Below are 533,507 nucleotides of genomic sequence, written 5' to 3'. Positions count from 1 at the left end.
AAGGGAGCCATGCATACCAGGATAGGGATGAGGGGACATGTGTATCAGGATGGGGATAAGGGGACCATATTTACCAGGATAGGGGATACTAAGTACAGAATTGACCACATTTTTTGGTTCAGATTTTTTTCCTAATTTCCTCCTCTAAAACGCAGGTGAGTCTTATAGTCCAATATGTCTTAGAGTCCTTAGAGTCTGAAAAATACGGTACATATATCACACTAAATAACATTTCCCAACATGTCAACTTTACATCAGCACAAACATTTTTTTTTATGAAGTTATAAGGGTTAAAAGTTGATCAGCGATTTCTCATTTTTCCAACAAAATAGTTTAGTTTAGTTTGCAAAAGAGAAGACTGAGGGGAGACTTAATAGCTGTCTACAAATATCTAAACGGCTGTCACATTGTAGAAGGATCAACTTTATTATCATTTGCACAAGGAAAGACTAGAAGCAATGGGATGAAACTGAATGGGAGGAGACACAGATTAGATATTAGAAAAACTTTTTGACAGTTAGAGTGATCAATGAGTGGAACAAGCTGCCACGAGAAGTGGTGAGTTCTCCTTCAGTGGAAGTCTTCAAACAGAGGCTGGACAGACATCTGACTGGGATGATTTAGCGAATCCTGCTTTGAGCAGGGGGTTGGACCCGATGGCCCAGGAGGTCCCTTCCAACTCTACGATTCTATGATTCTAAGCCGCTCGTCTGGCCGATGAACATCATGATGCCAGGAGGCCGCAGTTGTCCGGATCAAAGGTGGTCACTAGGGGCCCGCCCATGGACCTGGAGGGCCCCAAACCACCGAAGATTGTAGGGGGACCAGCTAGAAACCCGGCCTACAACAGTCCCCCTGGGGCGCGATGCCACACCTGCCGTCAGCTGGGCCACCTGCAAAGACAATGTCCCAACCGGACTCAGCATACTCAGTGGCCAAAGGCGGGAACAGTTACCTTCAGCCGGCCTGCTGTACACTGCTACCAAGGCGAAGCTGACCCGGCATTGGGGGCTACGATTAACCAAGGGGTGGAAGAGAGGGAGGAAGTGCTGCATGAAGTAGACCCCGTGCAGGCAGCCCGGGCAGATAATCGACAACAGCATCGACAGGTCGTGTGGGTTAATGGGAAACGTATGCAGAGACTAAGAGATTCCGGGGAAACTTTGACCCTTGTGAAGCCTCATCTCGTCCGGGACCAAGAGAAGACGGACCGGACAGTGGCCGTCCGTGTAGCAGGGGGAGCCATACATCGACTGCCCACTGCCAGGATTCACCTGAACTGGGGAGTCGGGGATGGACTTGTTGAGGTCGGCTTGATTGAGGATTTGCCTGCAGACGTCTTGCTGGGAAATGACTTGGGGCCCATGTTGTCTGCATTCTCGGTGGCCCCTCTGGCTGAGACATATCCTGTGACCACCCGGAGACAAGCTCGAGCTGCGGAGGCGGAATCACACTCAGAGGAGGCCCAGGTAAGACATCCCAGCCCTGCACGTATTCCCATAGCCAGACACATTTCTTGGGCCACCCCAGATGAATTTAAGAGGGAGTTACTTGAGGATCCTTCATTAGAGGGATATCGTGGGAAGGCACAGGAGGGGAGAGGGGTGCTGGAAGGGGAACAGTTTTATGGAAGCAGGGACTCCTCTAACGGATCACAGAGCAGCACCACACAGGGACGAGCCCCACTATAAAACGACAGCTGGTAGTTCCCAAGAAGTATAGGCAGGAGTTACTGCGAATCTCTCATGATATACCCTTGGTCGGGCATTTCGGCGTCAGTCGCACCAGGCATCGTCTGACACAAAACTTCTATTGGCCGGGGGTAACTTATGATGTTCGTCAGTACTGCCAGACCTGTGACAGTTGCCAGCGCATTGGCAAGAGGGGGGATCGATGCAAGGCCAAATTACGCCCCCTCCCCATTGTGGAAGAACCATTTAGCCAAGTAGCGGTCGATCTGATAGGGCCGTTAGCCAAACCCAGTCCATCCGGGAAAAAGTATGTATTGACAGTGGTAGATTATGCCACACGGTATCCAGAGGCGGTTGCATTACCTAACATACTGGCAGAGACGGTGGCGGCCGCTCTGCTCCAGGTTTTCTCACGGGTTGGATTTTCCCGGGAGATTATCTCGGACCAGGGTACCCAGTTTACAGCAGAGGTGACCAACCAACTGTGGAAGCTGTGCAGCGTAAAGTCCATTAGAAGCGCCCCATACCACCCGCAAACCAATGGGTTGTGTGAACGCTTTAACGGGACATTAAAACAGCTCATTGGGACTTTTACCAGGACCTACAGGGACTGGGAGAAATTCTTGCCACACCTCCTGTTTGCCTATCGGGAGGTGCCCCAAGAATCCACGGGGTTCTCCCCGTTCGAGCTGGTATACGGTAGACGGGTAAGGGGACCCCTAGACTTAGTGCTGGAACACTGGGAAGGGGAGGGCCTCATAGAAGGGGTACCTATTGTACCCTATGTGCTGGAATTCTGGGACCGCCTACAGGAGCTGACCCAGGTTGTACGTGAGAACCTGCAGGCGACCCAGCGGCGCCAGCGCGTATGGTATGATCGGTGGGCCAGAGAGCGCACCTTGGAAATAGGACAGAAGGTCCTGGTGTTAGAGCCCACTAAGCAGAACAAGTTCCAAGCTGCATGGCAGGGGCCCTACCAGGTAGTGGGGAAAATAGCCGACACAACCTATAATGTCGCCAATTGTGACGACCCCAGGGTTATCCGCATGTTCCACGTGAATATGCTGAAGCCCTTCCGGGAGCGCCCTGAAGAGGTAGTGGCCATCTGTGCACCTGAAGCAGAGGATTTAGCTGGACTTCCCTTGCCGGGTGTCTTAGGGGAAAGGACTCAGTCTAAAACATGGAACCAGGTACACTTGGGTGAAGACCTAGGCCCACGGGAGAGACAGCAGGCGGAGGCGTTGTTGATGCTGCGACAGAGGATGTTTTCAGAGAGACCGGGGTACACTCGCCTGGCACAACACAAGGTTGAGACCCAGGATCAATCCCCCCTGCGACAAAACCCCTTCCGCGTCCCTGAGTCTGTACGAGAGGGGATGCGACAAGAGATACAAGAGATGTTGCGCTTAGGGGTCATTGAAGAGTCAGATAGTCCCTGGGCATCCCCCGTAGTGTTAGTGCCCAAGAAGGATGGGACTACATGGTTTTGTGTAGACTATCGTAAGCTCAATGAGAAAACAGTGACGGATGCATATCCCATGCCTCGTGTGGATGAGTTGTTAGACTGGCTGGCGGGGGCAAAGTATTTGACCACCATCGATCAATGCAAAGGCTACTGGCAGATTCCCCTTAGTACTGATGCTATTCCCAAGTCGGCATTTGTCACCCCGTTCGGCTTATTCCAGTTTCGAGTTATGCCATTCGGGATGAAGAATGCCCCGGCGACCTTCCAAAGGCTGGCTGACCGGCTTCTGGATGGTCTCCAGGACTATGCTTGTGCCTACCTGGACGACATCGCCATCTACAGTGCGACATGGGAAGAGCATCTAAATCACCTAGAGACAGTATTGGACAGGATCCACCAGGCCGGAATCACCCTGAACCCAAACAAGTGTCACGTGGGCAAAGCAGAGGTTCAGTATTTAGGGCATTGGGTGGGAAGTGGGAAACAGCGACCAGAACCAGCCAAGATTGAGGCCATAGCCAAATGGCCCATGCCACGCACTAAAACCCAGGTCATGGCGTTTCTAGGGACAGTGGGGTATTACAGGAAATTCGTTCCCAATTACAGCAGCGTAGCCAAGCCCCTCACTGATTTGACCTGTAAGAACCAACCCCGCCAGGTAACCTGGACCTCAGAGTGTGAGGAAGCCTTCCGCCAACTAAAGGACGCCCTCACCAATACCCCTGTATTGGCCGCACCCGATCCAACTACACGTTTCCTTGTTCATACAGACGCTTCTATGTTTGGATTGGGGGCAGTACTGAGCCAAGTCGGGCCGGACGGCCAAGAACACCCGGTAGCTTACCTGAGTCGGAAACTACTGCCCCGTGAAGTAAGCTATGTGTCCATCGAGAAGGAGTGCCTTGCGGTAGTATGGGCACTCAAGAAGTTGCAACCATATTTGTATGGACGACAGTTTTCCCTCCTAACGGACCATAATCCCCTAGTCTGGCTTAATCAGGTCTCTGGAGACAACGCCAGATTGCTGCGGTGGAGTTTAGCCCTACAACCTCTGGACTTCACCATCCACTACAGACCCGGCAAACAAAATGGTAACGCCGATGGATTTAGTCGACAAATGGAACTTGTACCAACCCCATAAACTTCGGTCATCCCCAAACCGATCCGTTGAGGATCAGACTGTGTATGCCGATCACGTCGCTGAAAAGGGGGAGCCGTGTTACGTGTTACAGAACCACTCAGCACCCAGAATATGTTATGCAGTTATATGTATATATAATAGGTTCCATGTGAGATGCATGTCCCTAATGCATCAGCAGTGTCCGCCCTCCCCCCACCTTTGTAATTCCCACAGTAAACCTCCGCAGGCTCCGGCCACCTGCGGCTTTTGTAATGCATGTCTGGCCTGACGCTTGTCTATTGGCCGGCCCTCTGTATCTGTGTGATATATTCTGTGTCCTGTGAGTAAAGTGTTGTCAGACTGGATATTCATGGAGAAGCAGTGATCTTTTATATGCGCCCATGTAACCAAGGAATTCCAGCCAGCGTCATTCATTCAGACTCCAGCCAACGCAGAGCGGACCTCCGAAAACACGGGGTGGTACTGAAAGAGGTACCCCAGCTTGGAAGACCCCGTTACATGTAGTTACCACCTGCCAGTGGACAGGGGGAAAAGGCCATCCCAGATGATCGAGGGGGGAGATCAGCAACCACTTGAGGAATTCCCTGGTCTGAATGGAAGGGAGGAAGGGGCGATCCAGCGAAGAGATGATCCTGTCCCACTGAAGGAGGATGTTCCTCTGCAGTATCCTGGAATGAAACAGACTCTCATGGCAGCACGAAAGGATAGAAGTCGGAATTTTAACAGAGAATGAATTCCCTGCTGGAGGGTAATACACTTTCTTTCTGGGAGAAAGACCCTCGAGCGGCAGGTGTCGATTATCATCCCTAAGAATTCTAGGCGTTGTGTTGGCGTTAGGTGACATTTCTCCCTGTTTATGATCCAACCAAGCCAGAACAGCGTGTTTAAAACCACCGCTAGGTTTTCCTGGGCCTGAGTGCAGGAGGGTGCTTTGACGAGAATATCGTCGAGATATGGTACTAATATTATGCCTCTGACCCTTAATATAGTTACCATTGCTGCCATAATCTTTGTAAAAATTCTGGGGGCTGTTGCCAGCCCAAATGGCAGGGCCACAAGCTGGAAATGCTGCTCTTGCACAGCAAAGCGCAGAAACCTTTGATGTCCCTGAAAAATGGGGACGTGCAGGTAGGCGTCCCGAATCTATGGATGTAACGGGATCTTCCAAGCTTGGGTACCTCTTTCAGTACCACCCCGTATTTTCGGAGGTTCGCTCTGCGTCGGCTGGAGTCTGAATGAATGACGCTGGCTGGAATTCCTCTGAGTGCATGGGCGCATGTAAAAGATCACTGCTTCTCCATGTATTTCCAGTCTGACCACACTTTACTCACAGGACACAGAATATATCACACAGATACAGAGGGCCGGCCAATAGACAAGCGTCAGGCCAGACATGCATTACAAAAGCCGCAGGTGGCCGGAACCTGCGTGTTTACTGTGGGAATTACAAAGGTGGGGGGAGGGCGGACACTGCTGATACATTAGGGACATGCATCTCACATGGAACCTATTATATATACATATAACTGCACAACATATTCTGGGTGCTGAGTGGTTCTGTAACACGGCTCTCCTTTTCAGCGACGCGATCGGCATACACAGTCTGATCCTCAACGGATCAGTTTGGGGATGACCAAAGTTTATGGGGTTGGTACAAGTTCCGTTTGTCGACTTAGTCCATCGGCGTTACCATTTTGTTTGCCGGATCTGTAGTGGATGGTGACGTCCAGAGGTTGTAGGGCTAAACTCCACCGCAGCAATCTGGCGTTGTCTCCAGAGACCCGATTAAGCCAGACTAGGGGATTATGGTCCGTTAGGAGGGAAAACTGTCGTCCATACAAATATGGTTGCAACTTCTTGAGTGCCCATACTACCGCCAGGCACGCCTTCTCGATGGCCGCATAGCTTACTTCACGGGGCAGTAGTTTCCGACTCAGGTAAGCTACCGGGTGTTCTTGGCCGTCCGGCCCGACTTGGCTCAGTACTGCCCCCAATCCAAACATAGAAGTGTCTGTATGAACAAGGAAACGTGTAGTTGGATCGGTTGCGGCCAATACAGGGGTATTGGTGAGGGCGTCCTTTAGTTGGCGGAAGGCTTCCTCACACTCTGAGGTCCAGGTTACCTGGCGGGGTTGGTTCTTACGGGTCAAATCAGTGAGGGGCTTGGCTACGCTGCTGTAATTTGGAACGAATTTCCTGTAATACCCCGCTGTCCCTAGAAACGCCATGACCTGGGTTTTAGTGCGTGGCATGGGCCATTTGGCTATGGCCTCAATCTTGGCTGGTTCTGGTCGCTGTTTCCCACTTCCCACCCAATGCCCTAAATACTGAACCTCTGCTTTGCCCACGTGACACTTGTTTGGGTTCAGGGTGATTCTGGCCCGGTGGATCCTGTCCAATACTGTTTCTAGGTGATTTAGATGCTCTTCCCATGTCGCACTGTAGATGGCGATGTCGTCCAGGTAGGCACAAGCATAGTCCTGGAGACCATCCAGAAGCCGGTCAGCCAGCCTTTGGAAGGTTGCCGAGGCATTCTTCATCCCAAATGGCATAACTCGAAACTGGAATAAGCTGAACGGGGTGACAAATGCCGACTTGGGAATAGCGTCAGGACTAAGGGGAATCTGCCAGTAGCCTTTGCATAGATCGATGGTGGTCAAATACTTTGCCCTCGCCAGCCGGTCTAACAACTCATCCACACGCGGCATGGGGTATGCATCCGTCACTGTTTTCTCATTGAGCTTACGATAGTCTACACAAAACCGTGTAGTCCCATCCTTCTTGGGCACTAACACTACGGGGGATGCCCAGGGACTATCTGACTCTTCAATGACCCCTAAATGCAACATCTCTTGTATCTCTTGTCGCATCCCCTCTCGTACAGACTGAGGGACGCGGAAGGGGTTTTGTCGCAGGGGGGTCTGATCCTGGGTCTCAACCTTGTGATGTGCCAGGCGAGTGTACCCCGGTCTCTCTGAAAACATCCTCTGTCGCAGCCTCAACAAAGCCTCCGCCTGCTGTCTCTCACGTGGGCCTAAGTCTTCACCCAAGTGTACCTGGTCCCATGTTTTAGACTGAGTCCTTTCCCCTAAGACATCCGGCAAGGGAAGTCCGGCTAAATCCTCTGCTTCAGGTGCACAGATGGCCACTACTTCTTCAGGGTGCTCCCGGTAGGGCTTCAGCATATTCATGTGGAACATGCTGATAACCCCGGGGTCGTCACAATCGGCGACATTATAGGTTGTGTCGGCTATTTTCCCCACTACCTGGTAAGGCCCCAGCCATGCAGCTTGAAACTTATTCTGTTTACTGGGCTCTAACACCAGGACCTTCTGTCCTTTTTCCATGGTGCGCTCTCTGGCCCTCCGATCGTACCATATGCGCTGGCGCCGCTGGGTCGCCTGCATGTTCTCACGTACAGCCTGAGTCAGCTCCTGTAGGCGGTCCCAGAATTCCAGCACATAGGGTACAATAGGTACCCCTTCTATGAGGCCCTCCCCTTCCCAGTGTTCCAGCACTAAGTCTAGGGGTCCCCTTACCCGTCTCCCGTATACCAGCTCGAACGGGGAGAACCCCATGGATTCTTGGGGCACCTCCCGATAGGCAAACAGGAGGTGTGGCAAGAATTTCTCCCAGTCCGTGTAGGTCCTGGTAAAAGTCCCAATGAGCTGTTTTAATGTCCCGTTAAAGCGTTCACACAACCCATTGGTTTGCGGGTGGTACGGGGCGCTTCTAATGGACTTTACGCTGCACAGCTTCCACATTTGGTTGGTCACCTCTGCTGTAAACTGGGTACACTGGTCCGAGATAATCTCCCGGGGAAATCCAACCCGTGAGAAAACCTGGAGCAGGGCGGCCGCCATCGTCTCTGCCAGTATGTTAGGTAACGCAACCGCCTCTGGATACCTTGTGGCATAAACTACCACTGTCAATATATACTTTTTCCCGGACGGACTGGGTTTGGCTAACGGCCCTATCAAATCGACCGCTACTCGGCTAAATGTTTCCTCCACAATGGGGAGGGGGCGTAATTTGGCCTTGCATCGATCCCCCCTCTTGCCAATGCGCTGACAACTGTCACAGGTCTGGCAGTACTGACGAACATCATAGGTTACCCCCGGCCAAAGGAAGTTTTGTGTCAGATGATGCCTGGTGCGACTGACGCCGAAGTGCCCGGCCAAGGGTATACCATGAGAGATTCGCATTAGCTCCTGCCTATACTTCTTGGGAACTACCAGCTGTTGCTTTATAGTGGGTCTCGTCCCTGTGTGGTGCTGCTCTGTGATCCGGTAGAGGAGTCCCTGCTTCTATACAAACTGTTCCCCTTCTAGTACTCCTGTCCCCTCCTGTGCCTTCCCACGATATCCCTCCAATGAAGGATCCTCAAGTAACTCCCTCTTAAATTCATCTGGTGTGGCCCAAGAAATGTGTCTGGCTATTGGAATACGTGCAGGGCTGGGATGTCTTACCTGGGCCTCCTCTGAGTGTGATTCCGCCTCCGCAGCTCGAGCTTGTCTCCGGGTGGTCACAGGATAGGTCTCAGCCAGAGGGGCCACCGAGAATGCAGACAACATGGGCCCCAAGTCATTTCCCAGAAAGACGTCTGCAGGCAAATCCTCCATCAAGCCGACCTCAACAAGGCCATCCCCAACTCCCCAGTTCAGGTGAATCCTGGCAGTGGGTAGTCGATGTATGGCTCCCCCTGCTACACGGACTGCCACTGTCCGGTCCGTCTTCTCTTTTTCCCGGACGAGAGAAGGCTTCACAAGGGTCAAAGTTGCTCCAGAATCTCTTAGTCCCTGCATACGTTTCCCATTAACCCACACGACCTGTCGATGCTGTTGTCGATTATCTGCCCGGGCTGCCTGCACGGGGTCTACTTCATGCAGCACTTCCTCCATCTCTTCCACCCCTTGGTTAGTCGTAGCCCCCAATGCCGGGTCAGCTTCGCCTTGGTAGCAGTGTACAGCAGCCCGGCTGAAGGTAGCTGTTCCCGCCTTTGGCCACTGGGTATGCTGAGTCCGGTTGGGGCATTGTCTTTGCAGGTGGCCCAGCTGACGGCAGGTGTGGCATCGCGCCCCAGGGGGACTGTGGTAGGCCGGGTTTCTAGCTGATCCCCCTGCAATCTTCGGTGGTTTGGGGCCCTCCAGGTCCATGGGCGGACCCCTAGTGACCACCTTTGATGCGGAGAACTGCGGCCTCCTGGCATCATGATGTTCATCGGCCAGACGAGCGGCCTCCTCAAGAGTCGTTGGCCGCCTGTCCCGAAGCCATTCCTGTGTCTCGGGGTTTAATCCATTAAAGAATCGTTCTAACAGGAAGAGCTGGAGGACGTTCTCCTTAGTGGTTGCTTGGCTCCCTTGTACCCACTGTAGCAGTGACCGCCGTAATTTACAGGCCCATTCAGCGTGGATATCGCTTACGCGTTTTATAAGTCCGCGGAACTTTTGGCGGTAGGCCTCTGGTGTCAGCGCATACCGGGCCAAGATCACTTCTTCGTTCCGCTCATAGTCTATACAGTCCTCCTCAGGTACCGTGCGATAGGCTTCCGCCGCCCGGCCTGTCAGCTTGCTGGCCAGAATCTGAACCCGTTCCTCTGGGTTTACTTGATGAAGGGCACACTGCGCTCAAAGTCCTGCAGAAAGCCATCAATGTCTTCCTCTGCCTCCCCCAACTGTCGGAAGGCATTGTACTGGATCTTTTTGTGGCTTACTGTTGAAGGTACCTGGTCGAAGGCCAGAGCTCCCCCTGCTCGCTGACTCTCCTCTCTCAGCTCTGCCATCTCCATCTTGGCCAGCTCCACTTTGGTCTGCTCTGCCATTTCCATCTTGGCTAGCTCTATCCTGGTCCGCTCGGCCATCTTTTTCTTCAGATCAGTACGCACATCAGCCATCACCTCTCGTATGATCTCTACTGCAGGGTTTGGGCCATAGAACGCCAGTCTGTTCTTTACCTCCCTCTGGAATTCGGTCTCCTCCACGTTCACATTGGGGGGCACTGCACTGTCGTGTTCCATGATGGCTGCTATCAAATCCGCTTTTGTTTTGTTGCTGGCGATCAACCCTCGGACTTCCACCAGATCTTTTAATGTAGTCCACTTTAACTTCTGGTAGTTATTTTCCATTCATTCCTTTCCTCCTGTAGAAGGGGTATCAAATCCCGCTGTCTGCCACCAGTGTAACGGGGTCTTCCAAGCTGGGGTACCTCTTTCAGTACCACCCCGAGTTTTCGGAGGTCCGCTCTGCGTTGGCTGGAGTCTGAATGAATGACGCTGGCTGGAATTCCTCTGAGTGCATGGGCGCATATAAAAGATCACTGCTTCTCCATGTATTTCCAGTCTGACAACACTTTACTCACAGGACACAGAATATATCACACAGATACAGAGGGCCAGCCAATAGACAAGCGTCAGGCCAGACATGCATTACAAAAGCCGCAGGTGGCCGGAGCCTGCCGATGTTTACTGTGCTAATTACAAAGGTGGGGGGAGGGCGGACACTGCTGATACATTAGGGACATGCATCTCACATGGAACCTATTATATATACATATAACTGCACAACATATTCTGGGTGCTGAGTGGTTCTGTAACAGACACTTTTTATTGTAAAAATAGTTTTTGCATCACCACATTTTGAGAGCTATAATTTTTCCATATTTTGATCCACTGAGTCATGTGAGGTCTTATTTTTTGCGGGACGAGTTGATGTTTTTATTGGTACCATTTTCAGGCATGTGACTTTTTTGATCGCTTTTTATTCCGATTTTTGGGATGCAAAATGAACAAAAACCAGCATATCATGAATTTCTTTTGGGGGGTGCGTTTACAGGGTTCCATGTGTGGTAAAATTGATAAGGCGGTTTTATTCTTCGGGTCAGTACGATTACAGCGATACTTCATTTATGTCTTTTTTTATGTTTTGGCGCTTTTATGCAATGAAAGCAATTAAATATAAAAAATAATTATTTTTGCATTGCTTTATTCTGAGAGCTATAACTTATTTTTTCGCTGATGATGCTGTATGGCGGCTCATTTTTTGCGGGAAAAGATGACGTTTTCAGCTATACAATGGTTATTTATATCCGTCTTTTTGATTGCATGTTATTGCACTTTATGTTCGGCGGTATGTTGATAAAGCATTGTTTTTTGGTTTGTTTTTTATTTTTATTTTTGAACGGGATCACTAAAAGGGTTAACTAGTGGGACGGTTTTATCGGGCGGATCGTTACGGACGCGGCGATACTAAATATGTGTACTTTGTTTGTTTTTTTTATTTCCAAAAATTGAATTTATTAGGGAACATATATATATTTTTTTAATTTATCTAGTGATTTTTTATAAATTATTTTTACACATATTTTTTTTTTTTCATTTTAATTTATTGTCCTGGGGGGGGGGACATTACTGTAATGTGTCAGATCGCTGATCTGACAGTTTGGACAGCACTCTGTCAGATCAGCGATCACAGGCTTGCTCAATGCCTGCTGAGAAGCCTACCTGCAGGCCCCCAAAGGCTCCCTCAGCCATATTGGATCCGAGGGCCTGCAGGGAGGAAGGCCCTCGGAACAGCGCGATCACATCGCGCTGTTTCGAGGGTCCAGGGAAGCACGCAGGGAGCCCCCTCCCTGCCGATGCTTCCCTAATCCCCGGGTACACTGCGATCATGTTTGACGCAGGGGTTAACGTGTCGGGGGCGGTCCGTGACAGCCCCTGACACATAGTGCCGGGTGTCAGCTGTGATAATCAGCTGACACCCCGCCTGCGATCAGCGGCGTCCCCCCCTCGGGAGGGCCGCTGATCGCTTAGACGTACTATCCCGTCCCCGGTCATACGGGCCCGGGTACCGTGGACGGAATAGTACGTCTGATGTCAGAAAGGGGTTTAGGACTGTTTACCTTTCTGTTGTGGGTTTCATGGTTTATGAAGCAAATAAACCCACAAGAACGTTGAAGAGAATGTGCCTCCTGTATCCTACGCAGCTGAGTGCAAACCTTACAACCCCCTATAATGTATATATGTTACCCAGGTATATAGCGAGGTGTACAGTATATATACACATTATAGGGGTACACAGCAGGGTGTGTATATATTACTCAGGTATAGAGCAGGGTTGTACATAAATATTACACAGGTATAGAGCAGGGGGTGTACATACTGCACATCAGCTGTTGGATGGGGCCCGCACACCACACGGTATGATGTCACGTGATTGTGATGTCACAATAGACTCCAGAGACCGGAACTCAGAGATAAGGTGACGTGACATCACAGGAAGTCAGAACACTGAGATCAAGTGACCAGGACAGCAGCTAAGGTAACAGAGGGAAGAGAGAAAGCAAGGTAAGTCCTCAAGAGCTTCTCTGGGGCAGATGGTTTTCATGACAGGGACTTGTGAATTATAGGACAACTCGTGATGGGCAGTGTGGATTTCTGGCGCTCGTTTTCATCAGCCGCCGACAACTGCCATTTTAGTCCCCATGAGACTGCAAACGGCTCTTACTGGGTCGCTGACACCCATCGTTCACTGAAGGGAGCAGGGGTGCACATATATGCACATATTATAGGGTTATACTGCAGGATGTATATAGTTCACACAGGCTATACAGCAGGGGTGTTTATATAGTATATATATATATATACACATTATAGGAGTATTACACAGGGTGTAGAGTAGGTGATATCTAATATATAAAGCTCAAGTGTGTATGTATGTATGTATGTATGTGTGTGTGTGTGTGTGTATGTCCGGGATTGGCATCCGCACCGTCGCAGCTGCAGCCACAAAATTTGGCACAGTCACACGTCTGGACCCCGAGAGTGTCCTAAGCTATGTTGTGAGGTGAAATTTTAACCCCGCGCATTCTAATTCACCAAACAACTTAGCCCCTATCTACATAATGGGGAAAAAGTGTGTGTATCAAGCCCCGCCCCTCATTATGATGTCATAATTAGAGTTGAGCGAAACGGGTCGAAAAACTTCAAAAGTCGCCGACTTTTGGCAAAGTCGGGTTTCATGAAACGAAACCCGACCCTAGGATGAGGTCGGCCACGAGGTCGGCGACTTACGCGCCAAAGTCGCGTTTCAAAAGTTTGTTTTGCGCTCTTTTTCAGCCAATCAGGATCCACGGACACTGTGGGCAACGTGATGACATAAGGCACGGGTCACCACCATCTTTCAGAAGGGCATGTAAGTGATTGGCTTGCTTTGGTGGGCGTCACAGGGGGTATAAAAGGGCGTGCACGCCGACCGCCATCTTACTTCTGCCGATCTTAGTATAGGGAGAGGTTGCTGCTGATTCTGTAGGGAGAGCGTTAGGCAGGGAAGAAGACAAAAAAACTGCTGCTGCTAGCGATTTGGCCTGCACAACACACCAGTCACTGTGTGTGCAGTGCAAGGGGAGGCTATATAGTGGTGTATCAGTGGTGTTGGTTGTTGGGCTGCCTTCTAAGGCTACCTGACATTCCTGCATTGCTGTTTACCCACTGCTCCGCAAGCTGCTTTTTTAAAAGCAATCCCAATTTTTTTTTTGTCCTGCTGAGAAGACAAAAAAACTGCTTCTGCTGCTAGCAATTTGGCCTGCACAACACACCAGTCACTGTGTGTGCAGTGCAAGGGGAGGCTATATAGTGGTGTATCAGTGGTGTTGGTTGTTGGGCTGCCTTCTAAGGCTTCCTGACATTCCTGCATTTCTGTTTACCCACTGCTCCGCAAACTGCTTTTTTAAAAGCAATCCAATCTCCCTTATCCTCTAGTCACTTTTGTCACAGCTGTGCCATCGAGCCTGTCACATAGCGCTCAGATATTCATTGGGCCTCACACAATCCAAAAGTGTCCAGTGTCCAAAAGTGTGTGCAGAGATTCAAAATCTCCCTTATCCTCTAGTCACTTTGGTCACAGCTGTGCCATCGAGCCTGTCACATAGCGCTCAGATATCAGTGGGCCTCACACAATCCAAAAGTGTCCATCCAGTGTCCAAAAGTGTGTGCAGAGATTCAAAATCTCCCTTATCCTCTAGTCACTTTGGTCACAGCTGTGCCATCGAGCCTGTCACATAGCGCTCAGATATCAGTGGGCCTCACACAATCCAAAAGTGTCCATCCAGTGTCCAAAAGTGTGTGCAGAGATTCAAAATCTCCCTTATCCTCTAGTCACTTTGGTCACAGCTGTGCCATCGAGCCTGTCACATAGCGCTCAGATATCAGTGGGCCTCACACAATCCAAAAGTGTCCAGTGTCCAAAAGTGTGTGCAGAGATTCAAAATCTCCCTTATCCTCTAGTCACTTTGGTCACAACTGTGCCATCGAGCCTGTCACATAGCGCTCAGATATCAGTGGGCCTCACACAATCCAAAAGTGTCCATCCAGTGTCCAAAAGTGTGTGCAGAGAGTCAATATCTCCCTTATCCTCTAGTCACTTTGGTCACAGCTGTGCCATCGAGCCTGTCACATAGCGCTCAGATATCAGTGGGCCTCACACAATCCAAAAGTGTCCATCCAGTGTCCAAAAGTGTGTGCAGAGATTCAAAATCTCCCTTATCCTCTAGTCACTTTTGTCACACCTGTGCCATCGAGCCTGTCACATAGCGCTCAGATATTCATTGGGCCTCACACAATCCAAAAGTGTCCAGTGTCCAAAAGTGTGTGCAGAGATTCAAAATCTCCCTTATCCTCTAGTCACTTTGGTCACAGCTGTGCCATCGAGCCTGTCACATAGCGCTCAGATATCAGTGGGCCTCACACAATCCAAAAGTGTCCATCCAGTGTCCAAAAGTGTGCAGAGATTCAAAATCTCCCTTATCCTCTAGTCACTTTTGTCACAGCTGTGCCATCGAGCCTGTCACATAGCGCTCAGATATTCATTGGGCCTCACACAATCCAAAAGTGTCCAGTGTCCAAAAGTGTGTGCAGAGATTCAAAATCTCCCTTATCCTCTAGTCACTTTGGTCATAGCTGTGCCATCGAGCCTGTCACACAGCGCTCAGATATCAGTGGGCCTCACACAATCCAAAAGTGTCCATCCAGTGTCCAAAAGTGTGTGCAGAGAGTCAAAATCTCCCTTATCCTCTAGTCACTTTTGTCACAGCTGTGCCATCGAGCCTGTCACATAGCGCTCAGATATTCATTGGGCCTCACACAATCCAAAAGTGTCCAGTGTCCAAAAGTGTGTGCAGAGATTCAAAATCTCCCTTATCCTCTAGTCACTTTGGTCACAGCTGTGCCATCGAGCCTGTCACATAGCGCTCAGATATCAGTGGGCCTCACACAATCCAAAAGTGTCCATCCAGTGTCCAAAAGTGTGTGCAGAGATTCAAAATCTCCCTTATCCTCTAGTCACTTTGGTCACAGCTGTGCCATCGAGCCTGTCACATAGCGCTCAGATATTCATTGGGCCTCACACAATCCAAAAGTGTCCAGTGTCCAAAAGTGTGTGCAGAGATTCAAAATCTCCCTTATCCTCTAGTCACTTTGGTCACAGCTGTGCCATCGAGCCTGTCACATAGCGCTCAGATATCAGTGGGCCTCACACAATCCAAAAGTGTCCATCCAGTGTCCAAAAGTGTGTGCAGAGATTCAAAATCTCCCTTATCCTCTAGTCACTTTGGTCACAGCTGTGCCATCGAGCCTGTCACATAGCGCTCAGATATCAGTGGGCCTCACACAATCCAAAAGTGCCCAGTGTCCACAAGTGTCTGCAGAAATTCAAAATCTCCCCTGTCCTATAGACACCTTGTACCTTGTTTTACATTACTATATAGTTTGTTGGATTTTGTCTACATTTCTACCAAAAATGAGGAAGGCTGGTGGAAGAGGCCGTGGAATTGGGCGGGGGTTGGCAGCTGGTAATGATGGTGTTGGTGGTGGATCTGATGGTAGTGGCAAGAGCAAAATAGGACCGAATGCAGGAGGTGCTGACCCTGCGTCATCGTCTGGCTACATAAGGCCTCGAACGCTTAGTTTTCTAGGAGTTGGCAAACCGCTTTTAAAGCCAGAGCATCAGGAAAAAGTTTTGTCTTACATTGCTGACTCAGCCTCCAGCTCTATCGCCTCCTCTTCTTCAGTTGTAAAAAGTAAAAGCACTGAGTCGTCATTGGAGGCTCATGTTCATGAACCACACCTTTCCTTGTGTCCTTCACCCCAACCAAGATTGAAGGATGACGCAGGCCATACTACTGATTACTCCATGGAGCTGTTTTCACATACCATGCCTGGATTATCAAGTGAAATGGTGAATTACCCAGGCCAAGATGAATCTGACATGGAGTGAACTGATGCACAGCCGCTGATGGATGATTCTGCTGGTACATTCACTCAGAGCACTACATTGTCCTCGCAGTGTACAGAGCCAGATTCTGACCCTGATGAGACTCAGGTGCCCCTTCCCGCACACTATACCACCATACACGGTGACACAGAGGAAGGTGCACATGACATAGAAGAGGAGGTGATGGATGACCCAGTTGTTGACCCAGATTGGCATCCATTGGGGGAAGAGGGTGCTGCTTCCAATAGCTCAGATGAGGAGCATCCACAGCAGACATCGACATCACAACAGCTGTTATCTGGCAGGCCCGGAGCACTCCAAAGACAGGTTCCAAACATCAAAAGAGTTGCTGGACAGCTTGTCCAGAGGGTCAAAAGATCACAGCGTGCTAGGCCGCAAAATGTCTGCCAAAGTAGGAAGCGTGCAGTGTGGCACTTTTTTGAACAAAATCCTCATGATCAGGCCAAGGTTATCTGTAAGAAGTGTGCAAAGACCTTTAGCCGAGGGAAAAATCTGAAAAATTTGAATACCAGTTGCATGCTTAGACATTTAACCAGCATGCACTTGCAAGCGTGGACACAACACCAAACCTCAAGTGCCACATGTGCAACTGATCACAACGAAGGTAGTCAGCAACGCTACATTGTTTCCCCCACTGTAAGCCCACCGGTTAGCACAGCAGCAAATGTTGAGGTGTCGTTGCAAGACCACAGCAGTCAGGAAATCCCACTGTTATATCAACGAAAGACTGATTCTAGGCCATCAGAAAGAACACCAACTCCATCACCATCATCAACCCTCTCTCAGTCCACCCTGTCCACCGCTACTTCCACCATATGCAGCTCTCAAGTCCAGCTCACCCTCCCAGACACTATGAGTAGGTCAAGAAAGTACTCAGTCTCTCATCCGCGTACACTGGGTTTGAACGCCCACATTGCCAAACTAATCTCGTTTGAGATGATGCCCTTTCGGTTGGTGGAAAGCACAGCTTTCCGCGAACTCATGGCCTATGCAGTACCACGCTATGACCTACCCAGTCGCCACTTCTTCTCTCGCAAAGCCATCCCAGCCCTCCACCATCATGTGAAAGACCGCATTGTCCATGCACTCAAGCAGTCAGTGAGCGGAAAGGTGCACCTCACAACCGATGCATGGTCCAGTCGGCATGGCCAGGGCCGTTACGTGTCCATCACTGCACACTGGGTTAATGTGGTGGATGCAGGGTCCACAGGGGACAGCGGTGGTGGGACAGTGCTGCCTAGCCCACGGTATAGGAAACAGTTGGCTGTAGGCGTTCGACCCTCCTCCTCCTCCAGAAGCGAAAGCTCGTCCACAGAGCGCAGTCGTACGAGCACTCCATCTGCAGCTGCCACTGTTGCACACGATGTGTCCCCCTATCGAGCAGCTAGTGGAAAGCGTCAGCAGGCTGTGTTGCAGATGATGTGTTTGGGCGACAGACACACCGCCGAGGTGCTGGCCGAGTACTTGAAGCGACAAACTGAGTCATGGCTGGGCAGTGTACATCTTGAGGCAGGCAAGGTAGTTAGTGATAACGGCCGTAATTTTGTGGCAGCCATAGCCCTTTCAAAACTCAGCCACATACCTTGCTTGGCTCACACCTTGAACCTGGTGGTGCAGTGCTTCCTCAAAAATTATCCGGAGTTAACAGCCCTGCTCCAGAAGGTGCGAAGACTGTGCGCGCACATCCGCCGGTCGCCTGTACACTCCGTTCGTATGCAGAAGCTGCAGCAATTGCTCCACCTTCCCAACCACCGCCTCATTATCGACATTGCAACAAGGTGGAACTCCACCCTGCACATGGTGGAGCGGCTGTGTGAGCAGAGGCAGGCCATAATGCATTTGTGGGAGGATACACGGCCAGGCACTTTGAGAGCAGACATGGAGTTGACAGGTGTGCAGTGGTCGAAGCTGAAAGACCTTTGTAAAGTCCTTCAGTGTTTTGAGGAATGCACACGGCTGGTAAGCGCAGACGACGCCATCCTAAGCATGAGCATCCCACTTATGCGTCTGCTCATGCAAACTTTGACGCACCTTAAGGAGCAGGCGTCTGCAGCCAATGTTGATGAGGAGGAAGAGGAGGAGGGAATCCTTGATGACATTCAGCCATTGTCTGCTCAGGGACCTCTCCTGGACGAGGTGGAGGAAGAAGAGGAGGAGGAGGATGATGATGGGGATGATTACTTAGGGGAGGAGGATGCATCTCGTGGGGCAAGTGAAAATGTTGGCGTGGCAAGGTCTGGTACAGGGTTTGTGCGTGACTGGAGGGATGTGGATTTGCCAGAAAGTGCTCCTCCACCCAGCACTCGCAGTGCATCATTGACACCGGGAACATTGGCCCACATGTCAGATTATGCCTTGCGGATCCTAAAAAGGGACCCCCGCATTGCCAAAATGATGAACGATGACGACTACTGGTTGGCCAGCATCCTGGATCCACGCTATAAAGGCAAATTACAAAACATCATGCCACAGGAGAACCTTGACCTAATATTGGCTAATAAACAAGCAACTCTGGTAAATCGGTTGCTTGAGGCATTCCCAGCACACAGCAGCGGTGATGGTTCTCACACGAGCCGTACGGGCCGGGGGCAGCTTGGCAGAGGTGTTCGTGGTGCACACAGCAGAAGTGGCGTTGGAGACAGGGGTTTCATGACAATGTTGTGGACTGATTTTTCAAATACCGCTCACACAACTGGTAATACTGCATCGATGGAAAGTGACAGGAGACAGCAGTTGTCAACTATGGTTACAAACTACTTTTCCTCCCATATCGATGTTCTCCCACACAAGTCATTCCCCTTTGACTATTGGGCCGCTAAACTGGACACCTGGCCTGAATTGGCCCAATATGCCTTACAGGAGCTCGCTTGCCCAGCTGCAAGTGTGCTATCGGAAAGAGTCTTCAGTGCAGCTGGATCAATCCTGACAGAAAAAAGGACCCGTCTGTCAACCCAAAATGTGGATGATCTAACCTTCATTAAAATGAACCACGCATGGGTTTCCAAGGATTTTGTCCCACCTTCCCCTGATGACACATAGGGTGACAGAAAAATGGCTTGCTTTGGTCCACCTCTTCCTGGTACTTCACCTATTTCGCCTTTTGCATCAGCTGAATGTCCAACATCAACATATGCCACTTTCTAAAACTCCCTAACTGTGCTGCCTCCCCCCCCATGTCCGGGGTCACCACCTAGCGCACGACACCGTGCGAGTGCCGTTGCCCTGGACAGGTGGGTAGGCCGACTCTTGGGCGCGGGCACTGGCACAGGGTCCCTCATAGTGCAATCAAGTGTCTCTGACGCTGGTGGTGCACACCCGCCGTCAGACACACCGCAGTACTATGAGGGGCCCAGTGCCAGTACCGACGCCCACGAGTGGGCCCCCCTTGCTTGGGCAGGGCCCCAGCATTTGCAATCTTTACCTCTCCCTGCTCCTCCTCTGTGTAATCTGGGCCGTCAAATCCATACTGTGCCTGACACCGTCTGAGCCTGCCTCCTGAGACATATATTTTGAATGTGTACGCTATCCATACATGTTATCCGGGGATACGGTACCCTTTCTAACCTTTGTGCAATCACGTGCAATCCATACTGGGCCTAACACCATCTGAGCCTGCCTCCTGAGACATATATTTTGAATGTGTACGCTATCCATACATGTTATCCGGGGATACGGTACCCTTTCTAACCTTTGTGCAATCACGTGCAATCCATACTGGGCCTAACACCGTCTGAGCCTGCCTCCTGAGACATATATTTTGAATGTGTACGCTATTCATACATGTTATCTGGGGATACGGTACCCTTTCTAACCTTTGTGCAATCACGTGCAATCCATACTGGGCCTAACACCGTCTGAGCCTGCCTCCTGAGACATATTTTGAATGTGTACGCTATCCATACATGTTATCTGGGGATACGGTACCCTTTCTAACCTTTGTGCAATCACGTGCAATCCATACTGGGCCTAACACCGTCTGAGCCTGCCTCCTGAGACATATATTTTGAATGTGTACGCTATCCATACATGTTATCTGGGGATACGGTACCCTTTCTAACCTTTGTGCAATCACGTGCAATCCATACTGGGCCTAACACCGTCTGAGCCTGCCTCCTGAGACATATATTTTGAATGTGTACGCTATCCATACATGTTATCCGGGGATACGGTACCCTTTCTAACCTTTGTGCAATCACGTGCAATCCATACTGGGCCTAACACTGTCTGAGCCTGCCTCCTGAGACATATATTTTGAATGTGTACGCTATCCATACATGTTATCTGGGGATACGGTACCCTTTCTAACCTTTGTGCAATCACGTGCAATCCATACTGGGCCTAACACCGTCTGAGCCTGCCTCCTGAGACATATATTTTGAATGTGTACGCTATCCATACATGTTATCCGGGGATACGGTACCCTTTCTAACCTTTGTGCAATCACGTGCAATCCATACTGGGCCTAACACTGTCTGAGCCTGCCTCCTGAGACATATATTTTGAATGTGTACGCTATCCATACATGTTATCCGGGGATACGGTACCCTTTCTAACCTTTGTGCAATCACGTGCAATCCATACTGGGCCTAACACCGTCTGAGCCTGCCTCCTGAGACATATATTTTGAATGTGTACGCTATCCATACATGTTATCTGGGGATACGGTACCCTTTCTAACCTTTGTGCAATCACGTGCAATCCATACTGGCCTAACACCGTCTGAGCCTGCCTCCTGAGACATATATTTTGAATGTGTACGCTATCCATACATGTTATCTGGGGATACGGTACCCTTTCTAACCTTTGTGCAATCACGTGCAATCCATACTGGGCCTAACACCGTCTGAGCCTGCCTCCTGAGACATATATTTTGAATGTGTACGCTATCCATACATGTTATCTGGGGATACGGTACCCTTTCTAACCTTTGTGCAATCACGTGCAATCCATACTGGGCCTAACACCGTCTGAGAATGATAGATGGGGCCCACCATACACTGGAACATTCCAAAGGTGGACATCAGACACTGGAGCAGCATTTACAGGGCCCATTATACACTAGAGCATTAGAAATGGGGCCCATTATGTTTGGAGCATTATTTGGGCCCATAAGACAGTAGAGCTTCATCCATGGGGACCAACATATACTGTAGCATTATGTGGAGCTCATCATATACTGTTTCAAACATTATATGGGACCAATGATTCTGTATGGAGAAATAGATGGGCCTCGTCATGAGATGTAAAAAGTGAGGTATTTTTCATTGTACTATACCGCTATTTTTCTGCCGTATCGGAGCATGATGAGTTGTGGTATGTGTTAAAGGGGCGCTCTTTCGCCCAGGGCACATGAAAACCTGGAGCCAGCCCTCCCCCCCCACAGTCTGTAGCCAAATAACCCCCATTTTTCAGTGCGTAACTTGTATTATGAAGTTAATTAAGGTTGACAAGCTTAAGTAAGAAGAATTGATGCTTTTGGCATTCAAATGGGCACTGTTGGTGTGTTTCCTGTCCTCTCACTGCCGACTTTTATTCCCCATTGACTTACATTGGGTTTCGTGTTTCGGGACGACCCCGACTTTTCCCTATAATCGGACGATCTTGCTCGACCCGACGTTTGGAAAAGTCGGGTTTCACGAAACGAAACGCGACCCTAAAAAACCAAAAGTCGCTCAACTCTAGTCATAATGGTTGCCTTGGTGACGCTGATGTCATCATAGGTTGCAAGCCCCGCCGCTCATTATGATGTCATAATGGTTGACTATGGGATGGAGGATGTGTGATGAGTATATGGGCACTGGACTATGGGATGGAGGATATGTATGACGGGTATATGGGCACGAGACTATGGGATGGCGGATATGTGTGATGGGTATATGGGCACGGGACTATGGGATGGAGGATGTGTGATGGGTATATGGGCACGGGACTATGGGATGGAGGATATGTATGATGGGTATGTGGGCATGGGACTATGAGATGAAGGATGTGTGATGGGTATATGGGCACTTGACTATGAGATGGCAAATATGTATGATGGGTATATGGGCATGGGACTATGGGATGGAGGATGTGTGATGTGTATATGGGCACTCGACTATGGGATGGAGGATATGTATGATGGGTATATGGGCACGGGCCTATGGGATGGTGGATATGTATGATGGGTATATGGGAACGGAACTATGGGATGGAGGATAATTATAATTTGTTATAACTAACCACAGTTAGTTACTATGCCCGGGCGGCGCCGGGCTCTTCAGCTAGTCTACTATATAATTGCAAATCGCCTCTGTCACAGCTTCCGGCGATTGTGTCGCTATCCCACAATCCACTGCGGCCGGAAGCTGTGATAGAGCAGACCGCCATATTGGAACACCCAAGCAGGGGCGTATCTACCGCGGTCACAGCTGCCACGGGCTCGGAGTGCTTAGGGGCCCGATCGTGGAGCTGCAGCCGCTCATTGGCTGTGCAGCTCCGTGGCTGCCAGGCTTCAATTGGCCTGACGCGATGGCTTCTCTGTGCGCACAGGACCTGTGATGAGGTCACAAGAGGGGAGGAGTCAGGGGTCACATAATCAGGGGCCTCGGTGTGTGCAGGACTCTGCTGTGCTGGTTGTCATGGTGCTGGATGAAGATAAGTTTATGTGTGGGGTCAGAAGGGGTTTACAGGGTGGATGTAGCAGAACGTATGTGTACAAGGTGTACGGTACGGAGCGGAGCCGCGTGTGTACAAAGTGTATGGAGCGCAGCCACGTGTGTATGGGGCGGAGCCGTGTATGTACAAGGTGTACGGAGCGGAGCTGTGTGTGTGCGAGGTGTACGGAGCGGAGCTGTCTGTACAAGGTGAGCTTAGCCATGTGTTTACGGAGAGAAGCCGCGTGTGTATGGAGCAGAGCTGCGTGTGTACGAGGTGGACGAAGCGGAGCCATGTGTGTACGAGGTGAGTGGAGCCATGTGTGTACGAAGTGAAGCCGCGTGTGTATGAGGTGGACGGAGAGAAGCACCATGTGTACGGAGTGGAGCCGCGTGTGTACGAGAAGGACGGAGCGGAGCCGCTTGTGTACGAGGTGGACGGAGCGGAGCCGCGTTTGTACGAGGTGGACGGAGCGGAGCCGCGTGTGTATGAGGTGGACGGAGAGGAGCCATGTGTACGGTGCGGAGCCACGCATGTACGAGGTGTACGAAGCATAGATGTGCATGTATTTTGGCATGGGGGACCCATTTGAAAGTTAGCATCGGGGCCCATAACATTGTAGTTATGCCACTGCACCCAAGTTATGGGTATTCCGATCTGGCGGCCGGGATTCATATGCCTCGCCGGCTGAGCCAATGAGCATTGCTGCGCTGGATTTGAATCCCCCCAAGCTGCTCCCCTGGCCTCAGCCAATGAGTGGTGCTACTCATTGGCTCAGCCAGCGGGGCAGGGGATTACTTACATACTTACCTGACCAGGAGGAGCGTTGCCGCGGCGCTTCTTTTCTCACCGGAGACCGGGGCAGGAGTGCGGTATCGGAATCGCGCATGTGCATAGCGCTATCCTGTGCCATTTTACTGAAGACACATTTGCAGTGTGCCTGCAGCAATATGGCGCCGGACAGCGCAGTATGGGCATGCGCGTACTCCGGCGCTCCTCCCCCGGCCTCCAGCAGAACGGGACAGCGCTGGAGCACAGGGAAGAAAGGTGAGTATAAATGTTTTTTTGTTTTTTTTTGTAGGTGTGCAGTTTAATAGTGGTGAGAGGACCCTACATATCAGGATAGGGGGATGAGAGGTAGCATGCATACCAGGATAGGGGGTGAGGGGACCATGCATATCAAGATTGGGGGTGAGGGGACCATGCATATCAGGATTGGGGGGTGAGAGGGCCATGCATACCAGGAAAGGGGGGGTGAGGGGACCATGCATATCAGGATAGGGGGGTGAGGGGACCATGCATATCAGGATAGGGGGGTGAGGGGACCATGCATATCAGGATAAGGGGGGTGAGAGGACCATGCATACCAGGATAGGGGGGTGAGAGGACCATGCATACCAGGGTAGGGAGGGGAGAGGGCCATGCATGCATTCAAATTCCGCGTGGCACCGCTCATTGGCTCAGTCGGCAGGGCAGGGGATTCAAATCCCCCGCCAAAGCCGTGCGGCACTGCTCATTGGCTGAGCCGCCCGCCGGCGGATGTTCATTTCACCGCACTCCCGATGCAATAGCATCGGGCCTATTTCTAGTATATATATATTTAAATAGTATATACATTATAATACACAGGTATACAGGAGGGGGTATGTCACGACTGCAGCCGCGGCCCGGCAGGCGCCTCCACGCCGATGGCTAGGGGTGGGTATCCCCCGGGGACGCAATATGGACCCTCTATACCACAAAGGGGGACCCGGGCCTACCCGAACTAGGGAAGGGCAGCGACCGGGATACTGTGGCAGCTGAGCATGTGGACAAAGAGGACGCCTACGCTTGATGACACCCCACAACTATAGGTATAAATAAAGTAAAGTTTACTTAATGTAAAGTCACAGTACATAGACAAAACCAGGACACACAAGGTCATCAGGACACACAAGGTCATCAGGATACACGAGGTCATCCAGACGCAGGCAGGACATCAGCGTCACCGGCAGACATCAGACGGGAGTCGTTTGGTTCCGGACATCCAACACGACCTACAGGCACCACTGCAGTCATCCAGCTCCAGGCTCCAGGCAGGTTCCAGACTGCGGTCGTCAGGCTCTGGGCATCGGACCTAGGAAGGAGCTCAAGCGTGATGGTGCTAACACCGCAGGATTGCTGGGCCTGCATGGAACTAGCACCGCAAGGTAGTCAGAGCACAGCATAGTAGATGCTCAGCAGGAACACCGGTTACAAGAGTCTCAGAGTCACTGGGTGCAGGGCTCCAAACACAGAGGGATTCCAGGAACACAACATAGCAGACAGTTCAGACATGGTCAGGTACGGGATAGGTACAGGATCAAGGATTCAAGCCTGGATACACCGCCTCTAGGCCAGGGCGAATTTAGACAGGGTCAGGCACAGGACAGGTACAGGATCAGGGATTCAGGCCCGGATATAACGCCTTCGGGGCAGGGCGAAGGAACAGGACAAAGCAGAAATCAAGGCAGGGAATTTGGCACCATGACCGAGACAGACATGCCAAAGTCCAGGAGCTTTGTGAGTACCTCTGGCCCCACCCACAGCGACACTCGGACGGAGTGAGGGCCCCCAAGCTAGGCGACACTCGGACAGAGTGTGGGCCCCCTAGCTAGGTGACACTCGGACGGAGTGTGGGCCACCTAGCGACACTCAGACGGAGTGTGGGCCCCCCAGCTAGGTGACACTCGGACGGATTGTGGGCACCCTAGCTAGGCGAAACTTGGATGGAGTGTGGACCCCTAGCTAGGTGACACTCAGACGTAGTGTGGGCCACCTAGCGACACTCGGACGGAGTGTGGGCCCCCTAGCTAGGCGATAATCGGACGGAGTGTAGGCCCCCTAGCGACACTCAGAAGTGTGAGCCCCCTAGCCAGGCAACACTCGGACGGAGTGTGTGCCCCCTAGCTATGCGACACACGGATGGAGTGTGGGCCTCCTAACGACACTCGTACGGAGTGTGGGCCCCCAAGCTAGGCGAAACTCGGACGTAGTGTGGGCCCCCTAGCGACACTCGAAAGGAGTGTGGGCCACCCAGCTAGGCGATAGTCGGATGGAGTGTATGCCCCCTAGCGACACTCAGAAGGAGTGTGAGCCCCCTAGCCAGGTCACACTCGAACGGAGTGTGTGCCCCCTAGCTAGGCGACACTCGGATGGAGTGTGGGCCCCCTTGCTAGGAGAAACTGCGTGTGTGGGCCCCCTAGCTAGGTGACACGGGCAGAGTTTGGGACCGCTAGGTAGGCGACACTCGGACGGAGTGCGGGCCCCCTGGCTAGGTGACACTCGGACAAAATGTGGGCCCCCTAGCTAGGCGACACTAGGATGGAGTGTGGGCCCTCTAGCTAGGCGACACTCAGACAGAGTGTAGGCTCCCTGGCTAGGCGACATTCGGATGGAGTGTGGGCCCCCTAGCGACACTTGGATGGAGTGTGAGCACCCTAGCGACAATCGGATGGAGTGTGGGCCCCCCAGCTAGGCGACACTCGGACGTAGTGTGAGCCCCCTAGCTAGGTGACACTGGGACGGAGTGTGGGCCCCCTAGCTAGGCGAAACTTGGATGGACTGTGGGACTCCTAGCTAGGCGACACTCGGACGGAGTGTGGGCCCCCTAGCTAGGCGACACTCGGGCGGAGTGTGGGCCCCCTAGCTAGGCGACACTCGGACGGAGTATGGGTCCCCTAGCTAGGCGACACTCGGACTGAGTGTGGGACCCCTAGCTAGGCGACACTCGGACGGAGTGTGGGCCGCCTAGCTAGGCAACACTCGGACGGAGTGTTGGTCCCCTAGCTAGGCGACACTCGGACGGAGTGTGGGCCCCCTAGCTAGGTGACACTCTTACGGAGTGTGTGCCCCCTATCTAGGCGACAGTCGAACGGAGTGTGGGCCCCCTAGCTAGGCGACACTGGGACGGAGTGTGGGCCCCCTAGCTAGGCGACACTCGGACGGAGTGTGGGCCCCCCCAGCTAAGCGACACTCGGACGGAGTGTGGGCCCCCTAGCTTGGCGACACTCGGACGGAGTGTGGGCCCCCTAGCTAGGCGACACTCGGACAGAGAGTGGGCCCCCTAGCTAGGCGACTCTCGGACGGAGTGTGGGCCCCCAAGCTAGGCGACACTCGGACGGAGTGTGGGCCCCCTAGCTAGGCGATAATCGGACGGAGTGTAGGCCCCCTAGCGACACTCAGAAGTGTGAGCCCCCTAGCCAGGCAACACTCGGACGGAGTGTGTGCCCCCTAGCTATGCGACACACGGATGGAGTGTGGGCCTCCTAACGACACTCGTACGGAGTGTGGGCCCCCAAGCTAGGCGAAACTCGGACGTAGTGTGGGCCCCCTAGCGACACTCGAAAGGAGTGTGGGCCACCCAGCTAGGCGATAGTCGGATGGAGTGTATGCCCCCTAGCGACACTCAGAAGGAGTGTGAGCCCCCTAGCCAGGTCACACTCGAACGGAGTGTGTGCCCCCTAGCTAGGCGACACTCGGATGGAGTGTGGGCCCCCTTGCTAGGAGAAACTGCGTGTGTGGGCCCCCTAGCTAGGTGACACGGGCAGAGTTTGGGACCGCTAGGTAGGCGACACTCGGACGGAGTGCGGGCCCCCTGGCTAGGTGACACTCGGACAAAATGTGGGCCCCCTAGCTAGGCGACACTAGGATGGAGTGTGGGCCCTCTAGCTAGGCGACACTCAGACAGAGTGTAGGCTCCCTGGCTAGGCGACATTCGGATGGAGTGTGGGCCCCCTAGCGACACTTGGATGGAGTGTGAGCACCCTAGCGACAATCGGATGGAGTGTGGGCCCCCCAGCTAGGCGACACTCGGACGTAGTGTGAGCCCCCTAGCTAGGTGACACTGGGACGGAGTGTGGGCCCCCTAGCTAGGCGAAACTTGGATGGACTGTGGGACTCCTAGCTAGGCGACACTCGGACGGAGTGTGGGCCCCCTAGCTAGGCGACACTCGGGCGGAGTGTGGGCCCCCTAGCTAGGCGACACTCGGACGGAGTATGGGTCCCCTAGCTAGGCGACACTCGGACTGAGTGTGGGACCCCTAGCTAGGCGACACTCGGACGGAGTGTGGGCCGCCTAGCTAGGCAACACTCGGACGGAGTGTTGGTCCCCTAGCTAGGCGACACTCGGACGGAGTGTGGGCCCCCTAGCTAGGTGACACTCTTACGGAGTGTGTGCCCCCTATCTAGGCGACAGTCGAACGGAGTGTGGGCCCCCTAGCTAGGCGACACTGGGACGGAGTGTGGGCCCCCTAGCTAGGCGACACTCGGACGGAGTGTGGGCCCCCCCAGCTAAGCGACACTCGGACGGAGTGTGGGCCCCCTAGCTTGGCGACACTCGGACGGAGTGTGGGCCCCCTAGCTAGGCGACACTCGGACAGAGAGTGGGCCCCCTAGCTAGGCGACTCTCGGACGGAGTGTGGGCCCCCTAGCTAGGCGACACTCGGACGGAGTGTGGGCCCCCTAGCTAGGCGACACTCGGACGGAGTGTGGGCCCCCTAGCTAGGCGACACTCAGACAGAGTGTGGGCCCCCTAGCTAGGCGACACTCGGAGTGTGGGCCCCCTAGCTAGGCGACACTCGGATGGAGTGTAGGCCCCCTAGCTAGGCGACACTCGGACGGAGTGTGGGACCCCTAGCTAGGTGACACTCGGACAGAGTGTGGGCCCCCTAGCTAGGCGACACTTAGACCGAGTGTGGGCCCCCTAGCTAGGCGACACTCGGACGGAGTGTGGGCCCCCTAGCTAGGCGACACTCGGAGTGTGGGCCCCCTAGCCAGCTGACACTTGGACGGAGTGTGGGCCCCCTAGCTAGGCGACACTCGGACGGAGTGTGGGCCCCCTAGCTAGGGGACACTCGGACGGTGTGTGGGCCCCCCAGCTAGACGAAACTCGGAGGGAGTGTGGGCCCCCTAGCTTGGCAACACTCGGACGGAGTGTGGGCCCCCTAGCTAGGCGACACTCGGACAGAGTGTGGGCCCCCTAGCTAGGCGACACTCGGACGGAGTGTGGGCCCCCTAGCTAGGCGACACTCGGACGGAGTGTGGGCCCCCTAGCTAGGCGACACTCGAACAGAGTGTGGGCCCCCTAGCTAGGCGACACTCAGACGGAGTGTGGGCCAACTAGCTAGGCGACACTCGGACGGAGTGTGGGACCCCTAGCTAGGCGACACTCGGACAGAGTGTGGGCCCCCTAGCTAGGCGACACTCGGACGGAGTGTGGGACCCCGAGCTAGGCGACACTTAGACCGAGTGTGGGCCCCCTAGCTAGGCGACACTCGGACGGAGTGTGGGCCCGCCTAGCTAGGCGACACTCGGAGTGTGGGCCCCCTAGCTAGCCGACACTCGGACGGAGTGTGGGCCCCCTAGCTAGGCGACACTCGGACGGAATGTGGGCCCCCTAGCTAGGCGACACTCGAAAGGAGTGTCTGCTCTCTAGCTAGGCGACACTCGGACGGAGTGTCGGCCCCCTAGCTAGGCGACACTTGGATGGAGAGTGGCTAGGGGATACTTGGACGGAGTGTGGGCCCCCTAGCTAGGCGACACTCGGACGGAGTGTGGGCCCCATAGCTAGGCGACACTCGGACGGAGTGTGGGCCCCCTAGCTAAGCGACACTCAGATGGACTGTGGGCCCCCTAGCTAGGCGACACTTAGACCGAGTGTGGGCCCCCTAGCTAGGCGACACTCGGACGGAGTGTGGGCCCCCTAGCTAGGCGACACTCGGAGTGTGGGCCCCCTAGCCAGCTGACACTTGGACGGAGTGTGGGCCCCCTAGCTAGGCGACACTCGGACGGAGTGTGGGCCCCCTAGCTAGGGGACACTCGGACGGTGTGTGGGCCCCCCAGCTAGACGACACTCGGAGGGAGTGTGGGCCCCCTAGCTTGGCAACACTCGGACGGAGTGTGGGCCCCCTAGCTAGGCGACACTCGGACAGAGTGTGGGCCCCCTAGCTAGGCGACACTCGGACGGAGTGTGGGCCCCCTAGCTAGGCGACACTCGGACGGAGTGTGGGCCCCCTAGCTAGGCGACACTCGAACATAGTGTGGGCCCCCTAGCTAGGCGACACTCAGACGGAGTGTGGGCCAACTAGCTAGGCGACACTCGGACGGAGTGTGGGACCCCTAGCTAGGCGACACTCGGACAGAGTGTGGGCCCCCTAGCTAGGCGACACTCGGACGGAGTGTGGGACCCCGAGCTAGGCGACACTTAGACCGAGTGTGGGCCCCCTAGCTAGGCGACACTCGGACGGAGTGTGGGCCCGCCTAGCTAGGCGACACTCGGAGTGTGGGCCCCCTAGCTAGCCGACACTCGGACGGAGTGTGGGCCCCCTAGCTAGGCGACACTCGGACGGAATGTGGGCCCCCTAGCTAGGCGACACTCGAAAGGAGTGTCTGCTCTCTAGCTAGGCGACACTCGGACGGAGTGTCGGCCCCCTAGCTAGGCGACACTTGGATGGAGAGTGGCTAGGGGATACTTGGACGGAGTGTGGGCCCCCTAGCTAGGCGACACTCGGACGGAGTGTGGGCCCCATAGCTAGGCGACACTCGGACGGAGTGTGGGCCCCCTAGCTAAGCGACACTCAGATGGACTGTGGGCCCCCTAGCTAGGCGACACTTAGACCGAGTGTGGGCCCCCTAGCTAGGCGACACTCGGACGGAGTGTGGGCCCCTTAGCTAGGCGACACTCGGAGTGTGGGCCCCCTAGCCAGCCGACACTTGGACGGAGTGTGGGCCCCCTAGCTAGGCGACACTCGGACGGAGTGTGGGCCCCCTAGCTAGGCGACACTCGGACGGTGTGTGGGCCCCCCAGCTAGACGACACTCGGAGGGAGTGTGGGCCCCCTAGCTTGGCAACACTTGGACGGAGAGTGGCTAGGGGATACTTGGACGGAGTGTGGGCCCCCTAGCTAGGCGACACTCGGACGGAGTGTGGGCCCCATAGCTAGGCGACACTCGGACGGAGTGTGGGCCCCCTAGCTAAGCGACACTCAGATGGACTGTGGGCCCCCTAGCTAGGCGACACTTAGACCGAGTGTGGGCCCCCTAGCTAGGCGACACTCGGACGGAGTGTGGCCCCCTAGCTAGGCGACACTCGGAGTGTGGGCCCCCTAGCCAGCCGACACTTGGACGGAGTGTGGGACCCCTAGCTAGGCGACACTCGGACGGAGTGTGGGCCCCCTAGCTAGGCGACACTCGGACGGTGTGTGGGCCCCCCAGCTAGGCGACACTCGGACGGAGTGTGGGCCCCATAGCTAGGCGACACTCGGACGGAGTGTGGGCCCCCTAGCTAAGCGACACTCAGATGGACTGTGGGCCCCCTAGCTAGGCGACACTTAGACCGAGTGTGGGCCCCCTAGCTAGGCGACACTCGGACGGAGTGTGGGCCCCCTAGCTAGGCGACACTCGGAGTGTGGGCCCCCTAGCCAGCCGACACTTAGACCGAGTGTGGGCCCCCTAGCTAGGCGACACTCGGACGGAGTGTGGGCCCCCTAGCTAGGCGACACTCGGAGTGTGGGCCCCTTAGCCAGCCGACACTTGGACGGAGTGTGGGACCCCTAGCTAGGCGACACTCGGACGGAGTGTGGGCCCCTAGCTAGGCGACACTCGGACGGAGTGTGGGCCCACTAGCTAGGCGACACTCGAAAGAAGTGTCTGCTCTCTAGCTAGGCGACACTCGGACGGAGTGTCGGCCCCCTAGCTAGGCGACATTCGGACGGAGAGTGGCTAGGGGATACTTGGAAGGAGTGTGGTCCCCCTAGCTAGGCGACACTCGGACGGAGTGTGGTCCCCCTAGCTAGGCGACACTCGGACGGAGTGTGGGCCCCCTAGCTAGGCGACACTCGGACGGAGTGTGGGCCCCCTAGCTAGGCGACACTCGGACGGAGTGTGGGCCCCCTAGCTAGGCGACACTCGGACGGTGTGTGGGCCCCCAAACTAGACGACACTCGGACGGAGTGTGGGCCCCCTAGCTTGGCAACACTCGGACGGAGTGTGGGCCCCCTAGCTAGGCGACACTCGGACAGAGTGTGGGCCCCCTAGCTAGGCGACACTCGGACGGAGTGTGGGCCCCCTAGCTAGGCGACACTCGGACGGAGTGTGGGCCCCCTAGCTAGGCGACACTCGGACAGAGTGTGGGACCCCTAGCTAGGCGACACTCGGACAGAGTGTGGGCCCCCTAGCTAGGCGACACTCGGACGGAGTGTGGGACCCCAAGCTAGGCGACACTTAGACCGAGTGTGGGCCCCCTAGCTAGGCGACACTCGGACGGAGTGTGGGCCCCCCTAGCTAGGCGACACTCGGAGTGTGGGCCCCCTAGCTAGCCGACACTCGGACGGAGTGTGGGCCCCCTAGCTAGGCGACACTCGGACGGAATGTGGGCCCCCTAGCTAGGCGACACTCGAAAGGAGTGTCTGCTCTCTAGCTAGGCGACACTCGGACGGAGTGTCGGCCCCCTAGCTAGGCGACACTTGGACGGAGAGTGGCTAGGGGATACTTGGACGGAGTGTGGGCCCCCTAGCTAGGCGATACTCGGACGGAGTGTGGGCCCCATAGCTAGGCGACACTCGGACGGAGTGTGGGCCCCCTAGCTAAGCGACACTCAGATGGACTGTGGGCCCCCTAGCTAGGCGACACTCGGAGTGTGGGACCCCTAGCTAGGCGACACTCGGACAGAGTGTGGGCCCCCTAGCTAGGCGACACTCAGACGGAGTGTGGGCCCCCTAGCTAGGCGACACTCGGACGGAGTGTGGGCCCCTAGCTAGGCGACACTCGGACGGAGTGTGGGCCCACTAGCTAGGCGACACTCGAAAGAAGTGTCTGCTCTCTAGCTAGGCGACACTCGGACGGAGTGTCGGCCCCCTAGCTAGGCGACACTCGGACGGAGAGTGGCTAGGGGATACTTGGACGGAGTGTGGTCCCCCTAGCTAGGCGACACTCGGACAGAGTGTGGGACCCTGAGCTAGGCGACACTCGGACCAAGTGTGGGCCCCCTAGCTAGGCGACACTCTGACGGAGTGTGGGCCCCCTAGCTAGGCGACACTCGGACGGAGTGTGGGCCCCTATCTAGGCGACACTCGGACGGAGTGTGGGCCCCCTAGCTAGGCGACACTCGGACGGTGTGCGGGCCCCCCAGCTAGACGACACTCGGACGGAGTGTGGGCCCCCTAGCTTGGCAACACTCGGACGGAGTGTGGGCCCCCTAGCTAGGCGACACTCGGACAGAGTGTGGGCCCCCTAGCTAGGCGACACTCGGACGGAGTGTGGGCCCCCTAGCTAGGCGACACTCGGACAGAGTGTGGGCCCCCTAGCTAGGCGACACTCGGACAGAGTGTGGGCCCCCTAGCTAGGCGACACTCAGACGGAGTGTGGGCCAACTAGCTAGGCGACACTCGGACGGAGTGTGGGACCCCTAGCTAGGCGACACTCAGACAGAGTGTGGGCCCCCTAGCTAGGCGACACTCGGACGGAGTGTGGGACCCCGAGCTAGGCGACACTTAGACCGAGTGTGGGCCCCCTAGCAAGGCGACACTCGGACGGAGTGTGGGCCCCCCTAGCTAGGCGACACTCGGAGTGTGGGCCCCCTAGCTAGCTGACACTCGGACGGAGTGTGGGCCCCCTAGCTAGGCGACACTCGGACGGAATGTGGGCCCCCTAGCTAGGCGACACTCGAAAGGAGTGTCTGCTCTCTAGCTAGGCGACACTCGGACGGAGTGTCGGCCCCCTAGCTAGGCGACACTTGGACGGAGAGTGGCTAGGGGATACTTGGACGGAGTGTGGGCCCCCTAGCTAGGCGACACTCGGACGGAGTGTGGGCCCCATAGCTAGGCGACACTCGGACGGAGTGTGGGCCCCCTAGCTAAGCGATACTCAGATGGACTGTGGGCCCCCTAGCTAGGCGACACTCGGACGGAGTGTGGGACCCCTAGCTAGGCGACACTCGGACAGAGTGTGGGCCCCCTAGCTAGGCGACACTCAGACGGAGTGTGGGCCCCCTGGCTAGGCGAAACTCGGACGGAGTGTGGGCCCCTAGCTAGGCGACACTCGGACGGAGTGTGGGCCCACTAGCTAGGTGACACTCGAAAGAAGTGTCTGCTCTCTAGCTAGGCGACACTCGGACGGAGTGTCGGCCCCCTAGCTAGGCGACACTCGGACGGAGAATGGCTAGGGGATACTTGGACGGAGTGTGGTCCCCCTAGCTAGGCGACACTCGGACAGAGTGTGGGACCCTGAGCTAGGCGACACTCGGACCAAGTGTGGGCCCCCTAGCTAGGCGACACTCGGACGGAGTGTGGGCCCCCTAGCTAGGCGACACTCGGACGGAGTGTGGGCCCCCTAGCTAGGCGACACTCAGATGGACTGTGGGCCCCCTAGATAGGCGACACTCGGACGGAGTGTAGGACCCCTAGCTAGGCGACACTCGGACAGAGTGTGGGCCCCCTAGCTAGACGACACTCGGACGGAGTGTGGGACCCCTAGCTAGACGACACTCGGACGGAGTGTGGGACCCCTAGCTAGGCGACACTCGGACAGAGTGTGGGCCTCCTAGCTAGGCGACACTCGGACGGAGTGTGGGCCCCCTAGCTAGGCGACAATCAGACGGAGTGTGGGCCCCCTAGCTAGGCGACACTCATATGGACTGTGGGCCCCCTAGCTAGGCGACACTCGGACAGAGTGTGGGCCCCCTAGCTAGATGACACTCGGACGGAGTGTGGGACTCCGAGCTAGGCGACACTCCGACGGAGTGTGGGCCTCCCAGCTAGGCGTCACTCGGACGGAGTGTGGGCCCCCTAGATAGGCGACACTCGGACGGAGTGTGGGTCCCCTAACTAGGCGACATTCGGACGGAGTGTGGGCGCCCTAGCTAGTCGACACTCGGTCGGAGTGTGGGCCCCCTAGCTAGGCGACACTCGGACGGAGTGTGGGCCCCCTAGCTAGGCGACAATTGGACGGAGTGTCGGCTCTCTAGCTAGGCGACACTCAGACTGAGTGTGGGCCCCCTAGCTAGGTGACACTCGGACGGAGTGTGGCTAGGGGACACTTGGATGGAGTGTGGGCCTCCTTGCTAGGCGACACTCGGACGGAGTGTGGGCCCCCTAGCTAGGCGACACTCGGACGGAGTGTGGGCCCCCTTGCTAGGTGACTCTCGGATGGAGTGTGGGTCCCCTAGCTAGGAGAAACTCGGACGGAGTGTGGGCCTCCTTGCTAGGCGACACTCGGACGGAGTGTGGGCCCCCTAGCTAGGCGACACTCGGACGGAGTGTGGGCCCCCTTGCTAGGCGACTCTCGGATGGAGTGTGGGTCCCCTAGCTAGGCGACACTCGGACGGAGTGTGGGCACCCGAGCTAGGCGACACTCGGACGGAGTGTGGGCCCCCTAGCTAGGCGACACTCGGAAGGAGTGTGGGCCACCTAGCTAGGCGACACTCGGACGGAGTGTGGCTAGGGGACACTTGGACGGAGTGTGGGCCCCCTAGCTAGGCGACACTCAGACGGAGTGTGGGCCCCCTAGCTAGGCGAAACTCGGACGGAGTGTGGGCCCCTAGCTAGGCGACACTCGGACGGAGTGTGGGCCCACTAGCTAGGTGACACTCGAAAGAAGTGTCTGCTCTCTAGCTAGGCGACACTCGGACGGAGTGTCGGCCCCCTAGCTAGGCGACACTCGGACGGAGAGTGGCTAGGGGATACTTGGACGGAGTGTGGTCCCCCTAGCTAGGCGACACTCGGACAGAGTGTGGGACCCTGAGCTAGGCGACACTCGGACCAAGTGTGGGCCCCCTAGCTAGGCGACACTCGGACGGAGTGTGGGCCCCCTAGCTAGGCGACACTCGGACGGAGTGTGGGCCCCCTAGCTAGGCGACACTCAGATGGACTGTGGGCCCCCTAGATAGGCGACACTCGGACGGAGTGTAGGACCCCTAGCTAGGCGACACTCGGACAGAGTGTGGGCCCCCTAGCTAGACGACACTCGGACGGAGTGTGGGACCCCTAGCTAGGCGACACTCGGACAGAGTGTGGGCCTCCTAGCTAGGCGACACTCGGACGGAGTGTGGGCCCCCTAGCTAGGCGACACTCAGACGGAGTGTGGGCCCCCTAGCTAGGCGACACTCATATGGACTGTGGGCCCCCTAGCTAGGCGACACTCGGACAGAGTGTGGGCCCCCTAGCTAGATGACACTCGGACGGAGTGTGGGACTCCGAGCTAGGCGACACTCCGACGGAGTGTGGGCCTCCCAGCTAGGCGTCACTCGGACGGAGTGTGGTCCCCCTAGCTAGGCGACACTCGGACGGAGTGTGGGTCCCCTAACTAGGCGACATTCGGACGGAGTGTGGGCGCCCTAGCTAGTCGACACTCGGTCGGAGTGTGGGCCCCCTAGCTAGGCGACACTCGGACAGAGTGTGGGCCCCCTAGCTAGGCGACACTCGGACGGAGTGTGGGCCCCCTAGCTAGGCGACAATTGGACGGAGTGTCGGCTCTCTAGCTAGGCGACACTCAGACTGAGTGTGGGCCCCCTAGCTAGGCGACACTCGGACGGAGTGTGGCTAGGGGACACTTGGACGGAGTGTGGGCCTCCTTGCTAGGCGACACTCGGACGGAGTGTGGGCCCCCTAGCTAGGCGACACTCGGACGGAGTGTGGGCCCCCTTGCTAGGCGACTCTCGGATGGAGTGTGGGTCCCCTAGCTAGGCGACACTCGGACGGAGTGTGGGCACCCGAGCTAGGCGACACTCGGACGGAGTGTGGGCCCCCTAGCTAGGCGACACTCGGAACGAGTGTGGGCCACCTAGCTAGGCGACACTCGGACGGAGTGTGGCTAGGGGACACTTGGACGGAGTGTGGGCCCCCTTGCTAGGCGACACTCTGACGGAGTGTGGGCCCCCTAGCTAGGCGACAGTCGGACGGATTGTGGGCCCCCTAGCTAAGTAAAACTCGGACGGAGTGTGGGTCCCCTAGCTAGGCGACACTCGGACGGAGAGTGGGCCCCCTAGCTAGGCGACGCTCGGACGGAGTGTGGGCCCCCTAGCTAGGCGACGCTCGGACGGAGTGTGGGCCCTCTAGCTAGGCGACACTCGGACGGAGTGTGGTCCCCCTAGCTAGGCGACTCTCGGACGGAGTGTGGGCCCCCTAGCTAGGCGACATTCGGACGGAGTGTGGGCCCCCTAGTTAGGCGACACTCGGACGGAGTGTGGGCTCCCTAGCTAGGCGACACTCGGACGGAGTGTTGGCCCCCTAGCTAGGCGACACTCGGACGGAGTGTGGGCCCCCTAGCTAGGCGACACTCGGACAGAGTGTGGGCCCCCTAGCTAGGCGACACTCAGATGGACTGTCGGCCCCCTAGCTAGGCGACACTCGGACAGAGTGTGGGCCCCCTAGCTAGGCGACACTCGGACAGAGTGTGGGCCCCCTAGCTAGGCGACACTCGGACAGAGTGTGGGACCCCGAGCTTGGCGACACTCCGACTTAGTGTGGGCCCCCTAGCTAGGCGACACTCGGACTGAGTGTGGGCCCCCTAGCTAGGCGACACTCGGACGGAGTGTGGGCGCCCTAGCTAGGCGACACTCGGACGGAGTGTGGGCCCCCTTGTAGGCGACATTCGGACGGAGTGTGGGCCCCCTAGCTAGGCGACACTCGGACGGAGTGTGGGTCCTTTAACTAGGCGACATTCGGACGGAGTGTGGGTCCCCTAGCTAGTCGACACTCGGACGGAGTGTGGGCCCCCTAGCTAGGCGACACTCGGACAGAGTGTGGGCCCCCTAGCTAGGCGACACTCGGACGGAGTGTGGGCCCCCTAGCTAGGCGACACTCGGACGGAGTGTGGGCCCCCTAGCTAGGCGACACTTAGATGGACTGTGGGCCCCCTAGCTAGGCGACACTCGGACAGAGTGTGGGCCCCCTAGCTAGGTGACACTCGGACGGAGTGTGGGACTCCGAGCTAGGCGACACTCCGACGGAGTGTGGGCCCCCCAGCTAGGCGTCACTCGGACGGAGTGTGGGCCCCCTAGCTAGGCGACACTCGGACATTGTGTGGGTCCCCTAACTAGGCGACATTCGGACGGAGTGTGGGCGCCCTAGCTAGTCGACACTCGGACGGAGTGTGGGACCCCTAGCTAGGCGACACTCGGACATTGTGTGGGTCCCCTAACTAGGCGACATTCGGACGGAGTGTTGGCCCCCTAGCTAGGCGACACTCGGACGGAGTGTGGGCCCCCTAGCTAGGCGACACTCGGACAGAGTGTGGGCCCCCTAGCTAGACGACACTCAGATGGACTGTCGGCCCCCTAGCTAGGCGACACTCGGACAGAGTGTGGGCCCCCTAGCTAGGCGACACTCGGACAGAGTGTGGGCCCCCTAGCTAGGCGACACTTGGACAGAGTGTGGGACCCCGAGCTAGGCGACACTCCGACTTAGTGTGGGCCCCCTAGCTAGGCGACACTCGGACTGAGTGTGGGCCCCCTAGCTAGGCGACACTCGGACGGAGTGTGGGCGCCCTAGCTAGGCGACACTCGGACGGAGTGTGGGCCCACTTGTAGGCGACATTCGGACGGAGTGTGGGCCCCCTAGCTAGGCGACAATCGGACGGAGTGTGGGTCCTTTAACTAGGTGACATTCGGACGGAGTGTGGGTCCCCTAGCTAGTCGACACTCGGACGGAGTGTGGGCCCCCTAGCTAGGCGACACTCGGACAGAGTGTGGGCCCCCTAGCTAGGCGACACTCGGATGGAGTGTGGGCCCCCTAGCTAGGCGACACTCGGACGGAGTGTGGGCCCCCTAGCTAGGCGACACTCAGATGGACTGTGGGCCCCCTAGCTAGGCGACACTCGGACAGAGTGTGGGCCCCCTAGCTAGGTGACACTCGGACGGAGTGTGGGACTCCGAGCTAGGCGACACTCCGACGGAGTGTGGGCCCCCCAGCTAGGTGTCACTCGGACGGAATGTGGGCCCCCTAGCTAGGCGACACTCGGACATTGTGTGGGTCCCCTAACTAGGCGACATTCGGACGGAGTGTGGGCGCCCTAGCTAGTCGACACTCGGACGGAGTGTGGGCCCCCTAGCTAGGCGACACTCGGACGGAGTGTGGGCCCCCTAGCTAGGCGACACTTGGACGGAGTGTCGGCTCTCTAGCTAGGCGACACTCAGACTGAGTGTGGGCCCCCTAGCTAGGCGACACTCGGACGGAGTGTGGCTAGGGGACACTTGGACGGAGTGTGGGCCTCCTTGCTAGGCGACACTCGGACGGAGTGTGGGCCCCCTAGCTAGGCGACACTCGGACGGAGTGTGGGCCCCCTTGCTAGGCGACTCTCGGATGGAGTGTCGGTGCCCTAGCTAGGCGACACTCGGACGGAGTGTGGGCCCCCTAGCTAGGCGACACTCGGAAGGAGTGTGGGCCCCCTAGCTAGGCGACACTTGGACGGAGTGTCGGCTCTCTAGCTAGGCGACACTCAGACTGAGTGTGGGCCCCCTAGCTAGGCGACACTCGGACGGAGTGTGGCTAGGGGACACTTGGACGGAGTGTGGGCCTCCTTGCTAGGCGACACTCGGACGGAGTGTGGGCCCCCTAGCTAGGCGACACTCGGACGGAGTGTGGGCCCCCTTGCTAGGCGACTCTCGGATGGAGTGTCGGTCCCCTAGCTTGGCGACACTCGGATCGAGTGTGGGCACCCGAGCTAGGTGACACTCGGACGGAGTGTGGGCCCCCTAGCTAGGCAACACTCGGAAGGAGTGTGGGCCCCCTAGCTAGGCGACACTTGGACGGAGTGTCGGCTCTCTAGCTAGGCGACACTCAGACTGAGTGTGGGCCCCCTATCTAGGCGACACTCGGACGGAGTGTGGCTAGGGGACACTTGGACGGAGTGTGGGCCTCCTTGCTAGGCGACACTCGGACGGAGTATGGGCCCCCTAGCTAGGTGACACTCGGACGGAGTGTGGGCCCCCTTGCTAGGCGACTCTCGGATGGAGTGTCGGTCCCCTAGCTAGGCGACACTCGGACGGAGTGTGGGCCCCCTAGCTAGGCGACACTCAGACGGAGTGTGGGCCCCCTAGCTAGGCGACACTTGGACGGAGTGTCGGCTCTCTAGCTAGGCGACACTCAGACTGAGTGTGGGCCCCCTAGCTAGGCGACACTCGGACGGAGTGTGGCTAGGGGACACTTGGACGGAGTGTGGGCCTCCTTGCTAGGCGACACTCGGACAGAGTGTGGGCCCCCTAGCTAGGCGACACTCGGACGGAGTGTGGGCCCCCTTGCTAGGCGACTCTCGGATGGAGTGTCGGTCCCCTAGCTTGGCGACACTCGGACGGAGTGTGGGCGCCCGAGCTAGGTGACACTCGGACGGAGTGTGGGCCCCCTAGCTAGGCGACATTCGGAAGGAGTGTGGGCCACCTAGCTAGGCGACACTCGGACGGAGTGTGGCTAGGGGACACTTGGACGGAGTGTGGGCCCCCTTGCTAGGCGACACTCGGACGGAGTGTGGGCCCCCTAGCTAGGCGACAGTCGGACGGAGTGTGGGCCCCCTAGCTAAGTGAAACTCGGACGGAGTTTGGGTCCCCTAGCTAGGCGACACTCGGACGGAGTGTGGGCCCCCTTGTAGGCGACATTCGGACGGAGTGTGGGCCCCCTAGCTAGGCGACACTCGGACGGAGTGTGGGTCCTTCAACTAGGCGACATTCGGAAGGAGTGTGGGTCCCCTAGCTAGTCGACACTCGGACGGAGTGTGGGCCCCCTAGCTAGGCGACACTCGGACAGAGTGTGGGCCCCCTAGCTAGGCGACACTCGGACGGAGTGTGGGCCCCCTAGCTAGGCGACACTCGGACGGAGTGTGGGCCCCCTAGCTAGGCGACACTCAGATGGACTGTGGGCCCCCTAGCTAGGCGACACTCGGACAGAGTGTGGGCCCCCTAGCTAGGTGACACTCGGACGGAGTGTGGGACTCCGAGCTAGGCGACACTCCGACGGAGTGTGGGCCCCCCAGCTAGGTGTCACTCGGACGGAGTGTGGGCCCCCTAGCTAGGCGACACTCGGACATTGTGTGGGTCCCCTAACTAGGCGACATTCGGACGGAGTGTGGGCGCCCTAGCTAGTCGACACTCGGACGGAGTGTGGGCCCCCTAGCTAGGCGACACTCGGACGGAGTGTGGGCCCCCTAGCTAGGCGACACTTGGACGGAGTGTCGGCTCTCTAGCTAGGCGACACTCAGACTGAGTGTGGGCCCCCTAGCTAGGCGACATTCGGACGGAGTGTGGCTAGGGGACACTTGGACGGAGTGTGGGCCTGCTTGCTAGGCGACACTCGGACGGAGTGTGGGCCCCCTAGCTAGGCGACACTCGGACGGAGTGTGGGCCCCCTTGCTAGGCGACTCTCGGCTGGAGTGTCGGTCCCCTAGCTATGCGACACTCGGACGGAGTGTGGGCCCCCTAGCTAGGCGATACTCGGAAGGAGTGTGGGCCCCCTAGCTAGGCGACACTTGGACGGAGTGTCGGCTCTCTAGCTAGGCGACACTCAGACTGAGTGTGGGCCCCCTAGCTAGGCGACACTCGGACGGAGTGTGGCTAGGGGACACTTGGACGGAGTGTGGGCCTCCTTGTTAGGCGACACTCGGACGGAGTGTGGGCCCCCTAGCTAGGCGACACTCGGACGGAGTGTGGGCCCCCTTGCTAGGCGACTCTCGGATGGAGTGTCGGTCCCCTAGCTTGGCGACACTCGGATCGAGTGTGGGCACCCGAGCTAGGTGACACTCGGACGGAGTGTGGGCCCCCTAGCTAGGCGACACTCGGAAGGAGTGTGGGCCCCCTAGCTAGGCGACACTTGGACGGAGTGTCGGCTCTCTAGCTAGGCGACACTCAGACTGAGTGTGGGCCCCCTATCTAGGCGACACTCGGACGGAGTGTGGCTAGGGGACACTTGGACGGAGTGTGGGCCTCCTTGCTAGGCGACACTCGGACGGAGTATGGGCCCCCTAGCTAGGCGACACTCGGACGGAGTGTGGGCCCCCTTGCTAGGCGACTCTCGGATGGAGTGTCGGTCCCCTAGCTAGGCGACACTCGGACGGAGTGTGGGCCCCCTAGCTAGGCGACACTCAGACGGAGTGTGGGCCCCCTAGCTAGGCGACACTTGGACGGAGTGTCGGCTCTCTAGCTAGGCGACACTCAGACTGAGTGTGGGCCCCCTAGCTAGGCGACACTCGGACGGAGTGTGGCTAGGGGACACTTGGACGGAGTGTTGTCCTCCTTGCTAGGCGACACTCGGACAGAGTGTGGGCCCCCTAGCTAGGCGACACTCGGACGGAGTGTGGGCCCCCTTGCTAGGCGACTCTCGGATGGAGTGTCGGTCCCCTAGCTTGGCGACACTCGGACGGAGTGTGGGCACCCGAGCTAGGTGACACTCGAACGGAGTGTGGGCCCCCTAGCTAGGCGACACTCGGAAGGAGTGTGGGCCACCTAGCTAGGCGACACTCGGACGGAGTGTGGCTAGGGGACACTTGGACGGATTGTGGGCCCTCTTGCTAGGCGACACTCGGACGGAGTGTGGGCCCCCTAGCTAGGCGACACTCGGACGGAGTGTGGCTAGGGGACACTTGGACGGAGTGTGGGCCTCCTTGTTAGGCGACACTCGGACGGAGTGTGGGCCCCCTAGCTAGGCGACACTCGGACGGAGTGTGGGCCCCCTTGCTAGGCGACTCTCGGATGGAGTGTCGGTCCCCTAGCTTGGCGACACTCGGATCGAGTGTGGGCACCCGAGCTAGGTGACACTCGGACGGAGTGTGGGCCCCCTAGCTAGGCGACACTCGGAAGGAGTGTGGGCCCCCTAGCTAGGCGACACTTGGACGGAGTGTCGGCTCTCTAGCTAGGCGACACTCAGACTGAGTGTGGGCCCCCTATCTAGGCGACACTCGGACGGAGTGTGGCTAGGGGACACTTGGACGGAGTGTGGGCCTCCTTGCTAGGCGACACTCGGACGGAGTATGGGCCCCCTAGCTAGGCGACACTCGGACGGAGTGTGGGCCCCCTTGCTAGGCGACTCTCGGATGGAGTGTCGGTCCCCTAGCTAGGCGACACTCGGACGGAGTGTGGGCCCCCTAGCTAGGCGACACTCAGACGGAGTGTGGGCCCCCTAGCTAGGCGACACTTGGACGGAGTGTCGGCTCTCTAGCTAGGCGACACTCAGACTGAGTGTGGGCCCCCTAGCTAGGCGACACTCGGACGGAGTGTGGCTAGGGGACACTTGGACGGAGTGTTGTCCTCCTTGCTAGGCGACACTCGGACAGAGTGTGGGCCCCCTAGCTAGGCGACACTCGGACGGAGTGTGGGCCCCCTTGCTAGGCGACTCTCGGATGGAGTGTCGGTCCCCTAGCTTGGCGACACTCGGACGGAGTGTGGGCACCCGAGCTAGGTGACACTCGGACGGAGTGTGGGCCCCCTAGCTAGGCGACACTCGGAAGGAGTGTGGGCCACCTAGCTAGGCGACACTCGGACGGAGTGTGGCTAGGGGACACTTGGACGGATTGTGGGCCCTCTTGCTAGGCGACACTCGGACGGAGTGTGGGCCCCCTAGCTAGGCGACAGTCGGACGGAGTGTGGGCCCCCTAGCTAAGTGAAACTCGGACGGAGTTTGGGTCCCCTAGCTAGGCGACACTCGGACGAAGTGTGGGCCCCCTAGCTAGGCGACACTCGGACGGAGTGTGGGCCCCCTAGCTAGGCGACACTCGGACGGAGTGGGGGCCCTCTAGCTAGGCGACACTCGGACGGAGTGTGGGCCCCCTAGCTAGGCGACTCTCGGACGGAGTGTGGGCCCCCTAGCTAGGCGACATTCGGACGGAGTGTGGGCCCCATAGTTAGGCGACACTCGGACGGAGTGTGGGCTCCCTAGCTAGGCGACACTTGGACGGAGTGTGGGCCCCCTAGCTTGGCGACACTCGGACGGAGTGTGGACCCCCTAGCTAGGCGACACTCAGACAGAGTGTGGGCCCCCTAGCTAGGCGACACTCAGATGGACTGTCAGCCCCCTAGCTAGGCGACACTCGGACAGAGTGTGGGCCCCCTAGCTAAGCGACACTCGGACGGAGTGTGGGCCCCCTTGCTAGGCGACTCTCGGATGGAGTGTCGGTCCCCTAGCTTGGCGACACTCGGACGGAGTGTGGGCACCCGAGCTAGGTGACACTCGGACGGAGTGTGGGCCCCCTAGCTAGGCGACACTCGGAAGGAGTGTGGGACACCTAGCTAGGCGACACTCGGACGGAGTGTGGCTAGAGGACACTTGGACGGAGTGTGGGCCCCCTTGCTAGGCGACACTCGGACGGAGTGTGGGCCCCCTAGCTACGCGACAGTCGGACGGAGTGTGGGCCCCCTAGCTAAGTGAAACTTGGACGGAGTTTGGGTCCCCTAGCTAGGCGACACTCGGACGGAGTGTGGGCCCCCTAGCTAGGCGACACTCGGACGGAGTGTGGGCCCCCTAGCTAGGCGACACTCGGACGGAGTCGGGGCCCTCTAGCTAGGCGACACTCGGACGGAGTGTGGGCCCCCTAGCTAGTCGACTCTCGGACGGAGTGTGGGCCCCCTAGCTAGGCGACATTCGGACGGAGTGTGGGCCCCCTAGTTAGGCGACACTCGGACGGAGTGTGGGCTCCCTAGCTAGGCGACACTCGGACGGAGTGTGGGCCCCCTAGCTTGGTGACACTCGGACGGAGTGTGGGCCCCCTAGCTAGGCGACACTCAGACAGAGTGTGGGCCCCCTAGCTAGGCGACACTCAGATGGACTGTCAGCCCCCTAGCTAGGCGACACTCGGACAGAGTGTGGGCCCCTAGCTAGGCGACACTCGGACAGAGTGTGGGCCCCCTAGCTAGGCGACACTCGGACAGAGTGTGGGACCCCGAGCTAGGCGACACTCCGACTTAGTGTGGGCCCCCTAGCTAGGCGACACTCGGACTGAGTGTGGGCCCCCCAGCTAGGCGACACTCGGACGGAGTGTGGGCGCCCTAGCTAGGCGACACTCGAACGGAGTGTGGGCCCCCTTGTAGGCGACACTCGGACGGAGTGTGGGCCCCCTAGCTAGGCGTCACTCGGACGGAGTGTGGGTCCTTTAACTAGGCGACATTCGGACGGAGTGTGGGCCCCCTAGCTAGTCGACACTCGGACGGAGTGTGGGCCCCCTAGCTAGGCGACACTCGGACAGAGTGTGGGCCCTCTAGCTAGGCGACACTCGGACGGAGTGTGGGCCCCCTAGCTAGGCGACACTCGGACGGAGTGTCGGCTCTCTAGCTAGGCGACACTCAGACTGAGTGTGTGCCCCCTAGCTAGGCGACACTCGGACGGAGTGTGGCTAGGGGACACTTGGACGGAGTGTGGGCCCCCTTGCTAGGCTACACTCGGACGGAGTGTGGGCCCCCTAGCTAGTCGACACTCGGACGGAGTGTGGGCCCCCTAGCTAGGCGACACTCGGACAGAGTGTGGGCCCCGTAGCTAGGCGACACTCGGACGGAGTGTGGGCCCCCTAGCTAGGCGACACTCGGACGGAGTGTCGGCTCTCTAGCTAGGCGACACTCAGACTGAGTATGGGCCCCCTAGCTAGGCGACACTCAGACGGAGTGTGGCTAGGGGACACTTGGACGGCGTGTGGGCCTCCTTGCTAGGCGACACTCGGACAGAGTGGGGGCCCGCTAGCTAGGCGACACTCAGATGGACTGTCGGCCCCCTAGCTAGGTGACACTCGGACAGAGGGTGGGCCCCCTAGCTATTCGACACTCGGACAGAGTGTGGGACCCCGAGCTAGGCGACACTCCGACTTAGTGTGGGCCCCCTAGCTAGGCGACACTCGGACTGAGTGTGGGGCCCCTAGCTAGGCGACACTCGGATGGAGTGTCGGCTCTCTAGCTAGGCGACACTCAGACTGAGTGTGTGCCCCCTAGCTAGGCGACACTCGGACGGAGTGTGGCTAGGGGACACTTGGACGGAGTGTGGGCCTCCTTGCTAGGCGACACTCGGACGGAGTGTGGGCCCCCTAGCTAGGCGACACTCGGCCGGAGTGTGGGCCCCCTTGTAGGCGACACTCGGACAGAGTGTGGGCCCCGTAGCTAGGCGACACTCGGACGGAGTGTGGGCCCCCTAGCTAGGCGACACTCGGACGGAGTGTCGGCTCTCTAGCTAGGCGACACTCAGACTGAGTATGGGCCCCCTAGCTAGGCGACACTCAGACGGAGTGTGGCTAGGGGACACTTGGACGGCGTGTGGGCCTCCTTGCTAGGCGACACTCGGACAGAGTGGGGGCCCGCTAGCTAGGCGACACTCAGATGGACTGTCGGCCCCCTAGCTAGGTGACACTCGGACAGAGGGTGGGCCCCCTAGCTATTCGACACTCGGACAGAGTGTGGGACCCCGAGCTAGGCGACACTCCGACTTAGTGTGGGCCCCCTAGCTAGGCGACACTCGGACTGAGTGTGGGGCCCCTAGCTAGGCGACACTCGGATGGAGTGTCGGCTCTCTAGCTAGGCGACACTCAGACTGAGTGTGTGCCCCCTAGCTAGGCGACACTCGGACGGAGTGTGGCTAGGGGACACTTGGACGGAGTGTGGGCCTCCTTGCTAGGCGACACTCGGACGGAGTGTGGGCCCCCTAGCTAGGCGACACTCGGCCGGAGTGTGGGCCCCCTTGTAGGCGACATTCGGACGGAGTGTGGGCCACCTAGCTAGGCGACACTCGGACGGAGTGTGGGTCCTTTAACTAGGCGACATTCGGACGGAGTGTGGGTCCCCTAGCTAGTCGACACTCGGACGGAGTGTGGGCCCCCTAGCTAGGCGACACTCGGACAGAGTGTGGGCCCCCTAGCTAGGCGACACTCGGACGGAGTGTGGGCCCCCTAGCTAGGCGACACTCGGACGGAGTGTGGGCCCCCTAGCTAGGCGACACCCAGATGGACTGTGGGCCCCCTAGCTAGGCGACACTCGGACAGAGTGTGGGCCCCCTAGCTAGGTGACACTCGGACGGAGTGTGGGACTCCGAGCTAGGCGACACTCCGACGGAGTGTGGGCCCCCCAGCTAGGCGTCACTCGGACGGAGTGTGGGCCCCCTAGCTAGGCGACACTAGGACATTGTGTGGGTCCCCTAACTAGGCGACATTCGGACGGAGTGTGGGCGCCCTAGCTAGTCGACACTCGTACGGAGTGTGGGCCCCCTAGCTAGGCGACACTCGGACATTGTGTGTGCCCCCTAGCTAGGCGACACTCGGACGGAGTGTGGCTAGGGGACACTTGGACGGAGTGTGGGCCCCCTTGCTAGGCGACACTCGGACGGAGTGTGGGCCCCCTAGCTAGTCGACACTCGGACGGAGTGTGGGCCCCCTAGCTAGGCGACACTCGGACAGAGTGTGGGCCCCGTAGCTAGGCGACACTCAGACGGAGTGTGGGCCCCCTAGCTAGGCGACGCTCGGACGGAGTGTCGGCTCTTTAGCTAGGCGACACTCAGACTGAGTATGGGCCCCCTAGCTAGGCGACACTCAGACGGAGTGTGGCTAGGGGACACTTGGACGGCGTGTGGGCCCCCTAGCTAGGTGACACTCGGATGGAGTGTGGGCCCCCTAGCTAAGCGACACTCGGACGTAGTGTAGGCCCCCTAGCTAGGCGACAGTCGGACGGAGTGTGGGCCCCCTAGCTAGGCGACACTAGGACGGAGTGTGGGCCCCCTAGCTAGGCGACACTTGGACGGAGTGTGGGCCCCCTAGCTAGGCGACACTCAGACGGAGTGTGGGTCCCCTAGCTAGGCGACACTCGGACGGAGTGTGGGCCACCTAGCTAGGCGACACTCGGACGGAGTGTGGCTAGGGGACACTTGGACGGAGTGTGGGCCCCCTTGCTAGACGACAGTCGGACGGAGTGTGGGCCCCCTAGCTAGGCGACAATCGGACGGAGTGTGGGCCCCCTAGCTAGGCGACACTCGGACGGAGTGTGGGCCTCCTAGCTAGGCGACACTCAGATGGACTGTGGGCCCCCTAGCTAGGCGACACTCAGACGGAGTGTGGGACCCCTAGCTAGGCGACACTCGGACAGAGTGTGGGCCCCCTAGCTAGGCGACACTCGGACGGAGTGTGGGACCCTGAGCTAGGCGACACTCAGACCGAGTGTGGGCCCCCTAGCTAGGCGACACTCGGACGGAGTGTGGACCCCTAGCTAGGCGACACTCGGATTGAGTGTGGGCCCCCTAGCTAGGCGACACTCGGACGGAGTGTGGGCCCCCTAGCTAGGCGACACTCGGACGGAGTGTGGGCCCCCTAGCTAGGCGACACTCGGACGGAGTGTGGGCCCCCTAGCTAGGCGACACTCGGACGGAGTGTGGGCCCCCTAGCTAGGCAACACTCGGACGGAGTGATGGCTCTCTAGCTAGGCGACACTCGGACGGAGTGTCGGCCCCCTAGCTAGGCGACTCTCGGACAGAGAGAGGCTAGGGGACACTTGGATAGAGTGTAGGCCCCCTAGCTAGGCGACATTCGGACGGAGTGTGGGCCCCCTAGCTAGGCGACACTCGGACGGAGTGTGAGCCCCCTACCTAGGCGACACTCGGACGGAGTGTGGGTCCCCTAGCTAGGCGACACTCGGACGGAGTGTGGGCCCCCTAGCTAGGCGACACTCGGACGGAGTGTGGGCCTCCTAGCTAGGCGACACTCGGACGGAGTGTGGGCCACCTAGCTAGGCGACACTCGGACGGAGTGTGGCTAGGGGACACTTGGACGGAGTGTGGACCCCCTTGCTAGGCGACACTCGGCTACACTGGGACGGAGTGAGGGCCCCCTATCTAAGCGAAACTCGGACGGAGTGTGGGTCCCCTAGCTAGGCGACACTCGGACGGAGTGTGGGCCCCCTAGCTAGGCGACACTCGGACGGAGTGAGGGCCCCCTATCTAAGCGAAACTCGGACGGAGTGTGGGTCCCCTAGCTAGGCGACACTCGGACAGAGTGTGGGCCCCCTAGCTAGGCGACACTCGGACGGAGTGAGGGCCCCCTATCTAAGCGAAACTCGGACGGAGTGTGGGTCCCCTAGCTAGGCGACACTCGGACGGAGTGTGGGCCCCCTAGCTAGGCGACACTCGGACGGAGTGTGGGCCCCCTAGCTAGGCGACACTCGGACAGAGTGTAGGCCCTCTAGCTAGGCGACACTCGGACGGAGTGTGGGCCCCCTAGCTAGGCGACACTCGGACGGAGTGTGGGCCCCCTAGGTAGGCGACACTCGGACGGAGTGTGGGCCCCCTAGCTAGGCGACACTCGGACGGAGTGTGGGCCCCCTAGCTAGGCGACACTCAGACGGAGTGTGGGCCCCCTAGCTAGGCGACACTCATATGGACTGTGGGCCCCCTAGCTAGGCGACACTGGGACAGAGTGTGGGCCCCCTAGCTAGATGACACTCGGACGGAGTGTGGGACTCCGAGCTAGGCGACACTCCGACGGAGTGTGGGCCTCCCAGCTAGGCGTCACTTGGACGGAGTGTGGGCCCCCTAGCTAGGCGACACTCCGACGGAGTGTGGGTCCCCTAGCTAGGTGACACTCGGACAGAGTGTGGGCCCCCTAGCTAGGCGACACTCGGACGGAGTGAGGGCCCCCTATCTAAGCGAAACTCGGACGGAGTGTGGGTCCCCTAGCTAGGCGACAATCGGACGGAGTGTGGGCCCCCTAGCTAGGCGACACTCGGACGTAGTGTGGGCCCCCTAGCTAGGCGACACTCGGACAAAGTGTAGGCCCTCTAGCTAGGCGACACTCGGACGGAGTGTGGGCCCCCTAGCTAGGCGACACTCGGACGGAGTGTGGGCCCCCTAGCTAGGCGACACTCGGACGGAGTGTGGGCCCCCTAGCTAGGCGACACTCGGACGTAGTGTGGACCCCCTAGCTAGGCGACACTCAGACAGAGTGTGGGCCCCCTAGCTAGGCGACACTCAGATGGACTGTCAGCCCCCTAGCTAGGCGACACTCGGACAGAGTGTGGGCCCCCTAGCTAAGCGACACTCGGACGGAGTGTGGGCCCCCTTGCTAGGCGACTCTCGGATGGAGTGTCGGTCCCCTAGCTTGGCGACACTCGGACGGAGTGTGGGCACCCGAGCTAGGTGACACTCGGACGGAGTGTGGGCCCCCTAGCTAGGCGACACTCGGAAGGAGTGTGGGACACCTAGCTAGGCGACACTCGGACGGAGTGTGGCTAGAGGACACTTGGACGGAGTGTGGGCCCCCTTGCTAGGCGACACTCGGACGGAGTGTGGGCCCCCTAGCTACGCGACAGTCGGACGGAGTGTGGGCCCCCTAGCTAAGTGAAACTTGGACGGAGTTTGGGTCCCCTAGCTAGGCGACACTCGGACGGAGTGTGGGCCCCCTAGCTAGGCGACACTCGGACGGAGTGTGGGCCCCCTAGCTAGGCGACACTCGGACGGAGTCGGGGCCCTCTAGCTAGGCGACACTCGGACGGAGTGTGGGCCCCCTAGCTAGTCGACTCTCGGACGGAGTGTGGGCCCCCTAGCTAGGCGACATTCGGACGGAGTGTGGGCCCCCTAGTTAGGCGACACTCGGACGGAGTGTGGGCTCCCTAGCTAGGCGACACTCGGACGGAGTGTGGGCCCCCTAGCTTGGTGACACTCGGACGGAGTGTGGGCCCCCTAGCTAGGCGACACTCAGACAGAGTGTGGGCCCCCTAGCTAGGCGACACTCAGATGGACTGTCAGCCCCCTAGCTAGGCGACACTCGGACAGAGTGTGGGCCCCTAGCTAGGCGACACTCGGACAGAGTGTGGGCCCCCTAGCTAGGCGACACTCGGACAGAGTGTGGGACCCCGAGCTAGGCGACACTCCGACTTAGTGTGGGCCCCCTAGCTAGGCGACACTCGGACTGAGTGTGGGCCCCCCAGCTAGGCGACACTCGGACGGAGTGTGGGCGCCCTAGCTAGGCGACACTCGGACGGAGTGTGGGCCCCCTTGTAGGCGACACTCGGACGGAGTGTGGGCCCCCTAGCTAGGCGTCACTCGGACGGAGTGTGGGTCCTTTAACTAGGCGACATTCGGACGGAGTGTGGGCCCCCTAGCTAGTCGACACTCGGACGGAGTGTGGGCCCCCTAGCTAGGCGACACTCGGACAGAGTGTGGGCCCTCTAGCTAGGCGACACTCGGACGGAGTGTGGGCCCCCTAGCTAGGCGACACTCGGACGGAGTGTCGGCTCTCTAGCTAGGCGACACTCAGACTGAGTGTGTGCCCCCTAGCTAGGCGACACTCGGACGGAGTGTGGCTAGGGGACACTTGGACGGAGTGTGGGCCCCCTTGCTAGGCTACACTCGGACGGAGTGTGGGCCCCCTAGCTAGTCGACACTCGGACGGAGTGTGGGCCCCCTAGCTAGGCGACACTCGGACAGAGTGTGGGCCCCGTAGCTAGGCGACACTCGGACGGAGTGTGGGCCCCCTAGCTAGGCGACACTCGGACGGAGTGTCGGCTCTCTAGCTAGGCGACACTCAGACTGAGTATGGGCCCCCTAGCTAGGCGACACTCAGACGGAGTGTGGCTAGGGGACACTTGGACGGCGTGTGGGCCTCCTTGCTAGGCGACACTCGGACAGAGTGGGGGCCCGCTAGCTAGGCGACACTCAGATGGACTGTCGGCCCCCTAGCTAGGTGACACTCGGACAGAGGGTGGGCCCCCTAGCTATTCGACACTCGGACAGAGTGTGGGACCCCGAGCTAGGCGACACTCCGACTTAGTGTGGGCCCCCTAGCTAGGCGACACTCGGACTGAGTGTGGGGCCCCTAGCTAGGCGACACTCGGATGGAGTGTCGGCTCTCTAGCTAGGCGACACTCAGACTGAGTGTGTGCCCCCTAGCTAGGCGACACTCGGACGGAGTGTGGCTAGGGGACACTTGGACGGAGTGTGGGCCTCCTTGCTAGGCGACACTCGGACGGAGTGTGGGCCCCCTAGCTAGGCGACACTCGGCCGGAGTGTGGGCCCCCTTGTAGGCGACATTCGGACGGAGTGTGGGCCACCTAGCTAGGCGACACTCGGACGGAGTGTGGGTCCTTTAACTAGGCGACATTCGGACGGAGTGTGGGTCCCCTAGCTAGTCGACACTCGGACGGAGTGTGGGCCCCCTAGCTAGGCGACACTCGGACAGAGTGTGGGCCCCCTAGCTAGGCGACACTCGGACGGAGTGTGGGCCCCCTAGCTAGGCGACACTCGGACGGCGTGTGGGCCCCCTAGCTAGGCGACACCCAGATGGACTGTGGGCCCCCTAGCTAGGCGACACTCGGACAGAGTGTGGGCCCCCTAGCTAGGTGACACTCGGACGGAGTGTGGGACTCCGAGCTAGGCGACACTCCGACGGAGTGTGGGCCCCCCAGCTAGGCGTCACTCGGACGGAGTGTGGGCCCCCTAGCTAGGCGACACTAGGACATTGTGTGGGTCCCCTAACTAGGCGACATTCGGACGGAGTGTGGGCGCCCTAGCTAGTCGACACTCGGACGGAGTGTGGGCCCCCTAGCTAGGCGACACTCGGACATTGTGTGTGCCCCCTAGCTAGGCGACACTCGGACGGAGTGTGGCTAGGGGACACTTGGACGGAGTGTGGGCCCCCTTGCTAGGCGACACTCGGACGGAGTGTGGGCCCCCTAGCTAGTCGACACTCGGACGGAGTGTGGGCCCCCTAGCTAGGCGACACTCGGACAGAGTGTGGGCCCCGTAGCTAGGCGACACTCAGACGGAGTGTGGGCCCCCTAGCTAGGCGACGCTCGGACGGAGTGTCGGCTCTTTAGCTAGGCGACACTCAGACTGAGTATGGGCCCCCTAGCTAGGCGACACTCAGACGGAGTGTGGCTAGGGGACACTTGGACGGCGTGTGGGCCCCCTAGCTAGGTGACACTCGGATGGAGTGTGGGCCCCCTAGCTAAGCGACACTCGGACGTAGTGTAGGCCCCCTGGCTAGGCGACAGTCGGACGGAGTGTGGGCCCCCTAGCTAGGCGACACTAGGACGGAGTGTGGGCCCCCTAGCTAGGCGACACTTGGACGGAGTGTGGGCCCCCTAGCTAGGCGACACTCAGACGGAGTGTGGGTCCCCTAGCTAGGCGACACTCGGACGGAGTGTGGGCCACCTAGCTAGGCGACACTCGGACGGAGTGTGGCTAGGGGACACTTGGACGGAGTGTGGGCCCCCTTGCTAGACGACAGTCGGACGGAGTATGGGCCCCCTAGCTAGGCGACAATCGGACGGAGTGTGGGCCCCCTAGCTAGGCGACACTCGGACGGAGTGTGGGCCTCCTAGCTAGGCGACACTCAGATGGACTGTGGGCCCCCTAGCTAGGCGACACTCAGACGGAGTGTGGGACCCCTAGCTAGGCGACACTCGGACAGAGTGTGGGCCCCCTAGCTAGGCGACACTCGGACGGAGTGTGGGACCCTGAGCTAGGCGACACTCAGACCGAGTGTGGGCCCCCTAGCTAGGCGACACTCGGACGGAGTGTGGACCCCTAGCTAGGCGACACTCGGATTGAGTGTGGGCCCCCTAGCTAGGCGACACTCGGACGGAGTGTGGGCCCCCTAGCTAGGCGACACTCGGACGGAGTGTGGGCCCCCTAGCTAGGCGACACTCGGACGGAGTGTGGGCCCCCTAGCTAGGCGACACTCGGACGGAGTGTGGGCCCCCTAGCTAGGCAACACTCGGACGGAGTGATGGCTCTCTAGCTAGGCGACACTCGGACGGAGTGTCGGCCCCCTAGCTAGGCGACTCTCGGACAGAGAGAGGCTAGGGGACACTTGGATAGAGTGTAGGCCCCCTAGCTAGGCGACATTCGGACGGAGTGTGGGCCCCCTAGCTAGGCGACACTCGGACGGAGTGTGAGCCCCCTACCTAGGCGACACTCGGACGGAGTGTGGGTCCCCTAGCTAGGCGACACTCGGACGGAGTGTGGGCCCCCTAGCTAGGCGACACTCGGACGGAGTGTGGGCCTCCTAGCTAGGCGACACTCGGACGGAGTGTGGGCCACCTAGCTAGGCGACACTCGGACGGAGTGTGGCTAGGGGACACTTGGACGGAGTGTGGACCCCCTTGCTAGGCGACACTCGGCTACACTGGGACGGAGTGAGGGCCCCCTATCTAAGGGAAACTCGGACGGAGTGTGGGTCCCCTAGCTAGGCGACACTCGGACGGAGTGTGGGCCCCCTAGCTAGGCGACACTCGGACGGAGTGAGGGCCCCCTATCTAAGCGAAACTCGGACGGAGTGTGGGTCCCCTAGCTAGGCGACACTCGGACAGAGTGTGGGCCCCCTAGCTAGGCGACACTCGGACGGAGTGAGGGCCCCCTATCTAAGCGAAACTCGGACGGAGTGTGGGTCCCCTAGCTAGGCGACACTCGGACGGAGTGTGGGCCCCCTAGCTAGGCGACACTCGGACGGAGTGTGGGCCCCCTAGCTAGGCGACACTCGGACAGAGTGTAGGCCCTCTAGCTAGGCGACACTCGGACGGAGTGTGGGCCCCCTAGCTAGGCGACACTCGGATGGAGTGTGGGCCCCCTAGGTAGGCGACACTCGGACGGAGTGTGGGCCCCCTAGCTAGGCGACACTCGGACGGAGTGTGGGCCCCCTAGCTAGGCGACACTCAGACGGAGTGTGGGCCCCCTAGCTAGGCGACACTCATATGGACTGTGGGCCCCCTAGCTAGGCGACACTGGGACAGAGTGTGGGCCCCCTAGCTAGATGACACTCGGACGGAGTGTGGGACTCCGAGCTAGGCGACACTCCGACGGAGTGTGGGCCTCCCAGCTAGGCGTCACTTGGACGGAGTGTGGGCCCCCTAGCTAGGCGACACTCCGACGGAGTGTGGGTCCCCTAGCTAGGTGACACTCGGACAGAGTGTGGGCCCCCTAGCTAGGCGACACTCGGACGGAGTGAGGGCCCCCTATCTAAGCGAAACTCGGACGGAGTGTGGGTCCCCTAGCTAGGCGACACTCGGACGGAGTGTGGGCCCCCTAGCTAGGCGACACTCGGACGTAGTGTGGGCCCCCTAGCTAGGCGACACTCGGACAAAGTGTAGGCCCTCTAGCTAGGCGACACTCGGACGGAGTGTGGGCCCCCTAGCTAGGCGACACTCGGACGGAGTGTGGGCCCCCTAGCTAGGCGACACTCGGACGGAGTGTGGGCCCCCTAGCTAGGCGACACTCGGACGGAGTGTGGGCCCCCTAGCTAGGCGACACTCAGACGGAGTGTGGGCCCCCTAGCTAGGCGACACTCATATGGACTGTGGGCCCCCTAGCTAGGCGACACTGGGACAGAGTGTGGGCCCCCTAGCTAGATGACACTCGGACGGAGTGTGGGACTCCGAGCTAGGCGACACTCCGACGGAGTGTGGGCCTCCCAGCTAGGGGTCACTTGGACGGAGTGTGGGCCCCCTAGCTAGGCGACACTCCGACGGAGTGTGGGTCCCCTAACTAGGCGACATTCGGACGGAGTGTGGGCGCCCTAGCTAGTCGACACTCGGACGGAGTGTGGGCCCCCTAGCTAGGCGACACTCGGACAGAGTGTGGGCCCCCTAGCTAGGCGACACTCGGACGGAGTGTGGGCCCCCTAGCTAGGCGACCCTTGGACGGAGTGTCGGCTCTCTAGCTAGGCGACACTCAGACTGAGTGTGGGCCCCCTAGCTAGGCGACACTCGGACGGAGTGTGGGCACCCGAGCTAGGCGACACTCGGACGGAGTGTGGTCCCCCTAGCTAGGCGACACTCGGACGGAGTGTGGGCCCCCTTGCTAGGCGACTCTCGGATGGAGTGTGGGCCCCCTAGCTAGGCGACACTCGGACGGAGTGTGGGCCCCCTAGCTAGGCGACACTCGGACGGAGTGTGAGCCCCCTACCTAGGCGACACTCGGACGGAGTGTGGGTCCCCTAGCTAGGCGACACTCGGACGGAGTGTCGGCCCCCTAGCTAGGCGACACTCGGACGGAGTGTAGGCCTCCTAGCTAGGCGACACTCGGACGGAGTGTGGGCCACCTAGCTAGGCGACACTCGGACGGAGTGTGGCTAGGGGACACTTGGACGGAGTGTGGACCCCCTTGCTAGGCGACACTCGGCTACACTGGGACGGAGTGTGGGCCCCCTAGCTAAGCGACACTCGGACGGTGTGTGGGTCCCCTAGCTAGGTGACACTCGGACAGAGTGTGGGCCCCCTAGCTAGGCGACACTCGGACGGAGTGAGGGCCCCCTATCTAAGCGAAACTCGGACGGAGTGTGGGTCCCCTAGCTAGGCGACACTCGGACGGAGTGTGGGCCCCCTAGCTAGGCGACACTCGGACGGAGTGTGGGCCCCCTAGCTAGGCGACACTCGGACAGAGTGTAGGCCCTCTAGCTAGGCGACACTCGGACGGAGTGTGGGCCCCCTAGCTAGGCGACACTCGGACGGAGTGTGGGCCCCCTAGCTAGGCGACACTCGGACGGAGTGTGGGCCCCCTAGCTAGGCGACACTCGGACGGAGTGTGGGCCCCTTAGCTAGGCGACACTCAGACGGAGTGTGGGCCCCCTAGCTAGGCGACACTCATATGGACTGTGGGCCCCCTAGCTAGGCGACACTGGGACAGAGTGTGGGCCCCCTAGCTAGATGACACTCGGACGGAGTGTGGGACTCCGAGCTAGGCGACACTCCGACGGAGTGTGGGCCTCCCAGCTAGGCGTCACTTGGACGGAGTGTGGACCCCCTAGCTAGGCGACACTCCGACGGAGTGTGGGTCCCCTAACTAGGCGACATTCGGACGGAGTGTGGGCGCCCTAGCTAGTCGACACTCGGACGGAGTGTGGGCCCCCTAGCTAGGCGACACTCGGACAGAGTGTGGGCCCCCTAGCTAGGCGACACTCGGACGGAGTGTGGGCCCCCTAGCTAGGCGACCCTTGGACGGAGTGTCGGCTCTCTAGCTAGGCGACACTCAGACTGAGTGTGGGCCCCCTAGCTAGGCGACACTCGGACGGAGTGTGGGCACCCGAGCTAGGCGACACTCGGACGGAGTGTGGGCCCCCTAGCTAGGCGACACTCGGACGGAGTGTGGGCCCCCTTGCTAGGCGACTCTCGGATGGAGTGTGGGTCCCCTAGCTAGGCGACACTCGGACGGAGTGTGGGCACCCGAGCTAGGCGACACTCGGACGGAGTGTGGGCCCCCTAGCTAGGCGACACTCGGAAGGAGTGTGGGCCACCTAGCTAGGCGACACTCGGACGGAGTGTGGCTAGGGGACACTTGGACGGAGTGTGGGCCCCCTTGCTAGGCGACACTCGGACGGAGTGTGGGCCCCCTAGCTAGGCGACAGTCGGACGGAGTGTGGGCCCCCTAGCTAAGTGAAACTCGGACGGAGTGTGGGTCCCCTAGCTAGGCGACACTCGGACCGAGTGTGGGCCCCCTAGCTAGGCGACACTCGGACGGAGTGTGGGCCCCCTAGCTAGGCGACACTCGGACGGAGTGTGGGCCCTCTAGCTAGGCGACACTCGGACGGAGTGTGGGCCCCCTTGCTAGGCGACTCTCGGACGGAGTGTGGGCCCCCTAGCTAGGCGACATTCGGACGGAGTGTGGGCCCCCTAGTTAGGCGACACTCGGACGGAGTGTGGGCTCCCTAGCTAGGCGACACTCGGACGGAGTGTTGGCCCCCTAGCTAGGCGACACTCGGACGGAGTGTGGGCCCCCTAGCTAGGCGACACTCGGACGGAGTGAGGGCCCCCTATCTAAGCGAAACTCGGACGGAGTGTGGGTCCCCTAGCTAGGCGACACTCGGACGGAGTGTGGGCCCCCTAGCTAGGCGACACTCGGACGGAGTGTGGGCCCCCTAGCTAGGCGACACTCGGACAGAGTGTAGGCCCTCTAGCTAGGCGACACTCGGACGGAGTGTGGGCCCCCTAGCTAGGCGACACTCGGACGGAGTGTGGGCCCCCTAGGTAGGCGACACTCGGACGGAGTGTGGGCCCCCTAGCTAGGCGACACTCGGACGGAGTGTGGGCCCCCTAGCTAGGCGACACTCAGACGGAGTGTGGGCCCCCTAGCTAGGCGACACTCATATGGACTGTGGGCCCCCTAGCTAGGCGACACTGGGACAGAGTGTGGGCCCCCTAGCTAGATGACACTCGGACGGAGTGTGGGACTCCGAGCTAGGCGACACTCCGACGGAGTGTGGGCCTCCCAGCTAGGCGTCACTTCGACGGAGTGTGAGCCCCCTAGCTAGGCGACACTCCGACGGAGTGTGGGTCCCCTAGCTAGGTGACACTCGGACAGAGTGTGGGCCCCCTAGCTAGGCGACACTCGGACGGAGTGAGGGCCCCCTATCTAAGCGAAACTCGGACGGAGTGTGGGTCCCCTAGCTAGGCGACACTCGGACGGAGTGTGGGCCCCCTAGCTAGGCGACACTCGGACGTAGTGTGGGCCCCCTAGCTAGGCGACACTCGGACAAAGTGTAGGCCCTCTAGCTAGGCGACACTCGGACGGAGTGTGGGCCCCCTAGCTAGGCGACACTCGGGCGGAGTGTGGGCCCCCTAGCTAGGCGACACTCGGACGGAGTGTGGGCCCCCTAGCTAGGCGACACTCGGACGGAGTGTGGGCCCCCTAGCTAGGCGACACTCAGACGGAGTGTGGGCCCCCTAGCTAGGCGACACTCATATGGACTGTGGGCCCCCTAGCTAGGCGACACTGGGACAGAGTGTGGGCCCCCTAGCTAGATGACACTCGGACGGAGTGTGGGACTCCGAGCTAGGCGACACTCCGACGGAGTGTGGGCCTCCCAGCTAGGGGTCACTTGGACGGAGTGTGGGCCCCCTAGCTAGGCGACACTCCGACGGAGTGTGGGTCCCCTAACTAGGCGACATTCGGACGGAGTGTGGGCGCCCTAGCTAGTCGACACTCGGACGGAGTGTGGGCCCCCTAGCTAGGCGACACTCGGACAGAGTGTGGGCCCCCTAGCTAGGCGACACTCGGACGGAGTGTGGGCCCCCTAGCTAGGCGACCCTTGGACGGAGTGTCGGCTCTCTAGCTAGGCGACACTCAGACTGAGTGTGGGCCCCCTAGCTAGGCGACACTCGGACGGAGTGTGGGCACCCGAGCTAGGCGACACTCGGACGGAGTGTGGTCCCCCTAGCTAGGCGACACTCGGACGGAGTGTGGGCCCCCTTGCTAGGCGACTCTCGGATGGAGTGTGGGCCCCCTAGCTAGGCGACACTCGGACGGAGTGTGGGCCCCCTAGCTAGGCGACACTCGGACGGAGTGTGAGCCCCCTACCTAGGCGACACTCGGACGGAGTGTGGGTCCCCTAGCTAGGCGACACTCGGACGGAGTGTCGGCCCCCTAGCTAGGCGACACTCGGACGGAGTGTGGGCCTCCTAGCTAGGCGACACTCGGACGGAGTGTGGGCCACCTAGCTAGGCGACACTCGGACGGAGTGTGGCTAGGGGACACTTGGACGGAGTGTGGACCCCCTTGCTAGGCGACACTCGGCTACACTGGGACGGAGTGTGGGCCCCCTAGCTAAGCGACACTCGGACGGTGTGTGGGTCCCCTAGCTAGGTGACACTCGGACAGAGTGTGGGCCCCCTAGCTAGGCGACACTCGGACGGAGTGAGGGCCCCCTATCAAAGCGAAACTCGGACGGAGTGTGGGTCCCCTAGCTAGGCGACACTCGGACGGAGTGTGGGCCCCCTAGCTAGGCGACACTCGGACGGAGTGTGGGCCCCCTAGCTAGGCGACACTCGGACAGAGTGTAGGCCCTCTAGCTAGGCGACACTCGGACGGAGTGTGGGCCCCCTAGCTAGGCGACACTCGGACGGAGTGTGGGCCCCCTAGCTAGGCGACACTCGGACGGAGTGTGGGCCCCCTAGCTAGGCGACACTCGGACGGAGTGTGGGCCCCTTAGCTAGGCGACACTCAGACGGAGTGTGGGCCCCCTAGCTAGGCGACACTCATATGGACTGTGGGCCCCCTAGCTAGGCGACACTGGGACAGAGTGTGGGCCCCCTAGCTAGATGACACTCGGACGGAGTGTGGGACTCCGAGCTAGGCGACACTCCGACGGAGTGTGGGCCTCCCAGCTAGGCGTCACTTGGACGGAGTGTGGACCCCCTAGCTAGGCGACACTCCGACGGAGTGTGGGTCCCCTAACTAGGCGACATTCGGACGGAGTGTGGGCGCCCTAGCTAGTCGACACTCGGACGGAGTGTGGGCCCCCTAGCTAGGCGACACTCGGACAGAGTGTGGGCCCCCTAGCTAGGCGACACTCGGACGGAGTGTGGGCCCCCTAGCTAGGCGACCCTTGGACGGAGTGTCGGCTCTCTAGCTAGGCGACACTCAGACTGAGTGTGGGCCCCCTAGCTAGGCGACACTCGGACGGAGTGTGGGCACCCGAGCTAGGCGACACTCGGACGGAGTGTGGTCCCCCTAGCTAGGCGACACTCGGACGGAGTGTGGGCCCCCTTGCTAGGCGACTCTCGGATGGAGTGTGGGTCCCCTAGCTAGGCGACACTCGGACGGAGTGTGGGCACCCGAGCTAGGCGACACTCGGACGGAGTGTGGGCCCCCTAGCTAGGCGACACTCGGAAGGAGTGTGGGCCACCTAGCTAGGCGACACTCGGACGGAGTGTGGCTAGGGGACACTTGGACGGAGTGTGGGCCCCCTTGCTAGGCGACACTCGGACGGAGTGTGGGCCCCCTAGCTAGGCGACAGTCGGACGGAGTGTGGGCCCCCTAGCTAAGTGAAACTCGGACGGAGTGTGGGTCCCCTAGCTAGGCGACACTCGGACCGAGTGTGGGCCCCCTAGCTAGGTGACACTCGGACGGAGTGTGGGCCCCCTAGCTAGGCGACACTCGGACGGAGTGTGGGCCCTCTAGCTAGGCGACACTCGGACGGAGTGTGGGCCTCCTTGCTAGGCGACTCTCGGACGGAGTGTGGGCCCCCTAGCTAGGCGACATTCGGACGGAGTGTGGGCCCCCTAGTTAGGCGACACTCGGACGGAGTGTGGGCTCCCTAGCTAGGCGACACTCGGACGGAGTGTTGGCCCCCTAGCTAGGCGACACTCGGACGGAGTGTGGGCCCCCTAGCTAGGCGACACTCAGACAGAGTGTGGGCCCCCTAGCTAGGCAACACTCAGATGGACTGTCGGCCCCCTAGCTAGGCGACACTCGGACAGATTGTGGGCCCCCTAGCTAGGCGACACTCGGACAGAGTGTGGGCCCCCTAGCTAGGCGACACTCGGACAGAGTGTGGGACCCCGAGCAAGGCGACACTCCGACTTAGTGTGGGCCCCCTAGCTAGGCGACACTCGGACTGAGTGTGGGCCCCCTAGCTAGGCGACACTCGGACGGAGTGTGGGCGCCCTAGCTAGACGACACTCGGACGGAGTGTGGGCCCCCTTGTAGGCGACATTCGGACGGAGTGTGGGCCCCCTAGCTAGGCGACACTCGGACGGAGTGTGGGTCCTTTAACTAGGCGACATTCGGACGGAGTGTGGGCCCCCTAGCTAGTCGACACTCGGACGGAGTGTGGGCCCCCTAGCTAGGCGACACTCGGACAGAGTGTGGGACCCCTAGCTAGGCGACACTCGGACGGAGTGTGGGCCCCCTAGCTAGGCAACACTCGGACGGAGTGTGGGCCCCCTAGCTAGGCGACACTCAGATGGACTGTGGGCCCCTTAGCTAGGCGACACTCGGACAGAGTGTGGGCCCCCTAGCTAGGTGATACTCGGACGGAGTGTTGGACTCCGAGCTAGGCGACACTCCGACGGAGTGTGGGCCCCCCAGCTAGGCGTCACTCGGACGGAGTGTGGGCCCCCTAGCTAGGCGACACTCGGACGGAGTGTGGGTCCCCTAACTAGGCGACATTCGGACGGAGTGTGGGCGCCCTACCTAGTCGACACTCGGACGGAGTGTGGACCCCCTAGCTAGGCGACACTCGGACGGAGTGTGGGCCCCCTAGCTAGGCGACACTTGGACGGAGTGTCGGCTCTCTAGCTAGGCGACACTCAGACTGAGTGTGGGCCCCCTAGCTAGGCGACACTCGGACGGAGTGTGGCTAGGGGACACTTGGACGGAGTGTGGGCCTCCTTGCTAGGCGACACTCGGACGGAGTGTGGGCCCCCTAGCTAGGCGACACTCGGACGGAGTGTGGGCCCCCTTGCTAGGCGACTCTCGGATGGAGTGTCGGTCCCCTAGCTAGGCAACACTCGGACGGAGTGTGGGCCCCCTAGCTAGGCGACACTCGGAAGGAGTGTGGGCCCCCTAGCTAGGCGACACTTGGACGGAGTGTCGGCTCTCTAGCTAGGCGACACTCAGACTGAGTGTGGGCCCCCTAGCTAGGCGACACTCGGACGGAGTGTGGCTAGGGGACACTTGGACGGAGTGTGGGCCTCCTTGCTAGGTGACACTCGGACGTAGTGTGGGCCCCCTAGCTAAGCGACACTCGGACGGAGTGTGGGCCCCCTTGCTAGGCGACTCTCGGATGGAGTGTCGGTCCCCTAGCTTGGCGACACTCGGACGGAGTGTGGGCACCCGAGCTAGGTGACACTCGGACGGAGTGTGGGCCCCCTAGCTAGGCGACACTCGGTAGGAGTGTGGGCCCCCTAGCTAGGCGACACTTGGACGGAGTTTCGGCTCTCTAGCTAGGCGACACTCAGACTGAGTGTGGGCCCCCTAGCTAGGCGACACTCGGACGGAGTGTGGCTAGGGGACACTTGGACGGAGTGTGGGCCTCCTTGCTAGGCGACACTCGGATGGAGTGTGGGCCCCCTAGCTAGGCGACACTCGGACGGAGTGTGGGCCCCCTTGCTAGGCGACTCTCGGATGGAGTGTCGGTCCCCTAGCTTGGCGACACTCGGACGGAGTGTGGGCACCCGAGCTAGGTGACACTCGGACGGAGTGTGGGCCCCCTAGCTAGGCGACACTCGGAAGGAGTGTGGGCCAACTAGCTAGGCGACACTCGGACGGAGTGTGGCTAGGGGACACTTGGACGGAGTGTGGGCCCCCTTGCTAGGCGACACTCGGACGGAGTGTGGGCCACCTAGCTAGGCGACAGTCGGACGGAGTGTGGGCCCCTTAGCTAAGTGAAACTCGGACGGAGTGTGGGTCCCCTAGCTAGGCGACACTCGGACGGAGTGGGGGCCCTCTAGCTAGGCGACACTCGGACGGAGTGTGGGCCCCCTAGCTAGGCGACTCTCGGACGGAGTGTGGGCCCCCTAGCTAGGCGACATTCGGACGGAGTGTGGGCCCCCTAGTTAGGCGACACTCTGACGGAGTGTGGGCTCCCTAGCTAGGCGACACTCGGACGGAGTGTGGGCCCCCTAGCTAGGCGACACTCGGACGGAGTGTGGGCCCCCTAGCTAGGCGACACTCAGACAGAGTGTGGTCCCCCTAGCTAGGCGACACTCAGATGGACTGTCGGCCCCCTAGCTAGGCGACACTCGGACAGAGTGTGGGCCCCCTAGCTAGGCGACACTCGGACAGAGTGTGGGCCCCCTAGCTAGGCGACACTCGGACAGAGTGTGGGACCCCGAGATAGGCGACACTCCGACTTTTAGTGTGGGCCCCCTAGCTAGGCGACACTCGGACTGAGTGTGGGCCCCCTAGCTAGGCGACACTCGGACGGAGTGTGGGCGCCCTAGCTAGGCGACACTCGGACGGAGTGTGGGCCCCCTTGTAGGCGACACTCGGACGGAGTGTGGGCCCCCTAGCTAGGCGACATTCGGACGGAGTGTGGGTCCTTTAACTAGGCAACATTCGGACGGAGTGTGGGCCCCCTAGCTAGTCGACACTCGGACGGAGTGTGGGCCCCCTAGCTAGGCGACACTCGGACAGAGTGTGGGCCCCCTAGCTAGGCGACACTCGGACGGAGTGTGGGCCCCCTAGCTAGGCGACACTCGGACGGAGTGTCGGCTCTCTAGCTAGGCGACACTCAGACTGAGTGTGGGCCCCCTTGCTAGGCGACACTCGGACGGAGTGTGGCTAGGGGACACTTGGACGGAGTGTGGGCCTCCTTGCTAGGCGACACTCGGACGGAGTGTGGGCCCCCTAGCTAGGCGACACTCGGACGGAGTGTGGCTAGGGGACACTTGGACGGAGTGTGGGCCTCCTTGCTAGGCGACACTCGGACGGAGTGTGGGCCCCCTAGCTAGGCGACACTCGGACGGAGTGTGGTCCCCCTTGCTAGGCGACTCTCGGACGGAATGTGGGCCCCCTAGCTAGTCGACACTCGGACGGAGTGTGGGCCCCCTAGCTAGGCGACACTCGGACAGAGTGTGGGCCCCGTAGCTAGGCGACACTCGGACGGAGTGTGGGCCCCCTAGCTAGGCGACACTCGGACGGAGTGTCGGCTCTCTAGCTAGGCGACACTCAGACTGAGTTTGGGCCCCCTAGCTAGGCGACACTCAGACGGAGTGTGGCTAGGGGACACTTGGACGGCGTGTGGGCCTCCTTGCTAGGCGACACTGGGACAGAGTGTGGGCCCGCTAGCTAGGCGACACTCAGATGGACTGTCGGCCCCCTAGCTAGGCGACACTCGGACAGAGTGTGGGCCCCCTAGCTACGCGACACTCGGACAGAGTGTGGGACCCCGAGCTAGGCGACACTCCGACTTAGTGTGGGCCCCCTAGCTAGGCGACACTCGGACTGAGTGTGGGCCCCCTAGCTAGGCGACACTCGGACGGAGTGTGGGCGCCCTAGCTAGGCGACACTCGGACGGAGTGTGGGCCCCCTTGTAGGCGACACTCGGACGGAGTGTGGGCCCCCTAGCTAGGCGACACTCGGACGGAGTGTGGGTCCTTTAACTAGGCGACATTCGGACGGAGTGTGGGCTCCCTAGCTAGTCGACACTCGGACGGAGTGTGGGCCCCCTAGCTAGGCGACACTCGGACAGAGTGTGGGCCCCCTAGCTAGGCGACACTCGGACGGAGTGTGGCCCCTCTAGCTAGGCGACACTCGGATGGAGTGTCGGCTCTCAAGCTAGGCGACACTCAGACTGAGTGTGGGCCCCCTAGCTAGGCGACACTCGGACGGAGTGTGGGCCCCCTAGCTAGGCGACACTCGGACAGAGTGTGGGCCCCCTAGCTAGGTGACACTTGGACGGAGTGTGGGACTCCGAGCTAGGCGACACTCCGACGGAGTGTAGGCCCCCCAGCTAGTCGTCACTCGGACGGAGTGTGGGCCCCCTAGCTAGGCGACACTCGGACGGAGTGTGGGTCCCCTAACTAGGCGACATTCGGACGGAGTGTGGGCGCCCTAGCTAGTCGACACTCGGACGGAGTGTGGGCCCCCTAGCTAGGCGACACTCGGACAGAGTGTGGGCCCCCTAGCTAGGCGACACTCGGACGGAGTGTGGGCCCCCTAGCTAGGCGACACTTGGATGGAGTGTCGGCTCTCTAGCTTGGCGACACTCAGACTGAGTGTGGTCCCCCTAGCTAGGCGACACTCGGACGGAGTGTGGCTAGGGGACACTTGGACGGAGTGTGGGCCTCCTTGCTAGGCGACACTCGGACCGAGTGTGGGCCCCCTAGCTAGGCGACACTCGGACGGAGTGTGGGCCCCCTTGCTAGGCGACTCTCGGATGGAGTGTGGGTCCCCTAGCTAGGCGACACTCGGACGGAGTGTGGGCACCCGAGCTAGGTGACACTCGGACGGAGTGTGGGCCCCCTAGCTAGGCGACACTCGGAAGGAGTGTGGGCCACCTAGCTAGGCGACACTCGGACGGAGTGTGGCTAGGGGACACTTGGACGGAGTGTGTGCCCCCTTGCTAGGCGACACTCGGACGGAGTGTGGGCCCCCTAGCTAGGCGACAGTCGGACGGAGTGTGGGCCCCCTAGCTAAGTGAAACTCAGACGGAGTGTGGCTCCCCTAGCTAGTCGACACTCGGACGGAGTGTGGGCCGCCTAGCTAGGCGACACTCGGACGGAGTGTGGGCCCCCTAGCTAGGCGACACTCGGACGGAGTGTGGGCCCTCTAGCTAGGCGACACTCGGACGGAGTGTGGGCCCCCTAGCTAGGCGACTCTCGGACGGAGTGTGGGCCCCCTAGCTAGGCGACATTCGGACGGAGTGTGGGCCCCCTAGTTAGGCAACACTCGGACGGAGTGTGGGCTCCCTAGCTAGGCGACACTCGGATGGAGTGTGGGCCCCCTAGCTAGGCGACACTCGGACGGAGTGTGGGCCCCCTAGCTAGGTGACACTCAGACAGAGTGTGGGCCCCCTAGCTAGGCGACACTCGGACGGAGAGTGGCTAGGGGACACTTGGATGGAGTGTGGGCCCCCTAGATAGGCGACATTCGGACGGAGTGTGGGCCCCCTAGCTAGGCGACACTCGGACGGAGTGTGGGCCCCCTAGCTAGGCGACACTCGGACGGAGTGTGGGCCCCCGAGCTAGGCGACACTCGGACGAAGTGTGGGCCCCTGAGCTAGTTGACACTCGGATGGAGTGTGGCTAGGGGACACTTGGATGGAGTGTGGGCCCCCTAGCTAGGCGACACTCGGACGGAGTGTGGGCCCCCTAGCTAGGCGACACTCGGATGGAGTGTGGGCCTCCTAGCTAGGCGAGACTCAGACTGAGTGTGGGCCCCCTAGCTAGGCGACACTCGGACGGAGTGTGGGCCCCCTAGCTAGGCGACACTCGGACGGAGTGTGGGCCACCTAGCTAGGCGACACTCGCACGGAGTGTGGCTAGAGGACACTTGGACGGAGTGTGGGCCCCCTTGCTAGGCGACACTCGGACGGAGTGTGGGTCCCCTAGCTAGGCGACACTCGGACTGAGTGTGGGCCCCCTAGCTAAGCGACACTCGGACGGAGTGTGGGTCCCCTAGCTAGGCGACACTCTGACGGAGTGTGGGCCCCCTAGCCAGGCGACACTCGGACGGAGTGTGGGCACCCTACCTAGGCGACACTCGGACGGAGTGTGGGCCCCCTAGCTAGGGGACACTCGGACAGAGTGTTGCCCCCTAGCTAGGCGACACTCGGACGGAGTGTGGGCCCCCTAGCTAAGCAACACTCGGACGGAGTGTGGGTCCCCTAGCTAGACGACACTCGGACGGAGTGTGGGCCCCCTAGCTAGGCGACTCTCGGACGGAGTGTGGGCCCCCTAGCTAGGCGACACTCGGACTGAGTGTGGGCCCCCTAGCTAAGTGACACTCGGACGGAGTGTGGGTCCCCTAGCTAGACGACACTTGGACGCAGTGTGGGCCCCCTAGCTAGGCGACACTCGGACGGAGTGTGGGTCCCCTAGCTAGGCGACACTCGGAAGGATTGTGGGCCCCCTAGCTAGGCAACACTCGGACGGAGTGTGGGCCCCCTAGCTAGGCGACACACGGACGGAGTGTGTCCCCCCTAGCTAGGCGACACTCGGAAGGAGTGTGGTCCCCTTAGCTAGGCGACCCTCGAACGGAGTGTGTCCCCCCTAGCTAGACGACAATTGGACGGAGTGTGGGCCCCCTAGCTAGGCGACACTCGGACGGAGTGTGGGCCCCCTTGCTAGGCGACACTCGGACGGAGTGTGGGCCCCCTAGCTAGGCGACACTTGGACAGAGTGTGGGACCTTTAGCTAGGCGACACTCGGACAGAGTGTGGGCCCTCTAGCTAGGCGACACTCGGACGGAGTGTGGGCCCCCGAGCTAGGCGACACTCGGACGTAGTGTGGGCCACCTAGCTAGGCGACACTCGGACGGAGTGTGGGCCCCCTAGCTAGGCGACACTCGGATGGAGTGTGGGCCCCCTAGCTAGGCGACACTCGGATGGAGTGTGGGCCCCCTAGCTAGGCGACACTCGGACGGAGTGTGGACCCCCTAGCTAGGCGACACTCGGACGGAGTGTGGGCCCCCTACCTAGGCGACACTCGGACGGAGTGTGGGCCCCCTAGCTAGGCGACACTCGGACGGAGTGTGGGCCCCCTAGCTAGGCGACACTCGGACGGAGTGTGGGCCCCCTAGCTAGGCGACACTCGGACGGAGTGTGGGCCCCCTAGCTAGGCGACTCTCAGACGGAGTGTGGGGCCCCTAGCTAGGCGACACTCGGACGGAGTGTGGGCCCCCTAGCTAGGCGACACTCGGACAGAGTGTGGACCCCCTAGCTAGGCGACACTCGGACGGAGTGTGGGCCCCCTAGCTAGGCAACACTCGGACGGAGTGTGGGCCCCCTAGCTAGGCGACACTCAGATGGACTGTGGACCCCTTAGCTAGGCGACACTCGGACAGAGTGTGGGCCCCCTAGCTAGGTGATACTCGGACGGAGTGTTGGACTCCGAGCTAGGCGACACTCCGACGGAGTGTGGGCCCCCCAGCTAGGCGTCACTCGGACGGAGTGTGGGCCCCCTAGCTAGGCGACACTCGGACGGAGTGTGGGTCCCCTAACTAGGCGACATTCGGACGGAGTGTGGGCGCCCTACCTAGTCGACACTCGGACGGAGTGTGGGCCCCCTAGCTAGGCGACACTCGGACGGAGTGTGGGCCCCCTAGCTAGGCGACACTTGGACGGAGTGTCGGCTCTCTAGCTAGGCGACACTCAGACTGAGTGTGGGCCCCCTAGCTAGGCGACACTCGGACGGAGTGTGGCTAGGGGACACTTGGACGGAGTGTGGGCCTCCTTGCTAGGCGACACTCGGACGGAGTGTGGGCCCCCTAGCTAGGCGACACTCGGACGGAGTGTGGGCCCCCTTGCTAGGCGACTCTCGGATGGAGTGTCGGTCCCCTAGCTAGGCGACACTCGGACGGAGTGTGGGCCCCCTAGCTAGGCGACACTCGGAAGGAGTGTGGGCCCCCTAGCTAGGCGACACTTGGACCGAGTGTCGGCTCTCTAGCTAGGCGACACTCAGACTGAGTGTGGGCCCCCTAGCTAGGCGACACTCGGACGGAGTGTGGCTAGGGGACACTTGGACGGAGTGTGGGCCTCCTTGCTAGGTGACACTCGGACGTAGTGTGGGCCCCCTAGCTAGGCGACACTCGGACGGAGTGTGGGCCCCCTTGCTAGGCGACTCTCGGATGGAGTGTCGGTCCCCTAGCTTGGCGACACTCGGACGGAGTGTGGGCACCCGAGCTAGGTGACACTCGGACGGAGTGTGGGCCCCCTAGCTAGGCGACACTCGGAAGGAGTGTGGGCCCCCTAGCTAGGCGACACTTGGACGGAGTTTCGGCTCTCTAGCTAGGCGACACTCAGACTGAGTGTGGGCCCCCTAGCTAGGCGACACTCGGACGGAGTGTGGCTAGGGGACACTTGGACGGAGTGTGGGCCTCCTTGCTAGGCGACACTCGGATGGAGTGTGGGCCCCCTAGCTAGGCGACACTCGGACGGAGTGTGGGCCCCCTTGCTAGGCGACTCTCGGATGGAGTGTCGGTCCCCTAGCTTGGCGACACTCGGACGGAGTGTGGGCACCCGAGCTAGGTGACACTCGGACGGAGTGTGGGCCCCCTAGCTAGGCGACACTCGGAAGGAGTGTGGGCCAACTAGCTAGGCGACACTCGGACGGAGTGTGGCTAGGGGACACTTGGACGGAGTGTGGGCCCCCTTGCTAGGCGACACTCGGACGGAGTGTGGGCCACCTAGCTAGGCGACAGTCGGACGGAGTGTGGGCCCCTTAGCTAAGTGAAACTCGGACGGAGTGTGGGTCCCCTAGCTAGGCGACACTCGGACGGAGTGGGGGCCCTCTAGCTAGGCGACACTCGGACGGAGTGTGGGCCCCCTAGCTAGGCGACTCTCGGACGGAGTGTGGGCCCCCTAGCTAGGCGACATTCGGACGGAGTGTGGGCCCCCTAGTTAGGCGACACTCTGACGGAGTGTGGGCTCCCTAGCTAGGCGACACTCGGACGGAGTGTGGGCCCCCTAGCTAGGCGACACTCGGACGGAGTGTGGGCCCCCTAGCTAGGCGACACTCAGACAGAGTGTGGGCCCCCTAGCTAGGCGACACTCAGATGGACTGTCGGCCCCCTAGCTAGGCGACACTCGGACAGAGTGTGGGCCCCCTAGCTAGGCGACACTCGGACAGAGTGTGGGCCCCCTAGCTAGGCGACACTCGGACAGAGTGTGGGACCCCGAGATAGGCGACACTCCGACTTTTAGTGTGGGCCCCCTAGCTAGGCGACACTCGGACTGAGTGTGGGCCCCCTAGCTAGGCGACACTCGGACGGAGTGTGGGCGCCCTAGCTAGGCGACACTCGGACGGAGTGTGGGCCCCCTTGTAGGCGACACTCGGACGGAGTGTGGGCCCCCTAGCTAGGCGACATTCGGACGGAGTGTGGGTCCTTTAACTAGGCAACATTCGGACGGAGTGTGGGCCCCCTAGCTAGTCGACTCTCGGACGGAGTGTGGGCCCCCTAGCTAGGCGACACTCGGACAGAGTGTGGGCCCCCTAGCTAGGCGACACTCGGACGGAGTGTGGGCCCCCTAGCTAGGCGACACTCGGACGGAGTGTCGGCTCTCTAGCTAGGCGACACTCAGACTGAGTGTGGGCCCCCTTGCTAGGCGACACTCGGACGGAGTGTGGCTAGGGGACACTTGGACGGAGTGTGGGCCTCCTTGCTAGGCGACACTCGGACGGAGTGTGGGCCCCCTAGCTAGGCGACACTCGGACGGAGTGTGGCTAGGGGACACTTGGACGGAGTGTGGGCCTCCTTGCTAGGCGACACTCGGACGGAGTGTGGGCCCCCTAGCTAGGCGACACTCGGACGGAGTGTGGTCCCCCTTGCTAGGCGACTCTCGGACGGAATGTGGGCCCCCTAGCTAGTCGACACTCGGACGGAGTGTGGGCCCCCTAGCTAGGCGACACTCGGACAGAGTGTGGGCCCCGTAGCTAGGCGACACTCGGACGGAGTGTGGGCCCCCTAGCTAGGCGACACTCGGACGGAGTGTCGGCTCTCTAGCTAGGCGACACTCAGACTGAGTATGGGCCCCCTAGCTAGGCGACACTCAGACGGAGTGTGGCTAGGGGACACTTGGACGGCGTGTGGGCCTCCTTGCTAGGCGACACTGGGACAGAGTGTGGGCCCGCTAGCTAGGCGACACTCAGATGGACTGTCGGCCCCCTAGCTAGGCGACACTCGGACAGAGTGTGGGCCCCCTAGCTACGCGACACTCGGACTGAGTGTGGGACCCCGAGCTAGGCGACACTCCGACGTAGTGTGGGCCCCCTAGCTAGGCGACACTCGGACTGAGTGTGGGCCCCCTAGCTAGGCGACACTCGGACGGAGTGTGGGCGCCCTAGCTAGGCGACACTCGGACGGAGTGTGGGCCCCCTTGTAGGCGACACTCGGACGGAGTGTGGGCCCCCTAGCTAGGCGACACTCGGACGGAGTGTGGGTCCTTTAACTAGGCGACATTCGGACGGAGTGTGGGCTCCCTAGCTAGTCGACACTCGGACGGAGTGTGGGCCCCCTAGCTAGGCGACACTCGGACAGAGTGTGGGCCCCCTAGCTAGGCGACACTCGGACGGAGTGTGGGCCCTCTAGCTAGGCGACACTCGGATGGAGTGTCGGCTCTCAAGCTAGGCGACACTCAGACTGAGTGTGGGCCCCCTAGCTAGGCGACACTCGGACGGAGTGTGGGCCCCCTAGCTAGGCGACACTCGGACAGAGTGTGGGCCCCCTAGCTAGGTGACACTTGGACGGAGTGTGGGACTCCGAGCTAGGCGACACTCCGACGGAGTGTAGGCCCCCCAGCTAGGCGTCACTCGGACGGAGTGTGGGCCCCCTAGCTAGGCGACACTCGGACGGAGTGTGGGTCCCCTAACTAGGCGACATTCGGACGGAGTGTGGGCGCCCTAGCTAGTCGACACTCGGACGGAGTGTGGGCCCCCTAGCTAGGCGACACTCGGACAGAGTGTGGGCCCCCTAGCTAGGCGACACTCGGACGGAGTGTGGGCCCCCTAGCTAGGCGACACTTGGATGGAGTGTCGGCTCTCTAGCTTGGCGACACTCAGACTGAGTGTGGTCCCCCTAGCTAGGCGACACTCGGACGGAGTGTGGCTAGGGGACACTTGGACGGAGTGTGGGCCTCCTTGCTAGGCGACACTCGGACCGAGTGTGGGCCCCCTAGCTAGGCGACACTCGGACGGAGTGTGTGCCCCCTTGCTAGGCGACTCTCGGATGGAGTGTGGGTCCCCTAGCTAGGCGACACTCGGACGGAGTGTGGGCACCCGAGCTAGGTGACACTCGGACGGAGTGTGGGCCCCCTAGCTAGGCGACACTCGGAAGGAGTGTGGGCCACCTAGCTAGGCGACACTCGGACGGAGTGTGGCTAGGGGACACTTGGACGGAGTGTGGGCCCCCTTGCTAGGCGACACTCGGACGGAGTGTGGGCCCCCTAGCTAGGCGACAGTCGGACGGAGTGTGGGCCCCCTAGCTAAGTGAAACTCGGAGTGTGGGTCCCCTAGCTAGTCGACACTCGGACGGAGTGTGGGCCCCCTAGCTAGGCGACACTCGGACGGAGTGTGGGCCCCCTAGCTAGGCGACACTTGGACGGAGTGTGGGCCCCCTTGCTAGGCGACACTCGGACGGAGTGTGGGTCCCCTAGCTAGGCGACACTCGGACTGAGTGTGGGCCCCCTAGCTAAGCGACACTCGGACGGAGTGTGGGTCCCCTAGCTAGGCGACACTCTGACGGAGTGTGGGCCCCCTAGCTAGGCGACACTCGGACGGAGTGTGGGCACCCTACCTAGGCGACACTCGGACGGAGTGTGGGCCCCCTAGCTAGGGGACACTCGGACAGAGTGTTGCCCCCTAGCTAGGCGACACTCGGACGGAGTGTGGGCCCCCTAGCTAAGCAACACTCGGACGGAGTGTGGGTCCCCTAGCTAGACGACACTCGGACGGAGTGTGGGCCCCCTAGCTAGGCGACTCTCGGACGGAGTGTGGGCCCCCTAGCTAGGCGACACTCGGACTGAGTGTGGGCCCCCTAGCTAAGTGACACTCGGACGGAGTGTGGGTCCCCTAGCTAGACGACACTTGGACGGAGTGTGGGCCCCCTAGCTAGGCGACACTCGGACGGAGTGTGGGCCCCCTAGCTAGGCGACACTCGGAAGGATTGTGGGCCCCCTAGCTAGGCAACACTCGGACGGAGTGTGGGCCCCCTAGCTAGGCGACACACGGACGGAGTGTGTCCCCCCTAGCTAGGCGACACTCGGAAGGAGTGTGGTCCCCTTAGCTAGGCGACCCTCGAACGGAGTGTGTCCCCCCTAGCTAGACGACACTTGGACGGAGTGTGGGCCCCCTAGCTAGGCGACACTCGGACGGAGTGTGGGCCCCCTTGCTAGGCGACACTCGGACGGAGTGTGGGCCCCCTAGCTAGGCGACACTCGGACAGAGTGTGGGACCTTTAGCTAGGCGACACTCGGACAGAGTGTGGGCCCTCTAGCTAGGCGACACTCGGACGGAGTGTGGGCCCCCGAGCTAGGCGACACTCGGACGTAGTGTGGGCCACCTAGCTAGGCGACACTCGGACGGAGTGTGGGCCCCCTAGCTAGGCGACACTCGGATGGAGTGTGGGCCCCCTAGCTAGGCGACACTCGGATGGAGTGTGGTCCCCCTAGCTAGGCGACACTCGGACGGAGTGTGGACCCCCTAGCTAGGCGACACTCGGACGGAGTGTGGGCCCCCTACCTAGGCGACACTCGGACGGAGTGTGGGCCCCCTAGCTAGGCGACACTCGGACGGAGTGTGGGCCCCCTAGCTAGGCGACACTCGGACGGAGTGTGGGCCCCCTAGCTAGGCGACACTCGGACGGAGTGTGGGCCCCCTAGCTAGGCGACTCTCAGACGGAGTGTGGGCCCCCTAGCTAGGCGACACTCGGACGGAGTGTGGGCCCCCTAGCTTGGCGACACTCGGACGGAGTGTGGGCCACCTAGGTAGGTGACACTCAGACAGTGTGTGGCTAGAGGACACTTGGACGGAGTGTGGGCCCCCTAGATAGGCGACACTCGGATGGAGTGTGGGCCCCCTAGCTAAGCGACACTCGGACGGAGTGTGGGTCCCCAAGCTAAGCGACACTCTGACGGAGTGTGGGCCCCCTTGCTAGGCGACACTGGGACGGAGTGTGGGCCCCCTAGCTAGGCGACACTCGGACGGAGTGTGAGCCCCCTAGCTAGGCGACACTCGGACGGAGTGTGGCCCCCTAGCTGGGCGACATTCGGACGAAGTGTGGGACCCCTAGCTAAGCGACTCTCGGACGGAGTGTGGGTCCCCTAGCTAGACGACACTCGGACGGAGTTTGGGCCCCCTACCTAGGCGACACTCGAACGGAGTGTGGGCCCCCTAGCTAGGCGACACTCGGACGGAGTGTGGGCCCCCTAGCTAGGCGACACTTAGACGGAGTGTGGGACCTTTAGCTAGGCGACACTCGGACTGAGTGTGGGCCGCCTAGCTAGGCGACACTCGGATGGAGTGTCAGCTCTCTAGCTAGGCGACACTCGGATGGAGTGTGGGCCCCCTAGCTAGGCGACACTCGGACGGAGTGTCGGCTCTCTAGCTATGCGACACTCGGACGGAGTGTCGGCCCCCTAGCTAGTCGACACTCTGATGGAGAGTGGCTAGGGGACACTTGGACGTAGTGTGGGCCCCCTAGCTAGGCGACACTCTGACGGAGCGTGGGCCCCCTAGCTAGGCAACAATCGAATGGAGTGTGGGCTCCTTAGCTAGGCGACACTCGAACGGAGTGTGGGCCCCTTAGCTAGGCGACACTCGGACGGAGTGTGGGCCCCCTAGCTAGGCGACACTCGGACGGAGTGTGGGCCCCCTAGCTAGGCGACACTCTGACGGAGTGTGGGCCCCCTTGCAAGGCGACACTCAGACGGAGTGTGGGCCCCCTAGCTTAGCGAGTCGGACGGAGAGCGGGACCCCTAGCTAGGCGACACTCGGACGGAGTGAGGGCCCCCGAGCCAGGCAACACTCGGACGGAGTGTGGGCCCCCTAGCTAGGCCACACTCGGAAGGAGTGTGGGCCCCCTAGGTAGGCGACACTCGGACGGAGTGTGGGCCCACTAGCTAGGCGACACTCGAACGGAGTGTGGGCCCCATAGCTAGGCGACACTCGGACGGAGTGTGGGCCCCTAGATAGGCGACACTCAGACGGAGTGTGGACCCCTAGCTAGGCGACACTCAAGCGGAGTGTGGGCCCCCTACCTAGGCGACCCTTGGACGGAGTGTGGGCCCCCTTGCTTGGCGACACTCGGACGGAGTGTGGGCCCCCTAGCTAGGCGACACTCGGACGGAGTGTGGGCTCCCGAGCTAGGCGACACTCGGACGGAGTGTGGGCCCCTGAGCTAGGTGACACTCGGACGGAGTGTGGCTAGGGGACACTTGGACGGAGTGTGGGCCCCCTATCTAGGCGACACTTGGATGGAGCGTGGGGCCCCTAGCTAGGCGACACTCGGACGGAGTGTTGGCCCCCTAGCTAGGTGACACTCGGACGGAGTGTTTGCCCCCGAGCTAGGCGACACTCGGACGGAGTGTGGGCCCCTGAGCTAGTTGACACTCGGATGGAGTGTGGCTAGGGGACACTTGGACGGAGTGTGGGCCCCCTAGCTAGGCGACACTCAGACGGAGTTTGGGCCCCCTAGCTAGGCGACACTCGGATGGAGTGTGGGCCCCCTACCTAGGCGAGACTCGGACTGAGTGTGGGCCCCCTAGCTAGGCGACACTCGGACGGAGTGTGGGCCCCCTTGGTAGGCGACACTCGGATGGAGTGTGGGCCCCCTAGCTATGCGACACTCGGACGGAGTGTGGGCCCCCTAGCTAAGCGACACTCGGACGTAGTGTGGGTCCCCTAGCTAGGCGACACTCTGACGGAGTGTGGGCCCCCTAGGTAGGCGACACTCGGACGGAGTGTGGGCCCCATAGCTAGGCGACACTCGGACGGACTGTGGGCCCCCTAGCTAGGGGACACTCGGACGGAGTGTTGCCCCCTAGCTAGGCGACACTCGGACGGAGTGTGGTCCCCCTAGCTAAGCGACACTCGGACGGAGTGTGGGTCCCCTAGCTAGACGACACTCGGACGGAGTGTGGGCGCCCTAGCTAGGCGACTCTCAGACGGAGTGTGGGCCCCCTAGCTAGGCGACACTCGGACGGAGTGTGGGCCCCCTAGCTAGGCGACACTCGGACGGAGTGTGGGCCCCCGAGCTAGGCGACACTCGGACAGAGTGTGGGCCCCATAGCTAGGCGACACTCGGACGGAGTGTGGGCCCCCTAGCTAGGCGACACTCTGACGGAGTGTCGGCCCCCTAGCTAGTCGACACTCTGATGGAGAGTGGCTAGGGGACACTTGGACGTAGTGTGGGCCCCCTAGCTAGGCGACACTCTGACGGAGTGTGGGCCCCCTAGCTAGGCAACAATCGAATGGAGTGTGGGCTCCTTAGCTAGGCGACACTCGAACGGAGTGTGGGCCCCTTAGCTAGGCGACACTCGGACGGAGTGTGGGCCCCCTAGCTATGCGACACTCGGACGGAGTGTGGGCCCCATAGCTAGGCGACACTCGGACGGAGTGTGGGCCCCCTAGCTAGGCGACACTCTGACGGAGTGTGGGCCCCCTTGCAAGGCGACACTCAGACGGAGTGTGGGCCCCCTAGCTAAGCGAGTCGGACGGAGAGCGGGACCCCTAGCTAGGCGACACTCGGACGGAGTGTGGGCCCCCAAGCCAGGCAACACTCGGACGGAGTGTGGGCCCCCTAGCTAGGCCACACTCGGAAGGAGTGTGGGCCCCCTAGGTAGGCGACACTCGGACGGAGTGTGGGCCCACTAGCTAGGCGACACTCGAACGGAGTGTGGGCCCCCTAGCTAGGCGACACTCGGACGGAGTGTGGGCCCCTAGATAGGCGACACTCAGACGGAGTGTGGACCCCTAGCTAGGCGACACTCGAGCGGAGTGTGGGCCCCCTACCTAGGCGACCCTTGGACGGAGTGTGGGCCCCCTTGCTTGGCGACACTCGGACGAAGTGTGGGCCCCCTAGCTAGGCGACACTCGGACGGAGTGTGGGCTCCCGAGCTAGGCGACACTCGGACGGAGTGTGGGCCCCTGAGCTAGGTGAAACTCGGACGGAGTGTGGCTAGGGGACACTTGGACGGAGTGTGGCCCCCTTACTAGGCGACATTTGGATGGAGCGTGGGCCCCCTAGCTAGGCGACACTCGGACGGAGTGTTGGCCCCCTAGCTAGGTGACACTCGGACGGAGTGTTTGCCCCCAAGCTAGGCGACACTCGGACGGAGTGTGGGCCCCTGAGCTAGTTGACACTCGGATGGAGTGTGGCTAGGGGACACTTGGACGGAGTGTGGGCCCCCTAGCTAGGCGACACTCAGACGGAGTGTGGGCCCCCTAGCTAGGCGACACTCGGATGGAGTGTGGGCCCCCTACCTAGGCGAGACTCGGACTGAGTGTGGGCCCCCTAGCTAGGCGACACTCGGACGGAGTGTGGGCCCCCTTGGTAGGCGACACTCGGATGGAGTGTGGGCCCCCTAGCTATGCGACACTCGGACGGAGTGTGGGCCCCCTAGCTAAGCGACACTTGGACGTAGTGTGGGTCCCCTAGCTAGGCGACACTCTGACGGAGTGTGGGCCCCCTAGCTAGGCGACACTCGGACGGAGTGTGGGCCCCATAGCTAGGCGACACTCGGACGGACTGTGGGCCCCCTAGCTAGGGGACACTCGGACGGAGTGTTGCCCCCTAGCTAGGCGACACTCGGACGGAGTGTGGTCCCCCTAGCTAAGCGACACTCGGACGGAGTGTGGGTCCCCTAGCTAGACGACACTCGGACGGAGTGTGGGCCCCCTAGCTAGGCGACTCTCAGACGGAGTGTGGGCCCCCTAGCTAGGCGACACTCGGACGGAGTGTGGGCCCCCTAGCTAGGCGACACTCGGACGGAGTGTGGGCCCCCGAGCTAGGCGACACTCGGACAGAGTGTGGGCCCCATAGCTAGGCGACACTCGGACGGAGTGTGGGCCCCCTAGCTAGGCGACACTCTGACGGAGTGTGGGCCCCCTTGCAAGGCGACACTCAGACGGAGTGTGGGCCCCCTAGCTAGGCTAGTCGGACGAAGAGCGGGACCCCTAGCTAGGCGACACTCAGACGGAGTGTGGGCCCCCTAGCTAGGCCACACTCGGAAGGAATGTGGGCCCCCTAGGTAGGCGACACTCGGACGGAGTGTGGGCCCACTAGCTAGGCGACACTCGAACGGAGTGTGGGCCCCCTAGCTAGGCGACACTCGGACGGAGTGTGGGCCCCCTAGATAGGCGACACTCAGACGGAGTGTGGACCCCTAGCTAGGCGACACTCGAGCGGAGTGTGGGCCCCCTACCTAGGCGACCCTTGGACGGAATGTGGGCCCCCTTGCTTGGCGACACTCGGACGGAGTGTGGGCCCCCTAGCTAGGCGACACTCGGACGGAGTGTGGGCTCCCGAGGTAGGCGACACTCGGACGGAGTGTGGGCCCCTGAGCTAGGTGACACTCGGACGGAGTGTGGCTAGGGGACACTTGGACGGAGTGTGGGCCCCCTAGCTAGGCGTCACTCAGACGGAGTGTGGGCCCCCTAGCTAGGCGACACTCGGATGGAGTGTGGGCCCCCTACCTAGGCGAGACTCGGACTGAGTGTGGGCCCCCTAGCTAGGCGACATTCGGACGGAGTGTGGGCCCCCTTGGTAGGCGACACTCGGATGGAGTGTGGGCCCCCTAGCTATGCGACACTCGGACGGAGTGTGGGCCCCCTAGCTAAGCGACACTCGGACGTAGTGTGGGTCCCCTAGCTAGGCGACACTCTGACGGAGTGTGGGCCCCCTAGCTAGGCGACACTCGGACGGAGTGTGGGCCCCCTAGCTAGGCGACACTCGGACGGACTGTGGGCCCCCTAGCTAGGGGACACTCGGACGGAGTGTTGCCCCCTAGCTAGGCGACACTCGGGCGGAGTGTGGTCCCCCTAGCTAAGCGACACTCGGACGGAGTGTGGGTCCCCTAGCTAGACGACACTCAGACGGAGTGTGGGCTCCCTAGCTAGGCGACTCTCAGACGGAGTGTGGGCCCCCTAGCTAGGCGACACTCGGACGGAGTGTGGGCCCCCTAGCTAGGCGACACTCGGACGGAGTGTGGGCCCCCGAGCTAGGCGACTCTCGGACGGAGTGTGGGCCCCTGAGCTAGGTGACACTCGGACGGAGTGTGGCTAGGGGACACTTGGACGGAGTGTGGGCCCCCTAACTAGGCGACACTTGGATGGAGCGTGGGCCCCCTAGCTAGGCGACACTCGGACAGAGTGTGGGCCCCCTAGCTAGGCGACATTCGGACGGAGTGTGGGCCCCCGAGCTAGGCGACACTCGGACGGAGTGTGGACCCCTGAGCTAGTTGACACTCGGATGGAGTGTGGCTAGGGGACACTTGGACGGAGTGTGGGCCCCCTAGCCAGGCGACACTCGGACGGAGTGTGGGCCCCCTAGCTAGGCGACAATCGGATGGAGTGTTGGCCTCCTAGCTAGGCGAGACTCAGACTGAGTGTGGGCCCCCTAGCTAGGCGACACTCGGACGGAGTGTGGGCCCCCTAGCTAGGCGACACTCGGACGGAGTGTGGGCCACCTAGCTAGGCGACACACGCACGGAGTGTGGCTAGAGGGCACTTGGACGGAGTGTGGGCCCCCTTGCTAGGCGACACTCGGAAGGAGTGTGGGTCCCCTAGCTAGGCGACACTCGGACTGAGTGTGGTCCCCCTAGCTAAGCGACACTCGGACGGAGTGTGGGTCCCCTAGCTAGGCGACACTGACGGAGTGTGGGCCCCCCTAGCTAGGCGACACTCGGACGGAGTGTGGGCACTTTAGCTAGGCGACACTCGGACGGAGTGTGGGCCCCCTAGCTAGGGGACACTCGGACGGAGTGTTGCCCCCTAGCTAGGTGACACTCGGACGGAGTGTGGGCCCCCTAGCTAAGCAACACTCGGACGGAGTGTGGGTCCCCTAGCTAGACGACACTCGGACGGAGTGTTGGCCCCCTAGCTAGGCGACTCTCGGACGGAGTGTGGGCCCCCTAGCTAGGCGACACTCGGATGGAGTGTGGGCCCCCTAGCTAGGCGACACTCGGACAGAGTGTGGGCCCCCTAGCTAAGCGACACTCGGACGGAGTGTGGGTCCCCTAGCTAGACGACACTTGGACGGAGTGTGGGCCCCCTAGCTAGGCGACACTCGGACGTAGTGTGGGCCCCCTAGCTAGGCGACACTCGGATGGATTGTGGGCCCCCTAGCTAGGCAACACTCGGACGGAGTGTGGGCCCCCTAGCTAGGCGACACACGGACGGAGTGTGTCCCCCCTAGCTAGGCGACACTCGGAAGGAGTGTGGTCCCCTTAGCTAGGCGACCCTCGAACGGAGTGTGGGCCCCCTAGCTAGGCCTAGCTAGGCGACACTCAGACGGAGTGTGGGCCCCCTTGCTAGGCGACACTCGGACAGAGTGTGGGCCCCCTAGCTAGGCGACACTCGGACGGAGTGTGGGACCTTTAGCTAGGCGACACTCGGACAGAGTGTGGGCCCTCTAGCTAGGCGACACTCGGACGGAGTGTGGGCCCCCGAGCTAGGCGACTCTCGGACGTAGTGTGGGCCCCCTAGCTAGGCGACACTCGGACGGAGTGTGGGCCCCCTAGCTAGGCGACACTCGGACGGAGTGTGGGCCCCCTAGCTAGGCGACACTCGGACGGAGTGTGGACCCCCTAGCTAGGCGACACTCGGACGGAGTGTGGGCCCCCTACATAGGCAACACTCTGACGGAGTGTGGGCCCCCTAGCTAGGCGACACTCGGACGGAGTGTGGGCCCCCTAGCTAGGCGACACTCGGACGGAGTGTGGGCCCCCTAGCTAGGCGACACTCGGACGGAGTGTGGGCCCCCTAGCTAGGCGACTCTCGGACGGAGTGTGGGCCCCCTAGCTAGGCGACACTCGGACGGAGTGTGGGCCCCCTAGCTAGGCGACACTCGGATGGAGTGTGGGCCACCTAGCTAGGTGACACTCAGAAAGAGTGTGGCTAGAGGACACTTGGACGGAGTGTGGGCCCCCTTGCTAGGCGACTCTCGGACGGACTGTGGGCCCCCTAGCTAGGCGACACTCAGATGGAGTGTGGGCCCCCAAGCTAAGCGACACTCGGACGGAGTGTGGGTCCCCAAGCTAAGCGACACTCTGACGGAGTGTGGGCCCCCTAGCTAGGCGACACTCGGACGGAGTGTGGGCCCCCTAGCTAGGCGAAACTCGGACGGAGTGTGAGCCCCCTAGCTAGGCGATACTCGGACGGAGTGTGGTCCCCTAGCTAGGCGACATTCGGACGAAGTGTGGGACCCCTAGCTAAGAGACACTCGGACGGAGTGTGGGTCCCCTAGCTAGACGACACTCTGACGGAGTGTGGGCCCCCTAGCTAGGCGACACTCGAACGGAGTGTGGGCCCCCTAGCTAGGCGACACTCGGACGGAGTGTGGGCCCCCTAGTTAGGCGACACTCAGACGGAGTGTGGGACCTTTAGCTAGGCGACACTCGGACTGAGTGTGGGCCCCCTAGCTAGGCGACACTCGGACGGAGTGTGGGCCCCCTAGCTAGGCGACACTCGGACGGAGTGTGGGCCACCTAGCTAGGCGACACTCGCACGGAGTGTGGCTAGAGGGCACTTGGACGGAGTGTGGGCCCCCTTGCTAGGCGACACTCGGACGGAGTGTGGGTCCCCTAGCTAGGCGACACTCGGACTGAGTGTTGTCCCCCTAGCTAAGCGACACTCGGACGGAGTGTGGGTCCCCTAGCTAGGCGACACTCTGACGGAGTGTGGGCCCCCCTAGCTAGGCGACACTCGGACGGAGTGTGGGCACTTTAGCTAGGCGACACTCGGACGGAGTGTGGGCCCCCTAGCTAGGGGACACTCGGACGGAGTGTTGCCCCCTAGCTAGGCGACACTCGGACGGAGTGTGGGCCCCCTAGCTAAGCAACACTCGGACGGAGTGTGGGTCCCCTAGCTAGACGACACTCGGACGGAGTGTGGGCCCCCTAGCTAGGCGACTCTCGGACGGAGTGTGGGCCCCCTAGCTAGGCGACACTCGGACGGAGTGTGGGCCCCCTAGCTAGGCGACACTCGGACAGAGTGTGGGCCCCCTAGCTAAGCGACACTCGGACGGAGTGTGGGTCCCCTAGCTAGACGACACTTGGACGGAGTGTGGGCCCCCTAGCTAGGCGACACTCGGACGTAGTGTGGGCCCCCTGGCTAGGCGACACTCGGATGGATTGTGGGCCCCCTAGCTAGGCAACACTCGGACGGAGTGTGGGCCCCCTAGCTAGGCGACACACGGACGGAGTGTGTCCCCCCTAGCTAGGCGACACTCGGAAGGAGTGTGGTCCCCTTAGCTAGGCGACCCTCGAACGGAGTGTGGGCCCCCTAGCTAGGCCTAGCTAGGCGACACTCAGACGCAGTGTGGGCCCCCTTGCTAGGCGACACTCGGACAGAGTGTGGGCCCCCTAGCTAGGCGACACTCGGACGGAGTGTGGGACCTTTAGCTAGGCGACACTCGGACAGAGTGTGGGCCCTCTAGCTAGGCGACACTCGGACGGAGTGTGGGCCCCCGAGCTAGGCGACTCTCGGACGTAGTGTGGGCCCCCTAGCTAGGCGACACTCGGACGGAGTGTGGGCCCCCTAGCTAGGCGACACTCGGACGGAGTGTGGACCCCCTAGCTAGGCGACACTCGGACGGAGTGTGGACCCCCTAGCTAGGCGACACTCGGACGGAGTGTGGGCCCCCTACATAGGCAACACTCTGACGGAGTGTGGGCCCCCTAGCTAGGCGACACTCGGACGGAGTGTGGGCCCCCTAGCTAGGCGACACTTGGACGGAGTGTGGGCCCCCTAGCTAGGCGACACTCGGACGGAGTGTGGGCCCCCTAGCTAGGCGACTCTCGGACGGAGTGTGGGCCCCCTAGCTAGGCGACACTCGGACGGAGTGTGGGCCCCCTAGCTAGGCGACACTCGGATGGAGTGTGGGCCACCTAGCTAGGTGACACTCAGAAAGAGTGTGGCTAGAGGACACTTGGACGGAGTGTGGGCCCCCTTGCTAGGCGACTCTCGGACGGACTGTGGGCCCCCTAGCTAGGCGACACTCAGATGGAGTGTGGGCCCCCAAGCTAAGCGACACTCGGACGGAGTGTGGGTCCCCAAGCTAAGCGACACTCTGACGGAGTGTGGGCCCCCTAGCTAGGCGACACTCGGACGGAGTGTGGGCCCCCTAGCTAGGCGAAACTCGGACGGAGTGTGAGCCCCCTAGCTAGGCGATACTCGGACGGAGTGTGGCCCCCTAGCTAGGCGACATTCGGACGAAGTGTGGGACCCCTAGCTAAGAGACACTCGGACGGAGTGTGGGTCCCCTAGCTAGACGACACTCGGACGGAGTGTGGGCCCCCTAGCTAGGCGACACTCGAACGGAGTGTGGGCCCCCCAGCTAGGCGACACTCGGACGGAGTGTGGGCCCCCTAGTTAGGCGACACTCAGACGGAGTGTGGGACCTTTAGCTAGGCGACACTCGGACTGAGTGTGGGCCCCCTAGCTAGGCGACACTTGGATGGAGTGTCAGCTCTCTAGCTAGGCGACACTCGGACGTAGTGTGGGCCCCCTAGCTAGGCGACACTCGGACGGAGTGTCGGCTCTCTAGCTATGCGACACTCGGACGGAGTGTCGGCCCCCTAGCTAGGCGACACTCTGATGGAGAGTGGCTAGGGGACACTTGGACGTAGTGTGGGCCCCCTAGCTAGGCGACACTCTGACGGAGTGTGGGCCCCCTAGCTAGGCAACAATCGAATGGAGTGTGGGCTCCTTAGCTAGGCGACACTCGAACGGAGTGTGGGCCCCTTAGCTAGGCGACACTCGGACGGAGTGTGGGCCCCCTAGCTATGCGACACTCGGACGGAGTGTGGGCCCCATAGCTAGGCGACACTCGGACGGAGTTTGGCCCCCTAGCTAGGCGACACTCTGACGGAGTGTGGGACCCCTTGCAAGGCGACACTCGGACGGAGTGTGGGCCCCCTAGCTAGGCGAGTCGGACGGAGAGCGGGACCCCTAGCTAGGCGACACTCGGACGGAGTGTGGGCCCCCGAGCCAGGCGACACTCGGACGAAGTGTGGGCCCCCTAGCTAGACGACACTAGGAAGGAGTGTGGGCCCCCTAGGTAGGCGACACTCGGACGGAGTGTGGGCCCACTAGCTAGGCGACACTCGGACGGAGTGTGGGCCCCCTAGCTAGGCGACACTCGGACGGAGTGTGGGCCCGCTAGATAGGCGACACTCAGACGGAGTGTGGACCCCTAGCTAGGCGACACTCGAGCGGAGTGTGGGCCCCCTACCTAGGCGAACCTTGGACGGAGTGTGGGCCCCCTTGCTAGGCGACACTCGGACGGAGTGTGGGCCCCCTAGCTAGGCGACACTCGGACGGAGTGTGGGCTCCCGATCTAGGCGACACTCGGACGGAGTGTGGGCCCCTGAGCTAGGTGACACACGGACGGAGTGTGGCTAGGGGACACTTGGACGGAGTGTGGGCCCCCTAACTAGGCGACACTTGGATGGAGCGTGGGCCCCGTAGCTAGGCGACACTCGGACGGAGTGTTGGCCCCCTAGCTAGGTGACACTCGGACGGAGTGTGGGCCCCCGAGCTAGGCGACACTCGGACGGACTGTGGGCCCCTGAGCTAGTTGACACTCGGATGGAGTGTGGCTAAGGGACACTTGGACGGAGTGTGGGCCCCCTAGCTAGGCGACACTCAGACGGAGTGTGGGCCCCCTAGCTAGGCGACACACGGATGGAGTGTGGGCCCCCTACCTAGGTGAGACTCGGACTGAGTGTGGGTCCCCTAGCTAGGCGACACTCGGACGGAGTGTGGGACCCCTAGCTAGGCGACACTCGGACGGAGTGTGGGCCACCTAGCTAGGCGACACTCGCACGGAGTGTGGCTAGAGGACACTTGGACGGAGTGTGGGCCTCCTTGCTAGGCGACACTCGGATGGAGTGTGGGCCCCCTAGCTATGCGACACTCGGACGGAGTGTGGGCCCCCTAGCTAAGCGACACTCGGACGTAGTGTGGGTCCCCTAGCTAGGCGACACTCGGACGGAGTGTGGGCCCCCTAGCTAGGCGACACTCGGACGGACTGTGGGCCCCCTAGCTAGGGGACACTCGGACGGAGTGTTGCCCCCTAGCTAGGCGACACTCGGACGGAGTGTGGGCCCCCTAGCTAAGCGACACTCGGACGGAGTGTGGGTCCCCTAGCTAGACGACACTCAGACGGAGTGTGGGCCCCCTAGCTAGGCGACTCTCGGACGGAGTGTGGGCCCCCTAGCTAGGCGACACTCGGACGGAGTGTGGGCCCCCTAGCTAGGCGACACTCGGACGGAGTGTGGGCCCCCGAGCTAGGCGACACTCGGACGGAGTGTGGGCCCCTGAGCTAGGTGACACTCGGACGGAGTGTGGCTAGGGGACACTTGGACGGAGTGTGGGCCCCCTAGCTAGGCGACACTCGGACGGAGTGTGGGCCCCCTAGCTAGGCGACACTCGGACGGAGTGTGGGCCCCCTAGCTAGGCGACACTCGGACGGAATGTCGGCCACCTAGCTAGGCGACACTCGGACTGAGTGTGGGCCCCTAGCTAGGCGACACTCGGACGGAGTGTGGATCCCCTAGCTAGGCGACACTCGGACGGAGTGTGGGACCCCTAGCTAGGCGACACTTGGACGGAGCGTGGGCCCCCTAGCTAGGCGACATTCGGACGGAGTGTGGGCCCCCTAGCTAGGCGACACTAGGACGGAGTGTGGACCCCCTAGCTAGGCGACACTCGGTCGGAGTGTGGGCCCCCTACCTAGGCGACACTCGGACGGAGTGTGGGCCCCTAGCTAGGCGACACTCGGACGGAGTGTGGAACCCCTAGCTAGGTGACACTCGGACGGAGTGTGGGCCCCCGAGCAAGGCGACACCCGGACAGAGTGTGGGCCCCTGAGCTAGTTGACACTCGGACGGAGTGTGGCTAGGGGACACTCGGACGGAGTGTGGTCCCCCTAGCTAGGCGACACTCGGACGGAGTGTGGGCCCCCTAGCTAGGCGACACTCGGACGGAGTGTGGGCCCCCTAGATAGGCGACACTCGGAGTGTGGGCTCCCTAACTAGGCGACACTCGGACGGAGTGTGGGCCCCCTAGCTAGGTGACACTCGGATGGAGTTTGGGACCCCTAGCAAGGCGACACTTGGACGGAGTGTGGGTCCCGTGGCTAGGCGACACTCGGATGGAGTGTGGGACCCCTAGCTAGGCGACACTCGGACAGAGTGTGGGCCCCCTAGCTAGGCGACACTCGGACGGACTGTGGGCCCCCTAGCTAGGCGACACTCAGACGGAGTGTGGGACCCCTAGCTAGGCGACACTTGGACGGAGTGTGGGACCCCTAGCTAGGCGACACTTGGACGGAGTGTGGGACCCCTAGCTAGGCGACTCTCGGACGGAGTGTGGGCCCCCTAGCTAGGCGACACTCGGACGGAGTGTGGGCCCCCTAGCTAGGCGACACTCGGACAGAGTGTGGGCCCCCTAGCTAAGCGACACTCGGACGGAGTGTGGGTCCCCTAGCTAGACGCCACTTGGACGGAGTGTGGGCCCCCTAGCTAGGCGACACTCGGACGGAGTGTGGGCCCCCTAGCTAGGCGACACTCGGATGGATTGTGGGCCCCCTAGCTAGGCAACACTCGGACGGAGTGTGGGCCCCCTAGCTAGGCGACACACGGACGGAGTGTGTCCCCCCTAGCTAGGCGACACTCGGAAGGAGTGTGGTCCCCTTAGCTAGGCGACCCTCGAACGGAGTGTGGGCCCCCTAGCTAGGCCTAGCTAGGCGACACTCAGACGGAGTGTGGGCCCCCTTGCTAGGCGACACTCGGACGGAGTGTGGGCCCCCTAGCTAGGCGACACTCGGACGGAGTGTGGGACCTTTAGCTAGGCGACACTCGGACAGAGTGTGGGCCCCCTAGCTAGGCGACACTCGGACGGAGTGTGGGCCCCCTAGCTAGGCGACACTCGGACGGAGTGTGGGCCCCCGAGCTAGGCGACTCTCGGACGTAGTGTGGGCCTCCTAGCTAGGCGACACTCGGACGGAGTGTGGGCCCCCTAGCTAGGCGACACTCGGACGGAGTGTGGGCCCCCTAGCTAGGCGACACTCGGACGGAGTGTGGACCCCCTAGCTAGGCGACACTCGGACGGAGTGTGGGCCCCCTACCTAGGCAACACTCTGACGTAGTGTGGGCCCCCTAGCTAGGCGACACTCGGACGGAGTGTGGGCCCCCTAGCTAGGCGACACTCGGACGGAGTGTGGGCCCCCTAGCTAGGCGACTCTCGGACGGAGTGTGGGCCCCCTAGCTAGGCGACACTCGGACGGAGTGTGGGCCCCCTAGCTAGGCGACACTCGGACGGAGTGTGGGCCACCTAGCTAGGTGACACTCAGACAGAGTGTGGCTAGAGGACACTTGGACGGAGTGTGGGCCCCCTTGCTAGGCGACTCTCGGACGGACTGTGGGCCCCCTAGCTAGGCGACACTCGGATGGAGTGTGGGCCCCCAAGCTAAGCGACACTCGGACGGAGTGTGGGTCCCCAAGCTAAGCGACACTCTGACGGAGTGTGGGCCCCCTAGCTAGGCGACACTCGGACGGAGTGTGGGCCCCCTAGCTAGGCGAAACTCGGACGGAGTGTGAGCCCCCTAGCTAGGCGATACTCGGACGGAGTGTGGCCCCCTAGCTAGGCGACATTCGGACGAAGTGTGAGATCCCCTAGCTAAGAGACACTCGGACGGAGTGTGGGTCCCCTAGCTAGACGACACTCGGACGGAGTGTGGGCCCCCTAGCTAGGCGACACTCGAACGGAGTGTGGGCCCCCTAGCTAGGCGACACTCGGACGGAGTGTGGGCCCCCTAGCTAGGCGACACTCAGACGGAGTGTGGGACCTTTAGCTAGGCGACACTCGGACTGAGTGTGGGCCCCCTAGCTAGGCGACACTCGGATGGAGTGTCAGCTCTCTAGCTAGGCGACACTCGGACGGAGTGTGGGCCCCCTAGCTAGGCGACACTCGGACGGAGTGTCGGCTCTCTAGCTATGCGACACTCGGACGGAGTGTCGGCCCCCTAGCTAGGCGACACTCGGACGGAGTGTGGGTCCCCTAGCTAGGCGACACTCGGACTGAGTGTGGGCCCCCTAGCTAAGCGACACTCGGACGGAGTGTGGGTCCCCTAGCTAGGCGACACTCTGACGGAGTGTGGGCCCCCCTAGCTAGGCGACACTCGGACAGAGTGTGGGCACTTTAGCTAGGCGACACTCGGACGGAGTGTGGGCCCTCTAGCTAGGGGACACTCGGACGGAGTGTTGCCCCCTAGCTAGGCGACACTCGGACGGAGTGTGGGCCCCCTAGCTAAGCAACACTCGGACGGAGTGTGGGTCCCCTAGCTAGACGACACTCGGACGGAGTGTGGGCCCCCTAGCTAGGCGACTCTCGGACGGAGTGTGGGCCCCCTAGCTAGGCGACACTCGGACGGAGTGTGGGCCCCCTAGCTAGGCGACACTCGGACAGAGTGTGGGCCCCCTAGCTAAGCGACACTCGGACGGAGTGTGGGTCCCCTAGCTAGACGACACTTGGACGGAGTGTGGGCCCCCTAGCTAGGCGACACTCGGACGGAGTGTGGGCCCCCTAGCTAGGCGACACTCGGATGGACTGTGGGCCCCCTAGCTAGGCAACACTCGGACGGAGTGTGGGCCCCCTAGCTAGGCGACACACGGACGGAGTGTGTCCTCCCTAGCTAGGCGACACTCGGAAGGAGTGTGGTCCCCTTAGCTAGGCGACCCTCGAACGGAGTGTGGGCCCCCTAGCTAGGCCTAGCTAGGCGACACTCAGACGGAGTGTGGGCCCCCTTGCTAGGCGACACTCGGACGGAGTGTGGGCCCCCTAGCTAGGCGACACTCGGACGGAGTGTGGGACCTTTAGCTAGGCGACACTCGGACAGAGTGTGGGCCCTCTAGCTAGGCGACACTCGGACGGAGTGTGGGCCCCCGAGCTAGGCGACTCTCGGACGTAGTGTGGGCCTCCTAGCTAGGCGACACTCGGACGGAGTGTGGGCCCCCTAGCTAGGCGACACTCGGACGGAGTGTGGGCCCCCTAGCTAGGCGACACTCGGACGGAGTGTGGACCCCCTAGCTAGGCGACACTCGGACGGAGTGTGGGCCCCCTACCTAGGCAACACTCTGACGTAGTGTGGGCCCCCTAGCTAGGCGACACTCGGACGGAGTGTGGGCCCCCTAGCTAGGCGACACTCGGACGGAGTGTGGGCCCCCTAGCTAGGCGACTCTCGGACGGAGTGTGGGCCCCCTAGCTAGGCGACACTCGGACGGAGTGTGGGCCCCCTAGCTAGGCGACACTCGGACGGAGTGTGGGCCACCTAGCTAGGTGACACTCAGACAGAGTGTGGCTAGAGGACACTTGGACGGAGTGTGGGCCCCCTTGCTAGGCGACTCTCGGACGGACTGTGGGCCCCCTAGCTAGGCGACACTCGGATGGAGTGTGGGCCCCCAAGCTAAGCGACACTCGGACGGAGTGTGGGTCCCCAAGCTAAGCGACACTCTGACGGAGTGTGGGCCCCCTAGCTAGGCGACACTCGGACGAAGTGTGGGCCCCCTAGCTAGGCGAAACTCGGACGGAGTGTGAGCCCCCTAGCTAGGCGATACTCGGACGGAGTGTGGCCCCCTAGCTAGGCGACATTCGGACGAAGTGTGAGATCCCCTAGCTAAGAGACACTCGGACGGAGTGTGGGTCCCCTAGCTAGACGACACTCGGACGGAGTGTGGGCCCCCTAGCTAGGCGACACTCGAACGGAGTGTGGGCCCCCTAGCTAGGCGACACTCGGACGGAGTGTGGGCCCCCTAGCTAGGCGACACTCAGACGGAGTGTGGGACCTTTAGCTAGGCGACACTCGGACTGAGTGTGGGCCCCCTAGCTAGGCGACACTCGGATGGAGTGTCAGCTCTCTAGCTAGGCGACACTCGGACGGAGTGTGGGCCCCCTAGCTAGGCGACACTCGGACGGAGTGTCGGCTCTCTAGCTATGCGACACTCGGACGGAGTGTCGGCCCCCTAGCTAGGCGACACTCTGATGGAGAGTGGCTAGGGGACACTTGGACGTAGTGTGGACCCCTAGCTAGGCGACACTCTGACGGAGTGTGGGCCCCCTAGCTAGGCAACAATCGAATGGAGTGTGGGCTCCTTAGCTAGGCGACACTCGAACGGAGTGTGGGCCCCTTAGCTAGGCGACACTCGGACGGAGTGTGGGCCCCCTAGCTATGCGACACTCGGACGGAGTGTGGGCCCCATAGCTAGGCGACACTCGGACGGAGTGTGGGCCCCCTAGCTAGGCGACACTCTGACGGAGTGTGGGACCCCTTGCAAGGCGACACTCGGACGGAGTGTGGGCCCCCTAGCTAGGCGAGTCGGACGGAGAGCGGGACCCCTAGCTAGGCGACACTCGGACGGAGTGTGGGCCCCCGAGCCAGGCGACACTCGGACGGAGTGTGGGCCCCCTAGCTAGGCGACACTCAGAAGGAGTGTGGGCCCCCTAGGTAGGCGACACTCGGACGGAGTGTGGGCCCACTAGCTAGGCGACACTCGGACGGAGTGTGGGCCCCCTAGCTAGGCGACACTCGGACGGAGTGTGGGCCCGCTAGATAGGCGACACTCAGACGGAGTGTGGACCCCTAGCTAGGCGACACTCGAGCGGAGTGTGGGCCCCCTACCTAGGCGACCCTTGGACGGAGTGTGGGCCCCCTTGCTAGGCGACACTCGGACGGAGTGTGGGCCCCCTAGCTAGGCGACACTCGGACGGAGTGTTGGCTCCCGAGCTAGGCGACACTCGGACGGAGTGTGGGCCCCTGAGCTAGGTGACACTCGGACGGAGTGTGGCTAGGGGACACTTGGACGGAGTGTGGGCCCCCTAACTAGGCGACACTTGGATGGAGCGTGGGCCCCCTAGCTAGGCGACACTCGGACGGAGTGTTGGCCCCCTAGCTAGGTGACACTCGGACGGAGTGTGGGCCCCCGAGCTAGGCGACACTCGGACGGACTGTGGGCCCCTGAGCTAGTTGACACTCGGATGGAGTGTGGCTAAGGGACACTTGGACGGAGTGTGGGCCCCCTAGCTAGGCGACACTCAGACGGAGTGTGGGCCCCCTAGCTAGGCGACACACGGATGGAGTGTGGGCCCCCTACCTAGGCGAGACTCGGACTGAGTGTGGGCCCCCTAGCTAGGCGACACTCGGACGGAGTGTGGGACCCCTAGCTAGGCGACACTCGGACGGAGTGTGGGCCACCTAGCTAGGCGACACTCGCACGGAGTGTGGCTAGAGGACACTTGGACGGAGTGTGGGCCTCCTTGCTAGGCGACACTCGGATGGAGTGTGGGCCCCCTAGCTATGCGACACTCGGACGGAGTGTGGGCCCCCTAGCTAAGCGACACTCGGACGTAGTGTGGGTCCCCTAGCTAGGCGACACTCGGACGGAGTGTGGGCCCCCTAGCTAGGCGACACTCGGACGGACTGTGGGCCCCCTAGCTAGGGGACACTCGGACGGAGTGTTGCCCCCTAGCTAGGCGACACTCGGACGGAGTGTGGGCCCCCTAGCTAAGCGACACTCGGACGGAGTGTGGGTCCCCTAGCTAGATGACACTCAGACGGAGTGTGGGCCCCCTAGCTAGGCGACTCTCGGACGGAGTGTGGGCCCCCTAGCTAGGCGACACTCGGACGGAGTGTGGGCCCCCTAGCTAGGCGACACTCGGACGGAGTGTGGGCCCCCAAGCTAGGCGACACTCGGACGGAGTGTGGGCCCCCTAGCTAGGCGACACTCGGACGGAGTGTCGGCCACCTAGCTAGGCGACACTCGGACTGAGTGTGGGCCCCTAGCTAGGCGACACTCTGACGGAGTTTGGACCCCCTAGCTAGGCGACACTCGGACGGAGTGTGGGCCCCCTAGCCAGGCGACACTCGGACAGAGTGTGGGACCCCTAGCTAGGCGACACTTGGACGGAGCGTGGGCCCCCTAGCTAGGCGACATTCGGACGGAGTGTGGGCCCCCTAGCTAGGCGACACTAGGACGGAGTGTGGTCCCCCTAGCTAGGCGACACTCGGTCGGAGTGTGGGCCCCCTACCTAGGCGACACTCGGACGGAGTGTGGGCCCCTAGCTAGGCGACACTCGGACGGAGTGTGGAACCCCTAGCTAGGTGACACTCGGACGGAGTGTGGGCCCCCGAGCAAGGCGACACTCGGACAGAGTGTGGGCCCCTGAGCTAGTTGACACTCGGACGGAGTGTGGCTAGGGGACACTCGGACGGAGTGTGGTCCCCCTAGCTAGGCGACACTCGGACGGAGTGTGGGCCCCCTAGCTAGGCGACACTCGGACGGAGTGTGGGCCCCCTAGATAGGCGACACTCGGAGTGTGGGCTCCCTAACTAGGCGACACTCGGATGGAGTGTGGGTCCCCTAGCTAGGTGACACTCGGATGGAGTTTGGGACCCCTAGCTAGGCGACACTTGGACGGAGTGTGGGTCCCGTGGCTAGGCGACACTCGGATGGAGTGTGGGACCCCTAGCTAGGCGACACTCGGACAGAGTGTGGGCCCCCTAGCTAGGCGACACTCGGACGGACTGTGGGCCCCCTAGCTAGGCGACACTCGGACGGAGTGTGGGCCCCCTAGCTAGGCGACACTCGGACGGAGTGTGGGCCCCCTAGATAGGCGACACTCGGAGTGTGGGCTCCCTAACTAGGCGACACTCGGACGGAGTGTGGGCCCCCTAGCTAGGTGACACTCGGATGGAGTTTGGGACCCCTAGCAAGGCGACACTTGGACGGAGTGTGGGTCCCGTGGCTAGGCGACACTCGGATGGAGTGTGGGACCCCTAGCTAGGCGACACTCGGACAGAGTGTGGGCCCCCTAGCTAGGCGACACTCGGACGGACTGTGGGCCCCCTAGCTAGGCGACACTCAGACGGAGTGTGGGACCCCTAGCTAGGCGACACTTGGACGGAGTGTGGGACCCCTAGCTAGGCGACACTTGGACGGAGTGTGGGACCCCTAGCTAGGCGACTCTCGGACGGAGTGTGGGCCCCCTAGCTAGGCGACACTCGGACGGAGTGTGGGCCCCCTAGCTAGGCGACACTCGGACAGAGTGTGGGCCCCCTAGCTAAGCGACACTCGGACGGAGTGTGGGTCCCCTAGCTAGACGCCACTTGGACGGAGTGTGGGCCCCCTAGCTAGGCGACACTCGGACGGAGTGTGGTCCCCCTAGCTAGGCGACACTCGGATGGATTGTGGGCCCCCTAGCTAGGCAACACTCGGACGGAGTGTGGGCCCCCTAGCTAGGCGACACACGGACGGAGTGTGTCCCCCCTAGCTAGGCGACACTCGGAAGGAGTGTGGTCCCCTTAGCTAGGCGACCCTCGAACGGAGTGTGGGCCCCCTAGCTAGGCCTAGCTAGGCGACACTCAGACGGAGTGTGGGCCCCCTTGCTAGGCGACACTCGGACGGAGTGTGGGCCCCCTAGCTAGGCGACACTCGGACGGAGTGTGGGACCTTTAGCTAGGCGACACTCGGACAGAGTGTGGGCCCCCTAGCTAGGCGACACTCGGACGGAGTGTGGGCCCCCTAGCTAGGCGACACTCGGACGGAGTGTGGGCCCCCGAGCTAGGCGACTCTCGGACGTAGTGTGGGCCTCCTAGCTAGGCGACACTCGGACGGAGTGTGGGCCCCCTAGCTAGGCGACACTCGGACGGAGTGTGGGCCCCCTAGCTAGGCGACACTCGGACGGAGTGTGGACCCCCTAGCTAGGCGACACTCGGACGGAGTGTGGGCCCCCTACCTAGGCAACACTCTGACGTAGTGTGGGCCCCCTAGCTAGGCGACACTCGGACGGAGTGTGGGCCCCCTAGCTAGGCGACACTCGGACGGAGTGTGGGCCCCCTAGCTAGGCGACTCTCGGACGGAGTGTGGGCCCCCTAGCTAGGCGACACTCGGACGGAGTGTGGGCCCCCTAGCTAGGCGACACTCGGACGGAGTGTGGGCCACCTAGCTAGGTGACACTCAGACAGAGTGTGGCTAGAGGACACTTGGACGGAGTGTGGGCCCCCTTGCTAGGCGACACTCGGACGGAGTGTGGGCCCCCTAGCTAGGCGACACTCGGATGGAGTGTGGGCCCCCAAGCTAGGCGACACTCGGACGGAGTGTGGGTCCCCAAGCTAGGCGACACTCGGACGGAGTGTGGGCCCCCTAGCTAGGCGACACTCGGACGGAGTGTGGGCCCCCTAGCTAGGCGAAACTCGGACGGAGTGTGAGCCCCCTAGCTAGGCGATACTCGGACGGAGTGTGGCCCCCTAGCTAGGCGACATTCGGACGAAGTGTGAGATCCCCTAGCTAAGAGACACTCGGACGGAGTGTGGGTCCCCTAGCTAGACGACACTCGGACGGAGTGTGGGCCCCCTAGCTAGGCGACACTCGAACGGAGTGTGGGCCCCCTAGCTAGGCGACACTCGGACGGAGTGTGGGCCCCCTAGCTAGGCGACACTCAGACGGAGTGTGGGACCTTTAGCTAGGCGACACTCGGACTGAGTGTGGGCCCCCTAGCTAGGCGACACTCGGATGGAGTGTCAGCTCTCTAGCTAGGCGACACTCGGACGGAGTGTGGGCCCCCTAGCTAGGCGACACTCGGACGGAGTGTCGGCTCTCTAGCTATGCGACACTCGGACGGAGTGTCGGCCCCCTAGCTAGGCGACACTCGGACGGAGTGTGGGTCCCCTAGCTAGGCGACACTCGGACTGAGTGTGGGCCCCCTAGCTAAGCGACACTCGGACGGAGTGTGGGTCCCCTAGCTAGGCGACACTCTGACGGAGTGTGGGCCCCCCTAGCTAGGCGACACTCGGACAGAGTGTGGGCACTTTAGCTAGGCGACACTCGGACGGAGTGTGGGCCCTCTAGCTAGGGGACACTCGGACGGAGTGTTGCCCCCTAGCTAGGCGACACTCGGACGGAGTGTGGGCCCCCTAGCTAAGCAACACTCGGACGGAGTGTGGGTCCCCTAGCTAGACGACACTCGGACGGAGTGTGGGCCCCCTAGCTAGGCGACTCTCGGACGGAGTGTGGGCCCCCTATCTAGGCGACACTCGGACGGAGTGTGGGCCCCCTAGCTAGGCGACACTCGGACAGAGTGTGGGCCCCCTAGCTAAGCGACACTCGGACGGAGTGTGGGTCCCCTAGCTAGACGACACTTGGACGGAGTGTGGGCCCCCTAGCTAGGCGACACTCGGACGGAGTGTGGGCCCCCTAGCTAGGCGACACTCGGATGGACTGTGGGCCCCCTAGCTAGGCAACACTCGGACGGAGTGTGGGCCCCCTAGCTAGGCGACACACGGACGGAGTGTGTCCTCCCTAGCTAGGCGACACTCGGAAGGAGTGTGGTCCCCTTAGCTAGGCGACCCTCGAACGGAGTGTGGGCCCCCTAGCTAGGCCTAGCTAGGCGACACTCAGACGGAGTGTGGGCCCCCTTGCTAGGCGACACTCGGACGGAGTGTGGGCCCCCTAGCTAGGCGACACTCGGACGGAGTGTGGGACCTTTATCTAGGCGACACTCGGACAGAGTGTGGGCCCTCTAGCTAGGCGACACTCGGACGGAGTGTGGGCCCCCGAGCTAGGCGACTCTCGGACGTAGTGTGGGCCTCCTAGCTAGGCGACACTCGGACGGAATGTGGGCCCCCTAGCTAGGCGACACTCGGACGGAGTGTGGGCCCCCTAGCTAGGCGACACTCGGACGGAGTGTGGACCCCCTAGCTAGGCGACACTCGGACGGAGTGTGGGCCCCCTACCTAGGCAACACTCTGACGTAGTGTGGGCCCCCTAGCTAGGCGACACTCGGACGGAGTGTGGGCCCCCTAGCTAGGCGACACTCGGACGGAGTGTGGGCCCCCTAGCTAGGCGACTCTCGGACGGAGTGTGGGCCCCCTAGCTAGGCGACACTCGGACGGAGTGTGGGCCCCCTAGCTAGGCGACACTCGGACGGAGTGTGGGCCACCTAGCTAGGTGACACTCAGACAGAGTGTGGCTAGAGGACACTTGGACGGAGTGTGGGCCCCCTTGCTAGGCGACTCTCGGACGGACTGTGGGCCCCCTAGCTAGGCGACACTCGGATGGAGTGTGGGCCCCCAAGCTAAGCGACACTCGGACGGAGTGTGGGTCCCCAAGCTAAGCGACACTCTGACGGAGTGTGGGCCCCCTAGCTAGGCGACACTCGGACGAAGTGTGGGCCCCCTAGCTAGGCGAAACTCGGACGGAGTGTGAGCCCCCTAGCTAGGCGATACTCGGACGGAGTGTGGCCCCCTAGCTAGGCGACATTCGGACGAAGTGTGAGATCCCCTAGCTAAGAGACACTCGGACGGAGTGTGGGTCCCCTAGCTAGACGACACTCGGACGGAGTGTGGGCCCCCTAGCTAGGCGACACTCGAACGGAGTGTGGGCCACCTAGCTAGGCGACACTCGGACGGAGTGTGGGCCCCCTAGCTAGGCGACACTCAGACGGAGTGTGGGACCTTTAGCTAGGCGACACTCGGACTGAGTGTGGGCCCCCTAGCTAGGCGACACTCGGATGGAGTGTCAGCTCTCTAGCTAGGCGACACTCGGACGGAGTGTGGGCCCCCTAGCTAGGCGACACTCGGACGGAGTGTCGGCTCTCTAGCTATGCGACACTCGGACGGAGTGTCGGCCCCCTAGCTAGGCGACACTCTGATGGAGAGTGGCTAGGGGACACTTGGACGTAGTGTGGACCCCTAGCTAGGCGACACTCTGATGGAGTGTGGGCCCCCTAGCTAGGCAACAATCGAATGGAGTGTGGGCTCCTTAGCTAGGCGACACTCGAACGGAGTGTGGGCCCCTTAGCTAGGCGACACTCGGACGGAGTGTGGGCCCCCTAGCTATGCGACACTCGGACGGAGTGTGGGCCCCATAGCTAGGCGACACTCGGACGGAGTGTGGGCCCCCTAGCTAGGCGACACTCTGACGGAGTGTGGGACCCCTTGCAAGGCGACACTCGGACGGAGTGTGGGCCCCCTAGCTAGGCGAGTCGGACGGAGAGCGGGACCCCTAGCTAGGCGACACTCGGACGGAGTGTGGGCCCCCGAGCCAGGCGACACTCGGACGGAGTGTGGGCCCCCTAGCTAGGCGACACTCAGAAGGAGTGTGGGCCCCCTAGGTAGGCGACACTCGGACGGAGTGTGGGCCCACTAGCTAGGCGACACTCGGACGGAGTGTGGGCCCCCTAGCTAGGCGACACTCGGACGGAGTGTGGGCCCGCTAGATAGGCGACACTCAGACGGAGTGTGGACCCCTAGCTAGGCGACACTCGAGCGGAGTGTGGGCCCCCTACCTAGGCGACCCTTGGACGGAGTGTGGGCCCCCTTGCTAGGCGACACTCGGACGGAGTGTGGGCCCCCTAGCTAGGCGACACTCGGACGGAGTGTTGGCTCCCGAGCTAGGCGACACTCGGACGGAGTGTGGGCCCCTGAGCTAGGTGACACTCGGACGGAGTGTGGCTAGGGGACACTTGGACGGAGTGTGGGCCCCCTAACTAGGCGACACTTGGATGGAGCGTGGGCCCCCTAGCTAGGCGACACTCGGACGGAGTGTTGGCCCCCTAGCTAGGTGACACTCGGACGGAGTGTGGGCCCCCGAGCTAGGCGACACTCGGACGGACTGTGGGCCCCTGAGCTAGTTGACACTCGGATGGAGTGTGGCTAAGGGACACTTGGACGGAGTGTGGGCCCCCTAGCTAGGCGACACTCAGACGGAGTGTGGGCCCCCTAGCTAGGCGACACACGGACGGAGTGTGGGCCCCCTACCTAGGCGAGACTCGGACTGAGTGTGGGCCCCCTAGCTAGGCGACACTCGGACGGAGTGTGGGACCCCTAGCTAGGCGACACTCGGACGGAGTGTGGGCCACCTAGCTAGGCGACACTCGCACGGAGTGTGGCTAGAGGACACTTGGACGGAGTGTGGGCCTCCTTGCTAGGCGACACTCGGATGGAGTGTGGGCCCCCTAGCTATGCGACACTCGGACGGAGTGTGGGCCCCCTAGCTAAGCGACACTCGGACGTAGTGTGGGTCCCCTAGCTAGGCGACACTCGGACGGAGTGTGGGCCCCCTAGCTAGGCGACACTCGGACGGACTGTGGGCCCCCTAGCTAGGGGACACTCGGACGGAGTGTTGCCCCCTAGCTAGGCGACACTCGGACGGAGTGTGGGCCCCCTAGCTAAGCGACACTCGGACGGAGTGTGGGTCCCCTAGCTAGATGACACTCAGACGGAGTGTGGGCCCCCTAGCTAGGCGACTCTCGGACGGAGTGTGGGCCCCCTAGCTAGGCAACACTCGGACGGAGTGTGGGCCCCCTAGCTAGGCGACACTCGGACGGAGTGTGGGCCCCCAAGCTAGGCGACACTCGGACGGAGTGTGGGCCCCCTAGCTAGGCGACACTCGGACGGAGTGTCGGCCACCTAGCTAGGCGACACTCGGACTGAGTGTGGGCCCCTAGCTAGGCGACACTCTGACGGAGTTTGGATCCCCTAGCTAGGCGACACTCGGACGGAGTGTGGGCCCCCTAGCCAGGCGACACTCGGACAGAGTGTGGGACCCCTAGCTAGGCGACACTTGGACGGAGCGTGGGCCCCCTAGCTAGGCGACATTCGGACGGAGTGTGGGCCCCCTAGCTAGGCGACACTAGGACGGAGTGTGGTCCCCCTAGCTAGGCGACACTCGGTCGGAGTGTGGGCCCCCTACCTAGGCGACACTCGGACGGAGTGTGGGCCCCTAGCTAGGCGACACTCGGACGGAGTGTGGAACCCCTAGCTAGGTGACACTCGGACGGAGTGTGGGCCCCCGAGCAAGGCGACACTCGGACAGAGTGTGGGCCCCTGAGCTAGTTGACACTCGGACGGAGTGTGGCTAGGGGACACTCGGACGGAGTGTGGTCCCCCTAGCTAGGCGACACTCGGACGGAGTGTGGGCCCCCTAGCTAGGCGACACTCGGACGGAGTGTGGGCCCCCTAGATAGGCGACACTCGGAGTGTGGGCTCCCTAACTAGGCGACACTCGGATGGAGTGTGGGCCCCCTAGCTAGGTGACACTCGGATGGAGTTTGGGACCCCTAGCTAGGCGACACTTGGACGGAGTGTGGGTCCCGTGGCTAGGCGACACTCGGATGGAGTGTGGGACCCCTAGCTAGGCGACACTCGGACAGAGTGTGGGCCCCCTAGCTAGGCGACACTCGGACGGACTGTGGGCCCCCTAGCTAGTCGACACTCAGACGGAGTGTGGGACCCCTAGCTAGGCGACACTTGGACGGAGTGTGGGACCCCTAGCTGGGCGACACTTGGACGGAGTGTGGGACCCCTAGCTAGGCGACACTTGGACAGAGTGTGGGCCCCCTAGCTAGGCGACACTCGGACGGAGTGTGGGCCCCCTAGCTAGGCGACACTCGGACGGAGTGTGGGACCCCTAGCTAGGCGACACTCGGACGGAGTGTGGGCCCCCTAGCTAGGCGACACTCGGACGGAGTGTGGGCCGCCTAGGCGACACTCGGACGGAGTGTGGTCCCCCTATCTAGGCGACACTCGGACGGACTGTGGGCCCCCTAGCTAGGCGACACTCGGACGGAGTGTGGGACCCCTAGCTAGGCGACACTCGGACGGAGTGTGGGACCCCTAGCTAGGCGACACTCGGACGGCGTGTGGGACCCCTAGCTAGGCGACACTCGGACAGAGTGTGGGCCCCCTAGCTAGGCGACACTCGGACGGAGTGTGGGCCCCCTAGCTAGGCGACACTCGGACGTAGTGTGGGGCCCCTAGCTAGGCGACACTCGGACGGAGTGTGGAACCCCTAGCTAGGTGACACTCGGACGGAGTGTGGGCCCCCGAGCAAGGCGACACTCGGACAGAGTGTGGGCCCCTGAGCTAGTTGACACTCGGACGGAGTGTGGCTAGGGGACACTCGGACGGAGTGTGGTCCCCCTAGCTAGGCGACACTCGGACGGAGTGTGGGCCCCCTAGCTAGGCGACACTCGGACGGAGTGTGGGCCCCCTAGCTAGGCGACACTCGGACGGAGTGTGGGCCGCCTAGGCGACACTCGGACGGAGTGTGGTCCCCCTATCTAGGCTACACTCGGACGGACTGTGGGCCCCCTAGCTAGGCGACACTCGGACGGAGTGTGGGACCCCTAGCTAGGCGACACTCGGACGGAGTGTGGGACCCCTAGCTAGGCGACACTCGGACGGCGTGTGGGACCCCTAGCTAGGCGACACTCGGACAGAGTGTGGGCCCCCTAGCTAGGCGACACTCGGACGGAGTGTGGGCCCCCTAGCTAGGCGACACTCGGACGTAGTGTGGGCCCCTTAGCTAGGCGACACTCAGACGGAGTGTGGGACCCCTAGCTAGGCGACACTTGGACGGAGTGTGGGACCCCTAGCTAGGCGACACTTGGACGGAGTGTGGGACCCCTAGCTAGGCGACACTTGGACGGAGTGTGGGACCCCTAGCTAGGCGACACTTGGACAGAGTGTGGGCCCCCTAGCTAGGCGACACTCGGACGGAGTGTGGGCCCCCTAGCTAGGCGACACTCGGACGGAGTGTGAGACCCCTAGCTAGGCGACACTCGGACGGAGTGTGGGCCCCCTAGCTAGGCGACACTCGGACTTAGTGTGGGCCGCCTAGGCGACACTCGGACGGAGTGTGGGCCCCCTAGCTAGGCGACACTCGGACGGACTGTGGGCCCCCTAGCTAGGCGACACTCGGACGGAGTGTGGGACCCCTAGCTAGGCGACACTCGGACGGAGTGTGGGACCCCTAGCTAGGCGACACTTGGACGGAGTGTGGGACCCCTAGCTAGGCGACACTTGGACAGAGTGTGGGCCCCCTAGCTAGGCGACACTCGGACGGAGTGTGGGCCCCCTAGCTAGGCGACACTCGGACGGAGTGTGGGCCCCCTAGCTAGGCGACACTCATACGGAGTGTGGGACCCCTAGCTAGGCGACACTTGGACGGAGTGTGGGACCCCTAGCTAGGCGACACTTGGACGGAGTGTGGGACCCCTAGCTAGGCGACACTTGGACAGAGTGTGGGCCCCCTAGCTCGGCGACACTTGAACAGAGTGTGGGCCCCCTAGCTAGGCGACACTAGGACGGAGTGTGGGACCCCTAGCTAGGCGACACTCGTACGGAGTGTGGGCCCCCTAGCTAGGCAACACTCGGACGGAGTGTGGGCCGCCTAGGCGACACTCGGACGGAGTGTGGGCCCCCTAGCTAGGCGACACTCGGACGGACTGTGGGCCCCCTAGCTAGGCGACACTCGGACGGAGTGTGGGACCCCTAGCTAGGCGACACTCGGACGGAGTGTGGGACCCCTAGCTAGGCGACACTTGGACGGAGTGTGGGACCCCTAGCTAGGCGACACTTGGACAGAGTGTGGGCCCCCTAGCTCGGCGACACTCGGACGGAGTGTGGGCCCCCTAGCTAGGCTACACTCGGACGGAGTGTGGGCCCCCTAGCTAGGCGACACTCGGACGGAGTGTGGGCCCCCTAGCTAGGCGACACTCGGACGGAGTGTGGGCCCCCTAGCTAGGCGACACTCAGACGGAGTGTGGGCACCCTAGCTAGGCGACACTCGGACGGAGTGTCGGCTCTCTAGCTAGGCGACACTCGGACGGAGTGTGGGCCCACTAGCTAGACGACACTCGGACGGAGTGTGGGCCCCCTAGCTAGGCGACATTCGGACGGAGTGTGGGCCCCCTAGCTAGGCGACACTCGGACGGAGTGTGGCTAGGGGACACTCGGACGTAGTGTGGGGTCCCTAGCAAGGCGACACTCGGACTGAGTGTGGGCCCCCTAGCGACACTCAGACGGAGTGTGGGCCCGCTACCTAGGCGACACTCAGACGGAGTGTGGGCCCCCTAGCGACACTCAGACGGAGTGTGGGCCCCCTAGCTAGGCGGCACTCGGACGGAGTGTGAGCCCCCTAGCTAGGCGACACTCGGACTAAGTGTGGCTCCCTAGCTAGGCGACACTCGGACGGAGTGTGGGCTCCCTAGCTAGGCAACACTCGGACGGAGTGTGTTGGCCCCCTATCTAGGCAACACTCGGACGGAGTGTGGGCTCCCTAGCTAGGCAACACTCAGACGGTGTGTGGGCCCCCTATCTAGGCAACACTCAGACGGAGTGTGGGCTCCCTAGCTAGGCGACACTCGGTCAGAGTGTGGGCCCCCTAAATAGGCGACACTCGGACGGATTGTGGGCCCCCTAGCTCGTTGACACTCGGACAGAGTGTGGGCCCCCTAGATAGGCGGCACTCGGAGTGTGGTTCCCCTAGCTAGGCGATACTCGGACGGAGTGTGGGCCCCTAACTAGGCGAGACTCGGACGGAGTGTGGGCCCACTGTTAGAGAACCACTCAGCACCCAAAATATGTTGTGCAGTTTTATGTATATATAATTGGTTCCATTTGAGATGCATGTCCCTAATGTATCATTAGTGTCCGCCCTACCCCCACCTTTGTAATTCCCACAGTAAACATCCGCAGGCTCCGGCCACCTGCAGCTTTTGTAATGCATGTATGTCCTGACGTCTGTCTATTGGCCGGCCCTCTGTATCTGTGTGATATTTTCTGTGTCCTGTGAGTAAAGTGTTGTCAGACTGGAAATACATGGAGAAGCAGTGATCTTTTATATGCGCCCATGCACTCAGAGGAATTCCAGCCAGCGTCATTCATTCAGACTCCAGCCAACGTAGAGCGGACCTCCGAAAACACGGGGTGGTACTGAAAGAGGTACCCCAGCTTGTAAGACCCCGTTACACTGGTTGCAGCCATCGGGATTTGATACCCCTTCTACAGGAGAAAAGGAATGAATGGAAAATAACTACCAGAAGTTAAAGTGGACTACATTAAAAGATCTGGTGGAAGCCCGAGGGTTGATCGCCAGCAACAAAACAAAAGCGGATTTGATAGCAGCCATCATGGAAAACGACAGTGCAGTGCCCCCCAATGTAAACGTGGAGTAGACCGAATTCCAGAGGGAGGTAAAGAACAGACTGGCGTTCTATGGCCCAAACCCTGCAGTAGAGATCATATGAGAGGTGATGGCTGATGTGCGTACTGATCTGAAGGAAAAGATGGCCGAGCGGACCAGGATAGAGCTAGCCAAGATGGAAATGGCAGAGCAGACCAAAGTGGAGCTGGCCAAGATGGAGATGGCAGAGCTGAGAGAGGAGAGTCAGCGAGCAGGGGGAGCTCTGGCCTTCAACCAGGTACCTTCAACAGTAAGCCACAAAAAGATCCAGTACAATGCCTTCCGACAGTTGGGGGAGGCAGAGGAAGACATTGATGGCTTTCTGCAGGACTTTGAGCAGCAGTGTGCCCTTCATCAAGTAAAGCCAGAGGAACGGGTTCAGATTCTGTCCAGCAAGCTGACAGGCCGGGCAGCGGATGCCTATCGCACGGTACCTGATGAGGACTGTATGGACTATGAGCGGATCAAAGAAGTGATCTTGGCCCGGTATGCGTTGACACCAGAGGCCTACCGCCAAAAGTTCCACGGAATTATTAAACGCGTAACTGATGCCCACGCTGAATGGGCCTGTAAATTACGGCGGTCACTGCTACAGTGGGTACAAGGGAGCCAAGCAACCACTAAGGAGGACGTCCTCTAGCTCTTCCTGCTAGAACGATTCTTTAATGGACTAAACCCCGAGACACAGGAATGGCTTCGGGACAGGCGGACAACGACTCTTGAGTTTAGGCAAGAAAGTGAAAGAACTGGGAGCGCAGGTGGTCTTCTCTTCCATCCTCCCAGTGGATGGCCATGGAACAAGAAGGTGGAATAAGATTCTGCAGTTGAACAACTGGCTACGTCGATGGTGCCGTCAGCAACGATTTGGATTTATGGATCACGGAGTGAATTACCTTTACGATGGACTACTTGCTAGAGATGGGGTGCACCTTACGAAGACTGGAAAGCGTGTTTGGAAGTCGCCTTGCTACACTTGTAAGGAGAGCTTTAAACTAGAACAACATGGGAAGGGAAGCAAAAGACCAGAAAAAGCCATACACCTGACAAATGCTATTGAGAACTCTGCTATTAGAAGTGGAAAGGAAGAACAAAGACAAAAGAATCTAATTAATAAAAATATTGGAGAAAGAGAAAACAATCACAAACTAAAATGTTTCTATACTAATGCACAAAGCATGGGCAACAAACAAGGAGAATTGGAACTACTAACACAGGAAAAGAAATATGACGTCATTGGAATCACTGAAACTTGGTGGGACGATACACATGATTGGAATACAAGGCTAGAAGGATACAACTTATTTGCAAGAAACAGACTTGATAAACGAGGAGGAGGTGTTGCATTGTATGTTAGAAACGCGTATATCTGCACAGAGATTGAAGCTTCAGAGACTGGGAGTTCTGTGGAAACTGTTTGGGTAAGAATACAAGGACAGAACAATGGAAAGGACACCATTGTAGGCATTTACTACAGGCCGCCTGTGCAAGCTGAAGATATGGATGAACTCTTTATGCATCAAATGGCCAAGTTCTCCAAAAAATATGACATAGTTGTCATGGGAGATTTCAACTATCCAGACATTTGTTGGGAATCTCTCTCAGGCAAAACTAACAGGTCAAGGAAATTCTTATCCTCTCTTGCTGACAACTTTATCTTCCAAAAGGTAGGGGAGAAAACAAGGGGAACTGCTACCTTGGATCTAATTCTTATAAACAGGGAGGAAATGGTTGAGGAGGTTAAAGTGGCTGGGACCCTAGGCGGTAGCGGCCATGCTATTTTAGAATTTTGGATAACTAGAGGAGGAAGACCTGTGAACACTCAGACGTCAAGGTTAGATTTCAGAAAGGTCAGATTTTAAGTGATTCAGAAAAAGAATTGAAGGGATCCAATGGCTGGATATCCTTAAAGACAAAAATGTCCAGAAAGGATGGGAAATCTTGAAAAATGAAATTCTCAAAGCACAATTGTTAACAATTCCGAAAAGAGGGAAGAATAGGAAGCATTTAAGGAAGCCATGATGGATGAACACAGAACTTAAGCACATGCTAAAAAGGAAGAAAAAAATGTTTATAAAATGGAAAGAGGGAGGCATATCTAAAGAAGAATATAATGCTGTCTGCAGAACCTGCAGGGCACAAATCAGATTAGCTAAAGCTGACAATGAATTGAGGCTTGCAAGAGATGTCAAAAGCAATAATAAAGGATTTTGGGGATATGTCAAAAGTAAAAGAAAAGTCAAAGATGCTATAGGATTTTTACAGGATGAAAATGATGAAATGGTAAGACAGGATGCTGAGAAGGCCGAACTTTTAAATTCCTATTTTGCATCTGTTTTCTCTCAGAAAGGAAATGTAACATCAACTGTTCTTCACTGTCCTATTAGGGGAATAGAAGAATCCAGGATATCTATAAACAGAAAGATAGTGATGAAACACTTAGCTAACCTAAATGAATTCAAGTCTCCAGGTCCAGATAAATTACACCCCAGAGTACTGAAGGAGATAGCAGAAGAAATTTTAGAACCCCTCTCCATAATCTTTGAAAATTCTTGGAGAACAGGAGAAGTCCCAGAAGACTGGAGAAGAGCAAATGTTGTTCCTATCTTCAAAAAGGGGAAGAAGGTGGACCCAGGCAACTCTTGGCCGGTGAGTCTGACATCTATACCAGGAAAGATCTTTGAACAAATTATTAAACAACATGTATGTCAGTACCTGGATAAGAATGAAGTGATTAAACAGAGTCAGCATGGGTTTGTAACTAATAAGTCATGTCAGACTAACTTAATTTCCTTCTATGACGGAATCACTGATTGGGTGGATCAAGGAAATGCTGTAGATATAGTATATCTTGACTTCAGCAAAGCATTTGACAAAGTATCTCATACAATCCTTATTGAAAAAATGACTAAGTATGGAATGGACAAGGCAACTGTTAGGTGGATTCATAACTGGCTTTGTGATCGGACCCAAAGAGTGGTCGTAAATGGCTGCACATCCAGTTGGAAGAATGTCTCAAGTGGGGTACCACAGGGCTCTGTCCTGGGCCCTGTATTGTTCAACATCTTTACCAACGATTTAGATGAAGGAATTGAGGGTAAACTGATTAAATTTGCTGATGACACAAAGCTAAGAGGGATAGCTAATACTAGAAGACTAGAAGAGAGAGAGAGGATTCAAAAAGATATAAATAAACTGGAGAAGTGGGCAGCAACTAACAGAATGGTTTTTAACAGGGAAAAATGCAAAGTACTACATCTGGGCAATAAAAATGAAAAAAGCATATACAGAATGGGAGAAATAGGCCTAAGCAACAGCACATGTGAAAAAGACTTGGGTATACTAATAGATCACAGACTGAATATGAGTCAACAGTGTGATGCAGCAGCAAAAAAGGCAAATGCAATTCTAGGATGTATTAACAGAAGCATACAGTCTAGATCACGTGAAGTCATTATTTCCCTCTACTCCTCTTTGGTCAGACCTCATCTGGAATATTGTGTCCAGTTTTGGGCACCACATTTTAAAAAAGACATCAACAAACTGGAGCAAGTTCAGAAAAGAGCAACCAGAATGGTGACCGGTCTGCAAACCCTGTCTTATGAGGAAAGGTTGCAGGATTTGGGATTGTTTAGTTTGCAAAAGAGAAGACTGAGAGCAGACTTAATAGCTGTCTACAAATATCTAAACGACTGTCACATTGTAGAAGGATCAACTTTATTCTCATTTGCACAAGGAAAGACTAGAAGCAATGGGATGAAACTGAATGGGAGGAGACACAGATTAGATATTAGAAAAAACTTTTTGACAGTTAGAGTGATCAATGAGTGGAACAAGCTGCCACGAGAAGTGGTGAGTTCTCCTTCAATGGAAGTCTTCAAACAGAGGCTGGACAGACATCTGACTGGGATGATTTAGCGAATCCTGCTTTGAGCAGGGGGTTGGAACAGATGGCCCAGGAGGTCCCTTCCAACTCTACGATTCTATGATTCTATGAAAATATGCTAAATCATTATTTTAGAGATCACATCACATTTGAAGTGACTGTGAAGGGCCAGAAAATACCAAAAAAGTGACACCATTTGTAAGGAGACCATGGTGGTAGTCGTGGCAATGAGCTGTAGTGTTTCCACACCCTGGCACCCCACAAATGAAGCATAATGTCCCTTCTGCTGTATGTGTAACGTGTGCAACAGAACACTCACGCTAATTGCCGGCGGTCCCCTCTGATTCTGTCATTCCGGCTCCAGATCCACGTGTCTCACAAACAACTCCAGATACAATGTCCATTCTCAACAGTTCAACTTTACTCATCAGCAGGGTTTTCATGACAAATGCCTGACAGTGCCTACATAATGATATTCCTAGGGCTTGCCCTGTATTCCTGGCTATCACTGCTCCTCCTGGACAATCTCTGTCCCTTCCTGGCAATCACTGATCTTCCTGGACAATCCCTGTCCCGTCCTGATATTCACTGCTTTTCCCGGACAATCCCTGTCCCATGCTGGCAATCACTGTCCCATCCGTGCCTTTAAGCCCACCAGCTTCCTCCCATTCCCCTTGTCCGGTTTCAAAAGGAAAAGGTAAAAGGCTTGCTGTCTCAGCTTCGCCTAGTCCAGGTCGTAGGCCCCGGATCCTCTTCGGAATGGTTACTGTTCAAGCTGGTGACCGCCTGCACGCCACTCAGCCTAGGGTCCCTTCCTGCCTTAGCAGCCTTACCCCCATGACTATCAGATTGTCCTCTTGTCCTGCTACATCACTACTGCCCTCAGGACCAGGAAGTCCTAGCAATATCCTACTGCCCTACACTACACCCCTCTGTAACTCCTCCCAGTCTGGAAAACCCCATGCTAACTATACCTATGCTAAGACTCTTATTCCCTAACTCTAGTGTGCCCCACTATTCTACATTAGTCCCACTACTATCCTATGCTATCTCTAATCTTATACACAACACATATCAGGTGCATACAAATTACAGCAGCATTACATGAACTCATTAACAGTAATAAACACCATAAAACCACACACATTTAATATGAACACTGTGCAAAGAAGGGGAGACATATGACGGCCTCTGTCACCTCCTTACACATTCTAAAAAACTGCAAGATGCTCAAACCTCAAAGTGCTCAAAATCACATACCAGAAGTTAATTAACCCTCCAGGTGCTTCACAGGAATTTTTGGGATATTGAAGAAAAAAATTAACATTTAACTTTTTGTCACAAAAATGTTACTTTAGACACAATTTTTTTTTTATTTTCGCAAGAATAAGGCTACTTTCACACATCAGGTTTTCGGCGTCAGGCGCGATCCGGCGTCGTGCCGGAACGCCGGATCCGGCAAATGTTTAGTAAAACCTGATGTGACGGATCCGGTTTTCTGCCGGATCCGTCTTTTTCTTGACAGACAAAACCGGATCCTTCTCATCCGGTTCATCCGTTTTTCTATCCGTTTTTCGCCGGATTACGCCGGATCCGGTTTTTAAAATTGACCCTTGTGGCCTTCCGAACGGGATTGGCTACTGGAAAACTATATATAGCATGTTCCTACAGCCCTTCTTTGACAGGTTGTAGAGGAGAAAGTGCAGGTTGGAGAGAAGAGCAAGTACTGGCGAAGATGGATGTTGTCATTGGAAATATTTTGAAGAATTTGGCGGATTTTACAGCGGAGGCAAATCGTTTGAGGGTGATTGTTCTGGAGAAGGAGAGAGCGAGACAGCAGCGCATCAGGCATCGTAGACGACGTTTGTGGATCCACCCCATCACAGCCAAGAGAATGACGCATGGGGTCTATTCTACACTATGCATGGACCTTCGACGAAACCCGGATAAATTTTTTGGATATGTTAGGATGAAAATGGAGAATTTTGATTACTTGGTGGAGCGCATTGCACACCTCATAAGAAAAGCGGACACCTATTGCCGCTTCTCAGTTTCACCCGCAGAGCGTCTGATGGTGACTTTAAGGTAAGCCACATTTATTGGATATGATCGCATCAGAGCACACTTTCACTGCAATCTTGTTGGTGGTAATTTGTATCTCCAAGTGTTATAGGTCAGTTTTGGTATGTAATGCTGTGATTTAAAACTAATTTATTGTTTGTTAATTCCCCACAGATTTCTTGCAACTGGAGAATCCCTTTCGTCACTGCATTTCCAGTACAGACTCGGGATTTCCACCATATCTGGAATTGTGAAGTACACATGCCGTGCACTGTGGGACTCCTTAGCTGAAGAGTTTTTACCAGAGCCCACAACAGAGAGGTGGATTGAAATTGCTGACAAGTTTCAACAGATATGTCAGTTTCCAAACTGCTTGGGCGCTGTGGACGGGAAACATATCCGCATTGTAAAGCCAGCTGGATCGGGATCGGAATATTTCAATTACAAGAAATATTTTTCAATTGTCCTCATGGCCATCGCTGACGCGGAATACAAATTTATTGCGGTTGATATTGGGGCCTATGGCCGCTCCAATGACTCTCAAGTTTTCAAACTGTCTGCCATGGGGCGTAAACTGTATGGAAACACCTTCCAGTTCCCACCACCTAGACCGCTGCCGCAAACATCTGGTCCACCTATGCCATTTGTCTGTGTAGGGGATGAAGCCTTCCAGCTGTCAGAACACCTTTTGAAACCGTACTCTAGCAGAGGATTGACAAAACCAAAACGCATTTTTAATTACCGCCTCACAAGAGCAAGAAGAATGGTTGAATGTACCTTTGGTATTCTGACAGCCAAATGGCGGGTCCTATTGACTGCGATCAACCTCAAGACAGAAACTGTGGACGAGGTGATCAAAGCGTGCGTGGTACTCCACAATTTTGTTATCTGCAAGGAACCCATTTCCATTGAGGACACCTCTGAAGAAACCACCTTGCAAGATTACCATGACATTACCACTAGAAGTTCTGTGACGGTTTCAGTAATGAGGGACAATTTTGCACTATACTTTATGTCACCTCAAGGCAGAGTACACTGGCAGGATGACAGAGTGTGAAAGATTTGTGCCCTAACCAAACTTGTGTACCTTCTGTACCAACAGTATATACCTTTGCCAACCAAAGTTGGCTATCTTGTCATGGTCTCTATTTTTAGCTTTAGGCCACAGGTGTGTACCTGGTTGTGTTTTATGCAAAGTATTTCACCTTTTAACAAACGTTGTGTACATTGTTAGGAAATCACCAACAATAAACACAACTTTTTAGGTGAAATACTTTGCTTCAAACACAACCAGGAACACAACTGTGGCAAAAAGCTAAAATTTACCCACAGTTATATACCTAGTTTTGAATACCATTTCACCTTTTAAATACCCTGTATTTAACCTTTTTCGCCGCAGAAAGAAATGACAGACAACCAGTGTAAAATAATTTAACTTTTATTGAAAAATGTTTTTTTTTGTAAACTTTTTTAAAATTGTAATAAACATGTTTAATAAAAATTTGAAACTATAAAACTGAAACCATAAAACTGGTCATTTTTATTTAAATACACACATTATAATTCGGTGTAGTGTGTGGTGGAAATACTGCTGTAGGGGCTGCGGGACACTTCGACACTGGGAGTGTGGAGAGAGGACTGGGATCGTGGTGGGGAAGGAACAGTGAGAGGTGAAGGTGTGGAAAAAACTACAGAATGGGTGGACATGTGGGAAGCAGAAGAGGTGGTGTGTGGTGGAGTGGAGGGTTGGGCAGGGACTGTAGGAGCAGATGATGTTGATGGCAAGTTGTATGGGGAAGGAGTTTGGTACGGGGCAGGTTGCTGGAAGTGGGGAGATGTCTGGTACGGGGCAGGTTGCTGGAAGTGGGGAGATGTCTGGTACGGGGTAGGTTGCTGGAAGTGGGGAGATGTCTGGTACGGGGCAGGTTGCTGGAAGTGGGGAGATGTCTGGTCCTTTGTGAGGTTGCTGGTACTGGGGAGTTTGCAGGTACTGTGGAGGTTGCTGGTACTGGTGAGGTTGCTGGTGCTGGGGAGGTTGCTGGTGCTGGGGAGGTGGATGGTGCTGGGGAGGTGGATGGTGCTGGGGAGGTGGATGGTATGTAATAGGAGGAGGAGGATGGAAAGTGGCTGGAGGTGGATGGTATGTAATAGGAGGGGGAGGATGGAAAGTGGCTGGAGGGGGTGTAGATGTAATAGGAGGGGGAGGATGGAAAGTGGCTGGAGGGGGTGTAGATGTAATAGGAGGGGGAGGATGGAAAGTGGCTGGAGGGGGTGTAGATGTAATAGGAGGGGGAGGATGGAAAGTGGCTGGAGGGGGTGCAGGTGGAGGAACTACTGTGGTGGGAGGAGGAGGAGGTTGGGAGGTAACTTGCTGGAGAGAAGCGTGGCATGAATGCATTACATGCATCTGCTGGGCAGGAGAGAGCGTTTCCATGCGCTCCACAACAGACCTGAAAAAGGTGTGGTTTGGCGAAGATCTTGCTTCTGAATGCATGGTTTGCAGAAGTGTCTTCACCTCCAGAATGCTGGAGTTGATCTGCTGATAGCCTGCGGAGATTTGCTCTGACAAGACTTTTAGACAGTTCTGGAAAGATGCATTCAGATGCAAGAACTCTGGCGCATAAGTCTTTTCCTGACCCCTCTGCCGCTGCCGCCCAGTACCCGCAGGTGTACTAGAGGTGGCAGGGGCAGAAGGGTGGGGTAAAGGGAAAGCGATCTCCTCACCAGCAGCTTCATGTAATGTAGGCGTCCACGATGCTCCTGTGCTGGTGGATGGGACAGATGGGTCGAATGTGTGGGAAGGCTGGGAAGGTGCAGATGTACCGGGGCGGTCGAAGTGTCCCTCGGTGCCGGTCTCCTCAGGGATCGCCTCAGAAGGGTCCAATCGTGCCGGCTCCCGAGTGCTGCTCACCGTGCTGTGGAATAAAGAGAAAAAAAAACAATTAAAATACTGACATGGTATGGCCCTGGCTGAAAAATTTTTTTACATCTAACATTTTTTTTCACATGTGGTGTGTAATATTTACCTTCTGGTGAGCATTGTTTCCCGGAGGAACGACAGGGCTTGTGCGTACTTGTACTTGCTCCTGCGTCCTCCAGATCCACTCGGGGCCCGCATCTCTTTATTGAACTCCTTCTTGAAACGATCCCTCACAGACCGCCACCGATTCACAATTCTGTTCCCTGAAACGAGAAAGGAGTGGTTAGTATACAACATCAGTGTTTCCCAAACTCCAGTCCTCATGGTCCCCAGGGGTCATGTTTTCAGGATTTCCATAGTAAATAGAAATCCTGAACACATGATCCGTGGGGACCACGAGGACTGGAGTTCGGGAAACACTGGTTTAAATCAAGCAACCGGTACTGTATATACTTACGCTCTGTAATCTGGGCCCGAACATCGAGGTCCTCCCAGCGGCCCACAAGGAGCGAACAGATTTCCTCCCAGAGTCGTCGGGTAACGATCAGGTCAGCGTGGCGGCGGTCAGCCATATTCCAGAGCGGCTCCCTTTCTCTGACGAGATCGATGAGGCGGTCCACATCAATCCCTCCATCCTCAACGTCAGAGTCGGGAGCACGCTGTGAAGGCTGTTAAAGAAAAAGACAAAAATAACATAATTAGCCTCCACAAAAGAAATGAAATAAAAAGTGCAAAAAAACAAAGCAAAAATATTTATACTTACACGCTGGTGACCGCCGCATTGCTGTCGCCGACGACCCTGGGAGGCACTGCGAGGACCTCTTGGCCAAGCACCAGATTGGGAAGACTAGAGAAGAAAACAAAAAAGTTATGTCTTTGGATGTAGGCATTTGTTTGCTGTGTGTGGTCTGCAGAACATTGTTTTCTATGTGTTGTGTGTAGTGTGATGTTGTGTTTCTGCGTTTGATGCAAAAAACTTACCAATTGTGAGCCCACTCCAGGTGTCTGTCCACCCCTTCCTTCTTCTTCTGGGAGCTCCTCTTCATCTTGTGATTCCTGTTTTGATATAAAAGGCCATGAATAGACATATATTACAGACAAGATGGATTTTGGAAATAAAAACTTACCGTCAAACGCTGACGATGCGAGGGAGGGCTCCCAGAAGATGATGTGCTGTCTTCCTGGTGGCCACACTCCATGCCTGTGGGTGGTGTTCCAGCTGCTGCCATTGCTGCTGCTGCTGCTGCATCTATTGGGCGGCTGTTGAATAAAGAGAAACAAAGGGCCAATGAATATCTTGATATTCAATAGCCCTAGTTTGGAGGAATGGGTGATTTGATAATTACCGTCTCTCATCTGCTGCTGGACTCCCCTCCCGTTGTTCAGCATGCTGCTCCAATTGGGGTGGTGCTGATGGTGCTGCTGCAGATGTCTCCTGCCTTCTCCTGCGCCTGGTTGCTGTCTTGGGTGGCATGTTGGGTGTGGCTGTGGGTCCCACTGTCTTGCTTTTATATATGTCTTGTGGGCAGAGCTACTGAGCATGCTCAGACCAAAAAACCGGATCCGGCCGCCGGATCAGGCTTTCGCCGGATCCGGCGCATTGCGGCGCTCATAGGCTTTCATTGTGTGAAAAAGCCGGACGCGCCGGATCCGGCGTGTCCGGCTTTTTCGCCGGAGACAAAAAACGTTACAGTAGACGTTTTTTCCAGACGCCGGATCGCGACACATTGCGACACATTGCCGGATCCGGCGAAAACCAGATGAAACGCATGGCCATCCAGCGCTATCCGGCGCAAATGCAAGTCAATGGGGGGGAAACCGGATCCGCCATTGCATTTCGCCGGATCCGGTTTCTGTCAAAACCGCCGGATCGCGCCTGACGGCGAAAACCTGATGTGTGAAAGAGGCCTAAGAGGAAAAATGGACCACAAAGTTTGTTGCACAATTTCTCCTGAGCATGCTGATACCACATATATGGGGAAAATCACTGTTTGTGCACATGGCAGTGCCCAGGAGGGAAGGCGCTCCATTTGACTTTTTGAATGTAAAATTTTCTGGAAAAATTAGCAAATGCCTTGTTGATCTTAGAGAGCCCCTGATGTGTCTAAAAAGTGGAAATCCACCACAAGTGACACCATTTTGGAATCTAGACCCCTCAGGCAACTTATATAGGTGTGTGATTAGCAACATTTTTCCACAGTTGCTTCACAGAAGTTTATAAAATTGATCCGTGAAAATAAAAAGAAATCACATTATCCCCACAAAAGTTTTTTAGCCCCAAATTTTGCATTTTCACAAGGATAGCAGGAAAAATTGCACCATACAATTTGTTGTGCATTTTCTCCTGAGTTTGTGGATATCCAATATGTGGGAGAAAACTGCTGTTTGGGAGCACTGTAGGGCTTGGAATAGAAGGCGCACCATTTTACTTTTTGAATGCAAAATTTGCTGTAATAATTGGTGGATGCCATATGGCATTTGGAGAGCCCCTAATGTGCCTAAACAGTGGAAACCCCCCAAAAGTGACACCATTTTGGAAACTAGACCCATCAGGGAACTTATCTAGAAGTGTGGTGAGCACCTTGATACGCCAGGTGCTACACAGAAGTTTATAATGTAGAGCCGTGAAAATATTTTTTTAGGAGAAAATGGACCCCAAAACTTGTGAAATTTCACCTGATTACACTGATACCCCAAATGTGGTCAAAAACTACTTTTGAGGCACAATGCACCCCATATGTGGTCAAAAAAAACTTTTGAGGCACAATGCAAATCTCAGAAGGGAAGAAGCGCCATATTGGAGTTCACAATTTGATGGACTAATTTGAGAGTGCCATTGGCAGAGCCCCTGAGGTACCAGAACAGCAGAACCCCCCCATAAAAAGACCTCATTTTACAGACTACACCTCTCAATGAATTCATTATTGACATCAAAGGTGGGTCACAAATTATTTTCTTCTTCATTGCCCAATGGTATAAAATTCTATCCCACAATTTCTGATGAATGTAGAAATTCACCATATATGGCTGTACAGTACTGCCTAGCCATACGGAGAGACTCGGGAGGGAGTCTCGCTGTATGGCTAAGCAGTACTGTTACACAGGAGGCATCCTGTAACACAGAATTTTCTATAATTGTGGACTCCATATAAAGAGCCCCTAAGTGCTAGAGGCGCAGAATCTACCCTCAAGTGACCCCATTTTGGAAATAATACCCCTTTGAAAATGTATCTACAGTTGTAGTGATGATTTTGACTCCATGGGTGTTTTTCACAAATAAGCAGCAGTGGATGTTGCTGAGTGAAAATTGCAAACTGCCGTTGTAGTGACCAGCACCTATAAATTAAGCAGGCTCTGATTGCTACAGAAATGGCAAACGTGGATGCTGTGGTTTAGGCACACTGGAGCTCAGAAGGCAGGGGCATTTGGATTTGGTAGCACAATTTGCTGAATTTCTTTTGGGGATGAGGGCCATTTTTCTTTTCCAGAGCCATTGTGCTACCAGTAACGTGGAAGCTCTACATTGAGCACTTACATTGAGGTTTCCCTCCTAATGACGTAATTCTGATGAAACCCTCCGATGGATCCATTCACTATAATAAGGCAGCAGAGTCACTCTGGACTATGGCCTCTCTGTTCAGCGGTGTCCTTTTTTTCAGAGGTGCACAAAACTGTGGCCGACTGCATTTTTATGCACGTCGAATAAAAAGACAGATACCGCCAGGTCACAGGTCTGATGACGTCCACAGTGTCTTCATCTGCCTCATTATAGGGAGTCTTCCATTGAGGGTTTCGTCTGAGTCACGTATTTCAAAGATTTACACAGAAATCTGGGAGGAAGAGCTCAGTGTAGAGCGCAGGATAAATATTCTCTGAGCCTTACTGTGATCTTTCGTAGGCAGAATGAATAAATCAACAGCAGGTGAAGAATTGGTTTTATTTCTTTTTTACGCCGTTCCTCGAGCAGTATAAGTGAGTAGACGACTTTATTCTTTGGGTCGGTGCGATTACAGCGATACCAGATTTACAAGTCTGGAAAAAATTTAGAGATCACCACATCAAAACCCTGTCATGGGCAGCCCATTCTCCAGACCTGAACCTCATTGAAAACCTCTGGACTGTAATCAAGAGGATGATGGATAGTCACAAGCCATCAAGCAAAGAAGAATTGCTTACCGTATAAACTCGTGTATAAGCTGAGATTTTCAGCACTTTTTTGTGCTGAAAAATCCCCCCTCGGCTTATACACGAGTCATTGTCCCAGAAAGCCGGAGGGGGAGGGGGTGGGGGAGCCTCAGGAGCCAGTGGCTGTCAAATCGTACTCATCCCCTCCTGGTGCGGTCGCTCCATGTCCTCCCTGCATCTCTGTTGTCCCGGGAAGCAGCTTCTTCCTGTGTTCAGTAGTCACTTAGTACCGCTCATTAAAGTAATGAATATGCACACGTCTCCACTCCCATAGGCGTGGAGAGCATATTCATTACTTTAATGAGAGGTACCACGTGACCGCTGAACACAGGATGAAGCTGCCGGCGACGGAGACTATTGGAGAAGCAGAGAAGTGCAGAGACCGTGCCTGGAGGGGGTGAGTATGACAGGGAGGAGGGGGGAGCCAAGCTATGCCGAGCCATGTATACAAGGGGGAGGACGCTGAGCCATGTATACAAGGGGGAGGATGGAGGGAGGACGCCGAGCCATGTATACAAGGAGGAGGATCGAGGGAGGACGCCGAGCCCTGTATACAAGGGGGGAGAGGGAGGACGCCAAGCCATGCAAACAAGGGGGAGGACGCTAAGCCATGCAAACAAGGGGGAGGACGCCGAACCATGTGTGCAAGGGGGAGGACGCCGAGCCATGTATACAAGGGAGGACGACGGGGACGCCGCCGAGCTATGCATACAAGGGGGAGGACGCCAGCCATGTATACAAGGGGGAGGACAGGGAGGACGCTGAGCCATGTATACAAAGGGGGAGGACAGGGAGGACGCCAAGCCATGTATACAAGGGGGAGGACAACGGTGAGGACACCGAGCCATGCATACAAGGGGGAGGACACCGAGCCATGCATACAAGGGGGAGGACAGGGGAGTCATGCATACAACAGGGGGAGCCACACATACCAGGACAGGGATGAGGGGGCAATGCATACCCGGCTTATACTCGAGTCAATAAGCTTACCCAGTTTTCCGTGACAAAATTAGGTGCCACGGCTTATACTTGGGTTGGCTTATACTCGAGTATATACAGTAAATTTTTGTGCCAGAAGCAGTGTGAAAGATGCATGAAAGTTGTTTTTAAATATCACGGTTATTCCACAAAATATTGATCATGCGCAATTGTCTCCTATCTTTAAAATGGCGGGCACAGTGTCCAGCGATTGCACGCGTGCCTCAGCGTTTTCGCTTGGTGCGCATGTTTCAGGTGTGCGACCAGACGCGCCGGACGCTACATGTTGCATTTTTTGTTCCGCCCAACATCGTTAAAAAATCGCATGCACGCGTGTGCACACGCAATGCACAAAATAATAGCATTACAGTCTATGGGGTCGCTGACGTGCGCTGTGAAGTGCGCATGTCAGCGCTTTGTGAGAGCACGCGCTTTCAGAGTATACCATGTCTAGACACTTGATTAATACACCCCCTAAACAAGCAACATTGTTTTGGAGGAGGGGACATAAAAGAAGGGGTCTGTAGTGCCAAATCATTACTCTCCAGACAGACTGCCAGAGAAGCAAGGCAAGGAAAACACCCACCCAGCCAGAGACCATCCACTACTTTGGAGAACACAGCAGCTATAATGTGAGTATTCTAAAATCAATTTATGTGAGCCTGTCCTTTAAAATATATAATGTCTTAATGGGTTTTTTTGGTCTTTCAGGACAATGTGGTGAGCCGGCAGCTCTGGAATGAGGTGGCCGCAGCGTTGATGGAGGGCTGTGACAGCGCCTCTGCAGCTTCAAAAAAGGCGTTTAGTAAGTATTTCCCTGTCGTGTGATGCCGCACTGACTCTTGCTGCTGAAGATGCTTGTGTGTTTACTGCAAGATATATTCTTGCAGTAAGCACACAAGTGTCCTCAGGTTCAATAGTGAATGCATTGTGTATTGTCATGCTGTATTGTTCATGCTTACACTCTTGATGCTGAAGATACTTGTGTGTTTACTGCAAGATATATTCTAGCAGTAAACACACAAGTGTCCTCAGGTTCAATAGTGAATGCATTGTGTATTGTCATGCTGTATTGTTCATGCTGTGGTACAGTAAAGGGTGTTTTACTGGATGGGAGATATGTTTCTCCCAGCAGATTAATGTTTAGCCGGGTTTTTTCCTAAAGACAGGACCTGCGATGATGTCAGGGTCACGTGATCAGCCCATGTGATGTCTATCTCACTGGTGGGAGGGGTTGGGCCCTATGTAATGGAGGTTGGTAATTGCCACAGGGAGTGTGTGTTTCTGGAAGCTACAGGAACTTGGCTGGACTCAGCCTGAAACTTGTATACAGGATCCCTATGCTGCAGGACTGTAGCAGCAAGACTCGGAAGAACCCCGGGAATGGCACCTGGCAGATGCCGCAGGACCTGGCAGCCGCTTAGTTAAGCCCGTCATGTGCAAGGGGTGAGTCTGGGACCAGTGGTTCTCCAAGATGGAGTATGTGTATGGTTTTTCCTTTTGTTCTGTTAACCGGCTGGTTACTAAGTGATATTAAACCACTGAAACTGGACTTTATGCCTGTGTGTTGCCTCGTTATTGCCGCCCTGCCATTACCTACCAGAGCGAATCCCTACAATTGGTGGAGAATGCAGGCAGAAGCAGTGAGGCCAGGCTGTTTTTATTATTTTTTGATTTGTACCCCAGCCTATGTCCTGGGTGAAACGAGTGGCAGAGACCCAGGCGGGGAACTTTCCAGAAATGGAGGCCACGGTAAAAATGCTCAGAGGCCATGCGACAGCAGCAGCAGGCTACACAGCAGCAGCAGGCTATGCAGCAGCAACAGAAGGCCATGCGGCAGCAGCAACAAGAGGCCATGCGACAGCAGGCTATGCAGCAGCAGGCTATGCAGCAGCAGCAGGAAACCAATCAGCTGTTGATACAGCATATCACGACAGCGCAGACAAAAGGAGCTGACCGGGGAATCCATGAGATCTGGAAAACGGTTCGTTTAGCGATTCCCAAGATAGAGAAATCGGACGATGTGGAGGCGTACCTGGAGATGTTCGAAGGAGTCGCTGAGAGAGAGAAGCTACCCCGGGACCATTGTGCGGATATCCTCGCTCCGACCCCAGGACCTTTGAAAGCATATCGGGACCTACCCACAGAGCAAAGGGCGGACTACACGGTCGTCAAGGGTGAGATACTGGCACGTCTTGGGGTAAATGTGTTAGTGCGGGCCCATTGGGTACACCAGTGGGAGTTTACCCCCTCCAAGCCAGCCCGGTCCCAGTATTACGACCTGTTGCACCTGTTACAAAAGTGGTTGCAGCCTGAGGTGTTGTCCCCCACGGCCATGCTGGACCGCATAGTGATTGATACATTTTGGAGGGCCTTGCCCCACTCCCTCCAGACATGGGTCAGACAGGCATCCTCTACTAATGCCATGCAGATGATAGACAAAATAGAAAGGTATGGGTGTTATGAATGGGTCACCGAGGAGGAAAAAACCTAAACATGCTAAGCCCAGAAAAACCAGAGAGGCTGGTAACTATGCAGATTGCAGCTCCCTGATCCTAACCACACAACTAGCAGCAGCCGTGGAGCTTACCTACGATGAACCTAGATGCCTCATCATGGCCGGAGGACTAAATAAACCTAAAGCAAGAAAAGGGGAAAACTAACTGCCCCAGAGCAGACCCCAAAGGAATAGACAGCCCCCACACATGTATTGACGGTGAAACAAGATGAAAACACAAACACAGGCAGGAAAATAGGCTGAGCAAACGATGGGGCCCAAACTAACTAGAAAGGAGAGGAAAGGAAAGACACTGTCTGCAATCTGCCCAAAACCCTACAAAACAATGTCCAACACTTCTGATAACAAAATTAACCCTGAAGTCACTAGACTTTTCCCACTATATCAGCACTCTGAAATATTCTGAGACAGAGCAAAAAGAGGCCAATCTAATAAGGGACAAAAAGCAAATTGGCAAATAAAGATAAATAAGAGTGGAAATTCAGCACAGCCCCAGCCGGGGCTGGCTGACCACACAAAAAACTGAATAGAACAACAAAATCAAGTGTGAACATTAGCAGAGAAACTTAGCTTGAGCTGACTGGAACAGAGCTGAGAACCAAGAACTGACAAGCAGAAGGAATCACCAGCACCAGAGTAGGGCGTCGGCTGTCTTAAATCCAATCTGAGATTCCTGAGGTCCAATTGTCATCCTCATTATCAGGTGGCAGATCTCTACTGATTAAATCAGCCTCACTACCTCCTGTTACCACCAGAGGGAGCCTGGAAGGAGAACTCACAACTGGTAGACCAGAAAATGAACTCACAACATATGGGGCTACCAAAGAGCTACAGGGAGGGACTCCCCGGAAGGTGACAGGAAGGTTCCCTAAGTCCCCACCCCTGGTTCAGCGAGCGGAGCCCAGGAAGGCCACTCAGGACTTATCTGGGGAAGTAAGGAACCCTATAATCTGCTGGCAGTGCCAGGAACCAGGTCATAGGAGAGCTGATTGCCTCCACCTGACTGAGCCCATGGACACAAATTTTGGGTACCGCCAGTCCCACTATGCCGAACCGATGTATGCAATGGGTACCCCGAAAGGTCCCAATATGGAACATTTATGTCGGGTTGAAGTGGAGGGGACCCCGGCTGTGGCCCTATTGGACTCAGGGAGTCTTGTAACCCTGGTACGAGCCAGCTGGATACACACCAGCGAGTATACGGGTCGGAAAATTGGGGTGTTGTGTATACATGGAGACTTAAGAGACTATCCCACCGCACTAGTGGTAATCAGCACCCCAGCGGGGAGGCGGTGCCACGAGGTGGGGGTTGTGACTAATTTACATTATGATGTGATAATTGGACGAGACTTTCCGTTGTATTCTGTGCTGTGTCCGTCTGTTGTCCCACCCACTGAGCAACTGCCGGCATCAGAGGCAACCAGGTTACATTCTCCAGAAGTGGGGCATGAACCTGGTGGCCCGGAGTCAGAAGTGCTGGCTATAGGAATAACCTTCCCTTCGGTGGAGGAGGGGGAGAATTCTCCCAGGGAGGTATTGGCCGGAGAGGTGGAAGACTTGCCGCCGGTACCTGAGTTGTCAGACTTGAATGTGTCAGGTGACAATTTTGGTACAGCGCAACTCCGAGACCTTACTTTAGCCCGGGCCAGAGAAAATGTACTGTTTGTCAATTGGGAACCCCAACAACCTGGGGCAGATACAGTGTTGCCACGCTTTGAGCTGAGCCAGGATTTGTTGTACCGAGTGGAGAAAATACGGGGGGAAATGGTAGAACAATTACTGGTACCGCAGACGTATCGGAGGCTGGTAATGGATTTAGCGCATGCGCATGTACTTGGGGGGCATTTGGGCCAAAAGAAAACCCTCGACCGAATTCTGCAGCGATTTTACTGTCCAGGGGTCCATGAAGAAGTTAAACGGTACTGTAGCTCCTGTCCAGTGTGCCAGGTAACCAGTCCCCAGCCTCACTTTCGGAGCCCTTTGGTGTCTTTGCCAATTATAGAGGTGCCCTTTGAGAGAGTGGCCATGGGTCTGGTGGGGCCTCTCAATAAGTCGGCAAGGGGACACCAACACATTCTTGTAGTTGTAGATTATGCTACCAGATATTCTGAGGCCATTCCTCTGCGCCACACATCAGCTAAACTTATAGCAAAGGAACTTATGGGTATGTTTTCACAGGTGGAAATTCCGCAAGAGATTTTGACAGACCAGGGAACCCCCTTTATGTCAAAATTATGAAGGAACTCTGCCGGTTGTTAAATGTTAAACAGTTGCGCAAATCGGTCTATCATCCCCAAACAGATGGTCTGGTAGAAAGGTTCAATAAGACACTGAAGAGCATGTTAAAAAAGGCAGTTTCCAAAGATGGGAAGGACTGGGATCTCTTATTGCCATATTTGTTGTTTGCAGTACGGGAGGTGCCTCAGGCATCTACGGGGTTCTCGCCCTTTGAACTATTGTACGGCAGACATCCACGGGGCTTACTCGATATAGCCAAAGAGGCCTGGGAGAACCAACCTACCCCTCACAAAAGTGTGATAGAACATGTTGCAAAAATGCAAGAGAGAATGGAGACAGTCATACCCTTGGTCCGGGAACATATGGAGGCAGCACAACGGTCAAAGAGTCGGGTCTATAACCGGGAGGCTCGGGTAAGAACCTTTAGCCCTGGGGATCGGGTGTTGGTGCTTGTGCCTACCGTACATAGCAAATTTCTCGCAAGGTGGCAGGGACCCTACGAGATCATGGAGAAGGTGGGGCCAGTAGACTACAAGGTACACCAGCCAGGACGGAGAGAGCCAGAACAGGTTTACCATATTAATTTGCTTAAACCCTGGAAAGATAGAGAGCACCTTGGTGGGGATAGTCCGCTGCCAGCATTTCAGATGGAAAAGGCTCCGTTACAGGAGGCAGGAGAAGCCCAACCCCCGGTCAAAATTGCAGATACTTTGTCTCCTAGACAGGTTCAGGAGGTCCGGGAGTTCATTAGCAGGAGCACAGATGTTTTGTCGGAGCTCCCTGGATGCACCTCCCTAATCCAACATGACATTGTCACAGAGCCACAGGCCAAGGTCCGACTAAAGCCTTATCGGGTGCCTGAGGCCCGGCGACAAGCCATCTCGGGAGAGGTAAAAGCTATGCTACAGTTAGGGGTCACAGAAGAGTCTCAAAGTGAGTGGGCCAGCCCAATAGTCCTAATACCCAAGCCTGATGGGTCTCTAAGATTCTGTAATGATTTTAGAAAACTAAATGACATTTCAAAGTTTGACGCCTACCCCATGCCCCGGGTTGACGAGTTGATAGAGCGCTTTGGGCAAGCACGGTATTTTACAACTCTGGACCTCACAAAAGGTTATTGGCAGGTACCCCTAACAGAGGCGACAAAGGAAAAAATGGCTTTTGTAACACCTGAGGGGCTGTTCCAGTATAAGGTGTTACCCTTTGGGTTGCATGGCGCTCCAGCAACGTTCCAGCGGTTAATGGATATTGTGCTCCGACCCCATCGCCGCTATCCTCAGCTTATCTAGACGATATCATTGTGTACAGCACTGACTGGGAAAGCCACTTAGCAAAAGTACAGGCAGTGATAGACTCTCTGCGACAAGCAGGGCTAACTGCCAACCCAAAGAAGTGTTCCATAGGGTTGGAAGAAGCCCGGTACTTGGGTTATGTCATTGGGAGAGGAGTTCTCAATCCCCAACTAAACAAAGTAGAGGCAATCCAGAACAGGCCCCGTCCCCTCACAACAAAACAGGTAAAAGCCTTTTTAGGTTTGGTGGGATATTATAGGCGATTCATTCCCAACTTTGCAACCCTGTCCGCGCCTTTAACAGATTGCTTAAAAGGAAAAAAATCTGTGATGGCCGACTGGAACGATCAGTTGGAAGAAGCCTTTACAAAGTTAAAATGGGCGCTGTGTGGTACTCCAATCCTGATCACTCCAAATTTCAAAAAAGAGTTTGTTGTGCAGACTGATGCCTCTGAGGTAGGGCTCGGTGCCGTGTTGTCTCAGGAAGTTAACGGGGAAGAGCATCCCGTTAGTTTCCTAAGCCGGAAGCTTACCCCAGCTGAAACCCGATACAGTATACAGTATTGTGGAGAGAGAGTGCCTGGCCATCAAGTGGGCACTGGAGTCATTGCGTTACTATTTGCTGGGGAGAACATTTTGGTTGGTGACAGATCATTCCCCTCTTACGTGGATGAGTCAAGCTAAGGAGCGGAATGCCTGAGTCACCAGGTGGTTCCTGTCCCTGCAAAGTTTTCAGTGGAACATCGCGCAGGCAGACTACAGGGGAGTGCAGATGCCCTGTCCAGAGTTCACTGTATGTCATGTGTCCACCCCCTTAGGGTTGAACATAGGGGGGAGGTATGTGGTACAGTAAAGGGTGTTTTACTGGATGGGAGATATGTTTCTCCCAGCAGATTAATGTTTAGCCGGGTTTTTCCCTAAAGACAGGACCTGCGATGATGTCAGGTTCATGTGATCAGCCAATGTGATGTCTATCTCACTGGTGGGAGGGGTTGGGCCCTATGTAATGGAGGTTGGTAATTGCCACAGGGAGTGTGTGTTTCTGGAAGCTACAGGTACTTGGCTGAACTTAGCCTGAAACTTGTATACAGGATCCCCATGCTGCAGGACTGTAGCAGCAAGACTCGGAAGAACCCCGGGAATGGCACCTGGCGGATGCCGCAGGACCTGGCAGCCGCTTAGTTAAGCCCGTCCTGTGCAAGGGGTGAGTCTGGGACCAGTGGTTCTCCAAGCTGGAGTATGTGTATGGTTTTTCCTTATGTTCTGTTAACCGGCTGGTTACTAAGTGATATTAAACCACTGAAACTGGACTTTATGCCTGTGTGTTGCCTCGTTACTGCCGCCCTGCCATTACCTACCAGAGCGAATCCCTACAATGCTTACACTCTTGATGCTGAAGATACTTGTGTGTTTACTGCAAAATATATTCTTGCAGTAAACACACAAGTGTCCTCAGGTTCAACAGTGAATGCAGTGTGTATTGAATTCTTTTGGGATGCCGCATTGACTGGTCGACAAGGTCACTCAGGTGTGTGATGATGCAGATGTTGCCATCAGTGCATTGTATAACGGTTTTTTTTTTTACTTTTTCAACAGTGAACAAAGTCCGCACACGTTGGCGCTCGATGAAGGACCGCTTCAACACAGATGTTTGTGCTGATGGACAGGTTCTCAGTGGGTCAGCGGCAAGGACCAGAACAAAGTACCGATATCACCGCGCGTTGGAATTTCTACAACTGGTCCTTGCCACCAGAGCGTAAGTATAACATTTTTTTAAATTTTTTTTAAATTGAACATAATCGGTGCTTTTATATTCCACAGATGATGCTTCTTGAAAATGCATGATACTAATATTTTACTTTTCTTTCCACAGCACCTGGAGCAGCACCCTGCAACCTGTCCCAGGAGCGGTTCTTCATCGATTGACCGCGGACCCGTCCCAGCCATCCGACAGCCAGGAAGCAACTTGCAGGTCAGCAACACTGACAGCTGGTGACCAGGAAGCTGGTCAATCAGGTGTTCCCCTGACCCAGGTCTCTGCCACTGGTTATGCGGGCACTACCCGGCAGCGGCAGAGGGCCTCGGACAGGGCTGTCATGCCCGAGTTCATGCACTTGAGCGAGGCCTTTCTTGCCAGCCTCAAGTCGCTGTCCGAAAGAGTGGAAAGCGTTTTTTCACTAATGGAACGTGGTTTTAACCACATGGAAAACCTCTTCCTTAACCGGCTGGAGGCCGACCTCAATAGACCAGCGCACCATTTCTTTAGTAAAATTGAATGGGGCATGGCGGATCACCTTAGTCCTGAGCAACAGCTGAATGTGTTTCACGCCTGCCACACTGCTTACTTGCATGCTATGCAGCAGAATCAGTACGTGCAGCACTCAGTGGTGTCATTCCCACCTGTGCTACCACTGACTCGCTTCACCACAGTACCGACTTCTGCTGCATACCACTGCACAGCCACCTGCATTCCTAGCCAAGACTGACACCACTATACAACATCAATGCCGAGTGCTGCTGGACACTCCACCCCCGCCACCACCATGGCAAGCGGTGCTCCAGACTGCCACTGTTACGTCATCTTGGCGCACAACCAGCGCAAAATCAGCTTGGGCCACTGCCACCGGTTCTCCTGTTCGGAGCACAGAGACACCATCATCTCCGGATCGGAGCACCGCCACTTCTCATCATCAGTATGGGAGCACCGCCACAACTCCTCATCATTCCAGGAGTACCTCCACCACTCATCATCAGAGGAGCACCGCCACCACATCTCCTCATGGGAGCACCGCCACCACTCCTCTTCAGAGGAGCACCGCCAGCGCTTTGCCTCCTCGGAGCACCGCCACCACGCCTCATCAGAAGAGCACCGCCACCACTTCTCCCACCAGAAGCACCGCGAACACTTCTCCTTGTATGAGCACCGACACCACATAATAATAATAATAATAATAATACATTTTATTTCTATAGCGCCGACATATTCCGCAGCACTTTACATTTCAGAGAGGACTTGTACAGACGATAGACATTACAGCATAACAATAATCACATAGATCATAACAGATACCAAGAGGAATGAGGGCCCTGCTCGCAAGCTTACAATCTATGAGGGAAAAAGAGGCGACACGAAAGGTGGGTGGTAACAATTGCCCTGATTGTTTGGACCAGCCATAATGTTAAGTGTGTAACAGTACAGACACAGAGGGCTAATAGATGCATAAAGCATGTGGGAACCTGATACGGGGAACCTGGTTATGGTAAAACTTTTGACTGTGCCACACAGGGATAGTTAGGTCAATGTGTTGAGGCGGTAGGCCAGTCTGAATAAATGAGTTTTCAGGGCACGCTTAAAATTGTAGGGATTGGGGACTACTCGTATTGACCTGGGAAGTGCATTCCAAAGAATTGGCGCAGCACGTGTATAGTCTTGGAGACGGGAGTTGGAGGTTCTGATTATCGAGGATGCTAACCTCAGGTCATCAGCAGAACGGAGGGCACGGGTAGGGTGGTAGACTGAAACAAGGGAGGAGATGTAGGGTGGTGCTGAGCCATGAAGTCCTTTGTGGGTGAGGGCAATAAGTTTGTACTGGATTCTGGAGTGGATGGGTAGCCAGGGTAAGGACTGGCACAATGTAGAGGCATCGGTGTAACGATTGGCGAGGAATATGATCCTGGCTGCAGCATTCAAGACAGATTGGAGAGGGGAAAGTTTGGTAAGAGGGAGACCGATTAGAAGAGAGTTACAGTAGTCCAGACGAGAATGAATAAGAGAAACAGTAAGAATTTTTGCAGAGTCAAAGGTAAGAAAAGGTCGAATTCTAGAAATGTTTTTGAGATGCAGATAACAAGAGCGAGCCAGTGATTGGATGTGGGGGGTAAATGAAAGCTCGGAGTCAAGTATGACCCCAAGACAGCGGGCATGTTGCTGGGGAGTAATAGTGGAACCACACACTGAAATGGCAGTGTCGGGTATAGGTGCATTAGTTGAGGGAGGAAACACAAGGAGTTCAGTCTTTGACAGGTTCAGTTTCAGCTATAGTGAGGACATGATGTTAGACACAGTGTTTAGACAATCGCCGGTGTTTTCTAGAAAGGCTGGCGTGATGTTAGGAGAAGAAGCGTATAATTGGGTGTCATCAGCATAGAGATGGTACTGGAAACCAAATCTACTGATTGTTTGACCAATAGGGGCAGTGTACAAAGAGAAGAGGAGGGGGCCTAGAACCGATCCTTGAGGAACCCCAACAGTAAGGGGAAGATGAGAGGAGGAGGAGCCAGCAAAAGATACAGTAAAGGAGCGGTCGGAGAGATAGGAGGAAAACCAGGAGAGAATGGTGTCCTTGATGCCGATGGAGCGGAGCATAGTGAGGAGGAGCTGATGATTCATAGTGTCGAGTGCTGCAGAGAGATCCAAGAGAATTAGCATGGAGTAGTGACCGTTAGATTTAGCTGTTAGTAGATCATTAGAGACTTTAGTGAGGGCAGTTTCAGTAGAGTGTAGAGAGCGGAAACCGGATTGGAGAGGGTCGAGAAGAGAGTTATCAGAGAGATAGCGGATCAGACGGGAGTGGACCAGGCGTTCCAGGAGTTTAGAGATGAAGGGAAGATTAGAGACAGGTCTATAGTTAGCGGCACAGTTTTGGTCGATGCACAACATAAAGAAGGATTTTTCCAGCGTCTCCAGGAGATAAAATAATAATTGCTTTATTGAGAATATAAAATCTTCATACCATCAGGTAAAAACGACATAAAGAGGCGTATGGAGGGGAGCAATTTCCTACGCGTTTCACCCTAAGAGGGCTTAATCATGTGTATTTCAGTTTTGGTCGAGGGATGGTTTTTCAAGTAGTGGATGTATGATGGCATGCTTAAATAAGGAGGGTAAGATACCAGAAGAGAGAGAGAGGTTAAATATTTTAGTTAGGTGAGGGGTGACAGCAGGGGAAAGGGACTGGAGCAGATGTGACGGAAATGGGTCACTGGTACAAGTGGTTGGGCGAGAAGATGCAAGGAGACTGCTTACTTCTTCTGTAACTGGTTCAAACTCAGAGTGAGCTAGATGCAGTGGGGGAGGGAGGACAGTGCATGGTATGAGATGATTGGGAGATAATTTCCTGTCGGATATGATCAATTTTTTCTTTGAAGTAATTGGCCAGATTGTCATCTCGAAGCTCTGTGGTTGGGGCCTGCACTCTTGGGTTGAGCAGGGAATGAAAAGTGTCAAAGAGACGTTTCGGGTTATTGGACAGTGAGGTGATGAGGGTGTTGAAATAGGTTTGTTTGGAGAGGTGAAGGGCAGTGTTGTATGTTCTAAGCATGAACTTATAATGGATGAAATCTTCGTGTAGATTGGATTTTCTCCATAGACGTTCAGCACACCTGGAGCACCGCTGCAGGAAACGTGTTTCAGGGTGTGCCAGGGTTGTCGCTGTCTTTGTCGTGTTGTTCTATGTATAGGAGGTGCAAAATCATCCAGGGCAGTTTGAAGTGTTTCATTGTAATGCTTCAGTGCAGAATCAGGACATGAGAGGGAGGAGATAGGGGCCAATGAAGACTGCAAGTTCATCATAAGTTTCTGGGTGTTAATGGCCTGTATGTTTCTATAAGTATGGACAGTGGGGGTGACCTGAGCGGCCTGGCAGTTCTTGATAGAGAATGAAAGAAGGTTGTGATCAGAGAGCGGGAGAGGGGAGTTTGTGAAATCATCCACTGCACAAAGCCGAGAGAAGACCAAATCGAGGGAGTTTCCGTCTTCATGCGTTGGAGAATTAGTAAGCTGCGAAAGGCCAAACGAGGAGGTTAGCGATAAAAGGTGAGTAGCAGATGGGGAGAGGGGAAGAGCAATGGGGATGTTGAAATCGCCCATGATGAGGGTAGGGATGTCACAGGAGAGAAAATGTGGAAGCCAAGTGGCAAAATGATCCAGGAACTGATGGGAGGGGCCGGGGGGACGATACAATACCGCCACTCACATGGAGAAGGTGTAGAGTCTAACAGCATGGACCTCAAAAGAAGGGAAGACTAGTGAGGATACTTGAGAGATAACCTGAAAGGTACATTTTACACCACATGTTCTCCTTCAAGGAGCACCGCCAGCGCCACCACCGAGCAGCAAAGGTGAGACCCACATTCAGTCTTTTTTTCATCACAGGCACGGTTCACCATCTCTAGGCCATCCAAAGTAAGGCGGTCCTAAGGTGACTCCTGCCCCAAAGAAGAGAAAGCAACAAAAAACTTTGTCAGTCCCCCCTCTCCTTCCAATGTTTCTCAAACTGCCTCTGTTTCCATCCCTGATCTCCCTTCCCCCAGTACTTTAGTAGCCCCTTCACCTAGAACCCCTTCCTCATTTTCCAGCCGTTCCTCATCTCTCCACACCCCCAAAGTATCCCACTCTTCCCCCAAACGTCCTTCCAAAGAAAAATAATCTTTTTTTTCTTTAAAAAAAATAAATGTTTGGTTAATGTGTCTTTCGCCGCCTACACACACTGCACCGTACACACACTGCGCCATACATTTAGCGTTTTTTGTCAACACATTGCTGCATTACTGACACATGTTTCGCGTGTCAATCTTGGAGATATGTGTAGTCAAAAACAGAAATCTATATGACTTGTATTTTCCCCAGCAGTCTCTTCAGTCAGGTAATAGCACAGACTGAATAGAGGATGGTGTTGAGTGCAAGGCCTATCTATCTATTGTTACCTTGCCTTGTATCATAAACAGTTAATTGACTATGGTGTGTTTTAGCATCATTTAACTTTTTGTGATACAATCCAAGTTTATTCTAGACTAGCTAAAGGGCCCGGCACTGCCCGGGCATAGTAACTAACTGTGGTTAGTTATAACAAATTATAATTATCCTCCATCCCATAGTCCCGTGCCCATATACCCATCATACATATCCACGATCCCATAGGCCCGTGCCCATATACCCATCATACATATCCTCCATCCCATAGTCGAGTGCCCATATACACATCACACATCCTCCATCCCATAGCCCCATGCCCATATACCCATCATACATATTCTCCATCCCATAGTCCCATGCCCATATACCCATCATACATATTCTTCATCCCATAGTCCCATGCCCATATACCCATCACACATCCTTCATCCCATAGTCCCATGCCCATATACCCATCATACATATTCTCCATCCCATAGTCCCGTGCCCATATACCCGTCATACATCCTCCATCCAGTAGTCCCATGCCCATATACCCATCATACATATCAGCCATCCCATAGTCCCGTGCCCATATACCCATCATGTATATCCTCCATCCCATAGTCCCATGCCCATATACCCATCATACATCCTCCATCCCATAGTCCCATGCCCATATACCCATCATACATATTCGTCATCCCATAATCGAGTGCCCATATACCCATCACACATCCTTCATCTCATAGTCCAATGCCCATATACCCATCATACATATCCTCCATCCCATAGTCCCGTGCCCATATACCCATCATACATGTCCGCCATCCCATAGTCCCATGCCCATATACCCATCATACATATCCTCCATATCCTCCATCCCATAGTCCAGTGCCCATATACCCATCCCACATCCTCCATCCCATAGTCCCGTGCCCATATACCCGTCATACATATCCTCCATCCCATAGTCCAGTGTCCATATACCCATTGTTATGGAAATATATATGTATATGTATTTCATATAGATCTCACTTGCCTGCTATAGGCTATATACTCCATATACTGCTATATACTCTTATATATACTTATATGCACACAGATACATATTCACAGTTTGAACCTTGTAACTAGTTGGTGGAAATGACCTACTGCCCCCCCATGAGAGAGTCTGGGGAGCAGATGGTATCTTATGATAGCATTGTCTTGTGATATTTGTCCCAGACATAGAAAGAGGAAGTTTAGGCCAGATGTGCCAGCCGATATCAGAACATTGCTGACATTGTAAGACAAAGATTAGTATATCATCTGATGCTTAAGTCACCTTAGGTCGATGCTCATATATGTTTATGCATTAAAACTGACCAATTAGCTAAGAAGTAAAGCCTTTATGTTAATGAGTAGCCACACCTTTCTGTACAACTGATAAAACCAAGTATATTCAATAAACTTCCAGAGTTTTGCTGGGAGGTATTGCTGCCAACCAAGTCTGGCGTCTTTCCTTCCTTGAGCGCTCAATAAGACTCTGTCTAATTAGGACAGGCCACAGTATGCACAGGGGTAAATCTACCCAAATCAAAAGTAAATCCATCCACAACAAGTGGCGCCCAACGTGGGGCCGTGGACGAAAACGCACGGGGATCCTGCTGACCGGAGAGGACAGAGGTGCCGGCCAAGGTCTTGGCTCATGGGAACGGAGATTTGCGCAACTCCATAAGTAAGGTAAGAAAATCTAGTTATCTTACCTGAATGTTCCCTGTGCCCAGTCCGGGTCAGCAACTCTAGCCGGTCAGTGTGGTCACCAAACCCAGGTAGTGTTGAAAACTCCACGAGGAAATCCAAACCCTGGGATAAGCTAAGTGTCTACTGTGATCCTGTGTGTCTGAGATTCGGGTGAGAGAGTTGGTGGAGACTGTGACTTGATTTGTGGCTGCTGAGACACCGATAACAAGACTGAGTCTCTCTGACTAAGTCAGATCACGTCCCCGCACCACGCGGAGGTTTTGACTTAAACGGGATATCACAGGTGGCTTCCTCTGAAAAAGCTGTCACGGTCCCTGCACACACACACGGAGGTGTCAGCTTCAAGGAGGTATCACAGGTGAATCCCACGGCTGTCACGGTCCCCGCACACACACGGAGGTGTCAGCTTAAGGGAGGTATCACAGGTGAATCTCTCGGCTGCCACAGTCCCCGCACACACGCGGATGCGGCAGACTGGGGGGATATCACAGACTGATCACTGGAGAGGTTATCACGGTTCTCGGGTGCACACAGAGGGGTGATAATCTAATGGGATATCACGGCTCCCGTCTCCCAGCAGACGGAGGGTGATATATCCCGGTGCTAACCAAAGCGCCATGGGTAATTGGCAGTTACCGGTTGTCAGCAGCTGTTTGACGTGTCACAGAAGGGCTTTCGATCTCTCTCCCCGGACATCTATATGTGAATTTATTGCAGGTTTCCGCAAAGATCTGAAGCAGAAAGAGTTTTGCCTTTTTTTTTATTGTAAACTTCCTCTTTTGCCTGCAGGGTGTGCCCCTGATATATACATATTTTTCATATTGTTATATTTTGGACTCTGTTCTTCCCTATTTTATCTTTTATTTTGCATTTTTGGTAGAGGCTTTTGTTACTGCAGTATGAGAATTTTTTGGGAAAGCTGGGTCATTTTGAGTCTGTTTTTTGGTTTTACATTGTTCTCAGATTTTACAGAGACGCAGGCATAAAAAAGAGGAAGTTGGGTGCCTGCATTCTACATTCTACATTAACCCTTTTATTGTTGGTTTAAAGTTTTATATACTATATACTTTTTGATTTTATCAATTTTTTGGGGGGGTTTCATCCTTTAAAAATCTTTTTAAGGAAAAAAAAAAAAGAAAATTTTTTCCTTTTTTCCTTTTTTATCTCTTAATTTTTCTTCCGAGTTTTTCTTCCTCGTTTTTTGTGACATATTTTATCAGTTTTTAGGTTTAGTTTTCACTTTTTTTTTCTGTTTTTGTTAAAAAGAGAATTTTCACTTCTTTCTTCCAGTTTTTTGTTAAAAAAAAAAGAATTTTGAATTTGTACCTGCTTTGGTAATTCCTGTGTTATCTTGCCAATTTTTGATTTTCCATATTCTTGTTTTCTTTTTTTTCCCTTTTAAGCAGGTTAAAAGGGGTTGCAAAGTGTTTAAAGTTTTTAATCACTTACCTTTTTTGAAGTTTTTGGAACAGACACAGTAGGTGTTATTCAGAAAGTTAAGCATGTTGGTTTCTATGGGCAGCTCCGTATGCTGTAGTATGGCATAATGTATTGAAAGGAAAAAAGGGAAGTAGCTAGCTGAGCTCAATTGCAGTCTGCATTTCTTAAAGTGACAGAGCATTTAACAGCGCAGTAGGTGCTAGCAGATAGTGTGAACAAGACAGGATTGTTTTTTTTGTTTTACGTGTAGGAAAAAGTGTTTTCATACTAATCTGTGCCGTCTGAGAAGGACCACAGGTCTAAGAATGCCTTCCGTGACGGCGGGGGGGAAGCAGTCCGCCCCCATCTCCTCTCTCCCTCTCTCTTCCTTCCTCCCATCTCCCTCCTCCCTCTATCTCTGCTATTCTCACAATGCAAAATCTCCTCCCCTCTCTCATCTGTCTCTCCTCCTATCCCTCCTCTTCCCCCTCCTTTCTCTCTCCTATCTCTCCTCCCTTTCCATCTTCATCACCAACGCCCACCTCTCATCACTCTCATCCACCGCACCCGTCTCCTCTTCCCTCCTCCTTGTCTTCACCATCTCCTCCACCCTTTCTTCTTCTTCTTCTTTTTCCTCACCCACCTCAGTTCATCGTCACCCGCTGGCCCAGTGCCAGATCCAGACAATGAAGTGTCCCTAGTTCCACAGGGGACTCTTTCTAAAGAGACAGTTATGACACCGGGAGAAGAAAGTGAATCACTCCCCACACATGACAACATGACAACACAGGTGCCCTCCCGAAACAACGTATAGCAGAAGGGAGGTGTGGGCCATCAGACACTGCACTTGCTGAGACTGGAGATCCTATGTGCCAAACGGAGCTGCAGTCTCAGAAGGGGGGAGTGCTATACACACACAGAAAGACAATCACACAGTGGCACAGTTCCTCCTCTGATGAACATGAAGAGGAGATTATGCTGCATAGTAGGCAGGGGCAGATAGAGCCAGAACTCTTACACTATGTGCCGTTCACCCCTAGTCAGATGTTCAGTATTCTAAAATCATGAAGGAACACTTCAAGCTTCCATCAGAATTAGATGTGCATTCCTGGGAATCAGGATCAAAGCTAATTGAACAGCTTAGAGAGTGGGCCAACCCCAGACAAGCACTCAGCCTGCATAACATGAGACAAGCCGAGACAGAGTCTCTAGACAGGTTTCATGGCAGAGTGAGGCAAGTATTCCAAATTTTAGGCTTCACTATTCATGATCAGATACACCGACAGATGTTGGAACAGGCCTTTGTGCATGGACTAAGAGAACCAATCAAGAGACTGCTGATAGTGGCCAGGCCTGAGTACAGGACAATAGCAGTAGATGTAATGCTTACAGCAGCCAGAAGTATTGAGTCCCTCTCAGGAGTGCGGAGGACAGGCCATCCCGTGATGGCCACTGACGTGGAGGAACAGCCACCCTGCAGAGACAGAAGACCTGTCAAGTGTTTCAACTGTGGCAACCTTGGCCATTTCCGGAACCAGTGCACAGCACCCCGGCAACACAGGTCATCACGCAGAGGAATAGGCCAAGAAAGAAACACAGAAGACAATGAAGAACCCTGTCCATAAGACAGAGGCAAACCAAGTCCGCCAGACATCACGCCCCTGACATGTGAAACCCCATCAGCGGACCCAATACCTCAAATCACTGGGGGCTGTCATATCTTTCCTTGTGGACACTGGTGCAGTCAGAAGTGAAAATCCCCGACCCCACCAGTCTATCAGAACACTCTGTGTCTTGTATGGGGATTAAAGGTCAAGACAGACGTTCCCCAGCTTGCAAGCCCCTAAGCATGAGGACACTGCCAGGACACTCCATCCTGTTCCAGTTTACGGTGGAGACCTGCCCACCCCACCTGATGAGCTCAGACCTACTGCAGGAACTGAAGGTGACCAAAGTGTCCCATGAAGATGTGACCTTGACCTCTTCTCCACCTCAGACCCATGAAGAATCAATCATGCTGGTGGCCCTACAAGAGCCTCGCTCGAATAACCGGTGCAAGCCTACCCAAGGAGGTGCTGGACATAGCACCCAGAAGCCTATGGCCCAAGGGAGACTTCAAGTTGCGCCAGTGCGGGTGTCACTCAAGTCTGGAAACCCGGACGCTCCGAAGGCCCAGCATCCGCAGCTCATCACCCAGAGCTAAACTGCCTCTGACCAACTGGAGGTCTAAGTGGAACTGCGGTTCAGAAACGGCCTAAGAACTTTGGCATGGGCCAGGAAAACTCTCAACCCAGAGGGACCACACCCGCTTCGTGAAATGGCTGCACTGCTTCCGATTCCAGCGCCATAGGATCATCTTGGACAAGATTCTGAAGGTGCTCCCTGAAGTTAATCCAGGCCCTGGACCAGAAGACAGCCACTCAGCTCCTCAAATTGGTTAACAAGACGCTGACCTGGAATTAAGCTGGGTGAAAGGAACTGCTGCTGGCTGGTAAAGAAGATGCCCCAGCAAAAAGACCCCCTGTGAAAGCAAGAAAGCTCAGTTGAACATCACCTCTGACGAAAAATAAGGACCCCAGCAAACAGATTGGTTTCCTGCCAGCCCTGTGCCAGAAGATGGGAGTCACTCACGGCACTGTGAAGAGCAAGGCCAGATTGAGCCGCCTCACCCACGGGAATCATCATGCGGTCCCAGCTTCTCTCGATCAAGAGGAAGACTGTGAAAAGAGAACCAGATCAGATTGAATGGTGCATAACCTGAGGACTGTGAGCGAAGCAACCGTGTTTGAAACCCCAGTTGTGCCAGATCTGCACACTCTGCTGACAAACGTGCCAGCCACAGCAACGGTGCTCATGGCAATGGATCTGCCCGAAGCTTCCCTCAATGTTCCCCCTCACCTGGACGACCAGTTCCTGAAAACGCACAAGGGGGGTGTGGAACAAATGGACAGTGAGGCCCAAGAGGGCCCGGAACAGCCGTTCACAGCTTGCAAGAGCATTGCCCTCCGTCCCCACCAACTGGATTGCGGAGCATGCAGAAGTCATCGACACCGCTACCTGCACAGCGCTTTCCATGTCTCCTCTACTCTGCCTGGCAGAGCAGCAACGTAAGTTCTGCAAAACAGAGTCCAGTGGTGTCAAAAGCAAGTTCCTGAAGACACTGTATCGCCCACTAGACGAAACACTTGACAGATGACCGGAGGGCCGCGGAGGAGAAGATGGCTCCCTCAATAACTCCGAAGATGCAGTCCTTCCTTAGTCTAGTCTCGTACTGCAGAACTTGGATCCCTGGTGCTCCAGGCTTAATGCAGCCTCTGTACAATTGCATCAACGCATTGCAACCTTCATCTCGTACAGGAAACTGAAAGACTTCATAGTCTCTGCACCAACTCTAGGCCTCCCTGACTACGAGAAGCCATCCCGTCCTGACCAAAACGGAAAAAGAAGGACCAAGAAGGAGAAGGTCATGCTACTGGCCAGGCTTAAAACAGACCCACGGAGGAAAACCAGAGGCCTCTAGACTACCTCTCAGCCGGCCTGGATCCAGTTGCAAGGGGGGGGCCCTCCTGCATGAAAACAATACCCGCAGCACACGCCCTCCTGACAAGGCTGCTCTCCACCAGTCTTCAGTGCTCGCAGCCGTTACCTGTCTCTACTCCCACTCCCAAGGGGGGATGCGGATACAGACCCTCAGATGAAAAATCTGCAAGATACCGTAGATGGCTCCAGTTTTGCAGATGATGAAGGAAGGTTCCACACGGGATGTGCAGCGACCAGCAATCAAGACATTCTATGGTCCAGAAGGTCGTCAGCCCAAGAGCCCAAGAAGCGGAGCTGATAGAGCTGACGAAAGACCTGCCAGATTGCGAAGAACAAAAACTTCCAGGTACTCGCATGACATGGCACCCGACTTCGGACCCATCTGGGCTGCAAGAAACTTCATCACAGCAAGCGGATAGACTGTGAAGCACCATGGATCCATCAGAGACCTGCTGGACGCTCTTCAACTACTAAAAGTGGTGGCAGTGTTGAAGGTCAAGGCACACGGAAAACTGAACACAGTAGAGACACGGGGTATCAGCATGGCAGATGTGGCAGCCAAAAAAGCAGCCAGAGGAAGACAATATGGAAAATGGGAGAGGTCGTAGAGCCGGACGGCTACTACATGACGACCGAACACGAGAAAACCTGGCAAACAGAAGTCAATGGGAAAACCGTTGAAGATGCCATCTCTGAATTGGACAGAAGTGCTGCCTCCTCCTCCACCAGCCAACAAGCTGAATCACTTCCAGGATGAAGACTCTGACGTGAATATGAATTCTGAGGCAGAAGAATGGTGCCTACCTTTCCAGAAAGGACGTATTTGATGGAGAACATTCCAGAAGATGTCCTCCACCACCCTCTCGTGGGGAAGCTTCTTCTCCAGCACAGTCCTACGGTCAGCAGTCCACGGCAACACTTACCCCATCCCCCCGAGACGAGCTGCATGAGTCCGAAGGCATCCCCAGGCTACAACAGTTTGACCTTCCCCCTCATCCCCGGAGAATGTCGGCTGGATCGGTACCAATGCAAAGAGTCCCAAGTCCTCCTCTGACACAGTCTAACCAGAGTCTTCATACAGAGGGAGGCGCGGACAGAGACGAAACCTCAGCTAAAATCCCACCATCAGCTCAGAGAATGTCAATTACCACAGCCCAGTCACTAAACCTGACAAAATGACTTCCTGAAACCTGTACAAGAAGTAACAGGATCAGACTCGGAAGGAGGAGAAGGAAAGCTGGATGCTGAAGGTCAAAAGCACTGGGCTCCAAGAAACCGTCTCCATCAAAACGTCTACCTCAAGACAGGCCTAGTCTACCTCAAACCGTCTACCTCAAACCGTCTACCTCAAAACGTCTATCTCAAGACAGACCCAGTCTATCTCAAAGTGTGTACCCTATGGTGGTTCAATGGGCACATGGCCCCCACACAGAATTGAAAACACAGATGAATGACCTGATTGGACTCAACTCACACCTAAACAGCGAAGATTCCCAGCAGCTGTTCGGCCACCGACAAATTTAACATCGGACAAGTGGGAAAAGTTCCCCCACATCATCTGGCCTGAAGACTTCCCAGTAAGGAACCAGTTGGCGAAGACTACTGCAAAGAAGCTACTCTCAAAAATAGTGTGCAGATATGTGGTTTCCAGAAGCAATAGCAAGTGATCAGGGACCCGCATACACAGCAAACCTTACACAAGGGATCTGATCAGCAGTAGGGTCAGACGTAGGCCTACACACTTCTCATCATCCCACACCATAGACTAGGTGGGACACTTAAGAGCAGCATGCTAAAAAATATGCCCAAGAGACAGACAAACCCTGGCATTAGACACTCCCATAGGCTCAGAAAAAGCTGTCACCAATATGAGACTTTATTTGGGTAAAAAACCCAGTTTAGGGGTATTCTTTACTTAGCAGTTGACTATGCAAAATGATACTTTGTCTGCATGTGTAATTGAATTTATCAAGAATTTTGCTAATGTCCATTCTCGAGTTTTCTCCTTCATTGCCAGGTCCAGTTTCGGTGCCTGGTATGCACGCCCTGAAGTCGGGAGACTGCTGAGTGTTGGTGGAAAAAGTCCACAAAGAGAAGCACTCAATCCCTGATCCGATGGCCCTTCTCCAAGTGCTGACGCCACCGACCTGGAAGGAAAACCCCGCCTGGATCCACGCATCGCATTGCAGGAAAAGGCCTTCATACCAGAAGATACACCTGAGCTGGAATGATGCTGTGGATGACCTCCCTGACTGAATAAATTACCTACCTGAAAGAGAATACACATGCACTGACTGCATAGACTGCTAACTAAGAGACTTTGATTACATTGCACCACACCCCCTTTACGGACAGATCTCCTGACCGCTCATTTGCGAAAGTCTGTACAGAGGAGGATGTATGCACTAGGCATATGTCAGTCCACTGGCAGCATAAAAGAGTTGCAGCGCTTTGGGCCAGGAGCAGGGTTTTAGGGCAAGTGATATCTAAGGGGGGATTGTTATGGAAATATATATGTATATGTATTTCATATAGATTTCACTTGCCTGCTATAGGCTATATACTCCATATACTGCTATATACTCTTATATATTCTTATATGCACACAGATACATATTCACAGTTTGAACCTTGTAACTAGTTGGTGGAAATGACCTACTGCCCCCCCATGAGAGAGGCTGGGGAGCAGATGGTATCTTATGATAGCATTGTCTTGTGATATTTGTCCCAGACATAGAAAGAGGAAGTTTAGGCCAGATGTGCCAGCCAATATCAGAACATTGCTGACATTGTAAGACAAAGAGCAGTATATCATCTGATGCTTAAGTCACCTTAGGTCGACGCCCATATATGTTTATGCATTAAAACTGACCAATTAGCTAAGAAGTAAAGCCTTTATGTTAATGAATCATAGAATCGTAGAGTTGGAAGGGACCTCCTGGGCCATCTGGTCCAACCCCCTGCTCAAAGCAGGATTCGCTAAATCATCCCAGTCAGATGTCTGTCCAGCCTCTGTTTGAAGACTTCCATTGAAGGAGAACTCACCACTTCTCGTGGCAGCCTGTTCCACTCATTGATCACTCTAACTGTCAAAAAGTTTTTTCTAATATCTAATCTGTGTCTCTTCCCATTCAGTTTCATCCCATTGCTTCTAGTCTTTCCTTGTGCAAATGAGAATAAAGTTGATCCTTCTACAATGTGACAGCCCTTTAGATATTTGTAGACAGCTATTAAGTCTCCTCTCAGTCTTCTCTTTTGCAAACTAAACATTCCCAAATCCTGCAACCTTTCCTCATAAGACAGGGTTTGCAGACCGGTCACCATTCTGGTCGCTCTTTTCTGAACTTGCTCCAGTTTGTTGATGTCTTTTTTAAAATGTGGTGCCCAAAACTGGACACAATATTCCAGATGAGGTCTGACCAAAGAGGAGTAGAGGGAAATAATGACTTCACGTGATCTAGACTGTATGCTTCTGTTAATACATCCTAGAATTGCATTTGCCTTTTTTGCTGCTGCATCACACTGTTGACTCATATTCAGTCTGTGATCTATTAGTATACCCAAGTCTTTTTCACATGTGCTGTCACTTAGCCCTATTCCTCCCATTCTATATATGCTTTTTTTATTTTTATTGCCCAGATGTAGTACTTTGCATTTCTCCCTGTTAAAAACCATTCTGTTAGTTGCTGCCCACTTCTCCAGTTTATTTAAATCTTTTTGAATCCTCTCTCTCTCTTCTCTAGTATTAGCTATCCCTCCTAGCTTTGTGTCATCAGCAAATTTAATCAGTTTACCCTCAATTCCTTCATCTAAATCATTGATAAAGATGTTGAACAATACAGGGCCCAGGACAGAGCCCTGTGGTACCCCACTTGAGACATTCTTCCAACTGGATGTGCAGCCATTTACGACCACTCTTTGGGTCCGATCACTAAGCCAGTTATGAATCCACCTAACAGTTGCCTTGTCCATTCCATACTTAGTCATTTTTTCAATAAGGATTGTATGAGAGACTTTGTCAAATGCTTTGCTGAAGTCAAGATATACTATATCTACAGCATTTCCTTGATCCACCCAATCAGTGATACCGTCATAGAAGGAAATTAAGTTAGTCTGACATGACTTATTAGTTAGAAACCCATGCTGACTCTGTTTAATCACTTCATTCTTATCCAGGTATTGACATACATGTTGTTTAATAATTTGTTCAAAGATCTTTCCTGGTATAGAAGTCAGACTCACCGGCCTATAGTTGCCTGGGTCCACCTTCTTCCCCTTTTTGAAGATAGGAACAACATTTGCTCTTCTCCAGTCTTCTGGCACTTCTCCTGTTCTCCAAGAATTTTCAAAGATTATGGAGAGGGGTTCAAAAATTTCTTCTGCTATCTCCTTCAGTACTCTGGGGTGTAATTCATCTGGACCTGGAGGCTTGAATTCATTTAGGTTAGCTAAGTGTTTCCTCACTATCTTTCTGTTTATAGATATCCTGGATTCTTCTATTCCCTTAATAGGACAGTGAATAACAGTTGATGTTGCATTTCCTTTCTGAGAGAAAACAGATGCAAAATAGGAATTTAAAAGTTCAGCCTTCTCAACATCCTGTCTTACCATTTCATCATTTTCATCCTGTAAAAATCCTATAGCATCTTTGACTTTTCTTTTACTTTTGACATATCCCCAAAATCCTTTATTATTGCTTTTGACATCTCTTGCAAGCCTCAGTTCATTTTCAGCTTTAGATAATCTGATTTGTGCCCTGCAGGTTCTGCAGACAGCATTATATTCTTCTTTAGATATGCCTCCCTCTTTCCATTTTATAAACATTTTTTTCTTCCTTTTTAGCATGTGCTTAAGTTCTGTGTTCATCCATCCTGGTTTCCTTAAATGCTTCCTATTCTTCCCTCTTTTCGGAATTGTTAACAACTGTGCTTTGAGAATTTCATTTTTCAAGATTTCCCATCCTTCCTGGACATTTTTGTCTTTAAGGATATCCAGCCATTGGATCCCTCCAATTCTCTTTCTGAATCCCTTAAAATCTGCCTTTCTGAAATCTAACCTTGACGTCTGAGTCTTCACAGGTCTTCCACCTCTAGTAATCCAAAATTCTAAAATAGCATGGTCGCTACCTCCTAGGGTCCCAGCCACTTTTACCTCCTCAACCATTTCCTCCCTGTTTATAAGGATTAGATCCAAGGTAGCAGTTCCCCTTGTTTTCTCCCTTACCTTTTGGAAGATAAAGTTGTCAGCAAGAGAGGATAAGAATTTCCTTGACCTGTTAGTTTTGCCTGAGAGAGATTCCCAACAAATGTCTGGATAGTTGAAATCTCCCATGACAACTATGTCATATTTTTTGGAGAACTTGGCCATCTGATGCATAAAGAGTTCATCTATATCTTCGGCTTGCACAGGCGGCCTGTAGTAAATGCCTACAATGGTGTCCTTTCCATTGTTCTGTCCTTGTATTCTTACCCAAACAGTTTCCACAGAACTCCCAGTCTCTGAAGCTTCAATCTCTGTGCAGATATACGCGTTTCGAACATACAATGCGACACCCCCTCCTCGTTTATCAAGTCTGTTTCTTGCAAATAAGTTGTATCCTTCTAGTCTTGTATTCCAATCATGTGTATTGTCCCACCAAGTTTCAGTGATTCCAATTACATCATATTTCTGTTCCTGTGTTAGTAGTTCCAATTCTCCTTGTTTGTTGCCCATGCTTTGTGCATTAGTATAGAAACATTTTAGTTTGTGATTGGTTTCTCTTTCGCCAATATTTTTATTAATTAGATTCTTTCGTCTTTGTTCTTCCTTTCCACTTCTAATAGCAGAGTTCTCAATAGCATTTGTCAGGTGTATGGCTTTTTCTGGTCTTTTGCTTCCCTTCCCATGTTGTTCTAGTTTAAAGCTCTCCTTACAAGTGTAGCAAGGCGACTTCCAAATACATGCTTTCCAGTCTTCGTAAGGTGCACCCCATCTCTAGCAAGTAGTCCATCGTATAAGTAGTTCACTCCGTGATCCAGAAATCCAAATCGTTGCTGACGGCACCATCGACGTAGCCAGTTGTTCACCTGCAGAATCTTATTCCACCTCCTTGTTCCATGGCCATCCACTGGGAGGATGGAAGAGAAGACCACCTGCGCTCCCAGTTCTTTCACTTTCTTGCCTAAGTCTTCAAAGTCTCTGCAGATGGTTTCCAGGTCGTTTCTTGCGGTGTCATTTGTCCCCACATGTAGTAGCAGGAATGGGTAGTCATCTGTAGGTCTGAGGAGTCCTGATATCCTGTCAGTCACATCTTTAATTTTTGCACCTGGAAGACAGCACATTTCTCTTGTAGTTATATCCGGTCTGCAGATAGCGGCCTCTGTTCCTCTCAGCAGGGAATCCCCCATGACCACCACTCTCCGTTTCTTCTTCACAACATTTTTCTTTCTCCATCCAGGAGGACTCTGAGGGCGTACAAGGTTGCTGTTTGTTGGCAAAGTCTTATCCTGATGTATTTCTTCATCGTTTTCCTGCGTGAGAGCCTGGTACTGGTTCCTGAGCAGTATGGGTGCTGACTGCCTCCTGATCCTCCTGCTTCTCTGGGTCACATGTCTCCATTCCTCTGTTTCTTCAGGTGCACTTCGAATTTCTTCTCTTTCTGTAACATGAAGAGATAATTGTGCTCTGTCCAAGAACTCTTCACCTTCCTTAATGATCTTCAACGTAGCTAACCTCTCTTCGAGATTTTGCAACTTTTCCTCCAACAGGGACACAAGCTTGCATTTGTGGCATGTGAAGTTTGGCTTTTCCACTGGTAAATCTGTGAACATGTAGCAAGAAATGCAGCTCACCAAATGGCTCCTGGCCTCTTCCATCTTGAGATTTCTTAAAAACGATGAAAGATGAGCCAAATTTCGCGCGCCGATAGTGATCGTTGAGCTCGCGGAGACTCTTCACTTATCCCAGAAGGCACTGGGAATATGCAAATGATCTCCTCAAGACTCTTCCCCTGGTTTTCCAATTTCCTCTTTTCAGCTGCAACGGCCAAAACCCAGTGATCGTTGAGCTCGCGGAGACTCTTCACTTATCCCAGAAGGCACTGGGAATATGCAAATGATCTCCTCAAGACTCTTCCCCTGGTTTTCCAATTTCCTCTTTTCAGCTGCAACGGCCAAAACCCAGTGATCGTTGAGCTCGCGGAGACTCTTCACTTATCCCAGAAGGCACTGGGAATATGCAAATGATCTCCTCAAGACTCTTCCCCTGGTTTTCCAATTTCCTCTTTTCAGCTGCAACGGCCAAAACCCAGTGATCGTTGAGCTCGCGGAGACTCTTCACTTATCCCAGAAGGCACTGGGAATATGCAAATGATCTCCTCAAGACTCTTCCCCTGAGTAGCCACACCTTTCTGAACAACTGATAAAACCAAGTATATTCAAAAAACTTCCAGAGTTTTGCTGGGAGGTATTGCTGCCAGCCAAGTCTGGTGCCTTTCCTTCCTTGAGTGCTCAATAAGACTCTGTCTAATTAGGACAGGCCACAGTATGCACAGGGGTAAATCTACCCAAATCTAAAGTAAATCCATCCACAACACCATCATACATCCTCCATCCTATAGTCAGCCATTATGACATCATATTGAGCGGCGGGGCTTGCAACCTATGATGACATCAGCGTCGCCATGGCAACCATTATGACATCATAATGAGGGGCGGGGCTTGATACACACACTTTTTCCCCATTATGTAGATAGGGGCAAAATTGTTTGGTGAATTGGAACGCGCAGGGTTAAAATTTCGCCTCACAACATAGCTTAGGACACTCTCGGGGTCCAGACGTGTGACTGTGCCAAATTTTGTGGCTGTAGCTGCGACGGTGCGGATGCCAATCCTGGACATACACACATACACACACACATAGATACATACACACACTTGAGCTTTATATATTAGATAGCCCTTGTAATTAACCTCATCCTCTATTCAGTGTGTGTTGATAAACTGAGGAGATGATGGGGAAAATACACGCCATATGTACAATATCCTGCCCTTGTATCATAACTATCACACCTGGGCAGGTGAATACACATGAGTTTTAACCAGCATCGTCGCTTTGATCTGCATATATTTCACTCAGACTGTAGCGATGCTGCAGTTTACCTCTTCTGTGTATTCTGACAATGTGTGATAACGTTCTGAATGTCTGGATGCGTTAGTTTTGGCGTCCTCACTTCAGCATGACACTAGGCCTGTGTATTGTAGAAGTTGTATTAACTTTATCATGTATACAGGCTTGCGTTCAAACTGGCCACAGTGATGATAATACAAATAATATTGATAGTCACAGCATTAGGTCTCATAAATAGTTTGGGATCCTACTGCTTTCTAAAATCAATAAAATTAACATCATGTCAGGTGACACAAAAATTATTTGTATTATCTAAACCGTCTCATACCATTGAACTCAAAGTGTAAAGATAATAAAGATCATACAAGTTGTGTGTATGTACAATCACCTGGTCTTGAGTACTATTAAATTCAGGACTCACAAAACCTAGCATCATGAATTCACTGGTACACATGGCCAGTTGATTATTGTATTGAAGTGCAAGAAGACAGAGTGCACTCGGTACAGCTATCAACACAGGTTTTTTATTAACATTCACACAAAAGTAAAATGTGTTACACCATTTGCTCTTGCCAGGCCACCCGTCCTACATCTGAGTTGAAGTAGGCCGCAAATTGGTCCCTCATTTGGCCAACTTCAACGAATGACCTGAGAGGGTGCTGAGTAAATTGAGGCAAGGGGTTAGGAGCGGCATCATAGAGTTCAAAGTTCGGGTGCTCTCTAACCATGACAAAATTGTGTAGAACCACACAGGCCTTCACCACCTCATCCACTGTTTCCAGTTTCAGGTTAATGGCTGTGCTGAGAATGCGCCATCTAGAGACAAGTATACCAAAGGCACACTCCACAGTTCTTCTGGCCCTGGTCAGCCTGTAATTAAAGATTTTTTTTGTGTGGTCCAAGTCACGGCTGGAGTAGGGTTTGAGCAGGTTTTGGCACATCCGGAATGCCTCATCACCAACCATTACAAAGGGCTGTGGCGGACCTTCAGTATTGGGAAGAGGCTGTGGCATGGGGAAATTGAACTGGTTCCCATACAACCTCCGGCCAATGTCAGAGTTCTTAAAATCCTGGGAGTCATTCCCAATGCCAAATGCCCCAATGTCCACTGCAACAAACTTACAGTCTGCATCTGAAATGGCCATGAGTACTGTAGAAAAGTACTTTTTATAGTTATAGTATTCTGATCCAGTTCTTTTTGGTTTTATAATCCTGGTGTGTTTCCCATCCATCGCACCCAAACAGTTTGGGAAATTGCAGACTGTCCAGAATTTTTCTATTTCCATCCACTTTTCCACGGTGGGCAGGAGCAGAAAATCGGGACAGAGAACGTCCCACAAAGCCTGGCAGGTGTCTGCAACTATTCCAGACAAGGTGGATATTCCAAGTCGGTACTGGAAGTGCAGTGAATAGAGGGTCTCTCCAGTAGCCAGGAATCTGTGATACAAAGAAACAGCAAAAATAATATTTGTGTATATGGATTTTTACAACACCAAAAATTTTTTTTAAAAAAAATAAAAAATAAAGGCATAACAATAAATATGCAGCCTTTTCTTTACTACATGGCATAAAAATAATGCTGCAGCCTTTGGTTAAGTACATGGAAGAACAATAATTCTGCCAGCTTAGGAATAGTACATCTGAGAACAAATAAAATTATGCAGGCATTGGTTTTGCAATACTACGTACCGTAATGTGACCAGGAGCCGTTCCTCGGGAGGAATTGCACGACGGAGCTTTGTGTCCTGTCTCCGGATGGTATCTTGGACACGACCAAGCAAATACATGAAGCTTTTTTGGGACATCCGTGTATAGTCCATAAATTTCTCCGGGTTTGCCTGTAGCTCGCTGTAGAGGGTGTGGTATGCTCCACGGCTCTCACAGAGTTCAACAATCGGATGTATCCACAAACGCCGCCGCTGCCGTCTTCGCTGTCTCTCTCTCTCCCTTTGTTAATGGCAAGCAACTGCATAAGCCTGAGCTATCCTGATGTCCAGATCCAAGTTGAAGTAAAAACTCTTCCAGCGCAGATCCATGTCGTCAAGATAAAAAGCAAGCAAATGTGAAGAATTTATAGCTGTAAACAGGGTCTATATAAAGAATTCCCATAACAGACGCCCACTGCTGTCCCATTGGTGGAGTCTGTTGCACTGATTGGTCAAGGATTTTCCTCCTGTGATTGTCACACCATGTGCAATAAAAAGCGCAAATGCATGAAAAACGCTTGAAAATGCATACAAACGCTGCGTTTTTTGGCTTTAGGTACATGATGATGCAACAAAAAAAACAGCGTTTACAAGCGTTTGTATGCGTTTTTGTAACGCGTTTGTGCGCACCAAACGGTGCGCAAAAAAACGCTAGTGTGAAACTAGCCTTTCTTTGTCAGAAATAAAATACAAAATTTTTTGCTTGGAAATTCGGAGACATGACAGAAGTTTATAGACTAAAAGAACAATTTACATTTTACTAAAAAATATACCTATAAAGAAAAATTAGACAAACTGAACATTTGAAAGTGGTCTCTTAATTTTTGCCAGAGCTGTATATCAGGTTATTATGATTGGCTGCTCTCACACACTAAAACACGTATATTTTTTTTTCAAAAACTAGTTTATGCATCACCATATTTAGACAGCTATAATTTTCCCATATTTTGGTTGACATTCACGTGATGGCTTGTTTTTTTATGGGACAACTCGACACTTTATTGGTACGATTTTAAGGCTCATGACATGACATTTTTTGATTGCTTTCTATTCCAATTTTTGGGAGGCAGAATAAACAAAAAGCAATTCAGGAATTGTTTTTTTTATGCCGTTCCGTGTATGGTAAAATTGATAAGGCAGTTTTATTTTTGATTGCAGTGATACCACATTTATATAAAACTATTTTATAGAAGAAAAAAAATTTTTTTGCATCTCTTTATTCTGAGGGCTATAACTTTTTTATTTTTCCACTGATGGAGCTGTATGGCACCTTATTTTTTGCCGGACAAGATGAAGTGGTACCATTTTTATTTACATTCGTCTTTTTGATAACGTTTTGTTCCACTTTTTGTTCTGTGGTATGATGATAAAGTATCTTTTTCTCTAGTCACCTTCCACGACATCATAGGAGGTTGTCTCCACACCCTAATGGGGGACAGGAAGCAAAAAGAGGTTAAAAACCCCTCCCACCTCCCAATTACCAGTGTCTTTCCTGTCCCCCATTGCTGTTCCCATCTCCCCTTTGGGTGGATTCGGGACTGTTTCCTGGCCCACTTGCATCCCCATTCGGGGGTAAAGTGGGCCAGTGATCCCCATACCGGAGGCCTCCCTGAGCTCTCCGGTCTTTCCCCCTCCCATGCGCGCTATTTGGCGACCCGGAAGTGATGTCATCAATGGGTGTGTGTCACTTCCGGGCCTTGCGTTCCAGGGTGGAATGCATCTACTTCCGGTTTTGGCCCTTGTGGCCTCTGGAGCACCGAATGGCGTGCAGAGCATGCTGAAGATTATGGAGGCCTGCGCTGGACACAGGGAGGGGGCGTGGCCTAAGCTCCACAGAGCTAGGAGCTGAGGAAAACTCCTAGAAAGGTAACTATGGGACAAGTTACCAAGGGGCATAGACAGGGACGTAAACCAGATCAAGCCGGGGTCAAAGCATGAGATAGAAGGACAGTACCAAAGGGTTAGACAGAGCGGATAGTCAGGACGTAGCAATAGATCAGAAAACAAGAACGGGCAATAGACGGTACAATAGGGGCAAACGGTAACGGAGTAACGATAGCCAAGCCAGGAGGTCAGAACCAGAGAAGCCAATAATACCAAAACATGAGACAGAGAACAGCGTGAGGGGACAGACCGTGTCATACACGGAAATCAAACAAACAATGCAGTATACAAGGACACCAGGGGTAAGAAACACAGCCAAAATAACAGTAGAGCTGACAGGGAATCCTAGTCTGGAGTGAGTATAAATACCCCTCCCAGATCCAAAGGGAGGCCAGCAAAATTAACCCTGAGTAACCATGTCCTAACCATGACAGTACCCCTCTCTTAATGGGGGGGCTACTCGACCCCCAGGTTTCTCAGGGTATCTGGCATGAAAAGCCCGCACCAGTCGATCAGCGTGCACTGAACTGGCCGGAACTCATGACCGATCCTCAACGGAATATCCCTTCCAATGAATAAGGTACTGAAGTCTCCGGCGCACCCACCGTGAATCAATGATGTGCCCTACCTCATACTCCAGTTGAACCTCTACCAATACTGGTGGAGCCACGGATGAGGGATCTTCTCTAAATGTCCCCACAAGCTTTAATAGGGACCTGTGATAGACGTTAGATATTTTGAAGGAGGTGGGCAACTGTAATCTGTATGCCACCGGGTTGATCACCTCTAGAATCTTGTATGGGCCTATAAATTTGGGTCCCAACTTCATAGAGGGTATCTTAAGTTTGATGTTACGGGTGGACAACCAGACTTTTTCCCCCACAGTTAACACAGGACCCAACCCCCTCCTCCTGTCCGCAAAATGTTTGTACCTCTTCTGGGCTTTGGAGATGTTCCCCTGCACCTCCCTCCAGAGGGTTTTTAACTGTTGTACCATCCCCTCGGCACCAGGGCAATCCAAATCCATATGGGAAAATTCCCCAAACTGCGGAACAAACCCATAATTGACCTGAAAGTGAGACTTTCCGGTAGACGGATTAATACGACAATTAAATTCAAATTCTGCCATGGATAATACCTCAAACCAGTCTTCCTGTCTGGAGGAGGCCAGGCACCTCAGAATCTGCTCCAACGACTGTGTTACGCTTCTGGAGATGGGAGCAAGAGTGGACCCACTGGACCGTGACGTCGAACCCTCCCTGAGCGAGCGCACCAGGTGGACCGACCCCTATACAGGGACCGTTTGGGAGCAGGCTCAAGGAGTTCAAACGTCATGGCAGCCAGGACCAGGGGTCGGCTCGAGAGGATGAGTAGCAGAGGAGTGGTGGAGAACCCAGAGAGAGATCCGGGGTAACCAGGGTCCAGGGAATGGAGAGAGAGTTGCTGGCGGACGAAGGAGGACAGCAGGAACCAGGCGGATGCAGGGGTACAGGGAACTGCAAGAAAGGAAGACACACAGAAGGATTAGCAGGGAAACAGGCGAGGGAGACACGGGAGCCGGGAGAGCGAGCTGGAGCGAGGGACTAGCAACAGCGAGCAGGGACTGGACACAGCGAGAGGAACTCGATAGTCAGGCGCCTCCCCTATGGGAGGGTGGCCTGAAATACCTGATGGTAGCCCCTGATTGGCCAGGCGGTGGGTCAGGTCAGGCTGGCGGGCATCCATACTGCAGGGACGCGCGGTCTGGTGCCCTGGCGCTTGCGCAGAGGCACAGTGTGCGCGGCCGAGGGAAGAGGAGGAGCGCGCCGGGAGGCCACCCACCGGAAAGGAGGACGACCGGAGGCGCGCGCTGGAGCCGAGAGGCAGGAGGGACCCAGGCCTGAAGCAGAAGCGGCGGAAGGGCCAGCGGTGAGTACGGAGGCGGCAGGGGCAGCGGGACCAGTCGCGGTGGTGCTGACAGTACCCCCTCTCTTACACCCCCCCTCTACTGTCTCTGGATAGAAATCTCTTAAGGATGCGTGGAGCATTGATGTTCTCTTGCGGCTCCCAGGATCTCTCCTCGGGACCGAAACCCTTCCAATCAATGAGAAAAAATGTTTTACCCCTTACCCTTTTTGAGGCCAAAATGTCTCTCACCTCAAAAACATCATCAGAGCTGACTGGTGGAGGGGAAGAGTTCGGAGCCGGGTGGAAATGATTCAGGACAACTGGCTTAAGGAGAGAGACGTGGAAGGTGTTGGGAACTCGGAGCGAGGCAGGCAACTCCAACCGGTAGGACACGTTGTTGATGCGTTTGAGAATCTTGAAAGGCCCAATGTAGCGAGGTCCTAGCTTGTAAGAAGGGAGCTTTAGCCTAATATACTTGGCCGAAAGCCAAACTTGTTGTCCCGGGAGATAAGTCGGAGAATCCAAGCATCTCTTTTCAGCGTGTCTCTTCATGCGCTCCCCGGACTTCTTGAGAGCTTCATTAGTCTCGGACCAGACTTTGGAGAACTCTATGGCCAGGGAATCCGCTGCAGGCACACCGGAGGTAGTGGATATCGGTAGCGGAATACCTGGATGCATCCCAAACACCACAAAAAATGGAGACTTGGCTGAGGACTCGCTGGAATGATTATTGTAGGAGAATTCTACCCAGGGGAGGAGATGGACCCAGTTATCTTGGTGAGCATTAGAGAACAGGCGTAAACATGATGCTAGCACCTGATTGACGCGTTCCACTTGCCCGTTGAACTGAGGGTGCTATGCGGACGAAAAGTCCAATCTGACCTCCAGAAGTTTACATAAGCCTTTCCAAAACCGAGAGGTGAATTGTAAACCACGATCAGAGACAATATATTGCGGGAAGCCGTGAAGGTGGAAGACATGCTGGATAAAAATCTTTGCCAACTCTGGAGCAGAGGGCAGTGCTGGAAGAGGAATAAAATGGGCCATCTTAGAGAAGCGATCGACTGCTACCAGGATAGTCGTACATCCGGATGAGTTAGGCAAATCGGTGACGAAATCCAAAGCTATATGTTGCCATGGAACCAAGGGAATTGGCAGAGGAAGCAGAAGACCGGAGGGTGGCTGTCTAGGAACCTTGACCTTGGCACAAGAGGAACAAGACGCCGTGAAGTCAATCACATCCTGGCGAAGTTAAGGCCACCAATAAAAACGAGCAATGAGATCCAGTGTCTTCTTGACTCCGACATGCCCAGAAAGTTTAGAGGAATGTCCCCAATGCAGCACCTCTTTTCTGTCTGCCTCAGAAACGTAGGTCTTGCCTGGAGGAGGAGTGATCAGACTCACAGGAACCACCGTGATGATCCTGGCCGGATCGATGATGTGAGTCGGTTCCTCCACCAAATCAGGAGACTGCAGAGACCGGGACAATGCATCAGCCTTGACGTTTTTAGGTCCGGGACGAAAACGCAGCTTAAAATCGAACCGGACAAAAAAAAGAGACCATCTGGCTTGCCGGGGGTTCAGTGTTATGATGAGTCACCGAAGGAGGAAAAACCAAAATACCAGCTAAGTCCAGAAAAACCAGAGAGGTTGGCAGCTATCGGATTGCAGACCCCTGAACCTATCCACAACAACTAGCAGTAGCCGTGGGGGGTTCCTACGGTGCCCTAGACCTCTCGATCACAGCCGGAGAACTATATAGCCTAAAGACAGAAAGGGGAAAAACTAAACTGCCCCAGAGCAGACCCCAAAGCAATAGGCAGCCCCCAACATATAATGATGGTGAAGGAAGATGCAAACACTAACACAGATAGAAAGATAGGTTGAGCAAATGATGGGGCCCAAGCTAACTACATAGGACAGGATAGGAAAGCTGCTGTCTGCCATCCGCAAAAACCCTATCAAAATGAGCCAACCGACTGATAGGAAAAACAGGCCCTGAAGTCGCTAGGCTTCAAAAGACTATATCAGCACTCAGGTATATTCTGAAGACAGAGCAAAATATCAACAGATCAGAGACAAAAATGGAGTTCAGCTCACCCCCGGCCGGGGATGGCAGAACTCCCAAAAAACAAGGCAAAACAAAAATAAAACTGAAGAGTACAAAGAAGAGCAGAAAAACTTAGCTTTGAGATGCAGGAATCAGACTGGTCTCCAAGAATCCAGCAGGAAAATCACCAGCCAGGAAGAAGGGCGTCGGCAGCCTTATATCAGTCCTCAATTCCAGCCACCCAGTCATCATCTAGCTGCCCAGGTGTTTGGTAATCAGCCTCACTACCTTCCTTCACCAGAGCAGGGAGTTCATCAGACCTCAATGGTGAAGGGAAAAATGAACTCACAACAGTACCTCCCCCTTGAGGAGGGGTCACCGAACCCTCATCCATGCCACCAGGGTGATCCGGGTGAGCCCGATGAAAGGCACGCACCAATCTTTCGGCATGAATATCAGAGGCAGAGACCCAGGAATTATCCTCCTGACCATAACCCTTCCACTTAACCAAATACTGGAGTCTCCGTCTAGCCAGACGGGAATCCAGTATCTTCTCTACCTCATATTCCATGTTACCTTCAACCAATATAGGGTCAGGAGGTGCCACCACAGGAACTACTAGTTCAACAAACCTCTTCAACAAGGACTTATGAAACACATTATGAATTTTAAATGTGACAGGAAGAGCTAACCGAAAAGAGACCGGATTAATAATCTCCAAAATCTTGTAAGGTCCAATAAATCTAGGCTTAAACTTAGGAGAAGCCACCTTCATTGCGATATTTTTTGATGACAACCAAACCATATCACCCACCTTAAACTGGGGACCAACAGTCCTACGCCGGTTGGAAAACCGCTGGGCCTTTTCCTGGGAGAGAGACAACTTATCCACTACTTGGTCCCAGATCTGGTGCATTCTCTCCACCACAGTGTCAACACCTGGGCAGTGTGAGAACCATGTGGGAATAGTGGATGAGGGCAGGTATATCTCGCCCAGATTCCTTTCCTATGTGGCCTAGTCTGGTCAGTATCGCTCCTGCTTACTAATGAATAATGGGAGGTCGATATAAAAGGATGCCAGGTGGTTGTGTGAGTGTCTCAGCCTGGGAACACAGAGAGCTTGTCTGTGTGAGAGACACACGTGAGTGGAAGCAGTGCCCACTGCAAGTGTGGTTTGGCTGGACGGGAGAAGCCCGCCAATTGGTAGTTAGGTTGTCCATTGTTTAGTTAGTGCCGGACAGGCAAGGATTTGTTTTATGTTTTATTTCCTTTTTTGCATTGCTTTCACTGTTAATAAACCTGACCCAGGGTCCGTTTCACCCGAACCCCAGCTCTGCGCCTGAGTTTCATGCTGAATGCACGTGACCTTTGACCCCAGCAAAGCCGATCCTGGAGTGTTTTATCACATTGTGGTGGAGAACGCGGGCATCACGTTGCAAGCATGAGCATGGAGGACGTGGTGAAAGCGCTGGTACAGTCCACCGCCGTCCAGCAAGAAGCTAATCGGGTGATGATGGCCCAGCTGAAGGAGTTGGTGGACATGACAGCTACCGATTGTTCGCTTCTCCAGCAGGTGGCGCAGCGCCTGGCAAGCTTACCTGATGTTAACCTGGAAGCAGAGTCGAGAGTGATTCACGTGAGTCGGTACTGGCAGAAGATGACGACCGAAGATGACGTCGAGGCATACCTGACCACGTTTGAACGGACGGCGGTGCGAGAAAAATGGCCGAAGGCACGATGGGCCGGCCTGATTGCCCCGTTTCTTTCCGGTGAGGCCCAAAAGGCGTATTATGACTTGGAACCTGAAGCTGCGCAGGACTTTGACAAATTGAAAGCCGAGATCTTGGCCCGGCTGGGAGTGACGACCGCTGTCCGTGCACAGAGAGTGCATCAATGGACTTATCAGCCGGATAAACCACCGCGGTCACAGATGTTCGACCTGATCCACGTGACGAAGAAGTGGCTACAACCCGAGGTGTTGACAGCGCCAGAGATAATCCAGAGAGTCGTCATGGACAAGTACCTGAGAGCTCTACCGCCAGCCCTGAGGAAGTGGGTAAGCCATGGAAATCCTACGACGGCAGATCAACTGGTGGATCTGGTTGAACGTTACTCCGTGGCGGAAGGACTCCGAGACGACTCTACCCCACCTCGTTCTTCATCATCTCCACGTGGAACCGGTAAGACTGTTCCAGGGAGTAGGGGAGATGGAAAAATCCCTAAGACAGTGGGGGAGGAAAACGGGACTGCCCGCACTGCGAGGCCGAGAGTAACGAACTATGGTCTAAGCAAGCGGCTCGTTAGGTGTTTCCGCTGCCAAGAGATAGGACATATTACTGCGAACTGTCCGGTCACTACTGAACCCATGCAGTGCGACGTCACAGACTCTAAAAACCGCATGTCTATGGTTGCACGGGTAGTGAGTGTGAATGCCGGTCAAAAGGATGTGGAAAAACACCTGTGTGATTTAACTGTTGATGGCAAAAATGTGGTGGCATTGTTAGACTCGGGAAGTGTGGTGACTCTGGTGAAGGCCAGTCTGGTGTCAGCCCCGACCGGACCATCAGACAAATTTTCTGTAACGTGTGTGCATGGAGACACCTGTTCGTACCTCACCACGGTCATATGCATTACTACTTCCTATGGGTCTGTGCAACATAAAGTGGGACTCGTCCCGGTGTTATTGCATGATGTTATCCTGGGCCGGGATTTTCCACACTTCTGGCAATTGTGGGAGAATCAGCTGATGCCCTCGGGTAATCGGGTACATGATTCTTCTCCCAGGGCGCGTGTGGGTCCAGAACCCCTGGAAGAGGTCTCCCCGAAAGACTCGGGGGAAGAGTCTGCGGGAAATGACCTGCAGTTCCCGTTTTCAGTCATGGCTGGTGATACGGAGGAGACCAGGGAAGAGGAGGAGGCCGACAGCCGTCCACCTCCCCGTTTGCCGGATTTAGAAGTTCAGAAAGATGACTTCCAAAGCGAGCAAATAAAGGATCCTACCCTTTCTCAGGCTAGGACAAATGTAAAAGTGATAAATGGGGTACCCGTAGAACCTGGCTCTAGGCTGGCATATCCTTACATGGTTCTGCAGAATGATTTACTCTATCAGATAGAGAAAAAGGGGGAAGATACGGTGCAACTATTAGTCGTGCCAAAACCCTACCGGCTGCAGGTGCTGGAACTGGCCCACGGACATGTGATGGGAGGTCACCTGGGAGTCCAGAAAACCACCGAAAGGATATCACACTGTTTTGTTTGGCCAGGCATGCATCACGATATTCGTGTATATTGTGAGTCTTGTCCTGACTGCCAAGCCTCTGCACCTAAGCCCCGGTTCTGTAGCCCTTTGGTACCCCTACCTATTATTGAAGTCCCGTTTGAGAGGATTGGGATGGATTTAGTTGGGCCCCTTCCACGGTCTGCACGTGGACACCAACATATCCTGGTCATCTTGGATTATGCCACTCGTTACCCGGAGGCCATCCCTTTGCGTAACACGGCCACCAAGACGATTGCCAAGGAACTGGTGCATGTGTTTAGTCAGGTCGGTATACCAAAACAGATACTCACCGACCAGGGGACCCCCTTTATGTCCAGGGTAATGAAGGAGCTCTGCCGATTGTTACAAATCGAACCATTACGCACATCCGTGTATCACCCTCAAACAGACGGGTTGGTCGAACGGTTCAATAAAACTCTGAAGCAGATGCTGAGAAAGGTGATAGACAAGGATGGGAAGAACTGGGACTATTTACTTCCGTATTTGCTTTTTGCCATCAGGGAAGTACCCCAGTCTTCCACGGGATTCTCGCCGTTCGAGTTATTGTACGCCCGACGTCCTCGCGGACTGTTAGACGTTGCAAAAGAAACCTGGGAGGGTCAGGTCACACCGTTTAAAACGGTGATAGATCACGTCACACAAATGCAGGACCGTATTGCGGCTGTTATGCCTATAGTCAAAGAACACATGATACAGGCTCAAGGAGCCCAAAAAAGAATCTATGATAGGGGCGCCAAGATCTGTACGTTTGCACCCGGAGATAGGGTGTTGATCCTGGTCCCCACGGTGGACAGTAAGTTCCTGGCAAAGTGGCAGGGCCCCTTTGAGATCAAGGAAAGAGTTGGTGAAGTAAACTACAAAGTATACCAGGCAGGTAAACGGAAACCTGAACAGATTTATCATGTAAATCTGATAAAGCCCTGGAAGGATCGGTCTGCCTTGTCAGCGGAGCTGGCCCGTCCCGTCTGCTCGCATACCGTACCGGAGGTACGGGTTGCAGAGACACTCTCGGAGCGGCAAAAGACTGAGGTCAGGCAGTTTCTACTTCACAACCAAAAGTTTTTCTCAGAAAAACCCAGGCAGACTATACTAATGAAACATGACATCGTAACGGAACCTGGTGTCACAGTTCACGTAAAGCCCTACCGAATCCCGGAAGCGCGCCGTGAAGCAGTTTCCCGAGAAGTGAAGGCAATGTTAGAGTTAGGAGTCATTGAGGAATTGCACAGTGCGTGGTCCAGCCCGATTGTGCTAATTCCTAAACCGGACGGCACCATCCGGTTCTGCAATGACTTCAGGAAACTGAATGCGGTCTCAAAATTTGATGCCTATCCTATGCCCCGGGTCGACGAGTTAATAGATCGGTTAGGAAAAGCCCGGTATATTACGACCCTAGATCTAACAAAGGGGTATTGGCAGATCCCTCTGGCTGAGGCTGCCAGAGAAAAGACGGCATTTGCTACGCCGGAAGGTTTATTTCAGTATGTGTATATGCCGTTTGAACTGCACGGGGCACCGGCGACCTTCCAGAGACTGATGGATCGAGTCCTGAGGCCACATAGGCGGTACGCTTCGGCCTATTTGGATGACATTGTCATTTACAGCTTGGACTGGGAGACTCATCTCCAGAAAGTACAAGCTGTGATTGACGACCTGTGGGAGGCAGGTCTAACCGCGAACCCCAAGAAATGTCACATCGGGCTAGAAGAAGCCCGGTATTTGGGGTATGTAATTGGGAGGGGTGTTGTTAAACCCTAGGTTGATAAGATTCAGGCGGTTCAGGACTGGCCACAACCTGTCAACAAGAAGCAGGTGCAAGCCTTCCTGGGGATCGCCGGCTATTATCGCCGGTTCATACCCAATTTTGCATCCATCGCTACCCCCCTGACGGATCTTACAAAAGGGAAAGACTCCGTCATGATTAAATGGAGTTTAGCGGCTGAAGAAGCCTTCCATAGCCTAAAACGGGCACTTTGCTCTCAGCCCGTACTGGTGACTCCGGACTTCCGCAGCAAGTTTGTGGTACAAACGGATGCCTCTGATACCGGTATCGGGGCCATACTCTCACAAGTGAGGGACGGAGTGGAACACCCAGTCCTCTATCTCAAGAGAAAGCTGAATAAACACGAGCAAAGGTATGCAGTCGTAGAAAAAGAGTGCCTCGCCATTAAGTGGGCTCTAGAGGCCCTCAAATATTACCTGGTGGGCCGAAAGTTCAGGCTGATCACTGACCATGCCCCTCTCAAGTGGATGCACTTGAACAAGGAACGGAATAGCCGGGTGACCCGGTGGTTCCTTGCCCTGCAGGCCTACACTTTTACGGTGGAGCACCGCCCAGGGGTACAGATGGGAAATGCAGATGCCCTGTCCCGAGTGCACTGTTTGGCGGGTGCCATTGCTCGACCGGAGTGGTCTGAGCAGAGGGGGGGGATATGTGAGAATCATGTGGGAATAGTGGATGAGGGCAGGTATATCTCGCCCAGATTCCTTTCCTATGTGGCCTAGTCTGGTCAGTATCGCACCTGCTTACTAATGAATAATGGGAGGTGGATATAAAAGGATGCCAGGTGGTTGTGTGAGTGTCTCAGCCTGGGAACACAGAGAGCTTGTCTGTGTGAGAGACACACGTGAGTGGAAGCAGTGCCCACTGCAACTGTGGTTTGGCTGGACGGGAGAAGCCCGCCAGTTGGTAGTTAGGTTGTCCATTGTTTAGTTAGTGCCGGACAGGCAAGGATTTGTTTTATGTTTTATTTCCTTTTTTGCATTGCTTTCACCGTTAATAAACCTGACCCACGGTCCGTTTCACCCGAACCCCAGCTCTGCGCCTGAGTTTCATGCTGAACGCACGTGACCTTTGACCCCAGCAAAGCCAATCCTGGAGTGTTTTATCACAGCAGGCAGAAGGCTCCACCTGCCCTGAAGAAAATCGAGGGTGAAAACCAAAGTTACAAAAAAAATGTGACATCAAAGTGGCAGAACTAGCTCTATTATTTAAAGCAAATTCGGCCAAGGGCAAAAATGAAACCCAATCATCCTGATCGGCAGAAATAAAACATCTCAAATATGACTCCAAAGTCTGGTTTGTTCTCTCCGTCTGCCCATTGGTCTGAGGGTGAAACGCAGAGGAGAAGGACAACTGAATTCCCAGCTTGGAACAGAAAGTCCTCCAAAATCTAGACACAAACTGAACTCCTCTGTCAGATACAATGTTCTCAGGAATCCCGTGCAAGCGAACCACCTGTTGCAAAAACAAGGGCACCAAGTCAGAGGAAGATGGCAACTTAGGGAGTGGTACAAGATGGACCATCTTAGAGAATCTATCACAAATCACCCAAATAACAGTCATTCTCTGAGAGACAGGCATATCAGAGATAAAATCCATTGAAATATGGGTCCATGGCCTCCTGGGCACCGGCAAAGGCATCAACAAGCCACTAGAGCGAGAACAAGGTTTAGACCGGGAGCAAGTCCCACTGGACTGCACAAAATTCCTGACATCATGAGACAAGGCGGGCCACCAAAAAGACCGACTCACCAGATCTCTAGTACCAAAAATACCTGGATGACCAGCCAATGCAGAGCAATGAACTTCAGACATCACTCTCTTCCTCCACTGATCAGGAACATACAACTTTCCACTGGGACAACGCTCAGGTTTGTCCTCCTGAAACTCTTCCAGAGCACGTCTCAAATCGGGCGAGATGGCAGAAAGAACTACCCCCTCACCTAATGTGGTAGCAGGCTTAGTCACAACAGGAGAATCAGCAAGGAAACTCCTAGAGAGGGCATCTGCCTTGACATTCTTAGTGCCCGGAAGAAAAGAGACCACAAAATCAAAACGTGTGAAAAACAAGGCCCACCTAGCCTGTCTAGGATTCAAGCGCTTGGCCGACTCCAGGTAAATCAAATTCTTGTGGTCAGTAAGGACCACGACTTGGTGTTTGGCTCCCTCCAACCAATGTCTCCACTCCTCAAATGCCCATTTCATGGCCAACAGTTCCCGATTCCCCACATCATAGTTACGTTCGGATGGGGAGAACTTTCGGGAAAAGAAAGCACAAGGATTCATTTTAGATGTCACAGGATCTTTTTGGGACAACACCGCTCCTGCACCAATCTCAGAAGCGTCCACCTCCACCTGAAACGGGAGTGAGACATCAGGTTGCCGCAAAACCGGAGCAGAAGTGAATCTTCGCTTCAGCTCCTGAAAGGAAGAAACAGCCTCAGGAGACCAATTCAGCACATCAGCACCCTTCCTAGTCAAATCCGTCAATGGCTTGGCAATACCAGAAAAATTAGCTATAAATTTCCGATAAAAATTAGCAAAACCCAAAAACTTCTGGAGGGCCTTCAAAGAAGTGGGCTGAACCCAATCATAAATGGCCTGTACCTTGGCCGGGTCCATTTCAATAGTTGACGGAGACAAAATAAATCCCAAAAATGAAATCCTCTGTACCCCAAAAAGGCATTTCGATCCCTTGACATACAGGGAATTCTCCCTCAAAATCCGGAACACAGTCCGAACATGTTCCACATGAGAGTCCCAATTCTTGGAGAAGATCAAAATATCATCCAGATAGAAAATCAAAAATTTATCCACAAAGTCTCGGAATATATCGTTCATGAAGCACTGGAAGACAGAAGGGGCATTAGTGAGCCCAAAAGGCATCACCAGGTACTCAAAATGTCCCTCCGGAGTATTAAACGCCGTCTTCCATTCATCCCCATGCTTAATACGAATAAGATTATACGCCCCCCTGAGGTCAAGCTTGGTAAACCAGCAAGCACCTTTAACTCTGGAGAATAGATCAGAAATCAGGGGTAACGGATACCGATATTTAACAGTAATTTTGTTGAGGGCACGATAGTCAATACAAGGCCTTAATGAACCATCCTTTTTAGCCACGAAAAAAAACCCAGCACCTAAGGGTGAAGAGGATGGTCTAATATGACCCTTCTCCAATGCCTCCTTAATAAAGGATCGCATAGCCTCGTGCTCGGGTACAGATAAATTGAAAAGCCGACCCTTGGGGAATTTACACCCCGGGTTCAGCTCAATTGCACAGTCATTACTCCTATGAGGAGGCAAAAACGCAGACTCATTCTCACTAAATACATCATAAAAGTCAGCCAAATAGTCAGGAACATCATGCGACTGGGGAGAGGTGGAGAAAACAGGAGCATCACTAAGGGCACACCGACAACCCCAACTCATCACAGACAAAGATTTCCAATCCAGAACTGGATTATGGATTTGCAACTAGGGAAACCCCAGAACAATGGTATCATGCAAATTATGCAACACCAAAAATCTGCAATTTTCTTGATGGTCTGGGGCGACCCGCATTACCACCTGGGTCCAAAACTGAGGTTTATTCTTCGCCAAAGGAGTAGCATCAATACCCCTCAAAGGGATAGGCGTCCGCAGAGGTGTCATAGGAAATCCACAACGTTTAGCAAAATCCAAGTCCATCAGGTTCAGAGCTGCTCCTAAATCCACAAAAGCCTTGGTGGAAAATGTGGACAGGGAGCAGATCAGAGTAATTGCCAGAAGAAACTTAGGTTGAACACCACCCACAGAAAACGTGTGTGCACAACGTTTCTCTCGTTTAGGGCAGACAGAAATAATATGCGAGGCATCTCCACAAAAAAAACACAGCTTATTACGCCTTCTGAACTCCTGACATTGCTCCCTAGACAAAACTCTATCACATTGCATAGGTTCAGACATTTGTTCAACAGGTGGTCACATCTCTCGTGTAGTTTTGCGTTCACGTAAACGCCGATCCACCTGAATGGCTAATGAATAGTCAAGACCAGAGGGAACAGGAAATCCCACCATAGTATCTTTTACAGTTTCTGACAAACCCTTCCGAAAGAAGGCTGCCAAGGCACCATCATTCCAGGTAGTAAGGACCGCCCACTTTCGGAATTTTTGACAGTACAACTCTGCCGAATCCCGACCCTGGCTTAATGCCAACAGGGTCTTTTCAGCCTGATCAATGGCATTAGGTTCATCATACAACAATCCCAAGGCTTGAAAAAATGCGTTCACATTATTCAGAATAGGATCATCAGGTTTCAAAGAAAACGCCCAATCCTGGGGATCGCCGCGCAGCAAAGAGATGACAATTTTAACCTGCTGCGCGGAGTTCCCCGACGAGTTAGGTTTCAAGGCAAAAAATAATTTACAATTATTCTTGAATTTCAAGAATTTAGACTGATCCCCCAAAAATACATCAGGAGTAGGAATCTTTGGTTCAGCAGCATGTGAATGAGCAAGATAGGCGGAAATTCCCCGCACTTCAGCAGCGAGCTGCTCCACACGATCAGACAATTGCTTCATCTCCATTGAGAGAAAAATTCCCCCTACGGCCTCAGAGATATAGAGGAAAAAATATGCACACAAAAAAATTCTGACATTTTTTTTCCCTTTTTTACAATTCTCTCCTGCTATTGAGTACCCTAGGATCTGCGGTATGGCTGGTGATTCTGTTATGATGAGTCACCGAAGGAGGAAAAAACAAAATACCAGCTAAGTCCAGAAAAACCAGAGAGGTTGGCAGCTATCGGATTGCAGACCCCTGAACCTATCCACAACAACTAGCAGTAGCCGTGGGGGGTTCCTACGGTGCCCTAGACCCCTCGATCACAGCCGGAGAACTATATAGCCTAAAGACAGAAAGGGGAAAAAACTAAACTGCCCCAGAGCAGACCCCAAAGCAATAGGCAGCCCCCAACATATAATGACGGTGAAGCAAGATGAAAACACTAACACAGATAGAAAGATAGGTTGAGCAAATGATGGGGCCCAAGCTAACTACATAGGACAGGATAGGAAAGCTGCTGTCTGCCTTCTGCAAAAACCCTATCAAAATGAGCCAACCGACTGATAGGAAAAACAGGCCCTGAAGTCGCTAGGCTTCAAAAGACTAGATCAGCACTCAGGTATATTCTGAAGACAAAGCAAAATATCAACAGATCAGAGACAAAAATGGAGTTCAGCTCACCCCTGGCCGGGGATGGCAGGACTCCCAAAAAACAAGGCAAAACAAAAACAAAACTGAAGAGTACAAAGAAGAGCAGAAAAACTTAGCTTTGAGATGCAGGAATCGGACTGGTCTCCAAGAATCCAGCAGGAAAATCACCAGCCAGGAAGAAGGGCGTCGGCAGCCTTATATCCAGTCCTCAATTCCAGCCACCCAGTCATCATCTATCTGCCCAGGTGTTTGGTAATCAGCCTCACTACCTTCCTTCACCAGAGGAGGGAGTTCATCAGACCTCAATGGTGAAGGGAAAAATGAACTCACAACAGTTCAGTCTGTGGGCTGACTGGAGGTACGCTAGATTTTTGTGATCGGTAAAGATGGTAAACGGTTGGACGGCTCCCTCAAGAAGATAGCGCCACTCCTCCATTGCCAATTTTATGGCTAACAACTCGCGGTCCCCGATGGAGTAATTACAATCAGCAGGAGAAAAGGCCTTTGAGAAGAACGCACAGGTAACCAGTCGTCCGAACGGGGATTTCTGAGAGAGAACTGCACCCACTCCCGTGGATGAGGCATCTACCTGCAAAACGAATGGCTTGTTAGCCTCGGGTCGGTGGAGCACCGGTGCTGTCGCAAAGGCTTGTTTCAACCTGGAAAAAGCCTCTTCAGCCTCTGGAGGCCAGAGCTAGGAGTTGGTGACCTTGCGAGTAAGACTGGGAATGGGTTTGATGAGAGATGAAAAATGTGGCACAAATTGACGATAGTAATTGGCGAAGCCGGGGAACCGTTGAATCGCCTTGACCCCCACCGGATGGGGCCATTGAAGAATTGCCGACAATTTTTCAGGATCCATTTCCAGCCCAGAATCCGAAACAATGTAGCCCAGGAAGGGTAACGAAGACTGCTCAAAGAGACACTTCTCAAGCTTCGCGTAGAGGTGATTCTCCCGCAGGCGCTGCAGTACGTGACGAACACTCCTCCTGTGGGACGCCAGATCCGGGGAAAAAATAAGAATGTCATCTAGATACACGACCACGCAGGAGTACAGCAGGTCTCGGAAGAAGTCATTAACGAACTCCTGAAACACCGCGGGAGCATTGCAGAGGCCGAAGGGCATAACAAGATATTCATAATGCCCGTCCCGGGTGTTAAAGGCCGTTTTCCATTCGTCGCCGGAGCGGATGCGGACGAGATTATAGGCTCCGAGTAGATCCAACTTCGAGAAGACGCGGGCTCCACGTAAGCGGTCGAAGAGTTCAGGAATGAGAGGCAAGGGATATTTATTCTTTATCGTAATGTTGTTTAATCCCCGGAAATCGATGCAAGGACGGAGCGAACCGTCCTTCTTTTTCACAAAGAAGAACCCGGCACCGGCAGGAGAAGAAGACTTCCGTTTGAACCCTCTGGCTAAATTATCACGAATGTACTCGAACATGGCCTTAGTCTCAGCTGGGGACAGGGGATAAATTCGCCCCCTGGGCGGATTGGTCCCGGGTCGTAGATCAATAGGACAATCATACGGGCGGTGTGGGGGAAGTGTCTCTGCCTCCTTCTTATCGAACACGTCAGAAAACGACCAGTATGCGGCAGGTAAGCCCACAGGACCCGAGGAGACTGGATGAGGAGTGACAGGAAGAACGGACCCTAGGCACCTCTCTTGGCAAGGATGCCCCCAGCGGAGGACTTCACCGGAACGCCAATCCAAAACGGGTTCATGTGTCCTAAGCCAGGGAAGGCCCAGTAGCAGAGCGTGAGACAGGTTGGGTAGGACATAGAATGCGAACAGCTCCTGGTGCAATGCCCCGACGTGCAGATGCACCTCCTCCGTAACCAGGGACACAGATACTTGTACAGGTCTCCCATCAATAGAGGCGATGACACGTGGAGTCTTCAGAGTAATCACGGGAATCTGGTACTTCTTCACCTCCTTCAACCGGATGAAGTTCCCCGCCGCGCCCGAGTCCACATAGGCCACCTCCGAACCCCGTCTCTGACCAAAAACCAGCTGTACAGAAAGAGTAAGAGGCTGAGAGGAGTGAGACACAGCTAGGACGGCCTCTCTTACCTGGCCTAGGCGGAGGAGTTTCCCCGCCTCTCGGGACAAGAACGCAGGAAGTGAGCTGCGCTGCCACAATACAGACACAAGCCCTCCATCAATCTCTCCCTCCGGCGCTGTTCTGCCAACTTGACCCGATCTATTTGCATCGGCTCTGGCATCGGACTGGAGGACGGCCCAAGAGGACGTGGACTGGATGGCCTGTGGAGAGAAGAAGAAGGTCTAAGCGGTCTCCTCTCCATTGCGGCCTCGCGGGCGCGTTCCTGGAACCGGAGGTCAATCCGTGTGGCCAAAGAAATGAGATCCTCCAAGGTAGCCAGGGTATCTCGCCCCGCCAGTTCGTCCTTAATTTTGCCCGAGAGACCACGCCAAAAGGCCCCAACCAAAGCCTCATTATTCCACCCCAACTCAGAGGCCAAGGTGCGGAACCGGATGGCGTATTGTCCGACCGTGAGAGAACCCTGAGTGAGGCAGAAAACGGACTCAGTTGTGGAAGCCAACCTGCCTGGCTCATCAAAAACTTTGCGAAAAGTGTCCGTGAAGGTCTGGACACTAGAGACTATGGGATCGTCCCGTTCCCACAGGGGATTCACCCAGGAGAGGGCCTCTCCTTCCAAATGGGACACAATGAAGGCTATTTTAGCCCAGTCAGTGGGATACTGCTGTGGTAGGAGTTCAAAGTGCAACCTGCACTGATTCAAAAAACCCCTGCACAACTTTGGGTCGCCGCCATACCGCGGCAGTTTTCCAAGCCTAGGGGACGGGGCAGGTACAGGATCTGGGCTGTGAGACGGGTCTCGTGCGGCTGCTGACTGGAGGGAGAGCAGCCGATCATCGACCGAAGCCATATAGGAAAGAATATGGGCCTGGGTATCTCGTTGTTGACCCAACTCCTGCTGAAGACTGGCCAATTGGGAGGCGTTGCTGGGATCTGCGGCCTGCAAGGCCGAGAGGCGGGAGTCCGTAGTCTTCATAAAAGACATTATATGGGTTTGGTTCTCCCGTAGAAACACTAGCTCTTTTTGGGCGGTGGCACCGGCGGGGTCCATGGCCTGACTATTCTGTTACGCTTCTGGAGACGGGAGCAAGAGTGGACCCACTGGACTGTGACGTCGAACCCTCCCTGAGCGAGCGCACCAGGTGGACCGACCCCTATACAGGGACCGTTTGGGAGCAGGCTCAAGGAGTTCAAACGTCACGGCAGCCAAGACTAGGGTTCGGCTCGAGAGGATGAGTAGCAGAGGAGTGGTGGAGAACCCAGAGAGAGATCCGGGGTAACCAGGGTCCAGGGAATGGAGAGAGAGTTGCTGGTGGATGAAGGAGGACAGCGGGAACCAGGCGGAAACCGGGGTTACAGGGAACTGCAAAAAAGGAAGACACACAGAAAGGTTAGCAGGGAAACAGGCAAGGGAGACACGGGAGCCGGGAGAGCGAGCTGGAGCGAGGGACTAGCAACAGCGAGCAGGGACTGGACCCAGCGAGAGGAACTCGATAGTCAGGCGCCTCCCCTAAGGGAGGGTGGCCTGAAATACCTGATGGTAGCCCCTGATTGGCCAGGCGGTGGGTCCGGGTCAGGTCAGGCTGACGGACGTCCATACTGCAGGGACGCGCGGTCTGGTGCCCTGGCGCGTGCGCAGAGGCACAGTGCACGCGGCCGAGGGTAGAGGAGGAGCGCGCCGGGAGGCCGCCCGCCGGAAAGGAGGAAGACCGGAGGCGCGCACTGGAGCCGAGAGGCAGGAGGGACCCAGACCGGAAGCAGAAGCGGCGGCATGGCCAGCGGTGAGTACGGAGGTGGCAGGGGCAGCGGGACCAGTCGCGGCGGTGCTGACAGACTGGTTGGTGCGTTCAGTCTGTCCGTTGGATTCCGGGTGATAGGCAGAGGACAACGTGACCCCCAACTTCATACAAAACGCTCTCCAAAACCTGGCCACAAATTGCACTCCCCTGCACTCCCCGACACCACGTTCACAGGCACTCCATGCAACTGAACAATGTGCTGTATAAACAAGCGGGCCAAGGTTCCAGCAGATGGTAACGCAGGTAATGGCACAAAGTGGGCTTGCTTAGAAAATCTATCAACTACTACCCATACCACTGAGTTCCCCTTGGAAGATGGAACATTAGTGATAAAGTCCATGAACAGGTGTGTTCATGTTTTATCTGGAATTGGCAAAGGCACCAATTCCCCGGCTGGCCGAACCTGAGAGCTTTTAGAGCGAGCGCACACCCCACAAGTATTTACAAACTTTTTTATATCAGTACCTATAGAGGGCCACCAAAAACCCCTCGCTACTGCCCCCCGGGGTAGCTGCAATACCAGGGTGTGCACTTAACACCGAATCATGAAATTCTTGAAGGAGTGTGAGACTGAATTGTTCGGGTACAAACAATTTACCTGGGGGTTTATTCCTGGGAGCTTGTGCTTCCAGAATCTCTGTAGCTCAGAGAAGATTTCAGCTACAGCCACTCCCAGTTGAAGAATGGAGGAAGGAGGTTCTGGAGGGGACACAGAATCAAAACTTCGGGATAAGGCATCTGCCTTTACATTTTTAGACCCTGGTCGGAACGTGATGGTAAAATGAAATCGAGAAAAAAATATTCCCACCGAGCCTGTCTGAGGGTCAATCTCTTAGCAGACTCAATATAGGCCAGGTTTTTATGATCAGTGATGACCGTAATGGGATGATCGGCCCCCTCCAAAAAATGCCTCCATTCTTCGAAGGCCAATTTAACCGCTAACAATTCCCTGTTACCGACATCATAGTTTCTCTTGGTCGAAGAGAAATTCTTAGAGAAAAAAGCACAGGGTTTGAGGTTATTCAGGGTAGAGGGGCCCTGTGACAATACTGCCCCCACCCCCACCTCCGAAGCGTCGACCTCGACGATAAAAGGTCTTAACGAATCGGGTTGTACCAACACAGGGGCTGTGGTAAAACACTTCTTTAATGTAAGGAAGGAATCTTTTGCGGCCACGGACGAATTTTTTACATCTGTCCCTTTAAGAGTGAGGGCCGTCAAGGGTTTCACCACCTGCGAGAACCCTTTAATGAACTTCCTATAATAGTTAGCGAAGCCCAGAAATCGCTGCAACCCCTTCAGGTCATAAGGCTGCACCCAATCGGTAATAGCCTGAACCTTCCTTGGATCCATGCAGAATCCCTCCCCGTATACAATTACACCCAGAAAAGATAGTTCTTGCATAAAAAATGAGCACTTCTCCAGCTTAGCATACAAATAGTTCTCCCGGAGTCTCATAAGAACCGTACGTAGATGGTGTAAGTGTGAATGACCGTCCTCAGAGTATATCAAGATGTCATCCAGGTAAATGACTACATAACGCCCAATCAAGTCAAAAAAAGCAACATTAATGAAATTCTGAAAAACAGCAGGAGCGTTAGTGAGGCCGAAGGGCATAACCAGGTTTTCAAACAGCCCCTCATTTGTGAGGAACGCTGTTTTCCATTCGACCCCTCCCGGATCCTTATAAGGTTATAAGCCCCTCATAGATCGAGCTTAGAAAATCATTTGGCCCCCGTGAATTGGTTGCATAGATCAGGAATCAACGGGAGAGGGTATATGTTCTTAACAGTAATTTTTTTCAGCTCCCAAATTTTTTCTTTACAAAGAAAAACCCCGCTGCCATGGGTGAGACCGAGGGCTGAATATGCCCCTTGCGAAGGCTCTCTTTAATGTACTCTTTCATAGCTTGGCGCTCAGGCCCGGGCAAATTAAACAAACGAGCCTTGAGTAATTTGGCTCCAGGTATTAAATTGATAGCACAATCTTATGGTCTATGTGGTGGGAGTGCCTCAGTCTCGCTTTCGAAAAACACGTCTTCAAAGTCTCTCAGGTACTCCGGAATACCCTCCAGACCGACAGACGACACAGATACAGATTTTATCGGATTGACCAAAGAAACCGGGTCACCACACAAACCATTATCATTACATCCCCATCGGATGATCTCCTGTTGTGAGTTCATTTTCCCCTTCACCTTTGATGTCTGATGAACTCCCTCTGCTGGTGAAGAGAGGTAGTGAAATTAATTGGGATGGGAAGAACCTGTTATCTGAACAGGCGGAGTGTGATTGGACATCTGGAATTTCTGAGTGGATATAAGGCAGCCGATGCCCTGCAGGGTTTGCTGGTGATCCTTTCTGCTCTGAGCTCTGGCATCCAGTTTTAGTTCCTGTCTACTAAAAGCTAAGTTTTTGCCCTGCTATTATTCCATGAGATTTTGTCTGGTTTCCTTAGTGTTTGTATTCAGCCAGTCCTGGTTGGGACTGGCTGAATTCCATTTTTGTCTGATCAGTTGATCTCTTTGCTCTGTTTTCAGAATATACCTGAGTGCTAATATAGTGATTTTGAAGTCTAGCGACTTCAGGGCCTTTTTTCCTATCAGACGGTTGGGACATTTTTGTAGGGTTTTTTGCGGATTGCAGCCAGCATCTTTTCTGTCCTGTCCTATCTAGTTAGTTGGGCCCCATCGTTTGCTCAGCCTGTCTTTCTGTCTGTGTTTGTGTTTTCATCTGTTTTTCACCGACAATACATGTTGGGGACGGTCTATTGCTTTGGGGTCTGCTCTGGAGCAGTTTAGATTTCCCCTTTCTTTCTTTAGGCTTATGTAGTTCTCCGGCTGTGACGAGGGGTCTAGGGCACCATAGGAACCCCCCACGGCTACTGTTAGTTGTGGTGAATAGGATCAGGGGTCTGCAATTTCGATAGCTACCAACCTCTCCAGTTTTCTGGACTTAGCTTGTATTTTTGTTTTCTCCTCCTCTGGTGACTCATTCATAACAATCTCCCCCTTCACCCAATCAATGAGAGGATTGTGGCGTTGCAACCAGGGCATCCCCAATACCAGTCCTGCAGGCAGATTATTCATAATGAAACAACTTAACTTTTCCACATGAGTGGAACCACCTTTCATAGAAAAAATTTCAGACATAAAGCAATTTCCATCCCGGGTAACAGGGGATGAATCCACAGCCACGATTTTAACAGGGTCTTTTAACCTGACTGTCCCTATCTTATTAAGAGTCACAACTTGGGCATCAATCAGATTAATGGAGGAACCACAGTCAACAAAGGCGGTGGTCATAACAGGACCGCCAGCAAGTTCCAATTCAACCTGGAGCACCATCTTTGTACATGAAAAAAAATGTACCTGGGAGTCTGGACAACCTCCTCAATTGTTGCCCAGACTCAGTCATTTCTCTGATGGCTTCTCTGAAGAAGGGCAGGAGGGACAATTCCTTTTCCAATATCCAGAGGCTCTACAGTAAAAGCATAGTAGATTGTCTCTACGGTGCCTTCTCTCTTTCCCCTTAACTGAGACTGACCCAACCTCCATGGGCTCAGATACAGGTGCAGTGTCACATAATTTGGGGTACAAGGGAGACTCTTGTTGCATCATTCCTCTAGCATGGAGTCTCCGGTCCATACGGACCGCCTGCATCATGGCGTCCTCCAGGGTATCAGGAGGAGGATGTAATACCAGAGGGTCCTGCAGATGGTCAGACAGGCCCCTGCGGAACAACCCCCTCAGGGCGGCGTCGTTCCAGGATACTTTGGGGGTCCAACTTCTAAACTCTGAGCAGAACCATTCACCAGAGTGCCTCCCCTGTGTCACACTCATCACCATATCCTCTGCCAGACGCGCTCTATCAGGCTCATCATAGATGTGCTGCAGAGCCTCAAAGAACAAGTTCACTGACATCCGTTCAGGAGCAGAGGAAGACAGAGAGAAAGCCCATGCTTGCGGAGCCCCCCGAAGTAGGGAAGTAGGGAAATAATGACCCCCACCCTCTGGAACTCGTCCCCGGAGGAGCGGGGCCTTAGAGAAAAAAAAAGCTTGCATCCTTCTCTGAAAGACGTGAACTCCTTTTTATCCACTGAGAAAGGGTGTGGCAATTTGACTGGAGATTCGGGGGACGCTAATGACACATCTCTACCCCCAGAACTAGGAGCCCCTGCATCGACAGCCCCCTGCACAGTAACCACCAACTGTTGCTGGGTATGGGCCATCATGCGCTGTTTCCACATTGAGTTTATGGAACTTTTGGGTCAGGTGCTTGACCTGATCAGCCAAAGCTTGTAAGGGATCCATGAGGAGCTAGGAGCTGAGGAAAACTAGAAAGGTAACTACGGGACAAGTTGCCAAGGGGCATAGACAGGGACGTAAACCAGATCAAGCCGGGGTCAAAGCACGAGATAGCAGGACAGTACCAAAGGGTTAGACAGATAGTCAGGACGTAGCAATAGATCAGAAAACCAGAACGGGCAATAGACGGTACAATAAGGGCAAACGGTAACGAAGTAACGATAGTCAAGCCAGGAGGTCAGAACCGGAGAAGCCAATAATACCAAAACATGAGACAGAGAACAGCGTGAGGGGACAGACTGTGTCATACAAGGGAATCAAACAAGCAATGCAGTATACAAGCCCACCAGGGGTCAGACACACAGCCAAAATAACAGTAGAGCTGACAGAATCCTAGTCTGGAGTGAGTATAAATACCCCTCCCAGAGCCAAAGGGAGGCCAGCAAGATTAACCCTGAGAAACCAGGACATTAACCATGTCCTAACCATGACAGCAGTCTGATCTCCAGGTGTCACGTCAGAGTGTATTCAGACAACATGACTACCATGGCCCACCTCAAGCATCAGGGCAGCATGAGGTTCTACAGTGTAAAGGGCATTTCAAGCCAAATATTCTGTTGGGCCAAAAACATCTTCTTTCCTTGACAGCAGTCCACCTGAAGGGGTCCTCCAACCTCCAGGCAGATTTTCTGAGTCGCCAAGACGTACAGCCAGGGGAATTGAGCCAGAAAAAGGCTATCTTCAGTGTGCTGGTAGACAGGTGGGGCCTACCAGTGGTCGATCTATTCGCCTCAAGCCAGAATGCACAGGTCGAAACTTACTTTTCCCTAAACCCCAGGGACGATTCTCTAGGAGATGATGCCTTTGCTCAAAAATGGAGCTTCCGGTTGGCATGCGCCTTCCCTCCAATACCGATGCTTGCGAAGACCCTCAGGAAGATTCAAGAGGATCGGGTACCAAACATTCTGGTAGCTCCGTATGGCCAAAAGGAGCTGGTTCAATCTTATCATAGAGCTTCAGGTAGATGGACCAGTCCACTTGCCATTTGAGACTGATCTCCTTCTGCAAGGTCCTCTTCACCATCCGAATCTTCAAATGCTGAACCTAGCTGCCTGGTTACTGAAGCCCAAGTGTTATGTGCTAGAGGGCTCTCGGATGCAGTAATTACTACCTTACAGAAATCGAGGAAACCAGTCACCAATGCTATCTATAATAAAGTGTGGAAGAAGTTTTCATCATGGTGTCATCCTAATCCACCTGACCCCTTACACCCAAATATTTCACAAATATTGAACTTTTTGCAGAAAGGGCTAGAATTAGGTCTTAAACCACCCATCGTTGGATCGAGAGGTTTATGGTATCAGCACTTACAGTAGGCTGCATCCCAGAAAACAGATCGTTGTTCCATCCTGGGACTTAAACTTGGTACTTAAAGGTCTCACGGGTCCACCATTCAAGCCTTTGTCCTCTTGTACTCCTCAACTCCTCTCATACAAGGCAGCTTTTCTTGTCGCCATAACCACAGCAAGGCGTGTAGGGGAATTGCAGGCTTTATCCATTAGAGAAGTGAGGGGTCAGTAAGGGTCAGCCCTCGTGGAGCAGGGGCACCAGAGTAACGTAGGGTGTAAAAGCTCCGCTGTCAGGCAGGGAGACACCTAAATAGGGTTATTTAGACCCCTTTTCCTCCCAAAGCAAATGTTTACAAATCTGCCAAAAATTAGAGTTTTTTCCAGTTACTATTCCTTACATTTTTGTCTTGGTGGTTTGTGGCATGGGGTTATTATTTATTATATTTTTGTCCCTGGCCATCTGTTATACTCCAAGCTGATGTCATTTAGATAGGAGTCAACAGGGTGATTAGGGAGAGCCGCCGAGGAGCGGGGGCGCCATTTGCGTATCAAGAGGGTGCCAACCTCCGCTGTCAGGTAGGAGAGAGATATAGGGCCCTATAGGGACAAATAGGTTTGTGACCCTCTACCTGACATTGGAACGACTCTCTAGTGTTTGTGGCTGGATTTTGAAAATCAGCAATAAGCCTATTTTTGTTTGCCTGTTTTTTGAAGTTTTGAAAACTTTTTAATGATTGGTTAATAAAGTATCTTTTAAGGATTGATTTTTTTTGTATATGAGCCGTTGAATAATTAATCCAGAATTATATTTATTAAGAATTTTTATCCATTAGAGAGCCTTATTTAATTACAGTGCTGTGCAAATGAATTGGGACAAAGCATTTTTTTAAGTAAAATCATAAATTGGTTACCAGTCAGTGATTCAAACCAGTTTTAACTGCTTTGAACAGATGTGAGTGCCTGTTTTGCACAGCACTGTATCAGAGATGACTCTCTAATTCTCCGACTTGATCCGTCCTTTCTTCCGAAAGTAGTGTCTGATTTCCACCGGTCACGAGACATCGTCCTCCCTTCTTTCTGCCGAAATCCAGCAAATCCAAAGGAGGAGAAATTCCATACATTGGATGTCCGGCGCACAATCTTACACTACTTGGAACAATCCAAACGCTGGAGAGTTGACCAAAATCTATTTATACATCCATCAGGTCGTAATAAGGGGAAGAAACTGGCAAAAAGTACAATTGCAAATTTGATCAAAAGGGCCATAGCTGAAACATCTGGCCCAGAATTTGAAGCCACCTGCAGGAATAAAAGCTCACTCTACAAGGTCTACCTCAGTCTCCTGGGATAAAAGGACAGGCACATCCACTGACCAGATCTGCAGGGCTGCAACAGGGTATTTGTTGCATACCTTTACCAAACATAGAATTAGACTTACCGGTAATTTGGTTTCTAGGAACCTTCCACGTCAGCACTAATTCCCTTCCTATATTCTTGGACAGATTTGAGAATTTAAAGGTAACTGGTGCTATGGTGTTAGTTATAAGTCACTGGTAATTGGGAGGTGGGAGGGTTTTTAACCTCTTTGTGCTTCCTGTCCCCCATTAGGGCGTGGAGACAACCTCCTATGCTGTTGTGGAAGGTTCCTAGAAACCGAATTACCGGTAGGTCTAATTCTATTTTTTGCCACGATTTTTTTTTTACAGTGTTCTCTAAAGGAGTTAACTAATGTGACAGTTTTATAGGTTGGGTTGTTTCGGAAATGGCAATACCAAATATGTGTACTTTTATTGTTTGCTTTTTTTTAATAATAATATTTATTTACGAATGGAATATGTTTTTCATTTATTTTACAACTTTTTCCCTTTTTTTTTTACTTATTCCCACTATGGGACTTTTACTTTCTGTAGTCTGATCACAGAATAGGTTTAACCCCTTCACGACATGCGCTGTACTAGTACTGCGCATGTTGTGTCCCCCCATTTGATGTGGGTTCCGGGGGTGAGCCCACATCTTTACCGGGACATGTCAGCTATTTTGAACAGCTGACATGTGCCCGGAACAGCTGCGGATGGAATAGCGATCCACCCGCTGTTATTAACCCATTAAATGCCGCTGTCAAACTCTGACAGTGGCATTTAACGCGCGCTTCCGGCCATTGGGCCAGAAATCCACCCACCAGTGACCCACCTCATGTGATCGCGGGTCACGGGTGGGTTGGCATGACAGCGAGTGGTCTCCTGGAGACCTCTATGGTTGTCACTGCTGGATTGCTATGAGCGCCACCTGGTGGTCAGCACTCATAGCAAGTTAGTAAATCTACTACATACAGGTGATCTTATCATCACCTGTATGTAGCAGAGCCGATCGGGTTATGGAAGGCTCGAGTCTCCAATGGAGACTATTGAAGCATGCCAAAAGTAAAAAAAAATTGTTTTGAAAGATATAAAAAAAAATACAAAAGTTCAAATCACCCCCCTTTCGCCCCATTCAAAATAAAACAATAAAAAAAATCTAACATACAGTTGTGGCCAAAAGTATTGACACCCCTGCAATTCTGTCAGATAATACTCAGTTTCTTCCTGAAAATGATTGCAAACACAAATTCTTTGGTCTTATTATCTTCATTTAATTTGTCTTAAATGAAAAAACACAAAAAAAATTGTCCTAAAGCCAAATTGGATATAATTCCACACCAAACCTAAAAAAGAGGGTGGACAAAAGTATTGGCACTGTTCGAAAAATCATGTGATGCTTCTCTAATTTGTGTAATTAACAGCACCTGTAACTTACCTGTGGCACCTAACAGGTGTTTGCAATAACTAAATCACACTTGCAGCCAGTTGACATGGATTAAAGTTGACTCAACCTCTGTCCTGTGTCCTTGTGTGTACCACATTGAGCATGGAGAAAAGAAAGAAGACCAAAGAACTGTCTGAGCAATCTCAAGGCTACAAGTCCATCTCCAAAGACCTGAATGTTCCTGTGTCTACTGTGCGCAGTGTCATCAAGAAGTTTAAAGCCCATGGCACTGTGGCTAACCTCCCTAGATGTGGACGGAAAAGAAAAATTTACAAGAGATTTCAACGCAAGATTGTGCGGATGTTGGATAAAGAACCTCGACTAACATCCAAACAAGTTCAAGCTGCCCTGCAGTCCGAGGGTACAACAGTGTCAACCCGTACTATCCGTCGGCGTCTGAATGAAAAGGGACTGTATGGTAGGAGACCCAGGAAGACCCCACTTCTTACCCCGAGACATAAAAAAGCCAGGCTGGAGTTTGCCAAAACTTACCTGAAAAAGCCTAAAACGTTTTGGAAGAATGTTCTCTGGTCAGATGAGACAAAAGAAGAGCTTTTTGGGCAAAGGCATCAACATAGAGTTTACAGGAGAAAAAAAGAGGGATTCAAAGAAAAGAACACGGTACCTACAGTCAAACATGGCGGAGGTTCCCTGATGTTTTGGGGTTGCTTTGCTGCCTCTGGCACTGGACTGCTTGACCGTGTGCATGGCATTATGAAGTCAGAAGACTACCAACAAATTTTGCAGCATAATGTAGGGCCCAGTGTGAGAAAGCTGGGCCTCCCTCAGAGGTCATGGGTCATCCAGCAGAACAATGACCCAAAACACACTTCAAAAAGCACTAGAAAATGGTTTGAGAGAAAGCACTGGAGACTTCTAAGGTGGCCAGCAATGAGTCCAGACCTGAATCCCATAGAACACCTGTGGAGAGATCTAAAAATGGCAGTTTGGAGAAGGCACCCTTCAAATATCAGGGACCTGGAGCAGTTTGCCAAAGAAGAATGGTCTAAAATTCCAGCAGAGCATTGTAAGAAACTCATTGATGGTTACCGGAAGCGGTTGGTCGCAGTTATTTTGGCTAAAGGTTGTGCAACCAAGTATTAGGCTGAGGGTGCCAATACTTTTGTCTGGCCCTTTTTTGGAGTTTTGTGTGAAATGATCAATGTTTTGCATTTTGCTTCATTCTCTTTTGTGTTTTTTTCATTTAAGACAAATTAAATGAAGATAATAATACCAAAGAATTTGTGTTTGCAATCATTTTCAGGAAGAAACTGAGTATTATCTGACAGAATTGCTGGGGTGTCAATACTTTTGGCCACAACTGTACACATATTTGGTATCGCCGCGTTCAGAATCACCCGATCTATCAATAAAAAAGGTCACAAGTCCTCTTTTTATGTGGCAAATCTATAGCATATGCTATTTGCCTTTTCAGAGAGGAAGATAGCTAAAAACTCTAGTGCCAACTACTTGAAGTAGCAATCCTAAACGTCAATATCGACCCTCTAACAAGGGTTGCCACATGGCTTAGGATAAAAACGCCAGAATCTTAATTTGCAGACATGTGTTGCCCCTACTCAGTGCAAAGCTTGAGATCTGATTTGGCTGTATGAGAGGTCTCTGACTAGGTGCAGTGTTACTCAACTCCAGTCCTCAAGACACACCAACAGGTCATGTTTTCAGGATTTCCTTAGTATTGCATAAGTGATGGAATTAATGCTGGAGCTGGTGATGAAATTATCACCTGTGCAATACTAAGGAAATCCTGAAAACATGACCTGTTGGTGTGTCTTGAGGACTGGAGTTGAGAAACTCTGGACTAGGGTCTAAGGGGAGACTATACTTTGCACTGAGGAGTGGCAACACCCTGAAACATGTCTGCAACTTGAAGTTCTGGTTTGGCTTTTATTCTAAGTCATATGGCAAGGCTCCTTAAAGAGTTGATATTGACTTTTAGGATGTCTTCTACCAGTAGGTTTGTAAATCTTGAAGTGGGAAACAGAGCGCACAGTATGGTGATACCCTATGCAAGGAGAGTAGGAGACTGTTGGTTTCGCTCATCTGATGGAGTTGTGACAAGCACAAAGCCTATGTAGACATGAAGAAAAATAGCTGCTGCTGCCCCATAGCTGGTGAATAAATCCTTCAAGAGATATTGGGTCCAGTTGGATGAACACGTAGGTGGGCTGCGCAGGTGGAGTAAATCAATAATTCAGACATGATGATGAGGAAAAGGCTTTTTATTCACAGCGCATTTTAACACCATACCGTCGTCTTTTTCAAGTGAAAGAAAACAAATGACATTTGTTTTTTTCACTTGAAAAACACGCTAGATTGGTATTGAAACAAGGTGTGAATATAAAGCATTTTTCTCATCATCATTTCTGAAGAACTGATTTACTCCAGCAGCGCAGCCCACCTACGTGTTCATCCAACTGCAACCAATACTTCCAGTAGGTGGCACTAGAGTTCTAGCCGTCTTCCTCTCTGAAGAGACAATATTCATATTTAATTTACCAGAGGATCATTGCATGGCCTATAAATCTCCCTCCACCGTCATGACAGGCATGCCATTGCCAGTGTAGGGAGCTTCAAAAATAGGGGTTTACAACATTTTTGGTCCAAGGGCCACATTGCCATTGTGAACTAATCCCAAGGGCTGCAAACATTTTTATAAGGGTACTTACATAAATACATCACCAGAAATACCATCAGTATATTAATAGATCACCAGATCAAAGTTTTGAGTATTTGAGCAAGATATGGAGAGTTTCTGCTAAGTTACTGCTACAAAAAAAGCAATGTGAACACACGCTAACTTAAACTATGTTTTTGGAGCAGGTACTCATGAAATCCTCCTCAATCTCAAATCTTTATATTTAAAGAATTTTTAAGTTTTAATATAGCCATGAAACACGTTATAGATTGCAACAAGTGTACAAGATCAGAATCACCGTCAGCAGCAGTGTGGCGCCAGCAGAGGCGTATCTAGGGGGGGGCAGCTGGGGCATGTGACAGAGAAGCTACTGCATGTCGCCTCCCAGGGATCAAATGGACTCACGTCTTACAGATGCGAAGCGCTGACTGCCGGGTCACAGAGACGCCAGCAGCGTGATCAAATCATGTGATCACGCTGCTGACGTTACTCACCGACGCTGCAGAGATGCAGGATGGGTGGTAAGTGCTCCAGTGAAGCTGAAGACATCAAAGATAAGTGCATGAGGATTTAATTTGTGGGGGGAGATTTGGAATGGAGAAGTGGTTATTGTCTGTGGGGGAGATCTGGAGTGACGATGGGGTTGTTTATTTTGTGGGGAGATTTGGAGTGGAGATGGGGGTTATTGTGTGGGGGGAGATTTGGAGTGGAGATGGGGGTATTTATTGTGTGGGGGGAGATTTGGAGTGGGGATGGGGATGTTTAATGTGTGGGGGGATATTTGGAGTGGGGATGTGGGTGTTTAATGTGTGGGGGGAAATTTTGAGTGGGGATGTGGGTGTTTAATGTGTGGGGGGAAATTTTGAGTGGGGATGGGTGTGTTTAATGCATGGGGAGATTTCGAGTGGGGATGGGGGGATTTATTGTGTGTGGGGAGATTTGGAGGGGGATGAGGGTGTTTAATGAGGAGAAAAGGGGGCGATGCATTGCATTATGGGGAAACAGTAAGGTGGAATGGGGGCATGTATGAGGAAACCGTAAGGGGGAATGGGGGGCATGTATTAGGAAATGGTAGGGGGAATGGGGGGCATGTATGAGGAAATGGTAAGGGGGAATGGGGGCATGTATGAAGGAAACAGTACAGAGGAATGGGGGCATGTATGAGGAAACAGTATGGGGGAATGGGGGGCATGTGCGAGGAAACAGTATGGGGGAATGGGGGGCATGTACGAGGAAACCGTATGGGGGAATGGGGGCATATGTACGAGGAAACAGTATGGGGGATGGGTGCAGACAGTATGGTGAGTGAGTATGGGGAGCGAACAGGGGAATGTATGACGGACACAGTATGAGTAGCGATGGGAAAAATGTATGTGGACAGAGTACGAAAAGTTAGGGTGATGGGATGTGTGCAGACACAGTAAGTGGAGTTGGGGGTATGTGTGAACAGGCAGTATAGAAAATAAATATATGAGGAGACGGTATGGTGAAGAGGGGGATGTGAGAGAAGACAGGATGAGGAGGGGGGGAATAGTGTGAGGAGACAGTATGGGGGAAAAAAGCCAGTGGGCACAGAATAGAAAGTGAGTAGTGGGGGCATAGCATGGAGGGACAGTGTAGGGGCACAGCCAGGAGGGGACAGTATACCAAGGAGGGGGAGTGTGATGAGAGAGTACAGTATAAAGACTGGGCCCTATAGGGGGACACAGTGTGAGAGGACAGTGTGAAGAGGGGGGCCAGTATGCAAAGGAGAGGTCAGTGTCAAGAGCATGTACCATAAGAGTGACAGTGTGGGTGTCATTGTTTGTGCAGACAATATAGTGAGGGGCATTTTTTTTATTCAGAAGCATATATACATATAGTGTGTAGTGTACAGGTAATACAGTGATCACTAATGACATTATACACATGAGTGCTGTATATACAGTAGTGTCAGTGAACAGGTAATACAGTGATCACCAGTGACATTATACACAGGAGCCCTGTATATAGTGTCAATGTACAGGTAATACAGGGATCACCAGTGACATTATACACAGGAGCCCTGAATATAGTGTCAATGTACAGGTAATACAGTGATCACCAGTGACATTATACACAGGAGCCCTGTATATAGTGTCAATGTACAGGTAATACAGGGATCACCAGTGACATTATACACAGGAGCCCTGTATATAGTGTCAATGTACAGGTAATACAGTGATCACCAGTGACATTATACACAGGAGCCCTGTATATAGTGTCAATGTACAGGTAATACAGGGATCACCAGTGACATTATACATAGGAACTCTGTGTATAGTGTCAGTATACAGGTAATGCGGGGATCACCAGTGACATCACACACGAGTTCTGCATATAGCGTGTAGTGTACAGGTAATACAGTGATCACTAGTGATATTATAAACATGAGTTCTGTAGATAGTGTCAGTATACAGGTAATACAGTGATTACCAGTGACATTATACACAGAACCTCTGTATATCGTGTCAGTGTACACTACAGGTAATGCAGGGATCACCAGTGACATTATACCCAGGAGCTCTGTAGATAGCATACAGTGTATAGTAACATAGTAACATAGTTATTAAGGTTGAAGGGAGACTTTGAGTCCATCTAGTTCAACCCATATCCTATCCTAACTTGCCCTAACATGTTGATCCAGAGGAAGGCAAAAAAAACCCATGTGGCAACAGTAAGCTTCACATTGGGGAAAAAAATTCCTTCCCGACTCCACATACGGCAATCAGACTAGCTCCCTGGATCAACGCAATATTAAGGAGACTAGTGTATATACCCTGTAATATTATACTTTTCAAGTATAGTGTCAGTGTACAGGTAACACAATGACTCACCAGTGACATTATACACAGGAGCTCTGTATATAGTGTCAGTGTACAGGTAATACAGGGATCACCAGTGACATAATACACAAGAGCTATGTTTATAGTGTATAATGTACATTTGATACAGTGATCATCAGTGATATTATGCACAAGAGCTCTATATATAGTGTCAGTGTACAGGTAAAGGTACTGTCACACTTATAATAATAATAATAAATTTTATTTCTATAGCGCCGACATATTCCGCAGTACTTTACATTTCGGAGGGGATTTGTACAGACAATAGACATTACAGCATAACAATAATCACATAGATTATAACAAATACCAAGAGGAATGAGGGTCCTGCTCGCAAGCTTACAATCTATGAGGAAAAAAAGGGAAACACGAAAGGTGGGTGGTAACAGTTGCCCTGATTGTATGGACCAGCCATAATGTTAAGTGTGTATCAGTACAGACACAGAGGGCTAATGGATGCATAAAGCATGTGGGAACATGATGCGGGGAACCTGGTTATGGTAAAACTTTTGGCTGTGCCACACAGGGATAGATTAGGTTAACCCCTTCACCCCCAAGGGTGGTTTGCACGTTCATGACCGGGCCAATTTTTACAATTCTGACCACTGTACCTTTATGAGGTCTTAACTCTGGAACGCTTCCATGGATCTCGGTGATTCTGACATTGTTTTCTCGTGACATACTGTACTTCATGTTAGTGGTAAACTTTCATTCAAATAACTTGCGTTTATTTGTGAAAAAAACGGAAATTTGGCAAAAATTTTGAAAATTTCGCAATTTTCCAACTTTGAATTTTTATGCCCTTAAATCACAGAGATACAGCACACAAACAACTTGATAACTAACATTTCCCACATGTTTACTTTACATCAGCACAATTTTGGAACCAAAATTTTTTTTTGTTAGGAAGTTATAAGGGTTAAAAGTTGACCAGCGATTTCTCATTTTTACAACACCATTTTATTTTTAGGACCACATCACATTTGAAGCCACTTTGAGGGGTCTATATGATAGAAAATACCCAAAAGTGACACCATTCTAAAAACTGCACCCCTTAAGGTGCTCAAAACCACATTCAAGAAGTTTATTAACCCTTTAGGTGCGTCACAGGAATTTTTTTGAATATTTAAAAAAAAATGAACATCTAACTTTTTTTCACAAAAAAAATACTTCAGGTTCAATTTTTTTTATTTTATCAAGGGTAACAGGAGAAATTGGACTGCAAAAGTTATTGTGCAATTTGTCCTGAGTACGCTGATACCTGATTTGTGGGGGGAACGACTGTTTCGGCGCATGGCAGAGCTCAGAATGGAAGGAGCGCCGTTTGACTTTTTCAATGCAAAATTGGCTGGAATTCAAATCGGACGCCATGTCACGTTTGGAGAGTCGCTGATGTACCTAAACAGTGGAAACCCCCTACAAGTGACCCCATTTTGGAAACTAGACCCCCCAAGGAACTTATCTAGATATGTGGTGAGAACTTTGAACCCATAAGGGCTTTACAGAAGTTTATAACGTACAGCGGTACAATTAAAAAATCATATATTTTCCACAAAAATGATCTTTTCACCCCAATTTTTATTTTCCCAAGGGTAACAGGACCCTAAAAGTTATTGTGCAATTTGTCCTGAGTATGCTGATACCCCACATGTGGGGGTAAACCACTATTTGGGCGCATGGCAGAGCTCGGAAGGGAAGCAGCGCCATTTGACGTTTTTGGCTGGAATTGAGATCGGACATCATGTCGCGATTGGAAAACCCCTGATGTACCAAAACAGTGGAAACCCCCCACAAATGACACTATTTTGGAAACTAGACCCCCTAAGGAACTTATCTAGATGTGTGGTGAGAACTTTGAACCCCCAAGGGCTTCACAGAAGTTTATAACATAAAGCCGTACAATTAAAAAATCATATTTTTTCCACAAAAATGATCTTTTCACCCTCAATTCTTATTTTTCCAAGGGTAACAGCACCCTAAAAGTTATTGTGCAATTTGTCCTGAGTACGTTGATACCCCACATGTGGGGGTAAACCACTATTTGGGCGCATGGCAGAGCTCGGAAGGGAAGCAGCGCCATTTGACGTTTTTGGCTGGAATTGAGATCGGACACCATGTCGCGATTGGAAAACCCCTGATGTACCTAAACAATGGAAACCCCCCACAAATGACACCATTTTGGAAACTAGACCCCCTAAGGAACTTATCTAGATGTGTGGTGAGAACTTTGAACCCCAAAGGGCTTCACAGAAGTTTATAACATAAAGCCGTACAATTTAAAAATCATATTTTTTCCACAAAAATGATCTTTTCACCCTCAATTCTTATTTTTCCAAGGGTAACAGCACCCTAAAAGTTATTGTGCAATTTGTCCTGAGTACGCTGATACCCCACATGTGGGGGTAAACCACTATTTGGGCGCATGGCAGAGCTCGGAAGGGAAGCAGCGCCATTTGACGTTTTTGGCTGGAATTGAGATCGGACACCATGTCGCGATTGGAAAACCCCTGATGTACTTAACAGTGGAAACCCCCCACAAATGACACCATTTTGTAAACTAGACCCCCCAAGGAACTTATCTAGATGTGTGGTGAGCACTTTGAACCCCCCAGTGCTTCACAGAAGTTTATAATGCCCGGGCGTGAAAATAAAAAATTCTTATTTTTTCCACAAACATGATCTTTTAGTCACCGTTTTTTTTATTTTCCTAAGGGTAACAGGAGAAATTGGACCCCAAAAGTTGTTGTCCAATTTGTCCTGAGTATGCTGATACCCCATATGTGGGAGAAAACTACTGTATGGGCACACGTCGGGGATCGGAAGGGAAGTAGTGACGTTTTGGAATGCAGACTTTGATGGAATGGTCTGCGGGTGTCATGTTGCCTTTGGAGATCCTCTAATGTACCTAAACAGTGGAAACACCCACAAATGACCCCATTTTGGAAACTAGACCCCCTAAGGAACTTATCTAGATGTGTGGTGAGCACTTTGAACCCCCAAGGGCTTCACAGAAGTTTATAATGCCCGGGAATGAAAATAAAAAAATCATATTTTTTCCACAAACATGATCAATTAGTCCCCAATTTTTTCATTTTCCCAAGGGTAACAGGAGAAATTGGACCACAAAAGTTGTTGTCCAATTTGTCATGAGTACGCTGACACCCCATATGTGGGAGAAAACTACTGTATGGACACACGTCGGGGCTCGGAAGGGAAGCAGTGCCATTTTGGAATGCAGACTTTGATGGAATGGTCTGCGGGTGTCATGTGCGTTTGGAGAGCCCCTGATGTACCTAAACTATTGAAACTCCCCACAAGTGACCCCATTTTGGACACTAGACCCCCCCACGGAACTTATCTAGATGTGTGGTGAGCACTTTGAACCCCCAAGTGCTTCACAGAAGTTTATAACGCTCGGACGTGAAAATAAAAAAATCATTTTTTTCCACAAAAATGATATTTTTACCCCCAATTTTTTATTTTCCTAAGGGTAACAGGAGAAATTGGACCACAAAAATTGTTTTCAATTTGTCCTGAGTAGGCTGACACCCTACATGTGGGGGTAAAACACTGTTTGGGCGCATGGCAGAGCTTGGAAGGGAAGGAGCACCATATGACTTTTTCAACTCAGAATTGGCTGGAATTGATAACAGACGCAATGTTGCATTTGGAGAGCCCCTGATGTGCCCAAACAGTGGAAACCCCCAATTCTAACTCCAACCCGAACCCCAACACACCCCTAACCCTAATCTCAGCCCTAACCCTAGCCCTAACCCAAGCCCTAACCCTAGCCCTAACCCTAACCCTAGCCCTAACCCTAGCCCTAACCCTAACCCTAGCCCTAACCCTAGCCCTAACCCTAACCCTAATGGAAAAATGGAAATAAATACATTTTTTTAATTTTATTATTTTTCCCTACCTAAGGGGGTGATAACGGGGGGTTTGATTTACTATTTATGGCGGTTTTTATTTTTGGCAGCTGTCGCACGCTAAAAGACGCTTTTTATTGTAAAAATAGTTTTTGCATCACCACATATTGAGAGCTATAATTTTTCCGTATTTTGACCCACCGAGTCATGTGAGGTCTTATTTTTTGCGGGACGAGTTGACGTTTTTATTGTTACCATTTTCGGGCACGTGACATTTTTTGATCGCTTTTTATTCTGATTTTTGGGACGCAGAATGAACAAAAACCAGCGTTTCATGAATTTCTTTTGGGGGAGTGCGTTTACACCGTTCCGCGTGCGGTAAAATTGATAAAGCGGTTTTATTCTTCGGGTCAGTACGGTTACAGCGATACCTCATTTAGGTCGTTTTTTTATGTTTTGTCTGTTTTATGCAATGAAAACTATTTTATATAAAAAATAATTATTTTTGCATCGCTTTATTCTGCGAGCTATAACTTTTTTATTTTTTCGCTGATGATGCTGTGTGGCAGCTCGTTTTTTGCGGGACAAGATGATGTTTTCAGTGGTACCATGGATATTTATATGCATCTTTTTGATCGCGCGTTATTACACTTTTTGTTTGGCGGTATGATAATAAATCATTATTTTTTGCTTCGTTTTTTATTTTTATTTTTTAAGGGGTTCGCTAAAGGGGTTAACTAATTGGACAGTTTTATAGGGCGGGTCGTTATGGACGCGGTGATACCTAATATGTGTACTTTTATTGTTTTGTTTTTTTTTATTTTCAAAAAATGAATTTATTGGGGAATATTTTTTTTTTTTTTTACTAATTTATTTGGCGATTTTTTTAAAATTATTTTTACACTTTTCTTTTATTTTTTTTTTACTTTATTACATAGTCCCAAGTGGGACATCACTGTCCTGTGACAGATCGCTGATCTGTCACATCACAGATCACTGTGACAGATCAGCAATCTGTCACAGGCATTGAAGAAGACTTCCTCTTGCCTGCGCTTTGCAGGCACTGAGGAAGCCAGCTTCCTGCAGGCCCCCGAAGGCCCCGTCGCCATCTTGGATTCGGGGGCCTGGAGGAAAGGAGCCCCCCGCAGCAGCGCTGCACATTGCGCTGCCGTGGGTGGCTCAGGGAAGCACGGAGGGAGCCCCCTCCCTGCCGATGCTTCCCTTTAACTCCTGGTACACCGCGATCGTGTTTGATCGCGATGTGCAAGGGGTTAACGTGTCGGGGGCGGTCCGTGACCGCCCCTGACACATTGTGCCGGGTGTCAGCTGTGATAATCAGCTGACACCCGGCCGCGATCAGCGGCGCTCACCACGTGGGCGCTGCTGATCGCGGTAGACGTACTATCCCGTCCATGGGCATAGGGGCCCGGGTCCCATGGACGGGATAGTACGTCGGATGTCAGGAAAGGGTTAATATGTTGAGGCGATAGGCCAGTCTGAATAAATACGTTTTCAGGGCACGCTTAAAATTGTGGGGATTGGGGACTAATCGTATTGACCTGGGAAGTGCATTCCAAAGAATTGGCGCAGCACGTGTAACGTCTTGGAGACGGGAGTGGGAGGTTCTGATTATTAAGGATGCTAACCTCAGGTCATCAGCAGAACGGAGGGCACGGGTAGGGTGGTATACTGAAACAAGGGAGGAGATGTAGGGTGGTGCTGAGCCATGGAGGGCTTTGTGGGTGAAGGTTATAAGTTTATACTGAATTCTGGAGTGGATGGGTAGCCACTGCCAGTGTAATGACTGGCACAAGGTAGAGGCATCGGTGTTACGAATGGTGAGGAATATGATCCTGGCTGCAGCATTCAAGACAGATTGGAGAGGGGAGAGTTTGGTAAGAGGGAGACCGATTAGAAGAGAGTTACAATAGTCGAGACGAGAATGAATAAGAGAAACAGTAAGAGTTTTTGCAGACTCAAAAGTAGAAAAAGTCGAATTCTAGAAATGTTTTTGAGGTGCAGATGACAAGAGCGAGCCAGTGATCGAATGTTGGGGGCAAAGGAAAGCTCGGAATCAAGTATGACCCCAAGACAGCGGGCATGTTGCTGGCGAGTAATAGTGGAGCCACACACAGAAATGGCAATGTCGGGTATAGGTACATTAGTAGAGGGAGGAAACACAAGGAGTTCAGTCTTTGACAGGTTTAGTTTCAGATATAGTGAGGACATGATGTTAGACACAGCGTTTAGACAATCGCCGGTGTTTTCTAGAAAGGCTGGCGTGATGTCAGGAGAAGAAGCGTATAATTGGGTGTCATCAGCATAGAGATGGTACTGGAAACCAAATCTACTGATTGTTTGACCAATAGGGGCAGTGTACAAGGAGAAGAGGAGGGGGCCTAGGACTGATCCTTGAGGAACCCCAACAGTAAGGGGAAGGTGAGAGGAGGAGGTACCGGCAAAAGATACAGTAAAGGAGCAGTCAGAGAGATAGGAGGAGAACCAGGAGAGAACGGTGTCCTTGAGGCCAATGGAACAGAGCATAGTGAGGAGGAGCTGATGATCCACAGTGTCAAATGTTGCAGAGAGATCCAAGAGAATTACCATGGATTAATGAAAATTTGATTTAGCTGTTAGTAGATCATTAGAGACTTTAGTGAGGGCAGTTTCAGTAGAATGTAAGGAGCGGAAGCCGGATTGGAGAGGGTTGAGAAGAGAGTTATCAGAGAGATAGCGGATAAGACGGGAGTGAACCAGGCATTCCAGGAGTTTAGAGATGAAGGGAAGATTAGAGACAGGTCTATAGTTAGCGGCACAGTTTTGGTTGAGGGATGGTTTTTTAAGTAGTGGAAGTATGATGGCATGCTTAAATGAGGAGGGAAAGATACCAGAAGAGAGAGAGAGGTTAAATATTTTAGTTAGGTGAGTGGTGACAGCAGGGGAAAGAGACTGGAGGAGATGTGACAGAAATGGGTCACTGATGCAAGTGGTTGGGCGAGAAGAGGAGCCTGCTGGTTCAAAATCAGAGAGTGAGCTAGATGCAGTGGGGGAGGGAGGACAGTGCATGGTATGAGGTGATTGGGAGATAATTTCCTGTCGGATCTGGTCAATTTTTTCTTTGAAGTAATTGGCCAGATCGTCAGCTCGGAGCTCCATGGTTGGGGCCTGTACTCTTGGGTTGAGTAGAGAATGAAAAGTGTCAAAGAGACGTTTCGGGTTATTGGACAGTGAGGTGATGAGGGTGTTGAAATAGGTTTGCTTGGAGAGGTGAAGGGTAGTATTGTATGTTCGAAGCATAAACTTATAATGGATGAAATCTTCGTGTAGATTGGATTTTCTCCACAGACGTTCGGCGCACCTGGAGCACCGCTGCAGGAAACGTGTTTGCAGGGTGTGCCAGGGTTGTCGCCATCTGTGTTGTGGTGTTCTATTTATAGCGGGTGCAAATTCATCCAGGGCACTTTGAAGTGTTTCATTGTAATGCTTCAGTGCAGAATCAGGACATGAGAGGGAGGAGATAGGGGCCAATGAAGACTGCAAGTTCTTCGTAAGTTTCTGGGTGTTAATGGCCTGTATGTTTCTATAAGTATGGACAGTGGGGGTGACCTGAGCAGCCTGGCAGTTCTTGATAGAGAATGAAAGAAGATTGTGGTCAGAGAGCGGGAGAGGGGAGTTTGCGAAATCATCCACTGCACAAAGCCGAGAGAAGACCAAGTCGAGGGAGTTTCCGTCTTCATGTGTTGGAGAATTAGTAAGCTGCAAAAGGCCAAACGAGGAGGTTAGAGATAAAAGATGAGTAGCAGATGGGGAGAGGGGAAGAGCAATTGGGATGGTGAAATCTCCCATGATGAGGGTAGGGATGTCACAGGAGAGAAAATGTGGAAGCCAAGTGGCAAAATGATCCCGGAGCTGATGGGAGGGGCCGGGAGGACGATACACCACCACCACTCACATGAAGAAGGGGTTGTAGAGTCTGATGGCATGGACCTCAAAAGAAGGGAAGATTAGTGAGGGTAGTTCAGGGATAACCTGAAAGGTACAGTTTGGTGATAGAAGCAGACCAACGCCTCCACCTGTTCTATTGTCTGATCTTGGGGTATGAGAGAAGTGTAGTCCAGCATATGAAAGAGCAGCAGCAGCGGATCCAGGTTTCAGTAAGAGCCAGGAGGTTAAGAGAAATAGAAAGGAAAAAGTCATGAATGAAGGAGAGTTTGTTACACACTGAGCGAGAATTCCAAAGTGCACAATTAAGAGAGACAGATGGCATGCAGGGAATATTAATAAGATTAGAGGGGTTTCTGAGTGTAGCAGTTGGGGGGTTTGACTTTCTATAACATGGGGGACCAGGGTTGGGAGCAATTTCTCCTGCGACTAGGAGAAGGAGGATAGAAAGTGTGAGCAGATGGTTAAGGGAATTGTGAGAGCGTCTCTTATGTTGAATGGGGGGACTGACTGGATCTGTGCAATTTAACAATGTGAAAAGAGCGTGAGTGCTATACATAGGAGAGGAAAGAAGCGAGGGGCCGATATGGATGGAGTGTAGAGAGTTAATGCCAGGGCGGTGGATGTGTGTGAATGCAGCGGCCAGGATATAAATTACACAAATGCATATGGTATATATTTGTTGTACTCCAAATGTACAGGGAGTAGATGTATATAAATGTCTTACCTGTCTCCTGCCCTGTCTAACAGCCATGTTATAACTGCCGGTACTTTGATAAACTGTACTTCGATAAAGTGTGCCTAAATGCCCCCTGCATAAATGCGTTCCCCAAACTATGTCTGAATATATAGGAGGCTAAGGATTGTTTTTTTTGTTTTTTTTTTCTCACCAGCGATCCTGAACAGCGATATGACGCGGTCATGATCGCTGGTGCATCGCTAAGTGGTCGCTAGTGAGCTGTCACACAGGTAGATCTCACCAGCGACATCGCAGGGGTTGGGGGTTGCTACTTACCTGTCAGACGAGGCGATCCTGATGTCCTCCCGCCCGCGTCCACGCGTCGCTCGTCGCCACAGCAGGAAGACCAGCAGGAAGCTGACGACGAGAAACGGTCCAGGACGCTCTCGCGCGATCAGCGATAACCAGCGGGGGAGCGGTCGGAGGTAAGAATCAGACATAGCGATATCGCTAGCAATATCGCTATAACGTCACAAAAACCAGTGACGTTATAGCGATATTGCTAGCGATATCGCTTAGTGTGACAGGCCCTTAACACAGTGATCACCAGTGACATTATACACAGGATTATACACAGGAGCTCTGTATATAATATATAGTGTACAGGTAATACAGTGATCACCAGTGACATTACACACAGGAGCTCTGTATATAGTGTCAGTATACAGGTAATACTGTGATCACCAGTGACAATATACACAGGAGCTCTGTATATAGTGTCAGTGTACAGGAAATACAGTGATCACCAGTGATATTATACACAGGAGCTCGGTATATAGTGTCAGTGTACAGGTAATATAGTGATCAGATACAAAAAGGAAATGAAGCCAGCTCACCACATTCCAGGTGCATGGGAACTCAGGATCTCTGTCCTGATGAGATGATATGTAACAAAAAAAGACAAATCTTTGTTCCAGCTCCTTTGGTAAAAATCTTCCAAATTTTATTCCAATAATTAAAACATCAAAGCTTTAATATGGTGTGGTCTTGGAGTATGTCTTTTGTCATGTTTTAATTATTGGAATAAAATTTTGAAGATTTTTACCTAAGGAGCCGGAACAAAGATTTGTCTTTTAATATAGTGATCACCAGTGACATTTTACAAAGGAGCTCTGTATATAGTGTAAAGTGTGCATGTACATGTGATACAATGACTCACCAGTGATGTCTCTATGTTAAGTTCTTTATCTTCACTTTTCTTCTTCTTCTGGTGCAGACAACTATCACTTCTTCCAGCCAGGACTCGTCTCTGCAGAAAATAAGACACATTTATCTATAGCTGATCTATGCCAGATGAATAAAAAAGTGACTCATTCTGGCTCCTAAACAGTAATTAAAGGGAACCTGTCAGGTCCCCATGCCCTTCAACCGAGCAGCATTCACTTAATTATGAGTAAATTCCCTGCTTAACTATCCCTGTATAATATTTGTCTGTAAAAATAAGATTTAAAAAAAGATTTATATTGCCCTCATTTCCTATGCTAATGAGGGCTTTGACAGTGGGCGTGATACAGGCCTGGATTGGCCACTTACCCAACCGGGCATTTTCCTGCTGGGGCGCCATTTTCATGAGGTTATGGGCCGCTGGCTGCGGCGGCGGCCGCCAGTCGGCCTCTTTTTTCCTGCCGCCGGTCCTTTAAATTTTCTGGCAAGGCGGCAGGCAGCGGGGGTTAAAAACGTGCCGTGACGTGGTGACGCTGCACGTCGTCGGTCGACAAGGCCCTGCCCCCGGACCGCAGCAGGAGCAGGAGGAAACCTTGCGGCCGCGGCCATTTTTAATTTGAGCGCGTGGCGTGGGCGAGTCGGGGACGGTGCGGCCCTGGTGATGCTGCAGCCACGGCCCTGGTTACGCTGCAGCCGTGGCCGAGCCAGAGCAGCAGGAAACAAGATGAGAGTCTAGTTTTATTCTTTTTTTAGAAATCAAACAGTATTATGTAGGGGACCACATGTGGGGCTAGTGTACTGTATGGGGGATGACATGTGATGCCAGTGTACTGTATGGGGGATGATATGTGGGGCCAGTGTACTGTATGGGGGATGACATGTGGGGTCAGTGTACTGTATGGGGCATGACATGTGGGGCCAGTGTGTAGGGTTGGTGCGCCGAGCTGGGGGGTGGTCCCTCTTCTTACCGTGCAGAGATAAAAACAGAGACAAGATGGAGGCAGATTCTGGATGCAACAGGTCCAAGTTTATTTAACTCGCCGTCCGTCTGACGGCCTCAGAGCACACCGCACTTTCTTTACCTCACGGCCCTCCGTTTCCAGGGCCGCTTCTCAAACACCATACTCTATACTGGGGACGTGTATGCACACACCGTCCCCTCTTCACTCGTCGACGCTCCTGACAGGTCCGTCACTGTGGCCGCCTTAGGCCCTTAAACCAACAGCGCTTCCACTGATCAGTCGTCGTGTCAAATACGGTGTCTCACACCCAGTGCCTCGTCCCTTCTGCGGTTCTTCCTGTCAGGACCACCCCCCTGATGTTCTCTCTCCTCAGTCCCCCTGGTTTAGATTCTCCTCACAGCGCACAGACTGTCACAGTCCTCCTGTCACTGGAGCTCCCCCTGGGGACTGGAACCTTCTGGAACCCTCCCTCAGTATTTATAGCTAACCCGGTTCCTTGAAACTGTCACTCCGCCCCCCATGACCAACGGTTTCTAAAGCCCTAAGCTGATGTCAAGTCCTTTGCTCACACTCCTCCCTGCCATCTAATGGTCAACCCAAGGTACTGCACGTCCACTACACTTTCCTAGCTGTTTCCCCACTGTAGTAACTGACACCTACCCACACTGTGCAAACCTTCCTTCTTCACTCTGACTAGTCCGTCCATCAGGTCACCTTCCCTACAAGTATACTGTATGGGGCATGACATGTGGGACCAGTGTACTGTAGGGGGGATGACATGTGGGGCCAGTGTACTGTATGGGGGATGACATGTGGGACCAGTGAACTGTATGGGGCATGACATGTGGGGCCAGTGTGCTGTATGGGGCATGACATGTGGGGCCAGTGTACTGTATGGGGGATAACATGTGGGGCCAGTCTACTATATGGGGGACTACATCAGGGTCCAGCATACTATATGGGGAAAGACATAGGTGGGGCCAGTGTACTACATGGGGTACAACACAGGTGGGGCCAGCGTATTATATGATGGATGACATAGGTGGGGCCAGTGTACTTTATGAGGGGTGACAGGTGGCTCCAGCGTACTATATGGGTGACTACAGGTGGGGCCAGCTTACTATATGGGGGATTACAGGTGGGTCCAGTTATTATTATTATTATTATTTATTGTTATAGCGCCATTTATTCCATGGCGCTTTACATGTAAGGAGGGGTATACATAATAAAAACAAGTACAATAATGTTAAACAATACAAATCATAACTGGTACAGGAGGATAGAGGACCCTGCCCGTGAATGCTCACAATCTACAAGGGATGGGTGAGAATACAGTAGGCGAGGGTAGAGCTGGTCATGCAGCGGTTTGGTCGATCGGTGGTTACTATACTATTATACTATTATACTATTATACTAATTATACTAATAGTATACTATTTGGGAGAATACAGGTTGGGCCAGTGTACTGTATGTGATGCCATTATATGTGGGGCCATCGTACTGTATGTGCTGCCATTATATTTGGGGCTATCACAGTATTTGCAGGGCTATTAGGACTTTTGCTCTGGGACCCCATGAAGCTCCAGACCATCAGTCAGCCGCAGTATGTTGTTGTTCCTGCCCCAATCTGCAGCAATCTGGGTCACTGGATGAGTTAGGATTCTATGCCATCCCAGAGACAAATTTAGTAAATTTAAAGAGAATGTCCACTATTTTAACATTGATGACCTATCCTTATCTCATCAATGTCTGATCTGTGTGGGTGTGACTCCTGGCATCTCTGCCAATTGGCTGTTCTCGGTGATGGCTGGAACTGCTCAGTTACGGCACAGCTGTCTACTGTATACTGGCCACGGCCGTGTACTGCACATTCGTGACCTATTCAAATCAATAAGGGGCGGATGTACAGAACAGAGTTGTGGCCACTTTACAGTAGATTGAGCTTTGCTGTGCAGTTCTGTAACTAAGCAGTTCCCACCGGCACTGAGAACAGCTGATCTGCCTGTGGTGCCAAGTGTCACAGCAACACCGGTCAGACATTGATCACCTGTCCTAAGTATAGGTCATCAGTGTTAAAGTAGTGGGCAACCCCTTTAAATACTCATGTTTCCCTCCTCTGGTACAAACCTGGCTTGTCGCTAACTTTTGGTGCTGATGATAATTACGTTTTCTCCCTACTAAAATGGCCAATCCTCCAACCGGTTTTGCACCAGGAGCTTATTTGGCCAAGAACATATGATTTCTATCAGTGCTGGACAATCAGTCCCTATATAAATCAGATCTTTTAGGCCAAATAAGCTCCTGGTGGAGGTCTGGCTGGAGGACTGTCTGTTTTTAGTAGGGCGACAACTGCTTTAATTTTCTTTGTGGTGATAACATTAAGAGCTTGTTCACTTGATTGCTGATTGCCAGAGAATCAGATGGATTATGGTAATGACTTTGGTCACACTCTGATCCGCGTCTGATCAGTGTCAGTTTACTGTGATCTGCTTCTCTCGCATGAGAGTATGGTATCACAGGTGTGGAGGAGACAGCGAACTTAATGTCGCCACCTTCTCCATTGTCTACGTCAGCTTAAATCAGACTGTAGTTGAATGAGGTCAGAGTGAAGTCCAATGTGTCACACGCACCCATAGACTTGTACGGGTGATCCAAATTCCAAAGTCACTCGCCGCATGCTGCAAATTTCAGACCTATTTGGACTGAAGAAAATAACGCAGATCTGCTCTGCCCCATAGTATAACACTGGGCTGAGTGCTATCTGATAAAACATCACACAGCGCTCTGCCGTATTATACGCCAGTGTAAGGGTGGTTTCACATTAGCGCTTTTTAAGCGCACGCACGGCCGGGGGTAGCTCCGCCCCTGAGCCGGCTCTCTGCCCGGCGTGCCCGCCCCTTGCTTGTAGCGCCGCCTCCTAGCGGACAGCGGCGCCTGCGATCGGCGCACCCTATCTTTAGCATAGGGTGCGCAGATCGTGCGCAGGCCGTGCGCTAGTTGCGCTTTGACCTGCGCTGCGCACTTTTGACGGTGCGCCGTGCGCGCCAAAATCCGAAAAGTTTGATTTTGGCGCGCACGGCGCACCGTCAAAAGTGCGCAGCGCAGGTCAAAGCGCAACTAGCGCACGGCCTGCGCACGATCTGCGCATCCTATGCTAAAGATAGGGTGCGCCGATCGCTGGCGCCGCTGTCCACTAGGAGGCGGCGCTACAAGCAAGGGGCGGGCACGCCGGGCAGAGAGCCGGCTCGGGGGCGGAGCTACCCCCGGCCGTGCGTGCGCTTAAAAAGCGCTAATGTGAAACCACCCTTAGCGAGCCCTCGCTGCGCCAAACAAGTTCTCGTCTGCCTCCATCAATAGAAAAGTAAGAGAATTGGAGGAGAAGTAATGAGAACGTGTTTGGCAAATCACAAAGTTATGGTTACGTAACAACTGCCTGCACCACCACGAATCCCAACATTACACTCTGTTAGTGTTCAGCAAGCTGCACTGCTAACAATGTGCAATGGGTGGATAACCCCTTTAACAATGTTGGAGTATGGGCTGAGTGTATAAATAAGATGTAGTGACGTTAGGTCCTCCTGCACCTAGGGAAGGCATTGAAGACGTCTTAATTATGATTCCCCTTCCAAAACCAAAAATTGCCAGCGGGGTCACGGGGCATAGGCGCGGTCACAGAATGCTGTATCTCCCAACTTTTAAAGAAAAAGTCATTTTTCACCTATTGAACTCCCTTGGGCCTGTTTCACACTTCAGTTGTTTGACGTCAGTTGCAAACCCCCAAAGTGTGAAAAATCGGATCATTTTCCGCTATGCAAAAAAAGAATGCACCGGAAGAGAGAAGAGAGAGATTCGCCATTGCCAGAACGGCATTTGGGGTTAAAATGCATGACAGAATAAATGTTCCGGGCATGCGCAGTTTAAAATAGTGGGTCCACCCCTGAAAAAAACGTTCCCTAGTCTGTCTACTCCAGATGGCAGATGCTAAAAAACAAACAAATCCGTCAAAAAACAGATGCAACGGACGACCATCAGTCATAATCCGCCGCTAATGCAAGTCTATGGGAAAAAAAAAAACGGACCCACCAAAAAAAGGCAGATCCGTATTTTTATAAAACTGGCGGATTTTGACTGACGTCAAACAACTGAAGTGTGAAAGAGGCCTTACTGTTCTCACCTACAAGCTGTACAGAAAAGGTTGCATGGAAGATACATTTATTTACTATTTAAGAATAGCTATTTGTATGTGGGCTGCTCTGGTTTGTGTGCCAGGGCTGATTTTCAGTCCAGTCCGGCCCTGGCGTGATAGCATAATTTGCAGGAGCTGTTGAAATCGCCAGTCATTTCAAATCGCACCTGCCTCACATTTCAGAAATGTCACTACATCTCTTCAGCCAAGTTTACGCTTCAGAGGCGCACTGCGCATGGCCGGAATTCATGTTCTGAACTTCAGATCATGTGCTGTGCGCCTCTGAGCCCCTTGATAACACTGAAGAACGGCTGACTAGTCATGGGCAACTAATGCCCCATTGACTAGTCAAAGCCCTCAAAAGCATAGGAAACTGGAACAATATTAATGCTTTTTTTAAACCTCATTTTTACAAACAAATGTTATACAGGGCTGTTATACAGGGCTGGTTACGCAGGGAGTTTACTCCTAAATAAGTGAATGCTGCCAGGTTGGAGGGCAAGGGGGACCTGTCAGGTTCCCTTTAAGTCCCTCATCCTGGCCCCCTTTATTTAATAATGTGCCATATACTGACCCCTAGGTCCACTGGTCCTGGCTTTGCCCTTTAGGTCCCCTATCATAGGGGGCACAGCCAGGGCCAAGAGACCACAGTCAGGGCAAAGAGACCACAACCAGGGCCAAGAGACCTAGGGGGCCCAGTTTGTTATCTCTATTGTCAGTAGTTTGACAATAAATGGCTTCACCCAACCACCAACCATGAGTGGAGAAAAAAATTTTGATGTTATCATTCATATTCTCTGAATAAAGGCTAAAGAAAGCAAAAATTCTGCCGGGGTATGTCAACTTATGAGCACAACGTTATGTCTTCCATTCTGTTATATATGTCTCTCAATATTGTATATATAAGCCCTATATCCTGGTATATGTCTCATATCTTGGGCCCTATCCTGGTATATTTAAACCCCGTTCTGCTGCTGTTCTATAATGTACAGAAAAAAAGTAAACCATTATACTCACCAGGGATGAACACAGAAGTCATGAGGCCCCTTAGCAGAAGTATAACACGCTCCCCATAGTTTTCCCTATAGTATAATGCACAGCCCCTAGTCCCCCCTACAGTATGATGCACCCCCATAGTTCTCCAAATAGTAAATTGTACTCCCCATACTCCCCCATACAGTCTAATGAACCTCACATAATATAGCGTGGCACTACTGCAGGGTGAGCAAGTAGGTTACCCAAACCAAAGCTCAATAGTGAAAAGTAACTTGGCACTCAACTTAAGGGTCCATAGAAGAAAATTTTATTATGCAGTCTGCAAAACGTTTCAGCCTACAATGCCTTCATCAGTCCAACTGCTTAAAAGTATTTTGGAGAAATGGGGAACAAGCGTGAGTTCCTACTGTAATGGAAAACTTGTAGGTGAGCTGTCCGGCTCCCTAGTATCATATATTAATTCAGAATAGTTGTAGGAGGAACCTGTTACGTTGAAAAGGAGGCTTGTTACCAGTTTCTCTGTAGTTATATTAGTTGCCGTGTGGTAGTATAGCAGGTCCGGCAAACGGCAAGCAGGTCCGGTAGTATTTGCAGGGCGGCAAACACTGCTTCTGATTGGTGATGAAATCATCCCCGCCATTCAGAGAACCGTGGTTTCCACACTGTCAAAAGACAGCGAGAGCACTCAGCTGTGATTGGAGGTATAGAGCTTACCTCCGGTCACTGCTGTCAGCTGATGGGACTACTGCTCCCATCATCTGACACCTGCAGCTGCTAATTACAGTGAGAGCAGGAGCGGCTGATAGGTGTATTCATCAGCCGCTATTGTGCTGTAAATAAGTAAGTTAAAAAAAACCTGTGTGGGTTCCCCTGTATTTTTGCTAACCAGCCAGGCAAAACTCACAGCTGAGGGCTGCAACCCTCAGCTGTCAGCTTCAGCAAGGCTGGATATCAAGAATAGAGGGGTCCCCAAGCTTTTTTTTAAAATTATTTAAATAAATAATTAAAAAAAAAAAACGGCGTGGGTCCCCCCATTTTTGACAACCGACCTTGCTAAAGCAGAGAATTGGGGGCTGGTAAGGGGCCATAGATATTGGCCCCCCATCCTAAAAATAGCAGCCCACAGCTGCCCAGAAAAGGCACATCTATTAGATGCGCCATTTCTGGCACTTTGCCTGGCTCTTCTCACTTGCCCTGTAGTGGTGGCAAGTGGGGTGATAGTTGGAGGGGTTGACGTCACCTTTGTATTGTCAGGTGACATAAAGCCCTGAGGTTAGTAATGGAGAAGCGTCAATCAGACGCCCCCATTACTAACCCCATTGTCACATTTGTAAGAAAACACAGACATCCAGAAAAAAAGTCCTTTAATTGAAAGAATGGCACAGACTCCTTTAATAATCTTAATTAAACCATACTTACGACCTCACAGTTTTCAACCTAGACGATGCCAAGATGTGATTGTCCAGGCTGAGAACCACTGGTGACTGAAGTGTTGTGCGTGCAAGCCCATCAGAAGCCGTGTTTTCTGCACTGAAATGCACATGACAGTGTGGCAAACACTGGATTTTTGGGCCCCCCATTCAAGTGAATCCAGGTGTCCGCCCATCTCTAGTTATGTTTTTATAACTGTAAAAACTGTTGTTGGTCACTTTTATTTTTGTACCTGGTTAATATGAGGAACAAAACTGGTTTTTGACCACAGTCATCCATGTATTATAATGCACAGCTCATAGTCCTCCATATAGTATAATTCACAGCCCATCCTGGTATATATATCCACCATCCTAGCACGGCTTCCCCATTCTGGGCCCCATCCAGTATATGGCCCCTATCCTGGTATATGGCTTCTATCCTGGTATATGGCCCCCATCCTTGGCCTTTTCCTGGTATATGGCCCTCATCCAGGCATATGGCTCACATCCTGGGCCCGTCCTGCTATATGGCCCTCATTCTGGGCCCCATCCTGGTATATTAGCCCTCATCCTGGTATATGGCCTCCATCCGTGTGTGTTGCTCCATTCTAGTACATGGCCCCCATCCTGGAATATGGCCCCATATGAGGGACATATACCTGGATGCGGGACATATACCAGGATGGGAGACATATACCAAGATGGGCTGTACATTATACTATATGGAGGACTATGGGCTGTGCATTATTCTACAAGTAGGCCCATGGGCTGTGCATTAGACTACCTGGATAACTATTGGCATGCACTATACTGTATTGAGGACTATAGGTATATGGCCCAGATGTTGTTCAATAAACAGAAAACCCCCCAATTAAGCATTCCTACTGACTTTCCCAGCGCTCCCACGCCGCGCGGGGTCTACTTCTGCAGCTGGCAGCTGATTTTGGCATGCAACGAGAGCGCACACACAAAATACATTGAACAGATTATAACATGCATCTACATAAATGCTATGCAGTACAACACATGCCATGGACTTTGCGTTTAGTGATTTTAGATTGTGAGCCCTTGCAGGTCTCTCCCCTGCAGCAACAGTCAGTGACTCATTTTGTTCAAGATTATTGTACTTCTTTTTGTTATATATACCCCTTTTCACATGTAAAGTGCCATGGAATAATAATAATAATTTTAATGGTCCAAGTGCTTATCAGTATGAATGCCTACTATGTACGCTACATGCATAAATAACCTTTGTGATGTTGTCTCTTTAATGGGTTAATTTATTTTAACGCTGTTCTTCACCTCTACAAATTGCATCATTTAATATTTTTAAATAGCAATATAAGTACATATGTCAATGTCAACCTGTAAAGCAGAACTGTCAGCATTTTAGCTCATCCACAGAAACTAATTGCTAGGAAACTAAACCCGTTTTAAACTAGAATATGAATAACGACCACTAGAGGGAGACATAAGCAAAGAAAAATGTGATCTGGCAAAACTCAGCAAGCTATATTTTGGATGTAACTGTATAGTGCACCCAGAACCAGGAATATAGTATATAGAGCACCCAGCACCTGGGATGTATCTGTACAGTTCACCCAGCACCTGGGATATATATGTATAGTCCACCCAGCACCTGGGATGTACAGTTGTGTGAAAAAGTGTTGCGCCCTTCCTGATTTCCTTTTCTTTTGCATGTTTGTCACAATTAAGTTTCAGATCAAATGTAAATATTAGACAAAGAAAACACAATTAAACACAAAATGCAGTTTTTAAATGAAGGTCTTTATTATTAAAGGGAATCTGTCACCCTTTTTTCGGCCTATTAGCTGTCGGCACTGACATCAGGGGCTTATCTACAGCATTCTGTAATGCTGTAGATAAACCCCCGATGTAACCTGAAAGATAAAAAAAACACGTTAGATTATACTCACCGGAGTGGGCGGTCTGGTCCGATGGGTGTTGTGGTCCGGTACCTGCGCACTGCAGTATTCTGCTCTGCCATCAACAGGGCAGAGCAGTGCGCCTGTGCCGGAGCCACTACAGCAAGAAAAGAAGAGAACTGCATCGTGTGAAGATGGGAGGCCCTGGACCGGACTGCAACACCCATCGGACCGGACCGCCCACTCCGGTGAGTATAATCTAATTTTTTTTTATCTTTCAGGTTACATCGGGGGGCTTATCTACAGCATTACAGAATGCTGTAGATAAGCCCCTGATGTCAGTGCCGGCAGCTAATAGGCCGAAAAAAGGGTGACAGATTCCCTTTAAGGGAAAAAGAGATCCAAACTTACAAGGCCTCCTAAATCTAATAACTGGTTGGGCCACCCTTAGCAGCAACAACTGCAATCAAGCATTTTTAATAACTGGAAATGAGTTTTTTACAACTCTCTAGAGAAATTTTGCCCCACTCATCTTCCCAGAATTGTTGTAACTCAGCCACATTGGAGTGTTTCCGAGCATGAACCGCCTTTTAAAAGTCATGCCACAGCATCTTTTTCGGATTAAAGTCAGGACTTTGACAAGGCCACTACAAAGTCATAACTTTGTTTTTCTTAAGCAATCCAAGTAACACTTAGTAACATAGTTATTAAGGTTGAAGGAAGACTTTAAGTCCATCTAGTTCAACCCATATCCTATCCTAACCTGCCCTAACATGTTGATAAAGGCAAAAAAACACATGTGGCAAACAGTAAGCTTCACACTGGGAAAAAAATTCCTTCCCGACTCCACATACGGCAATCAGACTAGCTCCCTGGATCAACGCAATATTAAGGAAACTAGTGTATATACCCTGTAATATTATACTTTTCAAGAAAGGCATCCAGACCCTTCTTACATTTTAGTAGGGAATCACTCATTACAACATCATATGGCAGAGAGTTCCATAGTCTCACTGCTCTTACAGTAAAGAATCCGCGTCTGTGATTATGCTTAAACCTTCTTTCCTCCAGCCCTTACCTCTGCTAAACAGGCCTACTTTACATCCCTTGTATCCTCCTTATCCTACAACCTCAAATAGTTATTCAACACTTTTAACTCCCTTCTTCAACCTCCACTGCCCCCTCCGACTTCCCTCATCTCTGCTGACGTCTTTGCTATGTAACAAGGTGGCACGGGGTGGTAGTCATGACTGAGGCTATTAAAGCAACAGTCCAAAAGCACCTCGGCCCCTTGCACATGAAGACAGGTGCGGTCCCAATTCTACAGCACAGTCAGATCCAGAAAAGACATGACAGGCACAGTTCTGATCCAAAAGGGAAAACTTTACTGTACATGAAACAATGCTGCCTGACTGTCATGATCCAGGTTGGATATGACAGAGATAAATGCACAAAGTAACCTTTTTTTTTCCTTTGGCTGTGTGCCAAAGGTGGATTTGCCCCCGGTGGCCATTAGGATTTTTGCACTGTGGTGTCTTTTGTTCTAAATTTGCCCCCCGGTGGTGGTGAGTGTCATTGCACTTGGTTACTTTAGTTTTTGCACGCAATTATGTAACAGGTGTGATTGCTCTATAAGAGAGTGTCAGGTGTGACAATCACGGTTGGTGATTAGTCCTCAGTTACTAGCAAGCCTGGGTGAAGGATGGAGCTAAAGAGAGTCCCGGGCAGCTCAGTGAGAGTCCTGGAGTGGCAGCTATGGTGTCTGCGAGGAGGGCTGGCATGGCTTGGTGGAGTTGCAGCTATGGTGTCAGCAAGGAGTTCTCTCATGGCTTGGTGGAGTGGCAGCTATGGTGTAGAGCTGCACTCGGGATGCTGGACTCGGTTGCAGAAAGCTGGACTCAAAATGTTGTACTCTGGCAGAAAAGCTGGACTCATTTGCTGGACTCTGTTTCTGGACAGCTGCACGCAGGTGTGGACTCTGTTTGCTCCAAGGCTGCACGCTGGACTCTGTTGCTGGACAGTGCACCCAGATGTTGGACTCGGTGGAGGAAAAGATGCACACAGGTGGCGGGCTCTGTTGCTGGGAGCGTAAGCAACAGAGCAAAGCTAAGTGGTGTTCCCCTGTTATGTCTCTTTTCCTTATGTGTGTTTAGTGCAGTGGTGGGATTAGTTTCTGCACAGACCATTTCCCTAGTGAGGGTTTAGGTGCAGGGCGAGCTAGGGTTTAAAGGTATCCTGAGCGGCGCCCGTTGCGGAACCGGCCTAGGGAAAGGTAGGAGTGTAGAGACACTGACTCAGGGGAGTGCAGGAGGTCTCCACGTCCCCATTCCCTATCGCAGGGCCACCATTGTTATTGTTACCCAGGTTTTCCCTATTCCCTTGTCTTATTGTATTAGTTACCAGCCTGTGGACCGCGTCACAAAGGACAATTACACGTGACGCGTCCTGTTGTATCAGTTACCGGCCTGCTGGCCGTGTCACTCAGGACAGGGCACGTGACACCGGCAGACTGAGGCAGCGGTCTGCAGCAGCTTTATCCCCACATCCTGGGCACCTCCTGCTCCTGTCTGTAGAAGCATCCTGCCACGGGCATGCCTGCTCGGGCACTGACTGAGAGACAGGAACTTCCTGTACCTTTGAGGCTGCTGATCCAGCCCCCTTAGTTAACCTCTTACTAGCCTTAATCTAACATCTGCATATTGTATATTACAATGCACAATAGTGAAACGTTAAGACAAGATAGGATATACAAACATAGCACATGAATAACAGAGTAGTTATAACCAAACTGTCAGGGCACCGCATGAGGGATACGTGCCCAACATAAAGGAGAGAGGGAGAAACTGAGGCTTCCCGCCACCTCCTTAGACCCACACATTTCAAAAATAAGATCGACCCAACAAGACAAGTTCTCATTGTTCGATCACTACAACCACTTATTTATACCTGACCAATGCCCTTACCCCATATCCTCCCTCTCCAACATTACTGAAGTAGAGATTATTTGTCTCCTCTCCAAATCACAACTAACCACTTGTGCACTTGACCCCATACGATCCCACCTCTTCCTGAATCTCACCACACTAATTTCACCCCTAACCCATATATCCAACTTATCACTAACTTCTGGTACCTTCCCTTCCACTTTCAAACATGCCACAATCACACCCACCCTCAAAAAGCCATCCCGTGACCCAACCGCTATGTCCAGCTATTGCCCCATATCGCTGATACATTCACTTCCAAACTCCTTTAGCAGCATGTTCACGCTGAACTTTCCTCCCACTTGTTGTCAGGGTCCTGACAGCGCCGGCCTACAGCCTCCGCTAAGCAGGGACTCACCCGCACCGTAGGGACCTGTTATGAATGGGTCACCGAGGAGGAAAAAAGCAAAACAAGCTAATTCTCAAAAACCAGAGAGGTTGGTAACTATGCAGACTGCAGAGCCCTGATCTTAACACACAACTAGAAGCAGTCGTGGAGCGTGCCTACGGTGATCCTGGACGCCTCGTCACAACCGGAGAGCTAAATAAGCCTAAAGTAAGAAAAAAGGAAAACTAACTCCCCAGAGCAGACCCCAAAGGAAAGACAGCCCCCCACATGTATTGACGGTGAAGCAAGATGAAAACACAAACAAAGGCAGAAAAATAGGCTGAGCAAACGATGGGGCCAAACTAACTTGAAAGGACAGGAAAGGAAGGATACTGTCTGCAATCTGCCAAAAACCCTACCAAAAATAATGTCCAACGCTTCTGATAACAAAATTAACCCTGAAGTCACTAGACTTCTCCCACTATATCAGCACTCTGGAATATTCTGAGACAGAGCAAAAAGAGGCCAATCTAATAAAGGACAAAAGGCAAGTTGGCAAATTCAGATAAATAATAGTGGAAATTCAGCACAGCCCAGGCGGGCTGGCTGACCACAGAAAAACTGAGTTGACCAACAAGAGCAAGTGTAAACATTAGCAAAAAACAGACTTAACTTGAGATGACTGGAGCAGAGCTGAAGTCCAAGACGTGAGAAATAGACTGAATCACCAGCAACAGGATAGGGCGTTGGCTGTCTTATATCCAGTCTGATACTCCGGAGATCCAATCACTATCCTCCTCATCAGGTGGCAGACCATTACCAATTAAACTAACCTCACTACCTCCTGTCACTACCAGAGGGAGAAAGGAAGGAGAACTCCCGGCTGGTGGAGCAGAAAATGAGCTCATAACAGGGACCCCTGGGGACAAGAACAGCCGGAAAATAAAGATGCACAGGACCTGAATGTAGAAGTTTAGCAGGCCGGCACAGGACCTACAGTCATGTGAACTGTCATGTGACTGCAAGGCGGCGGGGCTTAGCGTCCTGCTTTCAAAGAAGGTAGAAAACTCAAAGTCGGGCAAAGCGGGGGTCATGCACAGTGCAGGCAAGCGAGGTACAGGAAGGATAAACAGACGGGAGGTCAGACAAAGCCAAAGGTCATACACAAGATATCAGTAAAGTACCAGAGATGAGACAGAACGGATAGTCAGGGCCAAGCAGAGATCAAAACCAAACAGACGTAGAAGGTACCAGGCAGAATCCAAAGCAAAATCCAGAGAACAGACCGAGTCGTACACAGAGAATCAAGCAACCAGAACACAGCACTAACACACTCAGGGGTCACCCCACAATGCCAAGGGCGAAAGTATAACTGATGGGGGATGGGAGCTTCCTGAGGCTATAAGAAGCCTCCCCAGAACCAATGAGAGGCCACCATAATAGGTCCCAGGTGTGCAGGTGAGAGTCTGCACTGAGGTCAGAACATTAACCCCAGCAGTGCCGGTTACCCAGCACTGGTATCATGACACTTGTTATCTAATTTGTTCTTCGACAACCTACAATCTGACTTCCGTCCCCATCATTCCACTGAAACTGCCCTGACCAATATTACTAATGACTTATTTACAGCCAAAGCTATAGACAATTCTCTATACTTTTCATTCTTGAACTCTAGTGTCCAAAGGGAGCACTACGCTTTCCCTGTTCTGTAAATGGCAAACCTTGCAATGCACTAAATATTATCACAACTATGTGCAAATAAAAAAACAATGGTATTTTGAATAAAAAAAAAATTAAATAAGTAATTCTCGTTTTTTGGAGGTATCTCTCTTATATTTTTTTAATAATTCTTTATATTTAGAAGAACCAGAGAAAGAAACAGCATAACCACCACATTATCATAACATCCATTTTGCTGATAAAATTCAAATCAAGCATGTTGGGCAGCACAGTGGCTCAGTGGTTAGCACTGCAGCGCTGGGGTCCTGGGTTCAAATCCCACCAAGGACAAGGAGTTTGTATGTACTCCCTATGTTTGCGTGGGTTTCCTCTGGAGTCTCCAATTTCCTCTCACACTCCAAAGACCTACTGATAGGGAATCTAGATTGTGAGACCCAGTGGGGACAGTGCTAATAATGTCTGTAAAGCGCTGTGGAAGTAATCGTGCTATATAAGTGAGTAAAATAAATAAAATGTAAAAACGAAGCTGAGGATGGGAGAGCATATTTCTTCAAGAGTAGTGTATCCCAGCCTGAATCTTAAAGGATTTTGTTGAAAGGAAGAGGGCAAAGATAGGTGAAGTAAGAGAAGAAAAAAGAAAGAGAGGAATGGAAAAAAGAGGACTATGGAACCGGGCTCATACTCACTGGCGATTAAAAAAACGGTCCGATTTCTGGACTGTAAAAAAGGGTGGAGTGTCATGAGATTTCTATGCGATTTTTAATCTTTCTATCCGTTTTACATCCATTTGCAATCTGTTTTTTTTCTCGCAGCAACTGTTTTTCTACAGTCATTTACAGGACCATTTACAGTGTTCTATGCCACAGACTGGTAATGTATCTGTTTAAAACGGATGGAAAACGGATGTCCGTTTTTGGTTCGTTTTTTAAATCACACCTATTGAATTGCATTGGCGAAAATCACAGCAAATCGCAGCATGCTGTAATTTTTTTCTCAGTCCGATTTTGGATGGGAAAAAAAATCGCAAGTGAGATGTCATCCATTGACTAACATTGGTCAGGGTGCAATCCGATTTTAAATCGTCCATTTTATCGCCAGTGAGTATGAGCCCTAAGAGGCCCGAAAGGACTGTATAGTCAAAGATTGATGAATATGTATTCATATCAAACTTTCAGGAAGATTTTACAGCAGATCTGGACACTCAGTAGTCTGTTGAAATTCCATTCAGTGAAATCAGGTGTTTCAAAACTTTGCATATGTATCTTGAATGGAGAGTGTCAAGTCCTCCATATACTGTACATACAGTGGAATGTAAAAGTTTGAGCACCTCTGGTCAAAATTACTGTTATTGTGAACAGTTAAACAAGTTGAAAATGAAATGATCTCTAAAAGGGCTTAAGTTAAACATGACACGTTTACTTTGTATTTTATGCAAACAAAATTGCCATTTTTTACATTTTAAAAATTACAAAAAGGAAAATGGGCCAATGACTTTGCACACCCTGTAGATTTGTGTGCTGCGATATCTTTGACCAAGGTTTCAGACCTTAATTATCGTGTTAGGGTTAAGACTTGTTCACTATTATCAGTAAGAAAGGCCAGGGGCAGCAAATTTCGCAGCTTTATAAAAACGCTGCCTCCTATATCCTTGTGCCAAAAACCAACAGCTATGGGTTCTTCTAAGCAGCTGCTTAGCACCCTGAAAATGGTGGGGGCCAACAAAGAAGGAGAAGACTATAAGAAGATAGGAAAATGTTTTTAAGTTGAAATGTAATTAAGAAATAGCAGTTAACAGGAACAGTGAAGGTCAAGATAAGGTCTGGAAGACCAAGCAACATTTCAGTGACAATTGCTCGTAGGATTGCTACAGAGGCAAATCAGAACCCCTGCTTGACTGTAAAAGACCTTCAGAAAGATTTAGCAGACTCTGGAGTTGTAGTAAATCGTTCTGCTGTTCAGAGAAACCTGCACAAATATGGTCTTCATGGAAGAGTCATCAGAAGAAAACCTCTCCTGCTTGCTCACCAAAAAATTCAGCATTAGAAGTATGCCAAAGCATTTCTAAACAAGCCTGATGCATTTTGAAAACAATTTCTGTGGACCAATGAGGTTAAAATAGAACTGTTTGGTCACAATGATCAAAGGCTTGTGTCGAGGAAAAGAACATCTCGCCAATCATTATAAATGGGGGTGGATCAATCATGCTTTGGAGTGGTGTTGCATCCAATGGCACATGGAATATTTCATGGCTAGAGGGAAGAATGAATTCAATGAAGTTTCAACAAATTCTGGATGCAAACATTACATCATCTGCAAAAAAGCTGAAGTTAAAAAAAGGATGGCTTCTACAATGAATGATTCTAAACACAAGTCAAAAGCCACAATAGACTACCTCAAAAAGAGCAAGCTGAAGATTTTACAATGTCCTTCACAGTCCCGTAATCTGTACATCATTGAAAATCTATGGCTAGACCTGAAAATAGTAGCGCAAGCAAGACGACCCAGGAATCTCACAGAACTGGAAGAATTTTCCAATGTAGAATGGATGAAAATCCCTCAAATAAGAACTGAAAGACTCTTGTCTTGCTACAAAAAGTGTTTACAAGATTTGATACTTCCAAATGGGGTGCTACTAGGTACTAACCGTGCAGGGTGCTCAAACTTTTGCATCAGCCCATTTTCCTTTTTGTAATTTTTAAGATGTAAAAGATGAAAATATATATATTTTTTGCCTAAAATACAAAGGAAATGTGTAATCTTCAACTTTAGGCTTATTAGACATCATGTCATGTTCAACTTGCTTAACTGTTTAAAATAACAGTAATTTTGACCAGTGGTGCCCAAGCTTTTACATTCCACTGAAATATCATTAACCTTTGACAACTATAATGAAACACAGGGGCAAGTGAATTTTTTCAGAGTGGTAGAAAACAGGCCAGTGCAGTCATTACCATGAAATTTGTCCCTTAAGTGATGATATGGACCTGATCTCAACATCATCAATTCTGTCTGGGATCCAGTGAAGAGACAGGAGGATTTCTGCTAACCTACATTCACAGAAGATTTGTTCCTACTTCTCCAAGATGTTTGGAACAACCTCCCTGCCAAGCTCCTTCAAGATCTGTGTGCAAGTGTATCTAGAAGTATTAATGCTGTTTTGAATGCAAAGAGCGACCACTAGTGTTGAGCATTCCGATACCGCAAGTATCGGGTATTGGCCGATACTTGCTGTATCGGAATTCCGATACCGACTTTCGATATTTTTTCAATATCGGAAGTCGGCATCGGAATCGGAAGTTCAAAGTTGATTAACAGCTGAAATGACGTCATCATGATGCGCGGTGTGTGCGCATCATGATGCGCCGTCATTTCGGGCCTTCCGGGTGTCTCTGCCGGCCTGCCGGGGGGCTGTGTGGACTGCCCGGGGTCTGTACCGGCCTGCCGGGGGGCTGTACCGGCCTGCCGGTGGTCTGTGCACCCTGTGGGGGTCTGTACCGGCCTGCCGGGGGGCTGTGCCGGCCTGCCGGGGGGCTGTGCTGATGTCCGGGGGTCTGTGCAAGCATCGTCCGATGGGACTACAAGTCCCATCTGGCGATGCCTGCTACCATGACAGTGATTGACACATTAGCCAATGATGGGACAGTAGTAGTCCCATCATCCGGCTAATGTGTTAAATGTTAAAAAAAAAAAAAAAATACTACATACATACTACATGCATGCTACATACATACTACATGCTACATACATACTACATATATACTACATGCATGCTACATACATACTACATGCTACATACATACTACATATATACTACATGCATGCTACATACATACTACATGCTACATACATACTACATTTATACTACATGCATGCTACATACATACTGCATGCTACATACATACTACATGCTACATACATACTACATGCTACATACATACCACATATATACTACATACATACTACATGCATGCTACATGCTACATACATACCACCTACATGCTACATACATACCACATACATACTACATACATACTACATGCATGCTACATGCATGCTACATGCTACATACATAACACATATATACTACATGCATGCTACATACATACTACATGCTACATACATACCACATACATACTACATACATGCTACATACATACTACATGCTACATACATACCACATATATACTACATACATACTACATGCATGCTACATACAATACATACATAGACATACAGTACATACAACATAGAGTAACATACTTACCAATACTTATCACATTGTTCCCCGAAGCCATTGTCTTTTACGGAATAAATATTAACATAACAAACCACAAAAATACTCACCCACGATCCGAAGCAGTCCACGAGTGTGTCCCACGATGATCTTGGGTAGAGAACTGCAGCATCAGCTGATGCTGCCGTTCTCTACGGGCTGCAGGAATCCAATGACGGAAGGTAGGTATCCTTCCGCACTGTATTCCTCCGCCACTTAAAAAAAAAAAAAGTCCCTAGTCTCACTTTATGCCATTGCTGTGTGGGATGGCATAAAGTGAGACTAGGGACTTTTTTTTTTTAAGTGGCGGAGGAATACAGTGCGGAAGGATACCTACCTTCCATCATTGGATTCCTGCAGCCCGTAGAGAACGGCAGCATCAGCTGATGCTGCCGTTCTCTACCCAAGATCGTCGTGGGACACACTCGTGGACTGCTTCGGATCGTGGGTGAGTATTTTTGTGGTTTGTTATGTTAATATTTATTCCGTAAAAGACAATGGCTTCGGGGAACAATGTGACAAGTATTGGTAAGTATGTTACTCTATGTTATATGTACTGTATGTCTATGTATGTATTGTATGTAGCATGCATGTAGTATGTATGTAGTATATATGTGGTATGTATGTAGCATGTAGTATGTATGTAGTATGTATGTAGCATGCATGTAGCATGCAGTATGTATGTAGCATGCATGTAGTATATATGTAGCATGTAGTATGTATGTAGCATGCATGTAGTATGTATGTAGTATGTATGTAGTATGTATGTGGTATGTATGTAGCATGTAGTATGTATGTAGCATGCATGTAGTATATATGTAGTATGTATGTAGCATGTAGTATGTATGTAGCATGCATGTAGTATGTATGTAGTATGTATGTAGTATGTATGTATGTAGCATATAGTATGTATGTAGCATGCATGTAGTATATATGTGTTATGTATGTAGCATGTAGCATGCATGTAGCATGCATGTAGCATGCATGTAGTATGTATGTAGTATGTATGTAGTATGTATGTGGTATGTATGTAGCATGCATGTAGTATGTATGTAGTATATATGTGGTATGTAGCATGTAGTATGTATGTAGCATGCAGTATGTATGTAGCATGCATGTAGTATATATGTAGTATGTATGTAGCATGCATGTAGTATATATGTAGTATGTATGTAGCATGTAGTATATATGTAGTATGCATGTTGCATGCATGTAGTATATATGTTGTATGTATGTTGCATGCATGTAGTATATATGTAGTATGTATGTTGCATGTAGTATATATGTAGTATGAATGTAGCATGTATGTAGTATGAATGTAGCATGTATGTAGTATGCATGTTGCATGTAGTATATATGTAGTATGTATGTTACATGTAGTATGCATGTTGTATGTATGTAGCACGTATGTAGCATGTAATTTTTTTTTTTTTTACATTCAACACATTAGCCGGATGATGGGACTACTACTGTCCCATCATTGGCTAATGTGTCAATCACTGTCATGGTAGCAGGCATCGCCCGATGGGACTTGTAGTCCCATCGGACGATGCCTGCACAGACCCCCGAAGCCTGCACAGACCACCGGCAGGCCAGCACAGCCCCCCGGAGCCTGCACAGACCACCGGCAGGCCGGCACAGCCCCCCGGAGCCTGCACAGCCCCCCGGCAGGTCGGCACAGCCCCCCGGCAGGCCGGCACAGCCCACCGGAGCCTGCACAGACCACCGGCAGGCCGGCACAGCCCCCCGGCAGGCCGGCACAGACCACCGGAGCCTGCACAGACCCCCTGGCAGGCCGGCACAGCCCCCCGAAAGGCCCGTACAGACCCCAGAAAGGCTGTATAAGGCAAAAACAGGGTTTTTCTTATTCCGATACCGGAAGTCCCATAGACTTGAATGGGACTTCCGGTATCGGAATCGGCGATACCGATACTTTTTTTTAAGATCGGCCGATCCATTCCGATCCGATACTTTGAAGTATCGGACGGTATCGCTCAACTCTAGCGACCACACCAAATAGTGACTTATTCACTGGTATCCTGGTATACAGACCTGATGGAAGACTTATATGTGATGTGACTAAAGAATACAATGCTTAAATGTGTTGTCCTATCAAACCTGGTAAGTCTGCAGGCATTCTGTGTAACTGCAGACTTATGAATCCCCCCAGCGAATGCACTGTGCATTGCGGGGATTCACTGGTTTCAGACCGGGGAAAGGAGGTTATATATGAGTTCTAAGTGTATAAAGAGAGAGGCCGCATCCACTGGCCAGGGATATGTATAGCTCATACATACCCTCCGTTCCCTGGTCTGAAAACGGCGAATCCCCGCAGTGAATAGTGTGTGCACTGGGGGGATTCATAAGTCTGCAATCACACAGAGTCGGTTTTGACCGGACAACCCCTTTAACAGCCAGGGGAAATATTAAAATTCTTTATGCTCCTGTCACGATCCATTTTTGGATCTCTGTCAGTTTGGGCTTCTCTGATATAAACTTTTTTCATTTCAGGCCATCGGGGGTTAATGTCAGTTTTTCCCGCCGGTGGCTGCTGGTGTTACTACATGTTTAGTTAGACTGCTGGTTCTGGTGGGGACCACTCCCACCTTCCTATATAAGGTCACCTGCTGCACCAGCTGTGTCATGCCCGCCATGTCTGTTACTCCGCATGACCCCTGGAGCAGTGTGCAGGCGCACCGAACTATCATGCCCGCCAGGTCTGGTATGCCGCATGACTCCTGGAGCAGTGTGCACGTGCACCGAACTATCATGCCCGCCATGTCTGGTATGCCGCATGACTCCTGGAGCAGTGTGCACTTGCACTGAACTATCATGCCCTTTATGTCTTATGCTGAAAGATCCCTGGAAGCAGTGTGCACAAGCACCTCGTGACTGTCTTGCTGCAAGATGCCTGGAGCAGTGTGCACACGCGCCTCATCTCATGGCTGCCTGCCATTGCCAGTGCGCATGTGTGTTTTACCTCATTGCTACACACCGTTGCTGTGTGACCTCCCGTCTCTGCTCTGCCTGCAGCGATCCTCTCTATGATCCTGGAGACCCTGATCATGTGACCTTTCCTATGTTCCAGCACTGTCTGATCCAGCTATCCTCTCTGTGATCCTGGAGACCCTGATCATGTGACCTTTCCTATGTTCCAGCACAGTCTGATCCAGCAATCCTCTCTATGGTCTTGGAGGACTCAACCATGTGACCCTCTCTATGATCCTGGAGGATCTGAACCGGAAGTCCTCTCCTGGTCCTGACCCGGAAGTGCAGGTGCTAATGCCCTATATTAGACCGCCCCTTCCTATGGTCGGGGCCTGAGTATCGTGTTGCTTCCCTGCATGGCTGCTTGGTCTGCTCGGTCGCTCTCTGTATTCTGTGCCCCTGCACTCTGCCCTGTAGTGCTTCTCTGCACACGTTCTGTGCTTGTACTCTGCCTCTTGTCCCGTGCCTTGTCTTGTGTTTTCTCTCGTGCTGTGTTTTTCCTTGTTATTCTTAGACTTGTAGTCCTTCCTCTGTTCTCTGCCTTGGCCTGTTTTGCTATGTCTCGTCTTAGCTATTCTTTGACTTGTAGTCCTTCCTCTGTTCTCTGCCTTGCCTGTTTCGCCATGTCTGGCCTTTGCTATTCTGAGCCTTGTAGTATTCCACGTTCTCTGTCTCTGCCTGGTTTTCCTTACTCTGCCCTCTGGTGCTCGCTAGCACATTCTAGTCTCAAGGTTCTCTCTTCACCTGGCTCTGGGCTTTGGCCTACGCTCCGCTGCTAGACTCTGTCCTATGGTGCTCTCTAGCACATTTCCTGGCTAGTCTCAAGGTTCTCCCTTGACCAGGCTCTGGGCTTCGGCCTACGCTCTGCTGCTAGCCCTATACTCTCTCTGAACTGGCTCAGTGCTTCTGCCTATGTTCCGCTCCTTATTCCATACTTTGCCTAGCCTTGCTTTGCCTTGTTTCTTCGTGTGCCCTTTGCACGTGCCTGGCCTTCCCTTGCCTGCTTGTTTGTGCCTCAGCCATGCCATGCTATACGTGCCCGCCTGTCTGTGCCTCAGCCATGCTCGTAGGCCAGTGACTAAGCTGTGTCCGCCTGTTGTGCTTCAGCCGTGCTTGCCTTGGTTGTGCCTGCCAGTGTTAGCCTCAGCCCGACCAGCTAGCCAGTGCCGCAGCCGTACTTTGTGCTTCCTTGCACCCACGCTGCCCCGCACTGTGCATTGCGTGCTTCTCTAATAGAACGCGTAGGCCCTAGCCTGCTCCTTGGCATACCTCCCCGTGCTTCTGTAAAAGTACGCGCAGGTCTTGCCATGTACCCTGTCGTGCCCTCTTGCACACACGGGCCCTAGCTTGTACCCTGTCGTGCCCTCTTGCATGCACAGGCCTTAGCCTGAACCCTGGCATGCCTCCTAGCACGCGCAGGCCCCTGACTTGAACCTGACGCTGGTGTGCTCCTCTGCACGCGCAGGATTATGCCTTGTACCCTGACCCTGGCGTGTCCCTCGGCACGCGCAGGACCTTGCCTTGGACCTAGAACCCTGGCGTGTCCCTACACACGCACCATGTCTTGTCCTTTGAACTTTGGACCCTGGCGTGTCCCCTACACACGCACCATGTTTTGTACTTTGAACCTGGCGTGTCCCCTACACACTCGCCTTGCCTTGCACCTTGCCCTGGACCCTGATGTGCCCCTAGCACGCACCCTGCCTGGAACCTTACCTTGGACCTTGGCGTGTTCCCTAACACGCACCATGTCTGGAGCTCTGTCGTGCCTCCTTGCCTGAACCCTGCTTTGCCTGCCGGATGCCCGGAACCTGCCGATTGCTGCCAGAGATCGTAAGCCTGATGACTGCGACCTGATGTCCGGAGCTGATGTCCGCAACCTGATGCCCTGATCCTGTCGACCGTTGCCAGCTGTCCAGAGTCCGATGCCATCGAACCTTGCTTGTACCTAGGCGTGCCATCTAGCACATACCATGCCATGGACCTTGGCGTGCCCTCGCACGCACCTTGCTGTGTTTCCCTGTTATCACGTCTTGCACCTGATGTAACCCTGAGTTTGCCTTAATGAAGATACCTTGAATTCACGTCTTGTCTTGTCTTGTTTCCTGCACGTCCTTTGTCGTCAGACACTCGTATTTAGTGTCTACCTGAGCCGGCCGTCTGGTTCCAGCAGTCATGTTGGCTCACCAGCTTGGTCTTGCCCCTGACACTCCCTGTATAGGGGGTGGTTCCTTACAAGGTCAGCTCGATGAGTGGGTGCCACAACCCAGAGGGTCCACTCTAAAGAAAACGACTCAGCGTAAGCTGACTCCGTCACAAGCTGACTGTTTGGTAATACAGGTCCTATGGAAACCAACCGTTGTGAAGACTGGTCCTACCTGGTGCAGAGGTGGTTCAGCTTATCTGGAGTAGAGGTGATGCTGCTGAAGAGAGGAGCTTTCTGGAGCAGTGGTGTTTCTGCTGAAAGCTGTATTCGGGGGCCTTACTCTGCGGTCCAGTGCATGACAGCAGAGAAAGCTAAGTGTTGTTTGTTTTTCCCTGTCTGTTATTTTTCTTGGAGTTGTATTAGTGCAGCGGTGGGACCAGTGTCCGCCTAGCCAATTCCCTAGTGAGAGATAGGTGGAGGGCAAGTGAGGGCTGAGGTATCCTGGTCAGCAACGGTTTGAAAGAAGCCGTATAGGGACGTCAGGATAGTCCAGGACACAGCCTCAGGAGAGTGCAGGAGGTGTCCCTGTCCTTGTTCCCTATTGCAGGGCCCACCATTGTAATTGTGTCCCCGCTGTCCCCTTGTTTTGTCTTGTTGTTTGGTGACCGACCGACCGACCGTCGGATCGCGTCACGCAGGGCCAGTCACATCGTGACAGCTCCAAGGTGAGTCAGCAGAATTTTGTAAACATTTTGGAATAAAAAAATGGATAATAAAAATCTAAATAACTAAAGAGCATCAGTAAAAAAAATATTACATTTTGTAAAAGTGGAATTAGACTCTTAACTTTTACTCTAAAATGTTAAAATAGAACCTTAACGAGGATCATGTCTCTACATAGTTAATGTAACATAACACTTACCAAGTAGGGACATTTTTTGTAAGTGCAGCATAAATGATCTGTAGGTCATTTTGTGATGTAGAAGTGCAGCATAGGCAAAATCAGTGTTATCGAGCCATCACGATGACCCTAGTATACCACAGCATTGTTCATGCTCCATGTATGCATGCAATCCAATAATATCAGATATTCTAGACACACACTTTATGAAATGTCATCCATGTATTATTCTATAATAGTCTTTTAACCTGTGGCTTGTTTCAGTTCATTAGGCGACATACTATAAATGATGAGTGAACTACTGTAAGTATAGCCCAGGTTACCAAATATACTCTGTGTGACACCTACTGTTACAGAGAAGATACATATAGCAGGAAAATCTATGCACAAAATAATCCATCACAGGATGACTGACTACATATTCACTACAGTGAATCAAGTGAATCATTCTTCCCTTCATAGTGTTGTTGTTGTTTTCCATGTCTCTTTGCATTCAAAATAAGCAGAAAGGTGTGTACTTACTGAAAAATAGCCCGTATAGTTGTTCTTGGAAAATGGCAAACAGCTTGTGACTTGCATGCTAATGCTTGAACCTGGGCCGGCTCCAGGTTCTCATGGGCGATAAAGTCTCAGTGGGCCCCTTTAACACATATCACAATTCAGATGCACAAATACGGCAGAGAAATATAGGTATATTGCAATGCCAAAGATTTCACTTACTTCTTACATTACATGAATGATAACTATTCTAAATTCTACAATAGGTCAGAAACAAGCGAATCCTCACAGCGCACAGTGCGTGCCCTGGGGGGATTCAATACAGAGTGACTGTAGACTTTTCATTTTAGACCAGACAGTTTAGTCCTCCCTACAGTAGTATGCGCCCCACATAGTGCTCCATACAGTATTATGGGCCCCATATAGTGCTCCATACAGTATTATGGGCCCCACATATTCTTCCATACAGTATTATGGGCCCCATATATTACTCCATACAGTTTAATGGTCCCAAATAGTGCTCTATACAGTATAATGTCCCCATGTAATGCTCCCTACAGTATAATGGGCCCCATATAATGCTCCATACAGTACAATGGGCACCATATAATGCTGCATACAATATAATGGGCACCACATAGTGCTACAAACAGTATAATGGGCCTCATATATTGCTCCATACAGTATAATGTGTTAGGGCTGGCGGAACGCACCAAATAGTAAAATAATAGTAAGGTGCGTTCGCAGCCCGAGGTCCACCGTGCAGGGGTGGTAAACTGCTGCTTAGTAATGGTGGAAGTATAAAGTGGTATACAAGAGGTCACATGTGGGTTAACGTCACCCAGTGCGAACAGAAGCGAACTCTGTTACGACACAGAGCCGTGCCACCGCTGAACATAAATGCTGGAGCCTGTTAAATCACAGCACTCGGCAAGAGAGCGCACAGTATGCGGTCACAGAACTTAGCCCCAAGGACACGAGGTCTGAGTCCCTCTAGACCTGCTGAGCATGCAGCGTTGTACCTGCGGATGCCACTATAGATGCTGACTATGGTGGAGTGTCGAGCACGTGCACCGTGGCGTGCAGAGCCACCGGTGGACACTGATGTCAGTCTCAGACTCTGCCTCCACCTACACCTAAGCCTGGGCGCTTAACAGGCTAGGCTGCACAACACATGCGTACCAAGGGTAGGGGTTTCAAATGAGTCAGTCACCAGAGACATTCATACTTGCATACAACACTCACTCCTCATAGTCAGGTAATGCAGTCTATACTTGCGCATGGCCGAGCGGCCATGCAAACCTTTTATAGCCACGTCCTTCCAGGACCTTCCTGACCTTTCTGATGATAAAATCTGAGCTGGAGAAGGCCCTGAGCATGTGATCTCCGATCTCCAAAGAGATCGTCCCATGGGCATGCTCAGTGGACTGAAAGGAGGACTTAGTCCCTGGAGTGGATTGCTGCTGACCAGCATGCGTTGCTATAGCTGGGCCAGAGGTGACAGCAGCAACCAAACCCACGGAGCTAGTCTGGGCAGAGTGCCAGTACTGACAAGTCTGCTGAGCAGCCTCCTCTGCGGCTGGAGAGGAATGGGAGACCGCTGGAAGCAAGGCTCGGGATTCCTGCTGTGCAGTGACAGGAACCCGATGCCTAACATTATGGGCCCCATATATTGCTCTATGCAGTATAATAGCCCCACTTAGTACTACATGCATTATAATGGCCCCATATATTGCTACATACAGTATAATAGACATCATATATTGCTGCATACAGTACAATGGATCCCATATATTGCTATATACAATACATTGGGCCCCATATAATGCTCCATACAATATAATGGGCCTTATATAATGTTCCATACAGTACAATGGGCTCCATACAGTACCACATAACTATAAATGCCACAACATAGGTGTGGGCAGCAAGCCCTACTAAGATTTGGCAATCAGATGCTTCAGGTTGCACCTGTGGTCATCAGTAGAATACCTGTTGGCAGCGGATTATTCAGGATACTCTCCAAGCGTGTGACAACAGAGATTCTTTTTTCAGGAACAATATATAAGCTTAATAGATCAGGAATAAATCATTTGTGTGTCTATCTGTGCTGCATCTACAGCAGGCTGCTTCTCTCATACACAAACACAGGAAAAACTGGAAATACAGTCACATGCTCTCCCTGTGTGAGCCTCTGGGAGTTTTTTTATTATTCTAACTTTAGGAACAGCATACAATTCTAGCAACTAAACACTCAGACAGGAATGGAGTTATTGCACCAAACATATTCCAACAACCCCACTCAACAATTACTTATCCTGTTAGTCCCATTGTGGTTCTGAAGTCAGCAAACTTGGCTCTTAATAATGGCTTTGTCATACCATCAGCTATCATCTTGTCAGACTCGCAATAAAGAAACTCGAGTACACCACGTTCCACTAAGTCAGGTAAGTGGTGATGTTTTACATAAACGTGCTTAGTCCTTGCACTAATCTTCTCACTGCTGGCAAGTTTAATGCATCCTTGGTTGTCCTCATGGATAACTGTTGGTTGAGCTAAAGTCGTGCCGAAATATTCCAAAAGTTGTTTCAACCAAAATACTTCTTTACTTGCATTAGCAGGAGACATATACATGTATTTTGCTTCTGTAGAAGATAATGTGACTGACACTTGTTTTCTGCTGGACCAAGAAATTTAATTTTGTCCTAACTTGAACAAGTAACTACTTGTTGATTTCCGATCACTTGAATCTCCAGCCCAATCTGCATCCACATTACCTGTGAGAGTGAGATCTTCTGATGCAAATATCTTAAGATTTAGCCTTTGAGTTTCTTTAAGATATCGAAGAATTCTCTTAATTGCATTCCAGTCTCTTTGGTGTGGCTTGCTTACACGTCAGCAGAGAATTCCGACTGTGGCTCTGATATCCAGATGAGTTGTGGTTGCTATGTACAGAAGCACCCCCACTACTTGTCTGTAACTCTCATTGCAGGGTAGCAGATCTTCTTCTCCTTACAACTTTAAGTAGGACGGATCCATTGGTGTTGACCCACATTTGGCTTCTGACATTCCAAACTAGTTTAGTATTGAGGAAATTTTAGAACTTTGGTTGAGGAGAAAACCCCATCTTCCTCTCTTTGGATTTGGATTCCCAAATAATATGTCACATATCCAATGTCCTTAGTCTCAAAGTGCTAATTAAGAATTTCACCTAGCTTTGCAATTTCCTTTTCATCTTGATGAGACATGATTACATCGTTTACATATAGGAAAACATACATCCACTCCTTTGCTACATTTTTCGCATGCGAACATGGATCAGCTTGAGATCTTTTAAATCCTTCATCCATCAAAGCTTTGTTCATTTTCGAGTTCCAAGCTCTTGCCAACTGCTAAAGTCCATAGAGAGATTTTTGCATTTTACAAACAAGCTGCTCTTCGCCCTTTTTACTATATCCCTAGGGTTGGCTCATGTAGAACTCTTCTTCAATGTTACCATGTAGGAAGGCTGTTTTGATGTCAAAATGTCTCACTGTCATCTGTTGAACTGCAGCTACGGACATTAAAGTTCTGAATTTGGAAGTCTTCAAACAGAGGCTGGACAGACATCTGACTGGGATGATTTAGCGAATCCTGCTTTGAGCAGGGGGTTGGACCAGATGGCCCAGGAGGTCCCTTCCAACTCTACGATTCTATGATTCTATGATTCTATGGAGAAAATGTAGCATCATAATCTTCACCATACTTTTGTGAGCACCCTTTTGTGACCAATCTTGCCTTAATCCGGTGTATTTTACCTTCTGAGTTATATTTGTTTTTCAAAGACCCACTTACATCGGATAGCTCTTTTTCCTTGTGGTAGCTTAGTAAGCTCCCATGTGTGGAGTTGGTGAAGGGACTCCATCTCCTCATTAGCGGAATTTATCCACTTCTGCTTCTCGTGAACAGGCAGTTTTTGCATCTCTTGCCATGACCATGGCTCTGGTTCAGGAAGTGTTCTGACCATATAAGAAAGGCGACTATCTGGGGAGTCATGGTTTGGCCTTTCTGATCTCCAGACTCGAAACTGACTTGGTTCTTCTCTGTCTTCCTTGGTGGCTTCAGAGCTTATCCACACTTCAGTGTTTTCCTTTTCAGCATCTGGGTTTGGTGACAGATTCTTGTTTTTGCTTCTTAGGTTGAATAACTGGTGTAACATCAAGGAATTTGAGCGATACAGAGTTTTCATCAATCACATCTCTGCTGATTGTTACTGTGTTGGTCTCTGGGTACAGGATTATGTATCCCTTTTGAGGTTCGCTATAGCCCACCAGAACTCCTTTCCATGTGATTCCCACTTGGAACATTTTTCTTTGGGAACATACATAAACGTTTTGCATCCAAATATCCTGAGGTGCTTCAGGTTAGGCTTTTCGCAGTTCCATAGCTCATATGGAGTTTTATTTGTGGCTTTACCTGACACTCTGTTTTGAATATAGCAAGCCGTCATCATGTCTTCTCCACAATACGTTGTAGGTAGATTTGCATCAAACAACATACAGTACTTCTTCCACTTTCACAGAGAGTATGGTTCTTTCTCTCTGCAATGCCATTTTGTTCTGGGCTGTATGGAATCTTAGTCTGGAACACGATTCCATCCTTTTTCAAAATGGTTTGCACCTTACCACTTGTATATTTGGTTCCATTATCTGCACGCAGGGCTTTTAGCATTCTTCCAAATTTGTTAAACACTACAGCAAGATATTCAAGTTTCTGTGGAACTCCATCCTTACTGTGAAGCAGGTAGGTGACTGTATATCTGGAGTAGTCATCAATAAATGTGAGAAAATATCTCTTCTTGCTAGGAGTTTGAACACTCGTTGGACCACATACATCTGTATGTATCAGATTCAGTGGCTGTTCAGATCTAGTGGTGCTTATTTTAGGAAAGGATTTTCAGGATATTTTCCCTTTAAGACAGCTAGTGCACTTCATCATTTGACTACACTGCTTGATTTCAATACCATTTGCAAGTTGAGCTAGCTTCCTTACTGCTTCTTGGTCTCTGTGCCCAAGACGTCTGTGCCATACATGGATACAGTTCTTATGTAGATCTTGTTTAGCACTGTACACTCTTTCTTTGAATTTTAGCTGAAAATGTTCATCTTAGATTTTTCCTTCTGCAAGAGTGTGACCCTTCTTTGAGATAATACAGCTGTTATCTTTAAAAGTAACTACATTCCCCTTTTGTGTGAGCTTCTTTACTGACAGAAGATTGCTTTCAAGGTTGGGAACATAGAGAACATCGTTTATTGGGATCTTTCTGCTTTATGCTGAGGAAACTGGACAGTGGAGGTAGCTATCTCCTATTCCTTCTGATGTCATATAGTGACCATTAGCTAAGATGACCTTTTCTGACTTGTTTTCATTAAGGTCTGTGAAGAAATCCTTGTTATTTGTCATATGGCTGCTTGCACCAGAATCTATACACCATACAGTGGGGAAAAAAAGTATTTAGTCAGCCACCAATTGTGCAAGTTCTCCCACTTAAATGATGAGAGAGGCCTGTAATTGACATAATGGGTAAACCACAACTATGAGAGTCAAAATTAGAAAACAAATCCATAAAATCACCTTGTCTGATTTGGCAAGATTTATTTTGCAAATTATGGTGGAAAATAAGTATTTGGTCATTAACAAAAGTTCATCTCAATATTTTGTTATATATCCTTTGTTGGTAATGACAGAGGTCAAACATTTTCTGTAAGTCTTCACAAGGTTGCCACACACTTGGTGGTATGTTGGCCCATTGCGCCATGCATATTTCCTCTCTAGCAGTGATGTTTTGGGCCTGTCGCTGGGCAACACGAACTTTCAAATGCCTCCAAAGGATTTCTATGAGGTTGAGCTCTGGAGACTGGCTAGGCCACTCCAGGACCTTCATATGCTTCTTACGAAGACACTCCTTCATTACCCTAGTGGTGGGCTTAGGATCATTATCATGCTGAAAGACCCATCCACGTTTCATCTCCTCATAGGAGTTATGACTGCGCAATTGAGTTAATGCCCGGTTGTAAATTTCCCAAGGGCCGGCTTTTCAACTTATTGGTACCTGAACATGATGCTTATATCAAGGAGTCATTGGAGAAGGGTCATATCAGACCATTCTCTTCACCTTTAGGTGCTGGTTTTTTTTTTGTGGCCAAGAAAGATGGCTCATTAAGGCCATGTATTGACTATAGTTCCCTTAACAAAATCACTGTTAAATATCAATACCCGTTAACCCTGATTTCTGATTTATTTTCCAGAGTTAAAAGTGCTTGTTGGTTTACCAAACTTGACCTCAGGGGAGTGTATAATCTTATTCGCATCAAGCACGGGGATGAATGGAAGACGGAGTTTAATACTCCGGAGGGACATTTTGAGTACCTGGTGATGCCTTTTGGGCTCACTAATGCCCCTTCCGTCTTCCAATCTTTTATGAAAGATATTTTCCGGGACTTTGTGGATAAGTTTTTGATCATTTGTCTGGATGATATTTTGATTTTTTCCTGTGATTGGGATTCTCATGTGGAACATGTCTGGACTGTGTTCCGGATTTTGAGGGAAAATACTCTGTATGCTAAGGGATCGAAATGTCTCTTTGGTGTACAGAGGATTTCGTTTTTGGGATTTATTTTTTCCCCGTCTGCTATTGAAATGGACCCGGCCAAGGTACAGGCCATTTGTGATTGGGTTCAACCCACTTCTTTGAAGGCTCTCCAGAAGTTTTTGGGTTTTGCTAATTTCTACTGTAAATTTATAAGTAATTTTTCTGGTATTGTTAAACCACTGACGGATTTGACCAAAAAGGGCGCTGATGTGGTGAATTGGTCTACAGAGACAGTTTCGGCATTTCAGGAACTTAAGCGGAGATTCACTTCTGCTCCGGTTCTACGGCAACCTGATGTTTCACTCCCATTTCAGGTGGAGATAGATGCTTCTGAGATTGGTGCAGGAGCCATTTTGTCCCAAAGAGATCCGGTAACCTCTAAGAAGAATCCCTTTGCCTTCTTTTCTCGAAAATGTTCCTCATCTGAGCGTAACTATGATGTGGGGAATTGGGAATTGTTGGCCATGAAGTGGACATTTGAAGAGTGGAGACATTGGTTGGAGGGAGCTAGACATCAAGTTGTGGTCCTCACTGACCACAAGAATTTGATTTATCTTGAATCAGCCAAGCGCTTGAATCCTAGACAGGCTAGGTGGGCCTTGTTTTTCACGCGCTTTAATTTTGTGGTCTCCTTTCTTCCGGGCACTAAGAATGTTAAGGCGGATGCCTTTTCTAGGAGTTTCTTTGCGGACTCTCTTGATGTGACCGAGCGTACTACTATTCTAAATGAGGGTGTAGTTCTTTCTGCCATCTCACCCGATTTGAGACGTTCCCTGGAGGAATTTCAGGAGGACAAACCTGAACGATTGTATGTATGTTGTATGTCCCTGACCAGTGGAGGAGAAGAGTAATGTCTGAAATTCATTGCTCCGTGTTAGCTGGTCATCCAGGTATTTTTGGTAACAGAGATTTTGGGAGTCGGGCTTTTTGGTGGCCTGCCTTATCTCGTGATGTCAGGAATTTTGTGCAGTCCTGTGGGACTCGTTCTCGGTCCAAGCCCTGTTCTCGTTCTAGTGGTTTGTTGATGCCCCTGCCGGTGCCCAGGAGGCCATGGACCTATATCTCAATGGATTTTATTTCTGATCTCCCTGTCTCTCAGAGAATGATGGTTATTGGGGTGATCTGTGATAGATTTTCTAAGATGGTCTATGTTGTACCACTCCCAAAGTTGCCATCTTCTTCTGAGTTGGTGCCCTTGTTTTTACAACAGGTGGTTCGTTTGCACGGGATTCCTGAGCACATTGTGTTGGACAGAGGAGTCCAGTTTGTTTCCAGATTTTGGAGAGCTTTTTGTTCCAAACTGGGAATTCAGTTATCTTTCTCCTCTACATTTCATCCTCAAACCAATGGGCAGACTGAGAGAACAAACCAGACTTTGGAATCCTATTTGAGATGTTTCATATCTGCTGATCAAGATGACTGGGTCTCATTTTTGCCCTTGGTCGAATTCGCGCTAAACAATAGGGCTAATTCTGCCACTTTGATGTCTCCATTTTTCTGTAACTTTGGGTTTCATCCTCGATATTCTTTGGGGCAGGTGGAAGCTTCGGCCTGCCCAAGTGTGGATTCTGTGGTACAGAGAATGCAGCAGATTTGGGACCAAGTAGTGGATAAGTTGTCCCACACTCAGGAAAAGGCCCAATGGTTTTCCAACCAGCATAGGACCATTGGTATCCGGTTTAAAGTGGGTCATATGGTTTGGTTGTCCTCAAAAAATATTCCCATGAAGGCTGCGTCTCCAAAATTCAAGCCAAGATTCATTGGACCTTATAAGATTTTGGAAATCCTTAACCCCATTTCTTTCCATTTGGCTCTTCCAGTTACGTTTAAGATTCATAACGTTTTTCAGAAATCTTTGTTGAAAAGGTTTGTGGAGCCTGTAGTCCCCCTGACTCTGTATTGGTTAAGGGTAATTTGGAGTATGAGGTAGAGAAGATATTGGATTCTCATCTGGCTAGATGGGGACTCCAGTACTTGGCAAGTGGAAAAGTTATGTCCAGGAGGATAATTCTTGGGTCTCTGCTTCTGACATTAATGCCGAGAGATTGGTTCGTGCTTTTCACTGGGCCCATCCTGATCGGCCTGGTGGCGTGGATGAGGGTTCGGTGACCCCTCCTCAAGGGGGGGACTGTTGTGAACTCTCTCGATTTGACTTCTGAGTAGGGGCTCCCTCTGGTGGTTACTGTGGGTAGTGGAGCTGGCTGAAGTCTGCTACCTGATGACAATGATTGGAAATCTGGGGTTACTGACTGGAGTATTTAAGTGAGCAGGCTGCTGGTGATTAGTTTCTCCCTGTGCATTCTAAGGTCTGCTGTTTCCTGCCTGATCCTGCATTTTTCAGTTAAGTTGTTCATTTGCTAATCCTTTGCATCTGATCTGGTTTTTCCTCTTTCTGCTTTGCTGTGAGGGTTCAGTGAGCTCCCTGCTGGGGCTGTGCTGGACCCTGCTCCATATGTTACAGCTTGTGTCAGTTTGTTCCGTCCCCTGTTATTTTAGTCTCTTTTGCTTTGCTGCCAGTTCTCACTAGAATGCTGATATAGTGGGGGAGAGGTCATGAGACTTCAGTGTTTTTTGTACATCACACATGTTGGATTTTTTAGGTTTTTGCGTGATTGCAGACAGTGTCTTTCCTTTCCTATCCTATCTAGTCATTTTGGGCCTCATCATTTGCTCAGTCTATTTTCTGCCTGCGTTTGTGTCTCATCTTGTCTCACCAACAATATATGGTTGTGGGCTATCTATTCCTTTGGAGTTCTACTCTGGGGCAGTTTAGATTTCACCTTTCTTGCTTTAGGCTTAGTTAGCTCTCTGGCTGTGCCGAGGTGTCTAGGGCATCGTAGGCGACACTACTAGTCTTTTGGGAATAAATTATAACTTTATCAGTCTGCCTTCATGCTCTAAAAACGAATTTACGTGCCTTTAAGATAATTACACTACTGATTTGGGTTGGCTTCGAACCCCTCTATTAAGTTTAGTTTCAATGTTTTTATTGAAAAGAAAACATCATTTAACATGAAATACATTCACATTAGAGTACAAGGATCCCCTCGCAGGGGGAAATATTTAAGAAAGAGCATGGGAAACCTATATAGTATCCTTGACTTCGTCGTCTTAGTTTGAAAGACTTACTAAACAACAGTTTTAGCATACCCAAATTAGGTTTAAAAGAGGGGGGGAAAGGAGGGTATACATTGAGTGTCAATAATATAAGATGAGTTGACGTGAAATACTAGCATAAGCGGTTCAGGGTATACAAATATAGACAGTAACTACCTTGTCAATAAACTATATAGATAAAGATATCGTCCTAGAGAGGTCCTCACCATTAAATGCCTGGATCCAAGGTTCCCAGATACCTTGGAAAGTATCGGATCTAATGGCTTCTATTTTTTCATAAACCTCTATTAAGTTTAAATATTAATCAGAGAAATCTGGAGCTGGTGGCGGCGAAGTGTGGTCTGGGTCCCGGGTACTGCTGACTGTGATGGAAAGGGATTTTATAAGCTAATTGGGTGGCTGCGGCCAGAGCATTTTATAATTCCCTCATTTCAGTGTGCCGGGTGGCTAGTCCTCATTGAAGCAGCCGGCCACTTATTCCAGGTGTAGTTGCCTGACTGACCTGAAGGTAAGGGGGGGCACTGGAAAGCTGTGAGTTCCAAAGTGGAACTGAGAAAGTGGGATACCCATAAATCCAGTAACATATTGAGGCAGTGGTGGGATAACCAAAATAAACCTCCCTGCGATAAATTGTTAGGGCAAGACTAGCTTGCTGTTTTTTATCACATGGTGCCAGCGGTGGGATAACTAAGATAAGCCCCCCTGTGCCTGTGATAGCCGTGACATATCCCCCTGTCCGTGACATATTGGTGTCAGCTGTGGGATCGTGACAGTGACTGTTTGAAGTTGTGGACAGGTGTCTTTTATACTGATAACAAGTTCACACAGGTGACATTACTACAGGAAATGAGTGGAGGACAGATGAGCCTCTTAAAGAAGAAGTTACAGGTCTGTGAAAGTCAGAAATCTTGCATGTTTTAGGTGACCAAATACTTATTTTCCATCATGATTTGCTAAATAAATCTTGCCAAATCAGACAAGGTGATTTTATGGATTTGTTTTCTCATTTTGACTCTCATAGTTGTGGTCTACCTATGATGTCAATTACAGGCATCTCTCACAATTCGTGGCGGAATAAATACTTTTTTCCCCCACTGTATATGCTTTGCAGATGGGCCTGTACTGGCATTAAATGCAGTATCAACAAATGCAGAATCTTCCTTTACAGCTGTTTTAACCCTTTGATGACTGTTCTGCCTGTTAAGCTGACTCATTCTTGCTTTCCAAATTCTGCAGTCTGCTTTAAGGTGGCCGGGCTTTTTGCAGAAAAAACATTCTCGAGTTTCTCTAGTCAATCATCTGGTAATGGACGAGGCACTTGTTCCTGAGTATATTTCCACGTACCTTCTCTTATGAGCAGCATCTTCACCTTGAATTTCCAGGACTGGTAGTTCTGGTTAGTGAGGCTTGGCAATGAGAACTTGACAGGATTGCTGCTAGTGGACATCTTCTATATCTCTGTGCTGCTTTTGCTTTGGGCTTCTGTTGCTGTGCTACTCTGGGGTTCTGTGTCACTCTGGGTCCATATTGGCAGTGGATTATTCAGGATTCTCTCCAACCAAGTGACAACAGAGCTTCTTTATTCAGGAACAAACAGGAACAATATATAAGCTTAATAGATCAGGAATCAATCATTTGTGTGTCTATCTGTGCAGCATTTACAGCAGACAGCTTCTCTCATACACAGACACAGGAAAAACTGGAAATACTTTTTTTTAATCTAACTTTATGAACAGCATAGAAATCTAGCAACTAAGGCTAGGTTCAGATTTGTGGATGTCAGAGCTGCGGAGGACTGCGTAGTTCCTCCGTGAAGCTCCGCCCAATGCCGAACCTCCGTTCAGCTTCACCTACGTCTGCATGCGGCCTGCGTACCTATCTTTAACTTTGGGTATGCAGGCCATGAGGATGTATGCGGATGCGTCCACATGCGTTGCTTTGACGCTGCGGCGAACGCAACAAAATGCAACCTGTTGCGTTTGACGCAGGTCGCCACAGCGTTAAAACGATGCATGCGGAAGCATCTGCATACATCGGCACGGCCTGCATGCCCAATATTAAAGAAAGGTACGCAGGCCGCATGCAGACGTAGACAGAGCTGAACGGAGTAGGTGCGGCAGTGGGCAGAGCTTCACGGAGGAACTACGCAGCCCTCCGCAGCTCTGAAAAACGCAAATTTGAAACCAGTCTAAACACTCATAGACAGGAATGGAGTTGTTGCACCAAACATATTCCAACAAGACCTCATTCACATTACAGTATTTTGAACAATATTTTGCATTAATTAAGGAAAAAATAGTTCATAAAGCAAAAATAGTATAATGAAAAGATTTGCAACTCTTCCATATTTTGGAGACTGTAACGTCGCTGTGTTTGGACCTTGATTCACAGCGTTACTCTGCATCTCTGCTTTAACCCTTCGTTCTTTTCCCTCTAATGTGCTGGAATGCTGTTGTCAGTTATCTGTGTGGATGCTGCTCAGTGCCCGGCTCCGCTGTATAGCCGTACATGCGTGCGTGGTTCCTCTGCGCTGCATGACCACCCGTGTGTGCGGTCCCTGGCAGCCACCCGTGGGTTAATAGGTCTGCTGCACTCTGCATGACTTACCACATGTGTTCAGGCTTCAGCTCCTGCCAGGTGTCCTTTGCATTGCTGATTATGTTTGGATTTGCTTAGGGTGCGCGCGGCCACATCTCCCTTCCTTTTATCAGGAATGGGTGTGTGCTACAATTGCTGCTCCAGCCTATGGCTGTGTGGCAGCTCCTATATAAAGGTCCCTCCCCCTTTGGGGCATGGCCAGAGCTTTGCATTGAGTTCCTGAACCTTGCCATGTGAGTTTGTGTTCTGCTCTGATTCTGTTCAGTTGTGGGGGAGCTGTTGCTCTTTGTCCCTCTGTGAACTGTGTCTTGTATCTCGGCCTGCTCCGGGGGCATAATACCCAGATCGCCTTTCCTGGAGGCTGCATGTCATGATCTAGTGTTGGATCTGGCGGTATTAAAAGCACAAAGTGAACTTTTTTTACTTTGGTTAAGTTCAAAGGTGTTTTGACTGTCCCCGGTGGTGGTTGTGGTATTGCACTTTGGGTTTTTGTGCACTTAATTAGGTATCAGGTGTGACACCGTATAAAGGTGTGCAATCACTGCCTGTGATATTATGAGTTTGTGTTCACTCTGTTTTTGGAGAGCCTGGAGGAAGGATGGTGCTGGTGAGGAGTCCTGCGCAGCTTAGCCAGGGGGGACGTGTTGCAGCTACAGTGTCTGGACGAAGGGCTGGCATGACGTGGTGGGGTCGCAGTGATGGAGTCAGCGGGAAGTGTCTGCATGGTCTGGTGGAGTGGCTACTATGGAGAGTGGCACTCACCATGTGGGACTTGGCCGCTGAGCTGGACTCAAGCATGCTTGACTTCGTGGCAGAAGCTGAACACTTCCTTGGGACTCTGGTACTAAGCAGCTGCAACTGGTGTTGGACTCTGCTCCAAGGCTGCACTAAGGTGAAGGGTCCTGTTATGGTGATGGATCCGGGTGGAGGAGAAGACGCACGCAGGTGGTGGGCTCTGTTGCTAGGAGCGCACGCAACAGAGCAAAGCTAAGTGGTGTTTTCCCCTGTATTGTCTCTTTCCTCATGTGTGTTATTAGTGCAGTGGTGGGATTAGTCTCCGCACCGACCCATTCCCTAGTGAGGGTTTAGGGTCAGGGTGAGCAAGGGCGTTAAGGTACGCGTGCGGCGACAGGTGCGGAGCCTGTTTAGGGAATGTAAGGAGTGCAGGGACACTGGCTCAGGGGAGCTTAGGAGGTCTCCATGTCCCCATTCCCTATCGCAGGGCCCACCATTGTTAAAGTTTCCCAGGTTCCCCCTTTATCATTTGATTTATTGTATAACGTGTAATACCTAAATTCGCCAGGTGGAGGCGGCGTATCCACCTGCACGTTTTATTATTTAAATGCGCCCCACTGGAGGCGGTGTATCCAGGGTCACGTGTGTTATGGGTCCGCCTTGCGGTATCATCTGCGTCCTGACACACGTGACCATGACACTGCATATCCAGGCCTGTCTGAATTGTGTCTTGTTTCTCCGCCTGCTCTGGGGATAGAAATACCCAGATCACCCTTCCTGGAGGCTGCATATCCAGGCCCGTGTGTGTTTCCTGAATCCTGGATCCTGGATCTGCTCCTTTACCTGACCCTGTCTGAACTGTGTTCACTATGTGATGTTCCTGTGGTCCTTCCGTGTCTGGAACCCTGTGCCCAGTGACTGTGACTCGTTGCTACTTGACTTTCCGTGATCTAACCTGGGTTCATCTAGGAAGTAGGGGTCCAGTGTGTCGGCTGACTTTCTGCTACTCTGTACTCAGCTGGGAATTCGGTGCAATTCCCTGCCGGTTCCAGTCCAACCTGGCAGGGTTTTCACCAGACCGCTTGGGTTCCTTTCTAGGTCGCTGCCAGATGTCCGGAGCTTGAAAACCATGGCCTTTCTTTTGGAGCCTGATGTCCGGTGTCTGACGACCTCTCCCGATGTGCGATGTCCATCAGATGTCCTGATGTCCACTCCGTGTTCCTGATGTCCACTCCGTGTTCCTGATGTCCACTCCGTGTTCCTGATGTCCACTCCGTGTTCCTGATGTCCACTCCGTGTTCCTGATGTCCACTCCGTGTTCCTGATGTCCACTCCGTGTTCCTGATGTTCACTCCTGTTCTGATGTCCTGCCGGTTCCCTGGGGCCTTACCCGTGATGGCTCCTGCCATAGTCTGGAGGCTGCCTGAGGTTGGTGTCTGATGCTCACCCGCTGTGTCGGTGCTACGCCTGAGGTCTGAGAGCGAGGCTATCCTAGTATGCCCAAGCCAGTTAACCCTGGATTGCATTTCCCCATGATGACCTCTGCCATCATCTGAGGTCGGCGTCTGACGTTCTCCTGCTGCGCCTGTGCTACGCCCATAGCCGTACATGTGTGCGTGGTTCCGCTGTGCTACATGACCACCCGCATGTGCGGTCCCTCCTAGTAAGCCCATGCCAGACAATCCTGGACTGCGTCAACCCATGATTACCTCCTGCTTCGCCTGTCAACCTGAGAGGTGTTTCCTTCATGATGTGCATATCCCGGAACCTGGTGTTTCTATGTTTTTACCTTATTTCAGTAAACTTTATCTTTCTTCATACCTGAAGTTGTGCGGTGTCTTTTAGTCCTGCATATGGCCATCTTGTCCACAAGCTCAGCTGCCGCAGACCCTGGTCGCTACCCTTCGTAGTCCAGTGGGTCCACATTCCGCGATCACCTGGGACGCATACCCAGTCGTCGTTATAGCTCGACGACACGGGAGCGTTGGCTGTAAGCCACGCTGTGTCCGCGATCGTAACAGAGACAATCCTGTGTTTTGCTGATCAAAGTTATTTTGTTTCAGATTCATAATCCAAAGAAAATGTAACGTTTCGGTCTTTATTGACCTTCATCAGACTGAAATAAGTAAAAAAAATTCACATAAGTTTTTTAGAAAGAATGAACGGAATTTACATGACAAAATCACGTTTGAAATGGTAATAAGTAAAATATTGAGTGCCAATATTTTCTTTTATAGAGAGAATATCAGATAATTGTGCTTAGACTATTATGTGGCAAGTCACAAACAATTACATGCAAGACAATCTCATGAACCTAAGATTAAACAAAATCCTACTGATCTCAGCAAAAAAATGCATAAAGAAAAAAAGGTTAATATCTATAGAGTTTTCTCTACCTGAAAAAAGGGGAGGGAGAGATTTGCTTACCAGATTATGTTAATTGAAGAATATTCGTAAGGTAAAGATAGAAAAAATCTGTAAGCAAAAGACCACCTATATAAGTGCTGGTGAGCGGTATCATAATAATCTCCAACGTTATGTAAAGGAGATCTTCAGTAGAATATTCAAAAAATCTTACCCCAATGTGTCATAAGTAAAGTCCCGGTAGGAGCGCTCAGGGAAATGGTGTGCTGCCAATGGAAATGCGCCCTAAGGGATCCAGTGAGCGGGTGCACCCTATTATAGTGTCATATCCGGAAGTGTGGGGCCGATACTTACATCTAAACGTCAGTGGAGTGTGAGTGAAAAGGCATGATACCGCGGACCGGAAGTGTGTCACTCAAGCTGCTCAGGAACAGAGATGCTCAATGATGCGTTCACATGGAACGCAAACAGGAAAAGGTTGGTGCAGGATGGATCGTGGTGGAACGCAAACAGGAAGAAGATGGCGCAGGAGACGATCCAGAGTGAAAATAGAGGAAGGCTCATTACTGGAATCTAATATACAGATCTATTTCATGAAATAGATTGAAATCATGGGATGACCTAAAAGATATCAAGAAAATCATATTAGGAAGAATAAATTCAAAAATTGTATACAACTTTATATAACAAAATTTACATACCAAAAGAAAAGACTTACAGGGCACAACAGAGAACACCAATTGAAAAAACAAGATTACAGAGTCATATATATGTAAAATGTTATACATCCCATAATGAGCCCCCAATAATCATGGGAAATCATTCAAAGACAATATGTTGAATGTGTGTGTGTATACACATAAACAAGGTAAATGTATATACCCATACACAATATGATTCAAATTAGACCCACAATATTGTAATCCCTGTTAAGTCCCTTGGGTTCTAAACTTTGTAAATAATGTATCCAATAGGCTTCTCTTAACTGAAGTTTCCTAATTAGATCGCCGACTCTTCTATTCACATTGACTTGTTCCAGCACCAAAAAACGTAACTGGGCAATTGTATGACCTGCCGTATGAAAATGGTATGGAATTGGAAGGTGATGTTTTTTACAACGTATGTCCGATTTATGGTGTGATATGCGCCTGTGTAGTTTCACCAACATATATTTTCCCACATGGGCATTTGATGGCATATATAACAGATTTTGAGTCACAGGTGTAGAAACCCTGTATATACTTATGACACATTGGGGTAAGATTTTTTGAATATTCTACTGAAGATCTCCTTTACATAACGTTGGAGATTATTATGATACCGCTCAGCAGCACTTATATAGGTGGTCTTTTGCTTACAGATTTTTTCTATCTTTACCTTCCGAATAATCTTCAATTAACATAATCTGGTAAGCAAATCTCCCCCCCCCTCTTTTTTCAGGTAGAGCAAACTCTATAGATATTAACCTTTTTTTCTTTATGCATTTTTTTGCTGAGATCAGTAGGATTTTGTTTAATCTTAGGTTCATGAGATTGTCTTGCATGTAATTATTTGTGACTTGCCACATAATAGTCTAAGCACAATTATATGATATTCTCTCTATAAAAGAAAATATTGCCACTAAATATTTTGCTTATTACCATTTCAAACGTGATTTTGTCATGTAAATTCCGTTCATTCTTTCTAAAAAACTTATGTGAATTTTTTTTACTTATTTCAGTCTGATGAAGGTCAATAAAGACTGAAACGTTACATTTTCTTTGGATTATGAATCTGAAATAAAATAACTTTGATCAGCAATATTGAGTGCCGGATAATCTATTTATATTGATATAAGGGAGTGGTAACCCTTTATCCAGGCACTACCTACAATATAAAGGAGTGATGTGTCAGCTTCAATTTATACTCCTGTGTTTTGGCTTACAATAACTGATGCAAAATATTGATAACAAGGCTGCTGAGTAAAATTGACCTTTGTCTCATAGAGATAAAAGGAGCTATCAAATTATTTTTATCTTTTATAATAGTAAAAACCTCACACAGTTATTTCAGTGTGGACAGAGCCTTTTCGTCAGGTTGGAAATTAGAGCAGTAATCTCATTGGCTTTTATGGGTATCGCCTCACATTTAATCTGCACTTGTTTTACTAAACACCACCAGTGGCATAGCGTTGTTGGAGGGGGCGCAGGGACGATTACCCTTGTCACAAAAGTTTAAGGGATCAATATTTTAAATGACAATAAACAGCAGCAGTGGTATCGATACTGCTGAATATCCGGGACAGTACACATGCACCAATCAAGAGAATGCCAAGAGTGTGCAAAGCAGTAATAAAAGCAAAAGGTGGCTGAAGAACCTAGAATATAAGACATATTTTCAGTTTTTTCACACTTTTTTGTTAATTATATAATTCCACATGTGTTAATTCATAGTTTTGATTCAGAGTGAATCTACAATTTTCATAGTCATGAAAATAAAGAAAACTCTTTGAATGAGAAGGTGTGTCCAAACTTTTGGTCTGTACTATATATATATATATATATATATATATATATATATATATATATATATATATATATATAGTATATATCAGTGAAACACCTATATATATATATATATATATATATATAGACTATATATATAAATATACTTATATTTCATACAGAGGTAAATGGCAGAATAGCCGATAATTCAATTGTCGCCTTCTGTAAAATCATTATAGAAGCCGACAGGATATGAGACATGGTTTACATACAGTAAACCATTACATATCCATTCGATTTATATATGTCTCTTACTAATAATGTTAGTAGAGTGTGTGTGTAAAATGTTGGAGCTGTAGGTGTTAAATTAAAGGTTTAATTCACAGAAAAAACTTGCGTAGGCTCCCACGCATTTTTCTCCGTCAGAGAGGGCAAGCCAGTGACTGAGGGCAGAAATTAATAGCCTAGAGAGGGACCATTGTTTTTGGGCCCCCCGGCTAAAAAATCTGCCACTAGCCACCCCAGAAAAGGCACAACTGTAAAATGTGCCAATTCTGGCACTTACCCTCTCTCTTCCCATTGCCCTGTAGTGGATGGCATATGGGGTAATAAGGGGTTAATGTCACCTTGCTATTGTAAGGTGACATTAAGCCTGGTTAATAATGGAGAGGTGCCAATAAGACACCTATCTATTAATCCACTAGTCTGAAAGGGTTAAAAAAAACCCACACCCATTAATAATAAAGACTTTTAATGAAATAGACAAACACAAATTTTTTTCATCTTTATTTAACTCCCAATCCAATCGAAGCCATCGTACTCCCGTAAAAAATCCAAAATAAAAAAGCAACAATATCCCATACCTGTTAGCCGTACAGTCAAGTCCCATGCCGCAACCCATCTGAAGGGGTTAAATAGTTTACAACTGGGAGCAGTGCTAATGCGACGGCCTGGCTGTAAACCACGGAGGAATGAATGAAAAGCAGCCTGCGCAGCCTCCCTGCCTGACCGGAGATGAACTGATTAGCATGGGAAAATTTCTGAACACTTTCCCACACTGTCAGTTCACCGCAGGTCAGGCGGGGAGTCTGCGCAGCCTCAGTGACTACCGCTGATGTCACTAAGGCTGCGCTGGCTCCCCGCATGTTCACATTGGCCATAAAGCTTTATGCGTTTATATGCTGCATGTGTACCAACTCAAACCAAGCTCAATTTCTGTTTTTTTTTTTTTCTTTGTATTTGTGCATTCTGTGCAAGCCGGGGTGTGGCCTCCCTCTCCTGAGCTGGAAATTGTATTTAAAGGCTTCCCCTGACTAGTGTCCACTGGTTGGGACCCGGTTCTTTTGTCTGCTCTTATTCACTCACTGACGTCAACTTTGACATATGATAAGGTTTTTAATATTGGACAATGTAGGACCATCCAGATCAATGAGTCACCTTATCAATGGTGGGATGGCTTTTATGCTATATTTGGTCAAATACAGTATTACTAAGAACTCTGAATTATTTAAATGCACTTTTGCTTTTTATTTATTTAATTACAGCAGGGTTTTTCTCATTTTGTCTTTTGTAGGTTTTGTATGCTTTATGGCCAATGTGAAAATGTGTTTATATGCTGCTTGTATACCAACTCAAACCAAGGTCAGTTTCTGTTTTTTTACTTTGTATTTTTGCATTCTGTGCAAGCCGGGGTGTGGCTTCCCTCTCCTGAGCTGGAAATTGTATTTAAAGGCTTCCCCTGACTGGTGTCCACTGGTTGGGACCCGGTCCTTTTGTCTGCTCCTATTCACACACTGACGTCAACTTTGACACATGATAAGGTTTTTAATAATAGACAGTGTAGGACTGCCCCGATCACAGAGTCAACTTGTCAATGGTGGGACAACGTTTATGCTATATTTGATCAAATGCAGTATTACTAAGAACTCTGAATTATTTAAATGCACTTTTGCTTTTTATTTGTTTAATTACAGCAGGGTTTTTCTCATTTTGTCTTTTGTAGGTTTTCCTGTGGACATGGTCACTCCAAACATCTCTCCTGCTGGTGAACCTGGAACAAGACGGTACCCTCTGCTAACTGGTGTGGTCTTTGTTCCCCTGGAACATACAGCTTCGTGGATGCTGCTCTATGGAGATGTCACACGTCCTCTTTCTTCCAGCTATTACCTCAGTCTCCCAAGATGGCCACCGAACCAGCCACTTCCTGTCAGGCACTTCCTTCCAATTGCTTGCATTGCCCCCTGGCATTGGGCTTCATCTGGTTCTTTCCAAATTGCAGCTCAAACTAGCAAAACAAAGTCTGTTTAACATAACACAAGTTTCTGACAACAGAATACTGAGGCTGTGTCTGTCTCCTCACAGAACTGGGTAATTGTCTCTGAATAAAAATCCTGCAAAAATAAATTTAAGTAGTCATTAATATTTTCCAAACGGGCCACTCAGCGGGTATTATTTATTTCAATGGGGCACTCTGCAAGCATTATTGCTGTGCCCCAAGTGTTGGCAACTCCTGTTATGCCATTCCAAAAATACCAGTATTTTAATATAGTATCTTAAGAAGCTGTTCCACATGAAGCTTGACAGCAATATAAACAGCATTTTGTTGAGTAGTTGGAGATCCATAACTTGATTAGTTTAATATCATATTATATAATCTAGAGCAGACCTGGCAAACTGTGGCCAAAAGGCCACTTCCGGCCCTCTGGCTGTCCAGTCTGGCCCGCAGACTGAGACAGCTGAAAGGCTGAAACAGGTGCCCATGGGTCGCACCATGCCCTCCACACGCCCATCCATCTGCAGCCGCCACCTGCTGTTACCACTATCTGCATCCTCAGGATGCAGACCGTGACGAATACATTGGTGGAGAACAGGGCTCACCGGCTCCATCTTCCACCAAGCAGCACGGGAGACAGCAATTTCATAACACTGCTGCTGAGACTCAGTGCGTCTGAGAGAGCAGAATGATGGGGGAATGCAAGCCAAGTGAGTATGTGTTGCTCTTTCAAGTGTATGGGATATTTGAAAGTACATAAGAAGCTGTGTGGGGATCATGTTATATAGGAGGCTATGTGGAGATCACACTGTATATTTGGAGACTATGTGGAGCTTACACTGTATATATGGATTCTATGTGAGGATCACACTATATATATATATATATATATATATTCTATGTGGCTCTCATACTGTATATATGGAGACTATGCAGGGCTGTCACTGTATATATGAAGGCTATGTGAGGCTCACATTGTAAATATGGAAGCTATGTGGCACTTACACTGAATATATGGAGGCTATGTGGAGCTCATACTGTATACTCATACTGTCTTCTTTTGAGGTCCATGCTGTCAGACTCTACACCCCCTTCTCCATGCGAGTGGCGGTGGTGTATCGTCCTCCCGGCCCCTCCCATCAGTGCCTGGATCATTTTGCCACTTGGCTTCCACATTTTCTCTCCTGTGACATCCCTACCCTCATCATGGGAGATTTCAACATCCCCATTGCTCTTCCCCTCTCCCCATCTGCTACTCACCTTTTATCTCTAACCTCCTCGTTTGGCCTTTTGCAGCTTACTAATTCTCCAACACATGAAGACGGTAACTCCCCTCTCCCGCTCTCTGACCACAATCTTCTTTCATTCTCTATCAAGAACTGCCAGGCTGCTCAGGTCACCCCCACTGTCCATTCTTATAGAAACATACAGGCCACTAACACCCAGAAACTTACGAAGAACTTGCAGTCTTCATTGGCCCCTATCTCCTTCCTCTCATGTCCTGATTCTGCACTGAAGCATTACAATGAAACACTTCAAAGTGCCCTGGATGAATTTGCACCCACTATAAATAGAACACCACAACACAGATGGCGTCAACCCTGGCACACCCTGCAAACACGTTTCCTGCAGCGGTGCTCCAGGTGCGCTGAACGTCGTGGAGAAAATCCAATCTACATGAAGATTTCATCCATTATAAGTTTATGCTTCGGACATACTACACTGCCCTTCACCTCTCCAAACAAACCTATTTCAACACCCTCATCACCTCACTGTCCAATAACCCAAAACGTCTCTTTGACACTTTTCATTCTCTACTCAACCCAAGAGTACAGGCCCCAACCACGGAGCTCCGAGCTGACGATCTGGCCAATTACTTCAAAGAAAAAATTGACCAGATCCGACAGGAAATTATCTCCCAATCACCTCATACCATGCACTGTCCTCCCTCCCCCACTGCATCTAGCTCACTCTCTGATTTTGAACCAGTCACAGAAGAAGAAGTAAGCAGGCTCCTTGCATCTTCTCGCCCAACCACTTGCATCAGTGACCCATTTCCGTCACATCTCCTCCAGTCCCTTTCCCCTGCTCTCACCACTCACCTAACTAAAATATTTAACCTCTCTCTCTCTTCTGGTATCTTTCCCTCCTCATTTAAGCATGCCATCATACATCCACTACTTAAAAAACCATCCCTCAACCAAAACTGTGCCGCTAACTATAGACCTGTCTCTAATCTTCATTTCTAAACTCCTGGAATGCCTGGTCCACTCCCGTCTGATCCGCTATCTCTCTGATAACTCTCTTCTCGACCCTCTCCAATCCGGTTTCCGCTCCTTACACTCTACTGAAACTGCCCTCACTAAAGTCTCTAATGATCTACTAACAGCTAAATCTAATGGTCATTACTCCATGCTAATTCGCTAGGATCTCTCTGCAGCATTCGACACTGTGGATCATCAGCTCCTCCTCACTATGCTCCGTTCCATTGGCCTCAAGGACACCGTTCTCTCCTGGTTCTCCTCCTATCTCTCTGACCGCTCCTTTACTCTATCTTTTGCTGGTTCCTCCTCCTCTCACCTTTCCCTTACTGTTGGGGTTCCTCAAGGATCAGTCCTAGGCCCCCTCCTCTTCTCCTTGTACACTGCCCCTATTGGTCAAACAATCAGTAGATTTGGTTTCCAGTACCATCTCTATGCTGATGACACCCAATTATACGCTTCTTCTCCTGACATCACGCCAGCCTTTCTAGAAAACACCGGCGATTGTCTAAACGCTGTGTCTAACATCATGTCCTCACTACATCTGAAACTGAACCTGTCAAAGACTGAACTCCTTGTGTTTCCTCCCTCTACTAATGTACCTATACCCGACATTGCCATTTCTGTGTGTGGCTCCACTATTACTCCCCAGCTACATGCCCGCAGTCTTGGGGTCATACTTGATTTCGAGCTTTCCTTTGCCCCCCCACATTCGATCACTGGCTCGCTCTTGTCATCTGCACCTCAAAAACAATTCTAGAATTCGACCTTTTCTTACTTTTGAGTCTGCAAAAACTCTTACTGTTTCTCTTATTCATTCTTGTTTCGACTATTGTAACTCTCTTCTAATCGGTCTCCCTCTTACCAAACTCTTCCCTCTCCAATCTGTCTTGAATGCTGCAGCCAGGATCATATTCCTCACCAATCGTTACTCCGATGCCTCTACCTTGTGCCAGTCATTACACTGGCTACCCATCCACTCCAGAATTCAGTATAAACTTATTACCCTCACCCACAAAGCCCTCCATGGCTCAGCACCACCCTACATCTCCTCCCTTGTTTCAGTATACCACCCTACCCGCACCCTCCGTTCTGCTGATCACCTGAGGTTAGCATCCTCAATAATCAGAACCTCCCACTCCCGTCTCCAAGACGTTACACGTGCTGCGCCAATTCTTTGGAATGCACTTTCCAGGTCAATACGATAAGTCCCCAATCCCCACAATTTTAAGCGTGCCCTGAAAACGCATTTATTCAGACCGGCCTATCGCCTCAACACATTAACCTAATCTATCCCTGTGTGGCACAGCCAAAAGTTTTACCATAACCAGGTTCCCCGCATCATGTTCCCACATGCTTTATGCATCCATTAGCCCTCTGTGTCTGTACTGATACACACTTAACATTATGGCTGGTCCATACAATCAGGGCAACTGTTACCACCCACCTTTCGTGTCTCCCTTTTTTTTCCTCATAGATTGTAAGCTTGTGAGCAGGGCCCTCATTCCTCTTGGTATTTGTTATAATCTATGTGATTACTGTTATGCTGTAATGTCTATTGTCTGTACAAATCCCCTCCGAAATGTAAAGTGCTGCGGAATATGTCGGCGCTATAGAAATAAAATTTATTATTATAATATAGTATATAGGAGGTTATGTTGGGGCTCATACTGAATGTAGGAGGCTATGTGAGGGCTCAAACTGAATGTAGGATGCTATGTTGTGCCTCATACTGTATATAGGAGGCTATGTGGATGCTTATACTGTATAAAGGAAGCTATGTGGGGGCCGATACTGAATGTAGGAGGCTATATGGGGAATCATGCTGTATATTGGAGGCCATTTGGGTAGCTCATTCTCTATATATGAGACTATTTTGGGGCTATTCATACCGTATATAGGAGGCTATGCGGGGAATCATACTGAATGTTGGAGGTTATGTGGGGGCTCATATTGTATGTAGAGGCTACCTGGGGGCTCATACTGTATATAGGAAGCTATGTTAGGGTTTATTGTGTATATAGCAAGACCATATGGGGGCTCATACTGTATATAGGGGGCTATGTTGGGGCTTACAGTTGTGGCCAAAAGTATTGACACCCTGCAATTCTGTCAGATAATACTCAGTTTCTTCCTGAAAATGATTGCAAACACAAATTCTTTGGTATTATTATCTTCATTTAATTTGTCTTAAATGAAAAAACACAAAAGAGAATGAAGCAAAAAGCAAAACATTGATCATTTCACACAAAACTCCAAAAATGGGCCAGACAAAAGTATTAGCACCCTCAGCCTAATACTTGGTTGCACAACCTTTAGCCAAAATAACTGCGACCAACCGCTTCCGGTAACCATCAATGAGTTTCTTACAATGCTCTGCTGGAATTTTAGACCATTCTTCTTTGGCAAACTGCTCCAGGTCCCTGATATTTGAAGGGTGCCTTCTCCAAACTGCCATTTTTAGATCTCTCCACATGTGTTCTATGGGATTCAGGTCTGGACTCATTGCTGGCCACCTTAGAAGTCTCCAGTGCTTTCTCTGAAACCATTTTCTAGTGCTTTTTGAAGTGTGTTTTGGGTCATTGTCCTGCTGGAAGACCCATGACCTCTGAGGGAGACCCAGCTTTCTCACACTGGGCCCTACATTATGCTGCAAAATTTGTTGGTAGTCTTCAGACTTCATAATGCCATGCACACGGTCAAGCTGTCCAGTGCCAGAGGTAGCAAAGCAACCCCAAAACATCAGGGAACCTCCGCCATGTTTGACTGTAGGGACCGTGTTCTTTTCTTTGAATGCCTCTTTTTTTTTTCTCCTGTAAACTCTATGTTGATGCCTTTGTCCAAAAAGCTCTACTTTTGTCTCATCTGACCAGAGAACATTCTTCCAAAACGTTTTAGGCTTTTTCAGGTAAGTTTTGGCAAACTCCAGCCTGGCTTTTTTATGTCTCGGGGTAAGAAGTGGGGTCTTCCTGGGTCTCCTACCATACAGTCCCTTTTCATTCAGATGCCGACGGATAGTGCGGGTTGACACTGTTGTACCCTCGGACTGCAGGGCAGCTTTAACTTGTTTGGATGTTAGTCAAGGTTCTTTATCCAACATCCGCACAATCTTGCGTTGAAATCTCTTGTCAATTTTTCTTTTCCGTCCACATCTAAGGAGGTTAGCCACAGTGTCATCGGCTTTAAACTTCTTGATGACACTGCACACGGTAGACACAGGAACATTCAGGTCTTTGGAGATGGACTTGTAGCCTTGAGATTGCTCATGCTTCCTCACAATTTGGTTTCTCAAGTCCTCAGACAGTTCTTTGGTCTTCTTTCTTTCCTCCATGCTCAATGTGGTACACACAAGGACACAGGACAGAGGTTGAGTCAACTTTAATCCATGTCAACTGGCTGCAAGTGTGATTTAGTTATTGCCAACACCTGTTAGGTGCCACAGGTAAGTTACAGGTGCTGTTGATTACACAAATTAGAGAAGCATCACATGATTTTTCGAACAGTGCCAATACTTTTGCCCACCCTCTTTTTTATGTTTGGTGTGGAATTATATCCAATTTGGCTTTAGAACAATTCTTTTTGTGTTTTTTCATTTAAGACAAATTAAATGAAGATAATACCAAAGAATTTGTGTTTGCAATCATTTTCAGGAAGAAACTGAGTATTATCTGACAGAATTGCAGGGGTGTCAATACTTTTGGCCACAACTGTATATTAAACATAGGAGGCTATGTGGGAGCTTGTAACATATAAGGGACTGTATGCGGGCTCATACGGTATATAGGGTAATATCAGCATACTTAAAGGGGTTTTCTCATGAACAAAAGTTCATTTAAATCAATAGATTTTGGAATTAAAAATCCACAATTTGATATGATTAAAAAAATGTTCCTGTGCTAAGATAATCTTATAAATGTGACCCTGCTATGTCCTGTGTAAATGTAATTGTAATGGCTGTGTCTCTCCTGGGCAGGGGAGGAAGCAAAAGAGTATATAGACAGGACAGCATGGGATCACAGCTGATTCTTTCTGTGAGATAAAATATTTCCCTGCCTGTTTTTAAGCAATGCTTTATCTCACAGAAAGAATCAGCTGTGAACCCATGCTGTGATGTCTGTGTAGGAGGAAGGGCCCCCGCCGAGTGTCCGGGCCGGAACCAAGGGGACCGTCATCTAGGTTCCTAGGGCGTCTGTTTTTGGAGAGCAGAGTTAGGAGACGGACCGCTGAGACTGACAGGATGGTTGGGGGAGGAGCCTATATAAAAGGGGCAGAGAATGCCAGTCAGAGTGAGTCAGCAGAACGGGAGAGAAGGAGCAGGAGACCCTGGAAGCGCCAGGGAGCCAGAACCACGAGCAGTAACCAGAGAGGAGGACAGTGAGAGGAGGGAGACTCACAGTGGTCTGCAGGGAGACGGCGCCGAGCTGACCGACAGAAGACCGCTACTTTACTCCAGCCCGCGGCCGTTGCTGCCTCACTCCAGCTCATGGCTGCGGCCTGCCCGCAGCCACCCGCAGCCGTTGCCTCCTCACTCCAGCTCGTGGCTGCGGCCTGCCCGCAGCCACCTGTGGCCATTGCCGCCTCACTCCAGTCCGTGGCTGCAGCCTGCCTGCTCCACTCCCGACCGCGGCTGTGGCTTGTCCATTGCCGCCTGCAGCCGCCACCACTCCGCTTCCGTCCGTGGCGGGTTCCCTAGTGCAGCCGCTGGTTGCGCCGGTGGCCTACCAACCGCCACTCAGCACCGCCGCTGCCCGCCCCTGTTTGGGGGCTGCGACCTCGACTCTACCACTCCCGGGTGGTATTCCGCTACCTCTGCTGGGGGACACTCCGCCAAAGAATTCTTCTGGGCCTGTTGGGCCCCTGCTTCACCTGGGCATCGTAACGCCAGAAGGCTACGCCAGCTGCGACGCCGAAGCACCATCGTCCGGGACGCCGAGGGACGTCCAGACGGATAAGTGACACAATATAACTAAGGACCCGTAGTCGGCCATGCCGCGGCCCTATAGTGACAGGTCTTTGCCGGAGTAGTCGTGTTCTCATATCCATTGTTTGCTTGTGTTGGGTTCCTGTGAGGACAATTTCTGTTATCTTGTTTGGTTGCCACCATCCAGGGATGGCCTACCCCAGAGATGGTCAAAGACATGCGGGCCTTCCAGGGGCTGGCCGGATACTACCGTCGTTTCATAAAGAATTTTGCATGCCGAGCCCGAGCCCTGCAGGACCTGCTAAGGGCTCCTGCCGTGGCAAATGGGCGGAAAATCCAGTGGCAACAACCACAAGAGGAGGCTTTCCAAGACCTTAAGGCTGCACTCTCGGGTGCCCTGGTGTTAGCTTATGCGGATTTATCGCAACCGTTCATACTGCACACCGATGGGAGCTTCCACGGGCTAGGGGCTGTGTTGTCACAAGTTAAAGACGGCCGGGAGAGAGTGATCGCTTATGGGAGCCAATCACTTCATGACTCCGAGCGTAACCCTAACAATTACAGCTCCTTTAAGCTCGAGCTCCTCGCGGTAGTGTGGGCCATGACGGAGCGGTTCGCAGAGTACCTGGCGGGTTCCGAAGTGGTGGTGCAAACCGACAACAACCCGCTGGCCCATTTGGAAAATGCTAAACTAGGGGCCCTGGAGCAGCGATGGGTGGCCCGGATGGCCAAGTTCAACTATAAGATCATCTATAAAAGAGGAGCAGAAAATGTACACGCTGACGCCCTCTCCAGGATCCGGCATACAACCCCAGGGAAAAGTCGAGACGATGAACTGGAAGGGGAAGAGTCTCCGTACACCCTCACCGGCGCCGTGCTTACGGCTGCCACACAGGAAGAATCTCATCTAGGACCCCCAAGGGGTTTGCTGGAACAATCATGTGACAGATGGATCCAACAGCAGCAAGAAGATGAAGAAATTGGGCTCCTATGCTGATGGGTAACCACCGGAAGACTACCCACTGACTCTCAGAGACAGACCTTGACTCAGGATATGTTGCTGATGTTACACCAATGGGAGAAACTAGTCATCAAAAAAGGACTATTGTATCATAAGGCAGTATCACGGACAACGTCTGTAACAACTTGGCAGGTAGTCGTGCCCGGAGCCCAACTCAGTGAACTGGCACGGGAAGCCCACGAAAAGGGGGCTCACTTCGGAGGTCAAAAGACCTTGCAATGGTGGCAGCAGATAGTTTACCATCCGCGCTTGCACGCTGCTGTGGACGAAACTTGCCAGGCCTGCCGCCTATGCGAGCTAGCTAAACCACCCGCACAACGGGCCCTGGTGCAAACGATATTGACATCAGCACCCCTCAAGCTCTTGATGGTGGACTATTTGACCATTGGTCCCGCATACCAGGGGTATGAACATTGTCTCGTCATGGTGGATCATTTCACCAAATTTGACGTGGTAACTCCCACCCGAGATCAAACTACGGAGTCGGCCACCTATGCAATCTGTAAAAACTTTATCCAAGTGTACGGCTGCCCTCAATGGATACATTCAGACCATGGAGCGTGCTTCCTGGAGAAAGTCATGGAGGAGTTACATCTTCTCTATGGTATCAATAAATCTCGGACCACGCCATGCCACCCGCAGAGAAACGGGGCCTGCAAACGAATTAATCAGACACTAATTCAAATGTTGTGTACCCTGGAGAGTGACCGAAAGGCTTGCTGGCCTGAGTATGTCCCTAAACTAGTGTAGGTCTATAACAACTGGGTGCACCGGGTTACTGGCTATACCCCCTACTCGCTGCTATTTGGGCGAGAAGGCAAAGGGATCACAGAGGTAGAATTGAACTCAGAGGAACCCCAACCCTGGACCGGAGTGTCGTCGAGGGTCCAAACCCACCGACACCGGCTACAAATCCTCCACCGAATCGTCCATACAAAACTCCAGGACCTAGAACACCCAGGAGGACCTCGGCCTCTGTCCACCGACCTCCAGACTGGGGATCGAGTACTCGTACTAGACCAGCGCACCCTGAACAAGTTAGAACCTCAGTGGGAAGAAATTCCTTACCGAGTATTGCGCCGAATAAGCTCCGATGGGCCTGTGTACGAGATACAACCTGAAAAAAATGGGGCACTTCCCATTCGCTCTGTGCACCGTAATATGCTGCGGCCCTGCACATCCGCCGACCCCATGTGACCTGAGCCTACTCCTCAGGTACCCGGACCACTGCCAACGGTCTGGGACCTGGATGACGAAGAGACTTCCCAGCAGTACCCGTGGGCCCTCCAAGAAATGATATCCCAGTAGGCTCAGTCAGCCCACCAGAACTGACCAGCCCACCACCTTCCACCACCCCAGAAAGCTCCACCACAGTTGAACTAAGACGCTCCGAGCGGTCAACAGCTGGCATACCCCCCGAACGTTACGAGCAGGACCAGTTCGTATGGCAACAAGAACTTTCATCTCCAAAGGCCAACCCGAGCCTACTAAGGCCCTCGCCTGAGGACTGGCGAGCATACAGGATGGGGGAGTGTAGGAAGAAGGGCCTACGCCGGGTGTCCGGGCCGGAACCAAGGGGACTGTCATCTAGGGGGTCTGTTTCTGGAGAGCAGAGTTAGGAGATGGACCTCTGAGACTGACAGGATGGTTGGGGGAGGAGCCTATATAAAAGGGGTGGAGGACCCAAGTCAGAGTGAGTCAGCAGAATGGGAGAGAAGGAGCAGGAGACTGTGGAAGCGCCAGGGAGCCAGAACCACAAGCAGTAACCAGAGAGGAGGACAACGACAGGAGGGAGACTCACGGTGGTCTGCAGAGAGATGGCGCCAAGCCGACCGACAGAAGACCACTACTTCACTCCAGCCCGCAGCCGTTGCCGCCTCACTCCAGCTCACGGCTGCGGCCTGCCCGCAGCCACCCGCAGCCGTTGCCGCCCCATTCCAGTCCGCGGCTGAGGCCTGCCCGCCGCTGCCCGCAGCCGCTACCGCTCCACTCCCGACTGCGGCTGCGGCTTGTCCATTACCGCCCGCAGCTGCCACCACCCCGCTCCTGTTCGTGGCAAGGGCCAGGCCGTCGCCTGCCGCGGGTTCCCTAGTGCAGCCGCTGGCTACGCCGGTGGCCTACCAACCGCCACTCAACACCGCCGCTGCCCACCCCTGTTCGGGGGCTGCGGCCATGACTCTCCCACTCCCGGGAGGTATTCCGCTGCCTCTGCTGGGGGACAATCCGCCAAAGAACTCTTCTGGGCCTGTTGTGCCCCTGCTTCACCTGGGCGTCGGAACGCCCGAAGACTACGCCAGATCCTCAGCAGCTGGGCCCAGCGGCTGCGACGTTGAAGCACCATCGTCCGGGACGCCGAGGGACGTCCAGACGGATATGTGACACAATATAACTAAGGACCCGTAGTCGGCCATACCGCGGCCCTATAGTGTCCGGCCTTTGCCGGAGTAGTCGTGTTCTCATAACCAGTGTTTGCTTGTGTTGGGTTCCTGCGAGGACAATTTCTGTTATCTTATTTGGTTGCTTAGGATAGCCCTACTGGCATCAATCTATAAAAGTTACTACCTAAAGTTCAATCCGTCTCATGTCTCATCACTGCATCCCGCGTACCTGCCATGACAACATCTGTATTCTCTCTTTTTCTCCATCCCAGCCCAGGAGATGTGGTATGATCAAACCATGTTCTTGTATGGTCAGACACAGACATTACACAGCAGGGGCACATTTATAAGATTATCTCAGCACAGGAACATTTTTTTAACACATCCAATTGTGGATATTATTTTTATTCCAAGATCTAGTGAATAAAATGAATTTTTGCTTGAAGCCCCTTCAATTATGCTCAATATTAAGTGATACAAATAATATTAATATAAATAATCATTAATATGTTAACATTAGTATTGAGCAGAATTAATTTCAGCCTATTGGTTCGGCTCTCCACAATCATAACGGTCTCTCATGTGGCACCTGGGGAAAATAAATTGCCCACCTCTAATCTAGTAAGTCAAATTTGCCCACATTGATGAAAAATTAACAATTTGCAAACCCTACAATTGTGAATTAGAAGTACAGACAGTACCACATATCATTGTGTGATGTTGCCTCGATTAATAATCTCAGTGCCTTTTTTTTCAGTAGTAAATAGGACAGAAGGAACGCGTGTCACATTCATAAAGTTAACCAAATGAAGCAGCAGTCATTTCAGTAAGACGAAGGATGTCCGCCTGCATCCAGAGACTACATCTCTCCTTACACAAATGAACATCAAGCTGACAGTCAATGCTAGCGGCAGCAATACCCCAACTGCAGCCCACAATCCATATCTCACTAATGAATATTTCATAGAATCCTAGGCAAGGTCCTCCAGGGGTCCTCTGTTCATTACATTAAGGGTGTGGCCACATAACAGAAAAGGGGGTTATGGCATGTGTGAACATATGGAAGAATGAAGCTTTTTTATCATGGACTATATACTAACATGGCCGATGATTATAGTGCAGCCTCCATCAGATATTTGATATTTCAAGTTGTAAGAGAGACATCAACTGGCCATTCTCCGTTAATCCCTGTCGTCCTATAAAACCCATGTCAAGGAAGGAGTTAATGCCTTTTGTATTATTTACCACTGATTAATTTCTATGGGAACTGATCTCTTTTGATTTTCCCTGGAAAGCTTTAGCACAAGCATTAACCCAATTGGCGGTGGGGTGAACGGGCATGCAAATGGGAAAGCAAGGAGTTAATTTTCCTTTTAAATTAAGTATCTAACTCAGTGAGTAAATGAATAGGAAGCATTTCTACTAGTGGTAAGTCAGGTACTAGGAAGCTTGAAAATCTTTATAGACATGTAGGATACTTTATTTGCAGACAATAAATTGAACCTCTACTTCACTTTGCATTAATGGACAGAACCGTGCTGCAGTGAGTAAAGTGCTCCTATGTTTCCTGGTACCGTAATTTCATAGAAAAGTGTCTTCAATCTAATAAAATGTGTAGCAACCTTTCTGCATTTTGAGTTTACTTACAGTTTTAGTATAACCTCTCGTTGTCGTATAATTCCCAAGTATGTTCCATACTGATTATTAAGATTACTGTCTGATAAAGTGATCTGTCAGTAATAGTAGGCAGTGTGAACACTGGTCAATCGGCATTAGGTATAAGTGTTGCATGAAGTTCATCCATGAGCCGACCATAACATGAGTATAAGGCTGGGGTCACACTAGAGAGGAATACGAACGAGTGAGAGACTCCCGCATTGACAAATTACCGCGGGAGCCCACACATTTTTTTACAACGAATTAACCTCTTAAATTAACACCTACACCTCCCATATTTTACACATCAATTCTCATCTAATTATTAATGAAAAACATACAAAACAAAACATGAAATGAAATGGTTTACTGTATGTGAACCATGTGTGATTTCATGTCGGGTTGGGGGAAAGATTTCACAAAAGCCGGCAATTGAATTAGCGGCTATTCTGCTATGAAGAACTCTGTGAAATATAAATATATATATATATGTGTCTCAATGACATGTATATATATATATGTATTCTATGTGTCTATATCTATTCTTTCGTTTGTGTTATAAAACCTGTCATAGGGCTCCATTATATGTCCATTTTGCAAGCCGGCGAGAAAATCTCAGCATACGGATAACATACGGATTACATACGGATGCTTACATGCGCAAAATACGCGACCACACCTTGCTTACGGATGACATACAGAGCACTATTTAGGGGTCATTCATCCGTATTATGCCTGTAAACTACGGACCGTATTTTGCGTCGGTTAGTGTGACCCCGGCCTAAAATGCAGGCTTGCAAGGAAAAACGGGGAATGATGATGACAATCAATGCATTAAACTGGAACAAGCCTTGCCTGGGCAAAGGGTATGAGGAGCAGGCGGTTGCGTCAAGAGAACCTGCCATCATCAGGCCAAGAGTGGCTGGTTTCTAAGTTTTTATTCTTTATCAAGTGGGTGGTGCTCCCTGGGTACTAATGCTGAGAAACTTAAAAACACCCTAAAATTAGTATCACTCTCATATTGGGCATAAAAGCATGGCTACACCATAATTTGTAAATGAAGCCAAAAGAACTAACACTCTAAGGCCGGAGTCACACTAGCGAGAAAAACGGACGAGTGCAATGCGATAAAAAATCGAAACAATGTTTTAATCGGGCTGAGAAAATCGCAGCATGCTGCGATTGTCAGCGATTATCGGATCGGATTCGCTAATGCAAGTCTATGGGTGCGAGACAAAATCGGATTACACACGGACCAGACGTGTAACTTGCGAGAAATACGCACCAGTGTCCTTTAACAAAAGCCAGCAATTCAGTGCACGATACAGTAAAATCACACTGACATGTTTAATAAATAGAAAGAATAGATATAGACACACAGAATATATACATATATATATATATATATATATATGTCATTGAGACACACACATATATATATATTTATATATATATTTTTATATTTCATAGACTTCTACATAGCAGAATAGCTGTTAAATCAATTGCCGGCTTCTGTAAAACCATTACAAAATCCAACATGAAATGACACATGGTTTACATTTAAACGCTTTAACACTAGAACTACCACATGTTTCATAATACCTATAACTACCATTAGGGGTCATTTTGACCCCCATTCAAAAGTACTGACTCTGGAGTAAAAATAACTTTTTTGTTGCCAAGAAATTAAAGAACATTTATTTTAACTTAGTAGGAACAGTGTTAAGATCAAGTACAGCACGCATTTTCCTTTTACATGGTCATAGCATGCGGTGTCCAACAGTTAACACAAACAGTACTTTCTTCCACTTTCCCAGTGCATTTTCCACAAACTGGTTTGTTACAGCTTGCGCAAGTTTTAGTTGTTTTGTTTTCGTTGCATCTTCCAACTTCACATTTTCGACGCTTGCGGATTTCTTGTCCTTTTGTTTGTGGTTCAGACAATGCGGATGATGGGTCACTTCTTCTGACTCATGTCAGGGTCCTGACAGCGCCGGCGTGCAGCCTCTGCTAAGCAGGGACTCACCCTCACCGCAGGGACCCCCGGGGACAAGAATAGCCGGGAAATGCAGATGCACGGGACCTGAACCAGAAGCCCCTGCATCGATAGCCCCCTGCACAGTAACCACCAACTGTTGCTGGGTCTGGGCCATCGTGCGTTGTTCCACATTGAGCTTATGGAACATTTGGGTCAGGTGCTTGACCTGATCAGACAAGGCTTGTATGGGATCCATGACAATAACACACACTTTTTTTTTTCTTCAGAAAAAAAAAAAAACTGAAATGGTCAGTTATAATGTCAGGGTCCTGACAGCGCCAGCGTGCAGCCTCTGCTAAGCAGGGACTCACCCGCACCGCAGGGACCCCCGGGGACAAGAATAGCCAGGAAATGCAGATGCACGGGACCTGAACGTAGAAGTCTGGAAAGCAGGCACGGGACCTTCAGTGATGTGAACGGTCATGTGACTGCAAGGGGGGCGGGGCTTAGCGTTGGCTTTCAGAGAAACCAGAGAACTCAGATTCAGGCAAAACAGAAGTCATGTACAGTACAGACCAGCGAGGTACAGGAGGGATAAACAGATGGGAGGTCAGACAAAGCCAAAGGTCATACACAGGATCACAGTACAGTACCAGGGATGAGACAGAGTGGATAATCAGGGCCAAGCAGAGATCAAAACCAAACAGACATAGGAGGTACCAGGCAGAATCCAAAGCGATATCCAGGGAACAGACCGAGTCATACACAGAGAATCAAGTAACCAGAACACAGCACAAACACACTTAGGGGTCACCACACAATGCCAAGGGCGAAAGTATAACTGACAGGGATGGGAGCGTCCTGAGGCTATAAGAAGCCTCCCCCAGAACCAGGGAGAGGCCACAATCATAGCCCCAGGTGTGCAGGTAAGCCTGCATCGGGATCACAACCTTTAACCCCAGAAATGCCAGTCATCAGCACTGGTTCCAGACATTAACCCCACGTGTGCGAGTCAAACCCGCACTGAGATCATGACAACTCATTTTCAGATAAATTCTGAAGACATTTCAAAATTTCATCACTTTTCAGACCCCTCTGCTTACTCATGCTTCAAATATACGTCGCAAAAAGGGACTTGTAAGATCGCAAAAGTAATAAAACGACACTGTACAAACATGCAGAGTTAAAAACACATGTGAATGCACAAATGTGAACAAGTCTGTAGGACAATGTTCACATTACCCACTGATTGAAACACAAACAAAGCACATAATGAAAAATGTGCAAAAATACCTTGCAGTAAGACATATAATAGTAGTCAGCAAATGCTGATAAAAAGATGACAACAGATACAGCGCCTTTTTAAGCGCCTGTCTTAATCCTGCTCATTTAGACACTGTTCACATGTTCAGGTTTTAAATATATTAGATAGGGACAGCTTCAATAGGGGTTACCGTGACGTGGTGGAGCAGCTTGGCATACATTTTTTTGCAAAAAAAGTATCGTCTAAATACCCTGTATTTGTTGTCATCTTTTTAACAGCACTTGCTGACTACTATTATACAGTATGTCTTACTGCAAGGCATTTTTGCACATTTTTCATTCTGTGCTTTGTTTGTGTTTCAATCAGTGGGTGGTGTGAACATTGTCCTACAGACTTGTTCACATTTGTGCATTTCACATGTGTTTTTAATCCAGTTTTTTTCGTGCTTATGCATGATTTGAGAGACCCCACCCCTCTCTTGTGTGAAATGCACAAAAGGAGCTGTCTCATGCCATGAGCCCATACAGGTAAGCACCTGTCTTAATCCTGCTCATTTAGACACTGTTCACATGTTCAGGTTTTAAATATATTAGATAGGGACTGCTTCAATAGGGGTTACCTTGATGTAGTGGAGCAGCTTGGCATACATTTTTTTGCAAAAAAACATATCGACTAAATACCCTGTATTTGTTGTCATCTTTTTATCAGCACTTGCTGACTACTATTATATGTCTTACTGCAAGGTATTTTTGCACATTTTTCATTCTGTGCTTTGTTTGTGTTTCAATCAGTGGGTGGTGTGAACATTGTCCTACAGACTTGTTCACATTTGTGCATTTCACATGTGTTTTTAATCCAGTTTTTTTGTGCTTATGCATGATTTGAGAGACCCCATCCCTCTCTTGTGTGACATGCACAAAAGGAGCTGTCTCACGCCACAAGCCCATACAGTTAAGCGCCTGTCTTAATCTTGCTCATATAGACACTGTTCACATGTTCAGGTTTTAAATATAGTAGATAGGGACTGTTTCAATAGGGGTTACCTTGACGTGGTGGAGCAGCTTGGCATACTTTTTTTGCAAAAAAAGTATCGACTAAATACCCTGTATTTGTTGTCATCTTTTTATCAGCACTTGCTGACTACTATTATATGTCTTACTGCAAGGTATTTTTGCACATTTTTCATTCTGTGCTTTGTTTGTGTTTCAATCAGTGGGTGGTGTGAACATTGTCCTACAGACTTGTTCACATTTGTGCATTTCACATGTGTTTTTAATCCAGTTTTTTTCGTGCTTATGCATGATTTGAGAGATCTGTCATGAACTCATTTTCTGCTCCACCAGTTGAGAGTTCCCCTTCCGTTCTCCCTCTGGAGGTGAAAGGAGGTAGTGCGGTTGGTTTAAGTGGTAGTGATCTGCAACCTGATGAGGAAGATAACGATTGGATCTCTGGAGTTTCAGATTGGATATAAGACAGCCGACGCCTTATCCGGGTGCTGGTGATTCAGTCTGCTTCTCAGGTCCTGGACTTCAGCTCTCTTCCAGTCTTCTCAAGTTAAGTTTGTTTTTTGCTAATGTTCACACTTGCGCTTGTTGGTCAATTCAGTTTTTTGTGTAATCAGCCTGCCCCTGCTGGGGCTATGCTGAAATTCCACTCCTATTAATCAGTATTTGCCAATCTGCTTTTTGTCCCTTATTAGATTGACCTCTTTTTGCTCTGTTTCAGAATATTTCAGAGTGCTGATATAGGTTTAGAAGTCTAGTGACTTCAGGGTTAATTTTGCTATCAGAAGTGTTGGACAATATTTTTGTAGGTTTTTTTTGGCAGATTGCAGACATTGTCTTTCCTTTTCTGTCCTTTTTAGTTAGCCGGGCCCCATCGTTTGCTCAGCCTATTTTCCTGCCTTTGTTTGTATTTTCATCTTGTTTCACCGTCAATACATGTGGGGGGCTGTCTTTCCTTTGGGGTCTGCTCTGGGGCAGTTAGTTTTCCTCTTTTCCTTCTTTAGGCTTATGTAGTTCTCCGGTTGTGACGAGGCGTCTAGGACCAACATAGGAACGCTCCACGACTGCTGCTAGTTGTGCGGGTAAGATCAGGGATCTGCAATCTGCATAGATACCAACTTCTCTGGTTTTCTGAGACTTAGCTTGTTGTCTTTTTTTCCTCCTTGGTTTCCAATTCATAACAGAGACCCCACCCCTCTCTTGTGTGACATGCACAAAAGGAGCTGTCTCACGCTACGATCCCGTACAGGTAAGCGCCAGTCTTAATCCTGCTCATTTAGACACTGTTCACATGTTCAGGTTTTAAATATATTAGATAGGGACTGCTTCAATAGGGGTTACCTTGACGTGGTGGAGCAGCTTGGCATACATTTTTTTTGCAAAAAAAACGTATCAACTAAATACCCTGTATTTGTTGTCATCTTTTTATCAGCACTTGCTGACTACTATTATATGTCTTACTGCAAGGTATTTTTGCACATTTTTCATTCTGTGCTTTGTTTGTGTTTCAAACATGCAGAGTTGAAGCTTCAGCTGTAATGTTTGCTACTGAAGTGCAGACAGAAATTGCTACAAGAGACATGGATCAAACATGTTCAGACAAGTTTAGATAAAACAAAATGCTGAATCATCCCTGATATGCAAAGATACAATTACACTCTACAACTAGGGAGAAGCACTATGATTTTCTGTACTCTGCAATATTAGGTGACTTGCCTACTACTACTATTATGTATGGGGTCATATTGACCCTTCAGTACTTATAGGTATGAATTGTAAAATCCGGGCCCCTGAAAAAGTTACAATTCATTTTTGTGCCCTAAAATATACACTACCATGAATAAATAAAAGTCACAAAAAGTCAGAACTCATTTGTTAAAATTTTAGAAATGATAGGAAAAAGAAATAGCAAAAGGATCAAAATGACCCCTCCAGTAGTTCTAGTGTTAACGAATCCCAGTGAAATTGCATTTATTTGTGAAAAAAATGGATATTTGGCGAAAATTTGGAAAATTTTGCAATTTTCCAACTTTGAATTTTCATGCCCTTAAATCACAGTTATGTCACATGAAATAGTTAATAATAAGTAACATTTCCCACATGTTTACTTTACGTCAGCTCAATATTGGAACCAAATTTTTTTTTGTTGTGAAGTTATAAGGGTTTTAAGTTGACCAGTGAATTTTCATTTTTCCAACAAAATTTACAAAACCATTTTTTATGGGACCACATCATATTTGATGTTACATTGAGGGGTTCTCTATGATTGAAGATACTCAAAGTGACACTATTCTAAAAACTTCACCACTCAAGGTGCTCAAAACCACATTCAACAAGTTTATTAACCCTTCAGGTGCTTCACAGGAAGTTTTGGAATGTAAAATAAAAAATCAACATTTAACTTTTTTTCACAAATATTTTACTTCAGATACAATTTTATTTATTTAGGGTAACAGGAAAAAATGAACCCCAAAAGCGCTGATACCCAACTGTTTGGGTGCACGGCAGGGCTCAGAAGGGAAGGAGTGTCATTTGACTTTTTGAATGTAAAATTTCTGGGAATCATTAGCAGACGTCATGTCTCATTTGGAGAGCCCCTGATTTGCCTAAACAGTGGAAATCCTGGACAAGTGACCCTATTTTGGAAACTAAATCCCTAAAGGAACTTATCTAGATGTGTGGTGAGCACCTTGAATCCCCAGGTGCTTCACAGAAGTTTATAACATTGAGCCGTGAAAATAATAAAATTACATTTTCCTCATAAAAATGTTATTTTAGCCCCAAATTTGGCATTTTCATAATGGTAATAGGAGAAATTTCACCATAAAATTTGTAGTGCGATATCTCCTGAGTATGCCAGTACCACATATGAGGGAAAAAAACTACTGTTTGGGCACATGGCAGGGCTTTGAAGTGAAGGCGAGTCAATTGACTTTTTGAATGTGAAATTTCCTAGAATCATTAGCGGATGTCATGTCCCATTTGGAGAGCCCTTGATGTGCCTAAACAGTGGAAATCTCCCACAAGTGACCCAATTTTGGAAATTAGACCACTGAAGGAATGTATTTAGATGTGTGGTGAGCACCTAGAGCCCCATGTGCTTCACAGAGGTTTATAATGTTGAGCTGTGAAAATAATGGTCACATTTTCCTCACAAAAAATGTTATGTTAGCCCCAAATTTGGCATTTTCATAAGAGTAACAGGAGAAATTGCACCACACAATTTGTAGTGTGATTTCTCCTGAGTATGCCAGTACCCCATATGAGGGAAAATCTACTGTTTAGGTGCACGGCAGGGCTCAGAAGGGAAGGAACGTCATTTGACTTTTTGAATGTAAAATTTCCTGGAATCATTAGCAGACACCATGTTCTGTTTGGAGAGCCCCTAAACAGTGGAAACCCAAGTGAACCCATTCTGGAAACTAGCCCCCTCAAGGAATGCATTTAGATGCATGATGCGCACCTTGTCCCCCAGGTGCTTCTCAGAAGTTTTTAACATTGAGCTGTGAAAATAATAAAATCATGCACTGTGCATGAACAAGCAACCTTCCTAGCTCTGGTGGCCCGGATGTCGTCATGACATCATGTCACCATGGCAACGATCGGGAACCCGCGTCACACCGTGGGGCTCCGATCCAAAAGCAGAGTGGATGTCATCCCTCTGCCAGCTCCAGGAATGCTGCAATCGCATTCCATCGCAGCATTCAGAGGGATAAAGTGCTGGGAGCAGTGCGTGACCACTCCTGGCACTTAGTGCCAGGTGTCAGCTGTCAGAATCAGCTGACACCTGGCATCGATCACCCGCTCGCAAATTGCGATGACGTAATAATCTGTCCCTGGTCGAATTGGCCCAGGGTGCAGGGACGGATTATTTTGTCAGAAGTCAGAAAGGAGTTAAAAAACTTATTTTCCTTATTAGATCCCAAAATGTGGAGTGCGTCTTATTGTCCAGCACGTCTTTTAATCCGAAAAATATGGTAAGAGCTTTGTTCATCTTGCTTTGTAAACTGTACCCCTGAAACCTTGTGAGGCCCCATGCTGCCAGTAATGGGTGTCCAATCAGCTTGTATAAACGATTCGTGGTGGCAACAAGTTTTTCTTTGGTTATTACATAGCTTGTCAGTGACCGTAACAAATATATATACCTACCCATGTGTTGGAATTGGATTTGCATTTACTCTACATTAACTATTAAAGTGCCTGATAACTGGCCTAGTAGTGAAATCAGCCCTTGCCTCGTCCTCCCCTTTAAGGGGAGATGGCAGTTTATGTTGTTAGATAAAAAAAGGTCTTTTTTAACAAGCAGACACAGCATAGCCACAAATGTGTGCTATCTGTAAATCAGGACTGATATTTGTCATGTGTCCATCACGCTTCAGTGGATCTAGGATGGGGGTCTGCATACTGTAGACCACCATTATGGTGGCTTATTTTCTGGCTTGGTAATGTAATCTGTAGCTAGAATTTTATGCTAGGGATCTCTTATCCCAGTTTATTTTTTTTAATTCTTACCAGTAGCACCAACATATTGTGTAGCGAAGTACATAGATTGTAATCGTTGATATCTGTCCCTGTAAGAAACTTATTTCTTCACAACAGGCAGTAATAATCACCTCAGCATGTCTCGGTTGGAGGAAAACACAGCACCTGGAGGAACCACGCGAGCACAAGGAGAGCATGAAAACTCCATGCAGATGTGACCCCAGACTGATATGAATCCAAGACTCCAGCTATAATAACCTCTTAGTTGCTGCGGCTTCTCTGCATCCTCAATTATGCAATCCTCAACAATAAATTTGCAATACCAAGAAAGAGAAGTCATATAATTATGGAAATCACAGGATCGATAGACATATTAATGATATGCATTGCTATCAGCCAAGGAGTGTAAGTGCATGCATTTCTGCGCTCATATTCGATACTGAATAAATCAAGATATTTTTTGAAAATGTTGTTCCCATTTTTATCATTTGCATATCATTAACATGTACAGCCATCCTGTGATTTCTGTAATTCCATGACTTTTCCTTCTCCGTGCTGCATTTTTAATATTGAGGAGTGAATATCCCATCACGCTCTTTCTCTGGTGATATTCGTGATTCTTACCACATATTTAATACTCATTGTATTCAACACTTATTTATCAAGGTAATCTGCTATAGGCTTCACTGTGCTGTACTGGACTTTATTCAGGACATTTTTGTGACCCCTGATTTCCATTTTATGCTATTATTATCTTGATTTTTTTTTATTTCTTCCTCTAGCAACACCACATGTGGCTGGTATGAGGCCCTTGGAGAGAGGGGGTCCCACTGTAGTTGGTTCCAGCATCTTTGCTGGTGGGTGCTGGTGCTGAACATCAACGCAGTAATCAACTTTTATGGACAAACTTCCCAGACTAATGTATATGTCAAAAAAATCGTAGTGTATACTAGATTAATCTGTTTAACAGACTGGAATGGTGCGTGCAATAGAAAGCAGCTCTTCTCTGAGATGCAGACAAGCATAAGGGCCTACACATGGAGCCAATCACATCTGAGTTGTGTGGACGCCACTTGCTTATTTTTCTTATATAACCATCTAAATTAAAACAGAGTATTCAAAAGAAAAAAGTAAAAATCAAGATCATCTGGTTTTGGTGGCAAAATTTAGTACCGTGAAGTAAAATTTATTCGTTACTACATTGATTTTTTTTTTCACTATTGTGGTAGACTATATTCTGACTACTTTATGGACAGGCAAGTCTTGCATTTGCATAGCTCTCGGTGAAGTTCCATGTACTGTATATGTCCAACCAGGCCAGTATACTGTATATCCTAATTAGTGAAATATGTCGTTGTCTAACTGAATTAGAGGGTTATTGTCAAGTTGCCTCTTGAGGATGTCACGGTCACGTGTGTCTGGACGCAGCGAGTACCGCAAGGTGAACCCATATGACACATGTGACCCTGGATACACCGCCTCCAGTTGGGCGAATTTAAATAATAAGATGTGCAGCTGGATACACCGCCTCCAACTGGCGAATTTAGGTATTACACGTATTTATACAATAGTCTGGAAACCCCGCCTCCAGTAAGGCGAATTTAAATAATAAAGGGGAACTGGGTAACATTAACAATGGTGGGTCCTGCGATAGGGAATAGGGACGTGGAGACCTCCTGCACTCCCCTGAGCCAGAGTCCCTGCACTCCTAACGTTCCCTATGCCGGTTCCGCACCGGGCGACGCACAGGAACCTTAAAACCCTGACTCGCCCTGACCCTAAACCCTCACTAGGAAATTGGTCGGTGCGGAAACTAATCCCACCACTGCACTAAACACACACAAGGGAAAATGACAATACAGGGGGAACACCACTTAGCTTTGCTCTGTTGCGTACGCTCCCAGCAACAGAGCCCACCACCTGCGTGCATCTTCTCCTCCACCCGGATCCATCACCATAGTGCAGCCTTGGAGCAGAGTCCACCACCAGTTGCAGCTGCCCAGTAAACAGAGTCCCAAAGATGAGTCCAGCTTCTGCCAAAAAGTCCAGCATGCTTGAGTCCAGTTTTCAGCAACCAAGTCCAGCATGCTGAGTGCAACTCTCACCATCGTCGCCACTCCACCAAGCCATGCAAGCACCTCCTGCTGACACCATAAACTGCGACTCCACCACGCCATGCCAGCCCTCCATGCAGACTCCATAGCTGACTCAACCCCTCTGGCTGGGCTGCCCAGGACTCTCATTCAGCTCCTTCTTTCACCCAGGCTTCCTTGAGAATGACTAACTCACAATATCACCAACCGTGATTGAACCCACCTGACTCTTTTATAGAGCCTCACACCTGATTTATAATTACGTGCACATTGAACCAAAGAAACTAAAGTGCACTACCGCTCACCACCACCGGGGCAATTTATAATGAACGACACCACGTGTAACAATTCTAATGGCCAACGGGGCAATCACACCACTTTGGCACCAAGCCAAAGGAAAAAAAGTTCACTTTGTCCATTTACTTGTCAGATCCACCTTGGATCATGACAGAGGAGGTCAGAGTTATGCAGTCTCCTTACTTCCTGACCAATGGCAGAGTGGGCTCTCCTCCTTGAGTGACAGCTCTGGTGAGTTGCAGAGCTGTAGCATGAGGCAGGGATATTTTAACATATTGCATATGCGATATACTAATGACACTCAGCTCAAACTCTGCTGCGAGCGTGAGCTGATGTCGTGATCCAGACCACGGTTGGAGTCCTGTTTTCCCTTTTTCATGGTCTGGTCATGAAGGGGTTAACCTTTCTCAGCCTCAATCTTGGTTCAGGTTGGCTATTTATCACCACTACTTCCTGCAGGTGATGTTGGTTATAGTTCCTGCCTAGGGCTGCTGTAGCTGACTCTGATTGGTCCTGCTACGTTTGCTATCTGATCCTGTGTCTCTGTTTTCCCCAATCCCCGTCCTGACTCAGTGTTTCCCTTTAGTGCGCTGACTCCCTGGTTTTGACATGGCTTGCATTCTGACCTGCTTTTGTCTTATCTGCTTCGGACCGTTGCTGATTCTCTGGCTTGTCAATGAATGTGAGTTTGCTTATTCCTTTGGTACTGAACTGCAGTCTAGGTTTTGACCCGATTAGTTCGACTACTCTTCTGCCACCTGTGGTAGCCTTGCTGCTGCACTGCAGGCCAAGCTCTGTTTAGATGCAGTCCTGCTTCTACTCTACTACCATCTTGTGGAGCCTGCACCATCCTGCATCACAGGAGCATGATAGCCGTTTGTCATCCTACTGGGAGCCGACCCTCTTGCGTGCCAGAATCGGATCACAGGTGAGGAGAAGAAAGAAAGATTAATCTTAAGTAAAGACTGATAGATTGTTGAAAGAATGTTGGTGGGTGCTTTTGTTTTGGCACATAAGACTTCATAGGGTGTTAAAGATCTATCGAGGTCGATCAAGTGGTTTCGATAACAGAGGAGATAGGAGAGCTTTCCATGTTGTAGGAATGTAAAGCCCCCGTCACACACAGCGATCTCACTAGCGAGATCGCTGCTGAGTCACAAGTTTTGTGACACAACAGCGATCTCAACAGCAAGATGGCTGTGTGTGACACCTATCAGCGACCGGCCCCCCTACCGGGTATCGCTGATCGTGCTGGAATGGCCAGGACATTTTTTTGGTCGCTGATCTCCCGCTGGCCAGCACGCATCGCTGAGTGTGGCAGGCGGGAGACCAGCGATCAGCGAGCAGGAGCTTGTAACCAAGGTAAACAGCGGGTTTCTAAGCGCCGCGCGGCACTTAGAAACCCGCTGTTTACCTTGGTTACCAGCTCCCTGCATCAGCACGCAGGCAACTAAGGTACACAGTGACGCCAGCGCTCGTCGTCGCTGGTGCTGGTCGCTGGTGAAGCTGTCTGTTTGGCAGCTCACCAGCGATCATGTAGCAACACACCAGCCATCCTGACAAGTTGATATCGTTGTCGGGATCGCTGGTGAGTCTCTATGTGTGACGGGGAAGGGCCCTAAGGCTTGATAGCCCTGGTATCTTACGCATTTCTTGTAGGGGGAGAAGAGTTCCATCCTCAAAGAGTTGCTCAATTGGGATTTTTGCAGCTTGATGGGGTGGGGTTTCTAATAAATCAGTGATTTTAGTTAATGGTGAGAGAGAAAGAACATTGAAAGAAAGATTAATCTCTCCATCTTCTCCATTGCATGTCTTGGCGTATATTGGACTGCACTCGGATAGCATCCAAGTTCAGTCCAATGTTTTGCACGCACCCATTGACTTGAAAGGGCGTGCACCATGCAAGATATGCTGCCAATCACAGCAGGCTGCAATTTTTATTCTCGCGCTGAATCGACATGAGAAAAAAAGCGCAGATCTGCTCTGCCTCATGGAATAACTCTGGTCAGAGTGCAATAATAGATTTTCTAGCATTGTACTCCTCTGTATTATATGGCGGTGTGAGAGAGCCCTAAGGCCGGGGTCACACTTGCGAGTGTGATGCGACAAACTTGCGCATCAATACCCGACACTGCCGCCGGCACTCGGACCTGAGCGTTCAGCTGCATAGAAATAAATGCAGCTGCACACTCTGGTCCGAGTGCCGGCGGCTGTGACGGGTATCGATGCGAGAGACTCGCTCAAGTTTCTCGCAACACACTCGCAAGGGTGACCCTGGCCTAAGTAGAGCTATAAAGCTCATCACAAGTTCTGCTGTAAAATATTGCTTATCAGTGCTTTGCTCTTGAGTGTACACTGTCATCACTCTATTTACACTGATAAAACAAGGTATTTGCACAAGCACAACCCTCAACAAATGAAGTTAATTGAACTAAATTGTAACCCAATGTTGGGCATTTGAAATTCTTCTTCGGTCGATGAACTGTTTCCAAAATGTTTATCTCTGTAAATTCAGGATTCGATATCCACGGGTGAAATGCGCGTAGGGGCGTAGTGGACCAGTGCACATTTACCCACACTTTTGGACACACCACATAGGTGTAAGTATAATTTACCTGTATCATCTTACTAAACTGTCTAAGAATAGTCACAGCACCATGCTTTCTGGCTAGGGGTATTCATTGTAAATTCTTAACGTTCTTTCGTCCGTTCAAAATTTTACGCTGTTTTTGAGTACTGGTACCATGTGTAGGACCTTTTTTTTTTCATGTATGTTTTTCATATTTTAAATTATATATCAATAAAATGTTTAATTTTATGAGACCTATTTTGTGCTCTAGTTTCTCTTGCTGGTTTATATATATGTATCCTAGAGTGTATCTCTAGAACACCCTTTCTCATTACTGCTTTTGTTTTTGTTGATATTTATTTGATATCTACGAATAGTGTTTTATGTTTTTTCTTTCTTCTGCTGTTTCACTTTGTAGCTTTGTGTAACATTTCTGTTTGGGAACTTTGCAGCTCTTTTGCTTTTAATGCCTTAACAGTTCTGTCTTTTGTGGGTAGCACTTGCCCTTTTCGATCTTCCATGTGACTTTTTCTGCTCTCCATTCTTCTACTTTCTTTTCCAGTGTAATGAGCCATCCCTCTAGGTAGGAGCCATACCATCCTCTACCCTACGCCTGTCACATCCATCTATCACGCTAGAGGTACTATCTCTTTGTCTTATATGCAAGAGGTTTGGGAGAATTGACGCCTCAACATCGATTCCTTTAATAAATATCTCTGCAAAATAATATCTATAAAGCACATATTATTGGCAAGCGCCCACCGATGCAACCTGGCATCTCCTGGCACACTCCTGGAAAGAGGAGATAAATATCAGGCGTGACATAACAAGATTTGGGTAGAAAAGGAGGGTGAGGGGGATCTTTGATACCTCCCCTAAAATCCACACGCCCGAAGTTCAAAAGCATGGGGATCACTTTGCTTAAAAAGTCCACTGGCTGAAAACACTAGCTGGCTCTTTTGTTCCCCAGAAAGGGCCTCAAGAGAACTGTGGTGAGAGGGAGGAGGTAAGGAGGGGGACCTGGGAGCTGCTGGTTCAGTGCACACACACACTCACACACTCATGCGGATGGTCTATAGGAGCAAAGGGGATGCTGACAATTTTTTTTTTTAAATGCACGTGCAAAATGGTGCAAATGTGCCGCGATTGTCCCAGTGACGAGTGACTGAGACTTACCACCGTCTGGCCGGATTGCTTTGTGAAGCTGCACTCTTCATACTGCTTTTGCTTGCAGCATTTTGGCAGATTTTTATTTTGGAACGCTATAAAGTGACACTATGGCTGGCGGACGCTGCTTCGGATTGTCACTAGCAGTGATGATCGCCATCCTCGGTGAGTAAATGAATTGCTTCTTGCACTTGTTGTCTAAATCATAGCTGGACCTAAAGTCACAAGGTGGCCGAAAAATATTGGGCACCTGAACCCAAGAGCTTACAGCCCCCTGGCATGGCACAGAGACTAGAGATGCATGTTCGCCCTCTGACACATTTCCTTCATTGTATAGGAAGATTTAGGCTCCTTGTTGTATTCTCTGTTTTATTTGGACTGATAAAGTTTCTCGGGGTAAACTCCCCTAATCTGCCCAGACTACCCCCATCTACCTCAGTCTAGGGCTATGGTAGCATTGTCTTGTTCATTCATATGAGTTCCGTCTCACACACCTATAGGCAAGGATGTCGGTCTACCCTAGGTATTGTCCCCAGACCTCGTAGCCATGGACCCCTCAGTGCCACATTGCTCTGCAGCATCTTGCAGTGAAAGACCCCCTCCCTAAAAAAAAAGACTTGGAGGTCCTCAGTGAACTGTTGCCATGGCAGCCTGATCATAACATCTCTTTGTAGTGCTAGTGGATGGGCAGAGCATTGTCTACCATCCGGGTGTGTAACGCTGTCTAGTACTAGAGCACATGGCTGTGTCAACAAGTCTCCGAGCTGCAGGGAATTGTGCCAAATGGCAATAAATAATGTGCAAAGGGACGCACAGCGGGCAGCGTGGCATGCCTTGCCGTAACCCCCCAAAAAATGATAGCGACAACGTATTAACCCACGCGATGCCGCGATTTTAACAATCGTTTTTCGAGGAAAACACCAACAGTGATGCGACATTGTTTGCATCTTCGTCTTTGGATAATGAGCCTCCTGGGGTCTGTTCCCATTGATCTATGTGCTTGTAATGTGCATGGTTCCTCTTTGTACAGATCAGGATCTGGGCGCAGCGAGCATGTGAGCTACCCGCCTGACGATGACATGTGTGCACATATTGTACATCTCGCCTGCTCTATCTGGACCACGCCAGGCGTGTTTAATCCATTCTGCTAAGAAATGCACAGCGTCTATTGTGCAAGAGCAAAGACTACTACAATCCCATATAATTAGGATCATCGTGGATTTTGATAATTCACTTAATTCACATGAATAATAATAATGAGGGTTATTAATTAGAGATAATTGAGCATCAATTATTTCTTTTAACCACATTTGCAAAATTGCGGTTAATTCACCAACATATCCATAATAAGAAATGCAGGTGACTTCTGTTATACAGTAAATTTAGCACATATATCTCAGGATGAAGATCAGTGTAAAATTTCATTAGAAATGATTAAATGTCATAAAATGATAAAACTTATAAAATTATCAATTACATTTTAGGATTCAATGTAAATTTGAAGTCAAAGTTGATATGAATTACCCATCAGAAAAGCTTTTTTTTTTAATATTAAACAGTTAAGAAGACATCCAGAGGTGCATTGGATTTAGGAACAAATGTGAGATCCACCCTGTCTGCTGCCCTTTGTGGATATGATAGATATTACAACAGCACAAAAGCTTTAGCCTATCGTTGGCATACCTGCAAAAGGGACCACTGCATTAACTGTATCTTGTAGACCATAGCACTTAATGACACCAAGGATATATGTATATACAAATATTTTTATATGCATATATATATAATATATACACTCACTGGCCACTTTATTAGGTACACCATGCTAGTAAGGGGTTGGACCCCCTTTTGCCTTCAGAACTGCCTCAATTCTTCGTGGCAGAGATTCAACAAGGTGCTGGAAGCATTCCTCAGAGATTTTGGACCATATTGACATGATGGCATCACACAGTTGGCGCAGATTTGTCGGCTGCACATCCCTGATGCGAATCTCCCGTTCCACCACATCCCAAAGATGCTCTATTGGATTGAGATCTGGTGACTGAGGAGGCCATTTGAGTACAGTAAACTCATTGTCATGTTCAAGAAACCAATCTGAGATGATTCGAGCTTTATGACATGGCGCATTATCCTGCTGAAAGTAGCCATCAGATGTTGGGTACATTGTGGTCATAAAGGGATGGACACGGTCAGCAACAATACTCAGGTAGGCTGTGGCGTTGCAACGATGCTCAATTGGTACCAAGGGGCCCAAAGAGTGCCCAGAAAAAATTCCCCACACCATGACACCACCACCACCAGCCTGAACCATTGATACAAGGCAGGATGGATCCATGCTTTCATGTTGTTTACGCCAAATTCTGACCCTACCATCCGAATGTCGCAGCAGAAATCGAGACTCATCAGACCAGGCAACGTTTTTCCAATCTTCTACTGTCCAATTTCGATGAGCTTGTGCAAATTGTAGCCTCAGTTTCCTGTTCTTAGCTGAGAGGAGTGGTACCCAGTGTGGTCTTCTGCTGCTGTAGCCCATCTGCCTCAAAGTTCGACGCACTGTGCGTTCAGAGATGCTCTTCTGCCTACCTTGGTTGTAACGGGTGGCAATTTGAGTCACTGTTGCCTTTCTATCAGCTCGAACCAGTCTGCCCATTCTCCTCTGACCTCTGGCATCAACATGGCATTTCCGGCCACAGAACTGCCGCTCACTGGATTTTTTTTCTTTTTCGGACCATTCTCTGTAAACCCTAGAGATGGTTGTGCGTGAAAATCCCAGTAGATCAGCAGTTTCTGAAATTCTCAGACCAGCCCTTCTGGCACCAACAATCATGCCACGTTCAAAGGCACTCAAATCACCTTTCTTCCCCATACTGATGCTCGGTTTGAACTGCAGGAGATTGTCTTGACCATGTCTACATGCCTAAATGCACTGAGTTGCCGCCATGTGATTGGCTGATTAGAAATTAAGTCTTAACACACAGTTGGACAGGTGTACCTAATAAAGTGGCCAGTGAGTGTATATATTATATATATTCACAGTGGAACTATAAAAAATAAGTATTTTACCCATTTTTTTAGCCACTAGATGAAAACTGTGAAATTATTTATTTTCACTGAAATAGAATATTTGAAAACACAATTATATAGATTCACCTTAGAACCATTTAACAGAATATAATAGCAGTTTGCAATATGTACAGTTTCATGCAGTTTCATGTAGTTGCTGCCTACACATGGTGACAGCCAGTTCTCATGGTACAGACTGCAGAAATTCTTATTACAGTAAGGGAAATCATAATATATTTTGCAAAGAAGGACAGTATTTTGGACACCTAGGGTGTCGCGATTGATGGGGCAGCACTAAATAATAAATTAACATTCTTTTTATAATCGTATTTATTATGCTTTTCTTACATAGCGTCATCATATTCTACAGCTTTTTACAAACATTATCATTGCTGTCCCCGATGGGGCTCATAATCTAGATCACCTATCTGTATGTCTTTGGAATGTGGGAGGAAACCGGAGAACACGGAGGAAACCAACACAAACATGGGGAGAACATACAAACTACTTGCAGATGTTGTCCTTGGTGGAATTGAACCCAGGACCCCAGCGCTGCAGGGCTAACCACTGAGCCACCACTGAGCTGCCCCTTTTTAATTTCTGTTGCCACTGCCATCTCTGCTATTTAATATATTTATTAATGATCTAGTGGATGGCTTACACAGTAAAATATCAGTATTTGCAGATGATACAAAACTATGTAAGGTAGTTAACACAAAGGAGGACAGTTTGCAACTACAGACAGATTTGAGTAAATTGGAGAATTGGGCTGAAAAATGGCAAATGAGGTTTAACACAGATAAGTGTAAGGCTATGCACATGGGAAGGAGAAACAGATGCTACAACTACTTACTAAATGGGAAACTGCTGGGGAAATCAGACATGGAAAAAGACTTAGGCATCTTAGTCAATAAGAAGCTAAATTGGAGTGCCCAGTGTCAGGCAGCTGCCACCAAAGCAAATAGGGTCATGGGATGCATTAGGTAGATGGTTGACCCAGCTTAGGGAAAGGAATTCTTTTCCCTATGGAGAAAATTGGCTTCTACTCTGTGGGTTTTTTGCCTTCCCCAGGATCAACAATGCAGAACAGCTGCACTAAAAATAGGCTGAACTAGATGGACATAAGGTCTTCCTTCAGCCTTCAAAACTATGTTACTATGTTTCTGTCGTCACCAATTAATTTCCAATGGTTAATACTAAGCAAAGGCATCAGGATTAGATGTAAGTTGTAAGTAACTTCACTTTGACATAAAGATCACCTTCCATGGGGTCTCCACAGAATATACCTTAAATATCTAAAAGATGATGGTCCCAACCAGAGCCAGCATCAGCACCCAGTGCACCCGGGCAAGTGCCAGGACCCTGAGCAGGCGAGGGGCCCACTCACCATTGGGATATCGGGGAGCTATAGGGGCCCGGCGCCAGCAAGTTGGCCCCCTGCTTGCTTGCTCAGGACCCCAGCACTTGTGATACTTACCTCTCCCCGCTCCACCGCTCCGGTGTCTTCCACATCTTTTGACTGTGATGTTCAAGTCAGAGGGCGCAATGACGTCAGTACTGTGTGCCCTCTGTCTGAGCAGTCACAGCGCAGAGAGCTGGAAGACGCTGAAGAGTCTGGAGCAGAGCAGCGACCAATGAGGAGAGGTGAGTATTCAATTTTTTTATGTTTGGAGCAATACATGGGGAGCATTTTACACTGGAGCATTATATATGGGGCCCATTATATATGGAGCATTTTATATGGGGCCCATTATACATTGGAGCATCATATATGGGGCCCATTATATATGGGGTCCATTATACACTGGATCATCATATATGGGGCCCATTATTTATGGAGCATTATACGGGGCCCATTATATATGGAGCAATATATGGGGCTCACCATATATTGGAGCATTATATGGAGCCCATCATATACTGTATGGAAGATTATATGGGACCCATTATGTAAGGAGCAATATATGGGGTTCATTATGCTGTATGGAGCGATATATAGGGCTCATTATTCTGTACAGAGCTATATATGGGACTCATTATTCTGTAAGGAGCAATATATAGGGCTCATTATTCTGTATGGAGCAATATATAGAGCTCAGTATTCTGTATGGAGCAATATATAGGATTCATTATTGTGTATGGAGCAATATATGGGGCTCATTATTCTGTATGGTGCAATATATAGAGCTCATTATTCTGTATGGAACAATATATAGGGTTCATTATTCTGTATGGAGCGCTATGTGGTGCCCATAATACTGTATTGAGAACTATACTGTCCGGTTTCTGAGCTATCATAGAATTTACAATAGATATCATTCATGTAATGTAAGCAGTAAGTGAAATCTTTGGCTTTGTACTATGCCTATATTTCTCTGCTGTATTGGAGAATCATGAATTGTGGTATGTTTTAAAGGGGCCCACTGAGACTTTTCGCCCGGTGCCCATGAAAACCTGAAGCCAGCCCTGATTCTAGCTCTGGGGCCTGCACATAATGTTCTAGACCCAGAGGTTGCACCTGTATATATCAGATATTTATAGCATATTCTATTTATATCATAAATGTCTAAATGGGAATACGCCTTTGCAGGAAAAATGCTTCATTAATAAGGTAGGACACAGTGCCGATCTGGGCACGTGATGTGCAGTCGGACCTCCTGGCTCTATTCTAACAACATATTGGGATGTTGGATTTCAAAATGCCTCATTCTTTTGTTTCCAGAGGAGATAAGATGTCACCAGAGATTTCTGGAAGCTGCTGCTGCTTACCTTCCCTATCCTCATTCAGAATACAGGCACGCTCAGCCGGGCCAAATGTGCATTTGTATGGGGGTCAGTAGTGGTGGCTGTTGGACAAATGATTATTAGCTGACAGCTATGTAACGTGTATGGCAGCTTTATCCCCGTAGTGTGGGCAGCATGCACAACGTGGTATGGATGTAAATAACTGCAGCATTTGTATAGACAAAGCCTGCTCTCTGCAACTTCTGCTGCAGATGCAGAAAATCCTAGTTTGTTCAACTTTGCACAGAGCAAGAGAGATCTGATTAATGATTTTCATTATACTCGGTTTGTTACAGTTTGTTATAGAAAAAAACGGATTTTGCTTTACTCACCCTCCCCAGGTTCACTGCTCTGACTCCACCGTTGCTCCGGTCTCCATTGTCTGACTGTTGTGGTGACGTCACAGCGCTCAAGCCAATCACTGAGGCCGGTATCTCTTGTCATCTACATTGGCAGATCCGCTCGGTTCAATGATTGGCTACAGCTCGGTCAATCTGATGTCACCAATGAAGCCAAACAACAGAGATTGGGGCAGCATCTGAGCACAGAGCTTGACCAAGGAGAGTAAGTGAAGCTCAGTTTGTTGTGTTTTTTTAAAATCAAACTGAGAATATGATAAAAAGTGAAATGGGACAGCTACTTTAAGCCTTTGCTCACACTTATTTATTTTTTTGTCCCAATTGATTTTTGTGATGTAACGTGGTAGCCGAGCTTGAGGCACTCGTCAGTCACGCCCCGACTCGCTGTATGGGTGTGTGGACTTGTGCTGTGAGGGCGCTATGCCTGTGCAGGTTGCATGTAACTGATGTTGTTAGTTCGCCAGGACCAGATGTTTCACAGTTCAATGAAAGAGACCACTCTTTAAAAATAAACTTTTTACTGAACGGGAACTTGGTCTGAAATATATACAAGAGAAAGCGGGTACACAGTCTTATGAACGTTTCCTTCAACTTGGAGCATTTTCCACACAGTTTCCTTCCTTCGTTTCTCTATTGTTCACTATGTTGACCGTTTCTCCCTACTTCACCACAACCCAGCTTTAACACTACAGTCCTGCTTCACAAGAGTCGATTACTTGTCCTGTGCTTCTGCATCCTCTTTTCCCTTTACGGTGCCAGTATGGCCAGTAATGCTGACGCTCTGGAACCCCTGTCTGGGACACTTTACTTGTCTCACGAATTCAGTTCTGTTTAGGCCTGTTACCTTCAAGCATTTGAAACTTGGGGCCTTATGGCTAGGCGTCCTCTCCCAGGACCCGTTTCCTGAATGTCACTTTGTCTCTTAGTCACGTCTGCTCCAGATCTCACTATTCCTTTTCTTTGGTCTCCTCTCCCTTAGGGTCACCCCAGAATGCAGCACTGCTCACCTCAGACCTTTAGCTTCACTTGCTATGCACTCCAGGCCCTTTATGACTCTCTCACAGAAAATTATCACTATCCTTGCAAGACAGCCCCTCCCATTCAGGGTTAGTCCAAAACATTAACTCTAACTGTGCCTATGGTCAAACTAAACAAGCAGTGTTGCTAAAACTTAAAACCCACATCACAAGTCACATTATACACCACATAACATTATACAACAATAAACTTGTTTCTTCAAGAGGGAAACACGGACAACATGTCCATCTCCTTACAGTGACTAAAATATATATCAAAACTGATGCTACAACTGATCCTATTGATCTATACTTGCTTTGTATTGGCACTTTTGTGTCCCAAATGTAAACTATTGGCCTACATGCAATAATGCTGTCTGATAGAGAATGGAAACTGAATTCAAGCAGTTAAAGATTTGTGAAATACTGTATATCACAGTGACGCACACTGGCGCTCCTTGCTTGCCTAATTCTTAGTTTTCTAAATTTAGGCTATTCTTTTATAACAAAAATCTCGCGTGCGCCAATAATTATAAATGGCACACAGTACAACACCATTTAGCTAGTACACCAAAATAAGGTCAATTGGCCAAAGTAAAAGTGGGTTAAATGTTGAGACCAAAAAATATCTCTTTCAGGTAGATAAAAAAAATAGTAGCAGCCAGTAGAACATTGGATGAATAAAGCAACAGATTCTGATTATCGATTGCATCGATTTTTGTAATACTTCAGTGGATGATAACTAAGGAAAATGCGGATATTTTGCACCCAATGTACAAAACCTCATGAAAAAAATTGTCAAAATTTTTCATGATTTTTTATATTAGATCTCTTCAGTATTCAAACAACAGAGCAGAACGCAGTAGATCATGGGTTGACCAAAATTTAGAAAGTAAGGTGTGTACAATGAGTAATAATTAATCTTCATCGAATCACACATTAAAATCATGTGTCCAGTTAGCTGATGTGGGTTTTCTGCTTTATTAATAAATGCCCAGAAAACTTGAGACTTTTACAAAACAGCAGAAGATAATATAAGGTGCTTAGTTGGTCAAAATTGCACTAGGTCTCCTCTGAAAGCGGAAAATGAGAAATGGTTGATGATGATGATAGTGATGGATTATGTGTTGACCCACCCCAGTTTTAAGGTCATCCAGGCCACAGGCAATTTCTCAGTGATGAAGTCACCCATGTAGTCCCAGCCTTAGGGTATTTGGGTAGTGTGTGGGAATGTGATGGCTTTCAGATGGAAGCGAGAATGAGAAATCCCAGGATACAATAGGGCGTGTGGTGACTTCAGGGACATTACGAGAGAATGACAGCTCCTAGGAGCAACAAAGCCAAGAATGAAGAACTTGTCCTTAACATTCTGTTCTGAAATATCTATATTGCTGACATGAACTTCAAGATCTGGGGACGTGAGCACATTCCAGAAGAACGAAGAAAGTCAGCTTATCTCTATCCCACATTCCCACCCCTCATTAAATTAGCATTAACTTTGAATGAAAGTTAAACTGGTCATTTAACAATGGGTTAATTGCTTGGCTATGACTGTTACATTAATGAGATCACACCTCAAGACCACAGTTAGATTTAACCTAAGAAATATATTCGGCCGTCAGCTCCAGAGTAGACCTTTATATATAGATGCCATCTCTGCAACCTGGTACATTATTCAACTGTCTTTTTCAATCAATTTGATCAAATCAGCAGAGTAATATGCAAAGATTATAATTAGTGATGAGCGAACGTGCTCTGATAAGGTGTTATCCAAGCATGTTCGTGTGCCAACCAAGTGTCTTCTCGTGTTCGAAAAATATGCATGTGTTGTGGCTGCGAGACATGCAGGCATGGGGACTCGAACATATCATTCGAACACGCTTAGGACACTCGATTAGCTCCCGAGCACGTTCTGATGACACCTTATCTGAGCACGTTCGCTCATCACTAATTATGCAGACAGGAAACACGCGGAGAGGATTCTCCATCTAGATTTTACCAGAAGATCTAAGGGTCCATTTAGATAGCTTATGTAGAGGCCGAGCACACTTTAATGATCACCAAACGATCATTAACATGATCATTCTGTGTCATGTTGTTGGCAGCACGTTTACTTTACACAAAGCGATGTGCTGCTGATCAATAATGATTTTCAATTTCTTTAAAAATGATCTGACCCGAAAACCAAGAGTTTTGCTCATTCATTCTGTCATTGCTGACCTGTTTGGCGAAACCGTAGATCAGGAAAAAAATGTCCATAAGACTGTTCCCAAATATTGGATTTTTAAATTGTGATTAAAGGTATGTTCTTACGTGGAATTTTTTGCTGTGTTTCCTTATGCAGCCTATTTGATGTTTATACAACCAGCATAATCAATGTGATTTTTGTAATCTCATGCACATGCTGTTTATTTTCCGTAGGTATTTTGTGCCTTGCCAATCACAACTCGGAAACTCATCTAGCAGTGAAACTGTCTCAGTCGCTGCGGTGCTATGATTAGCAGTATCTGAGAGGGAGGTTTGAAAGTGGACACCCCCTGAGAAGACTTGGAAAAAACACCCAATTGGTCTGATAACAGAGATTTCACATACTGCGCTCCATAACCAATAAATGTGAATATATTGCAATGAAGCGACATAGTGCAAAACACAAAAAAAAACAAACAAACCTCAGAATGTCAGAATCAGGGGAGCTCAAAGATTTTTTATCTCAGTTTGAGAAAGAGACAGGTCCTCTTTAAAATCCATATCACTTTACTGCAAATTCTGAAAATATAGTCGGCAAATCCGCAATGTTTTCTTCCTCGTGTGAACATGCCCTAAAAGTAGCTCTGATATAAACATCATTCATTAGCAAAGCAATGTGTCATGTTCACACTTTCAAATGTGGATACCATGCCAAAGTGATGGGGTCTGCCGCTATAAGGGGACGGTTAGGCGGCTGCTGTGAATGTTTATTTACATGGCGCTGTTCTTTGGCTCCGTAGCTCCTTACGGATGTCCTCCATGTGTCAGAGGAGCGGCTTCTAAATAAAAGCCAGTCCGCCACAACAGATGGCACACAACGTATAGTAAGTTTGCATATGTAAATTAGTAATAACAGACAAACCCTATTTCCAGAATGAAAGCTGATCTACATTGGCAGCACGGTTGACTAGACAGTTGAACATGATAGAAAATTCTTTATTTATTATGGTTTTTGTTACTTTAATTAATTTGATTTTCTGGACTTCAAAAACACGGAATAAAGCATGTTTAGATTGGTAAAGACAGGGCACTACTTATAAGATGAGGACTACAGTCACCACGTATCAAAATTCACATACCAATAAAATGCCTTTTGTCTCTTCAAAATGAGTATTAACGCTCCTGAAAAACCTCATTTTTCATTTTGGACCACAGACTATCAATGTTTCTTTCTTTCTTTGCTTGAAAGACTTACAGATTAATGGACCTTAATGACCTGGGTGGACATCATTACCCACTGAGAACCAGACTCCAGTCACACGACAGCTTAGGTCCGGAAGGTTACTGCTATGATTAATGCACAGGATGATGTTGCTTGTTTTGACACTACACGCTAATAATGATACGTCATCCATTGCTGATAGTCAAAAATAATAATAGACGTGTCATATATATAGCTGAAAGGCACAAGAAACATTTCATTGATAGATGTAAATAAGGAGAGCTTGAAAACTCTTGCAGGAGTTCCTTAAAATCACAAGTTATCCGCTATAAATAACATGGGTGATAACCTGCTTTTCACGGGGTGGTAAAATGCTGGGACACTCAGTGATCCCAAGAATGGAATTCTGCAGAGCCCCACTTTAAATAGAGGTGAGGTCCACATACTGCACCTTTGCTCCATTCATTGCCTATGGGACTGCTGGAGAAGCTGAATACAGAACTCCACTATTTCCAGTAGTCCCATAGCAGACACAAATTTAGGTTTTTCTGTACCCAGAAAAAAAACTCAGCTTGGCGCCCCTTCTAAATACCGCTAAAGTGATATGAGTTGTCATCATGTGACCACTTATATGCGATTTGCATCCTTATTAGCCGCCACCCTCATGATCCTTATAAGCTCTAACCACCACACTGTCTACCCTTATTAGCTATAACCACTACATTATCCCTATATTTGCGGCACACTTTTCTTACTTTTCCAAATACTGTGTAATGGAGGGACAGGACAGTAGTCATGACCTGAATAACCGCAATATCTAGGTCCAGTCCTTCCCCTACGGAAAATTGCACTCTTCTCTCCGGCATACCTGTATCTCCAGATTCAGCTTCCTCTGGACACTTTCTAGGCAACAACGGTCTCTCTTTCAGTCGACCCTCATCAATGGAGACACAGTCCAAGCTAACTTTAACACTTTCTTAACTGAGTACTTAACACGTTACATCCACATTTGGTACATCATGACATTTACAGGTTTCCTCATCTTTCTCTTTCTGACTGTCGCTTCTGTGCAGTACACACCTGGACTGGACCGTCCAAGACTGCTCCCCAGTTCCTTCCTGGCCTGACCTTGCCATGATGACAATTCCTTCTGCCTGTTTCGCCCCAGACTTGAAATCATCAGTCACCAGGTTTGGTTGCCTCTGGTAAAGCATCTGACCAGTCTGTACTGATCTCGTTGAAGCGCCAACTTCCTTCATCCCAGCTGTCCAACCGACTCCTAACCTAAAAGTATCTGCCCAGGCGATAAGTCACCACATCTTTCCTTTCCTGTACTTGCCCATTGCTATGACACTCAGTGGCTGGGTCTATAGCCCATGTGGACACTAGGGCACCCTCGCCCTGTCTGACCTAACTTCCTCTAAGCTCCCCTCTTACAACCCGGCAGCCCCTCCTACAATTAACCCTCTATAAACATCCTATCAGCTATACACATAAAGGCCCACTAGTATGCCCCCCCATCTAGTGGCCCACAACAGAACTACACTTGCCCATATCTAAAGTGCCCTCCTCTAATGCCCCCCCAAAAGGATGCACTGACTTACCCTAACTGTACATAAACATTAATCACACATATTATATCAAATGAACATAAGGCAATATAAAACAGTCCTCTACACAATGGTAACACAGATATACTTGTGGCAATACTATAAAAGATGAGCGATAATACATATTTCTATGTAGCAGTACTGCAGGCATTTATCATAAACATTATCAACTAGCAATATGTACGTATTAACATTCGAAGGGGCAATCCGAGGAAGGAAAGCAAGAAAGACATCATATCTCACTCCCTTACAACTGTACCCTCCCACTGTCCCCACAAGTTTCCCCATCTCTATACTGTGCTCTCACATGGTGTCCCCATGCTGTCCCATCGCTATACTGTGCCTACACAGCATCCCCTATTCTGCCCCCTTTCTATACTGTCTTCGTCCACACTGCCCAATCTCCATACTGTGCCCCCTTCTTACACCCCCCATTCTGTACCCACCTATTCTCACCTCCTCTATAACATCCATTGGAATGCTTACCTTCCTGCCATTTTCTTCTTACTTTCAGCACTGCAGTGATGTCAGCGGCGTGAATAGGTGACCTCATCGCCTTCACTCTGGAAATGATGGCGGTCAGAACTTTTAAATGTGTCTGAAAGATCTGAATACATTTGACAGCATGGATCTGGTCTTGTACCTGCTCTCCAAGACAGCTGTCAGTTTATTAATCATCCTGGAGCAATTTGGTGAAGAACACAGTTTTTTCCAACATGTTGGAGCACTGTGTCACATGGTAAAAGTAATAACTAAATGGCTCAGTGAATAAAACATTGAAATTTTAGATCCATGTCCAGGAAGCACCTCAGATCTCAATTCCATTGAGAACCTGTGGTTAATACTCAAAAAGTGGTCGTGATAAACTCGAAGCACTGATTAGACAAGAATGGGTTGTCATCAGTCAGGATTTGGCCTAAGAGTTGATATCCAGCTGTCAGAGCAAATTGCAGAATTTTTCAAAAATAAGGGACCACACTGTAAATTTTGAGTCTTTGCATAAACTTGATGTATTTGGCAATAAAAGCTTAAAACTTTGGCCCCTACTGTAATACAAAAGGAGTTGTTCTGATTGCGCCTCGACAGTTCGTGATCGTTGAGCATGTCTAATACAACCTCGCTGGAAAATAGAAGCATACAACTTTACAGCTATACCACTGCCCAGTTCCAGCTATACTGCACCACTGCCCAGTTCCAGCTATACCAGTGCACTGTTCCAGTTTTACCATTGCCCACTTCCAGCTACACCAGTTAGATCAGCTCACTCAGGTGTACACGGAGGTAGACGCAGGAATACTGTCTCTTTAAGTCCTTCACTGGTTTATTAGGTACATGTGGCATAAACCATAGTGAAGTGAAAACAAACACTGCCTTTTGGGCAAAAGAGAAAAACAAAACAAAATGGTATCTCACAGTCCATATGTCTGCAGGGATCTGCCCACTTAGGGTTGGCAAAAAAACATGGTTTAGTTTAGCACCAACACCATACCTCGCAACTTTTGAAGAAGGGAAAGAGGGACAAAGGGTGCGGCGTGCGCATCGTGCGGTGGCAAATGTTAAACCACGCCCCGACCACACCCATTTCACAAGCAGTCACACCCATGTCCATGCCCCAACCACACTCATTTAGCACTGCTGATCACATTGACTGGTACTGAGGGCGCAGTGGCTGGCATTATGGGCACAGTGGCTGGTACTGTCAGCACATTGACTGATACTGAGGAAAAGAAAGAAAGAACAGAGAGAGAAAAAAGAAAACAGAGAGAGCGAAAGAATGGAGAGAGAGAAAGAAAGAGGGGAAAGAAAGAACAGAGAGAAATAAAGAAGAAAGAACAGAGAGAAAAAAGAAGGGACAGAAAAAAAGAACAGAGAGAGATAGAAAAAGGGGAAAGAAAGAATGAACAGAGAAAGGAAGAAAGAAAGGGGAAAGAAAGAACAGAGAAAGAGAGAAAGAAAGAGGGGAAAGAAAGAACAGAGAGAGAAAGAACAGAGAGAAAGAAAGAACAGAGAGAGAAAGAGAGGAAAGAAAGAAAGAACAGAGAGAGAAAGAAAGAACAACAAGAAAGAAAGAACAGAGAGAGAGAAAGAAAGAACAGAGAGTGAAAGAAAGATTAGAGAGAAAGAAAGAGGGGAAAGAAAGAAAGACCAGAGAGAGAATGAAAGGAAGAGGGGAAATAAAGAAAGAACAGAGAGAAAGAAAGAAGAGAGAGAGAGAAAAAGAGGAAAGAAAGAAAGAACAGAGAGAAAGATTAGAGAGAGAAAGAAAGGGCAAAGAAAGAAAGAACAGAGCAAAAGAAAGAACAGAGAGAGAGAAAGCAGAGGAGAAAGAAATAACAGAGAGAAAGAAAGAAGAGAGAAGAAAGAAAAAAGATAGATTAGAGAGAGAAAGAAAGAAACAGAGAGAAAGAAAGATTCTATAAAGATACTATAGCAGCCCGGCTCCCATTGTAATGCCCACCTGAGCCTCCCGGTGCAGGACATATAATAATAATAATAATAAATTTTATTTTTATAGCGCCGACATATTCCGCAGCACTTTACATTTCAGAGGGGATTTGTACAGACAATAGACATTACAGCATAACAATAATCACATACAGTAGATTATAACAAATACCAAGAGGAGTGAGGGCCCTATCATGATCATGATCCGCTCACATGGCCGACATCCCTGAGTCCAAGGTGATCCCACTGTCCGTGCTATTGGAGGAGGACACTGTTGTGAACACTTTTGACCTGACTTCTGAGTTTTGGCTCCCTCTGGTGGTTGCTGCGGGTAATGGAGCTGGTTGGGTTGACAGAAGTCAATCACCTGAAGAGGATGATTGGAGGTCAGGTGTTACAGACTGGGAAGATTTAAGTCAGCAAGCTACCCTCAGTTGTTGCTGGTGATTTGGTTTTCTTCCTGTGCATTTTGAAGTCCGCTTGCCCCCTGCTTGGTCCTGCATCGTTCAGATAAGTTATTTGTTTGCTGGAATCTTTTTGCATTTGATCCAGTTTTTGCCTTTCTCTGCTTTGCTGTGTGGGTTCAGCATTGTTCCCTGCTGGGACCAGTGCTGGACCCCTTTCCATTTGCCACAGCTTTTGTCAGTCTGTTCAGTATTGCTAGTTCCCTGTTATATCAGTATCTTTTGCTTTGCTTCCAGTTCATACCAGAATGCTGATCTAGTGGGGGAGAGGTCGTGTGGCCTCAGTATTTTTGCATATCAGACATGTTGGATATTTCTTAGGGTTTTTTGCGTGATTGCAGACAGTATCCTTTCCTGTCCTATTCTATCTAGACAGTTTGGGCCCCATCATTTGCTTGCTCTATTTTCTGCTTGTGTTTGTGCCTCTTCTTGTCTCACCAGCAATATATGTTTGGGGCTATCTATTCCTTTGGGGTTCTACTCCGGGGCAGTTTAGCTTTCCCCTTTCTTGCTTTAGGCTTAGTTAACTCTTTGGCTGTGCCGAGACGTCTAGGGCATCGTAGGTATGTCCCACTGCTAATTCTAGTTGTGTTGTTAGTTTTAGGGGTCTGCAATCCGATTAGTTACCAACCTTTCTGGTTTTCTGGTTGCCTAGCTTATTCCCCGGCTATCCTCCTCGGTGACCTAATCATAACATGACATGGTGATGGATCTGAAGCATTCCCTGAAGTGCCTCCATGGTTCCGTCACAATCGCCTCCCGAAATTACCTAATTTCTGGGCAGCTTCTAGCACGTCACTTCTGTTGGAACATCACGTGCAAATTTTAAAGTGCTCTTCGGGGCTCTGCCGTGTACTCCTGTGTCTGTGGGAAAAGTAAGCTCCCAGCCGGGGCAGTGGGGCAGACTCTCAAAATCGGGGCTGTTCCGCTGGATCCGGGACACCTCATAGACACACGGTTCCGCTTTGTATGCCTCATACACACACAGCTCCGCTCTGTACACCTCACACACACTCGGCTCCACTCAGTACACACATGGCTCCACTCCGTAAACCTCGTACGCATGTGGCTCTGCTCCGTTCACCTTGTGCACACGCGGTCACGCTCTGTACACCTTGTACACACATGGCTCCTCTCCGTAAACCTTGTACACATGCAGCTTTGCTCCATACACCTCGTACACACGCGTTTCTGCTCCGTACACCTCGTACACACTCGGCTCCGCTCCGTACACCTCGTACACATGCGACTCCACTCCATACACCTCATACACATGCGGCTCCACTCCGTACACCTTGTACACACGCAGCTCCACTCCGTTTATCTGGTACACATCTCTGCTCCGAACACCTCGTACATGCATGGCTCCGCTCCGTACACCTCATACACACACAGCTCTGCTCCGCTCCGTACACCTTGTACACACAGCTCCACTCCATACACCTAGTACACACACGGCTCTGCTCCGCTCCGTAAACTCACAGCTCAGCTCCGTACACTTTGTACACACAGGGTTCCATTCTGTACACCGATTACACTTTGAGCTTTTGGTGAGTTTTTGATGTCGTAGATTTTCTACACCTCTAAAGTAAAATTGGTTACTTGCATTTTTTCAAAAATACGCAGCATAAAAAACTCACCCAAAACTCATTGTGGGAACGTAGCCAAATATAGACAAGTCAGCACATCTGCATTTTTCACCCACTGCTGGTTTTGACTTACAGACACTGATATAAAATACTGACCAGATACTGAACGTGGCCTTAGTCACTACTAACTGACCCTCACCTTGAAACACAGGTGGACTTTATATTTTGGTGGCTTCACTGCAGCTGCTATGCGTGCTACCATGGTGGTGATATCCATACCCAGAACATTATTACTCATCCATATAACTTGTTGGCACTATGCAATTGACTGAGAATATTCCTGGCAAATACCAGACTCCGATTAGGCCTCAGTCTATAGAAATGTTTCCTTCCTATAGAGTCCATGCAGACAAGGATGTGGGATATTGTTGCTCTTTCATGTTTCCTTTTTCCATTTACAGAATAGCACTTTCATCCTGGACAGCTCTAGCAGAGCAAACATTTAATAAACTGATTTGTTAGAAATGTGTTAGCTTATGATACGACCATGACAAAAGTCAGTGAGCTCACAGTATGAATTATTCTACAGCTCGTGTCTCTATGGAAATTGCATGATGTTTTATTTTACGCATCAGTTAGCAATGGATGTGGCTAAAGGGATGTATGCATATATTGCCCTTGTACTGTATACCCTAAAGCGGGGGTCTCCTACCTGTGGCTTGGGAACCACATGTGTCAATTTTGCGTGGCTCGCGGTTGTCTGCCAGCTTTGTGCTTTAGCAAAGAGAAGATCTTCACATGGTGACTTTTGTGAGTAGCTTTGCACAGAAGAGCAGATCTGGATGCGCATATACTGGTGGGGAGGGCGCATAAATATAATAACCTGTAGATAGGATGATACTGCCAGTCAGAAGAGACCCTTGAAGCTGGATGCAGTAAGGTTGGTAAGGGTGTTTGATGGAAGAATACCGAAAGGTAATCCAAGGATTTAGCTATACACTCTACAAGGAACACATAGATTCCTTGTGCTTTCTTTAGTGAAGCTTTGGCTATTATATCAGGACTGTGAGACTCTTGGTGTCACTATGATGTACATGTAATAGGTCCTGCTAAATTTTGCTTGTGACCATCTCTCAGAGCTGAATGTGGCCCTCAAAGTAAAAAAGATTGGAGAAAGCTTCTTTATGTGCTCAATACTGTATAAAGAGAGATCTCTGCCTACAATATGAATAGAACTGAAAAAGTAGACAATTATGAAACCCTCCAATTTATAAAGTAGGAGGAAACGATGGATGAAGATGATCTAGACCCATATGGGTGAAGGGATTGTAGATAATTTACGTTGTGCAGTCATTGTATCTACCACTGTGTAATTCTGGACTTACATATGAGTTGTGTCCAGTATGCTTTCTTATGAGCTGGATGTAAGAAGATGAGCTGAAACAGAGTTGGCGGTTTCCGGTGCCTTTTGAGGCCGGAACTACCGGGACTGTCACCACTGTTGCCGGGGGAGGGTTCTTCTGGGAGGGGAGGACCTTCACGCTGGACAGCAGGGGGCATGGGGAATGTAAAAGGGGCTGAACGCGGCAACGGGAGAGACTCAGTGGGAAAGCGACGGGAAAACAAAGAGAAGGTTGACTCCCTCCTTGCTGCTTTGACTGCTAACCCCATAACAAATGGAGTAAATGTAAATGAAAGTTTCCATTTTTGAACAGATTCATCTTTTAAAAAAATGAAATCAATTTAAAAAATGGATTCACACTTTGGTTCCATTTTGCATTTGTTCCTTTTGTTATGTCTGTAATAGATTTACTAGAGGTGCCTCTAAATTCCTTTAGATCTGCTAAAGCAGATCTATTGACAGATGATATAACAGATGACCATCAGTTATATGGCAAGTGGGAAAAGGATGAAAGGGTGTGCCAGAGTTTACAGAACACTATCTCAAGAGAAATAACAAAGGATAACCACATGGCATAAAGGTATAAATGATATTCTGTGAAATTGCAATGAGACGTGAGGGTGCAGAAAAATAATAATAACCCTTAAATACCAGGAAGAAGGACTATAGTAATATACTGCGGACAGTCGGATCAATGAAGAATAACGAAAAAAGGAGCACCTATGAAACCTGTATTTTATTATGAATATTATACAATAATAAACGTTATTATTTTGGACTATATGGTCGGTTCTTGGTGCTTGGTATTACCTCATTATGGGCTAAAACTCCTATGGATGGCGGATGCTGCCCTCTAAGTGCCATAATCCCCAAATTCTATCTACGCTTCGAGTGGCATCTGTCTATTGAAGTCACGAAAACATGGTGCACGCTAAACAAATGCAATTGTTGTAAATTGTATGTCGTCATCATTGAGAAAAGTAATTTTGCTCAGAATATTTTGTGAGATTTTAAGCAGAAAAAAATATTTCATAGGGGTTTATGTGTCCTATGGTTACTTTCTAAAAAACAATGGTGGTCTAGGATCACAGTCTTCAACCCTGTAGTTATCCATCTACCTCTCCGTAAAATATGAAAAAAGGTAGTTGACTGTATTTCCCCTCTAATTACTGTATATCTGCACACAGTAGTTCTAAAGTAAGAAATATAATGTGTAAAGCCATAGAGAAGTCAGACTCCATCTGAGAATTACTGAGCAATAGCTTTCTATTATGAGAAAGATCAAATTGCTTTATTAGTTTCTCCATACTGCAGAATATATTTGAGAAGTTTCTATCTTTGCACAATGGAAATAGAAAGAGGGAATATTCATGAATATTGCGGAGATAAGCTGTAGCTCCAGTAGCCTCTAAGACCTTATTAAAATATATGGGCATAGTAATTAGTGCTCAGAGCTTATTTAAAGTCACAGTTGGGAGACATTCTATGAATTTTCTTTACAAACTTTAACACTGCATAAAACTTTGTTCCATGCGTTCTACTCCTCGAAATACTGTGCTTTGACTGGCAGTGAAAAGTGCCTGGGAGCTGTGTGCCAGGAACAGCGCCAGTTGGCTACTTTTCCTTGGAAAAAGCATCCATATACATGACATTCACAAGACGCCTGAATATTTTCTGTTAAAGCACCACTCCAGCGGGTTTTTTTTTATTGCAGCGCTAGAGTGGTACAATCAAAGGGAATCTGTCACCCTATTTTAGCCCTATAAGCTGCGGCATTAATTCTGTAATGCTGTAGATAAGCCCCTGGTGAAACATGAAAGATAAGAAAAACACGTTAGATTATACTCACCGGGGGATGGGTGCGGGTGCGGTGGGTGTCGCGGTCCTCTCCGGCGCCTCCTATCTTCATACGATGATGTCCTCCTCCTTGCTTCTCCCTCGGCTCCAGCACAGGCGTACTTTCTCTGCCCTGTTGAGGGCAGAGTAAAGTACTGCAGTGCGCAGGCGCCGGGAAAGGTCAGAGAGGTCTGGCGCCTGCGCACTCCAGTACTCTACTCTGCCTTCAATAGGGCAGAGAAAGTACGCCTGCACAGGAGCCGAGGGAGAAGCAAGGAGGAGGACATCATCGTATGAAGATGGGAGCCATCGGACCGGACCGGACCCCCGGGTAAGTATAATCTAACTCATTTTTCTTATCTTTCAGGTTACATTGGTGGCTCATCTACAGCATTACAGTATGCTGTAGATAAGCCCATGATGGCGGTGCTGGAAGCTGATAGGCGAAAAATGGGGTGACAGATCCCCTTTAAAATCTAAGTTACCTGCCCCTAGTCTTATATTTACCATCTGCTGTTTTCATCTTTTATTGGCACCACTCCGGCTGGTATCCGGCAGTTTCTGATCAGTTGGATTGCTCCAGTGCTTGCTGGGCGAGCTGGAAGTCAATATGAGAGTTTCGTTCTGGCTCTCATAGACTTGAATTGAGAACTTGTGACCGTTACCTCTGACTTTCGGTCACTCAGGAGCTGCAATCATAAGAAGGCGGATTGGGACTGGAGCAGCACCGGGAAGACCTGAAAGCAGCGGCTTGTAGCTATAAGACAAGGGTCAGGGACATTATTAGCACCATTCTAGGGCTGAAATGGAAAAAAAAAAACGCGGAAGGGGTGCATTAAGAAAAAGCATTGTTGTAAATCTCTCAAAATATTCCCATTCACTAAATTTATTTTGGAAATAGAAGATTTGATCAAGCCCTTTCTAGAGAAAGAAAGTTAAATGATGAGGCAACTTTGAACATGGCCTATTTTATGGTGCACACATTGAAATAATGTTTTTGGGACACTAATATTGTGACCATGAACCAGTTTACAGTGTTTAGACATGAAGGGAAAATTGTGCACCTGCAAGGGCTGCAAACAACTGTGAAACATAGGGCGGTGGTCCTGCTTTGTGCAAGAACCCATATATTGCTTGTGTCAGATCAAAGGGAAATTATCAGGATGGGGAGGATTTTCCCCAGTGGGCCTCTGGTATAATGACCCCTTCTCCTAAACCAGATAATGTGACTTCCTCTCTAATTTCCTGCTCATGCTTGTCCTTAGTAGCACACTTTGTGTCCCTCAGTCCTTTACATATGAGTCATCCTACAATGAACATTGAGAAGTATTAACATCTCCGCATTATTTAGGGATGAAATGTCTTATTTGTGGGCTTGAGCCTGCAATTCCATTTCTCCGTGGAGTATTAATAAACTATTACAGCACAAGGGAAAGAAGATCTGATCTTTTCAACCTGTGCAGGGCCTCCCTGTCCACTCACTGAAATGCTACCAAAAAGGGAGAGGGAAATATTCGGCCCATCCTTCTCCTCCACGAGTATAAGGATCAAACACATGACAGTGCCACCTGCTCCTGTAGTGGAATAATTCAGTATTAGTTAAAGACCTCATTTTCATTTTTTCCATAGGACCTGGTCTGATCTATTAAAAACCCTAGATATGTATATTTTTCCAACATCGTATTATGGATTCTGAAGTATCTGAACATCCAGCAGTTGCATTGTAAACTGGCTGACACAGACAGAAGTGGATCCCAGTGCAAGAACAGTATATGGGTCCTTTGTGGTTCAATAACTCATCATAAAGCAAAATTCCTCCTACTTTGGAGAAGGAAGTCTTATGTCTTGAGCCCCTGTTCAGCTGCCCAGGTTGCACCAATGATATGTCGGCCCCTGTCATTGTCTATGGTAACTGATACTACAGTATGGGCAGCCACAGGCAACAGTACTGAGAGAAAAACAGTATAACTAAATATAAAGATATGAGCAAAGATATGTGTTTATATTGTAGGTCCGTGCTTCCATTTTCTAGAAATCCAAGAAATCCTTGGCGAATGCATAAATGTGTGACTCTTCAGATTTTGTATTAGTCTAGCCTGAAGAAGAGACCTGAGTAGTCTCGAAAGCTTGCAATGTGTTACCATCTTGTCAGTTAGCCATTAAAAGGTATCAACCACTGAGGACTCTCAATTCTGAATATTTTTCTTGGCGAATGCAGTGGGCTTGTTTTGCACTTACAGCATTCCAGCCTCTCTCCCTCTATCTCCCCCCGCCGGCCTCCTGTCTGTAACTGACAGGTCACTCTTCTATGTATCCTGTCTGAGATATCATGATGGCGCTGCAATACCCGGGGTCGGCACATGAGCACATCTATACGCCAACTCTAACAACTTCATCAGGACCTCACTGCGCATGCGTTTCCACCCCAGGATTGATGGCGTCTGTGCGGCTTCCTCAACATTTCTGTTGCTTAGATACAGTAGACTATGTTAGTTTAAGGTTTAAAAATCTGCTGACAGGTTTTCTATAAGGGCTCATACCTATCAGCATGAATAAAATTGGTCCGATGTTGTTCCTGAGAAGTCATGCAAGTGGCATGCGATATTCATGCAAGTACAATGAGATTTTTCTTACCTAGCATCTGTCTGACATCCGAATGCCATGCGTTTGCGATCCGTATGCAATGTGATTTTTAACATTCATTTTTACATTTTATAATGTAATTCTATAATGCTGTAGATAAGCCCCCGGTCCGACCTGAAAGATAAGAAAAATAAGTTTTATTATACTCACCCGGATGTGCGGTCCCGTTGCAAGTCCTGGTCCGGCACCTCCCATCTTGCGACGCCGCCCTCCTGTTGCTTCATCGCTCCTCGGCATCGCGCTCCTGCGCAGGAGTAGTTATCTGTCCTGTTGAGGGCAGAGGAAAGTACTGCAGTGCACAGGTGTTGGGCCTCTCTGACCTTTCCCGGCGCCGCGCACTGCAGTACTTTACTCTGCCCTCAACAGAGCAGATAAGTATGTGTGGCTCAGTCGCCAGAGAGGTACTACACCTCCTCCTGAGGTGTAGTATCCTACCATCCAGGTAAGGTGGAGACTCCTGACCACACTCCGACACCTGCACCCCACACCACAAAGTGGTGTAGCAAAGCACCTTCGTCGGCTCCCTGCTTGGAGTATAGCAAAGCATCAATTGGTGAGTCCCTACTTGGAACACGAAACGTGCTGAGAGGTGGGTGGAGTTAGTTTACATTACAAGGAGCGAGAAGAGTTTAGGATGAGAGGTCAGTTGGTTAGAGAGTTGGAGAGGAGAAGATCCCCGGAGAGAGGGATGGAAGGATGGAGGTGCTGCAGCGGATCCCAGTGACCTGGGTCTGCTGGCACGGGAGAGGAAAAGAAAGAGCAATGTAGACTGAAAGCCTGATTCTCCATAGAAGGAAAGATTAGCACAGAACGTGAGGAGTAAGAGAGAACAGAGGACGTGGGTTAGAAGAGCACCCTTCCTAGAAGTTCTAAGCGCAAGGCCGGGGCCCGTTCCCCGAGATTGTATGGATACTAATGGTCCTGCAGCAGACACCAGAGGAATAGAAGTAGTGACCACTTTATTCCCACACAAGACATGGGGGCACAACAGCAACTGGATAGTGAGCCGGGACTTAGTAGCAAGGAGTCCCCGAAGCAGGCTACAGCTGTCTGCCGTACAAGTAGAGTTCATAGGAACATCGGACAGGAGGAACTCCAGTGTAACTCAGTACTAGGAGTACTTCACTTAAAGGTGCTATAAGAGGAGACGTGCAGCAAGGCACATATTGGCGGAGTGTTGGAAAGGAGTATTCCATCTGGCCGGGAGGGTGACTGAGTCCCTAACCCGGAGGACACGGCACAGAGGCAGGCACCTGTTTGTACAACAGACAGTGAGTAAAGCTTTGGAACTACATGCTCTGGTGTCCTCCACTCATTCCTGCAAGAACCTGCCAAGCACTGCTGCATCCTCTGCGCCTGACACTACACCATCTGCGTGTCACCTCACCTACACTGCCCTGGGACTACAGCCCTGCCTGTGGAGGGCTATAACATCATTGCTGCACCACACCATCTGTCCCAGAGGAACTGTCTGCAGCCTCGGCTTATATTCACATTGCCGAACACCACAGGTGGTGTCACGAATCATTTATAAACGTTCACTGCCACAAGCACACAGAAACAACCCCCCTTTTACAATGGGCGCCCAGGGCCACGGGCCGGCTCACAGCTGCCGTGACATCTCCCAGTGAAGCTCATAGGGCCCGGTACCGAGTACCCCACAGCCCTGGGAGGGCGACCCATATGCCTATGCAGGAGCGCGATGCCAGAGAGCGATGAAGCAACTGGAGGGCGGCATCGCAAGAAGATAGGAGGTTCCGGACCCGGACCTGGGACACCCCTCAGACCAGACCACACCGGACTGACCCCCCGGGTGAGTATAATAAAACTTATTTTTCTTATCTTTCAGGTTGGATCGGGGGGGCTTAACTACAGCATTATAGAATGTGTAGATAAGCCCTTAAAGGCAGTGGCCGTATCTTATATTGGCCAAAACTGCTGACAGGTTCGCTTTAAAGATAGTTTTCAAAGTTAATATTATTCAATAGATAGATGATAGCTAGAAATATGTGATTGACATATAATTAGTACAGTGCGTGCGTAGCTTACTATACATGTATTTAATTAATAAATCAATAAATTGCAGAAAAAAATGTCCACTTCTGGCGCTTAGCCTCCGCTCTTACCACTTTCCCTGGTGGAGTGGCAAGTGGGGTAATAGTATTTGTGTTGATGTCAGCTCTGTATTGCCAGCTGACATCAAGCCCTGGGGTTAGTAATGGAGAGGTGGGGTTAGTAATGGAAAGGCATCTATAAAATGCCCCCATTACTAACCCCATTGTCATACTGTAAATAAAAAACACCCAGAATAAAGTTCTTTAATTGAATTAAAGACACTGACACCTTTTTTTGAAGTAAAAAAATAAAAAAATAAAGTTAAACTCCACTGAAGGCCATGTCCCCTGTCAAAGGAAAAAAATAATAAACCACCATATTCCTCACCTGTCCGATGAGAAGATAATCCACTTGTTCCACGATCATTTTAGCACTGCTACATCTAGCTGTCAGGGTGAACTTTGGCAGGATGAGAGTGTTCAGCCTGGCAGCCAGCAGAGACACTGAGCTGCGTGTCATAGCTGCTCAGTGTCGTAAAAATACTCAACGTGTACTGATGCATATTTTACATAGCAAAAATACGCAAAAAACCTCACCAAAACCTCATTGTGTGAACACAGCCTTAGAGTATGGGTAGAGTTAGTAGGAGTGTTTATTTTTCCTAGTGTTTTTGTTTTTACCTTCACTATATTTTATGCAGAGAACCAGTCCATAGGTCACAATAGACCTTTGGGGACGTTATACATGTATATGTATTTATTTACATAGTTTTCCACTGACGCAGCAACCTCAGTTACACATTAAACCTTCCTGGCAGCATGTTTTTGTAGTTTCATCTTTGGTCAGTAACAGCTTATTGGGCCCCAAATATAAATATATAAAGCCAGTTCATACATTGGAGATTCTTGGCTTACACGCGCATCTAAATCTGATCAGAATCCATTGCAATTCTGCAAGCAATGCATGTGAATGAGATATAAATTCCTCATGCACATACTTGTAAAAAATCTGTCCCTTTCATTTTATAATCCACAGCATGTTCATTATTTCTATGGATTTGCACTGAAAAGTCTCCGGTTGCTTCCATTTACCTACAATGGCGCTACAATACCTCCTGGGTGGTTTCTATGTGTAGCAGCAGCTATAAATCTGCAGCTGAAATCCTGAGCTAAACAGCAAAAGACACAAAAAGCAGTTAAATATCTCACGTGTATGGGTTGTTTTAGGTCAACGTCGGCTAAAAATGCTGATTTCAGAGGGATCAGAGTAAAGTCTAAAGCCTAGATATGCTGCTAACCCTCCAAAAGGCCTTAAGTAAATCAATGTCTCAGCCTGGCAGCACGTTTTTACATATGGAAGTAGTGGTATAGCTGTGTAAGTACTTGTTCCCCAATGAAAATATCTTTTTCTGTAAACATCTGATTTCTCAGTCGCAACAGATCTAGAGTAGAAACCATATACAAATCAGGCTGGACGTGCAGAAGGGTGATGACAATGCAAAGCAATGCACTTCCAACTTGATTTACATATTATTCTAATTTCAATTTCTCATGACTGACACATTAAATTGCTACAGAAATGGTATCATTGTTATTAGGGGACTAGCTCCTATACAAGTATATGGCTACTTCCATTTAAAAACAGACTGACAGGTTTCGTCTTACCGCAGTAACAAGTACGTGTACATGATTTGGATGGTGAGCTCTCTTCATATGCAGCAGGCACTAGCTATATTAAATTGCAGTTGTGGGGCACCGATGAGTATTAATGAAAGACTCCTGTCACTGCCATTTTGGTACTGTCATGAAACTCAGCTATATGCTGAGCTTCAAAGGAGATCTGAATTTTCGCTGTATACTGCAATACTGTGAAACTGCAGTGTAAGAAGAACAAAGCAAAAGCATGTGTGAAAAAGAAATGGGTATACTAATAGATCACAGACTGCGCATGAGTCAACAGTGTGATGCACGAGCAAAAAGGCAAACACAGTTCTAGGATGTATTAAGAGAAGCATAGAGTCTAGATCACGAGAAGTAATTATTCCCCTCTACTCCTCCTTGGTGAGACCCCATCTGGAATACTGTGTCCAGTTCTGGGCACCACATTCTAAAAACACATTTAAAAACTGGAGCAAGTTCAGAAAAGAGCTACCAGGATGGTGAATGGACTGTCCTACGTATGTCTTACGAGGAACAGTTAAGGGATATGGGAATGTTTAGCTTGTGAAAAAGAAGTCTAAGAGGAGACCTAATAGCTGTTTACAAATATCTAAAGAGATGTTACAGTATAGAAGGATCATCCTTATTCTTATTTGCACAAGGAAACACAAGAAGCAATGGGATGAAACTGAAAGGGAGAAGATACATATTAGATATTAGAAAAAACTTTTTCAGGCTATGTGCCCACGGTGCGTGTTAAAACGCACACCAAAACCGGAACGCCTTCCCAGAAATCGCGCGTTTTTTTCCGCGCGATTTCACCGCGATTTTACCGCGATTATGATCGCGATTTTGCCGCGATTTTCGTGTGCGATATTCAAGCACTTTCCAAGCGATTTGAAGCATCGCTTGGAAAGTGATTGACAGGTTGGTCACACTCGTCAAACATAGTGTTTGACAAGTGTGACCAGGTTTTTACTATTGAGGCCGCCTATGCAGCATCAATAGTAAAAGATAGAATGTTAAAATGCTAAAAAAAATTAAAAAATCGGTGTATATTTACCTTCCGGCGTCCCGCACTGCATTCCCGGGCCACAGCGTTCCCAGTAATGCCTTGCGAGACCTGTGATGACGTAGTCTCGCGTTGCTATAGCGATCTCGCGAGACCGCTAGAGTCACGCGAGACTACGTCATCACTGGACCATGCCGCAAGGCATTACTGGGAACGCTTAGGCCGGGAATGCAGCGCGGGACGCCGGAAGGTAAATATACCCGGATTTTTTATTTTTTATTCTTTTTTTTACAGGGGTATGGTACCCAGGGCTTGGAGGACAGTCTCCTCTCCTCCACACCGTGGGTACCAACCGCACATGAGACGCTTAACTTCCCGCATGGTGGGCATAGCTACATGTGGGAAGTAAGCGATTCTCATGCATTCCTATGTGTGCGGAATTGCGGCAATTAATAGGGCCTGTTGATCTCAATGGGAGTTGTCACGGAAGCTGTGACCCGGTCCGTGGCCCTGGGGCTCCATGGCAAAAAGGGGTGAATAGAGTTTATGAATAATTCGTGACGCCACCTGTGGTGTTCGGCAAGTGAGATGTTAGGCCAACGCTGCATGCAGATCCTCTGGGACTGGTGGTGTGTTGCAGCCAAGATGGTGAAGTTCCCCACAGGTGGAGCTGTTGACCCAGGGCAGTGTAGATGTAGGGGGTAGCTGAGAGGCGCAGGCAGTGTAGAAACTGGTACCCAGATGTAGCGGTACCAGGTGTGTTGGTGCAGGAATGAATGGAGGACACCAGGGCTTGTAGTTCCAAAGCTTTACTCACAATCTGTAGTGCACACAGGTGCCTGCCTCCATGCTGTGTCCTCCGGGTCAGGGGCTCAGTCGACCTCCAGGCAAGATAGGACGCTCCCTTCCAACACTCCACCAACATGTGCCTTTCTGAACGTCTCCTCTATAGCGCCTTTAAGTGTGAAGATCTCCTAGTGCTGAGTTACACTGGAGTTCCTCCTGACAGATGTTCCAAAGAACTCTACTTGTACGGCAGACAGCTGTAGCCTGCTTCGGGGACTCCTTACTCCTGAGTCCCTGCTCACTAACAATGTTGCTGTTGTGCCCCCAAGTCTTAGATGGGAGTAGTGCATTTACAGCCCACTACTCCACCGATGTCTGCTGCAGAACCATTAGTGTCCATACAACCTCGGGGACCGGGCCCCGGCCTTGCGCTTCGAACTTCTAGGCAGGGTTCTTCCTCTAACCCACGTCATCTGTTCCCTTTTACTCCTACGTTCCGTACTATTCTTTCCTTCTTAAGGAAGATCAGGTTTCCGTTCAATGTCTTTCTCCTTCTTTCCTTTCCTGTGCCAGCTGGCTCAGATCACTGAGGCAGCTGCAGCACTCCTTCCTCCATCCCTCTTCCAGGAATCCTCTCTCCTCACTCCTCTCTGAGTTACTCACCGACTGACTGACCTCGAACTGACTGAAATTCTAAACCTTCCCACTCTTTTATGTATTCTAAACCCCACCCGCCTCCCAGCACGTTTAGTGTTGCAAGCAGGGAGCCACCAAAGGTGCTCTGTTACACTCCAAGCAGGGAGCCGCAATGTGGCTTTGCTGAACTACTGTGTTGTGTGGGATGCGAGTGTTGGAGCGTGGTCAGGAGTTCCCACCTTACCTGGATGGTGGGGCATCACACCTCAGGAGGAGGTGCAGTACCTCTGTGGCAACTGAACCCTCAGGGGCGCCACAGATGCCTTGCGCGAATGACCTCTGATGACGTAGCAGTCTTGAGTGATGCTACGTCATCAGAGGTCATTGTCGCAAGGCATCCCAGGGAACGGAAGGTGCCGGCAGCATCACTGAAAGGCGGGAGGATTTCGGGGGTCGTCAGAAGGTGAGTATAGCCCTATTTTTTTTTTTTATTATTTTAGGCATAGGCAGCATCAATAGTAAAAAGTTGGTCACACTTGTCAAGCACTATGCTTAACAAGTGTGACCAACCTGTCAGTCACTTTTCCAAGTGATACTTCAAATCGCTTGGAAAGCGCAAGCATTCTGCAAGCTAAAAATGCTTGCAAACGATTGTATTTTGCGGGAAAACGCATGAGAATTCCGCATGTGTTTTACCCGTGGCGGGGAGTTGCAGAAATGCTACTGACATTTCCGCAGCATTTCTGCAACGTGGGCACTTAGCCTAAAGGTAATGAGATTCCCCTCTCTATTGAAATTCTTGGTCTTTGCCGCAAGAAACGTGTAAATGCTGACTGCAGCCTCTGCACATCTAAATGTTTCAGTAGTATAGGTATCGTTTGTAATGGATATAAAATGCGAAAAAGCTAATCATTTTTAATAAATGTGCCCTCCCAAATAGTGATAACTGGAGTTCTCTCCATTTTTCTAATTCTCTTATTATTTTGTCTGTCAGATGCGGGAAATTTAGTTTATATAGTGATCGTGGGTCTTTTCCAATTTTATTGATTCTCTATGTAATGTTTACCACAATGTCACATAGTGTAGATGCGCCCTACAATGTGGCCTGATATTTGATGTAATTCTCATGTTTTTCGGGCAGCTCCCCATTGATTTTGCGTCAGTCGGCAGCTTTCTCATAGAGAACACCGGAGCACATAGCTGAAGAATGTGGATGGGAGAGTTGGTTTGATGGCCAACTACATCTGACAACAACAGAAAGAAGAAGAACACATTAGATTTGACTTTTCATAGATCCGTATTGTGGCCAATCTGTTGTGTATTGTGGTCAAAATCAGTCATCAGTGGTTGAAATCAATCATTACAAATGACAAAATTTGCCGCTATATAGCCAGCTTCATTTCACTGGGGGTCTTTCATTTTGTATCTATAATGGGTGCTTCCCTTCTGTGTGAAATTGGACATTCTTATCATGGTATATATTTAGTTACTTCTGTATTACTGCACTAGAGTTGCACATCACCAAAGTTTCTATTCCTTGTATAAAATGTACGGGTGAGCATATTCTTTAATGTAATAATGCTGATTATAAATGGTAAACCTCTTTCATGTATTATCCTGTCTTTGGAATTAGGATGAGTGTGCTTGTACAGTATCAGCACTCTTGGTAGTTATCATTTCCATTCCAGCATTATACGGAGAAGTAGACACTCAGCTTTCCCTCGTTAGGGAAATTAACAGGATGATGTTCGGCCAATTAAACAAATCCTGGTCTGCAGGCAGCTGGCTGTGGAATTTCCAACGCAGAAGGCATTATTCTTAACCCATTCACTGTCTGATCCATGTCAACCAGAATATGTAATAGCGGGAAGTAATATGGTAATGTGTGTGCATTAGTATATACAGCCATGTCCTGTTTAGCTCTAGTGCAGTGTTCCTCAACTCCAGTCCTTAAGGCCCATCAACAGATTGCATTTAACAGATGCTCTTAATATTGGCATAGGTGATAGAATTATACAGTGCTAAGGAAATCCTGAAAACATGATCTGTTGGTGGGCCTTGATGACTGAGGTTGAGGAACATTGCTTCTCTCTCCTCGCTACTCCTCCTCTTCTCCCCTCTGCAAATCTCTTCACTGGCTCCCATTCCCTCAGTGTATCCAGTTCAAATTACTAATACTGACCTACAAGGCCATCTATAACCTGTCTCTCCAATATGTCTCTGAACTAATCTCCCGATACCTTCCCTCACGTAATCTCCGGTCCTCCCAAGACCTCCTTCTCTCCTCCACACTTATTCGCTCCTCACCCAACCACCTCCAAGACTTCTCCCGAACTGCCCCTATTCTCTGGAATTCTTTGCCCCAACAAGTCCAACTATCAACCACATTTGGATCCTTCAGACGGAACCTGAAAACCCACCTCTTCAAGAAAGCCTACAGCCTGCAATGACTCTGCTACCTCCTTCTCTCTCACCACTACCGGTGATATCACCTCAACCAACACCGGAACTGCTGTAAACCACCAACCTACTTGTCTCCTTCCCCACCATCCTGTAACATGTAAGCCCGAAAGGGCAGGGTCCTCTCCCCTCTGTATCAGTCTGTCATTGTTAGTTTGTTTACTATAAGTGATATCTGTAATCTGTATACTACCCCTTCTCATGTACAGCACCATGGAATCAATGGTGCTATATAAATAAATAATAATAATAATAATGTTTGGATGAAATGGAGCAGTTAGTTTGGGTGGATGTTACAATAGGACCATTCCCAAAAAAGGTGACTATCCTTGTAACTTTTGTAGTGACTATCTTTGTAACAGAGAAATGTCAGCAATATCTATCATATAATGCTCCAAAATATTGGAAAAAAGTTGTCCAACATTAATGTTTTTGGTGGGAAAGGCCACTCATCTAAGGCCGGTTACACACATTTGTCTTCGTCTAGGAGTTTCTCCTAACCTAATCTCAGCAGCCACATATATGCTTATAAGGTTGCCAGTTTGGATCAAGAGACCCGTGATGAATATGTGCTTTACAGTCCAAGTATTGAATGCGAAGCATGGATGTGTGAAAATGGCCTAATGTATATTGGGGCTTCCTGAGGGCTAATGACAAACTAGTCCCCACCTTGAGTTGGCTAATTCCCCTCTCCCTTTTCAAAACACACACACTGAGCGGCCAAACTGAGAATGCATATGTTTAAGGGTGCCAGGAAAGATGTAGCTGTTAAAGTATATGCACACAGAGTTGTTTTTTAAAAATTTTTTATGGTGGGAAAATAACTTAAAAAATGCTGGAAAGATTCTCTGTATTTATTACTTTTGTAAAACTGCTTTTCTGTTCATATGCTCAGTTTTTTTTCCAGTTTAGGTTTTGAAAAGCAAAAGTGCAGATCACTTTTGATGACCTGATGGAATCTACACCAAACTAACCACTGATCAGTCAAAAGAAAACCAAAGAAAAGACAATGTGGGCATATACCCTAATGAAAATAAATAAGTAAAAGCAAGTGCATTAAATAATTATCATATGGTACTTAGTAAACACTGTTTTTGATCAAAAAAAGCATGAAGCTGTCCCACCGTGACAAGGTGTACCCCTTGCACACTGTCCAGTCAAAATGTTACAAAAAAACCCACAAAATTGCTGTGGAAAACATCGGGCAAGGCATTTATATAACTCATTAGTGTACACTATGGCTTAAAATCGATTTTATTTTCCATTACTTGCATTAATTTCTTTCATACTTAAATGTACTTTGGTGGCTGGATTTTATTTCATAGAGAACAATTATCTATCCTAAATCTGCAGTCTTTAGAATCTGAAAATGGTGTAGGTGACACAGACAAAGTTAATCAGTCTCAGCACTTAAATGTTAAAAATCCTTATTTTTACCCGATACAAAGTAGAGGGGAGTGTATGGATAAATTTCAGGAAGTTCTAGAAAGAGAACTAAAACGACTGAAAGACGAAATCTCTATTGATACTCGTGTTTAAAAAAAACCTCAGTAAAAAACAAAAAGCTGCACTGACAGACCTGAAAAACATGACAGATATAGTTATCAAACACAGTGATAAGGGAGGTATGGTGGTAGTCCTTAACGCTAAGGATTACAAAAATCAAATGTTAAAACTTTTATATGACAATGAGGTTTATGAGAAATTAATCTCTAATCCAACAAAAACCTATAACAAAATAGCTGAAGATATAGTCATGGAAGGTCTTAATATGGGCATAGTAAATAAAAAACAAGCTGAATATTTGATAGTTCAGAATCCGATTTTGCCAATCATATATGGCTTGCCCAAAATTAATAAAATTGCAGATATCCCTCCTATGAGACCAATTGTATCGGGTATTGGGTCTTCAAATGAGCACCTTTGTGAAGGGGCTGATTCTCTTCTTCAGCCATTGGTACGGAGTTTACCAGGCTACCTCAAAGATTCTAGGGATGTTTTAGCCACTTTTTCTGATAAAACATGGCGAGAAAATTTTGTATGGCTTAGTTGCGATGTTATATCGCTGTACACTTGCATCCCGCACTATTTGGCTATGGAAGCTTTGGAGCATTTTTTACGGAGTTACAATGAATATTCAGAAGATTTGATCTATTTTCTGTTGCAGGTTGTGTTTTTTCTTCTCAAACATAATTTTTTGGCATTTGATGGCACTATCTATCTACAGAAGTCTGGAGTCCCAATGGGAGCTAAGTACTCCCCATCCTTGGCTAATCTGACCATGGCATTTTGGGAAAAACAATTTATTTATTCAGTGAATAACTCCTATGTGCAGTGTATCCACTGGTATGGTAGATACATCGATGAAACCCTCATTATCTGGGAGGGTGATGTATCTACCATACCAGCATTTGTGGATTACATTAACTCCAATACCTATAACATCAGATTCACTCACAAATCCAATAAAACCCAAATATCATTTTTAGATCTAGAATTAAGGGGAAATGTAGGACAAAAAATTATGTCTAACACTTACTGTAAACCTATTACAGGGAACACTATATTACATGCCCGAAGTGGACATCCTAGGCATGTAATTAAATCTGTTCCCGTTGGAGAACATATAAGGTTAAAAAGAAACTGCACGGAGGAACAAGTGAAAAACAAAGAATTTGATGCGCTGCACAAAAAACTGAAAAAACGGGGCTATGCAAATTGGATGTTAGAAAGAGCTAAAATCAGGGCAGATAATAGGGACAGAAAAGATTTATTGGAACCAAAAAATAATGTGAATCCCATAAAAAAGAGAGACATGAATAAAAATAATAAAATATTTGTCAGTCTTGAATATAGTCTGCAATTTGACAAAATAAAGAGCATTTTTTTAAATGCCTACCAATCTTCTATGAGGATGAAACATTAGCAAAAATATTAGATTCTGGCACCAATGTTGTTGCCAGACGAGCTCCCACTATTGGAGATATTGTATCCCCTAGTTTCTTTACATCTGCAGCATTATCGGAAAATTGGCTTAAAACCACCGGCTTTTATAAATGTGGTTCTAGTAAATGTAAAATGTGCAGATATGCACAAAAAACAAAAACATTCAATGACTCAGGCAATATTCAGAGGTATTACATCAAACAATTTATTAATTGTAATACAGAAAATGTGGTCTATAGGATACATTGTAAAATATGCAATTTATCCTATGTAGGCTGTACAACAAGGAAACTAAAAACTCGCATCCTGGAGCACATTAGGGATGTGGAAAATAATAGTATCAATACACGCAACACTTCTATGGTGTCTAAGCATTTTCTAATGCAGCATAATGGGGATTTGGAGGCAATGTCAGTTACAGGAATAGAATGGGTTAAAGATTCAAAGCGTGGTGGAGATGGAAAAAAACGCCTTCTTACAAGAGAGGCTTTTTGGATATTCTCTCTGGGGTCTAGATATCCAAATGGGTTAAACAAAAGAACAGAGATCATGTATCATTATTGATGGTTATTGCTATATTTTAAGTATTTGTATATATGTTAATTAATTTGTTTTTATGTGGTATTATTATGCAAACCTAGAGAATGTGGAATTTTGCACACAGGACCTTTCTATTAGAACATGTGATAGAAGGTGATATCGTCATTGGTCTCTATGGAACATAGGCATTGTAGTAATGCTCACAGGACCTTTGGCTTGCTCATGTGATTTACATTGCAGTTCTCATTGGTCAGCACTAAGTATAAGGTTTGCACTATGCTAGTAATTTGCAGCTGTGATAAAGACCCATGTAGGGTCGAAACGCGTAGCTGTTGTCTCAGTGCCTCATAGCACATCCATCCACTCCTGAGGAGTAAGCCGCTGTACTATTTTAATTTTTCAATAAAGAAAGAAATTTTATCAGCTGGAACGCCCCTTATGTTTCTGTCTACTAATGTGGGTATATACCCTAATGAAAATAAATAAGTAAAAGCAAGTGCATTAACTAATTATCATATGGTACTTAGTAAACACTGTTTTTAATCAAAAAAAGCATAAAGCTGTCCCACCGTGACAAGCTGTACCCCTTGTACACTGTCCAGTCAAAATGTTACAAAAAACCCCACAAAATTGCTGTGGAAAACATCGGGCAAGGCATTTATATAACTCATTAGTGTACACTACGGCTTAAAATCGATTTTATTTTCCATTACTTGCATTAATTTCTTTCATACTTAAATGTACTTTGGTGGCTGGATTTTATTTCATAGAGAACAATTATCTATCCTAAATCTGCAGTCTTTAGAATCTGAAAATGGTGTAGGTGACACAGACAAAGTTAATCAGTCTCAGCACTTAAATGTTAAAAATCCTTATTTTTACCCGATACAAAGTAGAGGGGAGTGTATGGATAAATTTCAGGAAGTTCTAGAAAGAGAACTTAAACAACTGAAAGACGAAATCTCTATTGATACTCGTGTTTAAAAAAACTTCAGTAAAAAACAAAAAACTGCACTGACAGACCTGAAAAACATGACAGATATAGTAATCAAACACAGTGATAAGAGAGGTATGGTGGTAGTCCTTAACGCTAAGGATTACAAAAATCAAATGTTAAAACTTTTATCTGACAATGAGGTTTATGAGAATTTAATCTCTAATCCAACAAAAACCTATAACAAAATAGCTGAAGATATAGTCATGGAAGGTCTTAATATGGGCATCTAATATATAAAGCTCAAAGTGTGTATGTGTGTATGTATGTGTGTATGTGTGTGTGTGTATGTTTGTTTGTATGTCCGGGATAGGCATCCACACCGTCGCAACTACAGCCACAAAATTTGGCACAGTCACACGTCTGGACCCCGAGAGCGTCCTAAGCTATGTTGTGAGGCGAAATTTTAACCCCACGCATTCCAATTCACCAAACAATGTTGCCCCTATCTACATACTGGGGGAAAAAGTGTGTGCGCGTCAAGCCCCACCCCTCATTGTGATGTCACAATGCCCCTATTTGCATACTGGGGAAGCAGTGTGTGCGTATCAAGCCCCGCCCCTCATTATGATGTCACAATGGTTGCCATGGTGACGCTGATGTCATCAAAGGTTGCAAGCCCTGGGGCCGCTCATTATGATGTCATAATGGTTGACTATGGATTGGAGGATGTGTGATGAGTATATGGGCACCGGACTATGGGATGGAGGATGTGTATGACGGGTATATGGGCACGGGACTATGGGATGGAGGATATGTATATGGGCACGGGACTATGGGATGGAGGATGTGTGATGGGTATATGGGCACTGGACTATGGGATGGAGCATATGTTTGACGGGTATATGGGCACGGGACTATGGGATGGAGGATGTGTGATGGGTATATGGGCACTGGACTATGGGATGGAGGATATGTATGATGGGTATATGGGCACGGGACTATGAGATGGCGGATATGTATGATGGGTATATGGGCACGGGACTATGGGATGGAGGATATGTATGATGGGTATATGGGCACGGGACTATGAGATGAAGGATGTGTGATGGGTATATGGGCACTCGACTATGGGATGGCGTATATGTATGATGGGTATATGAGCATGGGACTATGGGATGGAGAATATGTATGATGGGTATATGGGAATGGGACTATGGGATGGAGAATATGTATGATGGGTATATGGGCATGGGACTATGGGATGGAGGATGTGTGATGGGTATATGGGCACTCGACTATGGGATGGAGGATATGTATGATGGGTATATGGGCACGGGCCTATGGGATCGTGGATATGTATGATGGGTATATGAGCACGGGACTATGGGATGGAGGATAATTATAATTTTCTATAACTAACCACAGTTAGCTACTATGCCCGGGCAGCGCCGGGCTCTTCAGCTAGTAGTAAATAAAAAACAAGCTGAATATTTGATAGTTCAGGATCCGATTTTGCCAATCATATATGGCTTGCCCAAAATTAATAAAATTGCAGATATCCCTCCTATGAGACCAATTGTATCGGGTATTGGGTCTTCAAATGAGCACCTTTGTGAAGGGGCTGATTCTCTTCTTCAGCCATTGGTACGGAGTTTACCAGGCTACCTCAAAGATTCTAGGGATGTTTTAGCCACTTTTTCTGATAAAACATGGCGAGAAAATTTTGTATGGCTTAGTTGCGATGTTATATCGCTGTACACTTGCATCCCGCAGTATTTGGCTATGGAAGCTTTGGAGTATTTTTTACAGAGTTACAATGAATATTCAGAAGATTTGATCAATTTTCTGTTGCAGGTTGTGTTTTTTCTTCTCAAACATAATTTTTTGGCATTTGATGGCACTATATGGCACTATCTATCTACAGAAGTCTGGAGTCCCAATGGGAGCTAAGTACTCCCCATCCTTGGCTAATCTGACCATGGCATTTTGGGAAAAACAATATATTTATTCAGTGAATAACCCCTATGTGCAGCGTATCCACTGGTATGGTAGATATATCGATGATACCCTCATTATCTGGGAGGGTGATGTATCTACCATACCAGCATTTGTGGATTACATTAACTCCAATACCTATAACATCAGATTCACTCACAAATCCAATAAAACCCAAATATCATTTTTAGATCTAGAATTAAGGGGAAATGTAGGACAAAAAATTATGTCTAACACTTACTGTAAACCTATTACAGGGAACACTATATTACATGCCCGAAGTGGACATCCTAGGCATGTAATTAAATCTTTTCCCGTTGGAGAACATATAAGGTTAAAAAAAAACTGCACGGAGGAACAGGTGAAAAACAAAGAATTTGATGCGCTGCACAAAAAACTGAAAAAACGGGGCTATACAAATTGGATGTTAGAAAGAGCTAAAATCAGGGCAGATAATAGGGACAGAAAAGATTTATTGGAACCAAAAAATAATGTGAATCCCATAAAAAAGAGAGACATGAATAAAAATAATAACATATTTGTCAGTCTTGAATATAGTCTGCAATTTTTTTTAAATGCCTACCAATCCTCTGTGAGGATGAAACATTAGCAAAAATGTTAGATACTGGCACCAATGTTGTTGCCAGACGAGCTCCCACTATTGGAGATATTGTATCCCCTAGTTTCTTTACATCTGCAGCATTATCGGAAAATTGGCTAAATACCACCGGCTTTTATAAATGTGGTTCTAGTAAATGTAAAATGTGCAGATATGCACAAAAAACAAAAACATTTAATGACTCAGGCAATATCCAGAGGTATTACATCAAACAATTTATTAATTGTAATACAGAAAATGTGGTCTATAGGATACATTGTAAAATATGCAATTTATCCTATGTAGGCTGCACAACAAGGAAACTAAAAACTCGCATCCTGGAGCATATTAGGGATGTAGAAAATAATAGTATCAATACACGCAACACTTCTATGGTGTCTAAGCATTTCTAATGCAGCATAATGGGGATTTGGAGGCGGTCAGTTGCAGGAATAGAATGGGTTAAAAATTCAAAGCGTGGTGGAGATGGAAAAAGACGCCTTCTTACAAGAGAGGCTTTTTGGATATTCTCTCGGGGTCTAGATATCTAAATGGGTTAAACAAAAGAACAGAGATCATGTATCATTATGGATGGTTATTGCTATATTTTAAGTATTTGTATATATGTTAATTAATTTGTTTTTATGTTGTATCATTATGCAAACCTAGAGAATGTGGAATTTTGCACACAGGACCTTTCTATTAGAACATGTGATAGAAGGTGATATCGTCATTGGTCTCTATGGAACATAGGCATTGTAGTAATGCTCACAGGACCTTTGGCTTGCTCATGTGATTTATATTGCAGTTCTCATTGGTCAGCACTAAGTATAAGGTTTGCACTATGCTAGTAATGTGCAGCTGTGATAAAGACCCATGTAGGGTCGAAACGTGTAGCTGTTGTCTCAGTGCCTCATAGCACATCCATCCACTCCTGAGGAGTAAGCTGTTGCACTATTTTAATTTTTCAATAAAGCAAGAAATTTTATCTGCTGGAACACCCCTTATGTTTCTGTCTACTAATGTGGGCATATACCCTAATGAAAATAAATAAGTAAAAGCAAGTGCATTAACTAATTATCATATGGTACTTAGTAAACACTGTTTTTAATCAAAAAAAGCATAAAGCTGTCCCACCGTGACAAGGTGTACCCCTTGTACACTGTCCAGTCAAAATGTTACAAAAAACCCCACAAAATTGCTGTAGAAAACATTGGGCAAGGCATTTATATATCTCATTAGTGTACACTACGGCTTAAAATCGATTTTATTTTCCATTACTTGCATTAATTTCTTTCATACTTAAATGTATTTTGGTGGCTGGATTGTATTTCATAGTCAAGTGTCCTGTAACTGATGACATGACATGATACGATGGGTCATCGTGACTTATCATATTTCTGTGCGTCAGTCGAGGGTTAATAGATTTAAAAACAAAGAAGCTGCCGAAAGTCACTAATTTATTAAAACAGGTGGAGTGTCCGTGAACTGCAGCTGGGAAAAATCAGAAGGTTGGTGAGAAAAATCTTGGAATTCCATCCGTGAATTATCTGTGTAACTCAATAACTTGCTACTGTGTGAGCTACTGGGAATCCTCCTGCTGACGAGTATAGTGCTGTGATGATGACAGGAAGCTCTCCGGGTCCCTGGCCGCATGCATTTTCACACTTACATCGTGATAAGTGTTTGATGAAAGCAATGAGATGCAACACTGGCGTTTAAGAAGGCCAAGAGCTTAAGTCTTGAGTGACGAAAAGAAGGACTCAATTCTGGCTTTACTAGCAGAGGGATATAGTGCAACTAGCTGAAGAGCCCTGCGTTGCCCTGGCATAGTAACTAACTGTGGTTAGTTATAACAAATTATAATGATTATCCTCCATCCCATAGTCCCGTGCCCATATACCCATCATAGATATCCTCCATCCCATAGTCCCGTGCCCATATACCCATCATACATATCCTCCATCCCATAGTCCATATACCCATTATGACATCATCGCCCCCATGGCAACCATTATGAGATAACCTTCACCATTGCAACCTATTATGGCATAATCGCCGCCATGGCAACCATTATGACATCATCTTCGCCATTGCAAGCTATTATGACATCAGCATCACCATGGCAACCATTATGACATCATAATGGGGGCGGGGCTCGATACACACACATACACATACTCACCTGAAAATAGGGGTCTGAGGGGTATTGCCGGTCTGGCCGGCGCCTCCCTTCTTCTTTTGATGCCATCCTGCTTCTGTGCTTCATGTGGATGATGTATGCTACTTTCATCCACACAATGTTTCTGGCATCACACTCCAGTGCAGGCGTATTTCTCTGCCCTCACTAGGGCAGAGCAAAGTACTGCAGTGCGCATGTGTCAGGGCTCTTCTTTGAGATTTTCCGGCAGGTTCCCTTTAAGAGGCACACACCTATTATTGAATTTGGCACATCTTACTCCAGCGCACTGTTCAGGGCCAGCTCCAGATTTTCGTGGGCCCCAGAAAAAAGTGTCTCAGTGGGCCCCTTTAACACATACCACGAATCATGATGCACAGAAATGGCAGAGAAATATACACTACCGATCAAAGGTTTAGGGTCACTTAGAAATTTCCTTATTTTTGAAAGAAAAGCACAGTTTTTCCAATGAAGCTAACATTAAATGATTCAGAAATACACTCTATACATTGTTAATGTGGTAAATGACTATTCTAGCTGCAAATGTCTGGTTTGTAATGCAATATCTTCATAGGTGTATAGAGGCCCATATCCAACAACCATCACTCCAGTGTTCTTATGGTACTTTGAGTTTGCTAACTGTGTAAGAAGGCTAAAGGCCCCGTCACACTAAGCGATATTGCTAGCAATATCGCTGTAACGTCACTGGTTTTGTGACGCAGCAGCGATATTGCTAGCGATATCGCTATGTGTGATATTTACCTCCGACCGGCTCCCCCGATGATTATCGCTGATCGCGCGAGAACGGCCTGGGCCGTTTCTCGTCGTCAGCTTCCTGCTGGGCTTCCTGTGGCGCCGACGAGCGACGCGTGGATGCGGGCGGGAGGACGTCAGGATCGCCTCGTCTGACAGGTAAGTAGCGACCCCCGACCACTGCTATGTCGCTGGTGAGATCTGCCTGTGTGGCAGCTCACTAGCGACCACTTAGCGATGCACCAGCGATCCATATCGTTGTCGGGATTGCTGGTGCATCGCTAAGTGTGACAGTACCTTAATGGATGGTTAGAATACCCTTGAAAACCCTTGTGCAAGTATGTTGGCACAGCTGAAAACTGTTCGGCTGATTAGAAAATTTATAAACCTGACCTTCCTTTAAACTAGTTGAGAATCTGGAGCATTACATTTGTTGGTTCCATTAAACTCTCAAAATGGCCAGATAAAAAGAACTTTCATGTGAAACTCGACAGTCTATTCTTGTTCTTAGAAATGAAGGCTATTCCATGTGAGAAATTGCCAAGAAACTGAAGATTTCCTACAACGATGTGTACTACTCTCTTCAGAGGAAAGCACAAACAGGCTCTAACCAGAGTAGAAAGAGAAGTGGGAGGCACCACTGCACAACTGAGCAACAAGACAAGTACATTAGAGTCTGTAGTTTGAGAAATCGACGCCTCACAGGTCTTCAACTGGCAGCTTTATTAAATAGTACACGCAAAACACCATAGTCAACGTCTACATTGAAGAGGCGACTCCGGGATGCTGGCCTTCAGGGCAGACTGGCAAAGAAAAAGCCATATCTGAGACTGATAAAAGGAAAAGATTAATATGGGCAAAAGAACACAGACATTGGACAGAGGAAGATTGGAAAAAAGTGTTATGGACAGACAAATCCAAGTTTGAGGTGTTTGGATCACACAGAAGAACATTTGTGAGACGCAGAACAACTGAAAAGATGCTGGAAGAGTGCCTGACGCCATCTGTCAAGCATGGTGGAGGTAATGTGATGGACTGGGGTTGCTTTGGTGCTGGTAAAGTGGGAGATTTGTACAAAGTAAAAGGGATTTTGAATAAGGAAGTCTATCACTCCATTTTGCAACGCCATGCCATACCCTGTGGACAGCGCTTGATTGGAGCCAATTTCTTCCTACAACAGGACAATGACCCAAAGAACACCTCCAAATTATGCAAGAAATATTTAGGGAAGAATCAGGCAGCTGGTATTCTATCTGTAATGGAGTGACCAGCGCAGTCACCAGATCTCAACCCCATTGAGCTGTTGTGGGAGCAGCTTGACCGTATGGTATGCAAAAAGTGCCCATGAAGCCAAACCAACTGATGGCAGGAGCTTCTGGAAGTATGGGGTGAAATTTCTCCAGATTTCCTCTGCAAATTAACTGCTAGAATGCCGAAGGTCTGCTATGCTGTGATTGCTGCAAAGGCAGCATTCTTTGACAGAAGCAAAGTTTGTAGGAGAAAATTATTATTTCAAATTTATCTTTTTTTCGAACCTTGTCAATGTCTGGACTAGATTTTAAATTAATTTGGCAACTCATTTGATTAATAAAAGTAGGAGCTTTCACAGAAAACACAAAATTGTCTGAGTGACTCCAAACTTTTGAACCGTAGTGTAGCTATAGTATAATGTCAAAGATTTCCCCACTCATCCATGTATTATAATGCACAGCCCATAATCATCCATGTATTATCATGCACAGCCCATAGTCATCCATGTATTATAATGCACAGACCATAGTCATACATTTGGTATAATGTACAACCCATAGTCATACATGTGGCATAATGCACAGCCCATATTCATCCATGTAGTATAATGCATAGCCCATAGTCATCCATGTACTGTAGTATAATGCACAGTCCATAGCCATCCACATAGTATAATGCACAGTCTATAGACATCCACTTAGTAATATGGGCACCGTGTACGCACTCATTTAAAAAAAAGAGAAACACACTCTCCTCCCATCAGCTCCCAACTGCGTGATGTCCTCTTCTGAAGCCGGCAGCTGACTTAACAGCGTACCAGCGATGGAAGTGCATGACGTCACTGCCATGTGTCCCCAGTCACGCGCATGCCGATGTCAGCTGCTGGCCTCTGATTGACTGGAAGCATGAATTGCTGCCCACGGACCCAATGGATGCACATCCAGCAAAAGTATTTGCTGGTGTTGGTAGGCCCCTCACCCGCCAGGCCCCATTTCAACGGCGAGTGGGCCCCCCGTATGTCCAGGGCCCCTGGCATTTGCTTGGGTGCGCTGGGTGCTGAAGCCGACCCTGGGACTGTTAATGAAGACTGGCGTAAAAAGAAAGCCTAAGGCTATGTGCACATGTTGCAGATTTGGTGCGCTTTTGTTGCGTTTTTTCTGCACCTATTTGTGGCAAAACCTGATGCCATCAAAGTGAATGAGAAACCTGAAGTGTTATGCACACGTTGAGTATTTTTGACTTGCAGACTTGGTGCAGGAAATAATCTGCTGCTGCAAGTGAATTCTCCGTGCGTTTTTGCCTTGCATTTTACACCATAGACTTCACTCAAATCAATCAAAAACGCAAGCAAAAACATGCATTTTTGCAACTGTGTTTTTCCTGCCAAGAGAAGTAGAAAAGGTGCAGAAATACGCAGCGTGTGCACATATTCTAAAAGTGATAATGAAGATTGGTTTGAGTGGGAAAAAGGAGGGGAATGTTTGCTTACATATGTTTTCCCTTTTATACAGTGTGTGCCGAAAGTATTCAGACCCCTTTATATTTTTCACTTTTTATTTCATTGCAGCCATTTGGTAAATTCAAAAAAGTTCATTTTTTCTCTTTCATGTACACTGTGCACCCCATCTTGACAGAAAAAAACAGAAATGTAGAAACTTTTGCAAATTTATTAAAAAAGTAAAACTGAAATATCACGTGGTCATAACTATTCAGACCCTTTGCTCAGTATTGAGTAGAAGCACCCTTTTGAGCTAGCACAGCCATGAGTCTCCTTGGGAATGATGCAACAAGTTTTTGACACCTGGATTTGGGGATCCTCTGCCATTCTTCCTTGCAGATCCTCTCCAGTTCCATCAAGATAGATGGAGAACGTTGGTGGACAGCGATTTTCAGGTCTATCCAGAGATGCTCAATTGGGTTTAGGTCAGGGCTCTGGCTGGACCAGTCAAGAATGGTCACAGAGTTGTTCTGAAGCCACTCCTTTGTTATTTTAGCTGTGTGCTTAGGGTCATTGTTTTGTTGGAAGGTGAACCTTCTGCCAAGTCTGAGGTTCAGAGCACTCTGGAAGAGGTTTTCATCCATGATATCTCTATACTTGGCCGCATTCATGTTTCTTTCAAATGCAACCAGTCGTCCTGACCCTGCAGCTGAAAAACTCCCCCCATTGTATTGGGCAGATGATGAACAGTGCCTGGTTTTCTCCACAAATACCGCTTAGAATTATCACCAAAAAGTTCTATCTTCGTCTCATGAGACCAGGGAATCTTATTTCTCATAGTCTGGGAGTCCTTCATGTGTTTTTTTTAGCAAACTCTATGCAGGTTTTCATTTGTCTGGCACTAAGGAGAGGCTATAAAGGCCCGACTGGTGGAGGGCTGCAGTGATAGTTGACTTTGTGGAACTTTCTCCCATCTCCCTACTGCATCTGTGGAGCTCAGCCACAGTGATCTTGGGGTTCTTCTTTAACTCTCTCACCAAGGCTCTTCTCCCACAATTGCTCAGTTTGGCTGGACGGACAGATCTAGGAAGACTTCTGGTGGTTGCAAACTTCTTCCATTTAAGGATTATGGAGGCCACTGTGCTCTTAGGAACCTTGAGTACTGCAGAAATCCTTTTGTAACCTTGGCCAGATCTGTGTCTTGCCACAATTCTATCTCTGAGCTCCTTGGCCAGTTCCTTTAACCTCATGATTCTCATTTGGTCTGACATGCACTGTGAGCTGTGATGTCTTATGTAGACAGGTGTGTGCCTTTACAAATCAAGTCCTATCAGTTTAATTAAACACAGCTGGACTCCAATGAAGGAGTAGAACCATCTCAAGGAGGATCACAAGGAAATGGACAGCATGTGACATAAATATGAATGTCTGAGCAAAGGGTTTGAATACTTATGACCATGTGATATCTCAGTTTTTCTTTTTTAAAAATATGCAAAAATTTCTACATTTCTGATTTTTTTCAGTCATGATGGGGTGCAGAGTGTACACTAATGAGAAAAAAAGAATTTTTTTGTATTTACCAAATGGCTGCAATGAAACAAAGAGTGAAAAATGTAAAGGGGTCAGAATACTTTCCGCACCCACTGTATATAATATAGATCGCTAACCCTAAAGATGGCCATACATTTTAGGCTAATGTCATCCAAGACTGACGATTTTGGCATAACTGACAAACTATCTAATCAGATGTTTATCTGTGTTCAATCCTCAGATGTTATGAGCTGAAACACGGTCTAAAACCTTCCATAAAAATCTGATTTACCTATGCAAAATTTTGGGCAAATTAGTCCAGTTCTTTAGCTGTAAATTAATATTTTCTTTTGTATATTTGGTTGTGAATATGCTTAGATTGGTAATTTTAGAGAGCTGAAATTTAGTGCAAAACCTTCCAAAGCTACTGATTTACCTATGTGACACATTTGGGGCAAGTTGGTCCAGTTGTTTTACTGTAAATTAATATTTGCTGTGATATTCTGTTACTTTTAGTGAATATATCGATAATTTTAGGTCCAACAGAGCTGACACCTGGTGCAAAACCTTTGAAAGTGCTCCCTTTATATCTATGTGGCAAATTTGGGGCAGATTTGTCCATTGTTTGGATGTAAACTAATATTTGCTGAGACATACCACTTTTTTGGGGGGTGAATATATGGAGAATGGCAGGTCCTAGAGAGAGATGAAACCTGGAGCAAAACCTTCCAAACTTCATAATTTACTTATTTGGCAAATTTGGTGCAAATTTGGCCCAGTTGTTTGGTTGTGTATAAAGAACAAAAAATCATTTGTATTTATACACCGTAAATGATGACATAAGAAAGTCAAAGAGTTGAAAGACGAATAAATATAGTATGAAATACATTAACACATTACTATGGACCTATTACCTGCAGCAGATGTAACAGGCATTGAAACCTAATTAGGGGCTAATAGAAGTCAAGAACCAGCAGCTTGTATCCATATAGTCTAATGGACTTCATAAGATCATTTTACAGCAGGATTTTCTGCATGTAGAGGCTGAGGAGCCTTTCGTAGTGTGGGTGGCACTAGATACATCTGGTGTTTTTAGATAAGACAGGCTGCAAATGTGAAAAATGAGAAATGTGTTACATAAAAATCAACACTTACTTTCATGGGTGAGAAGGGGTGCTGAAAACATGCCCAAATATTGGTCATGGTAGAGCACTTCTAAATAAGCAGTCCATGTATTTTACACTGGAGCTACAGACAATTACTGGAATCTATAGTCTGAACCAAAAGAATTTCACTCACCCTGTTCTTATATACCAGATCCCAATGCCCTGTGTGATCGCTGACAGCAGAACAGAAAATAACCAGAACTCTAACGCACCAATAAAATCCAATTTGAAACAGTACGCTTACACGTATCAGGCTGAAAAGCCCTTATTCATGGCGTTAACCCAAAATGTAGAAGCATATGGAGGCAATTTTTTAAAATATTTCTAAACGAACACAGATTTCTTAGGCCTTTGGAACTAATGGTCATAGTATAAATCCAACTGTACCAATTGGGCCTTAAATGAGTTCTCAACCTATGGACAATTCCTACACGCTAGCAGAGTCCATTAAATTGAATCTATCACCAGGTTTGGGCAATAAGAGATACAGCCATTACCTTTCAGAGCAGATATATAGCTTTCTATAATGCTGTATATCTGCCCCCAACCAAACCTGTAAGGGGAGAAAAAAAACTTTTATTATACTCATCTGCGCTGCGGTCCGGTCCGATGGGCATCACTGGTCTTTGTCCGGCGCCTCCCATCTTCTTACGATCCCCATCTTCCTGATTGCTTCATGTGAATGAGGCATCCCTTCTTTCCTGTGCAGGAGTACTTCTCTGCACTGTCGGTTGCAGAGCAAAGTACTGCAGTGTGCATGCGCCGGGGCTCTTTGACCTTTCCCGCCACCTGCGCACTGCAGTACTTTCAACAGGGCAGAGAAATACGCCTGTACAGGAGCGCAGTGCAGAGGAGACGCGTCATCCACACTAAGCAAGTGGAAGGGCAGCATCGCAAGAAGAGAGGAGGCACCGGACCAAGACCAGCGAGCCAGACCACCCCGCAGGTAAGTATAATGAAAGTTATTTTTCTTCTCTTCCAGGTCGGGTTGGGGGCAGATGTACAACATTATAGAATGCTGTATATCAACCCTGAAAGATGATGGACTTATCTCTTATTGGCTAAACCTGGTGACAGGTTCCATTTAACAGAAAACAACACAGGGAAATAAACCTTACACAATGCTCATAGGAATGATTGAATTCTCTACTGCAGTGTTCCCCAACTTTGGTCCTCCAGACCCACCAACAGGTCATGTTTTCAGGATTTCCTTAGTATTGCCCAGGTGAGCATTCCATCACCTAGACAGGTAACAATTCCATCATCTGGGCCATGCTAAGAAAATCCTTAAAACATGACCTGTTGGTGGCTCTTGAGGACTGGAGTTGGGGAACACTGCGAGTCTGCTGGTTGCAGGACAAGAGGTGCCCTTTTGCTATACTTGCCATTAGTCTCGATTTGGTCAGGACTACCCTGGGAACCAAACCATGAAAAATGCAGGATTTTTGCAAACCACTCCCAAAAGTGGGTGTTAATGTGCAGTCATTAGCGGGGCTAAACCATCCCAAGCCATTTACTGATGGCATATGTGAAATAATGGCTGTCACTTTCCTCACTTAGCTGCCTTTCAGAAGACCATTCAGACATTCATTTAGTCCTTGCCAGTTTAGGAACAGACAAGTGGAACAAGTTATGCAAACGGAAGCAGAAGGACCCGACTGATTATTAAGGGATTTCTTTTTAGAAACAAAAGAAAAATCCTTCATGACGGACACCAAAAGGAAAGCAGATGGACTCTATAATACTCAATGGGGGCCCTCTGCTGCCTTTTGTCTGTAAAATGGAACAGACAATTGGGATGTCCAAATAGACATGTGAACAGAGCCTTAAGGGCTCATTCCCACTTGCCATGAAATTGAATGAATACAATCCGATAAAAAATCAGATTGAATTCGGACCAATGTTATTCTATGATTGTCTTCATCTGCGTTTTTTTTTCAGCTCAGAACGGATCATGATCAGACTGGAAAAAAGTCGCAGCATGCTGCGATTGTAATTGGAACTCGGATTGCATCCCGCAATAGAAGTCAATGGGTGCAAGAAAAAAATCACATAGCACTCGGTCCATGCGAGTGCTGTCCGATTTATACACACTGATCGCATTTGAAAAGTCGGCAATTCATATGCGGGTACAGTAAAATTACACTGACAAGTAAGAATAGAATAGATATGCTGACAGGATAGAAGAGATGGATTACATACAGTAAATACACATAGAATAGGTAGATATATAAATGTCTGTGACAAATACAATTAGTACAGTGTGTGTGCACAAGACCAGAAATGTATTTAATTAATAAAAGATTATTTTGGGGGAAAAAATGGCTTGGGCTCCCACGCAATTTTCGTTAACAGCAGAGGGAAAGCCAATGGCTGGGGCCAGAAGTTTACAGCCTGGGAAGGGGGTAATACCCATGGAGCTTCCCAGGCTTATAATATCAGCTCACAGCTGTATAATTAGCCTTTATTGGCTTTTAAAATCGGGAACCCTAAAAAAAATGACGTAGGGTCCTACTATAATTAATAGCCAGCAAAGGCTATGCAGACAGCTGCGGGCTGATATTAATAGCATAGGAAGGGGCCATGGATACTGGCCCCCCTCCAGCTAAAAACATCAGCTCTCAGCCGCCCTAGAAAAGGCGCATCTCTAAGTTGCGCCAATTCTTACACTTAGCATCGCTCTTCCCATTTGTCCTGTAGCAGTGGCAAGTGGAGTAATATTTGGGGGAGTTGATGTCACCTTTGTCTGGTGACATCAAGCCCTGTGGTTAGTAATGGAGAGGCGTCAATAAGACGCCCCCATTACTAACCCCATAGTCACATTGTAAGAATACACAGACACCCATAAAAAAGTCCTTTAACTGAAAGAAAGACACAGACTCCTTTAATAATCTTAATTAAACCATACTTACAAACTCGACTAATTCCAGCGAAGCGTTCGATCTCCTGTAATAAAAGTAAAATAATAAAACAACAATATATCATACCTGTCTGTCGTTCTGTCCTATGACTTAATCCATATCTGGGGGAGAAATAGTTTTCAACCTGGACGATGCCAAGATGCGACCGTCCCGGCTGAAAACGACTGGTGAATGTGTAAAGGTTGGCCAGGGTGGTAGTCATGGCTGAGGCTATTTGTGTTAATGCACCCTGGCCTCCCTTCACAAGTATATGCTGTCCATCATTCCAGCTCCTGTACCTTCAGGGTCCCCTCCATGAGGTGGGAAGCTTCCTCTGTCCGGTTGTACACAAAATGAGCCAAAGTACATTTCAACTTGCCAATAAACTACTTTACTGAACTTCTTCTTACACAGCACATCCAATTTAATACAGCATCAATATTAGATTGTATGAAATGCAACTCTTCCTCTTTCCCTATCCTTCTCTCTCTATCACCTAGCACATTCCTGGGTCGGACAGTATCTTTCGGTTCCTCAGCATTCTCCCTGTTAAGACTTACTTCGTTCGGGAGTTCCCCCAGCTGTTTCTCCCCAGTTCTGAGGGCATCAGCTCATTCCAGCTCCTGTACCTTCAGGGTCCCCTCCATGAGGTGGGAAGCTTCCTCTGTCCGGTTGTACACAAAATGAGCCAAAGTCCATTTCAACTTGCCAATAAACTACTTTACTGAATATCTTCTTACATAGCACATCCATGTTTAATACAGCATCAGTATTAGATTGTATGAAATGCAACTCTTCCTCTTTCCCTATCCTTCTCTCTCTATCACCTAGCACATTCCCGGGTCGGACCGTATCTTTCGGTTCCTCAGCATTCTCCCTGTTAAGACTTACTTCGTTCGGGAGTTCCCCCAGCTGTTTCTCCCCAGTTCTGAGGGCATCAGCCCACGCAATAAGCTGCCACATGATGAGCGACCTGCCCACAATGCTGTGACTACTTCTTGAATTACAGTTTCCTCTACTGCTGTGCTGTTACTCTTGCTGATGCTCCGGCCCATGGTCACTGGTTGGCTGGGTTCCACACTTGCAACGTTGCATGGTACGGTGGCACCAGGGCTAGATAGCCCACCCAAGCTAATGGGCACCCTGGCCCCGACTGACTCCACTAGGAAGTGTTTCCTGCCTTATCCCACCGTGACCCCTCCTATGTTTAACGATGTGTAACACTAAACCCTATAATTATAATGCCCCCCATCTAGTGACAAACAGGGGAAACTGTACTTTCCCTTTAAGATAACAGTAAATATAATACAGTAGCAGCAAAAGTACTTTGCATACGTAAACCACAATTATACAAAGCGGGACGTAATTAAAAAGGGGTTAAAGGCAGATATCGTTCAATGCAACCCCTTACAAATGAGCTGCTGGAAGCGCAGCTTCAGTGACTAGCGGTGACGTCACTGAGGCTGCGTTCCCAGCCAACCTGAACTGGGGTGACCTTTGGACCATGGGAACATGCCAGTGATGAGGTCACCGCAGTTCAAGCTTAGTGTCTTCACAGCGGATCACCGTGTGTGTTTTGACAAATATTTCCTTTGAAAATGATGTGTAAAGGACAGAGAATTGCTGTATGTAAAAGCTCATGTTAAAATCGCATTGCACTCGGATGTAAATCGGATGGTAGGTGTGAAGATTTGGATTGTACTGGAATGACACTTGCATTATAATCGTCCGACTCTCCTGCATCAAAATCGGACCGATTTTAAAATCGATAGTGTGTGTCCAGCCTAATGGCGAACCCAGCTCCTGTTAGTTATTGCTATAAAGAAAGAGCACAAATAAGTAAAACACCCTATTTTGTAGATTCAGACAATTCTATTAAATGTACTTGCTAGGCTTTTGCTTAGTTAGTAAAGTCCCCCCAACCTCCCATCCCCTTTATAGTCCAAGCTAAAGAATATATTAAAAGGAATCTGTTGGCAAGTTTTTGCTATGTGTTCTGATGACAGTATAATTATGTTGGGGCTGAGACACTAATTTCAGGGATGTGCCACTTATTAGGTGTCACGGTCACGTGTGTCTGGATGCAGCGAGTACCGCAAGACGAACCCATATGACACACGTGACCCTGGATACAGCGCCTCCAGTGGGGCGAATTTAAGTAATAAGACATGCAGCTGGATACACCGCCTCCAACTGGCGAATTTAGATATTACACGTATATATACAAAAGTCTGGAAACCCCGCCTCCAGTAAGGTGAATTTAAATAATAAAGGGGAAACCTGGGTAACAATAATAATAGGGAACGGGGAATGTGGAGACCTCCTGCACTCCCCTGAGCCAGTGTCCCTGCACTCCTAACATTCCCTATGCCGGTTCCGCACCGGGCGACGCACGCATACCTTAAAACCCTGACTCGCCCTTCACCTAAACCCTCACTAGGGAATTGGTTGGTGCGGAAACTAATCTCACCACTGCACTAAACACACATCAGGGAAAATGACAATACAGGGGGACACCACTTAGCTTTTTGCTCTGTTGCTTGTGCTCCCTGCAACAGAGCCCCACCACCTACGTGTATCTTCTCCTCCAACAGGATCCATCACCATAACTGGATCCATCACCATAGTGCAGCCTTGGAGCAGAGTCCACCACCAGTTGCAGCTGCCCAGTAAACAGAGTCCCAAAGATGAGTCCAGCTTCTGCCAAAAATTCCAGCATACTTGAGTCCAACTTTTCTGCCAAAATGTCCAGCATGCTTGAGTCTAGCTTTCAGCAACCAAGTCCAGCATGCTGAGTGCAACTCGCGCCATAGTCGCCACTCCACCAAGCCATGCAAGCACTTCCTGCTGACATCATAAAGTGCGACTCCACCACGCCATGCCAGCCCTTCTTGCAGACCCCATCGTTGGACTCCACCAATCCATGCCAGCACTCCTTGCAGACTCCATAGCTGCCACTTGTCCCCTCTGGCTGGGCTGCCCAGGACTCTTGTTCAGCTCCATCTTTCATCCAGGCTTACTTGTGAATGAGTAACTGAAGACCTATCACCCAACGGTGACCAAACACACCTGACACTCTTTTATAGAGCCTAACACGTGATTTGTAATTACGTGCACATTAAACCAAAGAACTAAAGTGCGATACCACTCACCACCACCTGGGCAACTTAGAACAAATGACACCACAGTGCAATAATTCTAATGGCCACCGGGGGCAATCACATCACTTTGGCACACAGCCAAAGGAAAAAAAGTTCACTTGTGCATTTAAACTGTCAGATCCAACCTGGATCATGACATTAGGTTGTGTGTTGTTGTTTCCATATAATGAAGGTTTTATTTCCTTTAAAGGAAACACATATTTTAGGCAGAGAAGTGGGTCGCCCTCCCAGGGCTGTGGGGTACTCGGTACCGGGCCGGTGTCAGCAGGATGTGTCACAACAGCGGTGATCCGGTCCGTGGCCCTGGGCGCCCAAGTAAAGGGGGAGATTGAATGGTGGAATGTAGTTGATTAAATGAATAGTTTGTGACGCCACCTGTGGTGTTCGGCAAGTGAGATGTTATGCCGACGCTGCAGATCCACTGGGACTGATGGTATGGTGCAGCAAAGATGTAAAAGCTCCCCACAGGTGAAGCTGTAGTCCCAGGGCAGTGTAGATGTGGTTGGCACGGGGATGTAGCAGTGCCGGAAGGGTAGGAAGCAGACAAAGACACAGCAGGGTGCATTTTCTTTACCTTTACTTGATAAATGCAGTCCAGGGTCCTGATTACAGATGGTATCGGAGCAGGCTAGCCTGGAAGTAGCTCAGGGTTCTCTCTCAGCAGATGGGCTGTGCAGTCTCCTTTCCTAGCGCTTATTTGAGTGAAGTACTCCTAGTACTGAGTTACACTGAAGTTCCTCCTAATTCTCTTCTACTGGCACTCCTCATATGGCAGACAGCTGTAGCCGCTATTCCTCTCTTGGCTCACTCCGTGCTGTTGTGCCTCTGAGTCTTAGATGGGGGTAGGGCATTTACAGCCTCCTACTCCTCTGGTGTCTGTTGCAGGACCATTAGTATCCGTACAACCGTGGAGACCAGGCTCCAGTTCATGTGCTCTCACTGGAGATGAGCCTTTCCTCTCCGCTCGATCTCTGTGCTTCTCCCTCACATCTGAACACTTCACCCTCCTCACACTAACTGACTACTCCTTCCTCTTGGCCCTCAGAGAGCACTCCTCCCTTCAATTCCGGTTCAGAGTCCCCCCTGCTGGCCTGGAGCGGAACTGTGTTGCATGTAAAGGTTAACTGCGAGAGAGACCCTTCACTGCTTCCAAGCCTGGCATTACCCTCCCTGAAGGAAGGCAAAGTCACTGTGGCGGCCATACTCCTGGGGGCGCCACAGAATTCTGCAAACATACCTTGCATTTATTATGTGTCAAATATACTGTACCAACATTTTTAAAGGTGGATTTCATTGCCAGACAATAAATTTTCATTATACTGAGGTATCCCAAACCAGCTGGGATCATTATAACGCACATGTATTGTAATGCTCTGTATTGTAATAGTGTGCAAGGCTTATTGTGAAAGTATTAACTTTTTTTTTCTTTTTTACACAGAAGCAATATATTCCAAAGCACATTACAGGTTTATGAGTCCATGTAACATTTAGATGTCATTTATTATTATTTATAGAAAACATCTCCACTACCTTTAAGTATGGAAAGTACCAAAACCCACATTCTGCATGTTCTTCATATTTACAAGAGTTAATATGGAAACTAGTAATAAACCAGATCTAGTTTTCGTCCTGGGAACAAACCTGCTGTGGATACTCTGGTAGCTTTTAAATGCTCCTAGTTTTTTTCCTAATAAATGTATCAAATTCGCTATACTGTATACCGTAATCAACCGAAGCTTGAATTTTTGAAATCTCTCTATTTATGTACTGTACATCCAAAAAAAAACACCTAAAAAACATCAAATGTGAAAGTAATGTAAAGATGGAATACACCAATCATCTTGGTTAATAACTGTTTTGCTCACTCACAGGTCAAGGACACTCAGTGGAGTTGGCATTTACAGTGGAGCCCAGCGATGAGGTAGCAGTACCAGGACAGCCTCTTACTCTGCTGTGCTCTGCAGATGGGGTCCAGCCCATTACTATTACATGGAGGAAGAATGGCGCACACCTGTGGAATGCGGCAGACATGTTTCCTCTTCCCAATGGTTCTCTCTATATTCCTTTCTTCCATGTCGATAAGGAGGATGGGTCCTCTGACAAGGGTGAATATGACTGCGTGGGGCAAAATCGTTTTGGGACTGTGGTGAGTCGCAAGGCAAGAGTGCAGGCAGCAGGTAAGCAATTCTATCAGTGAACTACATTCACAAACCCTAAAAAATGCATGTAAAATAATATACACCAACAAATTGCTATGGAGCATTTAAAATTAATCTCCACACGTTGCCACTATTTTAGAGAAACGCACACCAGTCGCTGAATGAGAGGGGTCTAGACTACGGAAGAGAGCTTAGAGAACTTACCTCTTGCAATTTGGACTGGCCATGACACCCTATGCATTGCTTTCATGCAATAAAGGGAATCTGTCACCCAATTTTAGTGAGATCATGTAAAGATATCATTCAATTGTATGTCACAAAATGATTCTCTTAGTACTTTTGCTTCCCCCTGACCCCGCACCTTTGATGCATAATTACTGTATATACTCGTGTATAAGTCGAGTTTTTCAGCCCAAAAAAAGGGCTGAAAAGACCCCCCTCGACTTATACGCGAGTCAAGCAAGTTTTTAAGTCAAACTTACTTTTCGGGAGGTGTTGCGGGGACGCGGCAGTCCAGCCAGCACACTGCCAGCACACGGCGATGTTCTCCGCGTTGCTCCGGCGCCATGTCTTCTTTATGAGTAGCTGCGGTTCGGCCCGCCTCCCCCGCCGGCTGTGCAGAGCTGTAGTTTTCTCTCTGACTGGTGAATCACCAGTCAGAGAAGGTACGACGAATGTAATTGGCCGCTCTGGCCGCTCTGGGCCGCCTCCCCCTCCAGCTCTGCAGCGCTGAAGCTTTCTCTCTGACTGGTGAATCACCAGTCAGAGAACTTAGGAGAAATGCAATTGGTCGCTCTGGCCGCTCTGGCCCGCCTCCCCCTCCGGCTCTGCAGCTTTAACTTTCAATTCCTCTGTCTTGCATTTCCACCCCCACCCCCTCCCTGCTCTGATTCTCATACGCAGATGCGTGCTGAAAAGAGCGTAGGTGAGGTGGGTGGCTGGGTTTTCCTCTAGCACGGCCCGTACGGAGCCTGTTATGAGGTTATGAAATACTGTATTAAAAAAGCAATAAAGTGAAAGGCTTGTTAGCCTGTCATAAGTTGCCTCTCTCTCTCAGCCTCCCGCTGTCTCTCTCAGCCTCCTGCTGTCTCCCACTAAGGCTGCATTTCCCACCCTCGACTTATACGCGAGTCAATACATTTTTCCCAGTTTTTTTAGGTAAAATTAGGGGGGTCGACTTATACACGGGTATATACGGTACCTTTTTTATCTCGGTTGAGAGGTATGTAAATCGCCACGGTCCGGTCCGATAGGCGGGGCTTATTCGCCTTCTCCCCCCCTCCTCGGCTTGCTGAACGTAACTTCATCTGTGAATATCACAGATGCCGTAGTTTTCCGATCTTGCGCATTGAAAAGGCCTCCGGCGCATGCGCAATATGGCTTCCTCTGCACTGCGCAGGGCTTTACAATGCATCCAGTGGCCAGGAAGTGTGTCCTGCATGTGAAGACTTCCGGGGCATAGACCACGCTGAAAAATACCGGCGCATGCACAGTACCGATGGCCACAGTTGGGCAAAGCATACTGCGCAAGTGCCGGAGTTCTCTTCAATGCGCAAGCACGGAAACACTACGTGAATGCAGGAAGAAGAACAAAGAAATGCGTACAGCAAGACAGGGAGGGGGGAGAAGGCAAATAAGCTCCACCCATCCGACCGGACAGCGGCGATTTACATACATCTCAACCGAGATAAAAAAGGTATTTATGCATCAAAGGTGCAGGGTCAGGGGGAATCAAAAGTACTAATATAATCCTTATGTGACACACTATTGAATGACATATTTACATGATATCACTAAAAATGGGTGACAGACTCCCTTAATGAACCCTTAAAGGGATTGTCTGTTGAAAACAACTTATTAACTATCCACAGTATAGGTGATAATTTATTGGTCTATGGGGGTCTGAAGCGTCAGTGAGCTGTCAGTCAGCTTTGTTTTGACCAAAACGCATTTTTGCAGTTTTTTCAGTGTTAATTATAAGATCAGAAGGCAGATGGGGGTGGAGAAGAGATGGCTCATAAGTAGAAAAAGAAGCATTTTTCTACAACAATATGATATACGATGTTTCTTGTTTTTCTGCTTATACTATTGACTCGTGCAAGGTTTGTTGAAATGACAGAGAGCATTTGAGTACCGTAGATTATATTTCTATTATTTTATACAAAGAATAGTGGAGACAATATGAGACCAATAAAATGCATTAGTTATTATCATTCATAATCCAGTAGTTACTTTCCACCATGCTAATAGAGGAAGGCTGATGTGATAGCGGGAGGAGGTCAAGATGACACAAATAATGTGCCGAGGGGAAAAGAAATGTCAAGGGCAGAAATCTGCTATTTACAGTATATTAGTAAGAAAATCCTCCGAGTCTCCCTCGCGATTAGTACAATGTGGATATGGAAAAGTTTTTGTTGTGTAAAAAGCTTTAAGCAAGACGTGTAGAAATAAGAGGAAAACGAGTTTCCTTAAAGGGTTTGCTCACGTCTGAGACCACTTTTTTTTGTGTTTTTACCTAAATAAATGCATGTGGGGACAGAAATCATTTTTGTAATTCAGCTTTATTAAAATGTAAAATGTTTACACCATTTTGCTTGTACGTGCTCTTTGTTTCCCTGCACATTCAACCTTAACGAGGTCTGTAGTCATAAATCAGATGAGACAAGCTCAGAATTAGGGCTCGTGCAGAAAAAACGATCAGACAAAACATGTCAATGAAAATCACGCACGTTGCAATCTTTACCTCGGACAGACTCTGTCCGAGGAAAAAATACAGACTGACCGGAAGGAGAAGATGTAGACATTTTTTTTTACATCTTCATCACAACCGAGAAAATTGGATCAGAGTGTAATCAGAGTGTGATTAGCATAATGGGCCTGATTCTCTCCAATGGGAGAAAATACAGGCGTGTGACCCGAGCCTCAGGGCTGGTACAGATAACCTTATTTTTGGTGAAATGCGATTCGATAAAACATCAGAAGAGGTCCAGCGCCTGCGCACTGCAGTAATCTGCTCTGCCCTCAACAGGGCAGAGCAGTGAGCCTGCGCCGGAGCCGCGACTGGAAGCAAAGACGAGGACGTCACTGTTAGAAGATGGGAGGCGCCGGACCGGACCGCGACACCCTCTGTACCCGAACCGCCCCTGGGTGAGTATAATATAACTTGTTTTTCTTCTCTTTCAGGTTACATCGGAGGCTTATCTACAGCATTACAGAATGCTGTAGATAAGCCCCTGATGGCGGTGGCCACATCTTATATACCAAAAAAAAGGTGACAGATTCCCTTTAAGTAACATGCTGATATAAAAATTGTCCCATTAGCTGAAGAACTGCTCCCTAATAAGAGCTTAATATGCTCAAAATTTCGCAATTTTCACTGTTATATTGAAAAATGAACTGAAAATGAGCATCATACATGACAGGCTGCAGCTTCTTCACAGACTGTAGGTTAATGTACTGTACAGTATGTTACTCACTTGCTGGAAGTTTGAGAGCTTGTTAGAAAGCATCTACTACTCTTTGAGAAAAATATGGTTTTCTGACATTGCTTTTGGTCTTCCTCCAACTAATTATAGATTGTATCCCCTTGTGTATAGTTTCTTGGCAAAAACAATTCCTTCATCTTATGCAATAGCCAATTTTCGTTTTTTGCAATTTAGTTCTTTCCTCCCCTTCTTCTAAGGTCCCCCTCACACGTCTGCTTAAAAAAATCAAATGCGTGAGACCCTTTTTACTACCCGTGTGGTTTTCTGTTGGCCGTATGTGTGTACCACTCGTGTGCCATCCGTGTGATGTGCATTTTTTTTTGCTGAGGTGTGGCAACTAAAAAACGGCAACTCTAGATGTTCAATTATATTTTACGGCGTGGACCATGCAGGTTAAATTTTATATTTTGGCAGATTGGACTTTTATGGGTGTGGCATTACTATAGAATATTTTTTTTTTTTAAACTCATTTGCTATTAAATGGGAAAAGGGCGATGATTAACATTTTTTATTTTTTTGAAATGTTTAAATATTTAAAAAAAATCTTTACTTTTTAATTATTTTAGGGGAATTGAATCTATGATTATCTGAACAGTTGTTTTATATACTGCAGTTGTATGTAAAGAAAATCACAGTATGCAGTATACAGAATATACAGAGAAAATCACAGCACGTAGAGAAAATCATAGTCTCAGTACAGCCTGGCCCTGTATAATAGCACGTCCTGAATGCCATGGCCACTTATTTGCACCCAACAATTGTGTTGCAGAGGGGCCAATTTGTGTATGGAATTGCCAGTATCAAATGATGGCTTATGTAACACAGCCATCATCTGCCAGGTATGGTGCAGGCTCACCTCCTGAGCCTGTTCCATACGCCCACAACTTACATGGGCTGTTCATGTACAGTGTATGTCTGTAATGGGACAAAATTTACATTTTTTCAATTGTCTTTTAATTAATAAAAAAAGAGGAACGCAACACAATATATGGAAGTTGTTAAATTGAATTTGACACAATAAAAATCAAACCTTAAATTTAGAGATTTTTCTAAGTTAATTATTCAGTTCTATGAGCAGTGAGAGAAGACACAAGATAGTCCTCTGACATTTTTTGCGACTTTATATTCCGAGAAGAATCAAGTGATGAAGGCATCCTTCCATTAATTTTCATTAAGGACAATGCTCAGCCAGATAAAAATGCTTTCTTAAAAAAAATTGAAAGAAAAAGAACTTGGATGTGTTGTGGGGAGCAGCAGTCTTCATTCTGTACTGTTGGGGATAGTTCAATATAGGAAAAATTCAACGTTTCAGATCTGTGAGCTTGGTGAAGATATAAGACTATGAATGTAGGTGAATCCATGATGTATTGTGGTGTTCAAAGCTAATAGTTGTAAGGTTAGATTAGGACAGGTGGAACAATTTTTTCAGGGATCCCATGTTGTTTGACAGGTATCATGTGTGTAGTGAAGTCTAGCAAGCTGGTTAGTTCTTCCAAACTACAGATTTAGTGGACCTTGTCTATCCATTTGGTGAAAACATTACGTAGCCAGGGAGCTCTTAGATGGTTGGAAAAATAAAGTGGGTCTGACTACAGTATTGTCTTATGCTAGTTATATTTTAGGAGAACATATTTTATGTATAGTAGACTATATGTCTTCACAGGTTTTTACTAACTGATTATTCCATAAGAGTGAAAGGAAACCTGTTGTACTTTGGCATCTCCATAGCATATGATAAGCCCAAAATCGTGGAGCAACTCAGGTGTTATACACCACTGGGTAAGTCATTTGTAATGCTTTCTTGGCATCTTGATGCATCTTGAGAAGTCATGAGAGTAAACTTCCTTGGTGAGACTCAGTTTCACCTCTGCCTCCCAGGAACAGATGTAAGACGGGCGGGCTGGCTAAGGTTTCATCCAGAGAGTTGTGTGTATATCTTAGAAAGCCTATGCCTGACTTTGTTTTTTATAAGGTAGATTTCTTCAAACCAGTTTAATTCCCTATGAATGTTGTAGAATCTAAGTACGGTAGATTTCGGCTAATCTGAAGTGTTTGTAAGAAATTGGGATTGCAAAATAGCACTCTACATACCGGATTATAGCTAAATCTGGTATAGACTTTCCAACCAGTAACTTGGCTATCATGTGTGGAGATGATTCCATATCATGTGATAAATTTCTATCTGAAACTTATTAAGTGAGCAGTGAAGCAGGGGTTGGGGAAACTAAAAATGTAATTTAACTCTTTTGCACCTTCATGACCATATAATGAAAATATACATCAAATGGTAATAGGGGGTGTATGGAGTGGGCTCCAGCACAAAATCTGCTCCATGTATGGTAGGTGCTTGCTGTATTGTACTGGTGGCACCTTCTTGTTATTGCTGGGATCAGAGCCAGCTCCAATTGCTGCGAAACCTATGAGATGCTGTGGTCTGTAGCAACTGCTGCATCTAAATGATTATCACAGAAGGAGAAGGTGACGAGGCCCCTTCGTCACCCCATTGCCCGCCATACCACAGCATGATTGCATTGTGTTGATTGATTGTCATGGCAGCTGTAATCCTATTAAAGGCCTCTGTGTCTGTTTTTAGCGCTTAATAGGTGATTGAAAGATTTATAATATACAGGGTGGGCCATTTATATGCATACACTTAAATAAAATGGGAATGGTTGGTGATATCAACTTCCTGTTTGTGGCACATTAGTATTTGGAAGGGAGATGGGTGGTGACCATGGTGGCCATTTTGAAGTCTGCCATTTTGGATCCAACTTTAATATTCCAATGGGAAGAGAGTCATGTGACACATCAAACTTATTGAGATTGTCACAAGAAAAACAATTGTGTGCTTGGCTTTAACGTAACTTTATTCTTTTATGAGCTATTTACGAGTTTCTATTTGTTTACAGCCTGTGACGAACGGGGGGTCCTTCTGCTACCAAAACGCGACGGACAGCGGATCCTGTGTGACCAATATGTCACAATCCCACCGCTGCCACCAATATGTGACGAACGGGGGTCCCGCTGCCACCAAAAACGCGACAGACAGCGGACCCTGTGTCACCAATATGTCACAATCCCACCACTGACACGGGTGTATCAGCGGATGGAGGGGCGCGACACACTGCCGGCACACGGCTATCACAGGCACAGTGGGGGGCTTATCTTAGTTATCCCACCACTGGCACCATGTGACAAAAATTCAGCAAGCTAATCTTGCTCTAACAATTTACCGCAGGGGGGTATTTTGGATGCCCCACCACTGCTAACAACCTTCCAAGATACTGCGGGGATTTATGTATATCCCACTTTCTCAGTTCCACTTGGGAACTCGCAGCTCTCCGGCGCCCCCCTTACCCTCAGGTCAGTCAGGGAATTGCACCTAGGATAATTAGTCGCCGGACGGGCTGCTTGTTGTGCACGGACAATTAGGCTACCGCAGTAAGGGAATTATCAATGCTGAGGACGCAGCCCCCCCTTTAGCAATATAAGTCCCTTCTGTCCTGCCAACTAGCCTAATCAATTGCACACACCACGCTGCCACCATCCACGCTTTTTTTAATTCACAGAGTTAAATTAAGAGGGTCCGTGGCAAACTTCTGAAATCAGTAGCGATTATCTAAAAGAGGCGCATAGTTCGTTTCTTAGAGCATGGAGACAAACTGATAATTTTACGATTTATTCCCAAAATGTGGGCAGTGATTATACAGATAAAAATTGCTATAAAGTTGAGACATAAAATATGTACAATACAAGTATAAAACAAAAATGGATGAAAGAACAGAAAATACACTCACATGTGCGTAGTCGGTATCAGGCAGACCATGCGGCTGGGGAGAGAAGGCGGAGCCACACGTCTCCACTCATCTGGGTTCTGGTCAGCACGGATGCTGTAGCTCCAACTGACTGAGTTTGGGGAGGGAATCCATTATCCTTTTGGGTCTGTGACCTCACGAAATGGGCGGTCTGGGGAGGTCCAACCTCCCTCTCTCCAAGTTGTGATTTGGCTACAAAACTTATGAGGATCATATCCTAGCGAGGGGAGCCCGCACAAACACATATATGGTATCATGGGTTGTAGCTCATCGAATCGAATGAATCAACACCAAGCATGCCATAATTACGACATTCCATTTGGGAGCAACCCATATCTTGGTCTCTGGAGGTCCTTGAACTACGCAAGAGGCACTGTAGCAAAGCTGGGTCCGCGTAGATCACAGAAATATGATTGTTATATCCGTGCTGTGTATGGTTTTTGCAATATGACTTGTTTTAATACTTCTCATATTGATCCCAGCACATGTCTAGAGACAAAGGACTTCCTGTCCTGGCATGGCCAAGGAGGGGGGAGACTTCAAGAGGAAATGCTCAATGTCAGGTTTCAGATGCTGGCAGAGCTGATAAGACTTGGGGGAAGGGACTGCTGCAAGCTTACAGTGTACAATGTAACTCAGAAGGAAAGGGGAGATTCTGGAAGGTTCCAACAGTAAACATCATACTTTGCAGACATTACACCTCCCCTTTAGAGGGCGCTACGGAGGCATTACCTGTCGGTAATCGGCCATGCGCACCTCAGCGGGTTCGCCCCCATGGGACAACCCATCGGCATTGCCGTGTTCACTGCCCCTTTTATGTTGTACAGTAAAGTCGTACTGTTGAAAGGCAAGGCTCCAGCGGAGCAACCTTCCATTGGTTCCGGACACTGTGTGCAACCAGCTCAGAGGGTTGTGGTCGGTTACCACCGTGAAGGTGCGCCCGTACAGGTAGGGCTGCAAACGTTGCAGTGCCCACACCATGGCCAGACACTCCTTCTCGATGGTCGAGTATGCCACTTCCCTCGGCAAAAGTGTTCTGGCTCAGGTACAACACAGGGTGCTCCTGGTTCCCCGAGTCAACCTGGCTGAGCACAGCACCGAGGCCAAACTAGCTGGCGTCGGTCTGTACCAGACACGAGCGACTGCTGTCGACTGCTCTCAACACTGGAGAGCTGCACAGGGCTGCTTTCAAAGCTTGGAAAGCCGCCTCACAGTCATCTGTCCAGTTGACTGTTTGGGGTAGCCTCTGCTTGGTGAGGTCAGTCAAGGGTTTTGCAAGGGCGCTATAGTCTTGAACAAGCCGCCTATAGTACCCTGCAGTGCCCAAGAAGGACTTCACCTGTTTCTTGTTCCTGGGGGTGGGCCAGGACGCTATTGTGTCCACCTTTTCTGGCTCCCGACTCATGGAACCCCCGCCTACCCGGTGCCCCAGGTAGTGGACCTCGCTAATGCCCATCTGGCACTTTCCCGGCTTGATAGTCAGGCCTGCCTGGTGAAGACGCTTGAGCACCTCCTGGAGGTGCTGAAGGTGTTCCTCCCAGGTGGAACTGAAGATGGCGATGTTGTCTAAGTATGCCACTGCGTACTCCTCCAGTCCCCGGAGCAGGTGGTTGACCATCCGCTGGAAAGTGGCAGGGGCATTTTTCATGCCGAAGGGAATGACTGTGGACTTGTACAGTCCAAAGGGGGTGATAAAGGCGGATTTCTCCTGCGCCTCGGGGTTCAGGGGAATCTGCCAGTATCCCCGACTCAAATCCATGATGGATATGTACCTTGCTTTCGCCAACCGCTCAAGCAGATCCTCGATGCGCGGCATCAGGTGGGCATCAGAGGTTGTGATGACGTTGAGCCCCCTGTAGTCCACGCAGAACCGGGTGGTTCGATCCTTTTTAGGCACGAGGACTACAGGTGAAGCCCACGCGCTTTTTGACCGTCGAATAACCACTAGCCTTAACATCTCATCTCATTAGTCTGTGGGTGATACGCACTCGATACCAGTTGCTTCACCTGAATTCTCTTACAGAGAGCCTCCATTAGGCGAGACATGAATTGGGTCCCTTGATCGGTAAGCATCTCCCTGGGAAATCCTACCCTTGAAAAGATGGTCACCAGTGTGTCAGCCACCTTATCTGCCCTGGTTGAAGACAGAGCTACTGCCTCTGGGTACCGGGTAGTCTACCACGGTGAGAATGTATCACTTTCCAGAGCTGCTGGGGACGGCCAGCGGGCCTACAATGTCCACCGCGATTCTCTGGAAAGGCTCCTCTATCACCGGCAAAGGAATAAGGGGAGCCTTAAGAGCAGGCCCCGCCTTACCCACTTTTTGACAGGTGTTACAGGAGCGGCAGTAGGTCGTGACATCTGTCCCCATCTTGGGCCAATAGAAGTGTTGAGACAGTCGTGCCTTTGTCTTGCTGATCCCCAAGTGTCCAGCGAGTGGAATCTCATGGGCAATCCGCAACAACTCAGTTCTGAACTGTATGGGGCGACTAGCTGTCTTTCCCTCAACCACTCCTTTCGGGAATCTCCAGGTACTGTCTCCTGGTACAACCTTTCTCATTCCCAGAACACCCTCTCCTTATCAGGCTCGGAGGTGGGCGTCTCGGCGAGGTGTCTCAATTTCTCCAGGCTGGCATCTGAGTGCAGAGCAGCCTGGAACTCCTTGCTGGAGGCTGCCAGAAGTGACGTCAGGGTCCCTTCCTTACTGGGACCCTCTTGAACCGGCTCTGGGTTCACCTCTGGTTCAGTCTCTCCTGTAGCAGAAGAGGGTCCAGAAGACAGTGCGCTACCTGCGATCTGGGCACTCTGACTGCGTGTGACAGCTGCTATGTATGCTGTCTCCCTGGGGATTTCTACAGACCCACCAATCGGCGCTGCCATGGGCTCTACCTCCCCATCCACCCCCAACACTACAGGAGCAGTGCTACTTATGGGCCAGTTATCTTCCTCGGTGGCACTGGTCAGTTGCATGGCATTACCTTCCTCATGGTCCCCATGCACCTCCCCATTTCCTTGAGCACCGTTGCTTGCTCCTGCCAGGGGTTCCTCAGCCGTCTCTCTCCGCAGAGTGACGGGGCTGAGCACTTCGGTACCTGTGGACACATCTACCGTTTCAAAGAAAGGGTTAACAGGTTCAGTTGGCACAGATACATCATCATCATCATCATTCCTAGGAAAAGAATGGTTATCAGGTTTCTTTGGTACATTTACATCGCCATCAGCATCATTCCTGGGGAAAGAATGGTTATCAGGTTTCTTTGGTACATTTACATCACCATCAGCATCATTCCTGGGGAAAGAATGGTTGTTAGTTGCATCATTACTCATCACGTCATTAGCAGGTAACACATTCAGTTTCCCATCATCATCATCATCAACACCAGGGTTAACGTTACCCTTATTATCAGATTGGGGAAGGGTTTCAGGGACATAGTATGCAACCATCCTCCCCAAGTCAGTCCCCAATAGAACATCAGTTGGCAGGTTTTCAGACACTCCCACCTCCCTCAACCCGCTCCCAGCACCCCAATCAAGAAAAACCCGGGCCACTGGCAAGGGACAACGGGTGCCTCCAATCCCAGTGACAGTCAGGGTTTTCCCCTCAACAAACTCTCCAGGGGCCGCCAGTCCAGGACGGATGTGGGTTCGTTCAGCCCCGGTGTCCATGAGGCCTGTAGCAAGACGGGCCTCCACCTGAACAGGTTGAACGTTGTCGTCAATCCTCCCAACCACACCTCCCACCAAAAGAACAGAGGCGTTGGGCCCAGAGGCCTTGGCTGGGGGATTCTTCGGCTTTTCCGGACAGGAGGATCGGAAGTGACTTGTCCGATTGCAGGTGAAACACAGGCGACTGTCAGTAGTAGGCCTGGTGTTGGCAACAGGGACAAGGCCTCCGGAGGGACGGCTAGCTGGGGCACTGGGGTTGGTTGCAGGCTTACCTCCTCTCCAGCTGGTGGTGACTGGCCTCCGCGTCTCTGGCTTCTGGTTGGCCTCATAGTTGTCGGCGATCTGCGCCACTTTGTCTGCATTTGGTGGTTCGCGGTCCAGGATGAACTGTCGGACCTCAGCTGGGCAGAGATGCAGGAACTGGTATTTGATCATCAGGTCCCGTAGCAGCTCAAAGGTGTTCACTGACAGTCCATGGATCCACTGGTCAAAGTGGGTCCTAAGTCCTTGCACCACATCACTGTAGCTATCATGTGGGCCATGTTGGAGGTGCCAGAACTTCTTTCGGTATACCTCAGGTGTCAGCCGGTATTTGGCGATCAGGGCCTGCTTGATGGCATCATAGTCATCATCATGCGCTTGCGGAAGAGAAGCAAACGCCTCCAGGGCTTTGCCTTTTAGCCCTGGGGTCAAGTACCTGGCCCATTGGTCGGTAGGCAGCTGGTACTGTCTGCAGGCTTTCTCAAAGGCTCGCAGAAACGTGTCCAAGTTACCATCCTTTTCCATCACGGGAAAATGCTCTGGCCGGGGTTTAGGAGTCTGGACGCTGCTGGGCTCACTGCTTCGGGCTGTGGGGGCATTCCACACCTGATGGAGCATCTCCAGCTCATAGGCCCTCTCTCAGCCTCCCGTTCGGCTTGCTGCTCCACTCTCTCCCGCTCGGCTCGCTGCTCCGCTCTCTCTTGAGCTTGCTGGATCAGTTGCAGACGTCTGTCACGGTCTTCGGCAGGGAGTGCGTCCAAGGCCGCTTGCAGGTAGGGGTCCAGCGTGCTCTGGTTAAATGTGGGGCCAGCGCTCAGGAGTGGAGCCTCTGATGAAGCCCCATTGTCACTTGGGTCTACTTCTGCGCCAGCTGGATTCTGGTCATTGTCCAGCTGCACCAGAGCCGCGATCAGTTGGTCTCTAGTTTTGCTTGTGGCGTCAATGCCTCGGTACGTGCATACTGCAGCAAGGTTTTCCTTTTTCTGCTGTCTGTACCAGTGTTCTCCTTTTGCCGCCATGGTTGCCAAATAAAAGATAGAAAAGAAAAATGATGAAGGAGGGAGGGAATACTTGCAAGTACACAAAAATGTCTCAGGACTAGAGTTGAGCGACTTTTGGTTTTTTAGGGTCGCGTTTCGTTTCGTGAAACCCGACTTTTCCAAAAGTCGGGTCGAGCAAGATCGTCCGATTATAGGGAAAAGTCGGGGTCGTCCCGAAACACGAAACCCAATGTAAGTCAATGGGGAATAAAAGTCGGCAGTGAGAGGAGGACAGGAAACTCACCTACAGTGCCCATTTGAATGCCAAAAGCATCAATTCTTCTTTCTTAAGCTTGTCAACCTTAATTAACTTCATAATACAAGTTACGCACTGAAAAATGGGGGTTATTTGGCTACAAACTGTGGGGGGGGAGGGCTGGCTCCAGGTTTTCATGTGCCCTGGGCGAAAGAGCGCCCCTTTAACACATACCACAACTCATCATGCTCCGATACGGCAGAGAAATAGCGGTATAGTCCAATGAAAAATACCTCACTTTTTACATCTCATGACGAGGCCCATCTATTTCTCCATACAGAATCATTGGTCCCATATAATGTTTGAAACAGTATATGATGAGCTCCACATAATGCTACAGTATATGTTGGTCCCCATGGATGAAGCTCCACTGTCTTATGGGCCCAAATAATGCTCCAAACATAATGGGCCCCATTTCTAATGCTCTAGTGTATAATGGGCCCTGTAAATGCTGCTCCAGTGTCTGATGTCCACCTTTGGAATGTTCCAGTGTATGGTGGGCCCCATCTATCATTCTCCAGAGTATAGTGCTCCCCAAAAATTGCTGTCCCAACATTGAAAACAATCAAATAAGTCTCCTCGCTAGGGAATCCCTGTACTTGTCTGGACAGGTGCTGTAGCTTGCTTAACAGCTCGCCAGCCGTTCTCACGCCCAGTATGGATTTCACGTGATTGCACAAAGGTGAGAAAGGGTACCGTATCCCCAGATAACATGTATGGATAGCGTACACATTCAAAATATATGTCTCAGGAGGCAGGCTCAGACGGTGTTAGGCCCAGTATGGATTGCACGTGATTGCACAAAGGTTAGAAAGGGTACCGTATCCCCGGATAACATGTATGGATAGCATACACATTCAAAATATATGTCTATACAGCATGAGGCAGGCTCAGACGGTGTTAGGCCCAGTATGGTTGCATGTGATTGCACAAAGGTTAGAAAGGGTACCGTATCCCTGGATAACATGTATGGATAGCGTACACATTCAAAATATATGTCTATACAGCATGAGGCAGGCTCAGACGGTGTTAGGCCCAGTATGGATTGCACGTGATTGCACAAAGGTTAGAAAGGGTACCGTATCCCTGGATAACATGTATGGATAGCGTACACATTCAAAATATATGTCTCAGGAGGCAGGCTCAGACGGTGTTAGGCCCAGTATGGATTGCACGTGATTGCACAAAGGTTAGAAAGGGTACCGTATCCCCGGATAACATGTATGGATAGCGTACACATTCAAAATATATGTCTATACAGCATGAGGCAGGCTCAGACGGTGTTAGGCCCAGTATGGATTGCACGTGATTGCACAAAGGTTAGAAAGGGTACCGTATCCCTGGATAACATGTATGGATAGCGTACACATTCAAAATATATGTCTATACAGCATGAGGCAGGCTCAGACGGTGTTAGGCCCAGTATGGATTGCACGTGATTGCACAAAGGTTAGAAAGGGTACCGTATCACCGGATAACATGTATGGATAGCGTACACATTCAAAATATATGTCTATACAGCATGAGGCAGGCTCAGACGGCGTTAGGCCCAGTATGGATTGCACGTGATTGCACAAAGGTTAGAAAGGGTACCGTATCCCTGGATAACATGTATGGATAGCGTACACATTCAAAATATATGTCTCAGGAGGCAGGCTCAGACGGTGTCAGGCACAGTATGGATTTGACGGCCCAGATTACACAGCGGAGGAGCAGGGAGAGGTAAAGATTGCAAATGCTGGGGCCCTGCCCAAGCAAGGGGGGCCCACTCGTGGGCGTCGGTACTGGCACTGGGCCCCTCATAGTACAGCGGTGTGTCTGACGGCGGGTGTGCACCACCACCGTCAGAGACACTTGCACTATGAGGGACCCTGTGCCAGTGCCCGCGCCCAAGAGTCGGCCTACCCACCTGTCCAGGGCAACGGCACTCGCACGGTGTCATGCGGTAGGTGGTGACCCCGGCCATGGGGGGGGAGGCAGCACAGTTAGGGAGTTTTAGAAAGTGGCATATGTTGATGTTGGACATTCAGCTGATGCAAAAGGCGAAATAGGTGAAGTACCAGGAAGAGGTGGACCAAAGCAAGCCATTTTTCTGTCACCCTATGTGTCATCAGGGGAAGGTGGGACAAAATCCTTGGAAACCCATGCGTGGTTCATTTTAATGAAGGTTAGATCATCCACATTTTGGGTTGACAGACGGGTCCTTTTTTCTGTCAGGATTGATCCAGCTGCACTGAAGACTCTTTCCGATAGCACACTTGCAGCTGGGCAAGCGAGCTCCTGTAAGGCATATTGGTCCAATTCAGGCCAGGTGTCCAGTTTAGCGGCCCAATAGTCAAAGGGGAATGACCTGTGTGGGAGAACATCGATATGGGAGGAAAAGTAGTTTGTAACCATAGTTGACAACTGCTGTCTCCTGTCACTTTCCATCGATGCAGTATTACCAGTTGTGTGAGCGGTATTTGAAAAATCAGTCCACAACATTGTCATGAAACCCCTGTCTCCAACGCCACTTCTGCTGTGTGCACCACGAACACCTCTGCCAAGCTGCCCCCGGCCCGTACGGCTCGTGTGAGAACCATCACCGCTGCTGTGTGCTGGGAATGCCTCAAGCAACCGATTTACCAGAGTTGCTTGTTTATTAGCCAATATTAGGTCAAGGTTCTCCTGTGGCATGATGTTTTGTAATTTGCCTTTATAGCGTGGATCCAGGATGCTGGCCAACCAGTAGTCGTCATCGTTCATCATTTTGGCAATGCGGGGGTCCCTTTTTAGGATCCGCAAGGCATAATCTGACATGTGGGCCAATGTTCCCGGTGTCAATGATGCACTGCGAGTGCTGGGTGGAGGAGCACTTTCTGGCAAATCCACATCCCTCCAGTCACGCACAAACCCTGTACCAGACCTTGCCACGCCAACATTTTCACTTGCCCCACGAGATGCATCCTCCTCCCCTAAGTAATCATCCCCAACATCATCCTCCTCCTCCTCCTCTTCTTCCTCCACCTCGTCCAGGAGAGGTCCCTGAGCAGACAATGGCTGAATGTCATCAAGGATTCCCTCCTCCTCTTCCTCCTCATCAACATTGGCTGCAGACGCCTGCTCCTTAAGGTGCGTCAAAGTTTGCATGAGCAGACGCATAAGTGGGATGCTCATGCTTAGGATGGCGTCGTCTGCGCTTACCAGCCGTGTGCATTCCTCAAAACACTGAAGGACTTTACAAAGGTCTTTCAGCTTCGACCACTGCACACCTGTCAACTCCATGTCTGCTCTCAAAGTGCCTGGCCGTGTATCCTCCCACAAATGCATTATGGCCTGCCTCTGCTCGCACAGCCGCTCCACCATGTGCAGGGTGGAGTTCCACCTTGTTGCAATGTCGATAATGAGGCGGTGGTTGGGAAGGTGGAGCAATCGCTGCAGCTTCTGCATACAAACGGAGTGTACAGGCGACCGGCGGATGTGCGTGCACAGTCTTCGCACCTTCTGGAGCAGGGCTGTTAACTCCAGATAATTTTTGAGGAAGCACTGCACCACCAGGTTCAAGGTGTGAGCCAAGCAAGGTATGTAGCTGAGTTTTGAAAGGGCTATGGCTGCCACAAAATTACGGCCGTTATCACTAACTACCTTGCCTGCCTCAAGATGTACACTGCCCAGCCATGACTCAGTTTGTTGCTTCAAGTACTCGGCCAGCACCTCGGCGGTGTGTCTGTCGCCCAAACACATCATCTGCAACACAGCCTGCTGACGCTTTCCACTAGCTGCTCGATAGGGGGACACATCGTGTGCAACAGTGGCAGCTGCAGATGGAGTGCTCGTACGACTGCGCTCTGTGGACGAGCTTTCGCTTCTGGAGGAGGAGGAGGGTCGAACACCTACAGCCAACTGTTTCCTATACCGTGGGCTAGGCAGCACTGTCCCACCACCGCTGTCCCCTGTGGACCCTGCATCCACCACATTAACCCAGTGCGCAGTGATGGACACGTAACGGCCCTGGCCATGCCGACTGGACCATGCATCAGTTGTGAGGTGCACCTTTCCGCTCACTGACTGCTTGAGTGCATGGACAATGCGGTCTTTCACATGATGGTGGAGGGCTGGGATGGCTTTGCGAGAGAAGAAGTGGCGACTGGGTAGGTCATAGCGTGGTACTGCATAGGCCATGAGTTCGCGGAAAGCTGTGCTTTCCACCAACCGAAAGGGCATCATCTCAAACGAGATTAGTTTGGCAATGTGGGCGTTCAAACCCAGTGTACGCGGATGAGAGACTGAGTACTTTCTTGACCTACTCATAGTGTCTGGGAGGGTGAGCTGGACTTGAGAGCTGCATATGGTGGAAGTAGCGGTGGACAGGGTGGACTGAGAGAGGGTTGATGATGGTGATGGAGTTGGTGTTCTTTCTGATGGCCTAGAATCAGTCTTTCGTTGATATAACAGTGGGATTCCCTGACTGCTGTGGTCTTGCAACGACACCTCAACATTTGCTGCTGTGCTAACCGGTGGGCTTACAGTGGGGGAAACAATGTAGCGTTGCTGACTACCTTCGTTGTGATCAGTTGCACATGTGGCACTTGAGGTTTGGTGTTGTGTCCACGCTTGCAAGTGCATGCTGGTTAAATGTCTAAGCATGCAACTGGTATTCAAATTTTTCAGATTTTTCCCTCGGCTAAAGGTCTTTGCGCACTTCTTACAGATAACCTTGGCCTGATCATGAGGATTTTGTTCAAAAAAGTGCCACACTGCACTCTTCCTACTTTGGCAGACATTTTGCGGCCTAGCACGCTGTGATCTTTTGACCCTCTGGACAAGCTGTTCAGCAACTCTTTTGATGTTTGGAACCTGTCTTTGGAGTGCTCCGGGCCTGCCAGATAACAGCTGTTGCGATGTCGATGTCTGCTGTGGATGCTCCTCATCTGAGCTATTGGAAGCAGCACCCTCTTCCCCCAATGGATGCCAATCTGGGTCAACAACTGGGTCATCCATCACCTCCTCTTCTATGTCATGTGCACCTTCCTCTGTGTCACCGTGTATGGTGGTATAGTGTGCGGGAAGGGGCACCTGAGTCTCATCAGGGTCAGAATCTGGCTCTGTACACTGCGAGGACAATGTAGTGCTCTGAGTGAATGTACCAGCAGAATCATCCATCAGCGGCTGTGCATCAGTGCACTCCATGTCAAATTCATCTTGGCCTGGGTAATTCACCATTTGACTTGATAATCCAGGCATGGTATGTGAAAACAGCTCCATGGAGTAATCAGTAGTACGGCCTGCGTCATCCTTCAGTCTTGGTTGGGGTGAAGGACACAAGGAAAGGTGTGGTTCATGAACATGAGCCTCCAATGACGACTCAGTGCTTTTACTTTTTACAACTGAAGAAGAGGAGGCGATAGAGCTGGAGGCTGAGTCAGCAATGTAAGACAAAACTTTTTCCTGATGCTCTGGCTTTAAAAGCGGTTTGCCAACTCCTAGAAAACTAAGCGTTCGAGGCCTTATGTAGCCAGACGATGACGCAGGGTCAGCACCTCCTGCATTCGGTCCTATTTTGCTCTTGCCACTACCATCAGATCCACCACCAACACCATCATTACCAGCTGCCAACCCCCGCCCAATTCCACGGCCTCTTCCACCAGCCTTCCTCATTTTTGGTAGAAATGTAGACAAAATCCAACAAACTATATAGTAATGTAAAACAAGGTACAAGGTGTCTATAGGACAGGGGAGATTTTGAATTTCTGCACACACTTTTGGACACTGGACACTTTTGGATTGTGTGAGGCCCACTGATATCTGAGCGCTATGTGACAGGCTCGATGGCACAGCTGTGACCAAAGTGACGAGAGGATAAGGGAGATTTTGAATATCTGCACAAACTTTTGGACAGTGGACACTTTTGGATTGTGTGAGGCCCACTGATATCTGAGCGCTATGTGACAGGCTCGATGGCACTGCTGTGACAAAAGTGACTAGAGGATAAGGGAGATTTTGAATATCTGCACACACTTTTGGACACTGGACACTTTTGGATTGTGTGAGGCCCACTGATATCTCAGCGCTATGTGACAGGCTCGATGGCACTGCTGTGACAAAAGTGACTAGAGGATAAGGGAGATTTTGAATTTCTGCACACACTTGTGGACAGTGGACACTTTTGGATTGTGTGAGGCCCACTGATATCTGAGCGCTATGTGACAGGCTCGATGGCACTGCTGTGACAAAAGTGACTAGAGGATAAGGGAGATTTTGAATATCTGCACACACTTTTGGACACTGGACACTTTTGGATTGTGTGAGGCCCACTGATATCTCAGCGCTATGTGACAGGCTCGATGGCACTGCTGTGACAAAAGTGACTAGAGGATAAGGGAGATTTTGAATATCTGCACACACTTTTGGACACTGGACACTTTTGGATTGTGTGAGGCCCACTGATATCTCAGCGCTATGTGACAGGCTCGATGGCACTGCTATGACAAAAGTGACTAGAGGATAAGGGAGATTTTGAATTTCTGCACACACTTGTGGACAGTGGACACTTTTGGATTGTATGAGGCCCACTGATATCTTAGCGCTATGTGACAGGCTCGATGGCACTGCTGTGACAAAAGTGACTAGAGGATAAGGGAGATTTTGAATATCTGCACACACTTTTGGACACTGGACACTTTTGGTTTGTGTGAGGCCCACTGATATCTGAGCGCTATGTGACAGGCTCGATGGCACTGCTGTGACAAAAGTGACTAGAGGATAAGGGAGATTTTGAATATCTGCACACACTTTTGGACAGTGGACACTTTTGGATTGTGTGAGGCCTACTGATATCTGAGCGCTATGTGACAGGCTCGATGGCACAGCTGTGACCAAAGTGACTAGAGGATAAGGGAGATTTTGAATATCTGCACACACTTTTGGACAGTGGACACTTTTGGATTGTGTGAGGCCCACTGATATCTGAGCGCTATGTGACAGGCTCGATGGCACTGCTGTGACAAAAGTGACTAGAGGATAAGGGAGATTTTGAATATCTGCACACACTTTTGGACACTGGACACTTTTGGATTGTGTGAGGCCCACTGATATCTGAGCGCTATGTGACAGGCTCGATGGCACTGCTGTGACAAAAGTGACTAGAGGATAAGGGAGATTTTGAATATCTGCACACACTTTTGGACACTGGACACTTTTGGATTGTGTGAGGCCCACTGATATCTCAGCGCTATGTGACAGGCTCGATGGCACTGCTGTGACAAAAGTGACTAGAGGATAAGGGAGATTTTGAATTTCTGCACACACTTGTGGACAGTGGACACTTTTGGATTGTGTGAGGCCCACTGATATCTGAGCGCTATGTGACAGGCTCGATGGCACTGCTGTGACAAAAGTGACTAGAGGATAAGGGAGATTTTGAATATCTGCACACACTTTTGGACACTGGACACTTTTGGATTGTGTGAGGCCCACTGATATCTGAGCGCTATGTGACAGGCTCGATGGCACTGCTGTGACAAAAGTGACTAGAGGATAAGGGAGATTTTGAATATCTGCACACACTTTTGGACAGTGGACACTTTTGGATTGTGTGAGGCCCACTGATATCTGAGCACTATGTTACAGGCTCGATGGCACAGCTGTGACCAAAGTGACGAGAGGATAAGGGAGATTTTGAATATCTGCACACACTTTTGGACAGTGGACACTTTTGGATTGTGTGAGGCCCACTGATATCTGAGCGCTATGTGACAGGCTCGATGGCACTGCTGTGACAAAAGTGATTAGAGGATAAGGGAGATTTTTAATATCTGCACACACATTTGGACACTGGACACTTTTGGATTGTGTGAGGCCCACTGATATCTCAGCGCTATGTGACAGGCTCGATGGCACTGCTGTGACAAAAGTGACTAGAGGATAAGGGAGATTTTGAATTTCTGCACACACTTGTGGACAGTGGACACTTTTGGATTGTGTGAGGCCCACTGATATCTGAGCGCTATGTGACAGGCTCGATGGCGCTGCTGTGACAAAAGTGACTAGAGGATAAGGGAGATTTTGAATATCTGCACACACTTTTGGACACTGGACACTTTTGGATTGTGTGAGGCCCACTGATATCTGAGCGCTATGTGACAGGCTCGATGGCACTGCTGTGACAAAAGTGATTAGAGGATAAGGGAGATTTTTAATATCTGCACACACATTTGGACACTGGACACTTTTGGATTGTGTGAGGCCCACTGATATCTCAGCGCTATGTGACAGGCTCGATGGCACTGCTGTGACAAAAGTGACTAGAGGATAAGGGAGATTTTGAATTTCTGCACACACTTGTGGACAGTGGACACTTTTGGATTGTGTGAGGCCCACTGATATCTGAGCGCTATGTGACAGGCTCGATGGCGCTGCTGTGACAAAAGTGACTAGAGGATAAGGGAGATTTTGAATATCTGCACACACTTTTGGACACTGGACACTTTTGGATTGTGTGAGGCCCACTGATATCTGAGCGCTATGTGACAGGCTCGATGGCACTGCTGTGACAAAAGTGACTAGAGGATAAGGGAGATTTTGAATTTCTGCACACACTTGTGGACAGTGGACACTTTTGGATTGTGTGAGGCCCACTGATATCTGAGCGCTATGTGACAGGCTCGATGGCACAGCTGTGACAAAAGTGACTAGAGGATAAGGGAGATTTTGAATTTCTGCACACACTTGTGGACAGTGGACACTTTTGGATTGTGTGAGGCCCACTGATATCTCAGCGCTATGTGACAGGCTCGATGGCACTGCTGTGACAAAAGTGACTAGAGGATAAGGGAGATTTTGAATTTCTGCACACACTTGTGGACAGTGGACACTTTTGGATTGTGCGAGGCCCACTGATATCTGAGCGCTATGTGACAGGCTCGATGGCACAGCTGTGACAAAAGTGACTAGAGGATAAGGGAGATTGGATTGCTTTTTAAAAAGCAGTTTGCGGAGCAGTGGGTAAACAGCAATGCCAGCCTGTCAGGAAGCCTTAGAAGGCAGCCCAACAACCAACACCACTGATACACCACTATATAGCCTCCCCTTGCACTGCACACACAGTGACTGGTGTGTTGTGCAGGCCAAATCGCTAGCAGCAGAAGCAGTTTTTTTATCTTCTTCCCTGCCTAACGCTCTCCCTACAGAATCAGCAGCAACCTCTCCCTATACTAAGATCGGCAGAAGTAAGATGGCGGTCGGCGTGCACGCCCTTTTATACCCCCTGTGACGCCCACCAAAGCAAGCCAATCACTTGCATGCCCTTCTGAAAGATGGTGGTGACCCGTGCCTATGTCATCACGTTGCCCACAGTGTCCATGGATCCTGATTGGCTGAAAAAGAGCGCAAAACAAACTTTTGAAACGCGACTTTGGCGCGTAAGTCGCCGACCTCGTGGCCGACCTCATCCTAGGGTCGGGTTTCGTTTCATGAAACCCGACTTTGCCAAAAGTCGGCGACTTTTGAATTTTTTCGACCCGTTTCGCTCAACTCTACTCAGGACTAGTAACTAGAGTTGAGCGACCTTTGGTTTTTTAGGGTCGCGTTTCGTTTCGTGAAACAAGACTTTTCCAAAAGTCGGGTCGAGCAAGATCGTCCGATTATAGGGAAAAGTCGGGGTCGTCCCGAAACACGAAACCCAATGTAAGTCAATGGGGAATAAAAGTCGGCAGTGAGAGGAGGACAGGAAACACACCTACAGTGCCCATTTGAATGCCAAAAGCATCAATTCTTCTTTCTTAAGCTTGTCAACCTTAATTAACTTCATAATACAAGTTACGCACTGAAAAATGGGGGTTATTTGGCTACAAACTGTGGGGGGGAGGGCTGGCTCCAGGTTTTCATGTGCCCTGGGCGAAAGAGCGCCCCTTTAACACATACCACAACTCATCGTGCTCCGATACGGCAGAGAAATAGCGGTATAGTCCAATGAAAAATACCTCACTTTTTACATCTCATGACGAGGCCCATCTATTTCTCCATACAGAATCATTGGTCCCATATAATGTTTGAAACAGTATATGATGAGCTCCACATAATGCTACAGTATATGTTGGTCCCCATGGATGAAGCTCCACTTTCTTATGGGCCCAAATAATGCTCCAAACATAATGGGCCCCATTTCTAATGCTCTAGTGTATAATGGGCCCTGTAAATGCTGCTCAAGTGTCTGATGTCCACCTTTGGAATGTTCCAGTGTATGGTGGGCCCCATCTATCATTCTCCAGAGTATAGTGCTCCCCAAAAATTGCTGTCCCAACATTGAAAACAATCAAATAAGTCTCCTCGCTAGGGAATCCCTGTACTTGTCTGGACAGGTGCTGTAGCTTGCTTAACAGCTCGCCAGCCGTTCTCACGCCCAGTATGGATTACACGTGATTGCACAAAGGTGAGAAAGGGTACCGTATCCCCAGATAACATGTATGGATAGCATACACATTCAAAATATATGTCTCAGGAGGCAGGCTCAGACGGTGTTAGGCCCAGTATGGATTGCACGTGATTGCACAAAGGTTAGAAAGGGTACCGTATCCCCGGATAACATGTATGGATAGCGTACACATTCAAAATATATGTCTATTCAGCATGAGGCAGGCTCAGACGGTGTTAGGCCCAGTATGGATTGCACGTGATTGCACAAAGGTTAGAAAGGGTACCGTATCCCTGGATAACATGTATGGATAGCGTACACATTCAAAATATATGTCTATACAGCATGAGGCAGGCTCAGACGGTGTTAGGCCCAGTATGGATTGCACGTGATTGCACAAAGGTTAGAAAGGGTACCGTATCCCTGGATAACATGTATGGATAGCGTACACATTCAAAATATATGTCTCAGGAGGCAGGCTCAGACGGTGTTAGGCCCAGTATGGATTGCACGTGATTGCACAAAGGTTAGAAAGGGTACCGTATCCCCGGATAACATGTATGGATAGCGTACACATTCAAAATATATGTCTATACAGCATGAGGCCTGCTCAGACGGTGTTAGGCCCAGTATGGATTGCACGTGATTGCACAAAGGTTAGAAAGGGTACCGTATCCCTGGATAACATGTATGGATAGCGTACACATTCAAAATATATGTCTATACAGCATGAGGCAGGCTCAGACGGTGTTAGGCCCAGTATGGATTGCACGTGATTGCACAAAGGTTAGAAAGGGTACCGTATCCCCGGATAACATGTATGGATAGCGTACACATTCAAAATATATGTCTATACAGCATGAGGCAGGCTCAGACGGTGTTAGGCCCAGTATGGATTGCACGTGATTGCACAAAGGTTAGAAAGGGTACCGTATCACCGGATAACATGTATGGATAGCGTACACATTCAAAATATATGTCTATACAGCATGAGGCAGGCTCAGACGGTGTTAGGCCCAGTATGGATTGCACGTGATTGCACAAAGGTTAGAAAGGGTACCGTATCCCCGGATAACATGTATGGATAGCGTACACATTCAAAATATATGTCTATACAGCATGAGGCAGGCTCAGACGGTGTTAGGCCCAGTATGGATTGCACGTGATTGCACAAAGGTTAGAAAGGGTACCGTATCCCTGGATAACATGTATGGATAGCGTACACATTCAAAATATATGTCTATACAGCATGAGGCAGGCTCAGACGGTGTTAGGCCCAGTATGGATTGCACGTGATTGCACAAAGGTTAGAAAGGGTACCGTATCACCGGATAACATGTATGGATAGCGTACACATTCAAAATATATGTCTCAGGAGGCAGGCTCAGACGGTGTCAGGCACAGTATGGATTTGACGGCCCAGATTACACAGCGGAGGAGCAGGGAGAGGTAAAGATTGCAAATGCTGGGGCCCTGCCCAAGCAAGGGGGGCCCACTCGTGGGCGTCGGTACTGGCACTGGGCCCCTCATAGTACAGCGGTGTGTCTGACGGCGGGTGTGCACCACCACCGTCAGAGACACTTGATTGCACTATGAGGGACCCTGTGCCAGTGCCCGCGCCCAAGAGTCGGCCTACCCACCTGTCCAGGGCAACGGCACTCGCACGGTGTCGTGCGGTAGGTGGTGACCCCGGCCATGGGGGGGGACAGCACAGTTAGGGAGTTTTAGAAAGTGGCATATGTTGATGTTGGACATTCAGCTGATGCAAAAGGCGAAATAGGTGAAGTACCAGGAAGAGGTGGACCAAAGCAAGCCATTTTTCTGTCACCCTATGTGTCATCAGGGGAAGGTGGGACAAAATCCTTGGAAACCCATGCGTGGTTCATTTTAATGAAGGTTAGATCATCCACATTTTGGGTTGACAGACGGGTCCTTTTTTCTGTCAGGATTGATCCAGCTGCACTGAAGACTCTTTCCGATAGCATACTTGCAGCTGGGCAAGCGAGCTCCTGTAAGGCATATTGGTCCAATTCAGGCCAGGTGTCCAGTTTAGCGGCCCAATAGTCAAAGGGGAATGACCTGTGTGGGAGAACATCGATATGGGAGGAAAAGTAGTTTGTAACCATAGTTGACAACTGCTGTCTCCTGTCACTTTCCATCGATGCAGTATTACCAGTTGTGTGAGCGGTATTTGAAAAATCAGTCCACAACATTGTCATGAAACCCCTGTCTCCAACGCCACTTCTGCTGTGTGCACCACGAACACCTCTGCCAAGCTGCCCCCGGCCCGTACGGCTCGTGTGAGAACCATCACCGCTGCTGTGTGCTGGGAATGCCTCAAGCAACCGATTTACCAGAGTTGCTTGTTTATTAGCCAATATTAGGTCAAGGTTCTCCTGTGGCATGATGTTTTGTAATTTGCCTTTATAGCGTGGATCCAGGATGCTGGCCAACCAGTAGTCGTCATCGTTCATCATTTTGGCAATGCGGGGGTCCCTTTTTAGGATCCGCAAGGCATAATCTGACATGTGGGCCAATGTTCCCGGTGTCAATGATGCACTGCGAGTGCTGGGTGGAGGAGCACTTTCTGGCAAATCCACATCCCTCCAGTCACGCACAAACCCTGTACCAGACCTTGCCACGCCAACATTTTCACTTGCCCCACGAGATGCATCCTCCTCCCCTAAGTAATCATCCCCATCATCATCCTCCTCCTCCTCTTCTTCCTCCACCTCGTCCAGGAGAGGTCCCTGAGCAGACAATGGCTGAATGTCATCAAGGATTCCCTCCTCCTCTTCCTCCTCATCAACATTGGCTGCAGACGCCTGCTCCTTAAGGTGCGTCAAAGTTTGCATGAGCAGACGCATAAGTGGGATGCTCATGCTTAGGATGGCGTCGTCTGCGCTTACCAGCCGTGTGCATTCCTCAAAACACTGAAGGACTTTACAAAGGTCTTTCAGCTTCGACCACTGCACACCTGTCAACTCCATGTCTGCTCTCAAAGTGCCTGGCCGTGTATCCTCCCACAAATGCATTATGGCCTGCCTCTGCTCGCACAGCCGCTCCACCATGTGCAGGGTGGAGTTCCACCTTGTTGCAATGTCGATAATGAGGCGGTGGTTGGGAAGGTGGAGCAATCGCTGCAGCTTCTGCATACGAACGGAGTGTACAGGCGACCGGCGGATGTGCGCGCACAGTCTTCGCACCTTCTGGAGCAGGGCTGTTAACTCCGGATAATTTTTGAGGAAGCACTGCACCACCAGGTTCAAGGTGTGAGCCAAGCAAGGTGTGTGGCTGAGTTTTGAAAGGGCTATGGCTGCCACAAAATTACGGCCGTTATCACTAACTACCTTGCCTGCCTCAAGATGTACACTGCCCAGCCATGACTCAGTTTGTCGCTTCAAGTACTCGGCCAGCACCTCGGCGGTGTGTCTGTCGCCCAAACACATCATCTGCAACACAGCCTGCTGACGCTTTCCACTAGCTGCTCGATAGGGGGACACATCGTGTGCAACAGTGGCAGCTGCAGATGGAGTGCTCGTACGACTGCGCTCTGTGGACGAGCTTTCGCTTCTGGAGGAGGAGGAGGAGGAGGAGGGTCGAACGCCTACAGCCAACTGTTTCCTATACCGTGGGCTAGGCAGCACTGTCCCACCACCACTGCCCCCTGTGGACCCTGCATCCACCACATTAACCCAGTGCGCAGTGATGGACACGTAACGGCCCTGGCCATGCCGACTGGACCATGCATCAGTTGTGAGGTGCACCTTTCCGCTCACTGACTGCTTGAGTGCATGGACAATGCGGTCTTTCACATGATGGTGGAGGGCTGGGATGGCTTTGCGAGAGAAGAAGTGGCGACTGGGTAGGTCATAGCGTGGTACTGCATAGGCCATGAGTTCGCGGAAAGCTGTGCTTTCCACCAACCGAAAGGGCATCATCTCAAACGAGATTAGTTTGGCAATGTGGGCGTTCAAACCCAGTGTACGCGGATGAGAGACTGAGTACTTTCTTGACCTACTCATAGTGTCTGGGAGGGTGAGCTGGACTTGAGAGCTGCATATGGTGGAAGTAGCGGTGGACAGGGTGGACTGAGAGAGGGTTGATGATGGTGATGGAGTTGGTGTTCTTTCTGATGGCCTAGAATCAGTCTTTCGTTGATATAACAGTGGGATTCCCTGACTGCTGTGGTCTTGCAACGACACCTCAACATTTGCTGCTGTGCTAACCGGTGGGCTTACAGTGGGGGAAACAATGTAGCGTTGCTGACTACCTTCGTTGTGATCAGTTGCACATGTGGCACTTGAGGTTTGGTGTTGTGTCCACGCTTGCAAGTGCATGCTGGTTAAATGTCTAAGCATGCAACTGGTATTCAAATTTTTCAGATTTTTCCCTCGGCTAAAGGTCTTTGCGCACTTCTTACAGATAACCTTGGCCTGATCATGAGGATTTTGTTCAAAAAAGTGCCACACTGCACTCTTCCTACTTTGGCAGACATTTTGCGGCCTAGCACGCTGTGATCTTTTGACCCTCTGGACAAGCTGTCCAGCAACTCTTTTGATGTTTGGAACCTGTCTTTGGAGTGCTCCGGGCCTGCCAGATAACAGCTGTTGCGATGTCGATGTCTGCTGTGGATACTCCTCATCTGAGCTATTGGAAGCAGCACCCTCTTCCCCCAATGGATGCCAATCTGGGTCAACAACTGGGTCATCCATCACCTCCTCTTCTATGTCATGTGCACCTTCCTCTTTGTCACCGTGTATGGTGGTATAGTGTGCGGGAAGGGGCACCTGAGTCTCATCAGGGTCAGAATCTGGCTCTGTACACTGCGAGGACAATGTAGTGCTCTGAGTGAATGTACCAGCAGAATCATCCATAAGCGGCTGTGCATCAGTACACTCCATGTCAGATTCATCTTGGCCTGGGTAATTCACCATTTGACTTGATAATCCAGGCATGGTATGTGAAAACAGCTCCATGGAGTAATCAGTAGTATGGCCTGCGTCATCCTTCAATCTTGGTTGGGGTGAAGGACACAAGGAAAGGTGTGGTTCATGAACATGAGCCTCCAATGACGACTCAGTGCTTTTACTTTTTACAACTGAAGACGAGGAGGCGATAGAGATGGAGGCTGAGTCAGCAATGTAAGACAAAACTTTTTCCTGATGCTCTGGCTTTAAAAGCGGTTTGCCAACTCCTAGAAAACTAAGCGTTCGAGGCCTTATGTAGCCAGACGATGACGCAGGGTCAGCACCTCCTGCATTCGGTCCTATTTTGCTCTTGCCACTACCATCAGATCCACCACCAACACCATCATTACCAGCTGCCAACCCCCGCCCAATTCCACAGCCTCTTCCACCAGCCTTCCTCATTTTTGGTAGAAATGTAGACAAAATCCAACAAACTATATAGTAATGTAAAACAAGGTACAAGGTGTCTATAGGACAGGGGAGATTTTGAATTTCTGCACACACTTTTGGACACTGGACACTTTTGGATTGTGTGAGGCCCACTGATATCTGAGCGCTATGTGACAGGCTTGATGGCACAGCTGTGACCAAAGTGACGAGAGGATAAGGGAGATTTTGAATATCTGCACACACTTTTGGACAGTGGACACTTTTGGATTGTGTGAGGCCCACTGATATCTGAGCGCTATGTGACAGGCTCGATGGCACTGCTGTGACAAAAGTGACTAGAGGATAAGGGAGATTTTGAATATCTGCACACACTTTTGGACACTGGACACTTTTGGATTGTGTGAGGCCCACTGATATCTCAGCGCTATGTGACAGGCTCGATGGCACTGCTGTGACAAAAGTGACTAGAGGATAAGGGAGATTTTGAATTTCTGCACACACTTTTGGACACTGGACACTTTTGGATTGTGTGAGGCCCACTGATATCTGAGCGCTATGTGACAGGCTCGATGGCACTGCTGTGACAAAAGTGACTAGAGGATAAGGGAGATTTTGAATATCTGCACACACTTTTGGACACTGGACACTTTTGGATTGTGTGAGGCCCACTGATATCTGAGCGCTATGTGACAGGCTCGATGGCACTGCTGTGACAAAAGTGACTAGAGGATAAGGGAGATTTTGAATATCTGCACACACTTTTGGACACTGGACACTTTTGGATTGTGTGAGGCCCACTGATTTCTCAGCGCTATGTGACAGGCTCGATGGCACTGCTGTGAGAAAAGTGACTAGAGGATAAGGGAGATTTTGAATTTCTGCACACACTTGTGGACAGTGGACACTTTTGGATTGTGTGAGGCCCACTGATATCTGAGCGCTATGTGACAGGCTCGATGGCACTGCTGTGACAAAAGTGACTAGAGGATAAGGGAGATTTTGAATATCTGCACACACTTTTGGACACTGGACACTTTTGGATTGTGTGAGGCCCACTGATATCTGAGCGCTATGTGACAGGCTCGATGGCACTGCTGTGACAAAAGTGACTAGAGGATAAGGGAGATTTTGAATATCTGCACACACTTTTGGACAGTGGACACTTTTGGATTGTGTGAGGCCCACTGATATCTGAGCGCTATGTGACAGGCTCGATGGCACAGCTGTGACCAAAGTGACGAGAGGATAAGGGAGATTTTGAATATCTGCACACACTTTTGGACAGTGGACACTTTTGGATTGTGTGAGGCCCACTGATATCTGAGCGCTATGTGACAGGCTCGATGGCACTGCTGTGACAAAAGTGACTAGAGGATAAGGGAGATTTTGAATATCTGCACACACTTTTGGACACTGGACACTTTTGGATTGTGTGAGGCCCACTGATATCTGAGCGCTATGTGACAGGCTCGATGGCACTGCTGTGACAAAAGTGACTAGAGGATAAGGGAGATTTTGAATATCTGCACACACTTTTGGACACTGGACACTTTTGGATTGTGTGAGGCCCACTGATATCTCAGCGCTATGTGACAGGCTCGATGGCACTGCTGTGACAAAAGTGACTAGAGGATAAGGGAGATTTTGAATTTCTGCACACACTTGTGGACAGTGGACACTTTTGGATTGTGTGAGGCCCACTGATATCTGAGCGCTATGTGACAGGCTCGATGGCACTGCTGTGACAAAAGTGACTAGAGGATAAGGGAGATTTTGAATATCTGCACACACTTTTGGACACTGGACACTTTTGGATTGTGTGAGGCCCACTGATATCTGAGCGCTATGTGACAGGCTCGATGGCACAGCTGTGACCAAAGTGACGAGAGGATAAGGGAGATTTTGAATATCTGCACACACTTTTGGACAGTGGACACTTTTGGATTGTGTGAGGCCCACTGATATCTGAGCGCTATGTGACAGGCTCGATGGCACTGCTGTGACAAAAGTGACTAGAGGATAAGGGAGATTTTGAATATCTGCACACACTTTTGGACACTGGACACTTTTGGATTGTGTGAGGCCCACTGATATCTCAGCGCTATGTGACAGGCTCGATGGCACTGCTGTGACAAAAGTGACTAGAGGATAAGGGAGATTTTGAATTTCTGCACACACTTGTGGACAGTGGACACTTTTGGATTGTGTGAGGCCCACTGATATCTGAGCGCTATGTGACAGGCTCGATGGCACTGCTGTGACAAAAGTGACTAGAGGATAAGGGAGATTTTGAATATCTGCACACACTTTTGGACACTGGACACTTTTGGATTGTGTGAGGCCCACTGATATCTGAGCGCTATGTGACAGGCTCGATGGCACTGCTGTGACAAAAGTGACTAGAGGATAAGGGAGATTTTGAATATCTGCACACACTTTTGGACACTGAACACTTTTGGATTGTGTGAGGCCCACTGATATCTCAGCGCTATGTGACAGGCTCGATGGCACTGCTGTGACAAAAGTGACTAGAGGATAAGGGAGATTTTGAATTTCTACACACACTTGTGGACAGTGGACACTTTTGGATTGTGTGAGGCCCACTGATATCTGAGCGCTATGTGACAGGCTCGATGGCACAGCTGTGACAAAAGTGACTAGAGGATAAGGGAGATTTTGAATTTCTGCACACACTTGTGGACAGTGGACACTTTTGGATTGTGTGAGGCCCACTGATATCTGAGCGCTATGTGACAGGCTCGATGGCACTGCTGTGACAAAAGTGACTAGAGGATAAGGGAGATTTTGAATTTCTGCACACACTTGTGGACAGTGGACACTTTTGTATTGTGTGAGGCCCACTGATATCTGAGCGCTATGTGACAGGCTCGATGGCACAGCTGTGACAAAAGTGACTAGAGGATAAGGGAGATTTTGAATTTCTGCACACACTTGTGGACAGTGGACACTTTTGGATTGTGTGAGGCCCACTGATATCTGAGCGCTATGTGACAAGCTCGATGGCACAGCTGTGACAAAAGTGACTAGAGAATAAGGGAGATTTTGAATCTCTGCACACACTTTTGGACACTGGACACTTTTGGATTGTGTGAGGCCCAATGAATATCTGAGCGCTATGTGACAGGCTCGATGGCACAGCTGTGACAAAAGTGACTAGAGGATAAGGGAGATTGGATTGCTTTTAAAAAAGCAGTTTGCGGAGCAGTGGGTAAACAGCAATGCCAGCCTGTCAGGAAGCCTTAAAAGGCAGCCCAACAACCAACACCACTGATACACCACTATATAGCCTCCCCTTGCACTGCACACACAGTGACTGGTGTGTTGTGCAGGCCAAATCGCTAGCAGCAGAAGCAGTTTTTTTGTCTTCTTCCCTGCCTAACGCTCTCCCTACAGAATCAGCAGCAACCTCTCCCTATACTAAGATCGGCAGAAGTAAGATGGCGGTCGGCGTGCACGCCCTTTTATACCCCCTGTGACGCCCACCAAAGCAAGCCAATCACTTGCATGCCCTTCTGAAAGATGGTGGTGACCTGTGCCTATGTCATCACGTTGCCCACAGTGTCCGTGGATCCTGATTGGCTGAAAAAGAGCGCAAAACAAACTTTTGAAACGCGACTTTGGCGCGTAAGTCGCCGACCTCGTGGCCGACCTCATCCTAGGGTCGGGTTTCGTTTCATGAAACCCGACTTTGCCAAAAGTCGGCGACTTTTGATTTTTTTCAACCCGTTTCGCTCAACTCTACTAGTAACCACTGAGTCTGTTCTCCAAAACCTATGATGCAGGATTCCCGCAGGAACCGTGCAGGTCTTTAGTGAGAGGAATGATTGCTCAAACCAAATCACTAATGCTCTACAATAGGATTATCCCACCGCTCTGACACCAATATATGACGAACAGGGTTCCCGCTGCCACCATAACGCGACGGACAGCGGATCCTGTGTCACCAATATGTCACAATCCCACCGCTGCCACAAATATGTGACGAACGGGGGTCCCGCTGCCACCAAAACGCGACGGACAGCGGACCCTGTGTCACCAATATGTCACAATCCCACCACTGACACGGGTGTATCAGCGGACGGAGGAACACGACACACTGCCGGCACACGGCTATCACAGGCACAGTGGGGGACTTATCTTAGTTATCCCACCACTGGCACCATGTGACAAAAATTCAGCAAGCTAACCTTGCTCTAACAATTTACCGCAGGGGGGTATTTTGGATGCCCCACCACTGCTAACAACCTTCCAAGATACTGCGGGGATTTATGTATATCCCACTTTCTCAGTTCCACTTTGGAACTCGCAGCTCTCCGGTGCCCCCCTTACCCTCAGGTCAGTCAGGGAACTGCACCTAGGATAATTAGTCGCCGGACGGGCTGCTTGTTGTGCACGGACAATTAGGCTACCGCAGTAAGGGAATTATCAATGCTAAGGCCGCAGCCCCCCTTTAGCAATATAAGACCCTTCTGTCCTGCCAACTAGCCTAATCAGTCGCACACACCACGCTGCCACCATCCACGCTTTTCTTAATTCACAGAGTTAAATTAAGAGGGTCCGTGGCAAACCCCTGAAATCAGTAGCGATTATCTAAAAGAGGCGCATAGTTCGTTTCTTAGCGCATGGAGACAAACTGATAATTTTACGATTTATTCCCAAAATGTTGGCAGTGATTATACAGATAAAAGTTGCTATAAAGTTGAGACATAAAATATGTGCAATACAAGTATAAAACAAAAATGGATGAAAGAACAGAAAATACACTCACATGTGCGTAGTCGGTATCAGGCAGACCATGCGGCTGGGGAGAGAAGGCGGAGCCACATGTCTCCACTCATCTGGGTTCTGGTCAGCACGGATGCTGTAGCTCCAACTGACTGTGTTTGTGGAGGGAATCCCTTATGCTTTTGGGTCTGTGACCTCACGAATTGGGCGGTCTGGGGAGGTCCAACCTCCCTCTCTCCAAGTTATGATTTGACTACAAAACTTATGAGGATCATATCTTAGCAGGGGAACCCGCACAAACACATATATGGTATCATGGGTTGTAGCTCATCGAATCGAATGAATCAACACCAAGCATGCCATAATTACGACATTCCATTTGGGAGCAACCCATATCTCGGTCTCTGGAGGTCCTAGAACTATGCAAGAGGTACCGTAGCGAAACCGGGTCCGTGCAGATCACAGAAATATGATTGTTATATCCGTGCTGTGTATGGTTTTTGCAATATGACTTGTTTTAATACTTCTCATATTGATCCCAGCACATGTCTAGAGACAAAGGACTTCCTGTCCTGGCATAGCCAAGGAGGGGGGGAGACTTCAAGAGGAAATGCTCGATCTCAGGTTTCAGATGCTGGCAGAGCTGATAAGACTTGGGGGAAGGGACTGCTACAAGCTTACAGTGTACAATGTAACTCAGAAGGAAAGGGGAGATTCTGGAAGGTTCCAACAGTAAACATCATACTTTGCAGACATTACATTACACAGACATTGACATGTCGCAGAGGTTAACACGTGAGGAGCAGATAGAAATGGTGTTGATGTGTGGTGAACGCAGTACCCGCGTCATTGCAGCAGATTTCAATGCAAGACACCCTACACAAGAAAACTGTCGCCATTCACATTTTATTTAGGTGTATCCATATAAATGGCCCACCCAAAAAAGATTGCCTCATCACTGAACATAATGTTCTGTGTAAACTGAGGGTCCTGTTCCAATTTTTGTTTTGCCCATTCTGCAAATTCAGCGCGCCGATCTGGGTCATCCTCGTTGAGATGCTGCAGCAGCTGGATTTTGTAAGGGTGCCATTTGTGAGTAGCTAATATCCGCCGAAGGGATGATCGACTCGCTGAATTTGCAGAATGGGCAAAACAAAAATTGGAACAGGACCAAATGCCTAATGTCATGTAATCAGACCCCTGTTGTCTTCATTCCATGTATACCAACAGCTCGCCATCATATTGATTTATTCATGGAACCAGTGGTACAAACTATTATCCAGAGTATCCCAAGAGGCATGTTTCAACACGACAATGGCTGGCTTCAGTTTGCTTGTGCTGCCTAAGTGTGCTATCATGGATCCCAATGTCTTAGGACTTGTCTCCCAGTAAACACATCTGGGATGTCATTAGTAGGCAACTGCAAAGAGAGCTACCAGCAGCGGAACTTGATGAATCTCGTTGATAGTATGTAAATGGGTGCATTTCTGCACTTGGCATACTCCATATTAAATAAATTGAGATATTTTTAAAAATTTGTTTAGATATTTTTCAGCATTTACATAACATTAACATGTCTATCCATCCTATGATTTTCAGAGTTCCACAATTTTTCCTTCTTGGTGTAATTTCAATGTTAAAGTGTGCATGTGTATATATGTACACTAGCCATCAGGTGGGGGAAGGAGGAGAAAAATGTCTAAAATGCTAAATTGAGCCAAATTTTTCATGCCACACTTTTTAGAAATTTGGACTAAGTGAAGATAATACCAGTCAGTAGAAAATGCAAGTATACTGTGTGCACAATTATTAAGCAATTTGTAGTTTTAATAATTAATTATATTATCATTGAACAACTACTACTTATAGTCAAGAGGTTATTATTATTATTTATTATTATAGCGCCATTTATTCCATGGCGCTTTATATGTGAGGGGGGTATGCATAATAAATACAAGTACAGTAATCTTAAACAATACAAGTCACGACTGGTGCAGGATGAGAGAGGACCCTGCCCGCGAGGGCTCACAATCTACAAGGGATGGGTGAGGATACAGTAGGCGAGGGTAGAGCTGGTCGTGCAGCAGTTTGGTGGATTGTGGTTACTGCAGGTTGTAGGCTTGTCGGAAGAGGTTGGTCTTCAGGTTCTTTTTGAAGGTTTCCATGGTAGGCGAGAGTCTGATATGTTGTGGTAGAGCGTTCCAGAGTAGGGGGGATGCGTGGGAGAAATCTTGTATGCGATTGTGGGAAGAGGAGATAAGAGGGGAGTAGAGAAGGAGATTTTGTGAGGATCGGAGGTTGCATGCAGGTAAGTACTGGGAGACGAGGTCACAGATGTATGGAGGACTCAGGTTGTGGATGGCTTTGTATGTCATGGTTAGGGTTTTGAACTGGAGTCTTTGGATAATGGGAAGCCAGTGCAGGGATTGACAGAGGGGAGAGGCCGGGGAATAGTGGGGGGACATGTGGATTAGTCGGGCAGCAGAGTTTAGAATAGATTGGAGGGGTGCAAGAGTGTTAGAGGGGAGGCCACAGAGCAGGAGGTTGCAGTAGTCAAGGCAGGAGATGATGAGGGCATGGACTAGGGGTTTTGCAGATTCTTGTTTGAGGAATGTATGGATCTGTGAAATATTTTTGAGTTGAAGTCAGCAGGAAGTTGAAAGGGCTTGGATATGTGGTTTCAAAGAGAGATCAGTGTCAAGGATAACCCCGAGGCAGCGTGCTTGTGGGACTGGAGAGAGTGGGCAGCTGTTTACTTTTTTGTCCATATTAAGTTTTAGAAATCTAGCAGAGAAGAAGGATGAAATAGCAGACAGACATTGAGGGATTCTGGTTAGTAGGGAGGTGATATCTTGTCCAGAGATTTAGATCTGTGTGTCATCAGCATAGAGGTGATACTGAAAGCCGTGAGATTCTATGAGCTGGCCGAGGCCGAAGGTGTAAATGGAGAAGAGCAGGGGCCCTAGGACTGAACCTTGCTGGACTCCGACGGATAGGGGGCGCGGTGAAGATGTGGTGTGTGAGTGGGAGATGCTGAATGTCTCGTCTGTTAGGTATGAAGAGATCCAAGATAGAGCCAAATCAGTGATGTCAAGAGATGAGAGGGTTTGTAGCAATAGGGAATGGTCCACTGTGTCAAAGGCAGAGGAGATGTCCAATAGGAGGAGGACAGAGTAGTGTTGCTTGGCCTTGGCGGTTAATAGGTCATTGGTGACCTTAGTTAAGGCAGTTTCAGTGGAGTGGTATGGCCGGATGCCAGATTGTAAGTGGTCAATGAGGGAGCAAGAAGAGATGTGGGAGGACAGTTCAAGATGGACATGTTGTTCCAGCAGTTTTGAGGCATAGGGAAGAAGTCATATAGGGCGATAGCTAGATACAGAGGATTTTGTATTTCTTAGGAAAATTTCTCTGGGTGCAGAACTATTGGGCAGCTATTAGTGTGCAGAAGAATTATTATGCAGCTAAATTAAAAACATTAATTTTCCCATCTCAATCATTTATTTTCATCTGTTATATTGAGACTAATAACCAAACAACTCAAAATGTATAAGAATGCAGTTCTGACATTTCTCAAAAAAATATCAGCGACCAGTATATCCGCCCTTCTTTTCCCTTTCTGTCATAATCTTTCAATACATGGGAGTCTGTCAGTTTCTTACTCTGTTGATGTCAACTATTTGCTCAGCACCAATCACAGCCTTCCAGACACTGTTCAGAGAGGTGACTGATTTCCTTCACCATAAATCTACTGTTCAGGAGGGGCCTACAAGTTCTCAAGAGGGTTTAGGTCAAGTGAGGAAGGGGCCGTATCATTATTCGACTTCACTGTATGCGATGGAGCATTGTCCTTCATAAAAATGATGGTTTGCTTGACAGATGCTGACTTTTTACTGTACTACTGCTTGAAGAAAGTGTCTTGTAAAAACTAGCAGTAGCTTCAGGAGTTAATTTTGAGTCCATATTCAACCCAAAAAGGTCCACCTAGTTCATATTTAACACGAAGCCCATAGCAGTACCCCACCTCCTATTTGCTGGCGTCTTAGTTGAAGTGAAGGACAGTGCATGCTACTTATCCAGCCACAGGCCCATCCATCTTGTCCATCAAGAGTCACTTTCATTTCATCAGTCCATAAAACCCTAAAAATCTGTCTTCAGATATTTCTTGGCCCAGTCTTGACATTTCAACTTCTATGTCCCGTTCAGTGGTGGTTGGGTTTCAGTCTTCCTTACCTTGGCTCTGTCTCTGAACACTGAACATTTTGTATTTCTGGGCCTCCTGGGAGGTGGCAATTCTGGATAAAGGCTTCCTGATCACTTCACGTTTGATTCTTTAGCAGCTCATGAGCATCTTCTTTTCTCAATGTTTTTTGTGACTTAACTATTTGCAACAAATGATGGTTCTGTGATCATGTCCCAATATCTTAGCAATTTCAAGAGAGCTGCAACCGTCTGTAAGATTTCTAACAATTTTGACTTTTCCAAGCCAATTAAATCTTTTTTGGTCCACTTTGTCTAAGGAAAACAAGCTGCCTAATAATTCTGCACGTCTTGGAGAAAGGGGGTTGTATCCTTAGGCCATACCCTCTTTCATTACACAATTACACCTCACCTGATTAGCTTCAGCCATTAAAAATCCAAGTTTATACCGCTCAGAGTTGTAAAATCTGCATAAAAGTGATGATATGGTCAAAATATTCACTTGCTTAATAATTCTACATACAGTGTATCTCAATAGAAGATTGATAAATGTCCATTATGTGTCCTTTGCTGGATGTTTGTGGAATATTTGTCTTATAGGAGCTGTTATATGACATTTGTAGATTACCATGAAGAGTCAGCGGTTCTGCAATCACATGCTGAGTAAATTGGCTGGAGATGAACTAAGGATATGGTTCCTCTTTCCTGCTTCTTATTTGCATCCATGAGTTGGGGCACATCGAGCAGCTTTAACCTGTCAGGGGCTTGAGCATGAGCCGCTGACATCAAATAATGGCACCATTTATAGTCAGGATGAAATCTAAAAGGATTAGTGTGAGACAAAGAGGATGCATGATTTTATGGGTCACCATGCAAGGCATTATTAGGCTTCAACAACAAAGGAATGTAATTACAGGCTAAAGGACCCAAGCATCACGCTGGCACCCAGCTAAAAACATCCCGCCATTATCTGAGACTGCTCATTAGGAAGGATTTTAAGGTGGCCTCTCAGTTATTTCTGCTTCTGAAGGAAAGTTCACAAAGGTGGAAATTCAGTCCAGTCCTTTGTATGGGAGCTACTGTCTGTTGCTCCAGTGGTATGTGGCAGAACAAGATCCTCTTTTCGTGACAGGAGATCAACACCAACGTTTCTGACCAGTTTTCCTGTGCCAACTTGGCATATAAGTCAAAGTGCTGACAGCACAAATTCCAGAATACTGGTAGCAGCCATTCATACTCATTATATGCAATATAATAATATATCATTGTGTGCGCCCAGCCTGTAGTGTGAAAGTGTGGGAGATTTATGAAGCAAATTGTTCCAGAATTCTTTTGCAAAATGCACCATAAATATATGAGCGCATGTGTTATCATGTAAGAAATCTGTTTCAATATCTTTTTGAAAAGTGTTCTAAGAAAGGAGCGAGGCTAATAGGAGTTATAAAATGCACCAAATTTAGAAAAGACGTCCTATTTTGTGGCACAAATTATTGGCATACAAGTATTCCAGCTACAATGAGGTGGGGTAAGAAAGAATAGTCTGTCTAACTGATGTAGCACTTCAAAGGGAATTTTTTGGCATATTACCGTATTTATTTAGGTGAGGTTATTCCGGACTCGGCACCCCTATGACCAGCTGTGACGAGCAGATGTAAACATTGAATATAGCAGACCGTCGTTTAAAGTGAACCTGACAGTTGTCACATCCTGCCTGATCCACGGGCAGCTTGTTTCAAACACTGTGTGTATATATAGGGAGCGAACTGTCACTCGAGGGGAGCGGGAGGGAAGAAGTCTCATGATACCAGCCTTTTCAAGCAGTCTCCCATGCAGCTCAGTCCCTGGCAGCTTTTACAGTAAGCTTTCTCAAAAAATGAAATAAAACAGCCAGTGTCTGATACATGCTGTCAGCGGCTCGAGCAATGGGTATCCACAGTCAGGATCGCTTTAATGTGTAACAGCCGCTGCCGGGAACTGGAGTTGATCTTCAGTCAGCCACCTATCAGCTATTTATTACTTCTCCTAGAGGTCATCAATATATTAGCTCTACACAACTCATTAAACCAAATATCCAATGACTTGTACAATTGTGATGCTCATGGCTCCATTTCAAAAAAATATGGCCATCCTGTATGGTACTATCACTAGATAACCAACCAAACTCTTGCTGACCTGTCTTACACAGCATGTAGTATTTCTTTCGCTGTCTGAAATCCCAGGGTGATTGTTAAAATGTGAGTTAATGTCTTACACTAATAAGTATAATGTTGCATCATGAGGCAGACATGCTTTCTAATGTATTTATCTGCTATTGTTGATCTGATTGCTACAAGACACACATACATGTTACAAAGAAAATATTAAAAGCTTGATCACAACAAATAATGAGTCTGTGGGTTCTTCATCACAGACTTTTTATTATACTTATTTTTAGTTTTATTATTTTGTCATGTACTGTACATAGAACTATAAAAGTATAGTGCTTAAACTATAACCTGGATTAAGTCCACTATTTATTTTAAGAGGCTACAAGATGTATAATCTGCTGATCTGTATACTGACAAGCTGAAATCTCCTTAGTTTTCTGTCTTTTCACAGGACAAACTAGTTTTTTTTGCACTTATCAGTTGGAGCTGCCCTAATTCTCATGCTCTGTAGCTTGTCATCCCCTCTCCCATTTCTCAATGGGAAAGGTAAGTAACGACCACTGCTGTGTTGCTACATCGCTGTGAGATCAGCCTGTGTGGCAGCTCACTAGCGACCATTTAGCGATGCACCAGCGATCCTGACCGGGTCGTATCATTGTCGGGATCCCTGGTGCAATGCTAAATGTAAAGGGGCCTTAAGAGTCACCACCAGAGATGGCTTATCTCTAAGAGTCACCATCAGAGATGGCTTATCTCTAAGTGTCACCACCAGAGTTGGCTTATCTCTAAGAGTCACCATCAGAGATGGCTTATCTCTAAAAGTCACATCCAGAGATGGCTTATCTCTAAAGGGCCTGTCACACTAAGCGATAACGCTAGCAATATCGCTATAACTTGTGACGTTATAGCGATATTGCTAGCGATATCGCTGTGTGTGATACTTACCTACGACCGGCTCCCCCGCTGGTCATCGCTGATCGCGCGAGAATGTCCTGGACCGTTTCTCGCCCTCAGCTTCCTGCGGCGCTTCCTGCTGTGACGACGAGCGACGCGTGGAGCCGGGCGGGAGGACGCAGGATCGCCTGGTGTGACAGGTAAGTAGCGATCCCCATCTCCAGCGATGTCGCTGGTGAGATCTGCCTGTGTGGCAGCTCACTAGCGACCACTTAGCGATGTATCAGCGATCCTGACCGCGTCATATCGCTGGTCGGGATCGCTGGTACATCGCTAAGTGTGACAGTAGCTTAAGAGTCACCATCAGAGATGGCTTATCTCTAAGAGTCACCATCAGAGATGGCTTATCTCTAAAAGTCACATCCAGAGATGGCTTATCTCTAGGAGTCAGCACCAGAGATGGTTTATCTCTAACAACTAAAAGGATCAACCATCCAAAATCGGAAATACCAGATCCTTAACATCCCTGACAACTATCTGTCAGAGCCCCCATACACACTAGACTGTAGGCTGAACCAGTCTATATTGGTGGGTCTGGCAGACATTAGTCTGCTGTAATGCATATGGGACCATTCACAGTTTCCTGTAGTACCCCCCTCGCAGTATGATGCTCCGAGATGTCCCCACATTACAGTGTTCTAAGGTACCAATCTACACATAAATTATGATAAAAGCACATCAATCAGGACAGCACACTGAGCAATTAAGAAATACAGATGCTCACCTAGACCCATTCCCACAATTAGTGGAGGTGGTAGACAGGTCTGCTCTGGTCTGTATTATGTGTAACTTGGTGCAGAAGACATGATCTAGTGATATCATCCTGAGGACACAGATACAGCTGAAGTTGGGACCTACCATCTACTCTCAGGACCATGAGACAACTTCCCAAAACCTGAAATGTCCCGCTGGATGTAGAATGGTAGGGAGGTATGTATTTGGACAAAGGAAAAAAACAACTGTAGAATCTGAATTAAATTGTCTCTTAGAACATTAATTTTTAGATGGCCGACCAACAGATGTATAGTCCATGAGAGCCAGGATAAAGGATTTTTTTGCAATATGCAAAATATAGGACTCATGTGCACAGCAGAGCCATACTCTCAGAGTCTATGTGAAAGCGCATGGTGTCTTACATGTACTGCCACATGATGCTACAAAACATTCCCTGCGTGGGAAAAATATACATAATGATACCTGATTTAATTGAGCATAGCTTATTTTTCTTCTGTTAGATACCAACAAAATATTTCATAAAAAACCCCACTGCAGAGGTACAGTATGGTCCCATAGAAGTTCAGTATTATAACTTCCACAAAAATACAGAAATATCTTATCAACATTTTATTTTTAATACAGAGGATAGATTGGTCGAGAATTGACTTCCTAAAGAATTTCCCATCCCCCAGTTCACCATCATGACTTTAAGATTAATGGGGCGCCTTCTTTTCCTGTGCGGACCCTCTTGTCCCTTTGAAGCAGGATTGTGTTTAGAACTTTTTCTGGATTCGCTTGCTCATTCTTAATCTGAGCTTGTGACAACACATTATATTTTATGACAGACGTGATACTTTGTGGCAAACTTAGTTTGGTGCAATCTAAGACCATTTATGTGATCAGAAGAACTATGGTCAGATCTTTAATCCTTTATCAACTAAGCAAAGTTCTACTGTCCTAGAAAAGAAATGGTCAATGGAAGCAAACTGTCACCCTTTATGCATTTTATTCCCTTTGTGTAGAAGTTTAAATTTTTTTTATATCAGATCTAACACTTTTTATACCCCAAAAGGGTGAGCTGCATAAGCTTTAGATGGTAAGAATATCTTCGATGGTTAACTCCTAATTATAAGAGGCTTACAGACACCCCATTATTATTAAGGAATGCTCATTAGGAAAGACTGTGACCTGTTATTTCACTTTCTGGCGTAAATTTCACAGAGGCGGAAGTTTAGTCCAGCTCTTTATACAGATGCCACAGTCGGATGTGCCAGTGGAATTTGCAGGAAGATTATCCTCTTTTCACAGAGACAGTGCAACACCAAAGTTTCTAGACAAGCTTCCGTGTGCCAGCTTGGCATACAAAGAATGAATGCTGACTTACAGATTCCAGAATTCTGCTGCCAAATGTTCATAAACTTGAGGAATCTTGGACAACACTCCTGGGCTAATATGAAGTTCAGACGGTGCGTGCCTGTCTCTGGATCTGGTCCATTGCATCCAGTAATACAGTAGATGAGGAACGCAGGCAGCCCTCAAATAGGAGTTCCAAAAAGTGACAAATTTTAATTCAGTGCTGCAACATTTCTTCTTTATACAAGTCTTTTTCAAGTATGAACATGACTTATACTGTTTATAGCCGAAACATTGCATTACGATATGAACACTAAATGTGTGCTACCTCTATTTGAGTGTTGCTTTCCCTTCTTGTGGCAAAATTTTCATGTCAGGGTAGAAGACACAATGACACTTCTGTAAATGTACTTATTAAAACTTGTTGGTGCCTATATAAGTTTGCAACAACGTTTAAAGTTTAATATCATCTATTTTTCTCTTATCATTTGAACATATACCCAGGACTAAACTTAAAGGGAACCTTTCACCAGATTTGGCCGATACGTGTTACGGCCACCGCCTTTTGAGGGCTTATGTACAGCATTCTATAACGCTGTAGATAAGCCTCTGATCCAACCTGCAAGAGAAGAAAAATACGTTTTATTATACTCACATGCAGGATGGTCTGGTCGGATGGGTGTCGCAGGTCTTGGTCCGGCGCCTCCCATCTTCTTGTGATGCCACCCTCCTGCTTGCTTTATGGCTCCCCGTCATCACGCTCCTGCGCAGGTGTACTTATCTGTCCTGTTCAGAACAGAGCAAAGTACTGCAGTGCGCAGGCGTCGGGAAAGGTCAGAGAGACCAAGCGCCAGCGCACTGCAGTACTTTAATCTGAACAGGACAGATAATTATGCCTGCGCAGGAGCACAATGCCAGGTAGCCATGAAGCAAGCAGGAGGGCGGCATCGCAAAAAGATGGGAGGCGCCGGAAAAAGACCAGCAACACCCATTTGACCGGACCACCCCTCAGTATAATAAAACTTATTTTTCTACTCTTGCAGGTCGGATCGGGGGCTTATCACCAGCATTATAGAATGCTTAGAAAAACAAGAAAAAAGCGACCAATAAGATCCAACAGCTAATAAAAATCTACACTTTATTATAAATCATTACATAGAAGGGAACAGGTAAATAGGGGAGAACAAAGTGCATATGTGCATGAAAAAGAACATCCATAGGATGCAGGGAGCAAGCGGTAAGTATATAAGTACATAGAAGTACATATCCAGATCAAATATCTACAAGAAAAAGTAGTAGCAAAGTGGGTAAGTAATCATAAACAACATAGATTTAATCAGATGCCACACTCATAGAGAATATAAGAATATAGAAACATCTACCACAAATTGCTAGGTCCGGAATACCGCACCCACCCCAATGCGCATTTCGGCTTGGCCTGACGAAGGCCAAGTTGAAACACGCGTTGGGGTGGGTGCAGGCGCTGCAGTATTCCGGACCTAGCAATTTGTGGTAAGATTTATAATGGATGTGTCTATATTTTTATATTCTCTATGAGTGTGGCATCTGATGAAATCTATGTTGTTTATGATTACTTACCCACTTTGCTACTACTATTTCTTGTAGATATTTGATCTGGATATGTACTTCTTTGTACTTATATACTTACGGCTTGCTCCCTGCATCCTATGGATGTTCTTTTTTACGCACAAAAGCACTTTGTTCTCCCCTATTTACCTGTTCCCTTCTATGTAATGATTTATAATAAAGTATAGATTTTTATTAGCTGTTGGATCTTATTGGTCGCTTATTTCTTGTTTTTCTATGCTATCATAGCGATTGATCCTTGAATTTGTCCTTGTATTTTTGCACTTAAAATGTTTTATATACCTCATATATTGACATTATTGGTATAATAATAGTGCATTATTCATTGCCGAGTAATATCAGCACTATACAGTACAATGCTGTAGATAAGCCCTGAAAGGCGGAGGTCGTAACTCGTATCAGCCAAACCTGGTGACAGGTTGGCTTTAAAACCAATCCTACCATTTTAAAGTGTACTATCCGCCCCTTCTGGCTATTTACGCATGCGTCCTGCGTACCTATCTTTAACATTGGGTATGCAGGGATATGCGTTTGTATGCGTTCAGGTGCGTTTACATATGGTTGCGCCTTTTTGCGGTATGCGGCGGGGCGCACAGAATGCATCTTGTTGCATTTTTTGCGGCGTCAGATATCTGCAGTCATCCGCATGTGGATGACTGCGGATGACGTGTGTAAAAAAATCACATTACTGGCTATGTAAACACAAGCGTACGCAGCTACATATGTACGCTTTGCTTTAGAGTACGCAAGAATTTACATAAGCCACGGCGTGACTTGTGTAAATTCAAAAATTTGGGGAAAATGGCACTTGCCTGTTGTCCGCAACCGCAAATGCATGCATGCGTTTGCATGCATTTTTGCATGCGCTTGCAGTTGCGGATGATACGCTGCGGACTCAGCCGCAAATGTGAACCTAGCCTAACATATGTCTGTATGCTGATACACATCCAACAGGCAGGTCGACTTTTGACTAGCTCATCTGGCATTTTTCTGGCTGCATAAGAATGAGACCTTGATCAAGAGTAATTCATGCTACTTTGGCAACACACTTTATAACATCACTATAATCTCTAACTATGATAATCAAAAAATAAGGAACTATTATTATTATTCATTTATAGAGCACCATTGATTCCATGCTGCTGTACATAAGAAGGTGTTACATACAAAATACAAATATCACTTACAGTAAACAAGCTTACAATGACAGAGGGGAGAGGACCTTACCCTTGCGGGCTTACATTCTACAGGATGATGGGGAAGGAGACAGTAGGTTGGGGGGTTGCAGCAGCTCCGGTGTTGAGGCAGTAGCTCTGGTAGTGTTGAGGTGGCAGCGTGGTCATTGCAGGCTGTAAGCTTTCTTGAAGAGATGGGTTTTTAGGTTCCGTCTGAAGGATCCCAATGTGGGGGACAATCAGACTTGTTGGGGCACAGAATTCTAGAGGATGTGGGATATTTGGGAAAAGTCTTGGAGGCAATTGGTGAGTAATGAATAAGTGTGGAGGAGAGAAGGAGGTCTTGGGAAGACCAGAGATTATGTGAGGGAAGATAACGGGAGATTAGTTCAGAGATGTACAGAGGAGAAAGGTTGTCTTTGTAGGTCAATGATAGCAGTTTGAACTGGATATGCTAGGGAATTGGGAGCCAATGAAGGGAATTGCAAAGGGGAGAAGGGTAAGAGTAGCAAGGAGAGAGATGGATTAGTTGGGCAGCAGAGTTAAGGCCCCGTCACACACAGCGAGATCGCTAGCGCGATCGCTGATTTTGTGATGCATCAGCGATCTCGCCAGCGATCTCGTTGTGAGTGACACGCATCAGCGACCGCGCCCCCCCACCGGGTATCGCTGATCGTGCACGAATGTCCTGGGCCGTTTTTTGATAGTTTGTGTCCCGCTGGCCAGCATGCATCGCTGCGTGTGGCAGCGGGAGAGCAATGATCAGCGAGCTCCCAGCGCTGTAAGCAGACGCTGGGAGCTGGTATCTAGGGTAAATATCAGGTAATTAGGCGTGCACCGTCAGTTAGTGACGCGCGCGCTTATATACCTGCTGTGTACCTTAGATACCAGCTCCTAGCGCCAGCACGCAGGTATCTAAGGTACACCGCGGGTAACTAAGCGACGCGCTCGCTTAGTTACCCGATATTTACCTTGGATACCAGCGTCCTCGCTGGTCCTGATCGCTGGTGAGTCTGCCTGTTTGACAGGTCACCAGCAATCATGTAGCAAGGCACCAGCGATCCTGACAAGGTCATATCGTTGTCGGGATCGCTGGTGCATCGTTTAGTGTGACGGGACCTTTAAGGATGGGCTGGAGAGGTGCGAGAGTGTTAAAATAACTTGGGTATCTGGGTGTTATCTCCACCACAAAAGGATTAGTAATTAGCAAACAATATATAAGTCTCAGACAGTGGGTAATAGTCCTTAATTCACAACTTTCTTACAATATAGTATTCTACATGTATTATTCAATTCGCCTGCAGCACCAACACAGGGGAAATTAAAAATTTCACAGGGCCCATTCAATCTGGTGGGTTTCCTGGGTCCTTCATAAAATTGAGTCCTTTTTGTAACTGTTCTCTATTTTGGCCAAGAGATGAGAAGCCTAAAGTGGATACTCCGCTAATTCAGAATTTCGTACAAAGGCTTATGGAAATGGGTCTAAGGTATATTATCTTATAGTCTGAATGCAGTGTACGAGAGAGAATGTGACAGACAGAGCTTCTCCGGGAGGTAAAATCTACTCTGTGGTTAACAATGGCCAATGATAGTAAAACGGTAATTAAACATAAATATTTTCTAAAGCATTTGGAGAACACTGAGGAATGTATTATTCAAGAATTATAATCATTTAGGAAAAACACCTTGTTGTTAGTAAGACTGGTATAATTGATTAATTTATAGTAAGTCTATACTAGTATATAGTATAGTTTACAATATGAGTATATATAGTTTATAAATATATAGTGGTCTTCACAATGTCTACACCGAGAAATGTAACAATAACCAGCAGGCTATCCATCTGCTCTGTTACTTGACTTCTACATTTGGGGTCTCTGTTCATAGGTCACATCCGTTCAGGTCCTGGTTCCTGAGCCCTCACTTTTAACTCTGTCCCTGTTGCCCAGGGTGGTGTGTGAGTTATGACTTGCTCCACTGCTGGAGTTTGATTTTTTTAATGCAGGTTTCCTTTTAGTACCTGACAAATGTCTTTTATCTTGGGCTGATCCAGTCACATAGAGCAGCTCAGCGACCTCTTAATCAGAAACAGAAATTATAGGCTTTCCATTCCCACTAAATAAATCATATCCCTGTGTTTTATTTCTTCTAAAGACAAAGTAAAACCATGATAAAAGTCTCAATGGAGAACACTGGGGTAATAAATAGTATCGCAACAAAGAATTGTACTATGGCCAAACTGCAAACAAGAGAGACATTTTATATAGGGTTTTAGTCCCCAAAAAGGAGCGTAACGGGGGCTTATGAATTGGAATACAAGTGATCGCTAAACATTAGAGTCCTCTTTATGTCTGACGCAAAGTAGAGAAGAAATTTATACCTATCATCATGATGCAGGGATTGTAGTATTAAAGCAAAAGTTTAGCACAGAAATATAGCATTTATTGAGTACAGTAATTATGACCCTATCTTTCCAAAACTGAATGTTTCTTCTATCTACTAATCTAGCCAAACCTGAAATTGCGATTTCTATGGGTGGATCTACCATATCTTCCAAGCAGCACGACAGCTGTCTTAGTGTTATATGTGACTCTGGTCTTTCCTTCTCACCCTAGATGCAATTACTCGCTCATGTCACCTTCACCTCCAAAGCATCTTCAAAATCTGACCTTTTTTTTACCTTTGACTCTGCAAAAACACTTATTTTTGTTTTTAGTCATTCATGTCTGCACTCCAGCAACTCTATACTAATCATTCTCCCTCTTACTAAACTCTCTCTTCTCCAATCTATTCTGAATGCGGCAGCCAGGATCATATTCCTGTCCAGCAGTTACACCGATTCCTCTACCCTATGCCAGTCATTGTACTGGTTACCCATCTGCTACAGAGCACAATATAAATTTAACACATTCACCTGCAAAACTCTCCACAATTCTGTACCTTCCTACATAACCTCACTAATTCCAGACAACCACCTATCTGGGCTTTCTGTTCTACTAACGACCTAAGACTTACATCTCTATCATTTATTTTTTTATTTTACTCATTTATAGAGCACCATTAATTCCACTGCGCTTTACAGACATTATTGGCACTGTCCCCGATGGGGCTCACAATCTAAATTCCTTATCAGTATGTCTTTGGAGTGTGGGAGGAAACCCACGCAAACACGGGGAGCACATACAACTCCTTGCAGATGTTGTCCTTGGTGGGATTTGAACTTTGAACCTCACACCGACATTTCCATGACTTCTCTTGAGCTGTGACAGTTCTCTGTAATGCCCTACCTCAGATAACTTGGTTAATTCCCAGTATCAACAATTTCTAGCGTGCTCTAAAAACACATCTCTTTAGATTAATACAACTGTTCCTTGTTCTCCCTTCCTAAATTTTCTTCAAAAATCTGGTCCCTTATGTATTGTGTAATGGCTGATATTGCTTGTACTTGTCTCCTCTGAATTGTAAAGTGCTGCGGATTATATTGGTGTTATACAGATAAAGAGTATTATTATTATGTATGCAAATTCTCTCTTCAGAGAGGAAGAGGACTTGATCTCTATAGTGCCACCTGTTGGAAGCAGCAATCCAACAAGTCACTATCAACCCATTAACGAGTCTTGCAATATGTCCTAGGATAAAAAGTCAAATCAGAATCGCAATTTGCAGACACGGTGTTTTGGTCTCTTGGCCCTCGTCAGTGCAAAGTATGAAAACTGATTTGGCTAGATGAGATGTTCTCCACTGAGGTCTAAGAGGTAATGTTTCTCCTTGTGGAGAGTGACATATTGGCTCTGGCACTAATGAATAGTACTTTTAATAATAATAATAATAATAATAATAATAATCTTTATTTATATAGCGCCAACATATTCCGCAGCGCTTTACAGTTTAACGGTTTCAAAACACAAGTCATAAGTAACAGCAGTACTTTTGAATATATAATAATATTTAAAGATATAGCGCTGACATACCGTATACCATAGTATTATAGATGCAGGAAAAATGACTTATCAAATCAACACAAATGAACACACAATGACGCAGGTTCACGTCCATTTAATTCTAAATTGAATAAGATAAGTAATTATAGGGGGTGGTGACTTAATATATACTTTAAAGGGAACATGTCAGGTCCCATAACTGACCCCAACAACTACTACAATAGTATGGGTGCATATTATTGTATTTTAATTAATTTGTTTTATTTGCAATCCTAATGCTGCAATTTTCTAACAATGTTTTAGTCTGTAGTTTTCACGTATGCAAATAATACAAAACTAAGACACCTCCCGGGGCTTGATTGACCGCTGCGTACAATCCCCGTCATGAAAAGCTGTCAATCAAGGCCAAGGAGGCGTGATTAAAAGCTCCAAGGCAGGACTAGTCTGGGGCGGGGAACTGACATCCTGCTAGACTAGTCCTACTTCATTTGCAACACATTAAAAGTACATTCTTCAAACACAGCAGCATTAGCATTTAAGATCAAATATATTTTGTTGCAACGTTGATTTTTAATATTATTGTATTTCAAAGAATAATATCCTTAATGAATTTATGAACCTTCTTAAACTGTAAACCAAAGTAAGCCCTCTCTTAACCCTCCCCCTGTATAGGCTTCCTGCCCCCTCCTGCCTCCGGTTTTCCCCATTTCCAAACATCACAGTTAAGTTCAAGGGTCAGAGAGGTGAGAGGAATCAGTGACCTTGTCTTAAGCTGGCAGGATGGCTGGCCCCTCTGATTGCCCCTGGGGACAAGCTCTGCTAATGAAATGCAGAGGAGAAAAAAACAATTCTACCAGCAATGAAAGCATTCCTGTTTAACTCTTCATTGCCCAAACACCCTGCACTATATTACACAACAACCCTATTAAGACTTGACGGATAAGGTGCTAATTGATCAGGGAGCAGCAATACCTGTCAAGACCACTACAACAGTATTAAGAGGCATTTACTCCATGAGATGACAGCCGGCTTGTGCCAAAGTACACCTAAGTGTCACAGACCGCTGGCTTTGAGTCAAACACAGTCACTCATTTTTTGAAAAGATATCCAAACCATGCAAACAATTATTGCATCAAATGGTGTGTTGCCCTGCACCCCACAGTCAGTGTGGTAGATATAGAGATATGGAAATTTCATGTATGTCGAACACATAGCCATTGTAGTATGTCAAAGCTGCATTGGGGGCAAAATGTCATTGGGGAAGGATTTGTAAAAACATTTTTTCTGGAAAGTTGAAGAATATCAGGGGCGGTAAATAGCAGAGCTCATTCTAGATAAGAGTGGTTTGACAGATTCGGGATTCAGACGCTTTGTGCATAACCCATTACTAAATTTCCCAAATTGTTTTAATTTTAGTTATTTAACATTTTCAAAGAACATTTTCAAGAACAAGGTTTAGAAAAAATATCAGAAGGGGATGTGAACCACTGTTAGGTTAGGTGCAGACGACCTTCCAAGGAAATGTTTAGAATGTGATCACAGTGGAATCTGATTCGCTCGGTGATGGAAATAATTTTTTTTCCACCTTCTCCATTATCTCAGTCCATTAAAATTGAACCACACCCGAATGTCATCCAAGTGCAGTCCCATTCGTTTCACGGATCCATAGACATGAGTGGGCGAGTGTCATCTGATTCTCGGAGGAAAATCGTGGATGCTGTCATTTTTGTCCTCAGACCACTTGGTCCGACGAAATAAATCAGACATGTGCACAGCCCCATAGAATAATATGGGTACGAGTACTATCCGCTAAAACCATTGATAGCACTCGTCTGATTTATACGATCTGTACGAGCCATTATAGGGTGAGGTGGAAGGAGGAGAGCAAAATGAGGACATGAAGGACCTTTGTAACATTTTGGACACAGATAGAAACCAATTAAAAATTATGGGGGGGAAAGGTAAGGAAAGTAGACACGGAAGTTGGAAAAGACACTTTCAATCTCCAGGGCTACTCTTGACCCTGGCAAAGCCACAAAAAACAACCAACAAATGCTTCTTCTTATGCTCCTATTGTTTTATACTCAATAGCATCTTGACATGCGAACTAGAAATGCAAACACTTGAGAAGCTGATCATCGTAGTTGGGGATTTGTGAGACCAGATCCGTCACGCACCGCAGTTCATGTACTTTTTGAAGCCAGTGCTTTAAAGAAAAAGCATCAGGAAGTTTCCATAAAACCAGAATGCATGCTTCGGCAGTGTTAATGAGACACCCAGTAGGTCTTCAGTGGAATGTCGTTATGATGTAGAGTTTGGAGACGGAGTGGGGGGGGGGATTTATTTGAGATAAATTGGATGTCTGAACTGTCAAATAACCTCCCAAATAATACAGGGCAGAGAAAGACCAACATAAGGGGAAGGAGGAGGATAATGAGGAGAGTGTGCCAAGTAGAAGAAGTTCAGGGTCTCTAATTTTTGAAGTTATATATTATTATTGTGACAATTCCTTGAGGAGGTTATGAAGAGAGACAAGGGTCAACGCAGAACAGCAAGTCGTCCGCCTATGTGGCAACTCTCATTTAGGAAGTTCACTTCCCCACAGTGGCAAAACTGTCTCTGAGTGTTATCAGTGTTTTGGATCCAATTTTCATCAATATTTGGTCACTGTTAATTTTTACCATCAATGTTTCATCAATGATTTTCATGTATTAAAAAAAATTACAAAGCTTCTCCTATCCATTGCAATGTTAATCACAGACAGTACACGGATTACACACTGATGCCATCCGTACGCGGTCAGTGATTTTCAAAAACAGAAGTGTCCATGTTTTTTTTTGTGGACATATGGGTCCTGATTTATGAATGGGCTTTCATTAGAAATGTGGCATAAAGCACTTTAATATAAGTCACAACTCAAGGTTACGCACAAATTTTGCAACTTTTGCTGCAGTTTTGCTCAGCGCTGTTAAAGTGGCAGTGGGGTTGTCACAGCACACTCCATATAATTCATGTCGAGCTGTGGCATACCTGATGCCAGAAATCTTATTCCAGTATCTGACTGGAGTAAGATTTGTGGCACATCTCATGGAGGCGCACACGCCTTTTCATACGCGCCGGATTCATTAAGAGGCGTGCACCTTATTCCAACATGCCCACTCATCAAGAGTGTCAAATTAGTGTTACCCGATTCTCTCGTATGAGAGAATCGTAGCACAAGTGAGGAGATGGAGACCATAATTTCTTCATCTTCCCCATAGTGGAAATCGGATTACACTCATATGTCCCATGAGTGCAGTACGATATTTTGCACGCACTCATGGACTTGAATTGGTGTGTAATATCTGATTTGTGCTGCATGCTGTGATTTATTTCTTATGCTGAATTGGTATTAGAAAAAAAACACAGATCTGTACTGCCCCATAGTGTAGCATTGGTGTGAGTGCTAGCACTCAGCCATATTATATGTTAGTGTGGCGCCCCTGAGGCTCAGTCGCCACAGAGGTACTGCACCTTCTCCTAAGGTGTAGTGCCCCACCATCCAGGTAAGGTGGGAACTCCTTTCCACGCTCCAACACTCACACCCCACACACCAGGGTAGTTCTGCACAACCACATTGCGGCTCAGTGCTTAGAGAGTAGCAGAGCACCTTTGGTGGTTCCCTGCTTGGAACACTGGACGTGCTGGGAGGTGGGTGGAGTTATAATACATAAAAGACTGGGAAGGTTTAGAATTAGGGGTCAGTCTGCAAAGGCAGTCCCTTAGGGGAGTCCATGAGGGAAGACTGAGAAGGAAGCCACTCGGAGATGAGTGGGGATCCCTGGAAGAAGGGATGGAGAAAGGAGTGCTGCAGCTGCCTCAGTGACCTGAGCCAGCTGGCACGGGAAAGGAAGGAAGGAAGAAGGACACTGATCTGTAACCTAAGCATCCATAAGAAAGAGAGAATAGTACGGAACGAAGGAGAATAGAACAGAGAGGACGTGGGTTGGAAGGAAGCACCCTGCCTATAGGTTCTAAGCGCAAGGCCGGGGCCCGGTCCGCGAGATTGTATGGACACTTATGGTTCTGCAGTAGACACCGGTGGAGTAGTTGGCTGTAAATGTACTACTCCCATCTAAGACTTGGGGCACAACAGCATTTGGATAGAGAGCCGAGACTCAGGAGAAGGGAGTCCCAGGCTACAGCTGTCTGCCGTACAAGGAGAGTTCTTGGGAACATCTGATGAGAGGAACTCAAGTGTAACTCAGTACTAGGAGATCTTCACACTTTAAGGCGCTATGGAGGAGACGTTCAGAAAGGTACATGTTGGCGGAGTGTTGGAGGGGAGCCTACCATCTTGCCTGGAGGTTGACTGAGTCTCTGACCCGGAGGACACGGCCCGGAGGCAGGTGTGCACTACAGACTGTGAGTAAAGCTTTGGAACTACAAGCCCCGGTGTCCTCCATTCATTATCTCGCCTACACCCTCAGCACCACTACATCTGGGTACCAGCTCCTACACTGCCTGCGCTTCTCCTCATCCATTACAACTACACTGCCCTGGGGCTACAGCTCCACCAGTGGGGAGCTTCACCATCTTGGCTGCCACACACAACCAGCCCCAGAGGATCTGCAAGCAGTGTCGGCTTAACACCTCACTTGCCGAACACCACAGGTGGCGTCACAAACTATTCATCTAACTACATTCCACCATTACATTCCCCCATTACTTGGGCGCCCAGGGCCACGGACTGGGTCACCACTGCTGTGACACATCCCGCTGACACCGGCCCGGTACCGAGTACTCCACAGCTCTGGGAGGGCCACCCATTAGTGTGAGTGAGTCCATAGTCGAAAACTCCAATATATAGAACACGTTTGGTTAATCCTGCCAAAATTGGTGAAATTTTATCTAATATGTATGGGCATCATTAGTGTTCTATAAAATTTATGGCTAATTTTCCATACCTGCAGAAATGTAATTATTCATTTTCCTAAGTCAATTAATTCATCCAAAAATCCATTTATATAAAGGAAACCACAGTTTCATGGTACATGGCTGTTTCTCTAACAGAACTAATGAATCCTACAATGTACTAGTTTTTTTTACTACTACAACAAGCACTTTTCTTAGCTAATGAAAGGATTGTCTCTTTTCTGATAAAAGTTCGCCTAGAAATAAGCTGATGGGATTCTCAGTAATTAACTGTAATCTTTGGAGGAATTTGGCAGCAAACGTTCAACTCTGTACCACCACAGGGGGATGAAGCATTACACAGCGCCTATTCAGATTAATGGACTTTCCATGTAACGCTTGGATTTGCACGGTCCTCTAGAGAGACACAGCTTCTCTCTGCTTTATCATATGGAGGACTTCTCTCTGTGAACTCAGGACGCCCTTATAGAATATTTGAATATGGATTTTCTAAAGCAGAAAGCCACTTTAATGATTTGTTCCTTTCTGAACCATCTAGCTGTAATTTGTGGAAGAGCAGGTGGTTGACTGTGAATGTGTATTGAGAATCAATGGACAGTGAAATATGTAATGCATTCTCCTCTCACCGCCTGGTTTGGGGTTTGTAGTGTCACAGCACCATTCTGTACAAATAATATAGAACAGATCAGGGCAATACGTGACTGTCTGCTTTTCTAAAATATAGAAGTTCCTAAATCTGCAAGGACAGGGTCCCCTCCCCTCTGTACCAGTCTGTCATTGTAAATTTGTTTACTGTTAACGATATCTATAACTTTGTATGTAACCCCCCTTCTCATGTACATCACCATGGAATTAATGGCGCTATATAAATAAATACATAAATAATAATAATAATAAATCTTAAAGTAAATAATGAATTATTTTTAGAAATTCATGAAAATGTGAATGATTTTACATGTTTAGCTAAGGACAGAGTCGGACGGCCGTATAAATCAGAGTGAGATTGGAACGCAGTGCACTGACTGGCCGGCAGCTGTCCTGAAATGGAGATATATTGGAACGCAGTGCACTGACTGGCCGGCGGTTCTGCCGAATTAGAGCAAGATCAGAACACAGTGCATGGACTTGCCGGCGGCTCTCCAAATTGGAGCGAGATCGGAAGGCAGTGCACAAACTGGCCAGCGGCTCTGCTGAATTAGAGCAAGACTGGAAGGCAGTGCATAGACTGGCCAGTGGCTAAACCGAATTAGGGCGTGATCAGAACGCAGTGCATGGACTGGCCGGCGGCTCTCCCGAATTGGAGCGAGATCAGAATGCAGTGCAGGTACTGGACAGCAGCTCTGCCGAATTAGAGCGAGATCGGAAGGCAGTGCACAGACTAGCCAGTGTCTCTGCCGAATTAGAGTGAGATCAAAACACAGTGCACGGACTGGCCAGCGACTCTCCCGAATTGGAGCAAGATCAGAATGCAATGCAGGGACTGGACAGCAGCTCTGCCGAATGAGAGCGAGATCGGAAGGCAGTGCACACACTGGCCTGTTGTGAATTCGCTTTCTGGCCTACCTCTGGTTACTGGTGAAGGTGGTGGAGCTGGTCAGGTTGACGGAGGGGTTGCGAGTTCTCTTTCTGGGCTCCCTCTGGTGGTTACTGGAGGTAAGGGAGCTGATCTGATTAACAGAGGCTTGCCACCTGATAATGAGGACGACGATTTGAGATCTGGGGTTTCAGACTGGATTTAAGACAGTCGACTCCCTCTATCCCTGCTGGTGATTTTTTCCTGCCTCCTGAGGTCTTAGTTTCCAGCTCAGTCCCTGCATGCTCAGCTAAGTGTTCTTTTGCTATTCTGTTCACATTTGATCTGGTTTTGTCTATTTCAGCTTTGTGTGGATCAGCCAGCTCTGCCTGGGGCCGTGCTGAATCACCATCCATATGTTACTGCTTGTGCCAGTTTGTTTTTGTCCCTTATTAGATTGGCCTCTTCATGCTCTGTTTTCAGAATATACCAGAGTGCTGATATAGTGGGCGAAGTCGTGCGACTTCAGTATTTTTGCATCAGACGTGTTGGACCTTTTTGCAGGGTTTTTTGCATGATTGCAGACAGTGTCTTTCCTTTCCTGTCCTGTCTAGTCAGTGTGGGAAAATAGGGGGGGAAGCCAGCACTGCTTAAGGTTAGAACGCATAAATTGGAGTGCATATGCACATAATGTCTAGCTGTATTCAAAAATGAGATATTTAGCAAAAAAATTGATCAATTCAATTGAGCCACCCCGCCGCGCCAAGGCAATCTCATATAGGGGGTCCTACTCTATATATTTTTAATAAATGCTGTGCCATTATGGCCTCCTAAATACATTTAGAGCATGACCACATCAAGTGCAATCTGTACCTGAACATTACTGGATCGCTCCCATGAAGCCAGATGAAGCAAGTGCAGATGAAGGCCAATCAGGTCTGAACACAGACATATCAGGAATGGCCTCCACACATTGCCTGACCAGCAAACATAGATGAAGGGCGATGTTGGTCCAGACACAGGTGCACAATTAAATAGAGCTTGGGGCAGGGTGGGGCTGCCGTGTGTGTGCACAGCAGCCTAATCCATCACAATGAACACAGAAAAATTATGGCGGACATAGCTAAGCGTGCACGGCAACAGTGGTGGTGAGCCACAAACCAACAACAAGAAAATAGGGGGGGAAGCCAGCACTGCTTAAGGTTAGAACGCATAAATTGGAGTGCATATGCACATAATGTCTAGCTGTATTCAAAAATGAGATATTTAGCAAAAAAATTGATCAATTCAATTGAGCCACCCCGCCGCGCCAAGGCAATCTCATATAGGGGGTCCTACTCTATATATTTTTAATAAATGCTGTGCCATTACGGCCTCCTAAATACATTTAGAGCATGACCACATCAAGTGCAATCTGTACCTGAACATTACTGGATCGCTCCCATGAAGCCAGATGAAGCAAGTGCAGTTGAAGGCCAATCAGGTCTGAACACAGACATATCAGGAATGGCCTCCACACATTGCCTGACCAGCAAACATAGATGAAGGGCGATGTTGGTCCAGACACATGTGCACAATTAAATAGAGCTTGGGGCAGGGTGGGGCTGCCGTGTGTGTGCACAGCAGCCTAATCCATCACAATGAACACAGAAAAATTATGGCGGACATAACCAAGCGTGCACGGCAACAGTGGTGGTGAGCCACAAACCAACAACAAGAAAATAGGGGGGGAAGCCAGCACTGCTTAAGGTTAGAACGCATAAATTGGAGTGCATATGCACATAATGTCTAGCTGTATTCAAAAATGAGATATTTAGCAAAACAATTGATCAATTCAATTGAGCCACCCCGCCGCGCCAAGGCAATCTCATATAGGGGGTCCTACTCTATATATTTTTAATAAATGCTGTGCCATAACGGCCTCCTAAATACATTTAGAGCATGACCACATCAAGTGCAATCGGTACCTGAACATTACTGGATCGCTCCCATGAAGCCAGATGAAGCAAGTGCAGATGAAGGCCAATCAGGTCTGAACACAGACATATCAGGAATGGCCTCCACACATTGCCTGACCAGCAAACATAGATGAAGGGCGATGTTGGTCCAGACACAGGTGCACAATTAAATAGAGCTTGGGGCAGGGTGGGGCTGCCGTGTGTGTGCACAGCAGCCTAATCCATCACAATGAACACAGAAAAATTATGGCGGACATAACCAAGCGTGCACGGCAACAGTGGTGGTGAGCCACAAACCAACAACAAGAAAATAGGGGGGGAAGCCAGCACTGCTTAAGGTTAGAACGCATAAATTGGAGTGCATATGCACATAATGTCTAGCTGTATTCAAAAATGAGATATTTAGCAAAAAAATTGATCAATTCAATTGAGCCACCCCGCCGCGCCAAGGCAATCTCATATAGGGGGTCCTACTCTATATATTTTTAATAAATGCTGTGCCATTACGGCCTCCTAAATACATTTAGAGCATGACCACATCAAGTGCAATCTGTACATGTGTGGAGGCCATTCCTGATATGTCTGTGTTCAGACCTGGTTGGCCTTCATCTGCACTTGCTTCATCTGGCTTCATGGGAGCGATCCAGTAATGTTCAGGTACAGATTGCACTTGATGTGGTCATGCTCTAGATGTATTTAGGAGGCTGTAATGGCACAGCATTTATTAAAGATATATAGAGTAGGACCCCCCATATGAGATTGCCTTGGCGCGGCGGGGTGGCTCAATTGAATTGATCAATTTTTTTGCTAAATATCTCATTTTTGAATACAGCTAGACATTATGTGCATATGCACTCCAATTTATGCGTTCTAACCTTAAGCAGTGCTGGCTTCCCCCCCTATTTTCTAGTCAGTGTGGGCCCCATCGTTTGCTCAGTCTATTTTCCTACCTGAGTTTGTGTTTTCATCTTGTCTCACCAATAATATATGTTTGGGGGCTATCTATTCCTTTGGGGTCTGCTCTGGGGCAGTTTAGATTTCCCCTTTCTTGCTTTAGGCTTAGTTATCTCTCCGGCTGTGTCAAGGGATCTAGGATCATCGTAGGCACGCTCCACGGCTACTGCTAGTTGTGTGGATAGGATCAGGGGTCTGCAATCCGCTCAGTTACCAACCTCTCTGATTTTCTGTGGCTTAGCTTGAGCTTGCTCTCCTCCTCGGTGACCCAATCATAACAGAATCACCAGCCAAACCGCAGACTCTAGGGTACTCAAAAGAAGGAAAGAATTGTAAAAAAAAAAAATGTCAGAATTTTTTTAATATATTTTTTCCTCTTTTTCTCTGTTGCCGTAGTAGGATTTTTTTTCTTTAATGGAGATTAAGCAATAGTCTGATCGTGTTGAGCAGCTCACTGCTGAAGTGCGGGGAATTTCTGCCTATCTCGCTCAATCATCTGCTGTTGAACCAAAAATCCCTACTACTGATGTGTTTTCTGGGGATCGGTCTAAATTTTTGAATTTTAAGAATAATTGTAAACTATTTCTTGCCTTGAAGCCTAACTCAACAGGGAGCTCTGTGCAGCAGGTTAAAATTGTCATCTCCTTGCTGCGCACCGATCCCCAGGATTGGGCTTTTTCTCTGACACCTGGAGATCCTATTCTGACTAATGTGGATGCATTTTTTCAAGCCTTGGAGTTGTTGTATGATGAACCTAATGCTATTGATCAAGCTGAGAAAACTTTATTGGCATTGAACCAGGGTCAGGATTCTGCAGAGTTATATTGTCAAAAATTCCGAAAGTGGGTGGTCCTTACTAAATGGAATGACGATGCCCTAGCAGCTCTCTTTCAGAAGGTTTAGGCAGAAACCATAAAAGATGTTATGGTGGGATTTCCTGTTCCCTCTGGTCTTGACTATTCTATGTGATTGGCCATTCAAGTTGATCGGCGTTTACGTGAACGTAAAACTACACGAGAGGCGTTGCCGCCTTTTGAACGAACGTCTGAACCCATGCAATGTGATAGGGTTTTGTCTAGGGCGCAACATCAGGAGTTTAGAAGACGTAATAAGCTGTGTTTTTTCTGTGGAGACACCTCTCATACTATTTCTGTCTGCCCTAAATGAGAAAAACGCTTTGCTCACACATTTGCCGTGGGCAGTGTACAGCCTAAGTTCCTTTTGGCAATTACTTGTGGTTTTCCCATAATACCCCTGCGGACTCCTATCCCTTGAGGGGTATTGATGCTACTCCTTTGGCGGAGAATAACCCCCAGGTTTGGACCCAGGTGATAATGCGGGTCGCCCCGGACCACCAAGAAAATTGTAAATTTTTGGTGTTGCACAATTTGCATGATACTATTGTTCTGGGTTTTCCCTGGTTGCAAATTCATAATCCTGTTTTGGATTAAAATCTGTCTGTGGTGAGTTGGGGTTGTCAGTGTGTTCTTAGAGACCTGTTTTCTCCACCTCTCCTCAGTCTCAAGATGTTCCTGACTATTTGGCTGATTTTTCTGATGTATTTAGTGAGAGTAAGTCTACATCTTTGCCTCCTCATAGGAGTTATGACTGTGCAATTGAGTTAATGCCCGGGTGTAAATTTCCCAAGGGTCGGCTTTTCAACTTATAGGTACCTGAACATGATGCTATGCGATCTTATTTCAAGGAGTCATTGGAGAAGGGTCATATTAGACCATCCTCTTCACCTTTAGGTGCTGTTTTTTTTGTGGCCAAGAAAGATGGTTCATTAAGGCCTTGTATTGACTATCATTCCCTTAACAAAATAACTGTTAAATATCAGTACCCGTTACCCCTGATTTCTGATTCATTTTCCAGAGTTAAAAGTGAATGCTGGTTTACTAAGCTTGACCTCAGGGGGCGTATAATCTTATTCGCATCAAGCACGGGGATGAATGGAAGACGGCGTTTAATACTCCGGAGGGACATTTTGAGTACCTGGTGATGCCTTTTGGGCTCACTAATGCCCCTTCTGTCTTCCAATCTTTTATGAACGATATTTTCCGGGACTTTGTGGATAAGTTTTTGATAATTTATCTGGATGATATTTTGATCTTTTCCAGTGATTGGGATTCTCATGTAGAACATGTCCGGACTGTGTTCCGGATTTTGAGGGAAAATTCTCTGTATGTTAAGGGATCGAAGTGTCTCTTTGGTGTACAGAGGATTTCATTTTTGGGATTCATTTTGTCCCCGTCGGCTATTGAAATGGACCGGACCAAGGTACAGGCCATTTATGTTTGGTTCAGCCCACTTCTTTGAAGGCTCTCCAGAAGTTTTTGGGTTTTGCTAATTTCTACCGTAAATTTATAAGTAATTTTTCTGGTATTGTCAAACCACTGACTGATCTGACCAAAAAGGGCGCTGATGTGGTGAATTAGTCTCCAGAGACAGCCTCGGCATTTCAGGAGCTTAAGCAGAGATTCACTTCTGCTCCAGATCTACGGCAATCTGATGTCTCACTCCCATTTCAGGTGGAGGTAGATGCTTCTGAGATTGGTGCAGGAGCTGTTTTGTCCCAAAAAGATCTGGTGACTTCTAAAATGAATGCCTGCTTTTCTCGAAAATTCACCCCATCTGAACGTAACTATGATGTGGGGAATCGGGAATTGTTGGCCATGAAATGGGCATTTGAAGAGTGGGGACATTGGTTGGAGGGAGCTAGACATCAAGTTGTGGTCCTCACCGACCACAAGAATTTAATTTATCTTGAATCAGCCAAACGCTTGAATCCTAGACAGGCTAGGTGCGCCTTGTTTTTCACACGTTTTAATATTGTGGTCTCTTCCGGGCACTAAGAATGTTAAGGCGGATGCCCTTTCTAGGAGTTTCTTTGCGGATTCTCTTATTGTGACCGAGCCTGCTACCATTCTAAATGAGGGTGTAGTTTTTTCCGCCATCTCACCCGATTTGAGACGTGCCCTAGAGGAATTTCAGGAGGACAAACCTGAACGTTGCCCTATGGGAAAATTATATGTCCCTGACCAGTGGAGGAAAAGAGTAATGTCTGAAATTCATTGCTCCGCATTGGCTGGTCATCCAGTTATTTTTGGTACCAGAGATTTGGTGAGTTGGTTTTTTTGGTGGCCTGCCTTATCTCGGGATGTCAGAAATTTTGTACAGTCCTGTGGGACTTGATCTCGGTCCAAACCCTGTTCTCGTTCTAGTGGGTTGTTGATGCCCCTTCCGGTGTCCAAGAGGCCATGGACCCATATCAATGGATTTTATTTCCGATCTTCCTGTCTCTCAGAGAATGACTGTTATTTGGGTGATCTGTGATAGATTTTCTAAGATGATCCATCTTGTACCACTCTCAAAGTTGCCATCTTCTTCTGAGTTGGTACCCTTGTTTGTACAACAGGTGGTTCGGTTGCACGGGATTCCTGAGAACATTGTGTTGGACAGAGGAGTCCAGTTTGTTTCCAGATTTTGGAGAGCTTTTTGTTCCAAACTGGGAATTCAGTTATCTTTCTCCTCTGCATTTCATCCTCAGACCAATGGGCAGACTGAGAGAACAAACCAGACTTTGGAGTCCTATTTGAGATGTTTTATATCTGCTGATCAGGATGACTGGGTCTAATTTTTGCCCTTGGCCGAATTCGCGCTAAACAATAGAGCTAGTTCTGCCACTTTGATGTTGCCCTTTTTCTGTAACTTTGTTTTAAATCCTCGATTTTCTTCAGGGCAAGTGGAATCTTCGACCTGCCCAAGTGTGGACACTGTGGTAGAGAGAATGCACCAGATTTGGGACCAAGTGGTGGATAAGTTGTCCCTCTCTCAGGAAAAAGCCCAACGGTTTTCCAACTCGCATAGGACCATTGGTCCCCGGTTCAAAGTGGGTGATATGGTTTGGTTGTCGTCAAAGAATATTCCTATGAAGGTTGCGTCTCCAAAGTTCAAGCCAAGGTTCATTAGACCTTATAAGATTTTGGAGATTCTTAATCCTGTTTCTTTTCGATTGGCTCTTTCAGCTACGTTTAAGATACATAACGTGTTTCATAAATCTCTGTTTAAGAGGTTTGTGGAGCCGGTAGTTCCTATGGCGGCGCCTCCTGACCCTGTATTGGTTAAAGGCAATGTGGAATATGAGGTACAGAAAATACTGGATTCTTGTTTGGCTAGACGGAGACTCCAGTACTTGGTCAAATAGAATGGTTATGGCCAGGAGGATAATTCTTGGGTCTCTGCTTCTGACATTCATGCTGATAGATTGGTTTGTGGTTTTCACCGGGCTCATCCTGATCGGCATGGTGGTGTGGAAGAGGGTTCGGTGACCCCTCCTCAAGGGGGGGTACTATTGTGAATTCGCTTTCTGGCCTACTTCTGGTTACTGCTGAAGGTGGTGGAGCTGGTCAGGTTGATGGAGGGGTTGCGAGTTCTCTTTCTGGGCTCCCTCTGGTGGTTACTGGAGGTAATTGAGCTGATCTGATTAACAGAGGCTTGCCACCTGATGAGGATGACAATTGGAGACCTGGGGTTTCAGACTGGATTTAAGACAGCCGACTCCCTCTATCCCTGCTGGTGATTTTTTCCTGCCTCCTGAGGTCTTAGTTTCCAGCTCAGTCCCTGCATGCTCAGCTAAGTGTTCTTTTGCTATTCTGTTCACATTTGATCTGGTTTTGTCTATTTCAGTTTTGTGTGGGTCAGCCAGCTCCGCCTGGGGCCGTGCTGAATCACCATCCATATGTTACTGCTTGTGCCAGTTTGTTTTTGTCCCTTATTAGATTGGCCTCTTTTTGCTCTGTTTTCAGAATATACCAGAGTGCTGATATAGTGGGCGAAGTCGTGCGACTTCAGTATTTTTGCTTCAAATGTGTTGGACCTTTTTGCAGGGTTTTTTGCATGATTGCAGACAGTGTCATTCCTGTCCTGTCTAGTCAGTGTGGGCCCCATCGTTTGCTCAGTCTATTTTCCTAGCTGAGTTTGTGTTTTCATCTTGTCTCACCGACAATATATGTTTGGGGGCTATCTATTCCTTTGGGGTCTGCTCTGGGGCAGTTTAGATTTCCCCTTTCTTGCTTTAGGCTTAGTTAGCTCTTCGGCTGCGTCGAGGCGTCTAGGATCATCGTAGGCACGCTCCACGGCTACTGCTAGTTGTGTAGATAGGATCAGGGGTCTGCAATCCGCTTAGTTACCCACCTCTCTGGTTTTCTGTGGCTTAGCTTGGGCTTGCTCTCCTCCTCGGTGACCCAAGCATAACACTGGCCAGTGTCTCTGCTGTATTAGAGCGAGATCAGAAAGCAGTGCATGGACTGGCCGGTGGCTCTCACGAATTGGAGCGAGATCAAAACACAGTGCAGGGACTTGACAGCAGCTCTGCCAAGTTAGAGCGAGATCGGAAGGCAATGCACAGACTGGCCAGCGGCTCTGCCGAATTAGAGCAAGACTGGAAGGCAGTGCATAGACTGGCCAGCGGCTCTGCCAAATTAGAACGAGTTTGGAACGCTGTGCACAGACTGGCCAGCGGCTCTCCCAACCTGAGCGTGGCAGCTACATAGAAATACATGCAGCTGTCACGCTTGGGTCAAGAAAGCCGCCAGTCCGTGCACTGTGTTCCAATCAACCTCCGATTTATACGGCCATCCGACCCTGACCTATAAATGATGAATATCTTCAAAATTACCTGTTTCCCAAGTCTAGGTGCACCACTTCTGCTTTTCATTGGCTTGACTCTATTGCGTACTTTAGCCACCATTGTATGACGTTCCTACAAATCATGGAATTTATGCACATTTTCCATTGAACTTCATGTAATTGTTCAAATTTCCACGTTATATGGGATAGAGACGTTGCAACTTTGTACTGTTCGCTACCGATAGAAGTACAAGAAAGCTCCCTCCATCTCTCTGTTCTTACTGGCTGTAAAAACAAACTGTTTTACAAGGTTTTTAAATATTTTACTGGCTCATTTTCAGCCTCCATATCATAGCTGGATTCTTTTATAGGAGGTTATGAGCTGCTTTACTGGCTCCTGTGAGCATACTGAGGCCAGTAAAGGAACAATATAAATGTTATGTAAGATTTATACCCTTGCCACAGTGCTAAAGCTGCCAGATTGTTAGGGGGGGAGGGGTGCTAGGGGTTATAGTCTGCAGGACCTCCTTCTCAGTTCCTAATACAATGCAGTTACACAAATAGGTCTGCCGACTCCTAAACTTCATCATGAATGTATTTACTATTGCTTTTATTACTTTTTTATATACCCACACATACATATAGTAACACTTGTGCCAATGATCACCTGTGGCAAAATATCTTCATTATAATCTTGTAAGTTGCAGGCTTTAATGTGAAGTTATATGTTTGAATTCTTAAATTCTGCATAAATTTCTACTTTTAAAAATTAAAAGTTTGGATAACTTTAGAAACCGTAAATAGCAGTTTAGTCTATTTGCTAATTATCATGAATGGTTATTATGAAAATGTACTAGGAATATGATATGCTATCAAATAACGTCCTGGCCGTGACACAAAGTTACTATCTCAGTCCATGTCTGGAGGTCATTTTACTACAAACAATTATTTGCAGAACTGTAAAAAGGTTTCTTTTGCTGTGACTAAAATGAATTAGTGACGTTTTATTATTATTCCCCCTTTCTCAGTTGGAGACACTATGTTTAGTCTAGATTGTGAGTGAAGGTAAATTGTATCTGTGAAGGTTTTTGACCAGTCATTTTGGGCAGGGTAAAGGCAGACGATCTATTTACCATCTATATTTCCAATTGAGGGAACCTACAGGAACATTTATGTACAAGTGTGAATATCATAAGCTTTGTTTTTTACTTTTACAATTAGTGGTTGTCTTATCGAAGAAATTGCGACTCTCAACCCCAACAGTTTACTACACCAAAGAAAGCTGCAACCAGCCAGATAATTCAAGCAGAGGGAATGTAGTATTACTGTTCATAGAAACGGTTATCGTTATCCATGTAGTATAACTTGGGCCCCCCAGAACAGAAGTGACTCATAGAGGAAATCCCAAGTAGAGGACGTTTCTCTTTGATGTCCATATGACCTAATTGGGCAAGTAGACTGGGGTTGACTTTTTGTGTGCTTGCGATTAAAATTTATGTAGCTATTAACCATATTATGTTATCTATTATACATTTAAGGAATGAGGAATCACTGAGTTCCAATATTAAAAAATCTTCCATCTTCAACAAAAGTGCTGAGACTTGGGAATCATATAAGCCCCGGATTGTACCACGCGGATTCTCTTGCACTGAATGAAGGAGGCTTTACTGAATGCGCACTACATTGTTACTCCTCTAGTACTCAATGTTGTTTTTTGCAATCTATACTCCCTATTTTCCTTCACCTTCATTCCATCCAGCCGTGTACTCAATAGAGAAACAGACCAGACTACTGTTGCATGGCCCAGTGTAAAAAATGACCTGCCTCAGGCTAGTCTCTCCAGTCATAGTTCCTATAGGAGCTCTTCTTCACTAAAGTAGTTGGAGTCGTTGGAAATAGTGGTGAACTTCAGTACCATGGATGGCAAGAAGAACAAACAGGTCAATTGTAGAACAAAATAAGCCAGACATGTCACTTGAAGCAAGAATCACCAAGCTATGACTTGCCTACTTTGGACACATCATTAGAAAACAACAATCACTGGAAAAGTACATCATGATTGGAAGAATAGAAGGAACAAAGTGAAATGGAAGACCAGCAACCCAATGACTTGATACTATCAAAATAATGGCAGAGAAGACACTGGTGGACCTATCTATGCTTGCAAAAAAAAAAATAAATCAATATTCCTACAAATTGTACATCCACTAAGTCGCCATGGCTCGAAATCGAGACAAAGACTGTTAAATAAATAATAATAATAAATGGAGATCATACGTGAATACAGGGCAACACTGTGGCCTCGCAGTGCTATGGTCTTGAGTTCAACTCTCATTAAGAACATCTTCAAGGAGTTTGTATGTTCTCTCCATTTGGTGAGTTTCCGCCACGTACCCCAGTTTCCTCCTACACTCTGAATAGATGATGTTTGTAAAGCGCTGCAGAATATGATGGCACTATATAATTGAGTAAATACATAAATAAACTTTGTCCACAAAGTAACAAACAAGTAAACCCAACTTTCTTTCTCTTTTAACCCTGCTGTTATGTTCGGTCAAAAACGACCGATTTTGAACTTTAATATTTTTTAAAATATTCAAGATGCGGTTCTGAAACTTGTGGTTGATTGACTTTTCCTCATTTGAGGGGTTTTTACTATGGGTACTTTTTTTTTTTGTTTAATTTTTGCGCCACAATTTTTTATACACTTGTACTGTTCGGTCAAAAATGACCGATAGCCTTTTATAGTGATCTCCAGCCATTTTATGAGTACAATAAAGGAGCTATAATCTCATTTTGGACTATATATTACATCTACTACTTTTTATCAATTTATTTAGGTCCTTTTGGTCCTTGCAGATTTACACATAGATACATTTTCTCATTACAATACTGCTGATGGATTACCTTCCAGTATAGTTATGTGCCAAATATTTTTACTTTGCTGTTCATGTAAAATCGTTCAATTCAGTTCTCAACATTTCATATTGTAAATGAACATATTCTCTTTTTTTTACTTGTGTTCCCTGATCTAAAGCTGGAGTCACACATAGCGACTCACCAGCGATCCCGACAATGATATCAATGTGTCAGGATCGCTGGTGAGTCACTATGTGATCGCTGGTGAGCTGTCAAACAGGCAGCTTCACTAGCGATCAGCACAGCGACGCCGAGCGCGCGGCGTTGCTGTGTTCGTTAGTTACCAGCGCGCTGATGCAGGGAGCTGGTAACTAACGTACACATCGGGTATCTAAGGGACGCCTTAGATACCCGATGTGTACGTTAGTTACCAGCTCCCTGCATCAGCGCGCTGGTAACTATCGTACACATCGGGTATCTAATGGACGCACGTCCCTTGGATACCCGATGTGTACATTAGTTACCAGCAGATCGCTGGTCTCTCGCCTGTCACACGCAGCGATGCATGCTGGCCAGCGGGAGACCAGCGACAAAAGAAATGTCCAGCGGTTTCCTACAGCGATCAGTGATACCGGCAGGGGGGCCGGTCGCTGATCGCTGTCACACACAGCGATCTCGCTGGTGAGATCGCTATGTGTGACGGGGCCCTAATATCTGTGAAATGCTGACCTGAAAGAGTACTAATAAATTCTATCTGAAAAGTGTGTTTGCTTTACTCTAAGCTCTTATCCTAAAGGATGGGGGGTGTTTTATTTTATCTTATCAGTAGACAATTGCCATAGTAGTCTATCCAGTTTCATTTTCAGTCCAGCTGGAGAGAGCAGCCTAAAACGGAAACGATGCGACTTCAGTCCAACATCAAGCAATCACAAATCAAATGTGATATGTTACAGATGTGAAAAATATTTATGCAAAAGACATGTCAATTATACCTGTGACAATTGCAAAGAGTAAATTTTGCACCGTGTGACTTATTTATCATTTTACATAAAAAAAAACTGAACTGTTAATTTTTTTTGTTGGAAAACAATATAATTACATTTAGTTTATTGTTATTAGTTATAGTTTACAGTTGGATAAATAATTATTTTTGTATGTGCAAATATGCAATATGCATAAATATTCCAATAAAACCATGTTAAATGCTTTGACACAAAAAAAATAAAAAGTAAGTTTTTCTTTCCTTTTTTCATTTGTTTATAAACAACCAGGTTCACATACAATATAATTCTGCAAACATTATTCAATTAAAACACTTAAATTAGCTAAAAATCAAGACCTTATTTGGTCCGGTCAAAAATGACCGGAACATACTGTAAGGGTATGTGCACACGTAGTTTTTAGTCTCTGCGCATTTTGTAGAGAAAACCGCAGGAAATCCGCAGGACAAAGTGCTGCGGTTTTTCTGCGGTTTATCTGCGGATTATCTGCGTTTTTTCTGCGGTTTTGCCCTGCGGTTTTACACCTCATAATGGATGAGGTGTAAAACCGCAGCGTTTCTGCACCAAACAATTGACATGCTGCAGATTGTAAACCGCAGCAAAACCGCGCGGAAAAAAACGCAGCATGTGCACAGCTTTTTTTTATTTCCATAGGAAATAAAGGTACTGTACAACGCAGCAAAATCTGCTGCGTTTCTGCAGAGCCAAAAACGCTGCGGAAACGCAGCAGAATCCGCAGCGTGTGCACATACCCTAACAAGCAAGTGTAAAGACGTAACGAACAGAATAGCTGGGTTAAGAATTCTTTTCCACTCAATATAACCTTTGTTTGTGCCAGGTTGCGATGTGGATGATTTAATTTTTTACATAAGGTGCTTTCTTTCAGGTACAAACCATACTACCTTTCTACAAATAGGTGCAAAAATAACTTTATAAAGTGTGGTCTTCAGCTTTCTAATATTTAGCAATTCATTCATAGCACTCATTGAAGAGTTGTCTGTTTCCAGGAACGTTTTCTTCTTCCCATAATGTTCTTAGTTTTGACAATTCTACAACCCAAATTTTGCAGGCAGCAGTGATCCTCTCTCAGCTATTCAGCTTCCATAAAAGTGATTTGCCTAAAAAGAATGGAAATTGGTGCTCAATGGGACAATTTAGTTTTTTGTGTTATTATTCACAACCCTCCCACCTTTAACATATTCAAGAGGGTAATTACTTGGTAATTGCCACTGTAAATGCCATTGATTATTCAACCAAACCTAATTAAAAAACGGCAAGTAATGTTTCCAATTTACAGCTAAATGGCGCCCTATTCAGCTCGCTGACAGGTCCTTTCTAAAGTGCAATACAGGAAAACCCTGATAATTTTGTTGACGGGAGTGTTAAGTCTCATTTTTCACAAAATCTGCACAAAGTCTACATAATAGAATTGTAAATTCATCTCCCAGGCTTTTTATTCAAACACCCCCTGCCATGCCTCCCATTTCACCCTCCAGGACATGAACTGGTGAACCTGGAGAATAATAAATCAGCTCATGATGGGTTGTTATCAAGTAATTTCATGTTGCCTAATGAGTACAGTAAATGGGGTAGATGGTGGATGGTATGAATATGGATTTCCTAAAGAACCAGCTAGGGTCGGCGTTCGTGCCTTATAATATTATGTGTGTTGGTCAGTGTTGTGGGGCCTTATTCTGTGCCTCCTTAACAGTGTTGCATAACAAGCCAACTGACCCCACACATTTAGGAGAGAGATTTGTCCAAATTAGTCTCTAATTAAAGGCTTGTTCAGTTAGATATAAGACTGTTTGCATACTTGGAGAATTACTGATTTGGGTGGCATAATGGAACTCCCCCCTGGCTAGTCTCTCCTGTCACGGTTCCCACAGGACCTATTTTCAGCTCTTTCTCCCTAAACAAGCAGGAGTTGCTGGAAAGCGGCGGCAGTCATGTGGGAATCTGGCCTACTTTTTCAAAGAACGGAGGCAGCTTCAGCTGGGATTGTGCCAGTCAGTATTGGCATTAACCCTGTCGCAACTCCCTGTGCAGCTGGGCTATCAGACGTTTTAAAGTCTCTACTATGCCATCTCTTCATCTCTGTTTCTGAGAGCTTTCATGTAAAATTTGATTATCAGACTCTAAATTCGCATCTAATGATCCTGCATATATAAAATTCACACAGCATGTGTTTCACTTAGGAAATATGTTAACAGCAGCGTTTCAGCACAAATCATGAGAACTTTTAATGGCTGGAATAGCAATTAGGGGGTAAGCCCTAAGGTGCTCATTTATATCTAAAAGAAGGTAGAAGTGAGTCGCGATTGTATTTGCTGCATCTCTATTAATTTGTCAGAATTTGGATAAACTAGGTAATATTATGGTGATGGTTCACATACCCCAGGTAACTATCCACATAGCCGCTTGCATTTGGCTTTATGCATCACAATTTAGAAGTGAGGCCAATATTGTGTTCAATACCAATTATCCAGTAAGACATGTGTAGACGATGACATGTGTATTCTGTCAATGGTTTTAGACCTGGATGAGAATGTATTGCTTCCAGATACATTGGACAATTCATACCATAGGGCAGAGCTGGGCTAACTGTGGCCCGCAGGGCACATCCAGCCCCCTGACTGTTCCAATTTGGCCCACGAACCGAGACAGCTGAAGAGCTGAAACAGTGGTCCACGGGCCAACCACGCACTCGCCCGCCCCGACCTCAAGATGCCATCAGATCCTTCTTCCACTAGTCAGTGCATGCGACTGAGCCAGGTGACAGGATGAAGTGACTTCATCTTGTCTACTGTGCAGATTTGGTGCTCCGGAGACTGGAGCAGAGTGGCGGGGAACAGGAACGAAGTGAGTTTTTTTTTGTTTTCATATGTATTCATGTATACAGGAGGTTATGTAGGGGCCCATACTGTATAAAGGAGTCTATGTTGGGGCTTATACTGTATATGCTCATACTGTATACGTGTAGGTCCATCAGGTTCCTTGTGAATTTGCTGTTCTCACTCTCTAGAGTTTTAATTATTTTTAATAAAAGTGAAGTTTTATTTATACTTACCTGGTTATCACTGGCGGATTTCTTCTCTTCAAGAATGCTTCTCTGCATCCTTGACTCGGGCAGCTTTGTGCGATGACTCCCTGGTATGGACATAAGTGTACCATACTTTGGTGATTTGATTCTCTCTCTCCAGCTCCCTACATTTCTATTTCTCAATAGTTGTGGCAATGGGGCCACATGTTGGTATCATGATATAGACAATCAAAATAATGTGGGGAAGGGGAAAAAAGGAAAAATTGTAAGCTCAACGATGAAGGAGGAATGTGAAATTAAGTGTGGTGCAAGGATAGCTCCAGGCCAGTTCCTGGGTTGAATATACAGTAGAAAACCGTGTTAATCCAGCAGCCGTTATATCAAAACAACAATCTCTAAAACTCCACATTTATTTGGATTACCATTAAAAACTGGGGAAAAATAAAATCTTGGCAATATGTTTGGTCTACGCGTTTCAAGCAAAATGCTTTTAATCATGACAATACTACTGCTATGATTTTATTTGCACTAGTTTTTAATGTTTATACAAATAGATGTGAACTTTTAGATTTTTTTGCCTGTCGAACACCCTTTTCTCCACCATGTGATAGAGTTGGTAGGTCCATTCCACTGCTACCGGTGAACTGGATAATATGTTTATGCCCATCTAGAAAAGTTTTTTTCTTTACTACCGCAGAAAACAAATAGGAAGGGAAGAGTTACTAGAGGGATAGGAGATTACGCTCATCTCAGTAGGAACATGAAAATAGTATTTAGGAGCAATAGTTTGAATGTCTCTAATGCTGCTTTTATATTGAGATGCTACATAAATAATATTACAAAGGTACTCATTTTTATGGTGGATATAAGACTATAATCTGTTTTTATTTAAAACTTTATTACAATGTACAAGTTTTTTTCAGTGGCAAATTCACAAATTCAATGTAAATCTATGCCATTCGAAAACTCCACCCGAAGGGCTTTAAATGCCGATAAAAATGATTAATAATTGTAGTGAACATAGAGCCTGAAAAAGGAAGGTACATCGGAGGTTGATTTTTGTAGGCCTGATTTATTGTGACACTAAAGAGGTTAACCCTCTTTCTCCTTTAATGTCTACTGGGCAGAGGTTGCGAGTGGCACTGGTTCCTCAGGATTTGCTGCACAAGCTGCATTAATCCTGCTCCATTGAAATGTAGGTCAAATCCCGCGGCTGCTTCCCAGTCGTGTTGCAGACTCATCTGCTTGGCAAAACTGTCAGATAAGGCCCTGTAACTGGGCAGAGATCCTAGTCTGTCCGGTTGTCACTAGGGCAAAGTTCGGCCTCAGAGCACTGGAATCTGTTTTTAGAATATAAATCGCTAGGGGAGGAAGCAGAAAGTGTCTTATATTTTATCAACATCAACATGACTATTTATTTTGGAGTTTACATTTCAAAGTTACAGTGCTGTGCAAAAGTTTTAGTCAGGTGCAGAAAAAATGCTTTCAAAAAGAATTGTTAACAGTTTATAACTCATAATATTAGTGTGCACTTGGAACACTCATAAAGAAGAGGGAAATCTAAATTAGGTGGTTATAGGAAAAAAAAAAACTTCCCTGAGGAAGAAGACAGTTAAGGTCCCGTCACACCTAGCGACGCTATAACGATCCCGACAGCGATACGACATGACAGGGATCGTTGCCGCATCGCTATGTGGTCGCTATTGAGATGTCAGACAGTCCAATCTACCCAACGATGGAGCAACGATCTAGTGAGTCATAGCGACCTTTGTAACGATGTCGGTGGTCGTTGGGACCCTGTCACATTGCATGTTCCATTGACGATTCATACCTCGATGAGGGATGTACTGTGTGACGCTGTATTTACACAGACGTGGATTGCGCTCCCTTTCTCACGCCCTCTCAGCCCTGAATGGTGGACGCTGCCGCGTCTTGATTGGCCGTGCATTTAAAAGAAGGTGACGTACTAGCGCTCCATTTCATTGTTCTCAAACACGTCTTTTGGCTAGCACACCGGAGTAATGGTTATCAGTGTCTTATTTGCATTCACCGCCTGCCCTAGTAGCGTTCACCGGCTGTCCAAATAGCGTTCACGGGCTGTGATTCCAGATTGATTTACCCAGACGCCAATTCAGTGTTGACGGTATGTATCTTTGGGGTATATTTCGCTCTACTTGAGGGAGGGCTTTGGTTTCATCGCCTATCGTATGGTAAGCCATTTTAGTTGGTGGGTTCATATCTGGCTCGCCCATATGCAATTGAATGCTCAGCAATCTGTGTAAAAGCACGTATACTGCCACGCCCGTTATACGATGATATGCAATTGCATTTGTTAAAGCCACGCCCGGGTAATAGGGTGGTATGCAATGTAGCATAACACGTAGCTTGTTGTGAATTCTTTATTTTCTAAATTTTAAACATATTTCAACTTTATTTTTTGCAGTTTGCTCCATCATGAACAAGGCGCTGTGTTCGGTTGTGGTGGCTGCATTGCTGGCTGAGGAAGCTCGCCGTCGTGATGAGGCCCAGACCCTGGAGAGGCATTCCAAAAGCAAACGTCGAATGTGGACCAGAGGGTGGCTGCAGAGGAGGTCCGAATTGTTGCACATGCAGCTAGTCAGACAGTTGCAGGACAAAAATCCACACGATTTCCGGAACTACCTGCGGATGTCCGAGGAATCGTTTATCTACTTATTGGAGCTAATTTCACCACTTATTGAAAGGAGGGATACAAGAATGCGTTCTGCCATCCCCATAGATGAAAGATTGGCAGTCACGCTGAGATTCCTGGCCACCGGGCGCTCATTTCAGGACCTAGAATCATAGAATCATAGAATCGTAGAGTTGGAAAGGACCTCCTGGGCCATCTGGTCCAACCCCCTGCTCAAAGCAGGATTCGCTAAATCATCCCAGTCAGATGTCTGTCCAGCCTCTGTTTGAAGACATCCATTGAAGGAGAACTCACCACTTCTCGTGGCAGCTTGTTCCACTCATTGATCACTCTAAGTGTCAAAAAGTTTTTTCTAATATCTAATCTGTGTCTCCTCCCATTCAGTTTCATCCCATTGCTTCTAGTCTTTCCTTGTGCAAATGAGAATAAAGTTGATCCTTCTACAATGTGACAGCCCTTTAGATATTTGTTGACAGCTATTAAGTCTCCTCTCAGTCTTCTCTTTTGCAAACTAAACATTCCCAAATCCTGCAACCTTTCCTCATAAGACAGGGTTTGCAGACCGGTCACCATTCTGGTCGCTCTTTTCTGAACTTGATCCAGTTTGTTGATGTCTTTTTTAAAATGTGGTGCCCAAAACTGGACACAATATTCCAGATGAGGTCTGACCAAAGAGGAGTAGAGGGAAATAATGACTTCACGTGATCTAGACTGTATGCTTCTGTTAATACATCCTAGAATTGCATTTGCCTTTTTTGCTGCTGCATCACACTGTTGACTCATATTCAGTCTGTGATCTATTAGTATACCCAAGTCTTTCTCACATGTGCTGTTACTTAGCCCTATTCCTCCCATTCTGTATATGCTTTTTTCATTTTTATTGCCCAGATGTAGTACTTTGCATTTTTCCCTGTTAAAAACCATTCTGTTAGTTGCTGCCCACTTCTCCAGTTTATTTATATCTTTTTGAATCCTCTCTCTCTCTTCTCTAGTATTAGCTATCCCTCCGAGCGTTGTGTCATCAGCAAATTTAATCAGTTTACCCTCAATTCCTTCATCTAAATCGTTGATAAAGATCTTGAACAATACAGGGCCCAGGACAGAGCCCTGTGGTACCCCACTTGAGACATTCTTCCAACTAGATGTGCAGCCATTTACGACCACTCTTTGGGTCCGATCACTAAGTCAGTTATGAATCCACCTAACAGTTGCCTTGTCCATTCCATACTTAGTCATTTTTTCAATAAGGATTGTATGAGATACTTTGTCAAATGCTTTGCTGAAGTCAAGATATACTATATCTACAGCATTTCCTTGATCCACCCAATCAGTGATTCCATCATAGAAGGAAATTAAGTTAGTCTGACATGACTTATTAGTTACAAACCCATGCTGACTCTGTTTAATCACTTCATTCTTATCCAGGTACTGACAAAGATGTTGTTTAATAATTTGTTCAAAGATCATTCCTGGTATAGAAGTCAGACTCACCGGCCTATAGTTGCCTGGGTCCACCTTCTTCCCCTTTTTGAAGATAGGAACAACATTTGCTCTTCTCCAGTCTTCTGGGACTTCTTCTGTTCTCCAAGAATTTTCAAAGATTATGGAGAGGGGTTCAAAAATTTCTTCTGCTATCTCCTTCAGTACTCTGGGGTGTAATTCATCTGGACCTGGAGACTTGAAATCATTTAGGTTAGCTAAGTGTTTCCTCACTATATTTCTGTTTATAGATATCCTGGTTTCTTCTATTCCCTTAATAGGACAGTGAAGAACAGTTGATGTTACATTTCCTTTCTGAGAGAAAACAGATGCAAAATAGGAATTTAAAAGTTCGGCCTTCTCAACATCCTGTCTTACCATTTCATCATTTTCATCCTGTAAAAATCCTATATCATCTTTGACTTTTCTTTTACTTTTGACATATCCCCAAAATCCTTTATTATTGCTTTTGACATCTCTTGCAAGCCTCAATTCATTGTTAGCTTTAGTAATCTGATTTGTGCCCTGCAGGTTCTGCAGACAGCATTATATTCTTCTTTAGATATGCCTCCCTCTTTCCATTTTATAAACATTTTTTTCTTCCATTTTAGCATGTGCTTAAGTTCTGTGTTCATCCATCCTGACTTCCTTAAATGCTTCCTATTCTTCCCTCTTTTCGGAATTGTTAACAATTGTGCTTTGAGAATTTCATTTTTCAAGATTTTCCATCCTTCCTGGACATTTTTGTCTTTAAGGATATCCAGCCATTGGATCCCTCCAATTCTCTTTCTGAATCCCTTAAAATCTGCCTTTCTGAAATCTAACCGTGACGTCTGAGTCTTCACAGGTCTTCCTCCTCTAGTTATCCAAAATTCTAAAATAGCATGGTCGCTACCTCCTAGGGTCCCAGCCACTTTTACCTCTTCAACCATTTCCTCCCTGTTTATAAGGATTAGATCCAAGGTAGCAGTTCCCCTTGTTTTCTTCCCTACCTTTTGGAAGATAAAGTTGTCAGCAAGAGAGGATAAGAATTTCCTTGACCTGTTAGTTTTGCCTGAGAGAGATTCCCAACAAATGTCTGGATAGTTGGCATTTCTCTGCCGCTGTTTCAAGGCCCCTCCTCAGTGTTCTTATTCCGGAGACATGCAGAGCGATTTTCCAGTGTCTACGCAGCTTCATGGATTTTCCTAAAACGGATGAGGATTGGAAACAGATAGCCTCCGATTTCAAGGATCTCTGGCAGTTTCCTAATTGTGGTGGTGCCTTGGACGGGAAACATGTCCGCATCACCCAACCATCAAACAGTGGGTCATGCTTCTACTATTACAAGGGCTACTTTAGTATCATCTTGATGGCCCTTGTAAACGCAAGGTATCAATTTATTTATGTGGACGTGGGGATGAATGGAAGGGTTTCCGATGGAGAGGTCTTGGAACATACCCATTTTGGAGATAGTTTCTTTGGCTCTTACCTTCAGTTGCCTCAAAACTCGGACACTCGAGGAAACATGAACTTTGTGCTTGTCGGTGACGAGGCCTTCCCGCTTCATCCACATTGGCTGAAACCGTTCCCCCAAAAAACTCTAATGCCAGAAAGACGTATTTTCAATTACCGCTTGTCAAGGGCACGCCGAGTGGTTGAAAATGCCTTTGGGATCATGGCCAATCGGTTCCGTGTATTGCACACGCCAATGAACATGAAACTGGACTCAGTTGACTCTGTGGTGATGGCCTGCTGTGTGCTACACAACTTTCTCCGTCGGCGAGATTCCAGTTCGTACTGCCCTCTTGGACCCGGCAGATACACCCAGGATGCCATGACCTGCCGTGAAGAGTATTGCCATTATTTCAATGGTCCTGGCGCTGTTCCTTGGCAGCATCAGCAGTGATTTTTTTTTTGTTTTTTTGTACCATGTTTATAAATAACTTGTTTTATACATTCTGTAGTAATAATTTTTTTTTATTCTAAAATATTCGTTTGCTGTTTTTAATTTTTTACGAAACAGATTAAGGTACATATAAAACATGTACTCACATTAGACACTTAACCATTAATGTGTCTTTACCTACAAAAAAATACACGTCCTACACAATCACAAAAAGAAGAGCACACACACAATCATTACACAAAATAAATATATGCCCATGCGAAGTGTGGTTTGGTTTCAGAACGCAAAAGCTTCCCAGTCGGGTTGTTTCTATGGCGGGGAAACCCCTTGGAGGACGCTATAGCGTCCTAGAAGCCGCCGCATGTCAATAATAAATGTGGGTGGAGCAATAGCGTCGTGGGCGTGTGTTATGCCCTAACTGCGGCCTAGACCTTTTTAACATGGCGACCAGGCGGCGCTCAAGTCACTGGGGTGATGCAGAGGTGCGGTTTCTGATCAGGGAGGTGGATGAGCAGGATTATGCATGCACGCAGCAGCATCCACACCCTGTACTTAATAAGCAGGCAGTACTCCGTAGTATTAGGCGGGGCTTGGCCAGACAATTTGGAGTGGATCGGTCGACCAGGCAGAACAGGAAAATGCTTGCGGATCTGCGCTACCGCTCAAGCAGCCGTATTGCCCGTGTCCGTGCCCAGATGGTCTCCCAGCATGGTAAGTGCACATTATACAGACCCCCCCAATATAGTCCCTGAAAAGTCCCTCCCAGAACTTGCACACACCCGCATAGTACCTGCACAGACACATGGACCCCAATATAGTCCCTGAAAAGTCCCTCCCAGAACTTGCACACACCCGCATAGTACCTGCACAGACACATGGACCCCAATATAGTCCCTGAAAAGTCCCTCCCAGAACTTGCACACACCCGCATAGTACCTGCACAGACACACGCACCCCAATATAGTCCCTGAAAAGTCCCTCCCAGAACTTGCACACACCCGCATAGTACCTGCACAGACACATGCACCCCAATATAGTCCCTGAAAAGTCCCTCCCAGAACTTGCACACACCCGCATAGTACCTGCACAGACACACGCACCCCAATATAGTCCCTGAAAAGTCCCTCCCAGAACTTGCACACACCCGCATAGTACCTGCACAGACACACGCACCCCAATATAGTCCCTGAAAAGTCCCTCCCAGAACTTGCACACACCCGCATAGTACCTGCACAGACACACGCACCCCAATATAGTCCCTGAAAAGTCCCTCCCAGAACTTGCACACACCCGCATAGTACCTGCACAGACACACGCACCCAAATATAGTCCCTGAAAAGTCCCTCCCAGAACTTGCACACACCCGCATAGTACCTGCACAGACACACGCTCCCCAATTTAGTTCCTGATAATTTATATATTTTTTTTCTTTGTCCTCCAGATACCGAGAGCCAAGTTGGAACAGAAGATGTAGAGCCCATGCCACTGCCAGACACACCGGAAAACGGAGGAGAGGATGCACGAGGATCCGGTTGGAACATAAGCCCCTCATCCTCCGAAGAATCGGACGCAGCGAGAAACCGTAAGAGTTTATTCAACAAACAAAATAACCGATAATATGTATCATGTTTTGTATTGTAAAGTTTGAACATTTCACACCAAAGGAATCCCAACACCTGAAGAGCTCCTGCAGTCACTGAGGAGAGTGACAAAAGCAGTGGAGGACCACAAACAGCTGCTGTTAAGGGTGGCGGTGGCGGCCCAAGCACGTAGCGCAAGACTATAATTTTTTTTTTATGTTATGTAAGTTCTTGTTTTATTACAGTTGCCGAAAAGACGGCGATAAAAAAAATTACACATCAACAGTTGTTGCGTTTTCTCTATCAAAAAAAAAAATACCCTCTCTCTAATGCATGATAACGCTTTTCATTCCTATTGAGGCAACACATATTTGTTAAAAATAGTCAAAGTAAAATGAGGAATTCAGTCAATTAAAGTTAAAACACAGGAATTTTATTAAAACACAACAACCTAAAAAGAATAACAATTTTTAAATTATACAACAAATAATTAAACAATTAAATAATTTTTAAACAGATTGCGGAAAAAATGTTAGAAAAGCTATAATTCTTCATATTGAATATCTGAATTTGAAAAACCCCGTCTGGGCGGAGAACATTGTTGGGAGTGAAAAGACTGTGAGTAGTGAGTAAAATGGTGGTTGGGCGGGGTTTGGGGATGGTTTTGCGGTGGCCCAATCCTCCGTACTGGTGTGCTCCACAGGGGACCTTGAATTTCTGCCCATGAAGCTGGCCAAGAAGGCTCACGGGCGATCAATCTTTTTACGGTTGAGGTTTCATCCAACCGACCAGAATCAGCTTCACTCAAAGTTTCAAATATGAGCCGTTCAGCATGTTTCCTCTGGTTAGCATCCAGCTTTCCAAGTCGATCAGCTGTGAATTGGGCAAAGGTGTCCATGGCCGAGCTTGCCATTATATGGTTGGCCAAACCCATAAGGTCTGGGGAGGGGGGCAAAGTTTCCTTCCTTTTGCGAGTATTATTTTGTCGTCGGCATAGGGGAGCGGGATGTTGACTTGAGCCTTCAAATGCGTCATCCAAACTACGTTCACACCCCATGATGGGGTCACTCCCTTGCGTCGCCCAATCTTGTTCACGCTGCTGATGTGGGAACAAAGAAAACAAAACAAATTACGTAAAACAAACACTGTAATATACGGAGCAGGTTTCAATGACTTATGGGCCATATGCTAATGTTAACATTTTTTACACAAAAAATCCGGCATGTACATGCAAATTAATAATTCTATTACTTTTGAAAAACAATACGGTACTTACATCTCCAACTGGGGTGTCTGGATCATTCTCGATCTCAGTGTCAGGGTGCACATTCGGCCGCATTGAAGACACTGTTTTCCTTGGAAGTTCTTGGTCGCGGGTGAAGCCGAGTAGGTCGTAGTATCACAGCGTGGGCACATAAACCTCATCTGTGCCGGCACCCGACTTCCTCGACTTCTCCACCTTGTTGAGCTCCTTTTTATATACAGTGCAGAGAGACTGGATTTTTTTCCTTACAACGGTTTCGTCCACCTTCTCGCTAGGGTTGTGACGCTTAAATAGGCAAATAACTTCTCATAAGCCTCTTTTCTTAATCCTGTTACTGTACTCGCTGCACTTTATCTTCCAAAGACAAGGAAGAGATCGATACAGCTCGATCATCTCCCGAATGAACTCCTCGCTGTTGTAAGACATCTGCAAATAGAAAAATACGGTTAACAAACCATGAACATCAATGGAACTTTAAGGTATATGACAAAAAAAAAACCCATAAAAAAACAGGGTGTTGGGAGTGTTCACTTCATATAGCCTAAAATGGCTACCCAGATATGGCTCTTTGTTCGCACAAAGAAAATAAATAAATAAAAAAAAAACCACCAAAACTAAATAAAATAAAAAAAAAACAACAAATATGTGGAATCGCTGTTGAGACCCCAAAAGAATACCTACCATTAACTGGCTAGAGAAGCAACGAAGATGGAAAAGCAGATGGTCCAAAATGGAGTCGCAGCCGTTGGACAAAAACAGGATCACAACTTGGACACACCCGGGTCAGGAACAAAGAACTGAAGCGCTACTTTGTTAGCTTCTTTTAAAAGGAAGCCCGCCAATCAGGACACTGTAGTGACCACCAATCAGAGCCGAGGTAGGCGTGGAAACGGGAACGCTAATCCCCGCCTTGTCTTGCTTCTGAGTCGCTAACGAGGTAGTTAGGCTAGGTGTCAAACGTGACGAAACAAGCGACTCAGCGGGACATGAGCGACCAAAGAAATGTCCAGACATTTCAGGCACGATCAGCGATACCCGGCAGGGGGGCTGGTTGCTGGTCACTGTCACACACAGCGATCTCGCTGGTAAGATCGCTATAATGTCACAGTTCTAGTGACTCAGCAGCGATCTCACTAGCGATCTCGCTTAGTGTGACAGGGCCTTTAGTCTTTGAAACATGTTGGAAAGTCCAATGGTCCCCGTCGCAACCACCAGCAAGTGAAACCGACGTGGTCATGTGCTGACTCACACCACGAAGGTCCTGTACTCCTGGAGCAGCTCACAGACGTCGGGAGCACGAGAGGCCGCTCACGTCTGCTCCACAGCTGGAGGTACACCGAGAGGAGGCTACCACCGGCCTGGGCAGCCCCTGTAACTCGCCTATACCCCTGTGTACAAACCCCCCCTCTTTTTCCAAGCGCTGTAGCAAAAAGCGCTATTTTAACCTGCACCGCTTACTGGAGTGAGGACTTCGCATCGCATTATCTTTACAGGTACCGCTCTCTGACTTGTGCATTTACTATTGTGGCTACTCTGCACAGCCGTTCACAGGCTGCAATTTGCCTTTGACTTTTTTTTTTTTTTAAGCTGCTATCAGGAAGAAGTACCCTGCAGTATATAACCTGTTCAGTGATTTTAGGTTTTTACCCTCACTCATGCCTTTTTAGTTTTTAATGATTGTTCAGGTTGGAACTAAGATTGCCACCAGCATCTATATATATATATATATATATATATATATTTTGTTTCCCTTAAGCACTTCTTCTGAGGTCTTACAATCGTCTATTTCTAATTGCTATTTTCTCGCTATTATCCAGCTACATAAAGAGCACTTAGGCCGGGGTCACACTAATTGACGCAAAATACGGTCCGTAGTTTACAGGCGTAATATGGATGAATGACCCCTAAATAGAGCTCCGTATGTCATCCGTAAGCAAGGTGTGGTCGCGTATTTTGCGCATGTCAGCATCCGTATGTAATCCGTATGGCATCCGTATGGACTCCATATGGTGAGATTTTCTCGCAGCCTTGCAAAATGGACATTTAACGGTTTTGAGGCCTGCCAACTATTTAAATCATTAGCCTGCACCCTATTTATTGGCTCAGGAACTGGTGGCTGCCTCCATTCTGTCCATTTGTGACCTTGCCTTCACTAGGTGTGTTGGGGTTGTATGTGCAACATGGCAAACAGTCTGACTTTCAACACAACTGAGCAGGTTCTCTTCAACTGGCTTTTGTCACGCCGCTTTATCCAACCATACCCAGTGATAGTGGATCCGCGGAGGAGGAGACGCATGTGGGTACATCCACTTTTGAGGCAGCGACTCACAAGATGTCATTTTCACCCCCTCTATTCTTCTCTGCGGGAGCATCCGGCTAAATTCTACCAATACTGTCGCATGAGCCTTGCAACATTTGATCGACTCTTGGAGACAGTGCGCCCTGGGATAACCTTTCAGGACACAAGGATGCGCAAAGCTATATCTGCAGAGGAGCGACTTCTACTCACAATACGGTATATACTACACAACCATATTCTCTATGTTCATGATGTGTTGGCCAAAGTATGTATTTTTTGCTTCTTGGAGTAACTTTTATGCCCTCATCTTAGTCCCCATATGTGTCAACTTACAGACCAGAATGTTATGTGTAATATGTACTGAATATCTCTAACTCATTGTGCAAACAAAAATGTGTGTGTTATTTGCTCTGAAATCCTACCAAGTTTGTTATGTATGGACCTGTTTGTTTTGTAAATGTGTGCATTCTAAAATATTCCTTTTCTGTTGTTCTTCAGCTTCCTGGCCACTGGCCTGTCTTATGCTGCCCTACACCATGAGTTTCTGATTGGAAGATCTACCATTTCTGGCATAGTCAGGTCAACATGTAGTGAAATCTGGACAAGACTACATCAAGTCGTCATGCCCGAGCCCAGGATGGAAGACTGATTGAGGATATCAAGGGACTTTGAGGAGGAATGCCAGTTTCCAAATTGTATTGGGGCCCTTGATGGCAAACATATCCGGGTGCGTAAGCCGCCGAACTCTGGCTCCCAATTCTTCAATTATAAACAATACTTTTCTGTTGTATTTTTGGCTCTTGCCGACCCTCAATACAAGTTTATAATTGTTGACATTGGGGCCTATGGAAGGACGGGAGACTCTAGAGTCTTCAATACTTCCATTATGGCTCGGCGGCTACGCGCCAACCAGTTGGATCTACCACCACCACGCCAGCTACCAGGCTCCACTCAAGAATCTGTCCCTTATGTCCTTGTGGCAGATGAGGCGTTTCAGTTAACACGCAATGTCATGAGGCCATATCCCCGTCGCAACCTTGACCACAGGCGCAGAATTTTTAACTTGCGCCTATCATGTGCTCGGCGACTGGTGGAGTGTTCCTTTGGAATTCTTTGTGCCAAATGGCGTGTACTTCAGTCTGCCATTCAGCTGAGTGAACAAAATGTTAATGAAGTAGTGAAAGCCTGTGTGGTTCTTCATAACTTCACCAGGATACATGATTGTTCCTCCTCTGCTGGTGTTGTGCGAAGGCCGGACAATGTGCGTAGGGTGAGACCACCTATCAACCCTCAACATAGACCGCTCTCTGGCCTCAATGTGCGTGATATATTCACTAATTACTTTCTGGCACCTGAGGGGGAAACTTCTTGGCAAGAGCATGCTGTCTCTATGTTGTAAATTTTGGTTTCATGTGTGTCCAAAAATATATATTTCTACCCCTTCTGAATCTATGACTGTTTAATTGCATTGGTATGCGTATGTTGATACGGTTTTTGAGAACTGAGACAGAGACGTAAAGTGTAGTTGACAAATTTTTACTTTTGCCTTTTTTTAGGGTTTTTTTTCTTAAAGGCAAACATATTCTTGCCCTATGTAAAACTTGGGCAATGGGCCAAATTGGCCATTTTGCAGATTTGAACATTGTTGCAAAATAAACTTTACAAACATATCCAACAAAAGATATAATGCAATAACAACATTGCAACATTAGACAATTGGATTCCAAAGTCAAAAAGAGGAGGTCTCCATCATCAAAATGATATAAAAAATATAATACAAACATTTATTATGAATGTTTTCAAATCATATTAATAAGCCACCATGACAGGCAAGGCTACCTTACGCGTTTCTGAGACATATTACATGTCTGCAAAAAAGACAATATTTCAGCGCACTATACAGGGAAACTCAAAGGATCACATTACAATACTCACTTGATAATACATAGAGAGAGCGTGATGTTCTTGAGGCTGTTTGCCTTGATTTGGAGAGAAAGTTAGCTGCCCACAAATTTACGAATTTTATATGGACAGCACGCCTTTTCTATGTATTATCAAGTGAGTAGTCTATTTTGATCCTTTGACTTTACCAGTATAGCGCGGTGAAATATTGTATTTCTTACAGACATGTAATATGTCTCAGAAACGAGTAAGGTAGCCTTGCCTGTCATGGTGGTTTATTAATATGCTTTGAAAACCTACATAATAAATGTTCATTTTATAGTTTTTACATAATTTTGATGATGTAGAGCACCTCTTTTTTACTTAGAATTGTGATTTTTAGCACCAGTTATAACACACTGGACATCTCCTGCCATCAGTCCGCTTATGGACACCGATGTACAGTATGCATCAACAATTTGCATATTTGTAGCCACTTATAAATTGTGGAATGTTGGGGAAGGAGAAGGCGGAAGAGCAGCCTGTGGTTGCTGCTGACTATTTTGAGCAACATCGCCCTGTGTGGGGGCATACTGTTGCTCATGATGTTGGTACTGACCTTCCTCCTGTGATTGTTGGGGGTAGTGGGCAGAGAAATACTGCTGAGGGGCTTCTTGTTGGGGCGGGTAGGCCCGTGTCTCATACCCACCAATATAGCCATGTGACAGTCTCTGGGTTACTCCTGCAATTTAGATGTACATTTAAAAATTACCCCAACACTAGTGTATACAGCTCTACGCTTGTGATACATTACCCATTTACTGCTTTTTATATTCTGGTCTAATCCAAACTGACCAAGAGAGAGTTATTTTCTGACTGTGGAAATAAATACTGAGATTGACAACAATGAACCCTACACTGTGTACAGCTGTACTCTTCAGATCCATTACTGTTTTACGGCTTTTTGTATTGTGTTGTAATCCATACTGAGCCTGAGAGTGTCTGTGTCTGCCTCCTGAAATATCTACAGAGATTTAGAATGTTTAAACTATACTATATATACCTGCTATCTGATGATACAGTACACTTTTTCTACTTTTATATTCTTGTCTAATCCATACTGAGCCTGTGAGTGTCTCTGTGTGACTGATGGTATATATAGGGAGATTGACAATCATCCTTTGACTGTATAGAGCTGTACTCTTCTGATACAGTACCATATATCTGATGTTATTTTGGGTTCATTTTCTGCAACATTTTGAAGTTTGGTGGAAGAGGCCGCGGACGTGGGGGGCCAGCTGGTGCTGATGGTGGTGGTGCATCTGCTGGTAGTGGCAAAAGCACAATAGCAGCTAAGGCAGGAGGTGTTGAGCCTGCGTCATGGTCTGGCTCTGGAACGCCTGGAAGGCTACCTTTTCTGGGAGTAGGTTAACCGCTTTTAAAGCCGGAGCATCAGGAACTGGTTTTGGCTTACATTGCCGAAACAGACTCCAGCAAATATGCCCTCCTATTCTGAAGTTTCCAAAAAATGCAAGCACTGAGTCGTCAAGTGCTGGCTCCTGGTCAGGAAGAACCCCTTTCCTTGTGTCCTTCACCCCCACCAAAAGTGAATGATGCAGCAGGCCACACTTCACATTAGTCCATGTAGCTCTTTCTATCATACCATGCCTGGGTTATCAAGTCAAATCGTGAATTCCCCAGTCCATGATGAATCTGACATGGAGTGTGCGTGGCTAGCCAGGGCAGTAGGGGTAAATCGGTACCGGGCCGGTGTCTCAGAGGGATGTGTCACGTTGGTGGTAATGACCCATTCCGTGGCCCTGGGTGTCCATGCAAAGGGGTGAATAACGTTTATAGGTGAATGATACATGACGCCACCTGTGGTTTCTGATCAGATTGACCAGCGCTGCAGTGTCGCTTCTCTGGGACAGATGTTGTGGTGCAGCTAAGATGTTGAAGCCCTGCACAGGTAGGGCCATAGTCGCAGGGCAGATGTAAGAGTTGGTAGATGGTGTGCAGTGCAGGATGAGGCAGAGTCATGCGCCAGGCGCAGGAGAAAGATGACAGACAGAGTCGTACAGTTCCTTTACCTGTACTTGGTAAGTGCCGTCCAGGACCCAGCGTACAGATGGAGAAGGAGTTGGTCAGCCTGGAAGCAAATTAGGAATTCTGTCTCTGCAGATAGGTAGTGTGGCCTCCATTCTAGCGCTTATCTGAGGTACTCGCAGTACTGAGTTCACTGAAGTTCCCCCTGTTGACTCTCTTTTGGAACTTTCTCGTATGGCAGGCAGCCATAGCGTTTTCCTTCTGGCTCACACACGTCACTGCTGGGGCCTCCGAGCCTTAGTTGGGAACAGAGCATTTACAGCTGCTACTTCCTCCGGTTTCTGCTGCAGGACCGTCAGTATCCCTACAAACTCGGAGACCGGAATCCCGACAATGCGCTCCAGCTAGGAGTGAGCCTTAACTCTGCTCATCCTCCAGCTCCCCTTCTCACATCCACACACTTCCCTTTCCCTGCACAGAGTGCCCTAACTTACCTCCTCCCGACCACAGAGAGCAGCTCCTCAGCAGTCAGGTTCAGAGCTCTCCTGCTGGCCTGAAGTGGGAATTGTGTTGTGTGTTGGTTTAACTGCTAGAGAGATTCTTCATTGCTCCCAAGCATGACATCACACTCACTAGGAGGAAGGTAATGCCACTGTGGCGACCGTACTCCTGGGGGCGCCACAAGTGCACTGATGCCCAGCCACTGCTAGATTATTCTGCTGGTACATTGACCCAGACCATTACATTCCCCTCGCACTCTACACAGCCAGAATCTGACCCTGATGAAACTCAGGTTCCCCTTCCCGCATACTATACCACCTTACACGGTGACAAAGAGGAAGGTGCAGATGAAAGTGCAGGTTCCTTGAGCAGGTGGGGGGGCATACTCATGGGCGACGGCACTGGCACAGGGCCCCCTCATAGTACGCAAAAGTGTCTCTGCCGGTGGGAGGGCAGTGGCGGGCCCACCCGCCGTCAGACACACCGCCGTACTATGAGGGGCCCTGTGCCAGTGCCGTTGCCAACTAGTGGACCCCCCCCGCTTGCTCAGGATGACAGCACTTGCAAAGTTGAAATACTTACCTCTCCCTGCTCCACCACCGTGACGTCTTCCGCGTTTCCTGACAGTGACAATCTGGTCAGAGAGCGCGATGACATCACGTCTGTATGCCCTCTGCCTAAACAGTCCAAGTGCAGTGAGATGGAAGATGGGGATGACGAGTAGTCCAGACTAGTACAAGGATTCCCTAGCGAGGAGGCTTATTTAATTGTTTTCAATGTTGGGACAGCTATTTTTGGGGAGCACTATTCTCTGGAGAATGATATATGAGGCCTACCATACACTGGAGTATTCCAAAGGTGAACATCAGACACTGGAGCAGCATTTACAGGGCCCATTATGCACTGGAACATTAGAAATGGGGCCCATTATATATGGAGCATTATTTGGGCCCATAAGACAGTGGAGCTTCATCCATAGGGCCCATCATATACAATAGCATTATGTGGAGCTCATCATATATGGTTTCAAACATAATATGTGACCAATGATTCTATATGGAGAAATATATGGGCCTCATTACTCTGTATAGCGCACTATGCGGTGGCCATAATACTGTATGGAGTAATATACTGTCCGTTTTTGGAGCTATTGGAGAATTTAAAATGGATATCAGTCATGAGATGTAAGAAGTGAAGTATTTTTCATTGTACTATACCACTATTTATCTGCCGTATCAGAGGATCATGGATTGTGGCATGTGTTCAAAGAGCCCTGTGACACTCTTTGGCCCGGGACCCATGAAAATCTGGAGTCAGCCCTACCCCCCCCACAACTTTAGCCAAATAACCCCCAGTTTTCAATGCCTAACTATTATTATAAAGTAAATTAAGGTTGACAAGCTTAAGTAATAAGAATTGATGTTTTTGGCATTAAAATGGGCACTGTAGGTGTGTTTCCTGTCCTCCACTCACTGCCGACTTTCTTCCCCATTGACTTGTATTGAGTTTCGTGTTTCAGTCGGCCTTCGACTTTTCACGATAATCGGCCGATTTTGTTCGACCCGACTTTTGAGAAAGTCGGGTTTCATGAAATCTGACTCGACCCGAAAAAAGGCAAAGTCGCTCATCTCTAATAGTAGTGTTGAAAACTGGCAATGATAAAGACACGATATGCCCTGTAATAGTTTACATACAAGGTCTGAGAGGTCTGGTAATCAATTCGTAAATCTGGTGTTATACTACTCACACATATCTTCATGCCTGCCTTTGTCCTCTGGGCCAGAAGTTAATATCTTCCTTTTTTTTAAAAAACATCTGGTGTCGTTAGAATTAAATGTACCACAAAAAAACCTTGTCGATTACTTTACGCTGAATAACAAAATTGCAGAGAATTTTGTTGTCTACTGTATTTTCCCTTTTTCATAAAAGAAAGCAGAGGTGCGAGGAGCAAAATACAAGAAAGCCAGTGTGTCCCTTTTGTTAAATACCTGAGCAATAGGATATGCCTCAGGGGTGTTTTATAGAGGCTAGCACATCGACCCCATCTGGTACAGTGTGACAATAAAGGGAGGTGGTGCTGGGTGGGTGTGAACCACAGACAAAGGCGCTATCACCCTTGTGTGAGTCTGAGGGTCCCTGTGAGTTTACAAGGAATAATTCTCTTACAAATATACTGAAAGAGAAATTAAATGTAGCTGGATATTAGCATTTACTTTGATGATGCATTGATTCAATTCATACATAACACAGAAAAGAACCATGTGGCCTTCTTGGCGCTCTTGGATAGATGCGGCATGGCCCTGATTAGTCTTTTCCCTTTTGCTACTGGATGGAAAACACCTGGGCATAACTTAAAGAGGTTGGCCACTACTTGATCATTGGGATAGGCCATGGAAGTGTGACACCTGGCACCCCCGCCAATTAGCTGATACCAGTGTCGGTGGTGACTGCAAGTTCTTGGTTGATGCCGGAATACAACAGCACCTTCAAAACTATGTGTGTACCAGCAGCAACCAAGAACCTCCAGATGAACAAAAAGTTTTCAGACAGGAGAATACATTTGTCTGCATTGAATTTTCAGAATATTTTACTAACGAACACAAATTTTTTTATTATACTATTAATTACATTGTCTTATTCGCTCTATGACAGACTTTCATATCATCACTGTAGGAGGGTGAAACTGGACAATTTTTACATTTCGGCTTTTGAAGTTTAGTGTAAAAATACCAGAGGTTTCCATAGCAACTAGTCAGGTTATTTCTTATGTGTTTTATAAGAAAATTCTATTTAGAGTTTCATTGGATTCAATGGATAACTCACCTTTATATCCGAGCTGCAGATATTCAGACTATCCTTCATTGTATACCTTGACAGCAAATCTTTGGTCTAGTAAAACTATATCTCACAAAATGAATAAAAAGCCATTTAGCATTTGTTTCAAGTCTGTTAAACCAATTTAATGTGTAAATTTACCTTTGTTATCATTAACTGAACGACAATATTTCTTTTGTTCCACAGCCATATCAGACTTCCACATCTTTCCCCGGGATGCTACCCTAGAAGTAGGCGGTGTGGCCAGGTTTCAGTGTCAGATCCATGGTCTGCCCGAGCCGGAGATTGTATGGGAGCGGAGCGGCGAAATTATTGATACAGAGAACCCCAGGTACAGAGGGACCAAGAAACAAACAACGAACCTGACCTAGGGCTCACCCACACTAATGTATTATAGCTACATCCAGCCATCAGATAATATAGACTTGTAATACTGCACTTATAGGATGTTACAGAACCTCTATTTCCCTCCATTTTTATGCCATTATACAGAAATTTATCTTGTTTCAATCCATAAGAATCTTAAAAACAATGACAAGTTGCATAATGCCCTGTATTACAAAGCTATTGCTTCTAGAGGAGATCATCTTTGTAATATGGCGCCTTACATAGTACAATTTGGCAGCACATAGAGCACTTATAACTTTATATATACAGTACTTTTTTGTGCTTCAATATAGCCTCCATGAACACAGATTTTCCATAAATGAATGGTCATAGATCTTAAATCACATTGAAATAGGGAGAATATTCTTGCCCTTTGGTTGTACGACCTCAGGAGGACATCAGTTGGGTAACCTAATCAATAAATGAGACTTTCAATGAAAGTAACTTGACAAATCCAAAGAATTCACTTGATCTTCAATGTTTTTGTATTGCTTTGTATTGACATTGCATTGAATTATAGAAATTGTGGAAAACTCGTGAACGTTGTTTTTGGCAGCACATGTCTTCTTTACTCAAGATGATATGCTGCTGAGAAAGATGATTTTTAAAAAAAATTTTTTTTCATCCAATGAAAGAGCATTCTGGTGATTGACAGCCTGATTTAGATAGGGGGATTACCGAGAAACGAATCTTCCCAATAATCATCCTCGGTGAATGGATCCTCAGACAGTCCAAACTTAAACTAGACTGACTTAAAATGCACTAAATGTAATTCATGTATGTAAAATGTAAATTCATTTTGTGTGATAAATTTTAAAGACTGTGTAGTCCAACCTTACATTAACACCTATTTAGCTGGCTTACTTTGTGCCAGAAATCTGCATCAAAATTTTGAAGCATTATTTTGGTATGTTTAAGCCACACACTTTTTCCCCCCAAAACATGCTCTTTTCAAGGAGGCCTCGCTCCTTGCCAGACAAGGTGCAGGAAGTCTCTACAACACATAATAAATATGGTGCGGGATATAAAAGATAAAATACAACAAAATACACCAGAATTCTGACAAATTGAGCCTGATAAATTTCCCCAATGTGTCTTATTTTCTCCATATCCGATATAGATATACCTTGCTTCCTACCGGAGTGCTACAGATAACTGCGCTCCAAGCTGAAGATGCAGGTGCGTTTCGATGTGTGGCTTCCAATGCGGCTGGTATTAAATACAGTCCTGAAGCTACCCTAACAGTCACAGGTAAAGCCCTAGAATATGCCTACTCCTAGGTAAATATTGATATACAATATGCCTATATACCATATATAACTCTACGAATAACTACTATAGGCCCTCACTCCACTGGATACAAGGATCCAATGATCTTAGTTGGCCCAGAGAACCTCACAAAGACCATACACCAGACAGCGATCCTTGAGTGCATGGCTACTGGAAATCCCCGACCTATTGTTTCATGGAGCCGACTTGGTAAGACCAACTGCATGATTAGTAAATCTGATGCCAAATTATTATTGTATTTTTTTCAGTAAGTAAAGTTCATACATGCAGCAAGAGCTTTCATTGGGATTTACATGTGATATTTGGTTATATGGTCATCCAATTAATGTACTAACTGAGCATCTCTAAGTGTTTTGTACTCTGAAACATAGATATTACAGAATCTGTGCATTTATAAGCAGGTTTTTAACCTGTTTAAATGTGCTCTGGATAAAAATTAACATTTCACATCTCGACAAAATTTTTCCATTTTCTACATTTATGACATGATGGTTTCACATTTGGTGTTTTCGATGGATTTTTTGCAGGGTTTTTATTGGCTTTATGCGACCAAGTATCAATTTAAAATCTATGGTATGTTATAAAATGCACTACAGACTTATGATAAATGAAGACAGGCATTTCATACGTCATTCTTAATGAGGTGCATACAGGATTTAAGATGTGGCCTAATTCATGCCACTTAGTGAATTAGTCACATCTTATCACTGTTGTGCGCCTGGATGCACCTCGCCAGAAGGGTTACTCTGGTACCTAGAGTACGTTTCTGGTGTAACTTCTGAAAAATCTCCATTATGGCGGATCTATGCAGGACTGGCATGAAAAAGTCAAAAGGCGCAACATTTTTGTGCAATTTTGGATTGTGGTAAAGTTTAGTAACTAGTGAAAATATTTCATTAATTGGGGCCAACATTTTTTTCATTTTTCATTGTGTTTTTTTTTTTTTTTTTCTTCTTTTTTTGTCAAAGCACAAGATGCTTTACGTATGGCGTTTTTCCCACAGGCTGTTCTAGAAGACTAGAAAACTTCCCAGAGAACTGTATATTTAAGTCATACAAGTGTTACAATAAAGAAAACTCTCAAAAAATTCCTGTTAGAAACATTAAAAATCGCATGGCTTTTTTAGAAGGCAAAAAATGTATGTGTAGAGGGAGTATAAGTATGTAAATTTTTTCTCCTCAGAAATTGATTTTACTTCACATATGCCAATGTCTATTCATTTACAAGAATTATGTGTCAAACTTGATATACGACATCCTCCATCTCTCTCTACAAGTGTGTAATAATTACATCAGCACGTTCCCTGCCTCTAAGCCCTCATACCATACTATTAGATACAGACTATAACCAGATGCCACCAGGGAGCTGGTGTCTCTTATAGTAACCTTGGGCATTTAAGTATCTGGTGATGCTTAGACTGTACTTTTCCACATAACTTTTTATTGTTATTCTATTTCTTTAACTCATTTGACTAAATATTTACTATAAAATTGTCCTTTGTTAGCCATACATATGTAAAGTGGCCGAGAGCGGTAGTCATGACCGAGCTACTGTCTCGTTACACTCTGGCACTTTACAGGAAAACCGTGTTCCAGTCCCCATGTGCTGTCAGGTAAGGGGTGCATCACACTCACTTGTAGGCCGCAGGTCTCTGCTGTCTCCATGCCTACATCTTTAGGAGCCGCCACACACAAGTCAGGGGACACAAAGTTCATTTTAACAGGCAGAAGTTTACTGGATAGTTCAAGTTTATCAGGTTGTAACATGTAGGATAGGGCACAACACATCTTCATCCCTACCATCTGTTCCTCCTGGACTATCCCTAAGCCCACTGGCCCTATCAGCCCCAGGGATTTCTAGTTCAGTCTTGCAGTGCACCCGGGATCCACTACCTTTCCTTCACACAGTTCTGAGTCCATCCTCCCTTGTGCACCAGAAACACATTGCTCTCTTTAGCCCCTATGCTGGGCGTTGAGCTCCTGGCGTTGCAGGAATGTCCGCACAGGATTCTAGTATGGACTCGCACTGTCTTGAACGGTAGGTACATGTTGGCCCAAGCAGCACGCTGCACTTGAAATTGAACTTGTGACTGTACTTCCCTAGCTGAGTCACTACCAGGAAGTGCCTGCTTTTACTAGCACTAACCCCCTCCCATTGTGGACTAGCCTCTGACATTAACTGTATCTTACCCTACACCTTTAGCTATCTACAGTTACTATCCTATATACTGTATATAAAAAGCGCATGACATTATCTATGGCATGCGATTGTTGTCTTCAGGGGCAGGAGCAGGGCAATACAGTCCACACCCTTAAAAGCCCCGTCACACTAAGTGATATCGCTAGCAATATCGCTGTAACGTCACTGGTTTTGCGACGTAGCAGTGATATTGCTAGCGATATCGCTATGTGTGAAACTTACCTCCGACCGGCTCCCCCGCTGATTATCGCTGATCGCGCGAGAACGTCCAAGGCCATTTCTCGTCGTCAGCTTCCTGCTGGGCTTCCTGTGGTGCCGACGAGCGACGCGTGGACGTGGGCGGGAGGACGTCAGGATCGCCTCGTCTGACAGGTAAGTAGCGACCCCCGACCTCTGCTATGTCGCTGGTGAGATCTGCCTGTGTGGCAGCTCACTAGCGACCACTTAGCGATGCACCAGCGATCCATATCGTTGTCGGCATCGCTGGTGCATCGCTAAGTGTGACAGTACCTTTACACATAGCCAAATAACTTATGTAGATGGAGGCATCAGAGATAACCAGATACCAGAGTAAGTATAACCGATTCTTTTACAGATACCGTTCTTGTGGTGACAGATCTAATTATTAAAATGTGTTTTACAAATTATTTCACTATATTCTCTTCACACAGAAATTATATCAATATATTAAATTAGTAGGCATTCACAATTTATTACATTTACTGATGGTCTCCAATCCTAAGGAGTTTATGAAATAAGGACCATTGCCTTCTAGCATTTCTCTAGTGTCGTCTAGTATCATTTAGTGCAGACTATACTCTGTCAATGATCCTATGATTGGAGTTTTGGGTGACAATATTGCCCCCTATTGCCATTATTTGGATACTGAACTGCAAAAAGATTCCAATTGATGTACCTGAATGTCTTTCAGATGGCCGACCTATTGGTGTGGAAGGAATTCAAGTTTTAGGGACAGGAAATTTGATGATATCAGACCTAACTGTGCATCACTCTGGAGTCTACGTCTGTGCTGCCAACAAACCAGGAACCAGGGTGCGCCGGACAGCACAAGGCCGGCTTGTTGTCCAGGGTAAGTGTTCGAGTACCTGTTCTATATACAGACCTGCACATAAGTCGTCATTTCACATGTTCAGACAAGACATTCCACTCTAGCCATTTTGGTCCTCAGTATGTAATGCATAAAAGAGAGAATAGTAAGTAAACACTAACACTAAGGAATATTTTATTAGAAGAAGTAGATCTAAGAACATTTCCACATGTCAAGAAGTATTTACTGGAAAACCCTAAAGAGTGAAACTGAGGACAGGCTGGTATGTAATATTGACTAGCTAATAATAGTAATTATTTTACTACTATACATACATATATATGTAAACCCGAAAGGGCAGGGTCCTCTCTCCCCTCTATATCAGTCTGTCATTGTTAGCTTGTTTACTGTAAGTGATATCTGTAATTTGTATGTAACCCCTTCTCACGCACAGCACCATGGAATCAATGGTGCTATATAAATAAATTATATAAGTGTATATATATATATATATATATATACACACACACTGCTCAAAAAAAATAAAGGGAACACTCAAATAACATCCTAGATTTGAATGAATGAAATATTCTCATTTTATACTTTGTTCTGTACAAAGTTGAATGTGCTGACAACAAAATCACACAAAAATCATCAATGGAAATCCAATTTATTAACCAATGGAGGCCTGGATTTGGAGTCACACACAATATTAAAGTGGAATTCAATATCCTTAAAACAAGTCACAATGAGGCTCAGTATTGTGTGTGGCCTCCACGTGCCTGTATGACCTCCCTACTGTACAAGCCTGGGCATGCTCCAGATGAGGTGGCAGAGGGTCTCCTGAAGGGATCTCCACGCCCCCTGATGATGGAGAAAGCCTCCAAAATGCACGTTGGGGGTAGAGGCGCTGACCCTGGCCACACTGACACGTGTCAACTACCTGAGGAAATATTACCGACTTGACATGCTTGCTATCATATATGATTAATAGGAATTTTCCTATATGGATGTAGGTTAGTCCCTAATGGACAATGGGGAGTATTAGTATATGGATATTGATTGTCTCAGATTTTGACACATACATTTAACCTAATTGTAGGTGGTATATTTATCTGGTACTTTCCCTTCTTAGGCTGGAGTCACACATAGCGACTTACCAGTGATCCTGACAACGATATCAATGTGTCAGGATCGCTGGGGAATCGCTATGTGATCGCTGGTGAGCTGTCAAACAGACAGCTTCACCAGTGATCAGCACAGCGGCGAAGCTGTGCACCTTAGTAACCAGCGCGCTGATGCAGGAAGCTGGTAACTAACGTACACATCGGGTATCCAAGGGACGTGCATCCCTAGATACCCAATGTGTACGTTAGTTACCAGCTCCCTGCATCAGCACGCTGGTAACTAACGTACACATCGGGTATCTAAGGGATGCACGTCCCTTGGATACCCGATGTGTATTTTAGTTACCAGCAGATCGCTGGTCTCCCGCCTGTCACACGCAGCGATGCGTGGTGGCCAGCGGGAGACCAGCGACCAAAAAAAAGTCCTGGCCTTGTAGGGTCGGTGGGCCGAGCTGGGGGGGGTGGTCCCTCTTCTTACCGCGCAGAGACGAAACAGAGACAAGATGGAGGCAGATTCTGGGTGCAACAGGTCCAAGTTTATTTCACTTGCCGTCCGTCTGACGGCCTCAGAGCACACCGCACTTTCTTTACCTCACGGCCCTCTGTTTCCAGGGCCGCTTCTCACACACCGTACTCTGAACTGGGGACGCGTGTGCGTACACCGTCCCCTCTTCACTCGTCGATGCTCCTGACAGGTCCGTCACTGTGGCCGCCTTAGGCCCGTAAACGAACAGCGCTTCCACTGATCAGTCGTCGTGTCAAATATGGTGTCTCACACCCAATGCCTCATCCCTTCTGCGGTCCTTCCTGTCAGGACCACCCCCCTGACGTTCTCTCTCCTCAGTCCCCCTGGTTTAGATTCTCCTCACAGCGCACAGACTGTCGCAGTCCTCCTGTCACTGGAGCTCCCCCTGGGGACTGGAACCCTCCCTCAGTATTTATAGCTCTCCCATTCCCCTGTCACTGTAACCACGCCCCCCATGACCAATGGTTTCTAAAGCCCTAAGCTGTTGTCAAGTCCTTTGCTCACACTCCTCCCTGCCATCTAATGGTCAACCCAAGGTACTGCACGTCCACTACACTTTCCTAGCTGTTTCCCCACTGTAATAACTGACACCTTCCTACACTGTGCAAACCTTTCCTTCTTCACTCTGACTAGTCCATCCGTCCGTCAGGTCACCTTCCCTACAGCCTTTCCTGCAGCGATCAGTGATACCGGCAGGGGGGCCGGTCGCTGATCGCTATCACACACAGCGATCTCGCTGGTGAGATTGCTGTTGTGTCACAAAAATTGTGACTCAGCAGCGATCTCGCTAGCGAGATCGCTATGTGTGACGGGGCCTTTAATTCAGTGGTAGTTGAGTTATGTGACATCTTTGATATAGGATATAAATTTATGGCAATTTACCTCATGAACAACATCTTTACATTTATCTAATGTGGTGGCCTCTCTAATACAATCTATGATAGTTATTTCTGTTTATGTATACATTAATTATGTTAGTATTTGGGTCAAGGCGTCCCTCTGTTTTGCACTGTTGCACTTTGTGCTTGTTTGCACGTGTTGTTCACCAATCCCGTTGTCTGGCCAATGTACTTAATAAAATATTCATTTTATTGTCGTAATTTGTGGTTTTCACATCCCCCTTGTTCTCAGTAGTTTGCTAGCGATCGATCCATATTGTTGCCCATTTTTTTGACAGCAAATACTATGTAACATTTTTTCTCAAATATATATATTATGTTGCTGTCTATCATCTGCTTTATCTTGTACTATACATACATACAGTATATATATACAGTATATATATCTAACTAGCTGAAGAGTCCAGCGTTGCCTGGGCATAGTAACCAACTGTGGTTAGTTATAACAAATATTGCACATAAAAACCGTGCATCTAATCCTCTCCTGTGTGATACTGACTGCTGAGCCGTGTATCTAATCCTATTCTGTGTGATACTGTCTGCTGAGCCGTGTATCTAATACTATTTTGTGTGATACTGTGTGCTGAGCTGTGTATCTAATCCTATCCTGTGTGATACTGACTGCTGAGTTGTGTATCTATTCCTATCCTGTGTGATACTGGCTGCTGAGCTGTGTATCTAATCCTATCCTGTGTGATACTGCCTGCTGAGCCATGTGTCTAATCCTCTCCTGTGTGATACTGACTGCTGAGCCGTGTATCTAATCCTATCCTGTCTGATACTGGGCTCCCTCTGCAGTCTGTGTCAGAGTGTGGTCTGTGTTGGCATGGTAATAAATTGTGTTATTTCCAGTTTTACAGAAGGACGATAACACCATAGAAATGATAAGAGTAATAGGCCTCAGTTACCACAACTGTCTACAAAGAAAACTGTTGAAGCTTCAGAGACTGGGAGTTCTGTGGAAACTGTTTGGGTAAGAATACAAGGATAGAACAATGAAAAGGACACCATTGTAGGCATTTACTACAGACCGCCTGTGCTAACAACTTTATTGTCCAAAAGGTAGGGGAGAAAACAAGGGGAACTGCTACCTTGGATCTAATCCTTATAAACAGGGAGGAAATGGTTGAGGAGGTAAAAGTGGCTGGGACCCTAGGAGGTAGCGACCATGCTATTTTAGAATTTTGGATAACTAGAGGAGGAAGACCTGTGAAGACTGAGACATCAAGGTTAGATTTCAGAAAGGCAGATTTTAAGAGATTCAGAAAGAGAATTGGAGGGATACAATGGCTGGATATCCTTAAGGACAAAAATGTCCAGGAAGGATGGGAAATCTTGAAAAATGAAATTTTCAAAGCACAATTGTTAACAATTCCGAAAAGAGGGAAGAATAGGAAGCGTTTTAGGAAACCAGGATGGAGGAACACAGAACTTAAGCACATGCTAAAAAGAAGAAAGAAATGTTTATAAAATGGAAAGAGGGAGGCATATCTAAAGAAGAATATAATGCTGTCTGCAGAACCTGCAGTGCACAAATCAGATTATCTAAAGCTGACAATGAATTGAGGCTTGCAAGAGACGTCAAAAGCAAAAATAAATGATTTTGGGGATATGTCAAAAGTAAAAGAAAAGTCAAAGATGCTATAGGATTTTTACAGGATGAAAATGATGAAATGGTAAGACAGGATCTTGAGAAGGTCGAACTTTTAAATTCCTATTTTGCATCTGTTTTCTCTCAGAAAGGAATTGTAACATCAACTATTTTTCACTGTCCTATTAAGGGAATACAAGAATCCAGGATATCTATAAACAGAAAGATAGTGAGGAAACAGCTAACCTAAATAAATCCAAGTCTTCAGGTCCAGAAGAATTACACCCCAGAGTACTGAAGGAGATAGCAGAAGAAATTTTTGAACCCCTCTCCATAATCTTTGAAAATTCTTGGAGAACAGGAGAAGTCCCAGAAGACTGGAGAAGAGCAAATGTTCCTATCTTCAAAAAGGGGAAAAAGGTGGATCCAGGCAACTATAGGCTGGTGAGTCTGACTTCTATACCAGGAAAGATCTTTGAACAAATTATTAAACATCATGTATGTCAGTACCTGGATAAGAATGAAATGATTAAACAGAGTCAGCATGGGTTTGTAACTAATAAGTCATGTCAGAGTAACTTAATTTCCTTCTATGACAGAATCACTAATTGGGTGGATCAGGGATATGCTGTAGTTATATATCATATCTTGACTTCAGCAAATCATTTGACAAAGTACCTCCCCCAATCCTTATTGAAAAAATGACTAAGTATGGAATGGACAAGGCAACTGTTAGGTGGATTCATAACTGACTTAGTGATCGGACCCAAAGAATGGTCGTAAATGGGTGCACATCCAGTTGGAAGAATCTCTCAAGTGGGGTACCACAGGGCTCTGTCCTGGGCCCTATATTGATCAACATCTTTATCAACGATTTAGATGAAGGAATTGAGGGTAAACTGATTAAAATTGCTGATGACACAAAGCTTGGAGGGATAGCTAATACTAGAGAAGAGAGAGAGAGGATTCAAAAAGATATAAATAAACTGGAGCAGTGGCCAGCAACTAACAAAATGTTTTTTAACAGGGAAAAATGCAAAGTACTACATCTGGGCAATAAAAATGAAAAAAGCATATACAGAATGGGAGGAATAGGGCTAAGCAACAGCACATGTGAAAAAGACTTGGGTATACTAATAGATCACAGACTGAATATGAGTCAACAGTGTGATGCAGCAGCAAAAAAGGCAAATGCAATTCTAGGATGTATTAACAGAAGCATACAGTCCAGATCACGTGAAGTCATTATTGCTCTCTACTCCTCTTTGGTCAGACCTCATCTGGAATACTGTGTCCAGTTTTGGGCGCCACATTTTAAAAAAGACATCAACAAACTGGAGCAAGTTCAGAAAAGAGCGACCAGAATTGTGACCGGTCTGCAAACCCTGTCTTATGAGGAAAGGTTGCAGGATTTGGGAATGTTTAGCTTGCAAAACAGAAGACTGAGAGGAGACTGTTATGAATGGGTCACCGAGGAGGAAAAAACAAAACAAGTCACAGAAGACCAGAGAGGTTGGTAACTATGCAGATTGCAGATCCCTGATCCTAACCACACAACTAGCAGTAGCCGTGGAGCGTTCCTACAATGAACCTAGACGCTTCGTCACAGCCGGAGGACTAAATAAGCCTAAAGCAAGAAAAGGGGAAAACTAACTGCCCCAGAGCAGACCCCAAAGGAAAGACAGCCCCACACATGTATTGACAGTGAAACAAGATGAAAACACATACACAGGCAGGAAAATAGGCTGAGCAAACAATGGGGCCCAAACTAACTAGAAAGGATAGGAAAGGAAAGACACTGTCTGCAATCTGCCAAAAACCCTACAAAAATAATGTCCAACACTTCTGATAACAAAATTAACCCTGAAGTCACTAGACTTCTCCCACTATATCAGCACTCTGAAATATTCTGAGACAGAGCAAAAAGAGGCCAATCTAATAAGGGACAAAAAGCAAATTGGCAAATACAGATAAATTAGAGTGGAAATTCAGCACAGCCCCAGCCGGGGCTGGCTGACCACACAAAAAACTGAATAAACCAGCAAAATCAAGTGTGAACATTAGCAGAAAAACTTAGCTTGAGCTGACAGGAACAGAGCTGAGAACCAAGACCTGACAAGCTAGAAGGAATCACCATCACCAGAATAGGGCGTCGGCTGTCTTAAATCCAGTCTGAGATTCCTGAAGTCCAATCGTCATCCTCCATATCAGGTGGCAGATCTTAACTGATTAAATCAGCCTCACTACCTCCTGTTACCACCAGAGGGAGCCTGGAAGGAGAACTCACAACTGGTAGACCAGAAAATGAACTCACAACAGTACCCCCCTTGAGGAGGGGTCACCGAACCCTCATCCACGCCACCAGGCCGATCAGGATGGTCCCGGTGAAAACCACAAACCAATCTATTGGCATGAATATCAGAGGCAGAGACCCAAGAATTATCCTCCTGGCCATAACCCTTCCATTTGACCAAAAACTGGAGTCTCCGTCTAACCAAACGAGAATCCAATATTTTCTCTACCTCATATTCCACATTGCCTTCAACCAACACAGGGTCAGGAGGTGCTGCCATAGGAACCACTGGCTCAACAAACCTCTTCAACAGAGATTTGTGAAATACGTTATGGATCTTGAACGTAACTGGAAGAGCCAATCGAAAAGAAACAGGATTAAGAATCTCCAAAATCTCATAAGGTCCAATAAATCTTGGCTTAAGTTTTGGAGATGCAACCTTCATAGGAATATTCTTAGATGACAACCAAACCATATCACCCACTTTAAACCGGGGACCAATGGTCCTATGCTGGTTGGAAAATCGCTGGGCCTTTTCCTGAGAGAGTGACAACTTATCCACCACTTGGTCCCATATCTGCTGCATTCTCTCAACCACAGTGTCCACACCTGGGCAGGACGAAGACTCCACTTGCCCTGAAGAGAATCGAGGATGAAACCCAAAATTACAGAAAAAGGGTGACATCAAAGTGGCAGAATTAGCTCTATTGTTCAGCGTGAATTCGGCCAAGGGCAAAAGTGAGACCCAATCATCCTGATCAGCAGATATAAAACATCTTAAATAAGACTCCAAGGTCTGGTTTGTTCTCTCAGTCTGTCCATTGGTCTGGGGATGAAACGCGGAGGAGAAGGATAACTGAATTCCCAGATTGGAACAAAAGGCTTTCCAGAATCTGGAAACAAACTGGACTCCTCTGTCGGACACAATGTTCTCAGGAATCCCATGTAACCGAACCACCTGTTGTAAAAACAAGGGTACCAACTCAGCAGAAGATGGCAACTTTGGGAGTGGTACAAGATGGACCATCTTCGAAAATCTATCACAAATCACCCAGATAACAGTCATTCTCTGAGAGACAGGAAGATCAGAAATAAAATCCATTGAGATATGGGTCCATGGCCTTTTGGGCACCGGCAGGGGCATCAGCAACCCACTAGAATGAGAACAGGGTTTAGACCGAGAACAAGTCCCACAGGACTGTACAAAATTCCTGACATCACGAGATAAGGCGGGCCACCAAAAAGACCGACCCACCAAATCTCTGGTACCAAAAATACCTGGATGACCAGCCAATGCGGCGCAATGAATTTCAGACATCACTCTCTTTCTCCACTTGTCAGGAACATACAATTTTCCCATAGGGCAATGCTCAGGTTTATCCTCCTGAAATTCCTCCAGGGCGCATCTCAAATTGGGCGAAATGGCAGAAAGAACTACCCCCTCACCTAGGATGGTAGTAGGCTCGGTCACATTAAGAGAATCGGCAAAGAAACTCCTAGAAAGGGCGTCTGCCTTAACATTCTTAGTGCCTGGAAGAAAAGAGACTACAAAATTAAAACGCGTGAAAAACAAGGCCCATCTAGCCTGTCTAGGATTCAAGCGTTTGGCCGACTCCAGATAAATCAAATTCTTGTGATCGATGAGGACCACAACTTGATGTCTAGCTCCCTCCAACCAATGTCTCCACTCCTCAAATGCCCATTTCATGGCCAACAATTCCCTATTCCCCACGTCATAGTTGCGTTCAGATGGGGAGAACTTTTGAGAAAAGAAGGCACAGGGATTCATCTTAGAAGTCACAGGGTCTTTTTGGGACAAAACAGCTCTTGCACCAATCTCAGAAGCATCTACCTCCACCTGAAATGGAAGTGAGACATCAGGTTGCCGTAAAACTGGAGCTAAAGAAAATCTCCACTTAAGCTCCTGAAATGCCAAGACAGCCTCAGGAGACCAATTCAGCACATCAGTGCCCTTCTTGGTCAGATCAGTCAGTGGTTTGACAATACCAGAAAAATTACCTATAAGTTTACGATAGAAATTAGCAAAACCCAAAAACTTCTGTAGGGCCTTCAAAGAAGTAGGCTGAACCCAATCATAAATGGCCTGTACCTTGGCCGGGTCCATTTCAATAGTCGACGGAGACAAGATAAATCCCAAAAATGAAATCCTCTGTACACCAAAGAGGCATTTCGATCCCTTAACAAACAGGGAATTCTCCCTCAAAATCCGGAACACAGTCCGGACGTGTTCCACATGAGAATCCCAATCACTAGAAAAGATCAAAATATCATCCAGATAGATGATCAAAAACTTATCCACAAAGTCACGGAAAATATCATTCATAAAGGACTGGAAGACAGAAGGGGCATTAGTGAGCCCAAAAGGCATCACCAGGTACTAAAAATGTCCCTCCGGAGTATTAAAAGCCGTCTTCCATTCATCTCCGTGCTTGATGCGAATAAGATTATACGCCCCCCTGAGGTCAAGCTTAGTAAACCAGCAGGCACTCTTAACTCTGGAGAATAAATCAGACATCAGAGGTAACGGGTACTGATATTTAACCGTCATCTTGTTAAGGGAACGATAATCAATACACGGTCTTAATGAACCATCTTTCTTGGCCACAAAAAAAACCCCAGCACCTAAAGGTGACGAGGATGGTCTAATATGACCCTTCTCCAACGACTTCTTAATATAGGATCGCATAGCATCATCTTCGGGTACTGATAAGTTGAAAAGCCGACCCTTGGGAAATTTACACCCAGGCATCAACTCAATTGCACAGTCATAACTCCTATGAGGAGGCAAAGACGCAGACTTACTCTCACTAAATACATCAGAAAAATCGGCCAGATAATCAGGAATATCATGAGACTGAGGAGAGGTGGAGAAAACAGAAGCGTCCCTAAGAACACACTGACAACCCCAACTCACCACAGTCCCAGATTTCCAATCCAAAACTGGATTATGAGTTTGCAACCAGGGAAAACCCAGAACAATAGTGTCATGCAAATTATGCAGCACCAAAAATTTACAATTTTCTTGCTGGTCTGGGGCAACTCGCATTATCACCTGGGTCCAAAACTGAGGTTTATTCTCCACCAAAGGAGTAGCATCCATACCCCTCAAAGGAATAGGCGTCCGCAGAGGCGTCATAGAAAAACCACAACGTTTAGCAAAGTCCAAATCCATCAGATTCAATGCTGCTCCTGAATTCACAAAAGCCTTAGTGGAAAACGTGGATAAGGAGCAGATCAGAGTAATTGCCAAAAGGAATTTAGTTTGTACACTGCCCACAGCAAATGTGTGTGCAAAACGTTTCTCTCGTTTAGGGCAGACAGAAATAGTATGAGAGGCGTCTCCACAGAAAAAACACAGCTTATTACGCCTTCTAAACTCCTGATGTTGCGCCCTAGACAAAACCCCATCACATTTCATAGGTTTAGACGTTTGTTCAAAAGGTGGCAGCACCTCCCGTGTAGTTTTACGTTCACGTAAACGCCGATCAACTTGAATGGCTAATGACATAGAATCATCCAGACCAGAGGGAACAGGAAATCCCACCATAACATCTTTTACGGTCTCTGATAAACCCTTCCGAAAGAGAGCTGCCAATGCACTATCATTTCATGTAGTAAGGACCGCCCACTTTCGGAATTTTTGACAGAATAACTCTGCAGAATCCTGACCCTGGTTTAATGCCAACAGGATTCTCTCAGCTTGATCAACAGCATTAGGTTCATCATACAACAACTCCAAGGCTTGAAAAAATGCATCCACATTAGTCAGAATAGGATTTTCAGGTGTCAGAGAAAAAGCCCAATCCTGGGGATCACCGTGCAGCAAGGAGATGACAATTTTAACCTGCTGCACAGAGCTCCCCGATGAGTTAGGCTTCAAGGCAAGAAATAATTTACAATCATTCTTAAAATTCAGAAATTTAGACCGATCCCCAGAAAACACATCAGTAGTAGGGATCCTAGGTTCAGCAGCATGTGATTGAATGAGCTAGGTGGAAATTCCCTGTACTTCAGTAGCAAGTTGCGGCACATGATCAGACAATTGCTTAATCTCCATTAGGAAAAAAAAAATCCTCCTACGGCCCCATAAAAAAATGAAAAAATACATAAAAAAAAAAAAAAATTCTGACACTTTTTCTTTTTTTTTCTTCTTCTTTTTAACAACTTTTTCCTGCTTTTGAGTACCCTAGAATCTGTGGTATGGCTGGTGATTCTGTTATGAATGGGTCACCGAGGAGGAAAAAACAAAACAAGCTAAGTCACAGAAAACCAGAGAGGTTGGTAACTATGCAGATTGCAGATCCCTGATCCTAACCACACAACTAGCAGTAGCCGTGGAGCATTCCTACGATGAACCTAGATGCTTCATCACAGCCGGAGGACTAAATAAGCCAAAAGCAAGAAAAGGGGAAAACTAACTGTCCCAGAGCAGACCCCAAAGGAAAGACAGCCCCACACATTTACTGATGGTGAAACAAAATGAAAACACAAACACAGGCAGGAAAATAGGCTGAGCAAACAATGGGGCCCAAACTAACTAGAAAGGATAGGAAAGGAAAGACACTGTCTGCAATCTGCCAAAAACCCTACAAAAATAATGTCCAACACTTCTGATAACAAAATTAACCCTGAAATCACTAGACTTCTCCCACTATATCAGCACTCTGAAATATTCGGAGACAGAGCAAAAAGAGGCCAATCTAATAAGGGACAAAAAGAAAATTGGCAGATACAGATAAATAAGAGTTGAAATTCAGCACAGCCCCAGTCGGGGCTGGCTGACCACACAAAAAAACTGAATAAACCAACAAAATCAAGTGTGAACATTAGCAGAAAAACTTAGCTTGAGCTGACTGGAACAGAGCTGAGAACCAAGATCTGACAAGCCAGAAGGAATCACCAGCAGCAGAATAGGGCGTCGGCTATCTTAAATCCCGTCTGAGATTCCTGAAGTCCAATCATCATCCTCCTTATCAGGTGGCAGTTCTCCACTGATTAAATCAGCCTCACTACCTCCTGTTACCACCAGAGGGAGCCTGGAAGGAGAACTCACAACTGGTAGACCAGAAAATGAACTCACAACAGGAGACTTAATAACTGTCTACAAATATCTCAAGGGCTGTCACATTGTAGAAGCATCATCTTTATTCTCATTTGCACAAGGAAAGACTAGAAGCAATGGGATGAAACCGAATAGGAGGAGGCACAGATTAGATATTAGAAAAAACTTTTTGACAGAGTGATCAATGAGTGGAACAGGCTGCCACGAGAGGTGGTGAGTTCTCCTTCAATAGAAGTCTTCAAACAGAGGCTGGACAGACATCTATCTGGGATGATTTAGCGAATCCTGCTTTGAGCAGGGGGTTGGACCAGATGGCCCAGGAGGTCCCTTCCAACTCTATGATTCGATCAACCTGTCAAAAACTGAACTCCTTGTGTTTCTTCCCTCTACTAATGTACCTATGCCCTACATTGTCATTTCCGTGTGTGGTTCCACTATTACTCCCCAGCAACATGCCCACTGTATTTGGCTCATACTTGATTCTGAGCTTTCATTCACCCTCCATATCTGATCAGTGGCTCGCTCTTGTTATCTGCACCTCAAAAACATTTCCAGAATTTGACCCTTTCTTACCTTCGACTCTGCAAAAACTCTTACTGTTTCTTTTATTCATTCTCGTCTGGACTATTGTAACTCTACTAATCGGTCTCCCTCTTACCAAACTCTCCCCTCTCCAATCTGTCTTGAATGCTGCAGTCAGGATCATATTCCTCACCAATTGTTACATCGATGCCTTTACCTTGTGCCAGTCATTACACTGGTTACCCATCCACTCCAGAATCCGGTACAAACTTGTTACCCTCACCCACAAAGCACTCCATGGCCCAGCACCACCCTACATCTCCTCCCTCATCTCAGTCCACCAACCTACCTGTGCTCTCTGTTCTGCTGATGACCTAACATCTTCAATAATCAGAACCTCCCACTCCTGTCTCCAAGACTTTTCATGTGCTGCACCAATTTTTTGGAATGCATTACCCAGGTTATTAAGATTAATCCCCAATCCCCACAGTTTAAAGCATGCCTTAAAAACACATTTGTTCAGACAGGCCGCAACGCATTTAATTAACCTAACTATTCCTGTATTGCCCATTCAAAATTTTTACCATAACCTGGTTCCTCGTATCATGTTCTCACAAGCTTTATGCATTTAATAGCCCTCTGTTTCTGTATTGTTACATACTTAGGCTGATAACCGGTTCATGCAGCATTACATGAACACCCGATTCTTACACTTCTTACACTTTCAGATACAAACCAGACAGGCCTAAATGCATCTGCACTAATACAAGGTGCAGCGGACCCAAGTAAAATGGCAGCTGCACAGATGCATAAATACCAAATGAAACAGCCAGCCTACAATCAGGGATTGGCCGTGTGGTACACCAGTGCAGAAGAAATAATCCGCATGTGGCAGTGTTCACACAGGGAATGCAGGGCTTCTGGTTCACAACCTCTTAGTAACACCATATAGGGGGGCTGCCCAGTGCCAACTAGAATGCATCCCGTGTGAACAGAGGCCACAAGTCTGCAGAACCATTTGGGCCCAACTGCACCCTGGAAGAAATATAAAAAGTGCACAAAAACATATCAATATATGTAAGGTATTGGTTGATATTAAGGCCTTAATACGGAAGCTGGCAAATTGTGTCAAAGTTCCTTACACTTGCCAGTCCTACTCTAACATGAAAACCTCAAAAAGAGGAAAAAATCCTCCAAAAAATTCAGATACAAACCAGACAGGCCTAAATGCATCTGCACTAATACAAGGTGCAACGGACCCAAGTAAAATGGCAGCTGCACAGGTGCATAAATACCAAATGAAACAGCCAGCCTACAATCAGGGATTGGCCGTGTGGTACACAAGTGCAGAAGAAATAATCCGCATGTGTCAGTGTTCACACAGGGAAAGCAGGGCTTCTGGCTCACAATCTCTTAGTAACACCATATAGGGGGGCTGCCCAGTGCCAACTAGAATGCATCCCGTGTGAACAGAGGCCACAAGTCTGCAGAACCATTTGGGCCCAACTGCACCCTGGAAGAAATATAAAAAGTGCACAAAAACATATCAATATATGTAAGGTATTGGTTGATATTAAGGCCTTAATACGGAAGCTGGCAAATTGTGTCAAAGTTCCTTACACTTGCCAGTCCTACTCTAACATGAAAACCTCAAAAAGAGGAAAAAATCCTCCAAAAAATTCAGATACAAACCAGACAGGCCTAAATGCATCTGCACTAATACAAGGTGCAACGGACCCAAGTAAAATGGCAGCTGCACAGGTGCATAAATACCAAATGAAACAGCCAGCCTACAATCAGGGATTGGCAGTGTGGTACACCAGTGCAGAAGAAATAATCTGCATGTGTCAGTGTTCACACAGGGAATGCAGGGCTTCTGGCTCACAATCTCTTAGTAACACCATATAGGGGGGCTGCCCAGTGCAAACTAGAATACATCCCGTGTGAACAGAGGCCACAAGTCTGCAGAACGTCTTACACTTTGGCTGGTCCGAACAATGAAAGCAATTGCTGTCGTGCCTCCCCTTTTCATCATAGACTGTAAGCTTGCGAGCAGGACCCTCATTCCTCTTGGTATCTGTTTTGATCTATGTGTTTATTGTTATGCTGTAATGTCTATTGTCTGTAGAAGTCCCCTCTAAAATGTGAAGTGCTGCGGAATATGTCGGTGCTATAAGAATAAAATTATTATTATTATTACAAGAACCTCAGCAATAAGCTATGTATAGTACCTATTTAATCTTGCATTTGTATCAATTTTATTAAAGAATACTACAATGTATTCCTCTGGGAACCCAAATAAAACATTTATTTATTGTAAATGAAATATCTTAGAGGTTCTTCAGTTGACCCAAGTAAGATAAAGTCCTAATTCTGTGTTGTCTTTGTCTTGGTATGAGGGGAGGTCGCTCATGGTAGACTGATTACATTTGTATGTTTCACTGCTCTTTTCTCTTCCATTAAATTAGTAATGCTGCTAAGTAATGAACGCAACAGATTGAAGGCCAGACGGGATTGCATCAGCAGTGGCTGTGTTAATATATTGACCCTATTAAGTTCTTCTATGGAAGTCTCAGAATTTTCCCAGCAGCGCTATTCCTTGCAGAAAGAAAAGAGAAGGGCATGGACAAAGGGAGTAATCTGTGCATTCAGTCCGCTGTGTCCTCCCACATCCCTACTCAGCATCTTTCGGTCATGTCTGCATCTAGCAAATAAAAATTCCCATTTGTAATGTTGCAGTGATGAGAGATGCAGGTTTAGATGCTGAGTACGCTAAGATCTAATAATGGCTACTGTAAGGCACCATCACCAGAAACTTCTTTATGCTTCATGCTACCTTGTGCATACTGCTTTCATTGTTTGCTTTTGTACTGACAAAGCCCCGCATTGCTGTGCAGCGCTCCCTCCATGCTATCAATCTTATTCCTCGCGCTAGTTTATCATTCCATGCTATTGTTATGGGGCTATCACCAATAGAATGAAAGGGTAAAGAGCTGCTTATACCCCTCACTCCCATTTACGTAGGATCGATCCAAGAACTGGAGATATGAGAGGTAAAGTAGTGATCACGGATGGGACAGATATTTTTCTGGATTTTTTTTAACAATCCCAGTGAAGAATACTCCAGTCCGCCTTTACTTTCAGAAACAGCTGCTCACAGGGAACAATAGACTGTATTCAACTGTACAGCAAATGGAGATAAGAGAAATGTTAGGTTTAATGAGGCTCTAGGAACAGAGAAAGGCCACTTCCATCCAATTGTTCTCTACAAGCTCTTATACATATAGCAATTTTCTTTCACCACCCAGAAACTGCTACGACCATAAGACAGATGATCACTAAGGATTTCAGCTCATTGTCCTAGCACTATGCATTAATACCCTGACCAAGGCAGAATGCCCTGCTTCTGCCCTCCCCTGGCACCCAGCTCACAGTATGCAGCCAGGAAAATACGTATTTGATACACTGACAATTTTGCAAGTTTTCCCACCTACAAAGAATGGAGAGGTCTGTAATTTCTATCGTAGGTACACTTCAATTGTGAGAGAATCTAAAAAAAAAAATCCAGAAAATCAAATTATGTGATTATTATTACATAATTCATTTGCATTTTATTGCATGAAATAAGTATTTGATACAATTGAAAAACAGAACTCAATATTTGGTACAGAAACCTTTGTTTGCAATTATAGAGGTCAGAAGTTTCCTGTAGTTCTTGACCAAGTTTGCGCACACTGCAGCCGGGATTTTGACCCACTCCTCCATACAGATCTTCTTCTCCAGATCTTTCAGGTTTCGGGGCTGTCACTGGGCAACACTGAGTTTCACCATCCTCGGTTTCGTCAGGAGGCTATCTATTTATGTCCCGATTTTTTGGCATTATCGGTTAGTCCATATTTTTTACTGTATTATAGGCCCTGGGCTGAGACAATACCGCTCAGCAAACAATTCTGTTTTTGAGCATGCTTAGATAATACTTTCTAGTATATACTAATTAATTAATAACTTGTCGGTCCTTTAGCTGTGTATAGGACATATATAGACACCTGCTAGGACATAATTGGATAGCGCTCCATTTTATTTTAGATCTTAACTATGTATAAATAGAGCATGCCTAGATAATACTTTACGGTATACCTATTAAATTATCGGTTATTCAACCTTCATTAGGTGTGTTCTACTATCGACTAAGGATAACTGGACAATTTTCTATTTCATACTAGATCCTAAATTGGAACTAGAGCATGCTGAGATAATACTGTGTGTCTGAACAATCTGTTTGATAAGCTGATTCATAACATAATTTAAATTTTGAGCTGCTGGTAGCATTGTCCCGGCTCTGTGCAGATTCTAACCCCGAGAAGCTTTATTCTGTCTGGCTATATATTTTCCATCTGTTTACCATGCCATTATCTTTTAGCTGCTAGATTCTACCTACCTCATTTTGAGCACCTTGCATGTCTTCATAATATTTGTGCAATAAAATTGATAATATTCACAAAAAGCCTCTCTATATTGTGGCATTATTTTTTCCATTCGTTATCTTATTTATGCTATTAGTAGCTTTATTTTTTGATTAGAGACTTTGTCTCCTGTTTTCTTGCTTTTTGGTGCTAGCTTTAGGCCTGAAAGGTTCTGTCCGACTGGCCACGGAATTGTTTTTAGGTTGATACTCCACAACTTTTTTGCGTGCCAAAAGAAACAAAGAGAAACTAGATCAGTTTTTTTTAAAATATTGAAGATTATGGGAAATTGATAATAAATTATGGTTATTATCTGTTATATCATCCGCTAATGGATCCATTTCTCAAGTACTGTACTTGCCCAGAACTCTATATGGTTTCAGAGACAAATCTAAAAAACCCACATCCTTTTCAAATGTAACAAAAATGAATGCAAAACCGAAGGCAAAGTGTGCATTCGTTTTTGCTCCATTTGTAAGGGATGAATATTTTTTTTTAGTACAGGATCTGTTACAAATGGATGACAACTGGACATGTGAACAGCGGCTAACATTAACACCATCCTACACAAGAGGATACAATTTAATCCATGAATGGAGAACTAAATCAGCATCCTGCATCTCGATCGGTTCTCTGAATAAGCTAACATTTTAACAACCGGTTCGGGAAATCAAGTAGAACTGGCTCAGTCCCATCCTTGCTCCAGACATATCTGAGTTATTTTTTTATATTTCCTATAATTTAACTATTCTCAATAATCTTTCTAAGAGCTCTGCCATTGAGCCTTTTCCCCGATGTGAAGACACGGGGGGGTCGGCTGGCGCCCTGGTTCGCTAGTCAAACCCGCATGGATCAGGAATTGTCCAATGTGGGCAAAACACTACTCAGACAACACAGGGTGAGGGTAAAACAGTGTGGCAATACCTTATTGAACCACAAAACAGGCAGATAACATGAAGGACAGTCTCAGCAAAATACCCCAAGATGGTGCACATTACAGAGTCTCACCCTTCCGCTGACTCGCTGTGATAAGAGCAACTGTTATTTCAGAGCCTCCAGGGTCGAATACCTCACCTGTGGCAGGCACACAGAGAGGAGGTAATGGCAAGTGTAGGAAGAAGACAGTCCGTTCAGGTACAAGGGCCAATTGATCAGAGGGTCACAACCTGGCTTCTCCAAACATATCCATGGTGCCAGGTGACCCGATGGTCCCAACCTGGTTTCTCCAAATGTATCCATAGGTGCCTGGTGACCGGATGGTCCCAACCTGGTTTGTCCAAATATATCCATAGGTGCCAGGTGACTGGATGTTCCCAACCTGGGTTCCTTAAATGTATCCATAGTTCAGCGAGCGATGGTCCATAGAGCAGATCTGTATTCTTCCAACCAGGTATGAGGTCCCCTAAGTTGGCATCCTGTAAAATAATAATTGTGATTGTGACCCTCATGATGGAGCCATGATGTATTGGCTGCTGTCCTGTCTCTGGTCCTTTGGATGTTTTGATGTCTTGGCTGAATCTCTGTCTCTTTCTTAAAAAGGTATATCACCTCTTTTTAAGTTTAACAAGTGTCCTTTAATTCAGCATCACAAATAAGGGGAAGAATGATGAGGACCAAGTTGCATTTGCATATATTTTCCTCCTTTGTTTGGAATGCCAACTAACTATCTGGCCTACACAATGCATAATCAATCAGCAAACATCACTAGTCATCAAGGATAAGAGCACAATATCTTTTATCAAATGTCAACTTTCAAGTCGATATTCCAGGCTTACACAAGCAAAAGTCTGTTTTCTTGACAAACCAGTAATAAACACATACATTCAAAAGTCAACATATAGATAACAGTCTATTCTTTCTGGCTTGCTAGTAGTCATCTGGTTAATATGATACAATGCTGTGTCTCCACACCTGGTATTTCAATTAGAATATGATGAACAAATTGGCATACCCTGACATTGTCTAATTAGTGTTGACCAACAGTGCACACTTTAAGAAATTAATTAGCACAGGATGTTGAACCTAAAACCAACATGTTGTTAAAAGATTGGCATTAAGGCTAAGGCTGTGTTCAGAAAAAGTTATTATTGCTGAGTTTTCGGAGCAAAAACTCTCCAATTCGTCGACCGACTTGTGGTTTCTGCTCTAAGAACTCGGCAAATTCAAAACTGCTGCTGGAGATATGGCAACTCTGAGGGGAATTTACTGCACTTTTTCTAGTTTTGTACATGTTTTCTAGGCTTCTGAAAATCTGTTAAAGATCATATTATTAGGGTGTTTGGTCTTAGGGTACCCCTTGATCCTAAATTTTATTTACTTAAAGCATATATCCGGGACTTTGTGAAAAACAAAAAAATGTGCCTAAGCACTAACAGGCACGTAATTTCTACCTACTGTGATGCAGTGACCCTTGTGACAGCTAGGGGGCGCTGTATGGGTCATGCACACAGGAATATCCTGTTAGGAACAGCGGAACACACTAAATAAATAAATAATAAAGTGCGTTCGCCGCTCAGGGTCTACCGTGCAGTGGGTGTTAAACCGCTGCTAGATAATGGCAGACGCGCTATGTGGCGGTATTATTGCACGCGGGTTGGACGTCACCCGGTGTGCGCTGGGCATACTCTGTTAGCTTCACAGAGACTCCTAAGGAATTAACATAAATGCTGAGCCTGTTGGACTTACAGGTCTCAGAGAAATGCACGCACGATATATGGTCACAGGAGCTGGGCCCTAGGCAGAGGGTCAGAGTCCTGTCTAGACCTACCGTACGTGCGGCATCGCAACTGCAAATGCCAAGAGGTGCTGCAGACTGCAGTGTTGCGACAGACATTGCCGCTAATCGACAATGCCCGGTAGCAGGCGCACTGTTGGACGCTAGCACTGTGGAGGATGCTGATGTGGCTTGTAGCTTGCCACTGGCTGACGCCGACTCTAAACCAAAGTCCCTATACACACTCGTAATATCAGAGGAAGGGGATCTTAATGAGTCATTCGCAGGTTCATGCATCCATCATCATTCACACAGTAGCAACTAGAGACTATACTAGCGCATGGCCGAGCGGCCATGTGGACCTTTTATAGCCGTGCGCCTCCGGGACCTTCCAGATCTCTGAGATGGACCAATCAGATCAGGAGAAGGACCTGAGCACATGACTCCCGATCTCCAAAGGGAGATCGTCTCTTGAGCATGCCCAATAGAGCGACAGAAGGACTTAGCCTCTGGAGCAATTTGCTGCTGAGCAGCCTGCACTGCCATTGCTGACCCAAAGGTGGCAGCAACAACCAGACCCACAGAGCAGGTCTGGGCAGAGCGGCTGGGACGCTGAGACTGCTGAGCAATCTCCTCTATGGTCGATAGACAATGGGAGACCGCATAATGTGAGGCTCTGGATCCCTGCTGAGTCACTGCAGGAAACCGACGCCTAACATATCCATTGTGGTAATGGAGATAGGATGAACGGCAGGATGGTAAATGACCGTTATGTATCCCAGGGTGGGTGACCCTGGGATGGAAGCTTGAACTTGTGTTGATCAGCAGAGGTACTGCTGAGGTTTTTGTTACAGGGGAAGGGGACGCTCCGGGAGTGGGGTCCAACATCAGTAGAAATGGGGACTGCTGCGTACTGGATGACCGATCAGGGGGTGGTGGCTCCCATTATGACGGTGACGACAGTGACAAGGAGTGCAGTAAGACTGACTCAGGGCTTAGTGGCCAGACGTCCTCCCGTCGCCGGAGGGGTAAAAGCCAGAAAGGGGCTGAACCAACAGCATCCTCGGAGAAGTTGGAGCAAGAAGAGAAGATCTCAAATTTGATCGCCATCACCCGACAACTAGAGGGTTAAGTTAACAAACTGACTCAGGAGATGGACACTTTGGAAGAGCGAGTTGACAGTTTTTGCCAGGTAGAGGTGCACATACGAGACTTGGAGCAAGGGCGCGAAGAGATGTGTCAACAGGTGGCGAAGGAATATCTAAAGGTGGTGAGTATGGAAGTCGCCAACTCCGTGCAGTTGGAGCGGCTGCGCCACCTAGAGTCCAAGCTCTCAGCCGTCAAGGCCCTGAGACAAACGGCCGAGCACAGAGTGGAGGAGCTCGAGAAAGAAGTCTTGGAGCTCAGGGGTCACCTGTCAACGTGGCAAAGCGTGAACAACACCCTAAGGGAAGATGTGGAAGTGCTCAAAGGAGCAGTAAGAGGCTTTCTGCAGGAGAAGAAGTTCATGGTCGAAGACTTCCAGCGACCATGCCAGAGTGATCAAAAGACGGATCTGCCAGTGCCCATCTTGGCAAGGGGTCTCGAAGAGGTAAAATCTCCTGAAGATTTTGAGCTAAAAGCTGAACAAGATAGTTCCCCGGTCGGGACAGCTGTATTGAGGGAAGTGTCCGTGGTAAACCTGGAGCCATCTATCCAGGAAGAGGGCGAGCCCACGACCTTCATGTGCGTGATTGACATACCCGAAGACGCGCAAGAAGCCTGTACCGGTGAAGGAGTCCATGATGCTTTTAAAAAGGCAGTCAAAGCATGTAGGGTGCAATGGGCACCTGAGACTCGGCAGTTAGTGGTACTCTCAACCAGAGAAGACACAGTAAAGCGGGTGGCTGTCCTGGCGGATATGCGTCTGCAATGTCTCCACGCTAATCGGCTGGGATTGGGGGAAAATATAATTCCGATACCCAAATATCTGGTGGAGAGAGTCGTTGGAAGACTCGGTATAGTAATGCAGGATCTTGTGGATATCTCCGGTGTAGCGAGGGTGAGGATCCCTCCTGATAATGAAGTCCAGGTATCTGGTGAAGATGGTATGATTCCTATCATTGTGGTTGGCTCCATGGAAAGCCTAAGGAACTTCTGGATGCTCCTGGAATACCGAGTAACGTACCTGCAGGAGATAGAGCAGTTGAGACTGGACCGACTGCAGATTAATAAAGAGATGCGGAACATCAGATGGCGGCAGCCTTCATCCAAGGGTATAAGGACCAGAAGGTACCCTCCAATTAATGAGATGGCGGGTAGCCAAAGACTTTCAGCAAAACGTGAACGTCGCAACTCTGCAAGTGGCAGTTCTTCTCACAGTATGAGACTGAGAGACCTAGATATAAGCTCCTTTGATGCACTACATGGGTCAGACCAGACAGTGGGCTCGACTCTAAGTAAGACTATGACCGCACCAACCGGGAGAGCCGGTCGTGGAGAGAAAAGTCGGGGGACGGAGCAGACAGGGAAAGTGTGGAGACTAAAAAGGGTCTGGTGACATAGATGGACTTTGACTGGAAGGTCAAAGCCCAAGGCCGATATATACTGACTGCTGGGGGAGGCCTAACATAAATATGATGCCGTATGATGCCCAAAACAGACTGAGACGGTCCTTTCGACTTGTAGGGCAAGGTGACAGTGGGTACCCGGTCTCGAGACACCTAGTATGTGACAAGTGTTCAACCCCACAAGTTTGAACAGAGGGGGGTATGTGATGAAGTGACCCTTGTGACAGCTAGGGGGCGCTGTATAGGTCATGCACACAGGCATATCCATTGTGGTAATGGAGATAGGATGAATGGCAGGATGATAAATGACCGTTATATATTCCAGGGTGGGTGGCCCTGGGATGGAAGCTTGAACGTGTGTTGATCAACAGAGGTACTGCTGAGGTTTTTATTACAGTGTATCATGGAAAGCTTCCAGGTGGCTTGGTCAGACGGGTGGAACCAGTCACCTACAAACCCACCCAGGGGTGTGTGTCTGATCGCCCATAGTAAGCCTGTATATGTGTGTGTATGGCTGGGTGTCTGGAAAGGACCTGCAATGAGGTCATAGCCATGTGATCCGTATCTCACTGGTGGGTGTGGCTATGGACCATATGAGGTGACCAGGGTAGGTCACATGGAGGAGAGTGCCTGGATCTGATTGGTCCGTGTGGAAGGTCTCGGAAGGTCGATGTGCTGGAAGGGGTGCTGCCTTCCTGAAGTGCACATGCAGAGGCTGCTGACCGGGTGAAGCCTGTGTATAATGGCCTGTGTGTATCGGACAGTCACCAGGAGGGAATGGACGTCCGGAGTGAGAAGCAACTAAGAGGTAACCCCGGACAGGGGGAATTAACTGAAAGACTGTAGAGCCTGATTGCTGGACAAAGCCCAGCCTGTGTGAACACAGGGCAAAGGGAGCTGAGCTCCACTATGAACATTCGTTTGGTCTGGTGTAAGACTGTTATCGTTTCTTCATGCTGCTATGGTTTATGCCATGTACAACAAACCATATGGACTATGTTATGTGAAAAGCCTATGCCAGACCTGGTTTATCTGCAGCCAAGTGAGTGCCCCCCAATACACTTAGTGAGCGCTACCTTACACTACTTACCTGCCTGTTGTGCCCGCTGCCATTCTCCACCGGCACAGAGCGGTCACAGACTTCCATTGATGTTACATCAACAGAGTGGCCATTTCATTTCCTGTTGACAGGGCTGGACTACTGGTGTAATGCTGATTGACATCTGTCTCCCTGCTGCCTAATTGGGGGAAGTCATCTGTCAATTAGCAGGATGCCAGTAGTCCTGCCCTGACAACAGGAAGAGAAATCCCTGCTCTGTTGATAGGGAGCAGCTGAATCTCCTGTAGGAGTGGTCAATGACAGATGACGGGCACAACAGGCAGGTAATTACATGCCTGTTAATGTTTAGGCACATTTTTTCTTAAGTTCCTGATATCCCTTTTAATATCCCAACGTTTCAAATCAGTCTTAAAACTCGACAACTATTACTTCATATAGCCACTGCTGCTAGATGTCTGATAGCGTGTGTCACGCCGCCTCTGCATACTCACCCAGCCTCCGCCCCCACTCCGCAGCCCCCCGCCACCCAACAGCCACAGCGGTCCCTTCTGACAGGCTCGCAGCCGACGGGGTCTCTGCATGCAATGCGCATGCGCCCTAGGCCGCGGCTGCGCCTCCCTCCTGTTTCTTGTGCTCCGGCAATGCCCTGACCCGGAAGCACCTACTGACCAATGGCAGACCAGACTGGGCCATATCAGGCCGTTCCCCCCTGAGGGAGGCGCCTGATCGTTGTGTTCGCTAGCACACTGGGCCCTGCTTCCTCGTGTGCTCTCTGCAGTCTCGCAGTCCTGTCTTCAGTGATTCCTGCAGTAGCCTCGCAGTCCTGCCATCCGTGGTCCCTGCAGTATCCCCGCAGTCCGGTGCTCCGTGGGCCCAGCTATCTATACTCCAGTCCTCCCTCCTGTGTTCCTGCTCCGTCCGGCCATCCACGCTCCCGTCCTTAAGTCCTGCTCCAGTCCTGCCTCCGGTGTTCCTGCTCCATCCTGCTATCCACACTCCAGTCCTTCAGTCCTACTCCAGTCCTGCCTCCGGTATTCCTGCTCCATCCTGCTATCCACACTCCAGTCCTTCTCCAGTCCTGCCTCCGGTGTTCCTGCTCCATCCTACTATCCACATTCCAGACCTTCAGTCCTACTCCAGTCCTGCCTCCGGTATTTCTGCTCCATCCTGCTATCCACAGTCCAGTCCTGCCTCCGGTGTTCCGGCTCCATCCTGCAATCCACACTCCAGTCCTACAGTTCTGCTCCAGTCCTGCCTCCTGTGTTCCTGCTCTGTCCAGCTTGGTGCCACGGTCCAGAGGGTCCACTCCTGGAGATCCCACTTCTGACCAGCCATGGTAACAGCGTGTAAGTGGAGATTGACTCTACCTCCATCAAACACCGAGGTACACATGCATATGCAGGATGTGCAAAGCATGGAATATCTCACAGACCTATTAAATAACACAATCTAGTGCTTTGAGGTGGTCTGGGCCCCCTGGGACACAAATTGGGTACAAAGAGACTGTTAATGAACACAGTTACGAAAAGTAGGTTATGTAGTAGGTATTGAACTAGAATTACTCCTCAACTCTTCTCCCCCTTCCTTCCTTCAGTGTCAATGTCCTGATATGTCCTGTTCGTTTATTGTCCATGTTTATTTATGTAATTGAACGAAGTTAACTCTTCAATGTTGAGTTTACATATCGTTACTGATTATTAAGTCAAACTATGAAATATTGTTAGCTTATATGTTGAATTTTTTTCCTTCTGTAATTTTATTTATGGAAAAAATTTGATAAAAACTTGGTAATAAAAAGAACTCGGCAAAAAAAATTCACTGTGAACATGGGATCCAGTTTTGGGCTCCACATTTTAAAAAGGACATTTAGAAATGGGATCCAGTTTTGGGCTCCACATTTTAAAAAGGACAATTACTCAAAGAGGAGATCCCAAAAGGGAAAAAAAGAAAAAAAAACAAACCACCTGGTTCCGGCGCTGCTATACTTCAACCCTCAAATGGAGGAAATCCAGTCGATTCTAGGAGTAGGTTCCAATATCAATGCTTTATTTCATGGTACATACAAAGACAACGCGTTTCGAGGTCCATTCCATGACCTCTTCCTCAGGTCGGATGTACAAGGATGAAGACAAATCAAAGGTTGATGGTTTATATCATATCGGGGTTAATTACCCTGCTGCTCACAAAGAGGAAGCTGTGGGGTGGAGTAACCAAATGCAAATACATAAACATTTCACTACAAAACGAACCAATATTAAAAGACACAATAACTTACTCCCCATAAATCACAAATTGGACTAGAATAAAAAAAAAAAAAAAAAAAAAAAATTTAATTTTTAAAGAAAAAAAACTTCTCTTACCAGAATCAAACCTATAAGGTTGTGGGACTAAAAGTATGTATGTGAACTAAAATCATCCACTTTAACTAGTAGTTCTATAGGCACACTATTATATTTGACTAAAAAGAGCCATCTATTTAAGATAAAAAGTGAACATTATATACACAGAAAACCAAGACCATGAATAACCAGACTGGTTTTCCACTTATAGTACTAAAATAAGATGTCAGGAAACCTTTTCAGAGTGACAGAAAAATATGAACAGCTGAAATAAGTGTTGTCACCAATATTCTAAGTAAATACATTTCTAAAGGTGCTATTGACATAAAATTCTCACCAGATGTTGATAACAACCCATCCAAGCCTCACAGGCAGATAAATCAAACCATAGATGTCCATAAATTAAGTTATGTGTAATAATGAGAAATAACACAGGGAAATAGTATTGAACAGTCTTGCTGAAATTTATTTAATACTTCTGTGGGTTCCTTCTGTGAGCTCTGAGCTTTAGTTACTTCCATAAATCTTCTACTGGATTCATGTCAGGTGATTGGCTTTGCCTCTCAAGCAGCTTTATTTTTGTCTTGGGATTCATATTGCTCAAATATCCACCCTCGTTTCATCTTCATCATCCTGGTAGATGGCAGCAGATTTTTATCAAGAATTCAGCGTACATTCATCCTTCAATATGAACTTTGACAGTGCCATATGCTGAAAAACATCCCCACACCATGATGTTCCCACATCCAGACTTCACTGTTGGTATGGTGTTTTTGCGGTGACGTGCAGTGCCTTTTGGCTTCTAAATATAGTGTGTATTCTGTCATCCAAAGAGTTAAGTTTAGATCTCATCTGACCAGACTATACTCTCCCAGCATTTCACAAGCTTGTCTTAATGTTGTTGCGCAAACAATAAAAAAGCTTGAACATGTTTTTTGTTCCGCAATGGAGTCTTGGCTGGTGAGCGTGCATACAGGCCATGGAGGTTGAGTGCATTACATATAGTTTTCTTTGAAGCAATTGTACCTGCTGATTCCAGGTCTTTCTGTTGCTCTCTCATGTGATCTTTGACTCTTGGACAACTCTTTTGATAATTCTTTTTACTCCTCTGTCTGAAATTTTGCGGCAGCACCTACCTGGTCATGATCTGTTTACGGTGAAATTATGTTCAGTAGCACCACACACATCTGAATTGGTCTAAATCCTAAATTAGTAATTTGCATATAACCTGCCATATAGTGTAGAAGATATATAGTTTGAATGCAATAGTTTAGATTAGTTTGAATACATACTGTATGTAGATTAGCTCAATAACTATTTGAAGTTAGCTTTTTTTGTTATCTAGTCGTAAAATCTCTTACCACTTATCCTTTTTGAGGCATTCTTACAGCATAACATTTCGCCTGAGGTCATTCATTGTACCATATTGTCTTTTGCAGCCCCTGCTGAGTTTGTTCAACACCCACAGTCCATTTCCCGTCCCGTTGGCACTACAGCAATTTTTACATGCTTGGCCCAAGGAGAGCCACCACCACAAATCACATGGCTGAAGAATGGGCAAGAGCTGGAGCCCAGAGGGCACATCAAGTTGAAAAATAATAATAGGTAATAGAAATTGCAATGCAGCCTAAGTTTTGGTCTTAGTTTAAGCATCCTTGTTTTCACTCTGTACATTGTAATACCAATTTGTTTTAGAAACCTTATGCCACCCAATCAAAGAGCAGATATTAAATGGATGAATTATCATAATTGCATTGTGCTATATGAGGGGGCTGTCAGGATAGTTTAAAATGAGGTGCAAGAGTTTTTTTTTTCAGAAACAGCGCCACACTTGGTTGTATCTTGTATTACAGTTTAAAATAATGACGTTTAAAGGGAATCTGTCACCCCTCTTTTCGAAAATGAGCTGCCGGCACCGACATCAGTGGCTTATCTACAGCATTCTGTAATGCATTCTGTAATGCTGTAGATAAGCCCCCGATGTAACCTGAAAGAGAAGAAAAAAGAGTTAGATTATACTCACCCCAGCATCCGTTCCCATCCGATTGGTGTCGCGGTCCGGTCCGGCGCCTGCCATCTTCATACGATGCCTTCCTCTTCTTTCCTTCCTGTCGTGGCTCCTGCGCAGCCACAGTGCTGTGTCCTGTTGAGGGCAGAGCAGAGTCCCTGCAGTGCGCAGGCGCCAGGAGAGGTCCAGCGCCTGCACACTGCTGTAGATAAGCCCCTGATGGCAGTGCCGGCAGCTCATATTCGAAAAAAGGGGTAACAGATTCCCTTTAATACGTCTAAGCTGCAATGCCAGCCATAGATCATGGCGCCATTTCTGAAAGAGAACTAGACTCACATCTTGTACAACTCTTTTAATGTAAAACAAGTATGGAGATTGGATAGTATATGGCATTAAATTGCCATTCTAATTATATTTTATTATTATTACATAAGATGAAGTTTATTTCTTATTTTAGATAATATCCTCATATGGCTCATGTATAATGGTAATAGTATGTAATCTAACATGAGTCAAAGGTTGTATATATGTAGTAGAGCAATGTGTAGGGCTTTACAGAGGCACCCTACATGCTATATTGTGCTCCATATGGTGTTTAATCACAATTATTCTCCCCTTGAAGCAATACTTAAAGAAGAGAATATCTCCATCATATGATATTCAATATATCCAATGTTTGTTTTTTGTACTTGATTCTTTGGTTATTTTGTGGTACACTGGGGCTTTATCATAGTTTAATGAATTATAGCCAAGTATAATTTAAAGGAAATTAATAAGCAGAACCTTGCGTCAAAACAACTCTTACCACTTAAAGAGAACCTGTTTAAGGCTATGTACCGACGTATGCAGAAAAAAAACGGACTCCTTACTAGGAAAAACGTGCGTTTTTTTGCACGATTTTTGCTCGTTTTTTTTACAGGAGCATCCTCCTGCTCATAGAATATAGCTAGAAATGCGGATCTTTCCACAAAATTAATGAACATGCTGCGTTTTTTACCGTGATGCGTTTTTTTCGCGGAAAAAAACGCATCAATGTGCACAAAAAGTGCGGAATTCATTAAAAAGAATGGGATGCTTCTTGCAAGCGTTTTTTAAGCGTTTTTGCTGGTAAAAACGCATAAAAAGCACGAAAAAAATGCTTACGTGGGTACACAGCCTAAATCAGATTTTTATGTTATTTTTTTAAATTTGGATAATGGTTTTTTTATTACAATATCAACATAACACAAAGAAAAATCTTTCAATTTTCACACTGGCCCCTAGGCCTAATATTAGACTACTCCTTCCTGACACTGGACATTAGTAGCAATAGACTAACTTGACTAATTGTGCTGAAGTAATTAACAAGCATGCGATCATCAAAGTAAAGATCATTGTGAGGGGTGGGGGAAGAGGGGAGCTGTGACCATAACCTATTTTGATTATATCCTGAGTTATGTATTTTATGTAGACATGTTATATTTCATTGTAATGCTATGTGTGATAATGAGACTGCTGAAAAGTCTTTTGTAGGCTGGTTTCACATTAGCGCTTTTTAAGCGCACGCACGGCCGGGGGTAGCTCCGCCCCCGAGCCGGCTCTCTGCCCGGCGTGCCCGCCCCTTGCTTGTAGCGCCGCCTCCTAGCGCACAGCGGCGCCTGCGATCGGCGCACACCCTATCTTTAGCATAGGGTGCGCAGATCGTGCGCAGGCCGTGCGCTAGTTGCGCTTTGACCTGCGCTGCGCACTTTTGACGGTGCGCCGTGCGCGCCAAAATCCGAAAAGTTTGATTTTGGCGCGCACGGCGCACCGTCAAAAGTGCGCAGCGCAGGTCAAAGCCCAACTAGCGCACGGCCTGCGCACGATCTGCGCACCCTATGCTAAAGATAGGGTGCGCCGATCGCAGGCGCTGCTGTGCGCTAGGAGGCGGCGCTACAAGCAAGGGGCGGGCACGCCGGGCAGAGAGCCGGCTCGGGGGCGGAGCTACCCCCGGCCGTGCGTGCGCTTAAAAAGCGCTAATGTGAAACCAGCCGTACAGAGCCGTAAGTGTGTGTGACTAACATTAGACCTAGTGGCCTGTGTGAAAGTTGCAAGATTTTATTTTTTTTTTTTATTAATACAGATAGTAAAAACTGAAAATATTATTACAAGTTGTTTTATTTAAAATACATTTAACATAAATAACATAAAGAATAAGAAACGGAGTACAAAGTCCATAAACTTATAAAAGAAGTATAATTTTATTAGAAACAAAATTAATAATCCATGTACAAAAAATGTTAATTTATAAAGAAGTAAACAAAAATCGTACAAGAAAGGTACAGAGAAACAATTAGCAACAGGATCAATGCAGTAGTGGCTAAAAAGTGTCCTAAAACCTGGACGGACTAGAACCACAATAAAGTGCTAAGTGCCAATATTGATAAGGGTATGGGTGGGCCACATATATTACTTAAACCAAAGCCTAATAATAATGTGCACAAAAATACCCAAGGCTAAGCCATCCCACCATCTCAGTGCTTACCCATAGTCTGTACAAGGAAGGACACATACTACGCCGCCACTGACGCGCGTTTTGCGTTTTGCTTTGACAAGGTGCGGCACTGAATCTGTCAGTAAGATCAAGCATCCTAAGCAGTTTATATGGGCATTTTGGTCATAGAAGCTGAATAAGATGGTACCTTGAAATCTACGATCCAATGTCTTTTCCCAGAGAAAGCCACATTTTTCTTTATATGTAGATGAGCTATTCCAGGCTATGGGCCAGACACTAATCTACATGAGTATCTGCCTCCAGAGATTATTGTAAATGGAAGGAGATGTTACCATTGTGAGACATATAAATAACACAGAACAGTAGAACTAAATGTTGTCTCATAACAAACACATTAGTAGCTGCAGCTCTCATGGCTTTGCAGTGAAATCAGGAGAGCAGAGAGTGGCTATTACACATCACACTGGTAACTCCCCCTTCATATAAAATAAGCTCAGGAGGCAGAGTCTCAGGGAGATCAGTGTCCAGTCCATAATCCTGAGCAGCTCATTTACACATAAGAAAAACTTGGATTCTTCGGGAATAAGACTTCGGATCGCAGATATCATAATTTTATTCTGTGACCCACATGCCCATATAGACAGCTTAGGAAGGATGATCGTACTGACAGATTCCTTTTAAACAAACAGATCATTTACAGATGACACATTCCAGCTATGGCATATGCATAATGACCAGTGAACCGTCAAGATTCTCTGGTGCCAGTGCCAGGAACGGGCAGGCAAGTAACTCCAAATATGCAATTTGCACTCATGCTCTCATGTGCCAACTACATGTGCGCGGCCTCACTCAATACAAGTGAACTGAGCAAGCTTCAGACATTTCTTATCGGGATGTGTCCGGAAGTATGCAAATCACATAATTGCAGTCTTGTGACCACCTGCTCCTGGCACCGGAGAATCCTGTGCTGAGAGAACCCATAAGTCTGTAGTCACATAGAGCCCCAAGCCTGGACAGCTTTTTATTATTGCCACTGATAAATTATTAAATATAGCACCCACTTCAACATATATTTTGGGCTTTTGTGGCTTTAAATTCTGTATTGTGATGGAACATTAAGAAAGTTTTAAAACAATGACTTTACCCTGCCATCAGACTTGTATCATGATAGCTGGGACCGCCTGTATATAATAATCCAGCATTGCTATTATAGGATATTCATAATCTTATGATCCCCGGGGAATTACTATTCGTGAACAGTGTGACCCCACTTAGGTTTGTCATCTTGCTTCTTGACGCTATAAGCTGCTCCAGTTTCAGGGGTCATACCCTGCCTGGGAGGTGGCTGTAATCCTGGACGATGGAAATGACGGATGGGGGGGAGAGGCACCAGTATCCAGGAGACATCACTATGGCAACAAGTAACCAGGGCACTGAGCTGTATTGATCCCCCCACCCTACCCATGGTAATTAAAGTCTTTCATTTCAATAGAAAGGGGCCTCCAGCCAGAAGGGTCCCTGACTTCAACTTTTAGATACTTAACCCCTTGACTGAATAATTTCAAAAGTCTATTGGCGATAATGAACAAACTGCTGGCACTGAATAGGTTAAAACAAATGTCTCCCCAAGTAAAGTTTACTGATGACAAGTGCGGTAAAGAAAAACCAGAAAAGAGATGTCATGTAACGATTGTGTGTCTATTCAGTGACCCAAGAAGTGAGAGGTCTCCAGTTTTTCCTATCACATTCTGGAAAAGGTTAACCAAGATTAATGAAAGGCTAACATACTTTTTTGCAATTTAATCAAGCAAAACCATTACCTAATACATAGGATAAATCCAGACAGATCATTGTCATGCCGATACAAAAGGGAGAACAAGCAGGTGCAGCGTCTGGAGGGCACAAAGGAGCTTAATGTCCTGTAACACATCACATTATTAATTGACAACATGATTAGGGACTGCCATTTGTAATAAGTATTACCTTATGTCTCAGTATGTGCCGAGTCCGTTCTTATGAATCTATAATATATCTACTGCCAGTGGCGGACACACACAGAAGAGGGGCCCTGCGCAAGAATAATATTTGAGCCCTTTTGAAGCCCAGTAGCTCATCACAATGCACAGTTCCAATACTTTTGAGGAAGGATTGGGACCCCTTACCTTTTGGGCCCCTGTACAACTGCACATGTTGCATCAATGATATGTCCGCCCCTGTCTACAGCCACATCACCACATGACCTGTGCATATCTAGCTGGACAGTCCAACTCAGAGAGGTGCACAATGTTTGATTCGAGGCCAACACTGTCAACGTCAACCACCAAAAACATTTTTGGCAATGCTTATTTTTAATATCACAATATGCAGCAACAGACACAGACAGAACAGGGTCCCTGTGCACAAACAGTATATGGGCTCTCTGCAGTCCAATACTGTAGCTGATCATAATGCACAGTTTCACCTCTTTTGGAGGTAGAAGAGATCTCCCTTATTTCCAGGGCCCCTGTGCAGCTGCACAGATTGCACCAATGGTATGTCCACCGCTGACAAAATACATATAAGGTTGCAGATTTAGATGCAGATCCGCAGCATTTTTGGCTGCACGGATTTGCATCAAATCCGCAGTGTAGTGCACAACCAATGATAGTAAATGGGAATTTAAGAAGTGTTGTGCACATGCTGCGTAAAAATAGGCGCACAAACGCAGCGTTTTTTTCCACAGCATGTTAATTCTTTTTGCGGATCTGCAGCTTTTCTGCACCCATTGATTTCCATTGAGTCAGGCACATCCACAGCAAAACTGTAGGTGTAAAAAAGATTTGCGGATTTGCTTCAGATGTGTTGCTAGAAGCGCTGCAGATCAGGAGGAGGGAAGTGTGTGGGCGGAGGGTGGGCGGAGACTGTGTGCGTGCAGAGAATGTGTGTGGGGGTCTGCGTGTGTGCGCGTGTCTGCGTGTGTCCCTATGTGTGTGGGTGTCTGTGTGCAGCCATTTTCTGATGGACTACTGCTCCAATTCGGCTATGAATGCTCACAGTGATAGCATTGCCGATGATGGGAAAGTAGTCCCATCAGACAATGCATGTCAAGTGTAAAAAAAAACATACAGAACATACAGTACATACATATACACATACATTACAGACAGTTCATACAACATATAACATAGAGTACATACTCACCAATCACCTAGTCCCCGAAGCCCTCGATCTCCTCTAATAAAAAAATAACAAACCAACCTCTACTTACCTTTCCACCATAGTCCAGTTAATAATGATTGTCCCATGACGCTCTCCCATGTAGAACACTGACATCGGGTGATGTCAGTGCTCTACAGGGGCTCCCGCGATTAACTGACAGGCGGAGGTAATCCTCCTCAATGTATCCCTCCACCGCCGAAAGAGAGGTCCCCTAACCCTAATTCTCACGCAGCATTGCTGTAAAGTGAGAGCTTGAACTCAGGTAACCTCAGTGATGCACTCCAGGAGCCATTGTCTCCTGCCAGTGCATCGTGGGAGGCCCTGCAAAGCAGTCACATCACCCGATGTCTCTGTTCTACAGGGGAGATCGTCTTGGGACACTAGTTATTAAATGGATTACGTCAGAACAGGGAGTATTTGTCTATTTATTTTTTTTGCAGGAGTTCGAGGGCGTCGCATGGATTAGGCGTATAATAAATATGGCAAAACTGTGTAGGGTTTTATTTCATCGAAAGACTATTTCTGGCTGTCTTTTTTTAACCCTAAACAACTATAGGATAAGTAATGGATAGATGTCTTATTGACGCCTCTCCGTTACTAACTGGGCTTGATGTCACCTTACAGTATAAAGGTGACATTAACCCCTTATTACTCCATATGCCGCTGCTACACAGCAGTGGGAAGAGAGAGGCTAAGTGCCAGAATCGGCGCATCTTAGAGATGCGCTATTTCTGGGGGCGGCTGGGGGCAGATGTTTGTAGCTGGGGGGACAATAACCTCGGTCCCTTCCTAGGCTATGATTCTCTGCCCCCTGTCATCGGCTTTCCCTCTCTGGCGCAGAAAATTGCACGGGAGCCCACGCCATTTTTTCTCCCATTTTTTTCAAAATTAAACACTATTCATTAATAAACTTTGGCCTTGCTATTATATATCTATCTATAGATATACAGTACAGACCAAAAGTTTGGACACACCATCTCATTCAAAGAGTTTTCTTTATTTTCATGACTATGAAAATTGTAGATTCACTCTGAAGGCATCAAAACTATGAATTAACACATGTGGAATTATATAATTAACAAAAAAGTGTGAAACAACTGAAAATATGTCTTATATTCTAAGCTCTTCAAAGTAGCTTTGATTACTGCTTTGCACACTCTTAGCATTCTCTTGATGAGCTTCAAGAGGTAGTCACCGGAAATGGTCTTCCAACAGTCTTGAAGGAGTTCCCAGAGATGCTTAGCAATTGTTGGCCCTTTTGCCTTCACTCTGCAGACTAGCTCACCCCAAACCATCTCGATTGGGTTCAGGTCTTGTGACTGTGGAGGCCAGGTCATCTGGCGTAGCACCCCATCACTCTCCTTCTTGGTCAAATAGCCCTTACACAGTCTGGAGGTGTGTTTGGGGTCATTGTCCTGTTGAAAAATAAATGATGGTCCAACTAAACGCAAACCAGATGGAATAGCATGCTGCTGCAAGATGCTGTGGTAGCCATGCTGGTTCAGTATGCCTTCAATTTTGAATAAATCTCCAACAGTGTCACCAGCAAAGCACCCCCACACCATCACACCTCCTCCTCCATGCTTCACGGTGGGAACCAGGTATGTAGAGTCCATCCGTTCACCTTTTCTGCGTCACACAAAGACACGGTGGTTGGAACCAAAGATTTCAAATTTGGACTCATCAGACCAAAGCACAGACTTCCACTGGTCTAATGTCCATTCCTTGTGTACCATGAAGGCCTGCTGCACAAAGTTTCCTCTTAACAGTTGTTGTAGAGATGTGTCTGCTGCTGGAACTCTGTGTGGCATTGACCTGGTCTCTAATCTGAGCTGCTGTTAATCTGCGATTTCTGAGGCTGGTTGTCAGGACTCTAATGTCAGGACCCTGTCGGCATCGGGAAACTGCAACGCCGAGCAGGGTGACTTACCCACACTATGGGAGAGCGCGGGGTCCAATACAGTAGTGACGGTTCAAGCAGACAGGACCTGTGGCACTGAAAATAGTAAGGAGTCCCAGGACCTAGATCATGTGACTGCAGGGGGCGGGGCTTAGCGTCCTACTGCTGCAGATGATACAATGTACCTACTGCAGGGAAACTGTAGAAGAGGAGAGGAAAACGCAGGTCAGACAAGCGAGGGTCATACACGGAGAGAGCTGTGCGGTACCAGAGGGACGAGCAAAGAATAGTCAAGTCACAGGCAGAGGGTCATACACAGAGAGGTAGCGCAGTACAAGAGGGACAGGCAGAACTCGTAACAGGGACAGAACCGGGTCAAAACCAAACAAGCAAGCAAGATATCAGGCACAAGGCACACGTACGCATGAGGTCAACTAACTCAGCCGAGGGCATGAGTATAACTGACACCGGACCTAGGTCAAGTGAGCATTAAATAGCCGCCCTCTGCCAGAGAGAGGCAGAAACAATTAACCCCTGTCTGACCATAATGGGCCAAAGACAAAGCACATCCTGGATCATGACAGTACCCTCCTCTCAATGGGGGGCCACTGGACCCCTGGGTCTCTCAGGATACTTGGCGTGAAAGGCCTAGACCAACCAATCCGCATGAACCGATCGAGCAGGAACCCATGACCGGTCTTCAGGACCGTAGTCTTTCCAATGTACAAGATATTGAAGGGCACGACGGACCAACCTAGAGTCAATAATTTGCTCCACCTCGTACTCAGACTGCCCATCTATCAAAACCGGTGGTGGGGAAGACGATGATCCCTCCCCATAGGACCTCACAGGTGTCAAAAACATTAGGGATCCGTAGAGATGGCGGGAGACGCAACCGAAAAGCCACTGGGTTAACTGCTTTGGTAATTTCATAGGGACCAATAAACTTAGGTCCAAGCTTCACAGAGGGGACCTTGAGCCTTATATTCTTGGTAGATAACCATACTTTATCCCCAATCTGGAACACCGGCCCCGCGGACCGTTTTTTGTCTGCAAAAAACTTATATTTATCCTGGGCCTTCGTAATGTTACTCTGGACCTTCCGCCATACCTCCCCCAACTGCTGGATAGTCTCATCCACCCCAGGACACCCAGAGTCCAAACGGGAAAACTCTCTAAAATGAGGATGAAACCCATAGTTGCAGAAAAAGGGAGATGTTCCCGTAGACTGGTAAATGCGGTTGTTAAACGCAAACTCGGCCAAAGGCAATGCAGTACACCAATCATCCTGTCGGGCTGAGGTCAAGCAACACAGAATTTGCTCCAGAGACTGATTGGTCCGCTCGGTCTGCCCATTAGTCTCTGGATGGTAAGTGGATGAAAAGGACAGACCAATACCCAACCTATTACAAAATGCCCTCCAAAATCTGGAAACAAATTGTACTCCTCTATCAGACACCACATTCAAGGGTACCCCATGCAACCGCACCACATGCTCAACAAACAATCTGGACAACGTTTCCACATTAGGTAGAGCTGCCAAAGGTACAAAATGTGCCTGCTTACTAAACCTGTCCACCACAACCCAAACGACGGTATTACCCTTGGAGGGGGGAAGGTTGGTGATGAAATCCAATGACAAATGAGTCCATGGTCTCTCAGGAATTGGCAGTGGTACCAATTCCCCGGCCGGCCGGTTATGGGGGGTTTTCGCACGGGCACAAACATCACACGCAGACACATATTCCCCAACATCAGAGGCTAAAGAAGACCACCAGAATATTCTAGCAATGGCCTTCCGGGTAGCCGAGATCCCTGGATGTCCACACAGAACTGAGTCATGGAACTCCCAGAGGACCTTGAGACGAAACTGAGCTGATACGAAAAGTTTATCCATCGGCTTAGCCGGAGGTGCAAGAGACTGGGCTTCCCGAATCTCCCGTTCCAACATATTAGAAATACCTGCCACCACCACCCCGGGCTGAAGAATGGAGGATGGAGGTTCGGGGGGGGGATACTGGATCTAGACTGCGTGACAAAGCATCAGCTCTGACATTTTTGGATCCTGGCCGAAAAGAGATAGAGAAGTGGAATCGGGAAAAAAAAGTGACCATCTAGCCTGTCTAGGAGTCAACCTTTTAGCTGACTCAATGTAAGCTAGGTTCTTGTGGTCTGTAATTACGGTTATAGGATGGACAGCCCCCTCCAAAAAATGCCTCCATTCTTGAAAGGCCAACTTCACGGCCAGAAGTTCTCGATTCCCAACATCATAGTTTCTCTCCGCAGGGGAGAATTTCTTCAAAAAAAGGCGCAAGGTCTCAAATTAGTCAAAGTGGCAGGTCCCTGGGACAATACCACCCCCACCTCTGAGGCGTCCACCTCAACAATAAATGATTCAGACGGGTCTGGTTGAATAAGAACCGGAGCAGACATGAAACATTTTTTTAAAATTGAAACGCCGCTATCGCTGCGGCTGACCAATTCTTGATATTGGCTCCCTTTTGAGTCATGTCTGTGAGAGGTTTAACCACCTGTGAGAACCCCCTTATAAATTTGCTATAATAATTGGCGAATCCTAGGAAATGCTGCAGAGCTTTTAAATCACAAGGCTGGACCCAATCGACAATGGCCTGCACCTTATTAGGATCCATGCGATACCCCTCAGCAGACACAATGAACCCCAGAAAAGACAGTTCCTGTACAAAAAATAAACATTTCTCTAGTTTAGCAAAGAGATAGTTCTCCCGAAGCCTTTGGAGGACTGCTCGAATATGACCAATGTGAGCCTGTTTATCAGGAGAGTAGATCAGTATGTCATCCAAATACACCACCATAAAACATCCAATAAAATCAGAGAACACGTGATTTATGAAATTTTGGAAGACCGCTGGAGCATTGGTCAGACCGAAAGGCATGACCAAATTTTCAAACAACCCTTCAGTAGTGAGAAAAGCAGTTTTACACTCATCTCCTTCCCGGACTCGGATAAGGTTATACGCTCCCCGTAGATCTAATTTCGAAAACCACTTAGCTCCGGACAACTGGTTGTACAAATCAGGAATAAGTGGGAGGGGATACGTATTTCTCACAGTTATCTTATTCAACTCTCGAAAATCGAGGCATGGGCGAAACCACCGTCTTTTTTCTTTATGAAAAAGAACCCCGCCGCCACGGGAGAGACAGAAGGATGCATGTGTTCCTTACGGAGACTCTCGGAAATGTATTCCTTCATAGCAGCCCGTTCGGGACCTGAAAGGTTATACAAGTGGGCCTTGGGCAATTTAGCACCTGGAACCTGGTCAATGGCACAATCAAATGGGCGGTGTGGTGGTAAAACCTCTTTTTCGGAGAAAACGTCCGAATAGTCTTTTAGGTACCTTCCAGACCCACGGACGACACAGACACAGTAGCAAGACATTTTTCAGAACAATAGGGACCCCATTTAACAATGTCCCGAGATTCCCAATTAAACATTGGATTATGTAATTGTAACCAGGGGAACCCCAACACCAGTCCCGCAGGCAGGTTGTCCATAGCAAAGCATGAAATATGTTCCTGGTGCAAGGAACTCACTTTAAAGAGAAACTCCTCTGTAAGAAATATGACGTTATTCTTAGCCAGTGGTGTTTTGTCAATGGGAACAACGTGGATAGGAGTCTCCAGCCTAACTGTCCCTAACTTACACCTGGACACCAAGTCAGAGTCAATAAGTTCAACGACGATCCGCAATCCATGAAAGCAGAAGTGGGTGTGGAGACACTCCCACAATAAAGTTCCACTTGCAACAACATTTTTGAAAATGGAGAAAAAGGTACCTGAGAGCCTGGGTGACCTCCACGACAATCACCCGGGCTCAGTCGCTTGCTGGTCAGTGGAAAGGAGGGGCAATCCTTTTTCCAATGTCTGAAATCACCACAGTGAAAACAGCATTTTCCCAAGCGCCGTTGTCTCCTTTCTTTCTCCTTGACGTCGATGGTTCCCATATCCATGGTTTCCAATGTAGGACTGGCTCCCCTTCCTTGGGAAAATAACAGGGTTTCAATCTGCATCACTCCTCTGGCCTGTAGCCTGAGATCCATTCGGACGGCTTGTCTCATAGCGTCTTCCAGGGAATCAGGCGGAGGGTGGAGAGCAAAGGCATCCTTCAGACGTTCAGACAGGCCTCTACGGAACAAACCCCAGAGGGCGGCATCATTACAGCAGACCTCAGCAGCCCAGCATCTGAACTCTGAGCAAAACCACTTGGCTGAGTGCTTCCCTTGGCACACACTCATCACCCTGTCCTCAGCCATACGCATCCGATCAGGCTCATCATAAATATGCCCCAGGGCCTCAAAAAATGCATCCACAGTCATACGCTCAGGGGCAGTGGTCGGAAGGGAGAAAGCCCAAGCCTGGGGAGCTCCCCTTAACAGAGACATAATGACCCCCACTCTCTGACTTTCATCCCCTGAAGAGTGTGGTCTCAATGAAAAAAAAGCTTACAGCCCTCCTTGAACACTTTGAATTCCCTTTTATCTCCAGAAAAGGTATCTGGTAACTCAACTGGAGACTCAGGGGAAATTAATGTAACATCCCGAGCCCCCGATGATAACTTATCTTCCGCAGCAGAGGTGACTCTTTGTCTTCCTTTCCTGGGGCAGTCCTCATGTGAGCCAGTTTCTTTGTAGCGCTTGATGGTTTTTACCACTGCACTTGGGGACACTTTCAAAGTTTTCCCAGTTTTTCGGACTGACTGACCTTCATTTCTTAAAGTAATGATGGCCACTCGTTTTTCTTTAATTAGCTGCTTTTTTTTTTTTGCCATAATACAAATTCTAACAGTCTATTCAGTAGGACTATCAGCTGTGTATCCACCAGACTTCTGCACAACACAACTGATAGTCCCAACCCCATTTATAAGGCAAGAAATCCCACTTATTAGACCTGACAGGGCACACCTGTGAAGTGAAAACCATTTCCGGTGACTACCTCTTGAAGCTCATCAAGAGAATGCCAAGAATGTGTAAAGCAGTAATCAAAGCAAAAGGTGGCTACAGTACTTTGAAGAACCTAGAATATAAGACATACAGTATTTTCAGTTGTTTCACACTTTTTTGTTAATTATATAATTCCACATGTGTTAATTCATAGTTTTAATGCCTTCAGAGTGAATCTACAATTTTCTTAGTCATGAAAATAAAGAAAACTCTTTGAATGAGGTGTGTCCAAACTTTTGGTCTGTACTGCATATGTATAGTTATACATATCTATCTATCTGTGTGTTTAAACCTCACTCTTCAATGGAGTTTTTGTTAAATAACAGATCTTTATTTAGCTTACAAAAACGCATACAAATCCGCATGACAAAAATTCATCAAAAACATACGGATTTTTACCTGCGTTTTCTGGCAAGAGATGCAGATTATGTGCAGAAAATTCTGCAGGCAAATCTGCAATGTGTGCACATACCCTAAAAAAAGAAATCTTGCATTTTTTTTACATACTGGTCACTGGTGCTATTTTGTATTCTTGCTTCCTATTTCTTTTCAATCCACACATTGTCATCGCAAACAGGTTTACAATGATAGGTAACCCCTCTATACAGAGCTGATAACACAGAATTCACCATTCTTGATCAGTGATCTCACAGCTGAGCCTGCGCCCCTTCCCTTCATAAAGACTTTTGCATACGCTTTTTAGATGCTTAAGTAAAATAGATAAGGCTAGAGTTGGACTATTGCTGCTAATGTACATTTGGATTTCTTGAAAGAACAGAAGCAGGAGTCTTGAATGAAAATTGCAAAATGTCCATTTTTATTTTTAGTACAGATGGATATAAAAAAAAACCTTGTGTAAAAAATATATTTACCACAAAAATCTGATTTACAATAGATACAGGAAAGATGTATATCTTTGTACCGTGTTAGCCAGTAGATAGAAAAATATTCAGGATTGAGAGTCCTCAGTAGTTAAAAGGTATCAACTACTGAGGACTCTCAATCCTGAATATTTTTCGATTTACAATAGGACATTTTCTTTTGCTATCTTCCCTTTAAAGCTGCATAACTACAGTCACGACTGAAAGTGTTGGACTGGCACCTTTGAAATTGTTCCAGAAAATTAAGTGTTTCTCCCAGAAAAGTATTGCAATTACACGTTTTGCTATATACATATTTATCTTTTTTGTGTGTATTGGAACAACTAAAAAAAAAAAAACAACAAAGAAAAAAGATTAAACTGGACATAATTTCATGTTAAACCCCCAAAATGGGACACAATTGTTGGCACCCTCAACTTAATATTTGGTTGGACACCCCTTGGAATAAATAACTGCAGTCAATCGCTCCTATAACCATCAACAAGCTTCCTATATCTATCAACTGAAATGTTGGACGACTTTTCTTTTGCAAAATGCTCCAGGTCTCTCATATTTGAAGGTGACTTCTCCCAACAGCAATTTTAAAATCTCTCCACAGGTGTTCATTGAGATTTAGATCCAAACTCATTGCTGTCCACTTCAGAACTCTCCAGCGCTTTGTTTCCATCCATTTCTGGATCTTCTTGCAGTTTGTTTGGAGTCATTATCCTGCTGGAAGACCCGTGACATAGGACGCAAACCCAGCTTTCTGACACTGGGCACTACATTGCGACTCAAAAGCCTTTAGTAATCTTCAGATTTCATGATGCCTTGCACACAGTCACACAGTCAAGGCACAAAGTGCTAGAGTCAGCAAAACAACCTCAAAACATCTTTGACCCTCCACCATATTTGCCTGTAGGTACTGTGTTATTTCTTTGTAGATCTCATTCTGTTTTCAGTAAACAGAAGAATGATGTGATTTACCAAAAAGCTCTGTCTTGGTCTCATCTTTCCACAAGACACTTATCCAGAAGGATTTTGACTTACTCACATATATCTTGGCAAACTGCGGTCTAGCTTTGTGTCTGTGTCAGCACTCGGTCTCCTGCCATAGCGTTTCATTTCATTCAAATGTTGACAAAATAGTTCACAATGACACTAATGCACAATAAGCCTGCAGGACAGCTTGAATTTCTTAGGAACTTGATTGGGGCTGCTTATTCACCATCCTGACTATCCTGCATTGCAACTTTTCATTTTTCTCTGCCGTCCATATCCAGGCAGATTAGCTACAGTGCCTTGGGTTGTCATTTTCTTTATTATGTTGTGTATCGTGGACAAAAGAACATAAAGATCTCTGGAGATGGACTAGTAACCTTGAGATTGTTAATATTTTTAACAATATTGGTTCTTGAGAAGTCAGACAGTTCTCTTCTCATTTTGTTCTCCATGCTTGGTGTGGCACACACAGACACACAATGCAAAGATTGAGTCAACTTCTCCCTTTTTATTTGGTTTCAGGTGTGATTTTTCATGTTGCCCACAACTGTTACTTGCCTTAGACGTGCTTGAATGATAGAAAAAAAACTTACATATGAAAGGTAAACGCACCAAACCCTGACTGATGCACTAGCAGGATGCAGCAGGCCTCCATTGATAAAGGCTTAGGGCAGCACAGGTGCAACCCACTGATGAAGACAGCCACTAACCCTAGTAGTCCCTAACACTAAATCTGAACAGCTAATATAAGAAAAAAAATCACAAACGCTTACATATGGAAGGTAAATTCACCAAACCCTGACTGATTTACTGTTAGGGACTTGCAAAATCTGGGGATCCTTGATGTTTGGATTGCGAGCTTATCTGTCTTGGCCAAAATAGTAACTAATACCCCATGTCGTTTTATCTTTTTGCACTTTTTATCATTTTTGCAAGATGCAGCTAGGCCTCTTTATGTTGGCTTGTTTTTTTCTGTGTGATGCATGTATATAGTGCAGAACAGCCCACCTGCTCATACTATGGGCATGATCAATAGGCTTTTTAGACACTTTGCACCGCACTGTGTGACTGATGTCCTATGCAAGCCTTATTATCTGTGTGCATTTTTCCCACTAGGCAGCCAGCCCCTCTTTTGTTGGGTTACTGGCTGTCTTCATCAGTGGGTTACACCTGTGCTGCCCTAAGCCTTTATCAATGGAGGCCTGCTGCATCCTGCTAGTGCATCAGTCAGGGTTTGGTGAGTTTACCTTCCATATGTAAGTTTTTTTGATTTTTTTTCTTATGTTAGCTGAGCTTGAATGATAGGAAAAATTGGAGTCTGGCTCAACAGGACTGGATTTTTCTTTTCTTTTTATCTTTCAAAAGAAAATATAGTGCGTACAAAAGAAAATTTTCATGGTTGACATGATCCAGTTACGTGTTTCGACTGCACTAAGCAGTCTTACTCATGAGTCATGAGTAAGACTGCTTAGTGCAGTCGAAACGCGTCGACTGGGTCATGTCGACTGGGTCATGTCTGTTGAGCTAGACTCCAATTTTTTCTATTGTCCTTATTGGGAGACCAGGGTGAGGCCGGTGTCTGAGCCCCAGGTTGATAAGCATAGAGCAACTGGGTAAGCTGGAATCAAATTTTTGTTTGAGCTTGAATGAGCATCACATGCTTGAAACAAAATTGCTTACCCACAATTTTGGAAAGGTGCTAACAATTTTGTCAGGTCTGTTTTGGGGGTTTTGTGTGAAATTATGTCCAATTTGCTTTTTTGTGTGTTTATTCTGCCACCGATGTACGTGGGTGAGATGTGTCTGAGGGATGTGAACACGGTTCTCTGTATAAGCAATGGCAGATAGTGTTAACTCGCTAACTTCTGCAACTATTCCTGATGAGCTGCACGTGATTAGTCCGGAAGGATAATGCAGTGATGAATTCAACAGGTTTTATTCACTGTACCTTGATGAGATGAGGTGAGATATCAGGGAAGATGAAGGTATGAAGATGAGGTAGGCGTTGGCTAGTTTGACATTAGCGTTTTTTAGCGCAGCGCTTCGTGCGCAATAGAAACGCATGCAAAAACGCATCAAGCGTTTTGTATGCGTTTGCTTTTTTTAGGCGCATGCATTTTAACCAGTTTCTAGCCATGTTAACTCTTAAAACGATTTTAAACACATGTCCATGCGCACACCTGCGTTCCCATGGACCGTAATGTGATTTTTTTTTGCGCATTCCGTGCGCATTCTGTGCTCATGCATTTTTTTGACACAGGTTGGACGGACCAAAAATTCAACAGGCTGAGTCCGGCGCACCTAGGCACACACTACAAAAAGCGAATGCTCACAAAAACGCATACAAACGCGTGCAAAAGCTAGACCATGCGCCCCCATGTTAAACATAGGGGAGCATGGCGCATGCAAAAGGATGCGCACGATGCGCTGCGCTAAAAAACGCTAGTGTGAAACCAGCCTTAGAGCTGATATTAAAAGCACGAAGTTAGAGGTAACTAGAGTATCCTTTCTCCAGTCCTGAAACATGTGTTGTCCAAGATGCCACTGAACAAGAAGAAGGAAGTAAAATAAAGATAGGAGGTATTGCAGAAAGAAAGGTATTATGGGTAAAGCACAGTAATATTACATGAACAACATAATAAAATGGTAGATGGCAGCTAAGTACACAAATACAATAGATACAATTAAACCATATACTGTACATTATATAATGTCCTATAATGACTGAAGGTCTTTGCAAAAGATTTAGCCAACAGCATAGTATTGTTCCTATACACAGAAAGAAAATAAACATGTGCAGAACATAACATATGCAATTGCAATAAATCTCTGGGAGAAATACTTAATTTTGTTGAACAATGTAATGGGTGCCAACCAACACTTTCGGCCATGACTGTATTCAGTACAGTATATGCCATGATCTTGCAAATCAAATTTCGGGACATGTAACCTCTGCCCCAGGAATAACCAAGAATGCCTTCAAAATGGCTCAGGAACATCCCCAAATACCCACTTTTGGGCAATGTTTTTTGTCCCTTACCCTTTTTGCGGTCTGATTTGCGAGACTCTCCTAGCAAAATTGGGATTGTAAGCAAGCATACATAAATGTCTGAAAGGTACATGTGCCATTTCTAAAACTGAGAGCTTCATGCATATAGGACAGTCTTGCCACACAAGAACGGTTTCAACATTTACAATTCAACTACGGACTGTGATGTCTGGAGCAGCCACGGATCTCCTGACCTAAATGTAACAGCTTCATGGCACATATAATACTATTTGATTGGATTTGTGAAACTGGCCTAATAGTTTGTTTTCTGGAGTGCCAAGCAGGGGATGAAGTGAACCATTCTAGGGATATATGGGGGACCCAGAATTGGTTACACAGTGTGCCATTAGTGCTTGCCCATACCCACTCCTAAGTATTGTGCCACTCCCCTCTCTCACATGGAAACTATGGTACAATGCGATCAGCTACACGCAGACAAGCATTTCTGTGTCTGGATGGGTGAGGGTTGCGTGGATTGGCATTAGAGGCCACATGTGTAGCCTGGTGGACCAGTTGTGCAGCCCTAGTCTCCTGCTTTGTGACTCTACAGCCTCAAACAAGTAAAGGCATCAGAAAATAAAATCAATGTTCAGTGATGAATATCATAATAGTGACGATTATTTCTAGGTATATCACACTCAACTCATGTCAATTTCTGTTTCAAATTTTCATTGTGGATTTCACCATTTTGAATGTAAAGAAACCAAATCTGCAGTGAGTTTCACCTCAAAACCACATAAAATATTTGAATTTTGTTGTAGATTTGTAGTGCCCTTCCAACGTGAAGGTGAGAAATCTGAAGTAAGAATATGCAGCTGTTTGCAAAAAATCCGGGGGAGAATTCGCAGGAGACTTCTGTTATACATGGACGAACCAATAAAGATCATTGATTGTGAAGAGTTAACTTTATCGAGACCATAGTGAATTTCCTCTTCTTTTCTTAGCTCTCTGACCATTTCTGGGATCAGTCAGGAGGATGAGGCAATTTACCAGTGCATAGCACAGAACACTGCGGGTTCCAGCCAGGCTAGTGCCCGACTTTCTGTAATATGGGTGGAAGGACTACCAGGTGCGCCACAAGATGTCAGTGCCACCACTGTATCATCAACTTCCATCCAGGTAACATGGAAAGAGCCGCTGGAAAACACACAAGAGATAATTGGCTATGTGGTCCACATCCGCAAAACTGAAGGTACTTACCTCAAATCAAGTCACTAGTCTTCCCACTGTAGTACATGCAATGTTTAATTACTTTCAGTTTTTAAATGCTTTCTCTATGTATTTAATTTTAATTGAAAATATTAAGCTTTTTTCTTTCTTCCATGGGAATTTACTTACCTGTACACCAGAAATGTTCTTACCTCTGAGCAAGCCTTGATTAATAAAATTGGTGCATCTTACTCTGTATCCCAGGAGACAATATAAACGCCAGTCATGATCTGGTGTAAATTTGAACTATGATTTATGATAATTTCTGCTGCTCCCTTTTTCTCTTTCATTTTCCTTCGTTCCCATGTGACTTTCAGCCCTATGGCCCAGAACTATTGTTCTCAAAAAACTCTTTAGGCCCCGTCACACATAGAGATCTAGCTTTTTTTCGGTCGCTGGTCTCCCGCTGGCCACCACGCATCGCTGCATGTGACAGGCGGGAGACCAGCGATCTGCTGATAACTAATGTACACATCGGGTATCCAAGGGACATGCGTCCCTTAGATACCCGATGTGTACATTAGTTACCAGCGCGCTGATGCAGGGAGCTGGTAACTAACGTACACATTGCATATCTAGGGACGCACGTCCCTTGGATACCCGATGTGTACGTTAGTTACCAGCTTCCTGCATCAGCACGCTGGCCGTGCACAGCGACGCCGGGCGCTGGGCGTCGCTGTGCTGATCGCTGGTGAAGCTGTCTGTTTGACAGCTCACCAGCGATCACATAGCGATTCACCAGCGATCCTGACACATTGATATCGTTTTCAGGATCGCTGGTGAGTCGCTATGTGTGACTCCAGCCTTATCCAATGCAATCCTTCTTATCTTCTCTCTACCAGGAAATGTCCCTCTTATATCAACTTCTGCCCCTCCCAACTGGGGGAAATTCCCTATCTATGTTAAGTACTTCTGTACTGATGTAGGTAAGGTAGGAGTGAAGGCAACCGACCGGGGGGTGGTCCGTTACTTGCCGCTGACAGACTTGAGACAGAGACAGGATCGTGTTCAACAGGTCTTCTTTATTGATCGTCCTTCCACGACCCACAGCACCTCACAGCAACGGCACGTTAATTATCACTGTACTGTGACATCACTGTGTGTATTATCCTTGTACTGTGACATTGCCCTGTTCATTATTCTTGTACTGTGACATCATTATCCCTATAGTGTGACATCACTGTGTGTATTATCCCTGTGCTGTGACATCACTGTGTGTATTATCAGTGTACTGTGACATCACTGTGTGTATTAGCAATGTACTGTGACATCACTGTTTGTATTATCACTGTACTGTGACATTGCCGTGTTCATTATTCTTGTACTGTGACATCATTATCCCTATAGTGTGACATCTCTGTGTATTATCCCTGTACTGAGACATTACTGTGTGTATTATCACTATAGTGTGACATCCTGTGTGTATTATCCCTGTACTGTTACATTGCTGTGTATATAATCCCTGTAATGTCACATCACTATATATTATCCATACTATATGAAATATCTAATTAATTATCCCGATATTGTTACATTATTGTTTCTTAAGATGCATTTAGACTGCATGATTGTTATGAACAAACATTTCTGGGAATTCTTGTATCACAAGAATTATGGAGTCTAAACAGGCTGCAAATCAACTGACAAATAAATGTTTTGCCAAAAAAGATAATAATTCTCAGCAGCACATTGTTCTGTGTAAACAGGACCTGCGTTGTGGAGAACAATGGCTGCCTACACACACTGAACTATCTATTACTGATTGTTCAATTTGTATCTGAAGTGAGGTCTGCCTAAAGGTACTGTCACACTTTAGGCAGCGATATGACGCGGTCAGGATCGCTGGTGCATCGCTAAGTGGTCGCTAGTGAGCTGCCACACAGGCAGATCTCACCAGCGACATTGCAGGGGTCGGGGGTCGCTACTTACCTGTCAGACGTGGCGAACCTGACGTCCTCCTGCCCGCGTCCATACGTCGCTCGTCTCCACAGCAGGAAGCCCAGCAGGAAGCTGATGACGAGAAACAGCCCAGGACGTTCTCGCGCGATCAGCGATAACCAGCGGGGGAGCGGTCGGAGGTAAGTATCAGACATAGCGATATCGCTAGCAATATCGCTATAACGTCACAAAAACCAGTGACATTATAGCGATATTGCTAGCGATATCGCTTAGTGTGACAGGCCCTTAAGTAAGCAGGATAGTAAACAATGGCCGTTTGTTGCCGTTTGGTGATCTTTTAACATTGCTTTTCCTGTAGAGTAACTACTAACTATATACTCGCATCCTGAGTCACTCTTCTTTGTGCTTGTCAAGCAAGGTGCAAAAAGTATGTGCAATGACACCTAAGAATGGCTAAGAAGAAAACATTGGACTATTCTGAAGTGGCCTTCTATGAGCCCTGACCTAAATCCTATTGATCATCTTTGAAAAGAGCTGAAATATGCCGTCTGGAAAAGGCAACCTTCAAACATGAGACAACTGGAGCAGTTTGCTCTTGAGGAGTGGGAGGAAATACCTGTTGAGATGTGCAGAAGTCTCATTGACAGTTACAGGAATCGTTTGATTGCAGTGATTGCCTCAAAAGGTTGTGTAACAAAATATTAAATTAAGGGTACCATCTGTAGTTGGAGCGCCCGCCTGGGCAAGTGGGGTACTCGGTACCGGGCCACTTTCTTAAAGGGACAGTGTCACAGCGGCGGTGACCTGGTCCTTGGCCCTGGGCGTCCAATGAAAGGGGATTATTTACAGGGGAAAAAGAAAAGTTTTTGGGTTAAGAGTTTGTGACGCCACCTGTGGTATCTGGTCAGAAGGGGACCAGCGCTGCAATGCAGGTCCTCTGGGACAGATGGTGGGATGCAGCAGAGGTGGAATACACAAGTTCCTCTTTCTGTCTGTTACTTAGAACTCCACTCGCATGACAGGTAGCTGTAGCCTCCTTCATGAACTGCCCTTAATGGTATCTCTGGCTCACACATTGCTACTGTGTTGATGAGTCTCAGTTGGGAACCGAGCAATAACAGCCTCTTGTTCCTCCGGTTTCTGCTGTGGGACCTTCAGTATCCACACAGCCTCGGACTCTGGCCTCTGCGCATCAGCTTAGGGATGGGCTCTGCTATAGCCCCAGTCCCCAGCTCGTCTCCACATGTCCACACTCTTCCCTGTCTACACTCTAACTCCCTAACTTCCTATTCCTGACCACAGAGAGCAGCTACTCTGCTGTTAGGTTCAGAGCGCCCTCTGCTGGCCTGGAATAGGAACTGTGTTGTGTGCTGGAGCTACCTGACAGAGAGACCCTTTCACTGCTCCCAGGCATGACATCACTCCTCCCTGGAGGGAAGCAAGGCCACTGTGGCGACCATACTCCTGGGGGGCACCACATAATGACACCTAAGGATTCACTGGTGCTGCCTAGGGGGCGCTATCAGGGGGTGCATAAATGAGTGCAGGGAGTGCAGGCAGAAGGCATGCAGTGCACAAGGACCTGAGACTAGTGTAGTGAGCTCAGGACCTGGCACTAAGTGATCACGTGACCAGGGGGTGGAGCCACTGCATGTGAGTGCAGGGAAGGACACAGAGCACGCAGAGCACAAGGCAAAGACAGTAAATGAGGTCAAGGAGAGCCGAGAGTCAGAAGCCAGACAAACATGCAGTACCTAGAGACAAGACAAAGAGTAAACGGGTCCAAGCCAAGGGGGTCAGATAACCAGCAGAGACAGAGCAGTACAAAAGCAGGATACAGAGGCAGAAGTCAGGACAAACCAAATCATACACAGCAAGGCACATGTTTAAGGACGAGTCACCTGGGTCAGCAACCACTATCCGAGTATACGGAAGTATCACCGACACTAATCCAGGTACTGCCAACATTAAATAGCTGCCCCAAAACCAAAGAGAGGTGGACTGAATTAACTCTGTCCTGACCAGGATGGAGGTGGAACCATCCTGTCCAGAGTCATGACAGTATGTAAAAGACAAAACACTTGAGGTAGAAAGCTTAGGACAAATGTTTTTATGCAAATATAGTTTAATAAATATCTCTCAATGTGTGCATTAATTTTAGTGTAAGTATCTGGAGCAATACATCCTGGATGCAGGTTTGTTTGAGAACCTGTCATCAGGATTATGCATATTAAACTAAATGCCCATAATGGCACTGTTATTCTAATTTAATACATACATTTGATGAAGAAATACGCAGCCTTGTTGTTTTAAAATCATCATTAGAAGTTTTGGTCTCCATGCATCAGGTCGGGTTGTGGGGCAGGCCTGTGGAGCGGCCTGTGGGTAGAGTCTTTGGCTCTGCCATGGTCCCTCCGCTGTCTCTGGTGTATTTATTCTCTTCCTTATTTAAATTTTGTGCCTGCGCCATCTCAACTGCATGTGTCACTTGCGCAGATCGATCTTGCGGTGGTCTTCAGTAAAATGGCACCAGCATCGATGCATGTGCAGATTGACCTCCGGCAGTCTTCAGTAAAATGGCACTGGTTGTGGCGCATGCGCAGGTTGAGATCTTGGCATGTCATTGAACCAAGATTATAATCTGTCAGGACAGTGCAGGAGCAAAATTTAAACAAGGAATAGGATAAAGACACCAGAGGCAGCAGAGGGGCTGTGGTAGAGCTGAAGACCCTACCCACAGTCCCGCCCCACAGGCTCACCCCGATGCATAGAGACCAAAACGTCTAATGATGATTTTATAACAACCAGACTACGGATTTCTTCACTGAACATATGTATTAAATCAGTATAACAGTGTTGTTATGGACATACCTCTAGTTTAATATGCAGAACTCTGATGACAGTTTCACTTTAAATACTTAGCTGCTTTACATGTATTTAAATGAGGATTGACAACATTTAGTTCCCAATCTCTAGAGCTAAACTGTTTTAAAATTAAAGGCATAAATTTAACAGAATTATCTATGTTCTGCTGGGAAAGGGCTAGGAAGGTAGATCGCTACTGATTTCTAATGTAGGGAAGTGAGATTACAGGGGTTGGGCCATAAACTACTTTTATCTACAATCATATGGATGTGTTAACCCCTTCACACCATAGCCTGTTTTCACCTTCCTTACCAGGCCAAATTTTACAATTCTGACCAGTGACACTTTGTGGTGTGAGAGGCTGACACACTCAGCTGCTTCACAAGACAAACACAGGAATGATTTTGGTAGATTACCTGCTATTTTTATTATGGACAGCATAAAACCAAAGCAGGGATCGGAAAAATAAACAGAGCCTTTCTGGGATAATGGTAAAACAAAACAAAGATACATTCCAAAAGAGTTCTCTCCCTGCAGGATTCACCTGCAGGTAGCACACAACGTCTTCAGCTCCTCCTGGAGCCACGTGGAAGTTCCTCCTCTCTCTACACACAACAACATATTGACTCTCTAGACAAGCTATTTAAGCCAGACCATGTGATGATTACCTAACCGTGACATCATCCCAGGTCCTATCAGTACACATGCCGATGTAGGTTCTGCAAGTGGAGATATGGTGAGCACCCTCCCACCCACTCTATGGGTGCCCACATAAAACCAGCCCATGTATGCAACTCTAATTTAACCCTTTCAACACTTAGTGTGCTGGAGGAAAATATCCTGGTTTCACATCACTGACCCCAATGTGCACGGTGACACATATCCTACACTGTGCCAGTGAGCTTGTCCCAGTGGTTATAACTCTGGTTCAACAGATCATAGTGATTCTGAGATTTTTTTTTGTGACACATTGTACTTCATGTTAGTGTCAAATTTAATTCAAAATGTTTTGTGTTATTTGTGAAAATATCAGAATATTGATGAAAATTTTGCAATTTTCAAACTTTTAATTTTTATGCCCTTAAACTAGAGAGATACTGTATATCACACAAAATAGTTAATAAATAGCATTTACCACTTTTCTACTCTACATCAGCATCATTTTTTAAACATAATTTTTTTGTTAGGAAGTTAGAAGGGTTAAAAGATAATCAGCAATTTCTCATTTCTCCATCAAAATGTACAAAACCAATTTTTTCAGGGACCACATCACATTTGAAGTGACTGAGTAGTCTAGGTGACAGGAAATACCCAAAAGTGATACTATTTAAAAAAAAAACCTCTCAAAGTGCTCACACAACCACATTCAAAAAAGGATTATTAACCCTTTAGGTGCTTCACAGGAATTAAAGCATTTTTTCTATTTTTACAAGGGTAGTGACACCCTTTTGAAAACTAGACCCCTCAAGGAATTTATCTAGATGTGTGAATTCCTTCAGGGATCAAAATGTTATTTTAGCCCCAAATGTTTTACTTTCACAAGGGTAACAGGAGAAAATGGACCGCAAAATTTGTTGTGCAATGTCTCCCGAGTACACTGATACCTCATGTGTGGTGGAAAACTACAGTTTGGGCACACAGCAGGGCTTGGAAGGGAATGTGCACCGACTGTAAATGCAAAATTGGCTGGAATCAATAGCTGACAACATGTCGCATTTGCAGAGCCCCTGATGTGCCTAAACAATAGAGACCCCCTACAAATTACCCCACATGGTGGTGAGCACACAGAAAACTACATGTTCTTTACAGTATTTTATAACGTTGAGCCGTGAAAATAAAGAATAACATTTTTTCCACAAAAATGTTTTAGCCTCTGTTTTTCATTTTCACAAGGGTAACAGGAGAAAATGGACTCCAAAATTTGGAGTACGTCAATGCCCCATATGTGGTGAAAAAATACTATTTCGACACACTGCTGAGCTCCGGGTGACATTTTTGAATGCAGATTTTGATGGTCCCACAAGTGACCCTATATTGGAATTGATCTACTGTTTTCCTAGTATGTGAATTTTATACTGTGGTGGCATATGTGAGTTGTGTAGAGACCATCAGGTTAGCATATGTAAGTTGTGTAGACTGCATCAAGTTGGTATGTGTAAGTTATGTAGCATACATCAAGCCATGCAAAAATTAGTGTAAATCAGAAATAAATGTAGTAGTCTATGGATGAGTGGTACAGTTTGCAACAGTCTATCATGTAGGGATGAATGAACTGTGGATGATCGGGTCCGGCCCAACAAATTTGGTTTGGGTACCTGAACCATACCCAAACTTGATCCCGAACTCCATTCAAGTCAATAGGGTGCCCGATAAAACGACGGTACCCAGGTTGTCCTCTTAATGACACTATGGGAAACAGCGGCTCTGACCAGCAGTAACCTTACTGAAGACACCGCCAGTCACAGCCTCTAGTTCCCATGCTGTCCTGTGTGTGACAGTGTGGAAACCCACAGCACTGTGACTTCAGTTAAGTTACCACCAGTTAGAGCGACTGTTTCCGACGCTGTCACAAAGTGGCTCTGACCGGTGGTGACATGAGAAAGGTTATTGCTGGTCAGATCCGCTGTGTGACAGGGTGGGAAACAGCGGCTCTGACCGGCAGCAACCTTACTGACTTCACCTCTGGGCACCGGCTCTGTTACCCATGTGACTCACATTGCGTGCTGGCCAGTCACAGCCATGCCAATATTTGGCATGGCAGTGATGGGGCCAGAAAAGCCCACAGCCTGGATGCTTGTTGATTGGCTGTGCTGCAGCCTTTCAACACGCTTTATTTGGGTGCCGAACCCTAACTAATAATATGGACTTCCGTTTAGAGGTTCAGGGTTCTGTAGTACAAACTTTTATGCACAGGCCAGGTTTGTTGGGGCAGGTGTCACACTGAAAAATGGTGTCCTTTCTAATCACCCTTCTGTAACACAGTTTGCACCTTTTTGGTCACCTTTCTTTCTTTGAAGTTGAAAGGACCTCACCTGGGAAATGTTTCCCTGGTACTATACGGACACCTTCAGTTCCAGAAGTACTGTGGCCTTCCTCTTCCTGACTTCCAAATATTAGGGCCTTTGTCACTACCTCCTGAAACTGAATGAAGATCCCTGTATTTCCTGCATATCGTGATAGCACATAAGCGTAATACATTGCTATCTGTGCGATGTGCATGGCAACTTTTTGTGCCACATCTTAGCTTTTCTCATGGCACTCTTGGGCTACAGGACTTGATCAGAGAGATGAACTCCCCCCCAATTTTATTGTACCCCAGGACACAGTCTGGTTTGTGGACCTGTGTAGAGGTACCTCGTAAAGTGTTCGGGATGCTGCCATTACCATGTATTGTGGTCAAGAAAAGGACATCCCTCTTGTCATTATACTTGACCATCAGCATGTTGTCGCTACATAGGGCCCTGCTCTCACCCTTCCCGAACGATGCAGTACAGTAACGTACTGGCGATCATGCAGCCACCGTGTCCCAAGGCACATGAAAATAAGCAACTTTGTGATATACCTTATCAAATAAATCTTCTTCTTTCATCCTGGACTGATCTTTCACTCTTAATTCACAGGAAAAATCTGTAAGATTCAGTGAAGACAGACTTTTCCATTAGTGAGACAGGAGATGACAGTTGGTGGTTTTAAAATTCTATGAAGAAGGGAGGGAGGAGCTCGAAACAGAGACAGGCATTCTGCTGCAAGTTCTCCGGAAACGATCATTAGAGTTCTCCATCAAAATTTATAAGCACCAGCTATCATATCTTATCTTAGCAATCAGAAAATATGTATTCATTGAAGACAGATTTTTGAGGATTTTCAGAATGAATGATAAATACAGAAGGAGAATGAGTTTCTTATTTTTATGTGTTCTATATGGGTCGCCCTCCCAGGGCTGTGGGGTACTCGGTACCGGGCCGGTCTCTCAGAGGGGGTTGTCACAGCAGTGGTGACCCGGTCCATGGCCCTGGGCACCCATGTAAAAGGTGTTGAGTTGGGAATAAAGTTTATAAGTGATTCGTGACGCCACCTGTTGTGTTCGGCAAGGGAGGTGTTAAGCCGACGCTGTAAGCAGATCCTCTGGGACAGATGGTGTAGTGCAGCAATGATGTTGTATCCCTCCACAGGTAGGGCTGTTGTCCCAGGGCAGTGTAGATAAAGGGTTAGGAATAAGGTGCAGTGTTTGGCAAAGAGATGTAGTAGTGCTGAGGATGTTGCAGGAAGGAGGCAAGGACACAAAGGGTGCAGTTTCTTTACCTTTACTTGGCAAGCGCAGTCCAGGGTCCTGATTACAGATGGCACAGGAGCAGGCTAGCCTGGAAGCAACTCAGGAATCTCTCTATCAGATGGGTTGTGTAGTCTCCTTCCTAGCGCTCGCTTGAGGTACATGCAGTACAGTGTTACACTGAAGTTCCTCTTTCTTATCGCCTTTTAGAACTACCTCGTATGGCAGACAGCTGTAGCCCTCTATCTCTCTTGGCTCACCCATTGCTGTTGTGCCTCCGAGTCTTAGTTGGGAATAGAGCATTTACAGCTTCCTATTCCTCTGGTTTCTGTTGCAGGGCCTTCAGTATCTCTACAACCGTGGAGACCAGGCTCCAGATCATGCGCTCTCACTGGGAGGGAGCTCTCTTTCCTCAGCTCAACCTCCAGCTTCTCTCCACACGTCTACACTCGTTGCCCTCCTCACACTAACTATTTCCCCTCCTGGCCCTCAGAGCGCGCTCCTCCCCCAATCCTGGTTCTGAGCTCCCTCTGCTGGCCTGGAGTGGGAACTGTGTTGCATGAAAATGATTAACTGTCAGAGAGACCCTTCATTGCTTCCAAGCATGACATCACCCTCCCTGGAGGAAGGCAATGCCATTGTGGCGACCATACTCCTGGGGGCGCCACATTCCCCCCTAGTGCAAGTCAGCACTCCTGGGCTGATAAAAGAAAACATGAATAACATATAAACATGTAAACAGTATGAAGGTTACAAGATTTTGAAAAAAAGAAAAATGTACAAAAACCATAAGCTCCAAAAATAGTCCTATGATGATAAGTCCAAGCATCAATGTCCATGGTCCATTCCTGGGCAAATGGTGAACTATATACAAATTGCTGACCACACAAGTCCTGTGGTACAATGTCCATAAAACAAAACTGGTAAATTCGAAGGAAACTCTTACAGATTACCTGTAGGCACAAACTTGAAAACAGTTACATATATAAACAATTTCAACATTCACATAAACTTAGCTGTATACGATATCTGATGGGTGGTATACGTTGTGTAGTATGGGTAGACCTGCGTAACACTGGTGTGACTGGGGATCTTACTGGTTGTCTAGTGCTAACTACTGGTGTAGTTAAACTATGTAGTATTCTCCTACTGACTCTTACTCTCACCATGGGTATGACAGATTCACCTTTGGCAGGGCGAGGGTTCTCTGGCTCCACTGCTGGTATGGCATCTGCTACCTGAACTTCCCGATTTTCAGAGTTCTCATGAGTCACTTCTTCTTGTACTACCAGTTGGGGAAATGTCAACACTGGCACCACTATAGCATCATTTACTTTAGTCCAATTTGCAGGGAATTCTCCAAGTATGGTGCTGACCTTTTCTTCTTCCACGGGTTGGATGTCATTTTGTTCTTCCATTCTTTTTTTTAGCTGGTCAGGGCATAATTTCAAATGATCCCTTGATACTGCTGCTGAGGTTTCTCCTCCATCTTTACTAATAAGGCACACCTTGGTATTGTCAAAACTTGAGGGTAGAATGGTGTAGGGTTCAGCTTCCCATTGGTCATCCAATTTATGCATCCTTCTTTTCCTCTTAAGGACTTGTTCTCCTGGTGACAAGGGAACCGCAGGTGCATGCTGATTGTAGTTCCTCTCTTGTTTTTGTCTTGCCTAAGCTAGACTCTTCTCCACACACTCTTGTACTCTTCTGTACTGTTGCTGCCTCTCTGTATCCCAGTCAGCATCTGGTGACGTCACCTCAGGTGTCAGGACTCCCATATCCAAATCAATAGGCAGTTTACCATTCCTCACTCTCATTAGGTAGGCTTGTAGTGCAGTTGGTGGAATTCACAGGAATGTGGTTGTAGAGGTCTACCAGATCTGGCAACTTTTCTGGCCACAGATTCCTCTCCTCCAAAGACAAGGTCTTCAGCAGGTCGATCACCACCTGGTTCATCTTCTCGCACATGCCATTGGTCTGTGGATGGTACGGGGTTGTCCTGATCTTCTTACAACCGTACAAGTTACAGAATTCCTGGAACACTTCTGCCTCAAAAGCGGGACCTTGATCTGTAAGCACTCGCTCAGGATATCCATGTGGTCTACAGAAGTGCTGTTGAAAGGCTCTGGCTGCTGTCCTGGCTGTTTGATCTTAGACAGGCACAACTACCAGGAATCTTGAGTAGTGGTCCACGATGGTAAGAGCATAGATGTAGCCCGACCAGCTTGGGACCAGCTTCACATGGTCTAGGGCAACCAACTCAAGTGGCTGTTTGGCTATTATTGGCTGTAGAGGAGCTCTCTGGCTGTTTCGATCCTTTCTGCCCAGGTTACATTGTCCACACTCCCGGCACCACGTTTCAATGACTTTCCTCATACCAGCCCAGTAAAATCTCTCCCGGAGCAATGCTTCCAACTTCTTCCATCCGAAGTGGCCAGCTCCATTGTGGTATGCTTCCAGGACCATTGATGCCTCTCTCTTTGGGACTATCACCTGCCAGACCAGCTCATGAGTGTGGGCATTGATACTCCTCTGGCACAGCTTTCCTTCATAAATGAACAGCCGACCTCTTTCCTTCCACAACTGCTGGATTTCTTCAGAGCATCCGACTCTGCGCGTGAGTCAGCTTGTGACAGTAGCTCCTTCACCAGGCAAACTGCGGGGTCACTATCCTGCGTTTCTGGCCAATCGTGATGGCGCAATGGATTTAGGGTGACCTCCTTCAAGCCAGACCTTCTGTTTCTCACTCCTTGAGCACGTTGGGCTGCAATTGGCCGGTGGAAGGGAGGTAACTCTATTTCTTCAAGAGCCTCAGGGTCTTCTGCATCTGGTAGATTAGGCATTCTGGACAGCGCATCAGCATTGGCATTCTTGTGCCCTGCCCGGTACTTGATGGTAAACTCATAGTTAGACAGCTGAGCCATCCATCACTGCTCCAGTGCACCTAGTTTTGCAGTGTCCAAGTGAGTCAACGGGTTGTTGTCCGTGAAGATGGTAAACTTGACTGAAGCTAGGTAATGTTTGAATCTTTCAGTCACAGGCCAGACTATGGCGAGGAACTCCAGCTTGAAGGAACTGTAGTTGTCAGGGTTCCTTTCAGTGGGACGAAGCTTCCTGCTGGCGTAGGAGATTACCCTTTCTTTGCCATGTGACAGTACTGCTCCCAGTCCCACGTTGCTGGCATCAGTATACAACACAAAGGGCTGGTCATAATCTGGGTAGGCCAGAACTTCATCTCCTGTGAGAGCATCTTCAGTCGGGTGAAGGACCTCTCCAACTCCTCAGTCCATTCAAACGTGGAATTCTTCTGTTTGGCTTTCTTGGACTGCCCCACCAGAAGATTTTGCATAGGTGGCTATTTCAGTGAAGCCTTTGATGAACCTTCGGTAGTAGCCTACCAACCCGAGGAATTGGCGTACTTCTTGGAGGTTGCTGGGCTTCGGCCAGTCCTGGATGACTGTGACTTTGTCAGGATCTGGTGTCACACCTTCTGCACTCACTACATGACCGAGGTACTGTACCTTGGGCTTCAGGAGGTGGCATTTGGAAGGCTTCACCTTCAGGCCAAGGTTGGACAAGGCTTCAAACACCTCAGCCAGGTGCTCCAGATGGTCTTCATAAGTCTTGGAGAAAACAATGACATCATCAAGGTACAACAGGACTGTCTCAAAGTTCACGTGTCCCAGGCAGCACTCCATCAGCTGTTGAAATGTTCCTGGGGTGGTGCAGAGCCCAAATGGCATATAATTGAACTCACAGAGACCCATTGGGGTGGGAAATGCTGTTTTCTCCTTGTCTGCCTCTGCCACGGGAACCTGCCAATACCCACGAGTGAGATCTAAGGTGGAAAAGTAGTTAGCAGTTTTAAGTGCAGCTAATGACTCTTCAATTCTGGGTAATGGGTAGGCATCTTTATGTGTAATGCTGTTAATTTTTCTGTAATCAACACACATTCTCATGGTACCATTCTTTTTCTTTACAAAAACTATTGGGGCTGCCCAGGGGCTACAACTGTCTCTGATAACCCCAGCTTCCTTCATCTCTCTCAACATACCTTTAGCACATTGGTATTGTGTTGGGGGTATAGGCTGGTACCTTTCTTTAATGGGTGGATGATCTCCAGTGGGGATATGATGTTGAACCCCTTTTGCCTTCCCAAAATCTAGAGGGTGTTTGCTGAATACCCGCTCATACTCCTGGGTCACCCTGTAAACTCCATTTTTCTGATATGAAGGTGTAGAGTCAGTCACCACCTGCAGTTGCTGGCACCACTCCTCCAGCTGCTGGACAGAGCCATTGTCCTCCACCTGGTCGGATGAGACCAAGGGCTCTGCTGCCTGCATTGCATTGTTACTGACAGTGAGCAGCTTAGCAACTGTGGCATACTGAGGTATTGTGGCCTTCTCCTCCCCACAATTCAAAAGGCGTACAGGTACTCTCCCCTTTCGTACATCAACTACCCCTCTGGCTGTCAGGACAGTGGGCCTGCTATCAGAGTATACTGGCTCTACCAATGCCAGGTAATCCTTTCCTCTGAGACCTATCGCTGCCCGACACCAAATCAACATTTCACATCTGGGGGGTATTGCAATGGGAAAAGCATCACTCACTCTGACGCTGCCAATTTCTCCGCCAGAGAGTTCTACCTGCTGTCTTTGCATCAGGGCCTTGATCTCCTTCTGCAGGACTCGTTGTTCACTGGAACCAACAGTCTCAGCCACCTGTTGCAACAAGACAATAACCTCGGAAAGACAATTTTCAATTACATTTGTACCAAGAGTCATCATGGGATTACATTCGATCAATATCCACAACTATCAGACCTTGAGGTTTTAACTCCACCCTCCCCACTTTAACAGTAATTTTTTTACATCCCACTTGTGGTAAAGACTGACTATTACTGGCAACTATTGTCAGTTCATCAGTTGGGCCACGGGTGAGTTCAGAGTCAGCCCAATACCGCTTGTAGAGGATATAGGGCATAGTGGTCACCTGGGAGCCAGTGTCCAGCAAAGCGTTCATGGGGATGCCGTCAATCACCACAGGAAGGACCGGTCTCCCTCCAACATACTTGGCTCACCAGTTCCTTGGGCCTTGTGGTCCTACTCCTGGGGGTTGGCCCTCTGCCCCATGGGTTACTCGTTTAAAGGACAGAATCTTGCAAGATGGCCTGCCTTGTGGCAGCGACGACAGATGGGACGTCCGTCCTGGTCATAGCAGTCGTTGTTCCTCCATCGGAGTGGCGGGGTTCTCCTCTTTCGGAGCCACGGAACATCCTCTGGACTGGAAGCAAGCTGGATCTTCTCTTTGGAGGACACCTGCAGGGACTGCACCATTTTAGTAAGTGCAGCCATACCTTTGGTCAACTCCTGGACTTGAAGACGCAGCTCTTCTGTTGGATCTTTATCCAGAGTCTGTGCATCAGCCTCCACAGGGATGAAAGGGAAAGATGTTGCTTCCTGGTGGTAGGTGATCGCTGGACGCCTAGGGGGCGCTGAACGGCTGACAGTTGGTTCCTGTAGTACCCGAATAGCCCTGTCCTTGAAATCAGCAAAGTCCAGATCAGGGGTTTGTAGGGTTATGATGCGCAGCTGCGCTCTGTGGGTACTGGATAGGAGTCCTTCAATGAACTGCTCTTTTAACAGTTTTTCTTCATCTTTCACACTGTCAGGATCAATTTGCTTGACGGCTCGCAGCGCCTCCTGCAGGTTAAGAGCATAGTCCTTATACTGTCCTGTACTTTCTGTTTACATCCATAGAATCTTATCTTGATTTCAGCGGCAGTGCCGGTGTCAAAGGTGCTCCTTAGCTTGGCCAAAATCTTTTTAACAGTCTCTTTGTCAGTGTCCTGCCAGGCTTTTACTTCTCTCTGTGCTGCACCTGTTAGCTGCCCAATCAGGATGTTCACCTTCTGGCTTTCAGATAGAGGATACACCTCAAACAAACTGCACAGTCTCTCTTTAAATTCACTCAGGGTATGGGACTTACCCGAGTACTGCGGTAGCCAGGCCGCTCCCGGTATTTAGGGCATAGACAGCAGCATTATGGGGACCGCTGCGGTGGGTGCTACCGGAGCCGCAGCCACGTTGGGCACTGCAGCTTGCGGTGCTGAGGGGCTGGCAGGGGCGTCCGCCGCTGCATTGGCACTTGCCTGAGCATTCTCCTTCCCCCCTAGTTAACAGTTGCCAGGCCCCGGGGTTGGGCAGCTTACCGGCTGTAGGCCTCAGCTCCTCCCCTTCTCGCGCGCTGTCCTCTCTTCCCGCGCGGCACTTCACTTCTTCGCGCTCTGTGGCAGGCTCCGCCCACGAAGGCCTGCCCCTTTTTCTTCCCGCGTGCGCCAATCAGCGGGATAATGGTGGCAATGGCGCCAATTTCGCACACAGTCTATAGCACACAACTGTCTCTGGCACACAGGACCCGGGGATACCGGGCTCCGTAATCCTGTTCATGACGCCAAGATGGGTCACCCTCCCAGGGCTGTGGGGTACTCGGTACCGGGCCGGTCTCTCGGAGGGGGTTGTCACAGCAGCGGTGACCCTGTGCGTGGCCCTGGGCGCCCATGTAAAAGGTGTTGAGTTGGGAATAAAGTTTATAAGTGATTCGTGACACCACCTGTGGTGTTCTGCAAGGGAGGTGTTAAGCCGACGCTGCAAGCAGATCCTCTGGGACAGATGGTGTAGTGCAGCAATGATGTTGTAGCCCTCCACAGGTAGGGCTGTTGTCCCAGGGCAGTGTAGATAAAGGGTTAGGAAGAAGGTGAAGTGTTTGGCAAAGAGATGTAGTAGTGCTGAGGATGTTGCAGGAAGGAGGCAAGGACACAACAGGGTGCAGTTTCTTTACCTTTACTTGGCAAACGCAGTCCAGGGTCCTGATTACAGATGGCACAGGAGCAGGCTAGCCTGGAAGCAACTCAGGAATCACTCTATCAGATGGGTTGTGTAGTCTCCTTCCTCGCTTGAGGTACATGCAGTACAGTGTTACACTGAAGTTCCTCCTTCTTATCTTCCCTTAGAGCTACCTCGTATGGCAGACAGCTGTAGCCCTCTATCTCTCTTGGCTCACCCATTGCTGTTGTGCCTCCGAGTCTTAGTTGGGAATAGAGCATTTACAGCTTCCTATTCATCTGGTTTCTGTTGCACGGCCTTCAGTATCCATACAACCGTGGAGACCAGGCTCCAGATCATGCGCTCTCACTGGGAGGGAGCTCTCTTTCCTCAGCTCAACCTCCAGCTTCTCTCCACACGTCTACACTCGTTGCCCTCCTCACACTAACTATTTCCCCTCCTGGCCCTCAGAGCGTGCTCCTCCCCCAATCCTGGTTCAGAGCTCCCTCTGCTGGCCTGGAGTGGGAACTGTGTTGCATGAAAATGATTAACTGTCAGAGAGACCCTTCATTGCTTCCAAGCATAACATCACCCTCCCTGGAGGAAGGCAATGCCATTGTGGCGACCATACTCCTGGGGACGCCACATATATATATATGAAAAAATAAATTGCAAACAACGATTACTGTTTCAATCTAATTAATTTATTATCCAACCCCATTATATATTTTTTCTAATTTCTTCAAATCTAAATCCTCATCATCTTCCTCCAACTTCGTAATAAAATATTTTTTATTTTGAGCATATTTCTGTCCCGGCTTGTGTGTATAGAGATTTTCCCCTGATATTATACTGTATCTTACGTATATTTAGATTTTTGTACATATTATACCTAAATTGTCCTAAACATTTGATTATTCTATACTGGTATGCTTAGAAAATGAAGAATTACAAACATTGTACTGAGGAGTGATTGGGATATATCTGATTCATTCTCAGACCCTGTCCAAATGGAGTACCAAGAAGCTGTGAGCAAGGATACCTTTCAGCAAACAGTGACAGATCTAGAACCATCTACCAGCTACATCTTCTATATTAAAGCATATACTTCTAGAGGAGCCAGCCAGACATCTGCCAGCGTGATGCAGAAAACTTTGGGAGAAGGTAGGATAAGAGTTTGTGAACTAGGCAGCATTGGTTTGGTTGCAGTTGGCCATCAGCTCCCCCGATATGTATCTATTGGTAAATACTTGTACCATTTGTAAAATTAAAATTCTGGACAATCTGTCTTTCCTCTGTTCTGTGCCATTCCTCTTATGAATACTTTGGTAACTCAGTACTACCAATTAGGGGCATTTCCTTATGAAGTCTCACACTGTCCAACAATTGCTACCAAACTTTTCAGAATCACACCCTTTTGAGGAGGGGTGGGGGGTAAGACCTAGTTGTCAATTTATTCAGGAGGTATGGAACAATTGGGAATGGAACAGGTGAATTCTAAGAAAATATGCTCCAAAATTGTTGTTTCATAAAGGATTGTAGTGACTAACATTGGAAGCACTCACCAATCTCAGTTTAGGTTTAGAGGGGATTATCTCAAACTTTCAAAACACAGTGTTCACATGGTAGCCTGAGAAGTGGGCAGCTTTTGTAAATCAATACAGAGGGGACTGGGAATCAACAGATGTGCAGTAGAACAACTAAAATGCAGGGTAGCAGGAAATGTAATACATTTTTTAAGACCAAACCCAAGAAAAAAAATGTATTAGTACATGTAAATAACATAGGGTACTTAGTAGTGTTGAGCATTCCGATACCGCAAGTATCGGGTATCGGCCGATACTTGCTGTATCGGAATTCCGATACCGACTTCCGATATTTTTTCAATATTGGAATTCGGCATCGGAATCGGAAGTTCAGTTGATTGACAGCCTGACGTCATCATGATGCGCGGTGTGTGCGCATCATGATGCGCCGTCATTTCGGGCCTTCCGGGGGTCTCTGCCGGCCTGCCGGGGGGCTGTGTGGACTGCCCGGGGTCTGTACCGGCCTGCCGGGGGGCTGTGCCGGCCTGCCGGTGGTCTGTGCACCCTGTGGGGGTCTGTACCGGCCTGCCGGGGGGCTGTGCCGGCCTGCCGGTGGTCTGTGCACCCTGTGGGGGTCTGTACCGGCCTGCCGGGGGGCTGTGCCGGCCTGCCGGGGGGCTGTGCTGATGTCCGGGGGTCTGTGCAAGCATCGTCCGATGGGACTACAAGTCCCATCTGGCGATGCCTGCTACCATGACAGTGATTGACACATTAGCCAATGATGGGACAGTAGTAGTCCCATCATCTGGCTAATGTGTTAAATGTTAAAAAAAAAAAAAAAAAAATACTACATACATACTACATGCATGCTACATACATACTACATGCTACATACATACTACATACATACTACATGCATGCTACATGCATGCTACATGCATGCTACATACATACTACATGCATGCTACATACATACTACATGCTACATACATACCACATACATACTACATGCATGCTACATACATACTACATGCTACATACATACTACATACATACTACATACATGCTACATACATGCTACATGCTACATACATACTACATACATACTACATACATACTACATGCATGCTACATACATACTACATGCATGCTACATACATACTACATGCTACATACATACCACATACATACTACATGCATGCTACATACATACTACATGCTACATACATACTACATACATACTACATGCATGCTACATACATGCTACATACATACTACATGCATGCTACATACATACTACATGCTACATACATACCACATACATACTACATACATACTACATACTACATATATACTACATGCATGCTACATACTACATACATACATGCATGCTACATACATGCTACATACATACTACATGCATGCTACATACATACTACATGCATGCTACATACATACCACATACATACTGCATACATACATACTACATGCTACATACATACTACATATATACTACATGCATGCTACATACATACTACATACATGCTACATACATACTACATATATACTACATGCATGCTACATACATACTACATATTTACTACATGCATGCTACATACATACTGCATGCTACATGCATGCTACATACATACTACATACATACTACATACTACATATATACTACATGCATGCTACATACTACATACATACATGCATGCTACATACATACTACATACATACTACATACATACTACATGCATGCTACATACATACCACATACATACTACATGCTACATACATACTACATATATACTACATGCATGCTACATACATACTACATACATGCTACATACATACTACATATATACTACATGCATGCTACATACATACTACATATATACTACATGCATGCTACATACATACTGCATGCTACATGCATGCTACATACATACTACATACATACTACATGCTACATACATACCACATATATACTACATACATACAATACATTCATACAATACATACATAGACATACAGTACATATAACATAGAGTAACATACTTACCAATACTTGTCACATTGTTCCCCGAAGCCATTGTCTTTTCCGGAATAAATATTAACATAACAAACCACAAAAATACTCACCCACGATCCGAAGCAGTCCACGAGTGTGTCCCACGACGATCTTGGGTAGAGAACTGCAGCATCAGATGATGCTGCCGTTCTCTACGGGCTGCAGGAATCCAATGACGGAAGGTAGGTATCCTTCCGCACTGTATTCCTCCGCCACTTAAAAAAAAAAAAGTCCCTAGTCTCACTTTATGCCATTGCTGTGTGGGAATTTCCCACACAGCAATGGCATAAAGTGAGACTAGGGACTTTTTTTTTTTTTAAGTGGCGGAGGAATACAGTGCGGAAGGATACCTACCTTCCGTCATTGGATTCCTGCAGCCCGTAGAGAACGGCAGCATCAGCTGATGCTGCAGTTCTCTACCCAAGATCGTCGTGGGACACACTCGTGGACTGCTTCGGATCGTGGGTGAGTATTTTTGTGGTTTGTTATGTTAATATTTATTCCGGAAAAGACAATGGCTTCGGGGAACAATGTGACAAGTATTGGTAAGTATGTTACTCTATGTTATATGTACTGTATGTCTATGTATGTATTGTATGAATGTATTGTATGTATGTAGTATATATGTGGTATGTATGTAGCATGTAGTATGTATGTAGTATGTATGTAGCATGCATGTAGCATGCAGTATGTATGTAGCATGCATGTAGTATATATGTAGTATGTATGTAGCATGCATGTAGTATATATGTATGAATGTATGTAGCATGTAGTATGTATGTAGTATGTATGTGGTATGTATGTAGCATGTAGTATGTATGTGGTATGTATGTAGTATGTATGTAGTATATATGTAGTATGTATGTAGCATGTAGTATGTATGTAGCATGCATGTAGTATATATGTAGTATATATGTAGCATGTAGCATGCATGTAGTATATATGTAGTATATATGTAGCATGTAGCATGTATGTAGTATGTATGTGGTATGTATGTAGCATGTAGTATGTATGTAGCATGCATGTAGTATATATGTAGTATGTATGTAGTATGTACAGTATGTAGCATGCATGTAGTATATATGTAGTATGTATGTAGTATGTATGTAGCATGCATGTAGTATATATGTAGTATGTATGTAGCATGTAGTATGTATGTAGCATGCATGTAGTATATATGTAGTATGTATGTAGCATGTAGTATGTATGTAGCATGCATGTAGTATATATGTAGTATGTAGCATGTAGTATGTATGTAGCATGCATGTAGTATATATGTAGTATGTATGTAGCATGTAGTATGTATGTAGCATGCATGTAGTATATATGTAGTATGTAGCATGTAGTATGTATGTAGCATGCATGTAGTATGTATGTGGTATGTATGTAGCATGTACTATGTATGTAGCATGCATGTAGTATGTATGTGGTATGTATGTAGCATGTACTATGTATGTAGCATGCATGTAGTATATATGTGTTATGTATGTAGCATGTAGCATGCATGTAGTATGTATGTAGTATGTATGTAGTATATATGTGGTATGTATGTAGCATGTAGTATGTATGTAGCATGCATGTAGTATATATGTAGTATGTATGTAGCATGCATGTAGTATGTATGTAGTATATATGTAGTATGTATGTTGCATGTAGTATTTATGTAGTATGAATGTAGCATGTATGTAGTATGTAGTATGAATGTAGCATGTATGTAGTATGCATGTTGTATGTATGTAGCATGTAATTTTTTTTTTTTTACATTCAACACATTAGCCGGATGATGGGACTACTACTGTCCCATCATTGGCTAATGTGTCAATCACTGTCATGGTAGCAGGCATCGCCCGATGGGACTTGTAGTCCCATCGGACGATGCCTGCACAGACCCCCGAAGCCTGCACAGCCCCCCGGCAGGCCGGCACAGCCCCCCGGCAGGCCGGCACAGCCCCCCGGCAGGCCGGCACAGCCCCCCGGCAGGCCGGCACAGCCCCCCGGAGCCTGCACAGCCCCCCGGCAGGCCGGCACAGACCACCGGAGCCTGCACAGCCCCCCGGCAGGCCGGCACAGCCCCCCGGAGCCTGCACAGCCCCCCGGCAGGCCGGCACAGCCCCCCCGAGCCTGCACAGACCCCCTGGCAGGCCGGCACAGCCCCCCGAAAGGCCCGTACAGACCCCAGAGAGGCTGTACAAGGGCAGGAAAGGGTTTTTCTTATTCCGATACCGGAAGTCCCATAGACTTGAATGGGACTTCCGGTATCGGAATCGGCGATACCGATACTTTTTTTAAAGATCGGCCGATACCATCCGATACGATACTTTGAAGTATCGGACGGTATCGCTCAACTCTAGTACTTAGTTAACAACATTATTATCAAAAAAGTATAAAAAGTCATCCCACTGCAGCAAGGTGTACCCAATCAAGACCGTTTTATCCTGTCTATAGTATTAAAACCCTAACTTGTGTCAGTCGACCTCAGTGTAGATGTCGGCCCCTGTCATGCTCTGCCCTGATCTACTTTTAGATCGGCTGACATGTAGGAGTATGTCAGAGATAAGCATGCTCTTCGTCCCTGCCTGCTAAAGCAGGTGCACTTTTAGATATTAAAAATGTTTTTCAAGTCCATAGAATATCATGGGCACTAAGGTAGAATGTTTACATATTTTGATAGTGGTTTTATTGTGGATAACACATGTTTATTGCTAATATGTGTTTTATGATATTGTAATACGACTATGGAAAGTATTAGGGTAGGGAATTAAGACATAGATATAAGGATAAGGTAGAGTAATAAGGATAGTAAATAATTGGGAAGTGTAGTGGAAGGCACTGTAGTTCAGGAAGTAGTTAGGTATTGTAACACAATGGTTAATAATACAGTTAGGAACAGACACAGTTAGGGAAGGGCACGGGTACTATAAGGGGAAACACTGGTTAGATAGAGTTGGAGATAGATGCAGAGATAAAATAGTGAGAGATTAGATGAAAGGCAGATTAGGCCAGTGGGCTGATAAGTATCTAAAAGCACAGAACGTTTGGGAGCCGCACACAGACGGTCGCCATTAATTTCAGTGGCTCTTCCCAGGATATCTGACGCCTATGGCCAAAATTAGGAAACGGGTGCCTTATTCACCTCCCAGAGGGGGAAGCCGGATGGGAAACTGTGTTAGAGAACTGGGACAGAAAGCATGAGACCTGCAGAGCCGCATGGAGCGTCTCAGGGGCCAGAGGTGCCAGGAAACGAAGGGAGGCTTAGGCTGGAAAACGAACAAAGTGGAAATGTGCTGTACGGTAACTGCCATGGAACACCTGATGTAAACTAATGCTGAAATGTTAAAAATTAATACAGAATCTGTCGTTGAATCTGTGGTGGCATCTGGATCCAGGTTCGCACAACCAGTGGAGACTACAAATGCAAAAGTGTTATACACTACATCCAAACCACATGACAGACAGGACATTATTTGCTTGTAGGGTGCCAGGGTGTGGGAGAAAAGCAGCCCATTGCCCATGACTACCACTATGTGCACCTTATAAAATAGCATAGTTGGCATAATTTTGAGTCCTCGTATTCAGAAAGCGGAGGAACCCCAGAAACAGCAAAGACAGAGGCCATTGAAAATTCTATGATGGCGGATGATGTTGTGGAGGCTGTCGATAGGTCTTCCCATTGTGGGTGTCCTAATTCCAAAATGGTGTGAAAATCTGTGTGGCGTGGGCGCTGGCCTGAGCCCAGGTTGCCACCCCCTTTGAGCATTGCCCGCCCACAGTGGGTAAAAGAAAAAGAAGCCCCGTACCCTGCAGCAGATTCCCGAGGAATGGAAGGAGCCCGAGGCTGAACTGGTGGAACAACCGGAAATGGCTCCACCTATGGAAGGGCAGAGTTCAGAAGAAAGAACCCACAAACAGAGCAGTGTGGCACCATTGCGACAAATGACACTGACCAGGATGGAGCACACCAGAGTGAAGTATCGGCCGCATGGAGCGGAAGAAGCGGCTGGCAGAGAAGAAAAGCGATCTGGAGGGCTCCAGAAAGCCTGTACATTTGACAAGGATCTTGAGCATGACAGCTTTCCAATTCTAGTTGGGAAGCTTTACCATTGACCGTCGGAAGTCATGAATGTCCGTAAAGAGGATTCGGTCATGGAAGAAAAGACACGTAACCAGGAAGAAAACGCGGACAGGCAACTGGAAGAACCTGGATGGAAAGAAGCTGTGACCGAAATACTAGGATCCCCTGGTCGAGGAGCAATCGCGGCGGTGACCCCAAAACCACAGGGACGTGGCTCCGGAATGATGATGGTGAGTGAAACTCAGCCCTGAACTTCACATTACTGGACCAAATTCGGCGCAGCATCTCACCATGAGTCATTCCATAAATACGGGGAGGGAGAAGACACCTTTCCCACCCCTGACCAGACCACATGGATATCGGGGGTGGTGGAGAAAAAAAGTGGCCGGAGAAGGAGGTCTAAGTGGAACTACGGCGTCCAAGAGGAGAGGCTGTGGCCGGTCGGAATATCAGCGACCTCCTCGTCTAGACGGATCCGCTCCATGGATACGGCTTCATCTGGGAGTCTGGTACCAGAGACTGCATCCATGTAATGGTCCATCAAGTACCAGAGGCCACTATGGAAGGGTGACCAGGTTCATCAAAGAATTGGGGCCGAGAGGTCTTTACACTAGCTATTGTTCTCCACCTGCTCGAAGATGATCAGGAGGTGGGCGCACGCCATGAGAGTGTTTGGCCACAGGCGACGGCCACAATACAGCAAGCGGCCATGATGCAGAGGAACTCCATTCCCCTGATATCATCATTGCTGGGGTCAAAGACACCCGAGGTGGTGTCTGAACTGCAGCTGAGAGAAGCGGTACAACCACGGAGTCCGGTGGTAAAGGAGCCGGTCAGATGGGGAAGTGGAGACTCGGTCTAAAGTGAGTTGTCTAGACCCTCCTTCATCTTTGTACAGGGCCAAAATGCGACCCATTATTTTGGCTGCAAGGATGCAGCAGAGTGAAAGCAGTCTCTTTACACTGTGTTCCAAATTATTATGCAAATGATATTTTTCTATGATTTTCCTAAATAGTCAGTACAAATGACAGTCAGTCTAATAAAAGTCATCACCCGTTAGAGTATACATCAAATTTTATTGAAGAAACCTCCCAATGATAACAGTATAATCTCCAAAATGAATAAAAACTCAAATTGCACTGTTCCAAATTATTAGGCACATTAGAATTTCTAAACATTTGATCTGTTTTAAAGAACTGAAAATGTTCATTTGTGGAATTTGCAGCATTAGGAGGTCACATTCACTGAACAAAAAAACTATTTAACTACAAAACATCCTAACAGGCCAAGTTACATGCTATCATAGGAACCCTTCTGTGACATCACCTTCACAATTCTTGCATCCATTGAACTTGAGAGTTTTTGGAGAGTTTCTGCTTGGATTTCTTTGCATGAAGTCGGAATAGCCTCCCAGAGTTGCTGTTTTGATGTGAATTGCCTCCCTCATAGATCTTTTGCTTGATGATACTCCAAAGGTTCTCTACAGGGTTGAGGTCAGGGGAAGATGGTGGCCACACCATGAGTTTATCTCCTTTTATGCCTATAGCAGTCAATGACTCAGAGGTATTCTTTGCAGCATGAGATGGTGCATTGTCATGCATGAAGAGGATTTTGCTCCTGAAGGCACATTTCTGCTTTTTATACCATGGAAGACAGCTGTCAGTCAGAAACTCTATATACAGTACTTTGCAGAGGTCATTTTCACACCTTCAGGAACCTTAAAGAGCCCTACCAGCTGTTTCCCCATGATTCCAGCCCAAAACATGACTCCTCCTCCTCCTTGCTGAAGTCGCAGCCTTGTTGGGACATAGTGGCCATCCACCAACCATCCATCTGGACCATCCAGGGTTGCTCGACACTCATCAGTAAACAAGACTGTATGAAAAATAGTCTTCATGTATGTCTGGACCCACTGCTACAATTTCTGCTTGTGAACACTTTTTAGGGGTGGCCGAATAGTAGGTTTATGCACCACAGCAAGCCTTTGAAGGATCCTACACCATGAGGTTCGAGGGACTCCAGAGGCACCAGCAGCTTTAAATATCTGTTTGCTGGTTTGTAATGGCTTTTTAGCAGCTGCTCTCTTAATCCGATGAACTTGCCTGGCAGAAACCTTCCTCATTCTGCCTTTATCAGCACAAACATGTCTGTGCTCAGAATCAACCACAAATCTCTCAACAGTACGATGGTCACGTTTAAATTTTTGGGAAATATCTAATGTTTTCATCTCTTGACCAAGGCATTGCACTATTTGATGCTTTTCAGCAGCAGAGAGGTCCTTTTTCTTTCCTAAATTCCTTGAAACCTGTGCCCTGCTTAATAATGTGGAACATCATTCTTAAGTAGTTTTCCTTTAATTGGGCTCACCTGGTAAACTAATTATCACAGGAATTTGAGATTGATTTCAGTGATCCAAAGAGCCCTGATACACAATACCATCTATGAGTTTATTTGAAAAACAAAAAATTACATCTTTATGACACTTAAATCCAATTTGCATAATAATTTGGAACGCAGTGTAGAAGTTGCGGACGTTATGCTGAAGTTGTGCTTGTTGACCAGAAGTAAAAGGGATTGTTCTGCATGCCTCAGGGCAGGAGCCCCTGAATACACTGGAAAAGTATTGGTGCTGTCCAGAAGGGACGAAGGTTGATTTTTGAGTGTTTTTTTTCCCCCTTTCCAAGTTTTGAGCTTGTTGTGCATCCCCCTGCTGGATTACGGAACTAAGACCCAGCCAATCACATTTTGCAACTAGAAAGGACTGTGTTTATTACCATAATCATAAACCACAACGTCACACTATGGCTGAGAGTCAAAAATAAGTACTCTCCCAGAATAACAACTCAAAAACAATGAGTTAAATGGACAACTCCAGACAATGAAGAAAACGGAGGAATGATGTCCCATAAGACACAATAAAAGTTTATCTGCCAAATTTTTATTTGAAAAATCGCATGAAATATAAAAAACAACAATACACAGAATGTACACAATGTACATGCATCAAGAAGTAAAATGGAGGAGACATGAAGGTATGCTAGGGTCAGGAGGGGAGGCACAATTCATCCTAGGGAAGTAGGTATACAATAAGGATCATATGGACATAAAGCACAGTGGCTTAGGAGAGACAAAAGGATAATCACAATACCAAATAAAAATTTGGCAGATAGACTTTTATCATGTTGTTATGCGGGGCTTAGGTTAAAGAAGGCTGAAATACCCGGGGCCCCTGCGGAGTCCCTCCAACTAGGGAAAACCCTGTCTGACCCTCAACCCAGGGTTTTTGCTAATGGTGCAAATGCCTGAGCCTCCAACCTTTCCTTATCTCCTGCTCAGCCCTAAGCTGAACCCTCCACCCTCCACCCAGTGAGTCGGCAAACCACCAAAGCCCAGACAGTAATGACAGACAGGGAGAACTTAAACCGCACCGCGCCGCATACACACAGGACAATACCGTAATGTGAACAGGGCAAAACAAAGCACAAATATAGGAAGGCAAAAAGGTAACAACGGATCATACGACACCAGATATGAATTTCTCTCTCCAACACCACCTCTCCAGACCGGAACCACTTGGCATAAAACACAAGCTATAATCGGCGACGCCCACAGGCCAGCACGACTATTTAAAGACCGTGGGCGTGACCAAACATCCCACCTGATTTCCAGCTAGATTAACCCCCGATAACCTGAGTAAAATCAAGCTGGCGCCACTGAGGCTATAGTGGACGGAGATGGAACTACCGCCGACTGCCGGACGCTGTGGTGTGAATAGCGTCCGACATGACAGTACCCCGTCTTCTACGAGGGACCCCAGGGCCCTCAAGACTCATAGGACCCGGCTTGTCCGGATGACGGTGGTGAAAGGAACTGACCAGCTGATCCGCATGTATGTCCGAGGCTGATACCCAAGACCTCTCCTCCGGACCATACCCCCGCCATTGTACCAAATACTGAAGAGTCCTCCACCTTGGAGACTTCAAACTCTAAATCGCCATCCACCATGACTGGAGGTGGCATCGGCGTCGTGTCCACAGAGCCTACCACCTTTTTCAATAAAGCCCTGTGAAACACGTTGTGTATCTTGTATACCGCAGGAAGTTCCAACCGATAAGCAACCGGGTTAATGATGGCAGCAATCTTAAAAGGGCCAATAAACCTTGGACCCAATTTCAATGATGGAATTTTGAGTTTTATGTTTTTAGTAGCTAACCACACCCAATCACCCACACACAGGTCCGGACCTGGCACGCGTCTAGCGTCAGCCACACGTTTGTACCTTGCACTCATGCTCAGCAATCGCTGTTTCACACTTCTCCAGACCGATGATAGTTGAACTCCTAACCGGTCCTCCTCTGGGACGCCCCCAGAGCCCCCCTGACGCAAGGTACAAAATTGAGGATGGTGCCCATAAACACAAAAGAACGGAGACTCTCCCGATGATTCTTGGCGGTGATTATTTAATGCGAACTCGGCCAAGGGAAGGAACGTCGACCACTCCTCTTGGTTGTCAGACACAAAACATCGCAAATACTGCTCCAGATTTTGGTTCATGCGCTCAGTTTGACCATTTGACTGCGGATGAAACGCCGACGAATGAGACAACTTGATCCCCAATCGTGAGCAAAAAGCTTTCCAAAACTTCGCCACAAATTGGGTCCCCCTATCAGACACTATGTCTGACGGAACTCCGTGTAGTCTGACCACCTCCTGCACAAAGACCTGAGCCAACGTCTTCGCGTTGGGCAAGGAAGGCAAGGACACAAAATGCGCCATCTTCGAAAATCGATCAACCACCACCAGGATGACCGTGTTCCCCGCCGAGGCAGGCAAGTCCGTGATAAAGTCCATGGAGATTTCTATCCATGGCCTACTAGGTATCCCCAGAGGCTGTAGAGTGCCAGCAGGACGGGTTCTGGGCGTCTTGGCCCTGGCGCACGTGATGCAAGCTGTCACGTACGAGACCACATCCTGCCGGATTTTTGGCCACCAGAAGCGGCGCGATACCAGCTCCAAGGTGCCCTTAACCCCTGGATGACCGGCCAGGACAGAGTCGTGGTGTTCCCCCAACACTTTAAGACGAAGATGAAGGGGTACGAACGACTTATTAGCGGGAAGTCCTGACGGTACCTCCTCCTGGGCCTCGGCAATCTCCGCCTCTACCTCAGTCGTGAGAGCCGAAACCACTACACCTTCCTGGAGGATGGGTACCGGATCTTCCCAAGGTTCTCCCCCCCGGAAAACACCTGGACAAGGCATCCGCCTTGGTGTTTTTAGCCCCAGGACGGTAAGTCACCAGAAAGTTAAAACGTGTAAAAAACAATGCCCAGCGAGCCTGCCTGGGAGACAGACGCTTGGCCGACTCCAGATAGAGCAGGTTTTTATGGTCGGTGATGACTGTGACCTGGTGGGCCGCCCCCTCCAGGAAGTGTCGCCATTCCTCAAAAGCCAATTTGATGGCCAACAACTCCCTGTTGCCGATGTCGTAATTCCGTTCGGCAGGCGACAGCTTCTTGGAGAAGTAGGCGCATGGACGCATATTGCTTAAGGACGAGCCCTGTGACAGTACTGCCCCTACTCCCACCTCAGACGCATCGACCTCCACCGTAAAAGGTTTAGATACGTCCGGTTGCACCAGAATGGGGGCTGAAACAAAATGTTTTTTCAGAAGCTCAAATGCACGCACCGCATCATCAGACCAGATAGCAAGATTGGTACCTTTTTTCATCATGTCCGTGAGCGGTTTGGCTATAGTAGAGAAATTCTTAATAAACTTCCTATAATAGTTGGCAAACCCAAGGAACCGCTGGAGCGCTTTTAGATTATCAGGCCGTTCCCATTGCAGCACCGCTTGCACCTTCGCGGCGTCCATTTTAAACCCTGCGGCGGATACAATATAACCCAAAAAAGGCAACTCCAGAACAAAAAATACGCATTTTTCAAGCTTAGTATAGAGCTTATTCTCACGGAGCAACTGTAACACCTGCCTGACATGCTCTAAATGAGTGTCCTGGTCGCTCGAATAGATGAGGATATCATCCAGGTACACAATCACAAATTTCCCCAGCACATGAGCGAATACATCATTTATGAAATGTTGGAAAACAGCAGGCGCGGTTGTCAACCCAAATGGCATAACTAGGCTTTCAAAATGACCCTCAGGGGTATTAAATGCCGTCTTCCACTCATCCCCCTGACGGACCCTTATGAGGTTATATGCCCCCGTGAGGTCAAGTTTGGAAAACCACTTCGCACCAGCCACCTGGTTGAACAAATCAGGGATCAGAGGCATCGGGTAGTGATCACGGACCGTAATCTGGTTTAACTCCCGGAAATCCAGACATGGGCGTAACCCCCCATCTTTTTTCTTAATGAAGAAAAACCCCGCTGCTACAGGTGAGGATGAAGGCCGGATGTGCCCTTTACTTAAACTCTCTGCGATGTAGTCTTTAAGAGCTTGTCTCTCCGGACCAGAAATACTAAACATCCTCGCCTTTGGCAATTTAGCCCCGGGCTTTAACCTAATCTCACAGTCATAGGCTCGATGTGGAGGTAGTTCTGAGCAACCCCTCTCAGAGAATACGTCCGCAAAATCCAGCAACGCCTCCGGAAGGCTGGACTTCACGGCGAACACACATGTGGCCAAGCAATTTTCCTGGCAGAAACCGCTCCACTGAACTATGTCCTGGGTTCTCCAGTCCATCACCGGGTTGTGTTTGGACAACCATGGGAAACCCAGGACCATTTGTGCTGGGAGATTATTGAGTACCCTACATGTAACCCACTCAGAATGTAGGACCCCAATGTGGAGTTTAACCTCAGCTACAAACTCAGTAATCTCCCCCTGTGGGAGGGGAGCGGCATTAATGGTAACCACGGGAATAGGATGAGGGAGTTTTTCGATCTTAAAACCTGCCATGCGTGCAAACTCCTCATCCATGAGATTGGTGGTGGAACCGCTGTCCACAAACACTGATATTGGTAGCTCTCTGCCCGCAATAATAACCCTGGCAGGGAGCATACATTGAGATACCATCATGGAGGATATGCATACGCTCAGTTGGGCCTCCTCCATACCCTCTGAGCTTACCAGTTTTCCGCCGGTGCGACTTTCTTTGGTAGCACAGGATAAGCATTTACATAATGATCTCTTTTACCACAGTAAAAACATGCTCCATGCTTCCTGAACCCAGGAACGCGACGCTTAACATGTGATACCCCAGCGATTTGCATAGGTTCCGTGGGCTCACCTGCAGCAATCACACTTGCACCCCTGCTTTCCCCCAGGGGCAGCGTCTCCTGCGCCCCTTGCCGCAAACGGCGATCAATATGAATAACCAAACTCATGGCAGACTCTAACGATGCAGGAGTCTCATACATCAGGAGGGCCTATTTAACTCTTTCTGAAACCTCATGAATAAACTGACTCCGCAGCGCTGGGTCGTTCCACTGTGTGTCTACTGCCCAACGGCGAAATTCTGAACAATAGTCTTCCGCCATACGTTCCACCTGACAGAGGGCGCGGATTTTAGATTCCGCTAGAGCCAATCTGTCGGGATCATCATAAATGAGCCCGAGTGCTGAAAAAACATTCTCAACCGAATGAAACGTAGCAGAGTCGGCTGGTAAAGAAAACGCCCATGCTTGAGGGCCCCCACTCAGTAATGATAACACCAGACCCACCCGCTGAGCCTCATTACCCGAGGAGACTGGGCGCATGCGAAAGTATAACTTGCAGGCCTCCCGAAAGATGACAAATTTGCTGCGTTCCCCAGAAAAACGTTCAGGCAGCGGAACCTTCGGCTCTGCACCTGCACCAGCAGAAGCCGCTTGCACATTAGCTACAACCAGGCCCTGCTGCTGAACTGCCCCCTTCAACTCAGTGACCTGTAAGGACAGCGCCGCCAACTGGCGGTTTATAGAAGTCATGGAATCCATGGAAAAATGTTGGGCCGATTATAATGTTATGCGGGGCTTAGGTTAAAGAAGGCTGAAATACCCGGGTCCCCTGCGGAGTTCCTCCAACTAGGGAAAACCCTGTCTGACCCTCAACCCAGGGATTTTGCTAATGGTGCAAATGCCTGAGCCTCCAACCTTTCCTTATCTCCTGCTCAGCCCTAAGCTGAACCCTCCACCCTCCACCCAGTGAGTCGTCAAACCACCAAAGCCCAGACAGTAATGACAGACAGGGAGAACTTAAACCGCACCGCGCCGCATACATACAGGACAATACCGTAATGTGAACAGGGCAAAACAAAGCACAAATATAGGAAGGCGAAAAGGTAGCAACGGATCATACGACACCAGATATGAATTTCTCTCTCCAACACCACCTCTCCAGACCGGAACCACTTGGCATAAAACACAAGCTATAATCGGCGACGCCCACAGACCAGCACGATTATTTAAAGACCGTGGGCGTGACCAAACATCCCACCTGATTTCCAGCTAGATTAACCCCCGATAACCTGAGTAAAATCAAGCCGGCGCCACTGAGGCTATAGTAGACGGAGATGGAACTACCGCTGCCTGCCGGACGCTGTGGTGTGAATAGCGTCCGACATGACACATGTCTTATGGGACATCATTGCTCCATTTTCTTGTTTGCTAGAAAGGACTGTGTGCACTGCCCCAAGGATTGTGTCCCACCCCCATAAACTTTGACTGTGGCTAACCTTGAACTTTTCCCCAGGGACTGTTGGGCAGCACATATTTCTCTTAAAGGGACCGTAATCCACAAAAAGGAGGGAGAGGAAAACTGGACAGGACAACCCGAGGAATGAGCAGGGTCAGAACTGCAGGAACTAAAAACGCCCCTGGACTGTCGGAGCTGTGGTGAGTTGGCCAGTCTGCAATTATGTTTAACACATGGACTTCTTGTGTCTGGATACCCTGAGCAGGATTACGTTGGCCAACTGGCCGTTATGTTGTAAAAGGGACACTCGGTTTCAGGGTCTCAGAAGCAAAGGGACCAGGGTCATGTGAACCCGTGTTAAAAAGAACTTGAACTCTGTGTTTTGAGGGTCTTAACCGAATGGGATCGGGGTCAGTCGGACAATATTGTTTATGTGGGCCAAAGGGCCAGTTCAAGAAATGGACTCTAACTACGAGCTTGATAATTTTATGTGCAAATGTGTTTCCTAAAGCTTTTAGGTATGATTACATAAATGACGTTAATGTTTTACCAGTATCGTATGATTGGAGTCAACCATGTTTTAGGAGGGAGGTATGTAAGAGTATGTCAGGGACAAGCACATCAGCTTCTGGAACTGGAAGGTGGCCCGGCATCACCGAGGCAGGACCCAGTCTCCCCGAGTGACTGGGTTGTGGGCGGAATTTCAACAGAAATCACAGCCCAGCATCATGTGGGCTTACTGCTTTCTGCTAATGAATGCAGTGCAGGAGAGGGCCCCCGCAATGTTGGGCTGTAACCTGCAGTGAAACTTGGCACACAGCCTAGTAACTCAGGGAGATTGGGTCCCACTTCGGTGATGCCTGGTCAGTTTCCAGTTACGGAAGTTGAGGTGTCATCACCGGACATCGGAGGCAACTGCAGCCGGGGGGTCACGTGATGGGGAAGAGCGGATAGCAATAGCGCCACTCTCACAGGCACATTTGACAACGCAAGGTATTTGAAGAAAGCCTTTTTTCCAATGTTTATATCGATGTGCCCACTACACTTTGTAATGGACAACTTGTTTAAGGATACGTACCCATATGCGAGAAAAAAATGGTCCGATATCAGGACTGAACAAACGGACGAGTGCCATGCGAGTGTCTTGCGATTGTTGTGCATTTTTTAAAACGCAACATCCATATGACATGCGTGACCTCATCACTGGCAGTTTCTCACAGTCCTGAGTTCACATCAGTTCAGCTCGTCTGCAAGAACAGCTTCAGAGACGTCACCGCTAGTCACTGAAGCTGCGCTTGTAGCATCTCCTCATTCACCAGTGGTTTTTCAGCCGGAGCAGTCGCATCTTAGCACCGTCCAGGTTGAAAAACGTATATCCCCCAGATATGGATTACTGCGTGGGAGACAACAACAAACAGGTATGGTATATTGTTGCTTTTTTATTTTTATTACAGGAGATTGAGGGCGTCGCAGGAATTAGGCATTTAATAAAAATGGAAATGTTTAGTGTTATTTAAAATAAAAGACTTTATTATGGCTGTGTCTTTAGTTAACATGTAACAACTATAGGATTAGTAATGGATTGGTGTCTTATTGACACCTCTCCATTACTAAGCCGTGGGGTTGATGTCACCAGACAATAAAAGGTACAAAGGTGACATCAACCCCACAACTATTACCCCACTTGCCACTGCTACAGGGCAAGTGGGATGAGCAAGGCTAAGTGCCAGAATTGGCGCATCTTAGCGATTTGCCTTTTCTGGGGAGGCTGAGAGCTGATGTTTTTAGCTGGGGGGGAATATCCATGGCCCCTTCCTAGAATCATAGAATCGTAGAGTTGGAAGGGACCTCCTGGGTCATCTGGTCCAACCCCCTGCTCAAAGCAGGATTCGCTAAATAATCCCAGACAGATGTCTGTCCAGCCTTTGTTTGAAGATTTCTATTGAAGGAGAACTCATCACCTCTCGTGGCAGCCTGTTCCACTCATTGATCACTCTAACTGTCAAAAAGTTTTTTCTAATATCTAATCTGTGTCTCCTCCCATTCAGTTTCATCCCATTGCTTCTAGTCTTTCCTTGTGCAAATGAGAATAAAGATGATCCTTCTACAATGTGACAGCCCTTGAAATATTTGTAGACAGCTATTAAGTCTCCTCTCAGTCTTCTCTTTTGCAAGCTAAACATTCCCAAATCCTGCAACCTTTCCTCATAAGATGAGGTTTGCAGACCGGTCACCATTCTGGTCGCTCTTTTCTGAACTTGCTCCAGTTTGTTGATGTCTTTTTTAAAATGTGGTGCCCAAAACTGGACACAGTATTCCAGATGAGGTCTGACCAAAGAGGAGTAGAGGGAAATAATGACTTCACATGATCTAGACTGTATGCTTCTGTTAATAGATCCTAGAATTGCATTTGCCTTTTTTGCTGCTGCATCACACTGTTGACTCATATTCAGTCTGTGATCTATTAGTATACCCAAGTCTTTTTCACATGTGCTGTTGCTTAGCCCTATTCCTCCCATTCTGTATATGCTTTTTTTCATTTTTATTGCCCAGATGTAGTACTTTGCATTTTTCCCTGTTAAAAACCATTCTGTTAGTTGAGGCCCACTGCTCCAGTTTATTTATATATTTTTGAATCCTCTCTCTCTCTTTTCTAGTATTAGCTATCCCTCCTAGCTTTGTGTTATCAGCAAATTTAATCAGTTTACCCTCAATTCCTTCATCTAAATCGTTGATAAAGATGTTGAACAATACAGGGCCCAGGACAGAGCCCTGTGGTACCCCACTTGAGACATTCTTCCAACTTGATGTGCAGCTATTTATGACCACTCTTTGGGTCCGATCGCTAAGCCAGTTATGAATCCACTTAACAGTTGCCTTGTCCATTCCATACTTAGCCATTTTTTCAATAAGGATTGTGTGAGATACTTTGTCAAATGCTTTCCTGAAGTTCAAGATATACTATATCTACAGCATTTCCCTGATCCACCCAATCAGTGATTCTGTCATAGAAGGAAATTAAGTTAGTCTGACATGACTTATTAGTTACAAACACATGCTGACTCTGTTTAATCACTTCATGCTTATCCAGGTACTGACATACATGTTTAATAATTTGTTCAAAGATCTTTCCTGGTATAGAAGTCAGACTCACCGGCCTATAGTTGCCTGGGTCCACCTTCTTCCCCTTTTTGAAGATAGGAACATTTGCTCTTCTCCAGTCTTCTGGGACTTCTCCTGTTCTCCAAGAATTTTCAAAGATTATGGAGAGGGGTTCAAAAATTTCTTCTGCTATCTCCTTCAGTACTCTGGGGTGTAATTCATCTGGACCTGGAGACTTGAATTCATTTAGGTTAGCTGTGTTTCCTCACTATCTTTCTGTTTATAGATATCCTGGATTCTTCTATTCCCTTAATAGGAAAGTGAAGAACAGTTGATGTTACATTTCCTTTCTGAGAGAAAACAGATGCAAAATAGGAATTTAAAAGTTCAGCCTTCTCAACATCCTGTCTTACCATTTCATCATTTTCATCCTGTAAAAATCCTATAGCATCTTTGACTTTTACTTTTGACATATCCCCAAAATCCTTTACTATTGCTTTTGACATCCCTTGCAAGCCTCAATTCATTGTCAGCTTTAGATAGGCTATTAATATCAGCCCCCAGTCGTTGGCTTTCCCTTTGCTGGTTACAAAAATTGCACTGGAGCCCACGCCATTTTTTTTCCCCAAAAAAAGTTTTATTAATTAAATACATGTCCAGTAATTTGCACACACTGTACTAATTGTATTTGTCACACACATATGTATATTTACCTATTCTGTATGTATTTACTGTATGTAAACCATCTCTTCTATCCTGTCAGATCCTGCTATGATTTTACTCTATGCGGCTGCTTTATTAACGGCTTTTCTTCTATCTATGTAATCTAAATACATATATATGTGTGTGTCTCTGACATGTGTATATATATATATATATATATATATATATGTACAGTGCCTTGCGAAAGTATTCGGCACCCTGGAACTTTTCAACCTTTTCCCACATATAATGCTTCAAACATAAAGATACCAAATGTAAATTTTTGGTGAAGAATCATCAAGTGGAACACAATTGTGAAGTTGAAAAAAATTTATTGCTTATTTTATATTTCTTTGGAAATTCAAAAACTGAACAGTGGGGCATGCAATATTATTCGGCCCCTCTACTTTCAGTGCAGCAAACTCACCCCAGAAATTCATTGTGGATCTCTGAATGATCCAATGTTGTCCTAAATGACTAATGATGATAAATATAATCCACCTCTGTGTAATCAAGTCTCTGTTTAAATGCACCTGCTCTTTGATAGTCTCAGGGTTCTGTTTGAAGCACAGAGAGCATCATGAAGACCAAGGAACAAAACAGGCAGGTCCGTGGTACTGTTGTGGAGAAGTTTAAAGCTGGATTTGGATACAAAATGATTTCCAAAACTTTAAACATCCCAAGGAGCACTGTGCAAGCGATCATATTGAAATGGAAGAAGTATCATACCACTGCAAATCTACCAAGACCCGGTCGTCCCTCTAAACTTTCATCTCAAACAAGGAGAAGACTGATTAGAGAGGCAGCCAAGAGGCCCATGATCACTCTGGATGAACTGCAGAGATCTACAGCTGAGGTGGAACTGTCTGTCCATAGGACAACAATCAGTCGTACACTGCACAAATCTTGCCTTTATGGAAGAGAGTTAAGAAGAAATCCATTTCTCAAAGATATCCATAAAAAGTGTTGTTTAAAGTTTGCAACAAGCCACCTGGGAGACACACCAAACATGTGGAAGAAGGTGCTCTGGTCAGATGAAACCAAAATTGAACTTTTTGGCAACAATGCCAAACGATATGTTTGGCATAAGTGCAACACAGTTCATCACCCTGAACACACCATCCCTACTGTTGAACATGGTGGTGGCAGCATCATGTTTTGGGTCTGATTTTCTTCAGCAGGGACAGGGAAGGTGGTTAAAATTGATGGGAAGATGGATGGAGCCAAATACAGGACCATTCTTGAAGAAAACCTGTTGAAGTCTGCAAAAGACCTGAGACTGGGACGGAGATTTGTCTTCCGACAAGACAATGATCCCAAACATAAAGCAAAATCTACAAAGGAATGGTTCACAAATAAACGTATCTAGGTGTTAGAATGGCCAAGTCAAAGTCCAGACCAGAATCCAATCGAGAATCTGTGGAAAGGGCTGAAAACTGCTGTTCACAAACAATCTCCATCAAACCTCACTGAGCTCGAGCTGTTGGCCAAGGAAGAATGGGCAAGAATTTCAGTCTCTTGATGTACAAAACTGAGAGACATACCCCAAGTTACATGCAGCTGTATTCACAGCAAAAGGTGGCGTAAAGTATTAAGTTAAAGGGGCCGAATAATTTTGCATGACCCACTTTTCAGTTTTTGAATTTCCACAAAAATTTAAAATAAGCAATAATTTTCGTTAAACTTCACAATTGTGTTCCACTTGTTGATTTTTCACCAAAAATGTACATTTGGTATCTTTATGTTTGAAGCATGATATATGGGAAAAGGTTGAAAAGTTCCAAGGAGCCGAATACTTTCGCAAGGCACTGTATTTTATGTGTATATATCTATTCTGTTATAACCTGTCAGTGTGATTTTACTGTAGCCACATATGAATTGCTGGCTTTTCAAAGGTCACCGGTGAGTAAAAATAGAACAGTACTCGCATTGTGTGAGTGCTGTGCGATTTTTTTCTTGCATCCAGTGACTTGCATTAGGGAGTCTCATCCAAGATACGCAGTAAATTGCAGCATGGTGTGATTCTTTTTCTCAGTCCGATTTCAGCTGAGAAAAAAATTGCAGATGAGGTGACTCATTGGTCAGCATCCAATCCGATTTTTTTTATCGGATTGCAATCGTCTGTTATTCTCGCAAATGAGTATGAGCCCAAATGTCATGATGTGACCGAAGCAGTGTGACACGACCCCACGAAAAGTCCGTCAACACACAAGGGAACACTAGGGAAACTTTAAAAACGATTGGCCCTGTCGATAGGGGACGGGGGAAATGGACACCTCCTGCACTCACCTGAGGAAGTGTCCTGATCTTACTACCATCTCTATATGGGTTCTTTCACCCCGTCGCGACCAGGATACCTAATCCCTCACTTGCCCTCCTCCTATTCCTAAGTAAGGAACTGGCAGGTGAGAGCACTGGTCCCACCGCTGCACTAATACAACAAAAGGTAAGGACAGACAGACACCAAAAGGCACAGGGTAAACAAAAAATGCAACACTTAGCTCTCTCTGCTGCAAAGCATCGCACAGCAGAGTAAGGCACCTAACAAGTGAACTCTGCAAAGCAACACTGCACCCAGAGAGCTCCTTCCTGCAGCTTGGTCGCTGTAAAATGGACTAACACCGGCAGTCAGCTGATGCATCAGATGACCTTTTAAAGGATGTGGGAGTGGTCACCACCCACATCAACTGACCCAGCAGCAATGCAATTGCACCAGCAGGCCAGCGGGGGAAAAAAACTGACATTAACCCCCGATGGCCTGAAAGGAAAAAAGTTTTAATCTGAGAACCAGATTTGCCACAGATCCAAAAATGGATTGTGACACCTAATACTAGAGACAGGATAGGATTGTTATTATTGGGTACACCTTGTCACAGTGGATAGTTTTTGCGCGTTTTTTACTCAAAGTGATGTGTTAACAAAGTATCCTATGTTATTGACATGGACTATTACTATTTATTTACTTACTTTATTTACAGAGTATATGCTCATTTGGTTTTATTTTTTAGGTTTTGTCTTTGGAATGGCCAATGTGAGAACGTGCACTTACACATTGCACTTACATCAACTTTTGCTCCTTCCCATTTCTTTGGTTTTATTTTTTCAATGAAAAACTCAATGGTCACTTTAACTATGTAAAAAACCTGTTCATCATTGTAGATATGTGCCCTTGAAATTTTGGTCGATATATTGGTTACAATGTAGCCTCGTTAGCATTACAATTTACCAAAGGAACTGGAGCATCAGGGTAAAGCATTGCTTAGCTTGTGGTGAGTGGCACAGTTGATTGGCGCTTTACATTGAAACCCACATCTGATTTTTCCTCTAAAAAAATCCCTCATTTTGAATATACACTAAATGTACCTATCATTTGTTCTAGAGAAAATTATGTCAGAACCCTGTAGAAACAGCAAAGTTAGTGTCCAAATCTGTTGCTGCCTTTGACAAATTGTTCTTTATTCCAAAATCTTAATGAGATGACTTGTGGATTGGGGGCATGGCCAAGCAGTCCAGTGCAACTTCCCACCTACTTGTTATCCTTCTATCTCCACCCCATGCCTTGCCTGATTGCTTTGGTTTTACAGTAGTCACCGAAGGGTGGAGATAGAACAAAGTAGGTGGGTAGGTGCACTGAACTGCTCAGCCACGCCAAGGGAGCACTGAGCACCTTACTAGAAAATATGAAGAAAGATTTCTGGCAAACACAGCAACAGATTTGGACACTAAAGGGAAAATTTTTATTAAGATTGTTTCTACAAGCTGCAGTGCTTGGTTTGAACATAATAATAATAATAATAATAATAATAATAATAATCTTTATTTATATAGCGCCAACATATTCTGCAGCGCTTTACAGTTTAACAGTTTCAAAACACAAGTCATAAGTAACAACGTTAACAATACAATAATTAAAGCAAAATAAGACGAAATAAGACGACCCTGCTCGTGAGAGCTTACAATCTACAATGAGGTGGGGGAGATACAGAGTACAGGGGTGTATTTACAATAGTGTATTTACAATGAAGGTCCAGCCATCTTGAGGGAGTGAGAGATGGATGGAGATGGTGAATGGGCTACTCATGCACACTTACACATAAAATGACTTTGATTAGTGACTGTGATAGGCCGCTCTGAACAAATGTGTTTTGAGGGAGCGCCTAAAACTATGCAAATTGTGGATAGTCCTGATTTCTTGAAGTAGAGCATTCCAGGGGTTAGGAGCAGCACGGGAGAAGTCTTGGAGTGGGAGGTACGGATTAGTGCAGAGGTTAGTCGAAAGTCGTTTGCAGAGCGCAGCGGTCGGTTAGGCCGATGGACAGAAATGAGGGAGGAGATGTAGGGGGGTGCTGAACTGTGAAGAGCTTTGTGGGTGAGAACAAGTACTTTGAATTGGATCCTATAATGAATGGGCAGCCAATGTAAGGACTGGCAAGTGGCGAAGAGCAGATGCGTCCGAGTACCGATTAGTCAGATAGATGACCCTGGCTGCTGCATTAAGTATGGACCGGAGAGGGGATAGTCAAGTGACGGGGAGGCCAATTAATAGAGCGTTGCAGTAATCCAGGTGGCAGTGGATCAATGCTACAGTGAGGATTTTTGTTGTTTCCATGGTGAGAAAAGGGCGGATTCTAGAGATGTTCTTTAGGTGTAAGCGGCAAGAGCGGGCAAGAGATTGTATATGGGATGTGAAGGAGAGATTGGTGTCAAACATAACACCCAGACAGCGCGCCTGCTGCCGGGGTGTTATTGTGGTACCACCCACGGAGAGGGAAATGTCAGATTTAGGGAGGTTAGTAGACAGCGGGAGCAGAAGAAGTTCAGTTTTGGAGAGGTTGAGTTTCAGATAGAGAGTGGACATGATGTTGGAGACTGCGGACAGACAGTCATTGGCGTTCTGTAGTACAGCGGGGGTAAGGTCGGGGGAAGACGTATATAGTTGTGTGTTATCAGCATAAAGATGGTACTGAAAGCCAAATCTGCTGATGGTCTGTCCAATTGGGGCCGTGTAGAGAGAGAAAAGAAGGGGGCCAAGGACTGAGCCCTGTACAGTCTTTTTATGCTGACTTCATTTACTTCAATAGGATTAAAGGGTTATTCCTGCCTAAGCATGTTATTGCCTGGGTATTGCCTGGGTAGTCATCAGCCATGCCAGCGCAGCGCCATCCGGCAGCCACTCTGAAGCTAATGTTATTCTACAAATTGTATCGCTGTCTTAAGTATAGTCTCAAGATAAATTTCAAGACTTCCTGAAGATATAACAACTTGATATTGTTAATTACAATAAGTATCAGTGGGTTCATTGCTACTATCTCCAGTGATCTTATCTTTCCTATCTTTCCAGTACCGGCTGTCCCTTCTCTCTACATCAAGGTCCTGAACAGTACAGCCATCCAGGCAGCCTGGGAGCCGTCAATCAAGTTGGGCCAACATGAAGGTTTTAAACTATATTACCGTAAGGTGCCGCTGCAACAATACACCGGGCCCATGCTGCTGCCTAGCAATGTTACAGCTTACAACATCTGCCGGCTTGGTAAGTCCTGTAGGGCATGGCACACCATTATGTCTTTATACATCTTATTATTATTATTTATTATTATTTATTATAGCACCATTTATTCCATGGCGCTTTACATGTGAGGAGGGGTATACATAATAAAAACAAGTACAATAATCTTAAACAATACAAGTCACGACTGGTACAGGAGGAGTGAGGATCCTGCCTAGGAGGGCTCACAATCTACAAGTAATATTTCCATTGACCCTGGTAATATTATTATTGCGACACCTAGTACAGACAGGAACCTTGTGCAACACCTCTGTGTCCTATAATTATAGTGACAGGTGATAGAATTATATAGTGACACATGATAATGGTAATCAAACATGGAGAAGGCACCTCGTCTGCATTAAAACTGTCAAAATTAGCAGTAACACTGGTCTGTAAATGCCACCGTGGCAAAATGATGGGGAAATGTAATATCCCAATTTCATTAAACAGCTGCTATTCGTCAACATGTACTGATCCCTCGGGACAAATATAATATATTTGAAGATAAAAATGTCCTCAAATAAACAAAATAATTCTTAAATTCTGTAATGTGAAGCATATTTTAGATGAGCAACGAGTTCTGTGCTTAAAATAATCAGAGCAGAATAAAATAGAGCTGCAAAATTTGCTACAAACAATGGGTTACAAAAATCTCAATAAAAATACAAAATATTGCAAATATAAAGTCTCTATCAAATTTTCAGTGGAGCTTATTATATGTAGGAGCAGGTAGTCCTCGCTGTCGTAAAGACCTCACAGACCACCGGTTTTTGTATTAATGGTTTGTCCAGACTTTTCTCCTAAACAGGCAGCATTCATTAAGATAGATGTTGGATTACAGCTTTACAGCACACTTGGGGCCCTTAGCTCACTTTCACAACACCTAAGATGTTCTCCAAATAAACAGTATAATTATTTATAAATCAGACCAGTCAAAACAAAAAAAACTGTCTCAAAACATTTTAAAAAGTCAAAAAAACGTATTCAACTTGGAGTTGTGCAGAACTTTGGCGACTTTTGACATTTTCATATCACTTTGAAGCAACTCTGTGAAAACAGGTGGACCTGGGAAGGAGTAGGATTAGGACAGTTGCCCGGTGCTTTGCACAGCAAAAATTGTACTACAATCCCTGATTCCCTGAGTGGATTAACATTTCTGGCAAGGTGAATGGAGGCACAGGCAACTAATAATAGGCGCCACTTAAAGGGAATCTGTCACCTCATTTTTGGCCTATAAGATGCGGCCACCACCATCAGGGGCTTATCTACAGCATTCTGTAATGCTGTAGATAAGCCCCCGATGTAACCTAAAAGATAAAAAAAAACAAGTTGCGGTATGTTATACTTTCTGGTGGGCGTTGTCCGGTGTGGTGGGTGTCGCGGTCAGGTCCAGAGCCTCCCATCTTCTAGCGATGACGTCCTCCTTCTTACTTCTGCCACGACTCCTGCAAAGGCGTACTTTATCTGCCCGGACCTCTCTGACCTTTCCCGGCGCCTGCGCACTGCAGTACTCTGCTTTACCCTCAACAGGGCAGAGTAAATACACCTGCGCAGGAGCCGCGGCAGAAGTAAGGAGGAGGACGTTATCGCTGGAAGATGGGAGGCGCCGGACCAGACTGTGACACTCATTGGACTGGACCGGACCCCGGGGTGAGTATAATCTAACTCTTTTTTCTTATCTTTCAGGTTACATCGGGGGCTTATCTACAGCATTCTGTAATGCTGTAGATAAGCCCCTGATGGTGGTGGCCGCAGCTTATAGGCCAAAAATGAGGTGACAGATTTCCTTTAAAGGTGTTTCCCTCAAACAAAAGTTAATTTTAATGAATAGACTTTGAAATAATAAATTACACAATTGGATGTGTTTAAATAAAATGTTCCTGTGCTGAGATAATCTCATAAATGTGTCTCTGCTGTGTACTGTGTAATGGCTGTGTGTGACTGTACAGGAACATGGTCTGATCATACCACGGGGAAGAGTCTTGAGGAGATCATTTGCATATTCCCAGTGCCTTCTGGGATAAGTGAAGAGTCTCCGCGAGCTCAACGATCACTGGGTTTTGGCCGTTGCAGCTGAAAAGAGGAAATCGGAAAACCAGGGGAAGAGTCTTGAGGAGATCATTTGCATATTCCCAGTGCCTTCTGGGATAAGTGAAGAGTCTCCGCGAGCTCAACGATCACTGGGTTTTGGCCGTTGCAGCTGAAAAGAGGAAATCGGAAAACCAGGGGAAGAGTCTTGAGGAGATCATTTGCATATTCCCAGTGCCTTCTGGGATAAGTGAAGAGTCTCCGCGAGCTCAACGATCACTGGGTTTTGGCCGTTGCAGCTGAAAAGAGGAAATCGGAAAACCAGGGGAAGAGTCTTGAGGAGATCATTTGCATATTCCCAGTGCCTTCTGGGATAAGTGAAGAGTCTCCGCGAGCTCAACGATCACTGGGTTTTGGCCGTTGCAGCTGAAAAGAGGAAATCGGAAAACCAGGGGAAGAGTCTTGAGGAGATCATTTGCATATTCCCAGTGCCTTCTGGGATAAGTGAAGAGTCTCCGCGAGCTCAACGATCACTGGGTTTTGGCCGTTGCAGCTGAAAAGAGGAAATCGGAAAACCAGGGGAAGAGTCTTGAGGAGATCATTTGCATATTCCCAGTGCCTTCTGGGATAAGTGAAGAGTCTCCGCGAGCTCAACGATCACTGGGTTTTGGCCGTTGCAGCTGAAAAGAGGAAATCGGAAAACCAGGGGAAGAGTCTTGAGGAGATCATTTGCATATTCCCAGTGCCTTCTGGGATAAGTGAAGAGTCTCCGCGAGCTCAACGATCACTGGGTTTTGGCCGTTGCAGCTGAAAAGAGGAAATCGGAAAAACCGCGCGCCGATAGGCTCATCTTTCATCGTTTTTAAGAAATCTCAAGATGGAAGAGGCCAGGAGCCATTTGGTGAGCTGCATTTCTTGCTACATGTTCACAGACTTACCAGTGGAAAAGCCAAACTTCACATGCCACAAATGCAAGCTTGTGTCCCTGTTGGAGGAAAAGTTGCAAAATCTCGAAGAGAGGTTGGCTACGTTGAAGATCATTAAGGAAGGTGAAGAGTTCTTGGACAGAGCAGAATTATCTCTTCATGTTACAGAAAGAGAAGAAATTCGAAGTGCACCTGAAGAAACAGAGGAATGGAGACATGTGACCCAGAGAAGCAGGAGGATCAGGAGGCAGTCAGCACCCATACTGCTCAGGAACCAGTACCAGGCTCTCACGCAGGAAAATGATGAAGAAATACATCAGGATAAGACTTTGCCAACAAACAGCAACCTTGTACGCCTTCAGAGTCCTCCTGGATGGAGAAAGAAAAATGTTGTGAAGAAGAAACGGAGAGTGGTGGTCATGGGGGATTCCCTGTTGAGAGGAACAGAGGCCGCTATCTGCAGACCGGATATAACTTCAAGAGAAATGTGCTGTCTTCCAGGTGCAAAAATTAAAGATGTGTCTGACAGGATATCAGGACTCTTCAGACCTACAGATGACTACCCATTCCTGCTACTACATGTGGGGACAAATGACACCGCAAGAAACGACCTGGAAACCATCTGCAGAGACTTTGAAGACTTAGGCAAGAAAGTGAAAGAACTGGGAGCGCAGGTGGTCTTCTCTTCCATCCTCCCAGTGGATGGCCATGGAACAAGGAGGTGGAATAAGATTCTGCAGGTGAACAACTGGCTACGTCGATGGTGCCGTCAGCAACGATTTGGATTTCTGGATCACGGAGTGAACTACTTATACGATGGACTACTTGCTAGAGATGGGGTGCACCTTACGAAGACTGGAAAGCATGTATTTGGAAGTCGCCTTGCTACACTTGTAAGGAGAGCTTTAAACTAGAACAACATGGGAAGGGAAGCAAAAGACCAGAAAAAGCCATACACCTGACAAATGCTATTGAGAACTCTGCTAATAGAAGTGGAAAGGAAGAACAAAGACGAAAGAATCTAATTAATAAAAATATTGGAGAAAGAGAAACCAATCACAAACTAAAATGTTTCTATACTAATGCACAAAGCATGGGCAACAAACAAGGAGAATTGGAACTACTAACACAGGAAAAGAAATATGATGTCATTGGAATCACTGAAACTTGGTGGGACGATACACATGATTGGAATACAAGACTAGAAGGATACAACTTATTTGCAAGAAACAGACTTGATAAACGAGGAGGGGGTGTTGCATTGTATGTTAGAAACGCATATATCTGCACAGAGATTGAAGCTTCAGAGACTGGGAGTTCTGTGGAAACTGTTTGGGTAAGAATACAAGGACAGAACAATGGAAAGGACACCATTGTAGGCATTTACTACAGGCCGCCTGTGCAAGCTGAAGATATGGATGAACTCTTTATGCATCAAATGGCCAAGTTCTCCAAAAAATATGACATAGTTGTCATGGGAGATTTCAACTATCCAGACATTTGTTGGGAATCTCTCTCAGGCAAAACTAACAGGTCAAGGAAATTCTTATCCTCTCTTGCTGACAACTTTATCTTCCAAAAGGTAGGGGAGAAAACAAGGGGAACTGCTACCTTGGATCTAATCCTTATAAACAGGGAGGAAATGGTTGAGGAGGTAAAAGTGGCTGGAACCCTAGGAGGTAGCGACCATGCTATTTTAGAATTTTGGATAACTAGAGGCGGAAGACCTGTGAAGACTCAGACGTCAAGGTTAGATTTCAGAAAGGCAGATTTTAAGGGATTCAGAAAGAAAATTGGAGGAATCCAATGGCTGAATATCATTAAAGACAAAAATGTCCAGGAAGGATGGGAAATCTTGAAAAATGAAATTCTCAAAGCACAGTTGTTAACAATTCCGAAAAGAGGGAAGAATAGGAAGCATTTAAGGAAACCAGGATGGGTGAACACAGAACTTAAGCACATGCTAAAAAGGAAGAAAAAAATGTTTATAAAATGGAAAGAGGGAGGCATATCTAAAGAAGAATATAATGCTGTCTGCAGAATCTGCAGGGCACAAATCAGATTAGCTAAAGCTGAAAATGAATTGAGGCTTGCAAGAGATGTCAAAGGCAATAATAAAGGATTTTGGGGATATGTCAAAAGTAAAAGAAAAGTCAAAGATGCTATAGGATTTTTACAGGATGAAAATGATGAAATGGTAAGACAGGATGTTGAGAAGGCTGAACTTTTAAATTCCTATTTTGCATCTGTTTTCTCTCAGAAAGGAAATGTAACACCAACTGTTATTCACTGTCCTATTAAGGGAATAGAAGAATCCAGGATATCTATAAACAGAAAGATAGTGAGGAAACACTTAGCTAACCTAAATGAATTCAAGTCTCCAGGTCCAGATGAATTACACCCCAGAGTACTGAAGGAGATAGCAGAAGAAATTTCTGAACCACTCTCCATAATCTTTGAAAATTCTTGGAGAACAGGAGAAGTGCCAGAAGACTGGAGAAGAGCAAATGTTGTTCCTATCTTCAAAAAGGGGAAGAAGGTGGACCCAGGCAACTATAGGCCGGTGAGTCTGACTTCTATACCAGGAAAGATCTTTGAACAAATTATTAAACAACATGTAAGTCAATACCTGGATAAGAATGAAGTGATCAAACAGAGTCAGCATGGGTTTGTAACTAATAAGTCATGTCAGACTAACTTAATTTCCTTCTATGACGGTATCACTGATTGGGTGGATCAAGGAAATGCTGTAGATATAGTATATCTTGACTTCAGCAAAGCATTTGACAAAGTCTCTCATACAATCCTTATTGAAAAAATGACTAAGTATGGAATGGACAAGGCAACTGTTAGGTGGATTCATAGCTGGCTTAGTGATCGGACCCAAAGAGTGGTCGTAAATGGCTGCACATCCAGTTGGAAGAATGTCTCAAGTGGGGTACCACAGGGCTCTGTCCTGGGCCCTGTATTGTTCAACATCTTTATCAACGATTTAGATGAAGGAATTGAGGGTAAACTGATTAAATTTGCTGATGACACAAAGCTAGGAGGGATAGCTAATACTAGAGAAGAGAGAGATAGGATTCAAAAAGATTTAAATAAACTGGAGAAGTGGGCAGTAACTAACAGAATGGTTTTTAACAGGGAGAAATGCAAAGTACTACATCTGGGCAATAAAAATGAAAAAAGCATATATAGAATGGGAGGAATAGGGCTAAATGACAGCACATGTGAAAAAGACTTGGGTATACTAATAGATCACAGACTGAATATGAGTCAACAGTGTGATGCAGCAGCAAAAAAGGCAAATGCAGTTCTAGGATGTATTAACAGAAGCATACAGTCTAGATCACGTGAAGTCATTATTTCCCTCTACTCCTCTTTGGTCAGACCTCATCTGGAATATTGTGTCCAGTTTTGGGCACCACATTTTAAAAAAGACATCAACAAACTGGAGCAAGTTCAGAAAAGAGCGACCAGAATGGTGACCGGTCTGCAAACCCTGTCTTATGAGGAAAGGTTGCAGGATTTGGGAATGTTTAGTTTGCAAAAGAGAAGACTGAGAGAAGACTTAATTGCTGTCTACAAATATCTAAAGGGCTGTCACATTGTAGAAGGCTCAACTTTATTCTCATTTGCACAAGGAAAGACTAGAAGCAATGGGATGAAACTGAATGGGAGGAGACACAGATTAGATATTAGAAAAAACTTTTTGACAGTTAGAGTGATCAATGAGTGGAACAGGCTGCCACGAGAAGTAGTGAGTTCTCCTTCAATGGAAGTCTTCAAACAGAGGCTGGACAGACATCTGACTGGGATGATTTAGCGAATCCTGCTTTGAGCAGGGGGTTGGACCAGATGGCCCAGGAGGTCCCTTCCAACTCTACGATTCTACGATTCTACGATTCTACGGCTCCTGGGTTGGGGGGAAGAGGAGAATCACATTTGATTCTTTTTGTGAGGTAAAACATTTTCCTGCCTGTTTTTAAACAATGTTTTACTTCAAAGAAAGTATCAGTTGTGATCCCGTGCTCGCCTGTCTGTATACTCTTTAGCTTCCTTCCCTGTCCAGGAGTTGTGTATGATCAGACCATGTTCCTGTACAGTCAGACACAGCCATTACACAGTACACAGCAGGGGAACATTTATAAGATTATCTCAGCACAGGAACATTTTATTTAAACACATCCAATTGAGGAAGTTATTATTATTCTAAGATCTATAGCTTAAAGTGAACTTTTGTTCGTGGGAAAACCCCTTTAATGATTTCGGTACATCTTATTCCTGCACGGCCCTCATTAAGCTTGACATAAGATGCCTGTCTTAATGAATCATCATCATAATGTAAAAAACCAATAGAAAATTTGTATTCTAATTCAAAAAAGGAGAAAAGATGTACAAAAGATCTGTTGCATTTCCTAGATTTCATCAATTCAATTTTTAATTAAATAACAAACAAGACAAAACATATAAAATCGCACTAGAACCTGTTTCTTGAACCAAAATTTGGCACTGGAATACAACCAATATGACTTGCATGATAACTAATAGAGCCTTGTAAATGGGCTGGACATCCGAGATACAGTAAGGCAATATGCCTAAAGTGATGTCAAGTAGTATTCAGTAAAGAAGAAAAGTGAAATGCACATGTACAGACATCAAATAATGCAGAATAAAAAAATATATACACTGTTCAAAACAATAAAGGGAACACTTAAACAACACAATGTACCTCCAAGTCAATCACTCTTCAGAGAAGTCAACCTGTCCAGTTATGAAGCAACACTGATTGTGGATCAATTTCTCCTGCTGTTGGGCAAATGAAACAGACAACAGGTAGAAATGATAGGCAATTAGCAAGACACCCCTATAAAGGAGTGATTATGCAGGTGGTGATCACAGGCCATTTCTCTGTTCTCCTCCTTTTTGGCTGTTGTTTTGGTCTCTTTTGCATTTTGTCATTGTTCTCACTGATAGAACTACAGTAGCATGAGGCAGAAGTTTCTTAGGTAGTGCAGCTCATCCAGGATGTCACATCAATGTGAGCTGAGGCAAGAAGGGTAGCTGTGTCTGTCTGCACAGTGTCTAGAGCATGGAAAATAAACAGTACCAGGAGACAGGCCAGTACACCACGAGACGTGGAAGGGGCCGTAGGAGGGCAACCACCCAGCAGCTGGACCGCTACCTCCTTTCTGCTTTCTCCTTTGTGCAAGTAGAAACAAGAGTTGCAGTGACAGAGCCCTGCAAAATGACCTCCAGCAGGCCACTAACATCTATGTGTCTGCTCAAACTGTCAGAAACAGACTCCATGAGGGTGATATGAGGGCCCAACGTCCACAAATGGGTTGGCAGATTCAACATTGGTGGCTTGTGCTCTTCATGGATGAGAGCAGGTTCACACTGAGCACATGTGACAGACATGACAAAGTCTGGAGAAACCATGGAGAGCATTCTGCTGCCTGCAACATCATCATCCAGCATGACCGGTTTGGCATTGGGTCAGTAATGGTGTGGGGAGGCATTTTTTTGGAGGTACCGGGATGAGATACTCTGACCCACTGTGAGACCATATGCAGGTGCAGTGGGCCCTGGGTTCCCTCTGATGAATGACAATGCTAGGCCTCATGTGGCTTACGTGTGTCAGTAGTTCCTGCATGATGAAGGTATTGATGCTATGGACTGGTCTGCCCATTCCCCAGACCTGCATCCAATCGAGCACATCTGAGACATCATGTCTCTTTCCATCCACCAATGCCATGTTCCACCACTGACTGTCCAAGAGTTGACTGATGCTTTTATCCAGGCCTGGGAGGAGATTCCTCAGGAGAACATCCGCCACCTCATCAGGAACATGCCCAGGTGTTGTAGGGTGGTCATACAGGCACGTGCAGACCATACACACTGCTGAGCATCACTTCCTTGTCTTGAGGCATTTCCACTGTTGGATCAGCCTGTAATTTGATTTTCCACTTTGATTTTGAGTATCATTCCAAATCAGACCGCCATGTGATATTAATTTTGATTTACATTGATCATTTTTATGTTTTATTGTTCTCAACGTATTCCACAATGTAGTGAATAAAGATTTGCAAGTGGAATAATTCATTCAGTGAAATCTAGGAAATGGCATTTTAGTGTTCCCTTTATTTTTTTGAGCAGTGTATATAAAAGAAAATCAGCAAAAACTAAAGTGGGGAAAAAAGTATTTAGTCAGCCACCAATTAATTGTGCAAGCTCTCCCACTTAAAAAGATGTAATTGACATCATAGGTAGACCACAACTATGAAAGTCAAAATTAGAAAACAAATCCAGAAAATCACCTTGTCTGATTTGACAAGAATTATTTTTCAAATTATGGTGGAAAATAAGTATTTGGTCATTAACAAAAATTAATCTCATTATTTTGCTATATATCCTTTGTACAATGACAGCGGTCAAAAGTTTTCTGTAAGTCTTCACAAGGTTGGCACACACTGTTGGTGGTATGTTGGCCCATTCCTCTATGCAGATCTCCTCTAGAGCAGTGACATTTTGGGCCTGTCACTGGACAACACAGATTTTCAAATCACTCCAAAGGTTGAGGTCTGGAGACTGGCTAGGCCACTCCAGGACCTTCATATGCTTCTTACAAAGCCACTCCTTCGTTGCCCTGGTGGTGTGCTTGGGATCATTATCATTCTAAAAGACCCATCCACGTTTCATCTTCAATGCCCTTGCTGATGGAAGGAGGTTTGCACTCAAAATCTCACAATACATGGCTCCATTCATTCTTTCATGTACACGGATCAGTCATCCTGGTCCCTTTACAGAGAAACAGCCCCAAAGCATGATGTTGCCACCCCCATGCTTCACAGTAGGTATGGTGTTCTTTGGATACAACTCAGCATTTTGACTTCTCCAAACACAACGAGTTTTGTTTCTACCAAACAGTTCTACTTTAGTTTCATCAGACCATGTGACATTCTCCCAATACTCTTCTGGATAATCCAAATGCTCTCTAGAAAACTTCAGATGGACCCTGACATGTACTGGCTTAAGCAGGGATACACGTCTGGCACTGCAGGATCTGAGTCCCTGGCGGCGTAGTATGCTACTGATGGTAGCTTTTGTTATGGTGGTCCCAGCTCTAATGCGGGTCATTCATTAGGTCCTCCCGTGTGGTTCTGGGATTTTTGCTCACCATTCTTGTGATCATTTTGACCCCACGGGGTGAGATCTTGCGTGGAGCCCCAGATCGAGGGAGATTATCAGTGGTCTTGTATGTCTTCCATTTTCTTATTATTGCTCCCACAGATGATTTTATCACATCAAGCTACAGTGCTTGCCTATTGCAAATTCAGTCTAACCAACCTGATGCATGGCTACAATTTTGTTTCTGGTGTCCTTCGACAGCTCTTTGGTCTTCATCATAGTGGAGTTTGGAGTGTGACTGAGGTTGTGGACAGGTGTCTTTTATACTGATAACAAGTTAAAACAGGTGCCATCACTACAGGTAATGAATGGAAAATAGAGGAGCCTCTTAAAGAAGTTACAGGTCTGTGAGAGCCAGAAATCTTGCATGTTCTAGATGACAAACTTCTTATTTTCCACCATAATTTGCAAAATAAATCTTGCCAAATTAGACAAGGTGATTTTCTGGATTTGTTTTCTAATTTTGACTCTCATAGTTGTGTTCTACCTATGATGTCAATTACAGGCCTCTCTCATCTTTTTTAGGTGGGAGAACTTGCACAATTGGTGGCTGACTAAATATTGTTTTTCCCCACTGTATGTGCAATGAAGTGGCATGTGCATCGTCACCCAGGTAAATTGGATCATAGAAAAAACATACAATGAGTATCACCACAGGAGGTGGCTTCATCAGGGCAGCTACTAATAAGTTGCACCTTTTAATGAATTTGGGGCAACTTGTCCCTGCTTGGCCTTCATTAAGACTGACATACAAGACACCAATCTTAATGAAGCGGTTCCATTGTGTAAAATCAATTACAAATTTTTATTCTAAAGAGCAATTAGCATGCTCATAAAAGGGCATAGGAGAGTCAGCACATTATTATTATGCAATTTCGAAATGGCTGTCGCCCTTTTGGCTTCTTCATGGGGCAAGTTTTGGGCTTGGTGTTTGATATGTGCTTACAACAACTTTTTGATTGTTTTTGTTTTGTTGTTTTGATATGATGGGAAAAAAGTGAAAATGATTGTGTGACAATATAATTCATAGGTTGTAATGTAATAAAGTTTTGTATCCAGACCCCCTAGTAGTGTACGAGGTGAAGTTGTTGGCCTTCAATCAGCATGGAGATGGAAATTCTACAGTTCGATTTGTGTCACTGAAAGAGGCCTCTGCCAGAGCTGGTAAGTAGCTCCCACATTATAGAGGAACAGTATGAAGAATATATCGGTGACTACTAAATTACAGAGTAAAGAGAATCCTGGTGGAAATGTTCTCCTAGTGTTGATTCTTTAACCCATCCCACCTCATCCTGAGTTTGTAAGATGCCCAAGCGAGGTAGTCATGGGCAAGCTTCAGTCCCACTCGATTTGGCTTCCTACAGCCAATTTGCATTCCAGTCCGGGTGTAATGCTGTGTGTGAGGTGTATCTCACTTAATATAGGGCTGCAGATCTCTTCTTCTGACTCCAGGAATCCCTCTTCTGGAGCCAGGGCAGCAATTATTCCAGGAGACTCAGGGGTTCATAAAAACAACCAAACTTTTACTTGGTGAATGGCAGCATTTACAGTACTTTCAGTAAGGTATAGAGGATAAGGGCCATCGGGTTGTCATTTTTCCCTCAGGTACAGGGTAGAACTTCAACCCTGGTTCTCTGTATAGGTAGAATGTTCTTCTTACCGGCTTCTCTAGTCCTAGGAAATCTTCTACACCCTTTGCAATATATATGAATTGCAATATCCTCCGCCCCATGTCGTCAGAGTTCATTTTTCCCTGTAGCTTACTTACAGGCTGAGTGCGCCCCAGGACCCCGACATCAATCTCGAGGTTCTCCTAGGCCATTAGACGGAATCACATGCCCTGATTATTAGGCTCACCCTGTCCCTAGCAACCTTAGACTTAGGCTTGCTGCTTCACGCACTGCTCCCAACACACAGACTAACTCGTCACTTCCTGAAACTGACAATAACTCTCAGTTCCCCCTCCCAAACTGGGCCGGCCATTACAGTTACCCTGTCTAAGCCATATGCAGCCCTCTGGGTGTCATCCTTTTATAAGACACAAACATCAAATACATTTATCCCTTTAGCATCAGCTCCACCACTCTTACAGGTGAATGGGGACAAGGCTTCTTTTGCCTTTTTGCATGGAGAGTGTGGCCAACTTACCAGTAAAAGAAGAGGAGGTGGTTCAGGCCATGGAAGATAGGCTTGGTTAGAACTTGAGCTAGAACTCATTCCCCATCTACATCACAACAACCATGGGATATGGCATGTAAGACTTTGTATGTAGATTTTAAAAAAAATGTTGTTTATATTGCTCTGTCCAATCTCTGCTTCCAAGGTAAATGCTATTTGTCAACATTTTTAGTTTTGCTCAGTCTATTACGTCTTTCATATTCTCCTCTTCCTTATTTAATTTAACTTTTCTCAGTCTCATGCACACAAAATTTGAGCTAATCCTTTAGGCAAATGTTTAACACATACAGGTGCTTCTCACAAAATTAGAATATCATTAAAAAGTTAATTTATTTCAGTTCTTCAGTGGAAAAAGTGAAACTCATATTATATAGAGTCATTACAAACAGAGTGATCTTTTAAAAGTGTTTATTTCTGCTAATGTTGATGATTATGGCTTACAGCCAATGAAAACTGTAAAATCATTATCTCAGTAAATTAGAATAATTAGCAAAAAACACCTGCAAAGGCTTCCTAAGCATTTAAAAAGGTCCCTTAGTGTGTTTCAGTAGGCTCCACAATCATGGGGAGGACTGCTGACTTGACAGATGTCCAGAAGGCAGTCATTGACACACTTCACAAGGAGGGTCAGCCACAAAAGGTCATTGCTAAAGAAGCTGGCTGTTCACAGAGTGCTGTATCCAAGCATATTAATGAAAAGTTGAGTGGAAGGCAAAAGTGTGGTAGAAAATGTGCTGTTCTGTTTGTTTGCTTTTCTGGGCATTTAAGTTATGCTTTGCAGCTTGCTATGCATAGTAACATTCTTACATGTTACTCTGCTGCCACCTAATGGCCTTTTTCTGTATAGCAGTCTGTAATTAATCTCTTATGGGCATGCCTTTCACACTTCAGTTTTTTGCATCAGTTATAATCCGCCAAAAAGGCGGACAAGCGGATCCGTTCTCAACTGATGTGAACGGATGGCACAGGATCCGTTTTCAGACGGATCCTGAAAATGAAGAAATTTAAAGGAATCGCTGGCTGGGAAAAGAGGAGAGAGAGAGAGAGAGAGAGAGAGAGAAAAAAAAAAAAAAAAAGAATTTTTTGTCCGGCACCCAGAAAGAAATTCGGGTTAAATCAGTGTTTGCAGGATCCGCCAGAGAAAAAAACGTTACAAGCTCCGTTTTGAAATTTTTGAGGATGGTGACGGACAGCAACTTTTGGCGGATCCTCACAAAAAACGGATGCAACGGACAGCAATCCGTCACAATCCGCCATTAATGCAAGTCAATGGGAAAAAAACGGATCCTCAAAAAAATTTTGAGGATCCGTTTTTTTTCAAAACCTGGCGGATTGTGACTGATTGTAAAAAACGGAAGTGTGAAAGAGGCCTTAGGGATCACCTTTCCTCCTGGCAGCCATTTTATTTTAGTTTCACTTGCTGTGTGAGAGACACCCTTGAACCGGGCTGAGGAAGGCATTAGTTTTTGACCTCTTTGCTTTACTCTACCACACTTTGCTGCACCTTGCTGCATTTTGTTACACCTGCATTCCTGGAGAAGTTACTGTATTGCCAATCTGTATGTCCAAATTTCCAAATAAACAAGTCTGGATTGCACAATCCCTGGTATGCTTCATCTCTCTGGATGCTGAACAAAATTGATCCTATCTGCTCTGCATCAAGGAAACAGAAGGTAGAATCTCTCACAGCCCCTTTTACTCAACCATAGCTCCATTTGCCTCATGCGGGGACAAAACAGAAAAAGGTGCAAAAGCAACCGGGATAACTGCAGCTTTGAAAAGATTGTTAAGAAAAGGCCATTCAAAAATTTTTGTGGAGATTCACAAGGAGTGGACTGCTGCTGGAGTCATTGCTTCAAGAGCCGCCACACACAGACGTATCCAGGACATGGGCTACAAGTGTCACATTCCTTGTGTCAAGCCACTCATGAACAATAGACAATGCCAGAAGTATCTTACCTGGGCCAAGGAGAAAATGAACTGGACTGTTGCTCAGTGGTCCAAGGTGTTGTTTTCAGATGAAAGTAAATTTTGCATTTCATGTGGAAATCAAGGTCCCAGAGTCTGGAGGAAGAGTGGAGAAGCCTCAAGCTTGTGCTTGAGGTCTAGTGTGTTGTTTCCACAAGCAGTGATGGTTTGGGGAGCCATGTCATCTGCTGGTGTAGGTCCACTGTGTTTTATCAAGACCAAAGTCAGCGCAGCCGTCTACCAGGAAATTTTAGGGCACTTCATGCTTCCCTCTGCCGACACGCTTTGGAGATGGAAATTTCATTCTCCAGCAGGACTTAAGAAAAAATTCAAAAAAACTCATTTGAAGGGAAATTAATAAAGGTTGGGGCAGCACATGTGCATTCCACTGATGAGAACAGCCAGTAACCCATTATGGTCTGGCTGCCTAGTGGAAAAAATGCACACAAATAAGGCTTGCATAAGATATAAGTCACACAGATAAGTGTGATGCAAAGTGTCCGAGCAGCCTATTAATGATGCCCATTGTATTAGCAGGCGGGCTGCTCAGCACCGTACATATGCATCACACAGAAAAAAGCCAAGCCAACATAAAGAGTTCTAGCTGCATCCTGCAAAAATGATAAAAAGTGCAAAAAGATAAATAGATATGGGGTATTAGTTACTATTTTGGCTAAATTAGATAAGCTCACAACCTGATGACAAGGGTCCCCAGATATTGTGAGTCCCTAACACTAAATCTGAACAGCGCACATAAGAAAAAATTCAAAAAAACTCATTTGAAGGGTAACTAACCAAAAACCCTGACTGATGCACTGGCAGGATGCAGCAGACCCCCATTAATAAAGGCTGGGGCAGCACAGGTGCATTCCACTGATGAGAACAGCCAGTAACTCATTATGGTCTGGCTGCCGAGTGGAAAAAATGTACACAAATAAGGCTTGCATAAGACATAAGTCACACAGATAAGTGTGATGCAAGGACTCCAGCAGGACTTGTCACCTGTCCACACTGCCAAAAGTACCAATACCTGGTTTAAAAACAACAGTGTCACTGTGCTTGATTGGCCATCAAACTCGCCAGACCTTAACCCCATAGAGAATCTATGGGGTATTGTCAAGAGGAAGATGAGAGACACCAGACCCAACAATGCAGACGAGCTGAAGACTGCTATCAAAGCAACCTGGGCTTCCATAACCCCTCAGCAGTGCCACAAGCTGATCACCAACATGCCACGCCGCATTGATGCAGAAATTGATGTCAAAGGCACCCCGACCAAGTATTGAGTGCATTTACTGAACATACATTTCAGTAGGCCAACATTTCGGATTTTAAAATCATTTTTCAAGCTGGTGTTATAAAGTATTCTAATTTACTCAGATAATGACTTTTGGGTTTTCATTGGCTATAAGCCATAATCACCAACATTAACAGAAATAAACACTTGAAATAGATCATTCTGTTTGTAATGACTCAATAGAATATATGAGTATTGAAGAAGTGAAATAAATTTACTTTTTAATGATATTCTAATTTTGTGAGAAGCACCGTATATAGTAAAATGGAATATGCCATTCAAGACTAGAGCTGAGCAAAAAGATTTACCGTACACTACCGTGATTAAGTCACGTTAGTAGTCTGTGACCGCTAAACAACAGCACTGCAAATCTCTAAGGCTATGTGCCCACGATGGACTTTTATCACGTTTTTGACAATGCATAATTTTCCTGCTGCAAAAACGCCACGTTTTATAGTAAAGTGGATGGGATTTATAGAAATCTCAAGCCCACTGTGCTTATTTTTACGCTGCATAAACTCACCTATGGTGTGTTTTTCAAATCCGCAGCATGTCAATTTCTCTTGCGTGGACGCTGAGTTTTCTGTTCGGAATTTCCCCACATTCGTTTTTAGTGCATTTACGCAGCGTAAATGCATGTCATGTGCACCTAAGAATGTCAATACCAGGAAGTTTCAAAAGCAAAGCAGCTTTATTTAAAGCTGGACACACCGAACAGCGATAAAAAAATAGCAGAGTCACAAACGCGATAAAATAGCAGTGTGAAAAAATGCACATAAGAATGCAATGAAAAAAACGCAAGTAAACTAAGATGCAGAAATTCTGTAGCATCAAAAACTCAACAGACTGATAGTGAGAACGTAGCCTTATTATCTATAGCATTACGGGCACCTCTTCTGATTAGTAGCTCTCGTATAAAATTGTTTGTGTTCCTCTGCAGTCATCACATCATGCTGGGTAATTAGTAGAGGCGCCGGGGATTCCTGCAGGTAGGTGGATATTCCAGGGGCCACACACTACCGATGTAGCTTGTGGACCAGGTTCCTGCAAATATTTTTGCTTACCTCTATTCAAAACGACAACTCATTCCTGAAAAATAAGCCATCATATGACTATATTGATTGAGAGAAAAAAAAAGTTCTGGATATTGTAAGAAGGAGAAGAAAAAACAAAAATGAATAAACCAAAAATAGCGGTGTTTCCAAGGGGTTAAATATTAAAAATATCCATAAAAATAGTTTTCACAAATTATAGAAGTCTTTTTATATAACTTTTATTTATGTACACAGTGCTAAATCCATCCTGCAATTGTGTAGGTGATGAACAGAGGGCACAGTCTTCTACAACCGGCATCATCATTGGAATACACATCGGCGTGACCTGTATCATTTTCTGTGTACTGTTCCTGATGTTTGGATATCGTGGAAGGTAGGAAAATTTCACATTTCTACAGTATTTCTACAGGGAAAATGTTATATGAAAATTGAAACCTTCAACATACAGTATACAGTGGGTACCGAAAGTATCAGACCCCTTAAATATTTTCACTCCTTGTTTCATTGCAGCCATTTGGTAAATTCAAAAAAAATCATTTTTTTCTCATTAATGTGCACTCTGCACCCCATCTTGACTGGAAAAAAACAGAAATGTAGAAATTTTTGCAAATGTATTAAAGAAGAATAACTGAAATATCACATGGTCATAAGTATTCAGACCCTTTGCTCAGACACTCATATTTAAGCTACATGCTGTCCATTTCCTTGTGATCCTCCTTGAGATGGTTCTAGTACTTCATTGGAGTCCAGCTGTGTTTAAATAAACTGATAGGACTTGATTTATAAAGGCGCACACCTGTCTATATAAGACCTCACAGCTCACAGTGCATGTCAGACCAAATGAGAATCATGAGGTCAAAGGAACTGGCCAAGGAGCTCAGAGACAGAATTGTGGCAAGGCACAGATCTGGCCAAGGTTACAAAAGAATTTCTGCAGTACTCAAGGTTCCTAAGAGCACAGTGGCCTCCATAATCCTTAAATGGAAGAAGTTTGGGACCACCAGAAGTCTCCCTAGATCTGGCCGTCCAGCCAAACTGAGCAATCGTGGGAGAAGAGCCTTGGTGAGAGAGCTAAAGAAGAACCCCAAGATCACCGTGGCTGTGTAATGAGGTGGCGGAGAACCTCATTGCTTCCCCTCTCTCCTAGGTGCTGATCCTGTGCACTTTATGCGGTAACTGGATGGTGTACCTGTGTCTTAATGTTTCACTGTGATGTGCTATGTTTGTAATGTATTCTTGTGTGAAGTTCCCTTTAAATTGTTCATATGTATTGCATTAGCTTAGGGACAGCAAGAGTTAAGGTGTGGGCTTGATTACCAGTCAGAAAAGGTGGCAGGAAGCTCTTGCTTTCAGTCAGTGCCCTGGGCATGCTTGCCAGGGCAGGTGCTCAGCAATGACCGGGAACTTACTGGACCCCTGGAGGGGACATAAACTGGTTCCCTGGACCCATGGGCAGTGAAGTAGGCCAGAAATCGGCTTGAGGACTGTGACTGTAACTGTTGCTGCTGCCATTGCTGCCGCTGATATGGTGGTGAAGAGTAGTAGGGAAAGAGCAGTAAGTTTTATCAGATTTGCAGCAGCTACTTTTTCTACTTTATTCATTCTAAAATAAATAGTTTCCCTGTTGGATTATAACTGTGTTCCTGGATCCTGATTGCCTGTGCTGCAGTGACTGTGGAGAAGAGGTAATTCACCTGGGGTTGCATCTGTCCTGTCTGTTCTTTGTGCAAGGGGTTGGGGTACTTGTGGACTGTTGCTTTTGAGTGAACTCTGTCAGGACTACCACCCCATGCCACCTTGTTACAGCTGAGCTCCACAGATGCAGTAGGGAGAAAGTTCCACAAAGTCAACTATCACTGCAGCCCTCCACCAGTCAGGCCTTTATGGCAGAGTGGCCTGATGGAAGCCTCTTCTCAGTGCCAGACATATGAAAGCCTGCATAGAGTTTGCTGCATGAAGAACTCCCAGACTATGAGAAATAAGATTTTCTGGTCTGATGAGATGAAGAAAGAAATTTTTGGTTATAATTCTAAGCGGTATGTGTGGAGAAAACCAGGCACTGCTCATCACCTGCCCAATACAATCCCAACAGTGAATCCCCCAAAACATCTTGCTATGGGGGTGTTTTTCAGCTGCAGCGACAGGATGACTCGTTACAATTAAAGGAAACATGAATGTGGCCAAGTACAGAGATATAATAATAATAATCTTTATTTTTATATAGCGCTAACATATTCCGCAGCGCTTTACAGTTTACACACATCATCATCACTATCCCTGATGGGGCTCACAATCTAAATTCCCTATCAGTATGTCTTTGGAATATGGGAGGAAACCAGAGTACCCGGAGGAAATCCACGCAAACACGGGGAGAACATACAAACTCCTTGCAGATGGGGATGAAAACCTCTTCCAGAGTGCTCTGAACCTCAGACTTGACCAAAGGTTCACCTTCCAACAAGACAATGACTCTAAGCACACAGCTAAAATAACAAAGGAGTGGGTTCAGAACTGCTCTGTGACCATTCTTGTCTGGCCCAGCCAGAGCACTGACCTAAACCCTATTGAGCATCTTTGGAGAGACCTGAAAATGGCTGTCCACCAACGTTCACCATCCACCCTGATGGAACTGGAGAGGATCTGCATAGAAGAATGGCTGAGGATCCCTAAATCCAGGTGTCAAAAACTTGTTGCATCATTCCCAAGAAGACTCATGGCTGTACTAGCTCAAAAGGGTGCTTCTACTCAATACTGAGCAAAGGGTCTGAATACTTAGGACCACGTGATATTTCAGTTTTTCTTTTTTAATAAGTTTGCAAAAATGTCTACATTTCTGTTTTTTTCAGTCAAGATGGGGTGCAGAGTGTACATTAATGAGAAAAAAACAACTTTTTTAAATTTACCAAATGGCTGCAATGAAACAAAGAGTGAAAAATTTAAAGGAGTCTGAATACTTTCCGTACCCACTGTGCATTTATCACCTGTTCTGTGAATAGGTATTATGTGTTGTTTATGTGACACTCCTTTCAATAATAATCCAAATTAATATCCACATGTGCATTAGGTTGAAAAAAGGCAATTAACATATGAACCAGTAGTGTACCTCCAATAATGGCACACCATGCGGAGCCTCTTAAGAGTAGACACCTGCGAGTAACTACTGTGATTAGTGCTACTGCTGATTGCAGCACTTAGATGTTGTGGTGAACAGTGACCATAGATTCCTAATGGTTACACACCCCGACTGGGCCCTCGAAATTCAATTGCACCTACTCAATGGGTCATTGTTATGGCTTCTAGGAATTGACTCAATTTCTGGGGCTCGGAATTTCTACATCTGCTCCTGATATGAACACGTGATGATTTCTGATCCTTGTGCCTAAACACAAAGCTAAATTTGGCGGAACACAATCAGGTATTATGTAACAGAAAAAATGTTTGTATCTAAATGTGCCATAACTAAAGTGTTTTTGTTTCTGCCTTTACTTGTCGTAGGTTGATGAAGTGTAAGGCATCACAGGACCAGATGTCAGCTCCACAAGCCGCTGGTGGCATTAATGGCAGAATTTCACACCGAAGTACTCAAAATGGTGCCACACTAATGGATCCTAATGTTTCAGAATTGAAAGAGAAAGTTAGTGACCTCAATGAGATGGAGCATCTCTTTCCTCTCTCAACACGATCAGAGGTGAGAAACCTTTATGTAGTCGCATCAACAAGATATTTCTGCATGATAAATATTCGGAACACAGAGAGTTAGTACTTCTCATTTATAGAAAAGCTGCCCAAATATGAGTAGTGAAAGTACTGAGCGTGTCGAATGTGTATAATTACATACTTACCACTTTGCATACAAACATTTTCACTATGTATCAACCAACATGTGAAATCACTTTCACCACATACAAAGGATATATGCAGATTCTCTCTACATAAATGTATACAGTATTCATACACATGGGTCCATCACACGCCATAACAAATATTTAGGACAGTCATAACCATGATTTTAAATAATATTTACTAAATCAATAATAGTACACATATGAAATAAGCAAGTTATACTCAGTTAATGGATACAATTTCTTTATTTACTCATTTATATAGCTCCATTAACCCCTTAACGACCAGGGGTATTTTTGGTTTTGCATTTTCATTTTTCCATCCCCTTCTTTCCAGAGCCATAACAGTATAGCCATGTGAGGGCTTGTTTTTTGTCGGATGAGTTGTACTTTTGAACGACACCATTGGTTTTACCATATCTTGTACTACAAAACTGGAAAAAAATTCCCAGTGCGGTGAAATTTCAAAAAAAGTGCAATCCCACACTTGTTTTTTGCTTGGCTTTTTTTGCAAGGTTCACGAAATGCTAAAAGTGACCTGCCATATGCTTCTCCAGGTCATTAAGAGTTCATAGACACCAAACATGTCTAGGTTCTTTTTTATCTAAGTGGTGAAAAAAGAATCCAAAATTTGTTAAAAAAAAAAAAAATTTGCACCATCTTCCGAGACCCATAGCGTCTCCATTTTTTTGTGATCTGGGGTTGGGTAAGGGCTTATTTTTTGCGCACCGAGCTGACGTTTTTAATGATACAACTTTTGTGCAGATACATTATTTTGATCACCCGTTATTGCATTTTAATGCAATGTCACAGCGACCAAAAAACGTAATTCTGTCGTTTTGATTATTTTTCCCGCTACGCCGTTTAGCGATCGGGTTAATCCTTTTTCTTTATTGATAGATCAGGCAATACTGAACGCGGTGATACCTAATATGTGTATGTGTGTTTTTTTATAAATTGCTTTATTCTGAATGGGGCGAAAGGGGGGTGATTTAAACTTTTAGGCTTTTTTTATTTTTCATATTTTTTAAAACATTTTCTTTAATTATGGCATGCTTCTGTAGCCTCTATAGGAGGCTAGAAGCATCCCATACTTGATTGGCTCTGCTACATAGAGGCGATGAGCAGATCGCCTATATGTAGCTGTAGCTGAATTACAGCATTGCTATGGGCGCTGACCACCGGGTGGCGCTCATAGCAATGCGGCATCAACCACGTGACGGGGGTCAGCGATGCACATATTTCCGGTCCGGCGGCCGGAAGCGTTGGTTAAATGCCGTTGTCAGCCTTTGACATCGGCGTTTAGCTAGTTAATAGGCGAAGGTCGATCGCGATTCCACCTGCGCCTATTGCGGGCACATGTCAGCTGTTTTGCCGGCTATGATCATCACTGGACGTTATGGGGTTATTTTCACAGCACTTTACAGACATTATTGGCACTGTCCTTGATGGGGCTCACAATCCAATTTCCCTATCAGTATGTCTTTGGAATATGGGAGGAAACCGGAGTACCTGGAGGAAACCCATACAATCACGGGGAGAACATACAAATCTGTAATCTCTGTGTCAGTAAAGATAGATTTTTCCATTCTACATGACGGCACCACGAGAGAGGGGATCCGCCCAATGAGGACAGGAAACCTTCAAGATAAAAGGGGCGGCTCCTCTCTCCGCATCAGTTGGTTTCCTGTCCTCGATGGGGAACCCTCAAGATGAAGACCTCTTGAAGATTCTTGAAGAAAGAAGAAAAGAAGAGGATGCCTGGGCCTGGGTCGGGTGATTACTGACAGGCACTGGTCTGCTACACCCATCACCAGGTACCGGTAGTCGCCTTGGGGGCCATATATTCCTATGTCCCCCCTGAGCGAGTGCATGGCCACAGCCCGTGAGGCGGATGCCCGGGTAAAGTCTGGACCTCGGAGACCACGATACGTGTACCCTCCCGGTTGACCGACATGCCCCATAGATGTCCACGGAGGCCAGTATGTGCTCCCTCCCTGTTGACAACCAATGGCCATGCAGCCCGTGAGGCACATCGGTGCCCGGGCAGATGAAAGTCTCCTCGGAGGACCCTTTGGGGATCCCTCCCTGTCGAGCTCAGGTCTGACACCGGGGCTGCCCAGAAGAAGAGTACCTGCATGGTGTGGAGGCTTCCGTAGACGACCAGGTCCATGGGGGCTGCAGGTATAAGGGCAGCAGCAGGTGTCATGGCGATAGCAGCATGGAAATGCTGCGGTGACTTGGGCGCGTACCGGAAAGGGAAAGGCCGGGCATGCGTAGCTAATGGGGACACCTGAATGCGGGCAGCAGTTGGAAGCTGGGAGCGCGCACCAGAGGCAGCAGCAGGCAGCGCGCGATCCAGCAGTAAAATCTGGGCGCAGCGGCGCATTCTCCAGGGGAACCGACGGAGAGGCCAGGAGTGCACACCGGAAGTAGATGAGGCGTGACCCGGAAGTAGAGTCTGCAACACCCGGGAGGCAGCAGCAGAGCAGAGAGAGCGCTCAGGAACAAGCGCGGTACGACCACATGACAGTGGGCGCACACCGGATACAGTCCGGGTGCGTGCAGACACAATGTTCAAGCTGGCATAAGGAGCACGCACTGAAGGTGCTCCAGAAGGAGAAGCGCAGCAGCCTCAGGACAGTGTGTTGGCAGTGCTGGAGGCGCGAGCAAATATCCCAGGGCCAGGTAATATTCTGGGGTGTCTAATGTGGCGTAGCGGAATGAGAAGCTAGTCTTAAAACACATGCTCAAGTGTTCGAACACAGACACATGGCACTAGTAGCACTAGATAATACAGCATGCACCGGACGTGGTGCCGGGTGTACGCATAGACCAGCGCGGCAGTGCGCATGCATGGGGGCAGAAGTGCTGGCAGGGGTCACCAACCATTCTAGGTTAAATGTGACTGTTCTCATCTGGAAGCAGCAGCAGCTAACTTGTTAAGATTGAGAGGTTTTTTTGCCAGAGCACTTACAGCCGCGCCTGGAGGTGCAGGAATGGCGGTCTCGCTCAGATGAAAGGAGCCAGACGCGCCATAACTACAGTGGAAGCCGCTCGGACAGCGTACGGGAGGATTGTCATGGTGTTAACAAGGAGGAGTCCACAGTCCCGATGGGAGTCATGTGTGCAGACCAGTCAGTCTCCAGATCCGGTACCCGTCTTGTGAAGCGTCCGAGTGGTGAGTGAGCTTCGAGAAATTCCAGTACGATAATGTCTGTTCTCTTTCTCTCTCTCTTGTCTCCTCTCTCCCCTCTTTTTACATACATTGGTGGGGTAGAGCATTGGAGGTCCCTAAAAAGGGGGTAAATTAAATGCTAGGAATAGGGAATATTCCTTATGTAAAAAAAAAAATAAAAAAAAAAGAGAAAAGTCCCTTAGGAATAAGGGGTTGTGTCAGACCTGTACCGTTAGAACAGTAGAGGAAGAGACACCAGCTCTGCTGAGAGCTGGAGATCCCTGATTGTCAGAAGTCTACAATCAGGAAGGGCTTTGCAGTCAACAAACATGGATAGCAAGCAAGGGATAAACCAGCCCCTCATTGGTCTCTCAGGAAGACCATAGGAGAGCTCTGTTAAATCTCGCTACTGAGAAAGTAGCTCAGATGGAAAAGATAAGTTCCTAGTAGAGGATACAGTACGGACAAGCTTATTAAAGCAGTCCGTCCTACCATGGGGCTGGTAGAGACAGAAGGACGAATGTGTCCCTTACGGAGACTCTTGGAAATGTATTCCTTCATAGCAGCCCGCTCGGGACCCGAAAGGTTATTCAAGCGGGCCTTGGGCAATTTAGCACCTGGAACCAGGTCAATGGCACAATCAAATGGGTGGTGTGGTGGCGAAAGGCAAGAACTCATGTTCGACAAGCTTGCTATAAGGAAAACGTAGAGCCTTCCCTATTAACTAACAGTTGCAAGGACTCATTAAAAGGAAATGGGAAAAACCAGTGAGGAAGTCCCAGATAATCAATTCCCTGTAAAGGAAGTACCCTTTTGAGGAAGAGACAGCCTCATCCTGGGATGAGACTTCAAAATTGACGTAGCGATCTCAAAGGTTGCCAGAAAGTCCTTCCTGCTCCTTAAGGATTTAGGTTCCTTGAAAGAACCTCCAACAGAAAGACAGATAATTGTCTTAAAACAGCCTGGGTGCCCTCAGCTGAAACACTTAGATCGGCCATCGCGGCCACTGGTGTGGTTAGATCCCTTAAGAACCTGGAGGATCAGCTAGAGCACAGAATCCTTAGGGAGACTATCCTAGAGGCAACACCGGCCATAAGAGCAGCGGCAGTATTCCTAGCTGAGACTTCAGCAGGATTCAGCAAGGCTAGCAGGAAAATTAGCAGCTTTGGCTAATGTGCGACGCCATGCAGGATGGCTTAAATGCTGGCCGGGGGACACACAGGCAAAGAGGTAACGCTGCTCTTTACCGTGTGAGGGAAATTTCCTATTTTGGTCAGACATTGAATGACGTATTAGGGAAAACCGACAACAAAAAGAAAATTTTCCCAAAAAACAGCCATTTCAGGCCTTTTTCGGCACTACTTTCGGAAGGGACGAAAATCCAGGAGATGGCAATATAAGGATCGAGACAGAAACAACTCTGACAAACGATCCAAAGGTGGGAGAGGCTTTTACTTTAGCATGCCCTCCAAAGGCACCAAAAAACCCTTCCAGTGACAGGCCTTCTCGGGTGCACTGCCTTCCAGCTTGGGAGAGGTTCTTGTTCAGCACCTGGATCCGGAAAATTGTGGGATCAGGTCTGGAGTTAAGGTTCCACCACTGGCTTCCATGAGGGCATAGGCAGTCCTCGCAAAGAAAGATGGTCTGGAAGGGGAAGCAATCTCACTCCTAGACAAACATGTCTTGGAAGAAATTTCGATAGGATAGAGTTTTACTCCCCCCTATTTAAAAAAAAAAAAAAAAAAAACTCCCCAGATAGATTCCTGGATGACAATCATAATTCTGGAAAAACCTCAATAGGTATCTGATAATCCCGCCTTCCAAGATGGAGACGATAAGGCCAGCAGTAGAACTCCTCCTTCCTCAAATGTTATATAACAATTCCGAGACCTCAAGAACACTTATCACCAGATCCGGCAATAAGGCCATATATGTCTCAGAGTGACAGTCCAGATGGATCTCAGTAGCGTCACTTCCAATACAGGGCCCTGCCCTGTGGAGTAGTGATAGCCCTCGAGTTTTTCACAAGGCTAATCGCAAAAATCACAGGGCACCTCAGAGGGAAAGATACTCTGGTGATACCCTATCGGGACAGCTTCTTGACACTGGGAAGAGATCTCCCTTACTTTCAAGATCAAGTCAGAATAGTGAGGAAAACACTATAGACGCTAGGATGGCAGCTGGACCTAAAAAAAAAAAAAAACTAGAACCAGCAATGATCTAGAAATTCTTGAGCTTAACAGTGGACTCGGTGGAGCAGGAGTATCACCTCCCAGAGGAAGACAAGGGAGATAATAAAGCAGAAATAGTTCTGAGAAGGACCTTGTTGATGTTGGGGTCCCTCACCTCGGACATACCAGCAGTGAAACGGGCCTAGTTCCACACAAGGGAACGGTAAGGGTGTGTGATACAGAACAACCGGGAACTTCAGGGACGGTTAGAGCAAAAGCTCACCCTCCTGGACTCTGTACTCCAGTCGCTCAGGTGGTGGTTACAGATAGTCCTCCCCAAGTGGAGTACCCTGCACACACACACACACACACTGCCTCCAAGGTGGTCACAATGGACGCTAGTCCTTGGGGGTGGGGAGCCCACCTAGGCCACCGGTCCTTCTTGGATGAGCGTGATTGCTTCCAAAAGTAAACACATTATGGCTCCAGGATCCCTGGGCCCAGAAGGAAAGAAATCTATCCTCAAACAATGGAGAACTAACAATCGAAAAAACGTCAGTGGAGTTGTTACCACACTTAAAGAGGACACCACGTGAGAGTCCTATCAGACAACCAAGCGGTGGTTGCATATGTAAACCACCAGGGAGACACCCGTTCTCAGTCCTTGATACAGATAGTCACTGGCCCTTTTTAGGCTGCTATTGTCAAAGGGCCTCCACTAAGCAGCTTAAGGCCAGATCATGACTCTAGCAGAACACCAGTCCCTCTCATTACCGGCCCTGCATATCCGAAGTAGAGATAACCTGAAGGCAGACTGTCTGAGCAGGAACCACTTGAGGCAAGGAGAATGGTACCTAAAAGAATCCATTTCTCAATGGATAGTGCACATTTGGGAAAACCCAGTATAGATCTCTCCGCCTCAAAAAAGCCAACAGGAAGGTTCAGAAATTCTGCGCCCTAAGTCCAGCAGACAGACCATTGACAGTAGACACCTTTGGGATAAAGTGGACATCCTATATGCCTTCCCTCCAATATGCCTCATGCCAGTGGTTTTGAGGAAGATCAGGGATGTCAGAGCCAGAGTGTTCATAATAGCTCCCTTTTTGGCCAAAAAGAGTGATATCAGTAACAGAGGTCTAGGACCTTCCAACACAGCGTCCCTTCAATCACCCTCAGAGATCCAGGCTGCAGTTGACAACCTGAAATTTAAAAGGTCACTACTAGAGGAAAAGGGATTCTCAGCAGCGTTAATATCCACCTTACTCAGTAGCAGAAAACCAGTGACTACAGAAAATTTTAGGAGGATATGTAAAAAATTCTTATCCCCTCAGACCCAATATGGGAAGGGAAAGTCCCAATAGTGGCAATACTGGAATTTCTGCAGAAAGGTTTAGGATTGGGGTTAGCTGTCAGTACCCTCAAAGTACACATCTCAGCCCTGGCAGCCTTATTCAACTGCGACCAGGCAAACAATAGGTAGGTGGCCAGGTTTGTCCAGGCCTGTACTAAAGCTGACTCTGTCACGTCCTCTATTCCTCCTCCTTGGGATCTAAATTTACTTCTGTCATCTCTGACAGAGTCTGTTTGAACCATCAAAACACAACATTAGATAAGGATTCTAACATTAAACAGCCTTATTAATGGCGCGGCCAGTAGGGTGAGCATTTACTCGCATTATCAATAATACCCTCCCTACACTCAGGCCATAGACGATAGAGTTGTGTTAAAATTAGATCCAGCATACCTTCCCAAGGTGATGTCAAAATATCATAGGGCTCAGGAGATAATCTTATCATCTCTTTTGTCCTGATCCTAACTGCCAGAAGGAAAGGCTTCATTGCCTAGATATGAGGAGATGTCTCCTGCAGTATTTAGAGGTAACGAGACCTTGGAGAAAACAGAGGTCCTTAATTGTCTTATTCCAAGGGGCAAATAAGAGCCTTAAAAGTCTCTAAACAGACTATAGCTAGATGAGTGAAAAAGGCCGTTATGCTAACATATAGCAGTGCAGGCAGGGCTATTCCAGAAGGTATAAAGCATACTCCACGAGGGCCATGATGACGCCCTGGACGGAGAGAGCAGACGCTCCCATAGACCAAACCTGTGAGGCGGCCTCTTGGTCCGCTCCGGCATTATAGGTTAAACCTATTTGCTACCTCTGATCTCACATTTGGGAGAAGAGTGTTACAAGCAGTGATCCCTCCCTAAGAGAATACAAATCTCTGTAACTCTCTCGTGGTGCCGTCATGTATGATGGAAAAACACTGGTATTACATACCTGGTAATGTGTTTTTTCATGTGACATGATGGCACCCTTATATTCCCTCCCTATTGATCACATCATTAGTTGGGTGCATTATTAGCATTATACACTCCCCTGGGTGTCAGAAATTTAGTGTAAAGGATGTATTATTTATATGTACACTAAGCTGCGGAGTTCCTCTCGTGCTCTGTAAAACAACTGATGCGGAGAGAGGAGCCGCCCCTTTTATCTTGAAAGTTTCCTGTCCTCATTGGGCGGATCCCCTCTCTTGTGGTGCCGTCATGTCTAATGAAAAAACACATTACCAGGTATGTAATACCCGTGTTTTTCCATTACTGAGATAAGAGGTGGTTGTCAGTGCAGGGGGGACCTAGAGGAAGACACATACATCTTGCTCCAAGTTCTCCTGAAACGACAGTTGCAGTTGCGCATAGAACTTTATGAGCACCAACCGACCACCTTGGGTCAGACAACACCTAATGTACTGTTGACCATACTTGGTGGTACTAATATTTTTGAAGCCATTTCAGAGGCAAAATAATAATAAAAAGACAGAAAATTTCTGTATGTAGACCTCCACCTACATATAGAAAGGCTACATTTGTCAGTTGAGTGATGATATAAAAAGCGAATTCACCTGTATTTTTCTCTTCTCCATGACAGTCTGCTGCTTCACACTCTTTGGATGTAACTCTGGTGTCCGCCATCATTCCTGATGAAATCAGTTTTGCTGAAGAAGACCCTCCTGGATCTCAAGCAATTAACCATCCACCTGCAGCTATGGACTGAGCCCCCAACTTCATCCAAAACTGAACTGAACCAGAATCCCTGCTGCTCCTTTCAGCTGTGTTTGGAGCTTTCTATACATCTCAGGTCTCCATGCAACGATCCCTGTGATTCTCTTGTACCCTTTTGATAGAGTTTTGTACTTTTTTAATTATTATGTGAGAACATTTGGCACTTATAGACTGTTACTCTCCAGAGACTGTGGGCAGCTGTGTTTTTTTTCACTCACAACACATGGAATTTGCCTGCTTTTTAAGCCCTTTGGATGCAGGGCTAATAGATGTTATAGGGAAATGTACTCAATTGACTCCATTACCCACTGACATTTTTAATGCTCTGTTGTTATTACTATTATGATACCAGATGATTGTTTAGGCTCTCAGGGTTATCCCGGGAATGCCTGCTGCTCTTGTAGCCTGATCTGAAGGTGAGATGGTTCATTAGGCTTTTTTTTATTAATTTGTCTGCTGATAAGTCGAATATAATCTTTAGTGAGGAGTCTGTACAAAGGTCAATCTCCATACCTACCTCAACCGGGATGAATGTTTTCAAGTATGATCTGTTTGTTATTCGGTGAAATTTGATCATGCATGACTAGTGCAAACACAGGCCCCCTATTAGATCACAATTTAGGGGATAAATGTGAGCATTTTTGTGACAATATTACAGAAGTCCAATGACTGCAGCCATCTAACGAGGAATATGAGGCAAACACAGATTTCACACCAGCAGCACCCGGATGCAAATTTGTGTAGGCCACGCGCATACATGGAGTATTTGGTGAGGTTTTTACCTCAGTATTTGTAAGCCAAAACCAGGAGAGGGCAAAAACTACAGAAGTGGTGACCTGTTTCTATTAGGCTATGTGCCCACGATCAGGATATAGCAGCGATTGGACGCAGCGTATTACTGCAATGTTCTAATCACGCATGTGTTCATTGAACCATGCTGATTTACCACACGTAATGAATGGCTATGGGTGAGACTATGTAGCCTCTCCACTGCAGATAATTGACACGCTACGGCTTGGAAACCGGCGCTGTGGGTGAGTTTATGCAGTGTCAAATTGAAGCACCTTGGGCATGGAATTTCTATAAATCCCATGCTCTGTGCTGGTAATCTAAAAAGCAGCGTTTTGGTCACAGTGCAGGTAAGCTGCATCCAAAGCTCTGCTATTCCGGATCGTGGACACATCCCCTTATACTTTTCCTCTGATTGTTCCACTCCTGGTTTTGGCTTATAAATACTGAGGTAAAATACTGTCCAAATACTAAATGTGGCCTATGACTTTCATCAGAATATCATCGACAATTTTTAGTAAAATGTCTCTAAAATAGGGAAGAAAAGCACATTTAATACAAAATCAACAATAAGGCACATATAAAAGCGTTGTGTACTAAACATGTTCTGTGTATTACTTGTCCTACAGTTCTGGTCCACACGACCGGATTTGGGGACATTGCCCACAGTGTAGGGTGGGATAGTAAGTTAGACTGTTAGGTCACGCGAACACGTTCAGTATTTGGTGAGTTTTTTACCTCAGTATTTGTAAGCCAAAAGCAGGAGTGGAACAATCAGAGGAAAAGTAGAAGAGAAACACGACACCACTTTTACATTTTTCACCCACTCCTGGTTTTAGCTTACAAATATTGAGGTAAAAAAAATCACCAAATACTCAGCGTGTGCATGTGGCCTAAGGTAGATACATTTTGCATGTAAAGAGATCAATTTAGGCATCACATTCATTAAGCTGCCTATATGGACATGGGTATATGGCCTATCAACCCAACTCATTTCTGAAATCTTGTAAAAAGTCTTAAATTATAAATGTATAGCTTACATCACATATAATAAATGAAACTAAAAAATGGAGGCAGCACACCAGTATATAGAAAATAACGCGCAGTTTAACTAACCATGTGGCGACGTTTCGGTACAAAGTGTGAACCTTTCTCAAGGACTGAAACGTCGCCACATGGGCAATTAAACTGCACATGATTTTCTATCTACTGGTGTGCTGCCTCCATTTTATGAATTCATTTACAAGGTTTTTTCGGGGAGGATTTTGGAGCGGATTTACTTCAAAGAGCATTTAAAGTTTTTTTTAATATGGATTTTGGAGTGGATCTGCTTCAAAATCTATGATAAAGCTTTCTGTGGAGGAAAAAAAGTATCACATTTTTGGCACAAAACATGCATCTTTTGGTTTTACACTGCTCCCAACACTTCTACAAGTAGGAGGAGGTCATTAAAGAGGTCTGGACTGACTGCAGGTTGACAATTCACTCTCATTTATGCCAGATAGTAACCCTAGCCTAAAGACATGCCAAACAACCTCATATTCATTACCATTCCTGATAGTAAAGTAACAAGCCACAGATATTCCTCGCTATTTGGTTCCTCATAACTAATGTTGTTCTGAGGTAAATTTCCCTTTAATTTCTAGTCCAGCGTGATGCACTTCCAAACTTTGTACACAAACTTCTACCTCATTTTTTAATACCTTTTTTTTTGCTTTTCTAGAATTTTAAATGTGGGTTTTCTAGTTTTGTTCTGTAAGCGTGTGTGAGGCTTTCTGGAAGAAAATTACCGAGTGTGAATGTGACTTGGATTACTTGCTCTTCTTTGTCTTTAGCACCGGGCTTAAGGAGAAGTATTGCTGACATGAAACTAATCTATCTGTGGTGGGAAAAAGAGATTTTACTGGACTTATATTCAGTGTCAAATGGGGGATGCAGACTAAAAGAAAAGAAACAAGGCAAAGATGATCATGAGATGTATGATGCATCAAGGGCGATAGCAATCACGTTTGAATTCGAAATTCGCCTACTCGTGGAGCAAAATGGCCTAGAGTAATATTACACTTTTGCACCCACTCATTCATATATTAACTAATGTATCCTCCTTAAAAGGAATTTGTTGTCCATTTTTTGTCTTTTTAGTCTGAAAGCCTCATAATGTAAAAAAAACAACATACCCCTTTTTGTAACAGCACCCACTTACCCACGTACTAACCTTTCTCACAGTACCCACCCTTTCTTGAACCTCAGCCTTCTCATCCCAATTTTTTGGCTTCATCTTCTACTGCAAATTTGTAGTATATGTTTATAAGTGTAGAACTGCTTCAAATCTTGGCAAACAATGGACGACTGTAATATTAAGGCACCATATACCCACCAACTTTGCCTCCTTTTTTGCCTGTACTGAATCATACAAACAATAAAAAAAGTATATAATGAGAATAATTAAAGTAGTTGTCCACCTGTGAGGACAAAATTTTATTCCATATTTTACGTAAATGTATATATTTGGGGCTTAAAATCGTTTTTGCAATCACATTTCATTACACATTTGGCACAGTTTGGCTTTTACAGGCTGTTTGTTTTTCTGCATATTCAACTTTGATATGGCCATAAATCTACGGGGCTTGGACAAAGACAGAAAAGAGTCACAAAATCTCCATCAGACCTTAATAGTGGGTTGACTTATGGATTCTCAGCTAATTCTGTAGCCGGTAATAGACAGCACAACACATTGGCCATAAAAGGCAGACAGTATAAAATTTTTAATCAAACCCAATTGCACCATTTTTTTTGCCCCGATTACATGCATTTAAAGAGTAACCTTTGCTTTAATTTTTTTTCATAAAATCAATAGTACACATGAAAATAAGAAACTTTCTTATATATCTTATCAGAGAAATCTGTTTCTTTCTCCTCCTGGACTAATCATTTTCAAAATTCTCAATTCTGAGATAAAATCTGCATTCAGTGAAGACTTTCCCATTACTGAGATAGGAGATGACAGTTGTTTTTTATAAGATTCTATGATATTTATCTCCTCATCTTCTCTCCTTTTTACATAGAACCTTACCTGTAGCAACTGTGATCTCCTATCTCAGTACTGTAAAAATCTGTCTTCACTGAACACAGAATTTACTCTTGAATTGAGAATTTTGATAATGAAAGCTCAGTCCTAGTGGAGAAAGAAGCAGATTTCTTTGATACGTTGCATGTATACTATTGATTTATGATATAAAATTTAAAGAGTAAATATCATTTTAAATTTACAAGTCTATTAAAATAGTTTTTATATTATTTTTGCTATAGCCGAGATGCATTAAGGTTTCTAAAATACAGTATAACTATATAAGCAACACAAAAAAGTTTTCTTGTGATCGTTCCACCTCCATTACAACCAGTTGCCAATTTCGTCAGGGGCCTCCACTCTTCTCAGATATGTGCAGACTGAGAGGAGAACGGTATTTTCTCCGAAGGAGACAAACTGAGAATGTACATGTTCTGTTTGATGCAGAAGAAGAATGGCGACACATGGTCAAAGTAGAATTTACAATCTCTACTACGAGTATGAAAATGGATGAATAAGTATTAGATCTCTGGATGTTCACAGGACATTTTATGTCTGTTTCCTCCCACTCTAAAAATATTTCTTAAAAGGAATCTGTCACCTACTTTTGGCGGGCGATGAAAACGAAGTCGGTCCGGTCCAATGGGCGGTGTTCCCGATGTGTGCCGCCTCCCCATCCTTGGCCGCTGTCCGCAGTTTTTTGAGGAATAGGAGTAGGTGTCCGCCATTTGTTGCGCATGCGCTAAGCATTCTTGGCTAGCGCATGCGCAGTATGCTTTGCCCAATTGCAGCCAAAGCCGAAAAGCCTGACTGCGCATGCGCTGGTTAACTAAGCCCAGGAAGTATTTTGCTGTGTTCCGCGGCTTAGTTAACCGGCGCATGCGCAGTCAGGCTTTTTGGCTTTGCCCGCAGTTGGGCAAAGCATACTGTGCGTGCGCTAGCCAAGAATGCTTAGCGCACACGCAACAAATGGTGGACACCTACTCCTATTCCTCAAAAAACTGCGGACAGCGGCCAAGGATGGGGAGGCGGCACACATCGGGAATACCGCCCATTGGACCGGACCGACCTCATTTTCATCGCCCACCAAAGCCAGGTGACAGATTCCCTTCAAAATAAAAAGTGCCTATTATAAAGTTGGAGGCATCACCTAGCTATGGGTAGACATTTAGAAGGCTTGTTTATAATGACTGATACTTCATCTTAAAATTTTTCAGTGCAAAGACAAAAAAGTGCACCCTCTTTTAGATCTGTCTATTTTGCTATGACAGGGGACATGGCTGATGATCCCATGATTTTATATATACATATATAAATATATAGCTGTAAACTGGATATGTATGTTTTACTCTGAAGGTTTATTTTTTTTTTTTTTAGCTGATGGTGCTGCAATTCGTTAGGTAGCAAAACGGGTTAAAAGGAACTGATTGATGTAATGACTGACAGATTAACCATGTGACAAAACTTGATTGTGGACATTGAAGGGTTATTTTTATCTCGCTCTGACATTGCTATCATCACCATGGTAAGGAATTCTTGTTCGACTATTTTGTGCAGATATTTGC

At 47.8% G+C, this 533,507-nt stretch overlaps 1 protein-coding gene and 1 long non-coding RNA gene across 2 annotated transcripts; both read left to right on the top strand.

The window, feature by feature from the left end:
* Positions 1-227,959: 227,959 nt before the first annotated feature.
* Positions 227,960-235,740, top strand: LOC141083988 (uncharacterized). The gene is made up of 3 exons (XR_012230890.1): positions 227,960-227,988; positions 234,911-234,978; positions 235,340-235,740. It is a non-coding gene; the product is annotated as an uncharacterized lncRNA (long non-coding RNA).
* A 26,626-nt stretch (positions 235,741-262,366) lies between these two features.
* Positions 262,367-529,986, top strand: IGDCC3 (immunoglobulin superfamily DCC subclass member 3). The gene is made up of 14 exons (XM_073568864.1): positions 262,367-262,865; positions 317,193-317,498; positions 407,095-407,239; positions 408,416-408,546; positions 408,637-408,774; positions 411,716-411,874; positions 438,437-438,602; positions 457,411-457,658; positions 474,533-474,697; positions 498,986-499,174; positions 510,397-510,501; positions 516,097-516,208; positions 519,331-519,523; positions 527,953-529,986. The coding sequence occupies exons 1-14, from the start codon at positions 262,811-262,813 to the stop codon at positions 528,076-528,078; spliced, it is 2,238 nt and encodes a 745-aa protein (XP_073424965.1). The 5' UTR covers positions 262,367-262,810; the 3' UTR covers positions 528,079-529,986.
* The last annotated feature ends 3,521 nt before the right edge of the window (positions 529,987-533,507 follow it).

This window comes from Dendrobates tinctorius, unplaced genomic scaffold, assembly GCF_039654945.1.
Source record: "Dendrobates tinctorius isolate UK_male_01 unplaced genomic scaffold, ASM3965494v1 ptg000022l, whole genome shotgun sequence".
NCBI classification, from domain to species: Eukaryota; Metazoa; Chordata; class Amphibia; order Anura; family Dendrobatidae; genus Dendrobates; species Dendrobates tinctorius.
This window is presented reverse-complemented; position numbering and strand designations above follow the sequence as displayed.

What these genes read in the sequence shown, in the direction of transcription:
- IGDCC3 (XM_073568864.1), top strand. Translation starts at nt 262,811, where the DNA reads ATGGCTGGCGGACGCTGCTTCGGATTGTCACTAGCAGTGATGATCGCC. An exon ending in AGTGATGATCGCCATCCTCG is followed by an intron (nt 262,866 to 317,192) that starts GTGAGTAAATGA and finishes GCTCACTCACAG; the next exon opens with GTCAAGGACACTCAGTGGAG. An exon ending in CTCTCTCAACACGATCAGAG is followed by an intron (nt 519,524 to 527,952) that starts GTGAGAAACCTT and finishes TCTCCATGACAG; the next exon opens with TCTGCTGCTTCACACTCTTT.